The sequence below is a fragment of the Aquarana catesbeiana genome, linkage group LG03 (genome assembly GCF_042186555.1).
Source record: "Aquarana catesbeiana isolate 2022-GZ linkage group LG03, ASM4218655v1, whole genome shotgun sequence".
Classification (NCBI taxonomy): Eukaryota; Metazoa; Chordata; class Amphibia; order Anura; family Ranidae; genus Aquarana; species Aquarana catesbeiana.
The window spans coordinates 622,081,425-622,658,140 of NC_133326.1; the positions used below are offsets into that span (position 1 = coordinate 622,081,425).

The 576,716-nt window shown below is 43.4% G+C and overlaps 5 protein-coding genes across 5 annotated transcripts; 1 reads left to right on the forward strand and 4 right to left on the reverse strand.

Moving 5' to 3' along the window:
• Positions 1 to 92,707: 92,707 nt before the first annotated feature.
• Positions 92,708 to 93,631, reverse strand: LOC141134697 (olfactory receptor 1G1-like). The gene has a single exon (XM_073624139.1). It carries the CDS (start codon positions 93,629 to 93,631, stop codon positions 92,708 to 92,710), a length of 924 nt encoding a protein of 307 aa, XP_073480240.1.
• Positions 93,632 to 117,041: 23,410 nt separating this feature from the next.
• Positions 117,042 to 167,393, reverse strand: LOC141133162 (gamma-glutamyl hydrolase-like). The gene is made up of 10 exons (XM_073622348.1): positions 167,214 to 167,393; positions 161,397 to 161,515; positions 153,673 to 153,787; positions 137,289 to 137,339; positions 130,556 to 130,640; positions 128,837 to 128,975; positions 124,764 to 124,870; positions 121,168 to 121,261; positions 119,127 to 119,264; positions 117,042 to 117,718 (listed from the first exon to the last, which is right to left on the reverse strand). The coding sequence occupies exons 1-10, from the start codon at positions 167,252 to 167,254 to the stop codon at positions 117,600 to 117,602; spliced, it is 1,008 nt and encodes a 335-aa protein (XP_073478449.1). The 5' UTR covers positions 167,255 to 167,393; the 3' UTR covers positions 117,042 to 117,599.
• A 4,582-nt stretch (positions 167,394 to 171,975) lies between these two features.
• ADAM9 (ADAM metallopeptidase domain 9) lies at positions 171,976 to 369,448 on the reverse strand. Its single transcript, XM_073622349.1, has 22 exons — positions 369,021 to 369,448; positions 302,209 to 302,303; positions 298,996 to 299,057; positions 274,306 to 274,384; positions 250,510 to 250,586; positions 249,325 to 249,511; positions 241,987 to 242,052; positions 232,149 to 232,220; positions 230,238 to 230,407; positions 225,100 to 225,181; positions 221,692 to 221,828; positions 218,407 to 218,578; positions 218,220 to 218,312; positions 216,834 to 217,029; positions 212,037 to 212,142; positions 210,304 to 210,487; positions 208,415 to 208,495; positions 207,593 to 207,698; positions 206,389 to 206,530; positions 185,048 to 185,336; positions 182,941 to 183,008; positions 171,976 to 181,200 (listed from the first exon to the last, which is right to left on the reverse strand). The coding sequence occupies exons 1-22, from the start codon at positions 369,091 to 369,093 to the stop codon at positions 181,125 to 181,127; spliced, it is 2,613 nt and encodes an 870-aa protein (XP_073478450.1). The 5' UTR covers positions 369,094 to 369,448; the 3' UTR covers positions 171,976 to 181,124.
• Positions 369,449 to 378,303: 8,855 nt separating this feature from the next.
• On the forward strand, positions 378,304 to 410,083 carry TM2D2 (TM2 domain containing 2). Its single transcript, XM_073622350.1, has 4 exons — positions 378,304 to 378,578; positions 391,918 to 392,005; positions 406,429 to 406,544; positions 409,655 to 410,083. The coding sequence occupies exons 1-4, from the start codon at positions 378,400 to 378,402 to the stop codon at positions 409,866 to 409,868; spliced, it is 597 nt and encodes a 198-aa protein (XP_073478451.1). The 5' UTR covers positions 378,304 to 378,399; the 3' UTR covers positions 409,869 to 410,083.
• A 17,206-nt stretch (positions 410,084 to 427,289) lies between these two features.
• On the reverse strand, positions 427,290 to 548,141 carry HTRA4 (HtrA serine peptidase 4). Its single transcript, XM_073622351.1, has 9 exons — positions 546,981 to 548,141; positions 499,142 to 499,241; positions 496,216 to 496,420; positions 492,877 to 493,071; positions 489,267 to 489,299; positions 449,441 to 449,555; positions 448,113 to 448,170; positions 443,855 to 443,950; positions 427,290 to 432,159 (listed from the first exon to the last, which is right to left on the reverse strand). Exons 1-9 carry the CDS (start codon positions 547,426 to 547,428, stop codon positions 431,994 to 431,996), a joined length of 1,416 nt encoding a protein of 471 aa, XP_073478452.1. The 5' UTR covers positions 547,429 to 548,141; the 3' UTR covers positions 427,290 to 431,993.
• Between the last annotated feature and the right edge of the window lie 28,575 nt (positions 548,142 to 576,716).

Consider the following 576,716-nt stretch of genomic DNA (forward strand, 5'->3'; position numbering starts at 1 on the left):
CAGTAAAATAAACTATTATGAAAAATGCCTGTAGTAAACCCGATATTGTTTTTGATGGAGCATACCTGTCCCTATATCTGGATTTATCACGCAGGACTCTTCTGCAGCATCGAGCTGTCCAACCTCTGCTGGAAGCTTTACGCTCTGTGGAGATTAATTATCGCTGGGGGTTCCCGTTTAGCTTAACGGCCTCCCGGAATGGCAAAACGGCGACCCTCAGAACCAAGGATGACTTACAGTTGTTTGTGGAAACATTGGATCTCCCCCCAACTGATTTTTTTGACTGGAGAATGATTAACTCCAGATCTTATTTACAGCCTCCCGAGTGTTGGCAGCAAGTTCCTACTAAAGCTCAGCGAAGGAACCGTTCAGGCAGGCATAAACTGATCCCTACAGGACCTACATAAATTTTTGCAGAGAATATTTTTTTTTCTCTTCTCTCCTTCCGTTAGAGAAGAAGTCTTGGACGATTTGTATTTATGGTATTTTTATGTACAGTGTTTTTTCCTGCGATGAGGTTGAGGAGGGGAGGGGAAGGGAAGAAAAAGAGAGGAGGAAAGAAAAGGGTTATTTGTTTTTTTTTTCTCCTAATTTTTTAGTAGATGGTCCTATAGAGGTGGGATAAGTTAAATAGATTTAGTTATTGTTAGAATATCAGAATTTATGAATGGTTGAGTTCTTGTGATAATTGAATTATATATATAAATATATATATATATCTTCTATGCATGGAAAAGGTGAAGTTATATAGGTTTTTATACTCATGAAAGTTTATGCTGGTATAGGCTTCGTATGCATTTGTTGGGAGAGATTCATCTCACATATGGATACAATTTAGTGTAGACCATTTCACCTCCCCCATCGTAAGAGATAAAGTTACAATCTTTTCCAAAGACACAAAGTTTCAGTATGTTAAGAATATAAGCTGTTTCTTTACATTACTATATTTCTTGATTACGATATTAATAAGTACACTGCATTTTAAATATATGTATACTGATATGTAGGATTTTATATGTTTAACCCCTTCCCGCCGACCGTATGCACATATGCGTACTCGGCTTTCCGGGGTTATACCGGGATGATGCCCGCAGCTGCAGGCATCATCCCGGTACCGTTGTTTTCAGCGGGCGATCGGCTACCCGAGTATAACAACCGATGCGGCTAAAAGCCGCTTGGTTGTTATACCGGAGGAGCGGGAGGGGACATCCCCCCCTCCCGCCGCCTCCCGCCGCCTCCCGCCGCTGTTACCGGGCCTCCCGTGCGATCGGGAGACCCGGTGTCCAATCGGGAATCTTCGGCGGCTGGGTGCGGGCTGGAACGAAGCTGTGAGCGGCTTCGTTCCAGCCTTCTTGTTGTAAACGCGGAAGCGACGTCATGACGTCACTTCCCGTTTACTCGGCTGCCAATGGCGCCGAATTTAAAAAAGTACACAGTATTCAGAATCGCCGTTTTCGGCGATCTGAATACTTTGAAGTGTAAAGGAGGGATGGGGGGTCTTTTAGACCCCCCATCCCTCCATAAAGAGTACCTGTCACCACCTATTACTGTCACAAGGGATGTTTACATTGCTTGTGACAGCAATAAAAGTAAAAAAAAAAAAAAAAAAATTTAAACACAATTTATAAAAGTACAAAAATAAATAAAATAAATTAAAAAAAAAATTTTTTAAAGTGCCCCTGTCCCCGCGAGCTCGCGCAGCGAAGAAAACGCATACGGAAGTCACGCCCGCATATGTAAACGGTGTTCAAACCACACATGTGAGGTATCGCCGCGACCGTCAGAGTGAGAGCAATAATTCTAGCCCTAGACCTCCTCTGTAGCTCAAACCTGGTAACCGTAAAAATTTTTTAAAGCGTCGCCTATGGAAATTCATAGGTACCGTAGTTCGTCGCCATTCCACGAGTGCGTGCAATTATAAAGGGTGACATGTTTGGTATCTATTTACTCGGCGTAACATCATCTTTCACATTATACAAAAAAATTGGGGTAACTTTACTGTTTGGATTTTTTTAAAATTCATGAAAGTGTCACTTTTCCAAAAATTTGCGTTTAAAACACCGCTGCACAAATACCGTGTAATAAAAAATATTGCAACAATCGCCATTTTATTCTCTAGATTCTCTTCTAAAAAAATATATATAATGTTTGGGGGTTCTAAGTAATTTTCTAGCAAAAAATACGGATTTTAACTTGTAAACACCAAATTTCAAAAATAGGCTTAGTCATGAAAGGGAGGAAATGTATATATTGTAAGTTAAATGATTCTTATTTTAGGTATTTTCATATAGCCCCACCCTTAGGAATGTTGGAGGGAGTAATTTGAATTTCCCGGTCTTTTAAGCTTTTTGGAGAAGGTGGGGGTTAATTGAAGGAGTACAGACAGGCTGTGGGGAGAGGGACAAATGCACTGCAGCTCTCCATGAAGACACACACACAGACACACACACACAGATCTCAAGACATCGAAACTTTTACACACAGACATATCTGATTTAAACTTCATTTTAAGAATAATCTATTTTTGTATTCTACATGTTGACATTGTTTTTGTAACATTTTGCTAATTGATCATTAAATCAATTTCGGAGGTTTTACATGAGATTTTTCTTGGAACTTTTCTCATCAATATGAATTATTGAAATATAGTTATTAATACAGTAACAACGCGAATTATTACAGTGGCGAGCCTTTGCCAGATTCTTTTTGTCCGAATATCGAATTTTTTTCAATAATTTCTCCTTCCGCTTGTCGAGAGGGAATATCAGCAAAAACAGTGATTATTCAGACAAGCTTTCAGGAGAAATCGAAAAAGCTAATTTTCGGCATCATTGAATTGAACTTGGAAGGAAAAGAAACATCAGAATTGGTGAGACGTTTGCGCACGTGCAAGAAAAATCTGTTTCTTGATGACGTAATTTCCCGCCAAGAGAGGGAAGGCGTGTTACATGAAGGAAGCCGTCTTACATTGGTAAGTTATGGATTTAATTAATGAATTATCCAGTGAGAGTAAATTAGAATTTAAAAATCTGTCAAAGTTTGTTAAAGATGATGAATTATGGTGTTACATGTTCAATGAATGCTTACAGGCTAATATGAAAATACAAAAGTCAAAATTTACATTTAAGAAATTCAGCAAACAGGTTAGGAATTTGATTAAGTTAATTAAAGTTTATGATACAATGGTATCAGGAGTTTTTGGAAGCAATGTAGTTGGTACAAAAGAGGAAACAAAGGACAATAGTTTATGTACTAATTGTCAGATTTTGACTGAAAGGATAGATGATTTGCAGAGTGCAATTCAAATAAAGGATATTCAGTTGTCTGAGTTACAGAATAATGTAACGTTTAAAGCAGAGTCAAGCAAGAGTTTAGAGATTAATGTTAATGTAGACTCTATGAATGTTACTGCAGATTCTATGCAGAAGCCTTTTGTACAAGATATGCGGTCTATAGGCCAGGAAGTTTTGCTTAAAACAAAAATACTGAATAAAGCTGCTGAATGTAGACGCCATTTAGATAAAGCAAAGCAAAATGGCGTTCAGAGTGCCACGTGTAAGGCCACACCCAGGGATGGTGAGATACACGTCACAGGCAGAACTAAAGTTTCAGAGCAGACAGGAAATACTTCCCTACATACTACACAAAGAAAAACTTTGAAAGTAGAAAATACAGAACATATTTCTGAGCAATATATTCTTTCTTCTTCAAACAATAGTTTGACTGATTTGCCTTATGCTTCAGAAGTCAAACAGATCAGTACATTGACTGTTAATGACAGTTCAATCAATATGAAAAACAATGATGAAAATGAGAGGGATGGATTACTTCTATCACCATAAGGATTTAGGGAAAAAGGTTCTGAGTCATCTCCAACATTAAAATATATGACTTCACTTTTTTTAGATGAAAGTGGAAGGCCATGGTTACATGGTTTATTAAATGGCAAGAATACTAAATGGTTAATAGATTTAGGATCTGAACTCAGTTTAACTAAAAACAAATTACATGTGAATATTGATTCTCCAAAATGTAATTTAATTGGTTTCAATGGAAAAGGAAATACAGTTGCAGCTAAAGTTTCTGATGTGAATTTCGAGATTCCAGGAATTTTAAAAACTAAAATAGACATCTGGTGTTGCCAAAATACGGAGAATATTTTAGGCATGGATGTAATTAGTAAATTAGATTGGATTATTGATTTAAGTAATTCTACTATATGGAAAGATTCATCTAGGCCCAAATCTAGGTTAATAGATTCTTCCATGTACAATAATGTTGGAAGTATTTGTACAGCAGTCGCTGACATTTCTTCAGATTTTAATTGGCCACACACAGGAACCAATCTCGAATTGAAACAATCGGTAAGAGCACATAAAGGTCTTTGGAGTCAGAACAAAATGGATACAGGTTTGTTTAAAGATATTGAGATACAAATTGAGGGACGAGACCCTGAACCCCAAATTCAAAATAAGTTGCCACAAGAATCAATAGGTCCAGTTTCTGACATTGTACAATCATTTTTACAACAAGGAATATTAAAGAAGGCACAATCAGTGGTAAATAATTGTATTTGGCCTATCAAGAATGCTGATGATTCGTATTCTTTATCAGTTGATTTAAGATCACTGGATAAATGCATTACATTTATCCAGTGCCAAGGCCAAAGTATTTTCAGTACTGGAAATTTCCAATAGTCATTTTTCAGTACCAGTAACAAACAGCTGTCATTATAAACTTACCTTCAGTTTCAATAAAGAAACGTATGCCTTCACTAGAATGATTCCAGAAATGGAAATCAGTGACGGAATAGTGCACGAGTGCTTGGAGAAAGTTTTATCAAAATTTTCTAGTCCAAAATGTATTTTCCAATATGTGGACAAAATTTTGCTGTCTACCCAAAATACAGAGGAACATGTCACTCTGTTGACAGAGTTATTTACTCTGTTACAAACAGCAGGATTGAAATTGAACACAGAGTCAGTTCAGTTAATGAAAGATAAAGTTAATTTTCTTCATATGCAAATTAGTCATGGACAGAGAAAGTTATCACAGGAAAAAGTTAGAAACATTTCTGCTATTCCAGTTCCAACATCTTACAAGGCATTATATCAATTTTTGAGTGAGGTAAATTCTTGCAAAGAGTTTTTACAGGAATATGATGATAAAGTTAAACCATTATTTGATTTCCTGAAACAAAAAGATGTTGTGTTTGATGAATGGTCTCAAACCCATACAGATGTTTTTGAAATGTTGAAAAAAGATTTGCAGAATGCTGTTTCATTGCATATAATCGAAATTGGAATATCTATGCCTGTTTTATTGTCTACTAAGGTATCTGAGAATTCCATCTCAGTAATTTTATTTCAGGTAAAAGATGGTGAACCGAAAATAATAGGTTTTTTCTCCAGAGGTTTGACAAATATGGAAAAGACGTTTGACACAAATATGAAGCAATTGTTAAGTGTTTATTTTGCAGTCAAAGTAACAGAAAAGATTGTGAGATCTAGTATGATCATATTACGGACACCTGATCTGTCAAAAAATTCTTTTTAAGAGAATTAATTCAGGAGAATTATATGACAAATATTGCCCATTTTTTAAAACTTTAAAATCTAAACCCATAGAGGTAGATGTGATAACAGAACATTCTCAGCTAAATTTATTCAGAAAGCCTATAAATGGGATTGTTAGAACAAGTGCTGAGAGATGCTTTGAGACAGGATTTGTCAATAATATTAAGAATTGTTCAACAGGTCTTTCTAGGTGTTACCCAAAGAATGGTTATACTATTCAGCAAAAATTCTACAGAAAATGCTGAATTGAAAATGTTAGAAGTACAGTACAGCACGCATTACTCTGAAATATTATAGAGGAGAAGTGAATGGGTAAACAATTTGCTTTTATCTTCTGGGGTAATTTAAAATCTTTTATTTGGTTTATGAAAACAAGATTTTATATTATGACTAAAAAAAGAGAAATTGCGTCCTGTCGTTTAAATACACAGAATAATAAATTAGAGTATAGGTAATTTTAAGAAAAATAGAGCAAAGTAAGGTAATTAGAAATGTTATTATTAAAATATGGTTTGTATGTCATAATAAAATATTAGAATTTTGGTATGTAAAATGAATAAGTAAATGAAGGTATATTTTGCATTTATTTAAATTCTCGATAATGATACTGCATTCTTTTTTAGGATCTGACTTGTAAGTCACCAAAAGAAAGAAATTTAATATTTCTAGACCTTCCAGATGGGAACAAAATCTTGAAGTTTAAGAATATCAGTTCTGGGAGAAGAATTGACAGAAGAGATTAATTCGTTATAATTATTGTTGTCATTTTAATGTTCAATAAAGTTTTTCCAAGTTTACAGAGTGCAGGAAGAAGAAGAAGAAAAAATTCTCGAGAACCTCTGATAAGAGAGGAAATTCAAAAAACAATGGACTTTTGATTTTTTTTGACTACTGATGAAATAATTTATCCATCAGATATATATTACAGTTTTTATATATCATTTTTATGTGACAGGACATGTTTATCATATCAAGATGAGATTTTTTACACATCATTTTTTACACTCATATATAGTGTATTTTCAGAGTTGAAAGGGTTAAACATCCTTACAATAGAGTCATTCTAGTTAGAGGGAACATCTGGTGTTAATTAAGACAGAGTACATTTTTCTTAAAGGTACATAAACAAGATAGGATTAACTTTACATTGTAATATGTATTTAGTTTTGAAATCATCTCACTTATATGAACAAATTGAAGTTAATAACTTATTTTATGTTTAATTTTGACAAGGTTATTAGAAAGGTTTTATGGATTATAGATTTATGTTAAACACAATTTGGAGGGAAAATATGAAACAAATTTCTGAAGTGATATCTATATTTCAAAGTATTGTACAACAATGTTACATTTATGAATCATGAAATTAAGGGGATTGATTTATTTGGTAAAAGAAAAAGAAAATAAGGGTGAAAATATTTTTTATGGTATATGAAGATGAAGGGTTATGAATTCACTTTTCCTTATATAGAATCAAATTTGAAAATATATGTTTGAGTCAATTATCTTAAGATCTTTGAGGATGAATGAATACGGATGTGATGCGTTTGAGGTATAAATGGATTTAGAGTTAGATTCAGATTTATATAGATTTAAAATGATAAGATTGTTTAAATCAATCATTTTGAGAGGGAAATGTTAGAATATCAGAATTTATGAATGGTTGAGTTCTTGTGATAATTGAATTATATATATAAATATATATATATCTTCTATGTATGGAAAAGGTGAACTTATATATAGGTTTTTATACTCATGAAAGTTTATGCTGGTATAGGCTTCGTATGCATTTGTTGGGAGAGATTCATCTCACATATGGATACAATTTAGTGTAGACCATTTCACCTCCCCCATCGTAAGAGATAAAGTTACAATCTTTTCCAAAGACACAAAGTTTCAGTATGTTAAGAATATAAGCTGTTTCTTTACATTACTATATTTCTTGATTATGATATTAATAAGTACACTGCATTTTAAATATATGTATACTGATATGTAGGATTTTATATGTTTAAATGAAATGTATATATTGTAAGTTAAATGATTCTTATTTTAGGTATCTTCATATAGCCCCACCCTTAGGAATGTTGGAGGGAGTAATTCGAATTTCACGGTCTTTTAAGCTTTTTGGCTCTTTGGAAAAGGTGGGGGTTAATTGAAGGAGTACAGACAGGCTGTGGGGAGAGGGACAGATGCACTGCAGCTCTCCATGAAGACACACACACAGACACACACACACAGATCTCAAGACATCGAAATTTTACACACAGACATATCTGATTTAAACTTCATTTTAAGAATAATCTATTTTTGTATTCTACATGTTGACATTGTTTTTGTAACATTTTGCTAATTGATCATTAAATCAATTTTGGAGGTTTAACATGAGATTTTTCTTGGAACTTTTCTCATCAATATGAATTATTGAAATATAGTTATTAATACAGTAACAACTCGATTTCTACAGTTATAAAGTGTGAATTATGGTTATAGTGCCCAGGGAAGTTAGACTTCCAACGAGGTATTTAGCTATATGTTACTTTTTTCATTTGGCCGGTCTCGATATAAGGGGCTTGATAATCTGCAATTTTGCAGGTGGGTGGAGAGGTCCGGGAATGGGGTCTTGACACCTGCACGGATCAATCCTCCTGTTAGTTGGTATATTCCACAGAGTGGAATATTTCGGTATGGTTCTATTATTTTTATTCTTTTCTCTCTTTTTTTTTTCTCCCCCTTTTTAAATTTTTTTTTGTGGTATATTCAGGCGCATCAGCGGAGAACAAATTGGAGACAGTGGTATGTGGTCAAGGTATTGGGTATCTAGTTGGAAATTAAATAATGGCTGCATCATTAAAGATCGTATCTTATAATGTGAGGGGTTTGTGTTCACGTCATAAAAAGGGACGTCTCTGGCATGAATTGTGTCGCCTGGCTGGAGATGTGTTTTTTTGCAGGAGACGCACTTCGTGACAGGGTCGGCCCCCAGTTTGCCCCTACATTCTTTCAATCAATGGTTTCATGCAACATCTCCTATCGCAAGGGCAAGGGGGGTGACAATAGCTTTTAGAAAGTAATGCCCACTGCTTCTTATGTCCTCGCAATCGGACCCTGAGGGGTGCTTTCTTTTAATTAAAGGCATGTTGCATGGCCAGTGTTATAAATTTGCCTCGATTTATGCACCCAATACAGGTATTCAGGTATAATTCCTTGCCAGAACCTTGAAGATGTTGGAAAAGTTTAGGGAGGGTTTCCTGATTTTGGGAGGAGATTTTAACCTTACATTAGATCCTAGTACGGACAGTTCAACGGGTAAAACCCCAATATCTTTTAGAGCCTTAAAACATGTAAAGCAACTTCTGCGCTCTCTCCACTTGGTGGATACCTGGCGGTTAATGCATAGCGGGGTATAGGACTATAGCTATTATTCTAAAACGCATAGTACATATTCTCGTCTTGGCCTATTTTTTGTAGATTAATTTTACTTGAAGAATGTTCGTCTTTGTACTATTGAATCTATAACTATCTCAGACAATGCTCCTATAACTTTGACTTTTGTCCCGGTCTCCACAGGCCATGTGGAACGGTCTAGGCGGTTGAATGAGTCACTTATATGCCATGTACACACGGGCGGACTTTTCGACCAGACTGGTCCGACGGAACGAATCCTTCAGACAATCCGACCGTGTGTTGGCTTCATCGGACCTGCAGCGGACTTTTTTGGTCGAAAATCAGACGGACTTTAGATTTGGAACATGTTTCAAATCTTTCTGCCGGAACTCCACCGGACCCAGTTCCTATCGAGAAATCCGCTCGTCTGTATGCTAGTCCGACGGACGAAAACCGACGCTAGGGCAGCTATTGGCTACTGGCTATGAACTTCCTTATTTTAGTCCAGTCGTACGTCATCACGTACGAATCCGTCGGACTTTGGTGTGATCGTGTGTAGCCAAGTCCGTTCGTTCGAAAGTCCGTCGGAAGTCCATCAAAAGTCCGTCAGAAAGACCGTCAGACCTTTGATGCCGAAAAGTCTACCCGTGTGTACACGGCATTTGATAATAAACTTGTAGTAGAGGCATTACTTCTTAAAATGGGAACATACTTTGAAATGAATATACCCGGGGAAGTGTCTGAACAAGCAGTTTGGAAAGCCCATAAGGCCGTGGTTAGAGGTGAACTGATATCACACGGCTCTCATATTAAAAAAAGAAAAACAGAAAGAGATAGTAGATCTGCTGAGGGAAATTAGTGAGCTGGAAACTAAACATAAAACCTATCTTGACCCAACAGATGCCCAACAACAAGAGACACTACGTTGTAATCTCTCACAATGTTTGGACCGTAAAGTTAAAAATAAATATAGATATTTTGCACATAGGTGTTATGAACAAGGGAATAAATGTGGCCGGTTATTGGCCAGACAACTTAAAAAGCAGCAGGATTCTAGACACATCCATAATTTACTGGTTCATAACAAAAAGATAGTTGAAACCTAGTCTAGAGCTGCACGATTCTGGCCAAAATGAGAATCGCGATTCTTTTGCTTAGAATAAAGATCATGATTCTCTCACGATTCTCAAAAACTGTTTTTTTTTAAAGATTTACCCTGATACATATATACATATACAAAAATCTATATCAAAGTTATAATTTATTTTTTTCTTGTTGAGTTTAAACTTTGATATAGATTTTTCTTTTTTAAATTAACCATTTTGAAATGTAGATCTGGCTGGTGGTGCAGCATGGTGACATAGAGAGGACTGATATTAATCCCTCCTATGTCATGGGCTTTCTGGTTATCAAGTCCAAGTACTGCAGCAGTCAAGCAGGCATATTCATAATAGATATTATAAGGCAGCTCACATTTGTGTTGGAAAAATGCCTGCATCAGATTAATGCTGCTGGTGCTCACTCAGTCACTGTGTTTCCCAGCCGAGAAACATGGTACCGCCCACGCCCAGGCATCCACTGCGGCACATCACGCTCTCTGACTCGCTGACATCAGTTCCGGTTGCTGACATCAGTTCCGGTATCGGTGCCATTTGCGTTCCACGCTGGTTCCAACGGCTTCTCCTCCGGTCCAGGCTACATCCAGGGGAGACGAAAAATCGCGGTAATTCGGGTTTGGAGATCATGGGGGGGGTGAATCGAGATCGCGATTATTATACGATTACCGTGCAGCTCTAACTCAGTCTATAGCGGCAAAATTTCATAAATTCTATAAGGCCTTATATAATATCCAGCCTCTGTCTTCGGGGGCCATGGAAGGAGAGTGGTTGGATGAGATTCGAGATTATATCAAGGACTCGGCGCTGCCCAAGTTGCCTTCCATGGTTATCGAAGAAATAGAACGCCCAATTACTATAGAAGAACTGGGCAGAGTAATGGCAGCCCTGCCAGCAGGGAAAGGTCTGGGGCCTGACAGTTTGACGAATGCATACTATAAGAAGTTTATTACTATATTAGCATCTCCATTATGTAGTTATTTAAATTCTATTAATGCCTCTAACCCTTTGCCTCCAGAAGCCTTGTTGGCATATATCACAGCTCTCCCTAAACCAGTGAAGGATCCTCAATATTGTGCCAATTATAGACCCATCTCCCTACTTAATTCCGATACCAGAAATGGAAGGGCCAATACTTAACATGGTTTGGAAGGGTCAGTGCTCTTAAAATGAGTATTTTACCCAAAATAATCTATATCCTTCATACGGTACCGATTACACTCCCACAGACCTTTTTTAAAAGTTTACGGAAAGCCTTTGTGGTGTTCTTATGGAATGATAAACAGCCCAGGCTGGCTTATGACATCTTATGTAGAAGTAAATTGGAAGGGGGAGTGGGGTTACCAGATGTAGCACTGTATTACAAAGCTATGGCTCTAGTATGCATTTTGAATTGGTGCCATGATTTCTCTAATAAAATATGGGTCTCTCTAGAGAAGACAATGGCAGGGAGGAATTTGGCAGGTGCCCCATGGATACCAATTTTATCCAGGGGCCTTTCAGTATGGACATCTTCTTTAACCCAAAATTCTTTATCAATATGGGATAAATTAAATACATTGGGTAAATATGCACCTCAGATATCCCCTTTGGTCCCACTTGAGGGATACCCTTGGTTTCATCCTGGGGAGGAGATGGGATTCTTAGGTGCATGGGGGATGGATGGGGACATGACGTGCGGCAAACTTGCCCCATTAGGAATTTTGTCCCTATTTTCAGAGCTGGTGCCAAGCCTGGGGAATGCACCCCTAGCCAGGTGGAGATATTATCAAATTAGGTTTTTTTTTTTAATAAATTGAAACCCCTACTAAGGCCATTATATTTGTTTACTACATTTGAATCTTCATGTGTACATATACCAAATGGTAAATATCTATTATCACAAATGTATAAACTGATTTTAAAGTGGTTGTATAGTCATTTTTTTAACTTTTACCTACAGGTAAGCCTATAATAAGGCTTACCTGTAGGTAAAAAAAATATCTCCTAAATATCTCCTAAATCCCCTTGCTATGAGCTGCTGACTGCAGCGGCGCATGCGCACAGGGGATTCTCGGCTGAAGGCCCGGCAGCTGCTGGACCTTGTCGGAAAGAGATCTCCCGCGCGCATGCGCGGGAATGAGGATATCGCGGCTCCAGCCACTCACAGCTCTGGAGCCGCGATACCCGGAAGACAGGCCGAGGCAACATGTCAACTACCTCGGCGTGGACCAGGTAAGATACCGATGCCTCGTTCTAAGGTAAGTATTTCATAATGAGCTAGTATGCGGTGCATACTAGCTCATTATGCCTTTTGCCTTACAGGGTTATAAAAAAAAAGTGCCAGCGGGTATACAACCGCTTTAAGTGGCCAAAATTCCAGAGTCCCTTATTTTGTTGGAGAATGGGAAAGAGAACTAAATCAGGTATTTACTTCTATACAAATTAAAAAATTAATTAAACCAACTCACTTTACTTCTATAAGTTTCCATGGACAAGAAATGTCATACAAATTCCTGGCTAGGTGGTATCGGACTCCAGTCAAGCTGGCACAGATGTATTTGACAGCTGATGCCTGCTGCTGAAGGGGGTGTGGGCAGAAGGGCACATTTCTCCACCTATGGTGGACATGCCCTAAGATTAAACCATTCTGGGAGGCGATTGCTCAGTGGGTTAGAAGGCTGACGTTAGGTTCGATTGAATTCACTCCCTTATATTTTCTATTCCATGTATTATTCTGCATTTTTTGAATGCAGCCAAATTATTAATACCAAGGTTTTGGAAACAGGCTTTATGCCCTACTTTACTGGATTGGAAAAGAGAGGTTAATTTAATAATGGAAGCTGAACGATGGGTGTATGTAGCTAAAGACCAACAAGATAAGTTTAAAAATATATGGGCAAGCTGGGAATTTCACTCCTCAGAGATTGGGATAGAGTGAATATTGTCTATGACTAGGGATGAGCCAAACACCCCCCCCCCAGTTCAGTTCGCACCAGAACCTGCGAACGGATCGAAAATTCGCACGAATGTTAGAACCCCATTGAAGTCTATGGGACTCTAACATTCAAAATCAAAAGTGCTAATTTTAAAGGCTAATTTGCATTGTATTGTCCTAAAAAGGGTTTGGGGACCCAGGTCCTAACCCAGGGGACATGTATCAATGCAAAAAAAAGTTTTAAAAACGACCTTTTTTTCGGGAGCAGTGATTTTAATGATGCTTAAAGTGAAAAAAAAAGTGAAATATTCCTTCAAATATCGTACCTGGGGGGTGTCTATAACAGAAAATCTTTACCCCCGCTCCAGGCTATTCAGGCTCAGGTCTCCTGTCCTCCACTGTGTGAAAAGGTGAGAGCTCCAGGTGCTGGCAATTACTGGTGCAATTGTATACGTGCAGGAAAAGATCTGGACAGCCGCACTCAGGAATACAAATGGAATCTTCCTTATTCAAAAATGTGGCATAAAATTAGTACATGACACCGCTGGAGCAATACAGGTTTAGCCGCTAACGCGTTTCACGCTCTGTCTATAATAAAATAAAATAACAATATTTATCTACAATAAAATAACAATTGTGTTGTTATTTTATTGTTTTATTAGCGCCATCTCTATGCGCTTTTTAAATGGATTGTATCCTTTTTTCTACAATAAACTGCCGCTGACTGCATCATATGGAACGCTCTTAGATGTCCCCTTTGTTTTCTCCCCTTTATTACAGGAGAATTGTGTTTCCTTATTTCTGGACTTTATTATTTGCGCTGCACTTTAATTGTTTTTTATTATGTTATTTGGGGTTGGTGTTAACCCTTATGCCCCGTACACACGGTCGGATTTTCCGACGGAAAATGTGTGATAGGACCTTGTTGTCGGAAATTCTGACCGTGTGTAGGCTCCATCACACATTTTCCATCGGATTTTCCAACACACAAAGTTTGAGAGCAGGATATAAAATTTTCCGACAACAAAATCCGTTGTCGGAAATTCCGATCGTGTGTACACAAATCCGACGGACAAAGTGCCACGCATGCTCAGAATAAATAAAGAGATGAAAGCTATTGGCCACTGCCCCGTTTATAGTCCCAACGTACGTGTTTTACGTCTCCGTGTTCAGAATGATCAGATTTTCCGACAACTTTGTGTGACCGTGTGTATGCAAGACAAGTTTGAGCCAACATCCGTCGGAAAAAATCCTAGGATTTTGTTGTCGGAATGTCCGAACAAAGTCCGACCGTGTGTACGGGGCATTAGTGTTCAGCTTGCAATAGTTAGATTACATTTACTTTTGTTTGCGCTGATTGTCCACATTTTTGGCCCATCACGTACAGCCTGCCAGTGCCCATTGCGTACAGCCTGCCAGAGCCCATTGCGTACAGCCTGCCAGTGCCCATCGCGTACAGCCTGCCAGTGCCCATCGCGTACAGCCTGCCAGTGCCCATGTTCTGCAGCCTGCCAGTGCCCATGTTCTGCAGCCTGCCAGTGCCCATCATGTACAGCCTGCCAGTGCCCATGTTCTGCAGCCTGCCAATGCCCATCATGTACAGCCTCCCCAGTGCCTGGTAATGCTATGTCACGCTGTGTGTCAGATCTAGGGATGAGCTTCGCGTTCGAGTCGAACCCATGTTCGACTCGAACATCGGCTGTTCGATCGTTCGCCGAATTGCGAACGTTATGGGCCATTCGCGCCAAATTCGTGTGGCGCGTCACGGCCCATAATTCACTGCGGCATCGCAGTGCATTGCTGGCTGATGATTGGCCAAGCATGCACTATGACCCGCATGCTTGGCCAATCACAGCGCCGTCGGTAGAGGGAGCTGTAATTGGCCAAAGCCAGGGTGGCTTTGGCCAATTATGGCTCCGGGGGTTTAGCACACGCCCTACACTATATAAGGCCGCCTGCACGGCAGCCCTGTGTAGTGTGTTCCGGCGTGCTTAGAGAGAGAGAGAGACAGTGTCATTTCATTTGAGTTAGCTAGATTAGGCAGGACAGTCAGTGAGTTAGCTGCACTTACAGTGTATTGTGTATATATATATATGCATCCCAGGTGTTGCATATATATATATATATATACACTGTATTCAGTTTAGCTAGATCCGTTCCTGTTATCTTTCTACTGACAGGCAGGCTTGTCTTGTTACAGTATTTACAGCTACCTGAAGAAAATTGCTGGTGTTCTTTTGATCCTATTAGTACCACAGTCAGGCAGCTAGACTATTTAAAGTTAGTGTAGTGCGTGCTCCTCAAAGTGTTCAGCTAAAACTACAAGTTAGTGTAGTGAGACCTCTGCACAGTGTTCAGCTAAAGCTACAAGTTAGTGTAGTGCATCCTGCTCACAGTGTTCAGCTAAAACTACAAGTTAGTGTAGTGCGACCTCTGCACAGTGTTCAGCTAAAGCTACAAAATAGTGTAGTGAGACCTCTGCACAGTGTTCAGCTAAAGCTACAAGTTAGTGTAGTGCGTCCTGCTCACAGTGTTCAGCTAAAACTACAAGTTAGTGTAGTGCGACCTCTGCACAGTGTTCAGCTAAAGCTACAAGTTAGTGTAGTGCGTCCTCCTCACAGTGTTCAGCTAAAACTACAAGTTAGTGTAGTGAAACCTCTGCACAGTGTTCAGCTAAAGCTACAAGTTAGTGTAGTGCGTCCTCCTCACAGTGTTCAGCTAAAGCTACAAGTTAGTTTAGTGTGACCTCTGCACAGTGTTCAGCTAAAGCTACAAGTTAGGGTAGTGCGTCCTCCTCACAGTGTTCAGCTAAAACTACAAGTTAGTGTAGTGCGACCTCTGCACAGTGTTCAGCTAAAGCTACAAGTTAGTGTAGTGTGTCCTCCTCACAGTGTTCAGCTAAAACTACAAGTTAATGTAGTGAGACCTCTGCACAGTGTTCAGCTAAAGCTACAAGTTAGTGTAGTGCGTCCTCCTCACAGTGTTCAGCTAAAGCTACAAGTTGGTGTAGTGTGTCCTCCTCACAGTGTTCAGCGAAAACTACAAGTTAGTGTAGTGCGACCTCTGCACAGTGTTCAGCTAATGCTACAAGTTAGTGTAGTGCGTCCTTCTCACAGTGTTCAGCTAAAGCTACAAGTTAGTGTAGTGCGCCCTCCTCACAGTGTTCAGCTAAAGCTACAAGTTAGTTTAGTGTGACCTCTGCACAGTGTTCAGCTAAAGCTACAAGTTAGGGTAGTGAGTCCTCCTCACAGTGTTCAGCTAAAACTACAAGTTAGTGTAGTGAGACCTTTGCACAGTGTTCAGCTAAAGCTACAAGTTAGTGTAGTGCGTCCTGCTCACAGTGTTCAGCTAAAACTACAAGTTAGTGTAGTGCGACCTCTGCACAGTGTTCAGCTAAAGCTACAAGGTAGTGTAGTGAGACCTCTGCACAGTGTTCAGCTAAAGCTACAAGTTAGTGTAGTGAGATCTCTGCACAGTGTTCAGCTAAAGCTACAAGTTAGTGTAGTGCGTCCTCCTCACAGTGTTCAGCTAAAACTACAAGTTAGTGTAGTGCGACCTCTGCACAGTGTTCAGCTAAAGCTACAAGTAATTTTTTTGTGAGCTCTGCAGTGTTCAGCTAAAGCTACCTGTAGAAGGTTGGTGGTGTTTACCTGATCCTATCACTACCGCAGGCAGCTAAATAAGCTACATGTTATTTTTTGGAGAGCTCTGCACAGTGTTCACCTAAAGCTACCTGTCGAAGGTTGGTGGTGCTTTCCTGATCCTATCAATACCGCAGGCAGCTAAATAAGCTACAAGTTAGTGTAGTGCGAGCTCTGCACAGTGTTCACCTAAAGCTACCTGTAGAAGGTTGGTGGTGTTTTCCTGATCCTATCACTACCGCAGGCAGCTAAATAAGCTACAAGTTATTTTTTGGCGAGCTCTGCACAATGTTCACCTAAAGCTACCTGCAGAAGGTTGGTGGTGTTTTCCTGATCCTATCACTACTGCAGGCAGCTAAATAAGCTACAAGTTAGTTTTTGAGAGCTCTGCACAGTGTTCAGCTATAGCTACTTGTAGAAGGTTGGTGGTGTTCTCATACTACAGGCAGGCAGTTGATTTTGCTAGCTGCAGTATCAGTACATATATATATATATATATATATATATATATATATATATATATATATATATATATATATATATATATCCCAGCTTAGTGCAGCTATAGGCCATTAGTATGTCTGGAAGGCCAACAAGGAGAGGCAGACAGTCACATGCCAATAAAAGAGGGCAAGCAGGCTCTGTGTCTAGAGGCAACAGTGCTGGTCATGGAGACGGTGCATCCTCATCAGCACGTGGCCGTGGGACACGCTTGGCCTTTTTTTCGGCAGCTGGCCGTGTTGAGCCGCAACATGCGGAAGACTTGGTCGAGTGGATGACCAAGCCGTCCTCATCCTCCTCATCCTCTCTCACCCATGCTCAGGGTACTTTGGCAAAGCAGCGGCCTCTTCCCTCGGCTCAATGTCATCAGTGACTCCTTCCCTAGCCCCACCATGTCCTCCTGAGGAGTCCCTCGAACTGTTTGACCACAGTGTTGGGTGCATGCTTCAGGAGGATGCCCAGCATTTGGAAGGCTCTGATGATGATACTGAGCTAGATGAAGGCAGTAATGTGAGCACGGACAGAGGGGATGCCCAATAAGGACAGAAATCTGGCAGTCATGCTCCCCCTGCTGCAGCATACTGCCAGGTTTGCTCCAGTGATGAGGAGGGAGGGGATGATGAGGTCACTGACTCAACGTGGGTGCCTGATAGGAGAGAGGAGGAGGAGGAGGAGGCGGAACATCACCAACGAGGCAGGATGCCCTCCAGGGGCCAGCCTAAGGGCAGCACACTGACTGCATCACACCCCAAAGCTCCGCATGTGCAGGGCGCTGCAGTCTCTGCGCGTTATTCAAAAAGTTCTTTGGTGTGGGCCTTTTTTGAGATGTGTGCATCAGATCGCACCACTGCTATTTGCAACATATGTCTCAAGCGTATCTCGCGTGGCCGAAACATCTCCCGCTTGGGTACCACATGCTTCACCAGACATATGTTGACCTGCCATGCAGTTCGTTGGCAAGCGTATCTGAAAGACCAACACCAAAGAACAAAGAGGACCTCTCCTTGCTCCTCATCAGCTGAGATCTCCAACCCCACTATACCTTCAGTCCTCTCTGAGACCTGCACTGAGAGGAATGAAGGTGTAGCATTAGGTGTGTCACAGCCAAGTACTTGTGGGCAATCTGCTTTCGGTACACCGACATCAGATTGTACCAGGCAAATTTCCCTGCCCCAGCTGCTGCACCGCCGAAAGAAGTTTGCTCCCAGCCATCCACATGCCCAGCGGTTGAATGCTAGCTTGGCAAAATTGCTAGCACTTCAACTGCTGCCTTTTCAGTTGGTAGACTCTGCCCCCTTCCGTGAGTTTGTGGAATGTGCGGTTCCTCAGTGGCAGGTACCCAAACGCCACTTTTTCTCAATGGAAGGCGATTCCGGCTCTCTACCGGCATGTGGAAGGCAATGTCCATGCCTCGCTGGATAGGGCGGTAAGGTGCATATTACCACTGACTCATGGTCCAGCAGGCATGGACAGGGACGTTACCTAAGTTTCACGGCGCATTGGGTGACTCTGCTGGCAGCTGGGAAGGATGCAGGACAAGGTGCAGTAATGTTGGAGGTTGTTCCGCCACCACGCCTCCAAAATGCCACTACTAATGATTGTCACACACCTCTCTCCTCCACCCCCTCCTCTTCTTCTTCCTCCATGACCTCTTCCTGTGCTTTGTCCTCGGAACCAGTGGTGCTCCGTAGGCGTTCAAGGGGATACGCATGTACGCAGGCCAAAAGATGCCATGCGGTGCTTGAGCTGGTGTGCTTGGGGGACAGGAGCCACACTGGGGCAGAGGTTCTGTCAGCTCTGCAGGGGCAGGTTCAGAGGCGGTTGACGCCACACCAACTTAAGGCAGGAATGGTGGTTTGCGACAATGGCACCAACCTCCTTTCTGCTCTCCGACAGGGACAAGTGACCCATGTGCCCTGTTTGGCTCATGTCCTTAACTTGGTGGTGCAGCAGTTCTTGGGCAGGTACCCGGGCTTACAGGATGTCCTGAGGCAGGCCAGGAAAGTCTGTGTGCATTTCCGCCGGTCATATAATGCCAGTGCTCGGCTGGCAGACCTCCAAAATGAGTTTAACCTACCCAAGAACCGCCTAATCTGTGACATGCCCACCAGGTGGAACTCAACGTTGGCCATGCTGCAGTGGCTGCACATGCAGCAGAGGGCCATCAATGAGTACCTGTGCGACTATGGCACCAGGACAGGGTCAGGGGAGCTTGTTTTTTTTTCCCCACGGCAGTGGGCCATGATCAGGGATGCATGCACTGTCCTGTCACCATTTGAGGAGGCCACGAGGATGGTGAGCAGTGACAGTGCATGCATCAGTGACACTGTCCCCCTTGTCCACCTGTTCGAGCACACGCTGCGTGGAATAATGGACAGGGCACTTGAGGCAGAACAGAGGCAGGAAGAGGAGGACTTCCTTAGCTCTCAAGGCCCCCTTTATCCAGACAGTGTTCCTGCGTGCCTGCCGATCACACAGGAAGAGGACGAGGAGGAGGAGGATTGTGTCAGTATGGAGGTGGAGCCTGGCACTCAGCATCAGCAGCAGTCTTTAAGGGATCAGTCCCAAGAAACACATGGACTTGTACGTGGCTGGGAGGAGGTGGCTGCGGACCATGTCATCCTTAGTGACCCAGAGGACTCCGGACCGAATGACTCAGCAAACCTATGCTGCATGGCCTCCCTGATCCTGCAAAGCCTGCGGAATAATCCTCGTATTCGTGGTATCAAGGAGAAGGACCAATACTGGCTGGCAACCCTCCTTGATCCACGTTACAAGGGTAAGGTTGCGGACCTTATCTTGCCGTCGCAGAGGGAGCAGAGGATGAAACATCTTCGGGAGGCCTTGCAGAAAGGTTTGTGCAACGCGTTCCCAGAGACTGGGAGGTTACAAACTCCTGTTTCTGGACAACGTGTTGATGAGGCTTCGGTCAGTCAAAGAAGGAGCGGTGGAGAAGGTGGCCGTCTGACCGATGCGTTCAGACAATTTTTTAGTCCACAGTCCCAAGGTATGATCGGTTCCAGCAACCATCGCCAGCGTCTGTTTTACATGGTACAGGAATACCTAGGGGCAAGATCTGACTTGGACAACTTTCCAACCGAAAATTCTCTTGGTTACTGGGTCTTGAGGATGGATCACTGGCCAGAGCTTGCACAGTATGCAATTGAGCTACTGGTCTGTCTTGCATCCAGCGTTCTTTCGGAACTCACATTCAGTGCTGCTGGAGGCTTTGCAACCGATCACAGGGTGCGTCTGTCCACCGGCTCGGTCGATCGACTGACCTTCATAAAAATGAATCAGTCTTGGATCACCACCAGCTACCAAGCACCTGATGCTGATGTAACCGAATAATTTTTTTTAAAATCTCAGATCCCTTCAAAGACTGCCTATGCTGATGCTGAGTGACTATGATCACGCTGATAGCTTGTAAGAAGGTTGCAGTGTTGTGGCACCAGCACCAGTGCCTAAGGCCTAAATTTTCAGCCCCTGTTCAACAGGGGCGTGTAATTACAATTTTTGATGCAATACTTTGCAGCAGGGCTCGTTCCTGCGTTCCAACTAGAGTATCTGTGAGGGGTTGCAGTGTTGTGGCACCAGCACCAGTGCCTAAGGCCCAATTTTTCAGTCCCTGTTCAACAGGGGCATGTAATTACAATTCTTGATCTAATATTTCACAGCAGGGCCCGTTTCTGTGCCCACCAAGAGCGAGTGAGGACTTACAGTGTTGTGGCACCAGCACCACCACCACCACCTAAGGCCCAATTTTTCTCCCCTTGTTCAACAGGGGCATGTAATTACAATTCTTGATCTAATATTTCACAGCAGGGCCCTGTGAGGGCTTACAGTGTTGTGGCCACAACAACACCTAAGGCCCAAATTTCTGCTGAGTATATAGGGCAGGCCCCTACTTTCAAACATCCAACTTACAAACGACTCCTACTTGCAAACGGAAGGAGACAACAGGAAGTGAGATGAAAAGGGAAATTCTCTCCTGTAAGGGTTAATATGGGAAAAACATTTCTCCTTTCCACTGATGCTTTATCACCAATCCTTGTTTCACAAAAAACCCCAAATTTAAAAAAAAAAAACTTTGTCATTGGGACAAAAAGTGAGGTGAAATCTTCTGAAGAGGAGCACAGACAGCAAAACAAATGTCACAGGGGTGATAACCCTTCCCTATGTTTTCCAAAAAGCTTAAAAAAGATTTTTGGCTGGAGCTAAACACGTTAAAAATGTACCCATTCAAAATTACAAACAGATTCTACTTAACAACAAACCTACAGTCCCTGTCTTGTTTGCACCGCCTGTATACTGCTGTTCAGTGTATATAGGGCCTGGTGGCCCCACACCTTTCCTTTTTTTAATTTGGGTGCGGGGTTCCCCTTAATATCCATACAAGACCCAAAGGGCCTGATAATGGACTGGGGGGTACCCATGCCGTTTGTCTCACTGATTTTCATCCATATTGCCAGGACCCGACATTACATTAAACCCGCAAGCAGTTTTAAAAGACTTTTTTTCCTTTAAAAATTACATTTTGTGCAGGGACTGTTCTAAGCACGGGAAACACGCGCCACTTTATAGGCATACTATAGACACCCCCCAGGTACGATATTTAAAGGAATATTTCACTTTTTTTTTTTTTTTTTACTTTAAGCATCATTAAAATCACTGCTCCCGAAAAAACGTCCGTTTTTAAAAGTTTTTTTTGCATTGATACATGTCCCCTGGGGCAGGACCTGGGTCCCCAAACCCTTTTTAGGACAATACCATGAAAATTAGCCTTTAAAATGAGCACTTTTGATTTCGAACGTTCGAGTCCCATAGACGTCAATGGGGTTCTAACGTTCGTGCAAATTTTCGGTCCGTTCGCAGGTTCTGGTGCAAACCGAACCAGGGGGTGTTTGGCTCATCCCTAGCCAGATTGCTGTGCAGCCAGTTTCATCCCGGTACGCCCCTCAGAGTCTCCCCTCCCTCCTCCTTCTCCTCCTCTCACTCCTGTCCTCCACAGCCTCCCCAGTGCTTGGTAATGAATGTCATGCTCACACGCTGTGTGTCAGAGCTGGATCTGAATTGCCGTGCAGCCGATGTCCCGCCTCCTATGACACACGGCACAATGATTCCTAGCATTGGATCAGAGTGCTGTCTATCACAAGAGGCGGTCTAGGAGGCGGGACATCGGCTGCACGGCGATTCAGATCTCTGACACACAGCGTGTGAGTGTGACATTCATTACCAGGCACTGGGGAGGCTGTGAAGGACAGGAGTGAGAGGAGGAGGAGGAGGGATTGGAGACTCTGAGGGGCGCGTGGGATGAAACATGTGCGGCACCCGACGGGATGGCCCTGCCCCTTTTTTCGGCGCCAGTATCGGTGAAAATTCTCTTTCGGCTTTATGCCGAAAGGGCCATTTTCAGCCGATATGTTTCGGTGGCCGAAATTTTGGTGCATCCCTACTGCAACCCCTCACAGATACTCTAGTTGGAGCGCAGGAACAAACCCTGCTGCAAATTATTGCATCAAAAATTGTAATTACATGCCCCTGTTAAACAGGGGCTGAAAAATTGGGCCTTAGGCACTGATGCTGGTGCCACAACACTGCAACCCCTCACAGATACTCTAGTTGGAGCACAGGAACAAGCCCTGCTGCAAAGTATTGCATAAAAAATTGTAATTACACGCCCCTGTTAAACAGGGGCTGAAAAATTGGGCCTTAGGCACTTGTGCTGGTGCCACAACACTGCAACCCCTCACAAATACTCTAGTTGAGTGCAGCAACGAACCCTCCTTGCAAAATATTGCATCAAAAATTGTAATTACACGGCCCTGTGAAACAGGGGCTGAAAAATTTGGCCTTAGCCACTGGTGGCGGCGCCTAGAACCAAAAATATTCTTACAAGCTATCAGCATGATCATTGAGGAGGAAGAGGATAGTCACTCAGCATAACAGGATAGTCACTCAGCATCAGCATAGGCAGTCTTGAAGGGATCTGACTTTTAAAAAAAAAAATATTCGGTTACATCAGCATCTGGTGCTTGGTAGCTGGTGGTGATCAAAGACTAATTCATTTTTATGAAGGTCAGTCGATCGACAGAGTCGGTGGACAGGCATACCCTGTGATCGGTTACAAAACCTCCAGCAGCACTGAATGTGCGTTCCGAAAGAACGCTGGATGCAGGACGGGCCAGTAGCTCAATTGCATACTGTGCAAGCTCTGGCCAGTGATCCATCCTCAAGACCCAGTAACCCAGAGGATTTTCGGTGGGAAAGGTGTCCAAGTCAGATCTTGCCCCTAGGTATTCCTGCACCATGTAAAACAGACAATGGCGATGGTTGCTGGAACCGATCATGCCTTGGGGCTGCGGGCTAAAAAATTGTCTGAACGCATCGGTCAGATGGCCACCTTCTCCACCGCTCCTTCTTTGACTGGCCGAAGCCTCAGCAACACGTTGTCAAGGAACGGGAGTTTGCAACCTCCCAGTCTCTGGGAACGCGTTGCACAGACCTTTCTGCAAGGCCTCCCGAAGATGTTTCATCCTCTGCTCCCCCTGCGACGGCAAGATAAGGTCCGCAACCTTACCCTTGTAACGTGGATCAAGGAGGGTTGCCAGCCAGCATTGATCCCTCTCCTTGATACCACAAATACGAGGATCCTTCCGCAGGCTTTGCAGGATCAGGGAGGCCATGCAGCGTAGGTTTGCTGAGGCATTCGGTCCGGAGTCCTCTGAGTCACTAAGGACGACATGATCCGCAGCCACCTCCTCCCAGCCACGTACAAGTTCATGGGTTTCTTGGGACTGTAAATGATCCCTTAAAGACTGCTGCTAATGCTGAGTGCCAGGCTCCACCTCCATGCTGACACAATCCTCCTCTTCCTCCTCCTCCTCCTCCTCGTCCTCTTCCTGTGTGATCAGCTGGCATGCAGGAACACTGTCTGGATAAAGGGGGCCTTGAGAGCTAAGGAAGTCCTCCTCTTCCTGCCTCTGTTCTGCCTCAAGTGCCCTGTCCATTATTCCACGCAGCATGTGCTCCAACAGGTGGTATTTTAGGTACGCTTGCCAACGAACTGCATGGCAGGTCAACATATGTCTGGTCAAGCATGTGGTGCCCAAGCGGGAGATGTTTTGGCCACGAGAGATACGCTTGAGACATATGTTGCAAATAGCAGCGGTGGGATCTGATGCACTCGTCTCAAAAAAGGCCCACACCAAAGAATTTTTGGAATAACGCGCAGAGACAGCAGCGCCCTGCACATGCGGAGCTCTGCGGTGTGATGCAGTGGGTGTGCTGCCCTTAAGCTGGCCCCTGGAGGGCATCCTGCCTCGTTGGTGATGTGCCTCCTCCTCCTCCTCTCTCCTATCAGGCACCCACGTGGAGTCAGTGACCTCATCATCCCCTCCCTCCTCATCATTGGAGCAAAGCTGGCAGTGTGCTGCAGCTGGGGGAACATGACTGCCAGATTGCTGTTCTTCTTGGGCACCCGCTCTCTCTGGGCCTTCCTCTAGCTGGGTACCATCATCAGAGCCTTCAAAACGCTGGGCATCCTCCTGGAGCATGTACCCAACATTGTGGTCAAACAGTTTGGGGGACTCCTCAGGAGGACATGGTGGGGCTAGGGAAGGAGTGACTGATGCCATTGAGCCGAGGGAAGAGGCCGCGTTGGCAGCTGCTTTGCCAGACAAAGTACCCAGAGCCTGGGTGAGAGAGGATGAGGAGGATGAGGACGACTTGGTCATCCATTCTACCAAGTCTTTCGCATGTTGCGGCTCAACACGGCCAGCTGCCGAAAAAAAGGACAAACGTGTCCCACGGCCACGTGCTGATGAGGATGCACCGTATCCACGACCAGCACTGTTGCCTCTAGACACAGAGCCTGCTTGCCCTCTTTTATTGGCTTGTGACTGCCTGCCTCTCCTTGTTGGCCTTCCAGACATACTAATGGCCTGCAGTGAGATGTAGCTGCACAAAGCTAGTATGTATATATATATATATATATATATATATATATATACTGATACTGCAGCTAGCAGAATCAACTGCCTGCCTGTAGTATTATTAGTATGAGAACACCAGCAATTGTCTTCAGGTAGCTTTAGGTGCACACTGTGCAGAGGACGCAGTACACTAACTGTAAATACTGTAGCTGCCTGCCTGTGGTATTAATAGGAGCAGAACAACAGCAACTGTCTCCAGGTAGCTTTAGGTGCACACTGTGCAGAGGACGCACAACACTAACTGTAAATGCTGTAGCTGCCTGCCTGTGGTATTAATAGGATAAGAAGAACATCACTATTTTTCTTCAGGTAGCTTTAGGTGCACACTGTGCAGAGGACATAGTGCACTAACTGTAAATCCTGTAGCTGCCTGCCTGTGGTATTAATAGGAGCAGAACAACAGCAAATGTCTCCAGGTAGCTTTAGGTGCACACTGTGCAGAGGACGCACTACACTAACTAAATGCTGTAGCTGCCTGCCTGTGGTATTAATAGGATAAGAAGAACACCACTAATTGTCTTCAGGTAGCTTTAGGTGCACACTATGCAGAGGACACAGTGCACTAACTATAAATACTGTAGCTGCCTGCCTGTGGTAATAATAGGAGCAGAACAACAGCAATTGTCTCCAGGTAGCTTTAGGTGCACACTGTGCAGAGGACGCACTACACTAACTGTAAATGCTGTAGCTGCCTGCATGTGGTATTAATAGGATCAGAAGAACACCACTAATTTTCTTCAGGTAGCTTTAGGTGCACACTGTGCAGAGGACACAGTGCACTAACTGTAAATACTGTAGCTGCCTGCCTGTGGTATTAATAGGAGCAGAACAACAGAAATTGTCTCCAGGTAGCTTTAGGTGCACACTGTTTAGAGGACGCACTACACTAACTGTAAATACTGTAGCTGCCTGCCTGTGGTATTAATAGGATCAGAAGAACACCACTAATTTTCTTCCGGTAGCTTAAGGTGCACACTGTGCAGAGGACACAGTGCACTAACTGTAAATACTGCAGCTGCCTGCCTGTGGTATTAATAGGAGCAGAACAACAGCAATTGTCTCCAGGTAGCTTTAGGTGCACACTGTGCAGAGGACGCACTACACTAACTGTAAATACTGTAGCTGCCTGCCTGTGGTATTAATAGGATCAGAAGAACACCACTAATTTTCTTCAGGTAGCTTTAGGTGCAGTGTGCAGGGGACGCACTAAACTAAATTGTAAATACTGCAGCTGCCTGCGGTACTGTACTAATAGGATCAGAAGAACACCACTAATGTTCTCCAGGTAGCTTTAGGTGCACACTGTGCAGAGGACGCACTACACTAACTGTAAATACTGTAGCTGCCTGCCTGTGGTATTAATAGGATCAGAAGAACACCACTAATTTTCTTCAGGTAGCTTTAGGTGCACACTGTGCAGAGGACACAGTGCACTAACTGTAAATACTGCAGCTGCCTGCCTGTGGTATTAATAGGAGCAGAACAACAGCAATTGTCTCCAGGTAGCTTTAGGTGCACACTGTGCAGAGGACGCACTACACTAACTGTAAATACTGTAGCTGCCTGCCTGTGGTATTAATAGGATCAGAAGAACACCACTAATTTTCTTCAGGTAGCTTTAGGTGCAGTGTGCAGGGGACGCACTAAACTAAATTGTAAATACTGCAGCTGCCTGCGGTACTGTACTAATAGGATCAGAAGAACACCACTAATGTTCTTCAGGTAGCTTTAGGTGCACACTGTGCAGAGGACGCACTACACTAACTTGTAAATACTACAGCTGCCTGTGGTTCTGTACTAATAGGATCAGAAGAACACCACTAATTTTCTTCAGGTAGCTTTAGGTGCACACTGTGCAGAGGACGCACTACACTAACTTGTAAATACTACAGCTGCCTGTGGTACTGTACTAATAGGTTTAGAAGAACACCACTAATTTTCTTCAGGTAGCTTTAGGTGCACACTGTGCAGAGGACGCACTAAACTAACTTGTAAATACTGCAGCTGCTGTTCGGCGAACGACTGAACAGGCAATGTTCGAGTCGAACAGAATACGAAGCTCATCCCTATCTATGACTGAAGTGTGTATAAAATACCGCTTGTTCTCCATGTTCTCTGCATAAATGCTCCGTGAATTTGTTACATAAGTTGATGACCTTGAATGTTTATATCCCCCTTTTTTTGTGGTATATATGTTAGAGCTGCACGAACCTGGCTAAAATGAGAATCACAATTTTTTTGCTTAGAAGATAGATCACGATTCTCTCACGATTCTCGTTGCGTAACATCACCTTTCACATTAAAACAAAAAAAATTGGGCTAACTTTACTGTTTTTTTTTTTTTTTTTATACATTGAAGTGTATTTTAACCCAAAAAATTGCATTTAAAAGACCGCTGTGCAAATACCGTGTGACATAAAATATTGCAGCAATTGCCATTTTATTCCCTAAGGTCTCTGCTAAAATATATATAATGTTTGGGGGTTCCAAGTAATTTTCTAGCAAAAAATATTGATTTAACTTAAGAAAGAAGTGTCAGAAAAAGATTTAGACTTCAAGTGGTTAAACTTCCTGCATTTACACATTGTTCAAAACTTGGCAGACTGCCTAGATTATTTATTTACACAGAAGTTCTATCCCTTTGACCTAAGAAGGAAGCTTAGTTACAATGTTTCAAGTTAAAGACTTGGCAGAATGCCCGGATGCTTTCTTTTGACAGCGAGTGAGCAGATAAAGTCTCTCCACTTGTTATATGAAAGAATCTGCAAAATCTGCAGGAGAGATCATCAGGGGGGGGTGAATCGAGATCATGATTTTTTTAACGATTAATTGTGCAGCTCTAATATATGTATGTGTGTACATATGGATATGTAGGTACAGACGGGTGCATGTATGCACACATAGATAGGGGAAATATGTGTTGAATTACTATCTCTAATAGAGTTATAGGGGTAGCTGGAAGAGGGGTTTGAAATAGGGAAGAAGTTGTAGTATATATTTTGATGTGCTAAAGAGAGAGGGTACACATGGATTGGGGTAAGTGTAGGGATAATGATCACTTTTGTTATTTTTTTTGTTTTTTTTTTCCACTTGGTGAGACAATGTAATTGGTGTGACTGGGTATGGGGAGGGAGAGAGAGAGGTGAAGTAATAACTTTTACCACTCTCTCTGTGTTGTGGGTAAGGAATGATAGGCACAAGCACTTGGTGGGAGTGTGGCCCTTAGAGATCTCTTATACTGTATATACATTTTTAAGGGAATAAAGTAAAGGTTCTGGAGTGGCCATCTCATTCTCCTGACCTCAATATCATTGAGCCACTCTGGGGAGATATCAAACATGCAGTTCATGCAAGACAGCCCAAGAATTTAAAGGAACTGAAGGCTTTTTGCCAAGAGGAATGGGCAGCTTTACCATCTGAGAAGATAAAGAGCCTCATCCACAAGTACCACAAAAGACTTCAAGCTGTCATTGATGTTAAAGGGGGCAATACACGGTATTAAGAATTGGAGTATGTAAACTTTTGATCAGGGTCATTGGGTAGTTTCTGTTGTCATTATGATTTTAAAAGAGTAAACACAGTTGATTGATAATAAATGGCTTCAGCCAAACACTAACCATGAGTGGAAGAAAAAGTTTTTGTGTTTTTCATATTCTCTGAAAAATGGCCAACAAAATCATAAATTCTGCCATGGTATGTAAACTTATGAGCACAACTGTATGTATTCATACTGTAACTCAAAAAAGTCTTATTATTATTATTTTTTTTTATCTGACTTCCACTTGCCGCTACTCAATTTTAGGTATCCATCAACTAAAGCTCCAGTATGTGCAAGTGCATTTGCGTGTGCAGCACTGAATCGCATAGTGCTGCAGCACCACGTAGTTTAGCGCACGCAAAATAGCACCATGGCTGCCAATGTAAAAACTAATGGCAACCCTGCCCATCTGCTGAAGTAAAGCACATTTTTTGGTGGTAGGGAACGCACGCGATTTCACACTGAGCACTTCTCCTATTGCTTATCATGTTGCTAAAACAATATTGGCTCAACTTATCATGAGAAAACAGCTGATGAAAGTAAGTCATTATGCAAAGCACACAGTTCATGAACCATAATTACTGTACACTTCCTTTAATCACTGAAAACAGAAGTATAGCATACAGGTAAACAACACTTACCAGAAACATAAAACAAATGTAATTATATTCCCATAACAAACACATTGAAATGTTCTTTTAGCTATTCTATAATATACTGTATGTACAGTATCTCACAAAAGTGAGTACACCCATCACGTTTTTGTAAGTATTTTATTTTATCTTTTCATGTGACAACACTGAAGAAATGACACTTTACTACAATGTAAAGTAGTGAGTGCACAGCTTGTTTAACAGTGTAAATTTGCTGTCCCCTCAAAATAACTCAACACACAGCCATTAATGTCTAAACCGCTGGCAACAAAAGTGAGTACACCTCTAACTGAAAATGTCCAAATTGGGCCCAAAGTGTCAATATTTTGTGTGGCCACCATTATTTTCCAGCACTGCCTTAAAGCGAGGTTCCGGCTGGGAAAAAAAAAAGTAAAAGTCAGCAGCTACAAACACTGTAGCTGCTGACTTTATATAAGCACACTTACCTGTCCTGGGTGCCCGCGATGTCGGCCGCACACGGCCGACCCATCCCTCGGCTCTCGGGTCCCGGCACCGCCATCCTAACTAAGGGAAACAGGCAGTGGAGCCTTACGGCTTCACTGCCCGTTTCCTACTGCGCATGCGTAAGTCGCGCAGTGCTTTGTGAATGGGACGCAATGTGTTGTGGGACACACACAGTTCCCATAACACACCGCGCCCCATTCCCCAGAACACAATGCAGGGAGGAGAAGACAGAACATCACCGCGGCGTAGGAAGAGGCAGATTAGGAAGACTGCCTAGCAACAGCCATTTCAGGTGAGTTTAAAAAAAAATTTTCTCTTTCCTCCGAATTTTTAGGGGTTTTTTGGTGCGATTTTTTTTTGTGTGGTGGACTTCCACTTTAACCCTCTTGGGTATGGAGTTCACCAGAGCTTCACAGGTTGCCACTGGAGTCCTCTTCCACTCCTCCATGACGACATCACAGAGCTGGTGGATGTTAGAGACCTTGCACTCCTCCACCTTCCGTTTGAGGATGCCCCGAAGATACTCAATAGGGCTGGCCAGTCCATCACCTTTACCCTCAGCTTCTTTAGCAAGGCAGTGGTCGTTTGGGGTCATTATGTTGGAATACTGCCCTGCGGCCCAGTCTCCAAAAGAAGGGGATCATGCTCTGCTTCAGTATGTCACAGTACATGTTGGCATTCATGGTTCCCTCTAAAAAAGCCTTTTAGGTAGGACCAGGGGAAATTTTTATTCCTGGCCAGAGGGCCGGCCATTGTATCACACAATGGTCATTTTCACTCTCCCACCTTCCTTCTCCCCACTTTCTTTTTATTTATCCCCGTTTGTCACTTTTTTGTATTTTTTTTTGTTGGATGTGTATACACATTTGTCACTGTGTGATGAGTAGGGTGTGGGTCCTGGGGCCTACTCTGAAAGTCTTGGGAGGGGGTGGACAAAGGCCTTCTTGCTTGGTTTGCCCTCTCTCATGGGGTCTCCCTTTGGGGGAGTCCCACCTAGTACTTGGGTGGGTCTGTTTCGGCAGACCTTCCAGAGAACGAGGGTCCGTCTGGTTTTGGCCAGATGGACCCAAGTGAAGTACCTCAGTCCCCGTCTGGAGCCTAATGCCCCGGGGAATCAGGGTGAGGTCCTTCCCTAGTGGAGGATCAGTGTAACACTTTTTTTTGGCACCGGGTGGAAGTTTGTGGGTGTATTTTACACACCATTGGCTTTTCAAAAAAAAAAATTAGTTAATTTAGGTAGACACTTGGGGATGATGTGGCCCTTTATTTATTTATTTATTTATTTGCACTTGGTGGTAATGCGGCCCTTAGAGGCCTCTTACATTTATATTTTCGTTTGTTACACTATTAAGTGCATCCAAATTTTTACATTTTTTAAAATTTTTCGAGTTTTAGCGATTTAGGTGAATATTCACCAATGTCCCACTGGGTGTATAGTCACTTAGGAGTCAGTGCGGACTCCCTTCCTATTTAGACACATGTTTTTGTCCTAATTTGATTGTTAAGCTGAATCTTAATAAAATAAAAATGTAATTATAAAAAAAAAAATCATATCATACAATCTTATTAAAGCTAAAAAGTTGCACTTACGAGAAGTAAAAGATAAAACATCAAGGTTTAAAAGCCGGCCGGCTTGCGAACACCCGTCCACTCGAATCCCCGCGATGACGTCAGCACACCACGCCTCCCGATGCGCGTTTCGTCACACTCTGACGTTGTCCCAGGGCATGAGCGACGCACTGACTCATTGCGTTATGTAGTATACAAAGAGAGCCACGCCTCGATCTGAGTCTCAAGTGGCGGAACCTAATCCTCCATATAGGAGACTGGCAAAAAACCTGACACCAGTATTAAAAAATTATTATTATTAATATTTCTTCAAAGAGGGCGAGAACATTGTAAAAAACTTAAGACAACCCAACATAATTAATCGGACCAAGCGATATTGCAGTAATATTTAAGGGACTATACGCCACTCAAAAAACGAACAGGAGCTGGACTGTTAAATTATGGTAATCAATCTTTACCTCCTCTAGTCGTACTAACCAATCTACCCCTCTAGGAAACCCCTCAAATTTGGAAGCCTATCACTTCTGGACTCACATCAGACGAAAACAGTGCCGACATTACACCATTTCCAGACACCATCTCCCGGATATGAACCAAAATTAGGGCTTAGGGGACAGGGACAAAAACTCAACTATGCCCCCAATGATGAAAAATAGGTATTAAATCGGGTATACCTTAGACCCACACATTGGTCACAACACACTGAATCTTAAACATTTAGGATCGGGATGTGGACACATTGAGCAACGCGTCCAAAAGGCCAGATCCAACACCACAACCCCCATTGCTATACAGCTCCACTGTGCAACCATGAAGTGCACACTAAAGGGGCCCAACTATAGCTTTTTGTAGATAGTTGGTTGTTATTAACATCAACCAATATATTTAATGTTGGAAAAAAGGGTCCCATCCAGAGTTTAAAAGTATAAAAATTCAACAGCCACAAAGAAGGCAGAGAACCACCTAAAAACTCAGTCACACATAGAAAACAGGTCATGCAGTTCGGCACATTGTCCCATACCCAAAATAGCTACAAAATGTGCTAAAGCTAATTATCACCACAATGTACGCCACAATAATTCAAAGAAAGCAGTAAAAGCATAAAAAATATCAATAAATAATATATAAATTAAATATGTGATAAAAACGATAAAAGTGTAATCTGTGCATACATATAAAGTGCAATGTGCAACACAAGTGACCCCTATTAGAAATTCACATCAACAAAGTTCATTAGAATTGTCTGCAAGCAGAGTGAATCCTCTGCAAGCTATTAGCAGCTACTTCAGTGTACCATCACCCAGTGGGTAAGAACTCAGACCCAACAATGCATGGTCATGTCCCAAAGGCAATCAGCATACCACCAACTGGACCTCAGATAGTTAATCTTCATCCAAGATTACCTGCATCAGGGATTGTTCCCACAATAACTCACAGCAGCCAGGCCCACAATTGTACACATAAAAATACAAAGACCTGCCTAACTATTTCTAATACTGTTAAGCCAGCCTTATGATCCAGGCACCCCTGCCAGAGAGCAAAGTCGGGTTTTGACCTCACTGATCTCCACTGCAGTTGAAGAAAACCTACCACCTCCTCCTCAAATTTATATGAGCCCTTACATTGATTGGTGGCATATATATTTATCAGGTTAGAAAAAAAAATGTGTGGTAACATGAGGGAGAGTGTTCACTTTTCTTATAGTGAGATATACTGTGACACCACACCAGCAATGTTAGGGCTCATTCGCACTAGCGGTTAGGCAATTGCATGCATTGTACGGCAGTTATAGCTTTAAATCAGCCTTTTCACAACCTGTCAAACATGCTTAGATCACTTTTTAGAACAGGGATATGCAATTAGCGGACCTCCAGCTGTTGCAACTACAAGTCCCATGAGGCATAGCAATACTGTGAAAGCGACAAGCATGACACCCAGAGGCAGAGGCATGATGGGACTTGTAATTTTGCAACAGCTGGAAGTCTGCTAATTGCATATCCCTGTTTTAGAAGAACAGTGGTGCCTGTTCCACTTGTAAAACAGCCCTTAGCTGCATTTGACGGTGGTGCCCTTAGGGCTTGTTTACACGTGAGATTGGGGTTGGTAAAACCCTATGGTTGAGTCACACTCTTACCTTCCCCAAACCCTACCCCCTTTAGCTACAGAGGCAGCAGCCAAAGGTGTACACATGCCATGTTGTGCCCATATAGCTGATATTGTGCATCTGTATAGGCTTAATAGCATCTTTATGGACTCAATAGCATCTTTATGCTATTGTGCCTATATAGCTGCTATTGTGCCCACATAGCTTTTACTGTGCCTCATTATGCCCACTGACCTTAACTTCTTGCAGAACTTCCAGCTGCTGTGGATCCCACTACCAAGAATGAGCAGCAGCATGCTATTGGTATCACTCCACCTGACATTGCAGCCGGAACTATGGACAAGGCATTGGCTCATGAGCCAGGCTTGATGCTAGGGTTGCCACCTTTTCATCAAGCCAAACCCAAACACCTTAGTGGCGTACGGCAATTTTTTTGTAGTATACCCTGTACGATTGGTAAAAGAGGGGCTGCAAAGAGAGGGATGACCTAGGACAGGAAGGTGGGGGAGGGGTGGGTGAGGGGGATGACTGGGGATGGAAAGAGGGGATGCAGCAAAGATAGGTGGTAGGTCGTGGAGTTGGGTGGAATTCAGACAAGGATGGGAAGGAGGGAAAGGAATGGAATGAGACTTGCAGAGAGAAGGGAGCTTGCTCTTTAAGGTGAGAGATGCGGATGGAGGTGAGCAAGGAGGCAATGATCAGGGGAGGACCAGAATCGGTGGTGAGGGGAAGGAAGAGGTTGAATGAATGGGAGATCGGCAGTTCTGAAGTGAGATGCGGCATTGCTAGTGGGAGTGAGAGATCAAGCAGCATGTAATGTGAATGAAAGGTAGTTAGGTGGAGGTGAACCAAAGCATGGATGGATATGGAGCACGAGAGGCTCAGGGAGAAGCCAAGTGAGAACGGAAACAGTGCAGGGGGGTAGAGTGTAAGCTGAAAGTGCCGATGGAGGGGGGCAGCTGGGGGTGGTGAGAGGCCAAAGGTGCAGAGGAAGGGGGGAAGTTGGTGGGGATGGCTGTTATAGGGGGAATCCCGATGAGATTAGGTCTGAATAATGTGTTCGGGTTTCAGGTGGACTGAAACCTGGGACACCTGATTCAAAACCCAAACTGTCCGGGTGAATCTCGGACAGGTGGCAACCCTACTTGATGCCCCACCGCCGTCTGCTCCCACCTGCCCTGCTTCTCTTGTTCTGTGGCCAGCCGCCGCCTTCATCCACAATCAGTGACAGAAGGTCGGCAAACCCAGTCACCTGGATGCGATCGACTGGTAGATCGTGGTTCATGGGTTGTCGACCTGGGCTCTATATAGTAAACATGATTTCTTCTGGGAGAAAGCAATACTTGGTGTCTGTGTTCCCTCTGACACTGTCCCTGAGCATTTTGTAACAGCCTCCCAATGTGTAAATTTACAGAACATACAGTATATAGGGAATGCTTTCCTCTGTTTCCTTCACTACCTGCACTAAACCAAGGAGCTGTGACTGTCCAGGCTGCTGCAGAAGACGGTTCTCCCCTCCCTGAGGCAATGTACAGAAAAAAAAAAGACTCACGTGGGTGTTTGAGAGCTGAGGAATCATTTTGGCTTCTTCTTGCTCTGGCATTAACAATCATTTTTGGAGTGTGCAGCGAGTATAGGTGTATAGGAAATGCATGGAGTGTGCAGCGAATATAGCTGTATGGGAAATGCATGGAGTGTGCAGCAAGCATAGGACGTGTATGGGAAATGGATGGAGCGTGCACCAAGTATAGGTGTATGGGAAATGCATGGAGTGTGCAGCGAACATAGGATGTGTTTGGAAAATGCATGGAGTGTGCAGCAAGTATAGGTGTATGGGAAATGCATGGAGTGTGCAACGAGCATAGAAGGTGTATGGGAAATGCATGGAGGAGTGTGCAGCAAGCATAGGAGGTGTGGGGGAAATGCATGGGGTGTGCAGCGAATATAGGTGTATGGGAAATGCATGAAGTGAGCAGCAAGCATAGGGGGTGTGTGGGGAATACATGGATGGTGCAGCAAGCATAGGGAGTGTGTGGGGAATGCATGGAGTGTGCAGCGAGCATAGGTGGGTTGTGTGGGGAATGTATAGAGTGTGCAGCAAGCATAGGGGGTGTGTGGGGAATACATAGAATGTGCTACAAGTATAGGGGGTGTGTGGGGAATGCATGGAGTGTGCAGCGAGTATAGGGGGTGTATGAGGATGCATGGAGTGCATCATGTTAAGAGTGCAGATTTCAGGCTTGTGCCACACACACAATGCAGGGTTCAGGAGTGCACTACGTATGCAATGCAGCAATCAGCAGTGTGCTACATACACAACGTAGAGTTCAGGAGTGCCTTACATACACGATGCAGAGATCAGGAGTGAACTATGCGCACGATGCAGATATCAGGAGTGCACTATGCACACGATGTAGAGATCAGGAGTACCGTATATACACAATGCATTGTTCAGGAGTGCACTATGCACACAATGCAGGGTTCAGGAGTGCGCTATGTACACAATGCATGGTTCAGGAGTGCGCTATGTATAAAATGCAGTTTTCAGGAGTGCAATATGTACACAATGCAGGGTTCAGGAGTGCGCTACGCACACAATGCAGGGTTCAAGAGTGCGCTACGCACACAATGCGGGTATCAGGAGTGCGCTCTCTACACAATGCAGGGTTCAGGAGTGCGCTATGTACACAATGCGGGGATCAGCAGTGCGCTATGTACAAGAGCTCTGGCTTGTTACTAAAAAGTGTGGGAAATATAGGGTTAGTATAATGCCATCAGAATATCCTTTAATTATTCAATCCATTCTTCTTGTATTGTGACACCAGCAATGAGCTGGTCTAATGGATGAATGAATGGATAGATTGATGAATGGATGAATGAATAGATAGATGAATGAATGGATGGCTGGATAAATAGATGGATGGATGAGTGAATGAATGAATGAATGGATGACTGGATGAGTGAATGAATGGATGGCTGGATAGGTGAATGAATGGATAGATGAATGAATGGATAAGTGGATGGATGGATGAATGAGTAAATGAATGAATAGATAGATGGATGAGTGAATGGATAAATGGATAGATGGATGAGTGAATGGATGGATGGATGGATGAATGAGTGAATGAATGGATAGATGGATGAATGAGTGAATGGATGGATGAGTAGATAGATAGATAGATAGATAGATAGATAGATAGATAGATAGATAGATAGATAGATAGATAGATAGATAGATAGATAGATAGATAGATAGATAGATAGATAGTAATAGTAATTAGATGGATAACTCAGAAATCCTGCATTTTCTCCCTGTCAGTCTCTGTAAGAACCATATGACTTGTGCTAGCAGAGAGGAATGCACACTGTAGAAACTAGCTTGTTCTCTCAATGCTGGCAGCAGTGCAGGCAAACGCAACTCACTGTTTCTCAGTGCTGGGGCTGAGGAATGTGTTCCCTTGCCAGGCTGTGTCCTCTCCTCTCTCTCCCATTTCTCTAAAGCTGCCGACATCTCCACTTCTTAGAAATCAAAAAAGGTGGGCTGGGGGAAGGGGGCGGGTACAGTCTTTACCATTGGCTGAGGAGGCAGCAGAGAGGTGGATATCAATTAGCCTGTGCCGGTGTTCTGTCGAGAAGTGCCCCCCATTAAATAGTGCCTGGCACGAACGGCGCATGCGCCGTACGTAACAGCACAACAGCTGAGTTTACGATCAGCTGTTGTGTCGGCTAGACGGCACCTGCGCACAATAGCCGACTGAAGACATTTTTGAGTCAGATTGTGGCTCGCGCTAACGAGGCATGTTCATGTAGGTGAGGGGTGGATTTTTACATGGAGGGGGCGGATTTTTCAATGATGGGCAGTGCTGCAAAGATGGGGGCGGAATTTTTAACGATGGCCAAAGAAATCTGCAAAACAAATCTTTCTTATAGTACATCACAGGACACTGAGTCATAGTAGTTACTATGTGGGTTATAGGCCACCTTCAGGTGATGAACACTGGCATGCCCTAAGACAAAAAGTGCACTCCCTATATAACCCCTCCCACTACTGGGAGTACCTCAGTTTTTTCGCCAGTGTCTAAGGTGTTGGTCACGAGTAAAGACGTGCTGTGCTGAGCTCCACTGAGCAATCCTTGCTGGGGCTAGTCATGCTGCCGGATCCATTCAAAGTGTCTTTTTGGCCGAATTGAATGGTACCCGGGCCTCGTATTCGAAGAAACAAGGTCTTGCCTGTAACGTTTCTCTTTTTAGAAAGCTTGACCCGTGATCCAGTACTTTTTTATATTAAGGCCATAAAGTTTTTACTAGCGGTGGTGCTATTACAGGTCCAGGATTGTGGGTTTCCTCGAGGATCCCCAGCTCCTGAAGGTTTAACGGAACCCACCGTGAAGGGTGAAGATTGGGTCTGTTGGTTTACCACAGAAAACCCTGCGGCGGGAAAGGTAAGTGGAGTTTTCTAAGAAATTTTTAAAAATTTCTTATGATTGTCTCCTTTAAATTTAGTAAGTGTTGTCATGCCTATGTGTCACCACTGGGGGCTGTATTGAGCACTTACCGTCTCGTGCGTCTCAGAAAGCCCACGTTGTGTCTAGGAAGCAGCAGTTTCTTCTTCCTCCGGCCAAGCAGCAGACCTCCGGTAAGTCTGGGGGGTTTCCTCTCCCCACCAGACGCCCCCCTGTGCTGTTTTTTCTTCCCCTCTTTTCGGGGAAAGAGCGCCACAAGAATAAAAAAAAGGCGCGAACGGCACGTCACTCGGCAGCTTCCAGACCCCCCCTCGCCATTCCTCCTCCCTCCCTGCGGATCCCATAGGATCAGAAGCCTGCGCTCACGTGGGAAAGAGCTCTTTTTTTTAAAAAAAAAAAGAGGGGAAGGGCCATAGGCGACGGGGGGGCGGGGCTTAGCACGGCGTTGGCGTCCTCCAACGTCCAGCGCAGGAAGGTATGTTTTAAAAGGCACCATTTGTGCTGTTACATGCTACAGGAGGGACACAAGAACAAAGGTGGCATATAAGAGGTTTGGTGACACAGGCATTCCTTTTGACACATTTACTACTGCATCAGGCTGGGCATTAATAGCAGCAACAGAGCTGGACTATTGCTCAAGCAGTAGATGCGTTCCTTCTGGAAGTAACCTCTGCTTTGTGCATCGGGCTATGGTCGGAGTGAGCCATCAGGAGGGGTTGGTGTTACAGCTGCTCTTAACACTGCAGCCCCTGTGTATATTACTAAGGAGGTTTTTTCTTCAACCATTTTTAGCTTGGAGCAAAAAATTGATGCTTTAATTGCATCCCAGAGTTGGACCAAGCGCAGGACCCTCTTGCAGAGGAACAAGGAGCGAGAGATGACAAATTTCTTTCAAAGAACCCGATATGGAAGTGTAAGGATCGCAGGAAAGATTGTTGGTACAGTCTCTCACTGAATTGGTCCGCTCCACATTTTTTTTTTTTTTTTTTGTCATATCAGTCGACTATTTTGAGAGGTGTAAATCAACTTTGCAGTTCATTTAAATATCTAACCCTCTCTCATTTGTCTCATCATCGTGACTCTTTGCCATATCAAAAAAGAATGATTAAAACCGTACATGTATCCAATCTAGAGGGATTACTTAAAGGGTTTGTAAAGGTAAATTAAAAAAAAAAAAAAAAATAACAAACATGTTATACTTACCTTCACTGTGCAGCTCGTTCTGCACAGAGTGGCCCCGAACCTGCACTTCTGGGGTCCCTCGGCGGCTGTCTCAGTTCCTCCCCGCAATAACTAACCACCTTAATGTGAGCTCCCTCGCATGGTGGTTAGTTATTGCGGGCGCGCTCCCGTGATACAGCCGGTGGCTATAGTCGCTCGCTGTATCACTCGGCCCCGCCCCCGGCGTGCCGCGTCATTGGATGTGATTGACAGCAGCGCGAGCCAATGGCTGCGCTGCTTTCAATCCATCCACTATAGCCAATCAGTGACCAGGCTGATCGGCTGAATGTCGGTCGGGAGCGAGCGGCCGAGTTTCGAGGTGTCAGGTAAGTAAAACGGGGGGGCTGGGGGCGGCGGTATTGTCAAAAGTTTTTTCACCTTAATGCATAGAATGCATTAAGGTGAAAAAATTTATACCTTTACAACCCCTTTAACCTTGCCTAGGGTCATACGTATCTGGTTAACAGTGTTAAATTCTTATCTGTCTATCCCTACCCTGCACCCTCCCCCCTCCTACCCCGTTCCCCCCCCCTCCCCACATCCCTCCCTTTCCCCCTCTCCAAGGTCTAACGTTCGTTCAACTCTCCTTCTTAGACTAAAGATTTAATCTCTTTGGCGTAGCTCCATGTTTTTTTAAATTTTTTCCAGCGGTCCCAGCTGCCCAAATTCTTACTTCTTATGTCCTCTACTCTGTACCCCAGTATCTCCATATTACAGCTCTCCTCTATTGCGTCAAACCACTCCCATATCTCAGGACTCTCCCTCCTCTGCCAGTTCCTTGGGATCGTTCTTTTTGCCGCATTCAAAAGTTGCGGGACCAGAGACTGCTTACAGTTGTTTGGATCCCCCATCCACCCAAGAAACAGGACCTCCCATGGGTCGTCTACCACCTCTATTTCTGTAATTTCCTTTATGAGGGCTAGTATTTTACGCCAGAAATTCTTGATTATAGGGCAACTCCACCACATGTGTCCCATTGTTCCGATTTCTTGGCATCCTCTCCAACAGGTGGCTGGCCCTTTCTGATATTTACTTATTATCTCAGGGGTCAGGTAGCTTCTACTAATGCATTTGTAATTCATTTCAGCCGTTTGGGTATCTATTTTTGAATTGGCGCTTATTTTAAAAATTCTTTTAATTGTGTCTATATCCTTTTTAGTGCCCAAGTCTCTCTCCCATTTGACTATAAATGGCGGCATCTCCAATTTTTCTGAGGCCAGCAAGATTTTATATATCTTAGAGACTGTATTTCTTGGGGCCTCCTTATCACACAGCTTTTCAAAGTCTGTTAATTGTCTCCCAGACCTGATCGGCTGTGGTAACCTATTCACAAAATGATTTAATTGGAGATATCGCCATCCATCTAGGCCCCGTGTGGTCCTCCCGTGGGTAAGTTGCTGGAGTGGCATAATTTTACCTTCGTTCCTAATTTCTCTCAATTGTGTTTTTCCCCAAAGTGCTTCTTTTCCTCCTATGCTCTCCATTCCTGGTGTGAAAAATATATTATCTAATAATGCAATCAGTGGGGAATTATATTTCCCATTTACTTTCTTATATACCCCATCCCATATTTTTAAAACATTTCTTGTTATTTTATGTGTACTATTTGCAAGTGATCTGAAGTGTGGGGGATTCCAAACAATAGTGCCTAATTGTGATTTACTTAAATCTTCTTCTAATTTCACCCATTTTTTCCGTTTTTCCTTCATCGCCCATTCTACTACCCTGGATAAAACTACAGCTTTGTAATACATCTGTACATCAGGAACTGCCAGACCACCATCTACTTTCCTTTGTTTTAGCGTCTGGAGAGAAACTCTCGGTTTTTTGTTTTTCCAAATGAAGGTCATGATTATTTTTTTTAGCATCCTCAGATAATACTGGGGGAGGGGAACTGGTAGCATCTGGAAGACATACATGATCTTGGGTAATAATACCATTTTAAAGACATTGATACGTCCAATCCAGGAAAGGGCCTTATGGTAGAATCTATTACATTCTGATCTTCCCAAGTCTAATAAGGGCATGTAGTTAATAATAAACGTCTTCTTAATTGAATTGGTTAGTTTAATACCTAGGTATTTTAGTTCCTTGGTCCATTTGAAACTAAATTCTTTTTTCAAAATCTCTGCCGCTGACTTACTTACATTTATATTTAATATTTCTGATTTATTCATATTTATTTGAAAGCTGGATACCTCTCCATATTTCCTTAATGCCTTTATAAGGTTGGGCATCGTCGTGCCCGGGTCCATTACATAAAATAACACGTCGTCCGCATATGCTGCGACTTTGTGTTCCTCCTCTCCTACCACAACACCTCGGATATCCGGGTCCCTTCGTATTGAGGCCAAGAAGGGTTCCATGGCTAAAACGAAGAGAAGCGGAGACAGGGGGCACCCCTGTCTCGTGCCTCTCTCCATCTCAAATGGTTGAGATAAAATCCCATTAATTTTAATTACGGCAGTTGGGTGATGGTAAAGAGTTTTTATCCTCCGAATCATTCTAGGGCCCAGTCCCATAGCCTCCAGAGTCTGGATCATGAACCCCCAGTCTACCCTGTCAAAAGCCTTTTCGGCATCAATTGACAGAAGCAGTCCTGGGGGCCCACTCTCCTTCATTTTTCCCGTCAAGAGAAGGGTCCTAATCCCGTTGTCCCTCCCCTCCCTATTAGGGACAAACCCTGCTTGGTCTGGATTAACTAACGAGTTCATAAATTCCTTCAATCTTTCTGCCAGCACTTTTGCGTAAAGTTTTGTGTCGTTATTCAGTAGAGAGATTGGGCGATAGCTTGAGCACAATGTTTTATCTTTACCTTCTTTCAGTATAATTGTAATAGATGCTTTCAATGCATCTCTGCTCATCTCAAAACTATCACCCAACCCATTCAAGTAACGGCACAACCTAGGTACTAATACTTCTCTAAATGTTTTATAATAGAGTGTTGTTAGGCCATCTGGGCCTGGGCTTTTCCCGAGTGCCATTCCGGCTAGTGCTTTATTTATTTCTTCTTCGGAGATTGGTCTTTCCAGTAATTCTCTGCCTTCCTCGGAGATCTTGGGGAGCGCTGCTTTTTTAATATAGTTATTACATCTCAATGGCCTATTTTTTGAGGAGGTGTCTTGCTTGGGGGCTGAGTATATCTCCTTGTAATAGTTCTTGAAAGTTTCTGCCACCTTCTTAGTTGAATACTCTATGTGACCCTCTTTAGTTTGAATTTTTTCTATGAAATTCCTAGCTTTTTTCTTTTGTACCATTTTTGCTAGCTGTTTACTAGGTTTATTACCCCATCTGTGTCTCTCCCAGGCTATCTTATTCAGTGATACTCTAGACTCTTGTTCCATTGCCGTTTTTAACTCAGATCTTTTAATGACCATCCGATGATGTATCTCTTGGGGTAACTGGTCTTTGTATTTTTTGTGTTTTTGTTCTAATCCCGTGAGCTCCTCAGTTAATTTTTGGATTTTTTCCTGCCTATCTTTTTTCTTCCTCGCCCCCATTTCAAGCAATACTCCTCTAATATAGGCTTTATGTGCCTCCCATAATGTAGCTCCTGATACATCCCCTGTATCGTTTACCTCAAAGTAGTTCTCTAGTTCTTGTCTAATTCTATTGTACCCCTCTACTTCTCTTATCAGCTCCTCATTTAGCCTCCACTGCCCCCTCTCGGCCTGGTCTCTTCCGGACTTCATTTCGATGGTCATAGGTGCATGGTCTGAGTAAGTTATATTTCCTATCATGGATCCCTTTACCCTATCAATCCCCTTATGCTCAATTATACCCCAATCAATCCGAGAGTAGGACCCGTGCACAGGGGAGTAAAACGTATAATCTCTTTTAGTTGGATGTTGAACTCTCCAAATGTCCACCAGTTGCCAGTTGGTAAGTATTTGCTTTATCTTCTTTAGATGATTACAATCCTTCCCCTGGGGACGGGCCGTACTGTCCATACTCGGGTTAAGGCAGAAATTAAAATCCCCCATCAAAATCAGGTGCCCTCTCATGAACTCCATTATTTTTCCCAGGATATTTGCCAGGTACTTCGTCGGATTTTTATTGGGGGCATAGATATTAACTAGCGTAAATTCCTCTTCGTTTAATCTACCTCTAAGGCACAAGTATCTTCCTTCTGGGTCCACTAATCTTTCCTCCAGCACAAACCTTATTTTCTTTGCAAAGCCAATAGCTACTCCCCGTGACCTATTAGAGATAGTATCTCCTTGAAACCAGACCGGGTATTCCCTCGAGAACAGTCTTAATCTCGATTGGAGTGAAATATGTGTCTCTTGCAGGAACACCACGTCTGGTCCCAATGATTTTAACTCGTTAAAAATATTATATCTTTTCCTGGGTGTATTTAAGCCTTTGACGTTATATGTTGTAAATTTTATTGTTGCCATAGCCCTTTATTTAATCCTCCTGAAATCTCCCTTTGCCTTAGACCCTGGAGAGTTTTCCCTTTTTCTTCGGGTTGAGGTTGAACAGGACCATTTTTAAAGCGTCGCCTATGGAGATTTTTAAGTACCGTAGTTTGTCGCCATTCCATGAGTGTGCGCAATTTTAAAGCGTAACATCTATTTACTCGGCATAACATCAACTTTCACATTATACAAAAAAATTGGGCTAACTTTACTGTTTAGTTTTTAATTTTTTAATTCAGTGAAGTGTTTTTTTCCAAAAAAAATTGCGTTTGAAAGATTGCTGAAAATTTTATAGCCTGCTCTCAAACATTGTGTGTCGGAAAATCCGATGGAAAATGTCCGATGGAGCCCACACACGGTCGGAATTTCTGACAACACGCTCCGATCGGACATTTTCCATCGGAAAATCCGACCGTGTGTACGGGGCATTAGTCTGCCCCGAGACAGAAGCTGAGGAAAAGGTGGGATCCTGACTGGAGAGCTCACGCTGAGGCCTACTCCTACTACCCCTCCCTCCCTCCCCCTTACTCCCCCCCCACCACCCCCCCATCCCCACTTCCATCCCCCTGCCTCCCCCCCCTCTTCGACCCGCCCATCACACCCCATCCCCCCACTCCCCCCCCTCTTCCCCCACACCCCCTCCCCTGGTCCCTACCGAACCCTTAGACCAGTGAGGGTCACAAACATTGAGGCCCACCATTGGTCTCCTCCTCTGAAGGCGAAGTCTTAGGTGCACCGTCCCTACATTTCATATTGCCTTAGCAACCGAACATACTAGGCTCTACTCCACGGATCCTCTCTCTTCCCTAAATTCAATTAACAATGACCTTTAGCTCCTCCCCCCCCACCGAGCCTGCCCATCTGGTGCACACGCTCAATTTTTGGGAAGTCTTCTCCTTCCAGCCCCAGGAGTGGGCTGAAGATAGTCGCCACAATCTTCCTTAGGTCTTCACCCCTGTTTTCTGGGACCCCTCTGAGTCTCAGATTTTGTCTACGGTCTCTGTTTTCCTGATCTTCCAGCCTGTAGCATACTTTTATCTGATTTTGTTGGGTTGTTTTAAGTTGTTCTTTTAATCCAGAGATCTCCCGCCCAGGGCTGTGTTTTGGCCTAGGCCGACAAGGCCTAGGCCTAGGGCGCAACTTTGCGGGGGGCGGCAAAATAGGCCGCCCCCCCCGCATGAGAGAAAGCCCCCCCACCCGTCTGACTGATTCCCGGCTCCCGCTGCCGGCTCCCGCCTCCCGCACACTTGCAGCCCACGGCGGCCGGCTTTCTGTAGCGGCGCCGCTGTGTATGGGCGTGCTTGGCAGAGGGTGGGGGCGTGTATCTCACGCCCCCTACTCTCTGACAAGCACGCCCATACACCGCGGCGCCACTACAGAAAGCCGGCCGCCGTGGGCTGCAAGTGTGCGGGAGGCGGCAGCGGGAGCCGGGAATCAGTCAGACGGGTGGGGGGGGCTTTCTCTCATGCGGGGGGGCGGCGTGTGTCACTCGCGCCCCCCATATGCAACAGGTGACAGGTGGAGCCTTAAGCTCCACCTACCCTCCCCTGCACTGCTTTCCTGCAGTGAATCTTCTCCTCGGCCCTGGGGCTGTGACGTCAGGAGGAGAGAGAGGAGCAGGAGGGAAACCCCCAGGACAGCAGGTACAGTGATTTAATAAAGTATATCAGTATTATGGGCACTGGCAGAATTTGATGGGCACAGTGGCAGCGTTCGATGGGCACAGTGGCTGCGTTTGAGGGCACAGTGGCTGCGTTTGAGGGCACAGTGGCTGCGTTTGATGGGCACAGTGGCTACGTTTGATGGCACAGTGGCTGCGTTTGATGGCACAGTGGCTGCATTTGATGGGGCACAGTGGCTGCAATTGATGGGCACAGTGGCTGCGTTTGAGGGCACAATGGCTATGTTTGATGGCACAATGGCTATGTTTGATGGCACAATGGCTACGTTTGATGGGGCACAGTGGCTGCGTTTGATGGGGCACAGTGGCTGCGTTTGATGGGGCACAGTGGCTGCATTTGATGGGCACAGTGACTGCATTTGATGGGCACAGTGGCTGCATTTGATAGCACAGTGGCTGCATTTGATGGGCACAGTGGCTGCATTTGATGGGGCACAGTGGCTGCGTTTGAGGGCACAATGGCTGCGTTTGATGGGCACAGTGGCTGCATTTGATGGGCACAGTGACTGCGTTTGATGGGCACAGTGACTGCGTTTGATGGGGCACAGTGAGACCCCCCCCCCCGTGATAGCATTAAAACTCAGCAGCTAAAAATACTGTAGCTGCTGACTTTTAATATTAGGACACTTACCTGTACAGGGATCCAGCGATGTCGACACCTCAGCCGATTTTCGGATTGGCTCTCGGGTTTTGCCACTATCATTCATGGTAAGGGAAACCGACCGGTTCCCTACTGCACATGTGCGAAGCGCGTTGCACTTTCTGAATGGCCCAGTGGAGGAAGGAGGAGGGGGGAAAACTTCAGAGGGGACAGCGCAGTCTCCCGGAAGTGGGGAAGGGTACCTGTCAGAAACAGGTACCCGTTCCCCCCTGAAAGGTGCCAAATGAGCCTAAAGAGGAAGGGGTGTTGTTTACAGATGATAGGGTGGGTCTTAAACAGGAAGGGGTGTGGCCTCAGCAGGATGGGGTGGGTCGTATTTAAATTAGGGGGGTGCATGCGTTTAGTCAGGCCTAGGGCAGCACAAAACCTAAATACACCACTGCTCCCGCCCTTGCTTGTCAAGCTTATCTTCAGCCTCTTCCACTCTTACCAGAAGGTTGCCTAAATCAGACCTCAACAAGGTGAACTCCGCCTTGATTGATGTTTCAAGCGCTTTAAGCATTTCTGCTAGTTCACCTTTCGAAGGTAGTTGTGGATCTTGTCTATGTTCATCGATTCTGGATGCTTCCATCGTATTTTCGGCTAATAGCTCTTCCCTAGAGTGATCTGGGGTCAAATCTTCCCTCTCATTGAGTCCCTTCTTCTTTTTATCTGCTATATTTAATTTTTGAGTCTCTTGCTGGGAGCTCCCCGGGCTCCCCCCTTTTACCATGCATTGCTTGATTGTACTAGTGGGAGTACTCCCGGTCAGATTCTCTTTTGGGGTTTTCGGTGGACCCCCCTTCCCGGCTTTAGATGAACTACGACTCATACTTCTCTTCCCACTGTCCAGGCCTACTTAGTTTTAGTCAGTGTGTCCAAAATTAACCGTATTAGGCCAGGCTCCAGGCTTCCTCTTTTAGATAACTGATAAAGTTGGATTCAGAGTGTAGGTACTGGTGTGGTGATGGTACAAAATTAACTCAGTGAATGAGCCTCTGCATAGCTGTGCTGAGATCGTACCTATACACGATACTAATATATAGGGTTCCTGGGTGAGTTTTCCGCTGGCCTATGTCTGGCGTCCCCTGATTTGGATAGAAGTTGTAGGGAGAATACCGTTGTGGTACTATATTTAAGATTTTCTGTTCCAATACCAATCTCTTGATCTTATATCTGCTATATACCACCCTCCATACCCCTCAGGTATATAAGTCCTTCCAGGGCTTCCTCCCTGTGTTTCTATCGATGTTTACAGAAGAACCATCTCTACTTACAACATTCTCTGGGGTTCGCCGTATCGCACTTTCCCACTTCTTAAATAAGCCCCTCGGGAAAGAACAGGAAGGGAGAGTGGCGTACAGCTGTTTTGTATTTGAACAACTGGAATTATTATCAATGTCCCCTCTTACCCTCCCTCATGGATGCTGCGACACTAGCATACAGGCTTATATATGGCGTGAATGTGTCATAGGAGTTTGTGTGCTTCAAAAAGGACAAGAAAGAGAAACGAGAAAAGCAGTCCGTTGTTCCACCCCAAGGTATCAATTATTCCACTTCAGCCCTAGATAACAGTACTCCAATTACGTTATATTAGTTTGGTACAATTTATGCAATAAGGGTTATGCGGAATGTTACCATAGGACCCAATTTCCCTCCATCCAGTTACAGGGTTAATAAAGATAATCTCGCATAAGTTTTCTCACATAATATCCGCCAGCTTACTTCTCCAAGCTTATTTCTAAAACACTCTTACCTTCGGCGTTTATTAGGCTTTGTATATCTCTTACCACCACCACACTTGGAAATCTGTCACCGCTCCATGTTGTCTATGAGAGGCTCAGCTGTTAAGTTTCCTTGCCACTCTCAGGCTGTGAAGCACCTATCTTCTGACGCTTGCTGCAGCGTCTGGCTCAGTACTTGGCTCGTTCACTTGCATTACATGCAGGGAGGGGGGCGGGGGGGGGGGGAGAGCAGGGACTCCCGAGCGGGCAGCGGAGTCTGCTGCCCTGTATGTTTCCTCTGTCTTCCAAGAGGGGCTCGCAAGCTCTCAGCACGCCGATCCCCTCTCGATGCTCCCGGGGTTCTCCACTTTATCCGCTCCGTCCGGGCATCCCGCTCTGTGTAGGGGGGAGGAAGTCCGCCAGAGCTTCAGCGAGACGGCACACCTCTTACTCCTCCCTTCCCCTCTGACGTCTGACGTCTCACGTCATCCTCTCGACCGAAAAGACTGTCCGCTCCACATTTTTACTGCCAATAACACAGTCAGTCGATGAGCCCACTTCTGGTTTGGGTTCAGTAAAGCCTCCCCAATCTGTTCATGCTTTTCCTATCCATTCATGGCTAAGGAAGCTAATGTATTCTGAGTGGGAGCACCCAGATAAACAGTTTTTTCCTCCGAAAAAAGTTTTCAATACTATCGAGGAAGAGTTTTATAAGAAATGGGAAATTCTACCAGTTGACGCTGCTATATCATCTGTAAATAAGAACCTGATTTGTCCAGTAGACAATGCTCATATGCTAAAGGTTTCAACAGATAAGAAGTTGGAGTTCCTTTTTAAAAACTATATTTCGCTCGTAGATTCAGTCGTTCAACCTGCACCAGCAGCGTTCGGAGTATCTCAGTCCTTAAAGGACCAGTTTATAGAGGTACTCAAAGTTGTTCCTGATCAGCAGGTCCAGGATTTGGCCGGAATATCAGAAGCGTTGTGTTTTACAGTAGACGCTATGAAAGATTCTATTCTCCAGGCCTCACGGCTCATGCTAGGGCTGGTATATGTGCGTAGAATCCTATGGTTGAAAAATTGGTCAGCTGAAGCGCCATGCAAAAAGCTCTTGGCCAGTTTCCCTTTTCATGGTGAACGGTTGTTTGGAGACGATCTGGATAAGTATATCCAAAGAATTTCTAAATGGAAAAGTTCCCTTTTACTGGTTAAGAAGTTTATGCATTTTTCTTTTAAACGAAAAGTGTCGGGGTCATCAGCCTCCAGGCAGTCACGATGGGCTCCATCGCCAGGTTCAAGAGGTAAACCTCAGGGTCAGTCCCAGGGCCAAAAAAAAAGGACTTGGGGGAAGAACTCTATACTTTAACAAAAAAAGATGACCGTAGAAGTTACTCACACTCTAATAATTTGGTAACAGTTGATTGCTCGCTGCCACTCCTCCGCTTCGGAGGCTCTGGCCGTAGCCTATATAACATATAGAAATAGAAAGCTATCCATGGGAGGTCTGCAGATTGGACATCCCTGGGATAAAAGACAGCTACTTATGGTCAGAAAGGGCAGTCAAAAGAACAATTAGTAAAAATAAGTATCAAATTTTGTTAATGATTTAAACACAGAAAACACTGATCTAAAAGAATGTTGCTTTCCAATGAGACTAGTAAACCTTAAGTCCTCTGAGTCCAATCATAAAATGATACATCAAATGTATATGTTTACAGATGGTGTATCAATGTAACAGATAACAAGACTATGACTGACAATACACACACAATGACAAACAAATACCACATGCAGTGCAGGCGCCTGAAGTGATCCACGCTTGCATAGGAGCCCCAGTGGCTAATCGGCAATAATAGTGATTTAAAAATCATACAAAAAGATAAAGGGGTTGCTATGCAAGGGTGGTCCCCGGGGGTGCTGATAACCCAAAGCTAACTAAATAGATGCCGTCCTATACGTGGAGCCATAGGTCTGGGAACGGTTGAAGCTGCAATTGTAAGCAATAGTTACTAAACCTGCAAAGTCCTGCCGAGATTTGTCTCAAGTCTCTAAATACTGGTTTATCCAAAATACTGTCCCATATATTAAGAATAAAAAGAGAACTAATAGGAAATATATAGTTACAACAGACTGAGATCGTGGGTCACATCAAGCCGGTCAGGTCATATCAAGAGTAGGGATGAGCCGAACACCCCCCGGTTCGGTTCGCACCAGAACCCGCGAACGGACCGAAAGTTCGCACGAACGTTAGAACCCCATTGACGTCTATGGGACTCGAACGTTCGAAATCAAAAGTGCTCATTTTAAAGGCTAATTTGCATGGTATTGTCCTAAAAAGGGTTTGGGGACCCGGGTCCTACCCCAGGGGACATGTATCAATGCAAAAAAAACTTTTAAAAACGGCCGTTTTTTCGGGAGCAGTGATTTTAATGATGCTTAAAGTAAAAAAAAAAAGTGAAATATTCCTTTAAATATCGTACCTGGGGGGTGTCTATAGTATGCCTGTAAAGTGACGCGTGTTTCCCATGTTTAGAACAGTCCCTGCACCAAATGTCATTTTTAAAGGAAAAAATCTCATTTAAAACTGCTTGCGGGTTTAATGTCATGTCGGGTCATGGCAATATGGATGAAAATCAGTGAGACAAACGGCATGGGTACCCCCCAGTCCATTACCAGGCCCTTTGGGTCTTGTATGGATATTAAGGGGAACCCCGCACCCAAATTAAAATAAGGAAAGGTGTGGGGCCACCAGGCCCTATATACTCTGAACAGCAGTGCAAACAAGACAGGGACTGTAGGTTTGTTGTTAAGTAGAATCTGTTTGTAATTTTGAACATTTTTAACGTGTTTAGCTCCAGCCAAAAAATCTTTTCTAAGCTTTTTGGAAAACATAGGGAAGGGTTATCACCCCTGTGACATTTGTTTTGCTGTCTTTCCTCCTCTTCAGAAGATTTCACCTCACTTTTTTGTCCCAATGAAAAATGTTTTTTGAAAATTTGGGTTTTTTTGTGGAACAAGGATTGGAAAGCATCAGTGGAAAGGAGAAATTGTTTTCCCATATTAACTCTTACAGGAGAGAATTTCCCTTCCTAGGGGTAGATTTCATCTCACTTCCTGTTGTCTCCTTCCGTTTGCAAGTAGGAGTCATTTGTAAGTTAGATGTTTGAAAGTAGGGTCCTGCCCTATATACTCAGCAGAAATTTGGGCCTTAGGTATTGCTGTGGCCACAACACTGTAAGCCCTCACAGGGCCCTGCTGTGAAATATTAGATCAAGAATTGTAATTACATGCCCCTGTTGAACAGGAGCTGAAAAATTAGGCCTTAGGCACTGGTGCTGGTGCCACAACACTGCAACCCCTCACAGACACTCTAGTTGGAACGCAGGAATGAGCCCTGCTGCAAAGTATTGCTTCAAAAATTGTAATTACACGCCCCTGTTAGACAGGGGCAGAAAAATTGGGCCTTAGGCACTGGTGCTGGTGCCACAACACTGCAACCCCTCACAGACACTCTAGTTGGAACGCAGGAACGAGCCCTGCTGCAAAGTATTGCTTCAAAAATTGTAATTACACGCCCCTGTTAGACAGGGGCAGAAAAATTGGGCCTTAGGCACTGGTGCTGGTGCCACAACACTGCAACCCCTCACAGACACTCTAGTTGGAACGCAGGAACGAGCCCTGCTGCAAAGTATTGCATCAAAAATTGTAATTACACGCCCCTGTTAGACAGGGGCAGAAAAATTGGGCCTTAGGCACTGGTGCTGGTGCCACAACACTGCAACCCCTCACAGACACTCTAGTTGGAATGCAGGAACGAGCCCTGCTGCAAAGTATTACATCAAAAATTGTAATTACACGCCCCTGTTAAACAGGGGCTGAAAAATTGGGCCTTAGGCACTGGTGGTGGCGCCCAGAACCAAAAATGTTCTTACAAGCTATCAGCGTGATGATTGAGGAGGAAGAGGATAATTACTCAGGGATAGTCACTCAGCATCAGCATAGGCAGTCTTTGAAGGGATCTGAGATTTCAAAAAAAATTATTCGGTTACATCAGCATCAGGTGCTTGGTAGCTGGTGGTGATCCAAGACTCATTCATTTTTATGAAGGTCAGCCGATCGACCGAGTCGGTGGACAGACGCACCCTGTGATCGGTTACCACGCCTCCAGCAGCACTGAATGTGCGTTCCGAAAGAACGCTGGATGCAGGACAGGCCAGTAGCTCAATTGCATACTGTGCAAGCTCTGGCCAGTGATCCATCCTCAAGACCCAGTAACCCAGAGGATTTTCGGTGGGAAAGGTGTCCAAGTCTGATCTTGCCCCTAGGTATTCCTGCACCATATAAAACAGACGCTGGCGATGGTTGCTGGAACCGATCATACCTTGGGGCTGCGGACCAAAAAATTGTCTGAACGCATCGGTCAGACGGCCACCTTCTCCACCGCTCCTTCTTTGACTGACCGAAGCCTCAGCAACACGTTGTCCAGAAACAGGAGTTTGTAACCTCCCAGTCTCTGGGAACGCGTTGCACAGACCTTTCTGCAAGGCCTCCCGAAGATGTTTCATCCTCTGCTCCCTCTGCGATGGCAAGATAAGGTCCGCAACCTTACCCTTGTAACGTGGATCAAGGAGGGTTGCCAGCCAGTATTGGTCCTTCTCCTTGATACCACGAATACGAGGATCCTTACGCAGGCTTTGCAGGATCAGGGAGGCCATGCAGCGTAGGTTTGCTGAGGCATTCGGTCCGGAGTCCTCTGGGTCACTAAGAACGACATGGTCCGCAGCCACCTCCTCCCAGCCACGTACAAGTCCATGTGTTTCTTGGGACTGATCCCTTAAAGACTGCTGCTGATGCTGAGTGCCAGGCTCCACCTCCATACTGACACAATCTTCCTCCTCCTCCTCTTCCTCCTCGTCCTCTTCCTGTGTGATCGGCGGGCACGCAGGAACACTGTCTGGATAAAGGGGGCCTTGAGAGCTAAGGAAGTCCTCCTCTTCCTGCCTCTGTTCTGCCTCAAGTGCCCTGTCCATTATTCCACGCAGCGTGTGCTCCAACAGGTGGACAAGGGGGACAGTGTCACTGATGCATGCACTGTCACTGCTCACCATCCTCGTGGCCTCCTCGAATGGTGACAGGACAGTGCATGCATCCCTGATCATGGCCCACTGGCGTGGGGAAAAAAAACCAAGCTCCCCTGACCCTGTCCTGGTGCCATAGTCGCACAGGTACTCATTGATGGCCCTCTGCTGCGTGTGCAGCCGCTGCAGCATGGCCAACGTTGAGTTCCACCTGGTGGGCATGTCACAGATTAGGCGGTTCTTGGGCAGGTTAAACTCCTTTTGGAGGTCCGTCAGCCGAGCACTGGCATTATATGACCGGCGGAAATGCACACAGACTTTCCTGGCCTGCCTCAGGACATCCTGTAAGCCCGGGTACCTGCCCAAGAACCGCTGCACCACCAAGTTAAGGACGTGAGCCAAACAGGGCACATGGGTCATTTGTCCCTGTCGGAGGGCAGAGAGGAGGTTGGTGCCATTGTCGCAAACCACCATTCCTGCCTTAAGTTGGCGTGGCGTCAACCACCTCTGAACCTGCCCCTGCAGAGCTGACAAAACCTCTGCCCCAGTGTGGCTCCTGTCCCCCAAGCACACCAGCTCAAGCACCGCATGGCATCTTTTGGCCTGCGTACTTGCGTAGCCCCTTGAACGCCTACGGAGCACCGCTGGTTCCGAGGAAGAGGCCATAGAGGAAGAAGAAGAGGAGGGGGTGGAGGAGAGAGGTGTGTCACAATCAGCATTTTGGAGGCGTGGTGGCGGAACAACCTCCAACACTACTGCACCTTGTCCTGCATCCTTCCCAGCTGCCAGCAGAGTCACCCAATGCGCCGTGAAACTTAGGTAACGTCCCTGTCCATGCCTGCTGGACCATGAGTCAGCGGTAATATGCACCTTACCGCTGACCGCCCTGTCCAGCGAGGCATGGACATTGCCTTCCACATGCCGGTAGAGAGCCGGAATCGCCTTCCGTGAGAAAAAGTGGCGTTTGGGTACCTGCCACTGAGGAACCGCACATTCCACAAACTCACGGAAGGGGGCAGAGTCTACCAACTGAAAAGGCAGCAGTTGAAGTGCTAGCAATTTTGCCAAGCTAGCATTCAACCGCTGGGCATGTGGATGGCTGGGAGCAAACTTCTTTCGGCGGTGCAGCAGCTGGGGCAGGGAAATTTGCCTGGTACAATCTGACGTCGGTGTACCAAAAGCAGATTGCCCACAAGTACTTGGCTGTGACACACCTAATTCTACACCTTCATTCCTCTCACTGCAGGTCTCAGAGAGGACTGAAGGTCTAGTGGGGTTGGAAATCTCAGCTGATGAGGAGCAAGGAGAGATCCTCTTTGTTCTTTGGTGTGGGTCTTTTAGATACGCTTGCCAACGAACTGCATGGCAGGTCAACATATGTCTGGTCAAGCATGTGGTACCCAAGCGGGAGATGTTTTGGCCACGCGAGATACGCTTGAGACATATGTTGCAAATAGCAGCGGTGCGATCTGATGCACTCGTCTCAAAAAAGGCCCACACCAAAGAACTTTTTGAATAACGCGCAGAGACTGCAGCGCCCTGCACATGTGGAGCTTTGGGGTGTGATGCAGTCAATGTGCTGCCCTTAGGCTGGCCCCTGGAGGGCATCCTGCCTCGTTGGTGATGTGCCGCCGCCTCCTCCTCCTCCTCCTCCTCCTCCTCCTCCTCTCTCCTATCAGGCACCCACGTTGAGTCAGTGACCTCATCATCCCCTCCCTCCTCATCACTGGAGCAAACCTGGCAGTATGCTGCAGCAGGGGGAGCATGACTGCCAGATTGCTGTCCTTCTTGGGCACCCCCTCTGTCCGTGCTCATGTTACTGCCTTCATCGAGCTCAGTATCGTCATCAGAGCCTTCCAAACGCTGGGCATCCTCCTGGAGCATGTACCCAACACTGTGGTCAAACAGTTCGAGGGAATCCTCATGAGGACATGGTGGAGCTAGGGAAGGAGTCACTGATGACATTGAGCTGAGGGAAGAGGCCGCTGCTTTGCCAGACAAAGCACCCTGGGCATGGGTGAGAGAGGATGAGGAGGATGAGGACGGCTTGGTCATCCACTCGACCAAGTCTTCCGCATGTTGCGGCTCAACACGGCCAGCTGCCGAAAAAAAGGCCAAGCGTGTCCCATGGCCACGTGCTGATGAGGATGCACCGTCTCCACGACCAGCACTAGACACAGAGCCTGCTTGCCCTCTCTTATTGGCTTGTGACTGTCTGCCTCTCCTTCTTGGCCTTCCAGACATACTAATGGCCTGTAGCTGCACTAAGCTGGGATAGAACACCTGTAATTTTCTTCAAGTAGCTTTATATACTGTAACCAGACAAGCCTGCCTGTCAGTAGGAAGATAACAGGAACGGATCTAGCTGAACACTGTGAGCAGGACGCACTGTACTAAATGTAAATAGTCTAGCTGCCTGACCGTGGTACTAATAGGATCAAATAGAACACCTGTAATTTTCTTCAGGTAGCTTTATATACTGTAACCAGACAAGCCTGCCTGTCAGTAGGAAGATAACAGGAACGGATCTAGCTGTACACTGTGAGCAGGACGCACTGTACTAAATGTAAATAGTCTAGCTGCCTGACCGTGGTACTAATAGGATCAAATAGAACACCTGTAATTTTCTTCAGGTAGCTTTATATACTGTAACCAGACAAGCCTGCCTGTCAGTAGGAAGATAACAGGAACGGATCTAGCTGAACACTGTGAGCAGGACGCACTGTACTAAATGTAAATAGTCTAGCTGCCTGACCGTGGTACTAATAGGATCAAATAGAACACCTGTAATTTTCTTCAGGTAGCTTTATATACTGTAACCAGACAAGCCTGCCTGTCAGTAGGAAGATAACAGGAACGGATCTAGCTGAACACTGTGAGCAGGACGCACTGCACTAAATGTAAATAGCAGGAACGGATCTAGCTGAACACTGTGAGCAGGACGCACTGCACTAAATGTAAATAGCAGGAACGGATCTAGCTGAACACTGTGAGCAGGACGCACTGCACTAAATGTAAATAACAGGAACGGATCTAGCTGAACACTGTGAGCAGGACGCACTGCACTAAATGTAAATAGCAGGAACGGATCTAGCTGAACACTGTGAGCAGGACGCACTGCACTAAATGTAAATAGCAGGAACGGATCTAGCTGAACACTGTGAGCAGGACGCACTGCACTAAATGTAAATTGCAGGAACGGATCTAGCTGAACACTGTGAGCAGGACGCACTGCACTAAATGTAAATAGTCTAGAAGATAACAGGAACGGATCTAGCTGAACACTGTGAGCAGGACGCACTGCACTAAATGTAAATAGCAGGAACGGATCTAGCTGAACACTGTGAGCAGGACGCACTGCACTAAATGTAAATAGCAGGAACGGATCTAGCTGAACACTGTGAGCAGGACGCACTGCACTAAATGTAAATAGCAGGAACGGATCTAGCTGAACACTGTGAGCAGGACGCACTGCACTAAATGTAAATTGCAGGAACGGATCTAGCTGAACACTGTGAGCAGGACGCACTGCACTAAATGTAAATAGTCTAGAAGATAACAGGAACGGATCTAGCTGAACACTGTGAGCAGGACGCACTGCACTAAATGTAAATAGCAGGAACGGATCTAGCTGAACACTGTGAGCAGGACGCACTGCACTAAATGTAAATAGCAGGAACGGATCTAGCTGAACACTGTGAGCAGGACGCACTGCACTAAATGTAAATAGCAGGAACGGATCTAGCTGAACACTGTGAGCAGGACGCACTGCACTAAATGTAAATAACAGGAACGGATCTAGCTGAACACTGTGAGCAGGACGCACTGCACTAAATGTAAATAGCAGGAACGGATCTAGCTGAACACTGTGAGCAGGACGCACTGCACTAAATGTAAATAGCAGGAACGGATCTAGCTGAACACTGTGAGCAGGACGCACTGCACTAAATGTAAATTGCAGGAACGGATCTAGCTGAACACTGTGAGCAGGACGCACTGCACTAAATGTAAATAGCAGGAACGGATCTAGCTGAACACTGTGAGCAGGACGCACTGCACTAAATGTAAATAGCAGGAACGGATCTAGCTGAACACTGTGAGCAGGACGCACTGCATTAAATGTAAATAGTCTAGATAGAAGATAACAGGAACGGATCTAGCTAAACTGAATACAGTGTATATATATATATGCAACACCTGGGATGCATATATATACACAATACACTGTAAGTGCAGCTAACTGACTGACTGTTCTGCCTAATCTATCTAACTCAAATCAAATGACACTGTCTCTCTCTCTCTCTATCTCTCAGCACACCGGAACACACACTACACAGGGCCGCCGTGCAGGCGGCCTTATATAGTGTGGGGTGTGTACTAAATCCCCTGAGCCATAATTGGCCAAAGCCACCCTGGCTTTGGCCAATTACAGCTCTCTCTACTGACGGCGCTGTGATTGGCCAAGCATGCGGGTCATAGTGCATGCTTGGCCAATCATCAGCCAGCAATGCACTGCGATGCCGCAGTGAATTATGGGCCGTGACGCGCCACACGAATTTAGCGCGAACGGCCCATAACGTTCGCAATTCGGCGAACGATCGAACAGCCGATGTTCGAGTCGAACATGGGTTCGACTCGAACACGAAGCTCATCCCTAATCAAGAGTTAATTGCTTGTATATAAGTGGCCGGTGAGAGTAAAAGCTCTGAGTGTTAAAGTTCCATAATGTTTTCCTAAGCTTTCCCAAGCTTTCATCGGCACACAATATACTCAGGCTCTTTCATACACATTGACCACGTTTGTATATTAGGGTGCTGTAGGGTGAGCAGATCTGTTACACATATTACATTACCGCCTTTCTTCCTTGCATGGATCCGGGCGCTTCAGGAGTATAGCAGACTCCTCACCTTCCCGTCTATCTGCGCTGAATGGTTGGACGGTTGCTGGTGGGTCTGACGTCCCGGTAGTCTAACGGTTACCTGTCTATCTGTGCTGAATGGCTGGACGGTTGCTGGTGGGTCTGACGTCCTGGTAGTCTAGCGGTTAACTGCTCATTACTCAACAGCACCACATTTGGATATCAGCTTTCACTGGAAGGGATTGCAGCTAAGCATCTGATGTTACTTAGGTACGGCAGAACTCCGCTTCTCCACTCCCATGAGATACATCGGGGATCACTGAAACGGCGTCCATGCACGCAGCTTACGTCAACGTGTTTCGCAACATCTTGTTACGTAGCTTCAACTGGACGTGGAAGGGGCAGATCTACACCTCTCCCTTATAGTATCTCGGGGTGTGATCGCTCCTCCTCCTGGTGTTTTCATTCATTGAAAAATAACTAGGACAGGCTAAAATAACAGCTCGGATGGTTGTCTTTTGTTCATCTGTGTAGATCTGCCCCTTCCACGTCCAGTTGAAGCTACGTAACAAGACGTTGCGAAACGCGTCGACGTAAGCTGCGTGCATGGACGCCGTTTCAGTGATCCCCGATGTATCTCATGGGAGCGGAGAATCGGAGTTCTGCCGTACCTAAGTAACATCAGATGCTTAGCTGCAATCACTTCCAGTGAAAACTGATATCCAACTGTGGCGCTTTTGAGTAATGAGCAGTTAACCGCTAGACTACCAGGACGTCAGACCCACCAGCAACCATCCAGCCATTCAGCGTAGATAGACGGGTAACCGCTAGACTACCGGGATATCAGACTCACCAGCAACCGTCCAACCATTCAGCGCAGATAGACGGGAAGGTGAGGAGTCTGCTATACTCCTGAAGCGCCCGGATCCATGCAAGGAAGAAAGGCGGTAATGTAATGTGTAACAGATCTTCTCACCCTACAGCACCCTAATATACAAACATGGTCAATGTGTATGAAAGAAAAAAAAAAAACAGACGTTTTGCCTGGATCAACCGGTTAATTAGTCAGTAATTGGCCACTTTAGCAGGTGAGTATAAATCAATCATGCAGACATAAGCCTGGATGCAGTTCAAGTTGCCCTTAATTACATATAGTAAAAACAACCCCCATGCTGTAATCTGGAAGTGGTTCGATTTGCAGTCTGACTAACAACTAGTCTTTATTCAAATACCTCTGTGACCTAGTCTTTCATGAGATTGATCCATCTGTGTTAAATAACATCACATTCAAACGGCCAGATCGTTCACCCACTAACATCATAAACATACTGTTGGTATAAGAACTGTCCTTGTTATGCTGGATACCCCCTATAGGATAATTCTCCACATTTAATTGATATTTCTACTGAGCTGGACTTTACCAACACTATTATACCCCATCTTGTATGGAAGATGTCTGACTGATGTGTATGAGTGGGTGTGAAGGCGCGGCTCCCAGGTGTTTATATTACCCCCTGTGACAACGTTGTCCAATTTTTAATTGGTTTGTGGTAGCCGTCTGTCCACATTGCTTTTTTTCATTTTTTGTATTTTCAATTTGGTTCTTTTTTTTGGTAATTAATAAAGCTGGTTTGTATTTACACTAGTGTTCTTTGTTGACCCTCTTAAGAGAATCTTTCTCTTTGTTTTTCCCAATGTGTATGAAAGAGCCTGAGTATATTGTGTGCCGATGAAAGCTTGGGAAAGCTTAGGAAAACATTATGGAACTTTAACACTCAGAGATTTTACTCTCACCAGCCACTTATATACAAGCAATTAAATCTTGATATGACCTGACCGGCTTGATGTGACCCACGATCTCAGTCTGTTGGAACTATATATTTCCTATTAGTTCTCTTTTTATTCTTAATATACGGGACAGTATTTTGGATAAACCAGTATTTAGAGACTTGAGACAAATCTCGGCAGGACTTTGCAGGTTTAGTAACTATTGCTTACAATTGCAGCTTCAACCGTTCCCACACCTATGGCTCCACGTATAGGACGGCATCTATTTAGTTAGCTTTGGGTTATCAGCACCCCCGGGGACCACCTTTGCATAGCAACCTCTTTATCTTTTTGTATGTTTTTTAAATCACTATTATTGGAGATTAGCCACTGGGGCTCCTATGCAAGCGTGGATCACTTCAGGCGCCTGCACTGCATGTGGTATTTGTTTGTCATTGTGTGTGTATTGTCAGTCATAGTCTTGTTATCTGTTACATTGATACACCATCTGTAAACATATACATTTGATGTATCATTTTATGATTGGTCTCAGAGGACTTAAAGCGGGGGTCCACCTATCTATCGTTTTTTTTTTTTTGAGTTCATTCACAAACTTTTCTTCTCAGCATTACATACTCACATATTGTGTGTAATATGTCCGCCTGTGTCAGATTTCGTCGGAAAGAATAACTTATATTATTCACTGCAGGCGGTTTCCATCTTCATTGTGGGCATTTGAAGCCCACAAGCATTTATTTCCTGGATGTGGTGAATGCTGTGCTCCCAGCATTCACTGCTCGTTTCTGCACATGCTCAGTGGCATCCTGGGAAGCCTGAGACTAGCTCCCAGGAGTCTGGGAGAGGCTAGAAACAGGCCTACTCCCACGGGAGGAGAACCAGGAAGTGCAAAGAAGAATAGAAAAATAAAAGGTAATTACGGCGATTTAAATTTTTTTAAACGGCATGTCAGCATCTAGGCAAGGAAGAGAATACATACAGATATTGTTCAAAATTTGGGTGGAACCCCGCTTTAAGGTTTACTAGTCTCATTGGAAAGCAACATTCTTTTAGATCAGTGTTTTCTGTGTTTAAATCATGAATAAAATTTGATACTTATTTTTACTAATTGGTCTTTTGACTGCCCTTTCTGACCATAAGTAGCTGTCTTTTATCCCAGGGATGTCCAATCTGCAGACCTCCCAGGGATAGCTTTCTATTTCTACCTGGGGGAAGAAACCCACAAAACAGAATACTAAAGCCTCCTTATGAAGGTGCGCCCCAGCTCGCTCAAGTGGGGGGAAGGCTTCTACAGTTTTCAATGGTCTGGCAGGAAGAATGTCAAGATAGATGGGTGGCTTCCTCAATTTCTCTAGGTTACAAACTAAAGTCCTGAGAGTTCCCGTCTCCTCGTTTTCTCAGATCAAACATTCCCAGAGATCCAGTGAAAAAGAAGTCTCTCTTTCTAACTTTGGATCATCTCTTGTCTCAGAGTGATATCGGTGGTCCCATTGGAAGAGCAAGGTTTGGGGTTTTACTCAAACCTGTTCATGTTTCACAAACCAAATGGGGATGTCAGACCCATTTTAGATCTCAAAGATCTAAACCGGTTTTTGAATATCCGTTCTTTTCGCATGGAGTCAATCCGATCAATAGTCTCCATCCTACAATGGGGAGAACTTCTGGTGTCAATCGACATCAAGGATGCTTATCTCCATGTGCCAATTTTCCCCGCCCACCAGAAATTTCTAGGCTTCGAGGTAGAAAATCTTAATTTCCAGTTTGTAGCTCTACCTTTTGGTCTAGCTACTGCACCTCAAGTGTTTAAAAAGGTCCTGGCTCCTCCTTTAGCCAAGCTAAGGGCTCAAGGTATAACGATACTAGCCTACTTAGACGATCTACTCTTGATAGATCAATCGGTAGCCCGCTTAAACCAAACCTTGGTCACCGCAATCAGCTACCTGGAATACCTAGGTTGGATTCTCAACCTAGAGAAATCCTCCTTAAAACCATCAAGGAGATTGCAGTACTTGGGTCTGATCATAGATACAGCTCAGAAGAGGGTGTTTTTGCCCCAGGAAAGGATGAAATTGTTGGGAAAGATGGTGGCTTCTTTCAAGACCGTTCCTTATGCGCAGTTTCATTCAAGACTGCTGCAAAACAGTATCCTGTCAACTTGGAACAAGAAGGTCCAAGCTCTGGACTTCCTAATGCGTTTATCCCCCAATGTGCTTCAGAGCCTCAATTGGTGGTTGATATCCAAGAATCTTCAAAAAGGGAAATCCTTTCTACCAGTTACCTGGAGGGTGGTAACAACAGATGCCAGCCTTCTGGGCTGGGGAGCAGTCCTGGAAGAAGTGTATGTCCAAGGGAAATGGTCCAAATCAGACATGACCTTGCCCATCAATATTCTAGAGATTCGAGCAGTACGCCTGGCCCTGGAGGCCTGGACGTCCAGACTACGGAATTGTCCTGTCAAAATCCAATCTGACAATGATGCAGCGGTGGCCTATATTAATCACCAAGGGGGCACGAGAAGTCGTGCAGCCCAGAAAGAGGTGAATCATATTCTTTCTTGGGCAGAAAACAACATTCCTTGCCTATCAGCAATTTTCATTCCAGGGATAGAGAATTGGCAGGCGGACTACTTGAGTCACCAACAATTGTTCCTGTGAGAATGGTCCCTTCATCACGACATCTTTTTGTCAATATGTCAAAAATGGGGAGTTCCGGACATGGATCCATTTGCAACCAGGTTCAACAACAAGATTGACAACTTTGTGTCAAGAACAAGGGATCTGATGGCATACGGAAAAGATGCCTTGGTCTTTCCGTGGGATCAGTTGTCACTGATCTATGCATTACCTCCTGTTCTGCTGCTTCCGAGTCTTCTTCACAGGATCAAGCAAGAAGGCAAGGAGGTGATTCTGGTGGCCCCAGCATGGCCAAGGAGATCTTGGTTTGCCGAGATCAGAAAGATGGCGGTAGGAGACCCTTGGACCCTACCACTGTGGCCAGACCTTCTCTCGCAAGGTCTGGTATTCCATCCTACCTTACAAGCGCTAAATTTAACGGTTTGGCTATTGAGACCCACATTCTAAAGGACCATGGGCTGTCAGCTTCAGTAGTTTCTACTTTGGTTACTGCTAGGAAGCTGGCCTCCAGAGTCATATACTATAGAGTCTGGAAGGCATATGTCTCCTGGTGTGAATCCAGGGGTTGGCACCCCAGAAAATATGTCATAGGTAGAAACCTTGAATTCCTACAGATGGATTAGAAATGAAGCTGGCCTTGAGTACTATCAAGGGCCAGGTGTCGGCCTTATCGGTATTTTTTTAAACGACCACTTGCTTCACACTCTCTGGTGTTTAACTTTATTCAGAGGGTAACGCAGATTAATTCCCAGTTAGGTCACCCCTGAACCCTTGGGACTTAAATTTAGTCCTGTCAGCTTTACAAAAACAGCCTTTTGAGCCAATTCGAGAGATTCCCTTGGCCCTCTTGACGAGGGAAATAATTTTCTTGGTTGCCATATCTTCTGCAAGAAGGGTATCAGAGTTGGCTGCTCTTTCTTGTAAAGAGCCATATTTGATTATTCATAAGGATAAGGTTGTATTGCGGCCTCATCCTAATTTCCTACCGAAGGTAGTGTCAGGTTTTCATTTAAACCAGGATATTGTTCTGCCTTCATTTTTTCCAGAACCTCATTCTGTGGTCACTACATTCTCTTGATGTGGTGAGAGCAGTCAAGGTCTATTTGAAGGTGACTGCTCAGGTTCGTAAAACAGATGTTTTGTTTGTATTGCCAGACGGTCCTAAAAGAGGACAGGCAGCGTTGAAATCTACTATTACTAAATGGATTTGTCAAGTTATTGTTCAAGCTTATGGTTTAAAAAGGAAAATTCCTCCTTTTCATATTAAAGCGCACTCCACCAGGGCTGTTAGTGCTTCTTGGGCAGTGCATCACCAAGCCTCCATGGCTCAGATCTGCAAGGCCGCAACTTGGTCTTCAGTCCATACATTCACCAGATTCTATCAAGTAGATTAAAAGGTCATGAGGATATCGCCTTTGGGCGCAGTGTACTGCAGGCTGCAGTATAAGTCTTCTTGGCTCTTGGTGCCCTACTTTTGTTGTGTCTCCCTCCCTTCAGTTGGCATTGCTCTGGGACATCCCACATAGTAACTACTATGGCTCTGTGTCCCGTGATGTACTTCAAAGAAAAGGATTTTACAGATAAGCTGTTATAAAAATCCTATTTTATCTGCTATAGAAAAAGCCGCCCCTTCAGTTGAGTAAACACACCCCGCAAGCGTCCAGGAAGAATAGCAGCAAAAGATTTGTTTTGAAGATTTAATTGGCCATCGTTAAAAATTCCGCCCCCATCTTTGCAGCACTGCCCATCATTAAAAAATCCGCCCCCTTATGTAAAAATCCACCCCTCATCTACATGAACGTGCCTCGTCAGCGTGAGTCACAATCTGACTCAAAAATGTCTTCAGTCGCCTATTGTACGCAGGCGCCGTCTAGCCGACACAACAGCTGGTGGTAAACTCAGCTGTTGTGCTGTTATGTATGGCGCATGCGCAGTTCGTCCTAGGCAGTAATCGATGGGGGGCACTTCTCGACAGAACATCTGGTCTAGCTAAAGATCATCGGCTTCTGCGGCCGTAGATGCTGTATCCTTCCACAAGAAAAAAAGAGTCCCCAGCAAATACTACCATGTTGATTTTGGGGGTGCTATGGGGGTGCTTAAAGAATTTTTGGGGAGGCTTTAGCACCCCCCATGCACCCACCTGGCACCGCCCCTGTTAAGGACATGGATTACTGGAACCATGTCCTTTGGTCTGATGAGACCAAGATAAACTTATTTGGTTCAGATGGTGTCAAGCATGGCAGCAACCAGGTGAGGAGTACAAAGACAAGTGTGTCTTGCCTACAGCCAAGCATGGTGGTGGGAGTGTCATGCTCTGGGGCTGCAAGAGCGCTGCTGGCACTGGGGAGCTACAGTTCATTGAGGGAACCATGAATGTCAACATGTACTGTGACATACTGAAGCAGAGCATGATCCCCTTTTTTTGGAGACTGGGCGCCGGGCAGTATGCTAATATGATAACGAACATAAACACACCTCCAAGACGACCACTGCCTTGCTAAAGAAGCTGAGGGTAAAGGTGATGGACTGGCCAAGCATGTCCCCAGTCCAAGCTGTACACTCACTACTTTACATTGTAACAAAGTGTCATTTCTTCAGTGTTGTCACATAAAAAGATAAAATAAAATATTTACAAAAACGTAAAGGGTGTTATCACTTTTGTGAGATACTGTATATACAGTGTATTATAGAATAGCTAAAAGTTCATTATTTGACCATTTTAATGTGTTTGTTATAGGAATATAATTACATTTGTTTTATGTTTCTGGTAAGTATTGTTTACCTGTATGCTATACTTCTGTTTTCAGTGATTAAAGGAAGTGTACAGTAATTATGGTTCATGAACTGTGTGCTTTGCATAATGACTTACTTTCATCAGCTGTTTTCTCATGACAAGTTGAGCCAATATTGTTTTAGCAACATATTTAATGATAAGCAATAGGAGAAGTGCTCAGTGTGAAATCGCGTGCGTTCCCTACCACCAAAAAATGTGCTTTACTTTAGCAGATGGGCAGGGTTGCTATTCGTTTTTACATTGACAGCCATGGTGCTATTTTGCGTGCGCTAAACTACTTGGTGCTGCAGCACTATGCGATTCAGTGCTGCACGGTTTATAAAAAAGGGTCAGGGGCTGTTTTTACCACGCTTCTCACAGGTAGCGCAGCATATTGGAATGAAAAGGCTGCTGTACCCACAACGTGCACACGCAAATGCACTTGCACATACTGGAGCTTTAGTTGATGGATACCTAAAATTGAGTAGCGGCAAGAGGAAGTCAGAACAAAAAATAATAATAATAATAAGATCAATAGAAGGGACTTTTTTGAGTTACAGTATGAATACATACAGTTGTGCTCATAAGTTTACATACCCTGGCAGAATTTATGATTTTGTTGGCCTTTTTTCAGAGAATATGAATAACACAAAAACTTTTCTTCCACTCATGGTTATTGTTTGGCTGAAGCCATTTATTATCAATCAACTGTGTTTACTCTTTTAAAATCATAATGACAACAGAAACTACCCAAATGACCCTGATCAAAAGTTTACATACCCCAATTCTTAATACCGTGTATTGCCCCCTTTAACATCAATAACAGCTTGAAGTCTTTTGTGGTATTTGTGGATGAGGCTCTTTATCGTCTCAGATGGTAAAGCTGCCCATTCCTCTTGGCAAAAAGCCTTCAGTACCTATAAATTCTTGGGCTGTCTTGCATGAACTGCACGTTTGAGATCTCCCCAGAGTGGCTCAATGATATTGAGGTCAGGAGACTGAAATGGCCACTCCAGAACCTTCACATTATTCTGCTGTAGCCAATGACAGGTCGACTTGTCTTTGTGTTTTGGATCATCATGTTGGAATGTCCAAGTACGTCCCATGCGCAGCTTCCTGGCTGATGAATGCAAATGTTCCTCCAGTATTTTTTGATAGCATACTGCATTCATCTTGCCATCAATTTTGACCAAACTTCCTGGGCCTTTGTAGCTCACACTTTCCCAAAACATCAGCGATCCACTTCCGTGTTTCACAGTAGGAATGGTGTACCTTTCATCATAGGCTTTGTTGACTTCTCTCCAAATGTAGCATTATGGTTGTGACCAAAAAGCTCAATTTTGGTCTCATCGCTCCAAATGACTTTGTGCCAGAAGGTTGAGGCTCACCTCTGTGCTGTTTGGTGGGATACTTTGTCACATTTGCGTAGTGATGGGTTTCTTCTGGTGACTCCACCCTGCAGCCCATCTTTCTTCAAGTGCCTCTTTATTGTGCATCTTGAAACAGCCACACCACATGTTTTCAGAGAGTCCTGTGTTTCACCTGAAGTTATTTGTGGGGTTTTCATTGCATCCTGAACAATATTCCTGGCAGTTGTGGCTGAAATTCCAGTTGGTCTACCTTACCGTGGTTTGGTTTCAACAGAACCCCTCATTTTCCACTTCTTGATTAGAGTTTGAACACTGTTGATTGGCATTCTCAATTCCTTGGATATGTTTTTATATCCCTTTCCTGTTTTATACAGTTCAACTACCTTTTCCCGCAGATCTTTTGATAATTCTTTTGCTTTCCCCAAGACTCAGAATCCAGAAACGTCAGTGCAGCACTGGATGAAAGATGATATGAAAGGAGCATGGCCTGGTGCATGAGTCCTTTTAAAGCGTTTATTTCAAACAAATGAATAAATATGTACAGAATATATCACGTATTCATAGGGGGCTAGGTTACAAGAAAATTTAGCACAAAAGCAAATAACAGATAATAATATTGTATGTAAAACTATGCCCATATAGGGGATAAATGGTGAATAATTGGCTTATTCTGCTGACGTGTTTCGAGGACGATCCTCTTCCTCAGAGCCTTTAGAGGACCAGGTCTGGTCTGTATGTTGTAGTGATGGGGGCCGGATGGATGATGTATCACTAGGTGAAAATTGACAAACCGGGAGGGTTGTTTTTCACTGATGTGTTATGCGTTCTGTATCACCACGCTCTTAGCACGAGTGTGTGCAGGGATCGGGTAACCCATTGGTCTTGCAATCACTGATCTTCCCAATCGGTGTTGTTGTCTCTCCGATCCACAATGATCCATGGCTGGATGTGTATGTAGGGGCGAGCTCTCTCACCAAGAAGCTGTCGTGGGAGCTGTGCAGATGACCCCTGCAATGGTATTGCCATGTGCCACTGTGCAGCATTGCTGCTTTCAGTACTTGTGCTTGGGGAGATGCAGAGATGCAGCTGTGTATTATGGCCGTAGATCAAGATAAACTTATTTGGTTCAGATGGTGTCAAGCATGGCGGCAACCAGGTGAGGAGTAAAAAGACAAGTTTGCCTTGCCTACAGTCAAGCATGGTGGCTGAAGTGTCATGCTCTGGGGCTGCATGAGTACTGCCGGCACTGGGGAGCCACAGTTCATTGAGGAAACCATGAATGCCAAAATGTACTGTTACATACTGAAGCAGAGCATGATCCCCTCCTTTTGGAGACTGGGCCACAGGGCGGTATTCCAAGATGATAACGACCCCAAACATACCTCCCATACGACCACTGCCTTGCTAAAGAAGCTGAAGGTAAAGATGATGGACTGGCCAAGCATGTTTCCAGACCTAAACCCTATTGAGCATCTGTGGGGCATCCTCAAACGGAAGGTGGAGGAGTGCAAGGTCTCTAACATCCACCAGCTCCGTGATGTCGTCATGGAGGAGTGGAAGAGGACTCCAGTGGCAACCTGTGAAGCTCTGGTGAACTCCATGCCCAAGAGGGTTAAGGCAGTGCTGGAAAATAATGGTGGCCACCCAAAATATTGACACTTTGGCCCCAATTTGGACATTTTCACTTAAAGGTGTACTCACTTTTGTTGCCAGCGGTTTAGACATTAATAGCTGTGTGTTGAGTTATTTTAAGGGGATAGCAAATTTACACTGTTATACAAGCTGCACACTCACTACTTTACATTGTAACAAAGTAGTATTATTTAACCATTTCAATGTGTTTGTTATGGGAATATAATTACATTTGTTTTACGTTTCTAATAAGTATTGTTTACCTGTATGTTATACTTATGTTTTCAGTGATTAAAGGAAGTGTACAGTAATTATGGTTCATGAACTGTGTGCTTTGCATAATGACTTACTTTCATCACCTGTTTTCTCATGACAATTTGAGCCAATATTGCTTCAGCAACATATTTAATCATAAGCAATAGAAGTGCTTAGTGTAAAATCATGTGCGTTCCATACCACCAAAAAAATGTGCTTTACTTCAGCAGATGGGCAGGGTTGCCATTAGTCTTTACATCGGCAGCCATGGTGCTATTTTGCGTGCACTAAACTACGTGGTGCTGCAGCACTATGCGATTCAGTGCTGCACGGTTTATAAAAAGGGTCAGGGGCTGCTTTTACCACGCTTCTCACAGGTAGAGCAGCACATTGGAATGAATAGGCTGCTGTACCCACAACGTGCACATGCAAATGCACTTGCACATATCAGAGCTTTAGTTGATGGATACCTAGAATTGAGTAGCAGCAACCTAATTATCTAAAGTAAAGTTATGGCTTCCTTCATGAAAACAAAATTGTGCTGCAAGTCTTAATCATAAGTGCATCTGCACATACAGTTTATTTTAGCCCCCCTAAAAAGTCCTCCAAATACCTGCCTAATGCAGTTGATGGTGTGGCAACAGTGCTGCACTGTTTCTGAATGCAGAGCAGAGTTGCCACTCTCAATTCAACATGATGGGAAGATGTTGCAGGGGTCTGGCTATAAGCATTCTCACTGCTGATTGACAAGATTTTATCTGGTCAATCAGCACCTGACCACTGCTTTCTGGATAAAGAAAACTACCTCTTTTGCTGAAACTCTTCCCACTGTGAGCTGCAGTGTGATTGACATCATACTTTGCTGTATACAGTTTTCTTAATCAAATTATTTCTTCTTCGTGAATCTGTTGTAAAGTTTCTTATCTGTAGATCCTGCCAGTAACAGTGTCTTCATGGGCAGGCTGCCTTTGACCAGATGGGCAGCCCAAAGACAAACTGAAGGAGCTTGGATGATAGGCTGACAGGCTGACAATGCTGCTGCTAATAAGAAGGCCGCAGCTTAGTGTTATCAGCTATCAATAGGAAGTGCTATTACTGGCATGATCTCCTAACAAGAAACTTTAAAATATACTCAGAACAAACAATATGCTTAAAGTGACAATTCACACTATCCTTATTGGTGAAAAACATTCCATATACATCCAAAGACTAATAATGTGAGGGTCTTGTGAGCCAAAAAATGGATTGATGCCTTTATGAGGTGAAACAAATACAGATAAGCTGCAAACACTAACCACATTTCATTTCGTGCATAAACCAAAAATATATAAATAATCGTGTCTGCGCTGAAAAAATATATATCCCAATAGCTGGGAGGTGCATATGCACCTCCCAGCTATTGGGATATATATTTTTTCAGCGCAGACACGATTATTTATATATTCCATATACATCCACTACTTAATGGTCCTGTAATTTTAGTTTTCATGAAATAATTTCTTGCTGTCTTTTTCTGTCTCCTTGAGCAATGTAATTGCTCTGAGTAATGTTCTCAGTAACCCCTCCTTTTCCCTCCTTGCTTCAGTTTGTTTGGAATGAGCAGTGCATGTTAGTTGTGGTCATGTACACTGCTCTGTGCAAACTACACATCCCATAGTCCCTAGTGAGAAAAAGAGGGTGGCTAAGTTCCTACATACAGTGTGATCATGGAGAACAAATGCAGCCACCCTCTAAGAGGAAGTCAGATCACAGCAGCAGAAAAAATAATAATAATCATTTGGAGGTTTGAAGAAGGACGAGATCAATAGAAGGGACTTTTTTGAGTTTTGAATACATACAGTTGTGCTCACAAGTTTACATACCCTGGCAGAATTTATGATTTTGTTGGCTATTTTTCAGAGAATATGAATAACACAAAAACTTTTCTTCCACTTATGGTTAGTGTTTGGCTGAAGCCATTTATTATCAATCAACTGTGTTTACTCTTTTAAAATCATAATGACAACAGAAACTACTCAAATGACCCTGATCAAAAGTTTACACACCCCAATTCTTAATACCGTGTATTGCCCCCTTTAACATCAATGACAGCTTGAAGTCTTTTGTGGTATTTGTGGATGAGGCTCTTTATCTTCTCAGATGGTAAAGCTGCCCATTCCTCTTGGCAAAAAGCCTTCAGTACCTGTACATTCTTGGGCTGTCTTGCATGAACTGCACGTTTGAGATCTCCCCAGAGTGGCTCAATGATATTGAGGTCAGGAGACTGAGATGGCCACTCCAGAACCTTCACTTTATTCTGCTGTAGCCAATGACAGGTCAACTTGGCCTTGTGTTTTGGATCATTGTCATGTTAGAATGTTCACGTACGTCCCATGCGCAGCTTCCTGGCTGATGAATGCAAATGTTCCTCCAGTATTTTTTTATAACTTACTGCATTCATCTTGCCATTAATTTTGACCAAATTTCCTGTACCTTTGTAGCTCACACTTTCACAAAACATCAGCGATCCACCTCCGTGTTTCACAGTAGGAATGGTTTACCTTTCATCTGGGGTAAGTGGGAGGAGTCTAAGCCCATACCCATTAGGGGTCTGTTCTTTAGTGTACCTGTATAAAATAAATGAAGGGACTTGAATTTTGTTTCCCCCTTCTTCAGGAAAAATATCATTTTAGCTGTTCGTGTTAATTGATGTTATTGGTCTAACAGAATTGATCCAACCATTTTGGCAGATGGCATTCATTAGATTTGGTTGTATGACTCATGCATTTGTTCAAACCAAACTTGGCGTGGACCACAGGAAATCATCTTCTGTCCTGTCACAGTGTAGCGATGGCTCTCTTTAAAGATTACCAACAATTCTAGTTATTAACAATTAATTTTTTCCTTGTAGAGGGTTTGTTATCAGTGTCCTCTTACCTGTTATAAGTTACCTGACCTTACTGATTCCTATGAGAACCCTTTAAATGTGATTTTTATATCTCCACCTAATGGTGGACTTAGCGAGTTGCTTGCAAAGAAATTTTTTTTATATATTATTTTCTTATTAATTTTTTATTAATGTTTAGTATATATATTTTTAGTGTGCTTTTTTGTTCTCTTAATATTTCCTATAATATATATAGGAGAGGACAGAAGATGATATATATTATTCAATTTATATTCATTTTTAATTTTTTATATTTCTAAATCAAACTAATTATATGAGTAATCTGAAATAGCCCCCGTGGTATCCTATGATTATAAATAACCTAATTCGGTTGATGCCAAGTGGAGGTTAAACAATCTTTGTCTGAGATCTTGCTTAAGGCGTTTTTTTTAGATTTACCCACGCTTTTTTTTTTTGTTCATTACGAGTTTGATTTGCTGTTAGATCTGTTCTTCCATTGTCTAAAATGGCAGAATTGGACTCGTTCCATGTGCCTAGATGGAGCGCTTGATGATTTCCTAGTCCGGACTCACATCGAGGCTTGGTTTCCGTTGTTATTATTTATACGCGACACGTCAGTGCGTCGCCCGTGCCCCAGACGACGTCATTGTGTGACGAAACGCGCGTCGGGAGGAGCTGACGTGCTGACATCTCGCGTGTTCCGTCTGTGGACAAGTGATCGCTGTAGCCGGCCAGCTCATGCTATTTTATGCTTGTATTCCCCTATACAATGTAAGTGTGTTTTCTACTATTTTAATGAATAAATTAGTTATCTGGATTACGCTATGTCGATTCCCTCTTTTCTCTTGGGGAACCCCTGAGTGACATTTGTTCCGGTACCTTGAAGGTGTATGTGAAAGGTTTTTACTGTGACCGATCTCTCTATGCGGTTTGGTGGACCATCGCCTTCCAATCATCCCTTCTGTTCAAAGGCCCCGACCGGGTCAAGGTCAAAAGCTTACTTGAGCTTGCCTTGTGGTAAGCATATAATTTTACTGGTGTTATCACAGTGGTGCGGTGGAGGAATCATTTGTCTACCCAGCAACATCACTTTGGAGATATTATTATAGGTCGTCTGATCTTTTCACTTGCATCTAGATGGACTTGATTGATGCCCATTTAGAGCTGTTTTTTATAATTTTCTATTAAATTCAATTTAGTTTATGGGCTGTTTTCACATATACGTACCTGTATATGACACTAATATTGCCACTTTGTATGCTATTACTGGTGTACACTTTTTAGTTTATTTAGCGCTGCTACTTATTGTTATTTGTCTTAATAGGTGTGTATCTCACTTATAGCAGCAGCTTCTTGGGTGTAGGTTTCTTTTTTCTATCAAACATTATTCATTGTTCATTTTATCACAGCGTGGTATTTACTGTTTATTTATACATCATAGGCCTTGTTGACTTCTCTCCAAATGTAGCATTTATGGCTGTGGCCAAAAAGCTCAATTTTGGTCTCATCACTCCAAATGATTTTGTGCCAGAAGGTTTGAGGCTTGTCTCTGTGCTATTTGGCAGGATACTTTGTCACATTTGCGTAGTTATTGCTTTCTTCTGGCGACTCTACCCTGCAGCCCATCTTTTTTCAAGTGCCTCTTTATTGTGCATCTTGAAACAGCTACACCACATGTTTTTAGAGAGTCCCGTGTTTCACCTGAAGTTATTTGTGGGTTCTTCTTTGCATCCCAAACAATTTTCCTGGCAGTTGTGGCTGAAATATTAGTTGGTCTACTTGATTTGGTTTCAACAGTACCCCTCATTTTCCACTTCTTGATTAGTATTTGAACACTGTTGATTGGCATTCTCAATTCTTTGGATATGTTTTTATATCCCTTTCCTGTTTTATACAGTTCAACTACCTTTTCCTGTAGATCCTTTGATAATTCTTTTGCTTTCCCCATGACTCAGAATCCAGAAACGTCAGTGCAGCACTGGATGAAAGATGATATGAAAGGAGCATTTTGGACTTCCCCTAGTCGGCCAAGGCAGCGGGGCATGCATGGACTATTAACTAATTAATTATTCATTTATAGACCTTTTATACACACACAAGCAAACAGATCACAGGTGAGGATGGTTACCTTTAATAGCCATTCAAACCCCTTTGTGTCAACTTGTGTGCATGTTATCAGGCCAATATACAGAGAAAGCGGTATATATATATATATATATATATATATATATATATATATATATATATATATATATATATATATATATATACATATACACAGTGGGGATGGAAAGTATTCAGACCCCCTTAAATTTTCCACTCTTTGTTATATTGCAGCCATTTGCTAACAAGTTCATTTTTTTTCCTCATTAATGTACACACAGCACCCCATATTGACAGAAAAACACAGAATTGTTGACATTTTTGCAGATTTATTAAAAAAGAAAAACTGAAATATCACATGGTCCTAAGTATTCAGACCCTTTGCTGTGACATTCATATATTTAACTCAGGTGCTGTCCATTTCTTCTGATCATCCTTGAGATGGTTCTACACCTTCATTTGAGTCCAGCTGTGTTTGATTATACTGATTGGACTTGATTAGGAAAGCCACACACCTGTCTATATAACCTTACAGATCACAGTGCATGTCAGAGCAAATGAGAATCATGAGATCAAAGGAACTGCCTGAAGAGCTCAGAGACCTCCCCCCTGGCCTATAGTCAAAAAACAGCTGTGCAGAAGCACTGGTAATCCAGGAGGACATCATATGAAATCCTCCCAGTCACATGCCTCCTGCTCGCTCTAGAGGCCATGCTGCGGCTCAATCTGTCACTAGCTGTGTCCACCACACAAGGTGGAATTTGACCACAACTCTCACAACTATATTCTCTGTGCTTCTCCTGAGGAAGCAAGGTTTTGAACTCGTGAAAGCGTTGAGAATACCAGCACAGATTTTCCAGGCTGATGGCGGATATCAATACAGACCATAGGTTCTATGCAAACGTTTCAGTAATTGAACTGTACAATATTTAGAATGTACAGTATCTCACAAAAGTGAGTACACCCCTCACATTTTTATAAATATTTTATTATATCTTTTCATGTGACAGCACTGAAGAAATGGCACTTTGCTACAATGTAAAGTAGTGAGTGTACAGCTTGTATAACAGTGTAAATTTGCTGCCCCCTCAAAATAACTCAACACACAGCCATTAATAAATATCTAGTTTATATTAATCATTATATTGTTTATTAATTCCAAATCAAGTTGAAAAGTATCAATGCTCTTTGGTAAAAGGCATGATATACTGTAAATAACAGTTCACTTGTATACACATACAATTATTATACAAAGTAAAATACAACATGATTAGCAAAACAATTTCATAGATCATTCGAATATCCACTAATAATAAACATAAGCAATTGATCTTGTCATGGATAAACCCACTATACTCTTGCGCTATTAAGTGCCCTTTCAGCGTTTTGGTATAAAGCATGCTTAAATAATCCATGTCTCCCGCATTTCCCCAGTAAACAGACATAGTCACCTCTCTAATGTTGTTAGCTCCATCGCTCAAACCAACTGCTCTCCTTCCTCCCTGGGATCCACCTTTATTCATATAAACAATGGAAATCACAGAACAGGAAGCCCTGCCCCAACAGCCAATCGCTTCCTCCACAGGATATGACAACACAGGATGTGTCAACACAGATATGAGTTTATACAACAACCAATGAACAATGACTACAGTTCCTGCTGATGGGAGCTTATCTGCAGGTCTATGTCATGGCACCTCAAATATGTTGATCGGGCATACAGGGGTGACAAGAGCGCACATCCGCTAAACCAATAATGTGTTTGCAGAGCAAACATATCCCCCCAGACGAAGGTCTGTGCATCGCACAGGGGCCCTTTCGCTGGAAGACATATCCTCACTCCACAAACACCTCTCTCCAACCACAGGAAGTTTTCCACTACCTAACGGATCTCAACCAGCGTCAGTCTGCCCCAGTCAGCTCTTTAGAGCGGGTTGCGGGAGAACTAACACTGGGAGACACTATGACAATACATATTAAAATACATCTTCATAAAATTTCCACAACACTCTTAGTGAGCCAGACTTGTCTGGGCATCAGTTCAAAGTGTACTCAACGCATGTTTCATGGCTCACGCCACTCATCAGGAGTAAAATGCGCTGAAATTAAATCAATAACGTATATATAGGATACCCTTTAAAAAGAGAACCATCTCTCAAAAAAAGAGAGATTTTTTTGAGAGATAGTTCTCTTTTTAACCGGTTCAATACAGAGCATTTTAACCCCCTTTCTTCCCAGACCAATTTTTAGTTTTCAGCGCTGTCGCACTTTAAATGACAATTGCGCGGTCGTGCGATGCTGTACCCAAACAAAATTGACGTCCTTTGTTCCCCACAAATAGAGCTTTCTTTTGGTGGTATTTGATCACCTCTGCGGTTTCAAGAGGGGTTAAATATGTTTCCTAGGGGAATGATTCTAACTGTAGGGGGAGGGGACTCACAAGGGGAGGAGACCGATCAGTGTTCCTCTGTACTGGGAACACAGATCGGTCTCTTTACACACACAGATCCACGGTCCTGCTCGGTTAACGGGCAATCACGGGTCCCGAGCAATGCGGCGGGCGTGCGCGCGCCCCCTAGACGGCCGGGAAGCCCAGGACGTCATATGACAGCCACCCAGGATAGGAGATCCCATCTGTGGCCGTCATTTGACTATGGGCCGGTGTTGAAGTGGTTAAAGGGTATCCTATATTTATAGATATGTTATTGATTTAATTTCAAAGCATTTTGCTCCTGATGACTGGCTTGAGCCATGAAACGTGCGTCGAGTACACTTTGAACTGATGCCCAGACAAGTTTGGCTCGCTAAGAGCAATTGCTTATGTTTATTAATAATGGATGAATGATCTATGAAATTGTATTGCTAATCATGTTGTATTTTACTTTGTATTAGAGCTGCATGATTCTGGCTAAAATGAGAATCACAATTTTTTTGCTTAGAGGATAGATCACGATTCTCTCACGATTCTCGCGGCGTAACATCATCTTTCACATTAAAACGAAAAAAATTGTGCTAACTTTACTGTTTAGTTTTTTTTATTTATTGAAGTGTATTTTTTCCCAAAAAATTAAATTTGAAAGCTGGGCAAATATAGTGTGACATAAAATATTGCATCAATTGCCATTTTATTCCCTAGGGTCAAAAAAAAAAAAAAAAAAAAAAATATATATATATATATATATATATATATATATATATATATATAATATTTGGGGGTTCCAAGTAATTTTTTTTAGCAAAACATATTGATTTTAACTTGAGAAAGAAGTGTCAGAAAAAGATTTAGACTTTAAGTGGTTAAACTTCCTGCATTTACACTTGTTTAAAACTTGGCAGATTGCCCAGGTTATTTGTTTACACAGAGAAGTTCTTTCCCTTTGATCTAAGAAGGAAGTTAGTTACAATGTTTCAAGTTCTAAACTTGGCAGACTGCCTGATGCTTTCTTTTGACAGCTGAGTGAGCAGATAATCTCTCCACTTTTTTATATGAAAGATTCGGCAAACTCAGCAGGAGAGATTGTCAGGGGAGGTGAATCGAGATCACGATTTTTTAACAATTAATTGTGCAGCTCTACTTTGTATAATAATTGTATATGTGTACAAGTGAACTGTTATTTACAGTACAGTATATCATGTCTTTTACCAAAGATTATTGATACTTTTTAACTTGATTTGGAATTAATAAACAATTTAATGATCAATATAAACTACCTTATTTGCCGGCGTATAAGGCGACTAGGCGTATAAGACGACCCCCTAATTTTGCAGCGAAAACGTTGGTTTTGGGATATACTCGCTGTATAAGACGACCCCCTTTCAACTAGTCTGTCTAGTACAGTGGATCTCAACTCCTGTCCTCAGGACCCACTAACAGGCCAGATTTTAAGTATTATCTTGTAGAGATGCAGACTAGAATACTGCAATCACTGAGCAGCAAATGATATCACCTGTGATGTATTTCAGTTATCTTGCAAACCTGGCCAGTTAGTGGGTCCTGAGGACAGGAGTTGAGAACCACTGGTCTAGTAGCTTCGGTAACATACTGAAACAGCAATAATAAGTCTGTGCAACTTGATCACCAGCTTTGTGAAGCAATGCTGCGGTGGTAAATACCTCATGTGCCCGGCAAAATCCACTGTAGGGGGATAACCAATGTGTGCAGAGCCAGATGGAGGTTCAGGTGCTTCAAACCAAAGTTCCAGTGGTGGATGACCGTGGAAGAAAGAGGAGCCAAGGGGTAGCCAGAACAGGCATGATTTAGTCCAAACGAGATGGTTCCGATCAGCGCATTTGGTAACATACTGTATACATACAGTTTACCGTGCTGAGCCAATCACGGCGAGCGATGTATTCTATCACTGAATACAAAGCCTGCTCGGATTGGCTTTGAGAGCCAGAGAGGCGCGGGCTGATGATGTTACAACCTTTGCAGGCTTTGTATTCATTAATAGAATACATTGCTTGCTGTGATTGGCAGAGGTTGGAAGCCGAAGCTACATACAGTACTACCGCACATCCAGCGGGCGGCATTTTATACCAGTGAATAAGACGCCCCCCGATTTTTGGGAGATATTTTTAAGTATAAAAGGTCATCTTATATGCCGGAAAATACGATAGATATTTATTCAGTGACATGCCTCATATAAAGTCCCATTCTTTCCTTTTCCTTTGTTTGTTTTTTTGTTTAAACCTATAATAGGGATGGAGGTTTACCACTGCTATGATTAGGTTGAGTCAGGTCACATTATTACATTGACACACAGCCATTAATGTCTAAACCGCTGGCAACAAAAGTGAGTACACCCCTAAGTGAAAATGTCCAAATTGGGCTTAAAGTGTCAATATTTTGTGTGGCCACCATTATTTTCAAGCACTGCCTTAACCCTCTTGGGCATGGAGTTCACCAGAGCTTCACAGGTTGCCACTGGAGTCCTCTTCCACTCCTCCATGATGACATCACAGAGCTGGTGGATGGTAGAGACCTTGTGCTCCTCCACCTTCCATTTGGGGATGCCCCACAGATGCTCAATAGGGTTTAGGTCTGGAGACGTGCTTGGCCAGTCCATCACCTTTACCCTCAGATTCTTTAGCAAGGCAGTGGTTGTCTTGGAGGTGTGTTTGGGGTCGTTATCATGTTGGAATACTTCCCTGTGGCCCAGTCACCAAAGGGAGGGGATCATGCTTTGCTTCAGTAGGTCATAGTACATGTTGGCATTCATGGTTCCCTCAATGAACTGTAGCATCCCAGTGCCGGCAACACTCATGCAGCCCCAGAGCATGACACTCCCACCACTATGCTTAACTGTAGGCAAGACACACTTGTCCTTGAACTCCTCACCTGGTTGCCGCAAACACACGCTTGACACCATCTGAACCAAATAAGTTTATCTTGGTCTCATCAAACCACAGTACATGGTTCCAGTAATCCATGTCCTTAGTCTGCTTGTCTTCAGCAAACTGTTTGCAGGCTTTCTTGTGCATCATCTTTAAAAGAGGCTTCCTTCTGGGACGACAGCCATGCAGACCAATTTGATGCAGTGTGCGGCGTATGGTCTGAGCACTGACAGGCTGACCCCCCACCCCTTCAACCTCTGCAGCAATGCTGGCAGCACTCATACGTCTATTTCCCAAAGACAACCTCTGGATATGACGCTGAGCACATGCACTCAACTTCTTTGGTCAACCATGGCAAGGATTGTTCTGAGTGGAACCTGTCCTGTTAAACCGCTGTCTGGTCCCGGCAACTGTGCTGCAGCTCAGTTTCAGGGTCTTGGCAATCTTCTTATAGCCTAGGCCATTTTTATGTAGAGCAACAATTCTTTTTTTCAGATCCTCAGAGAGTTCTTTGCCATGAGGTGCCATGTTGAACTTCCAGTGAATAGTATGAGAGAGTGAGAGCAATAACAACAAATTTAACACACCTGCTCCCCATTCTCACCTGAGACCTTGTAACACTAACGAGTCACATGACACCGAGGAGGGAAAATGGCTAATTGCGCCCAATTTGGACATTTTCACTTAGGGGTGTACTCACTTTTGTTGCCAGCTGTTTAGACATTAATGGCTGTGTGTTGAGGGAACAGCAAATATACACTGTTATGCAAGCTGTACACTCACTACTTTACATTGTAGCAAAGTGTCATTTCTTCACTGTTGTCACATGAAAAGATATAATAAAATATTTTAAAAATTTGAGGGGTGTACTCACTTTTGTGAGATATGGTATTTCTATATTTGCTATACATGTATGACTTGCTGTTTTTAAATGAATGTAAATACATTTTTGTATATTTTACCTGTGTTTGAAGTGTGACTCAAAAGGTCCTGTGGGCTTTAAATAAGTTGTTGTTCTATACTATTTTTTGATCACTGGGACACTTTGTTAGTTTATTGATTATTTTGGCTTGGTTCATCATTGATCTATTCACTTTTTGGTTATCATTATTGTTATTGATTACACATTGAAGAATTAGAGGAATACCACTTTATTATCTTTCATTCATGGCACTTACTTGAGAATTGACTTCTCTCTACATTAAACATCCTCCTTTATCAATGGTCTCTAAAGTGCGGTTCGGGTCCATAGTGATACTTACTGTATATGATTATACTCCAATTTCTTTGGACCTGACACTATTCCAGCTTGCACCATGCTCTGACAATTGGTATCTCAATGTGACCCCACTACACTAATCTTAGAGAACGACTCTGCACACATTCTCTGTACAAGTCAAAGCATCTTCCAATAAGGGTAAGGAGATCTTTCTGTCCTATTCTTTCCGATCTTAGAAAGTTAAAAAAAAATATTGTCATGGACCCCCATGCTCAAGAAGAGTCTGTCTGCCGTATACGCATCTTTTGTCCAGGACCAGCACGATCCAAGATCCCTTAGCCCACCCAGTCACTTGTCAGGACATTAGTGTAGGGTGGAAAACATCAGACTGTGTGTTCAAACACATGCAAAAAGAGATATACACTCAGGGGACCATCCCCCCTTCTTTGCATAATGACACAGGGCGGGGTAAACTACATTCAATAACAAGAGACACACAGGTGTATTCAACTTTCCAGCAGTAGACCGTCTGATCAGCAGCGAGTACTATTAGAGGAATTCCCCCATCCCTCCACCCTGCCCCCAATCTACATGCTGACAATGGTTTTATTAACATGTATGTACGATCTAGTAAAAAGTCTACAACAGTTTATGAAACCAAGCTCATACAATATTCCAGCTGTTTGAAAGGTGGAATTTATCGTTATGTTTTCTTGAGGGATATTGTTCAGAAATATTACTGTCCACAGTGAATGCGCCCCTTCATTCTTTCAACACAAACCACACATATAAGACCCAGGATAACAGGGGTAAAAGGAAATGCTGAGTCCTGTGTGGTTGTATGGTGAGTCTGATTAGTGCAGATCAGACTGGGGCTCTCAGTCACCCTGTGCCCCTAATAGACACAGGGTAGCTTACACATAGGCGGGGCCAGGGGAGCTGGACAGGGAGTTTCCAGAGCTCTCTAATGTAAGCTGGTTTCCACAAGCCCCCCGCCCAAAGTGACTACCATTACACATCTCCCCTTTTGGCAGAAAACTAACACAGAAGGAGGCCCCAAATGGGTTCACTTTGAAGTTAGTCCGTAGTTCCAGTACTCCAATGCCTGTACCCACGCAGTACCCCAAACACATTGTCCCAAACAGAGCATTACTCACTCAGCCAACCTCAGCCTCTCTCGTAGAACATACCCGCTACTTGGGAGAAGTGCTGACTAGTCCTTCCCCCTGGAGTCCTTTCAACCACTGGAGAGAAGACAGGGTGGCTGGGCTCACTCCGTCATGCTGTTGGGGATCTGGGCCGACTGCCCAGCATCCCTGGGGTATACAGGTGGAGACTGTATGTCCCATCCACTTTTGCTAGATGAAAATCCCCCAGTGTTTGCAGAGCAAGGCTGACATCCTCCTGTCCCAATGCCGGACCTTTTTCTGGGGTTGTGTCAGTGGAGACTGAAGTCCCATCCACTACCACAGGAATTCCATCTTCTGTTAGTTGAGTTCAGAGGCCAGCAGCACTCTACCCTGTTGCGAGCTCTTCTGCTGGTTTTCTGTCAGTGGAGACCGCAGTCCCAACCACCGATATCAGCTCAAGCTGCAGTTGTGAGGTGCCGATTGTATTCTTTCTCTGAAGCTCCTGCGGCGTTGATTGTTGTGGACAGAGGTCAACAGCGCCATGCTTTTAAGCCAGCTTTTCTGCTGGAGGCTCACCATGCTGTTCCTCCTCAGTAGAAAAGTCTGATAAATCCCCAGTCTCTGGAATTGGTGTCTGGGGAAGGTTCTCCATTTCCTGTCTGTGGAACCCAGAAGATGTTATTGGTGTTGGGCAGAGGTTAGCAGAGCTCTGCCGTGTTGTCAGCACTTCAGCTTTGGGGACAGCCATCTCCAGAATTTCCACTGCTAATTCTAGGGCATGCTGCTGAAAGTGTTCTAGCAGTTCCTTTTCCAGATGCAAATATTCAAGATCAGGTTTAAGCTCTGAGACCCTTGCAAGCATCGCCTCTCTGTATTCTCGCAGGTCCTTAAGGGTAGGTTCCCCTTCATAGCCAAACACAAAACCATCTGTAAGGCTCGCCCACAGATATCCAGGGCCACCAAAAAAATATCCCTCCAGAGAGCATTCTGTTGTCTCCCCTAAATATTCCTGCTCTGCGTGCCATTGCAGAGCCCGATATCAATTGTCCAGCTTTATCTCCTGCTGGACCAGCCTGTCCAACTCAGACACCCATTGCTCCCGGGGCTGCTCTCCCAGGAATGGCACCAGCAACTCCCATTGGTCACTGGCCATTGCCCTGGAGTTGGAAAACACTTGCCCTGGTGTGTACCGGAGATTTGGTGGGCTCCAAGCCAGACCTGCACCTGAATCTGCTGCCTGATCTAAAGGTACTGATCCGCATACACAGTCCTGGGGATTGCTGAAAGGGCGCTCCACAGCTGCCCTTGCAACTGTGATGCCAGGTGCATATCTCCACTGGGATGACTGAAGTCTGTTATCCCGACCTTGGATCCAGTGATGGTTTGGGCGTGTTCACAGTCAAGAAGCACAATCCCACCACTTGCCACCAATGTCATGGAACCCCGTACTCAAGAAGAGCCTGTCCGCCGTATACGCTTCCTTTGTCCGGTACCAGCACGATCCAAAATCCCTTAACCCACCTAGTCACTTGTCTGGACATTAGTGTAGGGTGGAAAACTTCAGACTGTTTATTCAAACACAGGCACAAAGAGATATACACTCAGGGGACCATCTCCCCTTCTTTGCATAATGACACAGGGCGGGGTAAACTACATTCAGTATCAAGAGACACACAGGTGTATTCAACTTTCCAGCAGTAGACAGTCTTATCAGCAGGGAGGGCTATTGAAGGAATTCCCCCATCCTTCCATGCAGCCCCCTCCTGTCCAGGTTCTCTTTCCTTCTGTTGCCTGGGCCCCACTGTGTGCTCTGCACTACCTGCTTCCTCTACTCACCCCCTAGCTGTTGTGGGGAATCGCTTCAGGATGGAGAGTGGGAGAAAAGGCCAGGAAATATGCAATTTTTGTTAAAAGAATAGTTTTTATTCAAAAAGAACAAAGAGAATTATACACATTAACAGTGACACAGTGTACAATCAATACATGTGAGTGGATAGGCCGAGAGGCCAGAGCCTCTAAGACAGGGGCCCTCCAGCTGTTGCGAAACTGCAAGTCCCATCATGCCTCTGTCTGTGGAAGTCATGCTTGTAACTGTCAGCCTTGCAATGCCTCATGGGACTTGTAGTTTCGCAACAACTGGAGGGCCGCCAGTTTGAGACCCCTGCTCTAAGAGGTCAGGTGTTACAATTCCTTCAGGAATACAATATAGTATAGGAGTCAACCTAATCATTACAGTTACTATAGTGCCCTTGGGGGAGGAGAGGGGGGAGGGATGCTGTTACAGGGATAACTCATAGGACAGTATACTCAAAGATTGTCGGGATAGGAGCAGGTCTTAGGATAATATGATGCATCTTAAGTTATTGAACCTTGTGCGTTGATCCATTGTGACCATATCTTATAAAAATTTTTTGGGCAGTTGCTGCTTTCATAGGTTAGTTTATACAATGGCAGTACAGAGTTAATTGTTGCTATCCAGTTGTTGAGTGTTGGTGGTGCTGGTTGCTTCCACCTAAGAAGGATCTCTCTTCTGGTGTAGTATAGGGTATAGATGAGAAATAATTTCATATGCTTGGAGGTCGCTATGTCCTCCATGTTCCCAAGTAGTGCTAGGGCCAGGTCCTGTCTAAGGGACCAGTCCCCAAATTCATTCAAGGCCCCGATTACCTTCTCCCAGAACTGGTGGATAAGGGGACATTCCCATACCATGTAGAAGAAGGTAGCCGGAAGTGAATGACACCTAGAGCAGAGAGGGCTTGTCCCTGGATACAGTTTTGCTAGTCTTACCGGAGTGTGATAGGCTCTATGGAGGAATTTAAGTTGGATGAAACGGTCTCTAGCAGAGATCATTTTAATGATGTAGTCACCCACCAAGTCCTCCCAGTCCTCCTCAGTCAGCCCCATTATATTGGATCTCCATTTGTTATATGTTTTAGTCTGGGTGGTCATGTATGCCGAGGAGAGATAGAAGTAGAGGGAAGATAGTGGTTTATCTAGCGTTTTTGAGATCAGAAGGCGTTCCGTAGGGTCTGTTTGGAGGGTTATGGGAGTAGGGAAATGTGCCTGGGTGGCATGCCTAAGCTGATAGTATCTAAAGCTCATTAAGGTGGGTATAGTATATCTCTCGTGCAGCACAGAGAAGGGGGAAAGAGAGCCGTCAGTTAAAATACGTATAAGTGAGATAATTGCCTTGGATGCCCAAAGTTGTCACTGCAGTGTGGGCTCTGGGTCCTCTATAGACCGGATTGCTCAGGGCTGCATAAGATCCTAATATTGCAGCTTCCAGTGTCACCGCTAGGTTTTGCCTGGGCTGGTCAAACCACCAGCGGACAGTCACAAGTACTGCCGCCCAGTAGAAAAGTTGGAAGTGTGGCATTGCCAGCCCCCCCCGGGAAAGAGGGAGTTGAAGTACTTTTTTTTCCAATCTTGGGGTCTTCCCCGCCCAGACAAAGGTAGTTATGAGAGTATGCAGTCTATGGAAAACCGACTTAGGGATAGGGACAGGTGCGTATCTGAAAAAGTATAAGAATTTGGGAAGTTAGACCATCTTCTACCCACCGGTGACAGTGGGAGGGTTTTCCATGACTGCCACTTCCCACTAAACTGAGTGATCAAGGGGAGGAGATTGTCATCTAAATAAGCAGACAGGGATCCTCTGACTTTCACCCTCAGGTAAGTGAATTCCTCTACCCACTGGAGGGAAGTCTGAGTGTCCACTCCAGTGCCCGAGGGATGAAGGGAGAACAGGGCAGACTTGTCCCAGTTGACTCGGGTGCCGGAGTACCAACCAAACTGGTCAATTATCTCCAAAGCAGACTTCAAGGGGCTACCTGAGTCAGCCAGGTATAATAATGTGTCGTCCGCGTATAGAGACACCTTTTCATGAAGGACTACAACCAGGATTCCCTTCACCCTGGGATCTTGGCACAATAGGATTGATAGAGGCTCTATTAAGTAATAGGTATTATAAATGGTATACCGCCCTTAACCAAAAACTAATACCTCCACCGCGCCACTATGTTTCACAAACTGAATGTGAATGTGCTCAAAATCAATCTATACAATAACCCACGTGGGGAATTGAATTCCCACACCCACTATGAAGCAGCCCCTTTAAATTATAATGCATATACTAAGTATTTAATCAGAGATGTCTGTAAACTACCCAAATCCTCCCACAGACATCTAGGAAAAAATAAGAGGCGCTTTCAAACAAAAAATCAAGTGTATTAAACACAGTGATGGTGTGACCCTCTACACATGTGTATGTGAACACTAATGCAAAGGTGAAATCTATAAACAAATCTACACAAAATGTATATAGGTGTAAATGTACCAGCCAGATCAGTGGTCAAATAAAAAATAAGAGGCGCTTTCAAACAGAAATCAAGTGTATTAAACACAGTGATGGTGTGACCCTCTACACATGTGTATGTGAACACTAATGCAAAGGTGAAATCTATAAACAAATCTACACAAAATGTATATAGGTATAAATGTACCAGCCAGATCAGTGGTCAAATAAAAAATAAAAAATAAAAAATAAGAGGCGCTTTCAAACAAAAATCAAGTGTGTTAATCACAGTGATGGTGTGACCCTCTACACATGTGTATGTGAACACTAATGCAAAGGTGAAATCTATAAACAAATCTACACAAAATGTATATAGGTGTAAATGTACCAGCCAGATCAGTGGTCAAATATCGATCAACACAGTGATGGTGCGACCCTCTTAATGTGTATAAACCTTAAATGCAGTGTAATCTTAGGAAATACGTATCTCAATACATTTCCAGTGATAAAACCTATCCTGCCACTTCATATCATGCTGTACATGCAAAAAATACAAAATACAAATTAACTTCAAAAATATAAATCAGTCCACAATAAAACGTGACCACACACGTGAGAAAAATGTGTCCGAATAAAGTGGTAATAAATCTTGATAAAGCACAGGTGATGTTGTGTCTCCTCCACCTCTCCTCTTGTGTGCAGTGATTCCACTCCCTCAAGACCTACACTCACCGACTTAATTTGCCAGCACTCTCATGCAAGGCAATAATCGCTTATCTACCATACACCAAGGTAGTAGGATCAATCGTTGTTCCACAGTGAATGTTTCCAACCCGGTCCACATGAAAAAAATAATATGTGCTCCAATAGTGTAAACCAGTATCACACATTTATTAAAATCACTGCAATCTTCAATCAGTACACTCACATGTAAAATGATAAAATACAGCTCAAATAAAATGCAAATCACATCAAACGTAATTCCAGTGGATCCAAATAAAACAAGTGGTCACGGCGGACCCGAGGTGTGCTGGTGCAGGGTTATCAATCTCACCCCTCCCTTGGATGTCCTCCGTCCCTCCGTGTAAACAATGCTCCTCTCCTTCAGTGTGGCTCACAGTGCTGCACGTCACGTCTCACAGCCACGCCCCCGACGTTTCGTCATAGGTTGACTTATTCATGGGATAGGCTGTGCTCCCTGCCACTCATCCCTTATATGCCTATCTAGCTAACGCTCATTGGCCGGCTCATCGCGCATGCGCACATCTCGGGTCCCGGTTATGTGAATTATGCTGAGAGCTCCGGTACACAGCATAATGGGAATCAGGCATTCTAGCGATGTCAACTGATGTTTGCAAAGAATCTCTTGTTACGTGAGGTGTCATGCAGATACAGCTGACGCTCCAACTGATCGCTGCATGTCACCTCACATAGTGAAAGCAGCATTAACACACAGCACAACACAGTATTAACCCCTGCAGATGCCGCTCTCACATTACTTCCTGAATGTTTTGTGTTGTTCACACAGATACATACATCCACATGGTGAGAAACTTCCTATCTAAATACACTGGAAATAATCAATCCCCCCCTCACCTCTAGGTATAAGCCATCCATATGACTAGATGTTCTCATCTATAGTGGGTATAGATTATATGTGTGTACATCTAAACTCAAATCTAAAATAGAAAGGTAAATATGAAACAACAAAAAGTGTATAAAATCCCTTATCACTAGTAAGCATGTTAAATGTATCCAAATTGTATATAAACTGAGAACCCAGTGAGTTTATATTCAAAATAAAAAGAAATAAAATCGATATTTATAATATGAGGTAAAATCGATATTTATAATAAAAGGGGCCTCTACATCGATTTTACCTCATATTATAAATATCGATTTTATTTCTTTTTATTTTGAATATAAACTCACTGATCTGGCTGGTACATTTACAAGAGAGGGAAGTCAAAGTCAGAGAGATCCTCCATAGAGTAGTTCACCCTGGAGGAGTAAAGTTCAGTGTAGTAGGAAGCAAAGCAGTCAGTAATTGTTCTGGCACTGTCTGTCAGATCCTGTTCTTATCCACTATGCAGGGGATACTCATAGAGGTTGTCTGCTCACAGGCCGCCAGGCTAGTAGCCTACTATTGCGTTTGCCTTCCTGAAAGATTTTTTGGGATTGCTGAAGTAGTTTTTTTTTTAGTCAGGGAAGTACAGAGCAGAAGAACCTCTCTAGTACTTTCCTGGGGTCGGTCATGGATCAGTGGATCCTTGGTGAATACATATTGTTTCTCCAAGGATACAGCCTCTTCCTCAGCTTTGACTAAGTCAGCTTTCCTCTGCCTATGAACCCTTCCTATGAGTGTCCGGTAGTGGCCCCTGCAGAAAGCCTTGAAGGTGTCCCACACCACTGCCTCCAGGGCAGTACCAGGATTATGGGACCAGTAAGCAAGCATCTGCTATCTGAGCCCAGAGTCCACCTCAGAGTCAGAGATCCAAAATCTGGATAATCTCTACAATTTGTTTGAGGGATGACTCTCCAGGGACAGCCGAAGCAGGACTAGGGCATGGTCAGAAATTCCCCTCGGTAGTATGTCCACCTGTTGAATTCTAGAAAGGATGGGGCTACCCGCGTACATCAGGTCAATGCAGGAGAAGGTTCTATAGGTGGCAGAGTGGCAAGTGAAGGACCTGTCGAGAGGATGTTTCCACCTCCACAGGTCCGTCAGGCCGTATGCCTCCGCCTATCCGGAGAGGTCCAACGAGGAACTCCCCATGGAGGTGAAACGGTCAAGCTCAGGGTTAGGTGTTAAGTTAAAATCCCCCATGAAGATCACGTTATCAGTACTGTATTTGGCAAGGAGAGGAGTAAGCTTGTGGAGCAACTTAATAGAGGCAGGGGGAGGTATATATAATCTTACCAGCACCACTTCCAGGGATTCTATCATCACATGAAGCACCACATATTGCCCACCCGGGTCAAGCACCAGATCCAATAGTCTAAAAGGTAGGGATTTGTGTATCAGGATACTCACACCCCTGGCGAAATTAGAATAGCTGGAGTGGTACTGATGGCCCACCCAGGGTTTTTTTTAAGCCAAGGGTCTTCCTCCCCACTAGGCGAGTCTCCTGGAACACACAGATATGGGGGTTATAGGTCTTCAGGAACTGGAATACCAGGAATCTCTTTATAGGAGCGTTGAAGCCCCTGGTGTTCCAGGAGATCATGGTAAGGGACGCCATCAGAGCATTAGGAGTAGCATTATAGAAGGATACATAGGGAATGGTGCCTGCTCTGACCGGCCACGCGACAGGAGGCTAGTCTCTGAGTCGCCCAATAGGGGTAAGCATACAATTAGGTACAACTAGTTGTGTCACATACATACAGCTGTGGAAAACAAAAAAAACTATAAAAAAAAACAGAACATAACAGCTAGGGTCATCCAGAGGATAAATGAAGTGCAGTTCTCCCAGCAAGCTGGGGGTACAAAACTTAGTACATTCTGCAGGTACATCCTGGGTAGTTAGTAGCCATCTGAAAAAAAAAAAAATAAAAGGCAAGAATTGTAGCTCAGATTCCCACGAGCCTGCAGGTGCTAGGGCTTAGGCCAGATATGCCCAGGTGAACAGGACCTTATTGATTGAGTAGGTACGGGAGGGAAATAGGAATCAGTTCCCACCTCAGATAACAAACTGAGACGCCCTGCGGCTCACCAAAAAGACTGGATCAGTCAGAGCATGCAGGGTCCTGGGTATTCCAGGAGAGCGGGAGGCGGCTGCCGCCATCATCCCAAGCGAACAGTGTCCAGCCAAGAGGAAGCCTCCTCAGGTGACATGAATAAACACACCCATTCTTCATCTTGCACCCAGAGTCTTGCAGGGAAAAGCATACTGTACTTGAAGCTTTTTGCACGGAGGTGGGTTCGGACATGGTCAAAAGACCATGTCGCAGTCGCTTCAATGGAATAGTCAGGGAATATGAGTATTCTCAAACTTCAGCTCCCCCACATTCCGGGCCTCCCGCAGAACCAGATCCCTGTCCCGGAAGTTCAAAAGTTTAAATATGAGGGTACGCGGGATACCCCCTGAGGGCGTCTGGTAGGGGGGATACGATGGTCCCCGCTAAACCACAAACTGAGGTGAAAAGGAGGCCTTGGGGAGAAATATGCGCAATAGGCTTTCCGTAAAGGAGATGGGGTAATTACCTTCTGCTTCCTCCGGTAGTCCCAGGACCTGCAAGTTGTTCCAACTGTTCCGATTCTCGGCGTCCTCTACTGTGGCCTCCAGATGCTTGACCTTGACTTTCAGCATGTGGAGGTCCGCCGAGTGTTCTCTCTGCACATCCACAGCTGAGGAGACCCGCTGTTCCACCTCTGTTACGCGGCCTCGGAATGTATCCAGGTCACAGCGGATCAGTCCCAGCTCTGTGTAAACATGGTCTATCTTATGCGTCAGCGTGGTGTGGTATGCTGTAATGGCCTGCATCAATTCCACGAATTCCGAGGAGGATGCGGAGGGCTCCGATGCAGGGAGAGAGTCAGCCATCGTGCACGTCTCCACAGTCTGATCCGTCAGCGTGGCCAGGGTATTGCAGATGGCGACTGTTGCTTTGCTCTTAACTTCCGGTCGATCCTTCGGTGGGTTATTTTTCCTAGTGGAGCCCCATTTTCTGTAACTCGGCATGGGGGATCAGGAGAGTATAGTGGAATGCAGCTTCCCAGGGGGATATCGTCCGTCCTGCACTCAATTAAATCAGTATAAAGCACCGGATAGTGGAGCAGCTCTAAAACATGTCTGCTCCCTGCGCTATCTTGGACATGCCACCCCGCGAAATTACTGGCCCCTTCCTTTTCCGAATGAACGGAGCGAGTAATCAATAATGATCACTCAGTGCGTTTGTTCATGATTGAAGAGTAGTAAACTGTTTACTATGCTTCAGTCTGTGAATTAACAGGGAGAGTGCAGAGCTCTTCCTATTCATTCATTCTGTGCAGCTGAGGCTGCAGAGATGGAGATCGAGGACTGTGCCACGTTCTCTGTCTCAAAAGTGAGACATCAGGGGTCTGTTTAATCTCCTGATATTTCACCAAACTCCCTTAACAAGGCTGTTAAAAAAAAGAAATAAGAATAAAAAAGAAAATTGTAAAGAAAAAAAAGAAAAGAAAATTGTAAATAATAATAAAAACATAAAATAATAAAAATAAAAAACTACTGACATTATCCTCTGCTTTACTAATACCATTCGCTGCCCTGCTGACACCAACCCCTGCCCTACTGACACTGTCCACACACTTTCCTCTGCCCTTATGAGTCTGTCCATTGCTTTACCGACTTATAAGGTTAGGCTAAGTTTATATTTTTACAGTGAAATTTGTTTTACTTTATCTAAGTTTTGCTTACTATTTAACTTGCTAGGTAATTTCTTAACCACTTGAAGACCCGGCCTTTTCCGGCACTTCTCTCTTACATGTAACAATCAGTATTTTTTGCTAGGAAATTACGTAGAACCCCCCCCCCCCCCCCCCAAACTTTGCATATTCTTTTAAAGCGGAGGCCCTAGAGAATAAAATGGTGGGTGTTACGCTTTTTTTATGTCACATGGTATTGGCACAGCAGTTTTTTAGGTTCAATAAGTTTTTATTGTATTTAAGACATTTTTTAAACAAAAGAAAGCAAGAACAGGACCAGGTGCCCGACATCAGGCATTCTGGCCTATTAGAGTTGCATTATACATAGAAAAAATATTATGCATTCTATCACAAACATATAGGAAACTAGAAATTGTGTCTATAAGGTCAACTTTCAGACGTATTGCTGACAATCATTTAAGTGAGAATTCCTACGGTCGGGGCACCCCTTTAGGATCCCGCTGCGTCTGGGTACCGAGGAAATCAACTAATTAGGCTAAAAATGGGGAAAATTAACAGCATTCAAGTGGTGGTGTATTCTCAAGTATCCTGGGTAATTGAGGTATTCATATCTGGAAATCAGAATACTTTGGGTTATATGTTGTGGCTATATTTAGCCGAAAAAGATAGTTTAGGGAAGAATAGAAGCAATAGTATAAGGGGGGAAAAGGCAGATGGGGAGAAGGAGAACTGAAGGGGTACAAGAGGAGGGGGGGGGGGAGAGACAGCGAGCCTCATCCTAATGGGGAATTTCACTTTCCTGGGCATTTGATCTTTCTTTTGGGGCCCTTTAGCTTTTCAAGGAACATTCATCCCTGATAGTCTGTGCTTTAGTTTATCTGAAGTAGAGTAATGCCTCCAGATACTCCAGATGAAGGAGAACTTTGCGTATTTGTCTAGGGTTTTAGACTGCATCTTCTCCATAAGCATAGTGTTGTTTATCTCGACAACCCATTCTATAAGGGATGGGGGAGAGGTAGATTTCCAGTGTCTAGGGATTAATTGCCTCCCAGCACTGAGAACATTTTTTAGGAGGTTATTTTTTTGTGATTTGATCGTGCCGGGTATTATGGAAAGGAGAGCAATAAAAGGGGAGGGCGTGAGCGGTTTATCGTATATTTCCATATAGATATGGAAGATTTGATTCCAAAATGGACGAAGCACATCGCATTCCCACAAGATGTGACTGTACGTACCCTTCGCTGAACTACATCTCCAATAGATGTCGGTGGTTGATGGGAACATGATCCTGAGATTTATGGCACTCGATACCACCTAGATACTAATTTATAATTTTTTTTTTTGAGTGTAGCTCAAGATGGTTGATTTGTGGGTAAAGAGAAAGGCTTTACCCCACTCTGCTTCCGTTATGTCTATCCCGAGTTCCTCTGACCAAACTTTAGTATATTTATGTAGGGTATCATGAGTATGATCTATAATCAGTTTGTAGATCAGTGAAAGGGTATGACGGGGAGTTTCTGACAATGTGCAAAGCTGCTCGAAGCCAGTCAGGGGTCTGTGTATCTGTTTGGAGTTGCATAGTTTTTTGCAGTAGGATGTCAAGTGCAGGTGAGTTAGCCACGTTACGTTGGAGATTGTGTTGTTTTGGTCTGACACGAAGGTGCCAAGGGTGCTGTTAACAAATTGTTGTGCTGTAGGCCAAGAAGCTCTGTTGTAGTTATCTATGATGTGGGTCGATCTGCCCTCTGGGAGGGCCGGATTGTCAAATAGAGGGGTGAGGGGGCTCCGTTCAGAGGATAGCGAGTGGCTCTCTTTTCTACAGTACCAGATTGCCAGGGCATCCCTGGTCAGGGGGGACAATCTAGAAAGAGATTTGTGAGTCCGCTCATGACCCCATAGTAGTGCCCGGAGGTTGGCTGAGGATAGGTCTTGTTCCACCATGGTGGAGGCTTTGATCAGAGGGCGGGGAAACCACTCCAGGATACAGGAGACCACTGCTGAAGTATGATATAGTACGAAATCTGGAAGGCCTGTCCCGCCTTTAGAGGTGGGGGCGCATAGGAACTTATGTTTCAATCTGGGGTGGTTTCCCCTCCATACAAATCAGATTGTCATAGAACGGAGAGTACAGAAGAATGCGGATGGGAGAGCAATTGGGAGGGCCTGAAATAAATACAGTAGTTTGGCGAGTATGTCCATTTTCAGTGCGTTCATGCGACCGAACCAGGACATTGGTAAGTCACAGCAGTTTCTTAAACGCAATTTTTTTTTGCAGAAAAAAAAACACTTTAATGAATCTTAATGCACAAAAACACAATATAATACCCAATTGTTTGGTAAAGTATGATGTTACGCCAAGTAAATAGATACCAAACATGTCACATGTCATTTTTCTTCACTATAAAAATCCTCATCAGAGCTGATTTTACCTCTTTATTCCTCAGACTATATATTAATGGATTAAGCATGGGGGTCACTGCTGTATACATTATGGAGAATACCAAATCTTGCTTCTCAAAGTCAACTGATGGAGGTTTCACATACATACATAAAGCGACACCATAGAAGATAATTAACACAGCAAGGTGGGATGTGCAGGTAGAGAAGGCCTTTTTCCTGCCACTGGTGGACCTAATGCCGAGTATGATAACAATTATCTTAATGTAAGAGGTTAAGCTGAGTACAAATGGGAAGAGCCCAAGGACAACACTTTCAATGTAGAGCAGTATATAAAACTGAGTATGGCTACAAGTTATCTTTGCTAGAGCTTTAACGTCACAGAAGAAATGCTGGATTTTTTTAACAGGACAGAGATCCAACTGGTACATTGAAAGAGTTAAAAACAAAGAGTTGAGACATCCAATTGCCCAGGTGCCCAGTAACAGAAGGACATTTTTTGCCTTATTCATGATCATGTGATAGTGTAAAGGTTTGCAGACAGCCACATATCGATCGTAGGCCATCAATGACAGCAGAATGTCCTCTGTGCTGGCTGCCAACATGTAAAAATAAAGTTGTGTAAAACATTGTGTGAGTGATATCGAGTCATTCCCAAAAAGTAGAATGTCCATCAGTTTTGGTAGAGTTGATGAATTGAAAATCATATCCACAGTAGACAGATTACAAAGGAAGATGTACATAGGAGTGTGCAGACGGGCATCAATGATCACGGAGGTAACTATGATGATATTTCCCACTATACCAGTTAAATACAGAAATAGAAATACAAAAAAGAGAAAGAGGTGGTTTTCCTTAGTATTGGCAAATGCTGTTAAGTGAAAGTCATAGGTACTATTATCCATTAGACTGATGACTGTACTCGAGATTAATGTGTATTTGGCTTCCTAAGTAAGAAAAACATTGTGAATTGGGTTGTTCCAACAAAAAAATTGTACCTAGCATAGAGTTTTCCATATAAAAGATCTTGCCATTAATTGTGGCATTGACAACACAGTGAAATGTAAATCCATGAATAATTGGTGTCAATCTATAAGATAGCACAGTAGGATCATCACCAAGTACAGAACCTTTGTACAGTGCTTGGAGAACCACAGTCAAGCTATTGAACAGCAGGGAAATTAAATGCCTTGTGTACTCTTTTATCCTGGTCAGAAGACTCAGAAGATCTGATAATGCGGGGGGGTGGGGGGTGTGTGTGTGGGGGGGGGGGTGGATAAGCCAGCTTTCATCCTGTGACATGGGGACTCAGAGCAGCCACGGACGATATTTTTAATATTTGGTGTCAGTCTGTTTTATAACCCTAGAGGATATAGGGTATAGAACCTATACTAGTATAAGGGAGGCACTTAATAGTCATTGCAAAGTAGAGACATCTACCTGTTAAGAGAAAAGGCTAACTTTTAGACCATTTCATTTTCCATGTCAAACTAGGTAAAAGGATAAGTTCACTTATCAAAAAATATGCATTTATTATGTATTTTTTTTGTTAGGGATCGGTAAAGCAGCGGTCCCCACCCTTTTTGGCACCAGAGACCGGTTTCATGGCAGCCAATTGTCCCAGGGACCGAGGAGGGACTAGGGTGGTTGTGGTGGAAGGGTCGGAGAATGGGATATTCAGTCCTCAGCACCTCTTCACTCCATAACTTCCCCTTTACAGCACAGTCCCTCCTTTTAATCCTCTGTCCACAGTTCCCTTTTAACCACTGGGCAATTTCATCCCTTTCTGCCCAGGCCGATTTTCAGCTTTCAGCGCTCTCACACTTTGAATGACAATTGTGCGGCCATGCAACGCTATACCTAAATTAAATTTTTATCATTTTGTTCACACAAATAGAGCTTTCTTCTGGTGGTATTTAATCACTGCCGGGTTTTTTTTTTTCTTACTAAAAAAAAAGACTGAAAATTTTGAAAAAAAAAATGTCATTCTTAGTTTGTCAGTAAATTTTAAATAAGTAATTTTTCTCCTTGACTGAGGTGCGCTGATTAGGCGGCACTGAAGGGCACTGATTAGGTGGCATTAATATGCCGCACTGATAGGTGGCATTGGTGGGCACTGATAGGCAGCACTGATGGGCATTGGTGGGCAGCACTGATGAGCAGGCTTTGATGGGCACTGAAAGACAGCACTGATTGGTATCACTAATGGGCACTGCTGGGGCTTTACTGATTAGTGCCCTGATTACCTGTACAGGTCTCCCCTGTGAGGAGATGGCGCTGATCGGCTTTCCTCTCACTTTGTCAGTGTGAGGCAAGGAGAGCCGATAAACGGCACTTTTTGCATTTACATGTGACCGCGTCATTGGCTCTTTACTGAGATCGGGGCCATGCTGTTTCCTAGAAACACACTGCGCGCCCCAATGGGCGCGCGAGAGCAGCCGTTATGGGGCACCGTCATATGACATTGTCCCAGAACGAGAGCCGCATCTCCAACATTTGACGGTGGGCGGGTGAAAAGTGTGTAGCAATAACTCATGGTGGAGCTGCTGATTTATAGCGGGCTGTTACCGTCACCTTGTTACCTGTAATTTCACCAATACCGGGTCTAGGGGTCCCCGTTGAGCTTACTATATAAGCGTACTTTTCCAATGCTTTAATGGGAGAGAACTGGAAGAAGTAGCAGGAAAGAGGTAGAAGGAGAGTTGCAGGGAAGTTCAAATAGCTTTTCTTGGCGTAGCATCAAGGAATTTAAATCTTTAGAATGAATGTATCCTCAGCTAAGGATTAAATCTCTACCCGCCCGGATAGGTCTCTCCCACTAACCCAGCAGCTGGAACGCAGCACGAACAAAAAGTCTCTGCCACAGACTTGAATGAAACAAACTCACACGATCCTCTGCCACAGGATGTAGTAGTTTTCGATGAACAGCAAACACAGTACCAGAACCTTTAAGCCGACCCGGCAGTACTTGTGCGATAGGGTAGTTTAGGATATATCCTCCAATCGAGTCACCAGGCTCTTCTTAAGACCAGCCTTGCATGGTCTCTTCCAAGATGGGTCCTCCCCTGGATCTTCCCAAGTGTCCGGCTTCTTCCCGCAGGACAGACAGCACAGGACCATCCCAGCGATAGCAGGCCCCAGACAGGCTTCTGGGTCTACCCTCACGGCTGCAGCCATGCAACCCTCCAGGCCGGAGGGCTACGAGGTAGAACTCACTGACACATACCTCTAGGCCACGAGGCAAAAAGACTCTTTGAAACATGGCGCCGACCCATAAATACCCTCTCCCAGAATGCAACTCGGAGGACCACCTCCGCTGAGTTATCTCCGGGACAGAAGAGCACTCATACACTTCAGCTTGTTGCTTTCCAACACTGACCCATGATGACAACAACACCCACAGGCACAATGTGGAACTGCACGCAACACAGCCAAGCTGGAACAGAGGCTAATCTAAAATTAGATTGAACTGAACTATGTACAGAACAGATGACCCACTAAATTTACCTATAAGCGGTAGATTGAAAAAATCTACCAGCGCTACAAGTGGTTAAAGCAGTCCCACAGTGTTTAAAAATGGTTAAGATAGGTAATAAGTATAAGATATTTGACAATATTCTCATGTTATTGGGAGAAAGAAAAAAAGAAAAATAGGGTTAGGAGCTCTGGATTTAAATACACAAATTAATTAAAGAAATGTAGAATAAAAGAAAAAAAGGGGGAAGGGGAAAGGAAGCATTTCCATCATGGCTCCCTACACTTTGTTTTTATTGGTTCTTGATCCATGTTTTGAACTCTGGAGAAAGACAAAAAATAGCCAAAGGGTCCACGCTTTTAAATTTTCCTGTGATAACAGGTTTTCAAGGTAGTACTGAGTATTACCAGGGAGGCGGACTTTTTAGGCTAAGGAACAGTGGAGAAGATATAGCAGTATAAAAAATATAAATTTATTGAAAAATACAATATCTAAAAAACAATGACAATTGTAACATATAGCATCTATGATTATCGTGCAGTGAGCCCTTGTATGTCTACGCATTTCACCGTTAGGCTTCCTCAGGACACGGCCAAGGTTCACAGATGAGACAGAGAAGGAAATATGTCTCTCTATCTTAAATTGGAATGCAAAATCATGCAAGTCACGGTAGCATGAGAAAGTTCAATCAGCAGTAAGAAAGTATATTAGATATAGCTAAATATCTCAGCAGGGGCATGTAAACAATATTCCTAATTAAGGGAGCAGCCATTAGAGGGAGGAGGGCCAACACCGGATGCACCACTTAGATCCTGGATTTAGTATCAGCAATGCTGAAGGCTCAATACAATCCCATCGCTGCATATTCAGGATACAAATAATCCAGCGTGCCCCTGGGAGACAGCAATACACTGCGTGTATTGCTGTCTCCCAGGGGCACACTAACGGTGAAACGCGTAGACATACAAGGGCTCACTGCACAATAATCATAGATGCTATATGTTACAATTGTCATTGTTTTTTAGATATTGTATTTTTCAATAAATTTATATTTTTTATACTGCTATATCTTCTCCACTGTTCCTTAGCCTAAAAAGTCCGCCTCCCTGGTAATACTCAGTACTACCTTATTTTGTATCCTCAATGATTTATGGACGTGGCTTATTTTTGGTGCACTTTCCTCTTTTTTTGTGTCAACAGGTTTTCAAGATAACTGATGGCATCCAATTTCACTTATCATTCCGCCAAAGATGGTATGGTGGTAGATTTCCAATGTCGAAGTATTACAGTTTCTTCTGCCAAAAGAAAATGCCAGATAATGTCTTTTTTTAGTGAATTTAATAGGTCTATTTAATAGAATAAGAGAAAGCAGTGTTGTCAACCGTCAGCCAGTAAAAAAATGGCCGAGACCATCCTAGTGCCTTCTACAGTGTGTTCGGGCGGTGAGCATATCGTGTGATGTCATGGTGCAAGGGACCCAATCGGTGCATCCGGAGCCTTGTGTGCTGATCTGTGCGACCGGAGCAAGGCAAGCTTGGAGTGGAACTGTCAGTGCTGTTTGGACTGAAGTGGACTGAAGGGATCACCTGGCATGGAGAGAGACTGTCACTGTGACTCAGGAGGGAACGTGTCGTGTCGGTGAGGTGTCATCATCTGTGCTGCTGCACACTGCTGTCAGTGTCAATGACGTGTGTGTATGCTGCCGATTCTAATTTTTTGCTAAAAAAAAGTCCTGTCCCTGAGCTACTTATTTACTATATTGAAAATAAAATCTGAAATATGTTTTTTCCCCTAATATCTGCCCTAAATTACATTGCTAGTTGCATATTGTACTTGTTTGTAGCCTAAATACAGACATTTCCCATAAAACGGTAATTTTGGAAATGCCAATAAAACCTTGACTGTGCCAGTAAATTAATGGTGTGGTGTCAGTAAATTTCAATCTGGTAGATTGGAAACACTGATAGAGAGTAATATGACTTTGGACATAGTGTTAATTTGGGTCACCGTTATCTTACAGTAGAGATTAGGAACCTCTGCACACTAAATGTGTGACTGTGTCATAGTCCCCTTGACTCTGTAGCATCGATAACAGGTGTCACCAATAGTAGGATAAATACGATTTAACCACTTGCCGACCGCGCTATAGTCCCCCCCTGGGGCGCACACCCGAGAACATCCGTGACCATACCCAGCCATAGTCAACCATACCCGGCCATCCCAGCCATACTCAGCCGTACCCAGCCATACCATCTATACCCAGCCATACTCAGCCGTACCCGGCCATACTCAGCCGTACTCATTCATGCTCAACCATCCCCATCCACGGCTCATCTATCCCCATTCATGCTCATCCATGCCACATCAGTTATCATCCATGCCACATCCATGCCACTACAGTGCCTCACAAAATTGTAATAGGTAGTCAAATTAGATTGAAACTTATGCCCCTAGAACACCTGATGGTGCTCCCTGCATGTTGGTCCTCTGTATGTGGCCAGGCTGTGGAAAAGTATCACACATGTGGTATCGCCGTACTTAGGAGAAGTAGGAGAATCTATTTTGGGGTGTAATTTTTGGCATGTACATGCTATGTGTTAGAAACATTGTGTAAATGGACAACGTTGTGTAAAAAAAAATGCGTTTTCATTTTCTTTACACAATTTCCAAAAACTTGTAGAAAAAAAGACATGTTCCAAAGACTCACTATGCCTCATGGGGTCATTTTTGGGGCGTTTCCATTTTCCTGGTTCTCCAGGGCCTTCAAAAGTGTAAGAGGTAGTCAAGAAATTATATGTGTAATTTATGCTCCAAGAACGCCTGATGGTGCTCCCTGCATGTGGTATTGCCATACTCAGGAGGAATAGTAGAATGTGTTTTGGGGTGTAATTTGTGCTATGCATATGCTGTGTGTGAGAAATAACCTGCTAATATAACAATTTTGTGAAAAAAAAAAAAAAGAAAAAAAAACTTGATTTTGCAAAGAATTGTGGGAAAAAATTACAACTTCAAAAAACTCACCATGCCTCTTACTAAATACATTGGAATGTCTACTTTCCAAAAAGGGGTCATTAAGGGGGTATTTGTACTTTCCTGGCTTGTTAGGATCTCAAGAAAGGCCGTCAGTACTTCAGGTGTGATCAATTTTCAGAGATTGGCACCATAGATTGTGGACTCTATAACTTTCACAAAGACCAAATAATATACACCAATTTGGGTTATTTTTACCAAAGATATGTAGCGGTATAAATTTTGGCCAAAATATATGCAGAAAAATTACTAATTTGCAAAATTTTATAACAGAAATGAAGAAAAATGCATTTTTTTTTACAGAATTTTCGGTCTTTTTTCTTTTATAGCGCAAAAAATTAAAAACCCAGCGGTGATTAAATACCACCAAAAGAAAGCTCTATTTGTGTGAAAGAAAGGACAAACATTTCATATAGGTACAGTGTTGCATGACTAATGAGTAATTGTCATTCAAAATGTGAGAGCACCGAAAGCTGAAAATTGGTTAGGAAGGGGGTTTAAGTGCCCAGTGGGTAAGTGGTTGGTGACTGGGCAATTATACCATCTCATGAATAATGTATAATTCTTTTCTTTTTTTGTTAGTTATGGACAATTTATGAGTTAGAGTAAACCATCTGTTCCATTGTTCTGGAGTAATATTAATATTAAGATCCCAAATTGCCGTATATGAAGGGAGCAAGGTATGGGACTGGGATCATATTTTTTTTTCTAATTTATATTATTGTATAGACAACAAAAACACAAATTAAATTTAAAGTGGAGTTCCACCCAAAAATGGAACTTCCACTTTTAGGATCCCCCCCCCCTCCGGTGTCACATTTGGCACCCTTCAGGAAGGAGGAGGGAGCAGATACCTGTCTAATACAGGTATTTGCTCCCACTTCCTGGCATAGATCACCGCGGCGCTTGCGGTGACCTACGCCACTTCCGGCGCCTACACTGTCCTCCCCCGCTGTATTCTGGGAGACACAGAACACAGCAGGGACCAGAGAGGACGCGCAGCGCGACTCATGCATGCGCAGTAGGGAACCAGGAAGTGAAGCCACACGGCTTCACTTCCTTATTCCAATACCGAGGATGGCGGCGGCAGCAGCCGAGAGCCAATGGACGAATCGGCTTCGGCTGCCGACATCGTGGGCTCCCTGGACAGGTAAGTGTCCATATATTGAAAAAATGTATAAAAGTGCAGCGCTATAATACTAGCAAGTATATAAATCAAAAAATTAAGTGTATACACACATATAAATAAAGTGTAGGACATATGTGTGTATGTGTGTATACACTTAATTTTTTGATTTATATACTTGCTAGTATTATAGCGCTGCCCTTTTATACATTTTTTCACTTTTCAGCTTGAGTCTACGGGTGTGTTAGCCGATATCCTAGCTTTTTCCTCGGTCTAGCGCAGCGCTGTGCATATTCACATAAGTGTCCATATATTAAAAGTCAGCAGCTGCAGTATTTGTAGCTGCTGGCTTTTAATATTTTTTTTCCGGCGGACCTCTGCTTAAGCCCGGGTTCACACCTATGCGAATTAGAGGTGCGTTTCCGCACCTCTAATTCGCATAGCAGGAGAATGTGACTGGCTCCCTATGGAGCCAGTTCACATATCTCCGGGGCGGCTGCGGTGCGCACTGCACAAAAACGCTGTGCATCTTTGGCTGCGTTTCAGGGCCGAATTCAGGCATAGAATCGGCCCTGATTCGTCCCTGAAACGGTGAACAGGGACGCACAGCGCTCCTGTGCGATCCGCAGCCCGTTGTGGTGTGAACCCGGGCTTAAAAAATAAAGTTCAAATAGCTTGTTTTTTTAGCTTGATTGAAAGGTAAACTGGTAAATTATCAGCATATACGGTATATATATATATATATATATATATATATGTGTGTATTTCCAACAATTTTACTATCCTTCCTATTTATCATATATTATATTTGTTATTTATACTGCATATATTAGCTAGTATTTTTATTAAAAAAGTAGAAACAAATAGATGAAATTAGCTTTCCAAAACCAATATTTAAAGGCAAGTTGAATTTTCTGTTTAACCCCTTGACACCAACGTAACACAAATATACGGCCTCGCTGCACTGAGCTTTTTTCTGTGAGGCCGCATATTCGCATATCTCCCTTTGTGCTGGCAGCGCACCGCACAGCGTGCTCCCAGCACAGAGACTGGGGTCTCACCGTGAGCTCTGGGCCCCGTACTAATGATCGGGGCCCAGAACTCGAGATTCTGGGTCATCTGATCGCTGTGATAGCCTCTGATTGGCCATCACAGTGATCAGTCATTCTGAAGCCTACCCCTGTGTTTTCTTTGTCTGTGAATGGAGAAGAGAGATACATTGTATCTCTCTCCTTGCAGGGAAAAAGATAAACAAATTAAATAATAATAATAAATAAAATTAAATAAAAATGAAAACCTAGATCAAGGTTTGATCTAGGTCAGAGCCAGGGTTAGTGTTTGGGTCAAAGTTGGGGTCCGTATTTTTCTGGACATAATTTTTTTTTTTAAATTAGTATCAGTTAGTGTCAGTGTGATTTAGGTAGGATTAAAAAAAAAAAAGCAAAATGTGCACCATTGTTTTGTTTTTGGGCTCTACTACGGGTACAAACAACAACTAACATACACATATGTGATATCGCTGCAATCGTCAGGAACAGGAGAATTTAATTTGGGTTGTTCTTTGGTGGAAAGTTACGGTAGGATCAAGAAATTTACAGTTAACTTTAAAAAATATTTTTTTTTTTTACTATTTTGGGCCAGTTTGCCTTTGATGATAATAAAAAAAAATCAGCAGATATCCATTACCATTTACCACCAAATGAAAGCCCAATTTGTCCATAAAAACAAGGTAAAATCCACCTGGATGCACAAAGTAGTTGTGATGATATGTACGGTTTTACTAACACATGTAAAAGTTACAAAATTGTGCTTAGGCTTTTAGGTTTGTTTAAATCAGCTAAACATATTGCATCAAAACAGAAAGTGTACAAAGCCTTACACAGTTGGTTTTCTTCAACAATCAGCTACAGCCTGGGTAGAAAAGCCTGTCCCCTGCCAGCATACTTCAAGTGGGACCCTTGCTATTTGTGGGGAAGCAGTGATCTCTTTGAAGATGTTTGATATACTCCCTGCTGAGCAAGAGCCAGAGCTTCCCAATAAATGGGGACCATGAACTTGTTGACTGCACATCTATAGGCCTGACTCAGTAAAGGATGTCAGATCTCTGAAATGAAACCACCACTTCCACACATGGAGCAAAGGTCCTACTCTGCAGCTTCTGGCAGAGGTCAGGCTTTTCTGCTGAAGATGTGGCTGCTTTAGAAAGAAAACAAACTATAAGCCTTAGGCATTGAACACCTTTGTTTTGATATACCGTACCTGGAATTAATTTTGTGAATTTCAACTTGAGGTTCAACTGGGATTTATGTTTACTGTAAAATGTGAAAAAACAGCCATGCTAGCCTGCATAGAAAAACCTGGAGCAGGCTAATACAACTATCAAGATGGAAGATGAGAGTACATTTCATTTAAAAGATGGAAATTGGCTCCTCTTTGCACTAATCTTCAGGAATCAGCATCGCTTTGTTGCATGGAATACTTATTTATTCTGAAGGTAGAAGATGTAGCGTAATGTGTATTTTCAACATGCCTTTCTTTACTGTATATAAAAAAAAAATAGTAAATTCACCATGGTAAGTGATAATAGAAAACAGTTCAAACCTTTGTCAAGTAATAAATAAAATATACCAAATATTTCCAGTTGCATATAAAGACATTGCTACACAACAATAGCACTGACTTCAGTCTTGGCAATGAGAAGAAACCTCTCACACAGAGCAAATAAGCCGGGATATTTTATACCTTGAGAACAATCAGGCTTCGTCTCCCTTAGGACAAGCGGTGATTACCTGACAGTATTTTTCTTTAGGGACAGGTTGTTATATATATATATTTTATATATATAAATTGTAATGTGTGGAATTCCCCAGTTATTTCTAATTATTGATTGCTTTATGTGTATTCATAAGCTCTATGTGAGCTGATGTTTTATTTGTTTTTATGTTACCATATGCTGTTTTTAAGATGTTTGTTATGTGTTTATGTTACCATAAAAAAAGTTTCAGACACTGTTCACATTTCTCAGGCGTGAGTAAATTTAAATATCACCTGATCAATTATCTGTGCATACGCATTCTACTCAACCTTACACAGATAATATTCATTAAAGCAGTATTAAACCCAAAACCAAAAATGTAAAATATTGCATCTTACCAATCAGATGTGGTGGCTGCATCAAGTTTCCTTTTCTTTGTCTTTTTTCCCTCTGATTTCACCTGGTGATCTGACCAGTAACACAGCTCCTGTATTACTGGGACGCAACTCTGGAGGGCTGAGCACAGGGGGCACAGCAGACAGCACCATCGTCTCTCTGAGGGACATTATTGCTTTAATAACAAACATGTCTATACTTACCTGCTTGTTGCAATGGAATTGCACAGAGCGGCCACAAACCTCCTGGCTCCTCCCCTCTGTCCAGTGCCCTGATGGGAAGCCACTTCCCATCAGCGCACACATGCATGCTTGCACCCGAGCACCGCTGCTGCTTCCATTGACACAGACAGTGGGACTCGGACCTGACCCCACTACCTTGTAACTGGCTTTGATTGACAGCATTGGAGCCAATGGCTCTCAGTGTCCCAGCAAAGCCAGTGAGACCCAGAGGGGAGAGAAGAGCTGCAGGTGTGCACGGCGCTGGATTGAATGAGGGCTCAGGTAAGTAAAAGTGGGGGTGAGGGGGGATTCTGACACCTAAACTTTTTTTACCTTAATGCAAGGAATGCATTAAGGTAAAAATAAATGTTTAGGCTTTACAACCACTTTAAGAGAATAAAAAGACAATGTTCCTTCCCTTCCTTCATAATGATTTTTTTCATCCATGCCCAATATAATACCAATGTTCTAGTGAATACCATACTAAATGTTGTACCACTTGATCTGTAAATATGAAAAATATATTAATCATACAGTACAGGACACAGGCTGAGTATTCATAGACCCTGGGTTATAGGCCTGTACCGTCAGGTGATTGGACATTGGCAAAGCTTGGAAGACTCCCCACCTCTATAATCTTACCCCACTCTGTGAGTCCTCAGTTTTTTGCTTGTGTCATAAGGTGATGGACCTCTTTTTTTTTCCTTTTGCAGAAGTGGATGGTACCTTTATAAAAGCCATGTTTCTAGAGAGTATAGTTGGGAGAGCTTGTCTAATATCACCCATGTTAGGTGATGCTAAATCATTTAGAGAAAAACATTTGCAGGCTTCAGTTTGAACTAAGGGCACTCCACCTGTCCCAAACACTTAAGTATTTGTACAAAAAGGAATCCAAAGAATCGGTAAAGATGATGCAAAATGAATGCACCACAACTATATGAACATAACAAAAACTATATGTTTCTATTATTCATATCAAATATATTTCTATCAAACAGCCACCTTGATACTGCTATTTAAATGTGCAATCAACAAAGTGAAAATAAAAAAAAGTAACCATAGTGGTAGGTGGGATAAAATAATTGCATTTCTGATTTTGATTGTGTTTATTCAGTATTGATTGAACTCTCGAAACAATCTCTTACATTGCTAGTGTATTAAAATAAAGCTTGGTAAATTAGATGTAGTTCTGTATACCTTGTGTATATTGGGGAAGGGAGGTGGAAGTGGCACAAAGAAGCTTGCCTATGGTAGTAAACATGATAAATCTGGCCCTTATAATGCTAAGAGGGAATGTCTGCCCACTATTCTCATATGTTCAGTCCTACAGCTGTAATAAGAGAAAATCTGTGCATCATGTGAATAGGAAAGTGGATTTCAGTTTTACTTGTTGCAGTTTGATATGAAAAAGATATTTTTTTTAACAGCATTACATTATAAAATGGCTTGTGTAATGATTATATTCTACATATTATTCAAGTTTTTTTTTAATTTTATTTTTTGTTTCTAAATTAAAGTTCTACTCAACCCACCGGGTGCTAGCCCTCTAAGAGATCAAAACACTGATGGCATTACACTGGCTTCCCGATGATGTGACCACTGCGATTGGATTATCATTATGGATTTACAAATTTAATTTATTATAGTTCAAATGGCTTGTCTTTGTATAGCTTGGTCAGTAAAGTATATGTTTGTTTTTTTCCAACAATTTTACTGTCATTCCTAATTATCATGTATTGTATTTCTTATTTATACTCTAAATATTATTAGTCAATATTTTCACTAAAAAATAAGTAGAAGCAAATATATGAAATATTGGTTTATATATATATATATATATATATATATATATATATATATGTTTATATATGTACAAAGTATATTATATTATATAACAGGAGGACCATGCCATAAAGAACCGAAAAGACAATGTAATTCAGGTACGTTGTATTGAAGTGCAAGGCAGAAAATCCAATGTATTGATACCTCCATAGAAAAAAATCCTTACCTATGGTAAAAGGATTACAGTATATGTTTTCTCTATGTAATATACGGCCTTTAGACCTCATGCACACTGAGCGTTAAAAACACTGCTTTTAGGGGCATCTGCCTTTTTTCTGCCTCTAAATGCCCCTCCATGTTAGCCTATGGGGTAGATTTACTAATGCGGGTGCACTCAGAATCTGGTGCAGCTGTGCAGGGTAACCAATCACCTTCTAACTTCAGCTTGTTCAATTAAACTTTGGCAATAAAACCTGGAAGCTGATTGGTTTCTATGCAGAAGTGATTTTGCACTCTCCAGCTTTAGTAAATCATTCCCTGTGTGTCTATGCACGCTAATGCCCCGTACACACGGTCGGACTTTGTTCGGACATTCCGACAACAAAATCCTAGGATTTTTTCTGACGGATGTTGGCTCAAACTTGTCTTGCATACACATGATCACACAAAGTTGTCGGAAAATCCGATCGTTCTAAACGCGGTGACGTAAAACATGTACGTCGGGACTATAAACGGGGCAGTGGCCAATAGCTTTCATCTCTTTATTTATTCTGAGCATGCGTGGCACTTTGTCCGTTGGATTTGTGTACACACGATCGGAATTTCCGACAACGGATTTTGTTGTCGGAAAATTTTATATCCTGCTCTCAAACTTTGTGTGTCGGAAAATCCGATGGAAAATGTGCGATGGAGCCTACACACGGTCGCAATTTCCGACAATAAGGTCCTATCACACATTTTCCGTCAGAAAATCGGATTTTCCGACTTTGTGTGACCGTGTGTATGCAAGACAAGTTTGAGCCAACATCCGTCGGAAAAAATCCATGGATTTTGTTGTCGGAATGTGTGATCAATGTCCGACCGTGTGTACAGGGCATTAGTCTGGTTAAAAAAAAAAAAAGACACCAGTCCAACTAGTTCAACCAATAAAAGGGAAAAAAATGTATACGATACTATATACACAATCCTATACCCACAGTTGATCCAGAAGAAGGCAAAAAAACAAAACAGCAAAGCATGCTCCAATTTGCTTGAGCAGGGGAAAAATTCCTTCCTGATCCCCCAAGAGGCAACCGGATATTCCCTGGATAAATTATTATTCTGGAAAATTAAATTAATTATTGCCCTAGTGCTTGATGCGCCTAAAAGCACCCAGAAGCATTTACAAGGGTCAAGCATTTTTCTGCCAGGAAGAAGGATGTTTAGGAGAGCTGGGCTAATGCGCCGCGTGCATGGGACCTAAAGACTACATGACTGTTGGGACTTCATGATATACAGTATTTACTAGATGTTTTTCATATTTCCTATACATTTAATTTTGGATCCATTGTCTCTATAGTGGTGTATGATGTGTCTGTGATTTTCAATGTACCGAGAATTCTTAAAACAATTCCTTAACTTGACTATTATCATTTTTGATATCCAAGTGCCACTTTTAGCAAAGCTAATATATCAAAGCTTTGTAAATCAGGCTGACTGCATCCTAACCATAGGTGTGCTCATGGAGTGTGCCAGATGTCCCCCCCCCCCCCCCACAGCACTGCTGGCTTCCCTCTTCTCCCACCAGCAGCTGCAGGGGATGTTTCAGGATAGAGTGGAGGAAGGGTCCAATACTGTAAATATGTCATTTACCAGCCCCTTCCTTTCTATTTAGTACTGATCACTCACTGCGTCCATTCATAACGGAACCATAGTCAACTGTGTTACTATGCTTCCGTTTGTGAAAATAAAGGAAGCCACTCAGCACAGAGTACTTCCCATTCATTCACTGTCTAGTGCAGCTGAGGCTGCAGAGAAAGGGACTGGGGAATCTCTGTCCTCAATCTTTTTCTCTGTCTCAAAAGTGATACATCAGGAGCCTGTTTAGACGCCTGATATTTCACCAAAGGGGCTTCTAAAAAAAAATTGTAAAAAAAAAAAATTTAAAAATAATATTGTAAAAAAGTAATTAAAAAATAAAGTTGTAAAAAATTATGAAACAGAAATGAAATTGTAAAAAAGAATAATAATAAAAAACTACTGACACCGTCCACTGCCCTACTGACTGATACCATCCACTGTCTAAATTACACCAATCTCTGTCCTACTGACACCGTCCATGTTTTATTACACTTTAAAATGTTTTTGTACATTTATTTATAATATGTGTGTCTGTGTGTATATATTTATGTGAGGGGTCTTCAAAAAGTTTACGCACTTTTATATTTTCGTTGGGTGAGGACGGGAGGAGTGGTAATTGGTCATGTCTGAGAGTGTCATGTGACTCTTCTGTCTGGCAAGCCAGCTTACAGTTTAGTATAAGAGTTGTCACGCTGTGGTGAAGATGGTGGTGAAAAAAAGTGCGGAAACGTTTTGCAGAACCTTCGTTCTTCAACGATGATATTGATATCCATCATCCTAACATATTATTCTGTAAATACGGTTAACAGCATTTTGATATAAACTTGTGTTTTAGACATATTTGTATTTGTTTAAAGAGTAGGCAATTACTGTATTTATGAGTGTCAGCGCTCTCATTATGGAATGTATTGTATATCAAGAGTCGGATGGGAGCTTACATCAGTCAAGAGACCTCATTACATAATCACTGTATATTTATTATGGAGACCAGCCTTAAAGGAACAGATGAGTAATTATTCTAGAAAAACTAATTAAAAAGTTGAAAAATGAATATGATGCACAGCATGTTGAGGCTTTTAGTGAGCTTAGTCGTATGTAGCCTTGTTATTTGCTTCTATATGTGGATTTTTTACACATTTTTAATCTATTTACGTTTTATATTATATAGGTATATTTCAATATACATTATTTTTAAGATTTATCAAATAAAAGAGTGGGTCTCGTGATACTAATATTTCTAGTGTGTATATTTGTTGGATACAGGCAATATGTGGCCGCTATGCATAATTGCATTGCTATTTTTATTTATTTAAATTTCCCAGTGGTCATTTTCTAGTATTACAATTTGGACAGTAAAATGGCCATCTTCCTATATAGTTTTTTATTTTATCAATGAACTTTATTGAATTACTACCAAGTGACATTTTATCTTAGGGAAAATGGCCGCTGTCTTGGTATTTTTATTTAAGCCTTTGGTCTTCTTCAAAATGACGTCTAATTCACTTCCTGTCCGGATGATATAAATAGAATGATACAACAGCCAATCCGGTCCTCTGAGGAAGTCACGTGATGTGACGTAACACGTAGGGCGTGGCCGGAAGTTTACAGCGGAACGGCAGTGACGTACGAGGTGGCGTGAAACACCGTTTTTTTTTGTTACTGTTGGGCACGCTTGCTGCTGCTTTTATGTAAGCAGGTATTTTACTTAATAAATTTTGGTTATTTTGGTAATACACTATCGGAGGCATATTTGTCTTGCATGTGGATCATAACATTGGTCTTGAGGGGTATAATCTTTTAATCAAGAACCAAGCACTGTTGCTTTTGTATCCCGGAATCGAGGCTGTTCCCAGTGGATTTACTAAGGCATTTTACTTATGCCCATGAGGTGAAAGTTCTGTGAGCACATTGGTATGGTGTCAGTGTTTTAATTCACCGGAACAACTGTCAACTTATTTCATCTACACAATATTTTGAAGCAATCATTAGTTTGAAGCATTGGATCACTTTTGTTTATGGACTTTGTTCTTTCACTTATTCAATTACGTTATTTTTTTTTAATCATTTATGAACTATCATTGTTACATTTTCACTATCAGGATGTTAGATTACTAGGTAATGCGCAGGATCATTTATGTATATAGATATATATGTATCTATATATATATAGATATATATATATTGCTCTTATGTTTCTGGAACGAATTATGCTCGCAATCCAAAGTTTTACTGTAATAGCATCTTGTTTTCCTCTAATCCTGTTAATGTCTCTCTGAGGATTTTACTGTCTTGGGTTACATATAAGAAATCTCTCATTAATTATTGTTGTATATTGTAATTGTATCTGAGTAAACACAGAGCACATCAGGGATCAGATCATACACACCTGGGAAAAGTGCTACCACAAGGGAACAAAACGCTGCAGAGAGTTGGCAAACATTTCAGCATCGTTTTAAATGATTTTCATAGTACTGTAAATGAAACAATGCAATGTGCTTAAAGTAAAGCCAGGTACTTGCATATAGGTTTTAATAGGTTATTGTAAACTGAAAATTCTATTCAGTCTTTTGAAACCCTAGCAGGACCAATCACTGTGTAGCATACTCCTAGGGAAGGTCTTAGAGACCTTATTGTGCTCTGATGCTGCTCATGTTATCTGCCTGCTTCACACCGGCATAGCTCCCAACTGTCCCTGATTTGGAGCAATGTCCCTCTGTCCCACTTTCCCCCTCATTTGTCCCTCATTTTGGTCTGCTCTATATAGTTGTATATAAAATGCCCTTTTTATCTTTAAAACAGTGTTTCCCAGTGCTAAACCTTTCATCCAAATTCTAAATTGCTGCATTTGTAAATTTTAAAAGCCAATATAAAGGAATAAAAAAAAGCACTTGTGGATTCACTAAACTTTTTTTTTGGTTAATTCTCCTTTAAGGGGTGGGACAGGGGGTGTGTCCTATGCCTACATACGTTTGCTAATAGGTGTCCCTGATTCCCATCTTAAAATGTTGGGAGGTATGCACTGGTCCAATAGGATGGGGCATATTGGACAGTGGGAGGAAGCCTGACAAATGGGCACATAGGCGTAGTTACAGCCCTGGCCATTGGCAGAAGAAGGTGCCTAAGGGCATGCTGGGTGACTGTATATATGCCGAGGGCACATGTGCGCTGGGTCTTTGACTGGAGAGCGGGGTCCTGGAGGGTGGCCCTCTTCTATACAGGCTAACATGCGGCCTCAGGTGGTCGACCTGAGGGCTGGAACTGCAGAAGCTGCAACCCAGATGTCCTGTAGAGCTGACTAGGAGGGGGATTGTGTCTAGAAGGATCTGTTCCTGGCTACTGAGTACAGACCTGCATCTAGGAACCTGTTCTGTGAGGGCCATCCCTTCAGGCTAGTGAAGTCAGTGGACAGGTGTCAGCCAAACGGGAAACTGTGGATTTACACAGAGGCAGACACTGGTCACCTAATTGGCTGAAAGGACAGGCGATCCTATTGGACGCCTGGGAGGAGGGAGGGAGGAACCACGCGGCGAGAGGAGACAGGAGCCGCTGCCCACCGCCCATCGGAGCCCACAACCTGCCTCCCATAGTAGCCCCCCATCCGCCACCCGTAGGAGCTCGCAAACCACCCATAGGAGCCCGCAACCCGCTACCCATAGGAGCTCACAACTCCCCCAACAGTAGCCTGCAACCCAGCCGCTGCCCGCCGCCCGTAGAAGCCCGCCTGCCTGCAACCGATGGTGTTGATCATGTTATGCAAACAGTAAGATAATTAACATAGAAAAGAAACAGCCAACATAAACAGTAATCTAGTTAAAGAGGAACTGCCGTTACATAATTTGTAATAAAACATCTTTGCCATTCTGAAGCTTCTCTCTGACCACTGTGCATATTATTTTATATATACTGTGATTCTGTACTTGTCAAATATGCTGCAAAAATCTCCCTCCACTGAGTCTGGCTGCACCATTTTAACTGTGGGCAGATGAAGCTGCTGCCTGTTCACTTCCCAGATTTACACAGAAGCAGACCTCCAGCTCTCATTGGCCCTCCTATAACTCATCCACCCTTCCTTGCTGGCAAACGCTCACAAGAATGAGAGAGAGAGCTGTGCATGATGTCATAAGCCTAGGCTTTTTATCAGACAATAAACAGGAAGTGGGCTGTATAAGGTATTTACTGGCAGAAAAATAAAAAAAATGGAAAGTTGAAAAAAATGACTGAAGTTCCGCTTTAACCACTTCAATACCTGGCACTTTCGCCCCTTCCTGCCCAGGACAATTTTGAGCTTTCAGTGCTGTCGCACTTTGAATGACAATTGTGTGGTCATACAACACTGTACCCAAACTAAATTTTTATCATTTTCTTCCCACAAATAGAGCTTTCTTTTGGTGATATTTGATCACCTCTCTGGCTTTTATTTTTTGCTAAACAAACTAAAAAAACCCGACATTTTTGAAAAAAAAAAGTTTTTCTTTGTTTCTGTTATAAAATTTAGTTTTCTCCTTCACTGCCGGGCACTGATAAGTCGGCACTGATAAGGTGGCACTGATGGGCACTGATGAGGAGGCACTGATATGTAGAATTGATGGGCACTGATAGGCGGCACTGATATGCAGCACTGATGGGCACCGATAGGTGGCACTGATATGCAGCACTGATGGGCACTGACAGGCGGCATTGATGGACACTAATAGATGGCACTGATGGGCAGCACTGATTGGGCAGGTACTGACAGGTTGTGCAGCGCTAAAATCCAAATAAAACACTAAAGTCCACCACAGTATCAAGTCAATAAGTCCATGAGAGTAATCAATAAATCATCCTCAAGTGCGAGCGGACACCCGTTGGCAGAGAAGTGATTCAGGCAGCCCACCACCAAGGCATAAGATGGCCTCTCACCTGAAGGAATGGACCCTTTAATTATAGAGGGTCAAAAATCGCCTTTTTCATATAACCAAGCAAGGTGCAGCATGTATAGGCATCCGTCAGGGCTGAGGTATCAGACACTCCAATAGGACCGTGGGGCTCCGGTGACAGACACTCCAATATGACCATGATATGAAATAAAATGGCAGAAAGATAGTGCTCTCTGTATGCAAAGTTTTTATTATAAAATAGCTAAAATGTGACACTCACATGTTAAGCACTCGATTAGTGCAAATAAACAACAGAAGCGATGTGAACCTCCGTATGGCAGTGTGGATGCGCAGTGGCCGCGGGTGACGTCACGGCGTATCCTCATTCTGGAGGCGTTGCGTCCCAGTGGGCGGGGACTTCATCAGCAGAATTCCTTGGTGGTGGGCTGCCTGAATCACTTCTCTGCCAACGGGTGTCCGCTCGCACTTGAGGATGATTTATTGATTACTCTCATGGACTTATTGACTTGATACTGTGGTGGACTTTAGTGTTTTATTTGGATTTTAGCGCTGCACTATCTGACGTTGTATTTTATTAAGGGATTTGTTCTTTGACCCTAGTGTTCAGGAGCTGCATCACACATATATACCACTTTGCGCTGATTTATATTTTTTATTCTTTAGGTACTGACAGGTGTTAATGCTGGGCACTGATGGGCACTATGGTGGGCACTGATTTGCACTGTGGTGGGCACTGATTGGCACTTTATTGGGCACTGGCAGGGGGTTATGAGGCACTGACTGGGCACAGATTGGCAGCTTATGGGTACATTTGATGGGGGCTGTGCTGATAATCAGTGTGCTAATTATCAGCACAGACCCCCCCTCTGACAGGGAGAGCCGCCGATCGGTTCTCCCTGTCAGCACAAACCGAGGAAATCCCGTTTACCGGCACTTCCTAGTTCTCGCGATGATCAGCTGTGATTGGTCACAGCTGATCACGTGGTAAGAAGCCTCTGTCAGAGGCTTATCACGATCGGAGATGCGGCATGTCAGACTGGACGTCAGGATAACAGAACCACTTCCCGGCTGTCAATCTGCTATAGGCCGGGCGGGAAGTGGTTAAACAATAAGTTAATTAATCACCTAGACAAGCCTATGTGACTCGGTGCCCACCCAGAATGTTTGGCACCAGTTCCCCAGTAAGAAAACCTAGGGCTGTTCAAATCTACAAAGGATTAGCACACAGAAACAATAGGTGACTCAATAAACAATGGGAATTCACAACTAGGAGGCACACAATGGGGTAATGATACCATGGGAGAAAGACACCTTAGTAAACAGATTATAGCAGGAGACCCCAGCATTAGGTTGTTTTGAGCTGATTATATTAACATCTGCTCTGAGTCTCACAGTCTAAAGCAGTCATTGCTGGTTTGGGCACAAAGGCCCCAAATCTGTATCCAGGTCCTAGGTTCCCAGAGTCTGTGTATTTCAGTGAGACATGGACCCAAATCCGAAGCAAAGCCACTCCAAGGGTCCCCCTTGCACACACCTCCCAATAATAGAGCCCCACCAAAACCAAGGCCCATAGTAGGCAAGAGGCTACAGTCCCCGCCAAAAGCCCCTGTCCTGGTTGGGTCTGTCACAGACCCCAAGGTAACTGATTATATATGCGATTTGTGTCTCTCTCCACATAATACCAGTGAACTAACCCCCACACACCCAATTTAAAAGAATGAAAAATAAAATTTACTTAAAGTATAACTCCACTTTTTAAAAAAAAAAAATCTCCTCTGGGTGATCTATTTACTTTGCAAGGATTTTAACAAACTTTGTCGCAGTTTCCTACCTTTTCCTCTTCTGAAGAAATTACTGTTCATTTCACCATGTGATTCCCAGACTAAGGGCCTGTTCACCGCATTGCATTCCATGCTGCAGTTGCAATCTGCAGTAGGTGTCAATATTAAGTTATTGACACCCCAAATGCAGGTTGCAAACACATTACATTTGCCCACACCTGATGGGCAGCATTGTCAACCTAGAGGGAGGGGAGTGTTAGGTGGACTAGTAGATTTAAATATACTAACTAATTGAAGCTGAACTCCAGCTAATACTTTATAATCAGTTACAGCTGTTTTTATTTTCCTTTTGGGATAAAGGTTTTACATACATAAATGAAAGCTGGTCATTTTAAGCACCTCTGCTAGTGTTAATGGTCTGTCTCATCCTTGTAACTGCAAGAGAGCTTTTCTGTTGAAAAATAACAGACTTACTGGCTGGATTACCAGATGAAAATAGAAGAAAGAAAGCTTAAAAAAGGAAACGAATACAGCTATCACATCTAAGCAGGGACAGTGTGGGTGGCACTGGGAGCAAAGCCCGCTGTCATGCCATAGTGTTCAAACCGCGGAACGGGCGAGCAGGAGATTGAGCTGAACTCTGGCTGCAGCCTGAGAGAGTGGAAGCTGCAGACCGGAAGCTTGTTTTGGTGCACTTGTGTCAGTGAAATCATTGTCTGTGTAGCAGATGTACGGAGTGGATCAACCGTGTGACAAGTTTTTAATCTTTTTTTTTGGTAAATGATTGGGCAGCAATTCTCTTTGCTGGATTTGGGCTGTTTGTTTGCTGGATTTGGGTCATGTGACAGAACTGTCCAGCACTCAGCTTGGGTGCCTCCGTCAAGATACATAGCTTCCTCCAGTCTGGACCCAGGAACCAGGTATTATTCCTGAGCACCCAAGACTAGGGGACATTAGCTTAGAGGAAAACTGGAACTCTTTAATAGAAGATTCACACAGAATATATATAGCACCGAAGATCAGGTAGAACCTGATCACATTACCATAACAATGCCAACTGTAAACAGGAATAGAATTAACATAGCTAAGGAACAGCAAACATAAACATAAACATTAAGCTAATTAAACAACTAGACACCTAGGTGACTCAGTGCTAGACATGTGCACAGCCAAAAAATTGGTTTATTTTCGTTTTCATTTCATTAGTTTATTATTTTTTTCGTTTTTCGGGTCATTCGTTATGATCGCGATTCGTAAATTCGTTCATTTGTAAATTCGTAAATGCGTTCATTCATACATTCGTAAATTCGAACATTCGTACATCTTTACATTTGTACATTTGTAAATTCATACATTCGTAAAATCGTACATTTGTAAATTAGAAAATTTGGAAATTTGGAAATTTGAAGTTTGAAAATCCAAAAACCCGAAAATTCAAAAATCTGAAAGAGTAACTAACTATTAAATTATAGGTATTGTAATTTCCTTTCAAATTTGACTGTCAGTGAACATAACAAATACGAATTTATCCGAAGTTACGAATTATCCAAAACGAATGCTGCATCTAAACAAATAGAATGGAACAAATTAATAATAAATAATAATAATAAAACGTTGTTATTATTATTATTGTTATTTATTATTATTAATTCATTACGTTCCATTCCGTTTTTTCGAATCATTCATAACTTCGGATAAATTTGTATGTGTTACGTTCACTAACAGCCAAATTTGAAAGGAAATTACAATACCTATAATTTAAACGTTACTAGTAATTACTAGTAGTTAAGTTATTATTAGTTAACTATTATTTCAGATTTCCAAATTTTCGAATTTACAAATTTACGAATTCACTAATTTACTAATGTACGAATGTACAAATGTACATTCGTAAATTGCAAATGTACGAATGTACGAATGCCCGAATTTAGGAATGTCCAATTTTATCGAATTTACGAATATTCGGAAAAAAATCGTAAAACAGGTTTTCGTTAATTCGGATATTCCCAAATTAACAAATTTGTCGGAAGGAAACGAATTGCACATGCCTACTCAGTGCCCACCCAGACCACTCAGCACCAAGCCCACAACCATAGATACAAAGTACATTACACATTATGATAAGCAAAAACATCCCATAATGGTTTGATAAAAAGGTAAAGTGGTCACAATATTAATCCCATCTCCAAGAGATGATCAGACAGAAACAATAGGTGACTCAATTAAAATGCACAGCTAGGAGGCACACAGTGGGCAACCCATACTTAACAATAAACACATAACACCTTAATAAACAAACTGTAGCAGTAGACCCCAGTAGTGAGGCTGTTTGAGCCAATTATGTTAACATCTGCTCTGAGTCTCACAGTCTTAAGCAGTCATTGTTGATTTGGGCATAGAGAGGCCTCAAATATGTATCTGGGTCCTTCAGTTCCCAGAGTCTGTGTGTTTTGGGGAGATATGGACTTGAACCTGAAACAAGACCATTCCAAGGGTCCCCCAGGCACACACCTCCCAAGAATAGAGCCCCCCATAAAAGTCAGGGCCCATATTCAATAGGCAAGAGGCTACCCTGCAGTCCCCTCTAAAAGCCCCTGTCCTGGTTGGGTCTGTCACAGGCCGTCTCTTTGCTGGATTTGGGCCGTCTCTTTGCTGGATTCGGGCCGTCTCTTTGCTGGATTCGGGCCGTCTCTTTGCTGGATATGGGGCTGTTTCTTTGCTGGATATGGGGCTGTTTCTTTGCTGGATATGGGGCTGTTTCTTTGCTGGATATGGGGCTGTTTCTTTGCTGGATATGGGGCTGTTGAAATCATCTGGAAGTGCCTCTGAGCTTAGGTGCCTCTAAAAGCCCCTGTCCTGGTTGGGTCTGTCACAGGCCATCTCTTTGCTGGATTAGGGCCGTCTCTTTGCTGGATTTGGGCCGTCTCTTTGCTGGATATGGGGCTGTTTCTTTGCTGGATATGGGGCTGCTGAAATCATCTGGAAGTGCCTCTGAGCTTTGGTAATTGCTGGATATTTCGAATGTTTTGCGCATTATACTACATTGCTTTTTATTAACAAATTCCATACAAATTTCTTGTATAGCAAGATTTGGTTGCCTGTTCTCTAAAGGGGATGGTGCTAGGAGGTGTGTAGGGGTGGAGACAAGGGACGGTCCAAAGGGGGCAGTTCTAGGGTGGGTAGGGGGCGGAGACAGGTGTGGCCTTCGGGAGGGGAGTAAAAAAAAAAAGCCTTGCATCTAAGAATTGGTGATCTGCAATATAATAAATATTTGCTTTTTGGTTTTAATACTGCTTAAATGTGAAGATTATATAATAATCCAGTGTTCAGTTCTTGAGCTCACCTTGGGTGGAAGCCGCCTTCATCATATCAACTTCCAGACCAAGTACAAGATCTTTATCCAATTACAAAAGCACCGGTCCTTTTTCCAGCACCCATAAAGCAAGAGAACAAAGGTAGGTGACCCAGGAGGGAAGTTAGAAAGGCATTGTGTGTGTTCACAGGTTTAAATCTATATGTTGCTATGTATATATTTAACTTTATACATTTTCATTCAAACAGTGTCCCTGTAAAGTCATGCTCTGATGGTGGCTAGAAGAAATAGACCTGCTCATAGCCACTGATATTCGCTGTGTATGTTGGTGACCAATTGTAAATCAGAGCTGATGCCTCCTCTTTAGCACTTGGAAAGTGATTTGAGTTTTTCCTGGCTGTAATACAAAATTGAAAAATGCATAAAAATATTAAAACAGACATTTTTCACAAAAAAATCCTGTTAAACCGATTTCTCTTACAACACTGGGAACTTTTATATAAAATGACTCCAAGTGCCAGTGCAAGTACAGTGCTCATAAACTCTGACTGCAACTGTGCTGAACTTTACCTTAATTGATCTTTAACCACTTGACAACTGGGCATTTAAACCCCCTTCCTAACCAGACCAATTTTCAGCTTTCGGTGCTCTCACATTTTGAATGACAATTACTCAGTCATGCAACACTGTATCTATATGAAATTGTTGTCCTTTTTTTCACACAAATAGAGCTTTCTTTTGGTGGTATTTAATCACCACTGGGTTCTTTTTTTTTTGCGCTATAAAAGAAAAAAGACCAAAAAATCTGTAAAAAAATGCATTTTTCTTAATTTCTGTTATAAAATTTAGCAAATTAGTAATTTTTGATGGCGCGATCACATGGTAAACGGCCGCGATCAGCGGCTATTTACCGGGATCCGTGACGCGCCGGGTCCTCTGGACCCGGTGGTCACGGATGTGTTCGGATACACGCCCCAGGGGGCGCGCGAGAGGAGAATTCTGGAAGGACGTCATAGTACGCCCTCCCAGAGTTAAGCAACCTCCCTGCAGTCGTCATTCGGCTATGGGCCGGTTGTTAAATGGTTAAGAAATACCTTTCTGAAAGACTAAAATCTTTTGGATTGTGCCTCTTGTCATATGATTCTTTGCTGTGCTACCGGCCTTTCACTGAACCTCCCTCTCCCTTTCTAGACCATATCAAATTATTATTTTTTTTCTTTGAACTTGAAAAACAACTTTACCCCCAGTGATGCCATCAACAGGTTGGTAAACGCCTTACAGGGACAGCTGCTTGGAGGTCAGTTCCTTCTGAAGCAACCCCCAGAATGACATCTCTCAAAAGCCCTTTCCCTACCCACAGTGTCTGCGTTTGGATTCACATCATGTCAAATTTTGGAATTCAACTGTACACAGCTCCAAGGTGGATGCACACAAAGCAAAAAGAGGCTCAGTACGGAGGATGGGTGCTAGGGCCTGACTGAATGAGCTCTTTGGAGTGTGGAAGGAAACTGGCGTATCCAGAGCAAACACAATAAAAAACAGCGAGAACATGCAAGTAGTGTCCTTGTTGGGATTCAATCCCTAGTGCTGCAAGGTAGTTAACCACTAAGCAACATACAAATGCGTTGCGCCCTACTGATTTTCATGGACATAAATGTAACCTTTGCTAGTGCTGCACAACATTTTCATATTGCCTTAAAATGTCAAAACAACATTTATTTAGTCTTTTATTTTTCTTGATTCTCAACTATTGTTTACACACTAGCTATGCATTATAAAGATGTTAATAATAGTAAGCCTGTTACCTTCATTAACAAAGAAGTTGGCCATATACTGTGATATCCATATTGCATTTTCAGAGTGTGGATAGGAATAGTCTTGGTTCCACTGGAAGCGATTCACTTCTGGATGCCACTGCACTCCATAGATAGGGTAATCTCGAGCTATGGACATAGGAGAACTTTAATAGTTAGCCTTACTAATCGCACTTCTATTGTAAAATACATATAGTATAGCTAAAATATATAATAATTAAAAACACACTTCTTATAAAGCCTTCCAGTTTTGTTATTTAATCCAAAATTTCAATACCGAATACCTGTTGAAATAAAAAAAAAAAAAAGGTCCTAAAGTGTGGAGGCTCTGGATACGGGTATACACACTGGTCAATATGGTCCTTCATATCAATCTACAGAAGGATCCATGGGATGCGCTCTTACATAACCAAGTTGCAGAAGCCACTCGCCACCCCATAATACATTTTTATAGTGACGAAGCAAACTATTGCACGGTCATGGAAAACGATCAGTTTTGAGGTGGTCAAGAGTCTAATTCATTGAACGCTTATCAATAAAAATGTATTCTCAATTACATGCATGATAAGGCAACCCTGGCTCGACCAGTTCCCCCATCTTAAATGACTTCCCGCTTCCTGGTACTGTAACCACTTTCTCCTGAGCCGACAAGCCCCAGGGGTACCCCACTTCTTCCCCACTTTCCCTCTTCTTACTTGCTTTCCTTCCCTCATTAGTGGACCCCCCTTTTTCTTCTTTGAATTTTTAATGCTTCGAATGTACTCTCCCCCCCATTTTGGACTATGGCCGACTTTTCCTTGCTTTACCCCCACTCCCCCCACTTTTTTTTTGTTCGGCCTTTCTGTGATGGACTTTTCTTGGCTACAGTGTGGTCAGTACGGCCAAGGCCCACTGAGTTCGGTACTGCTCCCATTGCCCTACAGGGATGTGGGGGTTTTCATGATTCTGTCCACAAACACTGGTACACCTGCATAATCTAATTACCTTTGTTCTTATGTGATCTGGTCTTCGGCGAATGGAACATCTAGGTCATAGTCCTTTGTTTACATGTTGTACTGTATATTTTTTTGTCGAGGGTGGACATTTTGTGTACTTGTTTAGTGGATTGTACTGGATAGTCTCTATTTGCACTATACGCGTACTGTTCCTCTTGTTAAAACATTAATAAATCTTAAGTAAAAGGAAAAAAAACTGCTTTCAATACTTACATTCACTCCAGTTATGTCCAAGCAGACTTGCTTCCTCCATTCCCAGTTGTTGCCTCATTTTTCAGGTTGAATGATGTCCAGTGTCATCCAACCCACTTCCTAGTAGTCCAGGCTGTCAAAGACTCACCCCCTTTCCAGCAGCTCATCATAACGTAGTGAGGGATCACAGCACTTCTGAGCTGAGTGGCATTCACACAGCATCATGTGCACTGGAAAGGCCACCTAGTGCTGCTCCCCAGAAAGTAGATGAAGGACCATGGCATTACCAGACTAGCATGTTGGAAAAAGTGTATGTAGGGTTTAGGGTTTTTCTTTAAACTCCTCTGAGGGGGAAGTCATGTGGCGTGAGGTGTAAAGGTCGTTGGAAACAGAGTTCCCATTTAAAGCCTAACTCAAGCCAGTAGAGTGGGGGAGAGTAAACATTTATGTTAGTCTTTTATTTTTGTCTGTGAACCTACTGGGGAGATTTTGCCTCACTCCCTCTCCCTGTGACAGCTGCAAAAAAAGAATGGAGAGTGCAGTAGACACTGGATGACATGGACAGCAATAAAAACATTGACAGGATTGCTTTGCCAGTAAGTGAGGGTGTTGAGTGGTGCTGGGTATATAGAAACAAACACCTTTTGGTGCCTGTTCTGCAGCCATTGACTGGCTGTTTTATCAATACAGAGTCACTTGAGTGATCTGACATTTACCAGAACTAAGATATCAATTTTAGGTCTCATTATGAATTTTATAATATTTTTAGATAGCATTTTAAAGTGTGCTATTATAAATATTAGGTATCTTATTATCACCATTCTCAGCTGGTTATGCCAACTTACCCTCAAAGGTTGAAATAAATTCCACTCCTTTCGTATCTCGATTTGTGGACAGGATCCGATAAAACTCAGATAGCTTCTTGTTTGCATAAAAAACCTGAATATAATAATAATAAGCAGAGTAAAAAATATAATTGAAGTAGTAGAGACTTTAACATGCAAAAGCAGTTGTGCTATAGAAAAGCAAACCTTTCTACTCATGATTGGACGCCATGAGGCAAGATATGAACATCTTCCAGCATGTACACTATATCATCAAAAGTTAAGAACTTTAATGGCATCACAGTCAATATTGAGTTGGCCCACTCTTTGCAGCTATAACAGCTGCAACTCTTCTGGGAAGGCTGTCCACAAGGTTCAGGAGTGTGTCTATGGGAATGTTTGACCATTCTTCCAGAAGCGCATTAGTGAGGTCAGGCACTGATGTTGGAGGAGAAGGCCTGGCTCGCAGTCACTGCTCTAACTCATCCCAAAGGTGTTCTATGGGGTTGAGGTCAGCACTCTGTGCAGACCAGTCAAGTTCCTCCACCCCAAACTCGCTCATCCATGTCTTTATGGACCTTTCTTTGTGCACTGGTGCGCAGTCATGTTGAAACAGGAAGGGGCCATCCCCAAAGTTGGGACCATTAAATTGTCCAAAATGTATTGGTATGCTGACGCCTTAAGAGTTCCCTTCACTGGAACTAAGGGGACAACCCCAACCCCTGAAAAACAACTTCACACCATAATCCCGGCTACCGGCCTTTCACTGAAACGTTTGCGCTTGTAACAAAGCGCTAATCCCCATTTACTAAAGCAATCTCGGTGCACGGGAGAATGCAATCAGTGCGCCACTATGGACATGGCGCACGGCATCTTTAAATCAATATTAACAGAAGATAGAGGTGCCAATATTATGGAATGATGTGAGGAAGTTTAGTAACAACTGCCTAGGTAACAAATATTCCCAAAATAGAATGAGAAAGTAACTTTTTCTGAGCAAGCCTGCTGTGCCTGCAAGTACGTTTAGAACTGCATGAGATCAATATAAGAACTGCGTATGCGCAAGCGGCTCCTGCGCACATTCAATTGCGTTTGTTCACTGCATGGTCAAAATCTTTGTAAATGTCAAGCAATGCAAATGCAATTGCAATTGCGTGGGTTGAACGGGCGCACCTCTAAATTTGACATTTTTTTTTGTTACGCTGATTCACCCTTATGTATTTTTTTTAAGTAAATTTGCACACAGGTCATGTTAGCATGTTACGTTGCCAACATGCACCTTGTTAAAATTATGTAAAAAGACTCTTGCTCCTCTAGCTCCTCCTAAAAGGGCGTTTAACCAACCCCCTCTAATGCATATGATTTCCTTGGGCTAGCTTTTGCTTTTAAAGGGGAACTCCACACTCCATTCTCCAATGCTCTTGTCTCCCTCTTTAACCCCTTGGATTTCCATGGGCTAGCTTTTGCTTTTAATTGGGAACTCCACACTCCACTCCATTCTCAAACACACCCTAACAAACATTCATACATATTAGGGCCAATTTAGACAGGATCCGATTTACCTACCAGCATGTTTTTAGAGTGTGGGAGGAAACCCACGCAGGCACAGGGCGAACATGCAAACTCCAGGCAGATGGTGTCGCGGGTGGGAACCAGCAACCCTTTTTGCTGCTAGGTAAAAGTGCTAACCACTACACCACTGTGCTGCCCAAATATATATCTAAATATAAATCTATATATCTATATCATGAATGCTGCTGCCAGACTCATCCACCTTACAAACCGCTCAGTGTCTGCTACCCCTCTCTGCCAATCCCTTCATTGGCTGCCACTCGCCCAACAAATTAAATTTGAAATACTAACAATAAGTTACAAAGCCATCCACAGCTCTGCTCCCAGCTACATCACTAGCCTAGTCTCAAAATACCAACCTAATCGCCCTCTTTGTTCCTCCCAAGACCTCCTGCTCTCTAGCTCCCTCATCACCTCTTCCCATATCTGCCTTCAGGACTTCTCCCGAGCCTCGCCATCCTCTGGAATTCCCTACCCCAATCTGTCAGACTGTCTCCAAATGTATCCACTTTTAGGCGATCCCTGAAAACTTTCCTCTTGAGAGAAGCTTATCCTGCCTCTATCTTCTAACAACTGCACTATTTTCTCCATTAGCTCATCCCCCACAGCTATTACCTTTTTGTATAACTTGACCCTCCCTCCTAGATTGTAAGCTCTAACGAGCAAGGCCCTCTGATTCCTCCTGTATTGAATTGTATTGTAATTGTACTGTCTGCCCTAATGTTGTAAAGCACTGCGTAAACTGTCGGCGCTATATAAATCCTGTATAATAATAATAATAATGTAGGTTCTTGTGTCCACCAGCAGAGAGAAGTTTGGTAGATGCCACACTCCCAATTCTGGAGGCATATAAAATGATCTAGCACAGGGGTCTTCAAGCTACGGCCCAGTTGTTCAGGAACTACAATTCCCATCGTGCCTAGTCATGTCTGTGACTGTCAGAGTTTTACAATGCCTCATGGGATGTGTAGTTCCGCAACAGCTGGAGAGCCATAGTTTGAAGATTCCTGATCACTCTTGCATGTCTTGAAAAAAGGTGGTTTCTCATGTTCCTTGTATAAAAAATATCTTTAGGAAAATACAAGTGGGTCATGGCACATCTACATTACAAATTAGTCACTTAAGATGGGCATGCACTATGCAATCTGATTGGCCAATCTCTGTACAACTTTATATTTCGGTAAAATAGGTAATAGGAAGACACACTTGAACAATTAATTCAAATTATAGGAAATCAAACAGGCTCTTGCACCAAATCTAATTTTTTAAAGATCTAACTGATTGCAGTGTATGGTCACCTTTTAAAGATCAAGATCTGAAAATATTAATTTATTGGGTTTAGAAACACTTCTCTGTAATGTATTGAAAGATTTGGGTAAAAATAGAAAAAAAACACATTTCAAAGATATATTAGAAGTGATAGGAATGAGATTAGCATCAAAAGGGTTAATTAACTGAGAATACTTACTACTTGCCTAACAAGACACATCCAATTTGATTAAATTAACCAATTGTATTGGGCATGCGCTATTATCAATGAGAAAACCGCAGTTGCAGTTTACATATTTATTATTGTTTTGCGCTTCAAAGTGTGCCGGTTCGCACTTTTGGTTAATGACTTTTCCAGCGCACCAATTAAGGTATGAACTGGCGCAACACATTCTTCTTAGTAAATCAGCCCCAGAGTGTATGTCCAGCCAAAACTATTTGTTTTTTATAGACATTAAAAAGATTAAAACCCCTGTTGGGTATTACAGCTATCTGGGACTCCTTTAGAGAGATGTTCCTTCACCTACTGTCTGTTTCCCCTCACTTCTTGTCTGAAGAAACTTTTGTCACTAGTACCATGTATGAGTTTTCAAAAAACAAACAAAAAAAAACACAACACTTTTTAGCTGAACACCTTAACCTGCCTCTTCAGAACATCACGTAAGACATAATTAATATTGTGAATGGTCCTGCTGGTAAAGAACGTTCTAAATCCCGCATGGCCTATGGATAATAATCACTGAAATACAAATCAATATATTTCGGCATCTCCTCACCTCTGGGGTTAGGCCAAAGTGGTGGAAATTGGCAGTTATGCTTTCTCTGGTGACAGCCTGGAGTAATTTTGGAGGAACGTGGCGAAACATTCTGCTGGAGGTGATGTCTGTAGAGAAAAGATTAGAACATGAAGTGTATTTGTATTTGTGCTGGTAGCAAAGCGATTTGACCAAACTATGTGAAAAAAACGAATTCAACGTTTTCAGAATCAGTTATAGAAGTCTACTGTGAACATATCAGAAAAATGTAATCCACCTTGTGATCACTCTTTTTCCTTCAAACACTTTGTGCCAAACACATTCCCTTTTACCAAGTGTGGTACTACCCTTCTCTCATATATGCTCACCATAAAACTATACCTCTAAATCATAGGAGGTCTGCAAACACTTGAAAATACCACAGAGATCCCCTCAATAAAATAAAGTTCTCTAGTGTTCTCTGTATAACGTTTTTTTATTTCCAAAAATGAACAATGATGAAGTCCCACCTCTAGATTGCAATGCGTAAGGGCAGAGTCACACCGGTGAGAGCATCACGCACTCTGCAAGCTGTTTGTGTGCTCAGCTTTCAGGGAGAGAGTAAATACCGGAATGTATATTCTGTAGATCCCCTGGTCAAAAATGTAAACTGATCGCTGCTACACTTCTATACATATGTTGGGATGCCTTTGATTTCAAGTATATTATGTGAATATAATCGCTGCTTTATTGGAAAGAAATAACTTTATACAGAGAGCACTAGATTCTATTTTATTTTATTGAGGGGCTCTGTGGAGGAAACCACGGAATAAAGAGTCAGTTTCCAGATCTCAATTGTGTGAATATCTCATGTATGGTATCACCAATGGGGTTATTTTCAAGCATTTGTAGACCTCATATGGATGAAACCAGTGTTGATTTAGGCAGAAAATTTCAGTTTAGTTTTAGTCTTAGAGCCCTTTCACACTGAAAGCGCCCGGGCATCGGCGGTAAAGCAGCGCTATTTTTAGTGCCTCTTTACCGTCGTTTTAGCGGTGCTATTCGGCCACTAGCAGGGAGGTTTTAACCCCCGCTAGCAGCCAAAAAAGGGTTAAAACCGCCCGCAAAGCAGCAGTTTGCCGGCAGTACAGCGGCACTGACCGTTGATTTCAATGGGCAGGGGCGCTACAGCGCTGCAAAGAAGCTGCTTGCAGGGCTATTTTTGACGACCTGCCAGCGCAGCACCCCAGTATGAAAGCACTTGGGCTTTCACACTGGGTTTGCAGCTGAGGCTTTTTTCAGGCGCTAGGCAGGCTCTATTTTTAGCACCTGAAAAAGCCTCCAGTGTGAAAGGGGTCTTAGTCTTAGGACTAAAATGGCATTTTACCTTTAGTCCCATTTTTGTCTTCTGCAATTGTTTTAGTTTTAGTCGTATTTAGTCGACTAAATATCCAGGACATTTTAGGCGACTAAAATGATTTTAGTCAACTAAAACTCTTTTTCGTCATCTAAAATCTAATGAGTGTAGTTAAATCGTAATGCATTATTTAAGCATTTCTCTACAATTTCCAAACTCATTATATACTGCTGGAGTGAAAAATTTAATATGTTATTATTTATGGTATTGAGGTATGAATGTGCACTACAGACCAGTATTCATTTTGACGTCAAACTTCAATTTAGTTTTAGTCTTAGTCTTGACTAAAATGCCATTTTAGTTTTAGTCCTATTTTAGTTATCTTAATTGTTTTAGTTTTAGTCTTATTTTAGTCAACTAAAATGGTATTAAGTTAGTCGACTAAAATGTTCTAGTCGGTTTTAGTCGACTTAATTAACACTGATTGAGAGGTCTAGTTTTAAAGGAGAATTGTGGAATTAACCCCCCCCCCCAAAAAAAAAAACAGTGCTGCATCTACCCCTGCCGCCTCTATGACTGAGAACTGAACTATCAAACACCACTGATCACTCAGTCCTCGGTCTTCAGTGAGCAGAGAGACAGTAACCGTCAGTCTCCGGCTCTCTGTTCTGCCCCTCCAGTGTTCAATGAAGCACCCAGGCTGTGTAAGGGGTGGGAGCGGCTGCCTCAAGCTCTCACCAGCGCATTGAGAGGCTGAGCCATCTACCAGTCAGGCATCTGAGTGGATCCTGACATTATAGTCGGGATCCCTCCAAGATCTGGACCAGCTGAATGAGCCTGGACTTTAGCCCACTGCTGGCTGAATACTGAGAAGTGCAAAACTACGTGCACTAATGTAAACAGGAGAAGTAGGGTCAAAAGAGCTTTGGCAATACTTCTCCTTGAAGGTCAGCATACAGTATAAGAGAGAAGAGCACTGAATGGTGGTGACACATTTGTTAAAGGGCTAAGTTTGGCACAAAGTGTGTGATCAGGTGGTGGATTACATTTTGCGGTACGTTCAGAGTTCTATACATTTTTCTATACACTTTGATACACTAGTCAGATTCCAATTTTTTTCACCTAGTTTGGTTTTGTTGCACAATTGTTTGGGTTATGATGTTTTCACATTTCACTATTTCAAAATGATAGATAATCTCAAGTCACCCTCTAGACTTATGGACAGTCTCGAGGCATCCCATTATAAAATGTCAAAATATATTCTAATAGCTTTACACAATGCAGAAACATCAACACGTAGGACACCCAACATTAGAAATGATTTATTCTTCCAAAGCAAATACACTTTTGCACACTGGTACAGACTAGTATTACAATGTTTCTTTTCTCCCTCATTTTCTCTCCATCAGTGAGCTAATGTAACCCCAGTGCTAAGGGAGAGGGGCACAGGAGGGACAATCAAGGATGCTGTCGAGACAACAGACATCCTCCTTATTAACTGATGATGTCATTGGTTGTTAGGATGCCAGTGTCTAGAAAGTTGTAATGGTGCATAATGAAAACCCGTGGCTTGATCCACCAGCCGGTGTCTTGCCGAGAATGTTCCCTCGGCGGATAAGTTCCCCCCCTGTACTGCGCAGGCGCAGCGCCTGCGCAGTACATACTACTCTCAGCCGCCAGAGATAGCCGAAGCTCAAATGCTTCAATCAGCTGTACACGGCGCCTGCGCTCTGGGTCCAGGTTCCTTCCCCACCATCCAAGTGGACCTAGAGGGGGAATCTAAAAGTGCCGAGTGCAGCGAGGCCGTGCCCGAAGCGTGGCGAGCGAAGCGAGCCCCCGAGGGGCCCTCTTCCAGGCGCCGTGTACAGCTGATTTTCAGCTGTTCTGCTTCGGCTATTTCCGCCGATACCTACTGCGCAGGCGCAGTAGAGGGGGGAACTTATACGCCGAGCGGAACTTTCTCAGCAGAACACCGGCTTGTATACAATTTTTGATCAATTTTTAGGCATTTTGCCAAGGCGCCCCTGAAGAAACCTCAAGGCACCCTGGTTGAAAAGGCTGGATTAGCTTACTTATAGGGCACTGTTTATTGCTGCACAAATTCTGTTTAATGAATGTGTTGTTTTCTGTGGATGAGTGAGCTTGCTAACACCTTATATATTTACACATTTTTTACACAGTGATAATTTTAGTTTTTCTAAAACTGTCCCCATATTTACTATGTGGAGGGATAACTTACTGTTCTTGCATAAACACAAATAAAACGGGCCTAACCTCACAAAAAGACATGGCTTGGTGAAAACTCAATATTGGAATATTTGTGAAATGCAAATGTTTTTTTTTCTTTATCATACATCACGGGACACAGAGCATCTTCGTATCCATGATAATAGTTTTATGCTGCCAACTTCAGGTGATTGGAAACTGACAAAAAAAGAAAAAGGAAAAGGAAAGCAGAGATCCCGCCCCTCCCGCCTTGCTTAGCTGGGAGGGGTTATACCTAGGAATGGATTTCCTGACTTTTTTGCCAGTGTCCAATCACCTGAAGGAGTAGCAGAACCCTATCATTATTGATACAAAGATGCTCTGTGTCCCATATTGTATTCCAAGAAATGGATTTTACAAGAAAACCAAAAGTTCAATTTTTCAGATGTGCTCAGAAATGTAGGCTCACCTGGAAAAGCAAAAGAGAGCAGCCTCAATGGAAGCTGTGCATGAAATCATTATTCAACAATTTCCACCCTACTGCTGTGATTACCTTTCGTGAGGTTTAGTGGAAGCGATATGTTTTCAGCCGATGTATTACTTAATAAGTCCTCTCCAGTCGTTAGGGCAGTGAGGACCTGGAATCCCATACATGTCCCCCAGATAGGGAAATATATTCCAGAAGAAGCAGCCTAGGGGTAACAATGGAACCAAACACTGAGCAAAAAATATGGTCTATTTACAATTAAAGGGATAAAACAACCTGCACAAATATACAGTATCTCACAAAAGTGAGTACACCCCCTCACATTTTTGTAAATATTTTATTATATTTTTTCATGTGACAACACTGAAGAAATGACACTTTGCTACAATGTAAAGTAGTGAGTGGAGGTGGAGGAGGGCAAGGTCTCTAACATCCACCAGCTCAGTGATGTCATCATGGAAGAGTGGAAGAGGACTCCATTGGCAACCTGTGAAGCTCTGGTGAACTCCATGTCCAAGAGGGTTAAGGCAGTGCTGGAAAATAATGGTGGCCACACAAAATATTGACACTTTAAGCCCAATTCGGACATTTTCACTTAGGGGTGTACTCACTTTTGTTGCCAGCGGTTTAGACATTAATGGCTGTGTGTTGAGTTATTTTGAGGGGACAGCAAATTTATACTGTTATACAAGCTGTACAACTCACAACACTGGGGCGGTTTGCAGGCGTTATTGCGCTAAAAATACCGCCTGCAAACCGACCCAAAACAGCCGCTGCTGTTTGTTCAGTGTGAAAGCCCGAGGGCTTTCACACTGAAGCGGTGCACTGGCAGGAGAAGAAAAAAACTCCTGCAAGCCGCATCTTTGGAGCGGTGAAGGAGCGGTGTATTCACCGCTCCTAAACCGCTCCTGCCCATTGAAATCAATGGGGCAGCGCGGCTATAGCCGCGCTATGTGAGCGGTTTTAACCCTTTTCCGGCCGCCAGCGGGGGTAAAAACCGCACCGCTAGCGAATACAGCCGCAAAAACGACGGTAAAACAGCGCTGTTTTACCGCCGATGCCCCCACCGCCCCAGTGTGAAAGGGGCCTAATTCACATTGTAGCAAAGTGTAATTTCTTCAGTGTTGTCACATGAAAAGATATAATAAAAATTTACAAAAATGTGAGGGGTGGTGTACTCACTTTTGTGAGATACTGTATTTTACCAGACACAGAGACAAAATACAGAAAGAAATATTATATGAGCTGTATATATAAACTTGTGCCCAAACTGTGAACATCATTAAAGTATAAACATATTTCCAACAAGCAGTAAAGACACTGTACAAGTCCTCATTCATCTCTGTATCTATAGGCATTGTGGAGAAATGCATTTGTAAAAAACAGCAGGTGTCTCTAAGCAGTTAGAAATGGACCAACACCCAACATCAGAGTCTATGTTGTGATCTTTGAGGATGTTTTAGGATGGTTTTCTTCACAGTACAAGCAGTTATAAAGGCCAGGGATGCCTTGTTTTAAAGTCTCTTTACTGCTTGTTAAGATTATTTAAATAATGTCCATAGTCCAGGCACTGGTTATTTTTAAGTTTGAAAAAGAGGCACGTCATGTTGGACACCATCTTCCACATATACTATCAAAAAGCTAGGGGACATAACACTTTTATATTTGGGTTTGGGTCATCTATTCTTCTTATGTACAGTGTATGAGGGCCTCTTGACCACCATTCATAGCAGGAATCTTTGTTTTTTATGGTGCTATATGTGCCTGAGTGTCATGCTTACTCACCTCAATAGACAGTTTATAGAATATTCCAGCTATCCGAGAAAAATTAGAGGTCAGAAGACCAGCAGATCCTCCAGGTAGAAGAACACTGGTAAAGAAACACACATCACATCATTGTAACTAATTTCTGTAAAGATCACATGCCCCCAAACTTTTGAAAACCTAGTACTGTTGTAGTTCCTGAAAAAAAATGTAGAAAAATGAACACAAGAGGCATAACTTACAGTCAAGTAGGATGTGTCCCTTATGCTGATGTCTCTTCCTTTAGTAGAAATCCTCCTCTGTCCATGCACCCCATACCCCTGTCACCATAATCTTCTGGGGAGACGTGGGTTAATACAACCAAGGGGCTGTCACAAGCTCACATCAAGTGAGCCCGACTATGCTAGCACTTTCGGCCCAGCTGCTCCAGTCACAGAATTTGTACTACAGCTTCTATGAATGAAACAGGATCTAAAAATGGAGGACTGGTGGATGATTAAAATGTCTTCCTTCTCCATTCATACAGTAGATGAAGTATTAACCTACTGACTGTAAGTTATTTCCTTTGTGCTGATTTTTCTTTTTTTTTTTTAATTTTGGTTACACTTCAGAAGTAAAAACATTTCCCCTTTGGTCTCTAGCCCTCCACTCACTGAAATAATTGACTTGATCAGTGGAAGAAACATTAAGAGACCCTAGATTTGTCTATTCTAGTGACTAGCACATAGAGCCTAGGGTCAGAGTTTCACTCTTGCCCTGCTGTTACTGCCACAGTATGGAATACGATCCCTAATGCACATTTCCATGTTCCATGGAGATTGCCATTTGGACAGATGCTGTAGATGTGTCCAGGGGTCAAAAGATAAATTCACAATTGGTGTAGGCTGTCAGGGGGTTCTCTGATACAGGGTACCAATGTCATCATATTTCTATAGAACTGCCATAGTGCTAAGAGACATGTGCCTTAGTTCCAGAAAGTTGCCATACTGGTGGCTTATCAGAGAGATGTGCAATGTTATAGAAAGGTACTTTGGAATAGGTTGTATAGCTAGTTCCCTACTGCTACACTGCCTCTTCCTTCAAAGGCAGCACATACACAATCAGCTTACTTTAATATCTATTGAGCTGAACTATACGAGCATGTTCTTCTTCTAACGAAGCCCATTTCTTAGAAACCGCAATTTATACTCTAGGCCTGGTCTTAATGAAAAAGGGCAATGGGCAATCAGAAGTTGGGGTGCAGTGACAAAATGCATTCTTTATTGTGGAAGAAACACAATATTAAAGAAGGAACTAAAATATTGCTCAATTGTTCATTAGAAGAAATGTTTCAAATCATGTTGTAAGTAGTGAAGTTCCTGTGTTCCTGGGGCAATGGACATCTCCAAATTAACTATTTCTAATATCTTTTTCTAGGACCCTCGATTAGAAAACATTGTCCTTTAATACTTTTATTATCTTCACCTTGCATAATATTGATTTTAATCAGCATTGTTGTTGAGTTGGTATATATCATACAACTGTCCAAAAAAAAAATCTGTAATCTAGGGCAGGGGTCTCCAAACTATGGCCCTCCATTTCTTCAGGAACTACAATTTCTATCATGCCTAGTCATGTCAGAGTTTTATAATGCCTCATGGGACATGTAGTCTCGCAACAGCTGGAGGGCAGTAGTTTGGGGATCCCTGATCTAGGGCATATTTTCCCCACACATTAATGCATTATGAAGAAAAGTCAATAGAAAATTAGGACCTCACTTGTTAAAATTTGAAATCTCTGACTGCTTATTGCACGGGACAACCATCACTGATCGTGTGACATCAAACACTCTGGAATTCACGTTAAATCTGACCTCCTGCCTTATCTTTGTGATTGTCTGTATGTCTTGTATTTTGTTTCTATAACTGAAAATAATTATACATGCAGAAGCAATTGGGAGTTTCTTCTGAGATCTGCAGTGGGCCTCTTGTCCAAAGTTTGTACCCAAAACAAAAGAAAACACCAAGTCTAAAAAAAGGTATTTAATTAAAACACAAGGGTTTTCTTTAAATTTTGTGTGAACATGTTGATGAGAGAGGGGTGGAAGGAACCTCAAAATATAAGGAAAATTAAGTGGTTGTAAAGGCTGAAGGTTTTATACATTCATGCGATTCTATGCATAAAGGTAAAAAACCTTCAGTGTGCAGCTCCCCCCTCAGCCCCCCGCTTATACTCACCTGAGCCCGATCCCAATCCATTGATGTGCATGAGAGCAGAAGCTCTTCCGGGACACTCCCTCCTCATTAGCTGAGAAACAGCAGCGGGAGCCATTGGTCCCAGCTGTTGTCAATTACAGCCAGTGAGGGGGCAGCAAGGGGCGGGGCCGAGCCGTGCTTTGTGTGTCTTAATGACACACAGAGTAAGGATGAGCTCAGGCGTGTTCGCAAACAGCACGTGCAGAGCCCGCCAGGAAGTCGGGCTCTGCACTGCCACTGCCCAGCGCTAATCACAAGCTGTGAGACAACGCAGTGCCGACTTCCTGGCGGGCTCTGCATGTGCTGTTTGCGAACACACCTGAGCTCATCCTTAACACAGAGCGGGCTTGGGCGCAAGCATGCACAAGGGCCCCCACAGCAAGCAGCTTGCTGTGTGGGCACTCGGCAGGAGGGAAGAGCCAGGAGCACCGGCAAAGGAGCCGAGAAGAGGAGGATCGGGGCTGTTCTGTGCAAACAATGGGTAAAACCTTGTGAGCTGCAACACTAAACCTAAATAAACACAAAATATTTAACTATAATCAGCTGCCCGTACTTCCCCAGATTGTGATAATGCAATATATATAACACACTGTGCAGCGCTGATATATATGGAAACAATACTAATATATACATATATATATATATATATATATATATATATATATATATATATATATGAATCCAATAAACACTATATATATATATATATATATATATATATATATATATAATAGCATACATATCTATATGTAGATAGCATAAATATCTAAAACATATCAATATATAGAAAATATATAAAGTGGTCGTGCTCCATGATATTGCACTCAGTCCTCAATGAGGTTTTTAAACTATGCATGCAAGTGAAGGCGCAAAAACCAGAAACCTCATAATACCATTATGTCAGTGACAGACTAAAAAATATAGCAACTGATATAGTCCACAGAGTGGCAAAATGGTTTATAAAAAGTCCACACAGAGGGCTGCCTTCCAAGGAGAGCTGAAACCAAGCTCCTGAATCTGCAGAAAAGAACACAAGGAAGAGGAGGCGCCTCTAAGCGCAGTATTAAAACAAATTTATTTAAAAAGTCAATGTGCAAACAACTCACATTTTGCAGAAAAAAGTACAGCATGTAATGTAGTAAAATCCATGGAGGGAGTCCGTCAGGTCGGTCACAGATGTCCCTGCTGCCTGCTGTGCGTTCGGCTTTGTTAAAACACCGCTCGAGCCGGCCGCGGTGATGTTGGACTTCAAAGCGAGGCCTGGAACGCTGGTGGAGGGCTGGCGCGGAGCTGTGACGTCACTGGAATGCGACGCGTTTCATGAGCTTACGGGCTACGATGTCACGGTAGCTGCGTTCTTTCATCAAGCTACACATGGATAGTGAGAACCGCTTAAGAAGGGGTAGGGGGAGGGAAAAATAAGAAGGGGAGGGGGGGAGAGAGAAAAAGCTGGATTGGAGAGGTGGAAAGTGATGGACATATGGGAGCACTCTCTGGGAAAAAAAGGGGGGAATTTTCAAAACTAAGGGACAATCTCAATTATAGCAAGCTTACAGATAATAGATGTTGTTATATAAACAATATGGAAAATATTGAAAAGAAGAAATAATGAAGATAATCATAATAATAAATGAAAAAATATGGAATTGGTGAATAATCGTAAATAATAAGGAATTAAAATAATAAAAATAAAAATAAAAATAATAATAAAAATAAATATAAAAATAAAAATAAAAATAAAAGTAAAAATAAAAATAAATATGGAAAAATAATAAATAAAAATAAAAACAAAAAATAAAAATAAAAATAAATATAAAAATAAATATAAAAATAGAAATAAAAAATAAAAAGAAATATAAAAATGAAAATAATAAAAATAAGATTAATTAATTGGATATAAATTAATTGGATTTATATTTATTTATTCATTTGTTTATATCCAATTAATTAATCTTATTTTTATTATTTTCATTTTTATATTTCTTTTTATTTTTTATTTTTATTTTTATATTTATTTTTATTTTTTGTTTTTTGTTTTTTGTTTTTGTTTTTATTTTTATTTTTATTTATTATTTTTCCATATTTATTTTTACTTTTATTTTTATTTTTACTTTTATTTTTATTTTTATTTTTATATTTATTTTTATTATTATTTTTATTTTTATTTTTATTATTTTAATTCCTTATTATTTACGATTATTCACCAATTCCATATTTTTTCATTTATTATTATGATTATCTTCATTATTTCTTCTTTTCAATATTTTCCATATTGTTTATATAACAACATCTATTATCTGTAAGCTTGCTATAATTGAGATTGTCCCTTAGTTTTGAAAATTCCCCCCTTTTTTTCCCCAGAGAGTGCTCCCATATGTCCATCACTTTCCTCCTCTCCAATCCAGCTTTTTCTCTCCCCCCCCCTCCCCTTCTTCTTTTTCCCTCCCCCTACCCCTTCTTAAGCGGTTCTCACTATCCATGTGTAGCTTGATGAAAGAGCGCAGCTACCGTGACATCGTAGCCCGTAAGCTCATGAAACGCGTTGCATTCCAGTGACGTCACAGCTCCGCGCCAGCCCTCCACCAGCGTTCCAGGCCTCGCTTTGAAGTCCAACATCACCGCGGCCGGCTCGAGCGGTGTTTTAACAAAGCCGAACGCACAGCAGGCAGCAGGGACATCTGTGACCGACCTGACCCTGACGGACTCCCTCCATGGATTTTACTACATTACATGACGTACTTTTGTTCTGCAAAATGTGAGTTGTTTGCACATTGACTTTTTAAATAAATTTGTTTTAATACTGCACTTAGAGGTGCCTCCTCTTCCTTAGGTTTTTAAACTAAACAGCAACAGTCCATATATATGAAAATAAAGTGCTTGTGCTTTGTGACTTTCAATTAATCCTCAATGAGTGTTTAAACTAAGTAGCAAAGGTCCACTTGATAGCAATAACCTGCAGAGATCCTCCTTTTACTTCCTTTATCCTATGCAGGTTTATAGGACACTTGTATGGAACACAGACTCTCCTCATATACATGCAGGCATGCAATAATGTGATAACGTTTAAAACGTTTTAATTGCAAACAGAACTCCACATATATCTAGCTCACATTTCAAATAAATAAAAAACGCCTTTTAAAGTGCTATAGTGCTGAGGGGTGATAGAGTCACCTGTGGTCCGGTTCTGCAGCCCCGGTTTTCTTGGCATTCCCCCTGTACTATGCCAGCTCTGCAACACTTCCTGGTACCTCTCTCGTGAGCTGATCAAGCGCCTCCTACCGGTTTCGTCACAGTCTCGTGACTTCCTCTGGGAGTATTCCCAGAGGAAGTCACGAGACTGTGACGAAACTGGTAGGCGGAGCTTGATCAGCTGACGAGAGAGGTACCAGGAAATGTTGCAGTGCAGTGTTACAAGTGTCTCTGCAGGCTATCGCTATCAATTACAGGCTTAATTTTTAAGCCCCTAAGATGAGGGTGCATGAAGACACAATTATCACATGTTTGATGTCATTATGGACCTTTGCTGCTTAGTTTAAACACTCATCAAGGATTAATTGAAAGTGACGAAGCACGAACACTTTATTTTCATATATATGGACTGTTGCTGTTTAGTTTAAAAACCTCATTGAGGACTGAGTGCAATATCACAGAGCACGAGCACTTTATTTATATATTTTCTATATATTGATATGTTTTAGATATTTATGATATATATATATATATATATATATATATATATATATATATATATATATACACACACACACACACACATATACACAGTGTTTATTGTATTAATATATACTAATATTGTTTCCATATATATCAGCGCTGCACAGTGTGTTATATATATTGCTCTGTGCAAAACCATTGCACAGAGCAGGTGAGTATAACATGTTTGCTATTAAAAAAAATTGCCTTTAACAAGGCTTTAAACTCTTTTTTTTTTTCTTTTCTAAACAATTTTAAATATTTGCCCTATGAAAAGGATCCAACAGCCTATGGGGGTATCAGGGATTTAACTCCACAATGTACCACATCCCTAAATTCGATATAGACTTAGAAGTTCCCTAGTTATGGGACTTTATAGGTCAGTGTTTCTCAACTCCAGTCCTCAAGGCGCCCCAACAGGTCATGTTTTCAGGATTTCCATTATTTTGCACAGGTGATTTGATCAGTTTCACTGCCTTAGTGATGTTTCAGCTGAGGGAAATCCTGAAAACCAGACCTGTTGGGGCGCCTTGAGGACTGGAGTTGAGAAACACTGTTATAGGCACTTCAATCACATAGCAGATAAATTCATAAAAGCAGTTTTTTAATATAAGTCATCAGTAAAAAACATGAAATATACATGGTATGAACAGCTAAAAGTACACCAACTGAAAAGCAAGATGATAATACAATCTGCTATCGTCCACCCTGGATCCAACAGCCTGACCACCAATGATTATGGAAAAAAGCATTATAGAAATCTGAAAATATATATAAAATTTTAAAATACATAGGAACAGAGAACTCACCCATTGATGGATTTAAAGAGGGAGAGATACTCATCTTCGCTCAGATTCAACCTGAAAATCATTCACATGATTTTATTAGATTTGTAGCACTGGGCACCCTTACAAGACAGATTGGGCTGGGTTCACACTGGTACGACATACGCTCCGTCTTTGGGAGCACATGTTGCATGACATGTATAAATCAATGGTTCCCTATGAGAGCTGTCTTAACCGGTTCAAAACAAGTCGCCCCATCTTTGCTACTTTGGTCCTACTTCAGCCTATTGAATATAATTGAAGTCGGATCACAGTCGGATCCTCATCTTAACTGATCCCACTTTGGCATGCGACTTGTGCTATGAGGATCTTGAAGGGGAACCTGGAGCTACACAATCTTGCTGACATGTAAGAAGGGGGAACACTGAGTGGCTAATTCCTCACTTTACCAGCCGACCCACTACTCCAGGGCCACTTAGCATGCTTGGACTTTTGCCTTAATTTGCCTTAATTTGATATAGCAGATAATCTATCCCAACACATAAGTTGGCGATTTAAGTTTGGATGACCCACTAATGAGTCTCTGGTTTGGACTACTCCACTAATCAAGGGACTTGGTAACAACTGTTTACGCTGATGTCTATATGCATTGAGAGCCTGACTATAATTTGCTTTCCTGAAAAAGCGGGCAGCGACCCGTGAAACGAAACTGTGTCAGAAGTCGCAGCAAGCCATTCATCACCTGATGAGTCAGTCTCTTATGCCCTGTACACACGGTCTGACTTTCCAAAGGAAAATGTGCGATCGGAGCTTGTTGTCGGAAATTCCGACCGTGTGTGGGCTCCATCGGACTTTTTCCATCTGAATTTCCGACACACAAAGTTTGAGAGCTGGCTATAAAATTTTCCGACAACAAAATCCGTTCGCGTAAATTCCAACCGTGTGTAGACAATTCCGACGCCCAAAGTGCCACGCATGCTCAGAATAAATTACGAGACAGAACTGCTCGGTCTGATAAAATTAGCGTTCGTAATGGATATAGCACTTTCGTCACGCTGCAATGTTTTAAATAGTTTAATCCAGCACACTCTCTTCTTCTTTATAATGCTAGAAGAATAAGGTTGTTTTGCTGCTCATATTCACACAGACTTCTCACAAACGTATTTTTTGATTATTTCTCGTGATTACATTAATATAATTTTTTTATTTGTCAGATATACCTAAAAATTTTTTTGGTTTTATGTTTTTTTTGTTTTTTTTTTCAAATATGATTTTATTAAATTTTTTTCAGGAATGAATTGCATATACATACTATAAGTGTTTACAGAATGGGAGATCATAGTCTAAAATAATAAGCATATATTACAAAAGAAACTTAACATATTAAATTTATACATACAAAAACTCAAAAATCTAAGTATCCCCTTATCTCACTGCTACAGTAATCTAAGTTCCTGCTTTTCTTATCACCTTATGTGACAAAGCACCTCTGCTTCATTCCCTATACTTTAACTTAAAAAACAAATCTAAATAGAGGACAAGAGGAGATATAACATAAAATAAAAAAAAGGGGGGGGGAGAGGGAAGAGGGAAGGGAAGTTTTAGAGAGGAGGGAAGGGGAAAAAATAAATAAATAGGGAAAGGATTCCGAAAATGGCGCTTAGTATTGCATCTGATGTCTCTTTGATCGCACATCCATCATATCTCCTAACTCAGACTCATATCAACGTTTCACAGCCCTAAGAGACTCTTCTGAATTAATAAACAAATTTCAAAAGGTCCATGTCTTTTTATATATCTCCTGTCTATCAGTTGCTGTCAATATCAGGTCCTCCATCTTTCTAATGTCTTCCACCTTCCTCAGCCATAATGCTGTGGTCGGTGGATTCTGCTGTTTCCACATCAAAGGTATACAGGATTTAGCTGTATTTAGTAAATGACATAGGACAGATTTTTTATATGTTTTCGTTGGTATAGTGGTAATATGTAATAAAAAAAAACGCTGGGTCATTCGGGATTTGAAAATTAGTAAATTTCTGGGAAATCGTTTGAACCATTGTCCAGTAAGAAGTCAACTTAGGGCACGTCCAAAATATATGCAGAATCGTCCCTTTATCTGTACCACATCGCCAGCAATGCTCTGACGCATCTGGAAAGCTAGCAGGAAGTCGACTTGGTGTCATATACCATCTTGTAAATACCTTATAATTGGTTTCCTGTATTTTGGTACAGATTGAAGATTTATAGGAAAGCTCAATCATATTTTGAATTTGTAAATCAGTAAATGTGTGATGCAAATCTGTACTCCATTTTTACACACAGGCCAGTTTTGGTTGCGCCCTAGAGATTTTAGATCTGGCGGCACAAAATCCCAGCACCACAGCGCCCTCCTCAAAGGTATTGGGGATTGGCACTGTTCTACTTGCACCCACAACTTCAGGTCAATTACTCTACCAAGTTGAACTGCTTGATAATATCTCCTGACATCTGGCAACGACAAGCCACCATATTGTTTTGGTAAGGTTAATAAGGTGGGTGAAAGATGTGGTTTCTTATGCGCCCAGACAAACCTTGTAAACAATGCCTGCACCTGCTTAAAATAAGAAAGCGGTATCTGTATCGGTAGGGCCTGAAATAAGAAATAATAATAGATAAATAATGAAGAAACTCCTGCGCTGTCAGAAATACCTATGCTAAGGGGCACTGCTGCAACACCTAAATGGCTGATCCAAACAGACAAAAGTGGTGTGAATAAAGTAAGTGGTGATTGCGCTGAGATAAGAGGGGAAGGAAGGAGGAGGGAGGGGAAGGGGCTAGCTCAAATGTATAGAGAGGTGAATGAAAAATGAAAAAAATTATACAAAATATAAAGGTATAATGAGCATGATGGCCAGTATCATACTAGCACATAAAAAATATCATGTAAATACTGAAACAGAAGAAAAGAAAAGTCTCAGTGCAAAAGGGCTAGTACCATACTAGCACATATGTGGTAACTCAGCAAATACTTATCAAAAGATAAAACTCAGTGCAAAAGGGCTAGTATCATACTAGCACATATGTAGTAACTCAGCAAATACTTAATGGTGACTCCAAGTAAATAACTAAATGGTGAACAGTCCCACCGCCTTGTAGTACAAAGTGCTCAAACAATGAGTCATCAGTTCCAAAAGGCAAAATGGAAAAATTATACAAAATATAAAAGTGTGATGAAATGTAATAAAGTGCAGTCTAATGAGCACTAAATCCGAATAAACTGAAGAAACAAAATAGTCTAAAGCGTATAAAAAGCTATGAAATGAGTGACAAATACAGTGTGGGTACAAAAAAATTGAACAAAATAAAATATATAAATCAAACAAAGTCAATGTGCATGAGGGCTAGTATCATACTAGCACATAAAAATATTGTAAATACTGACACAAAAGAAAAGAAAAAATCTCAGTGCAAAGGGGCTAGTATCATACTAGCACATATGTGGTAACTCAGCAAATACTTATTAGTGACTCCAAGACGGCGCTAAGCATTGGCATGCATTAAAAGGGGGATCAACTGCAGGGATAAAACGATAATTCTCCCGCTCTACAAGACTCTGGTCCGCCCGCACCTGGAGTATGCTGTCCAGTTCTGGGCACCAGTCCTCAGGAGGGACGTACTGGAAATGGAGCGAGTACAAAGAAGGGCAACAAAGCTAATAAAGGGTCTGGAGGATCTTAGTTATGAGGAAAGGTTGCGAGCACTGAACTTATTCTCTCTGGAGAAGAGACGCTTGAGAGGGGATATGATTTCAATTTACAAATACTGTACTGGTGACCCCACAATAGGGATAAAACTTTTTCGCAGAAGAGAGTTTAATAAGACTCGTGGCCACTCATTACAATTAGAAGAAAAGAGGTTTAACCTTAAACTACGTAAAGGGTTCTTTACTGTAAGAGCGGCAAGGATGTGGAATTCCCTTCCACAGGCGGTGGTCTCAGCGGGGAGCATTGATAGCTTCAAGAAACTATTAGATAATCACCTGAGAGACCGCAACATACAGGGATATGTAATGTAATACTGACACATAATCACACACATAGGTTGGACTAGATGGACTTGTGTCTTTTTTCAACCTCAACCTACTATGTAACTATGTAACTAAGAAAAATAAATAAATGGTGAACAGTCCCACCACCTTGTAGTACAAAGTGCTCAAACAATGAGTCATCAGTTCCAAAAAGGCAAGTCCACAAGCCACAGGAAAGGGAAACAAAGTCTTCAGTGGGGACACCTCTGTGCTCGCAAGCAGCTCACCTTACTGCTGCAAGACAACAGCTTGTAATCCAGTAACAAATCACCAGCAAGCAAGGGTCCCATCCAGTAGTTCAGGCGATTCGGGTGGTGGGTGTGCAGGATGGTATATAAAAAACATAAGCAGACAGTATATAGTATAACTCCGTGGCGGTCAAAGTGGGAAAAAAGGGACAGGACACAGAAGGGGGATGCACTCACTTTTGTAAAATGAGTGTGGGCGTCAATCCAACGAACGCCGAGTTTGTATACCTCAAGAAGGGTGTCTTCAAACCGTCCCTATTTCCACAATGCTCGTCACAATGGGATGCATATATGTAGAGTATTGGAAGAGAGTGCACATACCATGATCCTGTATATAAATCAGTTTATTAGGTTAAAAACAACATAGTACACTTACATTTAGCAGAAGGCTATAGTAAAAAACATCCACGAGCGCCGAGCTCGTATCCTATCATCAGTCTGTGACAGTTCCCGTGCTCCAAACCTCACGCATATCGTCACGTCACGTGATCCTCTGATGAAGTCACGTGACGTGACGATACGCATGAGGTTTGGAGCACGGGAACTGTCACAGACTGATGATAGGATACGAGCTCGGCGCTCGTGGATGTTTTTTACTATAGCCTTCTGCTAAATGTAAGTGTACTATGTTGTTTTTAACCTAATAAACTGATTTATATACGGGATCACGCTATGTGTACTCTCTTCCAATACTCCACATATATGCATCCCATTGTAACGAGCATTGAGGAAATGGGGACGGTTTTAAGACACCCTTCTTGAGGTATACGAACTCGGCGTTCGTTGGATTGACGCCCACACTCATTTTACAAAAGTGAGTGCATCCCCCTTTTGTGTCCTGTCCCTTTTTTCCACTTTGGCCGCCACGGAGTTATACTATATACTGTCTGCTTATGTTTTTTATATACCATCCTGCACACCCACCACCCGAATCGCCTGAACTACTGGATGGGACCCTTGCTTGCTGGTGATTTGTTACTGGATTACAAGCTGTTGTCTTGCAGCAGTAAGGTGAGCTGCTTGCGAGCACAGAGGTGTCCCCACTGAAGACTTTGTTTCCCTTTCCTGTGGCTTGTGGACTTGCCTTTTTGGAACTGATGACTCATTGTTTGAGCACTTTGTACTACAAGGTGGTGGGACTGTTCACCATTTATTTATTTTTCTTGGAGTCACTAATAAGTATTTGCTGAGTTACCACATATGTGCTAGTATGATACTAGCCCCTTTGCACTGAGATTTTTTCTTTTCTTTTGTGTCAGTATTTACAATATTTTTATGTGCTAGTATGATACTAGCCCTCATGCACATGGACTTTGTTTGATTTATATATTTTATTTTGTTCAATTTTTTTGTACCCACACTGTATTTGTCACTCATTTCATAGCTTTTTATACGATTTAGACTATTTTGTTTCTTCAGTTTATTCGGATTTAGTGCTCATTAGACTGCACTTTATTACATTTCATCACACTTTTATATTTTGTATAATTTTTCCATTTTGCCTTTTGGAACTGATGACTCATTGTTTGAGCACTTTGTACTACAAGGCGGTGGGACTGTTCACCATTTAGTTATTTACTTGGAGTCACCATTAAGTATTTGCTGAGTTACTACATATGTGCTAGTATGATACTAGCCCTTTTGCACTGAGATTTTTCTTTTGATAAGTATTTGCTGAGTTACCACATATGTGCTAGTATGGTATTAGCCCTTTTGCACTGAGACTTTTCTTTTCTTCTGTTTCAGTATTTACATGATATTTTTTATGTGCTAGTATGATACTAGCCCTCATGCTCATTATACCTTTATATTTTGTATAATTTTTTTCACTTTTCATTCACCTCTCTATACATTTGAGCTAGCCCCTTCCCCTCCCTCCTCCTTCCTTCCCCTCTTATCACAGCGCAATCACCACTTACTTTATTCAAGAAATAATAATACATTTTGGCAGAATGCTGGTTTTATGTTTTTATATTTTGTATTATTTGTAGTTTGTTTTTTTAATCCAGATCTCCTGTTTTTTGTTTTTTTTTTTTTTGTTTTTTGGTGATCTCCATAATTGTTTTGGGTGTGTTTTGTGTGTCAAGTTACCACAACACCATTATTATCTTGTCTTTTTTAATCTCAAGGAGGTTGCTTGGTGTTGGTGTCCCTTGTTAATTTGACATTGTACTTTTGAAATGTACCTGCCTACTCACAAACAAACTGTCCTTTTTGAAGTAAAACACATAAATAGCCATTTATTCTGGGTCATAACAAAATAAAGAGGAAGGCAACCCTGGATAAACTGGTGAAATTTGCGAAGCCTTTGTACCACAGGGCATACATCAATTATTTTACAGTCAAAATTGGTGGCCCAAGGAGTCCTTATAATAGTGAGCACAATCCAGTCCAGGACTACAAGAGATCAGGAACAGCAGCAGATGACATCTATGTCCCCAGGCTGTGGTCATACCACAGTCTGCATCTTTTGCCAGACCAGACTGAACCCAAGCCATCGCTCTCTTGTCTTCCTTAGATGCTTCCTTCCAGGCTGTGCTGTGCTGTTGGAGGTGTGGCAGGAGGTGGAGGAGGAGGAGGAGGAGGACCATGGTTGAACTCACAAACGTGGCTTTGGCTTGTGAGTTGGCCCCTCCACCCCTTATTTAGAGCTTCTAAGATAAGATACTCACATATTAGGCGTTGGCCCTCCTCCATTTCCAGCATTTTGCAGGCTGTAATGTAGGAAAAGTCCTCTTGAACACTGGGGGGGTTTCTGAGGACCGCAGTAGCCTTCAGAAATAGGCCAATTGCTGCCTCCTTCAGATTACTCCTCTTCCTGACACTTATTTGTGTAAGGCTGAGGGGAGGGACCTAGGTATCGGGCAGGCTACTGGGCCCGGCCACCTCCTGGCTGCCACTTACCCCCGCCACCTCCTGGCTGAGACTTTCCTGTGTATGAAAAAGGGACATAGTTTTAGTTTTTGTTCATCAATCACACACAATTTTCAGCTCATGACTGTTGCAAATTGAATGTTAATAAATAAAAAAGACTATCATTCTGACCCCAGAATTTTTCATTCTTGTCACAATCATTTTTGGCCCCTACTGTCTATTGATATGTAAAACACTTTGTGAAATCAGAAATGATTTATCAAAACTAACATATATTTAACATCATTAATTTGACCAACAGAAATATTTAGAAGAATGCTATACCTGGCTCAAGCTGGGCTCCTCCACATGTTGCTGCCAGGAAGGCCCAGGTTGGGCGTCTGAAACCTCAGCTGGGGGGGGAGGAAGCCTTGAAGGAAGACTGGAGAGTGCTGGCCTGGGTTCAGTCTGGCCTGCCAGAAAATGAAGTCTGTCATAGTACCACAGCCTGGGGACATAAATGTCATCTGCAGCTCCTGATCTCAGGGAATCCTGGACCTTCCTAAGATACGTACTCCTCATGCCACCAATTAGGGCCTTCAAATAGGGGATGTCTGCCGTGGGGATCACCAGCTTCACATATTCCACCAATTGATCAAGCGTTGCCTTCCTCTTTGTTTAATTCTTATAAAAGGGGTGGTTTACCTGCCACAGACAGGGCAGCTCCCTGTACATATCAAGCAATATGGGGATAAAGTCCTGACCATTCACTAGATCCATTTTCTCTGCAAGACACAACACAAGACAAACCCTAATGTCAGGCTAAACTCTCCTAATCTTATCCCAATATAGGCCTCAATCTATAAGCAGTATAGGCCCAAGGTAAAATCGTACCTTCGTTATCACGATTGGCGCTTCTGATACTTCTTCCTCCGCTCACAGATCATAGGTACGACGCACTTGTGTTACGCTGTATATACACTGCGCATGCGTGAAACTCCACCCGCCCCTGACGTTCTTTCTAGTCTATTCCCCGCCCCTTCTCTTTCGACACAGTGGGGGAGAGCACATGGCGGAGACACAGCAGGTGCGTGATAATAGCACCAATGAGGAGAAGGAAAGCCCGGAGCCAGAAATGTCCCGATCTCGCAGGCGATTTAAGGCATCAAATATGGCCTTTGTAGAGATGGTGGAGATGGTGGACATCTTGAAAAGGACCGACTATGATGGGAAGTATGGACTTTACCCAAACCCAAATGTGAGAAAGGCCAAGATCATGACTAAAGTTGTGAAGAGTCTGTGCAGGAATTTTGGGGTACGACGATCCAAGGATCAACTGAGGAAACGATGGTCAGACCTCAAATTGAGGGAGCACGATCAGTATAGAAGGATCAGGAGAGTGCTGAAAAAAAGTAAGTAGTTGTCCTGTGTTCCTTATTCTTTATTTTTATTATGTTTGTGCTGCTCCATGTGCTTTTCTTTACTGTTGTACAGTTTAAAATGGCAACTTTCATGTTCATGGGCACATTAATCGTTTGTAGGAAACATTGTTCGTTCGGCCACTAAAATACGATGTTTTGGCCAAATGCAGTTCAATACATTTTTTCTGGCCTACTTCTATTAAAAAAAGTTTGTTGTCTAGATGGGTTTTAACTATAATGAAATGCAAACTAGATTCTGTGTAAGGGGAGGACACTCAGCAGCTGTTTACACATCTGGATGCAGGAGCACTAGTGTGGGACACCAGAACAAACTTTTTATTAGGGTGTCCCACACAGGTGCTTCAGTGAATACTATAGGGGTGTCTCATCTGTGAAGCTTGCACAAAACAGGTAAGTATTCCAGCTTTTCAAAGGTAAAACAAAAAATTCTTCAGCTTGGAACTCTGCCAAAACAGAATTGTACCCCACTTCCAAGCAATGTTTCATATTCCTATTTGTGCCCTCAAATATCCGTGTGCTAAATAAGTATACCTATTTTTTTTTCACATAAGGGAGAAAAGACTCGGAGGACACCACACATCAGAGGACACCAGGGACTCCACACCTCAGGAAGAAGGGGAAATCCTCCAAACCCAACCAGAGGAGGAGGAGGAGGGAGACGTTGTTGAAATTGGTGAAATTGTCACCACAACAGGTGAGTGTCTGCGACCACAGCTTCAGGTAATAGATGTATGCCTGCATATTTATAATACATGGTGTGTTTTTTTTTTTTTTTTTTTTTTTTTAGGTGATGGGGATTTTGTGGAAGAAGGTCATTTCACCAGTGAAAGTGCCCAGATCCTTATCGGGGAGATAATGGGATGCATAGGGATTTAGAAAACCTAAAGGAAAACATCAATTATCTTCAAAACAAAATGAAGAACATCATGAATGTTTTAGGGAGAATCTAAAACACCCAGAAATCCCTAACTTTTTTATTGTTAGTTTTTGTTTTTAATGACTAATTTTTTACATATTTGAAAAGCCAGATTTTAAAGATGCACACAGTGTGTCAACATGTGCTATCTGGCATCACAGAAGATCAATGTACGTGTTTTGTGGGTGCAACTCCTTCCTCGATAATAAAGTAGCTGAGAGGAAGGGGTTGCACCCCCAAAACACGTCCATTGATCCCCCATGATGGGAGCTAGCACATGTTGACATTAGGCATGGGATCAGGAGGGAAATCTCCATTTTGAATCCCAATTTGTCTGCATCTTCAAAATTTGGCTTTTACAGGGGTGACATCACCCCATCTGATGAAGGCAATATCAAACACAGTTTGTACATACTCATGTCTGATATTGCCTTCACTTTATAAACGTTGAACTTTGTAAGTTCCAGAGTTGTATATTGTTTTATGGTGTTAAACATGCCTGTTTTACCTATAAAAGGCGATTTCTACTTTTTATCCTTTTATAAACGCACATGTGATTGTGCTTTCAGTAAAAAGTTTGATAATGAACAATGTGTGGCTTCTTCTTTCAATGCTCAAAAGCAGTTTTTGGAGTAAAGTTGTTTTTTTCCGTGACAATGGGGGTTATTTACTAAAGGCAAATCCTCTTTGCACTACAAGTGCAGTTTCAGTGCAGTCTCAAGTGCACTTGTAGTGCAAAGTGGATTTTCCTTTAGTAAATAACACCCAACAGTGCTTTATAATTTTACACAATCACGCCATTTTCATGACTCCCCAAATTTTGGTCATGGTGCTGAAAATGATGAATATTTTTGTCAGTAATGCATTACATAAATTAACAACAAAAACAAGGTGTGTGTGTAGCAGACCCACAACATAATAATAATAATAGTTATGTCTCAAAGAAATTTTGTTTGTACTGTTGAAGAAAAAGGCCAAAAAAATAATACCATTAAAAGACAACCGAGGAGACAGCTAAAAGAAAGCCAAGCAGTAAATCAAAGTAAATATTTGTTCAGTTTAAAAAATATTTTTATTTAAAAAAATGTCTCGGACATTGTCTGGCATATCGATGGCCCCCCTACCCGCAAAGTATTCAAGGTATCTTAAACGGACCTCGCGGGGGGCAAGCCAGGACGGCCAGTTTCCAGCACCGTCAGGGTTGGTTCATTCAGAATTCCGGCCTCAGGCTCAACTGAGGCAGCATAGTTCACAGAATTTCACCTTAAAAAGTTGTAGAGAACACAGCAAGACAGAATGATGTGATTAAGTTTATATTCCGCCATGTGTATCGGTGTAAGAAAGAGGCGGAACCGGCTGGCCATTATTCCAAATGTGTTCTCCACCACTCTTCTGGCTCTGGCCAGCCAGTAATTAAAAAAATCTCTGGTCCAGGGTGAGGGTCCTCATAGGGAATGGCTGCATAAGATGGTCCCCCAGCGCAAACGCTTCATCCGCAACAAAGACGAATGGGAGTCCTTCCGCATTGTCTTCTGGAGGTGGCAAGCCCAAACTGCCATTCTGGAGATGCCTGTAGAACTCGGTCTGACTCCACCATCCGACATCCGACCATTCTTCCCCATGTCCACGTAGAGGAACTCGTAAGTAGCTGACACCACCGCCAACATCACAATACTATTGAACTCCTTGTAGTTGTACTAGTATGACCCCGAGTTGGGAGGTGGGACGATGTGGACGTGTTTCCCATTAATTGCCCCTACGTAGTTGGGAAAGTCCCAATGGGTGGCCACAGTCTGCCATTCCTGTGGCGTGGAAAGAAACTGTGGAGTCAAACAAGAAAAAAAAATTAGTGATTTTGCACATAAACATTGAAAGCAGATTAGACACAAATATTCTTGGCCAAAATCACTATAACATTTATTTTAGGGAGTATTTAAAGACAAAAGTATAAGGTCCACCTATCAGATTCCTCACCCCCTCTGATGGCCCATTGTAAAAATTTTGGGAGGGGGGGAGATGTTTTGCACAGGTAACCCTCTCCACTTTATTGAGAGATGAATGCATAAATAATGTGTATTACTTTGGGCAGCCCCTCCTTACTTACACTATTGGCAGCCCACTGGACAGGTAAGAAGTGTCATAATATAAATATATAAATACACACTGTCCAAATTGGAGCACATTTTTACATTCTGCAATTACCTATCAAGATAACAATAGGATACAAAAACTTTAAACAGTACCATTTGAAAGTATTCAGGCAAGCCCTTACACTACATGCTTTGGGGAATTCATCCATAAATATGACCACAAAAGAGGTAGGTATAGTGTGTATGGGTTTGGCAAAGTCAGCAGATAGAGGATTGGTATCAGCTGAGTTAGCGGTTGGGGGGAGGGGGGTTCCAAATGTTTTTGGGACCCCAAAAAAAAGCCTCTGGCACTCTGCATAAATTTAAGAACACAAATAACATTTGTACACATTTTAGGGGGTGTTTAGGGTAAAGCACTACTATGTAGCTGACAAAATACATTGTTAAGTGACTAGACTAGGTGGATATAGGCCCAGCATAGCATGCTGGGGAGGTAAGTGAAGGCAAATATGCATGAAGGACAAAAAACAAACTTTAAAAACTTCCAGCATGCATGAGGACAAAGGGAACATTCACAGCATATCCTTGTAATTAGGGAATGATGAAAGAAATACAATACATTAGCAAACATTACATACATATAATGAGATTTTAAAGGATAAATCTTACCTTAATATAGTCCTTCTGCAGGACCTGGATGATGGCAGAACAGGTCTCTGGGATAATGATCCCCAGAGCCTGGAGGGAGATGCCTGTCGAGAACTTGAGGTCCTGCGGGCTTCTCCCCGTCGCCAAGTACCGCAACGTGGCGACTAGCCTCTGCTTCGGAGTGATGGCTTGCCTCGTGCAGGTATCCTGCATGCTGATATAAGGGGTCAGCAAAGCCAACAAACGGTGAAAAACGGGGTCCATCATCCGGAGAAAGTTCCTGAAATCATCAGGATTATTCTCACGGATTTCACGGAGCAAAGTCATGTGACAGAATTGGTCACGCTGGAGCAACCAATTCTTGGTCCATGAACTCCTCCTCGCCCCGTTCATGGGCTGGGCTTGTGTCAAAGTAAGAACCCCAACACCAAGCCCCCGCACAGCACGAACTCTACGATGAGTACGTACACGCAACATGGCTTCAAAATGGTCGGCTGGTCAGAATGAAGTAACAGAATGCACTGAAGAACAGCAAGGCCTGTGAAGAGCGACCTGAAAATCAGCAACAGGCGGACAAGAACGCACTGAATAATCAAATACGAACTGACTGCACGCACTCAAGACCAGATACAAACCCACAAGCACAAACTGAACAGCAGAAAAACGATCTGAAAACAACGAGTCTGAAAAGCGCAAATCGTCTCTCACCAAACTTTTACTAACACGAGATTAGCAAAAGGAGCCCAAAGGGGGGTGCGCTTGATATTGAACTGCCCTTTTATAGTCCCGTCGTACGTGTTGTACGTCACTGCGTTCTTGACGTTCGGAAATTCCAACAACTTTGTGCGACCATGTGTATGCAAGACAAGTTTGAGCCAACATCCGTCAGAAAAAATCCGATGGATTTTGTTGTCTGAATGTCCGATCGTGTGTACAGGGCATTACTGTGTAGCACAAGTACTATTTATATATGAAATTATATGTTATGTTTTGTCTTAAATATATGTTCCAATGTTTTTAAACTTCTTACAATGAAACATTTTTGATCATTTTTTACTTATGTGGTCCTATTAAAGTCCTTAAATACCAGTTTATAGGGTCATTTTGTCCAATTTCTCTGATAGGATGAGGTGCCAGACAGTTTTGTCCAACCTCTAAAAGGCCCTCCCTGGTGGTCCCTCCTGGACAGTAATAAAAGTGGAACCACTGTATACTCACCTTTTATCCAGCACTGTGGTCTCCTGGAACTCCTCATTGGCCACTGTCATGTTCGGCTGGATCTGCTTGCCGGTACCAATCTTCGGCCATTTTCATTGGCCCGGCCCAGTTCATTCCTCTCTGCATTACTGAAGTTTGTACACTGAGCTGAGTGTGCTTAGTTCAGTGTACAGGGCATGCAGGCAGGTATTAGAACTTTAATGAAGAAGAGGCATACTGTAAAATAAAATCCTGCCTGTTTGCCAAATGTTTTTTTCTCTCTTAAAGTTCCACTTTAAGAACAGCTCTGAGATGACATACAGAGGTATGCTAGTCCTCAGAATTGAGCAAGGAGTGCTGGAAATTATGTATGTGACATGTATTGATCCCCGGCCCCATTTATCTGTCTGCTGGGAGATAATCTGGCCAAAAGCTAAATGTATACAAAGGAGCTGGGTATACTGGTTATGTCATTACACAAATATGGCAGTGCCACCAGGTGGGCAGAGCCTGATAGGAAACTGAGAGACTTGTTCCCTATCAGGTCCACTTTACTGTTGACAGCACACGGCAGTGGGCAGATTTGAAAGCTGTTTTTGAAATGAATATCGGCTATGGATCCGCCCACCGCCAATCAAGAGATAAGGGGACCCGATTGGGAAGTCTCTTAGTACCCATTCAGGCTCATCCCACCCCAGTACAGAACTCACAGGGAATGGGAGGGAAGGAGGGAGTGCAACGAGCATACCTCTGAATGTTTTGAGATGGGAACGAAGGACACCTATTACCAAAAGTATGAAGAATGTATGTAAAGGAGAATTATAAAAAAATATGATTTGTTAAACCCACAAGTGCTTTTTTACAACTACTATTCCTTTATACTGGCTTTTTAAACTTACAAACGCAGCAATTTAGAAATTGGATGACATGTTTAGCACTGGGAAACACTTTCTGAAAGATAAATAGTGCATTTTATATACATGTCAGACCAAAATGAGGGACAAGATAAGAGGGACTTTGTTCCAAATCAGGGACAGTCCCTCGAAATCAGGGACAGTTGGGAGCTATGGAATGAGAAAGGAGATACTGGACACCCTGACCCCAGAGCAGACATGTCCATGTTCTGATCTCTAACATGAACACAGACACTTTCTGTGCTGCATCTGACAGAATTTGAAAGGGTGTTTATTACACCCTTTATGAATTCCCCAGAGTAGGTTTAGTCTTTCCTTATTTATTATGGTAAAGACTAAAAAAAATACATTTAAAAAAATGTGTTCATTATACATGTTTACATATACTATGTGTGTATATAGAGTATATAAATATACACTATATTACCAAAATTATTGAGACGCCTGCCTTTACACATGCATGAAGTTTAATGGCATCCCAGTCTTAGTCCTTAGGCTGAGGAAGGAGACGCAACTAGCCACTGAAACACGTTCCAACTGGTCGGTTCCTCTTGAGGTTTGACAGGTGCCCAATTCATTTGATGGAGGGGGGATTGTAAAGGCTGATTTTTTAAAATAACAAACATATCATACTTACCTTCTCTGTGTAGCTCGTTTTGCACAGTGTGGCCCAGATCCTGGTCTTCTGGGGTCCCTCGGCGGCTCTCGCAGGTCCTCCTCACAGTTACCTTGTGGGCACGCTCCCGAGTCCAGCATTCGGCGTCCATAGACACGAATGCCGGATACGATCCCGCCCCCCCCCCCCCCCCCCCGTGCCAGCGTCATTGGATTTGATTGACAGCAGCGGAAGCCAATGGCTGCGCAACTATCAATCTATTCAATCAAGAGCCGGGGCCCCGTGCAAAGAGAGACAGCGCGTCTCCACTGAGGAAAATACGGGGCTCAGGTAAGTAAAACGGGGGGGGGGAGCAGCTGGGGGGGCCGGTGACTGCCAGAAGTTTTGTCAGCTCAATGCATCTGATGCATTGAGGTGAAAAAAACATGAGGGCTTGCAACCCCTTTAAGGTGTCAACATACAAAGACATTTTGGACAATTTTATGCTCCCAACTTTGTGGGAACAGTTTGGGGATGGCCCCTTCCTGTTCCAACATGACTGCGCACCAGTGCACAAACCAAGGTCCATAAAGACATGGATGAGCGAGTTTGGGGTTGACGAACTTGACTGGCATGCACAGAGTCCTGACCTCAACTTGATAGAACACCTTTGGGAGGAATTAGAGCAGAGACTGCGAGCCAGGTCTTCTCATCTAACATCAGTGCCTGACCTCACAAATGCGCTTCTAGAAGAATGGTCAAACATTCCCATAGACACACTCCTAAACCTTGTGGACAGCCTTCCCAGAAGAGTTGAAGCTGTTATCGCTGCAAAGGGTGGGCCAACTCAATATTGAAGCCCACGGACTAAGACTAGGGTGCCATTAAAGTTCATGTGCGTGTAAAGGCAGGCGCCCCAATACTTTTGACAATATAGTGTGTGTATGTATATATATATATATATATTAGTTTCTAACAGATGGAATTCTAACCAATTTTTTCACGTTTACAATACTAATCTTGACTGCTCTATTAAAAAAAAAAAAATGTTGATTAAAATATCCCTTTGTCAGTGAATGTTCTCGTTTATCGAGGTCATAGTATATCTAGCAGTAGTTGGTCACATTCTACTGGACTTGTTCTGTAATGGTGAAGACATTTCACAGCTTATCCAAACAACTTTTTCAGTTCTAATGAGTGTCAGGAAAACCACCAACATTTAAAGTCTATATATAGATATAGTGTTATGTTCCTGACACTTATTAGAACTGAAGCGGCTTGGGTAAGCTGAAAAATATCTTCAGCATTACAGAACAAGTCCAGATGAATGTGACCAACTACTACTAGTTGTATCCCATTTACACCAATTACAAGTGTTCTTGTTAGTTTATGCTGTGTATTCATTTTGTTGTCTAATCTTGTTCCTAATATGTACTCACCGGATAGGAACTACTCTGCAGCCAGCGGACTCTAAATAATTCACGTAAGAGTCTGCAATGTAGGTTTTCCCATACTGGAAGAATACTTCATCCGACACCTCTTGGGTTATAATCCCTAATGAAGACAAGTGGAGAAGAATTTATGCTGCGTCTATAAATACAATTAAAGGAGGTCTCAACTCTAACTAGATGACTTTTAGCTTGCTATTTCACCGTACATCATATCAATTTTTTTTTCTTTCATAAAACAGTGTTTTCACCTTTTTTTCACCTGTTTTTGCATCTCAGTGCTGCTGCTTTACTCCTGCATATTTCGGACATTTCTTGTGTAGATGCTTTCACTCCAACGTTGGCTGTGCATCATTGCCTGGAAGCTACTTCCTGATAGCGACCTAACAGAGCACTATGCCTGTGCGATGTGTGTGGGCCTGGGCGCTTGCAATTTTTTCCAGGGGCATACGTGACAGGATTCACAACGCATGAGCACAGTTGGTAGACAACAGTTGTCAGTGACTAAATAAAGTATTTCAAGGCAGGATCGCCTGGAAATATTTTCATTAAAGCTTTAGATATTAAAAGTATAAACAATGTACATATGTAAACTTATATGACATTTTAGTGATTGGGTTTAGACAGACTTTTAAGTGGCATTTTACCCAAAAACAAAAATGTTATATATTGCAGCTTACCAGTCCCTAAATGTGGTGGCTGTATTAGTTTCTTCTTTTTCCTTTATTTTCACCCGGTGATCTGACCAGTAACGCACTTCCTGTCTTGGGATCTCTCCATTTTGGCCAGAGCTCATGAATGCAAATACTGGCATATATCAATTGAAAATACAAACTTTGCATGATAGTTTTCATTCATGTTCCCAAAGCTCCAGAATGCAGTATATGGGCGCCCTCTTGTGGTTGCTTAATGGCTGTTAATATGACCACTATTTTGTATAATATATTTTATTGTGATATTATTGTACAAGAAAGTAAATTATTTTTTACAGAGTGAAATGCTAATTTTTTTTTGCACCTAAAAAGTCCCACATTTTCAGCTTCCAATCTGTGTGTTTCATTTATGGAAGGTGGTGCCTATTTTGATACTCCGTCTATTCATAATGAAAGGTTACAGATCGCTGCGCATGCCAAAGTAAATGCAATAGTTCTACGGCCATTTCCCAGTACCTGGGTCCAATCATGAATGCAGCTCAAGCCAGAATCTTCCTTCCCTTAGAAATTATTGCCTCCTTAAGGTCCCACAAGCAGTCCAGTAGATCCAAAAGGCCAACGCTGTATCCTGGCCTAGGCCAACAAGGCCCAGGCCTAGGGCAGCACTTTGCAGGGGGGGCAGCACGGAAAGAGTCCTCGCCGGCTTGCGTTACCCTGTTAGTGTAGCGTCAGTCATATTGGGTGGACAGGGCTGAGAGGCAAATTAGTCTAGCACCCCCATAAAGCGGCCGCACTGCTTTCGGTATGCGGGTGGCCGGCATTCCGCAACTGTGAGAGGGGGGGCACCGCTTCTAATTGTCTTATCATCCTGAACCACAAACCTTCCTCACTGTGCTATATGTTTTCTGCTGCACCATTGGCATGGTTATATGTTCTTAGTCCTCTCGATAAAATTATCAGAAATTTGTGCTTACAGTAGAACTGTAGGCAAAACTTTTATTTTTTTAATTTTGGATAGAATAAGGGAGGGTTATAGCCCCTGTCAGTTTATTTTTTACCATCCCTGTCCCATTGCAGAGATTTCCCTTCACTTCCTGCCTCATTGCCAAACAGGAAGTGAGAGGAAATCTATGCAAATTAAGGGAATCCATTTTCCCCCCCAGGCCCTCAGAACTAGTGTCCCCACTTGAAAATTTCAGGGCGGGTCTTAAACAGCAAGGGGTGTGGTCTTGACAGGAAGGGGTGGGTCATATTTAAATTAGGGGTTGCACGAGTTTAGTCAGGCCTAGGGCAGCACAAAACCTAAATACACTACTGCAAAAGGCACCCCTTAGTTTATTTCTGCATGAGAGTTCTGGGCCTAATGGTAGTCTTCTTTGAGGCAGTTCCCTTTGCCCAATTGCACTCCAAGACTTTTTAACTCAACAACCTCACCTCCTAAAACAAACAGATCGACTTTCTAGACCATGCCTTGCATCTATCCAGCCAATTCTCTCCTTGGCATGGTAGATTTTAAAACCTGCGTTGGAGTCAGGAAAGCCATTCCTTCCCATGCCCTGGAAAGTGGTGATAATAGACACCCACCTTACTGCTTGGGGGGGGGGGGGGTAAGTGTTTACAGTGCCCGAACTGGCCAGGGGACCTGGTCTTCAATGAAGTCAAGACCCCCATCAACATTCTGGAAATTAACCAGACATTAACTATCAAATTAACTCTACAGCACTGGACCCCCAGTATTTGCAATTGCCTCATTTAAAGTCCCACATTCCCCTTTTTCATGTACTTGAAAAAACATTGTGCCTCATTTAAAGTCCCCAATTCCCCCCTCTTGCCCAGTATTTGCAAGATCACCCAGTCATGGTACAGTCAGAAAATGCAACAGCAGTGGCCTACATAAACCAGAGGAGCGCCAAAAGTCAAGTTGTGCGGAGAGAAACCAAACTGATCCACTTCTGGGTGGAAATTAACATTCCAGCTCCCTCTTCCATCCACATCCCCAGTGTGGACAATTGACAGGTGGACATCCTAAACTAACCACACATAGACCCAGCGGAATGGTCTTTGCCCCTGAGATCTTCCAGAATCTTGGTCAATGAAGGGGGAACCAGATGTGGACATCCTAGCTTCCAGATTCAACAGCAAACTGCACAATCCATGCTTTTCTGTAGCAAGGACAAGGGTTCCTCTAGCCTTTACAGTAGTTGCCCTGGTGATTCCTTAGACTCCATTCAAGCTGATTTATGTCATGCTTTTCTGCAGAGACCCCCGATTCCACCCTACTTCTCAGTCACTGGTGTTAACAGCATGGTTGCTGAACCCAAGTTCTGAAGAATAGGGGCATATCTGCTTCAGTCTTCCCACCTTACACAGAGCAACATAGGCAAGTGCAGTTGGTTGGGCCTGGACACACCCTAATAACCCCGTGTACTGTACAGGGCTTTTTTTCAGCCAGAACGGAGCTCCACCACCTCTGGCGCTAGCCCCTTGCCCACCGCTCACTACTGTCACCTGCACACACAGAAGCCCGGCTTTTTTGTGTACAATTGACATGCTCCTCTCCCAGCAATTTGCGCTCTTTCTCTGCTCTCTATGAGAGCAGAGAAAGGAGGAGGCAGGGGATGTGCACAAAGGGTTGCCACCTGTCCAGGATTCACCCAGACAGTCTGTGTTTTAAATCCATGTGTTCGGGTTTCCGTCTGCCTGAAACCTGGACACATTATTTAGACTGGGCCAGGGCTTCCCAAGTAACCCAGATAGTCACACATAAATTTGTTGCTGTCCAGAAGCGGTGAGCGTCTGCCTGGGGGAAAGTTTGGCATCACTGGGGGCGGGATGATGATATCAGCAGGAGCAGTTTGGTCACACCCACTGTTTGCCGCATAGTTACTCTCCTTGGGGCACCCAAAGTTGTCCCAGATCTTTTATAGTCCTATAGTGTATATTACAGAAAAAAAATTGGCCCTGTGCCACCAAAGTGTTCGGGTTTGGCTTGAAGAAAAGGTGGCAACCCTATGTCCACAGCTCTAGTGTCTCGGAGGCAACTCCTCCTAAAGCCTGCACTGGCAGCCCACACATTGCTACTACAGCAGCAACCCCTCTCCCCTATCTCTTGTATTCTTTAGGTGTGGTAGAGAGGACAGCTTTGTACTGGAGGCAAAGGGCTGGTTTGAAGGGAGAGCTCCGTACAGGGGGGCGGGTAAACTGGCCTGTAAGATATGCATTCCTTACCTCTGCATCCTGTACACGGCATACTTCTAAGCAGTGCATCAGGTACATAGCGCACTCCTTAAATCTGCGTGAGTATTTTATATATATATATATATATATATATATATATATATATATATATATATATATATAGGGATGGAGGGTTAAGGGAGATTCAGGTACCTGGTATTTGTGGATCAGGGTATTTCTTCTATCCAGAGAACAAACAGTTTCCTCAGCTGAGTATAGCAATCGCCAGATAGGCCTCTCTCACTGAACTAGCAGCCGGTGCGATGCTCGGACATAATCTCTGCCACAGACTTGATAAATCACGTTATGATCATTACACAATCCTCTGCCACAGGAATGGTGTAAACAACTTTTGCAAGATTAAAGCATAACTGCACAGTACCAGTTTCTTTCAGCCGATCCGGTGATCCTGTGAGATAGGTGACCCGGGTTGCATCCTTCAACTGAGTTTCCAGGCTTCTCCTGAGGTACCAGCATACTTTGCTCGGTCACCTCCAGGAAAGTCCTCCCCTGGTTTCCTTCAACCGATCGGCTTCTCCCCACAGGCAAGACAGCACAGGACCAACCTCTGGATCAGCAGGCCCCAGAACTCCTGGGTCTACTTCTGTAGTAACAAGGCCTCGGGCCAGCCAGCCCCGAGACAGCAGAGCTGTCACGGCACACCTTGGGCCTTCAGGTTGGGAACAACGAACCCCGACAAATTGAAGGAGGGCCTTCAGGTCGGGAAAAACGAACCCCGACAAATTGGCGCCTGTACCTTAAGTACCCTTACCCAGAATGCACGGCTAGTGAACCACTCCCACCGGGTTATTTCTGAGTAAAAGGGGTACCCAATGCATCCAGCTTGTTGCATTTCCAACACTTACCGGTGGCTACAGCAACACCCACGGCCAAGTGGAAACTGACACAACCAAGCTGAACTGGTACAGAAACCAGCAAATTTACTATAATTAGTCTGAGCCAAACTACATCTTCAGACAAACTTAAATTTACATAAATAGCACCTGCCCATCAGGAGCAGGACACTACATATATACACACACACACTGTATGTGTGTATATATATACACACGATCAACCAAAGTCCGACGGATTCGTACGTGATGACGTACGACCGGACTAAAACAAGGAAGTTCATAGCCAGTAGCCAATAGCTGCCCTAGCGTTGTTTTTTGTCCGTCGGACTAGCATACAGACAAGCGGACTTTTCGACCGGACGAGAGTCCGTCGGAAAGATTTGAAACATGTTTCATTTCTAGGTCCGTCGAACTTTTGGGAAAAAAAAGTCCGCTGGAGCCCACACACGATCGAATTGTCCGACCGACTCCGGTCCGCCGGACCAAGTATGCCGTAAAGTCCGGTCGTGTGTACGCGGCATTAGATGTCGTCATACCTGTCAGGGTTTACTTAACAACTACAGCTTCTTTTTGCATTACAAAGTACCTTTTTGTCCTCCCTACAGCCTCTCATAGAGGATATCCTGCGTCCTACTCCACCATTGCCAGTTGTATCAGACAACTTATTTCAAGGGTTTACACCCTTAGAGGTTATGTTCCTCTCCTTTCCATATGAGAGTTCACATGCCAGATCTGTTGGTGTCTCTTGGGTGTTCAAGTATCAAGCATCTGTATCACCGATTTGCAAGGCTACCACCTGGTCTTGTGCTTACATGTTCTTGAGGTTTCACGAGGTGGATGTTTATGCCTCAGTTGATGCGAGCTTCAACCACAAGATGACATCTGAGCAATTTTTTCGGGTTCTTCCTTTAATTTTAGGGTCCTGTTCAATTTGCTATACTGTTGCCCACCTTCAGTTTACTGCTTGCGCCATTGTCTATGACTGCAGCCCTGTGTCTTGTACTGTACAATTAGGTTAAAGTAGTTGTATGGCCTTACATATACCCAATGAAGTGACTAGCCTCAGGAGAAACACAGAGATGAAACAAATCCACCTACATAGCTTGTATCATGTTATCTGCAGTCCTCTTTTTTCTATAGCCTTCCAAAACATACATTTTACATCTCTCATCACTAAAAAGCGGGGGATGGGGTTGGAGATCTGAAGTCTCACACTGCAGAGATTAGTGAGGATTGGAGGGAAGGGACACACCCTCATAACAGTACACAGGGAACATGCACAGCGGTGGCTGTCAATCACAGGCTGTGTACTACAGCTCTCCTCACCCATCACCAATTCTCTCTTGGAGTCCGGAAAAGCTGTCAGAATTGACTTATGCAAATAAGAGAGAAACGAGGCAGCAGAGAGAAATCACACCCAGTGCTTTGAATAGAGCCAAGCACACAGTATAGAAGGATGGGCTTTGTTTATATTTCATATCTGAAATTTACTAATGCTTTAGAGAATTTTGACTTGCCACACATGACGCTCCCCTCTGTTTCCTGTGCTCTCCCCTTATCGTTTGCCAAAAAAACTGGAGTTTCACAGAATGGGCGGGGTTATAGGAGCGTGCACTAGGGGCAGCCTTAGAAAAGTTCTTTGCCAGTGTCCAATCAGATAAAAGGTAGACTGCATATAACCCATAGTCTATAGCTACAAGCCTGTGTCCTGTACTCCAAGATAAGGAATTTACAGATAATTCCCTTTATTTTATTTGTGACTAGAAAAGATCGCCTGTTTTTAAAAATGGCTAATTTAGCATAGTGCTTTTATTTAATGTAAGTGTTATGTTGCTAAGGTAGTGCTTTAGAATATTTCAATTTCAACATGATATTTAGTAAAGGTTTGGAATAAAGGGAATTGACACTTCAACCCTTTGGCAGAATTATGCAGATATGCGCTGTAACACAAACATGAAGAATAAATGTGAGTGTTAGAGCCCTTTCACACTGGGGTGGTTTGCAGGCGCTATTGCGCTAATAATAGCGCCTGCAAACCGACCCGAAAGTGCCGCTGCTTTCACACTGGAGCGATGCGCTGGCAGCACGGTAAAAAAAGTCCTGCCAGCAGCATCTTCAGAGCGGTGAAGGAGCGGTGTGTATACCGCTCCTTTATCGCTCCTGCCCATTGAAATCAATGGGATGGCGCGGCTATACCGCCGGCAAAGCGCCTCTGCAGAGGCGCTTTGCGGTGGTATTTAACCCTTTCTCAGCCGCTATCGGGGGTAAAATCGCCCCGCTAGCGGCCGCATACTGACGGTAAAACGCCACTAATAATAGCGGCTTTTACCGCCGACGCCGCCCCCCGCCCCAGTGTGCAAGGGCTCTTACACATCAAGGCTTTAAGTGCCCAAAAACGACAGGCACCTGTCTTCTGAGCTGACAGGATCGCCCCACTTCACAGGAGCCCAGCAAGAGGAGCAGTAAGTGCAGCCCCAGTGTGAAAGGGCTCTTAAGATAACTATTTAAAATGACCATCTGGATAACAACAAATCAGCTTCAGTAATCTAGTGACGATAGTACACAGAAATCGCAAATCAGTACAGAGGCCACAAGGTTACATTGTCAGTCTCTATATTTCTGGATCCCTACAGGTATATAATTAAACCTATGAATGACACGATGCCACAGTTCTATATTCCTCTGCATGTTATTGCATGGTTGGAAAGAAGAAAGAAATGGCTGCACATCCAGAACTTCCGATTGCCTTTTATATTGTTTCACAAAAATAACACCAAAGACACCAAACTGTGGTCATGTAGACGCGTTTCACACATACATCTTGTGCTTAATCATTACCATTTGCATGGTGTGAGAGAGGGCGAACTAAAGTGTAGCACTGTTTATTTTGTACAGTAATAAATATATATCAGTTTATACTCCCTCATTTTGTTGTATTCAGATTGCAGAAAAAACAACTACACCTTACCTATTATAGGCCTCTCATTATTTCCTTGCACTTTAGCGATGAGCAGTGCGAAGCTCAGAAGGGAGAATAAATGAACAATCTTGACAGAGGACATCTTAGCCATGGAGTCACTCTTGCATCTGCAGAACATAAAAGTTACGATACAAACATAAGAAAACTTTAAAATCTTAAAAAGTTATAATTACGTTTATTATTCTTTTGGAAATAGTAGAAGAAACAAGAAAGCAGTTTAAGGGAGAGACGTGTAATCAAAATATGCTCCAGATTTTTTTTAGAGCCCATTTATATTTCTGCATTGTGGTACTGCATGCATTACCATAGTATGTGTTACAGTGTCATTCCTTTTAAATGGCACCCCAACACCAATTCAATGGGCTTGCATTGTAGCCTGTTGCAATGCATGGTAGTGTGTTCCATTACAAAAAATAGGATTTTAGACTTATCGATCAAATTATTTCCTGGAATACATGGACAGTTTTATACATGTCCATGCTGAACAGGCAGGATTTTGGTCAGTGTATAGCCAGCTTAAGTTCTAATTTAAAAAAAAAAAAAGATTTTCTACCTCGGTCATGTGTAAAAATGAGGCCTTCCAAAAAAAAAAAAAAAACAAGAAAAAACCCGAAGCTCTCCTTAAACAATCTAGTAGGGATATATTAAAAGAAAGTATGGCCAAAGCTTTTTTGGCAGTACTTCGCTTGTGGCTCATAGGAGTACATCTACTTTTGTACTGCTGTGACCCAGAGTCAGCCTATAGTGGGTGTGGGCTATTCAGGGCCGCTGATAGTGGGGGTGGAGACAGCCCTCCTGTACCAGGCCTAGGATTCAACAGGGGCATGGAAAAAGGGGACCAGGGCTTTTTTTCTCAAAAAATAGGTGCAGGAACTCAACAACGACCTCTGAAAACCAACCCCCCCCCCCACACACACACACACACACCCCAGACCACCGCACGCCGATATACATCCTTATATTAAAAGGGGGATATCGTTGTTATGGAAGCAGCTAGCTGCCATAACCCCGGTATCCTCTTCTTCGGCCGGCGGTCCGCTTTCCCATAAGAGTGGTCTCTGCAGCGGATTCACTGCAAGATCACTTTTATCGGCGGCGGGAGAGGGCCCTCCCGCCGCGCTCCGGTGCCCTCCACCACTTACCGGAGCCGTCAGCAGCGGCGGAGGCGATCGGATATTCACCCTTGCTGGGCATGGAGACGAGTGGGGGAAGACGGCCACCCGTCTCCATATCATTGCAGGGTGGGAGCGACGTCAAAACGTCACTTCTGCCCATAGCTCTTAAAGGGCCATTTTTTATAAAAAAATTTTTAAATAACACATTTTTTATTTTTTTTATTGCATTTTAGTGTAGATATGAGATCTGAGGACTTTTTTGACACCAGATCTCATATTTAAGAGGTCCTGTCATGCTTTTTTTTTAAAAGAACAGTTTAAAAAAAAAAAGGCAAAATAAATAAGAAAGAAATTTTTTTAATGCGCCCCGTCCCAAGGAGCTTGCGTGCAGAAGCGAACGCATACGTGAGTAGTGCCCGCATATGAAAACGGTGGTCAAACCACACATGTGAGGTATCGCCGCAATTGGTAGAGCGAGAGCAATAATTCTAGCCCTAGACCTCCTCTGTAACTTAAAACATGCAACCTGTAGAATTTTTTAAATGTCGCCTATGGAGATTTTTAAGGGTAAAAGTTTGTCGCCATTCCACGAGCGGGCGCAATTTTGAAGCGTGACATGTTGAATATCAATTTACTCAGCGTAACATTATCTTTCACAGTATAAAAAAAATCTGGCTAACTTTATTGTTGTCTTATTTTTTAATTCAAAAAAGTGTATTTTTTCCAAAAAAAGTGCGCTTGTAAGACCGCTGCGCAAATACGGTGGGACAAAGTATAACGACAGGCATTTTATTCTCTAGGATGTTAGAAAAAAAATGTATAATGTTTGGGGGTTCTAAGTAATCTTCTAGCAAAAAAAAACAACTGTTTTTAACTTGTAAAGAACACATCTCATAAAGAGGCACAGTCCTTAAGTGGTTAAAGGGGCAACACATACCAGCAGTTCATTAAATACAGAGTTGGGGGGGGGGAGGTGTTACCCACAGAATGTAAAGTTCAGGGGTGCACTACATGCAGAGTGTAAAGTTCAGGGCCCAGTGCACTACACGCAAAGTCCAGAGTTCAGCCTTCTTCCACAGCTGCATCCACTGCATCCACTGCTGCGGCAGCCTTCCACTGCCCCATCTTCTCCCTCCTTAAAAGCTCCACCATCTGCCATCTGTCTTGCTTGTGGTGCTGTATAAAACTGAAGGACCCAGCTGGCTCTAGTACCTCCCTGCACACTGTAGGTGGCTCTGCCTCTCTCACTAGCAGGAAGACCATCCAGTGGAGGTGCCGGGATCTGCACTGCACCCCCCCAGGCACCTGCATCTCCCTTGTCCCCACCCAGTGGGAGCCGGTCAGGAGATCATATCTATGGGAGCTGTTAGGAGACAAGCGGTCATTTGTAGAAGCTGGACTTCTGAGTGTACAAGTGATAGTGGTGAGCAGGGAGCAGAGGGCCTGAGCCAGAGGTGGTGGAACTGAGTTTGGAGGGGACACTTTACTTTTGGGCACATGCAAAACAATCCAAAAAGCCATGGTTTCCAGTGATTAAATAAAAGCTATCAGTTCAGCAGCAGGGACATTTGGGATCAGGATGGGTAATCCTCTGTGCTGCTGCTCCTTACAATTAAATAAAAGTTCTGGCCTCATTTTCTATATCAATATGCTGGGGGAGATATACTTTTACTTTTTAACATGCCCATGCTCTTTATGTTGGATTGAAAACACATTGCAACATACTCCCACCCCCCAGTGGTTGGATAGTGCAATAACACATGCAGTTTTAATCAGTGGAATCCCATTGCTACTACAGTATGTTCAATTTAGTTTTTATAATTTTAGTAATCTGTTTTATATTGTGTCAATATATTTTACTATTTTAAAGTTGTGTTTTTTAAAGTGTTTGTCAAAAAACACGCACCAATACTCCTGTAGTTATAACAGTTCTATAGCATTCCTAAAATGGGCTTGAGAAAAGGGTTGAACCCAGAAACATGTTGCCCCAGTACTGGTAATTCTTCTATCAGCAACACCACCGGATACGCTGTGAATGCTGCATGCTGGCTGTCATTACACTACTGTTATCCATGGCTTCTCACCACTGGATCTCATAACTGCATCCCTGATTGCCTTGCAATAGGTGCCTCATTACATTCCTAATTCTAACAGATTTTCTGCTTTTGTTGCCATTAAAACCTTTAATTCACAATATTGTCAGGATCAACCCAGATGCCTAATCGGCAGCTGGCTCAGCCTTTCAGCACGCCGTCTGCCCCCTCCAGTGAGCACTAGAGGGGTAGAGCACAGAGCGGTGACTGACAGTCACCGCTTTGGGCTCAGACTGGACCCATGAACTGAGCGATCAGTGGTCATGTGATCATTCGGTTCTTGGGCTTAGAGCTGGCGGGGGACAGCTTGCAGCATCGGACTGATGCTGCAGCAGGTAGGTAATTATGTATGTTTGTTTATTTTTAATTCCCGCAATTCCAGTATGACTGGATAGAAATGTAACAATACAAATACCTAGCTTACCTTTCTTGCTAGCTCACCCCTACATCACCTATCCTCTACAGGCATACACCTTCTGCATTATGAGGGTTTTTTTTTCTTTGTTTACATCCAAGCTGCCCATTATATACTGTATGTTACTGTCCAAACGTACAATCTCCTTTAGCATATCTCCCAAAATTTGAACTTCAGAACGAGGGACACTTTTAACTGCTTTGTCTGAGCCTACCGTAAAGGAGAACTTCATTAAAATAGTGGAGAACTGCATAGCAACCAGCAACTGTTGAGATAATGAACACTTTGGTGAGAAGTATATAATGTATAGTATTGTCTATATATAGTGTAGGAATATGTAAAGTAGAGCACAGGAGTGTTGCAGTGCCAGGTGTAGGATACATAACACAGACTGGGTGTGTAATGCAATGTGTTCAAGAATCAGGAGTATGTAATGCACTGAGGGCTGTAGTCAGTACTGGGTTTAGGAGTACATGACACACAGAGCGGGGTCCAGGAGTACATAATGTACAGAATGCAGGGAACAGGAGTGTGTAATGCATAGTATTGCCCCGTACACACGGTCGGATTTTCCGACGGAAAATGTGTGATAGGACCTTGTTGTCGGAAATTCCGACCGTGTGTAGGCTCCATCACACATTTTCCATCGGATTTTCCGACACACAAAGTTTGAGAGCAGGATATAAAATTTTCCGACAACAAAATCCGTTGTCGGAAATTCCGATCGTGTGTACACAAATCCGACGGACAAAGTGCCACGCATGCTCAGAATAAATAAAGAGATGAAAGCTATTGGCCACTGCCCCGTTTATAGTCCCGACGTACGTGTTTTACATCACCGCGTTCAGAACGTTCGGATTTTCCGACAACTTTGTGTGACCGTGTGTATGCAAGACAAGTTTGAGTCAGCATCCATTGGAAAAAATCCTAGGATTTTGTTGTCGGAATGTCCGATCAATGTCCGACCGTGTGTACGGGGCATAAGAGTCAGAAGTACAAAACAAACTGTGCAGGAGTCAGGGGTGTGCAGGAGTCAGGAGAGTGCAAAATCCCCCCCCCCCCCCCCAAGCAATACTCTCCCCCACTTTATCCTTCCAGCAAAAAAAAAAAAAATCATACTCCCTCCCCTCCCAAAAAACCCAGCACCAATTTGCATGCTCACCACCCCAGAACAAATCCTTCCACGCAAATCTTTTTCCTCTAGCCTCACCAAATCCCCAGTCCCATCACAACTCCCCCTTCATCCCTATCCCCACGCCCCTCAGTTCCCCCCTCACAGCACAAATCCTTTTACCCCCCAATCCCCCTTCCCAGCACAACAAATCCCCCCCTCCCAAATTTCTTCTGCCAGCAAAAATTCCCCCTCAAGCATAAATCCCCCCCCCCTACTCCAAATCCCTCTTCAAGCACAGAGCCTTCTCTTCCCTGCACAAATCTTCTTCCACTCCCCGAATCCCCCCTCCCTGTTCACTCCATGCTCGTTTCCAACACCGCATTGAAAACACACAGCAGTGGTGATCTGCAGCGGGTGTTAATGTTAACTTTATGACACCCCAAGCGCCGGTCGCAAATGCAGTGCACTTGCTCGCATGGTAAAGTAATACAATGCGATACAGTTGCTGTGCATTTTTTAAAGTAGTGCATTCACTACTTTTGGTGCAGTCTGGTGTGATTTCAGCCCATTCAAATGAGAATTCTCCTCTAACCATTAATGTCAGAGAGCATTTTAATGGCGCTTATTGGAAGGGGGGCATTAGAATGACCCCTACCATGAGAGTGCACTTTTTACACTACAATTTTCACTGTCTGTGTTTCTTTTCTGCCCATTATTAACTTTTCAGTTAATTTTTTTTTGTTATTACAGAAAATAATTTTGTTGTACAGAATAGTCCTGGGTGGTCAAACACAGTGTGTAGCCACATTCTTCATTCCTTTATTCTTAGATCTCAGTTAATTCTTAAGGCTAATGTACCATGATCTGAAGATATGGTAATTAATAAGAGTTCCCTGAGATCTGGAAGTTATTTTTAAGGATTTCCCCATGTTACAAGGGTTGAGAAATGCTGCTCTAAAACAATATGCTGCTCCTAATCAGCTGATTAAGATATTTTGATGGATTGTGAGGATTATCAGATAGAAGAGTGAAGCCTGGTGTAAATGTGGGAATTAAAATGGACTTTACCTTGCTGATTCACGTGCTTGGCTCTTCTCTTTGCCTGGCATTAGCCAATGTCAATACTGAAACGAGGAAGCAGAATATGAGTAATGTGACCGGGAGGGGTCCTCATCCAAAGAATGAGGAAGACACATGCCAATTAGTCAGCAAAGTTTGTGTGAGATTTATACATGACACAGATCGTTTCAAAAACAAATTCCATATCAGTAAATGAAAAACGCCTGCTATACACTTCAGCACTGATCATGTGGCTTGCTTATGAAAAGCATACTTGGCTGCCCTTTGTTCTGTGTGCAGTCAGTTCCATTTACTTCAGGTTGAAATGAGCCAAAGAGCTAAACAGGTTTTGTAACACTTAAAGGCAACCAACGAGGATCTAAAAACAAAAATGTAATACGCTGATCAGCTAAAACATTATGACCATCTAATATTGAATATGTTCCCCTTTTACAGTGAAAATAGCCTTGACCTGTAAAGGCATGGATGTCACTGGACCTCTGAAGGTATGCTGTGGTTATCTGGCACCAAGCCATCATTAGCAGATCACTGCCTTCGCTGGTTTGCCTTTTTCCCATAGTACATCCTGGAGGCACCTCTGCCTCCGGTAAACCACTCGCACCCACCCAATGTGTCATGCACATGATGTGAAAAAAAAAAAAAAAAAACGTGGTTCATCAGACCAGTCCACCTTCTTCCATTGCTCCATGATCCAGTTCTGATGCTCACATGCCCATTGTAGGTGCTTTTGGTTGTGGACATGGGTTAGCATGGGCACCCTGACTGGTCTATGGCTATGCAGCCCCATGCGCAACAAACTGCAATGCACTGTGTGTTCTGACATCTTTCTATTGGAACCAGCTTTAAAATGGTTGTAAAGCCTAAATATTTTTTACCTTCATGTATCCCTTCACCCCACTGTTTATTTACCTGAGCCCTCATTCGATCCAGCACCATGCACATCTGCAGCTCTTCTCTCCCCTCACTTCCGGGTCTCGCTGGCTTTCCTGCGGCACTGGGAGCCATTGGCTCTCAGTGCTGTCAATCAAAGAAAGTGACAAGGGAGTGGGAGGCAGGGCCTAGTCCTACTGTCTGTGTGAATGGATGCAGCAGTGGGGCTCAGGTGTGAGCATGCACGAGTGCTTCCCATGGGGGCACCGGACAGAGGGGAGGGGCTGGGAGTGCTGGCGGGGGACCTGAAAAGAGGAGCTTCGCAGCAGCTCTGTTCTGTGTAATTCCATTGCACAGAGCAGGTAAGTGTAGACATGCTTGTTATTTTATTAATTTACCTTTACAAACACTTTAACATTCAGCAATCTGAGCTACAGTAGCTCTTCTATTGGATCAGATTACACAGGCCAGCCTTGGCTCCCTACATGTATCAATAACCCTTGGCCATTCATGGGCCTGTCAACGGTCCATTGGTTTTCCTTTCTTGGACCACTTTTGGTAGGTCCTGACCACTGCAGGACCATAGTTGCACTCACACAGTCATCTAAGCCATTACAATTTAGACTTTGCCAAATCACTCAAATAATTACGCTTGCCCATTTTTTCTTCTTTTAACACATCAACTTCAGGAACAACATGTTTGGTTGTTGCCTAACATATTCTATCCACTTTCAGATGCCATTGTAACAAGACAATCAATGTTATTCACTTTACCTGTCAGTAATGGTATGCTGATCGGTGTATGCTTAAAGCTTACTAGTCTTTCGATGTGGCAGCAACCTTTGTTTTCCTATTCCAGGCCTTTTTTTTTTTTTTTACCATGTGATCCCAGCCAGTAACACACTTCCTGTCCTAGGGTAAGACTACTCAGTATCTCTACTGAATCTATGGAAAAACACTATTATCACCCTAAGACAGGAAGCATGTTAGGACTACAGAAGATCTCCCTCTCTCTTCTTTTCTTCATAACTTAGGGGGGTCTTGTTCTACCGCCCTCAAAGTAAGCTGGGAAAAATGTTAACTGATAGGTGCAGCATAGTGCACAGGATGTTCAAGCTTATTTAATCCCAAAAACTAAAATGTAATATAATGCAGCTTAGCATACCTTAGAAGTGGTGGCTGCATTTGTTTTACTTTTTCCCTTTTTACCTGGTGGTCCTGCAAAAAACACACTTCAGTCACCATATTTAGGCATCGGTAAACTGCAATATAGTACATTGTATATATTTCAGCTTAATGGTCCTTTCGAAGTGGTGACTGAATTTTTTTTGTTTTAACAAGCTAAGAACTTTTTGGTACAGAAAATACCAGAAATGAAGTGTCCTTGTCCCAAAAAGAATGTATGTTTTGGCTTTTGGATTTATTTACGTTTCCAGATCACAAACGTTTAAGCAGCTCTTGTTAATATTTTTAGGCAGAAATTTGATGTCACTGTGATGTCATGATTACCAGGAAGGCCTTTGACTGGTATATTTTTTTGCACTATTGTGTCACTGGACAGTAAAGCAAAGGCAAGACACCGATACAGCCAAAGCTCTCATCACACCCGATTGGCTCCTAGTACTGCCATTCCCTCTCCCAGTCTGTACTGATTTACAGGGGGTTTCGGGAGGCAGACATCAATGCAAACTTTATTACACTATTGGAATAAATAAAAATAACATTTTTGTACCCCCATAAAATTCTTTTCTTGGAGTCCACTGAGGGACACAGGAAGTTTAAACCTTTATGTTATACTGCCGCCTATTGGAGGAGCAGACACTAGCAAACAAAAAGGTGGCAACCTTTCAAATCTGAGAAACAGAGGCCTGAAGAGGTGCTCACTGTCCTAGTGGAGTTAGCCTTTACTGGATAGGGGGGAACCCGCTACTTAAGCTCATAAGCCTAAACATTGGTCTGTGTCAGCCACCTAGAGATTGTGGAACAAGAAGCAGTGCATTTTTGGGCCCATCAGTGATGACAAAAATGAGATTAGTCTTTTTACAGGAAGCAGCGACTGAAGGATAGACTCACACAGCCTTAACAGATCCAAACAACAGAGGGACTAAAGAATGATGTCATATTGCTGGAAATCTGAGACTTCTCTATGAAGAAACAAAGTCCTGGGCCTTAATACCACCTTATCCATGTGTAAGATCAAAAAGGGTTCTTTGTAGGATAAAGCCGCCAGCTCAGACAGTCAACACAGCTCCCGTGATGGCCACAAGAATTACAATCTAGTGGGTCAGAGTAGAGGGAAGAATATCTCCAATAGGTTACAAATGGGAACTTCTTGAGAACCTAAGGAAAGACATTTAAATCCCACACAGTCGAGGGGATTAGACTGGGGGGGGGGGGGGGGGCACATGCAAGACCCCCTGCACAAAAATGTTATTCAGAGAGTGGGGAGCCAACAATCTATGAAACAGAATAGAAAGGGCAGAGATCTGTCATTTGATGGTATCAAGAGCCAAGTGACTGAAAAAAAGAAGATCCATCTCATTGAGAACCTCCTGAGGTGAAAGCCCATAGACTAATTCCAAGCAAAGAAACTGCATTGGTCGAAGTGACAGACTGATCCACAAGCTTTAAAGTGGTGCGCACTGCATCAATATGGGCCAAAATGGTCACCTTTAACATTAGAGTGATAGCAGAAAACTGTGACTCCTCAGGATAAAAAATTCATCAAAGACTCGCATGACTCAATCTTACAAAATTCTCAATAGTCAATGGCTCAGCAGCTGCAGGCAAATCGGTCACAGAATATTTGGAAAGTGATACTGTAGCCTCTGCAATCTGAGTCTGAAAAATAGTGTGTAATTAGTGTCATGCATGTTTGTAGTAAAAACCTCAGCTGAGAGCGCAGAGGACCCAGCGACACCCAAGAGAGCTGAAGAGGATTCTTAAGGAGAGACTCCAATACCAGAGGGTAGCAGATTTTTAGGCTACTGATGTCGCCACAACCAGGAGGACATGCTGCAAACAGTCTCCAAACCAGAGCAGCGGTTGGATGCTTCCTTGATGCTGTTTGGTGGGAAAAATAGATTGAAGTGGGCACTTGGCACTCCATCCAGCAGATGACACCTGCACTTAGTCTTACAGAGTTAGCCCCTTCTGCAAACCTGTCAGGAAACAATAAATACTTGCCCCCAGTGGCCAATAAAAATGAGGGAACTTGTGCTGCCTGGCTCAAATGGCCCACTCACTAATTGGGTGTTCAGAGACAGGGCAAGCGTTAAGGCAATGGCAGTGGTCAGGACCTGAAAACTGCTTTACAGCTAACCAGAACTAGTCTAGAAAGGGACCATGTGGGGCCCAGTGCCTAAGGGTGACTTCCAGTCTCAGGCAAGCCCAGTCCAGGAGGTCAGGTGCAGTAGAGTCTAAAAGCCAGGCTAGGGACAACTGCATTGAGTAGATGTAAGTCAGTGGGAAATACCAGCAGAAGTGTATAGAAGAATCTTGACCAAGGGTAAAAAAAAGTTGCTAGAAAAAGCACAGTTTAGTCTTTAAAACAGCAGAGAGCTGAAAACCACATTCCTAGGACATTAGCAAAAAACCAAGACATACTGGTAAATATGAGGGATGTACCCTGAACTGGACTACATTTTTTTTGCAAGTATTTTAACCCAGAGATTTAAGACTTCCATGTCCCTCAAAATACAAAAAGGAAATACATGTTTGTAATGTGTAAACAAGTGCATTTTAAGGTCTTCCTAGAATTTACCTGTTTTAGTCATGGATCCACTTCATTACTTCTGCTTATGATGCTTTACGGTTTCTCATTTCAGCATTCATCTTACAGACATTTCCCATTACAATATTCAAGAAAACAGTGTAGAACTTACTATAAAAACATTCTTTATTGATTACAGTGTAATTTATTTTTTACAGGTTTAATAAAAATCCTTCAATAACTTCAAACAGTACAAAAGAGTTGAAAGCTCAAACAAACATGGCATACATACTGTATGGGAAAGATGCTAAACATTTCCATTATTGAGAAATGAATCAATGGTCTTGGCAGAACTTTGCAGTTTTCTCTTATTGCAATGTACCAGTATCTTGGCTCCAATGGAATTATTCGTTAAATAGGGTCACTTGTTAGAAAAATAAAGTAGTGCGTTTGGAAAAAAATAATATTCCTACTTTCCTTCATGAGTGCTTGCCTGGAAATCTTCAAGGCTAAATACAACAGAAAAGTCTGTACTGTGTATGTGCTTGTCAGGCAACATGTTGGTCTAAATTTTACATGGAACATTCTAGTACCAAAACTAATTTAAAGGCTCTGGAGACTGACAGCAGATAACATGGGCAAGAGCATCCAGGTCCATGGGGACAGAAACCTAATTCCAAACACTGAAATCTTATTGTCTTTCTACCCGACATAAAGAAGCTAAAAAAATTAGTGATCATGGTCCCTATGAGGCAAGTAAAATTCTAAAATAGAATGCAGGACTTTATTAGTTTTGGGCAGAGTGGGAAGGGGTTAAAACGTCTGCCATCCTTTTCTGTGTACTCTTTGTGGAGATTTTCTCCCACTTCCTGTCCCCATGAACATTGTCCTACTTTATGTCACTATCTGTCCATGTGATCATTGTCCAACTCTACAACACTTCCTGTCCTCATGATCATTGCCCAACTTTATGACACTTCCTGTCCCCATGACCATTGCCCAACTTTACAACACTTCCTGTCTCCATTATCACGCTTCGTCACCAACAAAAAGATCTGCCAGGACAGGAAGTAAGGAGAATCCTGCCCATTTAAAAAACAGTACTAAGGACCTGCCTGAGGTTCTTGCCTTTCCATTTCCACGTTAAAGACCAAATAAAGTCATAAGAATAGATATGCAGTTAGACTAACAGTATTAATTTCCAATTGCGTCTCCATGTACATAGGGTGTTTAAATTTGATTGAGCTGTCCAATAGGCGGCACTAAAAATGACCCAATGCACTCATTAATACACGTAGACCTTGTCAGACACGCCCCATTGCCTTCTATGCCATGTGCTGAGGGGCGTGGCTGTAACTCAGCTCTGCCAGTACAGAGCACTGCAGTATGAGGGCATGAAGCAGCATTTTTACTCAGAGAAAAGGGTATTTTAAAGCATTTCCAAGCAGCAATCAGTAACAAATAAAACCACACGGGTGGTACAGGGCTATAAAAAGATTAAAAAGTGTGAGACTTCAGTTAGGCTTTAAGACAAGACTGCGTTTGTTGGGCATGAAAAAAAGGGATAAATATATAGTTTATCCTTCAATATCCAACAACGCATCAAATTCTGTGTTTGACTAGTTACTAGAAGGCACAGCATCACCGTAGCTCCAGTCAATAAAAAGTCCCCCCCTCCATGACTGCAGACAGCAAAGAACAAATATCCCTTTCACTTTCAGAAATAAGAACCAGTCTGTTTAAAACTGGGTTTCATGTTTAAGCTAACAGAAGATCTCCTGGTGGGACTTGATCATTACCTGTGAACCTGCAACACTTCTGCTGCAAATAATACAAAATTTGATCTCACTTTCCTGAAACACATTCACCAAACAACGCACTGGGCATTTTTTGGACAAAATATCCTACAAAGCAATGTTTTGTGATCTCTCGCAACCACATTCCAAAAAGTAACAAACCTTCTGAAACTAAACTATGCATGCATGGAATTTTGTGCGTCGGAATTGTGTACACATGATTGGGATTTTCCGACAACAGATTTTGTTGTCGGAAAATTTGAGATCCAGCTCTCAAATTTTTGTTGTCGGAAATTCCAACAGAAAATATCTGATGGAGCCTACACACGGTCAGAATTTCTGACAACAAGCTCACATCGAACATTTGTTGTCGGAAATTCCGACCATGTGTACAGGGCATTAGGGTTTAATTTTACTTTAACTTGATCTGCTACAATAAATTGACATTCACGTTTCAGCTGCTATGAAAACAAGAATGTTATGGACCGCCCCGGGACAGAAAAGATTTTTGGACATGTTATTACTGTTGAGATAAAGAAGAAATTACATCTCATATGTTTACATTGTATAATTGGCTGTCAGACATTATACAGCAGTAGATATGACAGCAATTGTGTCCAAGTCAATACATACATTGCAAACGGAAAACTGCAAACAGCTGTCAGTCAAGTTATATATCACTGATTAAAATAAAAATGTAAAAGCAACAATGGTCTTATAATCAAAATCAATTCATTATTTCATTAAAAAAAAATCATTGCATTTCATAATGCTAAAGTTGCAAACAGCCGCATCACTTAAAGTCAGGTATGTTCTGATTCGTTATGATTTGTCCACAAAACGGGTGACTGGATTAATGACCAAGGAGTCCATTTATAAATGTTTTCACATAATAGTTACACATTTTAAATTTAGTTTACAAATGTGTGAATCTTGTGTGAAAACATTTATAGATAGACCCTGAAGTGAAGCTGCCAAAGCACCTTAAAAGACTTTAAAAGGACCTGCACTTTTTTTTAGCTTACCACAATGATTCTTATCTGTGCTTTGCAGTGTGCTAAAATGCAGATCTCAGGGATGTGTCAGGGTGCCATTCAAAATGAATGGCATCACAATGCAGTGCAGTTCATGTATTTCCTTACAGGCTACGTTCACCTTTAAGTAAAAGATAATAAATGCATATATCTTTGCAGGTATAAAATGTGCATTTATTATTATTAATTTCTTTTTTTTTTTACATAGGAGCCTGCAAAGTATTGCATCTGTGATCAGTGGATCGTGGGTGCAATCTCAGGCTCCTGCACACTCTCCCTCTGCTTTCTCCCTTTACCTCTGTACGGGCTTTTAGTTAGTAAGCTGGAGGAGGATTCAATTGACTACGAGCACGCTGATTGGCATACTCGTAATCCATTGAGAACAACAAGCTGTCTGCCTTGGTGGCAGATGGGACTTGTAGTTTCTTCATTCGCAGATCTCTCCCAGCATCACTACGCCAGTTTTATATGTGACAGCGGGTCCCAGGGAGAGGAACCCCTTGCCCACTTTCACAGGGAGGTGTACTGAAACATGTTACACACTAAAAGGTGAACTTATCCTTTAATGCAAATAAGGGCATCCCTTTGGCCTTTAAAAAAATTGCTAGGTAAACCCTTTCTAGGTGAATTTTGTCCTTCAAACCTCCAGCTAGTTTTTAAGGAAAGTGTAATGAAGTCTGTTAACAGACCCTTGTGAAATGGAGATATTTCCTGTACATGTCTGTGGAAGATGAAGAGGAAGACTCATCAAGGAAAACAGTGGCTGCTCGATGGACACACTGGTTGACTTCTTCCTAACCTTCTGGAAATTGTCACTAGTCTATTGGAAAAACACGTTTGTACTATATTCAGAAACAAGTAGGAATAACCCTGTCCCTGTGCTTTGTAATCCCTATTATTTGCCCCGTGACATGATTACAAGGGCTACAAGAGATCCATGGGAGCCAGGGGGAGGGGTCCACAGGGTACCCTGTATTATTTTCACATATGTGTCCACATAAAAGCCTAATATCCCCCATACTCTGTAACCAGAGGCAGGGGGTGTGTCAGTGCAGAGAAAAAAATGGACAGATCTCTGTACTGCTCTCACAGCTCACTTTCCTGCAGGGCTGGACTAACAGAGGTGGGTGGTTCTAAGCTCAGCAGAGAAATAGAGGAAGGCTGGACTAGCGGAGGAGGGCAGTCCTGAGTTGAGCTGCGGAGAGCAGTAAAATGGAATAGTGCAGGTGGGTGGTTGTGAGTAAAACGGAGCAATAGAGGAAGACTGGACTAGTGCAAAAGGGTGGTTATGAGTTGATGGGCTAGTGGAAGTGGGTGTTTCTAAGTTGTACGGAGCCATAGAGGAAAGCTGGACTAGTGGAGGAGGGCGATTCTGAGTTGTGCTAAGCAGAATAGATAGGCTTGACTAGTTGAGTAGGGCGGTTCTGAGTCGTGCTGAGCAGAAGAGGAAGGCTGGACTAGCAAAGGAGGGCAGTTCTGAGTTGAACGCAGCAATAGAGCAAGCCAAGACTAGTGGAGGAGGGTGGTTCTGAGTTGAGCTTGAGCAATAAATTAGTGGAATCGGGTGGTTCTAAGTTGTATGGAGCCATAGAGGAAAGCTGGACTAGTGGAGGAGGGTGGTTCTGAGTTGTGCTGAGCAGAAAAGGAAGGCTGGACTAGCGATGGAGGGCAGTTCTGAATTGAGCAGTGCAGAGCAGTAGAGCAGGCTGGACTAGTAGGAATTGGGTGGTTCTAAGTTGTATGGAGCCATAGAGGAAAGCTGGACTAGGGAAGGAGGGCGATTCTGAGTTGTGCTAAGCAGAATAGATAGGCTTGACTAGTAGAGGAGGGCGCTTCTGAGTCATGCTGAGCAGAAGAGTAAGGCTGGACTAGCAAAGGAGGGCAGTTCTGAGTTGAGCAGTGCAGAGCAGTAAAAGGGGGCTGGACTAGTGGAGGTGGGTGGTTATGAGTTGTGCCAAGCAGAATAGGTAGGCTGGACTAGTGGAGGAGGGTGGTTCTGATTTGAGTGAAGCAGTAGAGGAAGGCTAGACTGGTGGGGGTGGGCTCATGTGAGCTGTGTAGAGCATCAGAGGGACCTGAACCAGCGAAGATGGGCAGTTCTGAGCAGGTATTGCCAAGGCTAGACTGCCTCTTTCAATACAACACTCTCCCTGCATCAAGCAGCAAAGTGATATCAACACTGAAAGAAAAAAAACAGGGGCATTGATGCAAACTATCTCCCAGCCCATACAGAGCTGGATGGGGTGACTGGTTGTGTATACAGGACGATACACTCTATAAGGCTGGCAATGCTGCTCTTGACTTGGAATTGCTGAAAACTGGGGCAAGCAGCAGAGGAAAGCCTCAAGTATCCTAGCAAGGGGCATTAATGGCTGCGTTGGAGGTTGGAGGATACATTTGCTTTACATTTTAGATCTGGTGAAGTGATTTCTTTTTTTTTTTCAAAAAAAGCTAAAAAAAAAAAAAGACTTTGAATTAACCTTAAAACATTTTTTTAAGGAACATGACAATGTTTTTTAGAGCAACCAATTAGATACTTTTATTTCTAACAAGCACTAGAAAACTACCAGATTAGGTTGCTATTTGCAATATGGCAATGGATCACTAGCTTTTTAGATGGGTCTCAATGTAGGCCTCAAGTACACACAAAACAGTGCTTTCTGTGGTTGGCTAATATGCAGATTATCAGTTCCCTAATAGGGGAATTGTCCATCGGTCACATGAACAGTAGGGTCAGCGACACCAGAATGGCCGTGTGCACTATTTGAAAGGGACGGGCACACTTTCAGCACATACAGTGTAATTATTTCCAGCATTGTACATTGATACAGTGTACAACGTCACTGGGACACACACCATGTAACTACTACATGCAATATTATGATGGAGCATGATATAACGCATACTGTTACTAGGAATGAAGAGAATGTGTAAAATATAACTGGGCAGTTTGAAGCGATTATTCTATAGCTGGCAGCTAGTTAGTTCTGTACTTTTTTAGCTGTCAAGGTACAAAGGCATGCTGGGAGTTGTAGTTCTTTATCAGCTAGGTGTCTGTACATTGCCTAGCTCCTTGAAGTGCAGGCTCAATGAGACTTATTCTTTATATCATTCCTCTGAAACCACAAAATGTATTTTATTGGTTTTGTACACCAAACGTCTAGATACCTGTACCACGTATAAAAAAAAAATCTCAATTCTCAATAAATCCTACTAAACCTTACTCTATATTCAATCTTGTATCAATAAATATGTGCCATAGTAAAAGGTAAATATATTTTATATATGTGGGATGCCAAAAAATCTTTAGAGTGGAGAGCAAATACCATTATACTCTGGACACTGTGGTATTTATGTTTGCAAGCCACTCATAAAAAGCTGGCCATGGTGTGCAGTCTGCAGTATTGCATGGAGTGGTCATTGCAGCCTAATTTGTGATTGGAGGAGAGGCTGGTCACAAACAACGGTTTTCCTTCAGGTCAGTGAACTGTCATTTGCACAATGTGGGATACTGCCACCTTGTGGCCAAACTGCACAATGACGGGCACGCTTTTTGGCAGCAGGACTACTTTCAATACTGTAAATAGGATATCATCTCAACACATAATAATATTTCAAATTTTACCTAAAAACTGCAGTTATTAGGCAATCAAAACTATGTACCATCAAAACAAATATGATTTACTCATAACTGAAATTAAAAATAATTTCACAAACAAGAGAGATTCAAGCTGTTAAACGGTTATGGGTGAATTTCAAACATACATTCTTCAAAAAAAAAAAAAAATTCATTTATGTGCTACTTCAAGTACATTATTGAAGAAAATAATTCTCATAGAGTGTATAACAGAGCAGAGTAAAATACATCTGAAGTTTAAAATAGAGAAAACTCTGAATTATGTAAAATGTACTACATATTATTCTTACTACATTGTAAAATAATCTGATCAACCACAAGTTCTGAACCTCATTTTGCTTTCAAGAAATTCCACAAGTGAAAAACTGCAAAAAAGAGAATTATAGCCACAGTTTTTTCAGGCTGAACATTTTTCTAAAAAAAAAAAAAAAAAAAAAAAATATTGCTTATGATGCCTTTTATCCATTGTGCACACAGGCAAACCTGTAAAGTCCAAGGCCATTCCAACATTAACAGAAAAAGGACACTTGGCACCGACACCCTTTCCTTCAGATTTGGGGTCCCTCTAATGAAATCATGCCTTCACAGACAGGACAGGAGCCCACCTCAATGGATGACAACCCCCTCCTGCTAAAAACTGCAGAATTTGGGGCCACAGATAGAAACAAATCATACAATTATGGAAAAGTATAGCTAAATTATAATTATCAAGGATAAAATAATGTATGTGCTTCCCAATCCCCTACCTATGAGGCCTCTCTCGTATGTTAAAACCCAAAGTCAGCCAATTTAGGATAGATTGGGGAAGAGTTAGAACATGTAAGGTAACTATTTGGCCTGCGGCCGAGCTATGGAGCTTTCCCTTCACTTCCTGGCCCTTCTTAATCGGACAGGAAGTAAGGGGAATCTCTCCAATGAGGAGACAGAAGTAACAAGAACACACCATTCCGGCATAGCTGAGGGGGGTTTCAACCCCAGGCAGGTTTTTGTTCCTGTGTCCCCATTGGAGATATCTTCCCTCACCTCCTGTTTTGGCGTGTGAGGCTACATTCAAATCTCTACACCGTTCAAGCATTGCAACTGCAGGGCCTTTTGCCAGGAACACAATCAAAGATGCAGCATGTAAAATTTCTTTTTTGTAAACGCATCACAGTAAAGGTCAGAGGACTGAATGTGTTCACAAGGTGTCACCAGGACAGGTATCATGGAGAAATCTTTCCAACTAGAACACAAACGCAATAAAAACCTGTCAAAGGTTCTAAACTTTCCTTCACTCTATCCAAAACTATAACAAATAGCTGGAGTTCAAGTTTACAACACTGCAAGGGCACAGACCTTACATCTCAATGACAAAAGCTGATCTCTATGATCCACATAGGTGTCAATACTTAAGCTTTGCAAAAGTCCGCTTGTTTACCAAGAACTGCTCCTTGTGCTTACTAAAGTCATTGCGGTTTCTGTGTTGGAACACACGCAAAGCCTAACTGAATCTTCATTTTAAATCAGATAAATACATTCTATGAACATCAAAAAAAAAAAAGGGTGTGCGAAGGCTTGTTTTTTTTTTTTTTTTTTTGTGAAAGCAGCAACATCCTAAGTAGAAAAGCGCCAGCACGTTGCAGAGGAGGACCCTTGCTTTCTATGTGATAGAAGTGGTCTCTCTGCAGGGATCCAACAAACCCCTGCTGAATAATAGCTAGAGTACTGCAATCAGCAGAGAGCATGATATGCTAAATTCAGAATTATACATCTGACTGAAAAATGGGTGTGTCCGAACCTCGGCAGAGAGACCAGTGCTTCCACATAGAGAGCAAGGGTCCTTCTCTGCAACATGCTGGCAGGAGATGGGCTTTTCTACTCAGGATGTGGCTGCTATGTAAAGAAAACAAACTTTAATTTTGATGCATCTAGAATGTGTTTAGAAGATTTAAATTGAAAGTTTAATTAGGCTTTAAGATGAAGTACACACTTACAAGAAAAGAAGAGGCTTCCATTAATACTGAAGTACAAGTCCTCAGAATGGTCAGATTTTCCCAGTGTGAGCTCAGTGTTACAAACTTTTTTAAAGAGGAACCGTTCCCCTTGTATATCAACCTTGTGCTGCCGGGAATTCAGTGACGGAATATTTTACAGGACAGCTTTTTGCCAAGTACTGGAGAAACAACGAGAACAATAAAGTGTTCATAAGCCATACATTCCTATAAAACTATAAATCGTCATTCGTTAAGGGAAAATCATAAAGAAACACTGTTTACTCAGTGAATGACCTGGTGAAGTATTGATAGAGAAATCTCTCACAGTATAAAAAGGCTCCTCAAAGGTGAATGATTTACCTCTGAATGCTTTCCAGTGGTTACTCTTGACTAAGCATTGCTAGAATTATAAATCTCTCCCTGTTATGTCCCAAAGAAGAGGTGATTATTAAGGTTTCGGAAGAATTACAGGAAACAAATGATTATGATTTCAAGTTCCATTAGCTCACTTCTTGATCGCCATAAAATTTCTGTGTCATGTACGGTATGGACAGATTGGTACCAGGGACCTGCACATGTAGAAAAGCTCCAAGGTTGCCTGCAAGCGTAGATTGTAAATTATTTTCCATACTTTTGTTCAGGAGCATTGTTTGCCATTCGCTCTGACTGTGGCATCTTGCTCAGCACTGGCCAGGAGGTCTATGCTGAAGGAAGGGCACCACAAGCTGTGGATATTAAGATCAGTTCATATTTTTTGAAGACATTCTTTGTTATATTTTCTCAGTTGATAACGTCTGTGCCTTTCAGAAACACACGTGTACCTAGTCAGTTTAAGAAGTCACATGATAAAATGCTAACAGGAGGCATAGGACAGGCGTTATACTGGTGGGGCAGGGGGTGGGCGTGCTGGGGTGATGTTAGGTTGAGGTTCCCTTTGAGGAGGTGGTGGGGGCCTGTAAAGATAATAGAAGGAAAAACACATTACCAATTGGCTGATAACATAAACAGAGTTGAAAACATTCCTTTAGTGACCTGATATCAATGGTTAATTGCTCAGACCACATTTAGATGCTTTAATTAACTCAACTGTACCTTTCTGGCTAATTTGCCTACCTAAATCATTTTTAAGGTGGCATCAATACTGCTTATCCACCTATAAGTCAATGGGAATACAAAAAGCAAGTTGATGTAGCATAGAAGCAGGTCTACTGCAGGTCAAATTCACAATGGATTCTGAATGATCTTTGGGTGGGAGCAGCTAGTTTTCCAATAAGCTGCTTATGGTATTCTTAGCACTGGGCTATGGAATGTCAATATAGTAATTCTGGATGTGTAGTGGATTTGGTGGACTAGAGCTATCAAAAGCTGCCAAGCCTCCAACCATCTGACCCAGGGAAAACAATGGGTAGAAAGTCAAGCAATACCTCTACATAAATGAGAACCACAATAATATTTTTAAAGATTCAGCTGCTCACCATTCAGTTAGCTGTCCATTCTATCTAACAATCAGAATGATCCTCCTGTGCTTAAACAGCCAAACACACTTTCTAATAACCTCATCACTAGCCATGTGTGCTGCAATCACAGCCCGACTGATTCTATACTACTATTACTACTGCTTGTCATCTGGACAGATGCTTTAAGGTTTGCCTCTTAATTATTTAGGCCGGTGCTGGACTGGCTAGTTGGCACCTGCAGTGAAATGGTGGAGTCCTGGAGGAAACAAAGAAGGTAAGTTCTCTCTGTGACTTCCTAGCTGGTACGGATCTGATGGGAGGTCCTATAACTGTAGAATAGTAAATGGCCTGAGAACTTGGAAAGACACACCATCGCAGCGGGGAATGCTGAAGGTTTCGCTGGACTCATCCAGACTCAACAACCTGATAAAGCTCCAGAGGTGGTCACCTCTTCTCCTCAGCTTGGCCAACAAGAGATTAGTTAACTGATGCACAATCCAGCTTAATTACAGACAGATCAGGAGATAAACAGGTTTATGAAAACACCAAGACCTATGCAAAAACTTCCTGGCTTAACAATTTTGGGAAGAAAGGATTGGTCTGGTTGGATTTGTTTTAGCCATTAGCTATCACTCTGAAGGATCAACACATCAAGCAGGTAATAGAACTAAGCTTGGCACTTGGATTCCATCAGTTGGTCTTCCGGGCTATGTCACTCTCACAATACCTTTGCAGGGGGTCTCTGCCACCTCTTTCTAATATCAGACTACTAACATATTTTATATCAGAGAGCAGATGCCTGCTTCCATCCACCCTGGTATGTGCTATGAGAAAACAGCTTTGCCTAGTTGTGTAAAACAAATGGAGAAAGTCCATGCTGGTCACATCCAAGCACTAGAATGAGTAGGCAAACATCAGCGGTTTTCCACAGAGTACTATGATGTGTGAAACGCTTTAAGGCCACATTTGCCTAATGCTGGTGTGTGCCTACTGATTCTAATAAACCTTCCAAAGTTTGGATATGACCAGCAAAGACCTTCATCTGTATTGCCGTTTAAATCAGCCTATACTCTGGACCCTTGCATCAGCTATATAACACATGACCAATGAGATCTTACAAAAGCAATTTTTATATGAATACATTACCCTATGCAAAATAAAATAAAAAAAAAAGGTTACTTATATGTTTTGGCCCACTTTAATAATAATAAAAAAAACAAAGTTGACCACACTTACCGGGATGGTGTGTGTTGAGGCTGTCTTCCCACATATGTAGGGACAGGATAGTTATTCTGTGGATATGACTGCAAAGGAACAAAGCAAACATTTTTATGTAAGGTTTCTAAAGCTCTAGAGATGTTTCCTTATACATGCAGAGCTGCACTGACAAAACAGATTGGATTATCAGATAGAGCTTTAAAGCCCAACTATGGCCAACACTTTGTATTTAGTTTTGCATACAACTGATAAGGGTTAGAGCCTCTGACAGATATCTGTTACCCTGTTTCCCCGAAAATAAGACCTAGCGTGACTGTCGGTGATGGCTGCAATATAAACCCTACCCCCCAAATAAGCCCTACCCTGTTTCCCCAAAAATAAGCCCTACCCTGAAAGTAAGACCTACAAGGACTTTAACTACAGCTTATTTGGGGGGTAGGGCTTATATTGCGGCCATCACCGACAGTCACACTAGGTCTTATTTTCGGGGAAACAGGGTACCAAATGAAAACAAAAAGGAAACAGGAACAGCACTATTATTGAACTGACCATGTTCACTGTTTATCATATGGCGAGCGTAGGACTTTCCCTTTAGTTTTTATATTTTGTGATACCTTAGGGGTATCTGTTCTTGAGATTCCAACAGCTGCTGCTTAATAACATAAGCCGTGCTTTGTCAGATCTGAGCTACTCATTCAGTTTTTTAAAAAAACCTTTAGGTACCCATTACCATCTGTTTCCCTATATGACAGATTTCTCCTTACTTCCTGTCAGTACAGGAGAAAATGGGACATATTAACAATGGAAAAACAACAAAAACACAGAGTAAGAAAGGCTAGAATGTTTGTTATCATCGCTCTACTTTAAAAGGTGACAGCCGCTACCCCCCTGCATTCCTTTATATGGCGACAACTGCACCCCCATTTCTTGTATGGCAGTCACAAGAAGAGGAAGGCTGGAAAAATCTCCTTCAAGGACAGAAATAAAAACGAACAGATATTTTAACGGTTTCCTACTCTACCCAAAACTAGAAACAAATAAAATTAGGATATTGTAAGGGTTTATCTTGACTTTTGTAGAATTTAGAGATGTAATGAGAAAATATGGTTGTATCTTTAAGATGTTGAAACAGTTTACAGCTTAACTTAAAGTGGTTGTAAAGCCTTAAGTTTTTTTACCTTAATGGATTCTCTGCATTAAAGTGGTTGTAAACCTCAGACATGAAATATGAACAAAGCATATCTCTCTATATTGTGCAGCTGTCTCAATACAGAACACTAAGTGTAATTTCTGTCTGCTGCTTCATTCCTTTGCCATCAGCATGAATCACTTCTGACAAGTTTTTCTGACACCAAGAGAAAAAAAGGTGACAGGGAAGGGACTTCCAGCTGATTGACAACCTCTGCTCTGTTCCCGTGTGAAGGGGGTGTGTCCCTTCCCTCCAATCAGCTCTTCTTACTGAGCTCTGCAGAATATATTTCAGCTATTTTTTCTGCCCACTCAGACAAACTTTATAAACTCCGCACTTTGAACGGATGTAGAGAAGAGAAGACTGCATATAAACAGGTACAACTTATGTAGGAGGATTTGTTTCAACTCTGTGCATCACCTGAGGCTAGTCACTTACTGGGTACATGTAGGTGTTTACAACCACTTTAAGGTTGTAGATCGCTATCATATCTCCTCTCAATCGTCTTTTCTCCAGCGAGAATAAATTTAGTGTTTGCAGCCTTTCCTCGTAATTGAGGTCCTCCAATCCCCTTATTAGTTTTGTTGCCCTTTTTTGGACTTTCTCCAGCTCCAGTTTACAGGTCAATGGACAAACAGGGCTCAGGAGCAAGCACGCACAAGTGCCCCCATAACAAGCAGCTTGCTATGGGGGCACTCAGCAGGGGTGGAGGGGCCAGAAGCGCTGGTAGGGGACCTTAGGAGAGGAGGACTGGTGCTGCTCTGTGCAAAACCATTGCTGATTAAGGCATGGTAGAAATTTTTTTGTACTCAGATGCTGAGACATGCTGAAGGAAACCATCAATTAAGTAAAACAACCCTTTCTCTCAGCCTTATTAACTGAGTTGTAAAGGACTTAAATTAGAAATATCTGTCTTGCTCACACAAGGCCACTTACAGGTTCATGAGTTGGTTGGTGGATGTTTCTGTTGGGTCCCATGGGCGGCACATTTCTCGGAGGGGCACTAGATGTTTGTCCACCACCTGGAGGAACATTTTGTTGATTCCTTGGGGGCCCAGACATTGGAGGTATCCTTAAAGGTTGTCCATGTGGAGGATTTCTTGTCTGACCTGTTGGGGGACCATTCCCTCCATTTTTCTGTGGTGGGTTCCTTGGAGGACCAGTCGGAGGATCATTTCTACCAGGAGTCTTCCGTGGTGCTGATCTTTCTCCATCCAGTTTCGCTCTGAAAAAAGAACACCATTTTCAGAATTTGAAGCGCAACTTCAACCAAAACCTTTTTTTCGTGTTGGCCAGACTGGAGAAGCAACAGAACTTCTGTCCTGATTTATCCTCCTCTCCATCTCCATTACATTAGGGGTGAGGGAATTAGTAGTTTACAGAAGATAGCTTGTAAAGATAAACAATGTTAATAATTTCAGTTCAAAACAAGTTACAAACACATGGGATGTTTGGCAAAATCAACATGTGTATTTCTGTACCTGCAGAAATGTTCTTTGCTTGAAAAAGAAAACTAATGCAAACACCACATCTAGGGACTGGCGAATTGCAATATAATAGGATGTTTTATACTGACTATAAATGCCATTTCTTGGAGTCCAATGAGGGACACCGGAAGTTAACCTTTGGGTTATACTGTCACCTACAGGTGGAACGGACACTAGCAAACAAAAACACAGTAGGCCAGCTAAAGTTAACCTCAACCCCCCCCCACTACCAGCATGCCTCAGTCCTGTAGAACCGCTTTACTGAGAGCATGATCATAAACACAAAGGGGTGGGACCTGTGTCCTTTAATAGTTTCCGAACAAAAAAGGATATTACAGTGAATCCATTAAGGGACACAGGAAGTCTTTAACCTTTGGGGTGTCCAAAAGCAGTCAAACAGAGGTGGGCAACACAGAAAACAAATGCTTACAAGCCAGATAAAAACAGACCTCAGGGCTGCCTGAAGGATCTTAGACCTGAAGATAGAATTAAATGAGGCCTAAATGTCCACTTGGTAAAATTTAGTAGCATGGGAACAGAAGAACTGGCGGCAGCTATGCAAATCTGAGAAACAGTTGAAAGGGGGGGGAAGATGATCATAAGCTTGGACGGTGATCTATATCAAATAAATTGTGTGCAGTGCTCAAACCAATTAATATATAAAGCCCCGTACAAAAACGTTTCTCAACTAATAGCTCATTCTTAATTTAAGAGGAATGTAATGAATATACATCCTTCAGCATATATTGCATATTACACATCTGTGAACCATAAATATGGAAGAGTAAATTAAAAAAAAAATGCAAAATGCAATCTAAACACATGTAAACTTTAAAATGCTATTGGATACCACATTTGAAGTGCATTGTGAAGTTCAATTAAGTGTAAATCTCAGTGCTCGATCAATGATAAACTTTTTCATCAAGCCGTATAGTATCTAAAAGCAGCCATCAATCAATCGCCACAAATATAAAGTGTGCTATAACCAGGGTGTTCCAGGTGCTTTTTAAAGCCCTCTGTGCCCCCTTAGTTTGGATTGATTCACCAAATACAGATGACCTTTATATCATAAAAGGTCTTATGGCACTTTTCCCAAAGGACAATATACACCTCCTTAGGCCGAATCTGTCCTACTCGAGGGGCTTTAAACATCCAGCAATCCACATTAGTGCATTAAACAGAGAAAAACAGAAGATATACCCCATAGTGTAAATGTTTACCTTTTTAATACATTAAAATAAGTTAAAACATTTACAGTCTTTTTGGTGCTATACCAGAACCAGCGAAAGCGTCTAGTTTTCTGTGCGTGCTGATGTCACTTACCTTGTTCAATGTGTTTCATCATAGCAGATGTCATCAGGAGCTGCTCCTGATGAACTGTGTTGTAATGAAATGTGTCTGTGCCTGGACGGTACATGCCTAAAAAGGCTGGAATTTTGTCCAGGACCACAATGGATCTTTAATCACCCCTGATGACTGATGTACACCACTGCAATGGCATTGTCCAATTTGAGAATTCACAAATCTGAGACCGGAGAGTCTGCAGTTACTCCTGCGGAAGAACACTCTGATCTGAGCAGTGTCCAGGACTAAACCTAGATACTGCAAATGATGAGTCTGTTCCAGTGACAGACATTTTGCCCAACACTGCCTGCTCTGACTATTCCCTCAATAGGTGATGGTCTAAGTATCCAACAATGGAGCCACTATAGTGCAGCAGGGATAATACTGGGGCCAGCACCTTGGTGAATACCCAAAGGTGCAAACGAGAGGTCAAAGAGCAAGTCCATTAAATAGGATTTTTTATAACAGTTTACCTGTAAAATCCTTTTCTTTCGATGGACATCACGGGACACAGAGCCACAGTAATAACTGATGGGTTATGTAGGTACCACTAGGTATTGGACACTGGTCACACCCTAATCAGGAAGTTCAACCCCCTATATAATCCCTCCCCTTACAGGGATACCTCAGTTTTGTAGCAAAGCAATATAAGTGTATTAGAAGAGGGGCGGGACCTCTGTGTCCCGTGATGTCCATCGAAAGAAAAGGATTTTACAGGTAAGCTGTTATAAAAAATCCTATTTTCTTTCTCGGACATCACGGGACACAGAGCCACAGTAATAACTGATTGGATGTCCCAAAGCAATGCCAACTGAGGGGGGGGAAATCACAACCAAGTAGGGTGCAATCAGACCTGAGGACCTTGTACCGCTGTCTGCAGCACACTACGCCCAAAGGCGATATCCTCATGCCTTCTCACATCCACCTGATAAAATCTGGTGAATGTATGGACTGAAGACCAGGTTGCGGCCTTGCAGATCTGAGCCATAGAGGCCTGGTGATGCACTGACCAAGAAGCACTAATAGCCCTTGTGGAATGTGCCTTGATCTGAAACGGAGGAATCTTCCGTTTCAAACCGTAAGCCTGAATAATCAATTGTCTAATCTATTTAGAAATGGTAGCTTTTGACGCTGCCTGTCCTCTATTGGGACCCTCTGGCAGCACGAACAAAACGTCCGTTTTGCAAATTTGAGCAGTTGCTTCCAGATAGGCCTTGACTGCTCTTACTACATCCAAAGAATGTAGTGATCTTTCTTCCGGAGAACAGGGATCTGGAAAAAAGGAAGGTAGAACAATGTCTTGGTTTAGATGAAAATCTGAAACCACCTTCGGTAAAAAACTAGGATGAGGGCGCAGTACCACTCTATCCTTGTGTACAATCAAGTAAGGCTCTTTGCAGGAAAGAGCTGCTAAGTCCGATACTATTCTAGCAGGAGAGATGGCTACCAGAAAAATGAACTTCCTTGTCAACAAGACCAAAGGAATCTGACGTATTGGTTCAAAAGGCTGTTTCTGTAACACAGACAGAACCAAGTTCAAGTCCCAGGGGTTTAGGGGTGCCTTAACCGGAGGATTAAGACGCATCACCCCCTGCATAAAGTTTCGGACCAAAGAATGTGAAGCAAGTGGCCATTAAAATAATACTGATAAGGCCGAGACCTGGTCCTTGATGGTACTCAAGGCCAGCTTCATCTCTAATCCCAATGGTAGAAAATCAAGAATTCTACCAATCACATATTTTCTGGGATGCCAACCCCTGGATTCACACCAGGATATATAAGCTTTCCAGACTCTATGATAAATCATTCTGGAAGCTGGCTTCCTTGCATTGATCAAGGTAGATATCACAGGACCTGAAAGCCCACGACTCTTCAGAACGTGGATCTCCATAGCCAAACCGTCAAATTTAGCGTTTGCAAGGCAGGATGGAACACTGGACCTTTAGATAACAGGTCTGGGCGTACCGGTAGGGTCCATGGGAAACCCACCGTCATCCTTACTATTTATGCATACCAAGTCCTTCTGGGCCAAGCGGGGGCCACCAGAAGTACTGACATCCTTTCCTGCCTGATCCTGCGAAGGAGTCGTGGCAGTAGCAGAATAGGTGGGAATGCATAAATCAGTGAGAACCAATGCCACGGAATCACCAACGCATCCGTCCCGCATGCAAGAGGATCCCTTGTCCTTGCCACAAATCTTTTTGTTGAATCGGGAAGCAAAGAGATCTACATCTGGAACCCCCCATCTTTGGTATATGGCCCAAAAGACATTGGGATGCAGAGACCATTCCCCTGGGAGTAACTGCTGGCGACTTAGATAGTCCGCCTGCCAGTTCTCTATCCCTGAAATGAAAACTGCCGATATGCATGGCACATGCGTCTCTGCCCAGACTAGGATCTGGTTCACCTCTTTTTGAGCAGCTCGGCTCCGGGTGCCTCCCTGATGATTGACATAAGCCACTGCTGTGGCATTGTCGGACTGAATCCTGACCGGGCAACCCTGTAGCCTGATAGTCCAGGCCTTTAGGGCTAGATATACCGCCCGAATCTCCAGAATTGATGGGTAAGGTCCTCTCAGTCTTGGACCATAGCCCCTGGATCGCAGACTGTTCCAGAACTGCTCCACAACCCGACAGACTGGCATCTGTTGTTACCACCATCCAGGAAACCGGTAGAAAAGATTTCCCCTTCTGCAGGTTTTCGGGTATTAGCCACCAATTGAAGCTCTGACGCACCGCATGAGACAGGTGCATCGGAAAGTCTAATGCCTGAACCTTCTTGTTCCAGGCTGAGAAAATACTGTGTTGCAGCAGTCTTGAATGAAACTGAGCATAGGGAACTGCTTCGAATGAAGACACCATCTTTCCTAGCGGCCTCATACAAAGGCGGACAGAAGGACCCTTCTTGGTCCTGACTGTCAGAATCAGCTCCCTTAAGGCAGTAATCTTTGCCTGAGGAAGAAATACTTTCTCCAGGCCTGTATCTATGATCAGACCCAAATACTCCAGGCTTCTTACTGGTTTTAGGAAAGACTTTTCTAGGTTGATGATCCAACCTAGGTGTTCCAGATACTTGACCGTGGTCCTCAAGTTCCCGTTCAAGGAGGCTACCGACTGGTCTATCAAGAGCAGGTCGTCTACGTATGCTATGACAGTTATACCCTAAACCCTTAATCTGGCCAGAGGAGGAGCCAAGACCTTTGTGAACACTCGAGGTGCAGTGGCTATCCCAAAGGGCAGAGCCACAAATTGGAAATGGCGCCCTCCTATCTCGAAGCGCAGAAACTTCTGATGAGCAGGAAAAATGGGCACATGTAGATATGCATCTCTGATGTCTATCGATGCCAAAAATTCTCCTCCCTGCAGGATGGAGACTACTGTCTGAATTGATGCCATGCGGAAGGACGGAATCCTTAGGATTCGATTCAGATCTCTTAAATCCAGAATGGGTCTGACATCCCCATTTGGTTTTTGGACTGTAAAAAGGTTGGAATAGAAGCCCAATCCTTGATCCTTTGTGGGAACCACCATAATGACCTCTTGTGACAAAAGTCGCTCTAACGCTAGAAGGAGCAACTGCTTCTTCTCTGGATCTCTGGGGACACTTGATCTGAGGAAACGAGGAGAGGGAAATTCTTGGAACTCCAGCTTGTACCCTAAGGTTACCGTGGAGATTACCCATCTGTCCTGGAAGTCCAGGAACTGTAGCAGTCTTCCCCCCTCTCGAGCGAGCGGGGGCGCCCCTTCATGAAGAGGCCTTGGTGTCTTGTCTAGTAGTCTTCTTCCCCCAGGACTTTGTTTGTCCCTGGGGTTGACTCTTGTTTCTTGACCCAGACGGAGGGAGGCCGTCGTGACTGCCTGGAGGCAGATGCCCCTGGCGCTGGGGAAAGAGTCCGTTTGAAAGAGGGACGCTTACTCTTCTTCTTAACAAGTAAGAGAGTGCTTTTCACACAGGAGATTCTCTTGATATAGTTATCCAAGTCTTCTCCAAACAACCTTGCACCACGAAAAAGAAACCCAGCCAACAGCTTCTTACATGATGCTTCGGCTGACCAACTCTTCAACCATAAGATTCTACGCAAATGCACCAACTCAAGTGAAAGACGAGAGGTTTGCATGATAGAATCTCTGATGGCGTCAACCACATAACATAAGGCCGCTGGAAGGTTAGCGAACCCCTGGGCCTGCTGTTCAGGTAGAACTTTGATGACCTGCTTAACATGGTCTCTTAAGTATTGACAGACTCCAATCGCTGCTACTGCAGGTTGAGCCACTGATCCTGCTAAGGAAAAAACATCCTTCAATAAGGATTCCATCTTTTTATCCACAGGATCTTTGAGCATCTGAGCGTTGTCTACAGGACAAGTCAGACTACTATTTGTAGAGGAAATGGCTGCATCAATGGCCGGTATCCCCCACATTTTAATACATTTTTCTTACATAGGATAAAGTATTGAAAACTTTTTCGGCGGAAGAAAACGTTTATCTGGGTGATCCCACTCAGAATAAAGTAGCTTTTCAAGTAAATTATGAACAGGAAAAGCATGTGCTGTTTGAGAAGGTTTCAGTGACCCCAAAGAAGAAGATTCCTTAACTGATTCAGATATGGGCAACTTAAATGTGGAGCGGTTCAATCCAGTAAGGATCTGTACTAAGACTTTCTCTTCTTGGGAAGCCGAAGAGGGTCCCTCTCCACCTGATTCCTCAGAAGAGGAATCATCCGTCCCATCCCGATCCTCTGAAAGAGATTCTTCTCCTTTATCCCAGAGCTCCTCTGTCTGAGGGTCTTGGGAAGCAGAGGAAGGCCTAGTGCGCTTTCTTCCACTGAGTGAAGATGTAATCACGGCCATTAATCTTTCCTCTAAACCAGTAATGGCTGAGGAAAAAACCTCTTGTGTAATATATACAGGGGCTGACGTGCGAGAATCAGGTGTAGCCCCTGACCCCAATGGCTCTCCCTGGCTAGCCGTCCCTGGCCCCTCAGGGGGGGAGGATGCTGCAGACAGGGGGTCCTCAGAACCCGACCGAGATCCCCTAGTTTCTCTGGTTCTGGGGGTATTGGAACCTCTTCTACCCATAGTGCAAAGCAACAAGGTGGAGGTATCCAAAATGAACAATGACTGCTGAGCGATGTAGTCTGGCAAAAGCCTTGCTACCAAATGCCCAGTCTGGTGTTACTTTAGTAAATGCAGCCTAGGAGAATGCCTGTGTCCCACCTTACATGTGACTGTCAGCTCTGTGTCCCTCCAAAGGCTCAGAGCACCTGTAAAGTGTGCTTTAAATAGCCCTGTTTCTGGCAATGTGGGCGTCTGAGCACGCTGACGCTGTGCTGATGCCCCGCCCCCCCCTAGTTTTTTCAGAAAAAACGCGCGAGCCGCTTCCGGGACAAGCATGGAGGAAGGCTGGGGGTGGAGGGGGAAGGAGAGAGGCTTGCAGAGATGGAGCCTGCACGTGCAATGGCGGCGGCAGTGACAGTGCGGTGTAAAAACCGCCTTACAGACCTCCCGCGGCCTCCCCCTAGCCTGGGGGGAATATCCCAGAGGAGAAAACCCCCCATCCCATCCTACCTGGAGCCGGACGGAGGAGCTTGTGCAGCATCAAACGCTGAGACAGAAATCAGGATGAGAAGGTATGTGCTCTTGGCAGCCCCTGGTGGTCACAATAGGCATATCATGCAAGGAGAAACCTACTAGAATTCAAAATTCTGTGGGATCTGCTCTTACCTTATCCAGCCACAGGATTCTATATATACAGACCCAATCTTCACCTCTCATGGTGGGCTCTGTTTAAAAAACCGTCAGAGACTGGGGCCCCCTACGAATAGGGGGATCCTGCAGTTCTGGCCCTGTAAAGCACCCAGCCAGAAATAAGGTGTTAAAGACCCTTTTCTGATATGCGGGGTCCAGCTCTCTAAAAAGAAAAGCGTTACAGGTAAAACCTTGTTTCTTCGGACACGAGGCCCGGGTACCATCCAATTCGGCCATGAAAAGACACTTTGAACGGATCAGGTTCGCCTGGCTTGCCCCAGTATAGGATATCAGGATATTCCCTTTGGAGCTTCAGCACAGGACATCTTTACACGTCCAACACCTAAGACACTGGCGTAAAAACTGAGGTATCCCTCTAAGGGGAGGGATTATATAGGGGGTTGAACTTCCTGATTAGGGTGTGACCAGTGTCCAATATCTAAAGGTACCTACAAAACCCATCAGTTATTACTGTGGCTCTGTGTCCCGTGATGTCCGAGAAAGAAATTGGTTTTACAGGGGCCCCACGACAAAGTGTATGAATCCCTGGTGTGCTGTAGAGATGGGGACATGAAGGTAAGCATCATTGATGTCTACAAAAGATAGAAAGCCTACCTGGTGAAAGGAAGCCAAAACATCACAAACATCCCCCACTCTGGAATGTGGGGGTCCAACCTTCATGACAAGGGAAGCTTTTCCAAGGATTTGGCAGTTTTAAGTGCCAGACCTTGCAGGTTGATTGGAAACCAAGCTTTGGGGGGGGGTTGGGGGAGGGTCTTGACAAGGAGATTTAGAAAATGTCCCTCCTCTTTTTTCACTCCTTCCAAGTCAAAAAGAGTGATTAGACTCTTGCCACCAGTTGCATCCTTGATAATAGTATCAGGAGCTGGTTGAAGAGAAGTCCCTCAAAAGCCATGCAGTACCCACAAACAACAGTAATGCCTGAGCATATAATCCAGTATCAGGCACTGATAGTGGCGTGCACAATGAAAGTTACTGGTGCTTCTCTGGGCGTGAATGCATTGGAGACAGAAGGTGTATCAGAGGCCATCAATTAAAGTTGTGGACCGCTATGCTGTGGATTGGTGGTTAGCTGTGCTTCATTAACCTCTTATAATGTGGAGGTTGGATTTTGGTAAGGGCTCTGTGTTGTTGGTGGGAATCTCTCACTCAGAGGTGCAACAATCAATCAATTGGTCATTTAAATGTTTTTTGCACGTTATATATTTTTTGAACTTTAATATTTTTGACACTTTATACAGTATACTGAAATTGAGGTTATTTGAATTCATATGCATATTTACACTTTATTTATGAATTGATGTCTATATGAATTAACGCACAGTAAGCAGCTTATGGTTCTATGAATTGTGTTTGTTGTTTTCTGCTCTTTTATATGAATTGAACACTTTTAACACTTTCTGTGATGATTTAACGGGACAGCGCACATTTTATGTTTTGTAGTTTATTTGTATACTGTATTCAGATAGAGGAGGTAGCTGCAGTCTTGCCCATAATGTGAACACCAAGCACAAGGTTTTTCTTGTTGGTTTGCAGTACATTATCCTGAGCTGGTCTACAGATTTTTTGTTTGCCCGTACCCAACCCTCCAGTAGGTGACAAAATACCCCAAAGGTTTAAGATTGCCTGTGCCCCCCCAATGAACAAAAAATAAATAAAATTTACATTTATGTGTTATATTACAAAAAAGTGAAGAGTTGATTGAACAATTTGAAGTAAAAATAAATAAACTAGTTGCGCTAAGAGTAATTTCTCTGTAATGGAGAAGAGGTCAATCACCTTAGGACACTAAGGCTGAAGAAGTGGGTTCAGGTTATAGGGGGAGACCGAGGGGGCTTGTCTTTAAAAGCGTTGCTAGTGTGCAATCACCTGAAGCTATGAGCCTATAACCCATTAGGAAACAAATCTTTGTTCTTAGGTTTATATACTTTAAAGCTGAACTCTGGCATAAGCAAATATTGAGGAAAATTAACAAAGAGTTGTGGGGAAGCACAAGCTTGCACCACTCTTCTAACCTTAAAAAACAGAACAGATGCCGCTCCAATTTAACAAAAGGGGTGCAAGCATCTTTGTTAATTAAGAGTGATTAGTACTTCTGCCATGTCTGTGACAGGCAGCACAGATAACATGAGAGCTGGAGCTACATGGTCCAATCTCTCTGCCATTACTTCAAGGAGGAGGGGGGTTGTTAACCCTTCAGGCTCAGTTTGTGTATTGTAATCTGTGCACAAACAGAGAGGGGGATGTGAGCTGTCTATTAACGGCTCACATCCCATACAACAGGTCACACTTGATAGGATTCTGTGGCTGTAATGGAAATTTGTAAGTTCTGTATATAATTGTATTGTATTTTGTATGTATCGCACACTGCCCTCACTGTGCACACAGCACTAATAATGTTTTCAGTACATGTTTACATTCTTTTGACTCCTGATTAGAATTAGCCTGCCTATGTAACGCCCCTTGTTACCATAAACGTACAATTGTAATATTAATGTGATACCTACGTAATCATGTGCATAAAAACCTTCAATTGCGTCATAATAAGGCAGAACAGTTATTTGAAAAGATGCTGAGCGTATCTTTTGTGTCTGTTCCCTACTGCAGTAGTTATTATTAATTTGGAACCACTAATCAATATGAGGATAGGAGTTGCCTATCATCAATTTAACCGAGTCAGCATGGCGAGCTTTGCCTTAGGAGGGGATTCCAGGTGACCCTGAGTATCCGAAACGAGGAGCTTGAGACGATCCGGGAATTTCTGATAATCAGCCGGCTGAGGTAAGCCTTTTGCTTACATTTGAGTTATCAGACTTCCTTGATTGGTAAGGTATTTTCGGGACAAAGGGTACCTATTTTACTCCCCTTAATCGAACTGTATTGATTGGTGGTTATATGTTATGTTGTCCCTGTCTATTGTCCATTGGAGTGTTATAGATTAGAAAGGGAAGAATAGTGCTGTTCACAGGTATATGTAGTAAATCTGCTAGATAAAGTAGTTTAGAGGCAAGAGGGTATGGGCACACGTAGAGAAGATAGAGAAGACTGGCCAGTCATTATGGGCATCAAATTAAGTAAGGGAATGAAGGGTAAGAGACCCTCAAAAATGCCCAGCGCAAGAGGAGCGCTATATATGAACCTAAGGTGCGGTTCCGCCTATACTGAGCCCCTAGATTAATGGTTAGAGTGGACATGTATCCACAATGGGTAACTGGGTTACCAATGGCCATAGGGACTAAGAATCATGCAGAGTAAACAACTAGAGAAACAGCTATCTATGTGAGCAGGATGGATCAAGGGTAACACTAGACAGAAAGGGACATTTTCATGTTAAGTTGTGGGATGAATTTGGGGTCAGGCACTACAACTAGTAAAAGTCAGAAACAGAGAGATGAGAGGTAAAACAGAATACTTTATATGTTGTCAGAGAGGGAAGATGGGATGAGCACTCTGGCTGCCCATCTGATCATAGAAGCTAGATATAAAAGATATCTGAACAAAATAAGGAATGCAGAATTTATGCAGGGAAATATTAAAGAGTTAAAAGAAAGTGAGAGAATGATATGCATGTGTTGTGTACAAATGGGAAAATGTAAGCGATTTTAGAGAGATATTGGTGTATGCGTGTGCGAATGCTGGGACCTTTAGTTCTATTGCTTGTGTGTGTCATGTACGCAGATGTGACCCCCTCCTTTGTGCTCTCCTGAAAGAATGTCCCTGAGAGGTCAGTGATAAGCTGGAAGGACACCATGCCAATTCCAGTTTTTTAGACACAACATGTGCCGGGTTAACGAATCTAATGGTAAACAATGTGATCACAATTATTTTTTTAATCTGTTTTCCAAACATGGTAAAATGAAGGTTACATTTAACCGTGTATTACACAAATTGAATATCCTTTGATAGTGGAAACACTGCATTTAAAAAAGGGAAATTAAGTAAAATTAAGTAATAATGAGTATTCATTTCTAATATGAGTTTAACAATTTTATTAATAATATAGATATGTTGAAACTGGTTTAGACAACCTTTGGTTGGAAATGAAATTCAGGTTAATGGGGAAATTTGTAAAAATTGGATTAGTTTAGATTAAGATAACAATTTTGTAATTTTACATTTATACAATAAGCCCTTATTGAGAGAAAACGATTAAGATGAGGTTGTTATTTGGAATAAAGCTGCCACAATATTTAACAAAGCCAAGATGAATGGGATACATAAGAAGTTTTTCTACAAAAATGAAATTTCAAGGTTCTTGATAATAACTTGATGTGCGGTCCATGATGTGAGAGTAATAATAAATAGAATTTAAATATACCAGACCCATTACATCAAGTCCACACACCCTGTTAGGATAGATGCCACCTGCAGCCAGTTTGTTTTTTAGTTTTTGATGCTTTCTGGTGCATCATACAGATTCTTGGTCCTTTTGTTTTTATTTATTTTTATTTTTGAAATCCAAAGCAGAATGTGTGGATTGTGAAATGGTGTGCCCCTTTTTCTTGTAAGTACAGTGGTATAAGCAGAAGAATATTTTGGATTTATGGGCATCTCTCCATGACCGCAGGGTGTTGTTATCATTTATTATAATATTGCCAGGAAGAAGTTGTCTTTTGAAACATGAAACTGGAGTTCTTACACAAATAGCATGATAGAAAACAAGCCATTGTAATATATTTATGCAAGCTGGACCCAGTAATAAATGGTTCACCCCGATATATCAGAGCTGTAGCTTTTATGCAAAGGTGCTATTAGACAAAGTTAGATATTGTTTTGGTCAAACATTTAATTTTTAATGGTCCGACATTCTGTGCAGCAAATATACAGCTAACTAAATGTTTGTCTAATGAAAGGTTTAAAATATGAGTTTGTTTATGTACAAATATAACAATGAAAAATGCGTACATTTGAATCCAGCCACCTTATTGCCTCTATTGGAAGAGGCTGGAGACAAAGGAAGACACGTGTTAAATTGATGTAGAAATCAGCTGCTGTGAGCCCAGTGCAGGACACACTCCCTGAAGACCCAGATATTAAATTTTTTGTAGATTTGAGTATGCAGTTAATCACCCAGAAGGATACTCTGTATTCAAAGTCATTGGATCCTTTTTCCCCAGCTCAAGAAGCAGAGCTCCATGTTTTAGCAAAGCCTGTGAGCTATAAAAAGAGAGTGTATATTTATATAGATAGTCGAGATATAGAGAGCTTTTGGTTCCATTTAAAGGGCCAGAAGTTTGTTTTTACTTCGGCAGGTAAACCAACCAAGCATGCCAAGTTAATTTGATCGGCTGTTTTCAGCCTTCCAGGTTCTTTTTTTCAGCCTTTCAGGTTCTTGCTGAGGTAGCCATATTAACTTTAAAACTCACACATGGAAGCAGACCAGGTGACTAAGGATGCTGCATTTACAGCCCCGGACACTTGATGGGTCTGTGCAACTCACAGATTCCACCCTAGTTCTGGCCCAGTATAGCTGGGATTAATAATTCAACTTTAAGGACCCCAGAACGAGAAGAACAAGTGGTCCACAGGGGGTAACTTCTTATGAAACAGGACTTTGGAAAAGGTGATCATTTATGTCTGCCAGCCACTCTTTTCCCTCCAGCTTGACACATGAACCGAGTCATCAGTCACAAAAAGTTATGGCTGCCTTAGTAAATGAGCATGGGATAGAGCCAGGGTTCTCCACAGTTGTTTTTATAACATACCACTTCTTGTTTTACCTGTTACCAAAGGTGTTACCAAAAGCTGAACATCCCTTCCAGAGATCACAAAAAAGATATATCCAGATGCCCAAGTTAGGATCTTACAAGTATGCATTTTGTCTGTATGGACATGTTTTTTGGATGTCCAGTGGCAAATGCTACTGCAAAGGCCACAGTAAAAAGCGTTATCAGAAGTAGTTTGTAAGTACAGAGTGCCAGAAAGTACAGAGAGTAACAGAGGAAATAATTTTTTATAGGAGAGTCCTTACTAGAAGTTTTGAGGTTTTATTTTTACACCCCCACTGTCTACAATGTAGTGGACAAAGTAGAGTAAGAAACTAGAAAACTTTTGCCTGAATGTTTTCTTATATTTTATGAAGCCCCTAAGGGGGATGTTGGACTCTCTCCCTATGAGATTTGGTTTGGGAGTGTGTTACTCACTTGCTTATATTTTGTCTCAGCAGCTGAAGTCCTCCATTTGGATCTCACAGAGAATGTTGCTGATCTTTTAAGGTTTTTTGACAAACTCATTTATGTGTTTTCCCCCCAATTCCAGATCCTAAAAGTTTGGAAGGATCTAAAACTAAAGCCAGGTGACTTGTGGATTGTTAAGAGACATTTATATATAAGGAAATGTTTGGAGACTCAATACAGCATCTATTTCATGTACAGTTTTTGCAAAACTTGAAGGAAAAGTCACCTGGATCCACACCAGACACTGCAAAAATTACTAAATTAAAGAAGTCTCTGTGTTTGATTTGTTTCCCTCTTGTGATCACAGTCTAGGGTACTTTTTGATTCAATTACTTTAATTGTAAGGGATATATATCTATATATATATATATAGATATCTATAGATATCTATAGATATCTATAGATATCTATAGATATCTATATATATATTTTTTTTTTTTTTTTTTTTTTTTGAAAAGTAGTTCAGCCATGTTGAAGTCATATTTGTCTTTTGTACGTCTGTAAGTCAGCATGCCAACAATTCAGATAGAAGGCCATTATGGCCACAGGAGTGTACAGCCAGTACTCTGTAAATATGTCTTATCAATCATTTGTTTTTCACAATGAAAAGTCATTTGGTAATGAAAAAGTTGCTCAGCTATTATTTTCTCCACAATGGAGTTTTTGCCTCTTTGGCCAGGACTACCTTCACCTAAGTGTGTGGAGGTTCCAGGTTAAAGGTGATAGCAGGTATGGTTAGTGATCAAAATATTGATCAAAAGAGGGGAGACTGTAAAGGAAATTTGTAAGTTCTGTATATAATTGTATTCTATTTTGTATGTATCGCACACTGCCCTCACTGTGCACACAGCACCAATAATGTTTTCAATACATGTTTACATTCTTTTGAGTCCTGATTAGAATAAGCCTGCCTATGTAACGCCCCTTGTTACCATAAACGTACAATTGTAATATTAATGTGATACCTACGTAATCATGTTCATAAAAACTTTCAATTGCGTCATAATAAAGCAGAACAGCTATTTGGAAAGATGCTGAGCGTATCTTTTGTGTCTGTTCCATACTGCAGTAGTTATTATTAATTTGGAACCACTAATCAATATGAGGATAGGAGTTGCCTATCATCAATTTAACTGAGTCAGTGGCGTTTTTTATATGGAAAACTGCCGTGTGTTCCCTCTGTTAATTAGGCGCAGAACTGTGCTAGTTTCACTCAGGAATAGGTCAGTCTACTTAGCTAATGTGCCACGCACCACTCCTGACAGTTTCCTGCACCTTTATAATGGTGCTTAAAGCAGAACTTCACCCTAAAAAAAAAAGGGAAGTCCCAATTTATGCCCTCTTTCCCCCTCCCCATCTGTTTTTGGCACTTTTTGGAGGGGTGGGAAGCGGGTACCTTGTTTCGACAGATACTCGCTCCCACTTCTGGTCGGATCGCTATGGGGGGAGTTCTCCCTCATTGCCTGCAACCTTCTGGGAAACATCACAGGTCCCAGAAGGCTGCGGGGCCATTCACAAAGCACAGCGCAGGTCGCCCATGCGCAGTGGGCAGCTGGCTGTGAAGCCACCAGCTATCATAACTGGCTGCCCAAAGTAAACACGCCGACACCGGGACTCAAAGACCGGTGAAAAAGCAGTTTGGGTGATCACAACGCTGGACCCCTGGATAGGGAAGTGTCCTTGTATTAAAAGTATTTGTAGCTGCTGACTTATTTTTTTTAATAAGGCTGCAGAACCGCTTTAATTCCCTGGATTCTCTAAATACAAGAGGCATGGGTAATCTTAATTCATTTCTGATGTGCTTTATATATTTTTTCCAGATGTGTGCAGTAATGTAGCTGTTCCTCTGTGCAGGGGACAGCTCTCTAGTTTTCTGTAGGTAGCCTGTAGTGAATGGGCATGCAAAGCCCCTTTCTTTTCTCAGCTTTGCTCTCTGTACAGGATATGAACAGCACAGTTATTATATCTCTATAACTTTTAGAAGGTAATATTTGGGTTTGTAACGATATTTGGTGCAAACAAAGTGGATTTACAGTGCCTTGAAAAAGTATTCATACCCCTTGAAATTTTACACATTTTGTCATGTTACACCCAAACGTAAATGTATTTTATTGGGAATTTATGTGATAGACCAACACAAAGTGGCACATAATTGTGAAGTGGAACGAAAATGATAAATGATTTTCAACATTTTTTACAAATAAATATCTGGCATGCATTTCTATTCAGCCCCTTTGGTTAGTTCAACAAGCCCCCTTGGTGAACTAACAGCATCATGAAGGCCAAGGAACACACCAGACAGGTCAGGGAAAAAGTTGTGGAGAAGTTTAAAGTAGGGTTAGGTTATAAAAAAATTCCCCAAGCTTTGAACGTCTCATGGAGCACTGTTCAATCCATCATCCGAAAATGGAGAGTATGGCACAACTGCAAACCTACCAAGACATGGCCGTCCACCTAAACTGACAGGCCGGGTAAGGAGAGCATTTATCAGAGAAGCAGCCAAGAGGCCCATGGTGACTCTGGAGGAGCTGCAGAGATCCACAGCTCAGGTGGGAGAATCTGTCCACAGGACAACTATTAGTTATGCACTCCACAAATCTGGTCTTTATGGAAGAGTGACAAGAAGAAAGCCATTGTTGAAAGAAAGATTCACCTTCCAGCAGGACAACGACCCTAAACATACAGCCATAGCTACAATGGAATGGTTTAGATCAAAGCATATTCATGTGTTAGAATGGCCCAGTCAAAGTCCAGACCCTAAATCCAATTGAAAATATGTGGCAAGACTTGAAAATTGCTGTTCATAGATGCTCTCCATCCAATCTGACAGAGCTTGAGCTATTTTGCAAAGAAGAATGGACAAAAATCACTCTCTAAATGTGCAAAGCTGGTAGAGACATCCCCAAAAAGACTTGCAGCTGTAATTGCAGTGAAAGGTGGTTCTACAAAGTATTGACTCAGGGGGGCCGAATACAAATGCACGCCACACTTTTCACAAATTTATTTGTAAAAAAAATTGAAAACCATTTATCATTTTCCTTTCGCTTCACAATTACAGTGCCTTGAAAATTTCAAGGGGTGTGAATACTTTTATTCACACCCCTTGAAATTTTCCACATGTTGTCATGTTACAACCAAAAAGGTAAATGTATTTTATTGGCGTTAGACCAACACAAAGTGGCACATTATTGTGAAGTTTTTACAAATAATTATGTGAAAATTGTGGCGTGCATTTGTACTCAGCCCCCCTGAGTCAATACTTTGTAGAACCACCTTTCACTGCTATTACAGCTACAAGTCTTTTTGGGGATGTCTCTACCAGCTTTACACATCTAGAGAGTGACATTTTTGCCCATTCTTCTTTGCAAAATAGCTCAAACTCTGTCAGATTGGATGGAGAGCGTCTGTGAACAGCAATTTTCAAGTCTTGCCACAGATTCTCAATTGAATTTAGGTCTGGACTTTGACTGGGCCATTCTTTTTTTTTTTTTTAATCATAAAAAGTTTTATTGTGTCATTTGTAGTAAATTACATGTTGCATAGAAAAATAAGAAAAGGTAAGCAGTTCTCATATCCAAAATTATGCAGAATGTAAATCAATAAAATTAAACCAATGACACAACATAAAGTACAATGACATATCTTTAAAAAGAAAGAAAATGAATCTGTGCTGAGTGGGCAAGGTTGAACCCTCCCCCACTCTACACAGCAAAACCGGGGGCCAACAGGCCAAACAGTAAACAGGAGCGTTCATAATCTACCTGCTCTCGTGGGATTTCCCCCTCTACGATCATATGTACTGAGGTTGAGTTTACCTGATAAGGTAAAACAGTAGCAGACTTTGTCCTTATGCTCTTCCAAAGGGTTCGAGTCAGCTTTACACCTGACCATTTTTTTTTTTTTATATATACCTGTAGCAGCCCATGTAAAACAAGTTGCAGGGGGTGACAGCCCTGGAGTTTCCAACCAGGCCTGCCATATGGAGTAAAATTTGCGAGTTGCATTTCTATGCTGATATGTTAGGTGCTCCCTGACAAGGATGTAATTGACCTGTTCCACCCATTGTTTTTTAGTAGGAACGTGTGGGGAGAGCCAGAATCTGGCCACTAACTTTCTAGCAAGATAAAATAATCTGATCACTGCTATATTGGTGGGTGAGGGATATATTTCTTCATCAATAACTCCTAAGACACAAACAAGGGGGTCCAATGGAACCCTAACCTGGTAGACTGTGGAGATAACTTCAGTTATTTCAGCCCAGTATCGGTGTAGTTTGGGACAGCGCCAGATTAAATGGATTAGAGATCCCTCCTCCCTACTGCATTTGGGGCACAGAGGAGAATCTCTCCTTCCCCAACGATGCAAATGAATGGATGTACGCCCTATGTAACAAGAATAAATGCCTATGCGATTGTGAGACTGATGTGATTGGCCCAGATTGCAAGCATAATTCCCATGTTTCGTTAGTTATCTCCCCTAGGTCCTCTGTCCAGCCCCTTCTACACGGTAGGGCTGCGGGGTCCTGTGTGGATGCTAGTAAGCTTGAATAGATATGAGATATCAGGCCGTTTTTCTCCTGTCCATAAAAAATGTCCCTTATCAGGGAATGACTAGAGCAGGGGTCCTCAAACTTTTTAAACAGGGGGCCAGTTCACTGTCCCTCAGACCGTTAGAGGGCCGGATTACAGTTTAAAAAAAAAAAAAAAAAAAAAAAAAAAAAAACTTTGAACAAATTTCTATGCAAATTGATAGTGTCGACGTAAATTGTATTCTTTGAACACAGACACTATATTCTGGCATATGAGACACACGGCTCTTTCCTTGTACTGCATGAAAAAGTAATCATAAGTCCACTGTTCTTTGAATATCCTACACTCCGAGTCAATTTTTCTTTTTCTTGACATCATTGTTTCCTAGGGTTTCCAAACAGCTATTAGTAAAATACCTATATATATATATATATATATATATATATATATATATATATACACACACACAGCGCTACAAAAACAATATACCAGCAATAACTTTGTCCACACAGAGACATACAGACTGCACTGCCCATCAATGCAGTCTGATCAGTGCCCATCAATGCAGCCCAATCAGTGCCTGCCTCACCATCAGTGCAAGTACCCCCCTCACCATCATTGCAAGCCCCCCTCACAGCCTTACTGTGCCAAACAATGTCTCACCAGTCAGTGTGTGCGCACATCGAGCATCTCCTGCTGCTGTGTCATGGCTCACTGCATAGGCATGCGCACAGGGTGTGCCGGGTGTGCCTGGGCACACCCTAATCACCCCATGTGCATTAGTATTATCCAGGAGCAGCACCAGGTGGGTGGTTGGGGGTGCCAGTGACCAGTGTAAATGCCCCATTATATTAAAGTCTAGGTTCAACCTCAGGAACACGTTACACCCGTATTTAGGGTGTACCATAATATGCTCTCAATCAACTGTCTCCCACCATCAGAGCCCCCTTTCTGTGACAGCAGGTGGCGTTCATGTGTGTTTGAACTTTGGCGTGCACACCCTAATGCAATAGGCTGCGCACACCTATGGCTCACTGTGAAAAGTTTGGGCGCGCTGTGATAAAAGTCCCGCCTTCCTCCTACCTAAACCAGCTCGTGTGATAGACAGAACACTGCCTCTATCACACAAGCTGGTCTAGGTGGAGGGTGGGACTTTTATCACAGCGCGCCCGAACTTTTAACAGTGAGCTCCGTGACAGAGCAGTCTCCTGCTGTGTTACAACCAGCCCGGCCTGTCGGGAATCCGGCCCTGGGTGGGGTGGGCCAGATAAATGTCCTCGGCGGGCCGCATGTGGCCCGCGGGCCATAGTTTGAGGACCCCTGGACTACAGAGTATTAGTGTAGATACACGGCCCTGAGCCTGGAGAGCATGTCTCAATTGGAGGTATTTGTAGAATTGGTGTCTGGGTAAATTAAATTCTATTTGGAGGTCCATGAATACATTTTGGTTATATAGTTGGGAGATATTGCAAATACCAGCCAATCTCCATATTTGGAAACTTTCCAGTTTGCATATTTCCGCAAGATTGACTGGGCCATTCTAATACATGCATATGCTTTGATCTAGCCCATTCCATTGTAGCTCTGGCTGTATGTTTAGGGTCGTTGTCCTGCTGGAAGGTGAACCTCTGCCCCAGTCTCAAGACTTTTGCAGACTGTAACAGGTTTTCTTCTAAGATTGCCCTGTATTTGGCTCCATCCATCTTCCCGTCAACTCTGACCAGCTTCCCTGTCCCTGGGGAAGAAAAGCATCCCCACAACATGATGCTGCCACCACCATGTTTCACGGTGGGGTCGGTGTGTTCAGGATGATATGTAGTGTTAGTTTTCCGCCACACATAACATTTTGCTTTTAGGCCGAAAAGTTAAACTTTGGTCTCATCTGACCAGAGCACCTTCTTCCACATGTTTCTGTGTTCCCCACATGGCTTCTTGCAAACTGCAAACGGGACTTCCTATGGCTTTCTTTCAACAATGGCTTTCTTCTTGCCACTCTTCCATAAAGGCCAGATTTGTGGAGTGCACGACTAATAGTTGTCCTGTGGACAGATTCTCCTACCTGAGCTGTGGATCTCTGAAGCTTCTCTGATTAATGCTCTCCTTGTCCGGCCTGTCAGTTTAGGTGGACGGCCATGTCTTGGTAGGTTTGCAGTTGTGTCATACTCTTTCCATTTTCGGATGATGGATTGAACAGTGCTCCGTGAGATGTTCAAAGCTTGCGATATTCTTTTATAACCTAACCCTGCTTTAAACTTCTCCACAACTTTATCCCTGACCTGTCTGGTGTGTTCTTTTGCCTTCATGATGCTGTTTGTTCACTAAGGGTCTCTAACAAAGCCACGAGGGCTTCACAGAACAGCTGTATTTATACTCAGATTAAATTACACACAGGTGGACTCTATTTACTAATTAGGTGACTTATAAAGGCAATTGGTTCCACTAGATTTTAGTTAGGAGTATCAGAGTAAAGGGGGCTGAATACAAACGCACTCCACACTTTTCACATATTTATTTGTAAAAAATGTTGAAAACCATTTATCATTTTCCTTCCACTTCACAATTACGTGCCACTTTGTGTTGGTCTATCACATAAAATGCCAATAAAATACATTTACGTTTTTGGTTGTAACATCCCAAATGTGGAAAATTTAAAGGGGTATGAATATTTTTTCAAGGCACTGTATATCTATTGATATATATTTATTGGCCACTGAGGAATACATTTCTGTGAAGGTTTTTGTGCTTGGGATTCAGCTTTAAGTGTTTATGAATAATCAATTTACTAAATAAAAAAAAAAATACCCACAACATAGGAAAACTGGACAAAGAGAAAAATGTCTTATGAGCTAGTTGTATAACAGCCTATCAGAATGAATCTGTTCGCAGATGTGCTACAGGAAACTAGTATCTGACTGATGCCTTTGTACATAGTTATTGCACTTGTCTAACTGTATTAAGTCAGGATTTTACTTACTCATTCTCCTGAGATCTCTTCTTCCTGCAGAATCTCCTTTTAAGGCTGTTTCTTCTGAAAAATACGAAGGCTCCCAGTGCCAGAAGTGGGACGATCAGGAAGAAGAAAACCAGCAGGCCATCCCTTAGAGAGGTGTCTTTATCTGTGATGAAAACACAAAAGAAGGCACTGTTGGGGGTGAAGGACTCCACGTGTGTCGAGTGGTCCCCATCAATTTTCAGTGCATCACTTATTAAAGTGCATTTTCATATTTGCGTTTAAGACGCCCCATTATATGTCTGTTATGTGTTTCCATTCACACAGCATACTTAAAGTTTTATCCTTCTAGTTGTTTCTTAGGAGCAGGTTAATACATAGGACACTTACACTATAGGCCACCTGCAAGGTATTATGAACAGTTTTTAAGTACAATTAGAGGGAAAAACTGAGTGACATTTTATTTTAAACACACAATGTACCACCCAAACCTGGTGGTCTTTAACCCTTTGTTAGGACAGACCGTGTGCAAATCTAATTTACAACAGATAATAAGATCTGGTAGGACAGTACGGATAGGGTTAAAGTGGTTCTAAAGGTACAAGGTTTTCTTTTTTACCTTGCTGTATTCTACGTGCCGAACTAATAAACTACAAGTACCGTCATCCACTGCAGCAGATGTTCTTGTAGTCTAAGGCTCTGTTTCCACTATTGTAACCCCAAACTCGCGCGATTTACAGTGCAACTTTGCAATGCGATTTTTGATGCGATGTCATGCAACCGGGGAGAACAAGTTGCACCGAAGTCGGAACAAAGTAGTACAAAAACCTTTTTTGGAGTTGCTGCAACTTGAGTCACACCAATTACAACGAGGACCATTGAAATACATGGGTTTTGACTTGTCACGCGACTTCAAATGGGTCAAGTCACACAACAACTCGCAGTAGTGGAAACAGAGCCTGAATGTCTGTAGTTCATTCACACTGCCTACAGCTCTGCAATGACAGCCAGTATGGGGGTACGGGAAAAAGAGGTGCAGGAGCCTGACATTTCACCCGCAATCTGCTGATTATGGGTGCAATGCTTTCTAGACTCCTGTTTTAAAAAATAATAAATGCACATTTTTTTTTACCTGCAAAAAAGATGTGCATTTATTATTTTTTATGGAAATATGAACTTAGCCTTCCCATGAGATGGTCTTCAAACAGTTGAGTCAAAATGATCATACCATTATATGTAGGGCCGCTGTCGATACTTCCACCATAGCCCTTCTTCTTGCAGTCAGGGTAGGCCCAGCCATCATTACAGTGGCAGTTCTTGTTGCTGTTACACACCTGAGAAAAGAAAAACGTCCTTTGTTTTATTCAGACTGGTTTAAGTTGGAGACTGAGCTGGACTAATTAAAACAGTTACTGGTAGTTAATAGGTGGTTCTGTGGGTGAGTGGTGGTGATTGGACCTCCTTTGGAGGTTTGGGCTGCTACCTTACTAGTAGGACAGGGCCATCATTTCAGCAAAACAGTGCTTGAATGGGGGGGAGTGCCCCGTGTCCGGAAAGATGCATGCTTTTATACTCTCAAAGATTGCAATCTCATATCAAGAGTTGCATCATTTCTTTTATTCAAAGTAACTGATTAAATCGTGTAATTGATAAAAAATTGTGTCACTCTTTCATTTTCACTTTCATAAAAGGGCACTGCATCTGGTACACTTTCTGTGGCCATACTCGGGACTCAAAATCAATTAAAAAATATTCAACAAAGTAACACATAAACGATACTGGCTGAAAGTATGATTTATCAGAAACAATAATTTAATCCATTTGGGTTACAATCTGTTGGCCAACAAACATGCAGATATTTGTTTGATCAATCAGGAACCATTACTAAAATTCCAACAAGGCCAATCTACTTGTCAGGGTCGATCCCCACTGCAAGAGTGGTTTTTAATTTTCCCCTTCAGCTTTAACAGAACAGCTAATATTTGTACACTGCAAAGGTCTTGAAGGGAATACAGGGTAGGACGTAGTTTTGTGAATACAACATACTTACCCCGTTACCTCCACATTTCTCCTGCACATCACAGTCATACTTCAGTACTGACACATCCACACACTGGAAATTCTGGCAAATCTGAAAGAAAGCAAACAAAAAACAAAGATTAGAGAACCAGATCTGAGGCCTGGTTTACAATAATGTGATTTCAGATGCCACTGGAGTTGCATGGAATCACATCACATTGGAAATCGCATTGTTTTCAAAGGTGCCCATTCACATCAATGCAGCAAAGAATGGTGGGATTTTGAGAGAAGGGTCACTGTACCACTTTGGTGGTATTCTAGGGTGATTTTGGCCACAAATACTTCAATCAGAATGCAGCAAAAATGCATGTACGGCCCCTCCTGGCATTCTTACACCCAACGACTCACTTCTCAGGGCTTCCTGATGACACAATTGTATTTGCGAAATGCGTAGAAGGCCGCTGAGAAAAATACTACGTCACTTCCTGCCAGGTGAAAGTGAGGCTTGAGACGCACGCTAACATAGGATACATACGGCGATATCTTCACCCATTCATACTGCTGGATAGGCTTAGTGCCGGCTAAAGGGCACATTTAAATATGAGTTTTATAGTCTTTTTTTAACTTTTTAAGAATAAAACAGTATAGACATACTGCGCAATGATTACTGTTTATTTCCTCTGAGGACGGATTTCTATTGTTACTGATTCCATTGGGAAAAGTACCCTGAGTGGAGTGGTTATCCCATTAATGAACCAAAGGCCTGTTTATACCTTCTTCTGGTGAGTGGCCAATCCATATGGTGGTGGTGTTGTCACAATATTGGTGGAATCAGCTACACGAAACCACGGATCAGGGATAAAACGCACAGAAATAGCTCATTCACATTGGAGAGTTGCACTGGGACTTGCTAGATATTTTATTCACCAGTATCAATTAGCTGGTACGTTTAATCAAGCAGAAGCACTGGACACTTATTTTACTTTATTATTTTCTATATTGATTAGGAAAACGGTGTTGTTTTGGCGTATCATTTAAAGATAGATGTTTAGACATATATGCGATAAGGCACTGGTAATTTGCATAATAAAATATATATTGGTATACATTTATTTTTAATTATTTTTTCACAGTTTTTATATATATATATATATATATATATATATATATATAAATAATTTTATTCACTGTGACAGGAGTGGTGTAATTTAATAATATCAAATAGGGGTTAGCGCACCCAACCTTTTTTGTTTCATATTTTTCACTCCACCCAAAGGTGGAATGTATTTTTGACTGCAGCAAACACAATTTTTTTTTTTTTTTTCACATCAGACAGGTTCTATATATACTTTGTTGTATTTTTTGCACCGGTGGCTCACATATTTTATTCAACGACTCACCTCTGCTGTCAAATGGGTATTCCTGGCTGACAGCAGAGCGTAACAAAAGATGCTGTCCGTGAAAAGAAAAAAAAAACGAATATTCTGTAGGGGTCCATACAATCTATACTAGGTGCTCTAGGTCTGGTATGGATTTTAAGGGGGGACCCCACACCAGAAAAAAAGACGTGGGGTCCCCCCTAAAATTCCATACAGGACCCTTTGAGTCTGGAATGGGTTTGAAGGGGGGCGCATTAACAATGCGTGAGAACACAATCAGATTGCACTACATAATTGCACTGAAAGCCAGATCAAATTGCAGCAGCACTATGAACCTAGCCTGAATGTACCCAGTGACTGCTTATATTTGCAGAATAGTATTTATAGATGTACAGAGAGATCACATCAGAAAAGAGCAGTACCACCGGTCAGGTCGCATGTAACTGATACACTTAGAAATAAACAAGGCATTCACAATCTACAGATTTGAAATAGAGAATTCAATAAACACCTAGTTAGCAGATGTTGGTCCACTACTTACTTTGCCATTGTCACATTTGGTGCCTTCATTGACCATAGCAGGATCTGGGACATCGGTGCCCAGCTGGAAATCCACTCCCCAGCATACGGTGCCCTGGATGGTAGACTTGATAACTGCTGGTTCAATACCAAAGACAGGCATGGTGTCTACATTCTCACACTGCAGCTTCCCACACATAGCATTCCTATAGTACAAGTTAGCACAAAGAGTAATGACATACAGTAAGGGTCTGGGAAATACAGGCAGTACCCTTCACTACAGAAATGTATTGAAGTCAATGCGTTAAAGTGGAACTAAGGCCCCTTTCACACTTATACGACTTGTCCCACGATTTTGTACTGCAAAATCGCATGACAAGTCATTCTCCATGATTTTCAATGACTACCATTCATATTGGCAGGACTTTAAAGTCGTCCCGACTTCAAAGTAGTCCCTGCACTACTTTGGTCCAACTTCCATGCGAGTTGATGTCCATAGACCTCAATGTTAAACCCTCAAGTAGCATGCAAATCGTACCTGAATAATATAGACACGATTTCAGTACGACTTTGTAAGCACAAGCTGAGGGTCAAAGCATTTGTAAACCCCAACCTTGTAAAATCGTACAAAGTAGTACTGATCCCAAATCGTGGCAAAATCGCGGCCATGAGATCATGGTAAAATCACGCGACTTTGAAGTCGCACAAGTGTGAAAGGGTCCTAAGGGAACAATGTCAAATATACTGCAATCTGTCTCAACACTGACAGCAGTTTTTGTTTTTTCTGAGTGCTCTTGTATTACCTGTCCTGTAGATTGGGTATGTTTCCACTTCCTTTAACAGGTCAAGTTGACCAGCAAAAGTTTCATTAACAGGGGTTGTAAGAAACCATAAAACACTTACAGGGGTGCTTAAAAAAGTCAGCCCTGTGGATTTGTACTTGGCTCATTTGATGCCTGCGGTATCTGTGGTCTGATATTATACTACCAGCAAGTAAAATCATTGTCTCCTAACCTTGCACAGCTTGATGACATGTTACCCGTGGTGTGGGAGCAATGTTCTATGTAAAGTTGGCCACAGATTGCCCCATCCACAGAAGGGAGGTGGATGGAGGAATCTACCCCGCTTCAGCTGCTGATCGAATGAAAAATTTTCAACATCCCGTTTGACAAAAGTGGAATGTTAGATTGACTCCTGTGGAGCTGGAAAGGCAATTCGATAAATCGAAATTTGGCCAAACCCCGCTGAATTGGCTGAATTTTAATCCATCTATGGCCAGTTTAAAGTGGAACTTCACTCTCCCAATCAACATTGACTGTTTTAAATCCTTATGCTGCTAGCAATAGTAAACAGATAGGAGAGTATATATTTGCTTGTTTTAAACTTTTTTTTTTTTTTTTTAACATTTCTTCAGTTACTTCCTGGTTTCTTGCCTAGGTTAATGTCATATATCCCAGGAGTTGAGGAGGGGTTTTCTCAGCTATGCACACCCTGCTGCCTGCATGCCTGAGCGAAGGGTAGATGAATTCCAGGAAGTAAATGCTACATGAAAATTATGATTTAAATCAAGCCTTTTAACTAGTGATTTAAATCAAATCAAATCCACCCTGCCACTACCTGAACAACAAATGCTCAAATTACTCCAGAAAACTGATAAGTATATGCTCAGTGCTACAGTCCACAACCTGTTGCCATTTACATGCTACGTTACGGGCTTTGAAGCAATACATTTCAGTTCCCAATACAATTACTTGCCTGGCATCACATGATTTGTACACATTGCCATGTAAACCACAGTTCCCGAATCGGTCCGCTTTGGAGTTTACTTCTCGGAAACAAACGGGAGCAGCTGCCTTAGCCTCTACAAAAAAAAAAAAAAAAAAAAAGAAGAATGATTAAATAAATGATCCTTTACCAACTTGGCGAAAACTCAAACCTATCCTATCGACAGAAACAAATAATATAGGTAGCAGTGTATTACATGCGCACATACCCACACCTGTCCTCAATATTATTTCGGCCTTGTGCAGAGAAGTGTGTCCAAGGCCCTGTGTGATCATGTTGCGCTGTGTGTGTGTGTCTAGGAAACTTATACTAAAAAACATAAAAAAATAAATAAAATAAAAGGACTTCTGTGTTAAAGCTCAACTCCAGGGAAAGTAAATATGCCCCCTTGCAGTTAGACCCTCACATTACAAGGGTTAAATGTTAATTTACAACTAGTAGAAAATAACTTTTACTTAGCTGCTCCTTTGTAAGACCGGTTCCCACAGCCTCTGAGACAAAGATAAATCGTTTCAGAACCTTCTCCACCTTTAAATGTGACCTATAAACTGTACAACTCAATTGAAAGACAAAACTGATCTTTTAGGGGTAGGGAAGGGGGAAGTAAAAATAAAAAAATAAAATAATGTGGTTGCATAAGTGTGCACACCCTCTTATAACTGGGGATGTAGCTGTCTTCAGAATTAAGCAATCACATTCAAACTCATGTTAAATAGGAGTCAGTATACACCTGCCATTATTTGAAGTGCTTCTGAATAACCCCAAATAAAGTTCAGCTGTTCTAGTAGGTCTTTCCCCACATTTTCTTAGTGGCATCCTACAGCAAAAGCCATGGTCCGCAGAGAGCTTCCAAAGCATCAGAGGGATCTCATTGGTAGAAGGTGCCAGTCAGGAGAAGGGTACAAAAGAATTTCCAAGGCATTAGATATACCATGGAGCACAGTGAAGACAGTCATCATCAAGTAAATATGGCACAACAGGGACATTACCAAGAACTGGACGTCCCTACAAAATTGATGAGAAGAAAACTGGTCAGGGAGACTGCCAAGAGGCCTACAGCAACATTAACTGCTTGCTGACCAGCCACCGTCATTATACTGCGGCAGTTCAGCATGTTCCCGTGAACCGTCGTAGCTGTCCCCATTAAGCGGGAATAGCAGGCACGTGCACCCGGTTGGGATGACTCTAGGCCACGTGCGATTGTGGGCACGAGAGCCAGAACAGGGACGTGTGTGTGTGAACACACAAATCCCAGTTCTGCCAGGAAAGGAGAGAGCTTGTGTGTTCCTACTAGCTAGGAACAACGATCTGTCATCTCCTATAGTCAGTCCCATCCTCCTACAGTTAGAACACACACGAGGGAACACAGTCAACCACTTGATCACCCCCTAGTGTTAACCCGTTCCCTGCCAGTGACATTTACACAGTGCATTTTTATAGCACTGATCCCTGTATAATTGTCAATGGTTCCAAAAATGTGTCAAAAGTGTCCAATCTGTCTGCCATAATGTCGCAGCCCCGATAAAAAAAACAAAAACGCTGATCACCGCCATTACTAGTAAAAAAAAAAAAATAATAATAAAAATGCCATAAATCTTTCCCCTATTTTGTAGACGCTATAACTTTAGTGCAAACCAGTCAATATATGCTTTTTGTGATTTTTATTACCAAAAATATGTAGAAGAATACATATCGGCCTAAACTGAGGAAAAAATTAGCTTTCTTTAAAAAAAAAATTGGGGATATTTATTATATCAAAAAGTACAAAATATTGTGTTTTTTTCAAAATTGTCGCGCTTTTTTGTTTATAGCGCAAAAAATAAAAACCGCAGAGATGATCAAATGCCACCAAAAGAAAGCTCTATTTATGGGAAAAAAAGGATGTCAATATTGTTTGGGTACAACGTCGCTTGACTGTGCAATTGTCCGTTAAAGCGACGCAATGCCGTATCGCAACAAATGCCCTGGTCATTGAGCAGCCAAATCTTCCAGGGCTGAAGTGGTTAAAGGAGCTCCAGGACTATCTGTCAAGCACTGGCTGTGTGGCACATGTGACAACAATCTCCCGTAGTCTTCATATGTCTGGGCTATGGGGTAGAGTGGCAAGACAGAAGCCTTTTCTTATAAAGAAAAACATCCAAGCCTGGCTAAATTTTGCAAAAACACATCTGAAGTCTCTCAAAAGCACGTGGGAAAATGTATTATGATCTGATGAATAAAACCAAGGTTGAACTTTTTGGCCATAATTCCAAAGATATGTTTGGCGCAAAAAACAACACTGCACATCACCATAGGAACACCATACCCACTGTGAAGCAGGTGGCAGGATCATGTTTTGGGGCTGTTTTTTTCAGCTGGAATTAGAGGCCTTAGTCAAGGTAGAGAGAATTATGAACAGTTCCAAATACCAGTCAATATTTGCACAAAACCTTCAAGCTTCTGCTAGAAAGCTGAACATGAAGTGGAACTTCATCATTCAGCATGACAACGACCTAAAGCATACATCCAAATCTACAAAGGAATGGCTTCACCACCAGGAGAAGATTAAAGTTTTGGAATGGCCCAGCCAGAGGTCAGACCTGAATTTAATTGAAAATCTGTGGGGTGATCTGAAGAGGGTTGTACACAGGAGATGCCTTCGCAATTTGACAGATTTGGAGTGTTTTTGCAAAGAAGAATGGGCAAATATTGCCAAGTCAAGATGTCTCATGCTGATAGACTCATACCCAACAAGACTGAGTGCTGCAATAAAATCAAAAGGTGCTTCAACAAAGTATTAGTTTAAGGGTGTGCACACTTATGCAACCATATTTTATTTTGTTATTTTTACTTCCTTCCACCTAAAAAGGATTTCAGTTTGTTGTTCAACTGAGTTGTACAGTTTATAGGTCACATTAAAGGTGGAAAAAGTTCTGAAATTATTTATCTTTGTCTCATTTTTTTTAATCACAGAAATCTGACATTTTAACAGGGGTGTGTAGACTTTTTATATCCACTGTGTATATACAGTTGTGGTCATAAGTTTACACACCCTGGCAGAATTTATGATTTCTTGGCCATTTTTCAGAGAATATAGATAAAAACACAAACTTTTTTCACTCATGGTTAGTGTTTGGCTGAGGCCATTTATTATCAATCAACTGTGTTTACTCTTTTTAAATCATAATCACAACAGAAACTACCCAAATGACCCTGATCAAAAGTTTACATACCCCAGTTCTTAATACCGTGTATTGCCCCCCTTTAACATCAATGACAGCTTTTGTGGTATTTATGGATGAGGCTCTTTATCTTCTTAGATGGTAAAGCTGCCTATTCCTTTTGGCAAAAAGCCTCCAGTTCATGTAAGTTCTTGGTCTGTCTTGCATGAACTGCACGTTTGAGATCTCCCCAGAGAGGCTCAATGATATTGAGGTCAGGAGACTGAGATGGTCACTCCAGAACCTTCACTTAATTCTACTGTAGCCAATGACAGATTGACTTGGCCTTGTGTTTTGGATCATTGTCATGTTGGAATGTCCAAGTACGTCCCATGCGCAGCTTCCTGGCTGATGAGTGCAAATGTTCCTCCAGTATTCATCTTGCCATCAATTTTGAGCAAATTTCCTGTGCCTTTGTAGCTCACACATCCCCAAAACATCAGTGATCCCCACCTCCGTGTTTCACAGTAGGAATGGTGTACCTTTCATTATAGGCCAAGTTGACTCCTCTCCAAATGTAGTGTCTATGGTTGTGGTCAAAAAGCTAAATTTTGGTCTCATCACTCCAAATGACTTTGTGCCAGAAGGTTTGAGGCTTGTCTCTGTGCTGTTTGGTGGGATACTTTGTGGAATTTGCATAGTAATGGCTTTCTTCTGGCGACTCGACCATGCAGCCCATCTTTCAAGTGCCTCCTTATTGTGCATCTTGAAACAGCCACACCACATGTTTTCAGAGAGTCCTGTATTTCACCTGAAGTTATTTGTGGGCAGTTGTGGCTGAAATTTTAGTTGGTCTACCAGACCGTGGTTTGGTTTCAACAGAACCCTTCATTTTCCACTTCTTGATTAGAGTTTGAACACTGCTGATTGGCATTCTCAATTCCTTGGACATACCTTGCCTGGTTTATACAGTTCAACTACCTTTTCCCGCAGACCCTTTGACAATTCTTTTGCTTTCCCCATGACTCAGAATCCAGAAACGTCAGTGCAGCACTGGATGAAAGATGCAAAGGTCTGTCAGGAGTCCAGACAGAGTCCAGAAACGCATTGATCTTTTATACACACACACTAATTACAAGCAAACAGATCACAGGTGAGGATGGTTACCTTTAATAGCCATTCAAACCGCTTTGTGTCAACTTGCGTGCATGTGATCAGGCCAAAATCACCAGGGTATGTAAACTTTTGATCAGGGTCATTTGGGTAGTTTCTGTTGTCATCATGATTTAAAAAGAGTAAACACAGTTGATTGATAATAAATGGCTTCATCCAAACGCTAATATATATATATAAATAAACATTTGAAAAAAATGTTTGATTTCATGAGGGTTTGCACACAATTTTTGCATTGAAGGTTACATTTCCTGTGTCACGAATTTTATGGCGCTGCAATTTTGCACCATACACCAAGCGCATTAGAATTTTTGTTTTAAAGCCTATTCATTGGCACAGTTTGGGTCAACAATAGTACTATACCTACACTATCCTAAAGTGTGCATACAGACTGAACACAAACAAGACATAGTACTGTATTGGGACATCATTTCTGGCAAGCAGGTTATCTTACTTGGTCCAAAAATTCCTTGGCACTGGCCATCGTAGTATTGGCATATGCCATTGTAGCAGTAGGCTTGGCTGTTCTGGCACAAGTTCCCATTCTGAATGAATACGTCAGCCTGGCAGAGTGGAGAAGAGCCATTGCAGTATTCTGGAAGATCGCATTCATTGGCCACGGCACGGCACACGGTACCCCCGGGAGAAAACTGCACAGCGACACATAAAATCAGTGATTAGTTCAGACAAAGAATAAAAAAAACAGTAAGATAGTAAAAGATAGAACGAACAGGAGAGTAGTGTTAGCCCACATACACATCAATGTTTAGTCAAAAGCTGGGCATAGATGGATCGAAAGTCCCTGCTAAACCATCCAAATTTCCATCTATCTATGGCCATCCCTGCTCAAGAGAAGTCAATCAGATGATCGACTTCACTCGAACGGGACTGTTCAAAAACGGTCGGCTGCAGTGCTGATCAATGTATTCTGACAGTGGAGGAGTCCTGCTGTCAGACTACAATGGCACAGTGGGAAGAATTCATCCATCCATCTTTCTTGTGTGGATGGGGGAATCTGTTTTTTCTCGATCAACCCATGTATGGACATTTATAAGCTATTATGTTTTTGCTATTTTAATTTTGCCAATCTTCCTCCATGGTAATAAAATAAATAACTTCTAGGCAAAAAAAAAAAAAGCAGCATGACACTGCGTGCCCAAAATATCCACAAAATGTTTACTTATATTCAGGTAAATATGAATGATTCATATTTACCAATTACAGCCAGCAGATGGTGAGCTCAAATCCAGAATAACAGCGTTCAGAGCTGGGGAGATCAGATTATACAGAGTGCAGATCCCCGTTCTCCTAGCTGAGCTAAACTAGACTTCAACCCACCCTATTCAGCTCAACACAGGTTTGTCTATATGCAGTGCAAGGATTTCTTATGAGAAAGGTTTGCATACTTTGCAAACTCTGTTAATGCACCCTAAAAGAAATTTTTATTTGTAAAACCAATATTTTACAGGAAGAATAAAAAAATGCACCAAAATGACTACGCCTCCCCTTGCTTTGCCCATTTGAATTCCCCCTCCCAAGCAGCATGTACTCATCTTTTATTTCCTCACCCACCATTGTGTTCGATGGTTCAAAGAAAGTGCCCAGTATTTTCCATGTGACAGTATTGGGCCATTTACCAGGCACCAGTGGTGTCACAAGCAGAGAGTCCCTAGCCCTGTTTAGGTTACCACTTTAGCAGCTCAAGTAGCTTACATGGGGTGGCTTCTCCTGCTACTGTCAACTAAAAGGAGCACATAGACTCAATCTTTCATAAGCTATACATACACAATCATATATAACACTATACAACACGCATATAAGATATTTCTACGGGACTAACCCGGCAGTTTTGGCAGCAGGATCCGTAGGCGCACTGAGCTCCTGAGCGCAGCTTGCAGGTCCCGGGCTGGCAGCATGGATCCTTCTCACATTCCTGCCAGAGTATTTATAACAGTTATATTGATAATTGTAATATCTGGGTCACCTATCATTTATGTGAAAGATTCCATGCTTATATTCCGACTGACCTTTTCATTCCCACAGTCGCACTCCTCCCCTGGGTCCACCAGTTTGTTCCCACAGGAGGGAGCGCTGTACGACTCGTCTGGGCTGGGCACATTCAGGAGGCATCCTCCACCTTTGTTCAGTGTCAGCTTCTCAAAATCATCTTCACTGCAACTGCTGAAATTCTTAGAGCCCCTGCAGAACCAGAAATAATAAGAACTGTAATGGAAATTGACTACAATAAACATATACAGTATTTTGATTCAGTATACTGCCCGGTGCTTCCGCACTATGAGAATAAAAGTGATACTAAACGCTTTAAAAAAAAAAAAAAAATTCCAGTATGTATTCTTAACTGGAAGAATAAAGTCCCTTCTATTGCTCTCAGCCTCCTCCAAATTCCTTTTCTTGTTGTGATCCGATTTCCTGTTAGAGGGTGGCTACATTCATTCTCCAGAGTTCCACTGTATGTAGGAATGTAGCCACCTTCTCTTGCTCACTCCCAACATGGACTGTGAACTATGGGATTTGTAGTATGCATAAAGCACTGCACTTGACTGCAAAAAACATGCACTGTTCCAGAAATGGAAGTGAAGGAGAAAAGGAGAGGCTTTGAAAGATTTTACAAAGAGGCAGAAAAACACAGTAAGAAATTATTTCATGAAAAATAGGTTACAGGAGCATTAAGTAGTGGATGTGTATGGACAATTTAAAAAAAAATAAGGATATTGTTTAGTGTCACCTTAATGACAGCCCAGGACAAGACACGACATTTCAATAAAAAAATGTGTAAAATGCAAAAACCCTCAATTACTAATGAATCTCCCATTCTTCTGACATGCAGAGCTCAGTCACTTCCTGTTACTGAAGCTTGTCCTGTCCCTTCCTGTTTCCTGAGCATTCCTACTATCCAGAGGCATACCCCTCTTAGTGAAGGGACGGTAGGAATTTGTGCAAGTGTAGGTGGTGACACCCCCTGGCACAGTCAATGACTTGACCATAACAGGTGGTTTTTGGAGGCTGCTGCAGATAGGTGCAGGCATCTCAAGGGCAGTCCTTTTAAGCCAAACTCCCGGTAGATTTATAAAGCGCCATTTCATGCATTTCATCCAAAAAACATTAAAGGATGAGTTCACCTTTTGAAAAAATAATAAAATAAATGAACATTTTTTGCAGGGTTTTTTTCTAAGCAGCCTGTAGAGCAGTGGTCATCAACTCCGGTCCTCAGGACCCACTAACAGGCCTGGTTTTATGTATTACCTTGGGGAGATGCAGACTAGAATACTGCAATCACTGAGCAGCAAATGATATCACCTGTGATGTATTTCAGTTATCTTGCAAACCTGGCCTGTTAGTGGGCCCCGAGGACAGGGTTGATGACCATTGCTGTACAGCATTGCACCCGTGATCAGCAGATCATGGGTGCAATCTCAGGCTCCTGCAATCAGCAAATTAAGGGTGCAATCTCAGGCTCCTGCAATCAGCAGATTGGGGGAGCAATCTCAGGCTCCTGCCGACTCTCAGGATAGCTGTATGCCTGTACTTTGTACAGGCAAGCAGTTACCCTGAGAGCAGGAAGATCGATGGTCTGCAAGAGAGCTCACCAGCACCCTCATCACTTATTGAGGATTACAAGCCATCTGCCGCAATGGCTGGTGGCACCTATAAGCATTTAGTCACAGGAAACTGTGAACGAATGAACCGCCTGTGTGGGTGAAGCCCCGCACAGCCACCCTGTTTTTAAATTGTGGAGGTGGAGGGAGAAGAGCCCCTTCACACTGTCACAAGGGGATGGGGATCCAGGGGGAAGAAGATGCTGGAACATGTTACACGTGATATGTCCCAGGAAGTTGCGGGCAGGGGGGGCGTACTTCCATAATTTTCACCTGAGTGAGAAAGTGGGAGCAGGTACCTGTCAGGAAAAGGTACCTGCCACCAGAAAAAAATCTTTCGAAAATGGTAGTGAAGGGAGCGGAGGAGGATTAGCTGAACTTCCACTTTTAAGTGAAATTCCGCTTTAAATACGTTTTTCTGCTCCTAGATACTGAAGGTCAAAAAACGCTAAGTGCCGGTTCACACCAGCGCGACTCTGAAGCGGACATTCCTGCGCAACTTCATTGTGGCTTGCATACGACTTCTTTACCAGAAGTCAATGCAAGTCGTGATGAAGTCGCCCCAAAGGAGTGCAGGAACTTTTGAGGAACTTTTGAGTTGCACCGATTAGAACAGTTCCATTGCCGTTAAAGCGACTTTGTCCTAAGTAGTCTAAAGTAGTGTGCATGGACACATAGGATAACACGACTTAACTTCTAAGAGCAGAAAAAAATGCTAATAACCGCTTCTAGGAGCTAGTGTGCATGGAGCCTAAACGCAATTAGAGTAGATACAGAAATTTGTCCTGATATCAGCTTCCTGAAATCCATTGTATAAAAGGAATCAGGCTGATAGATAGAGGAGACCAAATTTTAAAGCTTAAAAAGAGAAGTACTGCTAGTTTGCTCCCTCTCACTCCTAACCAAGGCTTTTTTTTGGAGGGGGGGCAGTAGCAAATTCCGCAATGCTTCGCCGAGGTGTAGATGACAATGCAGAGCCACTGCTCCAGTTATGTAATTCCCCACTCAGCATCCATAGGGTGCAAGTCCAACTTCACAGCTGTATTAGTTAAGCAAACAAGATCTGGGTGGCTGCACTCTTTTAAAAACAGCTCAACACACGGAGGGATATAGAGCAAACAAGGTGGACGCGTTTCACACTACATGGAGCTCTTATTCATAACCATATAGCGTGAAATGCGTCAACTGTGTCTTGCTCATTTATCTAGGTGAGGATGAAACCTCTTGCTCTGCTCTCTCCCCCAGCAGAATATATGTCCCTAGAGGCTGCAGGACCATTCACAAAGCATCACGTAAGCTGCACATGCGCAGTAGGGACCCAGCTGTGGTCCCTCAGGAAGTCACAGCCGACTCACGTTTTTAAGATTGCAGCACCAGAGACCTGCAGTAAGAAGAACCAGCTGCAGGGAAACTGATATTTTAAAGTCATCAGCTACAGTTTTTTAAAAATTAACAATAAAAAAAAAAAAAACATGCTGAGAAAGGAGAAAAATGACCTCATCAGACTTCTGCTGCTCTTTCACCAGCCAGACACAGGTTGAGGATGGGGAGGTAGCCTAACTATATAACTATATTGCTTAATTACAGCCTTGCTGTACTCTTAGCTGTTTGCCTGGAGTTCAGCTCTAATAGTAATTTTATTTGTATCAGAGCGCAAAGCTCCGTTAGAATACCGTAACAAAACTGAACACTTACGTGGCCCCGGAGTTCATGATACAACCCGCTGGTGTTGGACAGGAACAGCCTCGGCCATCATCATGATTCATTCCCAGGTTGTGTCCCAGTTCATGAGCAACAATAGAAGAAAACGATTGCACATTCTGATGTGAAAACTGTAAAAGAATACAGAAGGGAGATAAATTCATCATTCTACACAGATAGACCTGTCTACTGAGTTCAACCAACTTATAAAAAAAAAAAACAAATGCAGATGATCCAGAAGAAGGGAAAACACCCTTATAAAGTGGATCCAATCTGCACCAACATGGGGGCAAAAGAATCTCTTCCTGATCCCCACAGGCAACTACCAGGACCAAAATTCTACAATGTGTGTACTAATTCGTACAATAATAATAATAATTATTACATAATAATTAATAATAATTGTTAATACCATTAACAATAGTCATTTATTTTGTGTGCATTTAAAAATACATCTAGCACCTTTTGAAGCAGGCTGCAAAGTCAGCTAGTACCAGATCATGTGGAATGTGAACATATCACAGCTTTTACAGTAAAGAACCCTTTCTGTATGCAGAGCAAAAAAAAAAAATCGCTTTTCCTTCAGTGCCATTGTATTATCAATTGATGTCACATTATTTTTCTCAACTGCACATAATGCATTGAAACTTTCTATTTGTATTATTAAATGTTTAATTAGGGAAAATAATTTGCAGACCTTATCACAGTTGCAAAAGTGGACATACCAGCAAGGGAGAAAAAAAATGCTTTAGGTTCCAGACAGTGTGGTCATAAATCTTACTACCGATCTGAGTATGGCTAGCATTAACCGTGTACTATGGGGGGGTATAAGATACCAAGTGTAGGGGGCAGTCACAGAAATTTCCCATGTGTTATGTCTAGATGGTACTACACCCCAGCAAGAATTGCAAGATACCTTCCAACATACCCAGCGATGTGTTTCAGGGGTTGTTCAGACCAGGGCAATTTGAAGCACATATGGTGGACATGCCCCAAAGTTAAAAGGCTGTGGATCCAGGTGGGCTTTGGTCAATACGCTATTTCATTCTAATATACGTAAGGACCCTTGGGTAGCTTTACTTCATAAGCCTATTCTGGAGTTAGCGAAACGAGAACGTATCTTGGCAACACATGTTTTTATGGCTATTAAACAAACCATTGCAAAGGTGTGGAAACCACCTCTCCTCTATTTTTGGAGGAGGTGAAGAGACGGGTGCATTGTACGTTGACAAATAAGAAGCTTACGGCGATACTCGCGGGTACTAAGGACACATTTCTCAAGACTTGGTAGCCTTGGTTGGATCAGTTTCCAGCGATGAGCCCACCTTCCCGCTTTCTGGACCTATAGGAAATTCTGTCTAACCTACCGGTGGTGACCTTGGGTTCCCTGGGACGGAGCTTATCTTCTTCCTACTTTTCTTTCTTTTTCTTCCTTTTATTTTTGACTATCTACTGCCAATTGGCAGTTGGCTGAGCCTGTTAGCTGCTCTCTGGCCGTACTTTGGAAGGAAGATTTTCTCTTTTTCCTATTTGATGATATCGGTCTTTCAATGGGGGTAAAGATCTTTTGTACATTAGGAGACTTGCAATATAGCTTTCTCTCCTAATATATGTTATTATTTGTTCCTTTTACATCCCTGAGAGGTTCTACTTTATCCCATGCCTCATCATAGGTCAATCTCAGGTACTGCATGTTATGTTTACGGGGTGATTCCTGAAATACTGTTGGCTTAGCGTATTCTTTAAGCTGCAATTATAGAGTGCCGCATGATTCGCTATTACCCTATTCGCAGGCAATACTATACCATGTTAGAAGCACATTAGCTTGTGGTATATATGTTGCCATTCTTGTACCACTCTCAACTACTGACCTAGTCGATTGTTTACTGTTTTGTGAGTTTGTCTTAAAGTGGATGTAAACCCAATGTCATCCTTTCTAAACTACTGCCATAGGGGTTATCTATAAGGATATACATGCCTCCCGCATGTATCTTTACCTGTCAAATGTCTCCCCTCTGTCTGTTATGGGACCTGAAAAACTGCATATTCTGTGGGTGGGTCTGTTGTCTGGAGCTCGGTGGGTGGAGTTGTGATGTCAGTAGACTCCCCGCCCACCTCTACACTCCCCTTGTCAATATGCATTTTCTCCTGTGTATTTCTTACACTGAACTTCTGCTATGATCTCTAACATCCAGTGAAAAGACAGGAAAGTAACCACATGACTTCAGAATGCCAAATCATGCTGAGGTGTGGAACAGCCAATCCTTGCAGAGCTGCTGAAGAAAGGAGTGGGGGAGGGAATTAAAAAATAATGCATATGTCTTAGGCTAGTGCACGAGATATGTAAATCACCTGTCACTCACATCAAGGGGGAGGATTTGACAAAGTTTTTCTCAGTTTGTCAAGAATGATCTCACTGAACAATAAAAGAGGATTGCTCAGAGCTGGATTAACTCTGTGTGGCAAGACTGGGCTCAAATGATAGGAAATCTTATACTCTACAGTATGATATAAAAAAAAATAAAAAATTTTGGGTTTACATCCACTTTAACTAAATAATAAAAATATTGTGAAAGAAATTTTCCATGTGTGTTGGAAATATCTGCAACATAATATTTAAAATACAATTCCAGGATATCACTACCTAGTCTTATAACGGCTCCCTCCCACCTCTGAACACTACTATACTATGACCTTGTAGAAGAAAAACACTTTTTTTCTGGATGCTCCAGACAAAACATGTGATCTGTCAGCTATTAGCAGCTTCAGGGGAGAGGAGGGAGCCTCAAATATTGATGAGCCATAGTAAGCCTATATAGGGGTGACGTCACCGCTCAGACATTACAGCCGTTGTCGAGCGTTCTCTTTTTTCCCCTGCAGCCGGTGCTGGCTGACACATGGGAGCCGGATCATGTGACCAAACCTGGAAGGGACTGAGAAAAGGTTAAGTACATGCATCTTTCTTCTGCAGGTAAGTTAGTATAAGTATTAGGAGGGGGGAGGGAGCATTTTTAAGATTAGTTCGTAATAACCTGAAATTCTATTTTAAAGTGTTACTAAACCCACAACAGTAAAATAAGGCTGGGGAAGAATGGGCTGGATGATGATTGACATTCTCCAGCCTGGAAATGAGGCAGGCTTGCTACAACTTCCAAATGCACACTTTGAGAAGCTTCCAGTGTGCGGAGAAATCAGAGTAAGCAATTTCAGTACAAGAGAGGAGCCTGTACAGCAGTGCAAGACTGAAGGGAAGGCTGGAGCTCAGCTTTAATAACTTTGTACTAAGAATATGTTATTGCCTAAATGTTCATAGACTGCCTTTTAGTTCTTACCCATCTCTATAGTACCATACTTTAATAACCAAAGGAACATTTTTATATTGTTAAAACACATAGGACATACCACATTAATGCCTCCAGCGTGGCTCCTGGAACACACGGTGCCTACAAAAGCCATGCCTGCAGTGCCTCCGAATCCCTTCTTCCTGCAACAAAACATGTTAAAAATCAGAATTTTGACGCTCCAGGGAAATAAAACACAGAAATAAAACAGAGCAGTCCTGCAAAGACAAAAAAAAAGCTGCCTTTGCCACCACCTGCACTGCACCGTTCATGCGTAATGGGAATTGTAGCTTAAGTGACTGCAACAAACGTTACATAGTTACATAGAAGGTGAGGTTGAAAAAAAGACACAAGTCTTTTGTGTGTGATGAAATGTCAGAATTACATTGTATATCCCTGTATGCTGTTTTTGCTGTATGTTTGGGATCATTGTCTTGTTGGAAGATAAATCTCCGTCCCAGTTTCAGGTCTTTTGCAGACTCCAACAGGTTTTCATCCAGAATGGTCCTGTATTTGGCTGCATCCATCTTCCCCTCAATTTTAATCATCTTCCCTGTCCCTGCTGAAGAAAAGCAGGCCCAAACCATGATGCTGCCACCACCATGTTTGACAGTGAGGATGGTGTGTTGAGTGTGATGAGCTGTGTTGCTTTTACGCCAAACATATCGTTTTGCATTGTGGCCAAAAAGTTCAATTTTGGTTTCATCGGACCAGAGCACCTTCTTCCACATGTTTGGTGTGTCTCCCAGGTGGCTTGTGGCAAACTTTAGACGAGACTTTTTATGGATATCTTTGAGAAATGGCTTTCTTCTTGCCACTCTTCCATAAAGGCCAGATTTGTGCAGTGTACGACTGATTGTTGTCCTATGGACAGACTCTCCCACCTCAGCTGTAGTTCTCTGCAGTTCATCCAGAGTGATCATGGGCCTCTTGGCTGCATCTCTGATCAGTCTTCTCCTTGTCTGAGCTGAGAGGGACAGCCAGGTCTTGGTAGATTTGCAGTGGTCTGATACTCCTTCCATTTCAAAATGATCGCTCCTTGGGATGTTTAAAACTTGGGAAATCTTTTTGTATCCAAATCCGGCTTTAAACTTCTCCACAGCAGTATTACGGACCTGCCTGGTGTGTTCCTTGGTCTTCATGATGCTCTCTGCGCTTTCAACAGAACCCTGAGACTATCACAGAGCAGGTGCATTTATACAGAGACTTGATTACACACAGGTGGATTCTATTTATTAGGGTTGTCCCGATACCGATACTAGTATCGGTATCGGCACCGATACCGAGCATTTGCCCAAGTACTTGTACTCGGGCAAATGCTCCCGATGCTTCCCCGATACCTAAAAGTCAGCTGTGATCGGCGCATGGGGGAGATACAAGCTTCTCCCCCAGCGGCTTTCAGCTGCTTTAGTGACACAGCGGTGATCGCTCACCGCTGACTGTCACTGCATTATCCTCCATGCCCCCTCCTTTCCTCTGTGCCTCTCCGCTGTCCCCCTCCGTTCTTCTCTCCTTTTCTGTCCCCCTCCGCTGTCCCCTCCGTTCCTCTTTCCTCCTCTGTGCCTCTCCGCTATCCCCTCCGTTCCTCTTTCCTTCCCTGTGTCTCTCCGCTGTCCCCCTCCATTCCTCTTTCCTCCTCTGTGCCTCTCTGCTGTCCCCCTCCATTCCTCTTTCCTCCTCTGTGCCTCTCCGCTGTCCCCTCCGTTCCCCCCTCCTTCTCTGTCCCCCTTGTAATCTCTTGTGATTACTATGTGTCAGTTTATGAATGGAGAGGAGCCGCTGTCTTCTCTCCATTCATTCTCAGTGCAGCTGAGGCTGCAGAGAAAGGGACTGGGGAATCTCTATCCTCTGTCTCTTTCTCTGTCTCAAGGGGGAGATATCAGAGGTCTGTTAAGACCCCTGATATCTCACCAAAGCCCCCCAACAGGGCTGATTAAAAAAAAAAAACAAAAACAAAAAAAACACATATTGCAATAAAGAATAAAAAAAAAATTTTTGTAAAAAATAAAAATTGTAAATTTAAAAAAAACAAAACAAAACACACACACACACACATACACCGTTCACCTCCCCCCCAAAAAAAAAAAAAAAAAAAAGCACTGTTAAAAAATAAATAAAAAAAAACACTGTCACGTGACATAAAAAAAAAGTATCGGTATTCGGTATCGGCGAGTACTTGAAAAAAAGTATCGGTACTTGTACTCGGTCCTGAAAAAGTGGTATCGGGACAACCCTACTATTTATCACCATCAGTCATTTAGGACAACATTGGATCATTCAGAGATCCTCGCTGAACTTCTGGAGTGAGTTTGCTGCACTGAAAGTAAAGGGGCCGAATAATTTTGCACGCACCACTTTTAAGTTTTTTAATTGCTAAAAAAGTTTAAAATATCCAATAGATTTCATTCCACTTCACAATTGTGTCCCACTTGTTGGTGATTCTTCACAAAAAATTAAAATTTTATATCTTTATGTTTGAAGCCTGAAATGTGGCAAAAGGTTGAAAAGTTCAAGGGGGCCGAATACTTTCGCAAGCCACTGTATCTAATAGCTTTTTTAAACCATCGATGCTCCCCCCTCAACCCACCGCCTGTGGAAGGGAATTCCACATCCTTGCCACTCTTACAGTAAAGAACCTTCTACACAGTACAATTGGATTCATAAATCCATGCCGATTACTGCTAATGATACCGTTTTCATTACTAAAATCTTATAAGTCCCTTATCATCCCCTCCAAGAACGTGCATGCTATTGATGTTAGGCTAACTGGTCTGTAATTCCCAGGGATGTATTTTGGCCCTTTTTTAAATATTGGTGCTACATTGGCTTTTCTCCATTCAGCTGGTACTATTCCAGTCAGTAGACTGTCAGTAAAAATTATGAACAATGGTTGTGCAATTACTTGACTGAGTTCCCCAAGTACCCTCGTGTGCAAGCTATCTGGTCCCCGTGATTTATTAGTCTATTCTAATTCTGTCCTCTGTTAGCCATAAGGGTGCTTCCTGTGTTGTGCCATGAGCACAAACACTGCAGTCTTGGTTACTGAAGCCCCCCGATTTCCTCGTGAAGACTGAGGAGAAGAATAAATTCAATACCGTCACCATCTCCCCATCCTTTGTAACCAGATGTCCTTCCTCATTCGTTATGGGGCCAATATGGTCTGTCCTCCCTTTTTTACGGTTTATATACTTAAAGAATTTTTGGGGATTATTTTTTGCTCTCATCCGCTATGTGTCTTTCGTGTTCTATCTTAGCCGCCCTAATTGCACCCTTACATATCTTGTTGCATTGTTTGTAAAGTCTAAATGCTGATGATGATCACTCAGCCTTCTATTTTTTGAAGGCCTTCTCCTTTGCTTTTATATGCATTTTTACATTATAGTTAAGCCATCCAGGACTTTTGTTTGCTCTTTTAAATTTATTTCCCAATGGGATGCATTGGCTAATGCCCTTAAAGCAAACCCATCTCTCCTCTGTGTTCTTTGTTTCTAAGATTTTATCCCAATTTATATCTTCTAGCAAGGCTCGTAGTTTAGGGAAGTTGGCTCTTTAGAAATCCAGTGTCTTTGTGTTCCACTTGTGTTTCCTATTTGTGTGATTTATACTTTAGCCAATTGACCTGTGATCATTGTTTCCTAAATTGCCCCGTATTTCCGTATGTGCACTGTTTATTCTCTTTTTCTGTAAATGGCAGTAATGCAGGTTCATGGGGGGAGCGTGTAGAGGAAAAAAAATATTTTAACTTTACAAATTTGGACATAATTTAGTGAAGAACATCAAGTAGGACTGGGTATAGTCTTATGGATTGTTTAGAAGCACTAACTTACTCCCCAGTAATTTTTGCACCACCCCCAAAGAACCTGTAGATGGTGCTGTTATGTTCTAAAATGGCTTTGTTTGACTTGAATACTTTTTCACAAATATAAAAACAGTAAGGCTGGGTTCACACTTATGCAAATTGGATGCGGGTCTCCCCACAATAAAATTTGCAGGACAGGAGAGTGTGACCAGCTCTTAATAGAGCCGGTTCACACACCTCTGGGGCTGCCGCGGAGCGCACTGGAAAAGGGTCCTGTGCGTCTTCTGGTCCGAATTCAGGCAAAAATTTGGACCCGATTCATACCTGAATGCGGTGAATGGGGTCGCAACTGGACCCACTGCTGAGACACGCGGCCGCAGCAAGTGTGAACCCAGCCTAAAGTGGAAATCTCCCCAGCTGGACAGATGGCAAAAAAAATATTTATTTTTAATTTAATTGGTTGATTCACATATCAAATATCATTATTTTTCGTGAGCACTATTTATGGCACGATTATACACATAATGCGCTCACATGCATTGTATTCGCATAATGACCTCTGTTTACGCATGACAAGCACACATGTACCGTGTGTACACATGATGTGCTGACATGCACCATGTGTATATTACAGCCTTTGTTTACACTTGATGCACTCACATGCATTTTGTGTATGTTCTTTTTTTCCCATTTTTATAAGTGCTCACATTCCTTCTGTTTTCAGCTGCATAAGGAGCTAAGGGTGAGGGTGGGGGTGAGAAACAGCAGCACAATGACCTTTCCAGTGAATGTCTGTGCGGGGGGGTGCAAGTCAGATCACTGGAGGAGAGCAGGCGGAGTTCCCAGCATAGCTAGAGAACTGACCAAGGTGTGTTTTCCTGCTCACTATGGTCAGTTTTATTAGGAAAGTAGAAGGACTGGCAGGAACATCAGGGTTTCCACATAAAGGAAGCAATACAAAGAGAACAGGATACTTTTTCATGCAAGTACATGGTACAGCAGGCACTTATCAGGAATATGAAATGTTGGGTTTACATACTCTTTAAACAGCATAAAAGAACATTCGCATTTAGAAAGTCATAATGAGTGGACAAGGTAAATATATGGTTTAAAGTTTGGGTTACTGTGTCATGTAATGGACTGCGTGAAGGAGGGGTACAAACCACAACACCTACCGGTACACAACTCTGAATCCTCCTTCTATATATGGATTTGACCAATGTATTGAGCTGTATGCCTGGCGTTCAGTGAAAACATTATTACTAACGGAATTATCGTCCGCTATTGGCCATGATTTTCTCCTGACCTTCTCAAAATGCCCATGTACATTCCATTTCAATAGCACTAAATAAAGGAAAGCCTTCTGTTTTGCTGATCCAGAAATACAAAAGGTTACTTACAGAATAAACTGAGCGCTGTCATGTCTGCGGAGGGGTACAAGATTCTGCTCGCGCCAGTTCACAAAACGCCCCAGGACATCTCCAGCCGAGCCTTCAATACTGATGTGATTCATCCTCATCCAGATGTCCAACCCAACCAGGACAATTCTGATATTTAGCACTTTGTACATCTAAAGAACATTGGAGAAACTTTGGTCATCACCCAGGAGGGACAAGACACATCAGGGCTGAGAATTCATCAGATCTGACACCTTCACTACAAATGACTGCTGCAACTGAATTGGCTTTTCTTTTAAAGCTGAAGCTTAGATTAAAAAAAAAAAATTTCTCTACAGCTTTAGTTTCTTAGCTCTAATAAAGAATGTCCCATAATGTGCAGGCTGTTGGATTCTATAGAATTCTTCACTGTAAGGCTACCCTGTCCTCTTCCTGGTGCTGAACGTCCAGCGCTGCGGGGATTAACAGATTTGGGTCTCTGGGCTCAGCTGCACTAAAGTTGAAAGAACTTTTCTCAATGGAGGAGCAGGCAGAAGGGGGCGTGTCCTCGTTGGATCATCTTTAGTGCAGCTGAGGCTGAGCCTGGATGCCCAAAGCCATTAACCCCCGCAGTGCTGGAAGTTCAGCACCAGGAAGAGGACAGGGCAGCCCTACAGTAAAGATTTCTACAGAGTCCAGCAGCCTGCACATTGTGTTATTCTTCATTACAGGTAAGTCATGTAATTTTCCCCTCCTGCAGTTTTTTGCAGGCAGCCTGAAGTGGGTGGTACTGTTAGGTCCCACCCACTGCTCAGGCTATGTGCATCACAGGTAATTTTACAAGGTAATATCGGGGTTTACATAGATATTTGGGGCGCAGAAAGGGCATTTATATTATATGTAGCTATTTGGGAATATATTTATATTATTTGTGTGCAGAGTTTAACTTTATTATATTTGATGTAACGTTTACATTTTACCATGTTTGCATTTTCATATTTCCGTTATTGTGATAAACACAGAAATATGTATATAAAGCCGGCCATAGACGGTCAGAATTTCGGCCGGTTCAGCAGGAACTGTTCGAGATTCAAACCGTGTATGGGCAGGCTGAATGATCGATCAACTTGGGTACAACCAACCTGCCAAATTGTACATGCAATTATAGCTAGCGACTGTTATAGCCACTAGCAATAATCATGGCGTTCCCATGGCTGCCCCCCCCCTCCCCACGCCGCTGGGTGAACACAATTGGGAGGAATTCCCCTGTCAACACTGTCTATGGTTGCAGGAAAGAAAATTGATCCATCTACGGCCGGCCTAAAGCCCCATACACACAGGCAGAATGTCGAGACACATTTACCGGTACAAAAAATACCGGCTGACATTCGGCCCGTGTGTATGTCGGTCTATCCAACATGCTGAAAAACCAGCAGTCGACCGACTCCCGATCATCGCGCTCAGCCAATGGCAGAGCGCACTGATTGGAGTGTTCCAGCGGGGAGGCCATCCACCTGTCAGAACACAACAGCTGAGCGAGGTAGATTGCTGGACTAACCTCACATTATTAGTACAGCAGCTCCCAACCGGAGCTGTCAAAAAAAAAAAAAAAAAAACTGTAGTGTGTACCTTAAGACTCTAGAGACAAAATAGGTTAGCCACCACAATGACTTTACTGCCAAGATAAAATATCAACCACAAAAGGAAGAGCATTGTTTTCAGTGGGTTGGCCGACTCAGACTTGCGAGGAAGCACAGTAAAGCACAACCACTGCATAGTGCCAAAAAGCAGGAAGGAGAGCCTGCATATGTATTGAGCAGATATGGCTGCCCCTATGTATACATTTACTTACAAATTATAAATGGAACCAGGTTTTTTTTTAACATGGCATAGGTAGAAAGGAATACAAAAGTCCCTTACAACTGTTCTACTTACACTGTCAAGATAGTTGGCCAACTGCACCATTTCAGCTCTCACTGCTGAAGCATTCTGTCCCAGCATATCATACTGTAAAAGAAACACATACCTAGGTTGCAATAAATAAATACAAACACCAAAAAGTTCAATTGACGTTTCACTTTAAATCAGCTAAATGCATTACAGATGCATCAAAACAAAAAGGTGTTTGAAATCCTACAATTCAATTTCTTTAGATAGGATTCCCAGTATGAGTAGAAAAGCCTGTGCTCTAGCAGCATGCTGAGGAGGAGGACCTTGCTCTCGGTTTGGAAGCAATAGTCCCTCAACAGTTCGTCCTACATGCCTCCCTGCTGAGCCTGAGCTAGGGGGACGCAACACTGTCAGAATACACTGATCAGCAGCTGCAACTGATTGCCTGTCACCCCAAGTCAGCAAGTTTCCAAACTTGTCCATTCAATAGAAGTCGATCAAATGATCTTGACTTCTGTTGAACAGGGATGACCACGCACCAATCAAAATTTGGCCAGTCCCTGCTGAACCAGTCAGATTTCAGTCTGTGTAAACAAAAGGAGAAGAGAGCCCACATCTGCCCTAGTGTGACGCCATTTATTAAAATCTGAAAACTTCAATCCATACACTCACATTGGGCATCGTGTAAATAGACATGTATCGCCTCCGGTTCCTTCTCCGGATCCCAATTGAGGGCACAAGAAAAGTCAAGGGAGAGAGGATAGAGGTGTTGTCAGGGTTGCTATGACAACACGTTTCGGAGGCGTGGCCTCTTTTATCAAGTTGATAAAGGAGGCCACGCCTCCAAAACGTGTTTCGGGCACGTCTGAAACGCGTCATTATAGCAACCCTGACATCACCGCTATCCTCTCTCCCTTGAATTTTCTTGTGCTGCAGGTCATTGCATCAAAGCACAGTGCCGGCTGGACCGGGCGCATGCGCAGTGGATCAAGGGACATCTCCCGGTGACCTTTTAACTGCCTGGCGGCACACTGGAACCTTCTGACTCCCAGCCAGATCTTACAACGGTAATCCGGAGAAGGAACCGGAGGCGATACATGTCTATTTACATGCTGCACAATGTGAGAGTATGGATTGAAGTTTTCATTTTCAGATTTTAATAAATGGTGTCACACTAGAGGGAATGCACGCTCTCTTCTCCTTTTGTTTACACAGATGCATCTCCACCACCCAGTGGAACATTTAGAGAGCTGCAGCGTCCCAGTGATTGATATGCATATTAAAGTGGACTACTAGTACCAGCATGTCGTGGGGGAACTCTGACCAGCACAATCTCTAGGTTTTGTGTTGGTGGGATTTCAGTCCGTCTATGGCCAGCTTAGCACAGACAATGCTCAGCCTGAAGCACATGTGTACATTTTTGTGGTGGGGCCTGTAAAGGGAGGACTTGGAGGGGGACGGGCCGAGTATTAGCTAATTACAAAGCTGGAAGTGTAAGTGTAAACTGATCACAGCAGAATGACAATATTTGGATAGTCAGCTCCTCGGGGCGGACGCTGTGTGCGCAGATAGCAGGGTGAGGAGTGTGGGCGGAGGTCCTGATTAAGGGTGGAAATGGTCAGGGGAATTCTTAGTAATGAGACAATAACAGATGTGCAGATTACATCACATCAGAGTTTAGATACAGGAACACAAAGACACAGCAAAAACTATTAACCATTAATAACAACCCAATGCTTATGCTCATCTACACAACCAGAAAATACTCTATGTACCAATAGTGCGAGGTTGTGAAACTCTTCTGTTTGGTCATTGCAAAAAGCAGTGCAGCTGCCTTCCGCAACTAATCAGAAGATTTTCATCACATTTTTATTACACGGAAAATAAATAAATGAAAGAACATAGAGGGGAATTTATAAAAACTGGAGCAGACAGAATTTGGATCAGCAATACATGGCAACCAATCAGCTTCTATCTTTCTTTTACAAAGATTAAAGCAGAACTAAACTCATCAATTTAACAGTTTCAGAGCTTGTTCACACCTTGCATGCAGAAAAACGCACAGGATTTCACCTGTAGACACGACTTGACATCAGTTTTCATGCGCGTTTCAGTGAGTTTTCTACACATTGCAGATTTCTGCGCAGAAAAAAATCCGCACATGATACCAGTGTTGTGGTGTGAATAGGACACATAGAGAACAATTGATTTCTTTGTACCCTTCCAGAACACGTGAAGAAAAGACTCACTTATCTGCACATGGCGTGAACGACGCCTCAAAAAACAGCATGTGTCAGGAATGTAACTGTCACATTAGTTGTGCTCTCAACCAAACTGTCACACCATCAAATGGCTGGTGTCAGAACTGATCACATGTGCAGCACCATGGCAGTTGAAGATCAAATAGGGACTAAAGCCGCCATACACTATACAAAAAAGATCGTCCTGAAATTCGGTCATTTAGACAGGTCGTTCGTTTTTCAGCCAGTTAATGGGCACAAATCGGTTGGGATATTTTTGAGCCGAAAAAACGAAGGACAAGTTTGGAAATTTTCTGCAGAATGAACGATAAACTGAAAGGTTAATGTGTTGGCCGTCCAAACTGTTTGCACTAGGTATATGTGATAAAAACAGACAAAAAATGGATTTATATCCACTGAACGATTTATCGGTCATTACATGATGGCACTTTGCTCTCACAGCCAAATGTTTTTTTTTTTTCAAAAATGGGTTTGAACGATTTTTAGTATAGTGTATGGCCAGCATAAGATGGCAGCTTCCTTGGATGGAAAGGATAGGAGGGCTTATTTTCGCTTTATCTGAACAAGATGAAGACAGAAGCTGATTGGTTGCCACGTACAGCTGCTCCACATTTTGTCAGCTCAAGCTTTGATAAATGCCCCCATAGTTTGTTCTTATGGTCAACACCAATTTATGCTTACCCGAGATAAATTTGATTAATAAGCAATGATCTGCGCTGCTTTGAATGAGATTTACCATTTTTTGGAGTGGTTTAAACAACAAACACATTATCTGCATTGCATAGAAAAGCACAGAGACCCAGTGATGACATCATCTAGCCCAGGGATATGCAATTAGTGGACCTCTAGCTGTTGCAGAACTACAAGTCCCATGAGGCATTGCAAGACTCTGACAGCCACAAGCATGACACCCAGAGGCAGAGGCATGATGGGACTTGTAGTTTTGCAACAGCTGGAGGTCCGCTAATTGCATATCCCTGATCTAGCCCTTTCCTAAACACTAAACCTGTTTTTATTTTGCAAAACTATCTGTGAAGATAATCTGCTAAATTTCAAATAACACTAAACCAGGCCATAAACTTAAAGGAGTACCATATATACTCGAGTATAAGTCGACCCGAATATAAGCCGAGGTACCTAATTTTGCCACAAAAAACTGAGAAACTATTGACTCAAGTATAAGCCAAGTGTGAGAAATGCGCAGCTACTGTAAGTGGAAAAGAGGGTTAACAATGCCCATTTGCAACCTCACTGTGCCCATTTGCAACCTCACTGTGCCCATTTGCAGCCATAGGTCCCCCGAACTTCAAACTCGTAGTTAAGGGTTCCTAGATGCCCCCTAGCTGCAGCCAAAATTTGGGGTCTCTGGACCCAAAGGATCCCAAAATGACATTGCTGCAGATGGACACAGTTGACTTTGGGGCCCTGTATCTCGGGGGCCACTTGGCGCTAGGAACCCCAAATTAGGTGTGCAAACCCAGTGGAACTAGCACTATAACATAGTGCTAGCACCAAGTGGCCCTGAGATACTTTTCTGCAGCAGAGAATGACGTTTTCCGATATTGGATATGTTGTAGTGCTAGTTCCACTAGGTCTTCACACCACATTTGGGGCTCCTAGCACCAAGTGGCCCCAAGATACGGGGCCCCAAAGTTGGTTCGGAAAATGTCATTCTCTGCTGCAGAAAAGTGCTTGACTCGAGTGTAAGCTGAAGGGGGCATTTTCAGCACAAAAAAAAGTGCTGAAAAACTCGGCTTATACTCGAGTATATACAGTAAATGAAATTTTGGACATGCATGTTCAGATCACTTGAATGTACATGATTATATCCACAAAGGAGGTGGAGGAGCAATAAAGACTTATCCAGCCTTATCCAGAAACAAGAGAGACCTTCTGAAAGTATCCAACAAGACTGATTGCTGGCCGAGAATGACATGAGGAAGGTCTCATCAGAAAGAGTTCAGTTAGAATTGCTTTTGGTGAATTATATTTAATTAAACATAAGAAGAAAAATAAAGAAGAAGATTTGCCATTGTATATGCAACATCTAGACTTGGTAATTGTGCCTAAGGTCTCGTGCACACTGGACATTTTGCAAACTAAGCGTTTTAGCAAAAAAAAAAAAAGCTAGATGCCTGTAAACTAATATAACGTGTTAAGGCACGTCAAGAGATTGGGTGTTAATTTATTTCAATAAGAATTTAATCTGGCCACTGAAATAAATTAACACTCAATCGCTAAATGCGCCTAGCACTTAGATCCGTGTACACACATTTAGGTGCGTGAAGCTTTTTTTTTTTTTTTTGACAAAACTTTGCTGCTCCTGAATGCACTGTATAGCGTCCAGGAGAAGTATATAACAGTATATTGAAAGATTTACCCTACACTAAATTTCTCCTAAGAAAGATCAAGCACCTCATGTGATTAGGCACTCTGCTCTATAGCCTCATAGCTCTTTATTGGCAGTGTGAGATCTTCTAAGGCACTGCTGCATCTGACTGCTAGGCTCCCCAGATGTGAGAATTGGTGATGTCACTACTGTGCTGCTCACTGTTCTCCTTGCTGGAAGTGAAGCTGTACCCAAAGACCTGCACCGCAAAGGTCTGCTTTCTTCTGCTTCATTCATTCTGTGGTCCTGTGCTTCCTCCTCTACCCCAGCTGATTCTTGAACATTCCCCCATCAATCACCAGACCACCAATAATCAGGGGGCAAATCTGAGAAAGCAAAGCCCTGCCTTTACCAAGATGGCTGCCTCTTACAGAGACGGCGCACAAGAAGGCATGATAGGTCAGTAATAGAGAGTAGATGACTGTCTTCATTTTTTTGGCACAGTTAAAGTGATCCTAAAGCCTAAGCTTTTTTTTTTACCCCAATGCATTCTATGCATTAAGGTAAAAAACCTTCTATGCTGCAGGATTCCCCAGCCCCCCCCCCCCCCTTGTTTTTACCCAAGTCCGATCCAATCCAGTAATGTGCACAACAGCAGCGGCTCCAGCCCCTGTCTCCCTCCTCATTGGGTGGATTAAAAGCAGCAGGAGCTATTGGCTCCCGCTGCTGTCAATTAAATGCTGTGACAAGGGAGCGGAGGGCAGGGCCGAGTGGCCCGGCCTTTATCAATAGACAGGGTCCGCACGGGCATAGCTCCCAACTGTCCCTGATTTGGAACAAAGTCCCCCTGTCCCTTATTCCTCCTCATTTGTCCCTCATATTGGTCTGACCTGTATACTTGTATATAATTGTATATATTTTTAGCTTTTAAAAAGTGTTTTCCTTTGCTAAACCTTTCATCCAATTTCAAAATTGCTGCATTTCTAAATGTAAAAAGCCAATATAAAGGAATAGTAGTGGTAAAAAAAAAGCACTTGTGGGTTTAACTAATCATTTTTTTTGTATAATTCTCCTTTAAGGGGGCGTGGTGGGGGTGTGTCCTATGCATACATTATTTTGCTAATAGGTGTCCCATGTTCCCATTTCAAAAAGTTGGGAGGTATGTGCCCCCATTGAAAGAGGCTTCCCATGGGGGCAACTGCCAAAGAGGAGGGGCCTGGAGCACCTGTGGGGGACCCCAGAAGAAGAGGATGGGGGCTTCTCTGTGCAAAACCACTGCACGGAGCAGGTAAGTATAACAGGTTTGTTATGTTATTAAAAAAAATAAAACATATTTTGAATCCTCTATAAGAAAGATGTATTTTGAAGCACATTTCATGGCTCCAACACACAGTCTGAGATTGTGATCTGGGCAGTTGAGATGTGTCATCTGCTGGAATCAGGCCATAGGGTGGATTTGGAAGTGTTTTCAGTGTTTTCAATGTATTCCAATGGCTCTAGTTCACACCAGTGCAGTCAGTTCCAATTAGTTTCTGGTCAGTTTCCGGTGCAGAAACTGTCTGGAACTGACGGCATTGGTGTGAACTAGAGCCATTGGAATACATTGAAAACACTGTGCATGCATTTTTAGTTCATATAAAAGTGCACAGAACTGCATCTGGTGTGAACTGGCCCTTAGTCCATAGGGATAAATAATGAGTCGGTCCACCATTTGCAGCTATAACAGCTTCAACTACACAATGCCTGCTTGGTGCTTTTTTTTTACCTTCCCTTTTGCATTCAGATTGTGGATTCCCAGACCACTTCTAAAGGCAGCCTTGCAGGCATCTATGGTGTTAGCCAGTCTTTTTATTATTAAGATTAATTCATCAGGGAAAAATACTTTTTTTTTTCTTTTGGCTGTTTATTTTAATCAGTTGCTTAATTATATCATATGACCACGGGATTGGCACAGAGATAGCGCTGCAGTGTTATGTGTTTATAACAGCTTCACCTCTTCTGGGAAGTCTATCCACAAGGTTTAGGAGTATATCTATGGGAATTGTTTGACAATTCTTCCAGAAGCGCATTTGTGAGATCAGGCACTGATGTGGACGAGAAGGCCTGGCTCTCAGTCTCCGTTCTTATTCATTCCAAAGGTGTTCTATCTGGTTGAGGTCAGGACTCTGTGCAGGCCAGTCAAGTGGCTCGCTCTTCCATGTCTTGCTTTGTGCACTGGTCCAAATCACTTGGTGGAGGGGGGATTATGGTGAGGGTTTGTTTTTCAGGGGTTGGGCTTGGCCCCTTAGTTCCAGTGAAGGAAACTCTTAAAGTGGAGTTCCACCCACAAATGTAACTTCCGGTGCGGTTTACAGGCGCTATTGCGCTAATAATAGCGCCTGCAAACCGACCCGAAAGTGCCGCTTGCTTTGATTCCAGTGTGAAAGCCCCGAGGGCTTTCACACTGGAGCGATGCGCTGGCAGGACAGTAAAATAAGTCCTGCTAGCAGCATCTTCGGAGCGGTGAAGGAGCGGAGTGTATACCGCTCCTTCACCACTCCTGGCCATTGAAATCAATGGGACGGCGTGGCTATACCGCTGGCAAAGCACCTCTGCAGAGGAGCTTTGCGTGGTTTTTAACCATTTCTCGGCCGCTAGCGGGGGGGTAAAACCGCCCCCGCTAGTGGCCGCATACCGACGGTAAAGCGCCGCTTACAATAGCGGCGCTTTACCGCCGACGCCGATGCCCGCCCCAGTGTGAAAGGGCCCTAAGAGAAACTGAAGCTGTTCCTCCCACTGTGTGACGTAAGAACCGGCAAGCGACGATTATTTCATCACTTCCTGTTCTAGCTCATTGTTTACTGGCTGCATAGCCTGTCTGATCGGCTGCACTGGAGCCCAAAGGAGAGATGGGGGGGTCTAATAGACCTCCCATCTCTCCATAGCTATTGCTGTCAAAAGAGATGTTTACATTCCTTTTGATAGCAATAAAAGTGATCACATTTTTTTCTCTTTTTTAAACACTGTAAAAATAAAAAATAAACTATTTTAACCACTTAAGGACCGGAAGGATTTGTCCTCTTAATGACCAGGACTTTTTTTGTGATACGGCACTGCGACGCTTTAACTGAGCGGTCGTGCAACCTAGTACACAAACAAAATTGATGTCCTTTTATCCCCACAAATAGAGCTTTTTATTTGGTGGTACTTGATCACCTCTGCGGTTTTTATTTTTTGCGCTATAAACAAAAAAAGAGCGACAATTTTGACAAAAACGCAATATTTTTTACTTTTTGCTATAATAAATATCCAAAAAATAATAAAAAAAAAACAAGTTTAAGCCAATATGTATTCTTCTACATATTTTTGGTAAAAAAAACCCGCTATAAGCGTATACTGATTGGTTTGCGCAAAAGTTATAGCGTCTACAAAATAGGGGATAGATTTATACAGGGCTTTTTTTCTCAAACAATAGGTGCTGGAACTCAACCACGACCCCCCCAAAACCCCTCCACCCACACACACCCTCCAAATCACATCAAATAGTGGGTGTGGTCAGTCAAATTTTATGAACAGCAGGAGGGTCTTAAATACCAGGATTGCATTACACACAGAGTGCAGAGCTGTCACTTGTAAACACAGAAACCGGACTTCTGTGTTTACAAGTAATTGTGCTGAGCAGACCTCCCCCAAGGGTCTGAGCCAGAGGTGGTGGAACTGAGTTCCACCAAGTTCCCCCTGAAAAAAAGCCCTGGATTTATATCATTTTTATTATTTTTTTTTTTTACTAGAGGGACTGCGACATTGCAGTGGACAGTTTAGACACTTTTGACACTTTTTTGGGACCACTGACATTAATACAGCTTAATAGAGCTAAAAAAAAGCCACTGATTACTGTATGAATGTCACTGGCAGGGAAGGGGTTAACACTAGGGGGCGATCAAGGGGTTAAATGTGTTCCCTGGGAGGTGTTTCTAACTGTGGTGGGAGTGTACTGGCTGGGAGTAGAGAGAGATTGCTGTTCCTGATCACTAGGGACAGCAGATCTCTCTCTACTTCCCTGACCGAATGAACTACAAGTCCCGACATCCTTTGCGGCTGTTGGCTTGTAGTTTTTAATGAACTATGCACCGTGGTAGTTCATTGATTCTTCTTGTTAGAATGTATCGGCTTCCTCGTATGAGGAAGCAGTTACTGTACCCTGACAGGTCTGTAGGAGACCTACATGGCATCAGCGATCTGCTGAAAACTGGTGCAATGCTTTACAGGTTCCTGCAACAATAAAATATTATAAGCACTTTTTTTAACTGCAAAAAAAATGGGCATTTATTTTTATTTTTTTAAAAGTGAACTTATTACAAGCTGAAGTTAGAAGCTGATTGGCTACCATGGAGAGCTGCACCAGTTTTTGCGCTCTGCAGTTTTAGTGTCTCTAGATGGAGGTGGCCATCTTGGTAGAGGCATGGCTTTGCTTTCACCTGTCAGAGCCCCAGCAATTGGACACAGGAGTGACATCACCAAATCTCACTCCATATCTCCTGAGACTAGCAATCAGAGGCAGCAATGCCTTAGATCCCACGCTTCAGATACCAGGATGTGCACCGCTATATTTTTAGAAGGATATCGAGACAGAAAGGTACTTTTTTCAGTGTACTGCTTAGGCATAATTAACACCTTCACTTTTTGAGCATGGGTTCATTTTAAATAATAAAGTTCTTTATCAGTTAACTTGTGGTCTGTGAAAATGAAAAGAACTCACCTAAATAATATACTAAAATATGCCATCATCCCAAATAATCTTCATCATTTACATTTCACTTTTGCATTTTACTAATTTCTTTGGTAGATCTCTGCCGTTTGGTCACATGACATCTCAGAGTCATAAAGAAAGTCTATGATGGAGGATCACAGGTAAGCAGAAGCCAGCCAGCAAGTGTCACTAATATTGCATCCCACTTCGATCGATGCCTGAACTACGGAGCATCTCCACTTAGGGCCACAGGTCTAGTTTTTATTTTGCATGGGCCTGGGAAAGGTTGGGTGGTGCTCCCAGAATAATCCTACCCTGATCGGAAACAATATTTTATGATGTTCAATATATTTTACCATTCAGATACTTCCAAACATGAACCCTTTATTCTAAGTGATGAGAGCCATGCAGCAGAATTCCTGGAATTGCTAACCAGTTAGATTCCTCCTTTCACTTTCTAACCAGCGTCAAACAAAATTACGGATGAATCGTGATCATATTTGGGGGAAAACACAACACATTGGCAGACACATGAAACAAGTATGAACACAAGCCATGACTTACCCTTTCCTTGTCCACCACCAAGAAGAGTTCCACATACCTCGTCTGTGGCAGGATCGCTCTTTTCTTCTAAACACAAGAATATAAAAGATAATTAATTTCCGTACAGTTATCTCAGCTGCATAATATAAAGCAAGCTTGACACAAAAGAAATACTTAATTAGCCACTGGTAATCACTAAGGTCCCTTTCACACTTGTGCGACTTGTCCTGCGACTTGGAACTGTAAAGTCGCATGACAAGTCATTCCCCATGATTTCCAATGATGACCATTCAAATATGTTGAAACCAAGAAAAAAAACAGACTTGGCAGTATGGGACTTTGTGGGTGCTTAGTATAATAAAATTAATATATGAAAACAAAGTATGAAAAAATAAATTATTTTATTATAACAACATGAAAAAGGGGAGACAGAGACAGTGGTGACACTAAAAGGAGCAGACGTCACTTATTCTATATAGTATATCCACATGTTCGGTTTTCCACACATGAATTCAACATGTTTCGCCATGTGGCTTCCTCAGGAACATGCGTGGACATTTTTCTCTAATAAATAGATACAAATGGGTATAATAATTATACAAATCTCAAAAAGATATAGAAAATAATTTGAACAAGGTATATATAGGTATATATAGATAGATAGATAGATAGATAGATAGATAGATAGATCTATATATATATATATATATATATATATATATATATATATACACACATACATAGGTGCATCCAGGAAGTGTGACTAAAAACTGAATCTCCTAAACATTGGAGTCAGAGTCCACCGGCAGAGTTTTTAGTCACACTTCCTGGATGCACCTATGTATGTATATATGTACTTTCAAATAATTTTCTATATCTTCTTGAGATTTGTATAATATACCCATTTGTATCTATTTATTAGATAAAAATGTCCACGCATGTTCCTGAGGAAGCCACATGGCGAAACATGTTATATTCATGTGTGGAAAACTGAACAGACAAGTGGATACACTATACAGAATAAGTGAAGTCTGTTTCTTTTAGTATCACCACTGTCTTTGTCTCCCATTTTTCATGTTGTTGTAATAAAATAATTTATTTGTTCACACTTTGTTGTCATATATTCATTTTATTATACTAAGCACCCACAAAGTTCCATACTGCCAAGTCTGTTTCTTTCTTGTTTTTTTTATTTGTTCTTTCTATAAAGGTGACAATGGTGCCAAATTAATATATTTGTGTTTTGATCACTGTAATCCATCATTCAAATATGTGCGACTTCAAGTCGTGCTGACTTCAAAGTAGTCCCTGTACTACTTTGGTCCGTCTTTCATGCGAGTTCAGGTCCACAGACCTCAAGCTTACACAGGCATTCCCTGAAATCGTGGCAAAATCGTGGCCGCAAAATAGCGACAAAATCATGGTACAATTGCGTGACTTTTAAGTGAAAGGGGACTAACGGAAACTGCTAGCTGCCTGGCTGCCATGACAATCCTCTGGCATTTTTTTTAAAGTCCCTGACCCAGAGCAAGTAGCATTTTGGCTAGATAGGGAAGCGACCCTGCAGTGGCCTCTTTGCCCCGTCTAGAGACCTTGTTATTGATGAGCCTTACTGCATAATGGCTCTCACACCTCAACCTTTGTGACATGCGTCTTATTCAGATGAATGCACCAGCACTGGCAGGTGATGGAGAACCTCCGAAAGAGTCACAGACACAAAGCAGAAGAGACGTAGGAGTAAGAGGGCAGAAACACAGACTGACTGAACAGTGCTGACAGGAAAAACAGACAAGAGCCTCAGGATAACAATGTAAACATGTAATGGTCTACAGAAATTGATGTCTGACATCAGTCCAGTACAAACAAGCAGAGAAGGGAAACTAAACTGAAAAAGGCCATGATGGACTGCAGCTATGAGGAAAGATTACCTGAACTGAACCTTTGAGAAGCAGCAATTAACGGGGGATATGATCACAATGTATAAATAAATAAATGTTCTATATGGTAAATTTTATGCCAAGTAGAATTCTAGGTATGGGTATTTTTACATTGGTCCATGTAACTATGCATATACCATACCTATGGGATCCCTCTAGAACAGCCTTTCTCAAACGTTTTACCATGGAGGAACCCCCAAAATGGTTTTCAGGTCTCAGGGGATGTCCACTAACAGCATAAGACCTAAAGCTCATGGTATACTAGTGTGAGCAGTAGGTTGTAGAAAGTTTTCATTAAAAGAGTAAAGAATGAGGTTGACTTAATAATCAACCACTGGGGTTCCTCCTGAATGAAGTTGGCTTAATCTCTGGGGTTACAACTAAATGGGGTTAATCTAATAATCAACCACTGGTGTTACTCCTGAATGGGGTTGATTTAATTAATCTCTGGGGTTACTCCTGAATGAGGTTGACTTAATCTCAGGGGTTACTCCTGAATGTGGTTGATGTAATGATCAACCACAGGGGTTCCTCCTGAATAGGGTTGATTTAATCAATCTCTGGGGTACCTCCTGATTAAGGTTGATTTAATATTCAACCACTAGGGATCCTCCTGAATGAGGTTGACTTAATAATCAACCAAAGGTGTTCCTTATGAATGAGGTCTATTGAATAGTTAAACTCTGGACTGCCTTAAGGGGTTTCTAGGGTCTCCTAGAGAGTGGAGCTTCTCAAGGAAGCCCCAGAAACCCTTGGAGGAACCCCAGGGTCCCATGGAACCCTGGCTGAGAAAGGCTGCTCTGGGGTTCCTTCTGAATGACGTTTATTAAATAATTACATGATCAAACTCTGGATTGCCTCCAGAGGTTTCTAGCATTCCCTAGAGAGTAGAGCTTCTCAAGGATGCCCCAGCTGCCTCTGGAGAAACTACAGGGTTCATGGAACCCTGGTTGAGAAAGGCTGAAGCTTGGAATCACTGTAGTAGACACCACTACTCCAGTGATCATCTCCACTAGCTTCCCTGTCCTGTGCTGAGCAGCTGCCTGCTGCACTGTTACCACAGGGGATCGCTGGCTTTGCATTAGGAGAATGCTTAGCCTTTTCTCAATGAATGCAAAGCATTCTCTGATTGGATGAGGTGGATAGGTGGGGTGGTGAGGTCACACTGTTCACTGCTTTAGAAAATCCTACCCCATTGCCTTAGAAAACTGGACTATGGTTTACAAGAATCTTTTGCCTTTCTCTGGAACAGTTTTGAGTTCAGAGCCCTGTGAAGGCAGTTTTGATTTTTTTTTTTTGATTATTCACTTCTATTGGTTGAACTTGAGAGACATTTTTTAAGTCTAACTATGTAACTATATGTGTTTATCTGCAGTAACAATTTGTGCTGGCTACAACATTGCATCTTTCCCAGCAGACATCCACCATTTAATGATCAGCAATTCTGCTCCTGCATTCAGCAGATTACTTGTTAAATATATGTTGAATAATTGATCACATCAAAGCAATACAATTTGCAGAGAAAGCCATTATAGCATAGTCTTTACTTCCTGGCATTGCAATGTTCTTCCTTTAGTCTGCCATTCTGTCCTTAAAGGAACTTTCATTAAAAAAAAAAAAAAAAAAGATGAATTCACCCACATCTGACATTTCAGTATTTGGTAGATAACTGGAAGTGGAATTAACTACTTTTTTTTTTTATATCTCCTAGGAACTGACGCAGCAAAGGACCCACATAAATTAAATAAAGAGGTGCACTGGTTACAGCAGTATGTGCTCAATTCATATAATCACCATATTGGGGGTTATTTACTAAAGGCAAATCCACATTGTGCAAACTACAAGTGCAAAGTGCATTTGCAATTGCACTTAAAGTGCACATGCAAGTGCAGTCGCTGTAGATCTGAGGGGGACATGCAAGGAAAATAAAAAACAGCATTTCAGCTTGCACATGATTGGATGATAAAATCAGCAGAGCTTCCCCCCCCCATTTCTGATCTACCCCTCAGATTTACAGCGACTGCACTTCCAAGTGCACTTTCAGTGCAATTTCATGTGCACTTTGCACTTGTAGTGCAAAGTGGATTTACCTTTTGTAAATAACCCCCATTGACTATATTATTTCCTATTTTTATTTCACATGATTTAAATTATGAGTTGTTTCATCTTTCTAAAACTGAGCTTGTAATATTTCCATCTCCCCGACCCCCTCCCCATGACTTTACCATTGAGATCAATGCTACAACCATTGGTCCCTCCACACAAGCCAAGGTGCTGGGTGTAATCCTGGACTCTGACCTCTCCTTCAGTCCACACATACAATTGCTGGCTTTATCTTTCCACCTTAACCTTTCGCAATATCTCCCTATTATGAATGCTGCACCTTACTAACCGGTCCATGAATGCTGCTCCTCTCGCCAATCTCTTCACTGGCTTCCCCTACCTCATCGTATAAAATTCAAAATACTAACCACAACATACAAGGCCATCCACAACATCACCCCCCAGCTACATCACCAACCTCATCTGCAGATATCACCCAAATCGTCCTCTCAGCTCCTCCCAGGACCTCCTGCTCTCTAGCTCCCTTGTTGCCTCTTCCCGTGCTCGCCTCCAGGACTTCTCCAGAGCCTCTCCCATTCTCTAGAACTGCCTGTCCCAGTATGTTTGGTCAGCCCCTACCCTGTCTGCCTTTATGTGATCCCCGAAAATGTACTTATTTAGGAAAGCCTATCCCACCTCCACCTAAGAACTATACCCGAGTCACCTCCATCAGATTATCCCCCCCGCAGCGATTACCTTTCGTGCCACCTCCCCCTCCCTTTAGATTGTAAGCTCCATGAGCAGGGCCCTCCTTTTCCTTCTCTATAGAACTGTATCGTAATTGTACTGTCCCCACTCTACATTGTAAAGCGCTGCGCAAACTGTTGGCGTTATATAAATCCTGAGTAATAATAATATTTACATGCAACCCAAGCTGTCCATCAAAATGAGAGTGCCAGGGGTTTGGACAAAGGATACAATTGCGGGTGCATTTACAGCAGTCACTATTTGTCACAACAGTGGTCCTTTAACCGCTTGCCGACCAGTACTGCGACAACATGGCTCAGCTGCGCGAATCGCCGTTATGTTACGTCGCTCCTTCTGGTGGCCACTAGGGGGGCGCACGCCCGCAGCTCGCCCCCGGAGCCGATGCAATTGTTGATGACCGCTGGGCTCCCGCGATCGCTTGTAACACAGCGAGAACCGGGATCTCTGTGTGTAAACACAGAGATCCCGGTTCTCTGAGGGGAGAAGTGACAGATCGTCTGTTCATACAAAGTATGAACAGCGATCTATCATCTCCACGTCAGTTAGAACACACACTTGGGAACACAATTAACCCCTTAATCACCCCCTAGTGTTAACCCCTTCACTGCCAGTGACATTTTTACAGTAATCAATGCAATTTTTATAGCACTGATCGCTGTATTAATGCCAATGGTCCCAAAAATGTGTCAAAATTGTCTGATGTGTCAGCCATAATGTTGCAGTCGCAATAAAAATCGCAGATCGCCGCCATTACTAGTAAAAAAAGAAAATAATAATAAAAATGCTATAAATCTATCCCCTATTTTGTAGACGCTATAACTTTTGCGCAAACCAATCAATATACGCTTATTGTGATTTTTATTACCAAAATATGTAGAAAAATACATATCGGCCTAAACTGAGAAAAAATTAGCTTTTTTTTAAAAAAAAAATTTGGGATATTATAGCAAAAAGTACAAAATATCGTGTTTTTTTTTTTCAAAATTGTCGCTCTTTTGTTTATAGCGCAAAAAATAAAAACCGCAGAGATGATCAAATATTTGTGGGAAAAAAAGGACATCAATTTTGTTTGGGTGCAACGTCGCACGACCGCGCAATTGTCAGTTAAAGCGACACAGTGCCGAATCGCAAAAAGTGCTCTGGTCAGGAAGGGGGTAAAATCTTCCGGGGCTGAAGTGGTTAAAGTAGAAGTATGAGCAAAAAAAAAAAAAAAAAAAAAATGAAATGCATTATATGATGCAGTTTGTCACTAGAATGAACACAGCAGTTTCTGTTTTCTGAATCCTCCGTGTAACATATTTTATTACCTTTTGTTGTTCACAATTCTTCTTTTAACTTCCAACTGAATTTCCAGTTTAAGGGCAGGTTCACACCAGAAAACGCACTCCAGATTACTTCCACATGCATTTCTGCATGCACGATTTTAACATTTTTTTTTTGCGTTTTACTGCGTTCCAGTACAGTCCAGTGCAGGAAAAAAGGAGCATGTTCTACTTTTGTTTATGGAACTGACCGCACTGGTGCGAATTATGCAATTGGAAACCATTTAACCTACTTTCCTACTTTTGTGTTTTTGATGCAGAAAAAAATGCACTGGACTGCAAGTGGTGTGAACTGGCTCTAAATTCACTAAATACATTCTAGGTGCATTAAAACAAATGGTAGGCAAAGTCCTAAACCTACAGTTTGTTTTCTTTGAAAAAGTAGCCACAGCCAAGGTAAGAAAACCAGTCCCTTATCAGCATGCTGCAGAGAAGGACCCTTTCTCTGTTGTATGAAAGCAGCAATCTCTCTGCAGAGGTCATACATGCCCCATTCGGAATAAGTGTTCTCTTTCATCAGCTTAACAGAGTGCGGAGCTATTGGTCTAACTTGGCAGAGATTGTATCAGAACTCTGCAGAGAGACCACTGCTTCTAGATGAGAGTAAGGGTCCTTCTCTGAAGCATATTGGCAGGGGAGAAGCTTCTCTACTCAGACTGTGGCTCCATTCCAAAGAAAACAAACTGTAAGACTTCGAACTTTTTGTTTTTTAATGCATCTGGAAAGTATTTGCCTGAATTAAACAGAAACTACAACTGGACTTTAGCCCTGGTACACCCTACAGTGCGGTTTCAAAGCTACAGATCAGTGCGATTTGCACCTCCAACTTCCTTGTGGCTTGCTACATCAGAAGTCTATGCAGGTCGCGGTAGTAGTGCAGAAACCTTTTTTAACGTTGCTGCGACATGAGTTGTGGCAATTTGAACAGTTCCATTGCAGACAAAGGGGGGGGGGGCTTGTCATGCGATTTGAAACTGTCAAATTGCATGACAAATCGCATCAGTGTCAACGGGGGTCTAAAGAGAGAAAGATAAGGGATCTATCAAGGGATCTATCAAGGAAGGGGTGGTATAAGTTGCAACAATGTGGAAGTTTCCAGCTACTCAAATAGTTTACAGAAGAAATCTGATAGAGCGTAGACAGCGGCAGCAGTAAACGGGTTAACTGAATTGTCCTCGTTGAACCTTTTATAAATCTATTTTAAGGAAAAGTCAAACCCCTTGAATAATAAACTGCACACAATTATCATTTCATGAGTATCTGAAAAATAGTCACAATCATAGACTTACCCGCAAAAGCTGTGTCATACTTGGCGCATGCGGATGATTTTCCTCCTGCCCAATGTCAGGACTGGACACCCCGCAAGCCATCGGCTCCGTCTTTACATTCTTCATACGATAGATTAGGTGATGAGACTTGGAGGATGACTCCACGGGTTCAATACCATAACTCCCGCTCTTCAGGTGCAGCAGGCCTCTGTGACACAATAAAGGATATGAGGTATCTGGACACCAGATGATCATTTTGATTCAAAATGTCTGCAACACTATCTGCATCCCTCCTCCTCCCATAAGCAACCACACTCCAACCATAAAACGCATCTACAGTATACAGTCAGGTCCATATATATTGGGACATCGACACAATTCTAATCTTTTTAGCTCTATACACCACCACAATGGATTTGAAATGAAACGAACAAGATGTGCCTTAACTGCAGACTTTCAGCTTTAATTCGAGGATATTTACATCCAAATCAGATGACCGGTGTAGGAATTACAACAGTCTGTACATGTGACTCCCACTTTTTAAGGGATCAAAAGTAATGGGACAATTGGCTGATCAGCTGTTCCATGGCCAGGTGTGTGTTATTCCCTCATTTACAAGGAGCAGATAAAAGGTCCAGAGTTCATTTCAAGTGTGCTATTTGCATTTGGAATCTGTTGCTGTCAACTCTCAATATGAGATCCAAAGAGCTGTCACTATCAGTGAAGCAAGCCATCATTAGGCTGAAAAAACAAAACAAACCCATCAGAGAGATAGCAAAAATATTAGGTGTGGCCAAATCAACTGTTTGGAACATCCTTTAAAAAGAAAGAACACACCGGTGAGATCAGCACCACCAAAAGACCCGGAAGACCACGGAAAACAACTGCTTTTCTTGGCAAGTGTATACTTAACATACACTGTGACTGTAATATTAAGGCAAAAAACTCCTGAGGGCTCAAAATTCAGCATTTCCTGTGACTGTTTACTTCTTCTTTAAAGCCTTGTGAATGGAGCTTGAATCCTCAAATAAGGGGCTCCTGTTTAGCCTTGCCTGGCGGTATAATGTAATTCTTATATATCCCCTAAATGTCTTTTTACCATTATGCTAGGAGATACCATTTTTATCACCACAGCTAATAAAATAAAATAATAGCACAGCTTTAGCCAATAAAATCCACAGAAAAAAAAAAAAAAAAGATGGCTACCGGAGGCCTGAACAGGTGCTGATCGCTACCCGAGAGTCTGGATCTCCTTCTGCATATCCTTGATAGTGGCACTGGTCCTGAAATGAAAGAAATGAAATTAATATGAAGCAAAATAGAGTTTCAATCAGGGAGAGGGAGTCTGAAAGCAAGCTACTTCCTTTGAGCTCTGGGACACGAGTGCTGTGGGTACAACCCGTATTAAATCGGTAGTAAACTCCACTTTGTGATTTTTATCTATAGGTAAGTGTATAATAAAGCTCCCCTGTAGGTAAAATGAATATCCTCTAAATGTGTACTGTTTAGGAGATAATTGCTTGTTTTCCAGGCGGTGACATCACCCGGCATACTCATACTGTTCCTTCAGAGCCCAGTGCCATGGCAGTGACGTCATTGGGGCTTGCAGGGTTGCCAACTGCCAGTAAATATCAGACTCTGATAATTTCATGCTGCGTTGACTTTTTAAGTGTAAATCAAGCAAATTACTTTGTTATAGGTATTGTCAGTGTTTCCATATCATGATTATACTATTCAAAGTGTTAGATTTCAATAGGAGTTCTGTAATTTCTCAGGTTGGCAGCAAAAAAATGTGCTCCGCCAGTAAATTTCCCATGTTTTGTCAGTAAAAAATTCTGCGGGTGGTTGGCAATTCTGGCGGCTTGGACATTCAAGCGGCCGGAGCCCATAAACACGGTAGGAGGACTGGGTGAAGATGGAAGTCTCTGCAGCGCTGACAGTGCATCCCTGGAGGTCTTCGTTTCAAGGTAGGTCTTTCATAATGTGCTAGTGTGCGATGCATACTAGCACATTACGGCTTTACCTTGCATGAGGAATTACATTTTTTTTCTAAACTTTACTACTGCTTTAAAGTGTTACTAAACCCAGGATCCTGCATTCACTATATCTGGTCTCCCACGGTACACAGAACATGGAAAGCCAATTATTTTAGTAAATATAAACGGCTAAATACCTTTTCTCATTAGCAGTATATAGCAGTCTTATGACTTCTATCAGTGTGTGGTTAAAGTTTGTAGGAGGAGTTTTCATTCTCCTCTGAATGTCCTATGAGGTTGTATGACCCCAGACCCTCTGTTTGGACAGTGTTGATTGGCTGTGTGTTGATCACATGCACCCTCCCCAAAAAAAAATAATATATAACGCTCTAGCAATACACACCAAACTGAGCATGTGCAGAGTGCCCCCTATCAGGAGATGAATTGGGGACAGTGGAAGAAGGGGAGGATCAGAGAAGACAGGATCAAACAGCAGTACAGGGGATTAACCAATGGAAGATTGGCATGCCGCTCAGGCTCATTTGACAATCTGAGGAGTAATGTGGATGGTTCTGAATCAGTTGCTACGGGAGTGCCAGCAAGAGAGTGGAGCTTGTCCCAGCTCCTGTAGTCACTAGAGAAAGAAAGGAGGGGAATCCATAGGGTTGTGTCATAGTGAAAGACAACCTCAGCCTGAGCTCCTGCCAGGCCATGCTTCCAACGTGGCCCCCCGGAGCTTAGTCATGGTGATTCCCTCCTTCCTTTAGAGGATTAACCCCTTAGGTTCCACAGTAAGCATGCTTTACTGCATATACACACTGATTTTACTGTTAAAAACTCCCGTGCTGCATCGCTTCCGAATCGCTTTTCAGGCGCTTCCGAAGCGCTGCCCACTCATTCCAATGGGCAGGGCGTTTTCAGAGCGTTAAATACAGTGCTCCCAAACGGCCCCAAAGATGCTGCTTACAGGACTTTTCAGAACATCCCACAAGCACACCGCCCGAGTGTGAAAAGTCACACTGAAATGAATCAGGGGTGCTTTTCAGGCGCTTAGCAGAGGCCATTTCCAGCGCTAAAGAGCCTGAAAACTGCCTAAAGGGGTCTCCGTGTGTATTTGAAGATTTGTATATGCATGAGGAAAAAATACAGCTAAATTTTAAAATACACAAAAGTAACCGACAACCTTTATAGTTTCAGATTTTTAGGTAAACATATATATATATTACACAGTGGGGCAAAAAAGTATTTAGTCAGCCACCAGTTATGCAAGTTCTCCCACTTAAAAAGATGAGAGATACCTCAACTATGAGAGACAAAATGTGGAAACCAATCCAGACAATCACATTGAAAGAATTTATTTGCAAATTATGGTGGAAAATAAGTATTTAGTCAATATCAAAAGTTAATCTCAATACTTTGTTATATATGCTTTGTAAGTCTTCACAAGGTTGTCACACACTGTTGCTGGTATGTTGGCCCATTCCTCCATGCAGATCTCCTCTAGAGCAGTGATGTTTTGGGGCTGTCGCTATGGGGTTGAGATCTGGAGACTGGCTAGGCCACTCCAGGACCTTGGAATGCTTCTTACGAAGCCACTCCTTTGTTGCCCAGGCGGTGTGTTTGGGTTCATTGTCATACTGAAAGACCCAGCCACGTTTCATATTTAATGCCCTTGCTGATGGGAGGAGGTTTGCACTCAAAATCTCACGATACATGGCCCCATTCATTCTTTCATGTACACGGATCAGTTGTCCTGTTCCCTTTGCAGAGAAACAGCCCCAAAGCATGATGTTGCCACCCCCATGCTTCACAGTAGGTATGGTGTTCTTTGGTTGCAACTCAGCATTCTCTCTCCTCCAAACACGACAAGTTGTGTTTCTACCAAACAGTTCTACTTTGGTTTCATCTGACCATATGACATTCTCCCAATCCTCTTCTGGATCATCCAAATGCTCTCTAGCAAACCTCAGACGGGCCCGGACATGTACTGGCTTAAGCAGGGGAACACGTCTGGCACTGCAGGATCTGAGTCCCTGGCGGCGTAGTGTGTTACTGATGGTAGCCTTTGTTACGTTGGTCCCAGCTCTCTTCAGGTCATTCACTAGGTCCCCCCGTGTGGTTCTGGGATTTTTGCTCACCGTGCTTGTGATCATTTTGACCCCACGGGGTGAGATCTTGCGTGGAGCCCCAGATCGAGGGAGATTATCAGTGGTCTTGTATTTCTTCCATTTTCTAATTATTGCTCCCACAGTTGATTTCTTCACACCAAGCTGCTTGCCTATTGCAGATTCAGTCTTCCCAGCCTGGTGCAGGTCTACAATTTTGTTTCTGGTGTCCTTCGAAAGCTCTTTGGTCTTCACCATAGTGGAGTTTGGAGTGTGACTGTTTGTTCATAGTTGAGGTATACCTATGATGACAATTACAGGCCTCTCTCATCTTTTTAAGTGGGAGAACTTGCACAATTGGTGGCTGACTAAATACTTTTTTGCCCCACTGTATATGAAATACTCAAACATGTATGAGAGTGGTTTTACCTGCCAAACGGCGGTAAAGCGTCACTAAAACGAGCAGCGCTTTACCGTGAACCCGGCCCCAAAAGGGTCTTATATAGTGCAGGAAATGTGCATGGAACGAGGGTTTCCCGCACCGTGTTACAATGTGAACAAGCACTTGGTGAATATGCAACATCTGACGCAAGAACACAATTTTGCAGAACAGAGTAAGAAACTACAGAGAACATTTTGACATTCTAAAATTACGCTGCCATCGCCGAGTCTGCAATTGAGGCTCCTTTTATTTACACCTCTGAAACTTCTCCATACATGGCATTGATGTGGACACTTTTATGTACAGCAGATTATAAAGCAGCATTTCCAGACCTTTACTGAATGCTTAGAGAGAACAGGAGGGGTTAAAAAAGAACTATATGGCTCTGCTCAACAATCTAGTGACAGCAGGCGGAAAGTCAGTGATGACCACGCCTGTAAATAGTAAGTTAATTGCTTACACCAGTGGCACTCCGGCAGTACTGTAGGTGCATTCCTCTGAATTAATTAAGCATATGAAAAAAAAAGGGGGGGGGGGGGAAGGTGGAATTAGGAACTATTTCCAAAAGAAAGTAATTCATCAAGGAGGAACAGGCAATTAGCAAAAATATATATTCATTTTATTAAGTAATTCACTTGAACACCAATCAAAAAACATGATTTAAAAACAGGTACCACCACCAATGCATAAAATAGACAACGTGGTCTAAGACAAACACAGATGGCCACCACACACAAGTACCATGCACAACTCCGTTAGTAACAGATCACGATGATGTATACTGGTAGGTCATCTAAGGAGAAGATGATTGTCCTGATATATACCAGCATAAATGCTGTATTTTATTACATTATCAGTGACATTTTATCTAATTAGTGAACAGCTTTGTGTGCAAGTGCTTTTTTGTTTGTCAGTCATCACTTTTACCTGAAAGGAGTTATTAAACCAGCACCCAAAAGATTTACAACAGCTCCAAACAAACACATTATTATAGGTTTATTGATATCTTAATTTCTGTAAAGCTTGAAATGCGACGTGACTTGGGAGTGCTGGCAGTAATGACAATGCAGTGTACAGGCTGGCAGCCACAATATCACTGCATGGAAATCAGACCTGAACACTAGAGGGCGAGCTAAGCTTCCAATGTCCTCACATCTGCTAGTCTGGGCTACAGTGATATAGCAATACATCTAAATGGAAATCTTAATAAATACAGCAAGTCTTGTACCAGATAGCATCTAAAAAAAAAATTGGCGCTATATAAATCCTGTATAATAATAATAAAAATATCTTCAGTTCAGCTATTTCTCAATCTTCACATTTTTAATAAAATCTGGATTACCTACACACAGGTGACGTAGCCTGGAGTATACACTGATCAGCTATAACATGACCCACTGACAGCTAAAGTGAAGTGAATAATGTTGATTATCTTGTTACAATGACATCTGAAAGTGAGTGGGATATATTAGGCAGCAAGTGAGCATGTTGTCACAGGCAAACATAAGGATTTGGGGGACTTTGACAAGGGCCAAACTGTAATGGCTATACAACCCAGTCAGGGCAAGTCCAAAACTGCAGTTCTTGTGGGATGTTCCCAGTCTGCAGTGGTCAGGACCTACCAAAAGTGGTCCAAGTAAGGAAAACCAGTGACAAGGCCATGGGTGGCAAAGGATCATTGATGCATGTGGGGAGCCAAGGCTGGCCTGAGTAGTCAATAGAAGAGCTACTGTAGCTTAAATTGCTGAAAAAGTTGATGCTGGTTCTGATACAAAGGATTCAGAACAACAGTGTGGGGCTGTGTAGCCGCAGACTGGTCAGTGGTGCCCATGCTGACCCGTGTGCCAAAAGCATCCACAATGCGTAAGAATCAGAACTGGAACACAGAGCGATGGAAGAAGATGGCCTGGTCTGAGGAATTCAAGAATGGCTTGAGGGACACAGCAAGGAGTTCAAAGTGTTGGCTTTGCCTCCAAATTCTCCAGATCTCAGTCCAACTGAACGTCTGTGGGATGTGCTGGAAAAACAATTCTGATCAATTGAGGACCTACCTTGCAACTTACAGGACCTAAAGGGTCTTCTAATGACAGCTTGGTGCCAGATACCACAGCATACCTTCAGGGATCTATTGAAGTCCATGCCCCAAAGGGTTATGGTGGGTGGTCATAATGTTATGGCTGATCAGTGTATGCTCAAGGGATAAGGAGGAAGAAACTGCTCTTGGGGTCATACAATCATTTGGTTCAACCAATACTGGTGTATTCCTTATTTTTTGTTTAGTTGTTTTTAGTTTAGGATAGGGTGGGTAAGGGGGTTTGAACCCCTGTTAGGTTTTTACTACCAGGGGCTGTGCTAGACATATTTCCCCTCACTTACTGTCCCTCAGTGACAAAAGTTTTACCAGACTGGAAGTAGTGATGGAAATTCTACAACAGAGCCACAGACAGAAATATGAACAAGTTTTTTTGTTAGTAGTGGGGAAGCCCTGAATTCCATTCAACTTTTTACCGCTGGGCTCCATTCATACTAGTGTCCAACCTGAGTTTATAAATGTCCTAAAAACGCATATAAAAAAATCGAATCAGTTGTGCCCTTCGTGTTTACATGCACATACGAGGGTAAAAGCTTTCAGGATATACACTCACCGGCCACTCTATTAGGTACACCTTGCTAGTACCGGGTTGGAACCCCTTTTCCCTTCAGAACTGCCTTAATTCTTCGTGGCATAGAGTCAACAAGGTGTTGGAAACATTCCTCAGAGATTTTGGTCCATATTGTATAACATCCCATAGTTGCAGGTTTGTTGGCTGCACATCCATGATGTGAATCTCCCTTTCCACCACATGCCAAAGGTGCTCTATTGGATTGAGATCTGGTGACTGTGGAGGCCATTGGAGTAAGGTGACCTCATTGTCATGTTCAAGAAACCAGTGGTGAGATGATTTGAGCTTTGTGACATGGTGCATTATCCTGCTGGAAGGAGCCATCAGAAGATGGGGACACTGTAGTCATAAAGGGATGGACATGATCAGCAACAACACTCAGGTAGGCCGTGGCGTTTAAATGGTGCTTAATTGGTACGAAGGGGCCCAAAGTGAAAATATCCCCCACACCATTACACCACCAGCCTGAACTGTTGATACAAGGCAGGATGGATCAATGCTTTAATGTTGTTTACACCAAATTCTGACCCTGAAGGTGAGCTTGCACTTAGGGATCGATCAATAACGTTTTTTCGGTGCCGATACAATACCGATATTTCGGCCACCTCTCTGCTGATAGCCGATATTATTTGCCGATATTTTTTATATTTAAAAAAAGTGTTTACACTGTCCTTTTACATTTTTTTTTGTATCACTGTTATTACCATCACAAGGAATGTAAACATCCCTTTTGACAGTAGTAAAATTAACAGGTATGCTTTATGGAGAGATCGGGGGTCTATAAGACCCCAAACCCCTCCACTGCACTTGAAAGTATTTAAGACGTCAAGATAAGCGTTTTTGAATACTTTATTTTTTAAAACTGGAGCCGTGTCACTACATCCGAGACCCAAACGAAACATTATCTTTGTTCGGGTTTTCAGCTAGCTGGCGGACATACCGCTGGTTGCTCGGGGCTCCCGGTGGGACATGAGAGCCAGGGCTAGCAGCACAAGGCGGCGGGGGGGGGGGCGACGTCCCCTCCCACTGTTTGTATTAACAGCCAAGCGGCTGCTGAGCCGCATCGGTCATTACTACGATAAAGTAAACCCCTTGAAGCAATATCGGTCAGTTTTTTGGCCAATACCGATACTTCTGAAAAAGTGAATATTGGCCGCCGATATTCGGTCGATCCCTACTTGCACTTCACCTGGTGAAAGGAGCACAAGTTGGAAATTGGCAAAACACTGTGTAGTTTTTTCATGAAGCACTTTATTATATAGAGACTTTCTCAATTGCACAATTATTAAGATTATTCATACTCATTTTTTAAGTGGACTTTTTTGCACTATTTTTCTTATATGCGTGTTCACTGATATACTTTGCACTGGCACTTTATCCACATGAAATGTTTATATTTTTAGTTATGTATTGTCACTATGCAGTTGTTACTATATTTGGTTATTGAGGAAGCGGGATCACATATTTTTACATTCAAATTCTGACCCTACCATCTGAATGTAAGAGCTGAAATCAAGACTCATCAGACCAGACAATGTTTTTCCAATCTTCTATTGTCCAATTTTGGTGAGTCTTTGCAAATTGTAGCCTCAGATTCCTGTCCTTAGCTGACAGAAGTGGCACGCGGTGTGGTCTCCTGCTGCTGTAGCCCGTCTGCTTCAATGTTCGATGTGTTGTGAGTTCAAAGATGGTATTCTGCATACCTTGGTTGTAATGAGTGGTTATTTGCGTTACTGTTGCCTCTCTATCATCTCGAAGCAGTGTGCCCATTCTACTCTGACCTCCTGACATCAACCAGGCATTTTCAGCTACACAACTGCCGCTCACTGGATATTTTCTCTTTTTTGGACCATTCTCTGTAAACCTTAGAGATGATTGTGCGTGAAAATCCCAGTAGATCAGAAGTTTTCTAAATATTAAGACTAGCCTGTCCGGCACCAATAGCTATGCCACCACGTTCAAAGTCACTTAAATCCCCTTTCTTCCTCATTCTGACGCTCGGTTTGAACTTCAGCAAGTCGTCTTCACCACGTCTAGATGCCTAAATGCATCGAGTTTCTGCCATGTGATTGGCTGATTAGCAATTTGTGTTACCAAGCAATTGAACAGGTGTACCTAATAAAGTGGCCAGTAAGTATATATGTCATATGCATGGGTAAACACCAGAGCACAGAAGAATCAGCATTCATAAGTTTACATACCCTGGCAGAATTTATGATTTCTTGGCCATTTTTCAATGAATATGAATGTTAACACAAAAACTTTTTTCACTCATGGTTAGTGTTTGGCTGAAGCCATTTATTATCAGTCGACTGTGTTTACTCTTTTTAAATCATAATGGCAACAGAAATTACCCAAATGACCCTGATCAAAAGTTTACATACCCCAGTTCTTAATACCGTGTATTGCCCCTTTTAACATTAACGACAGCTTGAAGTCTTGTGTGGTATTTGTGGATGAGGCTCTTTATCTTGGCAGATGGTAAAGCTGCCCATTCCTCTTGGCAAAAAGCCTCCAGTTCCTGTAAATTCTTGGGCTGTCTTACATGAACTACAGGTTTGAGATCTCCCCAGAGTGGCTCAATGATATTGAGGTCAGGAGACTGAGATGGCCACTCCAGAACCTTCACTTTATTCTGCTGTAGCCAATGACAGGTCGACTTGGCCTTGTGTTTTGGATCATTGTCATGTTGGAATGTCCAAGTACGTCCCATGTGCAGCTACCTGGCTGATGAATGCAAATGTTCCTCTAGTATTTTTTGATAACATACTGCATTCATCTTGCCATCAATTTTGACCAAATTTCCTGTGCCTTTGTAGCTCACACATCCCAAAACATCAGCAATCCACCTCCGTGTTTCTCAGTAAGAATGATGTACCTTTCATCATAGGCCTTGTTGACTCCTCTCCAAATGTAACGTTTATGGTTGTGTCCAAAAAGATCAATTTTGGTCTAGTCACTCCAAATGACTTTGTGCCAGAAAATTTGAGGCTTGTCTCTGTGCTGTTTGGCGTATTGTAAGTGGAATATTTTGCAGCAATTGCGTAGTAATGGCTTTCTTCTGGCGACTCGACCATGCAGCCCATTTTTCTTCAAGTGCATCCTTACTGTGCATCTTGAAACAGCCACACCACATGTTATTAGAGAGTCCTGTATTTCACCTGAAGGTATTTGTGGGTTTTTCTTTGCAACCCAAAAAATTTTCCTGGCAGTTGTGGCTGAAATTTTAGTTGGTCTACCTGACCATGGTTTGGTTTCAACAGAACCCCTCATTTTCCACTTCTTGATTAGAACTGGAACACTGCTGATTGGCATTCTCAATTCCTTGGATATCTTTTTATATGCCTTTCCTGTTTAATACAGTTCAACTACCTATTCCCGCAGATCCTTTGACAATTCTTTTGCTTTCCCTATGACTCAGAATCCAGAAACGTCAGTGCAGCACTGGATGAAAGATGCAAGGGTCTGTCAGGAGTCCACAAATTCATTGACCTTTTATACACACACTAATTACAAGCAAACAGATCACAGGTGAGGATGGTTACCTTTAATAGCCATTCAAACCCCTTTGTGTGCATGTTATTAGGCCAAAATCACCAGGGTATGTAAACTTTTGATCAGGGTCATTTGGGTAGTTTCTGTTGCCATTATGGTTTAAAAAGGGTAAACACAGTTGATTGATAATAAATGGCTTCAGCCAAACACTAACCATGAGTGAAAGAAATTTTTTTGTGTTATCATTCATATTCTCTGAAAAATGGCCAGGAAATCATCAATTCTGCCAGGGTATGTAAACTTATGATCACAACTATACTTGTATGAGAGACCGTATCCAGCAAATGCAGCTCCCTGGTTGCGGGAAAATGCAATTTTACGCTGGTCCTGATTTCAGCCTCTCAGCGTTCGTGTGATCGAGGCCTAAAAGTTGTTTATACTTCCCAGATAACAGATATGTTTTCCTCATGCGTTTTACTTTCTAGGCCTCATTCATACTGGCATTCTTGTGTTTAGCTTTTACCACAGGAGTGTAAGGATTAATGAGGCAGGAGAAACGATATCTGTCACTACACACAGCTCACTTCCCATTACCCATGCAATCATAAGGGCTAATACACACGGATGTCTGCAGGCATAAAAATATACCGAGAGTAAAAAACATGGTGGTTCCCCATGCTAAGGGAGCTGTAAGTAGGGAGTACAGCTGGTCATACAAGTAATAGGCTGAACACTTCTTTACTCATAGAAACACCATTGCTTCTGTGCATCAGCGTTTATCAGCATGTGTGTTCAACATACTTCTAGAACATGGATATTTTGTGTTTATGCTTTCTAGATCATGGTTTCACTCTCTGCATTTAGATGTTTCTGCTTTAAGGCAGGTTTAGCCACATTCACATGCATTTAGATTATTTTATAGAGTCTAATCAAATCCTGGACAGACAGAATTTTATTTTCTTTAAAACGCAGCTAATCTGACTGCGCCTAAATGCAGGTAAATGCACAGTGTGAATGGCACTGTTGAAAAATCATTACACGCATTTATATTTGCTTAGAAATATCTTCTAAACGCATATAAACACAGGTTTGAATGTGTCAGTGTGAATAAGTCTTAGGATACGCACTTTAACAAACATACACACCTCAATGCCCAATATTTTGTCACTAGATCGATCTGCACCCCAGCACACACTACCAGCTCACTACCAGTATCCATGTCACCAGTGAAGTCTTCACTCCATGCACACACATCTCACTCTCCAGCATCCATGTCACAAGTGAAGTCTGCACTCCACACACACAGAGCTCACTTCCCAGTATCCACGTCATTAGTAAGTTCTACAATTCAGCACACACACAGCTCATTACCATTATCCATGTCACTAATAAGGTCTGCACTCCAGACTCACACAACTCACTCTCCAGTATCCATGTCACTAGTGAGATCTGCATCCCAGCACACACTACCAGCTCACTACCAGTATCCATGTCACCAGTGAAGTCTTCACTCCATGCACACACATCTCACTCTCCAGCATCCATGTCACAAGTGAAGTCTGCACTCCACACACACAGAGCTCACTTCCCAGTATCCACGTCATTAGTAAGTTCTACAATTCAGCACACACACAGCTCATTACCATTATCCATGTCACTAATAAGGTCTGCACTCCAGACTCACACAACTCACTCTCCAGTATCCATGTCACTAGTGAGATCTGCATCCCAGCACATACAGCTCACTACCAGTATCCATGTCACTAATAAGATCTGCACTCCAGACTCACACAGCTCACTACCAGTATCCATGTCACTAGTGAGATCTGCATCCCAGTACACACAGCTCACTACCAGTATCCATGTCACTAGTGAGATCTGCATCCCAGTACACACAGCTCACTACCAGTATCCATGTCACTAGTGAGATCTGCATCCCAGTACACACAGCTCACTACCAGTATCCATGTCACAAGTGAGATCTGCATCACAGCACACACAGCTCACTAACAGTATCCATGTCACTAGTGAAGCCTGCAGTCCAGACACACACATAGCTCACACCCCAATACTCATGTCACTAGTGAGATCTGCACCCCAGCACATACAATGCTCACTTCCCAGTATCCATATTACTAGTAAGTTCTACAATCCAGCACACAAAGCTCACTACCAGTATCCATGTCATTAATAAAGACTGCACTCAAGACACTTAAAGCTCACTACCAGTATCAATGTCACTAGTGATATCTGTACCCCAGCACAAACACAGCTCACTACCCGTATCCTTTTCATTAATGAGGTCTGCACTCCAGACAAACAAAGCTCACTCCCCAGTAATTTCTACACCTCAGCACACTTCCCAGTATCCATGTCACTAGTAAGTTCTACAATCCAGCATACCCAGCTCACTGTAAGTATTTATGTCACTAATGAAGTCTGCACTCCAGACACACACAGCTCACTCTCCAGTATCAATGTCACTAGTGAGATCTGCACCCCAGTACACACAGCTCACTACCAGTATCCATGTCACTAGTGAAGTCTGCACTCCAGACTCACACCGCTCACTCTCCAGTATTCATGTCACTAGCAAGTTCTACAATCCAGCACACACAGCTCACTCTAAGATGTCACTAATGTAGTGTATGCCAGATACACACTATCACACTCTACCAGTATCCATGTCACTAGTGAGGTCTGCACTCCTGGCTCCTGCATTATATGTGGAAGACAAATGAAGTCAAAGGCCCCCACCCCTGTTCAGTGAAGGTTATCCTAATTGAACGAAGATGGCCTCTAAGCCATTTATTCCAAACTTTCCTGACAATCACTCACTATAGAAGAGGCTTAAGACACTACTACTACTACTACTACTGCTACTACTGCTACTACTACTACTACTACTACTACGATAAATGAGAACCTTCACAGAGAGCTTCCACAAAAGTCTTTGGCAAGTGGGAAGAATCAGGTTGTAATATTTGAGGTCAGCTTTAGGACATGGTGTTACTTACCTTATTACAAGTACCTTTAGGCATATATCAGACCAAAAAGAGGAAAACTTGAGGAGGAAAGAGGAACAAGTCCCTTCAAATAAATGACAACTCAGAGCTATGAAGTTAGGCCATTTATAATGGCCAATTCTCGTGTATTCCATACCATGGCCGCTTCCAATGTACAGTACAGAAGGCAATGTTTGAGTGGACTTATCTGCTAATTCTGATAATCTGAGCAGTATTTACATGATGAAGTTCACTGAAAAGCATGCATTTCTCCAAAGTGCATATTATGTAGAAATAACCATAAAGTACCTACAAGAAAAATGATCAGCAAAACAAAGTGCTGTAAAGTGATGACCTGTTTGTCAGCTGAAATAAAAGTGCATTTTGCAAGCCTTACATTACATGACCCCAGAAAGAAAATGTGTCAGACAACTGATTGATGATCTACGCAGCAGGAAAACCGTATTCATTACTCAGTCAGATTACTGGAGACTGGCTCATTTCCTAAACATGCAGCCAGCCTCTGACCTCCACTGTCTCTTTCTCTTATCACCAATTCCTGTGGCCTGACAAAAAAAAACAGGACATGGCACAATATAGGCCATGATTTAAAAAAAAAAGAAAAAGAGTACAAAGAAAAGAAAGAATGAGCACCTTCTAGGCCAATTTATTCTACTGTTTTCAGAATTATGATCGCCAAGCTCTGATCAATTTTCTGGTACAATGATTTATATTGAAACATAGAATAGAGAACAGTCGTAGTATTCCCTCGCAGGGGATATGAGCAATAGACACAATGTAGAACTCCACGCGAAAACACAGAAAGAATGTGCCATAGGGTATAGACTATCAAACAATAACTCTCCAACCAAGGCCGGGGGTCAACACGGGGTACCTGAGCTCTAGGACTCAGGGGCTGGAGAGGGTGAGGGGAGCGGACTAAAGCTCTGATCAATTTTTTTCCAAAGCATCAATAAAAGTTAAGTGTGGCTTCTTTACATTCGACCAATAAAAGGACATCAGGCCTTCAAGTCAACTAAACAGTTATTCCCTTCAGTCATGGGGACCCCTTTCAAATGCAAGAGCTAAATCATCAAAGCATACTTAATGATGCCGTTTTCTGAGTGTCTACCTCCACCTTTGCACTCACAAGAGGGTAGTGAATATAGCATTGTTACTGAAGATGAATGAAATCACACCTTGAACAGTAAAAGGCGTGCTTGTAATTGTGTATATATGTGATTCACCATATACAGTATCTCACAAAAGTGAGTACACCCCTCACATTTTTGTAAATATTTTATTACCGTATTTAGCGGCGTATAACACGCACCCCAAGTTTAGGAGGGAATTGTAAGGAAAAAAACCTTACATTTAAATGCCCATCAATGCAGCCTTATCAGTGTCCATCTGCAGCCTTGTCCATCGTTGCATAATAATCAGTGACCATCTGCAGCCTTGCCCAGTGTCATTTGCAGCCTTTTGCCCAGTGCAATTTGCAGCCTTTTGCCCAGTGCAATTTGCAGCCTTTTGCCCAGTGCAATTTGCAGCCTTTTGCCCAGTGCAATTTGCAGCCTTTTGCCCAGTGCAATTTGCAGCCTTTTGCCCAGTGCAATTTGCAGCCAATTGCCCAGTGTCATTTGCAGCCAATTGCCCAGTGTCATTTGCAGCCTTTTGCCCAGTGTCATTTGCAGCCTTTTGCCCAGTGTCATTTGCAGCCTTTTGCCCAGTGCAATTTGCAGCCTTTTGCCCAGTGCAATTTGCAGCCTTTTGCCCAGTGCAATTTGCAGCCTTTTGCCCAGTGCAATTTGCAGCCTTTTGCCAAGTGTCATTTGCAGCCTTTTGCCCAGTGCAATTTGCGGCATGTAACCATTTAAAATTACCGCCGCCGAGATAGACAGAGCCTGTGTACTCTGCTCGTCTCGCAGTCCTGCCCACTGGCCCGGCTCCTATGTTGGACATAGCGCAGGTCCAATGGCGGGACTGCGAGCTGAGCCTAGCTGAGTACACAGTACGGCTCTGTCTTTTTCGGCAGCGCTCGCAGTCCCCACAGAGACAGCAGGGAGGTGGGACTGCGAGCAGAGCCGAGCCGATTTTCGGCGACGCTCGCTCTTCTTCCCCTCACAGACAGTGGGGATCGGCGTATAACACGCACCCACGATTTTCCCCCTGCTTTTAAGGGAAAAAAAGTGTGTGTTATACGTCGATAAATACGATATATCTTTTCATGTGTCAACACTGAAGAAATGGCACGTTGCTACAATGTAAAGTAGCAAGTGTACAGCTTGTATAACAGTGTAAATTTGCTGTCCCCTCAAAATACCTCACGCAGCCATTAATGTCTAAACCCCTGGCAACAAAAGTGAGTACACCCCTAACTGAAAATGTCCAAATTGGGCCCAATCAACCATTTTCCCTCCACGGAGTCATGTGACTTGTTAGTGTTACAAGGTCTAAGGTGTGAATGGGGAGCAGGTGTGTTAAATATGGTGTTATCGCTCTCACTCTCTCATACTGGACACTGGAAGTCCAACATGGCACCTCATGGCAAAGAACTCTCTGAGGATCTGAAAAATGAATTGTTGCTCTACATAAAGATGGCCTAGGCTATAAGAAGATTGCCAAAACCCTGAAACTGAGCTGCAGCATGGTGGCTAGGACCATACAGCGGTTTAACAGGACAGGTTCCACACAAAACAAGCCGCACCATGGTCGACCAAAGAAGTTGAGTGCACGTGCGCAGCGTCATATCAAGAGGTTGTCTTTGGGAAATAGACGTATGAGTGCTGCCAGCATTGCTGCAGAGGTTGAAGGGAGGAGTGGGGGGGGTCAGCCTGTAAGTGCTCAAACAATACACCGCACACTGCATCAAATTGGCCTGCATGGCTGTCGTCCCAGAAGGAAGCCTCTTCTAAAGATGATGTACAAGAATGCCAGCAAACAGTTTGCTGAAGACAAGCAGACCAAGGACATGGATTACTGGAACCATGTCCTGTGGTCTTATGAGACTAATATCAACTTATTTGGTTCAGATAGTGTCAAGCGTGTGTGGCGGCAACCAAGTGAGGAGTACAAAGACAAGTGTATCTTGCCTACAGTCAAGCATGGTGGTGGGAGTGTCATGGTCTGGGGCTGCATGAGTGCTGCCGGCACTGGGGAGCTACAGTTTATTGAGGGAACCATAAATTCCAAAATGTACTGTGACATAGTGAAGCAGAGCATGATCCCCTCCCTTTGGAGGCTGGGCCACAGGGCAGTATTCCAACATGATAACAACCCCAAACACACCATCAAGACAACCACTGTCTTGCTAAAGAAGCTGAGGGTAAAGGTGATGGACTGGCCAAGCATGTCTCCAGACCTAAACCCTATTGAGCATCTGTGGGGCATCCTCAAACGGAAGGTAGAGGAGTGCAAGGTCTCTAACATCCACCAGCTCTGTGATGGCGTCATGGAGGAGTGGAAGAGGACTCCAGTAGCAACCTGTGAAGCTCTGGTGAACTTCATGCCCAAGAGGGTTAAGGCAGTGCTGGAAAAGAATGGTGGCCACACAAAATATTGACACTTTGGGCCCAATTTAGACATTTGCACTCACTTTTGTTGCCAGTGGTTTAGACATTAATGGTTGTGTGTTAAGCAATTTTGAGGGGACAGCAAATTTACACTGTTGTTATACAAGCTGTACAGTCACTACTTCACATTGTAGCAAAGTGTAATTTCTTCAGTCTTGTCACATGAAAAGATATAATAAAATATTTACAAAAATGTAAATGGGTGTACTCACTTTTGTGAGATACTGTATAGTTCAAAATAGAGGTGAGCTTTTCTGGGAAAGTAATATATGTCCAGTGGGTACAAAACATCAAACGGGTTCCCAAGTACTTTTAAGAAGAAATGGTATCCAAGAAATGGATCCTGAACAACCATGAGACAAATCCAAACCATGTGTTTATTTTCTGCTGCCTTACAAATAAAGAAACACAGGTAAGTGCACTGACCAACAGTTTCTGGCATCTCCACCCTTCAGGTTCACTGTAGAGATGAGCTCAGGTGTATTTGGATGCTCTTCCAAAACCCATATGGCCAAGTCTGCCAGCAGTCTGTCACCTGTATGCGCTAGTCATCTGTGGCCATGACATTTCCCACCCCGCAGCCACAAGAATAGCGTCACTTGTATAGGTGTGGCTAAGGGGTGGGGAACGCTCCCACTACAGTATTGGCCCATTACAGGTGACAGCTTCCTGGCAAACTCAACCAAATGAGCTTTGGAAGAGCATCCAAACACATCTGAGCGCATCTCTAGGTCATAGGTTTAACTTGATGATGGGGATATGGTGGGTGGAAAAAGACTCTGGCTAATAAACGATTCCCTCTTTAACAGCTTTACTTAAATTCTTTTCTTAATTCCCTGTCAGGTCATCAGATAACTATCTTTTCCAGACATTTTGGCTTGCAGAGTATATTCCTGGTGATTTTGGAGTGGGTTTTCTGGGGCAGCTTCAAGCTTTGTAAGATCATTTTTTCAAATGTATAAAGTTTCATACATTTGTTTTCTGGACTGGGCAAGGGGAGGAAAGCAGTTTTAGAGGAGAAGAAGAGTACTTCAGGCACAAAAATGCATGTGTCTCGCTTTTACAGGCACTCCTATTGAAATCTATGGGGCCAAAAATGCCTGCTTGCTTTCACTCACTCCAGCAACAATAGATACCCCAGCAGCTAGAATCAGTAGACCCTCCATCACAGCCCAGCACCCCTTGTCATTGCATACATTCAGTGCTGGAGGTGCCGGAACTGTGTTCCCCCGCGTTCCCGCTGAAAGAAAAGCCCGGGGTAGTAACCCTAAAACACTCTACTATTTATTCAGAGACGTGTGGGGAACTTTTGTAGATTGGTGAATGCTCTGAAGCAGCAGTCAGAAGAAATAGCAGCATAGGACAGCTTCTGTATAAAGAATATGTGGCCTGTTAATCATCTTGGGTTCTATATTATCAAGTAATATTCATCATGTGCTCATTGTTCACTAGAAAAACTAAAAAAAGGAAAAAGGGAAGTAAAAGAGGGAAATTAAAGCAGTTAGTTTCTGTAATTTCACTGTACACATGCAACTAGATCACCACACCCACGGAACCCTTGTGTGCAAAACATTTTACATTAATCTTTCCAAGATCTTTGACCACAGAAGTCAAGTCATAAAAGGTTGAAATCAACATTACATTTTTTTCCAGGGGAAAATAATTCAAACATTACACCACTGATTTTAACATGACTTTGCAGTAGGTTCACTTTGAAAAATAAATAAATAAAAAGGTTTAAGTAAGAAAGCCTTTCTCAAACAGGGCTCAGTGGAACCCTGGGGTTCCTCAAGAGATAGCAGTGGCAGATTGACCTGCCTACACTGACTCTCCATGTAAGGGGTCACTTCTACACTGACCGCCAATCTAAGGGGTCACTTCTACACTGACCGCCAATCTATACCAGGTAGAATACCAATGGAGACCCCCCCCCCCCCAAAGACATCCGTTATAATGCCCAGAAGCTAGCAAGGGTCCCTGAATATTACTGACCCAGCTGAGGGGGGGGGGGGAGCATGAGGGGGAAACTCATTGCACGAGGGAATATGGAGGAAGGAGTTCCAGAGTGCACAGATGCAAACCTCATGGCTGCACAGAAGAGCGGGAAGAGGGCAGTGAGGATGAGGAGTCTGCGCAGCCCACACTAGCTGAAATCCTGAGAGCTGTTAATAAATGTACTGCCTCAGTTAATACTTTGCAAGAACACTTTGGTGGTCTGAAGGAGGAAGTGTCTTAATTAGGGCAGGATATACACAAGGTCAGAGAATGAACCACTGCTGCTGAATGCAGGATCAGTGACATAGAGGACAAGCTTCCCCCTCTGATAAGAGACGCACAACATAACACCAGGATGATTGCAGCTGTAGATCAAAGTGCTGATGACCTCGAGAACAGAATGAGACGTAATACTGTACAAATTGTGGGTCTCCCTGAGAAAATGGAGGGTACAGACCCCACTGATTTTGTGGAAAGATGGCTGCTGGAGGTGTTTGAGAAGGAGGCGTTTACATCCCTATATGCGGTAGAGAGAGCTCACAGAGTCCCCCCTGCAGCCCCTTCCCCCAGGGCATCCTCCCCATCCGATCCTGGCATGAATGCTACATTACAGAGATAGAGAGATTATCCTGCGTCTGGCCAGGGAAAGGCAAAATGTACAGTTTAACAGGGCACGCATCTCCTTCTATCCTGACTTTTCCTCGGATGTGCAGAAAATAAGGGCCCGTTTCACTGAGGTTAAGAAAAGGCTACAGAAATTACAGGCGCCTTATGCTATGCTCTACACGGCGCGGCTCCACATCACTGCGAGAGGCCAGGCTCATTTCTTCGAAAAAGCAGCCGACGCATCAGCATTCTGATGCGTCGGCTGCGAAAGCATTCTCATTTGTATTTGAAGAGGATTGATCTGCTCCGGGCCTCCAGGTGGTACTGGCTCACAAGTGCTGACTCCCTGTCTTGCCTGAAATTCAGGTGGGTGGGCAAGACCTATCACTCCACTAACACCTCCTTTTCCAGAGGGTTGAGTGTATCGATACATGGCTCACTAGACTACCAGGAACTGGATAGTGTGGTGGACATGGAGGGAATATATGTCATTTTACATTGCTGCCTGTTTTCTTTGAAATGTATACTTGCTTTTGTATATGTCTCACCTCCGTATAGTCATCAGGTCCTGCGGGCGGTGTTGGAATTTTAGTTGGCTCATCCGGATGTACCTATGTATGTCTTGGGAGACTTTAACTGCTACAGTACATGGACCCCCATTTAGACAAACACCCCCTAGTTGCGTCAGGGCAAGGCGTATGCCGAACGGCCCTGAGAAAACTGCTCGAGGAGGTGGGCTGGTTAGATGTTTGGAGGAGTAGGAACCCTGGGAAATGTCAGTTCTCATGCTTTTCAAAATCACATATGTCCTTGTCAAGCATTGACCTATGCCTCTGTTCGGATATAGCTGTCCATTTGGTGGCAGAGATAAACTATGCGCTGAGGGGGATATCAGATCACTCTTCACTGATTCTTGGTCTGGGGGTCTGTCTCCCCTCGACACTACTTAGAGCTCCCTGGAAGCTAAATTCTGGCTCAATCTTCTAATGTCTCAGGCCCAGAAGGCACAGAAAATTACAGATTTTTGGTGTGATCAGGCAGGGTACCCAGATGTGGGGGTGGCATAGGAGACATTTGAGGCCTTTCTTAGGGGGCTGTTTATTAGAGAAGTGAATGTATTCAAAAGGGCATAAAATGCACAAAGGAAGGGGTGGAGCAATTGGTACATGACCTGGAGATCAAGTATTTAGCTACCCCACTGAGGATCGTAGGGATGCATGGTTATCTGCTCAAGATGTGCTGCGGCTGAGCGGAAACACTTTTTCAGCAAACTTGCCTTTTATAAGGAGGGTGAACATACTGGTCGCCTTTTAACTAAAGTTTCTCATTCTCAATAGACATCACCATCCATCGGTGCCTTAAGGGCATGTGATGGAAAGGTGACCAATTCCCCAGATAACATTATGACAATTCTTAGTTCATATTACTCTGATTTATACCGTTCTCAGCAGAATTACACTAACGACTCCCTACAGGCATATCTTGAAGAGGTAAAGTTACCTATTCTGTCAGACATGGCTAGACAACAACTGGATGCCCCTCTGACTTCAGAGGAGCTACAATTAGCGACCGGAATGTTCCCCAACTCCAAGGCACCGGGAGGGAGGATGGTATACCTGCAGAGGTGTATAAGCAATATGGTGAACAGCTATTGCCCAGACTTTTGGGGGTATTTAATGAAGCCAAAAAAACGGATGCCTTCCTCCCTCTATGACTAAAGCCATTATAGTCTTATTACTAAAACCTGGCAAGGACCCCTTAGACCCAGGCTCGTGTAGGCCAATATCCCTTCTGCAATCAGGTGTGAAAATACTGGCGAAGGTGCTAGCCCTGAGACTGAACAAGGTTATATCTACCATGATTAATTTGGATCAAGCTGGGTTCATACCTCAGAAATGTACGGCTATACATTTTCACAGGTTATTTGTCAATCTACAATCCACTTCTGATATGGGGGATAGGGCCTTACTCTCTCCTGACACCCACAAGGCCTTTGACAGTATCAAGTGGTCCTACTTATGGGCCATCCTGCATAAATTTGGGTTTGGGTCAGACAATATAGCCTGGGTACAACTATTTTACAGCTCTCCGAAGGCAGCCATTAGAGAGTCGGGGAGGGTATCCCAGTACTTTAACCTATTTAGGGGCACCAGACAGTGATGTCCCTTGTCACCTCTACTGTTTGCTATGGCCATAGAACCGATGACTGCCTGTATTCGCGCCAATGCGGACATCAGGGGCTTTCAGTACGGAGAGCTCCATGAAAAGTGTATGCTTTACGCGGACGACACCATGTTCCTTTTGGGAGACACACCGAAGTCCACAACGGAGGCTATGGAGGTTGTCCAGACGTTTGGCAGATATTCAGGTTTAGTGATTAACTGGCCCAAGTCTTCTCCCATGCTTCTAGATAAGATTTCAGGCCCGCAGGTGACGAACCTATTAGACATCCCTGTTTCCACGGAGTTCAGGTATCTGGGCATACAGGTTACGCCTAGCCCTCTAGATTATATTACTTTATATCTGTCCCCTCTATTGAATCGCTGCAGGGATCGGGTAAAGGTGTGGTCTAGACTGAAACTATCCCCAGTGGGTAGAATAAACTTGATAAAAATTATCTTGATGCCACGGCTCCTGTATACACTCCACGACTCCCCCATGGCGATCCCACTAAAGCAATTTAGAGTTATTAATTCCATTTTAAGGTCCCTTACTTGCCCTCCTAGTGCTCCGGTGCTGAACTTGGTGGACCCTACGGTGCACCTTCTCCGGTTCTCAACGGGGGGGGGGGGAGGTGACGGAGGGCCTGGAGGCGCTGAGGTTTTCCAAATCAAATAAGCTATTTCCTACTTACAACTTGATGCAGAAAGTATGGAACAAAGCTAGAGCATTACAACAAGTAGAGGGTTTCGCCAGGAATAGCCCCATCTACAATATGGCATGAGATGGCAACCTTACGGCATCACACATATGACACAAATATTTAGAAATGGTAAAATACGCCAGTTCCCTGCTTTACAGTCGGAATTTAGACTCCCTGCTCCCATGCAGTTCTATTATTTCCAACTTCAACACAAGGTTAAGGCCAAATTGGACAGTGAGGCGTGGACTCAGAGCCCCACGCCCATTTTCAATTACATGAGGGAAGTAACCTCATACAAAGGCTTAATTTTGTGCAGCTACTCTATGCTGCTTAACAATTTACTTCCCGACAGCACAGCAGGGATCATATCCAAGTGGGAGAGGGATATATGAGCCTTTGAGGAGGACCAATGGGAGGAGGCTCTTTCGGCAGTTCCCATATGCTCCCTAAACATGGCCCAAAGGTTGTCCCAGTTATATATACTCCTGCGGGTACATTACACTCCAGCTAGACTGGTGAGAATGGGTGTGCGAGATGATCCTTCCTGTACAAGGTATATGAGGGAACACGGTGACTTGATCCACATGCAATGGAGGTGCCCTAAATTGCATATCTACTGGAAGGAGGTACTGGAAACCATTGACTGGGTATTTCAGGTGCAGCTTATTGGACACCCTAAACTGTGCTTGCTAGGAATTATAGACAATATCCCTGAGGAGGAACCCTCTAGACTAGCGATAGCTAGGGCTCTCTCCCAGACTAGGAAATGAATCTTGAGACACTGGAAATCAGTAGAACCCCCCATGGTAAAGGAATGGCTGAATCAAATGGGTGACACTATTAGGCTGGAAAAGTACATTTATCAAAGGGGGAGTGTGAAAAAAATTGGACAAAATCTGGGCACAATGGCTAGACGTTCCTGGATTGGCTCCAGTTGATCTAATTATGGACGGACTACTTCTGTAAAGGGGAGGTGATAGGCACTGTAGGGGGTATGGCACCCAAGATATCCACTCCTCATTGCAGGCCTCTGTTTGAATGCTTTATTTTTGTCCGATCCAAGAAATGTGATGCTGTACTGAGTAGAAATTATTTGTTGCTACATACCAAAGTTTTGAAGGTGTAAGTTTAATATGTGCAAGATTTTGTAAACTGCACTGCTTATTTTCATCTATTGTTCTTTCAATAAAACTCTATTTGATTTAAAAAAAGCAAAGTAAGGCTCAGAGTATGTAGCAACGCCTCAAGTACTTATGCAACCCCGAAAGCTGGTAGCAGATTAGGATGAGAATGAGATTGCTTGATCTGACCAAAGTGTCAGCAGGTGGGCAACAGGAACTGATCACAGACTGGAGTTCCACATGACTATTGCAAGCAGGAGCAGTATCAAGGTGATGTTTCCTCGATGCTGAATGATGGCAAACAGAGCGCACATGCCACTATACTTCAGTGCATTCAGTGCATGGTCCCACAGTGTCCACAAAGGAACACAGCTAATACATAAAAAAAAAAAAAAAAAAAAAAAAAAAGGGCTGACAGGGTTTTCAGCAATACCCTACTTTATCCGAAGCTAAAATTTTTTTTTTTTTTTTAGATATACTAAAAACCCGCAAAAGTAAAATCAGCCTGTATCTGCAGTAAAGCATGCTTGTTATACTCACTGTGGAACCCAAGGGGTAATCCTTTGCATTGTGTAAAAAGGCTGTTTGAGCCTGTCTTCTCTGATCCTCCCCTTCTTTTACAGTCCCCAATCCATCTCCTGACAAGTACAAAGCCTTGGGGGCACTCTGCACATGCTCAGTTAGGTGTGTATTGCTAGAGGGTTTTTCTTGTTTTTGTGAGGGTACATGTGATCAGCACAGGGCCAATCTGCACTGTCCAGACAGAGGGTCCGGGGTTCTGCAGCCTCATAGGACAGTCAGAGTAGAATGAAAACAAGTCACAAGACTGCTATATGCTGCTGATGAGAAAAGGAATTTAACACTTTATATTTACAAAAATAATTGCATTTCCATGTTCTGTGTACTGTGGGAGACAAGACATAGTGAATACAGGGTCCTGGGTTTAGTAACAGTTTAGGCAACATAACCAAATGCCTAAAGTTGATCCCACAGCGATATTTAGTGACAAATGACATGTCGTGTAGAGCAGAGGTTCAAAGCTTTCCAATAACATGAACCCACAGTTCTATATAGTGACAAAGGGCACATAACAAATAGAGATACCATTGCTAAGCTAAATTTATTACAATACTGAGTTTTCATTAGTAAGCACGCATACCTCTTTTTGAAGCGGACTTGCAAGTCTTGTTCCATTTTCTGCATATGTATATACCGTGAAATCTTTGGCCAACAAATCTCTGTTAGAACAGGAAAAATAATGTAAATAATCATTTCAGTATGACAGGTTAAATCTCTAATTCAACATGCAATGTACACATTCCTTCTGCGTAGTCCTGAAACTGCATGTTTCAGATTATAATGTAGTGGTTAGGTCTTTTAGAGTTGTGTAGGGTTTGGAATACGGTACTTCACAATCTGTTCACGCAGCATACTGTACATGTTTTTTGAACCAGAGGAATCCAGTGGCTCCAGTGTAGTCATCATCTTTAGGATACTTGCCCTGAAAAATGCCATATGGCCATCACTGGGCTGCATAGATATGTGAAGTGGCTGCAGGAGATCAGCAGCACTGGGATGCTACAAGGACAGGAAAAAAAAAAAGATGGAAAGGTACTTATTAACCCCTTCCCACCCAGTTAAGGCATGCCTTTAATTAGTGAAAAAACGGCTGTGCTCATTAGACAAATAGTAAATATAGTTCATTAAGTAAAATGTCCAAACCAAGTGACCAGACCTGAACCTAGTAGCTCTCCCCCATCTTGTGTCAGTATGCCCCATGTTGGCATGGTGTCAACCGCAGCATTTGCAGTGGCAGAGTAGTGTAGGACTGGCCGTAAGAGGGATTGCCTGGCCAGCTTAAACATGTATTGCAATATAAACATAAAATTAGTGCAGCGCAATCATCTCCTAAGGCAGGGGTCAGCAACCTTTTTCTACTTAAGGGCCGGATTCAATGCATGTGAATGCGTGGATGGACGCATTCACCTGCTAAAAAATTAAGATAATAATCTGGACCCCTTTACATTACACAGCCCCCGTACCACTGGACCCCTTTACATTACACAGCCCCCCCTGCACATCACACAGCCCCCCCCACCCCCCCTGCATATTACACAGCCCCCCCCCCCCATGTTAAGCTTTAAAATTGCGCACACTTGTGGAATAGCGACAAACTACGGTACCTAAGAATCTCCATAGGCGACGCTTCAAATTTTTTTACAGGTTACCAGTTTACAGTTACAGAAGAGGTCTTACGCTGGTTTTTGATCGTTTAGCTGCATTTATCAGCGTTTTTTGATGTTAGAGCGTTTTTACAGTTGAAAACCTCCTCTCAGAATCCACTAGTTTTGTTTTTTTTTTTAAAGCCAAAGCCAAAAACTGCTGATAACAGCCTATGTGTGCATGGACACATAGGATAACATGATGGGGAGTTTATTGACTGTAGAAAAAATTGTCTGAAGCCAAAAACAGCTGCTGTAAAAAAGTCCAAAAACGTTGAGTGTGCATGAGGTCTTATTGCTGTCTGAAGAAATGTAAACATCCCTTGTGACAGTAATAGGCAGTGACATGTACTCTTTATGAAGGGATCTGGACGTCTATAAGACCCCAAATCCCTCCTTTGCACTTATAAGTATTCAAAACACCAACAAGTTTGGCTGTTTTGAATGCTGTCATTTTTGAAAAATGTGGCGCCTTTAAGTCTTCTATAAACCAGAAGTGATGTCAGGTTACTAGATCCCAGACCCGATCTAAGCCGATTCCGGCTTCATATGGGTCTCTGGCCTCCTGGTGGGACGTTCTCTCCCGCTGTTAGGCATAACAGCCAAGCGGCTTCTTGGCCGCATCGGTTATCCCAAGAAAGCTGCCGGGATTAAAAAGTCCGGGGACCGGGTGCACATGAATTCATCACATGCACTGATGGTCCGGACATTTAGCGGCAGCGGGTCTGGCGCGTCCCACAGGTTGCTGACCCCTGTCCTCATACTCATTAATACAATTATTGTGTAACAAAAACCTCGCACAAAAATGTGCTAAAAATTCATATCAGTGAACAAATATATCTACACAAATGTCCCAGAAATGTGAAAAAAAAATTCAATAGAAAAACCAAAGCAGTTTATTAGTGAACACTTAAAACTACACAAATGTCCCCAAAAAAAAAAAAAAAAAAAAAGAGGGCTGAATAAATCCTTCTATCAAATGTTCTTGCCACCTCTGAGGCTGGGTTCACACTGGTGCGACACGACAGCCGTCCTACTTTGGATCCGACTTTGCCCTGCGACATGAAGCCGGCATGTGTCCGACTTTCAATGAACGGGGATCCGACTTGGATCCCCGCCAATGCCGGCACTGTGTTTGGTATGAATCTTTAGGGGGGAACTCCGCGCCAAATTTTAAATAAAAAACCGGCATGGGTTCCCCCTCCAGGGGCATACCAGGCCCTTGGGTCTGGTATGGACCTTGAGGGGAACCCCCTACGCCGAAAAAACGGCGTGGGGGGTCGCCCCCAATCCATACCAGACCCTTATCCAAGCACGCAGCCCGGCCGGACAGGAATGGGGGTGGGGACGAGCGAGCGCCCCCCCCCCTCCTGAACCGTACCAGGCCGCATGCCCTCAACATGGGGGGTGGTGCCTTGGGGGAGGGGGGCGCGCTGCGGCCCCCCCACCCCAAAGCACCTTGTCCCCATGTTGATGAGGACAAGGGCCTCTTCCCGACAACCCTGGCCGTTGGTTGTCGGGGTCTGCGGGCGGGGGCTTATCGGAATCCGGGAGCCCCCTTTAATAAGGGAGCCCCCAGATCCCGGCCCCCCACCCTTTGTGAATGAGTATGGGGTACAGCGTACCCCTACCCATTCACCTAGGAAAAAAGTGTCAATTTAAAAAAAAACACTACACAGATTTTTAAAGCATTTTATTAGACAGCTCCGGGGGTCTTCTTCCGACTTCGGGGGTCTCTCCGGTTCTTCTCCACGCTCTCCGGATCTTCTGCCGGGCTCCTCCGCTCTCTTCTGCTCTTTTGCCGCTCTTTTGCTAAAGCGGAGGAGCCTGGTCTTCAGCCTTCTGCCTTCTGCCTTCTGCCTTCTGCCTTCTGCCCTCTTCTCCTGATGTTGACACGACGCTCTCCCCGGCTGGAATGCTCTCTGTGCGCTCTGCTCTGACTTATATAGGCGGTGACCCCGCCCCCTTATGCCGTCACAGTCCCTGGGCATGCTGGGACTGTGACGTTTTAGGGGGCGTGGTCATCACCCGATGACCACGCCCCCTTATGCCGTCACAGTCCCAGCATGCCCAGGGACTGTGACGGCATAAGGGGGCGGGGTCACCGCCTATATAAGTCAGAGCAGAGCGCACAGAGAGCATTCCAGCCGGGGAGAGCGTCGTGTCAACATCAGGAGAAGAGGGCAGAAGGCAGAAGGCAGAAGATTGAAGACCGGGCTCCTCCGCTTTAGCAAAAGAGCGGCAAAAGAGCAGAAGAGAGCGGAGGAGCCCGGCAGAAGATCCGGAGAGCGTGGAGAAGAACCGGAGAGACCCCCGAAGTCGGAAGAAGACCCCCGGAGCTGTCTAATAAAATGCTTTAAAAATCTGTGTAGTGTTTTTTTTTAAATTGACACTTTTCCTAGGTGAATGGGTAGGGGTACGCTGTACCCCATACTCATTCACATAGGGTGGGGGGCCGGGATCTGGGGGCTCCCTTATTAAAGGGGGCTCCCGGATTCCGATAAGCCCCCGCCCGCAGACCCCGACAACCAACGGCCAGGGTTGTCGGGAAGAGGCCCTTGTCCTCATCAACATGGGGACAAGGTGCTTTGGGGTGGGGGGCCGCAGCGCGCCCCCTCCCCCAAAGCACCAACCCCCCATGTTGAGGGCATGCGGCCTGGTACGGTTCAGGAGGGGTGGGGGCGCTCGCTCGTCCCCACCCCCATTCCTGTCCGGCCGGGCTGCTTGCTCGGATAAGGGTCTGGTATGGATTGGGGGGGACCCCCACGCCGCTTTTATCGGCGTAGGGGGTTCCCCTCAAGATCCATACCAGACCCAAGGGCCTGGTATGCTCTTGGAGGGGGAACCCATGCCAGTTTTTTATTTAAAATTTGGCGCGGAGTTCCCCCTCAAGAACATCTGAGCACAAGTCGCGTGCCAAAGTCGGATCATGCAAGACGGCAATCCGACTTTGATCCGACTTCAATGATAGTCAATAGGCTGAAGTAGGATCAAAGTCGGACCAAAGTAGTACAGGGAGCATTTCTAAAGTCGGAACGACTTGTGTCGGACCAGTTAGGACGGCTCCCATAGGGAAACATTAAATTTCACACGTCATGCGACATGAGCTCCCAATGTCGGAGCGTTTGTCGGACCAGTGTGAACCCAGCCTGAGTGTAACGATCAAACAAATCACAAACAGGTGCTCATGCAATCAACCCCCAGTGCTCTCTAGCAGCTCACCTCTAGCTAGGACTCCTGTTTTACCAGAGTGAAAGCACGCAGTTCCCCTTTAGGCTGGATTCGCACCTACGCCTTTTTAGTGCTTTTTGAATTTTGCAGATTTGCACTGCAGAACGTGTTCCATAGATATATCTTGTCTCTCAAACCAGTATGATCACAGCCCACCACTGAAAAGTGAAAAGCAGTGCAGAAATACAGTATAAAGCTCTTGTGTAAAGTGTAACCACAAATAGGTTAAGGTCCTCCCACTCAAAGAAATCACACCACAGAGATCCTCCACCATATATGAATACGCTTACCAAACTGTTTTGACCTTCTTTTTAAGAGATGTCAAAATGCACTTATGTCAAAGGGATCCTCCGTGACACCAGACGACATACCACACAGGTCTTTAATAAGTAACCTCCAAAGCATTCATGTGCAAAAAAATCCAAGGGTACTCCACAGTGTAAAACCATCATCCGGTAGACGTTATATGTGATGAAAAGCATCGGAGGAGCCGACGTTCGTGACGTCATCAAGTGCTTTTGAGTCCAGAAGCGGCCTGTTTATATTTGGGAGTATTTTTTCTATTCTAAATACATTTTTCTAAGATAGTTTTACACTAATGAGTACCCTTGGTGGACTGTCATCATACGGTTTTGGACTTTTTACTTTATGATCTATATTTACTATTTGTCTAATGAGCGCAGCACTTATATTCCAGATTTATATCTATTGGTGTGCTAGTAGCTAGTGATTTATTTGCACCTTTTAGCTCAATTTCTCTTGTTAAAATGCCTTTAACTGAGTCTTTAGGCCTGGACTGCTTGATCACATGACCACTGTGATTGACTGTCACAGTAGTCACTTGATCAGAAGCCCGTCCTGCCAGCTCTCGATCATTACTGGAGACCAAGATTTGTCTAGGTTAGTGGTTCTCAACCTCAGTCCTCAAGTACCCCCAACAGACCATATTTTGGGAAGTTCCCTTAGATAAAATGGCTCTTATCAATACCATGTCATTGATATTGATTTAAAGCAAAGTAAAGGAAATCCTGAAAACATGGCCTGTTGGGGGTACTTGAGGACTGAGGTTGAGAATCACTGATCTATGACAACTCTGTCATGGTTCTGAAAGCCTGTAGTGAGCTTGCTTTTAACACTGAAACTCAGCCGTCTATGGATACATATGTGTGGCATGTGGGCGTTAATGCCCATCCTCATAGTTGCCAACAGTCTCGATTTTCCCGGAACAATCCCGATTTTGGGACCCTCGTCCCGATTGGAGAGTGTCCCGAATCGGGATTTTCCATAAGGAAAATCGGGAATGTTGTTTTTTTTTTTTTTTGGAGCAGCGTGCTCCAGCAAAATGGCGGCCGTCGCCGCCGCTCTCTCCTCCTCTAGTGTTCAGTGAAGAGGGGAAGGGGGCTCAATCCGTGCAGCCAATGAAGCGCCTTCTTTAGCTGCACGGCCCCTCCCCTCTCCACTGAAGCGAGCAGAAGACACGGCGTCGTCGCCGTGTCTTGCTGAAAGCTCCCAGCCCCGTACTGCGCAAGCGCTGCGCCTGCGCAGTACAGGGGGTCCTCCATTGCCGAGTGGAACTTTCTCGGCAGAACACCGGCTGCTCCTGCACTGAGCGGGGGCCGGGCTGCATTGAGGGGGGGCTGCACTAACAGGGGGGGGGTGCACTGAGGGGGGGGGCTGCACTAACTGAGGGGGGGCTGCACTAACTGAGGTGGGGCTGCACTGAGGGGGGGCTGCACTAACTGAGGGGGGCTGCACTAACTGAGGGGGGGTCTGCATGAATAGAGGGGGTCTGCACTAATAGAGGGGGGCTGCACTGAGGGGGGCTGCACTAATAGAGGGGGGCTGCACTGAGGGGGGCTGCACTGAGGGGGGCTGCAATAATAGAGGGGGGGCTGCACTGAGGGGGGGCTGCACTGAGGGGGGGTCTGCACGAATAGAGGGGGTCTGCACGAATAGAGGGGGGCTGCACTGAGGGGGGGCTGCACTAATAGAGGGGGGCTGCACTGAGGGGGGGCTGCACTAATAGAGGGGGGCGCTGCACTGAGGGGGGGCTGCAATAATAGAGGGGGGGCTGCACTGAGGGGGGGTCTGCTCTGATGGAGGGGATCTGCACTGATGGAGGGGGTCTGCACTGAGGGGGTCTATACAGACTCTGGCGGGGGCACCTGATGCAAGGAGGGACTCTGGCGGGGGCACCTGATGCAAGGAGGGACTCTGGCGGGGGCACCTGATGCAAGGAGGGACTCTGGCGGGGGCACCTGATGCAAGGAGGGACTCTGGCGGGGGCACCTGATGCAAGGACAGACTCTGCCGGGGGCACCTGATGCAAGGACAGACTCTGCCGGGGGCACCTGATGCAAGGACAGACTCTGCCGGGGGCACCTGATGCAAGGACAGACTCTGCCGGGGGCACCTGATGCAAGGACAGACTCTGCCGGGGGCACCTGATGCAAGGACAGACTCTGCCGGGGGCACCTGATGCAAGGACAGACTCTGCCGGGGGCACCTGATGCAAGGACAGACTCTGCCGGGGGCACCTGATGCAAGGACAGACTCTGCCGGGGGCACCTGATGCAAGGACAGACTCTGCCGGGGGCACCTGATGCAAGGACAGACTCTGCCGGGGGCACCTGATGCAAGGACAGACTCTGCCGGGGGCACCTGATGCAAGGACAGACTCTGCCGGGGGCACCTGATGCAAGGACAGACTCTGCCGGGGGCACCTGATGCAAGGACAGACTCTGCCGGGGGCACCTGATGCAAGGACAGACTCTGCCGGGGGCACCTGATGCAAGGACAGACTCTGCCGGGGGCACCTGATGCAAGGACAGACTCTGCCGGGGGCACCTGATGCAAGGACAGACTCTGCTGGTGGCAGGCGACGTGGCTAGTGACACGCTCAGGGATCCCACTGATTCGGCATTATGGTGAGTTGAATGATTTAATTTTTATATTACAATGTAATAATAGAAATAATGCGCTTCAATCATCCTGACACCATAACAACCATGGTGCCGGGATGATTGAAGCGTTAACACCAGGCATTTGGAGTATCTTTATCTGCTGATTGTTAAACTTTCTAGAATACACATATTTCTATTGTGTAAGATCTGGGGCTGCTGTCCCGCCATTTTCCTCTCCCCCTTTCCTTCTCCCCCTTTCCCTCTCCATCCCTCATTCATCTCAGACTCTAACCACACCCTCTTGAGCCACGCCCATTTAAGCCACGTCCACTTTCGCGTAAGCCACGCCCACTTTTCACATAAACCACGCCCGCTTTCCACGTAAGCCACGACAATTTTTCGCCGCGCCTATGGATTTTTGCTAAGCCACGCCTACAAACGAATACCTCGCCCCCTAATTACTGTACGGCTCCGCCTACAGCCAAAAAAAGTGTCCCACATATTTTTTTTTCAATGTTGGCAACTATGCATCCTGTTTGCTGCTGAACATATGTGCTATATGGGCGGCAACAGGTTAAAGTAGCTAATAGGTAACCGTTTAAGATTCACAGAGCTGTAGCTACGAAATGTCATTCAGTTTTACATATACCTCAAATTATGTTTCTGCAGGCTTACCAGTGATACATGTGTATTTACACCCCTAATTAGCTTTGCTTAGGTTATCAGAAGAAGACTCTTGAAGCTGAGTCGGTCTACAGATTGTTTACGTGGTGTTAGGATCTTGGTGATACATGCTGTAAGGAACTACATGATATCAGAACAGTCCTATGGCACCGAATAAAGGGAGTATGTTGCAGAACAGGAGATAGTTCTTGTTAGGGGTTAGAGAAGTGTTTGGGTTCTTTGTTCTTTGGCAAGGTTTAGGAGTTCAGTTAAAGAATAAGTCCATCCTAACACTAAAATGGCTAAATCTACAGACATCCACGATATATGCATCTAACCCTATAAAGAAGAAATCACTATACATACCTTTTTTGAAGCCGATCCAGTCCGGTCTCCAGCGGCGGAAGCTCTGCAGAGGACACGGTTGACAACGGCTGTGAAATTAATGGGAAATGACGTCACCCATAGACTTACTATGGGGCTTCCATTGTCGGCTGTGTCCTCTGCACCCGCCTCTATAGCAAAGCTACTTTACATTACAAAGTGTCATTTATTCAGTGTTGTCACATGAAAAGATATAATAAAATATTTACAAAATGTGAGGGGTGTACTCACAATTTGTGAGGTACTGTATATCTATAGTGTTTTCATATCTCTCTCCAAAGCCTAAGGTCCTGTGTGTTTCTGTAGCTCCATAACTTCTGACAAGTTCTCTGACAACTGAGATAAAACCAGCCTGAAATTTGTGACAGGGTGGGTGCTATAAATAGATTAGCAGAGAGCTTGTCTATTCACAGCACATAACTTCCTTCCTTTGCCTGGAGAAGGGGGTGTGTGTCTGTCCTCCAATCAGCTGTCACACAGTGTATGCCAAGAGTCCACTTCTAGTGCTGAACAGGAAGAAAAAATCTTTAACAGGATGTTCACTTTCTAAAGAATATAGCAAGCTGAAGACTGCAGATATACATGTAAGAAGTATGTAGGTAGATTTGTTTAACCTCTATGTATCATCTGAGGCTGTTCACTTCACTGGGTATAGGAGAGGGTTTACATCCACTTTAAGTGTATGGGGTAAATAGTTTGTTACCCCAGAACTTCATATCCCTGATATATGCCTGCTGTACCATGTACTTGTATGAGAAAGTATTCTGTTCTGTTAGTATTGCTTCCTTTATGTGAAATCCCTGGTGTTCCTGCCAGTCCCTCTGCTTTCCAATTAAAAAATGACCACACTGAGCAGGAGAAAACACTGTGGTCAGTTCTATAGCTATGCTGGGAACTCGGTCCGTTTTCCTCCAATGATCAGACTTGTCCTGACACAACCCCACTGCACAGCCATTCACTGGGAAGCTCAGCGTGCCGCTGCTATTCCTCCCCCCAGCTCTTATGCAGCTGAGAACAGCAGGAATGTGATCACTTATAAAAAAGGGAGAAAAGGTATTCAAAAATTTTTTTTTTTAAATCTATAGAAAAATGTTTTGCCTTTCAGTTCTATTTTTAACTGAATGGGTTGTTTTACAATGTGATCGTTTACAATCACTTTAAGGGTTCATGCACACTGCAGCTCAAAGGAAAAAAAAAAAAAAAAAGAAGAGATGCTTTTACAGGTATTTGAGCTTTTAGGGCTCATGTACACACAGACTATGTTGACAGCCAGCAGTGGGAAAAAGCAAAACGTGGCAAAATCGCGCTGCTTATATTCTCTTTTTTTTTCTTGTACGTTTTCAAGCGCTGAGTTTTTTTTGGGCACTTAGGCATCTTTTCTGTTCAAAAGCTCCTCTCAAAAACGTGAATTTGGTGGGGGGTTTTCTCTGCCTGTAGGAGCATATGCCTGTAAACCCCTGAAAAAGCCACAGTGTGCATGGACACATTAGCCAACATGGAGGGAAGTTTCCATGCAGACGAAAAATGAGCTCAAAAAGCCTGTAGGAGCAGCTTCTTTGAGATGCAGTGTGCATGAGCCTTAAGGCTGGTTTCACACGGCATGTCCGTAGTCCACATCTGCCTGCTCAGCAGGTGGATCTTACCACTGAGCCGGGGGATGACCGCTCCATTTCTGCTCCTCCATGCCGATAACCACTGTAATCCAACTGTCATCTAATCCGATGTTTTTGGCGGACGCAATTAGATCAGATGCCGGCGGGTGTTCCACTGCTCCATAAAACTGAAAAACTGACAGGTGGACCTGACTGAACAGCCTGTGTGAAATCAGCCTAAAGCGGAGCTTCGTGAAGGTTCCAAAAATTAAAACTAGGCACTACAAAAACTGAATTTCCACTCGGACCATAGGCAATCCAAGTGGAAGTGGGAGCAGTTACCTGCCAAAACTAGGTACCAGCTGACCCCCCCCCCCCCCCCCCAAAAAAAAATCCAAATGTGGTGGTGGTGGGGAGGGGGGGTCAAATGTGGTATGGAAAAGGTAGAGCCGAACGTCGCCTTTTGGGAGAGGTTCCGCTTTAAGTATGGGGGATACTTTGTAACATCTATTACATTATGCACACTTGTTCTCAGCATTGGAAATCGCACACTGAAAACCAGAAGCAGTGGACACCTCTCCATGTGTCACAAAATAATAATAAACTGACCTGTTATAGCCGAAGCTGAAATTTTCCTCACGTATTTGTGAAGGTCATTTTTTTTTCCCTTTAAACAATTTGTTCAATTTTTTCAGTGTAGTCATCCACCCACTGAGATTACACATTTTGTGTTCTGCACAATAAGGGGTCATTCTTCCTTATTTCCATTTCATAACACCGCTGACTGCTATTCCCACTTCCCCCCCAACCATAGGTCTGGTAACACCCCCATGTAGTTGAATTAGGTCACAACTCGCTGAAGTAGTAGGACTCAGGAGATTCCGTCTCCCACGTCTGACCTGATGGCCTACTTTATTTCCTTTCATTGACAGACCAATACACTCCTAATCTGTGCCTCTCCACCCCAACGACAGGCCTACCCACAGTCTTGTCCCGTGACCCCTACAAATCTGACTGTCACAGTGAGCAGAAATGAAGGTGCTGACTGCCTGGGCATACCAGTGCTGCATGAACGTATGGCATCACCCATGTAACGAATGTACTATTCTGAAAAGCCAGGAAGTAAAAATTAATAATAATAAAAAACAAAACAAAAAAAAAAAACCCACGATTGTAATGCCATGGGTAGCACAAATTTACAGTCTAAGTCATTACAATCTTGGAGTTCAGCTGTAAGCCCTTCAAATGGTATTAAACCCAAGAGGAAACATTGATTATACACCAACTTACCAGTTTTTAGATGTAATGGCTGCATTTGTTTTTTTTCTTAGGCTTCCTGTCCTACCTGGTGACCCAACCAATAAGTCTGTTTTTCCACAGAGCAAGATGTTCTGCTTATGTGGCAGGTTTAGGGATGAGACTAACCATTCACTACTGACAGGGGTGCTTACAATGGTCACTTTTTTTTTTTTACACATGAATGATTAAATTAAATTAAAAGTTACCATTGTATTGGGTGTCTTTACTGATACTACATTAACTGATGCCGCATAGTGTTACATCTTCAGTGTGCAACTATACTGATCTGTATGTCCTTAACTTTGGTACATACAGGGGATAAGATAGAAAAAGGGGAAAAACAAACCAGCATTCTATACCCAAGTATAGTAGAAACATCTATTAATATTCTAAATTAGCTACCATGGCTCAGTAGTCAATTCCTAAAATGGGAACCGCTTGCCACTCCTTAAGTTACAGTTTTGCCAAAACATCCACCAATTCACATTTGTAGTAGTCTGACCTTCACCAACTGGGTTGGACCTAGTCCAGATATGTCCAGCCATGGTTGCCACAAGGAGTAAAAAATTTTTAAGAACATTCCTATGTTGGTAAGTGAGTTTTTTCATGTATCAATGTGCTGTTTACCACGTCTACCCATTGCTTCCCAGTTGGTACCCGTGGAGTTATCCAGTGCCGTGTGATCATTTTGCCTGCTATGTACAATAGACACAATACTGCAGTATGGCCGTTCGGCGAAAGTGAGGGCATCTCCAAGGCACAGAGCAAGCAAATAACTGGATCATGTGGCAGTGGAAATCAAAATAATTGTGAGATAGTAGAGAGGACATAGTGCCAGTAACAAAATAATTTTGGCCATTTCCACAGCATATGCAACAAATCACCATTATGTCTGCTACATTTTGGGCATAGTAGCATATCTCTGAATCCCCACTAATGAAGTAGAGCTGGCATCCTGTATACTGTGTATTAAGAATAGTTGTGATAATCTATGTGATGCTGAAACCGACACCAAGGGGGCAGGTCAGGCATAGGTCTCGTGTTTCCCGTCTATAGATCCCAGATCTTTTTCCCACCCTCTTCTGCAGGGGAGTTTGGAAGCATCATGTATGGATTGTAATAGCCTAGAATAAACTCTCAAGATCATTCCTTTCCTTTATCAACAGCACATCAGTCGTCAGGGGCTGTGTCGTTGATGTGAGCAAAGATATTCTATTCTCACTCTGAATGGCGTGCCTAAGCTGCAGATACTTATAAAATTGTGTTCTAGGGAGGGCGAACTTCTCTTGTAGTTCCATAAAGAATTTAAATGTGGTGCCGTTGAACAGCTGGGAGATATATCGAACGCCCGCAATCTCCCAGAACTGAAACTTCTTAAGTTTGAGCAGTTCTTTGTAATATTTGTTCCTCCATATGGGGGTACATTCTGGACATTCAGAATGGCTCTAGTATATTTCCAAAAGGTGCTTAATAGGAGTATTGTGGGGAGTGTTTGTGATAGATGTGAGAATCCTGCCTCTAAGTGGGACAGTGCTGGAATTAAGGAACCGTCTGGTACCAATAAAGACCTGATGGGGTCTGTTACATCTTCGCAACCCCAGTTACCAAAGTGTTGGATTTGGGAGACCACAAAGTAGAATCTAGAGTGCGGAACTGCCAAACCACCATGATCTTTGGTGAACTGCAATGTGTATAAGCTGATATGTGCTATTTTATTACCCCATATTAGAGCTCTGAACTGAGAATCTATTTGGGCAAACCATTTCTGTGGTATCCATATGGGAGCGTTATGGAATATACATAAAAGTTGCGGAGCCCATACCATTTTAATTAAATTGGCCCTCCCAGTGGCTGACAGTGGAAGTTTGGTCCATGTCGAACATTTGGTTCTGAATTTGCAGAGCAAAGGAACTAGATTCAGCGTAATGTATTGACTTGGGTCTTGAGTCACTTGTATTCCAAGGTACCAGAATTCAGTGACCCTTTGTACATCAACTGCACAGTTGGGTAAGGGTCGCGACAATGGATCTAGGGGCATGAGCACTGATTTATTCCAATTAATGTTGAACCCCGACAAATCTCAGAAGTCAGCTAATAGTCGCATCACATTCCTCAAAGAACTGTCAGTGTTTTCCAGATAAATCAGAGAGTGTCATCCGCATATAAGGAGATGACGTCTTTTTGGGTACCCCGAAGAAAACCTACGATATTTTGTGAGGCTCTGACATGGATGGCAAAGGGCTCCAGGGCCATGGCAAACAGCAGGGATGAAAGTGGGCACCCCTGCCGTGTGCCCCTAAAAAGTTCCGATATGTCCCCATTAATTTGCATTCTTGCTAAAGGAGTGGTATATAGCAGCTGTACCCATCTGAGGAAGGAGGGACCTACTCCAAATCTTGTCATAACTTCCCATAAATAGGGCCATTCAACGCTGTTGAACGCTTTAGCCAAATCTAAAGAGAAGATGGCCCTATTTACCGGGGTTGTCAGTAAGTAATTGTAAGTTTAAAAATAGTCTGCATAGGTTTTGGGACGTGGATCTCATCGGTATGAAGCCACACTGGTCTTTATGGATCACTTTTTGGATGCAATTGGCTAACCTATTAGCCAGTACCCTAGCCAGAAGTTTGACATCAAATGTAAGTAAGTAGCGAGATAGGTCTGTAGGAGTCTGGTGAGAGGGCCTCCTTTCCTGGTTTTAAGAGGACGACTATAAGCACTTCACTCATAGAGGGGGTAGTTTCCCTGTTTCAAATGGTTTATTGTAGACTTGAAGGAGAGCTGGAATAAATTGTGCAGTATATCGCTTGTAGGCTTCGGATGGCAAGCCATCAGCTCCAGGCGCTACGAGGAGCTCATCCTCAGTCAATGGAGCAGGCATGCGTCCGAAGTGGACAAATTTGGTATAGGGTATCTATCGAAGAAGAAATGGAGGTCATCAGATGAAGGTTGAACCTTGGATGTATAGACATCATGAAAAAAATCCTTAAAATATGTTCATAATGGCTTGAGTGGAATAGCAAGGTGTGCCCTGTGCATCTGCCACCACCACTATATGGAAGGGGGGTTGTTGTGTTTTAGCCAGTAGGGCTAGCATATGGCCCATATTTTCTCCCTCTTCAGAGTGCTTCTGCTGTAGAAAGAACCTTTTATTTTCTGCTGGGTGTAGTGATAGTTGCCCGAGCATTGATTGTGAAACTAACCATGCTCTATTGGAATCATCAGTGGGGTCAGCCACATATGTTGCTTCAGTTCTTTGTGCCTCTGATATAACCAACATTTCCCACTCATTGGTCATTGTCTTTATGTGAGATATCAATCTAATGAGCTGTCCACGTAAGTAGGCCTTAGCTGTATCCCATACATTGGCTAAATCCGTAGTTCCTATGTTATGTCTAAAAAAGGAAGTCAATAGATCTGGGATCGGATCAGGGTCCGGTAGGAGTGACAACCAGAAAGGGTTTAACTTCCATAGCGTTTTGCACCGATCTGCCCCTGCACAAAAGTGGGGACTGGTCAGAGACCTGTCTAGTGGAGTACTGTGAAGAGACTACCATAGGTAACATGAGTTCATTCCCCAGGCTCAAGTCAATCCAGGACAGTCCCCCTATTGAGGCAGATTGACATGAGTACACCCAGGCGTCTGGGTTTGTGCATCCTCCAAACATCTCTAAGGCCCAACTCCAGGAGAAGGCAGGCAAAAGGTGTAGGCCCATTTTTGTAAACCACCACTGACATGAGCAGAGAGTTTTTCCTTCCTATGGTCTATGTAATTGTCAAAGTCACCTAGGACCAAGACCGTTATGCCAGGAAAGCGGGTTACAAAGTCAGCCAGTATTGTAAGGAGACGGGCTGAAAACGGTGGAGGAATGTACAACCCTGCTAATATATATTTTGTCCCATAAAGGGAGCACAATATAAATACATAGCGATCATCTTTTATCGGTTTTAACTTCTATGCAGGAAAATTGTGTACCCCTGCGAATCAGGACACTCACTCCCCTCGAATACACAGAGTATGTGGCGTGAAACTGGTGACAAAACTGTCTTTGGGCAAATAGAGGAGTAGAAGTTGGGGGGAGATGAGTCTCCTGCAGACAAATCACGTGTGCATTTAAACGCTTGATCGTGCGGAGCACAGACAATCGTTTAACTGGGTTGTTTAAGCCCCGGACATTCCAGGACATTACTCTGGTTGAGACATTGCATTAGTATTACAGTAATATCAAAAATAGATCTTGTAAGTGGTGTACAGCCCAGTTCCAGGGTAATGGGACAGCATACAGTCAGGCGATTATAACAGCGTGAAGAAGCGATCCTCAAGTTCAGTAAAGGATCCGTTGGAGGTGGGAGTGAAGCATCAAAGTAGAATGTAGGAGCAACAAAGAAAAGAGCCATGTTAAAAAACTAAAAAAAAATGAAACAAAAGTACCTGGCCATCAGGGCCGTATAACCAAGCCATAAGTTGGCTATGGGTCTATGCCAGACGATCCTGGGGGCAACAGTGGAAGCACACTCCAATGTCATACAACTTCTCAACAGCGAGAACGAAAGCCGTAGCCTTTAAACAAAATTTATGGCAAAAACAATGGACTCCGCCTTGACATGGATGTCAGTGGACAAGATGAAGCGTATATTCAGCGCGAGTATAGTACCTTTCACGATGGGGCAGGACATCTGTTGCGTGCCTCACGGAGCGATTGTTCTTCCTGAATTGGACTGAAGAAGCGCACCGACTCGCAGGCGAGCCGGGTATAACATAGCATACTTTAATTCCAGATCTCTGAGGCGTCGCTTTACATCTATGAATTTAGCTCTTTGTTTCTGCAGGTCTGCTGAAAAATCTGGAAAAAGAGATATCTTGGCATTATCAATCTTCAAAGCTGCAGGTCTGGTTCTGGCGTTGTAAAGGATCACATCTCTATACTTATAATTAAGGAGTTTGAACAGGAATGGAGGCAGTGGGGCTCCTGGTTGTGGAGGCCTAGCCGGGACCGTGTGCGCCCTCTCCACTGAACACATTTGGGAGAACACCTCTTTGCCGAAGATGGCAATGAGCCATTTTTCAATAAATTCAACAGGATTCTTGCCTTCCACTCTCTCAGGTAGACCTATGGCTCTCACATTATTATGTCTCATTCTGTTCTCTAAATCTTCTAAACGAGAGGCGTGCTGTGTTGTGAGGTGAGTATTGTAAGTGAGGTCCTGTTGCATGGGCGCCATGTCATCTTCTAAGGAACTCATTCTCCCCTCTAGAGCTGATGTTCTCTCCCTCAGCTTTTGGGTGTCTTGCCACAAAAAAATAATCTCCGTTTTGACCTCCTTGATCTCTGTGGTAAGGGCAGCTATGGATAGGTTACAGGTATTCACTGCTGTGAAAACATTCCCGTAGTGTGGGCTCACCCGCGGCGTCGGGAGCGGTAGGGTCAGGTGGCCTAGCAAAGATATCCCCTGGAGTACTCACTGTGTCCCAGTCGAATCCTGTGCCGAAATGAATATGGCTCATTTTTTATAAATATATAGAGGTAGGAGTGGCTTCGAGATATAAACTATTCAGAAAATGGCTACTACATATCAAATTCTTATACTGTTTCATACATAATTGAACGTATATAAACAGACATATCATTAGTAAAACCTTGAATTGAAAACATTAGATATTATAAAAAAGTATTACAAATATATGCACTAGGTTTAAATGTGCCTCTGTGTCTATTTATCTATCTAAGTGTCTGTATTTTTTAGCTCAAAAGTGTTTTTTTTCCCATAAAAATATATTGGGGTCACCACACCTCAGAAACCATGGTATGAGCATATGTATACTTGAAATGGACAACTATAGAAAGACACAGAGAATAATGAGGCAGAACTGGATGTTATACTCACTAAGAAATGTATGTTAATATACTAAGAAATATAGCATATTAACATCTACCTCAAACAAAATTGTATGAGAAATCGCATAAAGAAAAAAAAAAAATACCAGTAACATGCATGAAAATTGCACACATATTACATGGGAACAACCCACAACAAACAAAAGTTGTAAAAAGCCTGTAACGTATGAACAATATTGCAAACAGCAAACTGATGGGAAAAGGGAGCAAAAAGGAGGAAGGAAAGCAGCATCTCAGTTTTCCATGTCCTGTCCAAAAGAAATGACAGGAAGACGTAAAGCAGGATTGGAGGCATGAGGACAAACACTATGAACACTATATAAACATGTATGTGATATAGTTAAACATGCCCTCATGTGTCCAAACTAAACTGTGCATCCTAAAGCTGTCTACGAAACAGGTTCACATATTGAAGGGTATATCGATATCATTGTTGGGCCAGCACACATCCATATGAAGAAAGGAGAAGACAACTAAATCTTAAACCCTTAGAAATGTAAAAATGTAAAAAAACACAACAAATCTATATGTCAGTGGTGATCTCACCGATAGATGGAATAAGCAAAACTACTATATGGACGTGTGGTGACAAGACAAAAATGGATATGAACCCTGCAGGGAGATGGACAATTGTGAGGCAAAAAGCGTACCAAAGGATATAGGAGTGGAAAAAATTCTTCTAAATAACTCCATCAATCATAATAGTTGGAAACATCCCACTCAAAATTTAACCCTATAGGAATACTGGTATGTACAGTATATATTCGCGTTTGTAAAGTGTTCTGAACCTGTCTCCTCCCCACCTTGGGGTCACTATCCTTTCAACACCTTGTATAGAAAGGCTTGTGACATCCTTGTGGTGAACAAGGTTCCAGTGTCTAGCTACATTTGTGGACTTGTTTTTTTCAATATCCTACAGGTGATCATATAACCTATCTTTTAACCGGCATGTGGTGCGACCCACATATGGAATGTGGCACAAGTCGCAAGTAATCACATATATTAAAAACTTTATGTTGCAGTTGATAAAAGAAGTGATATCAAAAGTTTTACCCGTAGCACTCGAACATACACCTTGGCGTTTCTTAATGTAGCGACAATAGTCACAACCCTTCATACCGCATTTATAGTTTCCGTTGAAATGCAGCCAATTGGAACCCGAATGTTCACTAGTAAATAAACTCAGTGAAAGAGACCCCCCCTAAGGTAGGTGCCCTATGAGACATCGTCTTGATACCCCTTGAGAGGATTTCACTGTACATCGGGTCATTGAACAGAATGGGCAAATATTTTTTGACTGTGCTGCTGATTTTGTCAAACTCGGTGGTAAATGGTGTTGAAAAATGGGAATGTTGTCCCTACACAAAGAGTACTTATTGGCATTTTTCAACTTGTTTTCAGTTAACAGGAATACCCTAGGAATTCTATTGGCTGCCGAAAAGGCTTTGTTTATAGTTTTGATGGGATAGCCTCTGTCTTCAAATCTATGAGCCATGTCGATAGCCTCTGTCTTTAAATCTATGAGCCATGTCGATAGCCTCTTTTGTTGAAGTCGTCCGGTGTACTACACAGATGCTTCAACCTAAGAAACTGGCCGAACGGTACACCCCTGTGTGCAGAATCGGCTCTTAGCAGCGCATTGGCAACCGTTGGCTTTCTGTACAGACCGGTAACCACCATATTATTTATTCCTGACAGCTGAATATCTAGAAATTCAATGGAAACTTCCTGGAGATTCCCCGCGACTCTCAGGTTGAGATCATTCTCATTTAGATAAGCAAGCCATGTGTCCAATTGAACCTTATCATCTGAAGTAATAAATAGGAGATCTATGTAGCGATAGAAAAGTATGGTGTCTGTATGATGGGGGCTATCATGTCCAAAAATGCGGCTCCTCTCCCACCAACCCATATAAAGGTTGGCCAGTGAGGGCGAAAATTTGGCCTCCATAGAGGCGCCGCATTTCTGGAGATAATAGCCCCTGTCAAACATAAAAAAAAATTGTGTGTCAACAGAAAATCCAAAGACTGAAGAATAAATTCTTGAAGAACTAATGAAAATTTACCAGACTCTTTGAGAAAAAAAGCAACAGCCTGTATACCCAAAGCATGAGGAATGCTTGAATACAAGCTTGTCACATCACACGTTATCCATCTGTAGTTATGTTTCCACTGAAAATCCTGTAATTTAATGAATAGTTGCTTGGTGTCCCTGAGAAACCCAGGGAGCCCAACTAAAGGTTGCAATGAACTATCCATCCATTCACCAAGACGCTCGTTTAAAGAGCCTATTCCTGCAACAATAGGTCTACTCACAAGGGGACTTAGTCCCTTAGTGGACTTTTGGCAAATGGTGGAATACTGGCATAATTGGGCACTCCGGGATGAACAAATCTCTTTCCTTTGATGAAAAAATGCCTGCATGTACTGCTCTATCTAAAAGGGAGGACAGCTCTTTCTTAAACGAGGATGTGGGGTCTGCTCTAAGCTTGTGGTAAGTATTGGAGTCGGATAACTGGTGCAAAGCTTCATCTTCATCTTTACATGTACTGGAATCTAACACAACCACAGAGCCCCGCCTTTGTGCTGTAGCTGGTATGTTTTATAGCGCGTCCTCAGGATAACAGAGCGGATTCTCAACAGAGAGAACCGAAGGTGCGTCCGGCTACATCCGCTGCCTGGCCACGCCCCCACCTGAGCGATTTTCTGCTTGAAGCTTGTAGCTCTAAAACACTCAACAAGCCAAATCCCATTCATTTCAATGGCCCCGTTCACATCTGAGCACTTTGTCGCCTGAAGAAAAACGCCTGAAGCTCAAAAAAGTACATGAGCTTCTTTTTGGCACTTTACAAGCGTTTTTGGCCCCATGGACCTCAATAGAAATGCCTGACTTAGGCGTTTTACAAGCGTTTTCTGCTCAAATGGCTGCTCTAGACCCCTAATTTTCTGTTGCTCTCCTACCCCTAGTACTTTCTATTGGCTAGACAAAAATGGCTGAAGCTGTAAAACGCTTTAAAAAAGCTTGTAGAAAGTTGCAAAAAGCATTAAAAACGCTTGAAAAACACTAGTAAATCGATACACTCAGTTGTGAATGGAGCCTAAATCTGCTAGTACATCTAACACTCCCCTCCTCCCAGATTAACAATGCTGCTGCTGTCCAAAGGTGCCCCCTGTGCTCCTTCATGCAGATTTGGGGTACTCTAATACAGGTGGTGTGTTACTGGCCAGGAGACAACAGAGGAAACCAAAGCCAAAAAAAAAAAAAGAAAAACGAATGTAGCCACCACATCTAATGATTGGTAAGCTGTAATATATAACATTTTTGGTTTAATACCACTTTCAATATTATCTTGCCGATTATCTCTGCAAGTCCCTGCATGCTAACCAAGAGAGATTCCAGAAAATGACATAAGGGTAAATCATGATGAGCTCCAATGAATGGGTGTTCGGCTGCTACCCTTAAAGTGACAGAGTCTAATGGGCTGAGCGGGAGTGGAATGTGAAAGCATTTCTGAAATGACGGAGATGTATTATTATTATACAGGATTTATATAGCGCCAACAGTTTGTGCAGCACTTTACAACATGAGGAAAACAGTACACTTACAATACAAATCAATGCAGGGGGGATCAGAGGGCCCTGCTCCTCAGAGCTTACAATCTAGGAGGGAGGGTCAAGTGGAACAAAAGGTAATAACTGTGGGGGATGAGCTGATGGAGAAAATTAAAATACAGTCGTTAGGTGTGGGTAGGGTAGGCTTCTCTGAAGAGAAGGGTTTTCAGGTATCGTCTAAAAGCTAATAGAGTAGGAGATAAATTGGACAGATTGGGGTAAGACGTTCCATAGGATAGGAGAGGCTCTGGAGAAGTCCTGGAGGCGAGCATGGGAGGAGGTGACGAGGGAGCTAGAGAGCAGGAGGTCTTAAGTGGAACGAAGAGAACGAGTAGGTTGGTATTTAGAGACTAGGCTAATGATGTAGCTGGGGGCTAAAAGGTGGGTGGCTTTGTAAGTAGTGGTTTAGTATTTTGAATTGAATTTGCTGGGCGAGCGGAAGCCAGTGGAGGGATTGACAGAGAGGGGTAGTGGACACAGAGCGATTGGTAAGGTGGAAGAGTCTGGCAGAAGCATTCATGATGGATTGAAGAGGTGATAGACTATGTAGAGGTAAGCCAATAAGAAGAGAGTTGCAGTAATCGAGGTGAGAGATGACCAGGGAGTGAAGAGCTTTGTTGTGTCATTGGTTAGAAAGGAGCGTATTTTGGAGATGTTGCGGAGGTGGAGATGTTGCGGAGGTTGAGGTGGCAAGATTTGGACAGTTATGGAAGTGGGGCTTAAAGGCGAGTTCAGAGTCCAGGACTACACCTAGGACCTTGGCATGTGGAAAAGGGGCTTATAGTTGTGCCATCGATTTAGACAGAGATCAGGGGAAGGGGCATATGGGGGAGGAAAAATTATAAGTTTGGTTTTGGATAGAATGAGTTTGAGAAAGTGGTGTGACATCCAGATTGATATATCTGATAGTAAATTAGTGATATGTGAGGAGACGGAGGGAGTGAGCTGAGGGCTAGAGAAATAGATTTGGGTGTCATCAGCGTAGAGGTGGTATTGGAAGCCATGGGAGGCTATCAGTTGACCCAGAGAGGAGGTGTAGATTGAAAATAGGAGAGGTCCAAGAACAGATTTTATGGAGGATCACGTGCAAACTATATAAATTCTGTATAATAATTTTGTGATTTTTTTAATGAAGAATAACAAACACATATACAGCAGTTTAATATAAAAGACATTTAAAGCTGTACTCCATGAAAACCTGCACATGCACTCCAAGCACTAATTGCTCATTATGTTTACATTTATAAAATAATTTATCACATTAAAAAATAAACTATATTTTAAAATTGTTTTAGTCCTAACGATAATTAAGAAAGCCTATGGCACTCAGTATCATGCATAACACAATTAGCAACACCAGCAAAGCACAAGTGTCCCTGAAAATCATTTTAAATGTTGCCATTTGGTCTAAGCGACATTGCCGACCCATAACTTAATAACAATGGAAAGGTTAGTTGTAGAGAGAAGGGAATGAATGGTTACAAGTATGACTCCACCTTACTCCCTTCCCTACACAGCATGATAGACGGGTTCCTAATGCTTGCTCCTTACAAAGGGAAGTTTCACCTGATAAACAAGGGTGCAGCATGCTGGAATCACACAATTCAGAGAAAGGAGCACGAGGAAGACAATTACACAATACTGACAAGTCAGAACTTCACCCTCCCATATATCCATACAGCCACTGATAATGATCAGAAAACGTGGAAACATGGAGTGTACGTTGTGATTGGAAGCTGAATACAATATACTGTGTGTGTATGTACACGTGTACACACACACTATATGACCAAAAGTATTGGGACACCTGCTTTTACATGCACATGAACTTTAATGGCATCCCAGTCTTAGACTGGCCATACACCTATAGATTATCTGCAGATTTTCTATGGTTAGATGGAAAAGGTGGGAGATTCCTCCATCCACACAGTTTAGCGAACATGGAGAGATCTGTTGCACATTTTCTATCTAACCATAGAAAATCTGCAGATAATCTATAGGTGTATGGCCAGCTTTAGTCTGTAGGGTTCGATATTGAGTTGGCCCACCCTTTGCAGCTATAACAGCTTCAACTCTTCTGGAAAAGCTGTCCACAAGGTTTAGGAGTGTGTCTATGGGAATGTTTGACCTTCTTCTAGAAGCGCATTAATGTGGACGAGAAGGTCTGGCTCGCAGTCTCTGCTCTAATTCATCCCAAAGGTGTTCTATCAGGTTGAGGTCAGGACTCTGTAAAGGCCAGTCAAGTTCCTCCACCCCAAACTCGCTCATCCATGTCTTTATGGACCTTGCTTTGTGCTTACCAGTGCATCCAAGGACGCAGATGGTCGCATGCGCGGGTGTGCCTCCTCAGCACCAAGCTTGCTGCAGGAGGCACCTGGAGGAAGGAGAAGCTGACAGCGCTGATGGGGAACCGCCAAAGGAGGAAAGTGACCTTTCTGTGCAATATTATTGCACAGAGTGGGTAAATATTACCTCTTTTTTAATAAGCCCTTAGTATCACTTTGATTATTGACTTCAAGTGTATGTCAATGCAAAAAACAAAAATATTCAGGTCATCACTCCAGTGCAGATGCACTGGTAAGCCACACTCCCATCACAGGAGTTTGACTGAAAGCAGCAGCTGGAGAATGTGCTACTGTTGTGTCGTGATGCCAGGTAAGTGTAAGGCCCCTTTCACACGGGACGGATCCGTGTTGATCCGCCCCGTGTTTATCCGCTGCTCAGCGGGGATCGCTCCGCTTTCCCCAGCTGAGCAGGCAGATGACAGGGCGGGACCCGTACACTGTGCAGGGACCGCCCTGTCAGATCTCCACTCTCCCCTATGGGGGATCGGAGGAACACGGACCGCCTGTCCGTGTTCCTCCGATCCGCTCTGCAGAAGGATAGAAAAATAGGATTTTCTTCCGTCCGCAGAATCGGACGAGAGCGGAGGCAGACGACATCGGGTGTTAGCGGATGTACATCCGCTGACACCCGCTATCCCATAGGGATGCATGTATGTCCGTATTTCATCCGAAAACGGATGGATGAAATACGGACATACGGTCCGCATGTGTGAAAGGGGCCTTAAGGGATGGGACGGGGGGGGGGGGGGCAAATGCTCCAACTGGGAATTGTAGGTTCAATTGAGCAGCAATATCAGATTGCACCAGCAGGAGGTGAAATGTGTGATGTCAGATCACTGTACCCGGAATTAAGCCTGGTACACACTAAGTTTTTTCTAGGTTGAACGAAAACACTATCAGCTCTGGTTGGAGCCGCTGTACCAACTATGTGAAGTTAGTAAAGTGATCTCCCCCGCTGAGCTGTTGTGTGGTGACAGGGGGGCGTCCCCCCTCCACTCTGATCAGCAGTTTCCACAATTGGCTGACAGCGCTGATCGGGAGTCATTGGCTGCTGGTTTTTCAGCATGCTTGTCCTGTCTGGCCGGCTTCTGTCGGACAGGGTGGCTTACACACGGGCCAAATGTTTGCCTTTTTTTTTTTTTTTTTTAACGGCCCAAAGTCTCCCGACATTTGGCCCGTGTGTACGGAGCTTTAGGGATCGGTGCAAGTCTTCCATGCAAGGGCCCTTTCACACTGGGGCGGCGTCGGCGGTAAAACGCCGCTATTGTAAACGGCGCTTTACCGTCGGTATTTGCCCGCTAGCGGGGCGTTTTTACCCCCGCTAGCGGCCGGGAAAGGGTTAAAAACCACCGCAAAGCGCCTCTGCAGAGTCGCTTTGCCGGCGGTATAGCCACGCTGCCCCATTGATTTCATTGGGCAGGAGTGGTGAAGGAGCGGTATACACTCCACTCCTTCACCGCTCCGAAGATGCTGCTAGCAGGACTTTTTTTCCCATCCTGCTAGGGACACAGCAGCGGCACTTTCGGGTCGCTTTGCAGGCGCTATTATTAGCGCAATAGCGCCTGCAAACCGCCCCAGTGTGAAAGGGCCCTAACTGTATTGAAGGGTTCCATTGATACATGAGTTTTTATTTTTTCTATATTAATAAAGTAAAATAATGTTAAGAAAGATGGAGCTATCAAGCAGCAAATAATAAGAGTACCTGTTCTGCTCGAGGTGCAATATGTGCTCCTGGCCTTCAGCCTTAATAACATAGGACAAACCCTGCAAAATATTAAACAGAAGTGAGCAAAATAATCCATATTCAATATATCAATGTAAGTTCATCAACTAAACTAGATCATATAAAAGAAAAAAATGCTGTGCCATCTCCAATACTTTGTCTATGAGTAATAACCAATATCTATAATCTGGTGTTTTATGTGGTCTCAGCAATCATCAAAAAAATAAAAAATAAAAAATAAAATAAAAACGTAACCAATCATAAACAATAAAACAGCAAACGTTCATTAATCATGAATCGTAAATGTAATAATCCCATATAACTTGTGATAAATAAGAATGCTTTCCGAAATAGAACTGTTAGTTTATTTTTATTAATTAACAAAATGGAAAGTAAATGAACAGAAGAGAAATCCAGATCAGATCACTATTTGGTGTGACCACCCTTTGCCTTCAAAATACTGGAGATCGCTCAGCATTTTTTTTTCTTTTATATACAGTATATTCAAGTTATTTTTTTACTTTATACTTGCAGCTTTAATGGCAACATTTTTTATCAGTTTTGGATAGAGCAAAGAGAGATTAGAACCCCTGTCAGTTTTTACTGCTGTCTGTACCCCCATTAGGGAGATTCAACATCTCTATTTGTCCTGTTTACCGTTATCACCGAGAGCGAAAGTGAAAGAAAGTGACAAATTTTGGGTGTCCCCAAAAAAAGTAATAGAGGGGAAATCTTCCAAAGGGGACACTAGTACTGGTGATCTGGGGGACCCTAAGGGATTCCCCTATTTTCCAGGGATACCCTCACTTTTTGTTTGGCTATGGGACAGGAAGTGAAATCTCCATAATGGGATAGGGCTAGGAGATTTTCTAAAAGAAAAAACTTGCGGACTAGGCCGAAGCCGCGGCCTCGCCTAAAAACTCCTGCCCACAGCCCTTCAGGACCGGCGCGAGGACAAAAAAAAAAAAATCTAAAAAAAATTGATTTTCTTACATTTTGAATCGATTTGACCTCTCAACTCGATTCAAGATTTAAATCGATTTTTTCCCCAGCCCTATAATGGGACACAGATGGCTAAAGCCCATACACATGTGCAGAATGTCAGGAGACATCTGCCGGTACAAAAAATACCGGCCAATATTCTGCCCGTGTGTATGTCGGTCAGCTTCTGTCGGACGTGCATGCTGGCAAACCAGCAGCTGACCGACTCCTGATCAGCTCTCTCAGCCAATGGCAGAGAGCGCTGATCGGAGTGTTCTGGCGGGGGTGCCACCCCCCTGTCAGAAGACAACCGCTCAGCGGGGGAGATCGCTGGACTAACTTTTCATAATTAGTACAGCAACCCGAGGGGTTGCACAAAAAAAAAAAAAAAAAAAAAAAAAACTGTAGTGTGTACTCGGCTTTACTCTATCCAAAATGAAAAAAAAAAAGTTTTGCCTATAGTTCTACTTTAATTATTTATAAAGTTGTGGGCAGATAATCACGTATACAACTAAACTAAATCACCTGCACAAACCACAATCAGAAGTTACTACAAATACATACAATGCTAACTAAATACTGAAGCAGGAATTCCCCCACCCTAAATTTTCCACAGTCATTTTTATATAGCCCCTCCCAAATAGAGGTATAACTGCAGCCAAAACTGTATTTTGTTTTTTTCAAAATGAATGGCTTCACACAGCATGTGAGCATTACCATGGCAGTACAAATTGGTACTAAAGACTTTGGTCAATACTTTAAAGAATAAGTTCACCTTCTGGAGCATATTACATTTTACACTTATATTTAGGGTATAACATGCTCCAGACCTGCTTAAAGTGGACGTAAACTCCCATCTTTGACTTGTAACTATAGGTACGTTTATAATAAGGCTTACCTAAAGGTAGTGTAAATAATCTCCTAAACGTGCGCTGTTTAGGAGATATTCACGTTATATGCAGCCGATAACGTCATTGGTGCATGCACTCTGAAGGAACGGCCGCCCAGGCCTGTGCCGTAAATGGCGGCTCTCCCGCACGTGCGCGGGAGTGACTTCATCGCGGCACCGGCCAGTCACACAGCCGGAGTCCACGGACCCGGAAGGAAGACGGGTGAAGATGGAAGTGGCCTCCAGCGGTAACAGCGCATCGCTGGAATGCTTCGTTTTCAGGTAAGTTTCACATATAGTGCTAGTATGCGATGCATACTAGCAGATTATGCCTTTGCCTTTCAGGTAAAAAAAAAAATGTAAAATTTAAAATCACCCAGCGGTTTACTACCGCTTTAATGGGTTAAGCATCCTGATAGTAAGAGAAAGCAGAGTGGCAGAGATAAGCTCATCACTATGTTTACTTCTCCTTTCACTGTCCATTCACAGGCTAGGGGTGTGTTCAGGACAAACTGGACTCGAAGGAAGTGGGTTAAAAGATGCTGGCCATAAGACTGCGCACATCTAGTGGCAAAAGTACGATGTGATTCTTGTTAAAAAAAAAAAAAGCAAGTACTATCTAAGAAATCTGAATTGGAGGTGAATATTGCAGCAAAAGCTGGTTTTGTTATTCTAGCTTTTAAAGTGGTTGGAAACTGTATAAAAACAAAAAAAAAAAAACCTGCAAGACAAAGGCATAATGAGCAAGAATGCAACGCATACTAGCTCATTATGCAATACTTACCTTAGAATGAAGCTGTTGCAGCGGTCCCCACACTGCTGTGACTGATGACATGTCTCCCGGGTTCGCGGGCTCTGGCGCTGTGATTGACCGGAGCCGCGATTACGTCACTCCCGCGCATGAGCACAGGTGCCACCGGTCACGGCACAGCTACTGAAGAAACGGCACGAGCAAACCGTTTCTTCAGTGCGCATGTGCCGATGACGTCGGTACATGCGGATACAGCGAATATTTCCTAAACGGTTCAAGTTTAGGAGATATTCGCGGTACCTACAGGTAAGTCTTATTATAGGCTTACCTGTAGGTAAAGCTGGTAGCAAAGTGTTTACAACCACGTTAACTAGGCTATTTTTTTTGGTCGGAGTCCTGTTTTAAAGCATCTGTTACCCAGACAAGCCAATCAGACTGCAGCAACTTCCTAGTTAAATACCGAGAAGGTAAAGTGACACCTAAATTGTAGGTGATGTCTTTTTTCTTTTGTCCTGTTGTAGAAGCAAGGCGTATTAGGTGGAGTTATCATCGAATTAACAAACAGATTTACCTCTTTAAGAGAACCAGATGCATCTCTTCTTAGCCGAGATATTTTCTGGGGTACTATAATTTCATAGGAAGAAAAAAACGATGTTGGGTCCAAAGCTGTCAAAAGGAAGATAAACATATATTTATTACAGTGCTTAGATGGCAAAATGTAAAGGAAATACTTTTTTTCTATAATTAAAATATTTACATATATCCGCTTTTTCTGGTACATTTTGTTTACATGTAACAATCAGTATTGTTTGCTAGAAAATGACTTAGAACCCCCAAATATTATAACATTTTTTACAGAGGCCCAAAAGTATAAATGGGTGGGTTTTGCATTTTTTTTTATGTCACATGGTATTTTAAAATTTTTATGCAAAAAAAAAAAACACAATACATAACCCTATTTTTTTGTAAAATATAAAAGATGTTATGCAGCGTAGATACCAAACATGCCACACTTTAATATTGTACACACCTGTGCAACAGAGACAGACAACGTAAACATTACTATCCATAGGCAACACTTTAAAAGCCTTTACAGGAACTATGATACTTACCATGTATACACAGTCGTTGTTTTACTCTTAATAAAACTGCAATAATGAAAAAACAAAAGCCTTTACACGTTACCACTTTAGAATTGCAGAGGAGGTCTGGTGCTAGAATCACTACCAATGATCTGATGTTCACAATGATACCTCACATGCGTGGATGATCGCTGTTTGTGTGCATCCGTCTTTGTGTGTTAGCATGGGGAGAGGGGGGCAAGGGAGGGTGTGGTGGTGCGGGGGCTCTTTAATTTTTATTGACTCTTATTTTTTTTTTTTTTACACTGCTGCTTTCATTTTTTTAATCACTTTTATTGCTGTCGCAAGGAATGTAATGAAAAAAACATCCCTGTGACAGCAACAGGCACATGACAGGTACTCTTTATAGAGACATCTGGGGTCTATATGACTCCAAATCCCTCCTTTGCCCTTAAAAGCTTTCAAAACACCAAGATCTGTGCTTTCAAATGCTTTTGATTTTCTTAAAAACCGATAAACAGAAGCGATGTCAGGTCAACACTTTCAGGTTACCATAACGGAGAGCTGAACAAAGCCAATCCTGGCTGGTAGCTTGGGTCTCCTGGTGGGACGGGAGAGCCCGGTGAGACGGGAGAGCCCGGTGAGACGGGAGAGCCCGGTGAGACGGGAGAGCCCGGTAAGACGGGAGAGCCCGGTAAGACGGGAGAGCCCGGTAAGACGGGAGAGCCCGGTGAGACAGGAGAGCCCGGTGAGACAGGAGAGCCCGGTGAGACAGGAGAGCCCGGTGAGACAGGAGAGCCTGAGCAAGCCATGGGAAGACGTCCCCCTCCAGCTGCTTGTAAAAGCAGTCCAGCGACTAGTTAGCCACTAGGATTGCTTGTACAAGAGAGCCTTCCACTGGCTCTAAAAAAACGGTACTGATCATCCCAGAATAACCACCTGAACAACCACTGAACTCCAGCGACGTATGGTCCAGAAGTGGATATATTGGCTTATATTGATATGTTTTAAGACAACAATTACCCCCCCCCCACCCCCATTTTTATTGTCATTGGTGTCCCCATTGAGGAAATCCTTTGTCAGTACAGCAAGTGATAGTAAATCTCTCCAGCACTGCCCGTACCCCCTATAGAGGTAGCGAGGACGGCAAGTGAAAGGAAAACCTCTCTAGCAGGGTCACAGACAGAAAAAGACTTGATAAAAATGTAAAATCTTCCCCAGTTTTCAAAAAAATAAATATGACCCAAGTTGGGCTTTTAGCAGATATAAAGGGCACACATTAATGAAGATCTGCAACCATTATTATACCATTAAATACATTTTTAAAGATAAGTACTACTGTAAATTGACCTTGTACAGTGGAACCTTGGATTACGAGTATAATCCATTCCAGGAGAATGCTTGTAATCCAAAGCACTCGCATATCAAAGAGAGTTTCCCCATAGAAGTCAATGGAAACAAAGATAATTCGTTCCGCGTTGACTTCAATTACATGCAATACCACATGTGGCCAGAGGTGGGGGGTGCGCCGGAGAGCCTAGAAAATACTCGGGGACAGCTCGGCTGAACTCGGAAACACTCGGGAACAGAGTATTTCTGAATGTTCCAGAGTATTTACTAACGGCTCCGAACCGTTCCTATTGTCACTGGTGCCCCCGCACCTCTGGCCAAATGCAGTACTGCACACCACATTAGCTTGAATTCTGCTCGTTTTGTGAGAAAACACTCGCAAAACCGTGTCAGGTTTTTTTTTTATAAAGTTGCTCATCTTTCAAAACACTTGTTAACCGCATTACTCGTTAACCAAAGTTCCAATGTATCAGTTTCTTCCTATCCTTGCACAGCAGGGTTGTAGTGTGAGACTCATAAGCAGCACCAGGAACCAATCAGTGTATGTGCTGATAAGAAGCATGCTGATAGAAGGACAGAGCAAAATGATAACAGAGATGAGTTCCTCACTGTGCGGCTTTCCCTCTTCTTGTCCAGTCACAGGCTGGGGCAAATCCAGTAGATGTAGTGCAGAAATGTCAATGGTCATCAAACGGAGGAGATCTAGTGACTGTGGGGGAAATCTCTTGGTAGAAGGTGAATACTGCAGCTAAAGATGGTTGTGTGTTTTTATCTTTTAATGGGCTGTTCATTTTTAAAGTGTAAATTCACCTTTTGGATTCAAATCATTTGGTGGAGGGACGATTATGGTGTGGGGTTGTGTTTCAGGGGTTGGGTTTGGCCCCTTAGTTCCAGTGAAGGGAACTCTTAAGGTGTCAGCATACCAAGACATTTTGGACAATTTTATGCTCCCAACTTTCTAGGAACAGTTTGGGGGTGACCCCTCATTGTTCCAACATGACTGCACACCAGTGCACAAAGCAAGGTTCATAAAGACATGGATGAGTGAGTTTGGGGTGGAGGAACGTGACTGGCCTGCACAGAGTCCTGACCCCAACCCAATAGAATAATTTGGGATGAATTAAAGTGGAGACTGCGAGCCAGGCCTTCTCGTCCACATCAGTGCCTTATCTCACAAATGTGCTTCTGGAAGAATGGTCAAACATTCCCATAGACACACTCCTAAACCTTGTGGACAGCCTTCCCAGAAGATTTGAAGCTGTTATATCTGCAAAGGGTGGGTCAACCCAATATTGAACCCCCCTATGGACTAAGACTGGGATGTCTGTCATGAGTACCACCTACAATGTCCCCTTCCACTAAATGGTTATAGAATACTCTTACAATTCAGATATAATGTCTCTTAACAGATTTTAAAATCACAACAATGCCTGATGAATTCTGTCATCACTACAATGTGGTCAGCAGCACCTAAAATAGACTGTCCAGTCCCCCCCCCGCCCCGGATGGTTCAGTCACATGGGTGCTGACAGCTGCAATGATGCCGGGAAGCCGCTCACAGCACTTTCTGCTGTCTATAGTAGTATGACACCAGAGTCATAAGTTTAAGAGGAAATGTTCAGGATGTGAGTAGTGGGGTCACAGACTGTGACTAGTATTCGAAAGTCGCCCACAGAATTGAGTAGGCAGCCATCTGTGTAAAGGCACAATGTGACCGTCTTCAGGGCGAGCCAATGGAAGGGGAGGGGGCGGGCATTGAGGGGACTAATCTTGGAAGGAATAACAGGTGCTGAGGACCTCCCAAAAGGTGTGAAATCATCACACTGAATGTAATATCACGTTGGGGCTTGTCAGTTATAAAATAAAATGATGTTTAGATGTTTTAAAGCTGTAGTAAAAAAGCTGGGTGTTTTTTTGTTTTCTTTCTAACCTTAAAAGGTAAAGCCACAATATGCTAGTATGCATACCATACTAGCACATTATGTTAAACTTACCTGAAATTGAAGCCTTTCAGCACCACATTGTCACCATTGCAGGCGCTTCCATCTTCACCCGTATTCCTTCCAGGCTGTGTGACTGGCTGGAGCCGCGAGGACGCATGCGTGCGGGAGATGTTGAGCCAGGCCTTCTCCTCCAACATCAGTGCCTGATCTCACAAATGTGCTTCTGGAAGAATGGTCAAACATTCCCAGAAATGACACTTTGCTACAATGTAAAGTAGTGAGTGTACAGCTTGTATAACAGTTAATGTAAATTTGCTGTTCCCTCAAAATAACTCAACACAGCCATTATTGTCTAAATCGCGGGCAACAAAAGTGAGTACACCCCTTCAGCCCCATACACGCTATCAGATTTTCTGCTGAGTTTTTCCTTCAGCAGAAAATCTGATAGTGTGTATGGGGCTTTTGTGAAAATGTCCAAATTGGGCCCAATTAACCATTTTCCCTCCCTGGTGTCATGTGACTCGTTAGTGTTACAAGGTCTCAGGTGTGAATGGGGAGCAGGTGTGTTAAATTTGGTGTTATCGCTCTCACTTTCTCATACTGGTCACTGGAAGTTCAACATGGCACCTCATGGCAAAGAACTCTCTGAGAATCTGAAAAAAAGAATTGTTGCTCTACATAAAGATGGCCTAGGCTATAAGAAGATTGCCAAGACCCTGAAACTGAGCTGGAGCATGGTGGCCAAGACAATACAGCGGTTTAACAGGACAGGTTCCACTCAGAACAGGCCTCGTCATGGTCGACCAAAGTAGTTGAGTGCATGTGCTCAGCGTCATATCCAGAGGTTGTCTTTGGAAAATAGACGTATGAGTGCTGCCAGCATTGCTGCAGAGGTTGAAGGGGTGGGGGGTCAACCTGTCAGTGCTCAGACCATACGCCACACACTGCATCAAATTGGTCTGCATGGCTGTCATCCCAGAAGGAAGCCTCTTCTAAAGATGATACACAAGAAAGCCCGCAAGCAGACTAAGGGCATGGATTACTGGAACCATGTTCTGTGGTCTGATGAGACCAAGATAAACTTATTTGGTTCAGATGGTGACAAGCGTGTGTGGCAACAACCAGGTGAGTAGTACAAAGACAAGTGGGTTTTGCCTACAGTCAAGCATGGTGGTGGGAGTGTCATGGTCGGGGCTGCATGAGTGCTTCCGGCACTGGGGAGCTACAGTTCATTGAGGGTATCATAAATGCCAACATGTACTGTGACATCGTGAAGCAGAGTATGATCCCCTCCCTTCGGAGACTGGGCCGCAGGGCAGTATTCCAACATGATACCGACCCCAAACACACCTCCAAGACGACCACTGCCTTGCTAAAGAAGCTGAGGGTAAAGGTGATGGACTGGCCAAGCATGTCTCCAGACCTAAACCCTGTTGAGCATCTGTGGGGCATCTTTAAATGGAAGGTGGAGGAGCGCGTGGAAGAGTGGAAGAGGACTCCAGTGGCAACCTGTGAAGCTCTGGTGAACTCCATGCCCAAGAGGGTTAGGGCAATGCTGGAAAATAATGGTGGCCACACAAAATATTGACACTTTGGGACCAATTTGGACATTTTCACTTAGGAGTGTACTCACTTTTGTTGCCAGCGGTTTAGACATTAATGGCTGTGTGTTGAGTTATTTTGAGGGGACAGCAAATTTACACTGTTATACAAGCTGTACACTCACTACTTTACATTGTAGCAAAGTGTCATTTCTTCAGTGTTGTCACATGAAAAGATAGAATAAAATATTTACAAAAATGTGAGGGGTGTACTCACTTTCATGAGATACTGTATGTAGTGCCAGTATTATTTTATTTTATTCATCCTACCAACCAATTTCGGCTCACAAATTGCAGGTGCGTATTAATCTATTTCAGAAATGTAATCAATGATAACACATCCATTGGAACACTGGCAGGCTCTCCAAATCAAACACTTCCTCTCCACCATTAGCCTAGGTTCACACTGGTGCATGTGGTTCTCATTGCAGGTCTGCACCTGTTCCCGCAGCTGCAATCACCTGCACAGTGTATTGCTGTCTCCCAGGGGTACGTTGGATTATTTGTATCCTGAATATGCAGCAATGGGATTGTATTGAACCTTCAGCATTGCTGATACTAAATCCAGGATCTAAGTGGTGAATCCGGTGTTGGCCCTCCTCCCTCTTATGGCTGCTCCCTTAATTAGGAATATTGTTTACATGCCCCTGCTGAGATATTTAGCTATATCTAATATACTTTCTTACTGCTGATTGAACTTTCTCATGCTACCGTGACTTGCATAATTTTGCATTCCAATTTAAGATAGAGAGACATATTTCCTTCTCTGTCTCATCTGTGAACCTTGGCCGTGTCCTGAGGAAGCCTAACGGTGAAACGCGTAGACATACAAGGGCTCACCGCACAATAATCATAGATGCTATATGTTACAATTGACATTGTTTTTAAGATATTGTATTTTTCAATAAATTTATATTTTTTATACTGCTATATCTTCTCCACTGGTTCTTAGCCTAAAAAGTCCGCCTCCCTAGTAATACTCAGTACTACCTTATTTTGTATCCTCAATGATTTATGGACGTGGTTTATTTTTGGTGCACTTTCCTCTTTTTTTTTTTTTGTGTCATTAATTCTAATGGCACACCGCACGCACTGGAAATTGCTCCCGCACTGGGAACCGCGGTGCACTTGCGTTTCAAGTACAAGCCGCAATTTCTGAAATGTTGTAGGGACATTTTCCCTGCATTTTGTGAGTGATGGCAGCCCATTCAAAAGAATGGGCTGCCATGCCTGTGCAAATCACGGCTTGCAGAGCTGCGATAGTGTGAACCTAGCCTTAAACTTCAAACCGTCACTATAAAGCCATGTTCCCCTTTTGAGAACCTCTGTGCAGACGTTTAACCCTTGTGACATGTGTGGTCTATCTCATTTAACCTCATTTCTTGTCTTTTCTCGGCAATGGGGAAATTATCTTGATCTTACTCAAACCGATAAACAAAGGGGCCATGTACTTTATTCACACATAAGTCAGCTATCTCAATCTCAAACAAATTTCAGGATACAAATGCAGCCTTTTGGTGCCATTTGGTAATTTTGGGGTCTCTGTTCCGATTCTCAACTCCAAGAACAACCTCAGGCCCTCTGACACAACTGCTTGCATATAAATCACTGCAAGCACGTATAAAGATGCCAATGTAAAATGTAGTCTGCTAGAGAGAGCAATAACTATACCAAAATGACAAAGATCAGGTTCAAAACCACTAACTGAGTTCAAAATGGATATTAGCAAATTAGCAATAAACAAGGTAAATAAACATTATAAGCAGGATGCGAGATACTACTGCAACTTTGGGTTTAGAGTGCCCTCTAAGGGATGGACTGCGGTATGGCGCAAAGTCTCCTAAAAGGTACCTCTAACAAAAAAAAAAAGGGGGGGGCAAAAGGTCTCTGAGTAACAACTGTCAAAGATGCAGTTCTTAGTCCTGACTCAGCCAGCTAATTGTTGGGGCCCACTGTTATAAGCAATCATTTTTCCTGAATGATAGCTGTGATTGGCCACAGCTAATCACATGGCACAAATGAGCTGTGATTGGCCCTGTGTGTACCATGTGATCACATTGACTAATCACAGCGAGCAACACAATTCAGTGTGTACAATTGTCAAGTGATCTGCTGTGATTGGTCACAGCAATCACATGGTACCGGCAGCGACCCAGTACAGTGATCTGTCATCGTCTGTGTCCAGTGGACAAAGCAGGTCACAGATTGTGCAGCAGTGTAGCCTGTGGGGCCAGCACGAGGCCTGCTCTGAGCAGGACGTCATATGATGTCCACCTGGATCTCGATCGGTCTTGTATGGCTGTCATTTGTCTATAGGTCGCAACCATATGGTTGGGATCCACCCAAATTGCCTAGACCGGCACACAGCTCAGGCTCTCAGCAGCCTGCTCCCGCCCCCATCAGAGCCCAGCGCTCCAGTCAGTGCGGGGAGGCAAAAGTAGGAAGCTGGTGACTAAGGATGAGTTCAGACATGTTTGTAATGGCCCGCGCCCGCGCCCACCAGGAAGCCCACACTCCGCAGCATTAATCGCAGGCAGTGAGAAATTTTCTGATCTGTGCAGCCGCAGATCAGGAAATGTCTCACTGCCTGTGATTAGCACTGCAGAGTGTCAGCTTCCTGGCAGGCGCGGGCACGTGCCGTTACAAACATGCCTGAGCTCATCCTTACTGGTGACTGACAGTGTTTGATCGCCCGGCTCTCAGTCATAGAGCTGGAAGGGTCCAGATGCAGCATCGTAGCAGATAATCTGAAAATAAACAGATTCCAGTACTTTCTATTTACGTTGCATGGATTTCCTTTCACTTCCTGTTTGCCTATGGGACAGGAAGTGAAGGAAAAATCTCCACAATAGGACACAGATGGTGGAAAAAAATCTGACTGGAATTTTAGCCCTCTCTTACTCTTAATTTGAAAAAAAAAAGTTTTGCCTATAGTTCTGCTATAAAATCGATGCATTTAGTTCCTCTTTAGTATGATCAGTGTTAGGATGCTATGATGTTTCCTGGCCTGCACATAGCTGTGAACATAAGTGGAAACTCCCTGGCAGTATATAAACCTTCACTTTAGACACAGTAGTCTTTTCATTATGGAGACACTCGAGTGCCTGGCACTGGTCACCTGCTCCTGAACTTTGCTCCCTCTACGTCCATCTTGGCAAGGTTGCCATAAACACTCAATTTCCCCCCCATGAGACTTTTGGTACTTAGAAGCTTACACCAGCTGCCAACCTGGATTAGTACAGAATTGCTCTGCTAAAAAACCCTCAAACCACACGCCCACGTGACTCAGGAAATCCATGGGGCTCATACAAATCCCTCTTTCATACTCTGCGGAGGTAGAGATGTTTATACAAGTCAGTTTGCAGACAGGTCAGGCAGGTGAAAGCCAACTCTGAGTGGACTCTGGAGGGAAAATAAAACGGAGGACACAATACTGCTATGTCCCGCACTGGCACCGCCAGCAAAAACTGAAGAGAAATACAGCCGAGTTTACCAGTCACTTTTTCCCTTCATTTGTCACCTAAGCTACTTACGTCTGGAAATATCGGTGGCTGACACTTCTTTGCTTGGACCTTGTAACAGCTAGTAGAGTTCAGTACTGTGCGACTGGAAATACACTATATTGTCAAAAGTATTGGGACACTGCCTTTACACGCACATGAACTTTAATGGCATCCCAGTCTTAGTCCGTAGGGTTCAATATTGAGTTGGCCCACCCTTTGTAGCTATAACAGCTTCAACTCTTCTGGGAAGGCTGTCCACAAGATTTAGGAGTGTGTCTATGGGAATGTTTGACCATTCTTCCAGAAGCATATTTGTGAGGTCAGGCACTGATGTTGGACGAGAAGACCTGGCTTGCAGTCTCCGCTCTAATTCATGCCAAAGGTGTTCTATAGGGTTGAGGTCAGGCAGTCAAGTTCCTCCACCCCAAACTTGCTCATCAATGTCTGTATGAACCTTGAAGCTGTTATAGCTGAAAAGGGCGAGCCAACTCAATATTGAACCCTACGGACCAAGACTGGGATGTCATTAAAGTTCATGTGCGTTTGAAGGCAGACGTCACAATACTTTTGACCATATAGTGACGTTTTGGCTGACATTACTTAGTCCAATGGGTTGGTAGAAGGATCTGGTATGGTAGCTGGTATGTGGTAATACACACGTAAAATAAAAAACCCCAGAAAGGACCTATTCACAGCAAGCCATGTGTGTTATGATCTGTGTTACCACTTCAGCTCCAGAAGATTTTACCCCCTTTCATGACCAGGGCATTTTTCGCTACTCATCACTGCGTTACTTTAACTGGCAATAGCGCGGCCATGCAACATTGTACCCAAATGAAATTTATATCATTTTTTTTCACACAAATAGAGCTTTTGTTTGGTGGTATTTGATCACCATTGGGTTTTTTATTTATTATACAAAGGAAAAAGACTAACAATTTTGAAAAAAAAACCCAATAATTTTTACTTTTTGTATAAAACATTTAATAACAAAATTTTTAAAAATCTAATTTCTTCATAAATTTGGGCCAAAATGTATTCTGCTACGTCTTTGGGATTTTTTTTTTTTTTTTACCAATCAGCTTATAATTGGTAATATATGGTGTATATACTGGAATTTTTGTTGTTTCTTTTTTTTTATACTAGTAATGGCGGTGATCAGCAACTTATAGTGGAACTGTGATGGTGCAACAGGCAATCTGACACCAAGACCCCTTTCACACTGGCACCGCTCTGCGTTAGCGGTAAAGTGCCGCTAGTTTTAGTGGTGCTTTTTAGCCACTAGCAGAGCGTTTTTAACCCCTGCTAGTGGCCGAAGAAATGGTTAAATGCGCCGAAAAGCGCCGCTGCTGAGGTGCTTCGGCAGCGGTGCCCATGCATTCCAATGGGCAGGGTGGTGGAGGAGCGATGTACACAGCGCTCTTAAACCGCTCCAAAGATGCTGCTTGCCGGACTTTTTCTAACGTCCTGCAAGTGCATCGCCCCAGAGTAAAAGCACTCGGGTTCTCACACTGGGGCTGCAGGGGAGGCGTTTTACAGGCGCTATTTTTAGCCCTTTAGCACCTGAAAAACACCTTCAGTGTTAAAAGGGGTCTAATTGATACTGGGTGGGGACTGACTAAATGACACTGACATCACTAGTGACAATTAAGTGGAGCTCCACGCAAAAAGGGGAAGCTCCGCTTATCTGCCCCCCCCCCCCCCGCGCTGCCACATTTGGCACCTTTCCGGGGGGTGAGTGGGTACGTAGTTTTTACAGGTACCCGCTCCCACCTCTGGATGACTTCACCGCAGAAAACTCAGTCAAAGATTCGGACCCCCTGCTCCTTCCCCGGCAGCCGGGCCATTCACAAAGCGCAGCGTGCTTCGCACATGTGCAGTAGAGGGCTTGGTTTCCCTTAGCCGAGATGGCGGCGGCAGCAGCACCCGAGAGTTGATTGAAAAACCAGCTTGGGTGCTGGATTTGTGGACAGGCAAGTGTCCTAATATTAAAAATGATTTTTTTCTGAAGGAGCCTGGAGCTCCGCTTTAATACAGTGATCAGTGCTAATAACACTGGCTGGGAAGTTAACATCTAGGGGCAATCAAAGGGTTAACTGTGTGCCCAACAAGTGAAAAGTGTGTAGTGTGTCATGTTTTTACTAATCAATATGGCTGGTTTGCCGCATTGCTGCACTCCATAAATCCCATAAAGCATGGCCCCGTTTTCTCCAGCGGGGAAAAAAATTCCTTCCCAAAATCCCAGGAAGCAATCGAATCAACTATCACTCGTGTCATTACCTCTAAATATTAGTATTCAGTTACATTTTATGCCCCTTTTACACTTATACGACTTCAAAGTTGCGTGATTTTACCGCGATTTCACGGCCGCGATTTGGGAGCAGTACTACTTTGTACGACTTTGCCACATCTTTGGCATTAACAAATGAAAACATACATGGTGTGAGGCTTGTGCTTACAAAGTCGTACTGAAATCGTGTCTATATTATTCAGGTACGATTTGCATGCTACTTGAGGGTTTAACAGTCAGGTCTATGGAGTACATAGTAGTCATTGAAATGGTAGTCATTGAAAATCATGGAGAATGACTTGTCATACGATTTTGTAGTACAAAATCGTGGGACAAGTCGTATAAGTGTGAAAGGGGCCTTAGAAATGCATCCAGCTCTTTTTTTAAAACAATCTTTACAGTAAGGCCCCTTTCACACTGGGGCGGTTTGCAGGCGTTATTGCGCTAAAAATAGCGCCTGCAAACCGCCCCTAAACAGCCTCAGCTGTTTGTTCAGTGTGAAAGCTCGAGGGCTTTCACGCTGAAGCGGTGCACTGGCAGGAGAAGAAAAAATCTCCTGCGAGCCGCATCTTTGGAGCGGTGAAGGAGCGGTGTATTCACCGCTCCTAAACCGCTCCTGCCCATTGAAATCAATGGGACAGCGCGGCTATACCGCGGCTATAGCCGCGCTATACGAGGGGTTTTAACCCTTTTTTGGCCGCCAGCGGGGGGTTAAAACCACACGGCTAGCGGTAAAACAGCGCTAAAAATAGCGCTGTTTTACCGCCGACGCCCCCTACCGCCCCAGTGTGAAAGGGGCCTAAGAGCCACACAGCTTTTTCTATAAAGAAATCTTTCCATTATATGAAGGCAGACTGGCTAGTAGACTAAGAAAAAAAAATACGTATGGGGTTTAACCCTTTTACTGCCAGGTTTATACACCATACGGACCGGACAGTGGGGGGGGGGGGGGGAGATTTACACACACTTGCGGTAGCTGCAGCCACTGGCAGTGTGTGTAGATTTGACATTTGGCTGTCAGATATAATCGATCAAGCAGCTGGAAAGCTGCCCATTCACTTTGCTCACCCGCCATCATGTATCCCAGGATCCCATTAGGGGCCCAGGACCGCCACTGGGGGTGCTGCCAGGTAGAGGGGAGGGGGCAGAGCAGACATGCATATGCTCTTCTCTCGTTCTTCTTGCTGACCCGAAAGCAAAGTGTATGATGTCACGTCCAGGTACCCCTGTCACTTTGCACTGCAATGGATTCATTGGATGGCAGGTGAGGCGGGGTGTCTTATTAATGAGAACCTATCACCAAATAATCATCACATAGGGGGTCTTCTTTAAAAAAAAAAAAAAAAAAAGCCCCTCTAAAAAGATTTTTTGAGGCCCCCCCACCCCTACACATACAAAACAAACGCACAAGTTGGGGGCATCTACACACAAAAACATTGATTGCAATACACACGCTACATATTGTCGTGCACACCGGAAACGAGAACAATCATTTTAGCACCAAAGCTCCTGCGTAGCTCTATATTGATTACCTGTAGGGGCTTTTAAAATGTCGCCTATGGAAAATACAGGGTACTGAAGTTTGTCGCCATTTTGCAATCTTAAGCCTTAACATGTTTGGTGGCGATTTACTTGACGTAACCTTATCTTTCATATTTTACCCAAAAAATCTGGTAATTTATTGCGTTTGTCTGCCCTAAAATTAACCTAAAAGGATATCTAAAGGTTCTTTGTTTTTTTAAAAAAAAAAAAAAAAAAAAAAAAACATGTTATACTTACTTGCTCTGTGCAGTTGTTTTTGCACAGAGTGGCTCCGATCCTCCTTTTCTGGGGTCTCCAAGCGCGGCACTCCTAGCTCCTCCTCTTCTCGAGTGCCCCGTTGGAAAGCCGCTCTCCCTAGGGCAGTGATGGTGAACCTTGGCACTCCAGATGTTTTTGAACTACATTTCCCTTGATGCTCAACTACACTGCATAGTGAATGAGCATCATGGGAAATGTAGTTCCAAAACATCTGGGGTGCCAAGGTTCGCCATCACTGCCCTAGGGGCACCCGTGCGGGTGCGCTCCCGTGTCCTGCTGCTGCATCCATTAACACAGACAGCAGTACTCGGCTCGGCTCCCCGAGACACAGGCTGAAGCTGGGGTGCTCTTCCCCCGTCGCTGGAAAGACCGGGTTCAGGTAAGTAAAAGGGAGGCTCTGGGGGGGGGGCAGCTGCAGCACAGAAGGTTTTTCACCTTAATGCATAGGATGAGGGTTTACAACCCCTTTAAGTGTATGATGTGAATGTACAATATATGAGTGTAAAGCGATGTGTAAACTGATGACGCTATACAAGTACCTGAAATTAATAAAAAATAAATACATTTTTTACTGACATTTTGCGTTTCCTAGACATTTGCGCTATTATTGCGTAACATAAAAAAATTGGAACTGCCACTGTTTTGTTCTCTAGGATGTCGGCTTTCAGAAATGATACGCAATCTTCAATGCTAAAATAATTTTTTAAACACGCAATAACGGAGTTAAAAAGATAATCCCAGGGATGGATATTTTTACATAGTTGAATTGATCCAGCTTGTACCACGTGCCTGGAGTTATACTTTATACTATACTGTCTATACTATGTTATACTTTAACAGCACATGGTCAAAAGTACTGTAAACTGCCTCATCCACATGACCATAACACAGCAATAAAAAGAAAAAAAAAAGTACTGATCATTAGGGCAAGGAGCAAAAGATCCTTCATCAAAAAGTATTTATTTTTGTTATGGACGTGTGAATGGGGTCCAACTGCAATTCTGTTCTATCTGTACTAAAAGCAGGAAACAGCAGACAGGCTCTTTAAGGACAATGCAGCTTAGTCAGGGCAAGCAAGGGAAATGATTCACTTTATCTTGCTGGCACACTCCTGATCTTTTCAGCTACTTTTTACAGAATAGATAGATTTGTACTTCCAGGGAAACACATAACTATGGAGCCATGAAATAGATCAGGATATTTGTCATCATACAGTGGAAAAGGGAAAGGGACATACAATGCGGATATATCCATCCCACAACTGCATCCACCTTCATCTATTCTTTCTTACATTTTAAAAGGATTAGGGCTCATTTACTTCTTCGAGGTGCATCAACGCACGTTCTGTCGCACATTAAAGCGCACTGCGTTAAGACAGGCTAATGAAATAAATGGGCCGCTAACACCCCTAAAAGGGGACACAAATAAGAAGGTGACAGGGGTTCTCAGCTACTCCTATTTTACCTAAAAGTTAGAAAAATAACTATATAATAGATAGAAAAATATTATAAATACATTTTTTCCCCCTTATTTATAAGTGATCACATGTCTTCTGTATTCTGCTGCAGAGAGCTGGGAGAGGAGAAACAGCAGTACACTGGTCTTCCCAGTGAATGGCTGCGCGGGTGGGGGGGGGGGGACACGTGTCAGCACAAGTCTGATATTATGAGGAGAGCACACTAAGTTCCCAGCAGAGCTGAAGAACTGACCACGATGTGCTCTCCTGCTTAGTGTGGTCAGTATTTAAACAGGATACTTTCTCAGGTACATATCAGGCACATATCAGGAATATGAAATGGGTTTGCATATTCTTTTTTTAATTTTTTATTTAAAGTAAATTTAAAGGAAACATTTTTATAAAATAAATAAATAAATAAATAAATAAATAAAATGTCATACTTACCTGCTCTGTGCAGTGGTTTTGCACAGAGCAACCCAGATCCTCTTCTTCTCGGTTCCCCCTCCCCCTTGCTGAGTTCCCCTATAACAAGCCACTTGCTGTGTCGGCACTCGTGCGTGCTCGTTCCCGAGCCCACTCTCTGCATCCATAAGACACCGAGCGTGGCTCAGCCCTGCCCTCCTCTGCCACCTCACTGGCTGCGATTGACAGCAGCGGGAGCCAATGGCTCCTGCTGCTGCATCACAGCCAATCAGAAGGGAGAGACCTGGGAGAGCCTTGGGTCTGGTGCACAAGGCTGAATCGAGATCAGGCTCGGGTAAGTCTTGGGGGGGCTGAAGGTTTTTTTACCTTCATGCACACAATGCATGACGGTAAAAAAACCTTCAGCCTTTACAACCACTTTAAAGTTTTCACGACACATAAAAATCAAGCAATTGGGATTAAGAAGAAACAAAAACATAAAAAGGTAGAGAGCCAAAACCACCCATATACACAATATGTATATCCATAAAACATCAAGAGTAAACAGGGAGGTGCTAATATAAGGCCTCATGTACACTGCTGCTGGTAAACGGACGTTTAGGCCTCAGGCACACGAGACGCTGTTAAACTCGCGTTCAGAGGCAGTTGGACACTTTTTTCAAATGCCCCTGAACACATTCAATGTTATCCTATGTATACATGTACACAGTCTCGTTTTTAGGCAGTTGTGTTGAACCTCGTTTTTCCAGAAAAATGGGTTCAGACGCAAAAGTTTTCCACGATTCAGACGCAAACGAGGCTAAACGCTAGTACTGCGTTTAGCCGCGTTTGCGTTTATAAGTGTTTTTAAAGGAACCCTATTTTTTGGACCAGAAAACACAGAAATATAATGGTAAACTGCAGCAGAGAATGACATTTTGTGACCCGAATTTGGGGCCCCGTATCTCGGGGCCACGATGCTAGGAACCCCAAATTTGGTGTGCAAACACTATCACTACAACATATCCAAAGTTGGGGTTCCTAGCACCAAGTGGCCCCGAGATACGGGCCCCAAAGTCAGGTCGCAAAATGTCATTCTCTGCTCTGCAATATGTTTAATATGGGACCAATTTCCAAAAAAAAAAAAAAAAAAACACAGAAAGAGAGGCAAATGCAAGTATACAACTGCTCTCTCTGCTGCTGCTCACTCTGATCAAAATGGCAGAAATAGTTCAAATTTATCATGCTTTCTGAGCTTGGGGAGGGTCTTGGCTATCTTAACTAAATGCTTCTAGACACAAACGCGGTTAAACGTGGCTAAACGCGGCATGCAAACGCGGCAAAACGGGTGTTTCTAACCGCCGGTTTCAGCTTTTAAAAACGTGTTCAGCAGAGTTTGCACCGGCGTCTCGTGTGCATGAGGCCTTAGGAGCAGTTGGGCATTTTTTTCAGCTGCCCCTGATCTCTCCTCTGTTATCTTATCAGTACATGTACACAGGGGCGTTTTATAGTCATTTCTAGGCAGTCGAGTTTAGAGGCTTTTTTTGGAACGCAAAAAAAAAAGGGTTCAGAAGCGGAGTTTAGAGGCATTTCAAGCGCCGAATGCTTCTACATTTTTTTTTTTTTTAGTTTAGCTTTAAATGAGAATACCTATCCTCCGATAACTTTCCCATAACAATCATCCCATTCAGGTGGTAAATCCTTCTCTGGCCTCCCCGGCTGGTTATTACGGTAAATTCCTGCCTTATCTCTGGCAGCTCACACATGATAATGGCATGCTTTGTGACAAGGCAGGCGGGCTTTACTTGCATCTCATTTTGTTCTGGTGGCTGTTGACAGACAAGGTCATCCTGATAAAATAAAATCCATTGTTCATGTTTATAAAAAATTAATCCTCCTCCTCTGGTAGTGAACACCGCAGGACCCCACCCTGTCTTCACAAAACAACGGCTGATGCTCATATGGTTCAAATTAAATAATAACTGCATTCTTGTGAAGACAGTGCAAATGATCCAGTGATCACAACACTGGGGAGCCCGACAATGAGCTCCGTCCAATCCAAAAATCACAGATATTGCTCTTAGCGGAGGCTTACAAAAGGAACTGGGTCTACAAAAAAGAAAGTATATGTAAACCCTAAATCGATTTTCCGTAGTTCTGGCATTATGCCTCAGTTTTTCTTAATAATTGGTTTGGTTTGGGAAATTTGTTGCAAAGTTTCTTACCTGCAGATCCTGCCAGTAACAGCAATTTCTGTTGCAGGATGACAATGCCAAGCCACTGCCTCGCAATTGGCAACAAGCGTTGTCAGCCTGTTGGACAAGCTCCTTCACTGTTGGATTGCCTATCAGGTCTGCATATGCTTCTTGATAGGAACTCTCAACCCATGCTGAACCACACTATACCAGGAATGGGCTTTCATATGCCAATCACAGTCCTTGCCCCTTATCACATTCTCACATATTACCTTTAATTGTCCACTATAGGTGGTTCACCATAGCTGACTGTCTTCCAGCCCGTAATACACCAAAGCTTCTCCCTTGTACTCTCATCCTCCCCTTTATTATTGTTGAGCACAGTAAAGCCTTGCCCCATTTAGCTACCATTATTGTAACCTTTACTATGTACATAAAAAAAAAAAAAAAAAAAAAAAATGTGCTGCACCCCAGTGATCTTCGATCTCTTCCATGTTGTTCAGGTAGATCTCCACCTCTCTAGGGTTACCTATCTTTAAAGTATACTATATCTAAAGCACAAACTTTAGTTCAGTTTTGGATAAAGTTGTTGTTCAGTCATTTAGTTGTGTCCAACTCTACGTGATCTCATGGACCATAGCGCGACAGGCTTTTCTGTCCTCTACTGTCTCCCGGAGCTTGCTTAATTTCATGCTTATTGTTTCGATGATGCTCTCTATCCATCTTGTTTTCTGTCGGCCTCTTCTCCTTTTTCCTTCCATGTTTCCCAGCATCAGGGTGTTTTCCAATAAGTCCTGTCCTTGCATTAGGCCCCTTTCACACGATCGGACCGTTCAGGTCCGCCTGTCAGTTTTGATGGCGGACCTGAACGGGTGCTCCATGTTAGCCTATGGAGCGACGGATGTCAGCGGAGACATGTCCGCTGACATCCAACCCGGTCCGATCCACTAAAAGCAGACGGATGTCCCTACGTCCAGATCCGTCGCTGGAGGATCGGATCGGGTGAGATCTGACGAAAACGGTCATGCTGTCCGTTTTCATCCGATCCCTCCATAGGCAGCAGCGGCGCCTGACAAGCCCCTCCCTGCTCAGTGAGCAGAGAGGGACCTGATCTCCCGCTGAGCCGGTGGACCGAGGCGGGCTCCGTGGAAACGGAGTCCGCCTCGTGTGAATGAGGCCTTAGGTGGCCAAAGTATTTCAGTTTCAGTTTCAGGATCTGTCCTTCCAGTAAATATTCAGGGTTGATTTCCTTCAAGATTGACTGGTTTAATCTTCTTGCCTTTTACTAGACTTTCAAAAGTCTTTTCCAACACCAAAGTTCAAAAGCATCAATTCTTCAGCGTTCAGCTTTCCTTATGGTCCAACTTTCAAAGCCATAGGTTACTACTGGGAATGCCATAGCTTTGACTATACGGCAAATTGTCGGTAGGGTGATGTCTCTGCTTTGGATAAAGTAAAGAATGGGTAAACCCTTCACCATGTTTTTCCTATGGGAGATTTCCTTCTCATCGGGAGACACAATGGGAAGAGAAAATTTCCCCCAAAAGAAGGTGAAATCCCCTCTAAGAGATGGTGATCACCGGAACAGATGTCCTCCATCAGAGTTTTCCCCTCTATTCCAAATGACAGTTGTAGCAATTTGGATTCCCATATTACTTTCTGTCTCTTGGACAATGGTCAGTAGGGGAAATCTACCTACGGTAGCAGGGGGCATGGAAACAATACATGCAAATATAAATCCCTCGCGCTACTAAGATGTGTTGGTGAATGAGTAAAATTTGTGAATTCTTAATATAGCGTGATCAAATAGTAAAGTGCCAATAGTGCATTATGATGTAATCATAAAATTATAAAATTATACAATAACTGTCTGCAGCAGAACCTCAAGTGTATCACAATCCACTCACAGAAATAATAAAATAGGTGATTCCGCGCTACAGTTAAAAACTATAATCAAATAAATAATCACTCAATAGGTCAATCAATAAAGTGTTAAAACCAATTAAATGGTTGAAAACAGTGTGAAAAAGTGGTACATGAAAAATAATTTTTAAATATGAAAAATATTTTTAAAAGGCAGGGCAAAAGTTTATAGTGTTGTAATCTCTTAATCAAATGGTTAAAAAAGAAAAGGAAAAATATTGTCCATAAAAGGGGCAAAAAATAGCACAAAGGGTGTTCAATATATGACACAGTGATAAGGAAGGGTTATAAAGGGTAAAAAGTCCCATAAAAGGTAGTCCCAAAGCCCTCACCTTCATATAATGTCTAAAACCGCATCAAGTATTAACCTGAGGTCCGTTTGTCTGACGTTATTGCAGCTTCCACCACCAGGGGGTCCTCCGTGCCAATAGGTATAAAATAGCAATCATCCGGAGCGCCAGCATATGACCATGAATAAAAGTATCCTCCGCTGTAATATTCTTAACCTCCAGGGGGTCCTCTACTTGATCCACCAAATCTCCCAGATATCCCTGCACATCAAACGACTTCTTGTACCTCGTATCCTCCGCAGAGTGGGGGAGGAGGGGGGGGGGGAGAGAAGAGGGATGGCAGCGAACAGGGGTGGGAGAGAGAAAAAGCCCCAATAGTGTAGTAGAGTTAAGAATACACAAGCTTTATTACAGATTTAAAATTGGACTCTTGGATCCCCTGAAGAAGTCATGTGATGACGTAACGCGTAGGGCGTGGCCGATGACTGAGAGATACCAGGAAGTGATGTGAGAGCGGCGTTCAGACGCCATAGTAAATGTCTATGCTCATTTCTTTGTGTTTTAATGTAAGAGTCCAATTTTAAATCTGTAATAAAGCTTGTGTATTCTTAACTCTACTACACTATTGGGGCTTTTTCTCTCTCCCACCCCTGTTCGCTGCCATCCCTCTTCTCTCCCCCCCCCTCCTCCCCCACTCTGCGGAGGATACGAGGTACAAGAAGTCATTTGATGTGCAGGGATATCTGGGAGATTTGGTGGATCAAGTAGAGGACCCCCTGGAGGCTAGGAATATTACAGCGGAGGATACTTTTATTCATGGTCATATGCTGGCGCTCCGGATGATTGCTATTTTATACCTATTGGCACGGAGGACCCCCTGGTGGTGGAAGCTGCAATAACGTCAGACAAACGGACCTCAGGTTAATACTTGATGCGGTTTTAGACATTATATGAAGGTGAGGGCTTTGGGACTACCTTTTATGGGACTTTTTACCCTTTATAACCCTTCCTTATCACTGTGTCATATATTGAACACCCTTTGTGCTATTTTTTGCCCCTTTTATGGACAATATTTTTCCTTTTCTTTTTTAACCATTTGATTAAGAGATTACAACACTATAAACTTTTGCCCTGCCTTTTAAAAATATTTTTCATATTTAAAAATTATTTTTCATGTACCACTTTTTCACACTGTTTTCCACCATTTAATTGGTTTTAACACTTTATTGATTGACCTATTGAGTGATTATTTATTTGATTATAGTTTTTAACTGTAGCGCGGAATCACCTATTTTATTATGGAAACAATACAAATTTGGCAGGGGTTCTTACCTTTCCCCACTTAGGCTGTACACCCAAGTGTGAATGGCAAAATCGCACAACACACATTTCAGATGCCGTTCATTTGAATGCCACCTAAAAACACTGCATTTTTTGCCACAGTAAATCGCTCTGCAATTGTGGCAAACTGTATTGCGTGAAGCATGTCACCCAACAGAAGCTCCTGATCTTCTTATGGGTGGCAAGCTTCACACGATGCGGTTTTCCGCGATTGCGGTGCAACAATCGCAGCAGAACCGCGGGGCTTTTTTAGGTGCCATTCAAATTAACAGCATCTGAAACATTGTGCGATTTGTCATTTACACCTGGGCATTTTGAAATCTCGGGCAGAATCGCCACGATTCAAAACGTCCAGGTGTGAATGCAGCCTTAGTCCAAAATCTGTATTAAAAAGTTTTAGTTTTAGACAGAGCTTTTTTTCCCCTCAGAGAATAGGTGCAGGTACTCCCCCCTTTCAAGTCACTCCTAGTCTCTGCCCCCTACCCACTTTTGGGCACTGTCTATTGGTTCCACTCCCTACCCACCTCCCAGTACCACTCCTTTTAGAGAATACAGAATTAAGTATCACTTTGTGGTGCCAAGTAATTTGTTAGGAATTTGTTAAAAAAGGAGTTCCGCCCACCCGAAAAAAAAAAAAAAAAATTTTTAAACTGTCAGCAGCTACAAATACTGTAGCTGCTGACATTTACTATTAGGGTACCTACCTGTCCAGGCATCCAGCGGTGTCCTCACCCGAGGCGATTCTTAAATCGGCCCTCGGGTGCTGCTGCCGCCATCTTGGCTACGGGAAACGGCAATGAAGCCTTCTGGCTTCACTGCCGGTTTCCTACTGCGCCTGCGTGAATCGCACTGCGCTTTCTTAATGAGCCAGCTTCAGGGGGAAGGAGAAGGGGCTGCGGCAAACTGAGAAAGAAGTGGGGAAGGATACCTGTCAAAACCAGGTACCCCCCCCCAAAAAAAATGTGCCAAATGTGGCAGTGGAGGGGGGTAGGAGACATTAAAGCAGGCTTTTGGGTGGAGCTCCGCTTTAATGATAACAAGAAAAGCAGTAAATCAGATCCCCTGCGGCCAGCAACAATAGACCTCCCCGGCAACAACAGACCCCCCCCCCAGCACACCCCAGCACTCTTGCTATTACATACATTCAGTGCTGGAAATGCCAGGACTGTGTAACTTCACATCCCCCCTGTGTATAACTGAGCAAAAAAAAAAAATACAAGTACTGAAAAAAAAAAAAAAAAAAAAACACGGTTGATGACTCTGCCTCTGCTGCACTGCAATCCTAAGCATTGTTGACTGTCCTGCCTGAGTTCTCCTCATTGGATTACAGAAAACCTTCCCCTCTCCATTTCTGAAACAGTTGGAGGAGGCCCAGGGCTGTCTTTATTATTGATTGGACCCTGGGCACACATTTTCTTGGGCCCCCTGTTCCATGCAATTTTGCTGTTCACATGCTCTGAGACATACAATAAATAGCAGCTAAACTCAAAATCAGTTTACTGAATCAGATCACGCTAGCGATTGCGATTGGTTGCCAGAGGTTACAGTGTATCATTACTGCTCAATGACTGGCTGCTAGAGGTTACAGCACATGAATTCTGCTTGTTGATTGGTTGCTAGAGATTACTGTACATCAATAATGCTCACTTATTGATTGTTATAGGTTACTGGACATCTATACCACTCACTAATTGGTTGCTAGAGGTTACTGCACATTATTACTGCTCACTGATTGGTTCCTAGAGGTTACTGCATATCCTTACCACGCAATGACTGTTCACATGCACCAAAATTCAGGGTGCTGTGGCACCATGTTATTTTGAAGAAGGGTTCCACCTCCAATTTGCTTACCTTTGCAAAACAGGCTGATGTTCGGCCTAATGACTGTAGTTGTGGGCAGGACTTTCAAGCATGCTCCATTACCTCCTCAGTGGGCAGCATTCAGTAGAAGTGATGGAAGATATGACATGCATATGAATGTCGCCCCTATTTACATATCAATGCCGTGGTCCACGACTATTTACATATTAATGCAGGTTATTTACATGTAAACACAAGGTCTGCAGGCGAGTCATCTGGACATGGCAAAAGGGCAGAGCTGGGCAGCAGCAACAGAACTTTATACTGAGAGATTGGAACACAGCACGGGACTAAAACGTCAAGGGATAAGGGAATTTAAACTGGGATAGTTGGCAAGTATGAGGCAGCTCCTTTGGGCCCCACAACAACGATGGGGCCCAGGGCAGCTGCCCCTTTTGCCCTGGCTTAGAAACGGTCCTGGGAGGAGCCCTTCAGTTCAGTACAGGAGAGCTCAGGCAGGGCTGAATACTCTGTTGTCGAAGAGGCAGGGTTGTCAGCTCGCTACAGAAAGTTAGTTTGTTGGATTTCTGGCAGTACAATCAGCGTTTTTCTGTGCTTCCAGCATTCTTAAAGAGACAAAATACAGGAAATGTGCATGTACTGCAGAGTTGTACTGAATATAATATATGTACATTTATAGATTTCATTTTTACAAGACAATTTGCAGCTGCACATTTTCATATGTCTAAAAACAAGATAGCTAACTGTCGGTTACAATTAGCTCAAAAATGAGATCAGATAATACCTTTCCTATGAAGTGATAGAACACTGGGTCTGGCATCCTTCAAGCTGCGGCAATCATCCGGCTACTGCATAATTTAAAGGCCGAAGAGGAAGTCCATCAAAAAAGGGAAGTCTAGCCTTTTCTTCCAATGCAGAACAGAAGGATGCACAGATCCAACCTGCACTGTTCAGTCTGGTCTTCCACTTTATTTATCCATGACAACCAAGTAATTCAGATGTTCTGACCTATACAGTCATTTCTGAGTCAGCGACTTACTAGACAGTGAAGCCATAGGATGAGCAAAACAATATGGGAACTAACATCATCTAAAATATATCAGCAATGGCAAGCTATAAAAGCTATTTTAAAGTGGTAGTATATATATTTTTTACCCTGCAAGATAAAGGCATAATGTGCTAGTATGCATTGCAAACTAGCTCATTATGAAATACTTACCTTAGATCAAAGCCCTCCAGCGCCACGCTGTCACCTCTGATAGGCACTTCCATCTTCACCCGGTCTTCCTTCCAGGTTCGTGTCCTCCGGCCGTCTGACTGGCCGTGTTGCAATGAAGTCACTCCTGCACATAAGTCACGGACTGCGGCACGGTGCTCTGAAGGGACAGCATGGGAATACATCCCTTCAGAGCGCATGCGTCAGTGACATCACCCGCTGTATGCAGCGTGAATATCCCCTAAACCGTGCAGGTGGCATGTGAAATAAAAAGGATTTATTATACTGAATCCAATCATTACATGTATTAAAATGTATCTATAACCAAAACTGTTTTTGGTTTTAGATAGAGTAGGAAAGGGTTAAAACTCTTCCCAGATAAAAAAAATTCTGTCCGTGTACTATTGGGCAAATTACCTGTCACTTCCTGTCCCATTGACACAACAGGATTTAGAGGAAGGAGTTGATTTACTAAAGGCAAATAAATTGTGCACTTAGCCAGTGCAGTTGTAATCATTACCCTGAGCTTACCGAGCTTCATCATCCAATCATAGTTAGTCAGGTTGAAAAAAAGACACAAGTCCATCTAGTTCAACTAATCAAAAATACATAAATCATACAATCCCATATACACAATCCTTCACCCACAGTTAATGCAGAGGAAGACAAAAAACCCCAGCAAAGCACGATCCAATTTGCTACAGCAGGGGAAAAATATTCCTTCCTGATCCCCCGAGAGGCAAACGGATAATCCCTGTATCAACTTTACCTATAAATGTTAGTACACAGTAATATTATGTACATTAAAAGGAAAACATCCTTTTCTAAAGCAATCTACGACCACCTCTGGAGGAAGTCTATTCCACATTTTTACAACTCTTATTGTGAAAGGTTTCTTCACAGTAAGAGCTGTGGGGTCCAGAGGCAGGTCTCTAGTATCACTAGAGACCTGCCTCTGGACCCCAGCCATTACCATCCACTGCACCCCACACCGCCAAGTGGAAGAAAGTCTACCCCCCCGTGAGCGCCATTGTTCAAGCTGAGGCTACCATGAAGTAATCAAGGCTATCATATCCCGATCACACTAACTCCAGGAACCCATCCACGCAGCTGCGAGTGATCCCTCTGCGCCGCCTCGAGGCAGTCTGACAGCCAGTTCTGATTTGATTGGAGCACATTACCCATTTCCACTCTGCAGCTCAGGTTACGACATCCCCGCAACCTGCGGTGACAACCATCACCAATCCAACCGTGAGTAGCACCATCATAACACTCCCCCCACTGGTAATAACATCACTTTTGATTAGGGCTGAAACGGTTAAATCGATATTATCGATAATAATCGATAATGAAAATCGTTGTCAACAGTTTTCAATATCGATTAGTTGGTCCGCACCTTCCTCCTGTCCGTCCGTTAAATAAATCCTCCCTCCTGTGTCCTCCACTCCTCCTCCTCGCTGACGTCATCCCCACTGATCTTCTCAGCCCCGCCCGCTGCTGCCTCGAGGGAACAGAGAGGCGAGGGCGAGAAGCCGTGAAGAGAGCCAAACTGCACATTGTGAAAGGTAGTGGCTAATATATAACACAGTAAAAACATAGTTACATAGTACAACATTCATTTTTATGACCAGTGCCCCATCCTAACAGTATTCCTGGGGAGGGGGGGAAGTGCCCCATCATTGGTGTTCCGGGGGGGGTGGCTGGAATAGTAGTGCCCCATCATTGGTTTTCCTGTTAGGGAGGGGGGGGATAGTCATAGTGCCCCATTGGTGTTCCTGGGAGGGGGGGAATAGTGCCCCATTGGTGTTCCTGGGAGGGGGAGGGGGGGAATAGTGCCCCATTGGTGTTCCTGGATTCCTGGAAGGGAGAGGGGGGGGAATAGTGGCCCTTTGGTGTTCCTGGGGGGGGAAATAGTGCCCCATCATTGGTGTTTCCGGGAGGAATCGCGCCCCATCATTGGTGTTCCCGGGAGGAATAGCGCCCCATCATTGGTGTTCCCGGGAGGAATAGCGCCCCATCATTGGTGTTCCCGGGAGGAATAGCACCCCCTCAGTGGTGTTCCCGGGAGGAATAGCGCCCCATCATTGGTGTTCCCGGGAGGAATAGCACCCCCTCAGTGGTGTTCCCGGGAGGAATAGCGCCCCATCATTTTTATGACTTTATCTGATTAATTGAAAAAATAATCGGCCGATTAATCAAAAAAATTATCGGCCGAATAATCGATTATGAAAAAAATCCTTAGTTGCAGCCCTACTTTAGATCCAATGCCTCATATTCCAAGGAATTTATTTGAGGTAACCATCGTACTTCATAGCGGGAATCTTCCTCCTTACTTCAGCTGTTTGACTGCCATATTGACACTCTGCCCTTGGGAGCTCACTGTCCCTCCAGTTAAGGACCTTTTGGGAAAAGGGCTGTTTTACTTATTTGCCAATATGGTCATGTGAGATATATATATATAGATATATATATATATATATATATATATATATATATATATATATATAGCCAGTGACTATTTGATTACAGGTAAAAACTGTGTGAGTAGATGTCCATAGTGAGTCTGTATAGCTGTATGACAGCTCACACCACTAAGGTTCCCTGCTACCCACTGCTACCTGGCTTTCTATGTCATTGTCACATTATGTGCATTGATCACCTGACTGCACGTGAGGCTTGAGAGAACCCGGGAGTGTGTACTTTTAACAGCAACGTTGCCCATTTTTTAATGATCTTGTGTTGTCTAACTAATTTTTGCCTTTGGAATACTTTTGCTAATAAAGTTTACTGTATATAGGTTGCAACCGCAGCATGTCTCATTTCCCTTCTTCAACTCCCATGGGCTCTCCCCCAATTTTTGCTTTCCAGGTGCTTTATCCACCTTGTTTCTGTTTAAATATTTTTGGACCATATCACTTTTGAGCCATTGTGGAACATTTGGGGCTGTGTCAATACCATCCCCATTAAGGATATGAGCTCCCCCATGCTCCTTTGTATACACAGAGCTGAAGAAAGTATATAATAAAATTTGCCTTCTCTGTCCCCAGTCACCCACTCTAGATTATTCTGCAAAAGGCCTACATGCTCAGACCTGACCTTTTTACTAATAATATATTTGAAGATTTTTTGGGGGGGTTAGTCCTACTTTCTTTTGAAATCTTTCATTCGTTTTTAATTTTTGCATCCTTGATTTCCTTTTTACATATTCTGTTATATTCTTTGTAACATTTAAACGATGATCGTGTTCCTTCATTTTTATATTTTTTAAAAGCTCTTTTCTTATTATTTATACCTTTTTTTAACTTTGGCTGTGAGCCACATAGGTTTTATTTTAGCCTTTTAAACGTATTGCCCATGGGAATATATACTTTGCAGTGAGTATGCATACAGTCTTTTTGAAGAATTTCCATCCCTGTTCATCGATGCCAATATTCCCTTCCAGTCTAAGTCCTCTTAGACAGTCTAATGCCCTGTACACACGGTCGGATTTTCCGACAGAAAATGTGTGATAGGACATTGTTGTCGGAAATTCTGACCGTGTGTAGGCTCCATCACACATTTTCCATCGGAATTTCCGACACACAAAGTTTGAGAGCTTGCTATAAAATTTTCCGACAACAAAATCCGTTGTCGGAAATTCCAATCGTGTGTACACAAATCCGACGCACAAAGTGCCACGCATGCTCAGAATAAATAAAGAGATGAAAGCTATTGGCTACTTCCCCGTTTATAGTCCCGACCTACGTGTTTTACGTCACCGCGTTCAGAACGATCGGATTTTCCGACAACTTTGTGTGACCGTGTGTATGCAAGACAAGTATGAGCCAACATACGTCGGAAAAAATCCATGGATTTTGTTGTCGGAATTTCCGATCAATGTCCGACCGTGTGTACAGGGCATGAGTCCTCTTGCATAATCAAGTGCAAGCAAAAATACAATTTTTTTCCCCCTTGCACCAGATTGGTGGGTATTCTTTATGAAGTGAAGCTTCACCACATTCACTAAGCTCTGGGGACATCTCAGAAATCCACAATCTCCCAAAGTGAGGGGAATTCCCCTCTTTGACAGTGGTCACTGGAACATGTCTTTCCATTGGAACAATTTCCCCCACCTCTTGTTTTGTGGTCAACTCTAAGATTATGGATTTCCCCTCACTTTCTTTCTTGATGATATTAATCAGCAATACAAATAAATGGGTGAATCTCCCCAATGGGATAAAAAACAGCAATAATAATAATAAAAAAAAAAAGGAAAAAGGAATTGGCATAGGTTCTATCTATTCACCACTTTATCCAAAAGCAAAGAAATAAATAAAGGTTTTGACTTGTGGTCTACTTCAAAGTAGACCTTGCATGAAAAAAAAGGGTCTGCTTATCCGGGAGCCACTCACCCCACAAATAAAAAAAATAAAAAACTTAAAAAGTTCAAAAACCATTACAATATAAAAAAAAAATACCTCAAACCCCAGCTCACTTCCTGTAGGCACCAAGGACATCACTGGGCCTCACTGTTGCCTTCTGGGTAAGCCATGTACCCAAAATCTCATGAGAATGCTCTCCACCATTGTACATGGGCACATTGTCACAAGATTGTGAGTACTCAAATCTCCCAGGGTGCCCCTTCTGGAAGTGGCTAGAAGCCAGGCTTTGGTGTTCTTTGTTCTTCTAATTTTTACTTTTTTTTGATCCTTTAACCTCTTGCTGACTGCTCACAGTAAATTTACTGCAATTGGGTGGTTCGGCAACATACATGTATGTTGCTGGCTTGCTTCCGGGTTTGGGTCATGCATGCGAGTGCCCCCTGCTGACCTGTGCTGTGACTGGACACAGCACGAGCTTGGCAGCTGATTTCAGACAATTATTTTGGCAGAAACCTGCTGATTGGCTGTGTCCAATCACACACAGAGTTCTGTTTAGAAACACACAGAAATCTGTGTACAGAGAGCAGCAATCTGGCTGTTTCTTCTCCCTGAATACAGGGAAAAAAAACAGCCAGATTAGTATTTAAAAGCAGCACACGTTACACTTGTTGGGCACACAGTAAACCATTTAAAAGGGGTTGTAAAGGTTCACGTTTTTTCACCTTAATGCATCCTATCCTATATCTCATGCTAGAGAGCTCGCATGAAGGTGTTTAGTTCTTGCGGGGAGGAGCTGAGACAGCGGCCGAGGGAACCCAGAAGACCAGGTTCGGGGCCACTCTGTGCAAAACGAGCTGCGCAGTGGAGGGAAGTATAACATGTTTGTTATTTAAAAAAAAAAAAAAAAATTAACCTTTAAAACCCCTTTAATTGTCTCTAGACATTAACCCCTTCCCAGCCAGTATCATTAGTACAGCGTCTGTGTACAATATTATTACTGTATTAGGGTTACTAGCGACGTAAGTGTCAGTTAGTGACCCTCCCAGCCAGTGTCTGACGAAGGGGGTAAAACCTTCCAGGGGGTCAAGTGGTCAACAATGACCACGTTTCTCAATTCCAATGCTGAATAAAAAAGGATCTCGCCCATTGCTCACGTTGCCAAACTTTCTCTAATGTAGAGAACACACCACCTGAAGAATCTTCAGAAACCAAACAAACACTCTTGGGAGTGTTGATCTACTGGTCCTCTGCTGCGCTCACTGGTTACTGGCATCAACCCCTACGTCACTACAGAACATAGTAGTGGCATAGAGGTTGGGATATGGAACTACTAAGAGCAGCAGAGGACCAGGAATATGAAACTTCTGGAAATGTCAGTTAGGCTACTTTCACACTGCGCTTTACAGGCACTACAGCACTAAAAATATTGCCTACAAAGCGCATGTAAAGCGCCTCTCCTCTCACTCCAGTGTGAAAGCCCAAGGGCTTTCACATTGGAGCGGTGCGCTGGCAGGATGCTAAAAAAAGTCCTGCAAGCAGCATCTTTGAGGCACTTTAGGAGCAGTGTATACATCGCTCCTAAAGCGCTCCTGCCCATTGAAATCAATGTGTGAAAGTGCCCTTAATGTCAAGGGATAGCCTTTACACAGTCCCTTCAGTCTATTATGAATGCTGCTGCTAGACTCGTACACCTTACTAACCGATCCGTGACCGCTGGCCCTCTCTGCCAATCTCTTCACTGGCTTCCCCTACCCCATCGTATAAAATTTAAAATACTAACCAAAACATACAAAGCCATCCACAACATCGCCCCCAGCTACATCACCAACCTCATCTGCAGATATCACCCAAATCGTCCCCTCCACTCACCCAATATATCTTGCTCTCTAGCTCCCTTGTTACCTCCTGCCACACTAGCCTCCAGGACTTCTCCAGAACCTCTCCCAGTAGGTCCGATCAGCTCCTACCCTATCTGCCTTTAGGCAATCCTTTAGGCTAACTAATTTATTTAAGGAAGCTTACCCCACCTCCACATAAAAAGGGGGCCGTAGACGATTCGAATACTGGCCAGTTCAGCAGGAACTGGCCAATATTTGAACCATGTATGGGCAGACTGAATGTATCAGAGTTGATCTATCCATCAACTTGGGTACAACCAGCCTGCCGGATTTGCATGCAATTATTGCAAGCGGCAGGAGGGATTCCCACATCAAACACTGTCTGTGTTGATGGGGGAATCGAGCCAATTTCTTTCGCAGGCCGGCCTAAAAACTGTACTTTAGTCTAGGGCTGCAACTAACGATTATTTTCATAATCGATTAGTTGGACGATTATTATTTTGATTAATTGGTTAATATCCTTTAAAAAAAGTGTGGTGTATAATTTAGTTAATATGTAAAGTTAAAAAAAAGGCAATTTATTCTTAAATATCTCTATGCTGTGGTAAATATAAATAACCAACTATATGGTTAGGGAGCTAAATATCTAATCCACTCTGAGAATAACAGACAGAAGAGATATACTGTATATACTATTAGAGGAGATATACAGTATACTATTAGAGGACAGATAGTATATACAGTATATTAAAAGGGTGAATCTGGTAAATATCATCAGACTCAGAGATCAAATTTTTTTATTTAAAAAACAAACAATATCTTCCTTAAAAAAAAATGTCATTTTAAGAACGTTCGTTCAATTTTCTAATCATTAGTGGGATCAAATCGACATTCATTTTCAACCACAGTGATGGGAAAATGTAGAAAAGATAGAAAACTTCTTGGTCAAAGGAATTTTCAGACAGTATATGTGGTTTTCGTTCAGAAGTTACATTCATTTTAAAAACAGACTGTTAAAAACAAGTGAAAATTTCATAAAATGAAAAATTCTGTCATTCAGCGAATGTACAATGATTTTTCGTATGAATATTCTGGTCTGGAAATTGATCGGTGTGGCCAGCATAAGGCTCAGTATACAACTATGCAATTTGCTTTTGATCTGTTTCTGCTGTGCATTTTGATTTTTTGCGCACATGATTTTGCATTTTTTTTTTGGACAATTTGTTGTTGGGCAGATTAAAAAACACAAATTGCTGCAAAAACGCATTACATGTTTTTCTGCAGCTTCTCCATTGAAGTATATTGAACCAAAAAAGCACCGTTTTGTGTTAAAAAAAAAAAAAAGTCCCTGACCCTTTCCAAATATGCAGCAGCTGAAAAAAGCATAGTTGCAGTAGCGATTATTTGCTCTTTTTGTATTATAAAGGGCTCATTTTAGTTTTTTTAACCCTGTTACGTTACTGGCCGATTAATCGATTATGAAAATAGTAATCCATTAATTTAATAATCAATTAGTTGTCGATTAATCGATTTGTTGTTTCAGCCCTACTTTAGTCACCTCCATCAGATCATCCCCTGCAGCTATTACATTTTTTACCACTTCCCCCTCCCTTTAGATTGTCCACTTTTTTAGGACCGAGTACAAGTACCGATACTTTTTTTTCCAAGTACTCGCCGATACCGATTACCGATACTTTTTAATGTCACGTGACAGTGTTTTTTTTTTTTTTAACAATGCTTTCTTTTTGTGTCTGTGTGTTTTTTTTTTTTTTTCTATTTACAATTTTTTTTTTACAATAATATTTTTTTTATTCTTTATTGCAATATGTGTTTTTTTTTTTTAAATCAGCCCTGTTGGGGGGCTTTGGTGATATATCAGGGGTCTTAACAGACCTCTGATATCTCCCCCTTGAGACAGAGAAAGAGACGGAGGATAGAGATCCCCCAGTCCCTTTCTCTGCAGTCTCAGCTGCACTGAGAATGAATGGAGAGAAGACAGCGGCTCCTCTCCATTCATAAACTGAGACATCGTAATCACAGGAGATTACAATGTTTTAGTTATGTGAATAGACACATAGTCCAGCTGACTCTGTCCATTCACAAAGGAAGGAGGAGGAGGACAGCAGAACGGAGGGGATAGCAGAACGGAGGGGACAGCAGAACGGAGGGGACAGAGAAGGAGAGGGGGACAGCAGAACGGAGGAGACAGCAGAACGGAGGGGACAGCAGAACGGAGGGGACAGCGGAGAGGCACAGCAGAACGGAGGGGGACAGAGAAGGAGAGGGGAACGGAGGGGGACAGTGGAGGGGGACAGTGGAATGGAGGGGGCATGGAGGAGGATGAAGTGACAGTCAGCGGTGATCACTGTGGGAGAGTTACAAGCACCAATCACCGCTGTATGTCACTAAGCAGCTGAAAGCCGTAGGGGGAGAAGCTTGTAACTTCCCCACACGCCGATCACCGCTGACTGTCCAGGTATCGGGGGAAGTATCGGGAGCATTTGCCCGAGTACAAGTACCTGGGCAAATGCTCGGTATCGGTGCCGATACCGATACTAGTATTGGTATCGGGACAACCCTAATTGTAAGCTCCATGGGCAGGGCTCTCCTATTCCTTCTGTATTGAACTGTATTGTAATTGTACTGTCCTCCTTTATATTGTAAAGTGCTGTGCAAACTGTAGATAAACGCACCTTGGATTTTCATGCAAAGTTCACTATAACACATTATTATACAGGATTTACAGAAACCCTTCGATAGGATCGATAGAACCCAACTGGGGTAGACGAGACCTGCTATCTTGGACTTGATATCATCTTATTAACGTGTTACCTTTTACCTTTGTTAATTACCTATGGTTATACGTATTTCTATAAAGTATAATAAGGAAATACGTGATGTATTGATTACTGTTACTGAGTGGACACTCTTGTTATTGAAGAAATATATAAATTAAAAAAGTTTGAAAAAAAAAAAAAAAGGAAGGATTGATAGAAAAGTAGATAAATATATTGTTCTCTGTGCAATCTTCATGTGCATTCCTAAGCTCAAAGTCTGACACCTTCTTCACATTTATACATACAGTTTATTTTCATGGAGTGATCCTTTAAGGATAGTCAGTGATATCACACAAGGGGCATGAGCACATTGTCAACACGTGCTGTATGTCTGTGTCCTGCCCTGGTTCTGATCACAGCCCCCGGCATTTCGGCAGCCCCTCCTCACAAGTCAGGGAAGCAGCTTCCATATAAAGAGAGAGGTCTCGATTTTTGGGAAGTGTTTTCAATTTCTCATGTCCTGGAAAGAAGAACGATTTATAATATCTGGGCAGCAAACCAAAGTTTTCCCCCGTAGTCACTAAACCACAAAATGAGTCTTGGGAACATGGGAAAACAACTTGTGACGTAGACATAAAGCAAAGGATGAGCACGCTGGGCGAGAGCGCAGACTGAGCGTCACCATGGTATGTACGCTACTTAAATGGGATTTCCAGACAAAGCGTTTTTTTGGGGGTTTTTTTGGGATCAGGATTATCAAAAATGATCAAAAATGTTGAATTACCCTCCATCTTATATTGTAAGCTCTAATGAGCAGGGCCCTCCGATTCTTACTGTATTAAATTGTATTGTGCTGTCTGCCCTTATGTTGTAAAGCGATGCGTAAACTGTTGGCGCTAAATCCTATATAATATTATTATTAACTGTCACCAGAACATGAATAGAGGGGAAACATTCCAATATGGGGTGCTTCAGCTTTTTGTTTCAGTGCCAACCGTCTAAGGCTAAGTGACTGGCATTTGGAAGACGGAAAAAACAAACAGTTGGGCTGCGTGGGACCATATGAAGGCCTCTTGAGCCCCTATAGGGAAAGAGAGCCTTGACTGATGGGGGCATGGCCAGGTGCTCGGTATAGGCAGTAGGTGAGTGGTCACCCAAGATTGGCTAAAGTTATAGGGGATGGGCCTGAGCTCATTAACCACTTCCATACCGGGCATTTTGACCCCCTTCCTGCCCAGGACAATTTTCAGCTTTCAGCGCTGTCACACTTTGAATGAGAATTGTGCGGTCATGCGACGTTGCATCCAAATTCATTTTGATCATTTTTTTCCCCCACAAATAGAGCTTTCTTTTGGTGGGATTTGATCACCTCTGCGGTTTTTAATTTTTTGCGCTATAAACAAAAAAAGACTGACAATTTTGAAAAAAACCCACAATAGTCATTACTTTTTGCCATGATAAATACCTCATTTAAAAAAAAAAAAAAAAAAAAGCTATTTTTTTCCTCAGTTTAGGCCGATATGTATTCTTCTACATATTTAAAAAAAAAAAAAAAAAAAAAAAAAATCGCAATAAGCGTATATTGATTGGATTGCGCAAAAGCTATAGCGTCTACAAAATAGGGGATAGATTTATGGCATTTTTTTTTAAATTTTTTTTTTTTTACTAGTAATGGCGGCGATCTGCGATTTTTATCGTGACTGCGATATTGCGGCGGACACAATCCGTGCTATAAAATGCATTGATTACGGGATAAATGTCACTAGCAAGGAAGGGGTTAACACTAGGGGGTGATCAAGGGGTTAACTGTGTTTCCTAGGGAGGTGATTCTAACTGTAGGGGGAGGGGACTCACTAGGGGAGGAGACCGATCGGTGTTCCTCTGTAATGGGAACACACGGATCAGTCTCCGCACCTGACAGGACGTGGATCTGTGTGTTTACACACACAGATCCACGGTCCTGCTCGGTTACCGGGCAATTGCGGGGGCCCGGTGGACATCGCGGCCGCCGGGCACGCATATCAGGTCCCGAGTGATGCGTCGAGAGTGCGCGCGCTCTCCACAATGCAGGGAATCCCAGGACGTCATATGACGCCCGCCCGGAGGGACCAAGGGTTCCTGCGTCATCTGACAATAGAACGGTAGGGAAGTGGTTAAAAAAGTATTGGCCCGGGGAGTTCTGGGCCTGTCAAAGAACGTGGCTGGAAGAGCTGCCCACCCTCCCACTCCCTTATTTCTTGATGGTATATCACAGCTTGCTGTGGTTTCTTGGCCTTGCCAGCATTAAAAGTTGTTGTAACGGGCTATGCCCTTGATTGGAAATTGGAAGTAAGCTGTCTGTACAGCACTAAGACCTCTTTCACACCGAGGGCGTTTTGCAGGCGCTATAGAGTTAAAAATAGTGCCTGCAATTCGCCCTCAAACAGCTGCAGCATTGTCTCCAGTTTGAAAGCGCGAGGGCTTTCACACCAGAGCGCTGCGCTGGCAGGACGGGAAAAAAAGTCCTGCCAGCAGCTTCTTTCGAGCGGTGAAGGAGCGGTGTGTTTTCCGCTCCTCCACCGCTGCTCCCCATTGAAATCCATGGGGCAGCGCTGGGATACCGCCGGCAAAACGCCGCTATTGCGGCGCATTGCGGGCTGTTTTAACACTTTCTCGGCCGCTAGCTGGGGGTAAAAGCGCCCCGCTAGCGGCCGAAATGTGCCGCTAATCCGACGGTAAAACGCCGCTAAAAATAGCGACGTTTTACCGCCGACGCTATGGGCCGCCTGGTGTGAAAGGGCTCTTATGGTAAGGACAGGTCCCCTTTTGGAATTCAAATAGTTAATGTTAAAGTGTGCTCACAGTACAACTGGTTAAAAGTGTTCACATGTTCTGTGTTGGGATTTAAATAAAGTTGTGGCCTTGCCCTTTCCAACCTAATGGATGTAAGCGTGTTTTCTTATATGGGGTGAGGGCAAGGGTTGGGATTTATCCCATTATGTCTACAGTCGGATCGTGCCTAGGCCCATTGTGCCTCTGCAGTCATGCAGAACCTTGTTTAAAACCACAAGCGTTTGTTACCAACATTTCATATTCCTGATATGTGCCTGCATGTACCATGTACTTGTATGAGAAAGTATCCAGTTTCCTTTGTATTGCTTCCTTTATGTGAAATCCCTGGTGATCCTGACAGTCCCTCTGCTTTCCTAATAAAAACTGACCACACCAAACTATGGTCAGTTCTCTAGCTATGCTTGGAACTCATTGTACTCTCCTCCAATGACTGCCCTGACACCCCACCACTGCACAGCCATTTACTGGGAAGTTCAGTGTGCTGTTATGCATCTGGGAACAAAGGGAATGTGATCACTTAATATATATATATAGATATAGATATAGAGAGAGAGAGAGAGAGAGAGAGAGAGAGAGAGAGAGAGAGAGAGAGAGATTATATATAAAATCTCTCTCTCTCTATAGTTATACAAAACTGTTTTGACTTTCATTTCTATTTTAAACTGAATTAGTTGTTTTACAAGGTACCATTTAAATAATATACACCACACAAATAAATTATTGGTTCAAAATGGAAAATGGCCACTGGCCTTTATTATTCGTGTAAATTTTAAACCAACCATAAATTATGCAACAATGTTTTAAATATTCAAAACATGAGATACACCATATGATCACATACAGTAAGCTAATTCATACCCATAACTCAGCCATACAGCTCGAGTTACCAAAAAACAAAATAAATACTGTCCCCCTTTCGAAGATGGTGCAGCAATATATATTCCCCCCCCAGTCCAGTTCGGTGGGCATTACCTTTAACCCTTTCCCGCCACGCTATAGCCAAAAGACAGCTACAGCGCTGGCTTGCTTTTTCCGGAGGGCATCCATGAACTTCCTCCTGTGATCGCGCTGTCCTCACAGCGAGGAAGTATATAGTCATGCGGCGGTCTGGAAGTGGTTAATACAGTGAGTGAAGTTGATAAAACATTACTATTGGTATTTCTGTGAGGAGGGGGTGTGGAATAGTGCCCCATCATTGGTGTTCTGGGGGGGGGGGGAATAGTGCCCCATCATTGGTGTTCATGGAAAGCGGGGATAGTGCCCCATCATTGGTGTTCATGGAAAAGGGGGGGGGGTAGTGCCCCATCATTGGTGTTCATGGAAAGGGGGGGGGATAGTGCCCCATCATTGGTGTTCATGGAAAGGGGGGGATAGTGCCCCATCATTGGTGTTCATGGAAAGGGGGGGGATAGTGCCCCATCATTGGTATTCATATAAGGGGGGGATAGTGCCCCGTCATTGGTGCTCCTGAGGGGGGATAGTTCCTTATCATAGGAATTTCTGGGGAGAATAGTGCCCCATCATTGATGTTCCGGGGGGGGGGGGATAGTGCCCCATCATTGGTGTTCATGGAAAGGGGGGGATAGTGCCCCATCATTTGTGTTCATGGAAAGGGGGGGGGGATAGTGCCCCATCATTGGTATTCATATAAGGGGGGGATAGTGCCCCGTCATTGGTATTCATATAAGGGGGGGATAGTGCCCCGTCATTGGTATTCATATAGGGGGGGATAGTGCCCCGTCATTAGTGCTCCTGAGGGGGGATAGTTCCTTATCATAGGAATTTCTGGGGAGAATAGTGCCCCATCATTGATGTTCCGGGGGGGGGGGGATAGTGCCCCATCATTGGTGTTCATGGAAAGGGGGTATAGTGCCCCATCATTGGTGTTCATGGAAAGGGGGGGATAGTGCCCCATCATTGGTGTTCATGAAAAGGGGGGGGATAGTGCCCCATCATTGGTGTTCATATAAGGGGGGGATAGTGCCCCGTCATTGGTGCTCCTGGGGGGGATAGTTCCTCATCATAGGTATTTCTGGGGAGAATAGTGCCCCATCATTGGTGTTCCTGGGGGGGGGGGAATAGTGCCCCATCATTGATGTTCCTGGGGGGGGATAGTGCCCCATCATTGATGTTCCTGGGGGGGGGGATAGTGCCCCATCATTGGTGTTCCTGGGGGGGGGGGGGGATAGTGCCCCATCATTGGTGTTCATAGAAGGGGGGGAATAGTGCCCCATCATAGGTGCTCATGGAAAGGGGGGGGATAATGCCCCATCATTGGTGTTCATGGAAAGGGGGGATAGTGCCCCATCATTGGTATTCATAGAGGGGGGATAGTGCCCCATCATTGGTTCTCCGGGGGGGGGGATAGTGCCCCATTATTGGTGCTCCTGGGGGGGGGGGAATAGTTCCTTATCATAGGTATTTCTGGGGAGAATAGTGCCCCATTGATGTTCCGGGGGGGGGGGAATAGTGCCCCTTCATTGGTGTTCCTGGGGGGGGGGGGAATAGTGCCCCATCATTGGTGTTCCGGGGGGGGGGGAATAGTGCCCCGTCATTGGTGTTCCGGGGGGGGGGGGGAATAGTGCCCCGTCATTGGTGTTCCTGGGGGGGGAATGGTTCCTCATCATAGGTATTTCTGGGGAGAATAGTGCCCCATCATTGGTGTTCCTGGGGGGAATAGTGCCCCGTCATTGGTGTTCCGGGGGGGGGGGAATAGTGCCCCATCATTGGTGTTCCTGGGGGGAATAGTGCCCCGTCATTGGTGTTCCGGGGGGGGGGGGAATAGTGCCCCATCATTGGTGTTCCTGGGGGGAATAGTGCCCCGTCATTGGTGTTCCGGGGGGGGGGAATAGTGCCCCATCATTGGTGTTCCTGGGGGGAATAGTGCCCCGTCATTGGTGTTCCGGGGGGGGGGGGGAATAGTGCCCCATCATTGGTGTTCCTGGGGGGAATAGTGCCCCGTCATTGGTGTTCCGGGGGGGGGGGAATAGTGCCCCGTCATTGGTGTTCCTGGGGGGGGAATGGTTCCTCATCATAGGTATTTCTGGGGAGAATAGTGCCCCATCATTGGTGTTCCTGGGAGGAATGGTGCCCTGTCATTGATGTTCCTGGGGGGGGGGGGGGAATGCCCCCATCATTGGTGTTCCTGGGGGAATAGTGCCCCATCATTGGTATTCCTAGGGGGGGAATAGTGCCCCATCATTGGTGCTCCGGGGGGGGGGGGGAATAGTGCCCCATCATTGGTGTCAGTTTGAGGAATACACAGACCTCTCCTTCCCACACTCTGGTCTGGTTCCTCCAGCCTACTTTGGTCTGGCCCCTTGCCCCAACCCACTCCCCCCCTTTTGGGTCTGGCCCCTGGTCCAAACAAACTCCCTTTCTATCGCAACCCCCTCTGCTCCGGTTCCTCTCTTCCAAACTGCCTCCCATCCTACACCCAATTCCTAACGCCTGGTCTCCAAACTAGGTTACTCCCTCCCACTCTCCAGTACGGTCCCCTCTCCCATTCAGGGCCAGCCCCCTCACCGCATTGTCAGTAATGAATGAGGACTTTACTTTAGTAGTGATGTTGTGATGCTGTTTGAGTTTAACGCTCCATTTTTTATTATTATTTGAAATAAATGAAAAAATTCCATATTCATTTTTTTTAATAATTTTTTTTCAATCAATCGAAACAATAATTGGCCAACTAATCGATTATGAAAATAAATTGTTAGTTGCAGCCCTACTGGTTTAATACAATACACTACAGAATCCCAAACCTCATCTCCCGAGTCCTTGTTTGGTGGTTGGTATTCATTAGTTTCTGATTGGGAATTTGAAGAGAATAGGGGACTGTGGCATTTATATGTTGGCCTGGATTCTCCAGGCAACCTCAAGTATAGCGAGAAGTGAGGGATACACAAGTAAGATTCATATAGGAATAGGGATCAGGGGTTTATTCCATTATAATCCTAACAGCCAGAGAAAGGATATAAATTCTTTGTGTGCACCAAACGTCTTTGTAAACCCAGTTATTACCTTGTAAAAGCAGCAGTGACACCATCAATGTTGCTGTACATAGATAGCCTGTGCTGAGAGTGGAGCTGTGGGAATTACCCAGAAGGCTCCACCTACTACAGGCTGCCTGCAGATAACTACAGGAGGGGGCGGAGACAAGACCACTCTCCCTGCACAAGGAAAGAGAGCAGCAGTGTCTGGTCTTTATTACAGGAAACTCCTGCCCAGAAGTGAATTGTCACACTGGATTACTGCACAGATCTGGAAGAAATACACAAAATCACACAAAGATTCAATGAAGAATATACCTTTTGTAGTTAGAGAATACTTAAATCCAGGAATCAGCATTACTATAAGGCCCCTTTTACACCAGTGGACCAATCGGACCATCCATTGCTCTCTATGGGGTGGCGGATGTCAGTGGACATGTGTCTGACACCCGCTGGTCATCTGATCCGATATAAATAGACGCATGGAGATACATTCACCATCGGTCCAGCAGATCAGATGGAAATAGACATGTAGTCCCTTTCCATCCGATGGTCCCATACAGGAAAGCGGCTGTGTCCATGTCTGTTCTGTATAGCGGAGCAGACACAGACCTGTCATCTGCCTGCTCAGCGAGGACGAGCGGAGAGATCCCCCGATGACCAGGCGGATTCCGCTTGGACGGATCCGCTCCATCTGAAAGTGGCTTTATATTTTACACATTCTATTTTTGTTTTCTATGTTCCTTTTACATGTTTAAAGCCAATTTCCATGAAACCAGCTAAAGACACAAATACAATACATTTATAGGATAGGTTTCACCTGCCAAATGATTTGTATTGGGGTAAGTCTTCAGGATCTGCCAAATACTGAAAAATCACTTTTGGATGGAATGATCCTTTAATATAACGACGTCACAACACTTTCCTTATGGATTTTACTGCCCATGGTTCCTGGATGACAGGATGATGGCCGTCCTAAGAGGCTAAAGGTCATGGGTTCTAGCTGACTGAAAACCATGTTTATGTAACACTGTGTTTAATGGACTGCAGGGGATGAGTATATCCAAATACAGGAAGTCACGGAACCCGCAGCAGTCTGCATCCCACGTTCCCATGTAGCCACTGACACAGACAGCTATATGTCAATAGGACATTATGGAAGGTTATCCTGCATGCCCTGGACTGTATACAGGCAAGTCAACATTCTCATCATATAAAAAGCTGCAGTAAACGTCTACTCTACTTTTTAGATAATAAGAAAAAAAATGCATGAGTAGGCAAAAGTACTAGATGCGAAGTCCTACTGTACTCGTACTTTGTTACATAGTAGGGGAGGTTGAAAAAAGACACAAGTCCAACCTATGTGTGTGATTATATGTTAATATTACATTGTATATCCCTGTATGTTGCGGTCATTCAGGTGCTTATCTAATAGTTTCTTGAAGCTATCGATGCCCCCCCGCTGACACCACCGCCTGTGGAAGGGAATTCCACATCCTTGCCGCTCTTACAGTAAAGAACCCTCAACGTAGTTTAAGGTTAAACCTCTTTTCTTCTAATTTTAATGAGTGGCCACGAGTCTTGTTAAACTCCCTTTCGCAAAAAAGTTTTATCCCTATTGAAATCATATCCCTTCTCAAGCGTCTCTTCTCCAGAGAGAATAAGTTCAGTGCTCGCAACCTTTCCTCATAACTAATATCCTCCAGACCCTTTATTAGCTTTGTTGCCCTTCTTTGTACTCGCTCCATTTCCAGTACATCCTTCCTGAGGACTGGTGCCCAGAACTGGACAGCATACTCTAGGTGCGGCCGGACCAGAGTCTTGGTTAGCCCTGATGCATGGGCCTCTGGCATTGAGCTTCGGGCGGAGGGCACAGGTGCACTGTGCAGTGAGTGGCTGACTGCAGCGATTGAGGTACAGGGCACACAGAGGCAAATGCCCAGAACGCAAGAAGTCTACAATTTAGGCATTCATCCTTGGGACCTAAACATTTGTACCGCTAGGTGCATCGTCTTGCCGCAGCAGCTCTCAGCCTATCAGAGTTTGACAGGCTTCCAGCAACTGGGCTGGATGGGGCACCTGTGTCCTCTGCCTGCAGCTAAACGCCGGAGCCTCATGAACTAGGGCTAAATGTCCAGTGTGCCTGGGGTATTTTCCTTTGTTCTCCCCTGGTGATCACACCAGTAACACAATTTCTAACCATTCCAACAACTAAGCACATAGCTGAAATATATTTGAGCCATTTTACCTGATCTGTAATTTTGCTCATCTAACCCTGAGGTTTTCACAGCAGAGCCAAGTTGGGGACCTCACTTTTTTCTAGGACAGTTAAAAGAGAAGTGTGGTCAAAGCTTTTTTGGCCATACTTCTCTTCTGGGTCACAGGAGTGCACTTATTTCTGCTAAAGCCTGCTGTCGGCTGATGTCACGGAGCCGGTCCAAGCACTGGAAGGATCCCGGCCTTAACGCTGGCATCCACCCAGATGCTTGATTGACAGCTGACTCAGCCTCTCAGTGCATTGCCACCTCCCACCTAGGGCTGGGAGATTTTCTAAAAAAAAAAAAAAAAAAATCTTCGATTCTCTTTAAAAAAAAAAAAACTCGATTCACGATTCGAATCGAGTTTTTTTTTTTCCTTTGGAAACCGCGCTGGTCCCGAGGCGCTGCGGGCATGAGCTTTTAGGCGAGGCCGCAGCTTCGGCCTAGTCCGCGTCGTCCAGCCTCGCGGACTAGGCCGAAGCCGCGGCCTCACCTAAAAACTCCTTGCCAGCAGCTCTTCAGGCCTGGCGCGGTGTCAGCACCGGTCCAGAGGCGCTGCGTGCATGAGTTTTTAGGCGAGGCCGCGGCTTCGGCCTAGTCCGCGGTGTCCGGCCGTAGCCGCAGACTAGGCCGAAGCCGCGGCCTCGCCTAAAAACTCATGCACGCAGCGCCTCGGGAACGGCGCGGTGAAAAAAAAAATCGATTTGCTTAAATTTTGAATCGATTTGACCTCTCAACTCGATTCAAGATTTAAATCGATTTTTTCCCCAGCCCTACTCCCACTCCCTCTACAGCCGGCGCTCCAGTGAGCACTGGAAGGGCAAAGCAGAGAGCCACTGCTTCTTAATAGATTTGAATGGGCTGCCTGCATTCAGCACCTGCCAGACGGGGATGCAGAAAAAAAAATTGGCCCACTTCATGGTAAATGGGCCTCAAAGAAGGCCATAGACATCCACAATCCCAGCAAGCCATGTCCCTGTCTCCTCCGCTCACCAAGATAAATGGCAGATGCATTGGCCTGTCATAACCCCTACCCTCAGGACCTGAAAGTGGTGCAAAGGGACTGGAGTTGGCAGCCATAAAAAGAGAGATAAAAGTGTATGGGTACAGAGGGTGTAAAACCATACAGGGCAGTTTTTTTACACTAAAGTGATAGCAAAGGCTAACCTAATTTTATCTGAAAATAAAAAGGAGGTTATACTTATCTGCTCTGTGCAAAGATACAGCACAGAATGGTCTCCTACCTTCTCTTTTTCAGTCCCCACTGTCGCTGTCCGCTCCTCCTTCCCCTGGGTTCCCCATCAGCAAGCTGGGTGCTAAAGGGGCACCCATCCATGTGCATGCACACCTAACGGGCTGTGTGTTCATAGACAGCCACAACATCCACTCAGTCCTCACAAGATTTGAATGACATGCTGCCTGTGTTGCCTGTGAAAGCAGAAAGAGAGAGCAGCGGTGCTGCAGCCAGGACAGCGCGGGATCAGTGGGAGGAGCCAGGTTAGTGTTTAGGGCCAAAGGAGCCAGAACAAGTAAAGGGACATTTTTTAACCTAATGCAGGGAGTGCATTAGGGCACAAAACATATTTTGACTTTAGAGCCACTTTAATGCTATCAATGCAGCAAAGTAAAAGTTCATCAGTTGGATTTTTCCTTTAACTGTACGTGTGTTGGACTCCGGGTTCAGTCACGGGGATGGTGGGGGAGGAGTTTAGACAGCGCTTACATTTCAAACATGCTTTTGAACACAGCTAATTCTGAGTTCCAGAGAAAGTAAGAGCTTTAACCGAAACCGGCCTCTAAGTACAGCAAAGTTTAGTCATCCAACTTCTCCAGACTCCCCCTTCTCCTATTATAAAGCATGTGTGTTATGTCATGTTTGCTGAATTTAACCTCTTCATATCTGCAGGACTTGGACCCATCTACAGCGATCTGGCTGGGAGAAGAATCGGTCCACCCTAGATACATTTGTTGCTTTTGTACGAAGACATTTTGTGTGCTTTTTCGAGGATGCATGAGACATTCATTTGGGAGCGAAGAGTTTAAACAAAAAGGCTGTCCAAATTGGCCCTAGTATGTGTGTGTATGCGTGCGAGATAGGGACCTTTGATTGTAAGCTCCATGTTGGAAGGGACCGGTGTGAGTGTCAGCTGGTGCTCAAAAATTGTAGGGGGGGCGCAAACACACTGAAAAATACTGAAAAAAAACAAACATCAAATCACTGTGCCCCATCAAATGCACCCACTGCGCCCCATCAAATGCACCCACTGCGCCCCATCAAATGCACCCACTGCGCCCCATCAAATGCAGCCACTGCGCCCCATCAAATGCAGCCACTGCGCCCCATCAAATGCAGCCACTGCGCCCCATCAAATGCAGCCACTGCGCCCCATCAAATGCAGCCACTGCGCCCCATCAAATGCACCCACTGCGCCCATCAAATGCAGCCACTGTGACCCCCCCCTGCTCGCCGTCTGACCGGCACCCCATCCTGGTGGTGGGTAAGGCAGTGGGAAATGGCGCCGAGCTGTGGGATATGCAGCGGGTCAAGCGGCGGCTCCTGCATCCTCCATGCTTCTCTGTCCTCCCATGCGTCTCTTCTTCCGCTCCGCTAGGCGTCCAATAGGGATGCCTCTGCCTTCAGCCAATCAGGCGACGGGTATTAGACGCGCACTTCCTGATTGGCGGAGAGATGGTTCAGTGTTAGAAAAACAAATATTCATTTGCTTTTCTAACACACTTGTGTGGGCTCCGAGCGCAATGCTCTGCGCTCCAAGTCCACCTTTTTTTGAAGCCTATTAGAGCCTATGGCTCTAATCAGGTGCTTAAAACAAAAAACACCCCCGTCGCTGGGATTCAGGCTCCCGGCGTCTAAAAAGGGGCCGGACGCCTGAATAGGGGGTGGCTACAGCGGCCATGGATAGATTCATGCTATGCACGAGTCTATCCTTGTTACATATAGGGGGGTGGCGTGACAGAGGGGGCGGCGCCCGTGCGCCCTTAATGGACGCACCGCCACTGGTGAGTGTGCAATATATGTAAAGTGCTGCATACATTTCCAGTGCTTTATAAATACTTGTAAAAAATAAAGAACTTAAAGCGGTTGTATACCCGCACAAATTTTGTATTTACTTTTTAAACAAAAAAACCTGCAAGGCAAAGGCATAACGAGCTAGTATGCCTCCCGCCGCTTCGCAAAGCATTCCAGCGGCTCATGAGCCACTCAGAGCCGTTTCATGAGAAAGACGGCTGCCTGGAGAAAAAAAAAATGGTACTGGGGTTATGGAATTAGAATATCTTCAGTCATAATCCTGGTAAACCACTTGCAAACCGCAATGTATACTGTATATATGTATTGCGGTCGTCAGGTGGTTAAAGTATAACTAAAAAGGCAAAGCTTTTTTTTTTTTAGGCTTGCATAGAGTAGATATGGATTATAATCCCTGTAAGTTTTTATTGCTGTCTGTGCCCCCATTAGGGAGATTTACCCTCTCTATTTGTACTGTGTACCATTATAATTGAAAGTGAACGTAAAAGAAAAAAAAAAAAAAAATCAAATTTTGGGTTGTCCCCAGAACAGCAAGAGGGAAAATCTTACAATGGGGACACTAGTTCTAGTGACCTGGGGGCCCTAAGGGATTCCCTCTCAGTTCCTGTTTTGGCTATGGGACAGGAAGTGAAGGTAAATCTCCCCAATGGGACACCAATGGCTAAAGAAAAAAAACAAAACAAAAAAAACTAACAGGTATTTCCTTCCCTAAGGCCCCTTTCACACTGGGGCGGTAGGGGGCTTTGGCGGTAAAACAGCACTATATTTAGCGCTGTTTTACCGCGGTATTCGGCCGCTAGCGGTGTGGTATTAACCCCCCGCTGGCGGCCGAAAAAGGGTTAAAACCCCTCGTATAGCGCGGCTATAGCCGCGGTATTACCGCGGTATAGCCGCGCTGTCCCATTGATTTCAATGGGCAGGAGCGGTGAAGGAGCGGTGAATACACCGCTCCTTCACCGCTCCAAAGATGCGGCTCACAGGAGATTTTTTCTTCTCCTGCCAGCGCACCGCTTCAGTGTGAAAGCCCTCGGGCTTTCACACTGAACAAACAGCGGAGGCTGTTTAGGGGCGGTTTGCAGGCGCTATTTTTAGCGCAATAACGCCTGCAAACCGCCCCAGTGTGAAAGGGGTCTTACTATCCATAATGAAAAAAAAAAAAAAAAAGGAAAAGCGTTTTGCCTATAGTTATACTTTAACCACTTGCCCACCGGCCTACAGTACATATACTTTGGCAGGTCGGCTCTATTGCATGAAATGACATACCTATATGTAATTTTGTGCAATATACAGCGGGGGTGCGAGCTGATTGGCCAGAGGGGGAGGCTGACGCGATCGCTCTACAGAGAGGCAGAACGGTGATCAACGGGTGAATGGTTAACGAGGCAGATCGCCGTTCTGACAGGGAAGAACATAGTGATCTTGTGTTTCTGCTAAGCAGGAACACGGATCTCTGTGTTCATCCAGTGAGTCCATCCCCCACACAGTTAGCAAGCACCACCTAGGGACACACTCAACCTTTTGATCGCCTCTGGTGATAACCCTCTTCTCTGCCAGTGTCATTAATACAGCAACAGTGCATATTTTTAGCACTGTTCACTAGAGCGGCACGATTCTGGCTAAAATGAGAATCACAATTTTTTTGCTTAGAATAAAGATCATGATTCTGGCGACATAACATCATCTTTCACATTATACAAAAAAATTGGGTTAACTTTACTGTTTAGTTTTTTGTTTTTTTTTAAATTCATAGTAGTGTATTTTTTCGCAAAAAAAAATGTATTTGAAAGACCGCTGCGCAAATACACTGGGAGAAATAAAATATTGCAACAATTGCCATTTTATTCCATTTAAGCCATATATATATTAGGGGTGCGCATCTTCACTGGTCTCATGATTCGATTTGATTATCCTGTCCACGATTCGATTCCGCGATGCATCACGATTACAGTGCATGGTTAAAAACTTTTTATCCGAAAATTCAAGCAGTCAGAAAAACACATTTTTTCTCCAGAGGCAGAGGGATGGTGGCATCAGAGGCAGAGGGATGGTGGCATCAGAGGCAGAGGGATGGTGGCATCAGAGGCACAGGGATGGTGGCATCAGAGGCACAGGGATGGTGGCATCAGAGGCACAGGGATGGTGGCATCAGAGGCACAGGGATGGTGGCATCAGAGGCACAGGGATGGTGGCATCAGAGGCAGAGGGATGGTGGTATCACTGTTTTTTTTTTTCCTTTTGACAGCTAAGTGAGCAGAGAATTCTCTACACTTGTTATATGAATGAATCGGGAAATTCTGCATAGAGATCGTGAGGAGGGTTGAATCGAGATTGTGATTTTTTAAACGATTAATCGTGCAGCTTCACTGTTCACGGTAATAATGCCACTGGGATTGTATGATTTTTTGAATTTATTTTTTTATTGGTTGAACTGGATAGACTTGTGTCTTTTTTCAATCTGACTACAGTGGCCCATCGATGGTGTCATTGGGAGAAATGATGCCCCATTGTTGGTATCAGGAAAATAAATAGTGCCTCATCATTGTGTCAGTGGAAGGAACTGTGCCCCATTGTTGGTGTCAGTGGTAGGATTTATGCACCATCGTGGTGCCCCAAGGACAGGATAAAGACAAGCTAGGCCTCAGACTGGAGACCACTGTTTTAGTGGATAGACTGTTTTCTATATTTGAACAGAACAGACAGCCATGCCATCCATGGAGGTAAGTTTTGCTTAAAAAATTAAATGCTTTTATTTTCCATACTTAAAACTATTTTTGTTCGAGCCATGGACGGAAAATGACTTGCACAATAGACTCGATTCACAAGGCCACATGAGCCTTTTTACATGCCAGTTATTTATTGCATAATCGTTTTGGCATTAAAAAAATGTTACTATTTAAAAATAAATCCCGCATTAAAGTGGAATTTTTTTTTTTTTTTTCTGAACAAAATAAACATTTAAAAAGTCTCATGAATTTCTATTTTATTATTTTATCTCCACCTAGAATTTCTCCTTTCTCTGCCTCTATCCAATAGACACCTTATATCCTGCTTTGTGCCAGAGCTCAACATCCCTACACATCATTTTATCAAATAATAACAACCTTTGGATGAAATAATACCCAACGTCAAAATGTATCCGAGGAGCCTCCCTAAAAGTCCAAAAAGGAGAACAAAACTACTACTTAATTACTACATATAAAGTATGTAATTATGGTTCAATAATCATGTTGAAGAGTACCTTAAAAGAGAAATGCAGGATTAAAAAAAATATATATATATATTTATACTCACCTACATGGCTGCAGCATCGATCCGATACTGCAGCTGTCCCCTGCTGGCTCCACAGCAAGAACTGAGTGATCAAAGACTGCTGATCGCTCAGTTCTCTGGTCTACTCTGAGCACAGAGCAGTGAATCTCAGTCACCGCTCTGTACTATGCCTCTTCTGTAATCACTGCAGTGCCGGACTGTGGAGGGGGCAGGAGCAGCTGGCTCAGGCTTTCAGTGGTGCACTGAGAGGTTGAGCCAGCTTCCAGTCAGGCATCGGGGCAGAACATTATTGTCAGGATCCCTGCAAAGCCTGCACCAGCTCTGTGACATCAGCCAACTGCATACTTTAGCCCGCTGTCAGCTGAATCTGGGTCACAGTAAATCAGAACTAAGTGTAACCCACAGGAGAAGTATGGCCAAAAAAGCTTTGGCCATATTTCTCCTTTAATCAGTACCCACTGGTCATTAAATTGCAATAGAACTTTGATGAGAAGGAATTCTTGGCTAATAAAGATCAATTCCAGCCAAAGCTTTGTCTTTAGTAGTTGAGACACAATGGGGCTGATGTACCAAAGGAATCCAGAATATTTAAACAAAACAATTGTGAATAATAATTTAAAATATCCAATCAAGCGAATAAAAAAAAAAATAGAAAAATCTTGTTTATTACAATACCTAATCATGTGCAAATTCTTTTCACATAATTGATTAATAAAGTAAAAATTCACACACTTTTCTTGTGAAGATTCTCAACTCATTTACTGTAGTAAACCAACCCAAAACAGTAGAGCCAGAACACTTATCCTTATTACCATCTGTGACACTAAGACCTCTTACACACATTTCGGGCTCCGTTGGAGACCACCTGCTCAGTGGGGAATCTGTCCATGGGTTCCCCATCCCTCTGTTTTTAGCGGACAGGATCAGATCGGATGTCGGCGGGTGTCAATGGATACATGTCCATTGACACCGGCCACTCCATACAGGAGACTAGATAGTCCGATTGGTCCGCCCCTGTGAAAGGGCCCTATGGGTCCCGTGAAGACAACGAAGATAAAACCCTAATCTTTCCCTTACCCAAATCTAAATAAATAGAGATTAGTTTTAGCTGCATTTTGAGCTTTAAAAATCAGGACTCTCATCATACTTATAATCAGAAAAACGCGTATATGCTACCAAAACAGCCCTGACCCGTTGAGGTATGAATAACAGTAGACCTCTGAAGGTATGCTGTGGTATCTGCCTCCGACAACTTGCCTTCTTCCCACAGAGCAGACTGGTGCCAACTCTTCCCCAGGTAAGTGACACACACACACAATGTAAAATAAACGTGATTCATCACATCAGGTCACCTCCTTCCATTACTCCATCATCCAGTTCTGATACTCATGTGCTCACTGTAGGTGTTTTTGGCTGTGGACATGGGTCAGCATGGGCACCCCGATTGGTCTGAGGCTTCACAGCCCCATACACAACATACTGCAATGCACTGTGTGTCCTGACACCTTTCTATCAGAACCAGCAATTGGAGCTAAAGTAGTTCTGCTATTGGATCGGACTACACTGAACAGCCTTTGCACCCCACATGTACCAATCAAGCCTTGGCCACCCATGACCCTGTAACCAGTTTTCTGCAGTTCCTTCCTTGGGCCACTTTGTCAGTCCTGGCCATTGCAGACTGGGAACGTCCCATAAGAGCTGCACTGACCCAGTTGTCTAGCCGTTTAATTTGGCCCTTGTCAAAGCCACTCAAATACTATTCCTTACACTTATTTTTTTTTTTTTTAACCACAACAACCTCAGGGAAAACATGTTCACTTGCTGCCTTATATATTCCACCAGATTTTAGGTAATCAATGTTATTCACTTTACCCGTCAGTGTTATGGCAGATTGGCATACATACATACATATATATATATATATATATATATATATATATATATGTGTGTGTGTGTGTGTGTGTGTGTGTGTGTGTGTGTGTGTGTGTATATATATATATTATATATATTTTACACACACACACACACACACACACACACACACACACATATATATATATATATATATATATACACATATATATATACACACACACACACACACACACACACATCTGTTGTCATAATGAAAAAAGCTTTTCTTTTAGCTCTACTTTAATTCACAAAAATCTTAACGCCATATAACATGTAAGGATACTTAAATAATCTAAAGTTAAAATGTTATGATGTTAGAAAAGTTTCCAACTGCCACATAAATACAATACGTGCTTCACACCAGCAGAACTCAAAAATGCCAGGCAATACAGTGCCTTGAAAAAAGTATTCATACCCCTTGAAATTTTCCACATTTTGTCATGTTACAACCAATAAGTTAAATGTATTATATTGGGATTTTATGTGATAGAACAACACAAAGTGGCACATAATTGTGAAGTGGAAGGAAAATGATAAATGGTTTTCAAGTTTTTTACAAATAAATATCTGAAAAGTGTGGAGTGCATTTGTATTCAGCCCCCCTTTACTCTGATTCCCCTAACTAAAATCTAGTGGAACTAATTGCCTTCAGACGTCACCTAAATAGTAAATAGAGTCCACCTATGTGTAATTTAAAGGGGTTGTAAAGGTTCGTTTTTTTTTTTAAATAACAAACATGTTATACTTACCTCCTCTGTGCAAGGGTTGTTTTTGGTTTTCTCACCTTGGGCATGGGCCACTCTTTGATACTTACGTTCATTTTTAGTCCCTGTTTTTTGACCATTGTTGTCATGGATACACACTATTTACCCCACTCATTATATCACAGAAGCCCTGTCCACGGAAGGAGGATGGCGTGTGTGGTCCTGGACTTTCCCATTGGTTTCCCTTCTCAGCTCCCGCAACAGGCTTATTCTTGCGGACCCTCGGCATGTGGGCATTATTAGATCACATTACCGGCTGTATGTGAGTATTTCCTGGCATCGCCAATTATTTCATAAACCTATCCTTCTACTCTCCCTATATGGGTGAATACATCATATCAAATGGATCTTATATACTTTATAGAACTTGTATGCTTCCCGGCTCCTGATGAGTGGATACAAGTCCACGAAAAGTGTCAAGCCCACCTTGATGCATCCAACACTTCATGACAATTTTTTATGAGATTCCTCTATATGACTTGTCTGCCAGGAGGGATTATGTTGTACTACCTTATTTGTTTATGCCAGGTTTTTGCATATATTCATTTGCTTTGTTTTTTTATATATTGTTTATGCCATATTTTTTGTTGCAATCGCTGATCATTGGTTCACCAATAAACATATTCATGTTTGTACCTTTGTGAATCTGATTGGTTCCACCATTTCACACCTCATTCAAAGTCCCAACCTTCCCCTCTTTTTTCAAGGGTTTTGCACAGATCGGCCGGATCCTCCTCTTCTGGGGTCCATGGGGGCACACGTGCGGGCGTATTCCCGAGTCCTGCTGCTGAGTCCATTGACACAGACAGCAGGACTCGACCCCGCCCCCTTGCTCCCATGTCACTGGATTTGACTAACAGCAGCGGGAGCCAATGGCTTCTGCTGCTATCGATCTATCCAATGAGGACCCGAGACAGTGGCTGGAGCTGCTGTCCTTGTCCCCGTCGCTGGAACAATCACATTCACGCAAGTAAAAGGGGGCTCTGGGGGCTGCTGCACTACAGAAGGTTTTTCATCTTAATGCATAGAATGCAATAAGGTGAAAAACCTCAAGGGTTTACAACTCCTTTAATCTCAGTATAAATACAGCTGTTCTGTGAAGCCCTCAGAGGTTTGTTAGAGAACCTTGGTGAACAAACAGCATCATGAAGGCCAAGGAATACACCCAACAGATCAGGGATAAAAGTTGTAGAGAAGTTTAAAGCAGGGTTAGATTATACAAAAATATCCCAAGCTTTGAACAGTTCACTGAGCACCGTTTCCATCCATCATCCGAAAATGGAAAGAGTATGGCACAACTGCAAACCTACAAAGACATGGCCGTCCACCTAAACTGACAGGCTGGGCAAGGAGAGCATTAATCAGAGAAGCAGCCAAGAGGCCCATGGTAACTCTGGAGGAACTGCAGAGATCCACAACTCAGGTGGGAGAATCTGTCCACAGGACAACTATTAGTTGTGCACTCCACAAATCTGGCCTTTATGGAAGAGTGGCAAGAAGAAAGCCATTGGTGGAAGAAAGCCATAAGAAGTCCCGTTTGCAGTTTGTGAGAAGCCATGTGGGGGACACAGCAAACATGTGGAAGAAGGTGCTCTGGTCAGATGAGACCAAAATTTTATTTTGGGCCTAAAAGCAATATGCTATGTGTGGCGGAAAACTAACACTGCACATTACCCTGAACAAACCATCCCCACCATTTAACATGGTGGTGGCAGCATCATGTTGTGGGGTTGCTTTTCTTCAGCAGGGACAGGGAAGCTGGTCAGAGTTGACGGGAAGATGAATGGAGCCAAACACAGGTCAATCTTAGCAGAAAACCTGTTAGAGTCTGCAAAAGTCTTGAGACTGGGGCGGAGGTTCACAACGACCCTAAACATAAAGTCGAAGCTACAAGGGAATAGTTTAGATTAAAGCATATTCATGTGTTAGAATGGCCCATTAAAAAGTCCAGACCTAAATCCAATTGAGAATCTGTGGCAAGACTTGAAAATTGTTGTTCACAGATGCTCACCATCCAATATGACAGACCACAAGCTATTTTGCAAAGAAGAATGGGCAAATATTTCACTCTCTAGATGTCCAAAGCTGGTAGAGACATCCCCAAAAAGACTTGCAGCTGTAATTGCAGGAGGATATTAGTTATGAGGAAAGGTTGCGAGCACTGAACGTATTCTTTCTGGAGAAGAGACGCTTGAGAGGGGATACGATTTCAATATACAAATACCGTACTGGTGACCCCACAATAGGGATAAAACTTTTTCACGGAAGGGAGTTTAAGACACGTGGCCACTCATTAAAATTAGAAGAAAAAAAGAGGTTTAACCTTAAACTACGTAGAGCGTTCTTTATTGTAAGAGCGGCAAGGATGTGGAATTCCCTTCCACAGGCGGTGGTCTCAGCGGGGAGCATCGCTAGTATCAAGAAACTATTAGATAAGCACCTAAACGACCACGACATACAGGGATATGCAATGTAATACTGACATATAATCACACACATAGGTTGGACTTGATGGACTTGTGTCTTTTTTCGACCTCACCTACTATGTAACTATGTAGAGTAGTTGAAGGAGGGGGTGCCAATATCCTGCAACATCATTTTTCAAAAAGTGGCACACCGCTTAGCCCCCATTCACATGGGGCAGGGTCTGCTTGCTCAGTGGGGAATTTGTCCAATGATCCCCGCTGAGCAGCCGGAAGACTGGTCCGTGTCTGCTCTGCTTATACAGAGAGGACACAAACACAGCCCACTCCCCTCTATGGGTGGTTGGATTTAAACAGACCGCCTGTCCATTTATACCCGACTGCTATAAGATCCACTAGACGGATGGGGGGGATCAGATCAGATGTCAACAGGTATAAAAAGACACACGTACGTTTCCATCTGCCACTCCATAGAGGATAATAGAGAGTCCAATTGGGTCTGCCTAAAAAAACCAACAGGTTAAACTGCGTGAAAGGGGCCTTAGAAACACACAAGTAGTAAGGCATGCTTCACTGAAATATCACACAATACAAATGTGAAACTAAAACTACTGACATCAATCTTATCAGCAATGTAGTATATAGAGGTGGCTGCATAGATTTTAAATAAGTTCACCTTTTGTAACATGTTACATGATACACCTATATTCAGGGTGTAACATGTTACAAACGGACTGCTCCCCGCACCCCCTTGCTCCCAGATCTGACAGCTAGCAGGGATCTTCTCCCTCCCTGCTAACCATCACAATTTAAAATAAACGTTGCCAAGTGGGGCTATGGGCAAGCCGATACACTGACAGATCTGCAGGAGACTTGCAGGGCACCAACAAACTGCTGAACGCTGGTGCAATGCTTTCCAGGCTCCTGCAACAAAAAATAATAAATGCATATTTTTTTACCTGCAAAAAATATTTGCATTATTTTATGTTTTAAAGTGAACTGATCCTTTAACTATTCCCGGTTTGATTTAAAAAAAAAAACAAAAAACAAAAAAAAAATTACTGCCTTCCACTTCAGAGCTGGAACAAGCCAGGGCTTAAAAGGATAAGTTTACCTTTCCTAACATGTTCCACCTATGTTCAGGGTGTAACATGTTACAAACGGTCCAGCACCCCCCAACTCCGACACCTAGCGAAGATCTTCCAGCTAGCTGTCCAAAACACTTATCTGAATGGAAAACTACAAGTCCCAACAGCCTTTGCAGCTGTCTGCTTCTAGTTTTCAATGAACTACCACGGAACTGTGGAGCACTGTGGTAGTGCATTGAGTCTTCCTGTCAGATTGTATCTGCTTGCCTGTATGATGTTTTTTTTTTTACCTGCAAAAACAAAATGTGCATTTATTATTTTTTGTTAAAAGGTGAACTTATCCTTTAAGTCGGCCATACATGGATCAAAATTCGTACAGTTCAGAGGGGACCAGCCGAAACTTCAATCCATGTATGGACAGGCTGGTTACACAGGTCGATCAATCCTGCAACCCACATTACATAGGTGATTGACTGTGCAGATTGTTTTTCTGTTTAATCAATGTCACTAGTGGGCCCGCCAATAGAATAAACCTATGGTGGGCAGGTGGAGGCGTTTGTTACGTCTATGTGTTATTGCTCAGCCTGCCAGGAAGCCAAGCCTTTCTTTATATAAAATAATCTATTTGTTTAATCTAGATGGCTGACAATACACGAGAATTGTGCTGGTGGGTATGAACTCGGGTATAATATCACTATTAATCTGTCTAGCATTGGCTTCCACTGACAATTACACAAAACAGAATAATAATTAAAAAAAAAAACACAACACATAAATAAAATTGGAAACTTGCATATACAAAATTCTATACATGTTGTTGATCCAGAGGAAGGTAACAAAAACCCCTTATAAAGCACAATCCAATTTGCTACGAAGGCAATTAAATGTTCCTGCTTCCACAATCACTGGTGTTAATACTTACAAAATATTAAGAGACAATTATTTTCTGTACATTTAGGAACATCCAGCTTGAGGTGGTTCGTGAGAAAATCGATTCCACATTTTCACAGCTCTTACTGTAAATAAGCCTTTCTGCACTGTATATGGAGGTTAAACTTTTTTTTTTTCCTCTGGCAAAGTTGCTATCGTTTACAGTTCTTTATATTTCTTTCGATATTGTGGGCCTTGGAGATACAACCAGTCCATGTCTTACCAATTGCTATACATTTTTAAAGTGGTACTAAACCCAGGACCCTGCATTCACTGTACCTGGTGTAGCACCCTCTACCCTAGGCAGGTAGGTTGCCAGGGGGTAGTTTTAGGTTTTTTTTTCAGGGAGTGCAGGTAAATTTAGGCAGGCCTAGCTAAAAGCTAGGCCTGTTTGTTTTCGATCTGGGGGGTGGGAGTGTTTTAGAGCAGCAGCAGGTAACGGACATGTGTCTTCATCTCTCTGGCGCCTCCCTCTGGTTTCTGGAAGGTTCTAGAAAAGAGGTGGGGAGAGAGGACTGGAGTGGCATGAGGGGTATCTGGGAGCCCTGACCAATCCCCAACTAGGATTGGCAGGGGGGCAGGCCCCCTACATATACCTGGGGTCAGTCTGCTGAGGGAGGAGTTGTCGGGTGGAAGAATTGAGTGAGGGAGTGTTAGGCTGTCGTGGCCTTAGTGTGATCCCCTGTCTGGGGGGGGTCCTCGGGCCGGGCTCTCCATACAACCCAAATGAGGGGTGTTCTGAACAGGAGCAGGAGAGGACAGCGGGGAACATTGCCGGGCAAGTCATCAGGAAGGATCCATCTGTGGTTCGGTGAGTGACAGGCACAGTCAGGAGAGCTGGGAGCGACATGCCAGGAGTGGATGTAGAGTCAGAGGGAGAGACTGTGATGTTGCTGGCGTTTGCAACAGGCTGCTGCAGCAAGGAGGGTTGTCAGAGTCCGCACAGGACTGACTGGGACCAGTAGTCCACCTAAAACACAGCTAGCACAAAAAGACTCTTTTCAGTTGCTATTAGTTGCTACATCAAAGGGGACTGCAGACCCCTGCCAGCAAATGGCAAATCCTTAACGGTTAGGCCTTTTTCAGAGTGGGGCCTAACCATGTGCCATCTGTGCCAGGAATCAAGCATTGTGCAGTAGAGGAAGCAGAGAGGACTCATAAGTGATGTGTTGGAGGAATATGGAGCTTTAGAGACTGCAAATACAGATTCCAAAGATCTTTTCATTTGTTTAAACTCAATTATCTGGGCATCCCATGTTCCCTTTCCCCATCCAAGTTAAATCCCCTCAATAAAACAACCAAAACAAGCTGAAGGACTGTTCATTGTTCAGTGAGGAGTGACTGGAAGTGAATGTCGGGCTGAGCAGGGTGACAGGTGGGACAACTACACTAAGCGACCCCACGGGGGCACCGCTACACTGGTCTCCCACAGTGACTGCCAGGTGTTTTTTTCACCTTAATGCATAGGATGAATTAAAGTGAAAAAACACGAGGGTTTACAACCCCTTTAACCGCTTGCCAACCAGCCACCGTCATTATACTGCAGCAGGTCGGCACAATCCCGCGAGCTGTCGTAGCTGTACGTCGGCTCGTGGGATCGGGAAAGCACGCGCCCGCTGCACTGCGGGGGTGCTGATGCTCATGGCCGACGGTCGGGATGACCGCCGGCCACGTGCGATCGCGGGCACCAGAGGCAGAACAGGGACATGTGTGTAAACCCTGTTCTGTGAGGTGTGACAGATTGTGAGTTTCTAATAGCTAGGAACCACGATCTGTCACTTCCTCTAGGTCAGCCCCCCCCCCTACATTTAAAAACACTCCCAGGGAACACAGTTAACCCGTTGATCACTCCCTAGTATTAACCCCTTCTCTGCCAGTGACATTTTTTACAGTAATCAGTGCATTTTTATAGCATTGATTGCTGTATAAATGCCAATGGTCCCAAAAATGTGTCAAAAGTGTCTGATGTGTCCGCCATATTGTCGCAGTCCCGATAAAAATCGCAGATCGCCGCCATTACAAGTATAAAAAATAATAATAATAAAAATGCTATAAATCTATCCCCTATTTTGTAGAAGCTATAACTTTTGCTCAAACCAATCAATATACGCTTATTGCCCAAAAATATGTAGAAGAATACATATCGACCTAAACTGAGAAAAAATGAGCTTTTTTAAAAAAAAAATTAAAAAATGGAGATATTTATTATAGCAAAAAAGTACAAAATATTGTGGGTTTTTTTTCAAAATTCTCGCTCTTTTTTTCTTTATAGCGCAAAAAATAAAAACCATAAAGGCGATCAAATACCACCAAAAGAAAGCTCTATTTGTGGGAAAAAAAGGACGTCAATTTTGTTTAGGTGCAGCGTCGCATGACCGCGCAATTGTCAGTTAAAGCGACGCAGTGCCAAATCGCAAAAAATGGCCTGGTCATTCAGCAGCCAAATCTTCCGGGGCTGAAGTGGTTAATATTATTAAGAATATATACTCAAATAGATTTTTTTTTTTAAATCAGCATTTGTCAGTTTCAGTAAACCACATCCATCATCATCATCGTTGCACATTACAGCCTAATGTAATAACCAGAATACTCAGAAAAAAAGAGCCCTCCAGGCTGATGACACATTGCTCATTCACACCAGTCTGTACAATAAAACTTCTGTGTCCTGGTGTAGGTTGTGTCAGGCGGAGCACTGCATTGATAAAACATATTTCCCTGGTTATTGTTTTACATTTATTGAAGCGTTACACATTGACACTGCGTTTTAGTCCATGCGTTGTGACATGCTGTGGACGGTGCGGCGAGTTGTGTCCTTGTGCTGCTCAATGGATATGGTAGAAACAATCCCATAAACTGCAGGTGCTATGAGCTGTACGGAGTTGTGAACGTTCGCTGTATTTCACATGATCACCCCTATAAAAGGAGCCAGGTGATGCTAAGGACCGCTTGTCATATGGGGTCATAAATTAAGATGCAATAAAAACAATTAAAATGTACAAAGCACATGACACGTCAGTGTGAGTACATATAGATAAGGAGAAGCAGGATACAGTGTAATCTGGACAGGGAGATGTACAGCAAACAAATGACCTATATGAAGTATCAGAGTACACAAGGCGCTGGCATGATGGGTCACATTTCTCAGTTCATTAGCACAGTGATGGCAACTCATTTCTGATTGGCTACTGGAAGTTATAGAACAGCATTGATAAAGGCTCCATATAAAAAAAAAAAAAAAACACAAAAATCTAGATTGGATCAATCAAAGCAATATAATCATTTTGGTAGGCAAGGCCTTGAGTTCATTTACTAAGGGCTCTTGATCAAGTGCACAAAAAATACCTAGTGTTTAGATTCTTACATGAAAAATAAGTAAATAAAAAGACGGCATTAATTCAACATCTCCTAAATCAATAAGAAGAAAAGTCCACAAAACCTCGTAGAAAGTGTTCAATATTGTGAAATAAGTGAAAATGAAAAGTCTGAGCTTCACCAACACTCGTGTGAGAGAGAAAACTCACCGAACAGCAATTTGCTAAATCAACACTCGCAAAGATATGAAATATATGGACAGGCAAACAACATCAAAGAGGGATGGTCCCGGGCTTGTCTGATAGCAGCTGCCAGATCTTGCAATTCTTATGCCGGCAGACACTCAAAAGAAGCAGAGTAGAATGACAGCGCAATATAACCTGTACATATATGACAATAATATAGCCTGTACAAATATGCCAATAATATAGCCTGTACAAATATGCCAATAATATAGCCTGTACAAATATGACAATAATATAACCTGTACAAATACGCCAATAATATAGCCTGTATAAATACGCCAATAATATAGCCTGTACAAATACGCCAATAATATAGCCTGTACAAATACGCCAATAATATAGCCTGTACAAATACGCCAATAATATAGCCTGTACAAATACGCCAATAATATAGCCTGTACAAATACGCCAATAATATAGCCTGAAGATTGCACTCACATTCGTTGGTGCTATAGGCTAGCACTGGCATCTACAGCTCACTAGTAGGGTAAAACACGCCGTTTCCCCTACTCTGGGCGTGCGTTCCACCACTCGAGATAGGAACCAGATAAACCGGAAGTGACATCAGTGCGAAAGAGGCTGCACGCTTCTTACGCACTGATGTCACTTCAGGTTTAAGATACTTAGATGATGATTGGCTCTGCCTTCAGCAGAAAATGACAACCACAAAGAGATTAAAAAGCCCTTCCCTCCTCCTCATCCTCATTTGTTGCAAGAACCTCCACCAATGTACATGAGGGAAATTTTTTAGGTAAAGATGTAACACATTTCAAACACCATCACTTGCCGAGTACCCAATCACTAAGAGCTTTAGCTGTCATGAATGGTCTTCCATTCATGAACAGCTTGCTTTTGATTGCGGTTGGCTAAGCTATTCACATGTTACAGGTAAGCCATGTGACTGCTGTGAGCCAATCACAGATAACAGCAGTAAGCAAGCTGTTCATGAATGGAAAGCCATTCATGACAGATTGTTTCCATTGTTATCAGGTGATCGCTATGACCAATCACAGCAATCACATGATACCCAGTAACAGTGATCCACTGTGTCTGGTGGGCACAGCGATCACAGGAGGGGCACTCAGCGCGCTCCGAAACCACAGCAAGCTCAATCAAGTGTATATACATAAATAATAATACTAAAGGATTTTCTGCGCTGTAGTTTGATCTCTAAAGCAAGTGGCGGCTTTCACATACAAGCAGTATACTTAGCTCAAATAAACATATATAAAAGAAAATGTGCAGCGCCAGTATTTTCAGTGAACAATGGTGTGAAATATGAAAGAGGTAAAAAGCTAAGCTAAGTATAAAGCCCACCAGGAGCCACAAAGATGCTCTGATAGTGTAGTATTTAATATGAATCCATGTATTGTTAAAAACATACATAAAACAACAAAGTTCTTACATAAGAAGCCACAGCCCACCCAGAATCGGACAGCAGCATGATGTCAGCACTAGCAGCTCCTCCCCAACACGTTCGTCCAAGACGTAAGGAGGTTATCTTTTAGGTTAAAGTGGATGTAAAACCCGATTCATGAAATTTGAGCTGAGCACATCTATCAGCAGTGTATTTGTATCTCTATTCAAAGCACTAAGTCCCGCAGCTGTCCCCTGCTCCGTTCTTCTGTGATGAGCCTGATAAATTTTGACAAGCTCTCCGAGACAGGAGCCTGAAGCGTGTGTCGGTGGAGGTTGCTATAAATAAATTAGCACAAAGCTAAACTATTCACAGGCAACCTCTGTATGTTTTGGAAGGGGGTGTGTGCCTTTCCTCCAATCAGCTGTCTCACAGTGTATAGCAATAATCCACTCCTACAGATGAATCGGGAAGAGAAAATTCTAACAGGACGTGCATTTTCTAAACAGTATATAAAAGGTGAAGACAGCAGATATACATGAAAAACTTATGTAGGGAGATTTGTTTCAGCTCTGTGTATCATCTGAGGCTGTTCACTTCACTGGGTATATGTGAGGGTTTACATCCACTTTAAGTTAATAGCCTATTGGACGAAATGCATCTGGAAGGAGCTGCTAGAGCGGACGTCACTCCGCGGTCCGATTCCGGGTCAGCAGCAGCTTTTTTATGTGAGAACTTTGTTGTTTCATGTATGTTTTTAACAATACATGGATTCATATTAAATACTACACTAACAGACCATCTTTTTGGATCCTGGTGAGCTTTAGTCACTCCAGCTTAATCTCATGAGGAGTATTTCTGATGTGGATATTGGGTGGGATTTATATACTTGCTGTGGATGTTTGTTATAAATACACAGGTGTACATGCTGTTGTAATGGCTGCCATCCCATCTGGTGAGTGTTGATTTCATGAGGAAGTGGCGGCTGACCTCGGAATACTCTCCCAGAAGGACTTTTTTTTTTACATGTGAAGGTGTTGGTGTGAAGGTGTTGGATCTTTTCTTCCTGATTTCCTGCACAAGACTTTATCTTTGAAATTTGGATTTTTTTTAGGATCATAGCTACATTATTGATGAACACTCTCACAAGTTGCCTTTAGATTTTACTTATTTCATACTATCGTTCACTGAAAATACTGGCGCTGCAAATTTTATAATATATATATCTCAATCTCTTTCTGGTTTGTGTTTCCTGTTGAGGGCGGAGCCAATCACCTCTCAAGTAGCTATCCTGGAAGAAGATTTAGGAAAATTATTACAAAAATCTGCGTTACTGGTCAGTATATTGCATGTAAATCAAAGCTGCCTTCATGAATAGCAGATTCTATTATTTGAATATTTGGCATTTTGCATTCTGGGAAAATTTTTAAAACACACACAATACAGACCATACTCACATTTGGAACTTTCTGCTAGGAATACCTTGGATTCATACATCAGTACCATGTGCAAGGACCCTATGTGGAGGCTGCCCACATTGTATGTTAGTAAATAAGGTGAAGCTGTGTACACTCCGAACACCCAATAACACGCAAGTGAAAACCCTGTTGTTTTTATTCCCCCAATTTTGCTTGCATGTGATTGGGTACTCAAAGTGAATAGTTTCACTTTTGTTTATTACCATTTGCTCTGTGAACCTTCACACCGGAAGGTGAACAGCTTTAAGCCCCTTCCACATGGAACGGGCACCGTTGGAATCGACCTGCTCCGTGGGAAATCTGTCTGCCGATCACCGCCGGGCAGGCAGATGACTGGTCTGTGTCCGCTCCGCTTATGCAGAGCAGACACAGACACTCTCCTCTATGGGTGGTCAGATGTAAACGAACCACCTGTCTGTTTACACCCATCATCGGATCTGATCCACTAGACCAGTGGTTCTCAACTCCTGTCCTCAGGACCCACTAACAGGCCAGGTTTTAAGTATTACCTTGGGGAGATGCAGACTAGAATACTACAATCACTGAGCAGCAAATGATATCATCTGTGATGTATTTCAGTTATCTTGCAAACCTGGCCTGTTAGCGGGCCCTGAGGACAGGAGTTGAGAACCACTGCACTAGATGGATGGAGAACGGATCCCCATCCGTCTGTTTTTAGTGGAAAGGATCGGATGTTGGCAACCTGTGGTGACTAACCTGTGTAAGAAGGATGTGTAGACTTGCTTATTTTCAGGCTGATTTTCTCCAGTCACATGATCCATCCCGTGTGTCAGCCAGTGGCGGCTGCAGGGGATGGACGGGTCATAGTAAGCCTATGAGTGACGTCACCATTCAAGGCATTACCAGTCGTTGCCTGATCACTCTCTCCTCTCCCCTGCAGCTGACAAATACAGGGGCGATCACATGACCAGACCCGAGCAGGCTGAAAATAGGTAAGTATACATCTTTCACAGGTTAGTCAGTATAGGTGTTAGGAAGAGGGAGGGGACATTTTTTAAGATTAGATAGGGTTGAAATTCTACTTTAAAGCAGAATTAAACTCTCAAATCAAAAACTGCGAGCAATGAGGGTCTTTATTATGGAAAAGACATGCAATGTCTCTTCTACAGTAAAATAAACGTACCTGCCTGCTCACACTTTCACTTGATGATAACAGTAAACAGGACCACTAGAGAGGGTGAATCTTCCTAATCAAGACACAGACAGCAATGAAACCTGACAGGGGTCCTGATCCTCTCCACTCTACTCAAAAAAACTTAAAAAAAGGTTTGCCTTTAGTTATACTTTAACCACTTGCCTACTGGGTACTTTCACCCCCTTCCTGCCCAGGCCAATTTTCAGCTTTCAGCGCTGTCACCCTTTGAATGACAATTGAGCTGTCATTACAATGCTGTACCCAAATGAAAGCTAGCTGCCATAACCCCAATACCCTTTTCTTTAGCGGGCGTCCCGCTATAAGATAAAAGTGGTCTCTGCGGTGGAGTCGCCGCAAGATCACTTGTATCAGCGGCAGGAGAGCCCCCCCCCCCCCTCCTGCCACTCTCCGGTGCCCTGCGCCGCTTACCGGAGCCATCGGCAGCAGCGGAAGCGATCGGATGTTGTGCCTTCCTTGGCATTGAGACGAGTGAGGGGAAGATGGCCCCCACCCGTCTCCATAACAATGCAGGGCGGAAGCGACGTCAAAACGTCACTTCCACCCACAGATCTTAAAGGCCATTTTTTTAAAATGACAATTTTTTTTTTCCTTTTATTGCATTTTAGTGTAAATATGAGATCTGATTTGACCCCAGATCTCATATTCAAGAGGTCCTGTCGTGCTTTTTCTTCTATTACAAGGGATGTTTTAACAGTGTAAAAATTAAAAATAAAAAGGTAAAATAAATAAGACAAGCTCGCGTGCAGAAGCGAACACATACCCGAGTAGTGCCCGCATATGAAAACGGTGTTCAAACCACACATGTGAGGTATCGCCGCGATCAGTAGAGCGGGAGCAATAATTCTAGCCCTAGACCTCCTCTGTAACTCAAAACATGCAACCTGTAGAATTTTTTAAACATCGCCTATGGAGATTTTTAAGGGTAAAAGTTTGTCGCCATTCCACGAGTGGGCGCAATTTTGAAGCCTGACATGTTGGGTATCAATTTACTTAGTGTAATATTATCTTTCACAATATAAAAAAAATTGGGCTAACTTTACTGTTGTCTTATTTTTTAAGTCAAAAAAAGTGTATTTTAAAAAAAAAAAAAAGTATGCTTGTAAGACAAATACGGTGTGACAGAAAGTATTGCAACGACCGCCATTTTATTCTCTAGGGCGTTAGAAAAAAAATGTATAATGTTTGGGGGTTCTAAGTAATTTTCTAGCAAAAAAACTGAAAATCCTGTTTACACTGTGATCAGCTGTGATTGGACACAGCTGGTCACATGGTAAAGAGCCGCTGTGATTGGCTCCTTACCCAGATCTGTGATCCGACACAGCAATCACAGATCCGTGCCGATGTGTGCCACAGGGGACATGTGGGAAGCCTGATCACAGGAGGATGTCCATAGATGCCCTCCCGGCAATGTTAGCCCATGCTGTAGCCATCTTTTGGCTATAGGTGGTTAAAAGGTTAGTTCACCTTTACAGAAAAAATGAAAAGATGAGCACTGTACACCCTTCCCACCCCCTTGTCCATGCTTTACTTACCTCTGGGGTAGCCAAGCTGTCAGCACCCCTGCAGCCAGGATTTCTTCTCTTTGCAGCTCTTCCGGGGCAGACCAGATCGATTCTCATTGGTCAGAGCCATCACAGTGAATCGCTCTAGTCCGTCCTGGAAGTGCTGCTCAGAGAAGAGCGGGGTTTTGAAATCCCTCAACCGCTGTACCAGCTGTGGGGGTGCTGACAGTTTGGCAACCCTGAAAGTGAGTACAGCAGGGACTGAGGGGGTTGGGCAGGTGTATGGAGATAGCTGTCCTTTACATCTTTTCCATAAAGTTGAAGTAACCCTTTAAAGCGGTAGTAAACCGCATCAATAAAGAAAAAAAATATTTAGGCAGCGGGCAGTTTAAGTCATAATGTGCTAGTATGCATCGCATACTAGCACATTACGACGTGGTCTTCCTTCCAGGTTCGTGAGCTTCGGTGATATAAAATGGCTGAGCCAGCGATGACATCACTGTTCACGGCACAGCTCTGAAGGAAGCTGTTCCTTCAGAGCACCTGCGCCGGTGACATCACCAGCTGCATCTAAAGTAAATATCTTCTGAACAGGGCACGTTTAGGAGATATTTAGGCTGCTTTCACACTGCAGCCGCGTTTGGTGGTAAAGCGCTGCTAGCATTAGCGGCACAATTCGGCGACTAGGTGGGCACTTTTAACCCCATGCTAGCGGCAGAAGAAAGGGTTAAAACCGTCCGTGTTGTGGAGCTTCCAAAGTGCTTTTCAGGTGCTTCGGAATCTCTGCTCATTCATTCCAATGGGCAGGGGCGGTTTAGGAGCGGTATATACAGCGCTCCTACACCGCCCCAAAGATGCTGCTTGCAGATAAGGATGAGCTCAGGCGTGTTCGCAAACAGCACGTGACGAGCCCACCAGGAAGTCGGCACTGCACATCGCTAATTACAGGCAGTGAGGCATTGTCCTGATCTCTGCATCGGCTTCATCGGGATTAGCGCTGTGCAGTGTTGACTTCCTGGTGGGTTCTGCACGTGCTGTTTGCGAACACGCCTGAGCTCATCCTTACTTGCAGGACTTTTTCTCCCGTCCCGCAAGCGCACCACCCCAGTGTGAGAGCACTCGGGCTTTTACACTGGGGAGGTATGAGAGGCAGTTTTCAAGCGCTATCTTTAGCGCGAAAACGCCTGAAAACTGCCTCAGTGTGAAAGGGGTCTTACTGTAACTTATTGGAGACTTACCTATAGGTAAAAATCATACATGGGAGTCTACTCCTACTTTAATGGTTGTAAAATGACAACTGTAAGCACTGCAGTGCATGACGGCGGCATTATAGGGGGGGGGGGGGATTGCAAAAACTGGAGCACACAGAATCTGGTGAAAATCTGCATAATAACCAGATTCTAACTTCAGCATGTTCAATTAAAGAGGTTGTAAGGGTTCGTGTTTTTTCACCTTAATGCATCCTATGCATTAAAGTGGTTGTAAAACCCATTACAACCACTATAACCTACAGGTAAGCCTAGATTAAGGCTTACCTGTAGGTGCAAGAAATATCTCCCAAAACCTAAAAGGTTTAGGAGATATTTGCAGAAATAGCAGCACCAATGTCTATGGCGTAGGCGCACTGATCATGCCGTTAGTGGCAGCACCAGTGCGCATGCGTGGGAGTGATGTCATCGCTGCTCCGGCCAGTCACAGCGCCGGAGCAGCAATACCCGGAAGACACGCCGAGTCAACATGTCAGCAACGGAGGAGGTGAACAAGGGTCACTTCGGGGGGCTTCAATCTCAGGTAAGTAATTCATAATGAGCTAGTATGCTATGCATACTAGCTCATTATGCCTTTGTCCTGCAGGGTGTTTTTTTTTTTAAAGAGAGGGTATACTTCCTCTTTAAGGTGAAAGAACACCTGTTAGTGACCGCCACCCCCCCCCCCCCACCCCCACTTTTTACTTACCTGAACCCTTGAACTTGTCCCACGGGGACGCACTCTCTCTCTCTGCCCGGGGTTCTCCGCTCTTGATTGGATAGACTGATAGCAGCGCAGCCATTGGCTCCCGCTGCTGTCAATCAAATCCAATGACGCAGGCACCGGGGGCCGAGTCTTACATTCGGCGTCCGCTGGACTCGGGAGAGCGCCCACAAGGTAACCCCCCGGGAGAGCGCTTCTCCCAGGGGCTTATCTGATGTGGGGAGGCGCCACGGGGACCCCAGAAGAGGATGTTCGGGGCCACTCTGTGCACAATGGAGCTGCACAATGGAGGTAAGTATCATAGGTTTGTTATTTAAAAAAAAAAAAAAAAAAACCCTTTAGTGTCACTTTAAGCTTGGACAATAAATAAATAAATAGGTTATTATGCAGAGCTGCAGCAGTTTTAGTAAATTTCCCACCCAGCGAGTTGCGATGTGTAAAAATAACAGACATGCTACATACTCTTATGCGGCGCACCTGTACGGTGTAAACACGGCACATAGAGAACCATTGTATTCTGTGCGTTGCGCCTGCGTCCATCTACACAGACCTGGCGTGAGCGAGCCCTCAGTAAATCAATATATGACAGACACAGGAAAAGTAGAATGTAAGTAGAAGTAGGAGATCTCACTTACCTCCGGCACACAAGCAGGTGATGAGCAGCAGAGCGGCGCTGTAGAGGAGGACAGACATGGTGCCAGCAGCCATGGAGGGGGTGATCCTGCCCGGTGTTTATATACAGAGAGCAGCTCTAGTCCCCGGTGTGATGAGGAGATCCCAGGATCCACTTCTCATAGTATACAGCTCATCCTGATCCCTACTCTTCTAGCACAGCCTGGTCATGACAACAATGGCACAGAACCCAAAGTGGGGGGACAATGAGAAGTGAGGGAGCCCAGAAGTTCCCAGCAGAATGCAGCACTCCCAGCTTGTTGGTGTTCAGTCCCTGCTCCCCCCTCCCTGCGAGCAGAAGCCTGATGATGATGATGATCCCGCCTCTGCTCTCCCATAGAAGTGCACACACTGCACTCTGCCCAGCTGATCACTCCCTGACCTCAGCGCTACACACCGCGCCTGCGCACACCGGCCACTACGCTCCCCTGCCCCGCCGCTCATTGGACAGGCACGCCTGACAACAGCGACATCTTGTGTCCAAAAAGCGAACTGCGATTCATTCAAGTATTACCAGGGCAACGCTTTTTAGAAAGTGCAGATCAGATTACATCGCAGGTCGCACAGTTACAGGCCTCTTGACCACCCCAGCTGTCCTGAACACCAGCAGTGTCAAAAAGGAGCCTAGGCCCCTTTCATACTTGTGCGATTTCAAAGTCGCACAATTTTACAGCGATTTCATGCAATTTCGCCACGATTTGGGAGCAGTACTACTTTGTATGACTTTGCCACAACTTTGGCATTAACCATTCTCAGCTTGGGCTTACAAAGTCGTCTATATTATTCAGGTACCATTTGCATGCTACTTGAGGGTTTAACATTGAGGTCTTGGACATCAACTCGCATGGAAGTTGGACCAAAGTAGTGCAGGGACTACTTTGAAGTCGGCACGACTTAAAGTCGTGCCAATATGAATGGTAGTCATTGAAAATCATGGAGAATGACTTGTCATACGATTTTGCAGTACGTGGGACAAGTCGTATAAGTGTGATGTTTCCACTATTGTGTCCCCAAAGTCGCGCGATTTTGCCGTGATTTTTGACCGCGACTTGAAGAAATGCCTGTGTATTCTTGAGGTCTATAGATCTCAAGTCGCATCAAAGTGGGACCAAAGTAGTGCAGGGGCTACTTTGAAGTCGCAGTGACTTGAAGTTGCACAGATATGAACGGTACTCATTGGAAATCATGGGGTACGACTTGTCATACGATTTTTCAGTCCCAAATTGCATGAAAAGTCGCACTAGTGGAAACATAGCCTGAGTCCCCTTTCACACTTATACGGCTTGTCCCACGATTTTGTACTGACAAGTCATTCTCCATGATTTTTAATGACTACCATTCATATTGGCACGACTTTAAGTCGTCCTGACTTCAAAGTAGTCCCTGCACTACTTTGGTCCAACTTCCATGCGAGTTGATGTCCATAGACCTCAATGTTAACCCCTTCCCACCGACCGAACGCACATATGCGTCCTCGGCTTTCCGGGGTTATACCGGGATGATGCCAGCTGCAGCCATCATCCCGGTACCGTTGTTTTCAGCGGGCGATCGGCTACCCGAATATAACAACCGATGCGGCTAAAAGCCGCTCGGCTGTTATACCGGAGGAGCGGGAGGGGACATCCCCCCCCTCCCGCCGCCTCCCGCCGCTGTTACCGGGCCTCCCGTGCAATCGGGAGGCCCGGTGTCCATTCGGGAATCTCCGGCGGCTGGGGGCGGGCTGGAACGAAGCTGTGAGCGGCTTCGTTCCAGCCTTCTAATTGTAAACGCGGAAGCGACGTCATGACGTCACTTCCCGTTTACTCGGCTGCCAATGACGCCGAATTTAAAAAAGTACACAGTATTCAGAATCGCCGTTTTCGGCGATCTGAATACTTTGAAGTGTAAAGGAGGGATGGGGGGTCTTTTAGACCCCCCATCCCTCCATAAAGAGTACCTGTCACCACATATTACTGTCACAAGGGATGTTTACATTGCTTGTGACAGCAATAAAAGTAAAAAAAAAAAAAAAATTTTTAAACACAATTTATAAAAGTACAAAAATAAATAAAATAAATAAATAAAAAAAAAAAAAAATTTTTAAAGCGCCCCCGTCCCCGCGAGCTCGCGCAGCGAAGAAAACGCATACGGAAGTCGCGCCCGCATATGTAAACGGTGTTCAAACCACACATGTGAGGTATCGCCGCGATCGTCAGAGCGAGAGCAATAATTCTAGCCCTAGACCTCCTCTGTAGCTCAAACCTGGTAACCGTAAAAAATTTTTAAAGCGTCGCCTATGGAAATTCATAGGTACCGTAGTTCGTCGCCATTCCACGAGTGCGTGCAATTATAAAGGGTGACATGTTTGGTATCTATTTACTCGGCGTAACATCATCTTTCACATTATACAAAAAAATTGGGGTAACTTTACTGTTTGGATTTTTTAAAATTAATGAAAGTGTCACTTTTCCAAAAATTTGCGTTTAAAACACCGCTGCACAAATACCGTGTGATAAAAAATATTGCAACAATCGCCATTTTATTCTTTAGACTCTCTTCTAAAAAAATATATATAATGTTTGGGGGTTCTAAGTAATTTTCTAGCAAAAAATACGGATTTTAACTTGTAAACACCAAATTTCAAAAATAGGCTTAGTCATGAAAGGGTTAAAAACCCTCAAGTAGCATGCAAATCATACCTGAATAATATAGACACAATTTCAGTACGACTTTGTAAGCACAAGCTGAGAATGGTTAATGCCAAAGTTGTGGCGAAGTCATACAAAGTAGTACTGCTCCCAAATTGCAGCAAAATCGCATCAAATCACGGTAATATCGCGCGACTTTGAAGTCGCACAAGTGTGAAAGGGGCCTAACGCCTCGTACACACAATCGGATTTTCCGCAGACAAAACCTCGGACTTTTGTCTGAAGACGTGTGCCTGGATTTTGTCTTGCATACAAACGGCAAGGAAATGTCGACCAACAAATACGAACGTAGTGACGTACTACGTGTTTTTTCAGCTCTTTAGCACCACCCTTTGGGCTCCTTCTGCTAATTTCGTGTTAGTAGAAGTTTGGAGTGTTGATTCGTGCTTTTCATTTTGCACTTTTCATTTTGCCCTTTTCATTTCGTTCCTGAATGGCCGTTCGTCAACCAGACATGCGGAATCAGAGGAGATAACGTGTTATTTATTATTGGCCTTGGAGTTATTGCTTTGACCCAAGTCCAGTCCAGGAATAGGAGGAGGAGGAATTCTTGGACCAAAAATTGGTTGCTTTATTAATCATGACCAATTATGTCATATGCCTTTGCTGCGGGAGCTCCAGGAGAATAATCCGGATGATTTTCAGAATTATCTCCGGATGATGGATCCCTGCGTTCACCGACTCTTGGCATTGGTGACCCCCTATATTAAGAAGCAGGACACATGTATGAGGCTTTTATTTTATTCTTTGGTTGAATAATGATTTGATTTGGTATATTTTCTATATTTTTGGATGCATAGAATGTACTTTTTGGTTAAGCTCTATTGGCAGATAGCATGTCTAATTTTATTTGTTTTGTTTTTTTAATGCACAATAAATGCATTAATTGTGGAGAATAATACTTGTCTATGTGTTTTACTTCAAATGACAGTTTGGGAGTCGGCAGTTACATTTAAAACATGTAAAATTGACAAGGAATACCAACATAGTTGTATCTTTGATCTTAAAAACTACGGGATAATGGTGTTGTGGTAACTTGCACCATAAAAAAAAAAAAAAAAATAATAATAATGTTATTCTTGATATCACTAGAAAAAAAAAAGCCTTTGAAAATGAGTTTGCAATAACTCCATCAGTATCACCAGCAAAGCAGCTTCATTATTATCCTATTAAAGAAGAAGAGAATTGTGCGCTGCATTTCGAGATTTCATAATTTGCCGCGTCACGAATGTTAATTCTCCATTATGAATGCTAGTTTACAAGGCCGACCGCTTCCAGCTTGTCCTTGCTTCCGGTCATGCGTGTTTGTACTTTGGACTTTTATCCGACGGACTTGTGTACACAAGCTCGGAAAATCCGACAACACACATTTGTCCATGGAAAATTTTAAAACCTGCCATACAACATTTGTTCGCGGAAAATCCAACAACAATTGTCTGATGGAGCATACACACGGTCGGATTTTCCGCCAGCAGCCTGTCATCACACATTTCTCGTTGGAAGATCCGATTGTGTGTACGAGGCTTAAAGCTGGATGCACAACTTTTGCTGTTCAATTTTCTTTAGATTTACTTTCAACTATGTAGTGCAAGGGCCTGCCTGATTGCATACACAATGAAAGGGTTTAGGTTTGACCTCATATTATATAGTTTTGGTAAATCTAAAAGAAAAAAATCTAAAGAACATTGTATAGTCTGTATCCAGCTTTTGGGCCCGTACACACGATACGAAAATCGGATGGAAAAATTCGTCCGACGAACCATTTGCTGATTTTCGGATCATTAGTACGGTGCTTTCGATGGCCGATTTCACTTTTTCGTTAGACAAAAGCTGGATGTGCAGACTATAAAATTTTTGTCGGATGTGAACTCAACGTCTGATTTTCGTTTCATTAGTGTGGCTTTCGTATGAAAAAAAATTGTAAGAGACCTCACCAATGCGCTTCTGGAAGAATGGTCAAACATTCCCATAGACACACTCCCATAGTTGCCAACATTGTAAAAAAAAAATGTGGGACACTTTTGTGGCTGTAGGCGGAGCTGTCCAATAATTAGGGGGCGGTGCATTCAACAGCAGGCGTGGCCTAGGAAAAATAGACAAGTGCGGCGCGCTTTGTGCGCAGCGTCGAAAAATGGGCGTGTTTACGTGAAATTGTGGGCGTGGCTTAAATGGGCGTGGCTCTAGAGGGTGTGGTTAGAGTCTGAAATGAATGAGGGATGGAGAGGGGGAGAGAGGGGGAGAGAGAGGGAAATGACGGGACAGCAGCCCTAGATCCTACACAATAGAAATATGTGTATTCTAGAAAGTTTATCAGCAGATAAAGATACTCCAAACACCTGGTGTTAGCACTTCAATCATCCCGGCACCATGGTTGTTATGGTGTCAGGATGATTGAAGCGCATTATTTCTATTATTAGATTGTAATATAAAATGAAATCATTCAACTCACCATAATGCAGAATCAGTGGGATCCCTGAGCGTGTCACTAGCCACGTCGCCTGCCACCAGCCGTCCGTCCTTGCTTCAGATGTCCGAGCAGAGTCCGTCCTTGCATCAGATGTCCCCAGCGGAGCCCCCCCTCACACCAGGAGTCCCCGGCAAAGCCCCCCCTCACATCAGGAGTCCCAGGCGGAGCTCCCCCTCACATCAGGTGTCCCCGGCAGAGCCCCCCCCTCACATCAGGAGTCCCCGGCAAAGCCCCCCCTCACATCAGGAGTCCCAGGCGGAGCTCCCCCTCACATCAGGTGTCCCCGGCAGAGCCCCCCCTCACATCAGGAGTCCCCGGCGGAGCTCCCCCTCACATCAGGTGTCCCCGGCGGAGCCCCCCGCTCACATCAGGAGTCCCCGGCGGAGCCCCCCCTCACATCAGGAGTCCCCAGGGGAGCCCCCCTCACATCAGGAGTCCCCGGTGGAGCTCCCCCTCACATCAGGTGTCCCCGGCGGAGCCCCCCCTCACATCAGGAGTCCCCGGTGGAGCCCCCCCTCACATCAGGAGTCCCCGGTGGAGCCCCCCTCACATCAGGAGTCCCCGGCGGAGCCCCCCCTCACATCAGGAGTCCCCGGCGGAGCCCCCCCTCACATCAGGAGTCCCCGGAGGAGCCCCCCCTCACATCAGGAGTCCCCGGCGGAGCCCCCCCTCACATCAGGAGTCCCCGGCGGAGCCCCCCCTCACATCAGGAGTCCCCGGCGGAGCCCCCCCTCACATCAGGAGTCCCCGGCGGAGCCCCCCCTTACATCAGGTGTCCCCAGTGCCCCCCTCACGATCAGGAGTCCCCGGCGGAGCCCCCCCTCACAATCAGGAGTCCCCGGCGGAGCCCCCCCTCACAATCAGGTGTCCCCGGCGGAGCCCCCCCCTCACATCAGGAGTCCCCCGGCGGAGCCCCCCTCACATCAGGAGTCCCCGGCGGAGCCCCCCCTCACATCAGGAGTCCCCAGCGGAGCTCCCCCTCACATCAGGTGTCCCCGGCGGAGCCCCCCCTCACATCAGGAGTCCCCGGTGGAGCTCCCCCTCACATCAGGTGTCCACGGCGGAGCCCCCCCCTGACATCAGGAGTCCCCGGCGGAGCCCCCCCTCACATCAGGAGTCCCCGGCGGAGCTCCCCCTCACATCAGGTGTCCCCGGCGGAGCCCCCCCTCACATCAGGAGTCCCCGGTGGAACCCTCCGTCACATCAGGAGTCCCCGGCGGAGGCCCCCTCACATCAGGAGTCCCCGGCGGAGGCCCCCTCACATCAGGAGTCCCCGGCGGAGCCCCCCCTCACATCAGGAGTCCCCGGCGGAGCCCCCCCTTACATCAGGTGTCCCCAGTGCCCCCCTCACAATCAGGAGTCCCCAGCGGAGCCCCCCCTCACAATCAGGTGTCCCCGGCGGAGCCCCCCCCTCACATCAGGTGTCCCCGGCGGAGCTCCCCCTCACATTAGGAGTCCCCAGTGCCCCCCCTCACATCAGGTGTCCCCAGTGCCTCCCCCCACATCAGGTGTCCCCAGTGCCCCCCCCTCACATCAGGTGTCCCAGTGCCCCCCCCTCACATCAGGTGTCCCCAGTGCCCCCCCCTCTCACATCAGGTGTCCCCAGTGCCCCCCCCCACTCACATCAGGAGTCCCCAGTGCCCCCCACTCACATCAGGTGTCCCCAGTGCCCCCCCCTCACATCAGGTGTCCCCAGTGCCCCCCCCCACTCACATCAGGAGTCCCCAGTGCCCCCCCACTCACATCAGGTGTCCCCAGTGCCCCCCCCACTCACATCAGGTGTCCCCAGTGCCCCCCCCCTCACATCAGGTGTCCCCAGTGCCCCCCCCACTCACATCAGGTGTCCCCCAGTGCTCCCCCACTCACATCAGGTGTCCCCAGTGCCCCCCCCCCCACTCACATCAGGTGTCCCCAGTGCCCCCCCTCACATCAGGTGTCCCCAGTGCCCCCCCCCCACTCACATCAGGTGTCCCCAGTGCCCCCCCCTCACATCAGGTGTCCCCAGTGCCCCCCCCTCACATCAGGTGTCCCCAGTGCCCCCCCACTCACATCAGGTGTCCCCAGTGCCCCCCCTCACATCAGGTGTCCCCAGTGCCCCCCCACTCACATCAGGTGTCCCCAGTGCCCCCCCCCACTCACATCAGGTGTCCCCAGTGCCCCCCCCACTCACATCAGGTGTCCCCAGTGCCCCCCCCTCACATCAGGTGTCCCCAGTGCCCCCCCCCACTCACATCAGGTGTCCCCAGTGCCCCCCCCTCACATCAGTTGTCCCCAGTGCCCCCCCCACTCACATCAGGTGTCCCCAGTGCCCCCCCTCACATCAGGTGTCCCCAGTGCCCCCCCCACTCACATCAGGTGTCCCCAGTGCCCCCCCACTCACATCAGGTGTCCCCAGTGCCCCCCCTCACATCAGGTGTCCCCAGTGCCCCCCCCTCACATCAGGTGTCCCCAGTGCCCCCCCCACTCACCTCAGGTGTCCCACAGCGGTGCGCGCGCTCCCCCCCACCTAGAACCCCCGCCCCTTTCCATATCAGACTGGCAGCGGGGCGGTGGGTAGGCGGGCCGAAGCGGAGCGGGGCGAGGCGGAGCGGGGCGGGCCGAGGCGGAGCGGGGCGAGGCGGGCCGAGGCGGAGCGGGGCGAGGCGGAGCGGGGCGGGCCGAGGCGGAGCGGGGCAGGGGGTGGGCGGCGACGCAGAAGCTTCGTCTAGCCCCCCCCCAGCCGTCTTCCTGAACTTCCACAAAATGGCGGCCGGGGGAGACAATGTCTCTGCCGGCCGCCGACCTCTAGCGGCGGCGGCGGCGGATTCAAAAACGGGAACCGGATTTTTCGGGACATTTCCCGGGACACCACAAATCCGGGAATGAAGTCCAAGTCCCGGGAATGTCCCGGGAAATCCGGGACAGTTGGCAGCTATGCACTCCTAAACCTTGTGGACAGCCTTCCCAGAAGAGTTGAAGCTGTTATAGCTGCAAAGGGTGGGACAACTCAATGGAAAGAACAATGGAGGAGGAGGAAGGAGGGGGCAGTGTCCGCTTCTGGATCATCCTTAGTGCAGCAAAACATGAAGGAAACTGGAAACATGAAGCTGTTAACCCCAACAGTAGGTTCAGTAGCAGGAAGAGAACCGGGCTGCCTTGCAATGAAGATTTCTATAGAATCCAGCAGCCTGCACAATAATACTGCTAGGAGTGCTTAAGTAGCTCATTACTAATAAATTACTAATAAAAAAAATGAATAAAAAATACCCGTAGTTTGTAGACACTATAACTTTTGTGCAAACCAATTAATATACGCTTATTGGGATTTTTTTTTTTACCAAAAATATGTAGCAGAATACATATTGGTCTAAACTGATGAAGAAGTTAGATTTTTTATTGGGTATGTTTTATAGCAGAAAGTAAAAAATAGTTAGTTTTTTTTCAAAATTGTTGGTCATTCTTTGTTTATAGCGCAAATATAAAATCCTCAGAGGTCATCAAATACCACCAAAAGAAAGCTCTATTTTGGGGAAATAGGACATACATTTTATTCGAGTACAGCATCGCACGACCACGCAATTGTCGTCTAAAGTAACGCAGTTGCCGTATCGCAAACAATGGCCTGGTCATGAAGGGGGTAAATCTTCCAGAGGTCAAGTAGTTAAATCACGCCGTGACTCCTGAAATCATCCCCCACAACATTATAATGTTTCCCGATTTCTGTCACTAGACAGATTGAAGGTAAATTTAGCGACAATAAAATGATAGAGACATAGAAAAGGATTCTATATACTATAATTCTATTCCCACCATGTATGTCATTAAAATAACATTTTAAAAAACGTAACCACAAACAGCTATGAGAATTTAATGTTGTTTATAACTGCACATCACACTCTATTGGCTGATAAGAGGATTGCTACAATTTGTTGTGAAAACCCATAAGAGATCTAATAGAAATTTGAGTGTGGTTCTTTGTTGTACTGAGTGCGGCCATTTTCGCGGAGACCAAAATTGCATTGTTGCAAATACATTCGATGCAGCCAAAATGGCTCCGATAGCGGAGACTACAACATTCACGGAAACAAGGGCTTGCGTGCGATTGCGGAAGATCGCAGGAGGAACGTAATTTGCTGCGCTGTGATTGGCTGGGTGAAATCCTGGCGGAAGAAGCCGCGCAGTGCAGGTGGAAAGTGCTGCGGCAGGAAGATGGGGTGGCCGGTGCCACCGATGACTTACATATTACTGGGAGGACAGGGCCTGCTTCTCACCTTCTCTCTCATCGCCTCCCAGAACCAGACCAGCCCTGCCCCCTCCGCAGAGCCCAGCACCGCCCCTGTACCGGAGCTCAGAGACCCCCAGGGGCCCCTCATCTTCTGCGAGTACTTGTGAGTATCCGGGGTGACAACGCTGTGGGGGGGGGGCGGTGTGTGCTCCTGAGGGGTGACAACGCTGTGGGGGGGGGGGCGGTGTGTGCTCCTGAGGGGTGACAACGCTGTGGGGGGGGGGGACGGTGTGTGCTCCTGAGGGGTGACGACGCTGTGGGGGGGGACGGTGTGTGCTCCTGAGGGGTGACAACGCTGTGTGGGGGGGGCGGTGTGTGCTCCTGAGGGGTGACAACGCTGTGTGGGGGGGGACGGTGTGTGCTCCTGAGGGGTGACAACGCTGTGTGGGGGGGGACGGTGTGTGCTCCTGAGGGGTGACAACGCTGTGTGGGGGGGGACGGTGTGTGCTCCTGAGGGGTGACAACGCTGTGTGGGGGGGGACGGTGTGTGCTCCTGAGGGGTGACAACGCTGTGTGGGGGGGGACGGTGTGTGCTCCTGAGGGGTGACAACGCTGTGTGGGGGGGGACGGTGTGTGCTCCTGAGGGGTGACAACGCTGTGTGGGGGGGGGACGGTGTGTGCTCCTGAGGGGTGACAACACTGTGGAGGGGCGGTGTGTGCTCCTGAGGGGTGACTGCACTGGTGGGGGGGGGTGTGCTCCTGAGGGGTGACAACGCTGTGGGGGGGGGGGGGGACGTGTGTGCTCCTGAGGGGTGACAACACTGTGGAGGGGCGGTGTGTGCTCCTGAGGGGTGACAACGCTGTGTGTGTGTGGGGGGGGGGGGTCATGTGTGCTCCTGAGGGGTGACAACACTGTGGAGGGGCGGTGTGTGCTCCTGAGGGGTGACGACGCTGTGTGGGGGGGGGGGGGGTCGTGTGTGCTCCTGAGGGGTGACAACACTGTGTGTGGGGGGGACGGTGTGTGCTCCTGAGGGGTGACGACGCTGTGTGGGGGGGGGGGGTCGTGTGTGCTCCTGAGGGGTGACAACACTGTGTGTGGGGGGGACGGTGTGTGCTCCTGAGGGGTGACAACGCTGTGTGTGTGTGGGCGGGGGGGGGGTCGTGTGTGCTCCTGAGGGGTGACAACACTGTGTGGGGGGGGGACGGTGTGTGCTCCTGAGGGGTGACAACGCTGTGTGTGTGTGGGCGGGGGGGGGGTCGTGTGTGCTCCTGAGGGGTGACAACACTGTGTGTGGGGGGGACGGTGTGTGCTCCTGAGGGGTGACAACGCTGTGTGGGGGGGCGGCGTGTGCTTCTGAGGGGTGACAACGCTGTGGGGGGGGGACGGTGTGTGCTCCTGAGGGGTGACAACGCTGTGTGGGGGGGACGGTGTGTGCTCCTGAGGGGTGACAACACTGTGGAGGGGCGGTGTGTGCTCCTGAGGGGTGACGATGCTGTGTGGGGGGGTGGTGTGTGCTCCTGAGGGGTGACGACCCTGTGTGTGGGGGGGACGGTGTGTGCTCCTGAGGGGCGACGACCCTGTGTGGGGGGGACGGTGTGTGCTCCTGAGGGGTGACGACCCTGTGTGGGGGGGACGGTGTGTGCTCCTGAGGGGTGACGACCCTGTGTGGGGGGGACGGTGTTTGCTCCTGAGGGGTGACAACGCTGTGGGGGGGGGGGGGGTGTGCTCCTGAGGGGTGACAACACTGTGGGGGGGACAGTGTGTGGTCCTGAGGGGTGACAACGCTGTGTGGGGGGGACGGTGTGTGCTCCTGAGGGGTGACAACGCTGTGTGGGGGGATGGTGTGTGCTCCTGAGGGGTGACAACGCTGTGTGGGGGGATGGTGTGTGCTCCTGAGGGGTGACAACGCTGTGTGTGGGGGGGTGTGTGCTCCTGAGGGGTGACAACGCTGTGTGTGGGGGGTGTGTGCTCCTGAGGGGTGACAACGCTGTGTGTGGGGGGGTGTGTGCTCCTGAGGGGTGACAACGCTGTGTGAAGGCAGTGTGTGCTCCTGAGGGGTGACAACGCTGTGTGAAGGCAGTGTGTGCTCCTGAGGGGTGACAACGCTGTGTGGGGGGGGACGGTGTGTGCTCCTGAGGGGTGACAACGCTGTGTGGGGGGGACGGTGTGTGCTCCTGAGGGGTGACAACGCTGTGTGGGGGGGGCGGTGTGTGCTCCTGAGGGGTGACAACGCTGTGTGGGGGGGACGGTGTGTGCTCCTGAGGGGTGACAACGCTGTGTGGGGGGGACGGTGTGTGCTCCTGAGGGGTGACAACGCTGTGTGGGGGGGACGGTGTGTGCTCCTGAGGGGTGACAACGCTGTGTGGGGGGGACGGTGTGTGCTCCTGAGGGGTGACAACGCTGTGTGGGGGGGACGGTGTGTGCTCCTGAGGGGTAACAACGCTGTGTGTGGGGGGGACGGTGTGTGCTCCTGAGGGGTGACAACGCTGTGTGAGGGCAGTGTGTGCTCCTGAGGGGTGACAACGCTGTGTGGGGGGGGCGGTGTGTGCTCCTGAGGGGTGACAACGCTGTGTGGGGGGGACGGTGTGTGCTCCTGAGGGGTGACAACGCTGTGTTGGGGGGACGGTGTGTGCTCCTGAGGGGTGACAACGCTGTGTGTGGGGGGGGACGGTGTGTGCTCCTGAGGGGTGACAACGCTGTGTGAGGGCAGTGTGTGCTCCTGAGGGGTGACAACGCTGTGTGGGGGGGGCGGTGTGTGCTCCTGAGGGGTGACAACGCTGTGTGGGGGGGACGGTGTGTGCTCCTGAGGGGTGACAACGCTGTGTGGGGGGGGGACGGTGTGTGCTCCTGAGGGGTGACAACGCTGTGTGGGGGGGACGGTGTGTGCTCCTGAGGGGTGACAACGCTGTGTGGGGGGGACGGTGTTTGCTCCTGAGGGGTGACAACGCTGTGGGGGGGGGTGTGCTCCTGAGGGGTGACAACACTGTGGGGGGGACAGTGTGTGGTCCTGAGGGGTGACAACGCTGTGTGGGGGGGACGGTGTGTGCTCCTGAGGGGTGACAACGCTGTGTGGGGGGGACGGTGTGTGCTCCTGAGGGGTGACAACGCTGTGTGGGGGGGACGGTGTGTGCTCCTGAGGGGTGACGACCCTGTGTGGGGGGGACGGTGTTTGCTCCTGAGGGGTGACAACGCTGTGGGGGGGGGGGGTGTGCTCCTGAGGGGTGACAACACTGTGGGGGGGACAGTGTGTGGTCCTGAGGGGTGACAACGCTGTGTGGGGGGGACGGTGTGTGCTCCTGAGGGGTGACAACGCTGTGTGGGGGGATGGTGTGTGCTCCTGAGGGGTGACAACGCTGTGTGGGGGGATGGTGTGTGCTCCTGAGGGGTGACAACGCTGTGTGTGGGGGGGTGTGTGCTCCTGAGGGGTGACAACGCTGTGTGAAGGCAGTGTGTGCTCCTGAGGGGTGACAACGCTGTGTGGGGGGGACGGTGTGTGCTCCTGAGGGGTGACAACGCTGTGTGGGGGGGACGGTGTGTGCTCCTGAGGGGTGACAACGCTGTGTGGGGGGGGCGGTGTGTGCTCCTGAGGGGTGACAACGCTGTGTGGGGGGGGCGGTGTGTGCTCCTGAGGGGTGACAACGCTGTGTGGGGGGGGCGGTGTGTGCTCCTGAGGGGTGACAACGCTGTGTGGGGGGGACGGTGTGTGCTCCTGAGGGGTGACAACGCTGTGTGGGGGGGACGGTGTGTGCTCCTGAGGGGTGACAACGCTGTGTGGGGGGGACGGTGTGTGCTCCTGAGGGGTGACAACGCTGTGTGGGGGGGGGCGGTGTGTGCTCCTGAGGGGTGACAACGCTGTGTGGGGGGGGGCGGTGTGTGCTCCTGAGGGGTGACAACGCTGTGTGGGGGGGACGGTGTGTGCTCCTGAGGGGTGACAACGCTGTGTGGGGGGGACGGTGTGTGCTCCTGAGGGGTGACAACGCTGTGTGGGGGGGACGGTGTGTGCTCCTGAGGGGTGACAACGCTGTGTGGGGGGGACGGTGTGTGCTCCTGAGGGGTGACAACGCTGTGTGTGGGGGGGGGGGGGACGGTGTGTGCTCCTGAGGGGTGACAACGCTGTGTGAGGGCAGTGTGTGCTCCTGAGGGGTGACAACGCTGTGTGGGGGGGGCGGTGTGTGCTCCTGAGGGGTGACAACGCTGTGTGGGGGGGGCGGTGTGTGCTCCTGAGGGGTGACAACGCTGTGTGGGGGGGACGGTGTGTGCTCCTGAGGGGTGACAACGCTGTGTGGGGGGGACGGTGTGTGCTCCTGAGGGGTGACAATGCTGTGTGGGGGGGACGGTGTGTGCTCCTGAGGGGTGACAACGCTGTGTGGGGGGGACGGTGTGTGCTCCTGAGGGGTGACAACGCTATGTGGGGGGGACGGTGTGTGCTCCTGAGGGGTGACAATGCTGTGTGGGGGGGACGGTGTGTGCTCCTGAGGGGTGACAACGCTATGTGAGGGCAGTGTGTGCTCCTGAGGGGTGACAACGCTGTGTGAGGGCAGTGTGTGCTCCTGAGGGGTGACAACGCTGTGTGGGGGGGGCGGTGTGTGCTCCTGAGGGGTGACAACGCTGTGTGGGGGGGACGGTGTGTGCTCCTGAGGGGTGACAACGCTGTGTGGGGGGGACGGTGTGTGCTCCTGAGGGGTGACAACGCTGTGTGTGGGGGGGGACGGTGTGTGCTCCTGAGGGGTGACAACGCTGTGTGAGGGCAGTGTGTGCTCCTGAGGGGTGACAACGCTGTGTGAGGGCAGTGTGTGCTCCTGAGGGGTGACAACGCTGTGTGGGGGGGACGGTGTGTGCTCCTGAGGGGTGAAAACGCTGTGTGTGGGGGGGGACGGTGTGTGCTCCTGAGGGGTGACAACGCTGTGTGAGGGCAGTGTGTGCTCCTGAGGGGTGACAACGCTGTGTGGGGGGGGACGGTGTGTGCTCCTGAGGGGTGACAACGCTGTGTGGGGGGGACGGTGTGTGCTCCTGAGGGGTGACAACGCTGTGTGGGGGGGACGGTGTGTGCTCCTGAGGGGTGACAACGCTGTGTGGGGGGGACGGTGTGTGCTCCTGAGGGGTGACAACGCTATGTGGGGGGGACGGTGTGTGCTCCTGAGGGGTGACAATGCTGTGTGGGGGGGGAACGGTGTGTGCTCCTGAGGGGTGACAACGCTATGTGAGGGCAGTGTGTGCTCCTGAGGGGTGACAACGCTATGTGAGGGCAGTGTGTGCTCCTGACCTCCTTTCTGCCAGTACTGGGTCACCTCCCTCTGATTGGTCAGAGAGGGCTTTACATAGGACCAGCGTTGGATGGGATGAAGTATAGGGGCTCATTCACATCAGGGCGCATTGCAGTGGTGCACTTTCACACTGGGGCGGGGGGCGCGTCGGCAGTAAAGTTCTATGGGTTAAAAGCGCCTGCAAAGTGCCGCTGCCGAGGTGCTTCAGCAGCGCTGCCCATTGATTTCAATGGGAAGGGGCGCTTTAGGAGCGGGCTATATAACTCTCCTAAAGCGTCGCATAGATGCGGCTTTCAGCACTTTTTTTAATGTCGCGCAAGCACACCGCCCTCAGGCTTTCACACTGGAGTGACAGGAGAGGCGCTTTACAGGCGCTATTTTTAGCGCTAAAACGCCTGTAAAGCGCCTCAGTGTGAAAGTAGCCGTTTTTGGGCTTTTTTTTTTTTTTTTTTTTTTTTTAACAGCCCATAAACTCCCCTCTATGTTATCCTATGTATCCATGCACACATGGACGTTTTTGGATGTTTATCAGCAGTGGAGTTTATGAGCTGTTTTCTTAACGCCATAAAATCACGTTCAGAAGTCGTTTTTCTGACCACAAAAAACGCCAAACGTCGATAAACGCTCAAAAACGTGGCTCACCAGCGTTTTTTAATGTGTTTGATCCATTGGAAAAAAAAAAATGTTAAAATTAAAAATTTTCAGACAACGCTAATAAATGCTGTTGCAAAAACGTTAAACGTTAAAGACTCACTGCAAAGCTACTGGCGATTTTATAACGTTATTTTACCGTGCGGTGTGTGTGGCCCCTTAGGCCTCATTCACACCTGTGTGACTCAACACATTTTTTACTTTGGAAAGCCCCTTCTCTTGAATCGGCCTTCCTATGTATGACAAATGCGCCAAAGAAGCTCACATATATATATTTTTTTTGTCTTTGAACCAAGTGCATTCTCCAGAAGTCCTAGGTGTAAATGCAGCCTAAAGCCTCGTACACTCGGTACGATTGTTGGCAAGGGATTGTCTGACAGACTGTTGTCCTAAAATCTGACCGTTCGTAGGCTGTCAGATTTTTCCTATGGTCAGTACACAAATCCGTCACACAAAAGTGGAAAGTACAAACACGCATGCTCGGAATCAATGCTCACCAAACACAAAATTGGCAGAAGGGGCCCAAAGGGTGGCGCTCAAGAGCTCAAATTCCTTGTAGTACGTTGCTACGTTCGTGTTTGTTGGCCGACAATTGTGTACCGTTAGTATGCAAGACAAGATCCAGGCACACGCCCTTTTGACAAAAATCAGACGCTCGGTTGGCCAACAATTGTACCGTTTGTACGAGGCTTTAGAGCTAGTTCACAGCAGAATGTGGTGCTAGAAAAACGCCCTTCATGATTGTTCCCGCGCCGCAGGTGAACCCACTGCCCTTGCCATCTGCATGTGGGTGCAACTACACTCACCGGCCACTTTGTTAGGTACACCTTGCTAGTACCGGGTTGGACCCCCTTTTTCCTTCAGAACTGTCTTAGTCTTCGTGGCATAGATTGAACAAGGTGTTGGAAACATTCCTCAGAGATTTTGGTCCATATTGACATGATAACATCACACAGTTGCGCCAGATTTGTCGGCTGCACATCCATGATGCGAATCTCCCGTTCCACCACATCCCAGAGGTGCTCTATTGGATTGAGATCTGGTGACTGTGGAGGCCATTGGAGTACAGGGACCTCATTGTCATGTTCAAGAAACCAGTGGTGAGATGATTTGAGGTTTGTGACATGGTGCAGTATCCTGCTGGAAGGAGCCATCAGAAGATATTTACACTGTAGTCATAAAGGGATGGACATGGTCAGCAACAATACTCAGGTAGGCCGTGGTGTTTTGACAATGCTTAATTGGTACTAAGGAGCCCAAAGTGTGCCAAGAAAATCTCCCCCCCACCATTACACCACCAGCCTGGACTGTTGATACAAGGCAGGATGGATCCATGATTTCATGTTGTTTACACCAAATTCTGACCCCACCATCTGAATGCTCAGCTGGAATTGAGACTCATCAGACCAGGCAACATATTTTCCAATCTTCTATTGTCCAATTTTGGTGAGCCTGTGTGAATTGTAGCCCCAGTTTCCTGTTCTTATCTGACAGGAGTGGCACCCGGTGTGGTCTTCTGCTGCTGTAGCCCATCTGCTTTAACGTTTGATGTGTTGTGCATTCAGAGATGGTATTCTGCATACCTTGGTTGTAACAAGTGGTTATTTGAGTTACTGTTGCATTTCTATCATCTCAAACCAGTCTGCCCATTCTCCTCTGACCTCTGAGATCAACAAGGCATTTTCTCTTTTTTGGACCATGCTCTGTAAACCCTAGAGATGGTTGTGTGTGAAAATCCCAGTAGATCAGCAGTTTTGAAAATACACAGACCAGCCCGCCTGGCACCAATAGCCATGTCACTTAAAGTGATTTGTGAAGTCTTGTGTGTGTTGTTAAATAACAAACATGTTGTTATACTTTACCTCCTCCTGTGCAGTTGGTTTTGCACAGAGCAGCCCGGATCCTCCTCTTCTGGGGTCCCTCTTTGCTGCTCCTGGCCCCTCCCTCTATCCAGGGCCCCCACAGTCAGCAGCTTCCTATGAGGGGAACTGGAGCCGAGTCATAGCTCTGTGTGTCCATTCAGACATGGAGCCCCGACCCCTCTGTTCACTCTGTCCCCTGACTGACTGACTTTGATTGACATCCATGGGAGCCAATCGCTCCGCTGCTGTGTCTCAGCCAATCAGGAGTGTCTCGGACGGCTTAGACATTCGTGGACATTGCTGGAGAGAGACGGGGGTTCTGGGGGGGCTGCTACACACAAGGTTTTTTATCTTCATGCATAGACTGCATGAAGGTAAAAAAAAACCTTCTGCCTCTAAAACTCCTTTAAATCCCCTTTCTTCCCCATACTGATGCTCGGTTTGAACTTCAGCAAGCCATCTTCACCATGTCTAGATTCTTAAATGCATTGAGTTGCTGTCATGTGATTGGCTGATTAGCAATTTGTGTTATAAAGCAATTGAACAGGTGTTCCTAATAAAGTGGTCGGTGGGTGTATATTGTTATGGCACTCCAAAAGCCGTGCATTGGCGGACACCAGATCACAAGGTACCGTGCAGTTTGGTGTTCTGCGTTTTTATAAGTCGTGCATATACTACTTTTTCAGCAGTCCAGTGTGTTTTGCAGCCCACTGAAATGTGCGTGATCCCAGTGTAAACCGATCCTTAGAGTTGTTTTGTGCGTCACCTTAGTGCAGCCCATTCCACACAACAGACCAAAGATCATGCATGCCGCATTTGCAGCACTGCAACGTGTGGTAGTCTGTTGTTGCGATGTAAGTGTGTTGGAGTGTGATGGTGATTGGAGAGCTCTAGCTTCCCCTCAGCAGGGGGGGCATGTCAGACTGCTGCTTCCACCACACAATCATCAAGGGGCCTTCTGTTCCGAATACTGGCAGGAGATAGACTTTTCTACTCAGACTGTGGCTGCTCTACCAACAAAAAAACTGGAACGGGCCCTTCACACGAGCCGTCCAATCAGATCTGCCTGTCGTTTTTTTAGGCCGCTCTGATTGAAAGCTCAAGGGTAACCTATGGACAGGCAGATGTTTACAAAAGGTGATGGATCGGAGGTAAAGGATGTAAACAGATTGTCCACCAATGATGTAAACATCCACCTGCTCATAGACCTAACATGGGTCTGTTTGCCTCCACTCACAAGCTGGAACTGTTCAGATCCCCTTGTTGGAAAGGACGGCCTCCTGCAAGGATCTTAAAGTGGAATTAAACTCTCGCAATCAGCATTGACTGTATTCAAGACTTAAGCTGATAGAGTTAATAAATAGATAGGAAGGTATATTGTACTTACTTTTTTGTAAAATGTATTATTTAATTTATTTTACATTTCTTCAGTTGCTTCCTGGTTTCTGGCCTAGGCTAAAATGATGTCATACATCCCAGGAGTCTTTATGGGCATTGGGGGGGGGGGGGGGGGGCGGAAGGGCTTAACTGCTTGTGAACCGCCCCATGTAAATGTACTGGAGCAGTGCAGCCACTCTGTGCGGGATCACGTACATGTGTGCGTGATTCGGCATTTCCAGGTAAGGGGGTGCTGTGCTGTCATTTGGTACAGCACAAGGAACAGGGAGTAATAAACAGCCACTTCTGTGCTCCGTGAGCAGAGCCCTGTGTTGTTAGTAAACACAGGGCTCTACTGTCATGCGCTAAGCCGATCAGCAGGTCCCAGCCATAAATCATTGGCCAGGAAGTGCTGACTGACTTGTGCTGTACCCAAAAAAAAAAAACCAAGAAAAAAAATACATTGACTAATTACTAGTAAAGGCAGTACACAGTTAACCCTTTGATTGCCCCCTAGATGTTACAAGCTCAGCTTGTCTGCCCCCCCCCCCCCACCCCCCCCCCTCCGGTGCCACATTTGGCACCCTTTGGGGGGTAGGGGGAGCAGGTACTTGGTTTTGATAGGTACCCGCTCCCATTCCAGCTCAGTTCGCCCTGCCCCTCTTTTCCCTGCAGCCGGCGCATGCATAGTAGGGTACCAGCTGTCATGCCGCAAGGCTTCACTGCCAGTTTCCCTTAACCACTTCAGCCCCGGAAGGATTTACCCCCTTCCTGACCAGAGCACTTTTTGTGATTCGGCACTGCGTCGCCTTAACTGACAATTGTGCTGTTGTGCGACATTGTACCCAAACAAAATTGATGTCCTTTTTTTTTTTTTTTCCCACAAATAGAGCTTTCTATTGATGGTATTTGATCACCTCTGCATTTTTTATTTTTTGCGCTATAAACAAAAAAATTGCGACAAATCTGAAAAAAACGCGTTATTTTTTACTTTTTGCTATAATAAATATCCCCAAATAATATATAAAAAAAAATGTCTTTTTCCTCAGTTTAGGCCGATACGTGTTCTACATATTTTTGGTAAAAGAAATTGCAATAAGCCTTTATTGATTGGTTTGTGCAAAAGTTATAGCGTCTACAAAATAGGGGATAGTTTTATGGCGTTTTTATTGACACGTTTTTTTGTTTGTTTTTTTTTACTAGTAATGGCTGCGATCAGCGATTTTTTTTTTTTTTTTTTTTTAAGATTTTCAATATACATTTCACATTAGTATACCGTGCAAGGTATTTCGTAAATAGTATTACATTTGAACAAAGATCATTTAACATATCTTCATAAATTCTTAAAACTATAACAAACAGCCTGTGCGTAGATATGTGATGAATATTTATATTCAACATATTGATGTGTTGCTAAGCACTAGTTTGAGCTGGAAGGTTTGTATTTAAAAATATTAGATTACCAAACAAGAAAAACATTTTTTAACAGAAAGGGTAGGGAATCAGATTTTTCATGTAATTTGCCTTTTTCAAATCCAAGGATCCCATTCTTTGTACAAACGGGGTGTATTTCCATCCATATTTGCAATAATCTGTTCATGTTTATAAGCTTCATCTACTTTTTTAATAACTTCACTGATATTTGGTGAATTCATAGATTTCCATTTGCTAGTGATTGTTAATCTGGCTGCCATCAAAATCTGTAACACCATTGGTCTAAGAGAAGGTGGGTATTGGTCTATATGTATACTTAGTATGGCCAATTCTGCGTTACCTTTCCTAATGAAGCCTGTAATTTTTGATATTAATCGGAATACGGCTTTCCAAAAGCTCCAAAGAATGGGGCAATCCCATATCATGTGAAGAAGTGTGCCTACTTTGCCACAACCTCACCAACACTGGTTGGAGCTATTTTTAGAGAATTTTGCAGTTATATAGGGGGTATAATACCATCTGAGTAGAAGTTTTTGAGCTGTTTCCCAGTGTGTTGTGGATCTTGTGAAGCAGTTGTTAGATTTAATCGCCTCCAGCCATTGCTTCTCTGAGAAGGTCGTAGAGAGTTCTGATTCCCATTTTTGATGTGACGGTAGTTTATTGAAAGAGTTTTTTTGTTGTATTAGAGTGTAGAATAGGGAAATCCCTTTTTTGGTGTTAGTTGTGTCGTTCCAATAAGTCCATGCTTTATGTGGAATCTTAGTAGGTTGTAGAGGGTGTGTCTTTAAGAATGTTGTAATTCTTATGTACATGTAATAATCAGAATACTTTTGGGCTAATATACGATCAGCGATTTTTATTGTGACTGTGACATTATGGCGGACTCATTGGACACTTTTGGCGCGATTTTGGGACCATTCACTTTTATACAGCGATCGGTGCAATTAAAAATGCATTGATTACTGTGTAAATGTGACTGGCAGTGAAGGGGTTAACCACTAGGTGGCGCTGTGGGCCCTAGAGAGTGATTCTAACTGTGGGGAGGGGAGGGGCTGTGTGTGACACATCACTGATCACCGTTCCCGATCACAGGGAGCTGTGATCAGTGACTGTGTCATTAGGCAGAACGAGGAGATGCTTGTTTACATTAGCAACTCCCTGTTTTTCCTCACCGTGAGACGATCACGGGTATCCCCGTGGACATTGAGTCTGAGGGACCCGCGATCACGGTCATGAAGCCCCCCGGCAGGCGCGCACGCAAGCCGCCTCTTAAAGGGCAACATACAGGTACGTTAATCTGCCTGTATGTGCCCTTCTGCCGCAGTATATCTGCATGAGGTGGTCGGGAAGCGGTTAATGAAGATGGTACCAGTACCCGAAAGCTGATTGCAAAATCTGCTCAGGTGAGGACACCGCTGGATTCCAGGACAGGTAAGTGCCCTGATATTAAAAGTCAGCAGCTACAGTATTTGTAGCTGCTGACTTTTAATTTTTTTTGGGGGGGGGGGGGAGACTGGAGCTCCTCTTTAACCCCTTCCCAGCCAGTTTTATTAGTACAGTAATAGTATTATCACGGATCACTGTATTAGTGTCAGTTAGTCGGTTCCAACAACATGTCAGGGGTTGATTTACTCAATCTTGAGAGTGCAAAATCTGGTGCCATTCTGCATGGAAACCAATCAACCTCCAGCTCCTCCTAAACAAGGAGCTGATTGGCTACCATGCACAGCTGCACCAGATTTTGCACTCTCTATTTTTAGTAAATAAACCCGTCAGTGTCAGATTTCCCACCGCACTATTAGGCTGGATTCACACCTATGCAGTTTTAGTGCTTTTTGCATTTTGCAAATTTGCACTACAGAACGTGTTCCATAGGAAACCATGTTAAATGGACTGTAGTGCAAATATGCAAAAAGCACTAAAACTGCATAGGTGTGAACCCAGCCTTACAGTCCCACTATAAGTTGCTGATTGCCACCATTACTAGTATTTAAAAAAAAAAAAGGTCCAGTATATAATGTATACCATAGTTTGTAGACACTGTAACTTTCACGCAAACCTATCAGTATACACTTACTGGGATTTTGTTTTTTTTTTACCAAAGACATGTAGCAGAACATTTTGGTCTAAATTTATGAAGAAATTTTTTTTTTTTTTTCATTGTCTGTTTGTTTTATAGTAAAAAGTAAAAATTGGGGTTTTTTGTTTTTTTTTTTTTTTTTTTTTTTTTTTTTTTTTTACTTTTTTTTTCGTTTTTATATGATAAAAAAAAAAAAACAGTGGTGATCAAATACCACCAAAAGAAATCTCTAATATATTGTGTATAAAAAATGTCATGCGTTTCATTTGGGTACAGCATTGCATGACTGCGCAATTTTCAGTTGAAGTAGCACAGTGCTGAATAGCAAAAAAATGGCCTGGCCATGAAGGGGTAATAGTGGTTAAAGTGATTTCCCAACAAAATAATGCACAGAGACATGGATGGATGGGTACGTTTGCTTTGGATATTATAGATAAATGGCGTTTTCAGTGTGTTGTGTTCAGACACAGTTAAGTTTCGGTTAGCAGACTAAACCAAAAAAAACAAACACATTCCCCCTTCTACACACATGAGGTGGATGAAAGAATTTCCCCACCCCACCCCATCTCACTGCTGGGAGGATGTATTCTGAAAAACAGGCCCAGTGATGTCAGAATACAGTGATCAGCGGCTGGAGCTGATTGGCTGCAGCCACTGGTTGAAACTTTTCCAATTGACAGAAGTCAATCAGCTAATCAATTCTGTATAATGGGGGGAGCCCACACACTGATGAAGATTGGAGCTGCAATAAATGTCGTGCAGCTTCTTGTGTCTCAGACAAATGTTCACTTCTTTGTACTTACTTTGCTTTTTTTATTTTTTTTTCCTCCCAGACCAGATGAGTTCATCCAATGTGAGGATCCGATGGATCATACAGGAAACGTGACCATGCAGCAAGAGATTGGCTATGGCTGTGCCAGGGTAAATGTTGGAGTACCTGCTGTTGTTTATGGATTTGTTTCTTTATAATTTCACACTTCTGTGGTTAAGGGCTCACGCAGGCAAGTATACAATAGGCTGTGTTCAGGTTGGTAATATGTACAGATCTGAAAGCACAGCAGTATTGTGTGCTGTGGGACCAGTCATACAGGTGTACAACTTAAGTGTATGTTACCCCAAATTTTTATTTTGTTTTCTATGTGTATGTTCACATTTTGTATAAGGTTTTTTTTTTTTTTTTTTATAAATCATAGTCTCTATCATTTTCATGTACTTCTTCCATCTGAAGTACCTGATTGATCTCACCAGTCACCTTTTTTTTTCTTTACTGACCACACAAAGCACAGAAGCTGATCTGTGTTGGCGTGGTCAGTTTTCATCCCTTGGCGGGCCATTTAGAGGTAAACAGGACAACTCTGGCCTGCCTCTGACCCCCTCCGAGTCCTGGCTGGCTGGCCGGCCTGCCTCTGACCCCCTCCGAGTCCTGGCTGGCTGGCCGGCCTGCCTCTGACCCCCTCCGAGTCCTTCCTGGCTGGCCGGCCTGCCTCTGACCCCCTTCCAATCCCAGCACGGAATTGTAAACTTACTTTAACTAAAATTTTGTTGTTTTTTTTTTTTTTTGCTTTTTTGCTTTATTTTTTTATTTGTAAAGATGCATTTAAACTTCGCAAACGCATGCAGCCAAAGAAGAATTTGACAGTGTCTCTTTACTGGACTTTTATAAGTTTTTATCTTCCCAAAGAAAATCTCCCCACTTTTCACAGTCGTGCCTTGTTCATGTTATCTGTTTTCGGCAGCACCTATATTTGTGAGCAACTATTTTCAAGGATGGAATACACAAAGGGCAAAGTTAGAACTAAAATACCTGATGAGCACCTTGAGAATTCATTGAGAGTTGCTACTACATCCATTTAGTTTATCAAAAACGATGTAAGATATCACACTAGTTTTATATTGCCCCCTCTTAATTTTAAATTAAAAAAACTTACAAAAAAAAATGAAGTTTTATTTCTCAGATGCATTATTTATATCAGTGTTCATTAACTTGTGATCTGCCCGACTATTTCTGCTCATCAGCTATGCTTATTGTTGGTGTATTTTATGTCCTCTTCTTCCAATGTGGCTCAGGAAGGTCAAAAGGTTGTAAAAAGAAATTAAATCCGGATGGCCACACTCCAACGTTAATTTCTTTATTGGTTAAAAACCATGCAGCAAGAGATGGAATCAACAGCTAACCTGTTTCACACCGTAACTACTGGTGCTTACTCATAGGTGACTCTATAGGCAAAAGACAAAGATTTATATACACAGGCCAGTACAAATTAACAGAGTATACGAGGTGCGCCCAATTGATTAATTGAAAAATTGGTAAATTAGTGGATACTCATTACACATGGCAACTCTGCTCTGATTAAATCAACATCACATTTGCCAAGACCCATGTCTCACACAATGTTACCATTTTGATGCAATTTTAAACAATAGAGACCAAATCACTACTAAAGAGTGTACATTTGGTTTTTATATAGCTGATGGCATGTCTATACCTCTAAAATCTTGTATAGGAAGTAAAAACATCAAAAGACAAAAAGCAAAGAACAAAAAACGAACATTGCTGAAGGAAAACGCATGCTTATGAGAACATCTGCAAAAATTGGCATCAATGTCAAAAGATTAATGAATATATCTCATTGAATGCAGTATTCCATATATCAAAAAAACTTTTATTTTGTTGTGTTAAAGCTTAGTATATGTGTGTGTGTATATGTATATGTATGTGTATATATATGTATATATATATATATATATATATATATATATATATTATAACAATGATGTTCCTCCCATGAAGCTGCCTTTTTGCATGTCTTTTTCAAGTATGACAACCAATCATCCAAACTACCAGCCCTTTCATGACCTGGCCACTACCGAATTGTATCCTTCTATGTTAGTTCACTATGTCAACCTCACCAATATTTCCAACACATATATTTTATTTCTCAGTTTAAACTTTTGAGGTGTTGTTTCTTTCTCGAACATCACGGGACACAGAGCCTCAGTAATTACTGATGGGTTATATAGGTATCACTGGTGATTGGACACTGGCACACCCTATCAGGAAGTTCAACCCCCTATATAATCCCTCCCCCTTGCAGGGATACCTCAGTTTTTACGCCAGTGTCTAAGGTGATGGACGTGTAAAGATGTCCTGTGCTGAGCTCCAAAGGGAATATCCTAAGATCCTATACTGGGGCAAGCCAGGCGAACCGGATCCATTCAAAGTGTCTTTTCATGGCCGAATTGAATGGTACCCGGGCCTCGTGTCTGAAGAAACGAGGTTTTACCCGTAATGCTTCTCTTTTTAGAGAGCTGGACCCCGCAGATCAGAAAATGGCTTTAAACTTCCTAATTTCTGGCGAGGTGCTTTACGGTCCCAGAACTGTTGGATCCCCCTATTCGTAGGGGGCCCCAGTCTCTGACGGTTTTTTCAAACGGAGCCCCCCGTGAGAGGTGAAGATTGGGTCTGTGTAAACAGCACCCTGCAGCTGGATAAGGTAAGAGGAGATTCCACAGAATTTTTGAGTTCTAGTGGCTTTTCTCCTTTAAGGTAAATGCATGCTATGCCTATTGTGACCACCGGGGGCTGCCAAGAGCACAAACCTGCACATGCTGACTGTCTGTCTCAGTGTTTGTTCATCGCTGTTTATGTCCCAGCGTCTCAAGCCGGCTGCAAGGTAAGATGGAAGGGGGGATTTCTCATGTTTGAATGTTCCCCCCCAGGCTAGAGAGGGGCCACAGGGGTCTAGAAAGTGGTTATACCACCCGGGCTCTGCGGCCTAATGGCCACTATCTCTGAAGATAGCTGTTCAGGCAGATCTTGTTACCAGCCTCCCTCCCACCCCACCCCCGCCCCCCCCCATCCCCAGCCTTTCTCCAGAAGCATGACAGCCAGCGCGGGAAGCACTCGTTTTTTTCAAAACTCGAGGGGGGGGGGGGGCGGTAGAGGAGGGGGCGGGACGTCGGCACAGGTGCTTAGACTCCCACTCAGGCCAGCTGCAGGCTATTAAAGGCACTCTGTACAGGTGCACACAGCCTTCTGAGAGACACAGAGCTGACGGTCGCATGTAAGGTGGGACACAGGCATTCTCCTAGGCAGCATTTACTGAAGTAACACCAGACTGAGCATTGGGTAGCAAGGCTTTTAGCCAGACTACATCGCTCAGCGGGCAGTGTTCATTTGTATACCTCACACCTTGTTGCTTTGCACTATGGGTAGAAGAGGTTCAAGCACCCCAGGAACCAGAGACACTAGGGGATCTCGTTCAGGTTCTGAGGGGCCCCTGTCGGCAGCATCCTCCCCCCCTAAAGATGGGCCAGGGACGGCTAGCCAGGGAGAGCCATCGGGGTCAGGGGCTACACCTGCTTCTGGCACGTCAGCCCCTGTATATATTACACAAGAGGTTTTTTCCTCAACCATTAATGGTCTAGAGGAAAGATTAATGGCCGTGATTACGTCTTCACTCAGTGGAAGAAAACGCACTAGGCTTTCCTCTGTTCCCCAAGACCCTCAGACAGAGGAGCTCTGGGATAAAGGAGATGAATCCCTTTCAGAGGATCGGGATGGGACGGATGATTCCTCTTCGGAGGAATCAGGTGGAGAGGGACTCTCTGCGACTTCCCAAGAGGAGAAAGTCTTGGTGCAGATCCTTACTGGATTGGTCCGCTCCACATTTAAGTTGCCCATACCTGAAACTGCTAAAGAATCCTCTTCTGCTTTGGGGTCACTGAAACCTTTCCAAGCAGCACATGCTTTTCCTGTTCATACTTTACTTGAAAAGCTCATTTATTCTGAGTGGGATCACCCAGACAAACGTTTTTTTCCGCCGAGAAAGTTTTCAACACTTTATCCGATGGAAGAAAAGTTTATTAAAATGTGGGGAATACCGGCTATTGATGCCGCCATTTCCTCCGTAAATAATAGCCTGACTTGTCCTGTAGACAATGCTCAGATGCTCAGGGATCCTGTAGATAAAAGGATGGAATCCCTATTGAAGGATGTTTTCTCCTTAGCAGGATCAGTGGCCCAACCTGCAGTAGCAGCGATTGGAGTCTGTCAATACTTAAGAGACCGTGTTAAGCAGGTCATCAAAGTATTACCTGAACAGCAGGACCAGGGGTTTGCTAACCTTCCAGCGGCCTTATGCTTTGTGGTTGACGCCATTAGAGATTCTATCGTGCAAACCTCCCGTCTTTCACTGGGGTTGGTGCATATACGTAGAATCCTATGGTTGAAAAATTGGTCAGCCGAAGCACCATGTAAGAAGCTACTGGCTGGGTTTCCATTTCGTGGTGCAAGGTTGTTTGGAGAGGACTTGGATAACTATATCAAGAGAATCTCTTATGGGAAAAGCACTCTCTTACCTGTCAAGAAGAAGAGTAAGCGTCCCTCTTTCAAACGGACTCTTTCCCCAGCGCCGGGGGCTTCAGCCTCCAGGCAGTCTCGACGGCCGCCTCCATCGGGGTCCAGAGACAAGAGTCAACCCCAGGGACAAAAGAAGTCCTGGGGAAAGAAGCCTACTAGGCAAAACACTAAGACCTCTGCATGAGGGGGCGCCCCCGCTCACTCGAGTGGGGGGAAGACTGCGACAGTTCTCAGAGCTCTGGCAGGAGGACTTCCAGGACAGATGGGTAATCTCCACGGTAACCTTAGGGTACAAGCTGGAGTTTCAGGAATTCCCCTCTCCTCGGTTCCTCAGATCAAGTGTTCCCAGAGACCCAGAGAAAAAGCAGTCGCTCCTTCTAGCGTTAGAGCGACTTTTGTCGCAGGAGGTCATTATGATAGTTCCTGCAAAGGACCAGGGATTGGGCTTTTATTCCAACCTTTTTACGGTCCAAAAGCCAAATGGGGATGTCAGGCCCATTCTGGACTTAAGGGATCTGAACCGATTCCTAAGGATTCAATCCTTCCGCATGGAATCAATTCGAACAGTAGTTCCCACCCTGCAGGGAGGAGAATTTCTGGCATCAATAGACATCAGAGATGCATATCTGCATGTGCCCATTTTTCCTGCTCATCAGAAGTTTCTGCGCTTCGAGGTAGGAGGGCGCCATTTCCAGTTTGTGGCTCTGCCTTTCGGGATAGCCACTGCACCTCGAGTGTTCACAAAGATCTTGGCTCCTCCTCTGGCCAGATTAAGGGCTCAGGGTATAGCTGTCATAGCATACCTAGACGACCTGCTCTTGATAGACCGGTCGGTAGCCTCTTTGAATGGAAACTTGAGGACCACAGTCAGGTATCTAGAACACCTGGGTTGGATCCTCAACTTAGAAAAGTCTTTCCTAAAACCAGTAAGAAGACTGGAGTATTTAGGTCTGATTATAGATACAGGCCAGGAGAAAATATTTCTACCCTAGGCAAAGATCACTGCTTTGAGAGAGCTGATTCTGACAGTAAGGACCAAGAAGGGTCCCTCAGTCCGCCTTTGTATGAGGCTACTAGGGAAGATGGTGTCTTCATTCGAAGCAGTTCCCTATGCTCAGTTTCACTCAAGAATGCTGCAACACAGTATTCTGTCGACCTGGAACAGGAGAGTTCAGGCATTAGACTTTCCGATGCACCTGTCGCATGCGGTGCGTCAGAGCATCAATTGGTGGCTCATACCTGAAAACCTGCAGAAGGGGAAATCCTTTCTACCGGTTACCTGGACGGTGGTAACAACAGATGCCAGTCTGTCAGGTTGGGGAGCAGTTCTGGAACAGGCTGCGGTCCAAGGGGTATGGTCCAAGACAGAGAGGACCTTACCCATCAACATTCTGGAGATCCGGGCGATGCATCTAGCTCTAAAGGCCTGGACTATCAGGCTACAGGGTTGTCCGGTCAGGATCCAGTCCGACAATGCCACAGCGGTGGCTTATGTCAATCATCAGGGAGGCACCCAGAGCCGAGCTGCTCAAAAAGAGGTGAACCAGATCTTAGTCTTGGCAGAGATGCATGTGCCATGCATATCGGCAGTTTTCATCCCGGGAATAGAGAATTGGCAGGCGGACTATCTAAGTCGCCAGCAGTTACTTCCAGGGGAATGGTCTCTGCATCCCGACGTCTTTTGGGCCATATGCCAAAGATGGGGGGTTCCAGATGTAGATCTCTTTGCATCCCGATTCAACAAAAAGATAGACAGATTTGTGGCAAGGACAAAAGATCCTCTTGCATGCGGGACGGATGCGTTGGTGATTCCGTGGCATCGGTTCTCACTGATTTACGCATTCCCGCCTATTCTGCTACTACCACGACTCCTTCGCAGGATCAGGCAGGAAAGGAAGTCGGTACTTCTGGTGGCCCCCGCTTGGCCCAGAAGGACTTGGTATGCAGAAATAGTAAGGATGACAGTAGGTTCCCCGTGGACACTACCGGTACGCCGAGACCTGTTATCTCAAGGTCCAGTGTTCCATCCTGCCTTACAAACGCTAAATTTGACGGTTTGGCTATTGAGACCCACGTTCTGAAGAGTCGTGGGCTGTCAGGTCCTGTCATATCTACCTTGATTAATGCAAGGAAGCCAGCTTCCATTATGATTTATCATAGAGTCTGGAAAGCTTATATAACCTGGTGTGAATCCAGAGGTTGGCATCCCAGGAAATATGTCATAGGTAGAATTCTTGATTTTCTAAAATTAGGATTAGAGATGAAGCTGGCCTTGAGTACCATCAAGGGCCAGGTCTCTGCTTTATCAGTATTATTTCAGCGGCCACTTGCTTCGCATTTTTTGGTCCGAAACTTTATGCAGGGGGTGATGCGTCTTAATCCTCCGGTTAAAGCGCCCCTAAACCCCTGGGACTTGAACTTGGTCCTGGCTGTGTTACAGAAACAGTCTTTTGAACCAATAAGTCAGATTCCTTTGGTCTTGTTGACAAGGAAATTAATTTTTCTGGTGGCCATCTCTTCTGCTAAAAGAGTATCAGAATTAGCAGCTCTTTCCTGTAAGGAGCCTTATTTGATTATACACATAGATAGAGTGGTACTACGCCCTCATCCTAGTTTTTTACCGAAGGTGGTTTCTGATTTTCATTTAAACCAAGACATTGTTCTACCTTCCTTTTTTCCAGATCCCTGTTCTCCGGAAGAGAGATCTCTACATTCGTTGGATGTAGTAAGAGCAGTTAAGGCCTATCTAGGGGCAACTGCTCAGATCCGCAGGACGGATGTTTTGTTTGTGCTGCCAGAGGGTCCCAATAGAGGACAGGCAGCGTCAAAAGCTACCATTTCTAAATGGATTCGACAGTTGATCATTCAAGCTTACGGTTTAAAACAGAAGATTCCTCTGTTTCAGATCAGGGCACATTCCACAAGGGCTATTGGTGCTTCTTGGGCAGTGCATTACCGGGCCTCTATGGCTCAAATCTGCAAGGCCGCAACCTGGTCTTCAGTTCATACATTCACCAGATTCTATCAGGTGGATGTGAGAAGGCATGAGGATATCGCCTTTGGGCGTAGTGTGCTGCAGGCAGCGGTACAGGGTCCTCAGGTCTGATTGCACCCTACTTGGTCGTGGTCCCCCCCCCTCAGGTAGCATTGCTCTGGGACATCCCATCAGTAATTACTGAGGCTCTGTCCCGTGATGTTCGAGAAAGAAAATAGGATTTTTTAAAACAGCTTACCTGTAAAATCCTTTTCTTTCGAAGGACATCACGGGACACAGAGGTCCCGCCCCTCTTTTAATACACTATATTGCTTGGCTACAAAACTGAGGTATCCCTGCAAGGGGGAGGGATTATATAGGGGATTGAACTTCCTGATAGGGCGTGCCAGTGTCCAATCACCAGTGATACCTATATAACCCATCAGTAATTACTGAGGCTCTGTGTCCCGTGATGTCCATTGAAAGAAAAGGATTTTACAGGTAAGCTGTTTTAAAAAATCCTATTTTTTCTTCATATGCTGATGTAAGGACATAAGGACGTTTATAAGTTTTATTGTTCATTGAATGTACTTTCTATGACATTGTCTTGTTACTTGAGTAATAAAATAAAAAAATATTGAAAGTCAAACTACCGGCGACAGTAAAAGAGGGTATCAGTACGACGGGGACTATCGCATGAAAAGATGCAGGACCTCTCCCACCATCCCATATAGAGATTGGCAAGGGAGGGGGAGAACTCTTGGCTCCCATCGAGGCCCCGCATCTTTGCAGGTAATAGTCTCCGTTGAACATGAAGTAATTGTGCGTGAGAAGATATTCTAAATACTGTAAAATGAACTCCTGATAAGATAAAGAATAACCACTGTAATTAGACAGAAAAAATGATACTGCTCTTAGTCCCAAGGAGTGGGGGATGCATGAATAGAGACTTGGTCAAAAGGTTGGACACCCCTGCAGGATTCAGGTATACTGAAATTACTCTATGCTGCCCCAAGAGCCTGTGTTAGAGTTAATGGCTTGCAGTCCCCATTCTTTAATCCTACATAGAGGCACCAGACAGGGTTGCCCCTTCTCCCCTCTCCTTTTTGCCATAGCTGTAGAGCCATTGGCCTGTTTGTTTTGTCACTCCTCAGATGTCTCAGCACTAGTGAGAGGCTCTTTGGAGGAAAAGATCCCTTTGTACGTAGACAACACACTCTTATTTATCTACCATACTCCAACTTCTCTTCCAGTGGTAATGCAACAGATGTCTTTGGAAGGTTCTCGAGGCTTGCCATTAACTGGGGGAAATCGATATTGCTCCCTATAGATCCACTACCCCCCTCGTTGGCACATCTTAATGTAGTTCCTTTGCTTAAAAACTTGGGGTTTAATAAGTCTTAACTCTCCTAGAGATTTCATCTAAGATATATTCTCCCTTTGTAAATTTCAAAAGCAATATAAAGTGTGGTGCAAGTTACCTCCTTTTTGTTGTTGGGAGAATTCATTTGCTTAAAATGATTTGGTTGCTGTATTTTCTCCATCCATTCTCCTATATGGAGAACCCCCGAGGATGTTTGCAAGGGTTAATAATATATTTAGGCACCTGATCTGGAGGAGGAAGTCGTCAAGGATAAAATTTGAATTTTTACAATATCCTTTTGATGCAGGAGGTTTATCTGTCTCCAATCCATCGATCTACTTCTTAGCGGCCCAGTTACAACAGCGAGGTGGAACACTGAAATCTCATCCTAAATCTTCCTACAGCCTATGCTAATTTATGAGTCAAAGTTGCCAACCTTTATATGCTTTGGAGATGCCAGTTCAAAGGGTTTTGCCGGTATCATTCCCTACTCTCTCTCTCTTATTCCTTTCTTTTTTTTTTTTTTTTTTTTTTTTTTGTGCAAAATAAGGGTTGTAACGGAAAAAAAAAAATATTGGGAATTTTCTTGTTTTTACAAAATTTGCCCCCATTTGGGATAAACCCCTTTTTACTGAAATTTTTACATATGTACGCTGGAACAACTCTATAATGGTTGTACTTTAAAATCTTTTGCACAATTAGTGGCAGAATTTGAGATTAATCCTAATTGGTTTTAACAATATCTCCAGCTTAGCGTATTCTAGCTCAGCCTAATTTGGAATTTTTAATTTTTTTTTCATCCACGCCTCTCATTAACACTATAGTTAATGCGTCACCAACTAAGAACGGCCATACACGGTTTGAATCTTGGCCGGTTCAGCAGGAGGCTAACTGTTCAAATCTCAGCCGGTTCCTGCTGAACTGGCTGAGATTCAAACAGTTAGTGGGCAGGCTGAATGTCCCAAGTTGATTGTTCAACTTGGGTACAACCCGTCTGCTGGATTCCCTTGCAATTATCGCTAGCGGCTGCTATAGCATAATCACTGATTCCTCTGTCCGCATTGTCTGTGTTGATGGGGGAATCCATTCAAATTTCTTTGGGTTGCAGGAAAGAAATTCACACCGTGTATGGCCGGCCTTAGGAATGAATTTCGAACACCTACCATGGATTATTAAATCGGTTCCTCTTAAGGTTTCCTTTTGTTATATAGATCTCAATGTGAGAGAGAGTTAGCTGGGAGGATATTCTACAATGCCTTCAAAGTGTTTTCTTATCTCCCGCTCATAGACCTACACAAGTATTTATTTGTTTATCGTACATCACGGAACACAGAGCCACAGTAACAACTGTATGGGTTATATGGCACCTTCAGGTGGTGGACACTGGCACACCCTAATTAGGAAGTTCAATTCCCCATATAACCCCTCCTTTTTCCGGGAGTACCTCCGTTTTCTTCGCCAGTGTCTTAGGTGTTGGTCACAAGTAAAGATGTGCTGTGCTGAGCTCCGCTGGAATATTCTTTACTGGGGCAAGCCATGCAAATGGATCCATTCAAAGTGTCTTTTCCAGGCTGAATTGAATGGTACCCGGGCCTCGTGTCCGAAGAAACGAGGTTTTGCCTGTAACGTTTCTCTTTTTAGAGAGCTGGACCCCGGGATCCAGTATTTGTTTTTTTCAGCTATATTCCTGGCGGGGTGCTTTTTACAGGCCCAGGGCTGTGGATCCCCCAATAAAAAAAAAAAGGGGGGCCCCAGTCCCTGAAGGTTTTCTAAACTGAGCCCACCGTGAGAGGTGAAGATTGGGTCTGTTACCACAGAACCCTGCAGCTGGATAAGGTAAGGGAGATTCCTAGGGAATTTTTCAAATTCTTGTGGGCTTTCTCCTTTAAAGTAAATGTTGCTATGCCTATAGTCACCAGCCTATAGTCACCATAGCTGCATGCCTCATCCGGCCTAGGCTCCAGATAAAGTCGTGGGAAAGGGGTGTTTTCTCCTCCTAGGAATGTCCCCCCACCTGGATAGCTTTCCTCCAGGCAGTGGGAGCATGGCATTAGACGGCGGTATGCCGCTCCCGCCGCCATTACGAGGGTTCCCATCGGCAGCTCTCCTCCTCCCCCAACCCTCCTCCATGCGGTCCGGTCAGGATCGGAGCCCGCTCTCGTAGGAAAACGCAATTTAGCGTCCACGACGCGGCCTGCATAGCTATAAAATGCACCTTTTTTCAGGTGCATACAGCTAGGAGGGACACAGAGCGGACAGGGGACATGTGAGTGATTGACACAGGCATTCCCAGGCACATTTACTTTAAGCATCAGGCTGAGCTTAATAGCAGCAGCAGTTTCTAGACTATTGCTCAGCAGTGGGTGCAGTTTTTTGGTGGTACCTCTGCGTTTGTGCTCAGCACTATGACCAGAGGAGGTGTCAAATGCCGCAAAAAGAGCACGGACGCAAAGGGGTTGCCCTACGGTCCTAAGGACCCTCCCTCTGCAACACCATCCCGTACTAAGGAGGCTAGTCGGAGTGAGCCATCAGGGTCATCAGGGGCTGCAATTGCTTCTGACACTTCAGCCCCTGTCTATATAACTGAGCAGGTTTTCTCAGCTATGAGTGGGTTAGAGGAAAGATTAGTGGCTTTAATCACATCTTTACGGAGTGGAAGAAAATGCAGTAGGTCGCCTTCTACCACCCAGGATCCCCAAACGGAGGAACTGTGGGAGGAGGAAGATGAATCCCCCTCAGGGGACCGTGAACAGGCTGATGATTCCTCTTCCGAGGAATCAAGTGGGAAAGGACCTTCTTCAGCTTCACATGCTGAGAAGTTGCTGGTGCATTCTCTTACTGAAATGGTCTGTGCCACATTTAAGCTACCCTTAACAGAGTCAGTTGAAGAGCCCACTTCCTGTTTGGGTTCACTAAAGCCCCTGCAAGCCTTGCGTGCCTTTCCTGTCCATTCAATACTAGAAAAGCTTATGTATTCTGAGTGGAATCACCCAGATAAGCACTTTTTTCCTCCTAAGAAGTTTTCAACACTTTATCCTATGGAGGAAAAATTCACTAAGATGTGGAGTATACCAGCAATTGACGCTGCTATATTCACTGTGACTAAAAGTTTGACTTGTCTGGTTGACAATGCTCAAATGCTTAGGGATCCAACTGATAAAAAATTGGAATTCCTGTTAAACATTTTCTCCCTGGCAGATTCAGTGGCTCAACCTGCAGTGGCAGCAATAGGGGGGAAGGCCAATCCCATGGCCCCTACCACCACGTCCAGACCTGCTATCGCAGGGACCAGTGTTCCATCCTACTTTACAAACGCTAAATTTAACGGTTTGGCTATTGAAACCCACATTCTCAGTGATACCTACCTTGATTAATGCAAGGAAGCCATCTTCCAGGGTCATTTATTACAGAGTCTGGAAGGCATATGTTTCTTGGTGTGAATCCAGGGGTTGGCATCCCAGAAAGTATGTCATAGGTAGAATTCTTGCTTTTCTGCAAATGGGGCTAAAAATGAAACTGGCCTTGAGTATTATCAAGGGCCAGGTCTCGACCTTATCAGTATTGTTTCAGCGTCCGCTTGCTCCGCATTCTTTGTTCTGAGGCTTTATACAGGGGGTAACGTGGCTTAATCCACCGGTTAGGGCACCCCTGAACCCTTGGGACTTGAATTTTAGTTCTGTCGGCATTACAGAAACAGCCTTTTGAGCCGATATGACGTATTCCTTTGGTCCCTTTGACAAGGAGGCTAGTTTTTCTGGTGGCCATTTCTTCTGCAAGAAGGGTAGCAGAGTTGGCGGCTCTTTCTTGTAAAGAGCCATATTTAATCGTTCACAAGGATAGAGTAGTATTGCATCCTCATCCTAGCTTTCTGCCAAAGGTGGTTTCAGGTTTTCACCTAAACCAGGATATTGTTTTGCCTTCATTTTTTTTCAGAACCCTGTTCTAAGGAAGAGAAGTCACTACACTCTTTTGGATGTAGTGAGAGCAGTCAAGATCTATTTGAAGGCGACTGCTCAGATTCGAAAAACAGATGTTTTGTTCGTGTTTCCTGGAGGTCCTAGGAACGGACAGGCAGCATCAAAATCCACTATTGCCAAATGGATTCGGCAGGTAATTATTCAAGCGTATGGCTTGAAAAAGAAGGTTCCACCTTTTCAGGTCAAAGCACACTCCACCGCGGCTGTTAGTGCTTCCTGGGTAGTGCATCACCAAGCGTCCATGGCTCAAATCTGCAAGGCCGCAACCTGGTCTTCAGTCCATACATTCACCAGATGCTATCAGGTGGATGTAAGAAGACATGAGGATATCGCCTTTGGGCACAGTGTGCTGCAGGCAGCAGTATAGGTCCTCAGGTCTGATTGCACCCTACTTTTGTTTGTGTCCCCTCCCCACAGGTGGCGTTGCTCTGGGAATTCCCATATAGTTATTACTGTGGCTCTGTGTCCCGTGATGTACAATAAAGAAAATAGGATTTTTATAACAGCTTACCTGTAAAATCCTTTTCTTGGAGTACATCACGGGACACAGAGGTCCCTCCCCTCTTTCTGGTTAGTGTATTGCTTTGCTACAAAATTGAGGTACTCCCGGTAAGGGGAGGGGTTATATGGGGAATTGAACTTCCTGTTTAGGGTGTGCCAGTGTCCATCACCTGAAGGTGCCATATAACCCATACAGTTATTACTGTGGCTCTGTGTCCCGTGATGTACTTCAAGAAAAGGATTTTACAGGTAAGCTGTTATAAAAATCCTATTTTTACATAGCATTTATATAACTCCTGAATTTTTATTTAACATAGGCCTGAAAGATGACCCTTGCTTTGTTAGCTGTGGATAAGGATCTGGGTCCCTTATTCTTCTACTTCCCAAATTTAGAAGATATTGGGCTGAGGTCATGGGCACTCTGGCTTTTTTTAAGGTTAACTTGTTGGTTGACCCTCTTACCTGTTTAAAGATAAATCCACACAACCAAGTAATCCATCCGAATCTATTTATAGCTTGCAGACTAATTGGACTTCCCCCTCGGCCCCCCTTCTCTTTCTGAATGGATAACAGAGTTTAACAAATATATTCTTTTTAAAAATATACCAAGTGAATAGTACATAATTTTATCACTCTACTATGATGATTGCGCTATCCCCCCCCCCCCTTCTTTCCCCTTTTTTTGTTTTTTCTTTTAGGTTTTTTGTGTGTTGTGTTTTTAAATTGTTTTGTTTTGTTCGTTCTGCTCTGTGAGGCGGGTAGTTATTTTGTTTTTGTATTTTTTTTGTCTGTATAATGGAAAAATGTTTATGGATAAAATCTGCATTTACAAAAAAAGATATACCTGCCAAATATTCAATATGTGGCACACTCTCTTTTTCAAAATCTTTTCAGCAAGCCATTGTTCCCATTTTAACCTTTTGTGAAGGGAATCTCTGGTGTACAGGCACAAGAAACAAATGGCCATGATGTAAAGATTTTGAAGAAAAGGCTTTACAGTTCTGGGGTAGGCTGTATGGTGCACATAACTGAGGTCCCCAAGGTTTAAGCAAATCTGTCCTCTTAGGGCAATGGTCACTGAAAAAGGGGAAGCAGGTTGTTTCATTCTTGTATTTAGCATGTTATTTTATTATATTCCTTTAGAATAACTTGTTGCTTTATTTTCAGTTTGGAGGACAGGCATATGATGACGTGGAGCATACAAAAGTCATGTGCCATGCTCTAGGTGATATTGAATGCGCTGGACCTCGCTTTTTTCAGCGTGGGAATAAACCGTGTATCAAGTATGTATTAGCAGATCTTTTGTCTACTCTTTTTTTTACTAGAAGCCCCTATACCAGTACATTGTCTCATGAATAGTGGCATTTGTTAGTGCATTAACCCTTTCGCTGACAGCTATTTTTGCACACATGTCAAAATATTTATATTAGGCCTGAAGACTAGTAAAAAAAAAAAAAACCCATGATATATAACTATATATTTTCTGCAAGCAGAGACTTCGGAGAATAAAATAGTGATATATAATTTTTTTTTCTATTGGTGCAGCTGTTTATCAAACCCGTATTTCGAGCTAAAGATGCACTATAGTCCATTTTAGTGCACACAAGCAATATATATTATCCATTTTTTTGATAAAATATAAAAGATGGAGTTGTGTTGAGTAAATTGATTTCAAACATGTCAAGCCTTAAAACTGCATGTGCCTGTGAAACGGTGACAAACTAGAGTATCCAAAATTGTCCTTTACAGGTCATGGTTTTAGAGTTAACAATGATTGATCATAGAATTATTGCTCTTACTCTGATATGCATGGCGACAAATGAGTAGCGCAGTTGTCGTTCTTATACATTTGCACACCTGATGCCCGCATTTATCCTCTTGTGTAACCCTTAATGTCTCCACTGTACTCCACTGAACCTAATTAAGCAAAAATCCTCTTTTGATTAAATTTTTCCGCCACAACTGCTGGGGAATGACTGCTCTGAACCCGGTAATGATGAAATGTTCTCTTCTTCCAGCTTCATTCACTGGAGCAACAATTGGCGAATGGTTCAACTGTAAAAGGTTCGCAGGCTCCCTGGACAGTATGTGTCCTTATTAAAAGTCAGTAGCTACAGTGCCTAATGACCCTGCACTTTTTTCCCATACAGGTCAAAGCAGTGGGGTCATTTAAATGTTCTCTCACATCCCCACAGCTTATACATACCTACCCTTCACCCCTCATTGCTCCCTTCAGTCATCAGGAGTGAGGAAAGAAAGCTATGGGAGCTTCAAACAGACTTTCCAAAGCTCAAAGTGGAACTTCATTCTCTCAATCATCATGAACTATTTTAAATCCTTATGCTGCTGGCATTAATAGATTAGAACGTATATCATATTTACTTGTGTTTAAACTGTTTTAATTTTTTTTTTTTTTTTTTACATTTCCTCAGTAGCTTTCCGGTTTCCAGGCATAGGCAAATGAGGTGCTACATCCCAGGAGTCTTTAGGAGGGAAGGAGGGGCTTTCTCAGCTAAGCACACCATCATGCCTGAGCTAAGGGCAGACAGATTTCAGGAAGTAATTGCTACATGAATCATCTGCCCTTACTCAAGATGGCCATGGCCAGAAATGCTAGGGTTTTTGTTTTTTTGCTTTTTTTTGTTTTTTTAAACGATTTCTCGGCAAAAATAAAACATGGAGACATGGATGAATGAGGGAGTTTGCTTTGAATATTAAAAATTTGTGAAATTGCGCTTTTGGTTTGTGGTGCTCATATACAGTATAGTTCTTCTTTAAATTCCCCATGCACAACAACATATTACATACCTTTCCTTCCTCTCCCCATCATTCTTTTCAGATGCTGGGAGTGAAGGCACATAAACCTGGCACTTCTATTATTTATTATTTATTTCAGGTACTTATATAGCGCCGTCAATTTACGCAGCGCTTTACATATACATTGTACATTCACATCAGTCCCTACCCTCAAGGGGCTTACAATCTAAGGTCCCTAACTCACATTCATACATACTAGGGACAATTTAGACAGGATCCAATTAACCTACCAGCATGTCTTTGGAGTGTGGGAGGAAACCGGAGCACCCGGAGGAAACCCACGCAGGCACAGGGAGAACATGCAAACTCCAAGCAGGTAGTGTCGTGGTTGGGATTCGAACCAGTGACCCTTCTTACTGCTAGGCGAGAGTGCTACCACTGCACCACTGTGCCGCCCGTCTGGTTGTGGAACAGCATGTGACTTGCTTGTCCACTGGCCGAGTGCTGTCACACGGGTGCATGGAAGAGAACTCCGTTAAAGCAGCATTACACTGTATCTGAGCACCACACACCAAAAGCGCAACTTCATTAATTTGTAATATTCAAATCACACTTCCCCATCAATCCATTTCTCCATGCTTTATTTTGCTGAGAAATTACTTCAAAAAACACCCGCCTAGCAATTCCGCTTATGGCCATCTTGAGTAATGGCAGGTTATTCATGAAGCATTTGATTCCTGGAATCCATCTGCCCTAAGCTCAGGCATGCAGACATGAGGGTGTGCAAAGTTGGAAAGACCCTCCTCTCCTGCTGAAGACTCCTGGGGTGTGTGACATCATTTGCCTAGGCATGGAAATCAGGAAGTAGTTGAAGAAATGTAAAAAAAAAAAAAGTTTAAAAGAGAAGTATAGGTTTTGGCTTTTTTTGTAAATTCTTACCTATGGGGGATGCAGCATCGGTGCCCTGCTGGCACGAACACTGAGAACCGATCTATCAAACCCCACTGATCGCTTGGTTCTCAAAGCCCCCTGAGCCAGACTGTCAGTAAAGTTCCACTTTACATAAGCCATTTGCTTTGCCTTGCGTTCGGGTCATTTAAAACTAAATACACAAATTAAATAAATATCAGGAGGCTGATTTATTTGCCAAAATGTGTATTTCTGTCCATCTAGTTCATAGTTTTACATAACCCTGCCACACGGCACAGGCCTCTCTGGCAAAGGAGGAGAAGACCTGATTTCTCTTTTGTGGGTAGGTAACATTTACAGGTCTTTTGGTTCCCAAGATTGTGACTGGGCAGTGAAGGAGGAGCATTAAACTGATGACCTCATCTCCATCACTCTGCTCTTTCCTCCTATCAACATGTTCCTTGTTAACGAATTGGCTGCTTACACTGCACTTGTTTTCCCTTTCCAACTCCAAGCTCTGCTGTACAGGGACATTAAGAGACTGATACCTAGTCAAATACAAATACTTACTGTGCTTACACTGAAAAAAAAAAAAATTTCCTGATACATTCGTTTATGTCCTCTTTAGATCTGCTTGGAGTTTAGCTTTGTTTTCACAAATCTCAAACTGACAAGAAGCTGTACTATGAGGTCATGGTTCTCAACCCTTTGATTTGTCTCCGCACAGGTACACAGGCCACTATTTTATTACCACGTTGCTGTACTCCTTCTTTTTGGGCTGCTTTGGAGTAGATCGCTTCTGCCTGGGACACACGGGCACCGCTGTGGGCAAGCTCCTCACCCTGGGAGGTCTGGGAATCTGGTGGTTTGTGGATCTTATATTGCTCATCACAGGAGGACTCATGCCTAGTGACAACAGCAACTGGTGCACAATCTACTGATATATAGACCATCCATGGGGGGCGCTGCAATCTGTATCAGAATTCCAGCTGCAGACTCCGCACTCCGCTGAATTTCATGTGGCAGCACCATGGCACAAACACAACACTGGTTTACACAGCTGTGCTCATATGTAAGATACAATGATGTAAATATGTTATATAGTATACAGCAATGTCTAATGTTACACTGTAATAAATGTAATCTAAGATGGGAATGTTTACAGCTTGTGCCTATTCATTTTCCAGAACACTGTAGGGCTATAAGGGTGGCCATGCAAGGCCTGGTATTTACCAGCAATTGTTTTTCAGGCTATGTAGAGATTAATTGATAAAACTTCAGGGTTTTTCCAACCGACAACAACACAAACATTGAAATACGGGTCTCCTTTTAATGCCTGCATGAGAACAAGCCCAAGCAAGTGTTGAAAGTGCTAAAATAACACATTGAAATCTAAGTACAAGTGGGTCCTGAGTTAGTTTTGGCATTCTGGAATATTTCACACTGAGGGATTGAGGAGGTTGGAAGGAATGCTGCTAAATGGGCCACTGAATAAATTCCTTGCAACAGAGGTTCTTTTTTTTTTTTTTTTTTTTTTTTTTTGCCCGGAGATAGGCTTAAATGACAATGTACACCTTAAATTATGATGTTTTAAAATAATACATATATTTAATACTTTTTTTTTTTAATACTATTAAAATATACGTATTATTTTAAAACATCATAATTTTAAGGTGTACATTGTCATTTAAGCCTGTCTCCGGGCAAAAAGAAAAAAATGTTCTCATGCAATGGGGCTATGTCTGCACTGCAGAGATCAGCTGCTCGTTTTTATCTACGGAGTGGAGAAAGGAGATTCACTTACCTAATCCTCCCAGCATAAGGCTTGTCCATCAGCCACACGCTCCAGCAGTCTTGAGTTGTGGACTGTTGCTGATGTCAAGCCCAGAGCAAGCTCCATAGACTAAGAACAGTCCACTTCTAGACCATTGAGGAGGGCCCTTTTCCAGTGAAACGAAGGATCGGGTGACCATAAACTTTCTCTTCAGGCCTAGACAAAACAAGCAGCTGACCCGTGCAGTGCGGGCACAGCCCCATTGCATGGGAAGCCATTTTTGCCTGGAGTTTTTAACCATTTGACCCCCAGGCCTTTTCTGGAACTTTATTGTTTACATGTGACAATCAGTGCTAGAAAATGTCTTGGAACCCCCCCCACCCCCAAACATTATATATTCTTTAAAGCAGAGGCCCTAGAGAATAAATTGGTGGGTGTTGCAATTTTTCATGTCACACAGTAATTTGCGCAGGGGTTTTTCAAATGCAATTTTTTTTTGGAAAAATTACACTTTTTTAATGCAAAAAACACAATATATAACCGAATTGTTTGGTAATATATAAAAGATGATGTTCTACCGAGTAAATGGATACTACACATGTCATGTTTTAATAGATATAAATAGATACTAAAAATGTAACCCAGATCCTTCCTCTGCCCTTAAAAGCATTTGATCACACCAAGATCGGTGTAATCAAATGCATTTAATTTTTAAAAATGATGCCATTTACATCCTAGTAAACCGGAAGTGATGTAAAGTCATCACTTCCAGTTCCCTATATCATAGAGATGAACAAAGTGGTTCTGGTCTTCATTTGCCAATATGATCAACTGGCGGAAGCGCCGGCTGGTTGATCGGATGTCCCAGTGGAATGGGGCAGCCTGATGAAGGCGGTAGGAGGGGGACGTCCCCTCCCACTGTTTGTAAAAGCAATCCAGTGACAAGTAAGCTACTAAGATTGCTTCTACAAGAGAGCTTGACCATTGGCTCAAAAAAAAACAAAACGGTACCAGGATGATGCCTGCAGGCATTATCCCGGTATAATCACTTGAAGTCCAGCTATGTACTAGTATGTGACTCGTTGTCAAGTGGTTAAAGAAGAATATAAGGTATCGATCAATGTAACTATGTATATACAATATATGGCCAATGCCCCTGGAGGCTGGAAATCAATGAAGTAGACACTGCTGATCTCCACTAGCTTCAGATCCCGTGCTGACTGGCTTGCTGCATTCTGAACACAAGAGGTCCGCTGCTCGGCACAAGCACCATTCGAGGTATGAAAGCAAAGCGTTTCCTGATTGAACAAGATTAGAGAGGCGGGGGGGAGCTGCTCAGCATTAGACCTGGAAGCAAGTGGAGATCACTGGAATAGCGGTGCCTACCTCAGTGGTTTTGAAGGACATCGACCAGGTATGGTCTATATATAGTTACACTGGTCCAAGCTAGAACAATGTAACTATGTATAACTATCCATACCTGGAATTCGTCTTTTAACCTCCCTGGCGGTTTGATTATTTCATATTTTTGTTGCTGTACCATTATTTTACTTGGAAATTTGGTGTTTTATATTTTAGGCCTGTAATTCTTAGGAATAACTCCCTTAAATCTGTCCAAACCAGAGTCTAGTAGACCTTTCGGGTATAATAAAGTTTAAAACACGAAATCATAAATTATGATATAATAAATAACTATAAATAGTTATACCAAATGATATAATAATAAAATTATTCAATAATGTAATCAAATCAAAAACACTAAAATTTGCTCAGTTGCAGAATTGTTCTAATTTATTGTCGCTGTTTTCTAGCTGGTCTAAAACCCCTTTTGATGTAAAGGGACGGTTTTGGTTGCTATGGACAATCTCCAGTTTCCAGGCAGAAAGAACAGTTTTTATAATATAAAATTGCATGCAGGGCACTGGAGAAATCGCTAGGGACAAAAGGAAGGTGAAATAATTTCATACAGTAATGTAGTCTGTAAGATTACAGTGTACTGTATGTATTGTGTGTGTTTTACTTTTTGAATTTGGTCGCAACACTCGCAGGGAACGGAGCTCGGCTCTGTGATGAATCGAGGGGAGGACATCGCAGGATCCAGGGGACAAGGTAAGTAAGCTCTTCCTGGATTCTGCGTTGCGATCCCGAGTCTGGCTCGGGGTTACCGCTTTTGGTTCTGAAATTCCACCCCGAGCCAGACTCGCGAATACCGCCAGGGAGGTTAATGACAATTTATTATAGGATCTTACTACCAGCAAGATCCAATGCTAAACATTATGGTGATATTTAATACTTTTGTTGCTCCACTGGAATAAGTCAGACCAGGACGTTTTGTGTTTCCAGATAAGTCTGTGGGGATGCAAAAAACACTTTTGAATTATTTCCCAACCGTCTCAAACTGACATTGTTGACACAGGCTCTTAAAATGCACAGTAGTGTGCAACTGTTCCAGATCTTGATTGAAATCTGTTCAGTGGAGGAGAGTTCTTGTATGCAGGTCACGCATTTTTACTTGACATGAATAAGATGATTTTTAAAGGGTAAGCAGTCACAGTACTCTGCCACTGCCTGCCAATGTTCCCAGACAAAGATTCTACCCAGAGATGTGCTGTTTGTGTTACTCATCATTTATCATTGTCTACAGAGCTACCCAATCACGTCTGTCAATCACTGGACTTGTATCCTGCCAGCATTGCAGTAGGAAGAGAAGAGAAAGGTGCAGAAGATATTGTAGTCTATGGAGAGAAGCAAGTAATGAAGGACAGCCCATAGACTGCATAGACTGTCAGCTTGTTCACACACTTCAGAAAAATAGGGTATACTTGTGTATAAAAAGCCCATTTAAAGTTAAATTCTGCTAAGAGCCTGTATACACAGTTCAATCGTGAATTTGCATTGTCAGATAAAATCACAAACTAAAAATAATTATATTCACTCAATAAGCCAAACACGTTTTCCATTATTGATATTATCCTTCCTCTTCCTGTTCCCTGGAGCTGTACTTAGAACTGTATGCCAGTTAAATATGTTCTCTCTCTAATGGGTGATAAACATCTTCAAATCGTCTTTTTTTTTTTTTTTTTTTTTTTTTAAGAAAGGATCCCCAGGTACCCTTTAGATGTAGACGCTCCTAGCTCTAACACCACTAATTGGCCCTGTACAGGATGCCAGGGTTGGGTCCTGAGCTGTAGGCATATTTCCCCACTATTAGGTTTGTGGTCCCTTTTAGGTGGAATGATTTGAAGGTATGAGTACTCAGGGGTTCTCACTAATGCAGGGTGAGGGGTTTCTGGGTAGTCCGGCTAGAGAGGCGAGGGCTGATTTTTCAGTACTCGCTGGATTGCTAAATCTTCATTAGGGACTTTGGTGCTAAATGGGCTAACCCAGATGTCTCAGCGGCCAGAAAAGGAAGAGCAAACCGTCTGCACCTGGCAGTGAGAGAGTGAGCTGGACACACCTGAATGAGCAGGGTGAACAGAGCTTGGGCTGGAGCCACGGTTGCTGACACTGAAATCCTCCTTTGGGATCCCTGGAGCAGATGGGGAAACCCCAAAAACCCCTGTGTGGGACCAGTATGGTGGTGTCGTACCATTATCTTGTTTTGTGCTCTTTTTGCTAAAGTACACTATTTTGTTTTGGACCGTTTTTTCATATGCCCATAAAGACTGTCACTTTTTACTAGAGGTTGGTGGTGATTCTGGACTGCCATATCATAAGTGGTACTTAGATGCAGTCGCAATCCAGCCATATAAGCTGCTTGAAGTGAAGATTGACATTTTTAAAGGGCCGGTGCCTCTTTTTGTTTCCACATGCCCTGCAAACCGGTCAATGCGGTATGGAGGAACCTATGAAAGCTCTGGGGCAGAGCACACAGGCCCAGTAGGCAGACTTTGCGTAAGCCAACTGCTGCTATGAGGAAGCTCAGGGTTACCAGTACATCCTTGTGGTACTCAATTATGTCATTAGTTATCCAGAGGTGATTCCTCCTCAAAAGCAATTGCAAGGGAATTGTTTAAAGGCTACATTCACCTTTACAGAAAAAATAATTAAAAGCCAAGCACAAGCAGCACACAGTGATATATGGCTGTATCCAGTTGGTATGAGACACTAAACAGGATGGCTCAGGAAAAGTCCTGAATCTGGACTAGTCTAATTCCTATATGACAGTCAAATGTTCATCCATGAGGAGAGATTTTTTTTATTTTATTTTATTAGGAACTACAAAAAAAAAATGGACATATACATAGCGCAAGATACTATGTAATAACGGGAACAACAAAGAGCAAATTCAAAAGGAGTTTCTCTCCACAAATATTAATCATTAAGCAGTTGTGCAGAAATGAGGAATGACCACTCCACTCCAAGCGATTTTGGAATGTCAGATGATCAATTAGGAGTGGGAGGAATAAAAAAATAAAGGGGGAGGAAGAGGCAATCTCTGTCCCGGTGGCTCGCTATGAGTATATTAACACGCTGCGATAGATAAATAATATGCATTCATATAAAAATGGTACGTACATGACAGGGAGACTCTCCCACATAGCTGCCAAACAGTACTATGATGAAATGTTCAGCTGTGACACTGTGCGTTCCCCAATGCTTGTGGCCAGTCAAGACAAGTGTAGATGGACAGAACAGACCAAACTGAGGGAGGATGAGCGAGTAATACTGTCCCGGTGGCATCGCCAGCCAAGACTGGGAAGGGGGATGGGGGTTTGTAAAGAACAGCCCAAAAAGAGGACTTGACAAAGACGCAGCCACCTTGAAATATGTTGTCCTGCAGACTGTTTAGACTAGAGGTCGACCGATATGGGTTTTTCTCTGGCCGATGCCGATATTTAGAAATCGCGGTGGCCGATGGCCGATATATTTGGCCGATTTTTTTTTTTTTTTTTTTCCTTTCTTTTTTCCCTTCATCTCAGAAAATCTAACAGTTAGACCCCTTTCACACTGGGGCGTTTTTCAGGCACTTTTGGGCTAAAAATAGCGCCTGTAAAGTGCCTGTAAAACGGCTCCCCTGCAGTCTCAGTGTGATATCCCGAGTGCTTTCACACTGAGGCGATGCGCTGGCAGGATGTAAAAAAAAGTCCTGCAAATGGCATCTTTGGAGCGGTGTATACCGCTGCTCCACCACTCCTGCCCATTAAAAAGAATGCGCACCGCTGCCGAAGCGCCTGCAAAGCGTTTTGGCAGCGGCGCTTCAGGGGCGCATTTAACCCCTTCCTCGGCCGCTAGCTGGGTTATAAGCGCCCTAAGCAGCCGAATAGCGCCTCTAAAATGACGGTAAAGCGCCGCTAAAACTAGCAGCGTTTTACCATCAACGCATGCCCGCTCCAGTGTGAAAGCAGCCTTAAGTAATACAGAAATTTTTTTTCATTTAAACATTAAACAAAACAAACCTTCAATCAGTTCACTTGTATGTATAATTTAGAAAAAAAAAAAAAACAAAAAAAACAAAAAAAAAAAAAATATCTTAAATAATAAATACACAAAAACAGGTAATCAAAACTTTTGGACGAAAAAAAATGGCTAACTTTACTGCTTAGGTTTTTTTTTTTAATTCATTACTGTATTTTTTTTTTTTTAAATTGCGTTTGAAAGACCGCTGCGCAAATACCGTGTGACATAAAATATTGCAACAATCACCATTTTATTCCCTAGGGTCTCTGCTAAAAAAATATATATAATGTTTGGGGGTTCTAAGTGATTTTCTAGCAGAAAATACAGGATTTTTACTTGTAAGCAACAAGTGTCAGAAAAGATTTAGTCTTTAAATGGTTAAACTGAGAGCTTCTACACACAGAGTTCAGTCTATTGATAATAAGAACCTGAAAGATACAATGTATCTTCTTATCAGACTTGGCAGGCTGCCCAGAGGAGGAGAGAATCCTCTCCACAGATAACTTAAAGGGGTTGTAAAGGTAAAAATGTTTTCACCTTAATGCATTCTATGCATTAAGGTGAAAAAACTTTTGACAGTACCGCCGCCCCCAGCCCCCCCGTTTTACTTACCTGACGCCTCGAATCTTCGCTGCTCGTGCTCGTCATCTTCATTGCAGCTCAGCCTGGTCGCTGATTGGCTGCAGTGGATGGATTGAAAGCAGCGCAGCCATTGGCTCGCGCTGCTGTCAATCACATCCGATGACGCGGCGCGCCGGGGGGCGGGGCCGAATGATACAGCGAGCGGCTATAGCCGCCGGCTGTATCACGGGAGCGCGCCCGCAAGCACTCACCACCGTGCGAGGGAGCTCGCATGAAGGTGGTAAATGCTTGCGGGGAGGAGCTGAAACAGCCGCCGAGGGACCCCAGAAGACCAGGTTCGGGGCCACTCTGTGCAGAACGAGCTGCACAGTGAAGGTAAGTATAACATGTTTGTTATTTTAAAAAAAATAAATAAATAACTTTACAACCCCTTTAAGGAAACTTGCATTAACTTCTATTACAGAAGTCATTTGCAAGTCATGGCTGAAGTTATAATCGGCCTTTTTTATCAGCACAATCGGCCGATGCCGATTAAGTAAAAAACGCCAAATATCGGCCGATATATCGGTCGACCTCTAGTTTAGACCAGTGGTTTTCAACCTCTCTAGGGCCGTGACCCTTATTTTCATTGCTGTAATTTTTTGACTGGTATGAATCGAAATATAAATATCTGATATGCAGGAGCCATCATTGCACAATATTCCAAAAAAAGATAATTTATTTAGCTTAAAACATGAACTGATGTACACTCACATGACAGGATGTCGTTAGATCGTCACTAAGTCTATCCAGCAATCCGACATACAGTCCCTGACAAAAGTCTTGTCGCTTCTCTATTTTGTAGAAACTCCTGCTATTAACCTGACTTTTAATTAATCAATTGGTGTTAGAAATAGCTCATATGAAAAGCTAAAGCCCTCCCAAATGATGTTTAATGCACTGAAATAAATTAGTTTCACTGAAAAAAGATTTATCATTTAATCAAGACAGACAGGTCAAATTTTGGCAAGACAAAAGTTTTGTCGCCTATACAGAAATTGAACAACTTTACTGAAAATCCAAAAATATGTCCGCAAATTAAGTAGTGGTGCTGTGAGATCCAAATTTAATATCTTGTATGACTTCCATGAGCTTGAAGGACAGCATCCATGCGGTTTGGCAAGGATTCATACAATTTATTGATGAAGTCATCAGGAATAGCAAAGAAAACAGTCTTGTATGCCTCCCAGAGTTCATCAATATTCTTTGGTTTCATCTTCCATGCTTCATCTTTCATCCTACACCACATATGCTGAATGATGTTCATGTCTGATGACTGGGCTGGCCAGTCCTGGAGCATCTTGATCTTCTTTGCCTTAAGGAACTTTGATGTGGAGATGGAAGTATGCGATGGAGCACCATCCTGCTGCAAAATTTGGCCTTTTTTATGGTTGGGAATATAATAGGTAGCTAAGATTTCTTGGTATTTTAGACTATTGATGTTGCCTTCCACCCTGCAGATCCCTCGCACAGCCCCATACTGGATGTAACCCCAGACCATGATTTTGCTTCCACCAAACTTCACTGTTTTCTGGGTTAATCTCGGCTCCATGCGGGTTCCAGTAGGTCTCCTGCAATATTTGCGGCGACTGTGGTGTAATTCAACAGAAGATTCATCTGAAAAATCCACCTTCTGCCACTTTTCCAGTGTCCATCCTTTTAGCAGGCTGTGGCCCTTGGCAAATGCCACACGGTTTTTCAATTTTCTTTTGTTTAGTGCTGGCTTATGGGCACTGATTCGACCATGGAGGCCATTTCGAGACAGAATCCGACAAACTGTTCTGGTTGACACAGGGACTTCAGGTGACCAGGTCTCGTGGAGCTCTGCTGCAGTGGAAAATGGGCTGGCCTTGGATTTTCGAGCCAACAAACGGTCCTCTCGAGCAGTTGTCTTGCGGGGTCGGCCTGACCTGGCCTTGTCCAAAAAGGTCTCCAGTCTCTTCAAATATTTTTTTTTATTCTCTGAACTTGACGCTGAGACACATTGAAGGTGTCTGCCACATCAGCAGTGGATCTGGTCTTCAGCCTCTTGATAATCAACACTTTAGTCTCCGGGTGAATCTTAGGCATGTTTGCAGAGGTCTAGTTGCAGGTGAGAAGATCTAGTGTACTGGTGTTCTTTTTATACACACCTGAGACCTAATTGATCCATTATTAGTCACAGGTGAAGCTCATATAACACTTATGTCTTGGCAAAAATTGACTCAATGGGCATTACCAAGCTGTGAATATTAGAATACTTTTTGTCAGTTTCGTTTTGCACTGAAACATTATTACAAAAGCTGTTGGGATTAAAATTACCCATTTCTTGTAACAGAATCTTGATTAGAAATATACTTTAGCGGCACTTCAGGTCAATTTGTACACAAGCGACAAGACTTTTGTCATGGACTGTACAGTTTGTATACTCCGCTCTGTGCTTGGTAGGCGGCCTGTGTTCCAAGCCTCATTTTCTGTGCGGGTCAGGGGCCGTATGTGACGTCAGCGTTGCTCCACTAGTTTCAATGCTTCCTGATAATGCATATTTCATGCGAAACACAATAAGGCTAGTGGAGCGGTGCCAACGTCACATCCGGCCCCTGACCCGAAAATGAGGCTTGGAACGCACGCCGGCTTTCAAGCATGGAGCGGCGTATACAAACTGTCGGATTGCTGGATAGATTAGTGGCGGTCTAACTCCATATCATGTGAGTGTACATCTGTTCATGGTTTAAGCTAAATTATCTTTTTTTGGAATATTGCGCAATGATGGCCAATACAAATGATTGAAAGACCCATGTTCTGATCAGGCTCTTATTATACCGTATTCTGGTGAGTGCACAATTCAGAAGGTGGTGGTGCATCACAGGTGTTTGGGTGCTATACACTTTGTATATCTAGCACTGGCACGGAATAACCACTTTTGAGGAAGCAACTGGGACGTTTATATATAAATTGTATGTTTTTTGTTCCATAATAATTTTTTTTCTTGCACAGTCAGGTCATGCTGGACTTATTTATTCACAATCTATTGGTTGATTGGGCCGGTGGCACACAGTACTAGTATGTTTTTATTTGTCTCTGACTTACCAGTTACTCAGGTGTTCCATCAGAATCAGCAATCCGTCTAATGTGGAAAGGCATATGACGTTCCGTCGCCACCATCTTGGTACACTCGTCCCCAATAAGGCGGCAAGCGGACATCTTTTTACACCAACCGAAGTCTTGCATTTTACACTTATTTTTACCAGTATGTAGTAGCTTACAGTATATACTATATAAGCCTTATATAGTATATAAGCTCAGTTTACTGGTAAAAAAAGTGTAAAATGCAAGACTTCGGTGGGTGTAAAAAAGATGTCCGCTTGCAGACTTCTAACTGGCGCCTTACTGTGGACGAGTGTACCAAGATGGCGGCAACGGAACATCACTTCCGCGTGGTCTCTCCTCTCCCGAAAGTGACGTCTTGCTGACCGAGACGGACCTGACTTTACTATGTGTACAGAGTCAGGTCTGTCCGGATTGGAACAGCGTTCGCGATCCCCCGGCAAATCAGCAATCAACCCCCCCGGGTGTCCCACTGGTTGAGAACCGCTGGTTTATAGGGTCTTCCCATCTGACAGCAACTGCGGGGATTGGTGGTGACATCATTCCAGTTTTGTTCTCCCACATTTTGTTCAGCAGGGATCAGCAGACTACACGCCAGCACAGTATTGCTCCCGCTTCCTCCCTCAGTTTGGGCTGTTTTTTCCATGTACACCCATCTTGACTAGCCACAAGTATTGGGGGAACACACAGTGTCACAGTTCAATATTCCATCACAGTACCGCTGGCCAGCTATGTAGGGGAGTCTTCCTGTTGTGTGTGTGTTTGTGTGTGTACCATGGTTGTATGGATTCATATTATTTCAATAAAGTGGACATTATTGTTTCATCCATTCAACTCTTCTGGGGTGTTAAAAAGTGCCTAATGCCTGTGGTTGCCTCCTCGTGGATGAAAATTTGACTGTCTTATAGAGAGTAGACTATTGTCCAGATTCAGGACTTTTGCTGAGGCATCATGTTTGGTGTGTCACAATTACTAAATAGATACATCCATATATCATCATATGCTACTTGTGTTTGGCTTTTACTTATTTCCAAATATGAGACTCAGTTGGCAGCTATAGCAGCATGAGGGTTGGATGATTTTTTTGTACCCACGGCTTGAGTTGACAGAGCCCCCTGGCAGTGACACATTAAAAAAATGTGCATTTATTATTTTTCCAAATTGTCTTTCAGGATAGCACCTGGAGAGCACAGCTTCACCCACTTTCCCAGGAAACACTGCGATCGATGTCTTTAAAGGCAGGTCACTTCCACCATTGCCTCAGTTGTAGTGTTTCCTCCGCATTTCCTCCTGAGTTTCCTGACTCAGAGGAAGAGGGTGTAAGCAGGGCTAGCTCCAAGATCTCAGAGGGTGAAGATAAGGGGGATGCAGATAGATCGTCTAGATACATATTATCCCTGGAGAAAATGTTTGAGGGCCTTGGTGAGGTTAATCAGAGGGTTTTCCCAGTACACAAGGTCCTTTCAGAGGCTGTTAAGAGAGAAATGAGACTGTTTTTATTCTCTAGATCCCTTAAGAGAAGGTTCCCCTTCGATTTGGACGAATCGCAAGTGTGGAATAAAAGGCCTAGATTAGATGCGGCCTTTTCCCAGGTTTCACACGATGCCGATCTGGCTTTTGAGGACATGGGTATCTTAAAAGATGCCATGGATAAACTGGTCGATTCCCTTCTGGAAAAAAGCATGGGATTCATCGTTGGCCAACCTCAAGCCATCCATGGCTTTAACCGTGGTAGCCAGAAACTTAGAGCACTGGCTGGTAGAGCTGAAGGAGCATATTGAGGGAGGCACCTCCAGAGAGGATCTGTTAGACCCAATCCCGGTTCTTCTGAAGGCGGTGGGGTATATGGCGGATGCCTCTACGGAATCTATCAAGATGTTTGGCAGAACTTTGGCCTTGGTAAACTTGGAGCGAAGGGCCCTCTGGTAAAGATGTGATCTGGGGCTTCTGCTTCCAAGGTGAAGCTTTGTGGTCTACATTTTAATGGGGATCTGCTGTTTGACCCCGATTTAGAGGCCATCTTTGATAGGACCACAGATAAGATAAAGGCTTTTCCAGTGAAGAAACAGAAAGTGCCCTCAGTAAAAAATAATTTTCGTCCTCCTCAGCAAACCCAAGGTTCTAAGGAAGCGGGCCATAAGAAACCCTGGAATGCGCAAAGCAAGCAAGGCAGGGCAGGCGTTTTGTTCAGGCCTCCTGAGCAGCCAACTTAAAGCCAGTGATGGTGGTCTTGCTGTCCTAGGGAGACTCCAATCCTTCCATCCTCAGTGGAGAGCGATGACATTCAGTTTGTCCTCAATGTCATCTCCCATGGGTACAGGCTGAAGTTTTTCAGAATGTCCTCCAAATCGTTTTTTATGACCCAGGTCTCCAGAGTGCAGGACAAGGCTCTAGCAATGACGCCTCTTTTACAAGAGCTGATGCAGCAGGGGATGATTATCCCCCTTCCTCAGGAGGAGGAAGGGCTAGGGTTTTATTCTGACGTTTATTTTGGTAAAGAAACCTTCTGGAAAGTTTTGAACAGCTACTGACAAATTTGAGCAGGACAGAATGCCGCTTGCGAAACTTGGGTTGGCTGCTGAACAAAGAGTTGTCGAGTCTGATTCCCACCCAAATGTTGAGGTTTTTGGGATACACCATCGACTTAATTCAACAAAAGATCTTTCTAACAGAAGAAACAAAATGAATACCCCTAAGCAGACTTTATAGGCACTTATGTATTTAAGAGAAATATCTAGAAAGATTGTATATTTAGTAACAAACAGTATTTATTTAGCAAAATAAGTTTAAAAACATTTTCACATAAACAGAAACATGGAATGTATACAAATCTGTGTCCAGAAACACCATAATCCAAGCATAACGCCCAGTATTGTCCTTCACCCGACACGTTTCAGTTTATTTCCTTTCCTCAGGGGTGTTTTGTTAGGAAACAGATTGTACGTCTATAACTTTATAAAAAAGTATATGTTCAAATATCACCAAACATAATTTGTTTTCAGTAGAGTATTTATAATGGGTACAGTATCCAATATCTGGTAGAGTTACATATACTTAGAGTGGTGTCACAGATGAGCATTCCATTGAACTATTCCATTGATCTTTAAAATCAAGTAGAATGCAAAAAGGACTGTGTCTCAAAAGTTGCGTTTCAGTAGCCCCTTAGAGGTTTTATATTCCTCTGTGTTGGGGATGGATCAAAAAAGCAGTGACAGTGAATTCCCCAGACCATAAGATTTTGGACAAATAAGAGCACTGAGGCCAAAGATTAAGAAAGGCGACCTAAAAGTGGAAAATATTAATAATGTATGTCCTATTATTTGGGGTAAGATATATACCAAGATGTTGAGCATAAAGACATGCTACATGATTCGTGTAGTAGTCCAAGGTAGGGATATAGAGGCTCTTATAGGATGTATAGAAGTCTTTCTAAGCCTGCCAATAGGTATTGAAGTCTTTCTAAGCCTGCGTTATTTTTGGATGTGGCACTATATTAAAGAAGATACACTCGCTGATCTTATTTCTACCAGAAGGGAGGGAGAAGATTCTGGAGGCAGTAAAACAGATTCAGACAAGCTTGCTGGTTACAATTCGGTTGGCTACGTCAGCAATAGGTTTCCTAACATCCTCTATCCCAGCCGTTCAATGGGCTCGCCTCCACTCAAGGGAGCTACAGCAGATAATTCTGCAGAATTGGAAGCACGGAGAACCCTTAGAGAAACAGATCACAATCCCTTTACGGGTGAGGAGGAAATTGTGGTGGAGGAGGAGCCAGTCAAATCCGAACAAGGGCTTACTTTGGGTGTTTCCTGTCTCGAGAAGGATAATGACTGATGCAAGTTCCTGGGGGTGGGAGCACATCTGGAAGGTCATTTTACCCAGGGGGCCTGGTCAAGCCTGGAAGCAAGGAGATCATACAATTGGAGGGATCTGAAGGCAATTCTGATGGGGCTCCTGTATTTCTAGGAGAAGATCAGGGGACAGCATATTCAGATCTTGTGTGACAATGCTACAGCGGTCGGCCATGTTGCAAAGCAGGGAGATACCAGAAGCAGGGTTCTCCTGACTTTAGCTTGGCAGATCCTATTTTGGGCAGAGGAGAATCTGGCATCCCTGTCAGCCCTGCATCTGTAAAACAGTTTGAATTGGGTGGCATATTTCCTAAACAGGAAGAAAATTTCAGGATCTGTGTGGAGCCTAAATTCGAAAGTTGTTCAGATGATTGTGAACAAGTGGCACATTCCGCAGATCGATCTATTTACGACTTGCTCAAACGCAAAAGTTCAGGTTTACTTTTCCCTAAACAGAGAGGATCGGGCAAGGGGTCTAGATGCTATGTCCCAGCCTTGGGACTTCCTTTTGTTGTAGGCTTTTCCCCCCTTTCAGTTAATACCGCTGGTCCTCAAAAAGTTTCAGGAAGAGTCCACAAACCTAATACTTGTATCCCCCTATTGGCCCAAAAGGATATGGTTCTCGACACTTCTGAATTTGGTGACAGAACCTCACTGGGTGTTACATCTGTGGGACGATCTACTAAATCATGGGCCCCTCCTTCATCCAAACATAAGCCGGCTCAGGCTAGCAGTCTAGTTTCTGAAGAGCAGATCCTGAAGAAACGGGGTCTATCGGACAAATAGCAGGAGGAAAGTTACAAGAGACATTTATTTCAAGATTGGAAATGCTACAACTCCTGGTGCGCTGCAAAGGAGTATTTGCCGCAGGAAATAGTTTCCATACTGGAATTTCTTCATGATGGAATGGAGAAGGGATTGGCGGTCAGCACCTTGAAGGCGCAGGTGGCCGCACTATCAATTTTTTTTACGAGATCCATTGATGATAATTAGGTTCTTTTAAGGCCCTGGCTAGGTCAAGACCAGTGCCTGTTAAATGTTTTCCAAGATGTGACTTGTCAGTGGTTCTACAGGGTCTGACTAAAAGCACTTTTTTGAGCATCCAGAAAATTATACAATTAAGGACTGGACTTAGAAAACAGTCCTGTTGGTGGTGGTTACCTCTGCCAGAAGAGTTAGTGAGCTGCAGGCTTTCTTTATGGTCAAACCTTTCTTGATGATTTTTCCAGACCGGATAGTTCTAAGGGTTGATCCAGGTTTCCTGCCAAAGGGCTCTTCCTTTTTTTCATTGATCACAAGAGATCGTTCATCCCCATCCGGTTCTAAAGAGGAAGTTTTCCACACTCTGGATGTGAAAAGATGTTTGCTACTATACCTAGAGGTCACTAAGGAGTTTAGGAAATCCTTTTCTCTTTTCGTGCTGTTTTCAGGATCGCGTAAAGGGTATCATGCTTCCAAAAGCACAATAAGAAGGTGGCTTAGAATGGCCATTAAAGAAGGCTACACATCCTCAGGGCAGGTACCTCTGGATGGTATCATGGCCCATTCAACTAGGGCAGTGGCAACATCCTGGGCAGAGAGGGCTGGCACCTCACCCAAGCAAATTCGTAAGGCAGCAACACGGACGAGCTTCTCTACGTTCATCCGGCATTATAGAATTGATTTACTGTAAGCCACAGAGCAGTCATTTGGCAGGAAGGTCCTGCAAGTGGTGGTCCCACCCTAGAGTAAGTTCTTGCTTATCTCCAGGTGCTGTCCTGAAAGACTATTTGGGAAAACCTTAGACTTACCGGTAACGGTATTTCAAGGAGTCTTTCAGGACAGCAGCTATTACCCTCCCTAATGGTTTTTGTTTGCGCTGTTATGTTGTGGTTGTCTGTTTTCTGATTCTGTCTTTCAGCATGGCCGGAGGTTCTCTTATACAACTGAGGCCATGGTGGAAGTGTCCTGCCTTTAAAGACATCGATCGCAGTGTTTCCTGGGAAAGTGGATGGCGCTGCACTCTCCAGGTGCTGTCTTGAAAGACTCCTAGAAATACTGTTACCGGTAAGTCTAAGGTTTTTTTTTTCCTGTTTTCCAGGCTCCTGCAGGAACAAAATCCTGCAATCAGTAGGTCACAGGTGCAATGTGGGCTCCTACAGACATGTTCACCAGATTTTATCCTGTACCTCTGTACTGGCTTTCTGTGTGAAAGCCAGAGGACACGTCGGTGGACTTATGCCCCGTACACACGGTCGGATTTTCCGATGGACATTGTCCGATCGGAGCGTGTTGTCGGAAATTCCGACCGTGTGGGCTCCATCGGACATTTTCCATCGGATTTTCCGACACACAAAGTTGGAGAGCAGGAGATAAAATTTTCCGACAACAAAATCCGTTGTCGGAAATTCCGATCGTGTGTACACAAATCCGACGGACAAAGTGCCACGCATGCTCAGAATAAATAAAGAGATGAAAGCTATTGGCCACTGCCCCGTTTATAGTCCCGGTGTACGTGTTTTACGTCACCGCGTTTAGAACGATCGGATTTTCCGACAACTTTGTGTGACCGTGTGTATGCAAAACAAGTTTGAGCCAACATCCGTCGGAAAAAATCCTAGGATTTTGTTGTCGGAATGTCCGAACAAAGTCCGACCGTGTATACGGGGCATAAGAGTGTGCTCATCAGCTTCCCCCCACAGCCCATTGAAATTAAAAGTCCGTCTGCCGTGGTGGTATAACTAAAGGCAAAACTATTTTTGTTTCTTTGTTTTTCTTGTTTTTCTTGTTTTGGACAGAGTGGAGATGGATTAGAATACCTGTCAATTTTTTTTTTTTTTTTATTGCTAACTCTGCCGAATTACAATTCATTTGTAATGTTTACAGTTCAAAAATGAAAGTAAAAGAAAATCACAAATTTTGGGTTGTCCCAAGAATAGAAAAATCTTCCAATGTGGTCACTCGTTTTCGGTGACCGGGGGGGGGTTGGGGGGGGGGGGGGGGTCAGTGGATTCCCTTAGTCTGCAGGAATTTCCTTTGTGTTCCTGTTTTGGCTATGGGACAGAAAGTGAAGGTAAATCTCCCTAGTGCAGTGAAGGCGAACCTTGGCATCCCAGGTGTTTGGGAACTGCATTTCCGATGATGCTCATGCACTCTGCAGTGTAGTTGAGCATCGTGGGAAATGTATTTCCAAAACATCTGGGATGCCAAGGTTCGCCATCACAGAAAGCAAAAAAAAAAAAAACAACCTGACAGTAGTTATAACCCTCCCTTACTCCCTTACTTTAATTTAATTAGAAATAGTCAAAGAGTACCCCCAACAGTTGAGGAGTGGAAGGTATTGGTTAACCATGCTCCCACACTTACGAGCCATCCCCAAAAATGTAATGCAATCTGGTCCATGTGGGTAAGTGGGTAAATGGGTAAATGTTCAGTGGAATTCACAGGTCCTCGTTAAAAAAAATCAATCCTACCACACATCTGTTATTTCTAGGTCTCTGGTCTCTCCTGCTCTTTATTAGAATAGACACCTGAGATATGAGATGTAAACATATATGTCTCATTGTGTTTACCTGTCAGGGGTATGGAAAGGTTTACGTTAACCGGACCAAGAATCACAAAAAAAAAAAAAAAAAAGATGAGCTACTATGTAACAAAACATGATTGTATTAGATTAGTATCATGTAATTACACCATAATACAAGAGAATTACATGTATATATGTAATTTGCCTAAGAAAATACAAAGTATTCAAATATATAAATGTAAACTTGTAACTCAAATGCCACATATTTTGTTGGTACATTGAAATTGTTCTAAATGGGTAAAGATTGTGATAATACAGCTTTACATACAATTCATTTTGTCCTTTGAAATAGCAAAACACGTCCGGATAAAGCACATTTAGGCTAACAATGAGACATAGCATTCGTATTACCCAATTTTACATGTTCTGTAGAGAAAGCTTATATCAGAGAGTAAGTTATATTTCCCATTAGCATGTCTCTCACATACACCGGTTTTGTGTCTGAATTCCCAGCTCCTGCCATGTACCATGCCCTGTCCACTTCTCACTGTAGGATTTTCATTTCTATTATGACAAAAGAAGTGAGACTCCAAGGCAGGAAACAGAGCCCAGAGTTCTGATTGAAGAAAGCAGTAGGTCCTTTATCTAGCCAAGTTGTGCCTAAAACTTAAGTATCAGTTGTGGGTTGTTATCCGGGGGGAAACTATAGAAAACATGTAAAGAATGAGCTGGGTGGATTTACTAAATGCAAATAGACTTCACTTTGCAAGAGCAGTTGCACTCATTTTCCCCAGAGCTTAGTACATGTGGTAAAGCTTTGGTGACTTCCACCAGCCAATTATGTGCAAGCAAAAAATGCATTTTTTTAAATTTTCCTTGCACCTGATTGGGCATTCTTTACAAAGTGAAGCTTAACCACATTTACTAAGCTATAGGGAAAATAAGTGCAATTGCACTTGCAAAGTGCACAGTCTATTTGCCTTTAGTAAATCCACCCCTCTGAGTTTCTCATAGCCAGTCATATTCCAAGTGCCATGTGTGTAGTGCCACTTAAAAGAAAAGTAGAATCCAAGCCAATTTTTTGCTTTGGATAACTCGGGGAAAGTGCAGCTGGTGTTGTACTTTTTTTCCTGGGATCCGGAGTGTGAATGGGCTCCTTGGCTGGCACCTGGATATCCAAATATACAAGGAAGGGGTCTTCAAAAAGCTTCTGTACGTTTATATTTTCGTTGCAAGCAGTGAAGGTGGGAGGAGTAGTAATTGATTGTGGCTGAGAGTTGGTATGAAGCTGGGAAAATGCCTCGCAAAGGAAGGTGACTATGTCGAAAAATGATGTAATTTGTTTTTAAAATTCTTAATAAAAAGAGTTAAAAATAGTACGGAAACTTTTTGAAAAACCCTCGTAATAGTGTGTTGATGTGTGTATGTCAGACTCTGCAGAGGTTTTCCGTGCTTGGGATGGTTTGCTACCTGCTAGATTTCTGTACAGTATGCATGTGGGAGAGAGTGACACAGAACACATCATACTGAATATGCGTGAGATTAGCAACACCTACAGAGGGTATTTTATATTTATATTATCTTGTGCATCAGTGGTTTTGATGGAAGTTAACTTGATACTTTGGCTATTTTAAGGGTCACTTCCTTCCAGGGCTGTCTTTAATATTGATTGGACCCAGGGCAAACATTTTCTTGGGCCTCCCACCATGCAATTTCACTCTCCACCTGGTTACAAGAGGTTACAGCTTATCATTTCCGCTCAGACTGGATTGCTAGAGGTTACAGCATATCATTACCGGTTGCTAGAGTTTACAGTACATCATTACTGCTTGCTGATTGGTTGTTAGTGATTACAGCTGACTAATTAGTTGCTAGGGGTTATAGCACATCATTACTGCTAACTGGTTGCTAAAGGTTACATCATATCATTACTGATAACTGATTGGCTGGTAGAGGTTACAGCACGTCATTACTGATAACTGGTTGCTAGAGGTTACAGCACATCATAACTGATTGGGTTGCTAGAGTTTAGAGCACACATTAAGGCTCACTGATTAGTTGCTAGGGGTTACCGCATGTCATTTCTGCTTGCTGATTGGTTGCTGGAGGGCACATCATTACTGCTACCTGAATGGTTGCTTGAGGTTAACGTATATCATTACAGCTCACTGACTGGTTGCTAGAGTTTACAGCACATGATTACTTCTCACTGACTGGTTGCCAGAGGTTACAACATATCATTATTGCTCACTGACTAGTTGCCAGAGGTTACAGCATATCATTACCACTCACTGACTGGTTGCTACAGGTCACAGCACATCATTTCTTTTTGCTTGTTAGCTGCTAGAGATTACAGCAGCACATCGCTACTGCTAACTGATGGTTGCTAGAAGTTACAGCCTATCATTACGGCTTGCTGACTAGTTGCTAGAGGTTGCAGCATATCCTTCCTGCTTGCTAACTGGTTGCTAGAGGTTACTGCACATAATTACTGCTAACTGATCAGTTGCTAGAGGTTACAGCAAATCATTACTGTAACTAATTGTTTGCTAGATAGAATATGCTACAAATTCACACAGCAGTCCCATTGCCAGGGTAGAAGTGTTGTCTTGCATTGCAGCAGAATTTAACTTGTGGCAGAAAAGAGGGGGTTGAAGCCGACCAGGATTACCTTCAAAACAGTATTGTCAGTGATCATAGCAAGCAGAGAGGCGTGATAGTACAGTGGCTAAAGCAGTGAAAGAGTTCAGGTTGTTGAACATTCCAGCTGTCTGCTTGTCCATGCCAACCAGTATGCACAGGCAGCGCTGATAGTGTTAATAGTAAGCAGAGAAGGGCAATAATAGTTTAGCAGCTAAAATAGTGGAAAACATCACCTCAACTAAGCACACGTGCGCCTCATTCAGAGTCGGAACTTCCCCCGTCCACCGGCTTTCCGCTCACCCATGCTGCCTGAGGAATGTCATTGCCTCCTCTCTGTGATACTTCCTCACTCCTCCGGCCCCTGCAGCTGCTTGTTGGTGTGTTTCTCCACTCGGCCATCTCTGCTGTCAGTCATGGTGCCGCTTAATGCTTCCCTTTCTCTTCGTGCTACAGCTGCACGTGGCTTGATGTTAGGCCCCACAACAATGTTTGGGCCCAGGGCAGCTGCCCCATTTGCCCCGCTTTAAAGATGGCCCTGCTTCCTTCCATGGAAACATTTGGTTGTAGACCATAGTCCTACATACCCAAGTTATCCATCATCCTTCCTCTAATATCCCTCATCCTACTGAGCAAAGCCACCTGCTCCACCTACTGTATGTCAGAGTAGCAAGAGTAGCGAGACTGAGCAATATTGTGATCATCTTGTAATAAAATTACTGGATTGCTTTTTCTAAATCTGAATAGCTGGGAGTTTGCTTTATACTCCCACTGAAATTAAAGTCAAGCTAGAATTTAAGAAATGATGGCATAGCTAGTGTCTTTATGCCTTTATGGCAGGGGTCCCCAAACTTTCTAAACAAAGGGCTAGTTTATTGCACTTCAAACTTTAGGGGGGCCGGACTGTGGACAATGTGAATAGAAAATGTCCCAGGCTTGGTGGTTAGAGGGAGTAAAAAAATGACATAGCACCTGAGGTCAGTAGGAGGTAGTATAGTGCCCCATCATTGGTGTCAGTGGCAGAAATGTTTCCCCATCATTGGTGTCAGTGGCAGAAATGGTGCCCCACTGTTGGTGTCAGTGGGAGGAATAGTGCCCCATTGTTGGTGTCAGTGGAGGGAATCTTGACTCATTGTTTGTGTCATTGGAAGGAATGGTGCCTCATTGTTGGGGTCAGTGGAAAAAATAGTGACTTGTATTAGCAGGAGGAGCAGTGCCCCAAGGGCAAGACAAGACAAGTAAAAGGCAGCATCTGGCCCACCAATGATTTATGGTATGAAATGCAGTAAGCTTATGGTATAACATGCAGTAAAACATAGCACCCAATTAGAAGCCATTTTTTGTTGCCCAAGCTCAGGATACTGCTGAAACCTAGGCTTGCTTTGGGATACCACCAACCTTGGCCTTTTACACCATATCAGTAAACAAGGTCAGTAAAGGTCATAGTGTTAATGTATTACTACACATTAATGGCTGGTGCTGTTTCAACTACCTTTTAATACTGGATTCAATTTGCAGGTACTCCAGTAAAATATATACGTTTATGGCCTTATGTTTTAGGCTCATATGGCGTTTGAGTGTATTTTTCCAGAATCCCTATATGTTCTGAACTGTCAGGAATCACACATGCTTATATATTAATACTAATAGGTAATAAATGATAGCAATTTTATACAGTATATACTTGTATAATACACCTATAAAAATACACTGCTGTTCAGCACTTTGCTTTATGCAGCTAAAAGTAAATCATTTACAATTTATGGCAAGGTCCCTCACATTGTATGTTATATATGGTTACTGTTTTGCTTTCTTTTTTGATTTGTCATAGTATACTTCATATGTATGGCTTGATCTGTCATTTCCTGCCGGTGTTGGTAGAAATCCCATTCCTCATATCTTCTGTAAGTTTAAGGTTTTATACAATTAGTAGGGCTGCCTCTAGAAAAGCAGAAGTTGCATATCCACTGTAGCTCTGTTTTGTATAGAATCATATACTGTATATTAGAGTACGTACAGTCACCCTCCCCCACAACCAGTGTGGGAATAGAATATTCCGGGGAGGAAACATGACCCATCCATTTGGTTCAGAGTTTGAATCCAAGTATAAAACTTCTGTGCACAACGCACTTTGTAGAGGTCAGAAATCCCAAAGAAGAACAAGAACATCTGACGTAATGGAGGGGGTCTAGCCCATCTCTTCGGGTACAACATTGAGGATGATATCTTCATTTCCCCTCCGCACCACGATAGACAGAGTTTCGCTGATTTTCACAGCTTCGCTCACCTCCTCTGTGGTGTTTACAGTTCTGCCGTTAATGCTGATGATCACGTCATGGTCCTTCATACCCGCACTGTACAGGACAACACAAGAAGGCATTAGTCTACTTCCTCTCTGTTCACTTCTAGATGTCATTTCATTTGTTCTATGCACACAGTAGGGAATGGAAACCACTTGACTACTAGCCTGTATATAGGCCCTCCTTACCAGGTGCAATTCTTCCATTTTCAGTGCTGTAATACTTTGAATGACAATTACTTTGTCAATCAACACTCTTCCTAAATTTATTTTATACCATGTTTTTGAAACAGAGCTTTTTTTGGCAATATATAATAACCACTTTTTTTTATTTATATCTATAGCACATTTCTTGAGGCCCTATAATGCCCCCAAAATTGTTTAGTTTGGGACATAGCATATACAATGCAGCAGTCAGAGTGCAGGGGTCAGGATTTCAGTGGTCAGAAGAAAGTGTCCACATATGCTGGTGCTTGGTGTTGGGTCCCCACTTAAGTGTCGGTGATCAATAGTGAGCAACCCATAACTGTTGGTGGCCATTGATGTTTTTTCCTCCATACCATTGGTGGTTAGTGTGTCCCCTTTATGGTCAATATGCTCCCTTGCTGCTCTGGGTGTGCCTCTTTTTGTGGTTAGTGTTCCTTCCCTTTCATTAGTGATCAGCAGGAGCAAGGAGCAACATTGCTTACATTGTCACAGATCAAGGGAGAAGCAATCGGAGACAGATGTGGGGGGCTGTGTTTAATTTTTTTTTATTTAAATCAATCATAAGGCACTTTGGCTCTTTGCATATTGCCTGTGTCCTGCAGTGCACAGGGTTGAGATCAGGCTTTAATGTACTCTACGGGCTTCTACCGCACGCACACCCCCCCCCCAACACATATAAAGATAATGCACCCAGGGCAGCTGCCCCCCACCCCCTCCAGTCCAAGCCCTGCCTGTATGTCAATGTCTCAGTTTTAATCCTTGTTCAGTTTTCCCTGAAGTGTATCTTTACTGCCAGACAGTTCAATAATGTGTGAATTCCGTTTTCTGCCATAAACAAGAAGGCTAGAGATAGAGTATATGAGTGTTTGAAATGTTTACTATGCATTCATTAACTTGTATAAATGCAGAGTACAGTGCCATTTGCTGATCTCAAAAGGCCATGTACATTAGTTTTACATGCAGTTAGGTCCATATACAGTGGGGACGGAAAGTATTCATAGTTACATAGTTATATAGTAGGTGAGGTTGAAAAAAGACACAAGTCCATCAAGTCCAACCTATGTGTGTGATTATATGTCAGTATTACATTATATATTCCTGTATGTTGCGGTCCTTCAGGTGCATATCTAATAGTTTCTTGAAGCTATCAATGCTCCCCGCTGAAACCACCGCCTGTGGTAGGGAATTCCACATCCTTGACGCTCTTACAGTAAAGAACCCTCTACGTAGTTTAAGGTTAAACCTCTTTTCTTCTAATTTTAATGAGTGGCTGCGAGTCTTGTTAAACTCTCTTCTGCGAAAAAGTTTTATCCCTATTGTGGGGTCACCAGTACGGTATTTGTATATTGAAATCATATCCCCTCTCAAGCGTCTCTTCTCCAGAGAGAATAAGTTCAGTGCTCGCAACCTTTCCTCATAACTAAGATCCTCCAGACCCTTTATTAGCTTTGTTGCCCTTCTTTGTACTCACTCCATTTCCAGTACATCCTTCCTGAGGACTGGTGCCCAGAACTGGACAGCATACTCCAGGTGCGGCCGGACCAGAGTCTTGTAGAGTGGGAGAATTATCGTTTTATCTCTGGAGTTGATCCCCTTTTTAATGCATGCCAATATTCTGTTTGCTTTGTTAGCAGCAGCTTGGCATGCCATTGCTGAGCCTATCATCTAGCACCCCCAGGTCCTTTTCCATCCTAGATTCCCCCAGAGGTTCTCCCTCCCAGTGTATAGATTGCATTCATATTTTTGCCACCCAAATGCATTATTTTACATTTTTCTACATTGAACCTCATTTGCCATGTAGTTGCCCACCCCATTAATTTGTTCAGATCTTTTTGCAAGGTTTCCACATCCTGCGGAGAAGTTATTGCCCTGCTTAGCTTAGTATCGTCTGCAAAACCCCCCTTTTCAGACCCCCTTAAATTTTTCACTCTTTGTTATATTGCAGCCATTTGCTAAAATCATTTAAGTTCATTTTCTTTCCTCATTAATGTACACACAGCACCCCATATTGACAGAAAAACACAGAATTGTTGACATTTTTGCAGATTTATTAAAAAAGAAAAACTGAGGGGGGCAGGAGGCGGAGCAGACATGCATTGTTAGAGCTCCACACCGCTGAGAAGAGAAGAGAAGGACAAAGCGGAGCCTGCAGGCTCAAAAGGTATCCATTTGAACCTTTTTGCCCCAGGGAACAAACTGTGAAAGTTTGGGCAGGAAATATGGTACTGGGAGGAAACCGTGGCAGAAATAAAAATCACCTCACAAAGAGCTCACAGGCACTCACTGCAGCTGAAGCAGCTCCAGTCACCTCACAAGATACAGCATCAGGGCGCTCTCACAGACAGAAAATGTCACAGCAAGACTCTCCATTTGAGTCAGATACAGAACAAAATCCTCTCACAAACTTCTCCACAAGCCTCCTCAGCATCCCCAGTAATATTATTACAGTTTGAAAACATGCTTCATAAGGCTTTAAAACAAACCTCAGACCAAATAACAAAAAGCCTAACCAAAGAAATAAGAGAGCTGGGAAACCGCACCGCAGCCTTAGAAATAAAAATGGATGAAATTGAAATTACAACCCAAGAAAATATAACAGAATTGGAACAATTAAAAAAAGAGAATTTAATACTTCAAACTAAGCTCGAAGATTACGAAAATAGAGCCAGACGTTCAAACTTGCGCATAAGGGGAATACCTGAAACTGTGACAGACCTGCAATCTACTATTACTGCTCTATTACAAGAACTAAAGCCAGATATCCCTATTGAACGTTTAGAACTGGACAGAGTACACAGAGCCCTCACAGCCAAAAAGAAAGATGGACCCCCACGTGATATAATCACAAAATTTCATTATTACAGAACGAAAGAACAAATACTAATTGCTGCAAGAGAAAAAAAGGAACTTAATTTTCAAGGACACAATTATCAAATTTTTGCTGACCTATCCCAACTTACTATTACTAAAAGACGATCCATGAAACCCCAACTAATGGAACTGCAACGCCACAACATTATGTATCAATGGGGCTTCCCCTTTTCAGTCAGATTTAACTACCAAGGTACAATTTACAGAAGCAGATCAGTAGATGAACTACAACAAACCCTTTTAAAATTAAATCTGACAGAACCCACAAGCAGCAACACCCCCATACGCAGAAGAATGGCATCATCTTTACCTTCAGGCAGCACCCAGAAAATTTCAGAACAAAATGAGAATCATCATTCTCACAAAAGAGGCCGTTATGCCACATCATCCATGGACCAAGAAGATTCAATGGAATGACATCCTAATTCCTGATATCTCTTCATTTATTATACTAAGAGATGGTTCTCTATAAAAAAACCTATATTTATAACTGAATGTAACTGCATTCTGATAGTCACACACTGTGTGGGATCATGTTACATTCCAGTTATATTTCTTATTACTTCTGATTCATATAGCCTTAGAATATATAAGTGAAATAAGGAAATTCTTTTTCAGTTATATATTATCAGGTAATAACAATAGATTTATTACTTTTTAGGACAAATATGTTCAATAATCCAGAAGTAATGGAAGCTTTTTCTTTCTTTTCTTAAAACAAATATATTATTACCTAACTAGTTCCTAGAATTATGTTTTTGTTTATTCTAATCTGAAGCAATACAACCTCAATTTTATGAGTTAACATATCTAAACAGTTACATATGAATAAAATATGTAATTGTTTACTCTAAAAGGGTTAAAATCCCAAAATAATTCAAACTATCTTCATCAATACCAAAGTTATTAACAGTACCTTTCTAACTGAATTATTTAGCCTAGGGCAAGACTAACCATATACAACCACCCTGGAATAAATAATTTCAACAAAAACTATATTCTGCACTCCAATTAATGAAACATCATTTTGATGTCTTTTGACATAGCACTTCTCTCCTGTAAGCGGAAGATCCGTGTACCCCCATTAGCCCTCCTCATTCTCCCAACCATATTATGTGGGAGTGTGACGAAGGCACTTATTCCCCTGAGAGTGATATTTATTCTCTTTCACGGGTAAATTGTGATTACTTGCAAAAAATAATTTATACAATGTATCATCTAATCTCATATGTTTTTTGTTTACTCTTTACTCCAGAATTCACTGGTTCCTTTTCTATCTATTCATCTCTTCAGTCCACACAGGTTGATCTGCGCAGTCAGCTCTGCATAACAAAAAGTAAGTCAAAACTATTTGATCTATTGCCATGGCACCACTGAATATACTTTCCCTGAATGTTCAGGGAATAAATGTCCCTCAAAAAAGGACCAAAGCCTTCCGTACTTTCCATAACAAGAAGGCTCACATAGTATGCCTCCAAGAAACACACTTCACCAAAGATTCTACTCCAAAATATATTTCTCCTTTTTATCAACAAATTTACACGGCTTCTGCCTGTACCAAGCAAAGGGGAACTCTAATTGCATTTCACCGATCCACACCATTCACCTTATCATCAGAAATTAAAGACCCAGAAGGTAGATACCTGATACTCATGGGTTATATAATGGATACAGCAATCACGGTGATTTCCTACTACGCTCCTAACAAACAACCTACACCATTCCTCTCACATATATTACAAGTGATTAATACACACAAAATAGGAACAGTGATAATGTGTGGGGATTCGAACCAGGTCCTCCTCCCATTTCTAAATAAATCACCTTTTACACCATCCAAAATAACCTCTAGATTACCTTTTTCTCAACTTCTTTCCAAATACAATCTGGTAGATACGTGGAGAGAAAGTAACCCAATGAAAAAGAAATTCACTTATTTCTCGCACCCTCATCAAACCTTCACCAGAATAGATCATATTTTTCTAACAATAGGAATGATACCAGAAATTATTGCATCAGATATAATTCCGATTCCGTGGTCTGACCATAATGCAGTATACACTACTATAGCCTCAGCCATACCAAAAGCGCATGACCCAACGTGGTACTTACCGGACATAATGCTCAAACACCCACTACATCAGATGGCCATTGAACAAGCTTTAAAGGAATACATATCAATTAATAATACAACAGACATCTCCCCAATAACACTGTGGGAAGCTCATAAACCTGTCTTGCGTGGTACAATACAAAGACAAATGGCACTATTTAAACGGGAACGCAAAAATCTAGCAAAAAAACTAGAACTCAATTTTAATGCAGCCTACATATCATTTCAAGATAATCCATCTCAGAGTACAAAATCTCATCTGGAAAAATCTAGATTGGAATACGATCTATTTCTCACTGAGTCCGTTGATAAATCCCTCAAACGCTCCAAACACAATTTCTACATGAATACAAACAAACCAGGTACATATTTGGCTCGGGCATTAAATTCAACTAACAAATCTTTCAAACCAATACGTTTGAAATTATCAAAATTTCACTCACATCTCGCAACTTTATACAAGACAAACAATGAATTTAATCCTACAGAGGCTGAATCCTTCTTCTCAAAAATAACCTTACCTGAGTTATCTCAGAATCAAAAAAGCAGTTTGGATGAGCCTATAACTATAGATGAAGTTGCTAACGCCATAAAAGACCTAAAACTTAACAAAAGACCAGGCCCAGACGGCTACTCGGCTTTATACTATAAAACATTCTCAGAAATACTCTCTCCCATTCTCACTGAAACTTTTAACAAACTTCTAGATGGACATTCTTTTCGGCAAGAAACACTAATGGCAATTGTTTGTATGATCCCAAAACCCCTTTCTGATGATACTTCCTGTGTGAATTATCGGCCTATCTCTCTGTTAAACCTCGATATTAAATTATTAGCAAAAATAATAGCAAAACGCCTCAATAGCATTATAGGAAAATTAATACATAGAGATCAAGTAGGCTTCATGCCAAATAGACAGGCAGGCGATAATATACGCAGGGCAGTGTTATTGGCACATATTGCTAAAAAACGGAAAATCCCTTTATGTTTTCTATCTCTCGATATTAAGAGGGCATTTGACACAGTATCCTGGCAATATATGCAATATTCATTACAAAAATGGGGTTTTGGACCCCACTTTTTAACATGGATCAAAGCATTATATAATAAACCCAAAGCCTATATAAAATATGCTGGATACAAATCTGAAGCCTTTAATATTGAAAGAGGTACCCGACAGGGTTGCCCATTATCTCCCTTATTATTTGCCCTTATACTCGAACCCATTGCCCAATACATCAGAACAAACCAAACTATAACTGGCATTGAAGTAGGAGGTATTACACACAAATTATGTATATTTGCAGACGATATATTACTTTTTCTATCATCACCACAGGTCTCTGGTCCTAACTTAATACCAGCTCTTGATGGATTTGCAGCCCTATCCGGCCTTATGATTAATCCTAAGAAATGCCTAGTGCTTAATATTTCACTCACAAACATGGAATTGATCCCGGCTAGGGCTGCACTCCCATTCACATGGGCAGAAAAATCAATCCCATATCTTGGAATTCATTTAACAGCATCTCATTCTGACTTATTCTCAACCAATTATCCTCCTGTATTAAGACAGATCACAAATCTAATAAAACAATGGTCGCAACTTCCTTTATCCTGGATAGGGAAGATTAATGCAATCAAAATGACTATTCTACCCAAATTGCTTTATCTATTCAGAGTCCTCACTATTCCAATTCCTTCCTATTTTTTGAGAATAGTACAAAAAAGAGCAACTTCGTTTATATGGGGCTCTTCTAAACCACGTATACCTATACACACACTACATCTTCCCAAAAATAAAGGAGGCCTGGGATACCCTAATTTTACTAACTACTACAGAGCAGCACATTTGGCCAGTCTGTCCAAATACCATGCAAAACAGGAAATCCCATTATGGGTATTTATAGAGGCTTCAGAAAATGACCCTCTATTAATATCAAATTTATTATGGCTTGATCCTAAAGACCGCTTTAAAATTCATAATCCCATAACTAAACACTTCTTATCTCTCTGGGATAAACTAAAAACCAAATATCAGTTACAATCTCCACACAATCCTCTCCTTTCTTTTATCAGAAATCCGGCCTTTTATCCGGCATGGATCTACCCAAATTCTTTTAAAGCTTGGACAACATCAGGCATTCAGACACTAAATGACTTCATAGCATCTAAATCATTCCTTTCATTCCCATCGCTTAGAGAAAAATATGATCTACCAAACTCTGAGATATTTAGATATCTCCAAATCAAAAATTTCTATACACCATTCCTAAAGGGGGATACACCATTATCCCAATTATCCATTTTTGAATCAATCTGTACAAAAGATCCATTTGCTAAAGGTACAATTTCATCACTTTATAATCAATTATATGGAGTAGCAAATCTTAATAGACCCTCTTACGTTCAGAGGTGGGAGGAGGACCTGGGACGAACTTTAGAAGACACGGACTGGTCTAACATATGGCTCACATCTAAGTCATCTTCACCCAACATCTTAGCACTGGAGACAAATTATAAAGTCCTAACTCGCTGGTACCTTGTACCCGCTAGAGTGGCAAAATATTCACCTAATACCTCAGCTCTTTGTTTTCGAGGATGCCCAGAAATAGGCACATATTTACACATATGGTGGACATGCCCAGTAATCCAAACCTTCTGGAAGGAAGTCTTCGTGATTGCATCTAAAATATTTAAAAAAATAATACAACCAGATCCATATTTAACTTTACTTAATCTAAAACCGGAATGGTTAACACTCTCTCAATTCAAACTTATGATCCAACTAATAACGGCTGCAAAACAAACAGTGGCCAAGGCATGGAAATCTCCTACATTGGTACTAGCAGAAACAATTCACAGAATGAATAATACAATGTCCCATGCTAAGATGGTAGCCATCGATCAAAATCAAATTCCAAAATTTGAAAAACTTTGGCATCCTTGGATAAAACAACAGTTTCTGTCAAACTTCAATCACTCTGTCCTGTTGCCATGGTAACAGATTAAATGACTTACAGAGACACCCATTCTAAGGCTTCAAAGAGAACTAAAAAGAATAATAAACTGACGAGCGGGACAACCTTGTGGACCATACCTCTACCTTTCAACCCTTTTTCTTCTTTCTCTTTCCTTTTCTCCACCTTACGATTAAAGCTCATTATCAGAATTTATTTGACCTATATACACTCTACTTGTAAACAATATGTATAGTAGGTATAAATCATTTAAATACCTACAAAAGTAACTAAGGAAATGATATATATCTTTAATTTAGGTTTACGTGAACCCAATGTTTAATATTTGAAATTTCATGATATTTACCTATATAAACCCTACTGTAAAACAATGAGCTTACTTTATAGATCCTTGTAAACTTACTTTATGTATCTTTATAACATTGTATACTCAATAAACTTCTTTTGACAAGGAAAAAAGAAAAACTGAAATATCACATGGTCCTAAGTATTCTGACCCTTTGCTCAGTATTTAGTAGAAGCACCCTTTTGATCTAATACAGCCATGAGTCTTTTTGGGAAGGATGCAAGAAGTTTTTCACACCTGGATTTAGGGGTCCTCTGCCATTTCTTTTTGCAGATCCTCTCCAATTTTGTCAGGTTGGATGGTAAACGTTGGTGGACAGCCATTTTTATGTCTCTCCAGAGATGCTCAATTGGGTTTAAGTCAGGGCTCTGGCTGGGCCATTCAAGAACAGTCAGAGTGAGTTGTTGTGAAGCCACTCCTTTGTTATTTTAGCTGTGTGCTTAGGGTCATTGTCTTGTTGGAAGATAAACCTCCGGCCCAGTCTGAAGTCCTTAGCACTGAAAAAGGTTTTCGTCCAGGATATCCCTGTACTTGGCAACATTCATCTTTCCCTCGATTGCAACCAGTCGTCCTGTCCCTGCAGCTGAAAAACACCCCCACAGCATGATGCTGCCACCACCATGCTTCACTGTTGGGACTGTATTGGACAGGTGATGAGCAGTGCCTGATTTTCTCCACACAAACCGCTTAGAATTAAGGCCAAAAAGTTCTATCTTGATCTCATCAGACCAAAGAATCTTATTTCTCACCATCTTGGAGTCCTTCAGATGTTTTTTTTAGCAAACTCCATGCAGGCTTTCATGTGTCTTGCACTCAGGAGAGGCTGCCGTCGGGCCACTCTGCCATAGAGCCCCGACTGGTGGAGGGCTGCAGTGATGGTTGACTCTCTACAACTTTCTCCCATCTCCCGACTGAATCTCTGGAGCTCAGCCACAGTGATCTTTGGGTTCTTCTTTACCTCTCTCACCAAGGCTCTTCTCCCCCGATAGCTCAGTTTGGCCGGATGGCCAGCTCTAGGAAGGGTTCTGGTCGTCCCAAACATCTTCCATTTAAGGATTATGGATGCCACTGTGCTCTTAGGAACCTTAAGTGCAGCAGACATTTTTTTGTGACCTTGGCCAGATCTGTGCTTTGCCACAATTCTGTCTCTGAGCTCTTCAGGCAGTTCCCTTGACCTCATGATTCTCATTTGCTCTGACATGCACTGTGAGCTGTAAGGTCTTATATAGACAGGTGTGTGGCTTTCCTAATCAAGTCCAATCAGTATAATCAAACACAGCTGGACTCAAATGAAGGTGTAGAACCATCTCAAGAATGATCAGAAGAAATGGACAGCACCTGAGTTAAATATGAGTGTCACAGCAAAGGGTCTGAATACTTAGGACCATGTGATATTTCAGTTTTTCTTTTTTAATAAATCTGCAAAAATGTCAACAAGTCTGTGTTTTTCTGTCAATATGGGGTGCTGTGTATACATTAATGAGGGAAAAAATGAACTTAAATGATTTTAGCAAATGGCTGCAATATAACAAAGAGTGAAAAATTTAAGGGGGTCTGAATACTTTCCGTCCCCACTGTATATTTGGACACAGGCACAATTTTCATACTTTTGGCTCTGTATGCCACCAGAATAAAATTAAAATGAAACCATACAAATTAATTTGAACTGGAGACTTTCAGCTTTAATTCAAGGGGTTGAACATAAATATCAAATACAAATTTTAGGAACTACAACCATTTTTATACACAGTCCCCCCATTTTCAGGGGCTCAAATGTAATTGGACAAATGAATAAAATCATAAATAAAATGTTCATTTTTAGAATTTTGTTGAGAATCCTGTACTGGCAATGACTGCCTGAAGTCTTGAACCCATGGACATTACCAAAGACTGGGTTTCCTCCTTTCTGATGCTTTGCCAGGCTCTAACTGCAGCTGTCTTCAGTTGTTCTTTGTATGTGGGTCTTTCTGCTTTTAGTTTTGCCTTCAGCAAGTGAAATGCATGCTCAATTGGGTTGAGATCAGGTGATTGACTCGGCCATTGCAGAATATTCCACTTATTTTCCTTCAAAAGCTCCTGGGTTGCTTTTGCAGTGTATTTTGGATCATTGTCCATCTGTTCTGTGAGGCGCCATCTAATCAACTTTGCTGAATTTGACTGAATCTGGGCTGATAGTATATCTCTAAACACTGCAGAATTTATCCGGCTGCATTCTGTCTTCTGGCATATCAATAAACACCAATGACCCAGTCCACTGGAAGCCATGCATCCCCATGCCATCACACTGCCTCCACCATGTTTTACAGATGACGTTGTGTGCTTTGGATCATGAGCTGTTCCAAGCCTTCTCCACACTTTTTTCTTCCCGTCATTCTGGTACAGATTAATCTTAGTTTCATCCATCCAAAGAATGCTTTTCCAGAACTGATCTGGATTTTTTAGATGTTTTTTGGCAAAGTCTAATCTGGCTTTTTTATTCTTCAGGCTTATGAATAGTTTGCACCTTGTGGTGAACCCTCTGTATTTGCTCTTGTGAAGTCTTCCATTGATTGTAGACGTTGACAATGATACGCCCACCTCCTGGAGAGTGACCTTCACTTGTCTGGATGCTGTGACTGGGTTTTTCTTTACCATAAAGAAGATCCTTCGATCATCCACCACTGTTGTCTTTTTTTTTATGTTGCGGAGCTCACCAGTGCATTCTTCTTTCCTCAGAAGGTACCAAACTGCTGATTTGGCCACTTCTAATGTTGCTGCTATTTCTATGATGGATTTGTTTTGTTTTTGAAGGCTTACAATGGCCTGTTTCACTTGCATGGACAGCTCCTTTGAACGTATGATGTAGGTTCACAGCAATATTTGAATCAACTCCAGACCTTTTACCGGCTTAATTGATGAAGAAATAACGAAGGAGTAGCCCACACCTGGCCATGAAACCGCTTTTGATTCAATTGTCCAATTACTTTGGGTCCCTTGAAAAAGGATGGCTATTTTTAAGAGCTGTAATTCCTAAACCCTTCCTCCGATTTGGATGTACATACCCTCAAACTAAACCTGAGAGTGTGCACTTTCAGCCCATATTATATAGCTATAGCTTGAATATGTTTTGGTAAATACCTGGAAAAAAAACTAAAATTGTGCCTGTGTCCAAATATATATGGACCTAACTGTATAAGCAGTATATTGCATAATGGACACTGTGACAAGTGTCCTCTTGTAGCCTCTTCCTCACCTGGCAGCTGCAGTTCCTGGGATGACCTCAAACACATACACTCCAGAGTTGACATCAGGAAAATCTTTATCTCGCATTTTAAGTTCATGGATCAGACTGAAAAACAGTGAAAACATTATACAGTTATTGTGCGGTCACTCAACAGCTTAAAGTATTTTTTTTTTGTATCTTTTGTGACTGTTTCCATCACTTTAATGGTATTTGCTGTTTGTTAAAATAGAGGGAAGAAAAAAATAATCTTGCAGATTTCTCCTGTTTGTTGGAAAACTTTATCCAAAACAATTTTTTCACTTGCTAGTTTCTTATCTTACTGTGTAATGCCGGAGGTGAGCTAAACCCAGTGAATTTCCCAGTTTCATCCCTCTTCCATGCCAATTGACTGTGTTATTCTTCCACCATGGATTTTAAAGAATAAACAAGTAATTGGATAATTCAGCCATAAAGAGTAATTCCTTCACCTCTGTCTCATTGTTAGAGATTTTGAGTTTATTATTATTTTAAGTGATAAAAGTTTCTGAAAAATATATGAAACACGTGAATGTTATATGTAATTAGTGATGGTCAATGAAGGTTACAGGACAGAGGACAGAGAGAAATGATTTTGCTGTGTAGATACATCTATTCTCAGCTACTATGTCAGGACAATTGGTGGAGTTGCTACTTATCTTTAGACTATAACCATTTAAAGCATATATGCAAATATGGGTGTTACTGGGAAATGCTGACATAACATTATGAAATGGTATAAGAATGGATGAGAGTTATGGTAGTTAGGAAGAGAGGTGGAAGGGAGATGGGAAGTAACCCTACGCTTTGGAGAATGTAACATCAGAAGTCTCCTCCTCCTCCTCCTGAGGCCATCACATGCCATATGTTACCAGATGTCAAACTTGTCTTTACAGTAAAACCTTGGTTTGAGAGTAACTTGGTTTGAGAGTGTTTTGCAAGATAAGCAACATTTTAAAATAAATTTTGACTTGATATGCAAACAATGTCTTGATATACAAATAGCGTCATGTCACAACTGAGTATAAAAGAGAAGAGAGGCGCCTCTAAGTGTAGCAATATGGTTACATTTAATGAAGGTACAACATTTAGAAACAAACATGGTTGATGATTAAAAGAAGCACATCTAAGTATGAAGGTATACGGGGTAAAGATGTCCACATAGACCGCCCTCCCACCGCCATTGACGCCGTTCCTTCCACGCTGCACTCCACGAGTGGTTCAATTCTTGCTTTCAGATTGCTCTACTGCAGGGTAGTCTTACCAGTCACTATTGCAGACAGCTTTACCCCGGATGCCTGCATACATAGATGTGCCACTTTTAATCATCAACCATGTTAGTTGCTAAATGTTGTACCTTCATTAAATGTAACCATATTGCTACACTTAGAGGTGCCTCTCTTCTCTTTTATACTCTCTATCTCCTGCTGGATTTTGCTTGTAATCCCCTTGTGCAGGCTTCCATTTGTGAATGGACATTTTATGGTTACACAACCTATCACATTGCTATAATCTTTTTATACGGACTATAAACTGAAGGCCCTATGAATAAATGGTTGTGGAACGAATCATTTGAGTTTCCATTATTTCTTATGGGGTAATTCACTTTGATATACAAGTGCTTTAGATTACAAGCATGCTTCCAGAACAAATTATGCTCGCAATCCAAGGTTTTACTGTACTTATCTTTCTGAACAATAAACAACCTTTCTGGAAGTATCGTATGAACGAAGGATTCTTCAATTTCTACTTAGAAACTAACTCCTAAAAGTAAGTTGGAAATGTGGCCTTGCATAAAGACAGATACATTTCTCCTTACACCCTACCCTCTAGGAGAGAGGACACTGACATATAACACAAAGACTTTGCTATACATCCAGAAACGCCCCTGAGAATAGGAATAGTAGAATTATAGATATTAATCTTTATACTTTTCTTCACTCATGCAAGAAGAAAGACACATAGGTGACTGTGGGGAAATCTAACCATGAGAGAAGTTCACAAGTGCTTGAGCTAACCAATGCCCAAATGAAAAATAAAATTGTATTTTGATCTTCAAAGACAAATAAAAGATAAGTATCTTTAAAGAAAAGTAAATTAGAGGTGCTTAGCAGCTGGGATAAAAGTGCTCCACCAATGTACTGTACTATGTTCCATCAGCGGAGGATGCCAGTGTTCACTCCGGCTCCTGTCAGCCTCTCAGTCATCCAAAAAAAAAAAAAATGTCACCTGGTCTTTGATCATTTACATGTCTTTTATTTCTTCTCCAGCTTACGTACAAGGCAAGGCAGAGGTTTAGCCCATAACGGCTGCCACCATCATTGTACGTACATAGACTTAACAGATTCCATAGCTGGTCATAGCTCAAATTATGGCAAATTATTTCTGAATTGGCCAACATTTAAGCCATGGTTGGTCCTACAAGCAAGTACTGTCTCACCAAAAGTCGATTTGAAGTGGTTCTAAATTCTAAAGTTTTATCCTTTAATGCATTCTCTGCATTAAGGTAAAAACATTCCCTTGTGTGTTCCCTCCACCCTAAACACTTACCACTGACCCCTGTATCGATCCAACGCTGTGCCTGGCTGCAGGTAAGTATAAACCTGTTTATTATTTGCACAGAGCATACAAGTATAAACCAGTTTATTATTTGAAATAGAATTTATTAGACTTAACAATTACTTTTACCACTTGCTTACTGGGCACTTAAACCCCCTTCCTGCCCAGGCCAATTTTCATCTTTCAGCGCTCTCACACTTTGACAATTGCGCGGTCATGCAACACTGTACCTAAATGAAAATGGTATCATTTATTTCACACAAATAGAACTTTCTTTTGGTGGTATTTAATCACTGCTGGGGTTTTTTTTGCAAAAAAAAAAAAAGAAAAAAAGCTGAAAATTTGGAAAAAAAATAGTTTGTTATAAAATTTTGAAAACAGGTTATTTTTCTTCTTCATTGATGTGCGCTGATGAGGCTGCACTGATGGGCATTTATGGTCTGCACAGATAGGCACTGGTGGGCACTGATAGGTGGGAGAAGTGGCACTGGTAGACGACACTGATAGGCAGCACTGATAGGTGGCACTGATGATGAGGTGCTGGTTGGCAGCACTGGTAGGTGGCACTGGTAGGCAGCACTGATATGCACCTGTAGGTGGCACTGGTGGGCACTGGCAGGTGGCAATGGAGGGCACTGCGTAGCGACAGTGCCTCTCCCTGTTCGGGACCGATGTCTCTCTGTCAGAATCCGGTGATCGGCTTTTTTTTTTACCCTCACACTGTCAACTGATCACGTGGTAAGGGGCCGGGGTCGGCTCATTGACTCGGTGATCACAGAGCACGCAGACAGCTCATGCACGGAAGGACGCCTATTGACTCCCTCCTGGCAATTAAGGCCCGCGCTGTGGCCATCACCCGGAGCCGTCAAAGAGCAGGAAACGCAGGAGGTGTACCAGCAGGCCTCCTGTCCCTCTGAGGGGGTGGCAAGACTAGAGCATATAGTCCGGGCTCCCACAGCTGTCACACGGGTGTGTGTGGGGCCAACAGCAATCTTTGAAATAGTTGAGATTGCTCACTCTACCCACCACTGCAGAGAGATCTTCAGAGTTTTATCCATCAGCCATTCCCTACTTGCTGCTCCAGGGACAGTTGTGTTTATCAACTACCCCCTACACACCACCCAAGATTCTCAGAGTTTTGTCAGTTTTCCCTCCCCACCCACCAGCCTTGGGGGGGATCCTTAGAGTTTTGTCCATCAGTCACCCCCCTACCTACCACCCCGGGCAGATCCCCAAAGTTTGTCTATCAGCCACTTCCTGCCCACCGCCCAAAGGAGATCTTCAGAGTGCTGTTCATTAGCCACCCCTTACCCATCACCCCAGGGAGATCTTCAGAGTTTTATCCATCAGCCATTCCCGACTTGCCCCAGGGAGAGTTGTGTTTATCAGCCACACCCTACACACCACCCAAGGGAGATCCTGAGAGTTTTGTCAGTTTTACCCCCTACCCACCACCCCAAGATTTGGTTTTGTCTTGACACTTGTCATTTTTCATAAGCATTGCATTAGTAGACTGCCCTGCTATATAAAAAGCCAGGTGGATAACCGCTGGAGAGAAAAAAAAGAAAACAGAAAAGGGACAGCCAGCATTTGATTGTTTGCTGGTGTTTGTGCTGCAATTGTGCATTTGTCCCCAGAATCGAATGTAGTAATTATATCCGTAATTAACATTGAAAATAGGTGCAGTGCCTACCTTGGTGACAGTTGTAACATCCTCACACCCATGTATTTCTTTTTTGGAAGGGACTTTCCTGTACAACCAAGAGAAATATGATAAGTAATAATGCAAAATCCCTATGGAATGTTCTGCGAATGATGTGTCCTTGCTTTATACAGTGCCTATTAAACCAGACCCCTGGTGATATTTGTATATAAGTAATGCTTGACTATTTGATGTATGACCCTTTTAAAAGGTTAATAGCAGTGATCTCTACTGGCATGTAACATGTCCCCAGTCTCTGCTTGTCCTCTGCAGCATGTCCTCATTCTCCAACCACACCAGTGGCATGTTCACACTCTCTGACCATCAGTTCCTCTGGTATGTCAGCAGTCTCTGACCGTCCTCTCTAGCACTCAACAGTTAGGATCACGCAGTGCTTTAAGAGCAATCACGTGGATCCAGCTTTTCTGTCGCAACCATATGCACAGTACTATTTGGCTTTTACAAAACATCATGGCAGACAGCTGTTACATAGTGGGTAAGGTTGAATAAAGACCCCGGTCCATCCAGTTCAACTTGTTGTGTATATGCATGTGTTTGTCATTAGTAAATTGTATATCCCTGTAGGTTGTGATTGTTAAGGTACCCATCTAATCATTTTTTTAAACTATTGACACTTCCTGCTGATACCACTGCTTGTGAAAGAGAATTCCACATCCTTACCACTCTGACAGTAAAGAACCCTCTACGCAGTTTAAGGTTAAACCGCTTCTTTTCCAATTTCAGTGAATTTAAATTCCCTATGCTAGGGTCACCATTACAGTATTTGTACATCACTATCATATCCCCTCTCAAGCATCTCCTCTCCAGAGAGAGAATAAGTTCAATGCTTGTAGTCTTTCCCCATAGCTGAGATCCTCTAGTCCATTTATTAGCTTTGTTGCCCTTCTCTACACTCTTTCCAGTTCCAGCACATCCTTCTTTAAGATTGGTGCCCAGTACTGGACGGCATACTTAAGATGCGGCCGAGCAAGAGTCTGTTGTAATAGATCGATTAATCTGATATAATACATAACAGAGAAAAGCACAGAGTGCACTGGCCTTGCAAAGCACTGTTTTGTGGTATCAAGAGACTCAGTTGAGTCTACCAGTACCTGGCACATTGACCAGCACTGCACTAGACTAATACTGTTTCGTTAGACCTGGCCCGCTTTAACTCTTTATTTTATTTATTTTTTTAGGTATTGCTTTATGTAAACTATCGCCAGTACAGTGTAAGGTAGGTTTTACTGTTAGGCTTGGCTTGTAGTATGCATACTTAGTAATTATCCTGTAGGTAGCTACGTGTTTAGTCTCCATACCTTTAAGCTGACGGTCATGTGATTCAGCCAAAAACTGCCGAATGCGATCAGATGGAATGGCAAACGATATCCCCGCTGTGACTTTTAATGTGTTTATTCCTATGACTTCCCCATCCTATAGATAATTGGAAACAGAAACAGTAGAAAAGCTGTTAAATTTTATCTAACCTTCACAACAAAAATGTGATTGCAGCTTACCAGTTGTAGATTTTGTAGAAGCAATGATGAATTGTCAGATGTATCTTGGGAAGAGCTTGTTTATTCCAGGCAGCAGAGAGCCACATGTAAAACCTATTTCTTCTAGTTTCACTTCACAACTTCTAATTCCTGTTCCCACCCCCAGGTCCTAACACAGCTATGTAAATACAACATATACATATTCTACACCACAGGCTTTAGTTTTGAGGTGTGCATTAGATTCAACATATTTAAGGCTTTTTTCGTTATTTCCACCAGTTTTCTCTACCAGTAACACATTTCCAGTCTTAGGGTGACAGTTCTCACTTACTGTACTCAATCTATTAAAGAGGAAGTAAACCCTGATGGGTTTACTTCCTCTTTGTTTCCCTGCAAAGGTAAAGCATAATGGGCTACTATGCATCGCATAGTAGCCCATTATGTGTCACTTACCTGACACCGGAGCCTGCAATGTCACCGCTGTCCCCTCTGCTACAGAGCATCCATCTTCTTTCTGGGTATCGTGGCTCCGGCGCTGTGATTGGTCGGAGCCGCGATGACGTCACTCTCGCACATGCGCATGGGAGCCGCCACTAACAGCATATCGCCGTTAGCAGCAGCATGCTCAGTGCGCCTGCGCGCCGCTGTCTACAACGCATGCGCCATAGACATCGGTGCCTGTCTTTTTGCAAATATTTCCTAAACCGTGTAGGTTTAGGAGATATTTCTTGGACCTACAGGTAAGCCTTAATCTAGGCTTACCTGTAGGTCAAAGTGGTCTGTAAGGGTTTACAACCACTTTAAAGACCAGTGTTGTCATTCTATGCCAGGACTACAAAACACCTCTGCCTCTCCTCTTCCTCATAACACTGGGGAAAATTATCTGTAGTCCACAAAGAGAACCAGAAACAATGTAACTGGTGACAGTGCAGCAGATGAAGTTATCTGCTCACTAGAATTCTAGCAGGATCAGCATCTGTTTTTTTGCCCTTATCAAACCGATATTACAATGGTATATTTAACAGACCAAAAGGGAGCAAATAAGAGAAATTCAATCTTATGGTATACATACTGTATACTTTAATGTAATCAGGTGCTAGGTCCCTTTTAGTTAGTGCCCTCCTGTAGTGATGACATGGGTGAGTCAGTGCCCCTATATAAGCCAGGTTGGGAGGAGCCTGTGGGCAGTTGGGGCATGGGAGTTAATTACCCCACATCTATGCAGATGTAGTCACCTAGTGCTGGGGCCCTGGACAGGGCTGGAGGACAGGGAAAGGTAGTTCTGCACCCAGAAGAGCCGTCTGTAGTAATCCTGTCTCTTATGGTAGTGGAGACTATAGTGGGCTGCAAAAGGCTTTTCAGGCCAGGCCAAGTGTTCCCTTGACATGGACATTCATTCATTCATTCATTCATTGTATTGTTCATTTAAGCACAAGAGACTCCATTTTGTTCGAAGTGCTGCTAGAAGCTCTCTCTGTCTCTACTCCCCCCTACCCTCTCAAGGTTTTACTCTGGTAAAACAGAAAATGATGTGTAGCGCTAAAAGTTCAACATGAAAATAATGTCCAATCAATGATGAAAAATATCAAACAGAAACTTAGAAGAAAGTCCTCCATGTATATAAGACTCATAAAATGATGGATGTAAATTCAGTGACTTCATGTGGGGAACATATTAAATGTGTGACATCTGGAGTGAACACAGAGGAGACACACCACCACCAACAATAGGGAGGCTTACCAGATTACGTAGACCCAAGGGGGCATACGCCCAACTGGGTCAAATCAGACTTAGGTGGTGGGTGATGGTAGATGTTCCGGAGGAGTGGTGAGGATGGAAATCCAAGAGCAAACCGGATGCTAGTAGGTCCCTCAGGAAGATGTTGGGAAGCGGATAGCAGTATTGTATAGCGGGAAAGAAAAAGGCCACATAGTGTGATTCCACAAAACAGGTACAAAATTTATTAAAAAAGAGATACACTCACATGAAATTCGTAAAATTAGCGCTGTAAAAGTATGGCGGCAGTGGAGTGACGACATCGCAGCTACGGCCACTCACAGGGCCAGAGCCGCGATACCCGGAAGGCATGCCGAGGGGAAATGTCAGCTCCCTCGGCGTGGACCAAGTGCGATGCCGGCGCCTTGTTCTAAGGTAAGTATCTCATAATGAGCTAGTATGCACCACGAGTAGTGGGATATTGTATATTGATATTGTATTGGATTCCAAATGCATCAGAACTTATGGCTCCTCTATATGAGGCTACCACTAGAAACCCTTCCAAACTCACATGGGACAATGAATTGCAGATGAAGGAGCTTATTAAAATTTTGTCTGAAGCTCCCGTCATTGGACTTCCTGACTGTACTAAGACTTTCTCATTGTTCTGTCATGAAGCCAATGGATTTGCTGCAGATGTACTCACCCAGCTATATGGAGACAAACAGAGGCCTGTGATGTATGTATCAGCCTCATTAGACCCTGTCATCAAAGGCTCCCCCAGTTGTATGCGAGCCATAGCAGCCTGCATTTTGCTGCTAGACAAAGTAACTGAGCTTGTACTAGATTCTGCTCTGTTCCTGTATGTGCCACATGCACTACAGGAAATCATGAATCAAGTAAATACCAGACATGTGTCTGCCAGTAGATTTGACAAGTATCAGTCTGCTCTTTTTGCTCCATCGAATTTAATAATCAAACGATGTGTTACTTTAAATCCGGCTACTCGTCTTCCTATAATTGATGAGGAAGATGCAACAAATGGTACTGATGTAGAACCTGAGAGTTTTTCTCTCTCTTGTATGGCTCTGATAGAGGTAGAAAGGGCCTCTGTCACACCAGCAAAAGATGAGCCTTTATCAGATCGTGACACACACTTATTCGTAGATGGTTACAGATTTTACACTGATGATAATCAGCCACACACAGGGTTTGCTGTAACCACTACAGACACCATTTTACATCAGAAAGCATTGATACCCCAGATGTCAGCACAGGAAGCAGAGTTGTGTGCTGTAGTCAAAACATGTCATCTCCTAGAGAATCAAAGGGGAAACATCTACACTGACAGCAGATATGCATTTGGAATAACTCGAGATTTTGGGCCTATTTGGAAAGCGCGTAACTTCCTGACTAGTGCAGGGAAGCTAGTGAGACATGCAAAACTCATAGAGCAGCTATTTGAGGCCTTTCAAAAACCAGCAGAAGTTGCCATCTTGAAGGTAAAGGACATGCAAGGGGAAATGACATGACAGCAAGAGAAAATGCTTTAGCGGACCAAGGGGCAAAGGATGCTGTCCTTTTGACACTTGGAGTCACACCCACTGTAGGGGTCGCCCAGGTAGTGGGGACAGATTCCCCTCATCAAGAGCACTGGGATGTAGAAACTTTAATTCAGTTGCAGAATCGAGCCCCTGATGAAGAGAAGGATAAATGGATCAAATGTAATGCTACCCAAAATCAGCAGGGCCTGTGGAGGGCTGACAACAGGTGGTGTCTACCCAGGAGTTTGTACCCAGTTTTAGCACAATTGGCATATGGCGTCAGTCATCTTGCTAAGGGCATGATGGTGGCACTTACTGACTGCTATTGGATAGCACCTGGATTTAGTGCATTTGCAGCCAGGTTTTGTGCTTCGTGTCTCACTTGTGCTCTGTACAATGCAGGGAGGCCTGTCCATGTTCACCAAAAGCATTCTCCTAAGCCAGATTTCCCTTTCTAAAGAATTCAAATAGACTACAATCAGATGCCCAGAAGGCACCTATGAGTACGCTCTAGTGTGTGTTGACATGTTTTCAAGTTGGCCTGGGTGCTGGCCGGTAGCTAAAGCAAATGCAAAAACAGCAAAGAAAATTTTGAATGAAATAGTTTGTAGATATGGAGTTCCTGAAACTATTGAGAGTGACAGAGGGAACCCATTTTACTGGGGAAGTAATGAAAGAGGTAATGGAAGCCCTTCACATACAGCAAGCTTTCCATACACCTTATCAACCACAAATTAGTGGTAAACTTGAGAGACTTAATGGAATTTTGAAAAACAGATGTGCAAAAATTAAAGCAGATACAGGAAAAGGATGAGTGGAAGCTTTGCCATTAGCTCTATATTCTGTAGGAACTACCCCTAAACAACCACATGGGCTGTCCCCCTATGAGATTTTATTTGGAGGGCCACCCAAAACAGGGCTACATTTTCCCCAACAGTTGCAGGCTTTTCACTCTGGTCTGTTAGAATATGTTCAGGTTTTGCAAAGAGCATTAATTAAAATACATGAAGGTGTTTATAAATCTATCCCCGACCCAGATTCTGTTTCAGGTATTCATAGAATCATAGGAAAGCCCACCTGGATTCACGCCAGTCACTGCAAGAAAATTCTGAAGTTATGATATCCTTTGAAAAAATTATGATGATGTTTCTTTTCTTTTTGTTGTTTTTGAGAACTGAGACATGGAAAAATAACCCTTTCATCCAAATGTTAAAATTGTATGCAACCCATAGCAACGCTAGTAACTACTGGGTGTGTTCTCACTTACACCCCCAAACAGGTACAATACCCATGATAGCAATGCCTCTCAACTTCACTGATCTAAACAGGGCCAGAATAAATGGCTCATACATCGTCTCCACAGCTAATGAGCACAGATCAGTAACTTTGATGGTTTCAAAACAGATAGACACTCCACAGGTTTGTTATAAACATTACATGCCCATTTAACACTAAATGTACACGGTTGGGCAATTCAGATTGCACCGGAACAAAGATTACAGTTTATGGAGGAAACTATGATCAATATTATTATATCCTAGATCCAGAACTAAATAGAACCCTTTATAGTACAAATTGCTCACAGTTCCCAATATGTAAAAAATATCGGTTATCTGAGATTCCATGTTATTGCTTCCAGTTTTTTAGGAGCAGATATACAATCCATACGTAGAGGGTTATATTATATATGTGGAAATAAAGCTTACGTCTGGCTTCCTATTAATGTTACAGGTACATGATATATTGGGAAGTTAGCAACTGCTTTGGCTGTTCGCAAAGATACAGTGCGACCAGATCAAAGTCCAGAATACCCTTTAGTGTTCAAAAGAGAGCTCTTCACTGAAGGTGACATGGCATGGTCATGGTTCCCTTCCTGGACAGGATGGGGAATTGAAGCAATGAAAAGAATAAATAATTACACTAGAATTGTAGATGAGATTATTAACCTCACTACCACTGATATAGGTTTATTAAGTGAAAAAATTGCTCAGCTTAAAAAAGTAGTATTAGAGCACAGATTAACGCTAAATTATCTCACTGCAGCTCAAGGTGGGATGTGTAAGGTATTTCACACTGATTGTTGTATATACATTTCTGATAATGAGGACATTATTAAAGGGCATCTTGCTAGGTAAGAGAACTACAGAACAAGGCCAGAGATATTGCTGAAGATGGATGGAACCCCTTAAGGGTTTAGGAGGTTTTGGTGACTTTTTATATGGCATAGCAACATGGTTACAGAAACTAGGCGCTTACATTGTGATGTTCCTATTTCTCATATTTGTTATTTACTTCCTCATCAGGCTATGCCTCTGTGTGACTACCCGCTGTATCAACAAATGTACGAGCCCTGATGAACCCATTATTGTGAGAAAACTAGGAGAGAGCTGAACAGGACGCCGTCTCTCAGCGCCAATGTAACAGGAGTTACCAGCAATCAGCTGAATGTAACGCGGAGAAGAATGGTGTCAAATAAACAAAAGGAGGGAAATGACATGGACATTCACTGTATTGTTCATTTAAGTACAAGAGACTCCATTTTGTTCGCACTGTTGAAATGTGTTCTGTAACCTTCACCTGACACACAGACACAACTGCTGCTAGAAGCTCTCTCTGTCTCTACTCCCCCCTCCCCTCTCAAGGTTTTACTCTTGCAATTGTTCTATTCGCTAGCTTTTAATAATATATTTCTATTTGTTAGCTTTTAATAACATATTTCTATTTGTTAGTTTTTAACAACAACTCACACCACCCCTTTCTTATCTATGTATAAAATAACATGTAATAATAAATTTTGGCACTGAACGGACATTTTAAACACAGTGATTGTGTCCTGTGAATCTTTTCCTGCAGCTGCAGTATTAACTTTTGTTTTAGAGTCCCAATCAGAAAGAATTCCACAACAGAGTCTATCCCCCAGAAGACCCAGTGGAAGTGTACTGGAGCTAGAGGTGCAGTGACAGTGTTCCTGTCTCTGGAACAACAAGCAGGGAGTTGTGAGCTGGACACAGGTAGTCCAAGGCAAGCCAGAGCCCTCTGAGTGCGTACCAATGACCCTGGGAAGGAGAGAGACTGTGAAAAAGGAAGATGGCTTAAGGGTGAAGTGTTGTATGCTGCTTTCACATGTGGCTGATATAAATTGTCCACTATATGCGATTGACAAAGTACTGTCAAGTGACCCCAAATAGTATGTGATGCGACTAATTGCCATCTTCTAAAGTAACATCAGTAAAGTGAAAAAGTACAGCAACTATATTTCTCTTGTGTAGACATTCCTTTCTTCGGAATATAAAGGATAATGGCCAGAGATATTGTGGGAAGGCCTCTAGTAAGGAGTGGGCACAATATGGCAAAGGTTTAGGGCTTCAAACAGGAGAGTTGTTGTTCTAGCAAGAAGAAGTGGGATAGGGACACATACTAGTTGGTGCTAAACATCGACCTAAAGTATTCTTTTGATGCTTGACAAGTGGCAGTTGGTTATTTTTATACAGTATGCATGCAAGCCTCTACGATCCTTTTGATTATTAGGCCCAAGCTGTCTATTTAAAAGTAAATCTAAACTACTAACCACACAGATACTGTCCCAGTATAACAGAGTTGTTACCCAGAAGAAGATGGCTTTACACCATCAGTGGTGGATGTGGACCTTCAGCACATAGGATGGAGGTGCATCAAAAGGAAGCAGCCAAGAGTAGAAGTCAGCAGCAGAAGAGCAATGCATACATTACAGACTAGACTGTAGAGAAGATCTTGATTCATAACATTTGTTTTTGAAGTTGCTCCAACTCCAGTTATTACAAATTGCATACAACCTGTTGTAGGCAATTTAATATCTCCAGCATGCCCTTACACATAGCTCCCAACTGTCCCTGATTTTGAGGGACTGTCCCTGATTTGGAGCAATGTCCCTCTGTCCCTCTTTCCTCCTCATTTGTCCCTAATTTTGGTCTGATCCATATAGTTGTGTATAAAATGCACTTTTTATCTTTCAAAAAGTGTTTCCCAGTGTGAAACCTTTCATCCAATTTCTAAATTGCTGCATTTGTACATTTTAAAAGCCAGTATAAAGGAATAGTAGTGGTAGAAAAAAACACTTGTGGATTTAGTTAACTTTTTTTGTGGTTTATTCTCCTTTAAGGGGGTGTGGCAGGGGGCGTGTCCTATGCATACATACATTTTTTAGTAGGTGTCCCCCTCATTCCTACCTCAAAATGTTGGGAGGTATGCCTTACATGTGGTGTGAAGGTCCTTTTGTAGTAAGGTTTCTAAAGACAAAATCCTTCTATTCTTAATTCCTTTATCTGTAATGTAGCATGCCAAACTAATTAAGCTGTTTATTGGAATCTGATGATAAACACACCCTAGTACTAGCAACAATGTAAAGGGGAACTAGGGTTATATTTCATATAAGACTGAGAATTGACATTAGACTGCTTAGAACCTCCCAACTGACATTCATTTTTACACATTTCAGCAAGTGTGTAGGTGGAGCCTAAGAAAATATCCCTAATATTGGTGAACCACTACATAGTCCACATGGATACTGTATTTATCATGTTTTCATTTAAAGCGGGGTTCCACCCAAATTTTGAACATTATCTCTATGCATTCTCTTCCTTGCCTAGATGCTGACATGCTGTGTAAAAAAATTTAAATCGCCGTAATTACCTTTTTTTTCTAATCTTCTTAGCACTTCCTGGTTTTCCTCCCATGGGAGTAGGCGTGTTTCTAGCCTCTCCCAGACCTCCCACAGTCCCCTGGGAGCTAGTCTCAGGCTTCCCAGCATGCATTGTGCAACAGCATCATCACAACATCTCTGTGAATGCTGGGAGCACAGCATTCACCGCATCCAGGAAATACATGCTTGTGGGCTTCAAATGCCCACAATGAAGATGGAAACCGCCTTCAGTGAATTTTATAAGTTATTCTTTACAACGAAATCAGACACAGGCGGACTTATTACACAGAACATGTGAGTAGATAATCATGAGAAGAAAAGTTTGTGAATGAACTCCAAAAAAAAAAAACGATAGATAGGTGGACCCCCGCTTTAACCACTTGATGACCAGTCACCATCATTACACTGTGGCAGGTTGGCTCTATAACGCAAATTGCCATAGCTGTACTTCAGTCCGTGTAATAGATACAGTGGGCACGTGCTGGAGCTGATGCATGTGGCCGGCGGCCGCGTTGTCCGCCGGCCACCCGAGATTGCTCCACAGAGAGCCAGAACAGGGATCTGTCAATGTAAACAAAACAGAACCCCATTCTGTCAGGGGAGTAGAGAGAGATCGTCTGTTCCTAGTGATCAGGAACAGCGATCTCCTCCTCAAGTCAGTACACTCCCCCCACAGTTAGAAACCCCTCCCAGGGAACACATTTAACCCCTTGATCACCACTAATGTTAACCCCATCCCTGCCAGTGTCATTTATACTGTAATCGGTGCATTTTTATAGCACTGATCGCTGTATAAATGTCAGTGGTCCCAAAAAAGTGTCCAATCTGTCTGCCACAATCTCGCAGTCCCGCTAAAAATCGCTGATCACTGCCATTACTAGTAAAAAAATAATAATAATAAAAATGCCATAAATCTACCCCCTACAAATCAATATACGCTTATTTCAATTTTTTTTTTTTTTTTTTATCTAAAATATGTAGAAGAATACATATTGGCCTAAACTGGGGAAGAAATTAGTTTTTTTTTATATATATATTTTTGGGGGGGGGGTATTTATTATAGCGAAAAGTAAAAAATATTGCTTTTTTTTTCAAAATGGTCACTCTTTTTTTGTTTATAGTGCAAAAAATGAAAACCGCAGAGGTGATCAAATATCACCAAAAGAAAGCTCTATTTGTGGGAAAAAAAAGGACTTGTTTGGGTAAAATGTCGCATGATCGCGCAATTGTCAGTTAAAGCGATGCAGTATTGTATCACAAAAAAATAGCCTGGTCATTAAGGGGGTAAATCCTTCCGGTCCTTAAGTGGTTAAAAATGGTTACAGACAGTTTCACCAGTTTTTCAGCAATGCACTGATGAGAGAGGAGCAATAGAAGAGTGGTAACAGAATACTCAGCTCAGCATAGACTGTTCCATACTTGCAAGTACTGGAGGACTACTTCTGCCGGGGTATCATGTGATTGGTGATGCAGCTCCCTGCTATACATGGATGTCCACTTTCCTTTTGTAGGTACCAGAGTGCACAGCAAGAGCAAGAGAAACCTAACATGTCCCTTCTTGTGCAGAACCTCTTTCCGCTCTCTTAATCCTGACTCTAACCAGAAGAGTTCTGTCCTTATCCATATACACTCCAGGCTTGCTCAAATTACCTGGGGCACCCTATTTACCAAGATGGCCACCGGCGATCTCACAGGATTCCAGCCAGACAACCATCCTCTTGTGGAGCACACAAGAGGAAACAATTCCCCTTATTTAATGCATCTTCTCCTAGAGAAGCAGAGCAATGCCACCAACAGACTGGAGGAATATGCAGCCTGCACCTGCCTACAAGTATAGTGGAATGCACATCATCTAAAACAGTGGTCATCAACCCTGTCCTCAGGACCCACTAACAGGCCAGGTTTGCAAGATAACTGAAATACATCACAGGTGATATCATTTGCTGCTCAGTGATTGCAGTATTCTAGTCTGCATCTCCCCAAGATAATACATAAAACCTGGCCTGTTAGTGGGCCCTGAGGACAGGGTTGATGACCACTGATCTAAAAGTCAGAAGTAGGAATCTGCATTAATATTTACCAAAATCATTGTAATGTATACAGTTGACCTTTTTTATGTGAAAGCTAATACAAAAATGGAAGCTCCGCTTATCTACCTCCTTCCCCCCCCTCCGGTGCCACATTTTGAACCTTTCAGGTGGGAGTGGGTACCTGTTTTTGGCGAGATCACTCGGAAGTTCTGCCCCCCTCCTCCTTCCCCCACCGCCAGGCCATTTAGAAAATGCAGTGCGCTTCGCGCATGCGCAGTAGGGAGTCGGCAGTAAAGGCTTCACTGCCGGTTCCCCTTACCACGAATGGCGATGGCAGCACCAGAGAGCTGATAGAAACATAGGCTAGGGTGCCAACATCGCTGCATTCCAAGACAGGCAAGTGTCCTAATATTAAAAAGTCAGCAGCTACAGTATTTTTTGCTTGGGGGGGGGGGGGGGAGGGGAGAACTCTGCTTTAACTACAGTGGGAAGGTATAGAATAAAAACACAATAATGCAGCTCTGTAATCATTAATACATATTTAACACGTTCCGGACCGCGCTATAGCCAAGAGATGGCTACAGTGTGGTCATCCAGTTCTGGGAGGGCATCCATGGATATCCTCCCAGAATCACGCCCCTGCATCTGGCGCGCTCTCAGCTCGTCACAGATTGTGGTAAAGGGCCAATTGCAGCGGCCCTTTACCATGTTATCAGCCGTGTCTAAGGACCTTTATACTGAGTACATTTATATTCAGTGCATTGATTATCAGTGCAGGTAACCAACAGGTGCACTGCGCTGCACCTGCAGGATAATTTGAAAGCAGCCCACTAACCACTGCGGAACAGATATGCCCAAATATATACACTGTGATTTTAGTAATAAACTTACCTTTAATAACAGTCTTCTATTCAGGTATCGCCGATTGTTGCTGTCCCGGGCAGAGTGCATTTGATATCACTCCGCTTGTGACAGGAGGCGGCGCTATACAGGAAGCAACAACTTATGTGGCTTTACTCTGCAGCCGTTTGCTTCCTCTTTCCCCGGCTTCATTCACAATACTAATGCTCTAGGATAGGGGGTCGGCAACCCGGTCTTGCTGACCCGCCATCCCAGAGCAGGTAGATCGCGGGCCATATCAGAGGGCTCCGCGGGCCACATGTGGGCAACTGGTTGAGCACCCCTGCTGTAAGTATTAGCTAACTACAGTAGAGAAAAAGCAGGTCTCTTGCTCTGCCAGCGACGGCTATAGTTTGTGCCAGGGCTGCGTACATATCAAGACTGGATGGACAGAAATACAACTCATTTGGCAGGTAAGAAAGCTCCCTTAGTTGTATTTCATCTGTGTATTTTTATGTTTGCCCGGAGTTCTGCTTTCATGAAAAGCTTGGAAGAAAACACAGATCTAGGGATGGAGTGGTCAAAATGCTGGTGGGATAAAAGTTTTCCATGGATACAAAACAGAGAAGCCCGTAGCAAAAGAAGCATGAATAGGTGCAGGGCTGGCATGACAGGGTAGCAGGGCCAGCTAGCCAATTATGTTAACTTGGTATTTAGAGTTGGTCAGAGTAGAGGGGGTGGCCAGAATAGTATGCAGCATAGTTAGGGAGGGGCCAGTGTCCGGTGGTCAGTTTGAGGTCAGTGAACGAAGAAACAGCTCCCACCATCCCGCCCTGTTGTCTATATTATATCTGGAACGTTTGGCATTTATTGTTATAGAGATCTTTGAAGGCCTTCTAAATTAAGACCAGTATGGCATAGTGGGGAATCATCTTGGTATGGGATCCTGGGGAAGATGCCAGTTAACCGAGGTTTAACTGGACATTTGGATATGGGTATCAGCGTTGGAAGTTGAAGAGTTGGTATTGTCCCCGAGTTGGCATGCTGTGACTGGGGACCTGGTGTGTCACGCTGATACAATATAAATTTAGGGTCTTTCCAGTGCCTTCAACGATCTACAACATGGTTACGATTGATCTGAAAAAGTACTGTTTGTAAATAATATGTTTATGGTTTATTGTTAATAAAATGGCTGGTACGGCCAAGTTTACTCCAAAAGGGTGTCATCTGGTTATTTAAGATGGTAAACATAATAGTAGGGTAAGTGCAAAGGTATCAGGCCAGCTTGCATCTGTTTTACCATAGTCATGTTTTCCCATACAAAACTTTCCTTAGAAATGAAAACAGGACATTTGAAGCATCAGCACAACGATCTTTGCCTGTACTTGTGTCGTAATATGATGGTTAGTGTTGTAAAGCCGGTTTTAATGAGTGAATTCAGTTAATGCTTTAACCTGCAATGGTGCAAACACCTGGGATGGAATGTGCAAGAAGAAACATGCGGTCTAGAAGCAGTTAATCATGTCAGTTGTTTGACAGCATAAGCACAGCCACTATATGAAACCGGGGCTATTAATGTAATAAAATCCGTAATGACTGTTCTATACCTGCACCCCTATGCTATATATATATATATATATATATATATATATATATATATATATATATACAAGCTATCAGAGGCTTCTTGCCTCAAGGTACAATATATGCATGCTCCAAGCTATATTGTAGGCAGGATCGTGTAAGTAGAAATAATAATTTCTTGACTTATCTCTGTCTAGTGCAGCCAAGATGTCAATTCATGGTGACTCTTTGCTTCACTGTCATTGAGACTATCCAATGAGCTGCTGTGATACAAAAGTAGATTGCTAAATCTTTCTGAAATAAAGGAAATGAATACCTGGGCTAGTAATGTCAGACAGCTGGTAAAAAGTATCCAACGTCCAAACATTTTGTGCTTCATTTGTTTTATGTAGACACAACAGGAGATCAGAGGAAATCTTTTCTAACACAGTTGCCACTGGAACAGGTGTCCCAATTAGAGCTTTTCTCCTCTACTCCTATTCTGTTGACAGTTTAAAATGTTGTTTTTTCCTTCTCTAGTCCTGATGAAAATGGGCATATAGAGAGAATGAATCTCCCCAGCAGAGACGCAGAGAGCAATAAAAACTTGGCAGGGGTTCTAGCCCCTCAGCACCCGAACATCTCTCAAACAAATGTCATTGTTAAGTCAAACAGTGTTTGCAAAATACTTTTCCCTATACACTACACACTATACATGCTATTCCCTAATACACATTTGTCAAACACAAGGCCCATAGGCACAATCTGGCCCACCAGGCCTTGCCATGTGGAACTCCATTCCGCCACCTCTGACTCTCACCCTCTGCACACACTTTTCCTGTCATTTGTAAACACTGAAGCCTTCTGTGTCACAAAGGAACAGCTTTGCTCTCAGCGATTTCCAGATCTAATAGATCCCTGCTCGCACTCACAGCGGGGCACGGCTGGGATAGATCTTCAGAATCTGGAAGAGAGAACAATCCCCCTGTAAGGTGAGGCAGAGTCGCCTACACAGGGAAATAATAGAGCTGAATACACGGGTAGTAGAGCCACCTTCACAGGGAGGTACTAGAGCCAGGCCAGGTAGGAGAGAGAGATGTAAGGAAGCTTTGGGGGGGGGGGGGACTGGGGTTGCAGTTTCACACTATAAATAGCACTGCACTCTGTATGTATGTAACACCCTCCTGAACCCTGCACTCTCTACAAAGCACACCTCCAAACTCTTCACTCTGTATGTAACACACTCCTGAACCCTGCACTCTGTACCTAGAGCACCCCTGAGCACTGCACTCTGTATGCAGCACTAGGGATGGGCTTTATGTTCGGGTCTAACATGAGTTCGACTCGAACATTGGCTGTTCGCCCGTTCGCCGAACAGTGAACAATTTTGGGTGTTCGCGGCAAATTCGAAAGCCGCGGAACACCCTTTAAAAGTCTACGGGAGAAATCAAAAGTGCTAATTTTAAAGGCTTATATGCATGGTATTGTCATAAAAAGTGTTTGGGGCCCAGGTCCTGCCCCAGGAAACATGTATCATAGCAAAAAAAGTTTTAAAAATGTCTGTTTTTTTCGGGAGCAGTGATTTTAATAATGTTTAAAGTGAAACAATAAAAGTGTAATATTCCTTTAAATTTCATACCTGGAGATGTCTATAGTATGCCTGTAAAGGGGCGCATGTTTCCCATGTTTAGAACGGTCTGACAGCAAAATGACATTTCTAAAGGAAAAAAAGTCATGTAAAACTACTATCGCTAGCGTCGGCTATTATGAATTGTCGGTCCGGCAATACACATAAAAGTTCATTGATAAAAAAAACGGCATGGAATTTCCCCACAGGGGAACCCTGAACCAAAATTAAAAAAAAAAATGCGTGGGGGTCCCCCTAATTTCCATACCAGGCCCTTCGGGTCTAGTATGGATATTGAGGGGAACCCCTGCCAAAATTTAAAAAAAAATGGCAAGGGGGTCCCCCTCAAAATCCATACCGGACCCTTCAGGTCCGGTATGGATTTTAAGGGGAACCCCGCGACAACATTTTTTTAAAAAATGGCGTGGGGTCCCCCCAAAAATCCATACCAGACCCTTATCTGAGCACGCAACCTGGCAGGCTGCAGGAAAAGAGGGGGGACGAGAGAGCGCCCCCCCTCCTGAACCGTACCAGGCCACATGCCCTCAACATCGGGAGGGTGCTTTGGGGAAGCCCCCCAAAGTACCTTGTCCCCATGTTGATGGGGAGAAGGGCCTCATCCCTACAACCCTTGCCCAGTGGTTGTGGGGGTCTCCAGATTCCGATAAGCCCCCTTTAACAAGGGGATCCCCAGATCCCGCCTCCCTGTGTGAACTGGTAATGGGGTACCCCTACCATTTCACAAAAAAAGTGTCAAAAAGGTAAAAAAAACACAAGAGATGGTTTTTGACAAGCACGCTCTTAAACTCTGCACACTGTATGTAGTGTAATCCTGAACCCTGCACTTTGTGTGTAGCGTACCTCAGATACAACCGGCCCTTTGAGGGCAACCATACTGCGTTAATTTTTTTGTTAATGTTCTTGTAATTTTTTTTGTAATTCTGCTGTATTGATATATTGGGATCTTAATACATTGTAAACACCAGTCTTCTTGAATTCTCCATGTGTAGCAATGTTCGCGCCATGTCAGTTGTTTTTTATCACTGTTTATGGTGCTTATCCCTCCATTAAGAGGGTTGGACCGCATTTGCGCTCCAAGCCTTAGTTTGTGTTGTTTTTATGCCTATCAGCTTTGCCATAGTGAGGCGTGGTTCGCATGTGCGTTCCATAGCTCTCTCGTCATTTCCGGTTGCCACCGGAGTGAATTCACACGCGTTCAGCGCGGTTGCTCATTGGATGTCGTACATCTCTCCCATTCTGGCCACGATTGGTTGTGGGGAGTGACGCGTCCCACTGGGTGTGTCATCCCCCAGCCTTGAGACCTAGTTGGTGGACGGATGTCACCTGCTCTTAAACGTTGTCGCGTGAGAGGTGACGCCATCCACAACACAATTTGATTTGATTTACCATATTGAGGCTTGGTTATGAGCCAGCTTTAGAGCCATCGTGATTGGCTTACTGCTTATGCTGACGCCATTCCCCAGGCGACCCGGAAGTGGCGGCACACATGGCGCGAACAGCTGCTATTATTTGGTAATTATAGGTTTTATATATATACAGGCATGTGTGGCAGACAGTCATATACCCCAGTCGAAGTCCTATCAGACGAAACGCGTCGGGTTGTTATGCCTGTCTTGCCACTATTTTGATCTAAGCGCCTTTTTATTGTTCCAAACCTGACTTTAATTTCTAAGCCAGGGTGTGTTTTACTGCTTTGTTTTGAAATAAAGCTTTTATATAGCTGATTTACACTATGGGGAAGTCTTCTTTTTGATCCCTATCTCATTTGAGGACCTATACCCACTCCATGGAGTCAGCACTTCTGTGAGCAGTTCCTCACTTACATCTTGGACACCGGGTGTTGTTGAGACCAGAGAGGTTCGGTTGGTGAGTGCCGCAGTTTTCCCCATCATTTCCAGCTGCTGTGGAATCACCTCTCCTGCTCTATTACAAGCTTGTCTGACTCCCAAGCCGCTGGCTGGGGAGTCCACCATTGCCGGTAAGGGTATTTTTGCCTATCCCTTTCACATATAAGTTGGATACCTTATCCTGTGGATGCCATTCCCGGATTCAAGGGCCCCACACTACCGTTTCCGGTTGTTGTTGATCGTCCCAGCCACATCCCTAGATGCCTACCCATTCATTTATGTTGGACTTCTAGTTAAGTCAGTTACCTATGGGTTCATGTTGGACTTTCAGTTTTGACAGCAGTTCATGTTGTTAATGTGTCGTATCATTTTCACTTTACCTTTTCACTTTATGTTTTTATCATATATTTGTGTCACCGCATCTTTTAAGATGTCCTGGTTAGTCTATTATTGTTTCACTTTTTTTCATTTTATAACTAATTTGGGATTTGTAGTGAGTTATTCAGGATTTATAATTATCCTCTTAAATTCTTCTATCACTATCTCACAGTGATTTACCTCTGCTAGTGTCAGCTATCAGTTTATACACGGTCCTTTTTAGTGTTTTAGTATTACACTTCATTACACAGATTGCTCCCATTATCACTTTGCATTACCTATCTCTGCTAGGGCCTAGGTAATAGTTCACACACGATCAATTTTGTGTTTCATTAATACACTTTATTGCGCATATTGTCTTTCAGATGTCCATTTTGTCAGGCTTTGCCCAATAACGTACATATAGATTTTTTTTAGCGCCGCACTTACCCACACTATATACTGCTTATGTGGCCCGTGATGAAATTGAGTTTGACACCCCTGCTCTAATACAATGGAAAAATAGAAACTATTATGGTAAATGTGGGAAATGTTTAAAGCGGAGCTCCACCCGCTTCCGGCATTGATATCCACAGAATCTGCGGGTATTTACGCCACTTCCCGTCCCCCCCCCGCTGTCTGCTGGGAAACACACAGGTCCCAGAGACAGCAGGGACCATCCGTATTGCGCTGCGCGAGTCGCACATGCGCAGTAGGGAGCCGGGAAGTGAAGCCGCAAGCCTTCACTTCCTGATTCCCTTACCGAAGATGGAGGCGGCAGCACCCGAGGACCGAGAGACGGTTCGGCCTCGGGTGCCAACATCGCGGGTGTCCTGGACAGGTGAGTGTCCATGTTTTAAAAGTCAGCAGCTGCAGTATTTGTAGCTGCTGACTTTTAAAAAAAAAATTTCGGCGGAGCTCCGCTTTAATATTAGCTAAGCACCGAACCCAAGTTTGTTAGCATAGTGTCAAAAAGAGTCAATAATGACTTGACCTTTTAAAATATTTGACCTGTAACACTTATGGTACTATGCTGTAATCTACAGTTTATGGAATAAAATTTCATCCATCATTGAAAAGCATGTAGGAACCCAATTTGTAAGGGCTACGGCCATGTGGTAACGGGTAACTAACTTTCTTAACAAAAGTCCAGCAGCACAAATAGAAAAGAGAACTTCACAGGACTCTACCAAAGGGACAATACAAGAAGCCATGCTTTCAGAAACAAACAATACTGCCAAGACCAAAAATCTGCTTTCCTGCAGTTACTTGAAATGCATGGAGTCCTGTTTGCTATGGAAATCATGACCCAGTAATAACGGAAGCTAAGTGACTTTTTAGTATATAAATATAGTAGCATACAGACCAATGTCTGTATGCTGTATGTCTTTTATTACAATCCTGTAACTGTAATTTGTTTCTATATTTAGCATTTTTTTTAGAAAAAGCACATTAATATACTGCTGGGTTATTTATTTGGCTTTACTGCAAGAAAAAGATAAACAGCTAAAATTTGCAAAACAATTGGGATATGTAATAATTTCCAATTAAGAACACCTAATCAAAAAAAATTTTTTGGCTTTACATACACTTGGGACCTATTCACACCAGAATACAGTATGCCACAACACGTTTCCCATTAAGAAGGAGAATGGGCTCAATCCCTATAATAATGCAGAAGCGTTCCATGCCATTCATGTTCTACCCTAAATTGTTTTAACACTATACTGTACTATACTATACTGTATTTTGCCTTTTCACATTATTAACAAGGTTATTTTTTGCATTGAGCTGTAATATTTCTCATCATTCTCTATGTGGAAACATTTGTCATTGTATTATCTCTTTTTATTTATTTTTTCTGAAATCTTTGTAAAAACTCTTAAAATCCAGTGAATACTTTTGTGAACCAAAAAAGGAGAATGGGCTTCTCAACACATCTAAATCTGAAAAAAATAGGTCCAGATGCATTAATTTGTAGCATAATGTACCACACTGTAGTGCCCTGTGGTATGCTGTTACTTAGCTGCATTCTGGCAATGCATTATGGTCTATTTAAAATAAAGCCCCCCCCCCAATGCACTACAGTGTGCACTGTGTTCTGCTGCAACACAAGGGTGAGAACAGGCCCTTAAACCTACCAATATGTTTTTTGGGTTGTGGGTGGAAACATGAACACTTAAAGGTAAGCTACACAAACTTGGAGAAAAAATACAAACTGTGCCAGCTGACTGAATCCAGGAACCCAAATTGTAACACCAACATAATGCTACAACTAATTACACCTCAGCCCACAAAACACAGTGTAGTCTCCACAGTGTAGTCATAAATGTCTTCCCCTGCTGACACAGCAAAAGTCACCTTGTCACTCTTCCTGTCTCAAACAGATATGGAAAGTGGTGACAGCTCACCTTCTTGTCAGCAATTCAAGCTGCTGCAGCTTGTCTCTAAGGTACCAGGCCACCCTCCCAAAAGTGGGCAAAAGCAAATCCAAATGGCAAAAAGATTATCACAACCTCTAGATGAATGTTCCATAAAAGGTTTAGTTTAGTCAAAGTACATTTAAAACTTGTTATATACTATATACACTGCACCTTTTATGGAGTAGTTATCCAAGGTCTTTTGGCATTACTTTTGCTAATTGGAGGTCTCTGTTTCTTTACTGCCCTACACCTTCTTTTGCCTATGACATTGGAACCAGACTCTGACCAATTCCTGCAACCGACCACTAGTCCTCCCATGCACACAACAACAAAACAACAACAGGGCTCAAGCCCTAAAGAAGGTGTGTTCCATATCCCTTGACACATGTTGGCTGTATACTACTACGCTTACCAATAAAGACTTCAAAAATCTATTACAGGCAGGGGGAATGGAAGGATGTACTGTGCAGAGATTTAAAGTGGATGTAAACCCGCCTATCGTTTTCAGCCAAGGAAGCTGCCATCTTGGCTTCTGTTTAATCTTCAACTGCCATGATGCTGCACATGTGATCAGTTGTGACACCAGCCATTGGATGGTTTGACAGTTTGGTTGAAAACAGAACCAATGTCACAGTTACAGGTGCCGGGAATGTAACTTTTTTGAAACGGTTAAATCAATGGCTTTACCGCTTTAAGTGCTAACAGGTACCAGTACAGTCTAAGGATACAGATTTCATGATGTATAATCCCACTCCAGTCTATAAACTTGATGCTTAAACATATATTAGCATTTGTATAAACTGCTGTCCTTCTGGTAGGCAATAAATTCAGTTCATAAAGTTTCCTTATCTAGGCAGAATTTTTTTGCATCAAAAATGACCAGCGAGGTCAAGGGACATAATTGCTTAAAGTGGTTGTAAAGGAACTTTTTTTTTTTAAATAACAAACATCTTCATACTTACCTGCTCTGTGCAATGAAATTGCACTGAGCGGCCCCGAACGCCCTTGTCTTCTGGCGCTGCTGGCTCCCCCTCTCTGCTCAGTGCCCCCATTAATGCGCGGTCGCTCTTGAGCCCCGCTTCTACATCTGTTGATACAGACAGCGGGACTCAGCCCGCTCCCTTCTAACTGGCTTTGATTGACAGCACTGGGAGCCAATGTCGCCTGGTTCCCCAGCAAAGCCAGCGAGACACGGAAGTGTGGGGAAAGAAGAGCTACAGATGCAGCTCTCGATCAAATGAGGGCTCAGGTAAGTATTGGGGGGGGCAAAATAAGTGCCTAAACATGTTTGACCTTAATGCAAGGAACACAGGTGTCTCTGTTGCGCAAATTGCCGTACCGGTATGGCGATTCGTGTACTAGCTTTCGAGTGGAGGAGCCAACCAACGGGTCCGGCAGACTCGATGTCCGTCTTCCGCCCGCGATCGTTCCTCGCAGAGACAGAACGGGGATCTGTCAAGGAAAACAAGGCAGATCTCTGTTCTGTCGGGATGACACTGAGATCTGTCTTTCCCCAGTCACACAGTCCCCCATACAGTTAGAAAACAGGGAACACATTCAACCTCTTGATCGCCTCTGATGTTAACCCCTTCCCTGCCAGTGTCCTTAGTACAATGTCAGTGCATATCTTTAGCACTGATCACTGTAATAATGTCACTGGTTCCCAAAAAAGTGTCAAAAAATGTCAGTTAGGTGTCCAATCTGTCCGCTGCAATGTCACAGTCCCGCTAATAATCACTGATCGCCGCCAATACTAGTAAAAATAAATAAATAAATAAAAATTCCATAAATCCATCCCCTATTTTGTAGATACTATAACTTTTGCACAAACCAATCAATATACGCTTGTTGGGATTTTTTTTTACCAAAAATATGTAGAAGAATACATATTGGCCTAAACTGATGAATAAATTTGTTTTTTTATATATTTTTTTTGGATATGTTTTATAGCAGAAAGTAAAAAATGTTCTGTCTGTTTTTGTTTATAGTGCAAAAAATAAAAACCACAGAGGTGATCAAATACCACCAAAAGAAAGCTCTATTTGTGGGAAAAAAAGGACGTCAACTTTGGGTACAACGTCGCACGCAATTGTCAGTTAAAATAGCGCAGTGCTGTATCACAAAAAATGGCCTGGTCATTAGGGGGGTAAATTATTTCTGGGGCTGAAGTGGTTAAAGTGTTTGTTAATGCATTTATATAAGACTATGCCAGCCCCTCTATTAGAGGCTGGCATAGCCCACTAAGTAAGTTGTTTGGTAAAAGGAGTGTTCTAAATACCGAATTTCAGCTGACTTCAGGCCGGTCACGTGACTCATGGCCGCTGTACAGCTCCGATGGATGGATACTGCAGGAGGGGCCATGATCTTCCTCTAATGTCAGCCGGGGAGATCAAATGGCCGCTCAGCCTCTCCTGCAGTAACCCTGGAAACCGGCCAAGAGTCACGTGACCGGCCTGATGACAGCACCGAATCATTATCTACAGTGTGCTATGGCAGGATATAATAAAGTGGCTGGCAGTGAGAATTTACAAATTTTCATATTTGCTAATAGAGGCCGGGGCGGAGACGGAGCCACACAGACATGAGCTGACAGGCAGGAAGGAGAGGGTGAGGGGGAGAGAGGAGAGCAGATAGCAGGGCAGCGTATGACGGAGGGACGCCATGATTTTCATGGTCAGTACAGAGAGGGGATACAGGAAGTGGCAGGATCAGACAGGTTTTTTTTAGAGGGGGGCAGATTTCCCAGCACAAGCACTGTGCTGTGTAATCTGCTTTAAGGGACCAGGAAATCTATATATTTTTTTTGGGTTGACAAACGCTTTAAGGTAAAAAATGTTTAGGCTTTAGAACCACTTTAAGGTAATTATGAAGTTGACACCCAACTTAGCCTAGCTCCGCAACAGTATCCTGGAGCCACTCCAGAGAAGCAATGCAGTGTTACAGACATGTCATACCCGACACCCTTTTTCTGGGCAGCACAGTGACTTGGTGGTTAGCCCTCCTGACTTGAAGCACTACAGTCCTTGATTTGAATACAAACCAGGACAATACCCGCATGGTATTCATGTTCTCTCTTTCCCTGCATGGGTCTCCTTCTCACACTCCCAAGACATACTCCTGGCTAAATTGGCCCTATGTATGCATGTGAGATAGGGACCTTAGATTGTAAGCTCCTAGAGGGCAGGGGCTGATGTGAGTGTACAATATAAAAAGATGTAGTGCAAATTAACACTATATAGATACCTGTAATAATTCAATAAAATCCATGTCTGTGGGAGCACAGTGTATTAAATGTCTGAGTCACAAGGCCTGGCAATTTCACAGATGAATCTAAACGAGAACAACTTGGCAGAACACATGTATTTCTGTAGTGTCTGGCATTGCCAACGCTCTGTCCATGGTACTGAAAACAATACAATAGTTGTCTTCAGTTGGTAATGATTGACTCCAAAGACCAGTTTTTATAAAAGGCATTTCTCTTTGCCAGATATGCTTTATCTACAGTGCAAGTACAGTGTTAATTTCGTCGACTAAAATGACTAAAACATTGTAGTCGACTAAATGAATACTATTTTAGTCGACTAAAATACGACTGAAACTAAAACAATTGAGATGTCTAATTTGATGGCATTTTAGTCAAAAGACTAAAATGGGACTAAAATTAAAATGGCATTTTAGGTAAAAGACTAAGACTAAAACTAGATTGAAATTTGACTTCAAAATGAACACTGGCCTTTAGTGCATGTTCATACCTCAATACCTTAAATAATAAGAGATAAGATTCATTCCAGCAGTATATAGTGAGTCTGGAAATTGTAGAGAAATGTTAACTAATGCATTACAATTTAATTATACCCATTCAATTTCAGATGACTAAAATGAGTTTTAGTCGACTAAAATGTACTGGAGATTTTAGTCGACTAAAAGGTAGGATATTTTAGTCGACTAAAATGTACTGGAGATTTAATCGACTAAATACGACTAAAACTAAAACAATTGTACAAGATTAAAACGGGACTAAAACTAAAATGCCATGACCAGTGTAGTCCAGATTTTCCCCCCATTTTAACCTATTAAAAGCCACCTATACTCCAACCCCTTTCCTTCCTAAATAATGAGACCACACCATACTTCTGGAGTATAAAATGGCCACGACAGCCTCTTTATTAAAACAACCGTATAAAATTACTCCAATATCAAAATTTAAATATATAAATAACATATATATATATATATATAACATATATATATATAACCTTAGATAAAGATCAACATATTTTAAACCAATCTGTTGGTCAGTGACGGAGCTACACCCCTTTTTTACCACCCATCAACAACAGTACACTGCGAGCACCATGATTTAAACTGATAAGGCCTCCAGCTGTACCGCTCGGAGACAACCCCTGCCCGCAGTGCAACATACCGGTATTCCGTTTCTGAATACACAGGAGGGGCCATACTATTGATGACCCCCCACCCCTTTTTAACCTTTTATTCACCGCTACCATCACCGACCAACCTCAAAAAACCAGCCACAGCCCGAAAGGATGAAACCTTATCCTTAAGGGCCCCTCCACACCCGCAAAGCCCTTTGAATTCCTTCCTGCAATCCCATGGACCAAAGATCAGTCCCCACATCCGTGAGGTGAACCCCATCCTTTCTCAAATAGAGGCCTACGTTTATCTCCAACTCTCTATGCCGAATCACCATGCCCCCTTGTTGCACTAAAAATCTTCCAACTACCTTATTAACTCTTATACGTGCCTTGTTTATTCGCTCAACCGACCTGGCATTGCGCCACACCGTACGCGCCACAATGTCCGACCATAACAGCAATGTATGCGGAAACCTAGAATGGATGCGTAACAGATCTGCCTTCACATCCGCTATCAGTTCCCTGACTGTACTTACTCCAAAATCGTTACCACCGGCGTGAATAACCAACACATCCGGAGGCCTATCGAGCCATGCGTATCGCTCCACCTCTGGCACTACTCTACCCCACATCATACCTGGTTTTCCCAGCCACCTGATAAAAGCCACCTTCCTTGATATGCCCAACTGCCTCCCATCGGGTCTCACATCCCCTCTCCTTGCCCCCCAGCAAACATACGAGTGTCCCAGTATCCAGACGAGGTGTGGAGACACTCCATCTGAAACGAAAAACAACAAGGAAAATTGACACCAATACACTAAGACTACCCCGCCTTATGCGTGCAACATCAGAACTTTTTTTTTTTTTTTTATTCTACCACCAGTTGAGGACGAATGTAAAAACGGAATCTCTTCGATTCCCATCGCCCGATTCTCTTCACCACCGCCTCATCCAACCCACATCTGGCAGCTTCTGTAGCCGCCCCAATGCGGAAGGAGTGTGAGGCATAAGCTTTTCCATCCAAACCTACCTCATACAGGCATTTCCTAAAAACTGCCACAAATTGAAATCTTGATAAATGCGACCCATCTGCATGACATAAAAATGGCCCCGCGCCCAACGGTCTAACTTTTTGAAAAGCGCTAACAGTTTTTACAGGACATACTACTGATGCCCCTTCCCAATTGATCGGTTTTAGATCTCCTCAGCCGTAAGCCCACCCTATCGGCGAGAGTACTTACATCCTGAACCAATATACCTCCCGCTTCCCGTCTGGACGGACTAACCAACTCCCCCACCCGAAAAGCCCCAAAAAAGGCTAACGAAAAAGCTGCCGTAAACAGTAAACACTCATAACTTGATTCACACACAAACTTTAATTGCGCACAGATTGATACCAAGTTTTGAAAAGTGACAGGCCTGCGGTTATCCCTTCTATTGCGACCCTTTCGGTATCCTTTTAAGGCCTGCCTCACCCAAAACTCTTTTGTCCAATCCTCCTGTCCTTGTAGCTTAAAAAAGAATGACAATGCTGCCAACTTTTTCCCAATAGACGATACACCCACCCCATTTTCCATATTCCTTGCAACAAAATATAGTACCATGAATCTCACCTCCCCGCCAGCCTCACCAACCCCAGCATCCCGGATAAGTTCAGACCATTCCTTCCATACCTTCACATACGCCACCCAAGTGGACTCACTCACAGACCGTTGTATCCATCCCGCGACGACTCCAATGCCAGCTCCCAGATCCAATCCGGGCAAGGAATTCCTTCGAACTCTGCAGTCAGAGTTAAAGCCCTGAACTTGTCCCACTGAAACCGAGACAGTGAATCAGCCAGTGTGTTTCAATCCCTGGTATGTGGACAGCATATATGAAAATATTCAATTGCAAGCATCGCAACACCAACTGCCGTAATAGCCTTATGACCGGTTGGGAAGACGCTGACATGCGATTGACTACCTGCACCACTCCCATATTATCGCAATTCAATCGCAACTTTAGGTTCTGACAAGACTGTCCCCACAACTCTATAGCCAATACCACCGGAAACAATTCCAGCAATACCAGGTTACGAATGAATCCTGCTTCCACCCAGGATTTTGGCCAAGGCTCCGCACTCCATTGCCCTTGAAAATATGCCCCATAGCCAGTTGAGCCCGCCGCGTCTGTAACCAACTTCACATCGAAATTACTCACCGGGCCCTCCATCCACACCGATTTCCCATTGTACTCCATCAGAAAATGATACCATACCTTTAGGTCCTCACGATGCTCTTTTTTAAGCCTAACGAAATGGGCCGGTGCTTTCACCCCCGCTGTAGCCGCTGACAGCCGGCGGCAAAAAACTCTACCCATTGATATTATCCTACAAGCAAAGTTCAATTTTCCTAGCAACGATTGAAGTACCCGCAGCTGTACTTTCTTCATCCCATGGATTTCTCTGATTACATTTTGCAGATCCCCTAATTTATCCTGCGGTAACCTGCATTCCATTGCCTCGGAATCAATCACAATCCCCAAGATACTGTACCCGCCACTTGGCGGTCCGGAGCCTGCCTAATTGCCCATGGCGACTGTGCCGCCACCCCCCCCGTACTTGTTTCCACCACCCCCAACAAACCCTGCAATGCATTGGTGAACGATAAGTTGTCACTGGACTTACCGGGCTGACCAGGAGACCTCCCAACAGCCGCTGTACCGCCTTCCCTCAACGGTGCTTCCTGCCTTGGCTCCTCTGCGACATCCGACATTTCCTCATCCGATTGTGCCTTGTGCGCTGGAATTGACGCCACAGGCGAATCCCGTCTGGAGCCCCTGCGATCTTCACGCTGTGGAGTTTGTCCCCTGTTGTGAGCGGATGGTAGAGAACGCTGCCCTGACGTTCCTGCCACCGGGCCAGCCTGCGCACGAATCCATCCTCTATCCTGCGACACATCTGCGCTGCCGAGGGAGCTCCGCCCCTTCGCAGCGTTTCTCGACCCTCTGCTCACCGCTTCTCCATCTCCATCCACTGCTCCGCTCCCGCCATCATCCCCCCCCCACGCTCGTTTAGAGCTGCTGGGGTGACAGTCTGTTTTCTCCCTCTGAGAACCGAGCGCAGGGAAGCGGCGCCATTGCGGCCCGTGGCCCCGCCCGGTGAACTCTGTACTCGCTGTGGACCGCGCCCTGACCTCGCCGCTGCCTCCTTATAGCCTCGTTTTGCTGGCGGGAGCGATCTCTCTTCCCCCGGACTCCTCATGGCTCTTTCCAGCCTGCGTGCAGGCCCTGGTGAGTACCGCGCCGGAGGCCTCGATCTCTGCGCACACGCCGCCGGCTCCTCCGCCCTCACCGATCCAATGGGCTCCCCGCCGAGCATCTCTGCCACCTGTCTCTGGAGCCACTCCGACCCTCTAACTTCTGCCGCCTGCTTCAAACGGGCTAACAAGTCCTCCACACCGGCCATCGCTAAGGAGCAGAGAGATTCTGCCTCCTCGTGTCTTCTTCCCCTACACACTGCCCGTTCTGGCACCGCCCCCTCCTTTTATCTGTCCACTCCCCCCAACTTTCCTTCTCTCTCCTCCCCCTACCTTTCCAAAAACTTAACCCTATGTGTCACTAGACACACGGTCACGCCCGGCCCTCCACTAATTTCATTTCTTGCCATGTTCCGGGCCTCACTTTTTAGTCCTAAGACTAATGCCCTGTACACACGGTCGGATTTTCCGACAGAAAATGTGTGATAGGACCTTGTTGTTGGAAATTCCGACCGTGTGTAGGCTCCATGACACATTTTCCATCGGAATTTCCGACACACAAAGTTTGAGAGCTTGCTATAAAATTTTCCGACAACAAAATCCGTTGTCGGAAATTCCGATCGTGTGTACACAAATCCGACGCACAAAGTGCCACGCATGCTCAGAATAAATTAAGAGATGAAAGCTATTGGCTACTGCCCCGTTTATAGTCCCGACGTACGTGTTTTACGTCACTGCGTTCAGAACGATCGGATTTTCTGACAACTTTGTGTGACCTTGTGTATGCAAGACAAGTTTGAGCCAACATCCGTCAGAAAAAATCCATGGATTTTGTTGTCGGAATGTCCGATCAATGTCCGACCGTGTGTACGGGGCATAAGACCAAAACTGGATCGAAATTTGCTGCCAAAATTAACACTGGTGCAGTAAGTAGATTTCTGTTTAAAGAGAATCAGTGTGATGCAAGTTATGGCATTTTATTTTAACTTTTTATTTATTTATTTTTTGCTAAAATGTCTATTATCCCTGTTAACTCTTTCTATACAACAATTTGATTTGTGCTTTTGATTGGCGCTGGTATTTTATATAAGGCAGTGTACAGCAGTCAGACTCCATGCTTCCATTTCCCCTGAAGATGTTATTTGTAACAAAATGCGGCATCAAGCGGACGGGGCACAATGCCTGATATGATCATGTTTTCACGCATGCGCGCAGGTTACTGATGTCAATAACGCCTTTTTGTATATGGTAACTATTATTTTAATGTTTGCAGATTTTGCACACAAACCTTTTTTTGAAAGCGTATACACAAAGATTAAATAGCAGTTTTTAAACACTCTGTCACTCTATGTGCAGGGTGCTTCCTTTTTAATTATATGGTCCATGTGGGAAGAGGTGTCGCAGTTTGAGTGGCTGAATACCTGCAGTCCCACGGTCCTGTGATTTCACATACACGCCCTGGAAACCATCCATGTGGCTCCTGTGAGTTGTCTATGAGATTCTGGGAAGGCACCTGAGCGGGTTTGGAGCAGGAAGGAACATGAAAAGGGGGGTATAACAACAAGCGTTTTTTGACCTTTTGATGATATCGGGGTCATATTGCAGGGTAAGGGGTTTGGCTATATTTTGTAATGGTGGATGGATTGGTTTTCTCACATCCTGGCCCAAGAGAATTTCGATCTTTTGTTTTCCCAAGCACTTTTGTGGACTTTTTATCACTTTATTATGTTGAAGATTAAAAAAAAATTGGGGGGGGGGGGACTTTATTTCAAGTATAAATTGCATGTGGTGTATTGTAGATTTAAAGGGACATTACCTATGTTTGTGAACACTGAGGATAGCGCTTTACATGTATGGTGTTAGAATATTATTTATATCTGTATGTGGGTAATTATTTTGGCAGCTTTCTGTTTACATTAATGTTGAGTTGTGATTTATAGCACATTTTCACACATTGCGGGTAGGTATTTGTGTTTATTAGTGCAGAGTTTTTGGTTTTTATAATGATTGTCAATTGTCTTCAGTTAATAATAATTGACTTCAAAGACCAGTTTATATAAAAGGCATTTCTCTTTGCTGAATGTGCTTCATCTACAGTACAGTAAGCAGATTTCTGTTTAAAGGACCTTTCCCTTTTTAGAATATTCATCAGTGTGATGCAAGTTATGACATTTTATTTTTACTTTTTATTTATTATAAATTTTTTGCTAAAATGTCTATTATCCGAGATAACTCTTTCTATACAACTAATTTGCTTGATGCACAGATGAAAGTCTGCCGTAGAACTCCCACTTTAGGACAAGCCTTCTCAGAGTCATACCACATGATAACTTACATACTGTAGATGGCAATATTAACCACTTGCTCACTGGACACTTAAACCCCCTTCCTGCCCAGGCAAATTTTCAGCGCTGTCACACTGTCCAAGAGGACCACATTTCATTACAAATGATAATGTTGTATACAGTTTACAATGTGTTACCATGCCACAAACAGGAGACAGATCAGTTTCTATTACATATGTAGTGCTACCTCTGAAGAGCCGCTGAATAGATGCCTAGGGGTTCCTTTCCCAGTAATTGCCCCACAGCCAGGCACACAGTTCTGATCACTATTCAGGCTCATTAACCAGTGTAGGGGTATCCTTTTTGATGTTTTAATGAAAATTTAACTTGGATAGGGAGATGATAATTGTACGATACTCCAGTAACTCCTAGCAACAAACTTGAGGATGCTAATCTTCCTCTTAGGAATGTGAGCTTGAGGACTTGCTTGCAAAAAATGTCGGACTGAGCTTTTCAGGAACACTATAATGGTGCATTCCCTTTAGGTAGAACTGACTCTGTTGGCAGGAGATTTAGCCAACATTAATGTGAGTAATTGTACACGTAGTTAATGGACTGAGCTCTTAGCGGGCACCACAGACAATGTCCCCTTTGAATAACACTGACTCTAGCACATAAAGGATGGCAGTAGCACACAGTCTCAAGGATCTCTCACACCAGCCTGTACTCACTACTGTGCTTGGATAAATAGTTGCCTCCTTCCAATATCTTCCAGACTCTTTCCCAGTGGTACCAGACACTAGATCCGCAGATGAAAAAATCCCTAAGTCAGCTTCAGCAACCTTCAGTAGAATATGCCCCAGCTAGCCTAGACATGTGACAGGTTTACCAAGGGGGCAAACGGCTCCTCCTCAGGGACAAGACCCCTCTGCTCTAAGTCTTAGAGTATTTATACACACTCCCAGATACCATCTGGGCACCTCTACCCAGGGAGTGGCCATGGATGCATAAATATTCAGCTGCTGATTACACTCTCCCAGCCCACTATCTTACAGAACATTTCCAGACAGACAAGGGGAAGCAGACAACACTGCAGCCAATGAAACAAAAAACAGAAGAAAACAATTACATGCAGCTACACTGATTACAGTGAGCCAGAACAAAATTTACCCAACCTAGCACCTATTTAGGAGGGTACTACATATATGTTTTGTTTATTTTTCAGGTCTTAAGCTTATATCCTTTTATTGCCAGAGTTTTTTTCTCACAAATTTTTAAATGCCCATTTTAGGCCTGAAATGTATGTACTGTAAAACCCCCAAAACATGACATATTTTCTGAAACAGTAGAATCAACTTTAACCAACAGTCTGTAAACAAACACCCTAGCTTCTTTATAACACTTATGCCCTGTACACACGGTCGGATTTTCCGACAGAAAAAGTGCGATCGGATTGTGTTGTCGGAAATTCCGATCGTGTGTGGGCTCCATCGGACTTTTTCCGTCGGAATTTCGACACACAAAGTTGAGAGCAGGATATAAAATTTTCCGACGCACAAAGTGCCACGCATGCTCAGAATAAATTAAGAGATGAAAGCTATACTAATGCCGCTCAAGAGTAGACGGTACATCTGACACCCATTAACTCCCCCTTCTGTGCTAACACTTGCTAAGACCCTCGTGACGCCCCCCTATAGTTGAACCCTTAGTATCCTAGGCCTAGTACCAGAGTGCCCTCTTGGGAAACCTCACCCCTATCGAAGACGAGTTGCACATTCTCCTTTCATAATCTCTCCAAATGGAGTGGCTGAGCAGTGATATCTTGTTTTTGTTTTGTTTTTTGTCTGTTTTTCTGTCGATAACAGCACTGTTTTAGGCAGATAACCTGTTGTTAAGTACCGATTTACATGGTACTTTTTGAGCCGGGGAATTGCCCCAAGGCTCTGTTTTTGTAAATCTATTAAACATCAATAAAGAGAATTAAATTTTTTTAAAAAGAGACGATAGCTATTGGCTACTGCCCCGTTTATAATCCCGACGTACGTGTTTTACGTCACCGCGTTCAGAACGATCGGACAACTTTGTGCAACTGTGTGTATGCAAGACAAGTTTGGCCCAAAATCCGTCGGAAAAAATCCAACGGATTTTTGTGGTCGGAATGTCCGATCAATGTCCGATCGTGTGTACAGGGCATTAGGGTGGCAGCAGCAAAAGGACAGATGCCCAGTTGAAGCCTCACACCTTTTTACTCTGATAATAGTCCAGTACCCCGTATGATATGATTTCCTGCACTCACACTCCATTGTTCTATGTTTGCAAATACACCCTACATTGCATGTTTCTTCATTGTATTGCAGAAGAACAGAGAAGGTTGTCAGACCAGGTCTGTTTCTGAGCGCTGATTACTGATTATACTAGGGCTCACTCTGGTGCTGTCTGTTGGACTACACAGTCAGATTTTAGACACCCTGCACAACTGCTGTAACAGAATAGTGGAGGTAAGACCAGTATAATGGAGATCAATATTAAAATGTCTATCTATTTCTGTGACTTTGACTGGGCTTTAAAGGATAACTGTACTTTTAGTGGTATTGAGTAGTCACTCGGTAGGCAGGCGCAGTCCTACTTTCTCCACTGTAGGCAACGCTTTTCCGCAGTGGCACTACTGTGGCAGAGGAAGTTAAGAGGAACAAGGTTCTCCTATGGTTTCCTGGGTCAGTGGGGAAGCTTTCCTATTGGATGCTGCTGCCCTATGGCTCTAGCACTCATATTGGGTCAGGTAGAACCTATTTAAGACCATGGCTCCCAGGTTTGGCATGCTTTTTGCGAGTTGGTAGACTAGGGACAGGTTCCCTGCCTGTTAGGGACAGTACTAGCGTTAGGTAAAGGTTCTTGATGAGGAGGGAAAGCCTAGGGTCGCAACTCTTCAGGGCACCCTCCCGAATGGGCACTAGGGCTGCATTCTCAACAGATACTGTCAGTTTGGCTGGAATCTGCTCCTTTCACGTTCCTGGAACCCATAAGTGCATCTGTCCAGGTAGCCTGCCCACCGGATTATTGTAACTGTTGTTGAATTATTCCAGTACAAATTCTGCCCTGCACTCGTCTGTGTGAATTATTGCCACCGCACACGCTGCCCCCCACATACAAATCCATCCAGCACAAGAATAAATGTGGCTGAAGTTCCACCTACAGATTACCTCCACATTTCTCCACTCTCTTCAAGAGCTATGGGTACTGCTGGTATCTGTGTTGGATGGGAACTGTGGTTCTTTCCAATGGCTACTACATCTAATACTGTGTCTCCTTTAGTGGCATAGTGGCTGGCAAAAGCCAGAGCACCCTTTGGAGGACAGGTATCTGACTCATCTGGAAGTGTCTAATATCAGCTGTGCCCATAGCAGTTCAAAAGAGTGGAGACTGGAATCATCACCTTATGGAAAGGTAAGTATTAAATTGGTCCTAAACCCAAACGTCAACATTTATTATATTGCAGCTTACCAATTCTTTGATATGATGGCTGCATTTGTTCTCTTTATTAGGCTTTCTTTCTTCTATTTTCATCTGGTAATCTGGCCAGTAAGTACAGTATTTTTTTTTTAAGAACCAGCTCTTTTGCAGATGTATAAGTTACAATGATTTATTTATTTATGAAAAATCTTTATCCCAAAAGGAGAAAAAAACTTTTTGTTGTAACTGATTATAAAGTGTTAGCTGTAGTTTGCCTTCAATGTGTTAGTGTATCTAAATCTTTTATTATATCTCCCCTCCCCCCAGACTGAAAATGCTGCTGTCCAAAGGTGCCCCCTTTGCTCATTCCCGCAGAGTGGGGGCACTCTAATACAAGAGGTGTGTTACTGGCCAGATCACCAGGTGAAAACAGAAGGAAATGCAGCTACCACATCTTATGACTGGTAAGTAGGGATGAGCCGAACACCCCCCGGTTCTGTTTGCGACAAAACATGCGAACAGACCAAAAATTTGTGCGAACACGTGAACCCCGTTAAAGTCTAAGGGACTCGAACGTGAAAAATCAAAAGTGTTTTTTAAAGGCTAATATGCAAGTTATTGTCATAAAAAGTGTTTGGGGACCCAGGTCCTGCCCCAGGGGACATGTATCAATGCAAAAAAAAAAAAGTTTTAAAAACTGTAGTTTTTTCGGGAGCAGTGATTTTAATAATGCTTAAAGTGAAACAATAAAAGTGTAATATTCCTTTAAATATCCTGCCTGGGGGGTGTCTATAGTATGCCTGTAAAGTGGCGCATTTTTCCCGTGTTTAGAACAGTCCCTGCACAAAATGACATTTCTAAAGGAAAAAAAGTAATTCAAAACTGCTTGCAGCTGTAATGTAATGTTGCCCCCCCCAGCCCAATACCGGGCCCTTTGGGTCTGGCATGGATATTAAGGGGAACCCTGCACCCAAATTTAAAAAAAAGGCATGGAATCCCCAGGCCCTATATACTCTGAACAGCAGTATACAGGCGATCCCCGGGTTACAAACAAGATAGGGACTGTAGGTTTGTTGTTAAGTTGAATCTGTTTGTAATTTGGAACAGGTACATTTTTTAAGTGTAGCTCCAGCCCAAAATTCTATTTTTAAGCTTTTTGGATAATATAGGGCAGGGTTATCACCCCTGTAACATCTTTTTTGCTGTCTATGCCCCTGTTCAGAAGATTTCACCTCACTTTCTGTTCCAATGACACTTGGACTTTGAAAATTTTGGGTTATTAGGGAAACGAGGATTGGTGATAAAGCATCAGTGGAGACACCTTTTCCCATATTAACTCTTACAGGAGAGAATTTCCCTTCCTAGGGGTAGATTTCCTCTCACTTCCTGTTGTCTCCCTCCATTTCTAAGTAGGAATCATTTGTAAGTCGGATGCTTGAAAATAGGGGACCGTCTGTATATACTATACGGCCTGCCCTATACACTCTGCCGAAAATTGGGCCTTAGGTGTTGGTGGTACCAGAACATCGTAAGCCCTCACAGTTACTCTTGGTGAGCACTGGCCCTGCTGTGAAATATTATATCAAGAATTGTCATTACATACTCCTGTTAAATAGGGGCAGAAAAATTGGGCCTTAGGCAGTGGTGGTGGTGGTGCCACAACACTGTAACCCCTCACAGATACTCTTGGTGGGCACAGGAACGGGCCCTGCTGTGAAATATTATATCAAGAATTGTAATTAGGCCTTAGGCGGTGGTGGTGGTGGTGGTGGGCCACAACACTGTAACCCCTCACAGATACTCTTGTTGCGCGTAGGGACGGGCCCTGCTGTGAAACATTAGATCAAAATTTGTAATTACAATACAGTGCAGCTGTAGTGCAGTTGCTACTACTTTTCTGGTGGTATACACAGTACACGATACAGTGTAGTGCGGTGTTGCAAAACAAAATATACATCATGTCCAGAAGGGCACCAAGGAGAGGCAGACGCTCACAGGCCACTTAAAGAGGGCAAGCAGGCTCTGTGTCTATGGTCAACAGTGCTGGTCATGGACATGGTGCATCTTCTGCCGGTGGCCATGGGGCACACTTGTCCTTTTTTTCAGCTGCTGGCCGTGTTATTGAGCCGGAACATGCAGAAGAGTTGGTGGAGTGGATAACAAAGCCGTCCTCATCCTCCTCATCCTCTGTCACCCAGGCTCAGAGTAGTTTTCCTTCCTATGCAGCTACCAAAGTGGCCTATTCCACCGGCTCCTTGTCCACAGTCACTCCTTCCGTAGCCCAACCATCGTGCACGGAGGAGTCCCCCGAACTATTCAACCACAGTGTCGGGTACATGCTGCTGGAGGATGCGCAGCATTTGAAGGCTCCGATGTTGGTTCCCATGAGCCTAGAGAGAGGGGGTGTCCAAGAAGGACAAGAAACTGTCAGTCATGTTCCCCCAGCTGCAGCATAGTCAAGTCATAGCCAAGTTTGCTCTAGTGACGAGGAGGGAGGGGATGATGAGGTCGCTGACTCTACTTGGGTGCCCGATAGAATAGAGGAGGAGGAGGAGGTACAACTTCAACGAGGCAGGATGTCCTCTAGGGGGCAGCTTAAAGGGACCCACCCTACAATATCCATTAGCAACAGCACTTGAAAGACCCACATCAAAGAAAAAGGCGGACTTCTACTTGCTCCTCATCTGGGATCTCCAACACTACTCCAGTCCTCTTGAAAACCTGCACTGAGAGGAATGAAGGTATAGCAATAGGTGTCCCAAGTACTTGCAGCCAATCTGCTAGCAGTACAACACCATCTGATTTTAGCAGGCAAATTTCCCTACCCCAGTTGCTAAACCTTAAAAAGAAATTCGGTCCCAGCCATCCACATGCTCACAGTCTGAATGCTAGCTTGAATGCCAGCTTGGCCAAATTGCTAGCACTGCAACTACTGCCTTTTCAGCTGGTAGACTCTGCCCCCTTTTGTGAATTTGTGGAATGTGCTGTACCTCAGTTGCAGGTTCCAAAACACCATTTCTTTTCACGGAAGGCCATGCGGTGCATGAGTTACATAGTTACATAGTAGGTGAGGTTGAAAAAAGACACAAGTCCATCAAGTCCAACCTATGTGTGTGATTATATGTCAGTATTACATTGTATATATGTTGCGGTCGTTCAGGTGCTTATCTAATAGTTTCTTGAAACTATTGATGCCCCCCACTGAGACCACTGCCTGTGGAAGGGAATTACAAATCCTTGCCGCTCTCACAGTAAAGAACCCTCTACATAGTTTAAGGTTAAACCACTGAGAGGACAGGAACCACACTGGGGCAGAGATTATGCCAGCTCTGCAGGGGCAGGCTCAGAGGTGGTTGACGCCACGCCAGCTTCAGCCAGGATTGGTTGTATGTGACCAGGCCTTTTTTTTCTCAGAAAATAGGTGCAGGAACTCAACAACGACCCCCCCCAAAACCCCCTCCCCCCTTACAAGATCTCCTGAGGCAGGCCAGAAAAGTCTGTGGTCATTTGCAGTGGTCATACAATGCCAGTGCTCGGCTGGCTGACATTCAAAGGCAATGCAACCTACCCACCAACCGCCTCATTTGTGATATGTCCACCAGGTGGAAGTCAACGTTGACAATGCTGCAGCGGCTGTACACGCAGCAGAGGGCCATCAATGAGTACCTGTGTGAGTATGGCACCAGGACAGGGTCAGGGGAGCTTGGCTTCTTTTCGCCACACCAGTGGCTACTGATCAAGGATGCATGCACTGTCCTGTCACTATTTGATGAGGCCACGAGGATGGTGAGCAGCGACAATGCATGCATCAGTGATACTGTCCCTCTTGTCTTCTTGTTGGAGCACACGCTTCATGGAATAATGGACAGGGCACTTGAGGCAGAACAGCGTGAGGAAGAGCAAGACTTCCTTACCTATCAAGGCCCCCTTTATCCAGATATTATTCCTGCAGGCCCGCCAAACACACAGGAAGAAGAGGAGGAGGATTGTGTCAGCATGTATGTAGAGGATAACACTCAGCAGTAATCTTCAAGGGATGGTTTTCAGTCCCCAGAAACCCAAGGAGTTGTACGTGGCTGGGAGGAGGTCATGTGATCCTTAGTGACCCAAAGGACTCAGAATCCAATGCCTCTGAAAACTTTCGCAGGCTTTGCAGAATCAGGGAGGCCATGCAGCGTAAGGACCCTAGGATTCGTGGCATCAAAGAGAAGGAATCATTACTGGCTGGAAACCCTTCTTGATCCACGTTACAAGGGTAAGGTTGCAGAACTCATCCTGCCTTCGCAGAGGGAGCAGAGGATGAAACATCTTCAGGAGGCCTTGAAGAAAGATTTGTACAATGCATTTCCAGACCCTGTGAGGTTACACTTTGCGTGTTGCTGAGGCTTCTGTCAGGTCACCTGAGGCCAGGTGACAGATGCACACCGTTGGGGTCAGGAGTGCACCACAAAGGTAGTGAACCCTACGGCTGACTGCTGCGGATGGGAGTCTAGGTGGTTAAGGAAGGCAGGTCTGCTGGAACATCAACACAGATCCCACAGAGGCTAGAGTGTAAGATTCCCCAGGGCACAGAGTCTAAGAGCCAGCAGGTGTTCACCAGAGCCTCTAGTGGTGAGGATGGACTGGGCTGCAACTGGCTCCAGGTCGCGACCCCCAGGGTCTCCCAGCTCACGCCCACAGTAGGCTACAGGAGGACAGAGATAGTGAGGGAATAGGCCAAAGGTCGGGGCGACTAGCAGACAAGGATAAACATAGAACAGGTCAAAGGTCAGGGTCACAAGCAGGCAGGGATAGTCGAGAACAAGCCAAGATCGGTAACTGGAATCAGACGTAGAAGACACAGCAAGATGCACACAGAAGCTAAACACACAAAGGTTGATCAGCAAGGCAGGCTTGCAGTGCACAGGTTAATATAGTTTCCTGATAGGGGCTGGGATGGAGCCATGCTTTGAGGAGAGATTATTTAAGTAGCCAGGTGAGAGTGGCTGGCCTCTAAAGGTGAACACATGGAGGAGAGGTAAGCTGACGAACAAAGATTACTACATAACCATGACAGCTTCGTTCAGTCAGAGGAAGAAGGTGGAGAAGGTGGCCGGCTGACCGATGCCTTTAGACAGTTTTTCAGTCCTCAGCGCCAAGGTCTGATCGGTTCAAGCAGCCATTGCCAGCATCTGCATTACATGGTGCAGGAATATCTAAGGGCAACAGCAGACTTGGAGACCTTTCCAACAGAGCATCCACTGGGTTACTGGGTCTTAAGGATGGACCACTGGCCAGAACTTGCTCAATATGCAATTGATCTACTGGCCTGTCCTGCATCCAGCATTCTTTCTGAACGCACATTCAGTGCTGCTGGAGGGTTTTCTAAGGGATCGTAGAGTGCACCTGTCCACAGACTCCCTTGATAGGCTCACATTCATAAAAAGGAATCAGTCTTGGATCAGCAGCAGCTATCAAGCACCTGTTGCTGATGTAACTGATTGATTTTTCTATGGATGTGGGATCCCTTGAAGACTGCCTATGCTGAGTGACTATCCTATTCCTCTTCAATCTTGATGATGCTAGCTTCCAACAATATTTTTTTTTTAGGGCACCGCCACCACTATCTAAGGCCCAATTTTTCTGTCCCTGTTTAACAGGGGCATGTAATTACAATTTCTGATCGAATATTTCACAGCAGGGCCCGTTCCTGCGCCCCAATAAGAGTATCTGTGAGGGGTTACAGTGTTGTGGCACCACCACCATCAAAGGCCCAATTTTTCTGCCCCTGCCCAGCAGCAGAAAAAAGGACAAGCGTGCCCCACGGCCACCTGCAGAAGATGCACCATGTCCATGACCAGCACTGTGGACTGTAGACACAGAGCCTGCTTGCCCTTTTCTTAGTGGCCTGTGAGCGTCTGCCTCTCCTTGGTAGCCATCCGGACATGATGGGGATTTTGTTTTGCAACACCACACTACACTGTATTGTGTACTGTGTACACCACCAGAAAAGTAGTAGCAACTGCACTATGGGTGCACGGTATTGTCTACACCACCAGAAGTCTAATAGCAACTATGGGTGCACTGTATGTATTATGTACTGTGTACACCACCAGAAAAGTAGTAGCAACTGCACTATGGGTGCACGGTATTGTGTACACCACCAGAAGTCTATTAGCAACTATGGGTGCACTGTATGTATTGTGTGTATATATTGGGGTGCACGGTACTGTGTACTGTGTACACCACCTGAAGTATATTAGCAACAGTACACCAGGAACGGCCTGCAGTAAGATATAGCTAAACTGTATGCAGTGGATATATATATATATATATATATATATATACGAGACTCTCTGTATATATATATATTAAATACACTGCAGCTAACTGAATCACCTGCCTGCCTGAAGTATATTAGAAACAATACACCAGGAACAGCCTGCAGTGAGATATAGCTAAACTGTATGCAGCGTGTATATATATATATATATATATATATATATATATATATATATATATATATATATATGAGACTATCTGTGCATATATATATATATATATATATATATATATATATATATATATAAAAAACACTGCAGCTAACTGAATAATCTGCCTGCCAGAAGTATATTAGAAAGAGTACACCAGGAACGGCCTGCAGTGAGATCTAGCTAAACTGAATACAGTGGATATATATATAATATATATATATATATATATATATATATACATATACAAGACTGTCTGTTTATATATATATATATATATATATATATTAAATACACTGCAGCTAACTGAATAATCTGCCTACCTGCTCAATCTAAATGACACTTTCTCTCCATCCACGCCAATGACACAATACACATGGCCGACGTGCAGGCGACCTTATATAGTGTGGGGCGCGTACTTAGTCCCCCCGAGCCATGATTTGCAAACGGCACCCTGCCTTTGGCCAATTATGGCTCTCTTAGCTGAGGGTGCTGTGATTCGCCAAAGCATGCAGGTCATGGTGCATGCTCTGGCCAATCATCATACAGCAATTCACTGCATTATGGGCCGTTACGCGCCGCTCAAATTTGGCACAAATGGCCCATAATGTTTGGTTTTCAATGAACGGGCGAACAGCAAATTTTCAAGTCAAACTTATGTTCGATCCCAACAGAAAGCTCATCCCTACTGGTAAGCTGCAATATTTTACATTTTTGGTTTTGAGTTTATTGCCGCTTTAAGTCTCTTCTTTTACAAACTGGCTCTGTTTTTATTTTTCGAATGTAGTGTCAAGGTCGATTCAACTCCAAAAACACTAAATATTATAGATAGATTGAATGTAGCATTGAGCAAAGGCAGATTTTTTTTTCAACATGGGGTGGCTCTTTCAGGGACATTTTTTAAATACTTGGCATTGGGGTTGATTTACTAAAACTGGAAAGTGCAAAGTTTGATACAGCTGTGTATGGTAGCCAATCAGCTTCTAACTTCAGCTTGTTCATATAAAGTTTTGACAAAAAAAACTAGAGGCTGGTTGGTTTCCATACAGAGCTGCACCAAATTTTTGTACTTTACAAAGCAACCCCATTGTCTCAGGATTGAGTTTGTATGTACTTGCACCAAAAGAGTACAGATACGCAATGTAATTCACCTGCCATTTGTAGCTGTACAATGAGTACTCACCAAATTTACCAAGGGTCCACCAGAATTTCCATACTGTTTGAAAGAAAATAATACATTGCGAATTACCATAGATGAAAGAAAAACTGCAAATTGAAAAAAACAACAATCACATAAAAAATTCATTATTTAAAGAAGAATGTTCAATCCCTGTGGTGATGTAAAGTTCTACATACTGTATGTCTACATAAGTTCTACCTATGCCATCACCACCATCAGTACACCTCACTTTGCCGAATGCCATGTTCTACAATTGTACCCTTAAAGCCCTTACTGGTATATAATGTGGTATGTCGTGTGCTGGTACAGATATAGTGCCTTGAAAAAGTATTCATACCCCTTAACATTTTCCACATTTTGTCATGTTACAACCAAAAATGTAAATGTATTTTATTGGGATTTTATGTGATAGACCAGCAAAGGGTGGCACATAATTGTGAAGTGGAAAGAAAATGATAAATGGTTTTCAAAGTTGTTTACAAATAAATATGTGAAAAGTGTGGCCTGCATTTGTATTCAGCCCCCCTGAGTCAATACTTTGTAGAACCACCTTTAGCTGCAATTACAGCTGCAAGGCTTTTTTGGGACGTCTCTACCAGCTTTGCACATCTAGAGAGTGGAATTTTTGCCCATTCTTCTTTGCGAAATAGCTTGAGCTCAGTAAGATTGGATGGAGAGCATCTGTGAACAGCAATTTTCAGGTCTTGCCACAGATTCTCAATTGGATTTAGGTCTAGGCTTTGACTGGACCATTCTAACACATGAATATGCATTGATCTAAACAAGTCTATTGTAGCTCTGGCTGTATGTTTAGGGTCGTTGTCCTGCTGGAAGGTGAACCTCCACCCCAGTCTCAACTCTTTTGCAGACTCTAACAGGTTTTCTTGCCCTGTATTTGGCTCCATCCATCTTCCCATCAACTCTGACCAGCTTCCCTGTCCCTGCTGAAGAAAAGCATCCCCACAACATAATGCTGCCAACACCATGCTTTACGGTGGGGATGGTGTGTTTAGGGTGATGTGCAGTGTTAGTTTTCCGCCACATATAGCGTTTTGCTTTAAGGCTAAAAAGTTCAATTTTGTTCTTATCTGACTAGAGCACCTTCTTCCAAATGTTTGCTGTGTCCTCCACATGGCTTCTTGCAAACTGCAAATAGGACTTCTTATGTCTTTCTTCCAATAATGGCTTTCTTCTTGCCACTCTTCCATGAAGGCCAGATTGGTGGAGTCATGAGTTGTCCTGTGGACAGATTTTCCCACCTGAGCTGTGAATCTCTACAGCTCCTCCAGAGTTACCATCAGCCTCTTGGTTGCTTCTCTGATTAATGCTCGCTTGGCCCAACTTGTCACTTTACAGCCATGTCTTGGACAGCCATGTCTTGGTAGGTTTGCAGTTGTGCCATACTCTTTCTGTTTTCGTATGATGGACTGAACAGTGCTCCATGAGATATTCAAAGCTTGGGATATTTTTTTATAACCTAACCCTGCTTTAGACTTCTCCACAACTTTATCCCTGACCTGTCTGGTGTGTTCCTTGGCCTTCATGATGCTGTTTGTTCATTAAGGTTCTCTAACACCTCTGAGAGCTTCACAGAACAGCTATATTTATACTGAAATTAAATTGCACACAGGTAGACTCTATTTGCACTTTTCAGACACTTATTTGTAAAAAAAATTGAAAACCATTTATCATTTTCCTTCCACTTAATTTACGTTTTTGGTTGTAACATGACAAAATGTGGAAAATTTCAAGGGGTGTGAATACTTTTTCAAGGCACTGTACAAGGGCTTTTTACTGACCAACTGGCAGGTTCATATAGATAATGTCCAACTTCAAAAACTCACTAATTTGTTTATTACAGCCAAATCAAATTAGGCTCCATTCACAATTCTCACACACCTCAGGTAACAGGGGGGGTCTATACATGACTCCATTTATACACATGGTTTGGTTTGGTTGATTTTTGAGCACTCCTAATTGGAGTGTATCACAACTTCTTATTTTTGTTCAGCACTAATTTGGTTTTTGGGTGCACTCATACACATAATTTTTTCACACTTACGGTAGTCCCCTTTCAGAAACACATAGATGGTTCACCTATCACACATATACACATCCACACACATATACACATCCTGTTTATTTATTCGCTCACTCATTATAATTTTTTTCCACACATTTTTTGCAGAATGCCATGCACGATCAGTGCACACACTATACCAAAGGACTGGTGTTGTGGCGACCTAGCCTGGCCTCTGGCTGTTCGCTTTGACTTTTTCGGGGGTTTCCCATCTCAACCCCGGGGCAGACATTTTATCGGAGGCCCCCCAATTTCCCATGTACAAGCTGGGCTGGGCTTGCGATCTTATTTGTAAGTAACTGATACGTTGCTATTCCTTGAGATTTTTCCCCTAGTGGGCATTACATACTAATAGTCTATTATCTTCCCATTTTTTGTAGTACAATCTTGCATCATACTCCCGATGAGTGGCTGAAAGCCATGAAAGGTGTAGAGTTAAAAACTAAAGGTGCCAAGACTAGCCTGGTTCTAAATATGCATTTCATTATATATTTTTGTCTGTATATTCGATGTATGAGTAACTTATGAAATTATTTTAATAATTATGCCTATATGATAATCTGTATTACTTGTTTTGCATTATATATCTCAATCATGTTCATTGATTATTTGTAATATGTGTTATGAGCATTATATTTTATGTGTAAGTCTTTTTGTCTACAACTATATTATTGTTGACCAATACAAAGGTTTTTTCAAGATTATGGTATGCTTAATATAATTGTGATAATAAATTTTAAAATTTTTCATATATGTATCATCATTTGCAACGACATGCCTCTAAAGTCCCATTACCATTTCCTGTTTTCTGTATTAATACATTAGGGATTGAGGCCTGTCATTACTGGTTGTGTCAGGTCACATTTTTTCTTATTAGGAGTTCCCTTCACTGGAACTAAGGGGCCAAGCCCAAACCCTGAAAAACAACCCCACACCATATTCCCCCCTCCACCAAATGATTTGGACCAGTGCACAAAACAAGGTCCATAAAGAGATGGATGAGCAAGTTTGGGGTGGAGGAACTTGACTGCACAAAGTCCTGACTTCAACCTGATAGAACACCTTTAGGATGAAATAGAGTGGAGACTGCGAGCCAGACCTTCTTGTCCAATATCAGTGCCTGACCTCACAAATACGCTTCTGGAAGAATGGTCAAACATTCCCATAGACACACTCCTAAACCTTGTGCACAGTCTTCCCAGAAGAGTTGAAGCTGTTATAGCTGCAAAGGGTGGACCAACTGAATGTTGAACCCTTATGGACTAAGACTGGGATGGCATTAAAGTTCATGCGCGAGTAAAGGCAGGCGCCCCAATACTTTTGACAATAGAGTGTATATGGAAGATTAAGGTAAACCAAGTGGACTTTTTGGGGGAAAGTATTAGCAGTTCACATATTATATCAATTTATTTCCTGAAATAATTTTCAAACTACAAACAATTTTTATTTATTTTTTTATTAGACATTTGTTACCATTTTCTATTTTTCTCAAGAAAAATGTCATCTATAATGTGAGAGATACTTGTGACTTACATTAATAATAGCATCCGTCTGGATGTACTCCATATCAGAATCTTTCAAGCCCAGTTCCTTCCCTCCTCGATGGGTGGTACTTATAATCCCGGTAGTCACTGTGTTTTGTAGAGAGAAAGGGCTTCCTAAAGCAACCACAAATTCTCCAGGTCTCAGGTCCGATGATCTACCTAACATGAGGACTGGGAGAGGTGACTGTAAGAAAAGATTTATTAATGTCATATTTTTAAGCAAGAATGGCTGTGTAAACTCTACACACATGTACTGTATATAATGAGAATGAGGCTTGTCTGTGAGATGCACTTAACTTTGTTATTCTCACCAAAATTTCAAACTTCGCCATCCAAATGACAGAGTTCTTACTTTTCTTTTGTCAAGACTTACAACTTTTACATGTTCTGGCATTGGTACTCCAGAGACAGTGCATAACTCCCCTGTCTCTACACTAATGCTTGGAGTTTCTATCCACTCTTGGGGAAGGATCCTCTATCTTTGTGAAGACTAGATGCAACCACCTTTAACAGTTTGCTTACTTCATTCTTCCCAGGCAGCTGCAGTTTGACCTAGACCCACATCTCTTTCTTACTTCCCTTTCCTCTCACTTAGTCCCCCCTTCACTCTTTCTCACAGGTTCTTTTATGATAACTTAATGACAGTAGGCTCAAACACAGACACTGCATGGAACACGACCTCAAAATTGACTTATCAGCTGTTCATTTATTCATAGAGGAGCAATGTCAGATTACAGAATGGTCCAGGAAGCACTGTGTACTTCATGTTATTTTTCAGTGCCCGGGAGGGCCACTTGGTAGAAAACTAAGGTCACTTGTCAACGCACTTCTGGAAAACTGATTGGCTAGAAGTCTGCTGCATGCAACAGAATCTTCTAAGACACATCCACCAATCAAATACAGAACTAAGGAAGTGTTGAGAACAATTTAGAAACACTCTGTTTTTGCAGAACCAAAAGAATATAAACCATTTTAGTACCATATTGTAGCTATATTAAAACAGTGGTTGTCTGTCTACACTCCATTATTACTATCATCTCCATTGAATCTGTAACTTTTCATAATGTGTAACTTTTAGTAACAGTATTCCAGCAGGACAAAACATTACTTAATTCATAATTTTCTAATTTCCCTTCATGTACATAAGGTGATAGGTGGTACAGGGGCTAACTTCTCATGGTATAGTAAGAATCGAGTGTCCTATAGTGTCATTTTTCCTGTCAAGTCAGGACTGTTCAGACAAGGAAGAGTAGAGAAATGGGGTTGCTCACAGGTCGGAGATGTTGAAAGTATTGTGGTCAATGTAGAGCATTGTCTTTTCTCTCCATGACAAGACAGCAATACAGGCCTCCTCTATAAAAAAGTGACCCAGTGTGGCTTTATTTAAACCTGGGGGAGCATTATATACAGTTAGGTCCACATATATTTGGACACAGGCACAGGTATTTACCAAAACATATTTAAGTTATATATAGTTATGTGAGGGTTATGGGCAGAAAGTGCACACTCTCAGGTTTAATGTGAAGGTATATACATCCAAATCAGAGGAAATGTTTAGGAATTACAGCTCTTACCAATAGCCACCCCACCCCCTTTTTTCAAGGGACCAAAAGCAATTGGACAATTGAATCAAAATTAAGCAGGTAAAAGGTCTGGAGTTGATTCAAAGTGTAGTATTTGCATTTGGAATCTATTGCTGTGAACCTACATCATGCGTTCAAAGGAGCTATCCATGCAAGTGAAACAGGCCATTGTAAGGCTTCAAAACGAAACAAATCCATCAGAGAGATAGCAGCAACATTAGGATTGGCCAAAATCAACAGTTTGGCACATTCTGAGGAAAGAAGAACACACTGGTAAGCTCAGCAACATAAAAAGGCCCTGGACATCCAGGGAAGACAACAGTGGTAGATGATATCAGGATCCTCTCTATGGTAAAAAAAAACCCATTCACAACATCCAGGCAAGTGAAGGACACTCTCCAGGTGGTGGGTGTATCATTGTCAAAGTCTACAATCAAGAGAAGACTTCACAAGAGCAAACACAGAGGGTTCACCATAAGGTGCAAACCATTCATAAGCCTGAAGAATAGAAAAGCCAGATTAGACTTTGCCAAAAAACATCTAGAAAAGCCAGACCAGTTTTGGAAAAGCATTCTTTGGAGGGATGAAACTAAGATTAATCTGTACCAGAATAACGGGAAGAAAGAAGTGTGGAGACGGCTTGGAATAGCTCATGATCCATAGCACACAACGTTATCTGTAAAACATGGTGGAGGCAGTGTGATAGCATGGGCATGCATGGCTTTCAGTGGTACTGGGTCATTGGTGTTTATTGATGATGTGACTGAAGACAGAAGCAGCTGGATGAATTCTGCAGTGTTTAGAGATATACTGTCAGCCCAGATTCAGCCAAATGCAGCAAAGCTGATTGGACGGCGCTTCACAGTACAGATGAGCAATGATCCAAAACACACTGCAAAAGCAACCCAGGAGCTTTTGAAGGAAAAGGAGTGGAATATTCTGCAATGGCCAAGTCAATCACCTGATCTCAACCCAATTGAGCATCCATTGCAGTTGCAGTTCCTAAAATTTGTACTTGATAGTTATGTACAACCCCTTGACATAAAGCTTAAACGTCTGCACTTCAAATTCATTTGGATTTTTTCATTTCAATTTTATTCTGGTGGCATACAGAGCCAAAAGTATGGAAATTGTGCTTGTGTCCAAATATATATGGACTGAACTGTATATGGCATTTTTGAAATTTGGAGCTTGGTGTTATATAGTGGAAACGTATTGGTCCTCGGTTCAGGCTCAGTCAAAGCTGAGCCTTAACAGTCATTCTATTTACAGCATATGTAGAGAAAATGGGACCACACTTTTGGAATTGGTCATATCCAACTACTGGAGGGAGCCAGGAGTCCTGTTGTTTCAGTGAAAGGCACATTTTCAGGCTCTCGTGTACCTTTTAGCTGGACTGGTAAAACAATTCAGTTTATCATAGGCACAGCAAAGTTTGGATGAGATAAATATAAAGGCACTCATTGTTGACCTTTTGGGAAAAAATTTCTAGCTGTCATGTTGCTATAGTGACTTCTACGGTTTCTAAGTAACTGACCCAGAGAGAAATCAGAACTCTTGATCTGCTGCATATTCTGGGCCAGTTACTCAAACTATTAAAGCATTTGCATTGGCATGGCAGCCAGGCTGCTAGCCTTTAAAGAAATAGAGGTGAACAATGTCAGCTTCCACCTTTCTCTCAAAAGAGCTTCTTTTTTAAGTCTGCAGGGCAGGCATAGAAAGGGGTATTAGCTTACGTAACGCACATCAGGGTCAATCTTGATGAGAGCAATGTCTAGCTTCTGATCCACATCCTTCACTTTGGCATCATAATGAGCTCCATCTTTCACTTCCACTTTAATCCGTTGCTTATTAGTAAGGACATGAGCGTTGGTCACTATAAGTCCATCTTCGGATACAATAAATCCCGAGCCGCTAGACACAGCCATCTCCTGACCAGTGAATGGAGACCTGACACAGAAAACAATTTTACCTGTTACTTGTCATACAATTCTTTTAGAATGCTCATATGAGCTGTTTAATACCTCATTCATACATGTGTTTACGGGTCATCTATGAATTTCGGTAGGAGACTCAGCGGGGTTAGTGCAAACAGCTGTGGGAAGCCCCATGCAAACCAATGATAAGCTGAGATCACCCACAGCTGTTCCCATGCAATCAGACATGCAGCAATGGATGATTTGATCTGGAGTTGCTGTTTGCAGAAACCCTGCTGAGTCTCGAGCAGAAATTCATGGTTGGCCTCTAAATGCAATTGTGAATAAGGCAAATACTCAGCAGATAGAAATTAGAGGAATTCAGTTCGCTAGACAAAATGGCCGCCAATATTTAGACTCATGAATTTAAGTGCAAAGGTCTCACAGTGGTTTCCCTCTGAAACATCATAAAATGTGTATGTCAAGCAAAAACTGTTTTTCTTCATTTTTAAATAAATTAGGAAAGGGTTACAACTACTGTCAGGTTTTACTGTTATCCGGGGCTTTCCCCCTTTGTCCTGTCCCTCTGTCCCTATGACGGGTGGGCCCGTGGAACTCAGAATCCCTTGGAAAGTAGGGGATGTCCTTGTTTCAGCTCCCCATATACCTCTTATGTCTAAGTCACCCTGTGCTATCCTGGCACAGGGTAAGTGAGAAAATATATCTTGGACTACTTAAAATGGGACAGTAATATTTGTCCACAATATCTCCCAGGATGTATGTAGAGACTATTATTGGTTTGTTTGATTCTGAACTCAACCTGTTAATTGAGTGAGCTGATCACATTAGCCTCCAGGACTGGCTAAGAGACAAACTGTTGATGACTAGGCTGAGGAGGGGGGAGATTGTTGTTTGTATTGTTAATTGTAATTAGCTCCTGCTATTGTGTTTATACTACTGTGTGAAGCTCGGTCCCCACAAGTCTGTGTCCTACAGGTCATGTCTCTGAGTCATCTGGTCTGGGTAAATTTTTTAGTAAATTAGCTCATGTTAATTAGGTTAGCTTTGAGTCATCCTGCTGTATAAATTTGTGTGAGATCTCAAATAAAGAGTTAGTCCTGATGTACTCCAAGACTGGTGTTGTCTAGTTCTTGGGGGTTCCTATAGCCAGATCCATTGGACTCGTGTTCCAGAACTTAGGAAGCGGTATACTGACGGAAGCACTCAAGCGGAGTGTGGGACGTTCCGTGACAGTCCCTTTTTACCAGACAGGAATTAAGGGGAACTCTCCTACTGTAACACAAGCAGAAATAATATGTTATTTCTGCTAACCCCTTGTAAGATTTTTATGGAAATAATATGTTTTCTTTAGTAGAATACTAGAAGGCTAACCCCTTGTAATATTTTTATGGCTCTCAATGTTGAAGATTTTTCCTCACTTCCTGTGTGTTGAAACTGTTGGCAGCAGGATAGGAAATGAGGGAAAATCTCTTTAACAGAGCCCCAATTAGCAGTAAAAACACAACATGAGTTTCAGTCCTTCCCCACTCTATGCAAAACTAGCAAAAAAGGGTTTTGTTTTGATAGTTTTGATAGACACTTTAAATGCCATACTTGACAGCATCTACCAAAAATTGGAAAGTCACTTTTGGGTGGACTGATCCTTCAAATGAGCATGCTCACTTGTTCATATTGATATGAAATATAAAGGTACAGCTCCTGAAAAGAAATGAGATCCTGAAATACACTATATTTCCAAAAGTATTTGGAAATGGTATCCAAGTCTTTGTCCGTAGGGTTCAATATTAAGTTGGCGCACCCTTTGCAGCTATAGCAGCTTCAACTCTTCTGGGAAGGTTGTCCACAAGGTTTAGGATTGTGTCTGTGGGAATGTTTGACTATTCTTCCAGTAGCGCACTTGTGAGGTCAGACACTGATGTGAACGAGAAGGCCTGGCTCACAGTCTCCGCTCGAATTCATCCCAAAGGTGTTCTATGGGGTTGAGTTCAGGTCTCTGTACAGACCAGTCAAGTTCCTCCACCCCAAACTCGCTCATCCATTTGGACGTTGCTTTGTGCACTGGTCCAAACCATTTGGTGGAGGGGGGATTATGGAGTGGGGTTGTTTTTCAGGGGTTGGGCTTGGCCCCTTAGTTCCAGTGAAGGGAACTCTTAAGGCGTCAACATACCAAGGCATTTTGGACAATTTCATGCTCCCAACTTTGTGGCAACAGTTTGGGGGTGGCCCCTTCCTGCTCCAACATGACTGCACACCAGTGCACAAAACAAGGTCCATAAAGACATGGATGAGTGAGTTCTGGTTGGAGTAACTTGACTGGCCTACACAGAGCCCTGTCTTCAACCCGATAGAACACCTTTGGGATGAATTAGAACAGAGACTGCAAGCCAGGCCTAATCATCCACATCAGTGCCTGACCTCACAAATGCGCTTCTGGAAGAATGGTCAAACATTCCCATAGACACAATCCTTAACCTTGTGGACAACCTTCCCAGAAGAGTTGAAGCTATTATAGCTGCAAAGGGTGGGCCAACTCAATATTGGACCCTACGGACTAAGACTGGGATGCCATTAAATTTCATGTGCATGTAAAGGCAAGCATCCCAATACTTATGACAATATAGCATATAGGGCCCTGAAAATATCACTTGGCTAGGTGACAAGCAAAATTAACCAAGTGAATTGCTGTAATTCAGGAACAAAGCAGGTTCCTATCATCAAAATAATAGAATATTACCTTCTGAAGAGTTCCAGATGGACGACAGCCGGCGCGATCTTCTGCACCACATCGGCTATGAAATTAAACTTGTATCTCAGACTGTCGGGGTAGTGGGAACCTTTAAAGACATTTGTAGAGCTGTTAATTTTCTGCATACTCCCTCCAATGGGACACAGTTGTCAAAAGAATTTTTTTATAGTTATAATCCTCCCTTACTCTATCCAAAATGAAAAAAAAAATAGTTTTCCATGTAATTCTACTTTAATATATAAAAAAGGTTGAGTTTTTCACTTAACTTTTGTGGCAGGCCAGGAAGACAATATGTTTTAATTAATAATGTTTTAAAACAAAGGTAAAACCTGTTATGTAACAGAAAATTAGATCACTGCAGTTTAGGAAATGTAATACCAGCAGAACAAGGCTTGTGCTGGTGGCTTTTGGCTTGTGGCTATGATTAAGACATTTCTATAAAGACAATAAACGGGAAACATCTACTGCATTACCAGAGAAAATGTTTTCTTTCAAAAACAATAAAACCAATAAAATGCATATTCACAAATGTGCAGTGTAAAACAACATGTGAGTCAGTGCAAGGTACAAATGCTCCAACAACCTCCCGCGTACTAGCAAGCTTACGCATTTCGGGACCACACCCCCCTTCCTCCGAGCTGTGAATGATTCAGAATTCATTCATGGGGCATTTGACCTACAGTTGGCCTCATTCTGACCTACTTTAAGTAAGATTTGACTCCCACAGACCTGTATGGTAATGCAAAACCTGTTTTTTTTTTTTGAAAATTTCTCTTTAGTGCAAAACTTGTTTAAAGCGAACAAACACCAGCTGACACAGGCTCTTTAAAGAGATTTACTACTTACTGGAAAGGAACTGTACATACTTGCAAACAAATAAAAATGTATTTGTAATCAAGAATGAAGATAACACAAATGGCTTAATATCCAATTTGAAGCCAGTTGTGAAATAATCTAACTTGAGGATACAGTAAAACATACAGTTGTAAAGTCTTACTGTTATATGACATATTTGAGCTTCTGTGCCAGCATAAACTCTTGAGCCCCAAGCAGTAAGCTGCAAAGATGACCTCTGCTATCTGTGTTTAAGCAACAGTCTCCTTGTACCAGTCCAACATGCCCCATCCACCACCCCCCACCAACAATTGGTGGAAAAAGTGAAGGTTTCAGATGGCTGCAGATAGACCACTTAACCCATAAAAGCCAATTAGTGGATGACTTTTCATGGCCACATGTCTACCATCTTACATTTGTGATACCGTGGGGGTTATTTACTGAAACTGGAGAGTGCAAAATCTGGTGCAACTCTGCAAAGAAACCAATCAGCTTCCAGGTTTTATTGCCAAAGCCTAATTGAACAAGCTGAAATTAGAAGCTGATTGGCTGCCATGCACAGCTGCACCAGATTCTGAGTGCACCAGTTTTAGTAAATCACCCCCCATACATCTTCGAAACAATCCTCAAGGGCAGTCACTTCCACATTCTTGTAGCCATATAGAGTGAGGTATTACTTTCTAACATACAGCGTCCTCACTGCCATCAATCTATTGTATATGAACAAGATCAGTTGCACTGGCCATACAACCCATTTGTGTTGAAGTTACTTAAAGCCTAACTCCAGCTTTCTGTCACTTTAAAATAGTTCATTTGGACCAAACTACCTCCAGGTGTAGAGAGTGATGGTGGGGAGTGCCCCGTCCCAGGTTTGCGTGGGATTGGAAGGATGGGGTGGTGGAGAGGAATTTATTTTATGGTGATGCTCTGTCTAAGTATCTGTACCACATTTTGTTGTAGCATAGGTACTGAGCATAGGCAATGTTTTTCCCATCATAGACTGGGAATTCATATAAATTATAAGCTTTTTGACTTGTCTGAATGGAATTTACTAGAATCTTAGTTTGACTATGAATTTCAAAAACTCTTGAATTTCATCTCTCGATTTTGAAATTTATGTTTGATAGGATCATTCTTTGGGCACAACATTGTATAGAAAAGCCATGGTGGCGAACACTGTGCACATCCTACTTTAGACAACAACTGCTGTGATTATTTCAAATTTGCATATCCTACAAAAGTATTTAGAAATAGATTAAAAAGCAAACCCAAAGGAACACTATCCTAAAAAAAAAATGTTACAATGTGCTAAAGGTATCCAAGGAGAAACCTAACAAATCTCAACCTATTGATAAACCAGTTAATGCTTTTTGCGCTCGACATCATGGACAAGTGAGGAATATTTCAAATAGACACTGGCATTTACTTGGTAATGAAAAAACATATTAAAAATTTGTCAAATCAACCTGTGAGATTGTTTTTAGGCATTCAATTTGGTAAAAGATATGCTAACTAAATGTCATTATGCAGATTTAACCAGGGAAGATCAATGTACCAGTAAAGGCACATACCAATGTGTTTTTTGTAATAAATGCACATACAGTAGATATAAAAAGTCCACATACCCCTGTTAAAATGTCAGGTTTCTGTGATGTAAAAAAATGAGACAAAGATAAATCATTTCAGAACTTTTTCCACCTTTAATGTGACCTAAAGTATAAACTGTACAACTCAATTAAAAAACAAACTGAAATCTTTTTTTTTTTTTTTTTGGGGGGGGGGGATACTGGAGTAAAAGTAAAAAACTAAAATAATGTGGATGCATAAGTTTGCACACCCTCCTATAACTGGGGATGTAGCTGTGTTCAGAATTAAGCAATCACATTCAAACTCATGTTAAACAGAAGTCAGTATACAGCTGCCATCATATAAAGTGCCTCTGATTAACCCCAAAGAAGGTTCAACTGTTCTAGTAGGTCTTTCCTGACATTTTCTTAGTCGCATCCTACAGCAAAAGTCATAGTCCGCAGAGAGCTTCCAAAGCATATTTTAACATTATCTCTGGACAAAATCAAGCATGGAAACAAGGATAAATGGGTGAGTCTGCTTTAAATATTAAAAATGAATTAAGTAACAATTTTAGTCTGTGGTGCTTAGATACAGTTTATTTTCACATAAAAAAAACAACAAACAAAGCACCAAATTATACTTAAAAAAATCCTATCTCAAACAAGAAGAAAAAGCAGAAAAACAAAAATTATAGGAACTAGGGGATTTTGCACATCAGCACATCAGAATACAAAGTAATTCCATAGCCAAGAAATAGTATACAGTAGTATTATTGTTGTAGATACAGAAGGAAGCTACTGAGTTGTAGTGTCTACAGTGCAATTAATGTTCTGCACATAGGGCATTGTTTTTTTACCTACAGTGTTTTGTGTCCTTTACTATTTTCCTACCTGTGTATGTTATGCAAAGGGTGGGATTTAACATTAGGAAAAGTGGATTTATTTAATTATTTATTTATTACAGGTACTTATGTATACTTGCCAACAATTTACGCAGCACTTACATTCATACATACACATACTAGAGCCAATTTAGACAGGAGCTAATTAACCTACCAGCATGTCTTTGGAGGGTGGGAGGAAACCAGAGTACCCGGATGAAACCCACGCAGGCAAAGGGAGAACATTCAAACTCCAGGCAGGTAGTGCTGTGGTTCGGATTTGAACCAACGACCCTAGTGCTGCCAGGCAGAAGTGCCTTATGGCAGCAGAGGTGAAGAGGCTGCTTCATTCTGTATAATTATTTTTCCATTATCACCAGCAATAGTCATTCCATATAAAATGATTTACACATTATGAAAATATTCTAAACCAGATTAGGACCAGAAAAACAGATGCTCCTAGAGAGAGGGGAATGACTTGGGCATCAAAAGTTACATATACAGATGTTAAAAAAATTAGATTCAGAAAAGGTCATGCGTCTGTCATGGATCAGTTTCCTGTATAGCAAATAGCCCAGGTTTATAAGGTAATTGTCCAATTGATCAGCATAAAATGTTGTATCCTGCACACAGCTGTGAAATAAACAGACAGTTTCCTATACGGGAATTTGTGCTTTACTTCCAATTCAGATTTATGAAGCAACAAAGCTGCCAGGCAATGCACACAGCCGACCATACATTATGTGGTTCCAGACTTGCCTGCCATTGCAATCCACCTGGGTTCACATTGCTACTGTCCCCCAAATGTATGTGCTTTTCTGCATGCATGTGTCTATAAAGTAGGCAGGGAAGGGGGTAGCCCCATATTTTGCACAGCTTTTAAACTCTTCAATTTGCTTTAGTGTGCCACACCCATTGGCATGGTCTTGGTGCATGATGCCACCATTAAATGGGTGAGATAGGCTAACTATTAGTCTTGTTAAAAATGTTGCTTCCTGACAACAGAGAGGCAATGGAAGCCAACAGGTGACGTCACACATCTGAAATTCAGCCCTGTTGTTGAGTATTCCGTGACACAGGAGAAATGCATAGGTAGGAGAAGGGTGGAGGCAACATCTTTTTTTTATATTCTTTTTTATTAGTCTTTTCTATATAAAAAAAGACAAAAATACATGTACACTAGGTTACAGCAGATCTCCGACATCCAGCATGGAAGTACAGTAAAACCTTGGATTGAGAGTAACTTGGTTTGAGAGCGTTTTGCAAGACAAGCAAAATTTTCTAATAAATTTTGACTTGATATACAAGCAATGTCTTAGTATACAAGTAGCGTCATGTCACAACTGAGTATAAAAGAGAAGAGAGGCGCCTCTTAGTGTAGCAATATGGTTACATTTAATGAAGGTATAACATTTAGCAACTCACATGGCTGATGATTAAAACAGGCACATCAAATTATGCAGGCATCTGGGTAAAGTTGTCCACATAAACCATCCTCTGCACCACCATCTATGTCATCCCTTCCACGTTGCACTCCACAAGTGCTTCAAGCCTTTCTTTCAGATCGCTCTACTGCAGGGTAGTCTTCCCGGTCATGATTGCAGACTGACAATAGTGAGAGCCGGCGGTGCGGAGGACGGTCTATGTGGACAGCTTTACCCCAGATGCTTGCATATGTAGATGTGCCTCTTTTAACCACTTAAGCCCCGGACCATTTGGCTGGCCAAAGACCAGAGCACTTTTTGCGATTCGGCACTGCGTTGCTTTAACTGACAATTGTGAGGTCGTGCGACGTGGTTCCCAAACAAAATTGTTGTCCTTTTTTCCCCACAAATAGAGCTTTCTTTTGGTGGTATTTGATCACCTCTGCGGTTTTTATTTTTTGCACTATAAACAAAAAAATAGCGACAATTTTGAAAAAAATGCATTATTTTTTACTTTTTGCTTTAATAAATATCCCCAAAAAATATATAAAAAAACATGTTTTTTCCTCAGTTTAGGCCGATAGGTATTCTTCTACATATTTTGGGTAAAAAAAATCAAAATAAGTGTTTATTGATTGGTTTGCGCAAAAGTTATAGCGTTTACAAAATAGGGGATAGTTTTATGGCATGTTTATTAATAATTTTATTTTTATTAGTAATGTCGGTGATCATCGATTTTTATCGTGACTGCGACATTATGGCAGACAGATCGGACACTTTTGGTGCGATTTTGGGACCATTCACATTTATACAGCGATCAGTTTGATTAAAAATGCATTGATTACTGTGTAAATGTGACTGGCAGTGAAGGGGTTAACCACTTGGTGGTGCTGTTAGGGTTAAGTGTGTCCTAGGGAGTGATTCTAACTGTGGGGGGGAGGGGCTGTGTGTGACACAACACTGATCACCGCTCCTGATTACAGGGAGCAGTGATCAGTGACAATGTCACTAGGCAGAACGGGGAAATGCTTGTTTACATTGTTTACACCTCTCCATGAGAGACGATCCAGGGTTTCCCCGCGGACATCGAGTCCGACATTTTTTTACCACTACAATTCCTTTATATTGGCTTTTGGGATTTACAAATGCAGCAATTTAGAAATCAGATGAAAGGTTTAGGGCTGGAAAACACTTTTTGATAGCTAAAAAGTGCATTTAATTATGAACTCTAAAGGTCAGAACAAATTGAGGGACAAATGAGGAGGAATGAGGGACAGAGGGACATTTCTCCAAATCAGGGACAGTCCCTCGAAATCAGGGACAGTTGGGAGCTATGTAGTAGTACAAACATGCCATCAACATGCATTGTGTGATGTCAGCATAGAAACACCAACATGGTTTCAACCAATGGAGTAGACCATATAGATATAAAAGTCTTATATTGGCAATAGCAATTGGCGCTCCAAATCCAGAGAAAAGAAAAAAAAACTGAAATATCAGAGCATGGCTTCCATTTTCAAAATATACATAACAGTAGGACTAGAAGGTCGCTGCAACCTAGTTTGTACAACTAGGAGGCAACATCTTTACCAAGACTTATATTTAGCCTATACTTCCACTTTAAAGGGATTCTCAAGGATCGTTGGTTTGTTTATAACATGTTATACTTACCTGCTCTATGCAATGGTTCTGCACAGAGCAGTCCTGGTCCTCCTCTTCTCGAGTCCCTTGCTGGCGATCCTGGACCCTCCCCCCCTGCTTAGTGGCCACCATAGCAAGCTTGCTAGGGGGGCACTTGTGCGGGCTGACTCCCCGAGCTGCCTCTGTGTGTCCCTGCCTCCCCTGCCCCCCTCTCCCTCTCCACTGGGACTGTAGACTGCACCTGCCTACATGCAGGAAAATAAAAAACCTTCTGCCTTTACAACCAATTTAAATATGTTTCTGTGGGCATTTTTTCTTCTTTATATCTTCAAGATGTCCCTCCTAACTATGTGTGCACATCTTGGATTTAAAATCTTTTTATTTTGTTTATTTAACTTGAAAGTCTGCTTCTTCCAAAAGTTTGTGAGCATTGTTGAGGGGCATATTAAAAATAGGGCTTGGTTTTTGTGGGTGTGGTTATAAGTGGGTGTGGTCAGTAGGGTGTCCCCAAAATTAATTTTGAAATTCTGGTCACCTTATTGTACACACCTATGGGGATAGAGAGAAGGAAATCTAAAACAGCAAGGCATTTGGATTTATCACTGTTACATTTAGAGTAAAGCTGGCCATACAAGGATCAAAATTAGGCTGGTTCAGCAGGGGCTGCCTGAATTTCGATCCATGTATGGGCAGGGAGGTTGTACAGAAGTCAATCTACAACTGTCCTGTCAGACTTTGCCCACGCGATGAACGTCTCTGCAGAATACAATAGTTTAGGATTGAATGTGTGGATGGGGGACTCAAGTCTGTTTTTTTTTTTGTTCATCCCACTGGTTGAATAATAAAAAAGAAACTGTATAATCTATTCTAGGGGCTGCTTAAGGCTGAAAAGAATTGACAAAGTTTTGCAATTAGAAATTAAGGTTAGGTTTAGAGGATAGACAAGGGCTTAGGTTAAGATTAGTGTTAATGGTGAGGGTGAATATTTAGGGGTTATTGTTTATTGTCTATCACTACTCCTGTAGGAGTCACTTATGTCCCAGGTCCCCACTGCTGCACAGCCAGTCACATAGCATTTTACTTCATTCACTCCAACTCAGAAAACAGTCCTTGGCTTGTTTTTGTTGTTTTTTTATTAGGGGATGATAACTTGGAAAGGGTTGAGGAATTATGGGATGCCAAACTCAAAAATGTTCAAACACTGAACCAGGGACAACTTCCTCCCTATTTACAAAAGTCCTCTTCTTATTTCCATCTGCACAAATTCGGATTCCAATGTACAGCACCTGCTGCTCAATCCTGTTGGAACTAGCAGGTTATTGCTAGTTCAGCAAAGGCCAATTACAGGCAGGATCTCTCAGTCCCTTGACAAAAGACAATTAGAGTGAACAGCATGACATCTCTCTTTCTGCTTCCCTGTGGCCACTGATCCCAGCTCCACTTGCTTGCAGAAATACTAGCCCACCTGGCTGCCACCAGCCAAGCCTGGCTGATCTTCCTCCCAGTCCCCCCCGACTGACTTTCTGCCCCAGTCCTGCGGACTGGCTCACACACACGGAGACCTCCCAGAACAAGGTTAGATGAAGACTTGGCACTACGTGGTCTTCAAGAAAGCACTGTTACTGGTGACAGTCTTTCCCCTTGTCTTGTCCCTGAACCATGCTGATCTGTTCACTACCTCTCCTTGCTCCTTCCCACTGTTTCTCCGGAATGATTTTTTTCACTGCCTCCTTTGGCCTTCCAGGCCAGCTTTCCTGAGCTCCCAACCCGAGGTAACACCCCTATCCCAGTAAGGGGTCTCTCAAGGGCCACTGACAGCCTCTCCTCAGCACTGCTTCTCCATCTTGCCCCTGACTCCCCCTGCTGGCATTGCTAAGGTCTATTTATGGATATCCCAGTTCCCTGCCAGCCCCAGCTGGGGATTAGCTGAGAGCCCATAAATATTCAAGGCAGCCCTTCTTAACCCCCGCCTTCTAGTTCTAGAAGGTTCCCCAACCTTCCAGATACCAGGGGAAGGCACCAAAGAGCTGCCAGGATGAGTCTTCCAGCCCTGGCTTCTAGTAACCCTGACCCAATTAAGAGACTCAGGTTTATTCCTGGCCAAAAATATGCTTTTACCTCCTCTCAATTCTAGTAGCACACACTAGAGGGTGCTACACTTTAGGTATTTAGTGTTAGTTAATGTGTTAGGATTAGGTTGCCTAGCTGTTATGTCTTGTCTGAAGGTCTAAATATTTTGACAATTTTAAAACAAGCATATCAATAGGAAGTTCTACATGCATGTTATATAACCTAATCCTAACATTTGTCTTCTTTCTTTGCTATTAGGAGGCCAACTATAATGCAAATCTCGCCCTTTCGTAAACTGTAACAAATAAAAAGCAGCACCACTTACATGCTCCTGTCAGATATACCGACCAGTTCAAACAATGGTGATGGGGTCACTGATAAGACAGGGCCATCTTAAGAGCATTATTGGCCCCCGGGCAATACAGTGCACTGGGGCCATGTTTACACAATCACGCACGAGAATAAAAATGCAAATTATCAATAAGGCTATATTTATTGGTACGTCCAACAAAATCAGTGTTTAAACATTAACACAAAGTTTGGACAATATAACACGAGTTTGATGGGCACAGTGGCAGCGTTTGATGGGCACAGTGGCTGCTTTTAATGGGCACAGTGGCAGCTTTTGATGGGCACAGTGGCTGTGTTTGATGGGCACAGTGGCAGCTTTTGATGGGCACAGTGGCAGCCTTTGATGAGCACAGTGGCAGCGTTTGATGGGCACAGTGGCAGCGTTTGATGGGCACAGTGGCTGCGTTTGATGGGCACAGTGGCAGCTTTGATGGACACAGTGGCAGCTTTGATGGGCACAGTGGCAGCTTTTGAGGGGCACAGACAGTGGCTGTGTTTGATGCACAACTTGAACTTACTTAAGTAGACAGTGTTAGACTTACTTGATGCCGCCGGCCCTGGATGGGGCCCTCCAGACAAGGCACAGTGGCCTCGTTTGATGCGCACAGTGGCTGCGTTTGGGCACAGTGGCAGCTTTGATGGGCACAGTGGCAGCTTTGATGGGCACAGTGGCTGTGTTTGATGGGCACAGTGGCAGCTTTGATGGGCACAGTGGCTGTGTTTGATGGGCACAGTGGCAGCTTTGATGGGCACAGTGGCTGTGTTTGAGGGGCACAGTGGCAGCTTATGAGGGGCACAGACAGTGGCTGTGTTTGATGCACAACTTGAACTTACTTAAGTAGACCGTGTTAGACTTACTTGAGGCCGCCGCCCCTGGATGGGGCCCTCCAGACAAGTGGGGCCCCCGGGCAACTGTTCTGCGTGCCCAGTGGAAAAAAAGGCCCTGTAATAAGAGCATGTCAAGCTCATCCATACAGCCACAAATGTTTCATAGGACCGCACACCAATATAGTGCATGCTAAAACAAATGATTGCAAAAGGGCTTCAGCTGACTCTCCAACAATCAGGAAAGCCCCTCTAACATTAACCCATGTAGAGGGGCTTTCCTGATGGGTGGAGAGTCAACTAAAGCCCTTTTGAGATTATTTCTTTTGTGACTCAATATATTGGTGTGCGGTTCTGGAAAATATTTTGACTATCTTGCCTTTGTGTGATAGAGCTGCATTATCCTGGCACTTGACTCAACTATTGACATTTTATATCAGGGTACATAGGGCAAGCCGGGAGGAGCCGGGTGACGTCACTTCTGGTCACGGCCAACACCGGAAGCTTCTGTTGTATGTGAAGCCGATTACTGCAATTTTAAATGTAAGTTTGCTGCTGTTTAAAAAAATACTTTTATTGGATTACTGCACCATGTAGACTTCTTTATATTACATGTGAGCGTTGAATAGAGGGAAGTGAAGGTTCCTAAGGAGATTATCATTACCAGTGGAATACCCAATTCAATTGGGCTGCTCTTGATATCGGAGTCATTCATTAACAAAGGCGCGACTAGACCTGTAGGGTTCTATATCTGAGGTGAAAGGTTGGGGCACATCAGTAGCGCACTACGAATGGTGGAAGCATTTTTTATGAACTGGATTTTTTTGCACTTATTTCACATTCATTTTTGCACAAGCACTTTATTTATATTCCATGAATTTTAAGGACTGAGCGTGTTTATTGGATCATTACTTACTTTATTCATCATTTGCACATATCACTTTGTTAGCTATTACACCTTATATCGTGTTTGAGGATACGTTATTAGAATTATTCATTTAATATTTTTTGCATTGTCACTTTGAATTTTATTGCACATTTTTATTGTGGAAACGTCATATCAATTATTCATCATTTGCACATATTTATTGGATTGTCATCTTAGAATTGGTTATTGAGTAAGCGCCACATTTGTTTAGTTATCAATTTAGTTCAGTAAAACGTTTTTTCCCATTGAAGATTTTTAATAAATATTGTCTGATGCATTGTTCCTCGGGTGAATGTTGGGATAAATCTCTTTTAAAAATAGGCAAAATTCACTGTGAATGTGGAAAAGTGAATCCAGGCTGAAAATTGGCAACAATTGGGTGAATTTTGCCTTTGAATCAATGATGAATACACCCTTTGTATGTTATATAATAAACTTAAAATAGGTGGGGAGTGTAAGGGGGAATATAAACATGTGGGCATAGAGAGCAGACGGAAGAGCGTGGGAAAGGAGGGCCACAGACAAAAATAAGAGAGAACAAGAAAAGAGTCAACTGCAAACAAGGAGATGGGAGAAAAAGATACACATTCTGTGTTATTTTATAAAAATGTGAGATTCTAAGCAGGAAATGTGAACTTTTGGAAATTTCCAGCAAACGCAATTAATGTACTTTGATGGTTTATTGATTTTGCACTATGGAGGAATGTTTAGTTTGCAGTACGTATTGTGAATATGTCAAGTGTAAGCAGATGGATTTGTAAGGATCAAAAATAACACATTCATATGCTCTAAATGTGCACAAAAATGTGAGAGTGTCACTTATTCATATTCACTACAGTGATCATAAATAATGTAAAAAATACTTTGCAGCATGACAGTTTTCATAACCCAGTTGTGCACATTTTGTCCAGGATTACTGCTCTGTATTGTTGAAGAAGACTGACTACAGAAGAGAGAGGACAAGAGAAGATTTTTTATTTTATAGGGAACGTGTGCAATTGGTAACCTCTAGAAATGTTAACTGTTTCTATATCTGCAGTATGAGATAATCTGTTGCACTATGCCCTTGACTGCTGGTGTTACTAGATTTGAAGAAGGATTTGGTGATGTCATTACTGTTTTCCTTGCTGGAGAGTGAGCGGTACCTGGGGACAGTGAAAGGCTCTCCCTACTTCTGATTCATTCACTCTGTGAATCTGTGACTCCTTAACTTATCCTGCAACTTCTTTAATTATCCCCCACCAGTCATCAGATCACAAGTTGGTGAGATGGGGAATCTCTGACATGAGGAAAGACTGCTGGTTGGAAGCTAAACAGTGGGGACCTTGGGTGGAGAGTGTGAACAAGTTTTGCTTTTTGTCTGCTAGTGATTGCTGGTTTGCAGTTTTAGGTTCTTTTTGGGGCTTTTCCTTGTAGCTTTTTAACACCTTTTTCTGTCACTTTTTAAACAGCTTTTTTTTTTCTTTGCTTCCTTCAGCCTACTAATTAAGGAGAGTGGTTAATTGGTCACAGATGCTTGAGGCCTATATAACCTTCTGTAGAACTCATTGTGTGCCTGCTCATCTTTGAGCTTGCTGGAACTTAGACCAAGTGGAACTGGACTAAGTGGTGAGTTAAAAAACCAGAGTTAGCGGAGCTGGACTAAGTGGTAAGTTAAAAAACCAGAGTTAGTGGAATTGGACTAAGTGGTGAGTTAAAAACCAGAGTTAGTGGAACTGGACTAAGTAGTGAGTTGAAAACAAGAGGTTGTAACAGGGGTCAAGTACCTGTGTATTGTAAGTACATGAGTGCTGCAAGTGCACGTGGGCTGTATTGAGTATTAGTTTCAGGTAGTACCTGTGTATTGTGAGTACCTGAGTGTTGTCTGAGTAGTGTGTGTGGATCATTAGTACTTGTGTATTGTGTGTGTGTGCACGTGGGTCAGCGAGAGCATGTTGGTCTGCGAGTGCACATTGGTCTGCGAGTGCACGTTGGTTGGCGGGTGCACGTTGGTCGGCGGGTGCACGTTGGTCAGCGGGTGCACGTTGGTCAGCGGGTGCATGTTGGTCAGTGAGTGCACATTGGTCAGGGAGTGCAAGTTGGTCAGCAAAGAGGTGCAGGCACTAGGAAAGAGTAGATGGGTGACAGTCAGGAAGGGTAGAGGGGGAAGTGCCAGGGAGGCCGATCCAGGGCTGGAGCATCCCAATAAGTAAGTTCCATTGAGTGACATTGGTGAAACCAGTCAAGGACCAGCACTGCTGGAGCTGAGGGACTCTCCTAGCTGCTGGGGGAAGAACTCCTCCAGTGAAAGTGGGGGGAGGTGAAGGGCAAGGAAAGACAGATTCTGGTGGTAGGGGACTCAATTCTTAGAAGGACAGAGAGGGCAATCTGTAACAAAGACCTGAAGCGCCGAACTGTATGTTGTCTACCAGGCGCTCGGGTTTGGCACATCACAGATCTGGTGGACAGATTACTGGGAGGGGCTGGGGAAGACCTGGCTGTCATGGTGCATGTTGGCACCAATGACAAAGTCAGAGGCAGATGGAGTGTCCTAAAGAACGAGGGACTTGGGAGCTAAATTGAGGAAAAGAACCTCCAAGGTAGTATTCTCAGGAGTACTACCGGTACATCGAGCCACAACAGAAAGGCAGGGAGATTAGGGAAGTAAACAAGTGGCTGAAGAGCTGGTGTAGTAAGGAGGGGTTTGGGTTCCTGGAGGACTGGGCTGACTTCTCACTAGTACTTCTAGTACTAGAAGGAACGGACTGCACCTAATTTGGGAGGGTGCAGATCAGCTGGGAGTAAAGATGGCCAAAAAGTTAGAGGGGTTTTTAAACTAGGCGACGGGGGGAGGGCCCAGAGGTAGAGATAGTCAGCGCGGAACATATTCCAGAGGGTATTATTGGGGGTGTTAGTGGTAGGTTGACTAAAGCATATAAACCCAAGGTAAGTATAGTAACAAGTCCTAGTTGCAATCTCAGAACAACCAATAAGAGGATACTATGCGACCGGTCTAAACTACGTGGCATGTTCACCAATGCTAGGAGCCTGGCAGACAAGATGGGTGAACTAGAGATACTGTTGTACAAGGAGGATTTGGATTTTGAGGGAATTTCAGAGACCTAGTTCAACAGCTCTCATGATTGGCTGGCAACCATTCAAGGGTATACCCTTTATCACAGGGATAGAGAGGGTAATAAACGGGGAGGGGTAAGCCTATATATCAAGAATAATGTACAAGTGAATGTGAGAGATTACATCACTAAGGGAACTAGGGAGGAGGTGGAATCCTTATGGGTAGAGCTCCAAAGGAATAAAGCTAAGGGGAAAATATTACTGTGAGTATGCTATAGGCTCCCTAACCTGAGGGAGGACGGGGAGGCGGATCTCATATTACAAGTTGGATTAGCAGAAAGGATGGGAAGTTTTATCATAATGGGGGATTTTAATTATCCAGACATAGACAGGCTCGCCAGTTCCTAAATGTCTTGCAGGACAATTTCATGGTTCAGATGGTAGACGCACCAACTAGAAATAAAGCATTACTGGATCTACCGATTTCCAACAATATAGACCTGATCACGGATGTGGAAGTATGGGGAAATTTAAGAAACAGCGACCACAGGTCAATTGGCTTCAGTATAAATCACACAAATAGGAAGCATAAGGGGAATACAAAAACAATGAATTTAAAAAAGAGCTAACTTCCCTAAACTATGAACCTTGTTATAAGGCATAAATTGGGATAAAATCCTAGGAACAAAGAAAATGGAGGAGAGATAGGTTTGCTTTAAGAGCATATTAAATAATGCATTCCATTGGGTAATAAATTTAAAAGAGCGAACAAAAGTCCTGGATGGCTTAACTCCCATGAAAAATGCATATAAAAGCAAAGGAGAAGGCCTTCAAAAAATACAAGGTTGAGGGATCATCATCAGCATTCAGACTTTATAAAGAATGCAGCAAGAAATGTAAGGGTGCAATTCGCGTGGCTAAGATAGAACATGAAAGACACATAGCGGAGGAGAGCAAAACAAATCCCAAGAAATTCTTTAAGTATGCAAACGGTTAAAAAGGGATGACAGACCATATTGGCCCCATAAAGAATGAGGAAGGACATCTGGTTACAAAGGATGGGGAGATGGTGAAGGTATTGAATTTATTCTTCTCCTCAGTCTTCACGAGGGAATCGGGGGGGCTTCAGTAACCAAAACTGCAGTGTTTATCCTTATGACACATCACAGGAAGCACCTCCATGGTTAACAGAGGACAGAAATAAAATTAGACTTGGGAAACTTAACATTAATAAATCACCGGGTCCAGATGGCTTGCATCCGAGGGTATTTAGGGAACTCAGTCAAGTAATTGCCAGACCATTGTTCCTAATTTTTACTGACAGTCTACTGACTGGAATGGTACCAGGTAATTGGAGAAAAGCCAATGTAGCACCAATATTTAAAAAGGGCCCAAAATACATCCCTGGGAATTACAGACCAGTTAGCCTAACATCAATAGTATGCAAGCTCTTGGAGGGGATGATAAAGGACTTTATACAAGATTTTAGTAATGAGAATGGTTTTAATTAGCAGTAATCAGCATGGATTCATGAAGAATTCTTGCCAAACCAATCTATTAACCTTCTATGAGGAGGTGAGCTGCCATCTAGATAAAGGAAGGCCCGTAGACATGGTGTATCTGGATTTTGCAAAAGCATTTGATACAGTTCCCCATAAACGTTTACTGTACAACGTAAGGTCCGTTGGCATGGACCATAGGGTGAGTACATGGATTGAAAACTGGCTACAAGGGCGAGTTCAGAGGGTGGGGATAAATGGGGAGTACTCGGAATGGTCAGAGGTGGGTGATGGGGTCCCCCAAGGATCTGTGCTGGGACCAATCCTATTTATTTTGTTCATAAACGATCTGGAGGATGGGGTAAACAGGTCAATCTCTGTATTTGCGGACAATACTAAGCTAAGCAGGGCAGTAACTTCTCCGCAGGGTGTGGAAACCTTGCAAAAAGATCTGAACAAATTAATGGGGTGGGCAACTATATGGCAAATGAGGTTTAATGTAGAAAAATGTAAAATAATGCATTTGGGTGTCAAAAATATGAATGCAATCTATACACTGGAGGGAGAACCTCTGGGGGAATCTAGGATGAAAAAGGACCTGGGGGTCCTAGTAGATGATAGGCTCAGCAATGGCATGCAATGCCAAGCTGCTGCTAACAAATCAAACAGAATATTGGCATGCATTAAAAAGGGGATCAACTCCAGTGATAAAATGATAATTCTCCCGCTCTACAAGACTTTGGTCCGGCCGCACCTGGAGTATGCTGTCCAGTTCTGGGCACCAGTCCCCAGGAAGGATGTAATGGAAATACAGCGAGTACAAAGAAGGGCAAAAAAACTAATAAAGGGTCTGGAGGATAATAGTTATGAGGAAAGGTTACGAGCACTGAACTTATTCTCTCTGGAGAAGAGACGCTTGAGAGGGGATATAATTTAAATTTATAAATACCGTACTGGTGACCCGACAATAGGGATAAAACTTTTTCGTGGAAGGGAGTTTAACAAGACACGTGGCCATGCATTAAAATTAGAAGAAAAGAGGTTTAACCTTAAACTACGTAGAGGGTTCTTTACTGTAAGAGTGGCAAGGATGTGGATATCCCTTCCACAGGCGGTGGTCTCAGCGGGGAGCATCGATAGTTTAAAAAAACTAATAGATAAGCACCTGAACGACTGCAACATACAGGGATATACAATGTATTACTGACATATAATCACACACATAGGTTGGACTTGATGGACTTTCTGTCTTTTTTTTTCAACCTCACCTACTATGTAACCTGCATCTAGGCTGCCACCTCAATACAGAGACACAGTGAAGGACCTCTGTTTGCCTTTATTGGGCACAGCCAAAGTAAGCAAATATGGATACTCAAGCGACTGACCATTTGCCCATTTTCACCCCAAATCCAAAAACAAACCAGTAGTACTGCCTGTTTTCCTGTTTACAGATGGCAGGTTCAAAACCCCACTATGCCATATTCCTGGTCTAACACACACTGACCCTTCAGTTCAACTTTGAGTACTCACTTGCAGAGCCTAGCATTTTCTTGTGGTTAAAGGCTATGGCTCATGTGACAGGGGGGGGGGGGGGGGTCAAATTACCTGATGCATGTTCCATTTAAGAGGTCCTCTAATCACTGTCAGGAGGGTTGACCTCTTCCCACTAACCACCACCAACTCCTGTACTAGGTTTACACTGTGGGGTTTATTCACTAGAGCTGGAGTGCAAAATCAGGCTCACTTCAGCATAGAAACCAATTAGCTTCCAGGTTTTATTGCCAAAGCTTTATTTAACAAGCTGAGGTTAGAAGCTGATTGGTTTCTATGCAGAATGGAGCCTGATTTTGCACTCTCTAGCTTTAGTAAATTAACCCCTGTGTACCTTATTTTTAGAATCCCATTTATCTGCACCAGTGTAGCATATTAGGGAGTCAATACCCTTCAAGTTCCTGCAGCCAAACTGTGTACAGGCCAACCTTACACATTTCCACTCAGGTATTTAGGCATCTTCTTTAACCACTTAAGTCCTGGACTATTTGGCTGCCCAAAGACCAGAGCACTTTTTACGATTCGGCACTGCGTCGCTTTAACTGACAATTGCGCGATCATGTGACATGGCTCCCAAACAAAATTGACATCCTTTTTTTCCCACAAATAGAGCTTTCTTTTGGTGGTATCTGATTACCTCTACAGTTTTTATTTTTTGCGCTATAAAAAAAAAAAAAACTTCTACATCTCTCTCTAAGGCAGTGTTTCTCAACTCCAGTCCTCAAGGCGCCCCAACAGGTCATGTTTTCAGAATTTCCCTCAGAAAAACCAGCTGTGGTAGTTACTAAGGCAGTGAAACTGTTTAAATCACCTGTGCAAAATAATGGAAATCCTAAAACATGATTTGTTGGGGCGCCTTGAGGACTGGAGTTGAGAAACACTGCTCTAAGGCACACATTACTCTACTCTCCCTTACTAGTATGCTTGGCCTTTAAGCCAGAAGGAATCTTCTAGGACCACATGGCTTCCCAGTCTCATAGGCCATCCATGCGACTTCCCTGTTTCAGCTTCATTATCTGTTCTCTTGTTTGAAACAGTGTACTCGTTCAGATATGTTCATGTATTTATATTACCTTTTTTTCCTAATATATGTGTTTTTTATTGTGATTTAAATAAATGATACTTTTTTACTTAAATACGAGACCATTCCTCTTTCCTATGTGGGATCATAGTAACAACCTTCAAAGTCAGTTTTCTTCTTTTTTTTCTTTTTTTTTTCTTTTTGTTCAATTATCATTGGATGTGGTGCCACATTCTACAATATATGTCTCAAATCCCTCTTTTTGCAAGCAGCCACTAAAACTCTAGGGAACTCCACTCCAGTAGATAAGTATGTACTGGATTTGGATCATGGGACATTTTTTTAATGGCAACTGCAACACGAACCAGAAGATCCTAAGATCAGTTAGTGGCGTCATAGAGAAACGGTGAACTGGTGACACAGGAATTCAGGTCAAAATCCCCCCAAGAAGGAAAAAAAAAAGAAAAAAGGATCTAAAAGCAGTGGAGTGTGAAAAAATGTGTTTCCAAATCGGTAAAATGTCAGAAGAGGTGATAACATTATTTGCAGATGAAAACATGTTGGTAGACATGCCTTGTGGTTTGTTTTAAAGATTAAATAAAGGAATACAGTTAGGGAGCACACAGTGAAGTTTAATGTCTTACACTGTAATTATCATTGAAAACTTACACAAAGTTGGACATATTCAGGTTAACATTACAGATTGTCTAGCTGTTCCTGAAATTAAAATGATCATTTTTTGTGCTAAATTTAGAAACCTGTTTGTTTTTTCCCACACTCAAAGTCTTCTAGCCAGGTGTGACTGACCCAAACAGGACAGGATTTTGGAGGCAACTGCAGGGTTGCCTCTTGCCTAGTGACTATGGACCCTGGCTTTTAACGGAGCACTACTCTTTAGGGGGTGTGTGCTTGGGGGACCCTTAGAGTGGTCTTGCTTAATATTTAAGTCCATGTCTTCCCAAAACACACAGACTCTGGGAACTGGAAGGTTGAAGTACATATTTGGGCGCATCTATGCCCAAACCAGCAATGACTGTTAATATGATCAACTCAAAGTAACCGGATTCTGGGGTCTCCTGATATACTGTAATCTAAGGTGTTATGTGTTATGTGTTAAATGTCCCACTGTGTGCCTTCTAGGCGTGCATTCCCATTGTTAATTGAGTCACCTATTGTTTCTGTCTGTCTGATCATCTTTTGGAGATGTGATTATAATTGTGACCACTTTACATTGTTACCGAACCATTGTGGGATGTTTATGCTTATGATAATGCGTAATGTACTTTGTTTCCAGGGTTGTGGCCTGGAAACTTAATGTTTATGTTTATGTTGGCTGTTCTTTAGTTATGTTAATTATATTCCTGCATACAGTTTCCTTTCCATACGATAGTGTGATCAGGGTTTCCTGATCTGGTCTGCTATATACTCTGTGTGATTTTACAATAAAATTAGTTTTAGTTTTCATCTAAACTATTGTTGGCTAGTCTTGGATGCTCAACTATAATACTCGGTTCTTGGGTCCAGACTTGAGGAAGCTATATCTTTACAGGCGCACCCAAGCAGGGTGCTGGATGGTTCCGTTCCACCATGGGATTACCAACCTGTGTTCTTGGTGTCCCAGAGTAGATGATGTTTTTTTTCCAATTTTTTCATTTGAATGTTTTTATTTTCCCTTTTTTTTTTCCTTTTTTTTTTTTTTTACAAACTAAAAAATATCAGTGGCGGTAAGGTAAAGTCTTAGTCTTGATAGGTTGACTAGCTCATATCTTGCTATCATTCCAACAAATTACATGCTATGGAAAGAGTAGTATTGAGAAGTGCAGAAACCCATGATGACTGCTTTACATAGATAAATTACATCTGGTTTGCGGGTCTTTATTAAATAAAGTCAAAGGATAGTGACAACATGAAATGCACTATCCAATTATACAGCACTGGATTTAACTGCCATTACTGTATATGTAATTAAAAAACAATGCTATCTGAACTCAAGTAACAATATTACCTAAACCGACCTTCCTAGTATACTTAAGCATAGTACACACAATGTGAAAATTGAATGAAAAATACCGCTTTCAGTGCGATCGTCTGATAATCTGATTGTTAGTAAACAGCTTTCGAGAGCCAATCATGACAGTTCATGCAAAAATATCTGAATGGAAATGCACTACATTTTTTCTTGTACGATAACAGAACAAACAATTTTCGTGTAATTAATATGGTATTTGTACGAAAAAAATTGTGTGACCAGGACCACGAATGCTCTGAAATGAAAGAATACAATACATTATATCACTCCTGAAGTTGTCTTCTGTCGTATGAGAATTTTCGTAACTTTAGTAACCTATTGGTTTTCAATATGAGACTAGCATGCAAAAAAACCCCCCAAAAAACGGGCAATCATTCATCTGATATTCTTATCCTGTGCGAGGCATTATACCCTCACCACATGACACTTCTTTTATCACCACCAACAGCCATAAAAAGCTGTTAAAAGCTAAACTCCATCTAGTTGTGGCCATGTTTGCTGGGAATGTTCTTGGGCAGAGCCATTGACTGGTTGACCGTGGCTACATGACCGCACATGGCCGTACATTTATTCTAGTAGCCACACATGAAAGGGTTACCCTATTGAAAAAAAAAATTAATACTTACCTGTCCCACTGTCTGCACCGCCGATCTTCACTATCTTAAACAGCTAAGCCTGCTGGAGAATCAGCATCCAACAAGCTTACAAATATGTTGGATACCTTGTCCCTTACTGCGTGCTGTGGTTCCTTCTGTCAGCCCCTAATTCACCACTTTGTTCTGTAGTAATGTACAGGCTTATCAAGAAAAATCACAAAGCACAGAGCGGGAGCAGGCGTCCAACATGCCTAAAATTGTTAAATCCAAGTTTCTTCAGCAAGCTTGGCTCTTTAGAGATTGTAAATAGGTAGTGCAGTCAGTGGGATGTGTAAGTATATTAGTATAGTATACAGTCAGGTCCATAAATATTGGGACATCGACAGAATTCTAATCTTTTTGGCTCTATACACCACCACAATGGATTTGAAATGAAACAATCAAGATGTGCTTTAACTGCAGACTTTCAGCTTTAATTTGAGGGTATTTACATCCATATCAGGTGAACGGTGTAGGAATTACAACAGTTTGTATACGTGCCTCCCACTTTTTAAGGGACCAAAAGTAATGGGACAAGTGGCTGCTCAGCTGTTCCATGGCCAGGTGTGTGTTATTCCCTCTTTATCCCATTTACAAGGAGCAGATAAAAGGTCCAGAGTTCATTTCAAGTCTGCTATTTGCATTTGGAGTCTGTTGCTGTCAACTCTCAATATGAGATCCAAAGAGCTGTCACTATCAGTGAAGCAAGCCATCATTAGGCTGAAAAAACAAAACAAACCTATCAGAGAGATATGAAAAACATTAGGTGTGGCCAAATCAACTGTTTGGAACATCCTTAAAAAGAAAGAATGCACCGGTGAGCTCAGCAACACCAAAAGACCCGGAAGACCACGGAAAACAACTGTGGTGGATGACCGAAGAATTCTTTCCCTGGTGAAGAAAACACCCTTCACAACAGTTGACCAGATCAACAACACTCTCCAGTAGGTAGGTGTATGTGTGTCAAAATCAACAATCAAGAGAAGACTTCACCAGAGTGAATACAGAGGGTTCACCACAAGATGTAAAGCATTGGTGAGCCTCAAAACAGGAAGGCCAGATTAGAGTTTGCCAAACAACATCTAAAAAAGACTTCACAGTTCTGGAACAGCATCCTATGGACAGATGAGACCAAGATCAATTTATACCAGAGTGATGGGAAGAGAAGAGTATGGAGAAGGAAAGGAACTGCTCATGATCCAAAGCATCCAAAGCACCTCATCAGTAAAGCATAGTGGTGGTAGTGTCATGGTGTGGGCATGTATGGCCGCCAATGGAACTAGTTCTCTTGTATTTATTGATGATGTGACTGCTGGTAAAAGCAGCAGGATGAATTCTGAAGTGTTTTGGGCAATATTATCTGCTCATATTCAGCAAAATGTTTCAGAACTCATTGGACGGCGCTTCACAATACAGATGGACAATGACCTGAAGCATACTGCGAAAGCAACCAAAGAGTTTTTTAAGGGAAAGAAGTGGAATGTTATGCAATGACCAAGTCAATCACCTGACCTGAATCCGATTGAGCATGCATTTCACTTGCTGAAGACAAAACTGAAGGAAAAATGCCCCAAGAACAAGCAGGAACTGAAGACAGTTGCAGTAGAGGCCTGGCAGAGCATCACCAGGGATGAAACCCAGCGTCTGGTGATGTCTATGCGTTCCAGACTTCAGGCTGTAATTGACTGCAAAGGATTTGCAACCAAGTATTAAAAAGTGAAAGTGTGATGGATGATTGTTAATCTGTCCCATTACTTTTGGTCCCTTAAAAAGTGGGAGGCACATATACAAACTGTTGTAATTCCTACACCGTTCACCTGATTTGGATGTAAATACCCTTGAATTAAAGCTGAAAGTCTTCAGTTAAAGCACATTTTGTTCGTTTCATTTCAAATCCAGTGTGGTGGTGTATAGAGCCAAAAAGATTATAATTGTGTCGATGTCCCAATATTTATGGACCTGACTGTAGTATAGTTAAAGGAGTTGTAAAGTCTCATGTTTTTTCACCTTAATGCATTATATGCATTAAGGTGAAAAACCTTCTGTGCCTCAGCTGCCCCCCAGACCTCCCCTTTTTCTCACCTGAACCTGATCGCTCCAGTGACGAGCACGAGCGCAGCAGTTCCAGCCTCTGTCTCGGGTCCTCATTGTATAGATTGATAGCAGCGGGAGCTATCAAGCAAATCCAGTAACGCAGGAGCCGGGGGCGGGGCCCGAGTCCTGCTGTCTGTGTCAATGGATGCAGCAGCAGAACTCGGAGCTTGCCTGCATGGGTGCCCCCATGGAAAGAGGCACACGGTAGGGGCACTCAATAAAGAAGGCCAGGAGCACCTCCGGGGGACTCCAGAAAAGGAGGATCGGGGCCGCTCTGTGCGAAACCCTTGCACAGAGCAGGTAAGTATAACATGTTTGTTATTTAAAGAAAAATAAAACCAAACCTTTACAATCACTTTAAATGCTTTGTTTGCAGGCAGAACTTTTTTTTTATTAATAATGGCAGAGTGGCTTGACGTGGTTGTGACTATCAGTAAACCTTTACCTGTATGCAAGGTAGCCTAGAGTGCTGGAAGGTAATACAGGAACCAGCAAAATGCAAACACATCTGTTCTCATGCAATACCTGCAGAAAGAAGTCAAATTAACTTGTGTCACTCTGCACAACCGTGTCTAATCTAGTGACATGTGTACCCCTCGGGGTAGTTCTACTCCTTAAAGTAAATCCATCATTACATTTTAAAATGTTCTTAATCATATAAAAACTACTAGTTCATCATTCTATTAAAATAATTTTCACATTCACATTAAAGCAGTATTAAACCCAAAATGTAATATATTGCAGCCTGCCAATCCTTAGATGTGGTGGCTGCATTCGTTTTTTTTCCCCGGCTTTTTCCCCCTCTGTTTTCACCTGGTGATCTAAACCAGTAACACACACTCCTGTATTTGTGAGAAACAACTCTGGAGGAATGAGTAGAGGAGGCACAGCAGACAACAGCATTGTCAGTCTGGGGGAAGGGGAGTGTTAAGTGTATTAGCAGATTTAGAACCACTAACAAATTGAACCCGAACCCCAGCTCACACTTTATAAGCAGTAACAGCATCCTTTTGGGATAAATGTTTTGCATGAATACATAAAAGTTGATCATTTTAACCACTTGACCACCGGATGGTTTTATCCCCTTCATCACCAGGGGATTTTTTGCCATTCAGCACTGCACTACTTTAACTGGCAACTGCTTGGTCATGCTTTTTTTTTTTTTTTTTTTACAGTTTACTACCTCTTTAAGCCTACTCACTACTCGTACTGATTCCCCTGTTTACAGTACAGATCTCTTTCCAGAGTACAAATTGCTTTCCCCCAAAACAGATCTCTCCTCCTCAGTACAGATCTCTTCCCCCCGTACAGATCTCTCCCCCCGTACAGATCTCTCCCCCCGTACAGATCTCTCCCCAGTACAGATCTCTTCCCCCAGTACAGATCTCTCCCCAGTACAGATCTCTTCCCCCAGTACAGATCTCTCCCCAGTACAGGTCTCTCCTCCCCATACAGATCTTTCCTCCCAGTACAGAGCTCTCCCTGCAGTACAAGTCTCTCTCCCCAGTACAGATTTCTCCCCCCGGTACAGATCTCTTCCCTCTACAGATTTCCCAGTAGTACAGATCTCTCCACCCTGTAGTACAGACCTGTTTAACCACCAGCTCAAATCCCTCTGCCAAGTACAGATTTCTCCTCCCAGTACAGATCTCTCCCTACCCATTACAGATCTCTCTCCTCTAACTAATACAAATCTTTCCTTATACAGAACTTTTACCCCCAGTACGTATCTTCTCCCAAGTGCAGAGTTTCCCTAACTAAAGATCTCCCTCCATCCAGTATAGATCTCCCCCCAGTACAGACCTCCCCTCCCAGTACAGATCTCCCCCCAGTACAGATCTCCCCTCCCAGTACAGATCTCCCCTCCCAGTATAGATCTCTGCCCCCCAGTACAGACCCCCCCTCGATAGGGATCTCTCCCTCCAGTACAGATCTCCTCTCCCAAATATAGCTCTTCCTCCTAATACAGATCTTCCCTCCAATACGAAACTCTTACCCCCAATACAGATCTTCCCAGAGTACAGATTTCCTCTCCAAGTACAGATCACTCCCCCAGTAGAGATTGCTCTAGTACAGATTTCCTCTCCAAGCACAGATCACTCCCCCAATAGAGATTATTGCCCCCTGTACAGATTTCTGCTTGCCCAGCAGCTGTCAGTACTAGCTGACATTAAAGCCTGCAATGCTGGGAGGGAGCATGCTCCTAGGGGTGGCAATGGCAGGGCTTGAGGGAACCTTGCAAGGCAACATAATCATCCTAAAAATGGGAACAGAGGATTAAGGGATTTCAAAGTGAAATTGCACAGAGGTGAAAACAGAAGTTAAACATCAAACATAGTATTGCAAAGTATGCTGCTGTATTTCATTTTTTAAACATTTTTTAAACTGATTGTTTAAAACCCCTTAAGGGACTCATGTAATGGGGCACCAGTTATGCTCTCACGACTGGTTATCATACAATACATACACATTAGTCCTTCAATACAATGCAACTGTCTGTGATACAATCTCTGCATGGGTATTCATTATGACTGTTATTGCATTCTTTAAAATGAATAAAGATATTGCTGTGAAAAAAAAGAACATCCCTCTAATAATTACCATGCTCAAACATATGTACATTCAATTCTCTGGATTCAATTTGCTGTTAGTGTGTGTGTGTGTTAAACACTTAACCAAACTGTCGTTCAGAATGTTGTCCATGCTACTTTTTCCTTCTCCTTTGTCACATTCAGTCAGTGAAGGAGAAGAGAGAACTCACCATAAAATGCATTCTAATGCCCTGTACACACGATAGGATTTCCGATCTCCGATTCCGATTTCTGTGTGTCTTGCATACACACGGTCACACAAAAGTTGGTCGGAAATTCCGAACGTCAAGAACGCGGTGACGTACAACACGTACGACTAGCCGAGAAAAATGAAGTTCAATAGCCAGTGCGGCACTTCTGCTTGATTCCGAGCATGCGTGGAACTTTGTGCGTCGGAATTGTGTACACACGATCGGAATTTCCGACAACGGATTTTGTTGTCGGAAAATTTGAGAACCAGCTCTCAAATTTTGTGTGACAGAAATTCCGATAGGAAAATGTCTGATGGAGCCTACACACGGTCGGAATTTCCGACAACAAGCTCCTATCAATCATTTTCCGTCGGAAAATCCTATCGTGTGTACGCGGCATTAGAATGCTTTTCATGGTGAGTTCTCTATTCTTTTATTTTAATATTTTATAAACAATTCCAAATAGCTAAATGATAAATTATAGGGCTGGAAAAATTAAAGATGAATTCCTCGATTAATCGTTCATCTTTTTGATCGATCAAAATTCTTTTGATCGGTACTCACCTCTCCGCCAGCTTCCGGGTCTTCAGGGAGTTCCATCGGAGATCCGGTGACGTCACGGACATCGACGTCACCGGACTCCTCCCCCCTTCCCCAAGTGCCTCCGTCTGCTAATGAAGGCAAGGGGGGAGGAGTCCGGTGACGTCGATGTCCGTGAAATCATGATTGATCTCACTGGTCAAAGTATTTAGATAAACATCTATGTAAATCCCGGATTTGGCTATGAAAATCAATATATCTGAGGGCTTCCCTGGCTGTAAGTCAGTTTGACGATGAACTGACATTAATTGGTTATCCAGCAATCAAGAAACATTTATGATGAGGGCACTTTTTTTCCAAAGAGCTGACACTTTGCTGTCTCAGCAGGTGATGGATGTCTCTGGCTCTCCATTGGTCCACCTGATGCACAGCGGTGCTATTTAAATAGACTGTAGGGTGACGCCGTAGCCCCGCCCCGCTGAGGAAGTTCTGATTGAGCGTAACGCATGCGGGGGAGGAGCTACGCATGACATCAGCTAAAAGTAGTTGGATCTGTATGTGCGTTATAATTAATCGAAATTAGTCGATTAATCGCTTACAAAAATTGATTAATCGAACACGAAAACTTTAATCAGTAACAGACCTAATAAATTATAAAAAAATGTACAAAAACAAAGCTATTGCGTAGCCATCTGGACATGTTGGGGCGCCACACTTGAGGCTTCTATATTTACTAAGTTGATTAAGTTAAAGTGTAAGTAAACCCTAAAAATGATCTTGTTTGATCCCCTTTGGTCTGTTAAATATACCATAGGAAGCATTTTGGTAAGTGCAAAAAACTGTTGATTTAGTCAGAAATTTAGAGTTGTCCTGTTTTCTGTGCAGACTTCCTGTGTTACCCGAAGAGCCCTCCTACAGTGGGGACAATAATTATTTGATCCCCTGCAGATTTTGTACGTTTTCCCACTTACAAAGAAAAAAAGGGTATATTATTTTTTTTTAATCATAGGTGTATTTTAAACGAGACAGAATATCAACCAAGAATGCAGAAAAAACACATGATACAAATGTTATAAATTGAGTTGCAGTTCAGTGAGTAAAATAAGTATTTGTTCCCCAAGCAAAACATGACTCAGTACTTGATGGAGAAACCCTTTTTGGCAAGCACAGAGGTAAGACGATTCTTGTAGTTAGTGACCGGGTCTGCACACATCTCAGGAGGGATTTTGGTCCACTCTCCTTTACAGATCTTCTCTAAATCCTTAAATGGGTTGTAGACTTGTAAACCCTTGTACCATAGAAATGGAGGGGAGGAGTCAAACAGGAACACCACATCCCAAGAATGAAAATTGCAAAAAGAGGAACTTAAGGCCTCTGGAGGCCAAGGGACTTTAGGGGTGCTTAAAGCGGGGGTCCACCTATCTATCGTTTTTTTTTTTTTGGAGTTCATTCACAAACTTTTCTTCTCATGATTATCTACTCACATGTTCTGTGTAATAAGTCTGCCTGTGTCTGATTTCGTTGTAAAGAATAACTTATAAAATTCACTGAAGGCGGTTTCCATCTTCATTGTGGGCATTTGAAGCCCACAAGCATGTATTTCCTGGATGCGGTGAATGCTGTGCTCCCAGCATTCACCGAGATGTTGTGATGACGCTGTTGCACTGAGACTAGCTCCCAGGGGACTGTGGGAGGTCTGGGAGAGGCTAGAAACACGCCTACTCCCATGGGAGGAAAACCAGGAAGTGCTAAGAAGATTAGAAAAAAAAAAGGTAATTACGGCGATTTACATTTTTTTACACAGCATGTCAGCATCTAGGCAAGGAAGAGAATGCATAGAGATAATGTTCAAAATGTGGGTGGAACCCCGCTTTAACAGATGAATGAAAAGTTTACAAAGCAAAACATAAATATTTTATTAATAAATCTTCTAAAAAAGACATGAAGCAACACACTAATTAAATGTTTACAGAAAAATTATAATGAGGATAAGATACAGAGCTTAATACCACTTTGCCGCCATTTTGCCGCCCAGATGCATGCGCATGCGCGGTCCTCTGTTTCTGTAAGCGGCGTGACGGCGAGTCAGACGCCGTCACGCCGGAGAGGGTATAAAGCAGGGTTTTCCCTGCCACCCTCTGTCTTTCCCCTCTGATGTGAGGCAGGGAACGCTGCGGTCACCCTTGGCGGACCATCTTGGTATTTCCTTCTGCCACTTGTTTTTTCAAGTAAGTCTTCAGCTCCTTTCTAGTCATGGATCTGTAGTTAGATTTACATCTGTCCCAATCTAGTACTATCATTTTTTGACTGTCGATTCTTTGAATTTAGTAGGTTCCCAGTTATGGGAAGCACAGTGCTTGTTCATGCTGCTTGACCCGCAGGATCGGTTTGGGGTCATTTCAACATCCTGCTGAGCAGCGCTCACTTCCTGTTTCTTTGCGAAGAACCCTTCACTAAGAGGCTATTTGTTTTTAATCATCCACTGGATGCGATTTTGAAACACAATTGATTCTGCTTACTTAATTAGGTATTTCCAATTGCCGCCTTGGTTTACTGTTAAAACCTTTTGCAATGTTTATCTTTCTTTTGGTTGACACCATTATATTTGACTTTTTCTCTTCTTAGAGAGACTCATCAATTCTACACATAGAGACTCTTTTTGCCCCTCTCTGCATACCTTGCTAGGGGGTCAGGGCTGGAAGGCACCGTGCATTGTGCATAATTTTGAGTTTCAAATTTACATCTACAGACATTTCCTACTTTTTACAACACTGGTAAGGTGGTTTGGTTTGTTCCTTTTTTTTTAATATTATTATTTGTGTATGTATATTAGTATTATTATTTTCAAATGCATTGTCAATTTTTTTTGTAACTTTGTTCACATATCATGCTTTGACATTTATGCCCTGTAATTGCTTACACCTAAATATATTGAATTGATGTATATCAAACAAATTGAATATGGTTGCTATGTATACCTTTAGACATGAGTATTTATTGCCTATTTTTTATTTTATAGTTGATCAGATGCCACATTATATCTCCTGAAGAAGCTTTAGAAAGCGAAACATGTCGAGAAAGTGGTATTAAGCTCTGTATCTTATCCTCATTATAATTTTTCTGTAAACATTTAATTAGTGTGTTGCTTCATGTCTTTTTTTAGAAGATTTATTAATAAAATATTTATGTTTTACTTTGTAAACTTTTCATTCGTCTATTGAGCACCCCTAAAGTCCCTTGGCCTCAAGAGGCCTTAAGTCCCTCTTTTTGTAAACCCTTGTGTTTTTTCACCTTAATGCATCCTTCTAGGGACCGGGCCCCCAGCCCCCCCTTTTACTCACCTGAGCCCTGTAATTCCCACAGCGGAGACACGCTCTTCCTCTGCCCAGGGTTCTCGGCTCTAGATTGGATAGATTGATAGCAGCGCAGCCAATGGCTCCCACTGCTGTCAATCAAATCCGATGATGCAGCGCCAGGGGGGCAGGGCTGAGTCCGACATTCTGCGTCTATGGACACAAATGCTGGACTCGCAAGCACGCCCGCAAGGTAACCCCCTGGGAGAGTGCTTTTCCTAAGGAGTTATTTGATATGGAGAGGAGCTACCAGCGCCACCGGGTGACCCCAGAAGGGGAGGTTCGGGGCCACACTGTGCAAAATGAACTGCACAGTGGAGATAAGTATGACTTCTTTTTTTTTTTAACACAAAGCTTTACAATCACTTTAAGGTTTCTTGGCTGTCACTTGGCAACCTGAAGTTTCAGCTACCTCTATACATTTTCTATAGGATTAAGATCTGGAGACTGGCTAGGCCACTCCATGACCTTAACCACTTGCCGACCGCTGCACGCCGATATACATCGGCACAATGGCAGCGGTGGACAAATGGGCATACCTGTATGTCCCCTTTAAGAGGTAGGGATAGCAGGCACGCGCACCCACTGCGTACAGTCTGACCGTGCCTTCGGGACCAGTGGACTCGATGTCCGCCGGTCTCCCGGCGATCGTGTCATGGAGCCGCAGAATGGGGAAGTGCCTATGTAAACAAGGCATTTCCCCGTTCTGCCTTGTGTCATGACAGAGATCACTGCTCCCTCTCATCGAGAGCAGTGATCGCTGTCATGTTAGTGGAAGTCCATCCCCCCCACAGTTAGAATCACTCCCTAGGACACACTTAACCCCTTCATCGCCCCCTAGTGGTTAACCCCTTCCCTGTCAGTGTCATTTACACAGTAATCAGTGCATTTTTATAGCACTGATCGCTGTATAAATGACAATGGTCCCAAAATAGTGTCAAAAGTGTCCAATGTGTCCGCCATAATGTCGCAGTCATGATAAAAATTGCAGATCGCTGCCATTACTATTAAAAAAAAATTATAATAAAAATGCCATAAAACTATCCCCTATTTTGTAGACGCTATAACTTTTGCTCAAACCAATCAATATACGCTTATTGCGATTTTTTTAACCAAAAATATGTAGAAGAATACATATCGGCTTAAACTGAGGAAAAAAATTGTGTTTTTATATATTCTGGGGTATATGTATTGCAGCAAAAATTTAAAAATATTGCGTTTTTTTTCAAAATTGTCGCTCTTTTTTTGTTTATAGCGCAAGGAATAAAAAACGAAGAGGTGATCAAATACCACCAAAAGAAAGCTCTATCTGTGGGAAAAAAAGACGTCAATTTTGTTTGGGTGCAACGTAGCACGTCCATGCAATTGTCAGTTAAATCGATGCAGTGCCGAATCGCAAAAAGTGCTCAGGTCAGGGAGGGGGTAAAATCTTCCAGGGCTGAAGCGGTTAATGTGCTTCTTCTTGAGCCACTCCTTTGTTGACTTGGTGGTATGTTTTGGGTCACTGTCATGCTGGAAGACCCATCCACGACCCATCTTCGGTGTTCTGGCTGAGAGAAGAAGGTTCTCATCCAAGATTTTACAATACATGGCCCCATTCATTGGCCCCTCAAAGCGGCAAAGTCAGGCCTGTACCTTTAGCAGAGAAACAGCCCCAAAGCATAATGTTCCCACCTCCATGCTTGACTATAGTGATGGATGTGCAGGCCCATCTGAAGTTTGTCAATGAACATCTAAATGATTCAGAGAAGGATTGGGAGAAAGTGCTGTGGTCAGATGAGACCAAAATTGAGCTCTTTGGCATTAACTCCACTGTGTTTGGAGGAAGAAAATGATGACTATGACCCTAAGAACAGTCAAGCAAGGAGGTGAAAACGTTATGCTTTGGTGCTGTATATCTATCTCTTAATTTAAATTTAAATTCTCTATCATTTAAAATACACCTATGATAAAAAGTATAGACCTTTCATTTCTATGTAAGTGGGAAACTTGCAAAATCTGCAGGGGATCAAATAATTCGTTCTTATCTTGGACTATAGAATGATTAGCTGTTATGTTGTAGAAATCTGAAAGGGGGAGCGGTAAGTAGTTTAGCAAAAGACACCTGGCTGATCGGATGACACTCATCCACAAAAATGCTCTTTTTGTCAGCAAAAAACAGGGCTTAGTAATAAAACCGAAGTTCCACCCATTTAAAAGTCAGCAGCTACAAAAAGTGTAGCTGCTGGCTTTTAATAATCAGACACTCACCTGTCCCACGGTCCAGCGATGCGGGCGCATGAATCCCCGCTCCTCTCCCCCTTCTCTCCGCGGTGCCAGCATTCTAACTGTGGGCGCCTGGCTATGGCTTCACAGCCGGGCGCGCGCTGCGCATGCGCGAGCCGCGCTGCGCGCTGTGATTGGCCGGTCAATCTTCTGGGACCTATGACATCTCCCAGAAGATTGCAGGGAGGGAGAGGGAAGAGGTGATCTTCCTTCTGGCACCGCGGCGCCAGGGGAGGAAGTGGGAGCTGGGTGCCTGTAAAAACAGGGTACCCGCCCCCCCCCCAAAAAAGAATGACATGCCAAATGTGGCATGTCAGGGAGGTCACCAACACTTAAAGCGGAAGTTCCATTTTTGGGTGGAACTCCGCTTTAAGTCCATTTCTAGCAGACCAACAGGTATTTTTCTGTACTTGCAGGGTATTTAAAGGGATAAAACATGGGAAAGTGTGCAGGTATTACAAAGTTGCAGGTTTGTATTTTATTGTGCCTTGACAATTGCTTTTCCTTATGATCTTGCATATCTTAGAGGCTCCATTGTGGAGATTTTTTTGTTGCTGTTGGTGGTTCTACCTCCTCTCACAAGGACATAACACAAGTACCCCTCTTTTGTGACCTGATGTTATTAAAATTTTTGTAGAATCAATATAATTACTGTCAGTTAGGTGGGAGTAGGAAATGGTGGAGAGGTCTCCCCTCTGAAGTCCCTACATAATTTAAGAAGCCAGCATGTGATTCAACTTGCAAACTGCAAGAAAGCAAAATATCAGTTTGGGTGGAGTTGGCCTTAAAGGTATATGCAAATGTAATTTTGTCCACCTAATATTGTAGGAGAACCTGGACAACAGTAAATAGCAGACACTGTAACTTAGATTCATAACAAGAACACAAACAAGAATTAGGACATGTGTAATTTGGTCAGTGTGCATTGCTGTAAGGCTGCTTTCCCTAAATCCCCCACATACGTTCAGCCAGCATGTTCCCGCATGACGCTGACTCACAAACACACACTCATAGGTATTTACCCTGCAGACAACAGCCTGTCACCCTCAGCTATGATACATAAAATCAACACACTCACTGCGGCACACTTCTTTTATTTCCAACTAGAGGAATTCACCATCCACATTGATACCCAAAAAATGCTGCAAGCCAGGGGACATCTAATGTCATATTGTCCCCATGTATTTGTTGGAAATACATCTAAGTAAAAATGTATGATGACTTATTCAGGGTATTTACAGTATTTTTCATTTTTTTTCAAGCTGGGGACAATGGGGATGATTTATCAAAGCAGTAGAGAATATTTACTAAGTTTAGTGAACATGGTGAAGTTGTGTTCACTTTGAATACTCATTTACATGGAAAGAAAATTAAATCAAAAATTGGATTACTGACATAAAATCCTTTTCTTTAAGTAGATTATGGGACCTGGGATGAAGTAATTCAGGTACTTTAGCCTATGTTGCTGCCCGTAGGAGATTGGACATTAGCAAAACACATCTGGAAGGAAAGCCCAGTATAACCCCTCCCACAACCAGCATACTTTAGTTTCGTAGGCAAAAAATAGTAGGAGTGGTTCATAAGAACAGAGGGGAGGGGTCTGCATCCCAGAATGTACTCCAAGAAAGGGATTTTAAGGTACGTAAAATTGTTTGTTGGTTGAACTGGATGGACTAGTGCAGGGGTGCCCAACCAGTGGCCTGGGCACCACATGTGGCCCACGGAGCCCTCTAATGTGTCTTGCGACCTCCTGCTATGGGATGGGGGGGTGGGCAAGCCCAGAACGTGGGTTACCAACCCGCCATCTCAGAGCATCAGTGTTGTGAATGAAGCCGGCGGTAGTGGAAGCAATTGTCTGCAGAGCAGAGCCGCATAAGTCGATGCTTCCTGTACAGAGTCAGCTCCTGTCACAGGTGGAGTGATGCCGAATGCACTCCGCCTGGGACAGTAACAGCGGGCGATACCTGAATGGAAGACTGTTGTTATTAAAGGTAAGTTTATTACTAAAATCAGAGTGTATGTATGGGCATATCTGTTCTGCAGTGGTTACTGGGCTGCTTTCAAACTGATCCGCAGGTACAGTGCACTGCAGTGCACCTGCGGGTTACCTACACTGAGCCATGGACCTCTGTTATCAACTACGAGTTTAATGTGCTTTCTGAAAGTCCACCACACCTGCAGGATGTAATAGAAGTCTATGGCAAAGTGCAGCTAACCTGCAGGAAAGCCACAGGTGCACTGCGCTGCACCCGCGGTGTGGGTAAATCAGTGTGAAAGCAGCCTTAGGCCCCTTTCACACAATCTGTCCAACCCAATTGGACCCTCATTCACCTCTAAGGATCTAAGGAGCAGCAGATGTAAACAGACTTGTGAACAGAAGGGGAGCCATCCCCTTCCACCTGGGTGGATCGCATCGAAGGGCCCATAGAGTAGAGTGGGCTGTGTCCATGTCTGCTTCTGCATATGCAGAGTGGACACAGGCCTGTCATCTGGCTGCTTTGCTCATTGTGGCCCATGACTGGTTACTAAGTTGCTTAAGTGGCCTTCGCTCTTCAAATAGTTGGGCACCCCTGGACTAGTGTATCTTTTTAACCAGATTAAGGGCTTTTTCACACATAATGTCTGTTTTTGACTGACTCCGTTTGCTCAGCGGGGATCGCTCCGTTGATCCCTGCTGAGCCGGTGGATGACAGGTCCATCTCTGCTCACTGTGGAGAGATGGACCTGTCAGATCTTCGCTCTCCGCTCTCCGCTATGGGGAATTGGATGAAAACGGATCCGCCTGTCTTACATCCGATCCGCCAGACGGATGGAAAATAGGGTTTCCATCCATCTGAATTTAGTGGAGCGGATGTCAGCGGACATGTCAATGCTGACATCCGTTGCTCCAGAGAACTGTATGGAGGTACAGGTCTGCCTAAAAAACTGACAGGTGGACCTGAATGGTCTGCATGTGTGAAAGGGGCCTAAGTATGTACAAAATAGTATTAATTGTACATTAAAGTAAATAGAAAAAAGTAATTCAGGTATTCTGGAATGTACAAAAGCAGCCCAATAAGGATCGGGCAACATAGCAAACATAAAGCTAACAGGCCCAGGATAACCCAACTGGTAAGACAGAGGGGGCTATACAGAGAATTCTTACGTCCGAAGCTGTACCTGAACACCCACCTGGTAAAGCTTAATGAATGTGTGAACAGAGGATCATGTGTCAGCCTTGCAAGTATGAGAAACAGATACCTGATATAGAAAAGCACATGAAGCCCTAAATCAATTTAGTGGAGTGCACTTGACCAGAAAGTCAAAACTTTGCCCTTGAGGTCATAAGCTTGAATGATGCGCTGATGAATCCACCTAGCGATAGTGGAACGAGACACAGGCTTTCCCATATGGGGACATGCAAAAATGTGAGAACAGTGAAAACAGTAAGATTGTCGAAAAGGAGCTGTAGCCTAGAAATAAACTCGAACAGAGCATACCACTTCCAGACAATGGATGAAAAAACTCCTTAGTATGTTAAGAGCAGGACAGAGAGATGCTCGTTAAGGTGGGTAGAAAAGAGGTCCTGGACCTCAAAACAACCTTGTGCTTGTGTAGCACATGAAAGGGTTCTTTACAGGTTAAGACTGCCAGCTCAGAAACTCGCCTTGCAGAAGTGATGACAACGAAAAAGGCAACCTTGCAAGTAAGGATTGACAGAGGAAAATTCCACATAGGTTCAAAGGACAGTCATTGTAGAGCTGACAGAACTGGGCTGAGATCTCCCAGTCACTAGGAAATATACAGGAGGAATAATGTGAGTGACAAAGTGTTCAAAAGCTTTCCCTAAAGAATGAGAGGCAAGTGGTCTATGGAAGAACTGTAAGGCTGAGATTTGACCGTTGATGGTACGCTGGCTCAGACCAGAATGGAGAAAAGACATAATTTATCCCATGAAGAACTTTCTGGGATGGAAATTCCTTATTTTGCATGAAGAGAAATACGCTTTAAAAATGTGATGGTAATCTTTCCTAGCTTAAGAGCATAAGATAGATATAAGATAACTGAACCTGCTAGACCCTGTCCTTTTCTCTATGATCCAGGTCAGTGTAATGAGAATCACCATAATGCCCTCCATCTTGATCATGTAGATTAGGTGTTTCAAAGACAGAATAGCACAGATCAGGTTGAATTGATCTGATGGAGTCACCAAAGCATCCACCACAAAGATGAAAGAATCCTTGAATCTAAAAATAAATATGTTCAGTTTGTTGTTGAACCCAGAAGCCAGGAGGCCCACGCCCAGCATCCCCTACCAATGACAGACATCTGGAAACACCTCTGGGTGATAAGACCATTCTCCAAAGTTCAGATGTTGATGATTGAGGAAATCCGTCTGCCAGTTTTCCATGCATGGGATGTGCAAGGTGTGTAAGGGCTGGAACATGAAGTTCTGCCTAAGCCAGAATCAGATCCTATTTTCTTTGAGCTGCGTGACTTCTGGTGCCTTCCTGAAGGTTGATGTAAACCACTGCCATGGCATTATCCAACTCAATTCTGGACGGATGACCTCACAGACAAGTTAAAGAGATAGCTAAATCACCCCGAGTTCCAGAACTTTGATCCAGAGCAGAGCTTCCTCCTGTAACCAGCCGAGAGGGTATCTAGGACTCCTCCCCAGCCCAACAGGCTGGTGTTTATCATGAGTACCTTCCAAACCATTGGGAAGAAGAATTTTTCTAATTCCACCATTGAACCTATGACCCACCACGCCAGGGAAGCCTGGTCTTGCTGGTCAGGTGTATGCAGAAACTGCATCCTATTGTTCCATACTGCCAGAATTGCAACAGTCTAGAATTAAATTGAGCCTGTGGAACAGCCTCGAAGAAGGACAGCATTAGGCCTGAGATCCTCAGGCAAAAGCAGAAGATCAGTTGGCTTCTGGACTGCAGAGTCCAAACATGGAAATGGAGAGACTGAAGCTTGTCTGGGGAAAGAAAAACTTTGCACAGGGCCATGTCTAAGACCAGGCCTAAATACTTCCAGTGATAAGTTGGTTTGGGAGATATAGGATCCACTCTAATCTCTGTAGGATTTGCACAATCTGTTGAACTTTTCCACTGTTCCCTCAGAAAAAGGTTATCCAGATATCCCTCTATGGGGATGACCTAAGCCCAAAGTAGAAATTAGTTAGTGGGAAAGAAGCTAGCAACTTGATAAAGTCCCAAGGTGCAGCTGACAGTCCAAAAGGACTTTAATAATGTTGCATGACCAAAGCAAAACACAGGTAGCTTTGATGTACCAGGAAGATGGAGACTTGCAAGTAGGCATCCTTGACGTCTACAGAAGCCAGAAGTTCTCCTGGATGGAGGGAAGAAATGACTGACTGGGCAGATTCCATTAGAAATCTTTGTACCCAGAGGCAGGCGTTTCCTGAATTAATCACCTTAGCAGACCCAGAAGTTGTAATCATAATCCAACAAGCCCGCAGCAAAATAATCTAGGAGAGGGTGTTCTTCACCTGTCAGAGCCCCGGCCTTTGGTGTCCTGACAGGTATGTAGTTGTGATGTCAAAGCAGCCAATACTCTGGTAGTTCCTCTGAGTGACATTACTGATGATCCCAGCACTGGGGATCCAGCAGGATCTAGGGGATATGTCCAATACTCCTTCAGGCTCGGTTCACATATATGCAAATTGGATGTGTTTTAAACCGCATCTGATACACATAACATGTGAACCAAACATCTTGCAAAGATGCCGATTCACATATGTCTAAGACTCCTTTTTAAAAAGAGTCCTGTGCGTTTTTGAGTCTGGTTCTGGTGCAATTTCAAGTAAAAATTCTCACCTGAATTGTACCTGAACTAATGAACGAAACTGCACCAGACTCCTTTTAAAAACCAAGCTGAAACCACGGCCAGACATATGTGAGCCTAAAGTGGCGCTGTCATCACCAAACCTATTATCCATATTCTAACCCCTTAATGTAGTAAATGAGCAATTACTGTTGCTTCTTCTGTTATATAATTTTGTCTTTCTTGGCTAGCAATTTTCTCTGCTTTGACAGCTCTTCAATCGATAAGTTCATTGCCAACACAGACAAGACTGCGGTGGTCAGCTGCAAAAAATTACCTTTTGTGGAGCTTCTAATTGAAAAGCTTTGGGGAGCCAAATCCCATGTAAAAACAACGATAATTAGTTTAAAAAGTAATATTTTTTTCTATAGAACAGCCTTTTTTTTGTTATTGCCTTAGGCCTGGTTCACACCTATGCAATTTTCAGTATGTTTTCTGTTTGCAGAAACGTAATACAGTCCATTTAACATGGTTTCCCATGGGTCACATTCACATCTCTGCGTTTTCCACCGATGCATTTTTTTATGGAAAGGGTCAGGGACTTTTTGTCTTGTAGCAGGTTGTGTTTTTGGTTTCATAGACTTCAATAGAAATGCAGCGGGAACGCATCAAAAACACATAAAAAACACAGTGATTGCGTTTTTTAATGCATTTCTGCTGCATTTTTGCTGGTTTCCCCCACATGACAACAGACACCTCTCAAAAACGTAAAAGACATAACACACAAAATGCACCTGGAAAATGCATCAACCACAACCTGCATAGTGTACCAGGCCTTAGGTTACATTCACACAGGTTCATGGGGGCGGTCAGGGGTCGCTGGCGAGAATCACTAGATTCTCATTGGCAGTACTAAATGCACACTGCCAGATTTGTACCATGTACAAATAAATGGCCAGTGCAGCCACTGTTCCCATGTAACCCACTTATCTGAGTGAGCTGTAGAAGAAATAGCTCAGCTGCCACACACCTCACCCTGCCCAACTCCCAAGTGTTTAGCAGGTAAAAGCAGTCTCAGTTCGATTCATCCAAGCCATGCCCCCAACATGTTTTGCTTTGCCCTTGGGGGCATCAAGGACCTCCATGATTAAGCCCCAGGGGTGGGGCGAAACATGTTGGGGGATGGCTTGAATTAATAGAACTGAGGCAGTTTTTACCTGCTAACTACTCAGGCTGGACGAGGTGTGTGGTTGCTGGGCTATCTCTTCCTACTTCTACAGAATGCTTTGGGTCTGGATGAATCTTACCTCAGCCTCCACCCCAGCCTGCACCCTCACTAGTCAGCGGATTCCAATTTATCGGACCTTGTTAGCCTGAACGGGGGACCACTAAGCATTTATTGTGGGTGTCACTTAACTGGTTACATGCAAATAGAGCCTCCAACAAACCCTGAATACAGCCAGTGTGCATACTTACCATGGAGTCAAGAGTTGACTTTGTTGAAACATAAGTAACCCTCTTCTCCACTCTTCTTGAACGCCACCATCTTTAAAGGGATCCAGGCCCATAAGCAAAAAAGCCTGCTTTATAAACAAAGGCACAATAAGCTAGTATGCGTCACATACTAGCTCATTATGAAATACTTACCTTAGAACAATGCCCTGTAGTGCTGCCATGGCCGACATCTTTCACAAGAGTTACTTCCTGGGTTTGCGGGCTCTGGCACTGTGACTGGCCGGAGCCGCGATGATGTCATGGCACGGGTCCTGAGGAAACGGCACCAGCGGGCTGTTTCTTCATTGTGCATGTGCCGACGAAGTCGGCAGCAGCATATACAGTGAAATATCTCCTAAACTGTGCAAGTTTTTGAGATATTTACAGTACCTACAGGTAAGCCTTATTATAGGTACAAGTGGTGTAACAAAGTTTACAACTACTTTGAGTAGCAAAAAAAATGTAAAAAGTTTTTTCCACAAAATTTTTAAAGTGGATGTAAACCCACTCTCATCCTTTCTAAACTACTGCCATAGTGGTTATTTATAAGGATATACATGCCTCCTGCATGTATCCTTACCTGTCAAATGTCTCCCCTCTGTCTGTTATGAGACCTGAAAAACTGCAGATTCTGTGGGCGGGTCTGTTGTCTGGAGCTCGGTGGGTGGAGTTGTGATGTCAGTAGACTCCCCGCCCACCTCTACACTCCCCTTGTCAATATGCATTTTCTCCTGTGTATTTCTTACACTGAACTTCTGCTATGATCACTAACATCCAGTCAAAATCCAGAAAAGTCATCACATGACTTCAGCATGCCCAATCATGCTAAGGTGTAGAGCAGCCAATCCTGGGAGAGCTGGAGAAGAAAGGAGGAGGGAATCAGAAGTACACAGAATGCCTCTCTCACACTGGTGCATGAGATGTGTAAATCACCTATCACTCACATCAAGGGGGAAGAACTGACTGTTATTTCTCTGTGTGTTAGTTTTTATCTTACTGAAAAAAGATAAGAGGACTGCTAAGAGCTGTACAAGGTGCAAGCCTTACTTACATCCACTTTAAGAAGGAGGGAGAGTCAGAAGAGTGTACCTTCTTAAATTCCTAGGAAACATTGTTTACAGCTTGGTTAGTGCCTTGAGTACCTCCTTCATATCAGCCTACAAGGAGTGTGATGTAAGAGGCTGGCATTTATGAAATTGCTACCTGCTGGCTATTTTTCTGATCCCTACACACACTATATTACCAAAAGTATTGGGACACCTCCCTTTACATGCATATGAACTATAATGGCATCCCACTCTTAGTCCGTAGGATTCCATATTGAGTTGGCCCACCCTTTGCAGCTATAACAGCTTCAACTCTTCTGGGAAGGGTGTCCACAAGGTTTAGGAGTGTGTCTATAGGAATGTTTGACCATCCTTCCAGAAGCACATTTGTGAGGTCAGCCACTGATGTGAACGAGAAGGACTGGTTCGCAGTCTCCGCTCTAATTCAGCCCAACATTGTTCTATCAGGTTGAGGTCAGGACTCTGTGCAGGCCAGTCAAGTTCCTCCACCTCAAACTCGCTCATCCATGTCTTTATGGACCTTGCTTTGTGCACTGGTCCAAAATCATTTGGTGGAGGGGGGATTATGGTGTGGGGTTCTTTTTCATGGGTTGGGCTTGGTCCTTTAATTCCAGTGAAGGGAACTCTTAGGGCCCTTTCACACTGGGGCGGCATCGGCGGTAAAGCGCTGCTATTGTTAGCGGCGCTTTACCGTTGGTTTTCGGCCGCTAGTGGGGTGGTTTTACCCCCCGCTAGTGGCCGAGAGAGGGTTAAAAACCACTGCAAAGCGCCTCTGCAGAGGCGCTTGGCCGGCGGTATAGCCTCGCTGTCCCATTTATTCCAATGGGCAGGAACGGTGAAGGAGCGGTATACACTCCGCTCCTTCACCGCTCCAAAGATGCTGCTAGCAGGACTTTTTTTCCCGTCCTGCTAGTGCACCACTCCGGGCTTTCACACTGGAATCAAAGCAGCGGCACTTTCGGGTCGGTTTGCAGGCGCTATTATTAGCGCAATAACGACTGCAAACCGCCCCAGTGTGAAAGGGCCCTTAAGGTGTCAGCACACCAAGTCATTTTGGACAATTTCATGCTCCTAACTTTGTGAGAACAGTTTGGCAATGGCCCCTTCCTGTTACAACATGACTGCGCACCAGTGCCCAAACAAGGTCAATAAAGACATGGATGAGCGAATTTGGGATGAAGGAACTTGTCCTGAACTCAACTCGATAGAACACCTTTGGGATGAATTTGTGTGGAGACTGCAGAGCCAGGTGTTCTCATCAACATCAGTGCCTGACCTCACAAATGCGCTTCTGGAAGAATGGTCAAACATTCCCATAGACACACTCCTAAACCATGTGGACAGCCTTCCCAGAAGAGTAGAAGTTGTTATAGCTGCAAAGGGTGGGCCAAATTAATATTGAACCCTACGGACTAAGACTGGGATGCCATTAAGGATCATGTGCGTGTAAAAGCAGGTGTCCCAATACTTTTAGTAATATAGTTGTATCCCTCTGTTCCTAAAATTGGCGCTATAGTGTATATTTTGTTTTTGGCTGAGCTGTTCCTGGCTGCTGTGCATTCTGGGAAGGGGGTATTTATTGGGCAGAGCCATGTGCTCTTTCTCTTCTCGGGACCTCAGGGCCCTCCTGGTCTGAGGATGTGTTGCTGCAAGTTCTGCAAGTAGGCCCAGAAGCCTGTCTGGGGTCTACTAATCCTGTGGTTGGTCCTTAGGCTGTCTTGCCTGTGTGGAAGAAGCCGAGACAAGCTGAGGAGATCCAGGGGAGGACCCTTGCTGGAGAGAGCCAGGATGAAGGTTGGTCTCTCAGGAGGGACTGTTAACTCATTTAGAGGACGCACCTATACCCAAACTACTCTTACAGTTTTGCTGGATGGCTTAAAGGTTCTGACACTGTGAAGCTCAATCCTATTCTACAATCCAAACCGTGGTAACTAGCTCCTAGCTGCTAAGTCTGTGAGAGAGGCTTGTCCGGGAGTTCTACTGGCTGCTAAGTCTGTGAGAGAGGCTTGTTCAGAAATTCTACTGGCTGCTAGGTCTGTGTGAGAGGCCTATTCAGGTAGTCAAGGTCTGCTAAAAGAGAAAGCTGTTTTACCTTTGGATTGAAGGAGTCTGTAAGTGATCTGCAAATGGTATCTGAAACCTCCCCTAACCCTCTCTCTTAATTACTTCTTTCAAGTTCCTTATTAAAGCATTGCAAATATATAAAGTGATTGGTGCCCAAATTCTGTTCTAACTTCCAATTATAGCCATGGACTCCGCCCTGGGGTGAATGTAAGCTTGTCCTCTGTCTCTGGAGGTACCTCCTTGCCCCAGTAGACCCAGGGGGGCGCTACATAGTGTTTTTAAGAACGTCAAATGTCTTTTTCTGCATATTTGTTCGGGGATAGTGACTGTAAATGTATAGTATTATGTATATCAGAAATCAGCAATGACAACCTCCATGTGAACAAATATCCCCAACCCCTTTGGTCTAGCAGGATAATGAATCTGTAGTATGCACTGTATGTTCCAGATATGAAACTGATTCTGACACTTTTACAAGCTAAATGCAGCCAAAACTACAAGTAGTACTGGCTGGAGGATGAACATTTCAAAAAATTACCCCATGCAAAATTATAAGGAAGAAGGATCAGAAGAGCAGGACATGTTGAGCTAAGTGAATAAATTACAGTCATCTCTGTTCCCCAACCTTCTCAACCATTGTTTGAAAGCTCTAATAAGATCTGGCGAGCAGGAACAGGTTAACATCATCATTTATACTCATCTCTGCTTTCCCAACCTTTCTTCCCCATCTTTGAAAGCTCTAAGGAGATCAACCTTTGGAATCTGAAACCACCTCCTCCTGGGTGCCAAAGGTTTCCCCATTTTCCTTTGGTGGCTTATCCCACTAACTCTTAAGGGGCTGATGCAAAGTGAAATATGTTAAAGTAAAACAAAGGGCCTAAAATGTAGTCTCAGCAGAACTTTCAATTGGTTTCAGAAGACACAAACCCAAACAGAAATGAGGCACTGGCCTAAAAAATGGCCACCTTATATGCAAGTTGATAGTAGCTTTTGCCAACTTGACTTCTGCCGCTTGGAGAATACAATGTAGCGTGATGATTCCATTGGATGGAAACCGACAATAACATCACACCATTGCTTGGTGAGCTTGTCACCAATTGTCTATGTTCAGATGAAGATCCTTTTTTAGGGGATTTCACCACAGTCCGTACAGAAATTCTAGCAACCCTAGCCCAATCCCTGATGAAGGGGGATCCTTTGGCCCCCAAACGGATTGGGTACTGCGTTGGCTTTTGAGCTGAATGTTTGGCTCTTTATTACTTCTGTTCACTCAGAAGACACAAAGGTAGATCTAATATGCACTTAAATATTATTCCACTGCTTCTCCACAAGGCCATCCTCAGGCTATCTGGTTGTAGAATAAAATACACAGGAATCCCAAACCTTACTCCTATTTTTTCAGGTTGCAAAGTCATCCCCTCCAATTGGAGAAGGTTGGGAGCCATGTATTATGCCAGCGCACAAGACTGTGGAATGTGTATTCAGCCAATGGTATAGGGGTCTCCAGTTGAGACTTAGCTGTGGTCAGTTTGTGCCTCGGTGGTTTACTGTTACAATACAGTGGCTAACTTGACCTTAGGCTGGCTTAATTTGCCAAGTACCATGGTGGTAAGATTTTGTTATCTTTGTGTATGTGGTTAGGCTCACCGCAACCACGGACTTCAGTAGGTCCTGATTTCCTTACCATATGTGATATTAGTTATCTTTATTTTTGTAAGTTTATGGAGATGTATGGCTTGGTATTACCCTAATGTTATCCTATAATGTGATGTATACGTTTCTCTTGTAAATTACAGAATCCCAAATCCACATCACTGTGATATTACTTTCTGGGGGGCTCTGTACAGGCCGCATTAGTCCAACCACAATGTGTACACCGTTCAGGCAATCAGTGAGTTGCTGACTGCTGCAGGTGCTCACCCTGGCTCGCCACTGAAAATGCAACTGAATGAAGGGAGATGTGGCATAACGCTGTTATGAGTAAGCACGAGTGATTTGTGTAAAACGCGTTAACTATGTTCCCGTTTTCCTCTCTGGCATGGTGACAATAAAGAACTTTTAAGATTTTTACTTCACTGTTGTGTGCCACTATCTTCCTTCCTTCAGGCCGCATTAAGACAACTGATGTAAGGTCTTTTAAGCAGCGCACCAGTGCAGAAATCCATATGGAAGCACAGAAAACATTTCTGCATTTGCTAACGTACACAAGTGACATTTACACAATAACATTTGCATGGATAACTCAATAGCAGATCTTTCTCCTAAACAATCTTTTTAGCAATAGGCAAGTTAGTCCTTGGTCTTATCACAACTTCTCCGCAAAGCCATACTAGATGACACATGAATATCAGAATGTGAACACTTTTTATGAGATCAGGGCACCCGTGTTTACCTTCTCAGCAGTCTACTTTATTCATAGATTGTGTAAGTGAATGAATAAGGAAGTTCTATAAGGCAGGTCACGTGTTCTCTTTTACACAGTCAGATATTTGTAATAATATCACTAGCTTTGGCAATGGGTAGGAAGGATATTTTTTTCTGTGGCCTTAAAAATAAAGCCAGTATTTGAGAAAGCAGAAAACTCTGCTCTCCCATCCAAGGTCCTGCAGCTCACCACACCTTATAAGCCAGCCTTTCTCAACCAGGCTTCCTCCAGGGTTTGTTTAGCAATGAGAAATTTCATCAGATTCATTACAACTGACACAACGATGATCTTTTAGCCATATGAAATGGGGGATTCTTCCATCTGACCACAAATTCCTCCTATTGACCATTTTGCTAACGTTCCGTAGATAAAAGTGGATTTTATCAGGGGTTCTATTAGACCAGAAAGTGATTTCAAGGGTTTGCATGCGCTACACAGTCTGAGAAAGGTTGTCATAAGCAATTTAGGCATTAGTAGACAGGGTTTTGTGCGTAAAAATGCACTAAAAAAATGCATTGAAAAACTCAGAATTATGCAGCAGCACTGAACCTAACGTGTGAACCTAAGCTAATTTATATTATCTTTGCAAAGCAGAGTCTTCCTTAACAGAAAGTATTTATGTCATTGCTTCCATCATGACTTTAAAAAATAATGGAGTTTATTACTCTTTTTAAATTTAGTAGGTGGGGTCAAATAACTAATTCCTAGTGCCCCTACGCAATGTGAATCTACAACTGTTGATATAAAGCACAGATACAGCCTATATTTAAAACTAACATACAGCAATTTCAGTTTCGTTGATAATCATCAGTGCAGCGTATGGAAACCATGCCTTCTATAGTAGGGTGTATAGCAACCAGAAAGTTAAAACGTGATAATGATGTATGGTTGTTGTGAAGTTTTGAATAAATGACTGTATTTTTAAACTTTATCTGTGCTATTAATCTGCCAACATGGGTGTACAATTGGACCAGGGGAAAAAAAGAAACCTTTGTGTTTTGGATTTGTGATGACCTATTTTAGGAAAGAACTGCTGTGTTTCACCATGGATGATTACTTTAAACCAACCTAACCAATCATGACATACTTTCTTCCTTAATGCTTCAAAAGCCCTAAAAACTTGAAGATCACCAAATCTACTGTGTTCCACAGACACCATTTATGTATTTCTCTGATCATGTCTATTCCAGACCAAGGGACACTTTTTTTGCATTCACGCAGTAAATAACACCAGCTAAAAGGTATGTGTTATATACTAACACATTATGCAAAAGCAAAAATGCAAGATGACCATATACGTGAACATTATAAACAGAGAAGGTTTGCTTTAGATTGGTAGGAATAATGTGCTAAAAAGATGGTGATTCCTATTTATGATGTTGCATATTTTTAAGTTGTTAAAACAGACTTACAACAAGCAAAAACAAAGTACAGTATCATGTCAAATAATCATCTGTTCTCTCGGGGGAAATAATTAAATAACCTTTATTAATGCATAGCTATTTACATCAAATATACACCATTCTACAGGTATGTTTTTTTTCCACATTGCACAAATGCAACAATTTAGGATGCACATTATAGAGTATACAAAGTAGACTTGTTTAGGACCTATATACATGCTCCTTTCCTCTCAACAGTTTACCACTTGAACATCATTCAGGTAACATAAAAGATGTGAGATACAATAGCGAGTACCTATGAACTATATGCTAGGTCAATGACTGTCTTGACGTCTTATTATTGCCACATCTGCCCATCACTATGGAAGGCCAGATAGGTTGTCCACCAACAGATGGGCTGGCAAACTAGTAGGTTTGCGTAAAAGTCGCTTTACAGCAATTCATCTATGAAGGATAAGTCACATTCCAAAAGCCAATTTATTTTGGTTGACATTGAAAATGAACTTTTTCAGTAAATAAATCCAGATCTCATCTGTACATAGGCAAAGATTTATGAGGTTCAGCATAATATATCTTATCACAATATGCATAATAATTCCTATTGTACCAAAATTGGCTGTAGATATTTGTAGATACTGATAGGAAAGGCTGTTTCTAAAGCCTTAAGGCTGGGCTCACACTAGAACACGCAGCGGCTCACAGCAGTAGTCCTGTGCATCTCCATTCACCATTTCAGGTCCAATTTCAGCCTGAATTTTGGGCTGAATTCAGACCTGAACCTGGAGCAAAAGACGCACAGGACTCCTGTGCAATTCGCACCGGAGCTGCTCCAGAGATGTGTAAACGGTTCCATTGAGACAGTCACAATCTCCTGCTGTAAGAATTGGATGCGGAGAAATCCGCATCCAATTCGCATAAGTGTGAATCCAGCTTCCCTCTTTTATTAGATAGCTAGAGGCACTTTGTAAGTGTTCAAATGCTGCTTGTTGCAAATTTTTTCATACACACAGTAAGTAAAACAAACACACACAGTTCCCAACATGAAGCAGGATTTGAACATTTCTACAAAATGACTATCAATTGAGACTTCATTAAGTATATCTGAAGGAGACAGGTAATAAATACTATCTGAAAAAGCGATTATTCAGCTATCCTTTATTATCAGGATACATTTGTTTCAAAGGTGGAGTTGACCTTTAGGCTGGGTTCACACTATTGCGAATTGGATGCGGGGGTTTCTCCGCATCCAATTCGCATGTCAGGAGACTGTGACTGGCTCTGAACGGAGCCGGTTCACACATCTCCGGAGCAAATTGCACTGTAGTCCTGTGTGTCTTCTGGTCCGTTTCAGGTCTGAATTCAGCCAAAACTTTGGACTGAAATCAGCCCTGAAATGGTGAATGGAGATGCATCGGAACTGCGGTGTGAACCCAACCTTGAAGTAAATTTAAAGCCAATTTTTTTTTTTTTGATGGAGTAGGATTTTTCTTGCTGTCTGTGTCCCAGAAACACAACAGGAAGTAATAGGAAATCTCTCCAAAGGGAGATTCACCAGAACAACTGTCCCCATTAGAAGATTTCCCTTCACCTCCTGTTCCTGTGACAACTATACATTTTTAATTTTCCCATTACTTTCTGTCCTTGTGACAATGACCCAAGGACAAAAAAAGCAGACCCTCTCCAGCACTGACACAGACAGCAATAAATGCTTTATGTCAGCAGTCCATCCCACACTGACAACTATTGTGCCAAAGATATCTTAGGGGTTGATGGTGGTACCACATAAATACAAAAACCAAAGATCACTCTCAATACTCCAAAGATGAAGATGGAAATTGAATGTAGTTCTATAGACATCAATGTTTTAAGGTCACTGAGAACACTTTCCTAAGGTAGTGAACAGAACACCATCTTGAGAAAAGGGTCCTCTGTGTACCGAAATGTTGATCTTTATAGAACTACATCTAATATCATCTTGTGCTAGCTATTACACTATTACATTTTCTAACAATAAAAACAGATTTATTTAAAGATTTATATATATAAAAAAAAAAAAAAAAACAGAAGTGGTACCGCTTCACCAATCTATCCAAAATTCGAAAAAAAAAGAATGGCTTTAGATACGCATTAGGCAAAGGCATGGTCAGATTTGTAAAGCAGGTAGATAGGAAGAGATGAGACTAACTTTCCTTCCTTCTCACTATGGAAACCTTTGTGACCTTCCCACTCTAATGCCCATTGCACACCGCCTCACCTGTATCACAGGGCCCCTTTTGAATGTGGATGGCAGGAGGGGAGTTCTGCAGCCTTGCCCGTCTGTTCTCCGCTTTCAGATGACACAGGTTCCTGTAGGTCCTCCCGTCACTTCCACACACTGGTTCACTGGTACTGCAAACACAGACCCCTATTCTCCTCCTGGCTGTACCTGCTGCTCCAATCCCAGGCAGGACACACTCCATGCCCTCTCCGCATGGAGCTCCACCACGGTGCCCACAGGATTCCCCCTCACCTGCCCCACACACTGGACAGCACCCACAGGAGTCTCTCACTTCCCCTGCCTGGCAAGGTGACTGGGGCCTCGAGCACCGGGACAGCTCACAAACTCTGGGGCAGTTGGAGGTCTGGCGTCGGGCAATGCGAGGCTGGGCGCAGGTTGAAAGAGAGAGAATGAATAAAGGGAGCAAGATCCATACTTTAGACATCCTCTAATGTAGTCAAGACCTAATGTTCAAACTTTACTTTGTAAATCCTAAAGATATCTACCAAACACCCTGATCTTGAGCCCTGTGGATAGACTTGGCTCATGAACTTGTCCACTATCTCCGCAGCACCCTCCAAATACAACAAAACTCTGGACAATGTACTCTACATAGCATTAGACAGACACAATGTCATTTACTATACTCCAATACCACCTCTAGTCCTTTCAGAAGCTACTAGCGTAACTGCTCATTGACTTTAGCAATTATTTATAATGACTATGCTCAAAGATTTCTAGATTATATTGCTCGAAATCTAGTTCCACAGTTTCTACAGTACCTCCAATACACACAGATTCTTTTGATGACCCTAAGACGTATCAAGTGCAAAGTAATCAAGAAAAATGCCTTTGAAATGTTAGCACCTTTTCTAGGCAAAACTACAGACTCAAAATATCACTAACTCCACATTTTACATTCGGCTTCTCTAATTCCCTTTTCTCCTCCACTGCCTCCCTCTCCTTCCCTGCTACAAGGAAAGCTGCAAAGACTGGTCATTCGTGACAGTAGGAACCAGAGTCCAATCCCCTCAGGATATGGAATTCAGCAGCAGCAATAGCAGCACATCCAGCTCAGTCCTGTCTCCTAATAGCCAGAGCTGGGAGTTGAGCAGGAACCTCCTTGCTCAGCCCCCTCATTAGGTGGTGTCTGATCACCAAGTTCCACCTCAAAGCAGACCCAGCCCCTAAATTCTTCCCATCGTCACCTTGTCATGCTCAAGTTTTACTGAGAAAAAAAAAAAAGGATGGAAAAAAAAGGGGAAAAGGAAGGAAAAAAGATCTGAGTTTTATTCATAAATCAAATGTTGGCACTGAATTGAACTTTAAAGTAAAACAAAGTTCTAGTATGGGGTTCCTACTCTCTAATGAATTGTCCAATTTTTCTTCATAGCCCTTTCACCAGACTGTCAAGATCATCATCAATCATTCCTCAATTCTATTAGGTACCTCTATGACTAACAGGAATGTGAATAGCTTGGTTTTATCTTACATATGGATAGCTAGGAACATAAAAGCTGAAATAAAATCATAAAGATGTTATCATATTAATTAATATTTATTAATTAATAATAATTATTATTATAAAACCAGTATATCACAAATACATAAGCCAACTACATCTAGTAAACTTTTGCTGTTGTTTTTGTGCAATTAAACGTGAAATAGAGGTTCAATTACTGACACATTACTTAAGATTCTCTACTTTGATTTTAGGTTGAATAATGCAGGGAATCCTGTTTTAAATTTGTTTTAATTACTTCAAGATCCAGTCTTTTACCTCATCATTTAGTTCCTATGTATTGAACCCCTGTTCTAGTCATAATAATTGTTTTTACTATCATTATTGTCACACTTTATATGAAAAGCTCAGGGCCATCTTTAACACAGGACAAAAGGGGCAGTTGCCCTGGGCCCAGTCATTGTTGTGGGGCCCAAAGCAGCTGCCCCTTGAGCCCACACTGCCTGCAAATAGTTGATAAGTGGATTCGGGAGGGTCAAAGAAAATGTTTGCCCAGGGTCTAATCAATATTAAAGACATAGTATAAAAGGGGGGAAATTATGGTTCAAAGTCTATGAGGGACTGACAGCTGCTATGACTGGATGATACACTGAGCGGTATTAACATTTAGGGCAGTATGCACAAAGGAATAAATACTTGGAGCAAAGACTGCTTGCATTCTGGGCAGTCATCCCTGGGTGCATACTGTCTTAAATGTTAGTACCACTTGGTGCACCATCCAGCCTTTTAGACTGTTGGCAGTGGGGTTGGATGGTGTGCCTTTGTTGACTTCCCGCACCCTCACCTAAATGCTGGAGTCTCATGCACCAGGGGCTAAATGCCCAGTGTGCATGAAGTCTTATGCCGTGTACACATGATCGGAAATGCCGCCAGCAAAACTCTGATGAGAGCTTTTTGTCGGAATATGTGACCATGTGTATGCTCCATCGGTCTTTTGCTGGCGGAATTCCAGCCAGCAAAAGATTGAGAGCATTTTCTCTATTTTTCGGTCGGGAAAAGTTCCTATCCGAAAATGCGATTGTCTGTATGCAATTCAGACGTGCAAAAAACTACGCATGCTCAGAAACAATTCGACACATTCCCGGAAGCATTGAACTTAATTTTCTCGGCTCGTCGTAGTGTTGTACGTTACCACGTTCTTGACAGTCAAAAGTTGAGAGACCTTTTGGTTGATCATGTGTATGCAAGTCAAGCTTGAGCGGAATTCCGTCGGATAAAGTTTTTTCTGACGGAAATTCCGATCATCTGTACGCGGTATTAGAAGTACTGGCCCAGGGGGAATATGCCCCTCTGCCAAACAGCCTAGTCCTCCCTTGCAGACATGGGTGATAGGACAGGTAAGTATTATCAGTGCTTATTTGCCGTTTGTTTTTTTCCATTTTTTTTTCTTCACAGGGTCTATTTAATGCAGAATATAACCCTCCAATACTCCCCTCCCCTCCAACGATGCATTGTCCGCAACAGGGCTGCTGTTAGAAATCACGGGGCTCCATACAGCCTACCTGACAGGGCCTCCCCCTCCTCTAATGGCACATACACATGGTCGGACTTTCCGACGGGAAATGTTCGTTGTGAGCTTGTTGTCAGAAAGTCCGACCGTGTGTATGCTCCATCGAACATTTGCCGTCGGAATTTTCAGGCCACAAATGTTTGAGAGCAGAATCTCAAATTTTCCGATAACTTCACTAGTTGTCGGAAAGTCCGATCATGTGTACACAAGTCCGTCGCACAAAAGCTCACGCATGCTCGGAATCAAGCAGAAGGAGCCGCACTGGCTATTGAACTTCCTTATTCTCGGCTCGTCGTACGTCTTTTACGTCACCGCGTTCTTGACGTTCAGAATTTCTGACAACATTTGTGTGACCGCGTGTATGCAAGACAAGTTTGAGCCAATATCCTTCGGAAAAAAATCCACGGTTTTGTCGAAATGTTCGATCGTGCGTACGCGGCATAAGGCTTTCTGCTCATTCACAAACTGAAGCATAGTGAACACAGTTTATGGTGTTTCAGTGATAAATGGACACAAGAGTAATTGGTACCGATCGCTTACTGTGTTCATTCAGGAAAAGAAGGGGCTGGTAAATTACATATTTACCGGCCCCTTCCCTCTTTATCCTAAAACATCTCCCTGTGTGCCCGCAAAAGCTGCTGGTGGGAGAGGAGAGGAGAGAAGTTGGAAATGCTGTGAGGGAAAGGGGCAAACAGGGGGGGTCTGGACAGCAGATGGAAGGGGCGCATGTGCTAGGACCAATCTGGAGAATCTGCTAGGAGAATCTGGAAGCGCAGCAGGGGGAGACAGAGAGGATCAGTGTCTGCAATCAGACAGTACAGCCGGACCTCTTCCCCAGCAGGTGCCTGGGTCCCCCTTTTGAACTGATGGTGCCAGGGCCCAGTACAAGAGGGCTAACTATACTGTTATAGCAGTATAGTTATAGCAGTTGGCCCTGGTCCACAAGCTTTCTCGCAACATCTTCTTACTGGCTTCTTTTAGGTTCATGGTCTTTGACTGTCTTGATTGGCTGTCCTGGGATGGCGTCCTTTCCTTGCCTGCGCACTGTAGTTTTACTCATCCCAGGACCAAGGTGTGCCAAGAATATGTACTGAGGAAGATAGATAGATATGAAATATAATAATAGATAGATAGATAGATAGATAGATAGATAGATAGATAGATAGATAGATAGATAGATAGATAGATAGATAGATAGATAGATAGATACTGCATTCCATTTTCATGATCCTACTTCTAAAAATTGTTTCATTTTGCGCTCACCAGTCCCCTCTCTGTCTTGCTTGCAGCGTAAACTCCTCAGGCTAGAAAAAAAATCCAGATTAAGATTTAAATACTTTAGTACATTCCTTACCGAATAACTACATTTATCCAAAAATGTCGTTTGCAGAGCAGGTGATAAGAAGTGTAAGCCTGGGGCAGGGTAGAAGCTATGTGTGTATTACTAATTTCTATAACACAGCTCCACTTCAGTCCTACAAACTGAATTGTGCCATGAGGTTCAGAGCAGAGAAGGCCAGCGTTCTAAGGTTTAAGGTTCTAAGGTTTTTCTAAGGTTCTAAGAGGCCCGGGCAGAGGTCACAAAATGTCCATTTTATGTCATAGGGTGAATCTTGACCAAATGTAGTCAGAGATCTGTGTCAGAGATTTTGCTGCACATCACCAAGAATGTAAGCAGTGCCTAGCACAGCATAATATTGATAATTGAATAAAGAAATTGGATGAATTCCAGAGTGCAGGTTCTTTTTATATATCCTTAAAGAGTTGTACTCCTATGATACTGTTTATTTCTTGTGGTGTATAGGAATCAATATTGGCCTTGCAGTTCTCTTCTGACCATAAAAATCTTCAATGCTAGAGAAAAAAAAAAAAAACAGCTAGCATCGGCCTAGTTAACGTGTTTTGAGGGCCAAGCCCTCTTCCTCGGTGCTAAGAATATGAAAGGGGTTGCATTTGGAATTTGATGACATGCTTGTGATTTTAACTCTGTGAGTATTTTAATAATTTGTAAAGGTAGCAAGGTCCCGGGTCCCCTTTGATCTAATGAGTACCTCCAGAGTTAGGTACAGGTGACATCCTTCTGTGCAGAGTCGGTTACAAGCAGGGCCGCTGATAGGGCAGTACAACCAGCCCTGTTGTACCGGGCCCAGCCAGCAGGGGGGGCCGAGCAGATTTCTGGCTAAAAAAACGAATTGGCTAAATAACTTTATTAACCTGCACCTACTTGATTGGCAAGGTACGGTATATAGTACCTTCCTGGGCCCCATCAGGTTAATAGAGGGGCCCAGGAGGTGAGAGCAGAAGAGGGGACTTTTTCTCCATTTTTGGGCGGAGGCATACAATCCCTTCTCTGCATCAGTGTACCTTGTGCTCACCGTATGCTTTCCTCGGGGGATGGATTCAATTGTAATGTGGTGTAAGTGCCATGCTGCAGCCTGAAGGAGAGACTGAAAGAAAGAGTAATCCCGACCCTGGTCCACTGGCAAGCGCACACACTCAGTGACACATCACACAGGCTGAGGCTTAGTCCCCAGACTCCCCATTGTGTGCTCATGGTCATTATCATGATCAGAGCACAGCAGGTTCTCTATGGCTCTGTCAGTGTAACATGCTGTTGGGTGATGACTTTCTTAATACTGTACACTGTACTGTGTGTTACAGACCATAACACAGAACAGCCATAAGAAAGTCAGCACACAACAGCATGTTACACTGTCAGAGCCATACAACACCTGCTGTGCTCTGATCATCATAATGATAATGATGAGCACATAATGAGATGCTACTTTACACATGTGATGGGGGATAGGAACAGTAAAAACACACAGCCAAGCTGCATTTTCACCACCCTCCAAATCACTCCCCTTTAGGAATTTTTCACCCAAGCTTTGCAGTCAGGTCCACCTGTCAGTTTTTCCTGTTGACCAGTGGGTACAGTAGCTGTGTATGATGGGACAGTGGAGGCAATTGATGGGCACAGTGGCTGCGTTTGATGGCACAGTAGCTATGTTTGATGGGCACAGTGGTGGCAATTGATGGCACAGTAGCTGTGTTTGATGGCACAGTGGCGGCAATTGATGGGTACAGTAGCTGCGTATGATGGCACAGTGGCGGCAATTGATGGCACAGTGGCTGCGTTTGATGGCACAGTGGTGGCAATTGATGGGTACAGTAGCTGCGTTTGATGGGCACAGTGGCTGCGTTTGATGGGCACAGTGGCAGCAATTGATGTGTTTTTTTTCTGAATTTTTCAGTTTGTTTGCGCTCCCCCCAAAATTTTGAGCACCAGCTGCCACTGATGTGGACCTGATTGAAAGCTCCATGTAGGTCTAAAGGAGTCCAGATATGAATTGACTTGTCCATTCAGGTCAAAAAAAAAAAAAGGAAAAGAACATGCTTTTCTATTTTTCCAGACCTAAATGTGACAGATCAAAAGTAGCCTGATGTAAATGGACACAAGTCTGTGGTGTATGCAGACACAAACTGAATGGGCACAGATGTCAAAACACTGACATCTCTCTCATTCAGATCCAGTTATGATTGGTGGGGTGCTGTAAAGCTTCCTGGTGGTAAAGCTAAGGTGGGTTGAGACTATGGTCCAAACATGCCTGAGCTCATCCCTGCTAATTAGTTGTTGTCAAAAAAGTTCTAAAATAAGACATCTCTGTTGCTTTATAATAGTGTAAAAAGTTTAGAATAATAATAATGTTTATTAAAGCGGAGTTCCACCCAAAATTGGAACTTCTGCTCATCTTATTCCTCCCCCCCCTCCGGTGCCACAATTGGCACCTTTTGCGGAGGAGGGGTGGACAAGGTATTAGGTATTCTTTTCCACTTTCGGGAGTCCCCGCCGCGGAGCTGTGATGTCACTGTGGTGCTCCCTCCTCCTCCCCTGACCGCCGGGCCAATAGGACAGAAGAGCGGGGCTTCGCACATGCGCAGTAGGGTTCCCAGCATGAAGCCGAAAGGCTACACTGCCAGGTTCCCGTACCCGCAATGGTGGCGGAGCACCCAACAGCTGATGGAAACATCAGCTGTGGGTGCCGACATCGCCGGACTCCAGGACAGGTAAGTGTCCATTTATTAAAAGCCAGCAGCTGTAGTATGTGTAGTTGCTGGCTTTTAATGATTATTTTTTAGGCGCGAAACATTGCTTTAAAGGTTCACCTTTTGGAACATGTTACATGTTTCAGCTCCTGCCACCATTCCCCCCAGATTTCGTGACAGCATGGGGTCAGGGGCAGAGCCAGGGGTGGGGTTGTGGGTGGGGCCAATGGGCCCTGTCAGGTACGCTGTACGGGGCCCCATGATTTCTAACAGCGGCCCTGGTTACAAGGCATGGTGGGTGTAATGCAAGGTAGATTCGTGGGCACCAGACACTTCTTGAATGCAAAGAGATTTCCTTTCTCTTGAACAGAACTGTGGGAGAGAGGGTTTAGGGCCAGGACACCCTTTAGTAGTTGCAATGTGAATTAGCAGACTCCGAGACATCTATAGATAAACAGGCATGCAGGGAAAGGCATCCAGCAAGACGCCACATCTGCATGTGTAGGATCGCTGTCTCCTATGGCAACAGTCTTATAACAGTTTCTAACGCAATGTCATATGAAAAGAGAAGGGGGTCCAACAAGGACCCCCTGAGCGGACTTTAGAGGCACAACAAACCCGAGAAAGCATAATCAAAATAACAATATAATCAATTTTATTCAATATAAATACATACAATACAAAGACATGACAAAAGATAATAAAAGATCATCTATATTAAAAAAATACATGATACAGGCCCCGATGTGTCTACGCATTTTGTATAGAACTTCTTCAGGACACATTCAGGTTTCAGTAAACACACAAGAGGGTTTCACTAAAATGAGAAAAGATTTTATAAAAAAAAATGAACATATAAACATATAATATCGTACAGCAATGGATGAAAAATAGCCTATGCCCAGAGATCAGACACTGTGTTAGTCCACTAATTTACTTTGTAAAGAGGCTTTCACAAGTTCAAAAACGGTAGTTCAAATTTATTCAAATATAGACGTCAAGGTCTTAGCAATAGAGGTAGATGACCATCAACTAGGGAAAAAAAAAACAAAAACCATAAGAATAATAAGAAACAGTGTATACAAAGGTCATAATATAGGAAAACAAGATGATGTATACCTGTTCCCATTTACAACCAATCTCGGGGTTCAGTTCCATCAAGGAAGGGCCAATAAATAGCCAATAATAAATAATAGCACTGCAGCAACCATCGGGGGGCACCAATGAGCCCATAAATCGTGTCTGCTCAATGGTCCATGTGGAACCGTGCAAATGCACTGGGGGAGCCTATGGTAACACATAACAAGAAAAGAAAGAAGGAAAAAAAACCCACAGTAAGTATTGGGGTCTATTTGTGCTTAATAAAAATGAATAAAGTAACTTTACAGCAGAGGATAAAGTACTCACTTAAGGTAGAATTGGACATAGATCCCCAGGAGGATACAGAGATGTTCCTGGGTTGGAAGTGAGTGAGCAACTGCTATATAGTGTATTTTGGCGCCAAAAGGGGAGGGGGGAGGTGTGGCAGACCATATTGGCTCAAAAAATTAGCCAATAGGACACAAAGGAAACATCCTGCAGTATAACAAAGCAAGAGGGTGGAGAAAACCATAATAAGCGGCTGAAGCACACATACACACAGGGAGTGAGGTCTGTGGGTCAGGAACCAGATTAAATTTTGTATAGAAAAGGAAGTAACGGCCACTGGAGGACCAGAAGTGGAAAAAAACTCCAAAAAAAAAACGAAACCTAGGAAGATAGACATAACCAAAGCATATTCTGTCACAAGCCATATGTCAACACATTGAAGTACGATAAGATGAAATAATATAAAACCAATATAATATGCATTGGAATAATTTCCTAATGAGTGAATACAGAGAAACAAATATAATTGTAGTAACAGGTTTGCTCAAGGGTATAATGAAGTACTTCTAAGTAAAATATTATAGTTCTCATAATCCTGTTAGTAGCATATTATACAAAGTGGTGATAAGGAGAAGAAAAAAAAAATGTATTATTTTATAAAAATGGTTTGAAACTAAGCATATCATTGAGACCAGGGTATGATGTAGCTTATAAGTTGTACACCCATTGGGTCTCCCTTTGGTGTACCCTTTGATCAAAATTACCGCCTCTAGGGTCATCATAAATACGATCCAGAACGGCAATTTTGAATGTATGTGGATCATAGTTATGCCTGAATGCCACATGGTATCCAATGGCCTTGTTCAGTATGTCATTGGTGGCATAATAGGCATGATCTTTCACTCTTTTCCATAGAAGTCTAATTGTTTTACCGATGTAGAACGCTCCACATTGGCACAAAATGATTTAGATGACCCCTTTGGTTGAACATGTAACATGGTGCTTTAAGCGATGTAATTGACCATTAGGCAAGGTAAAGGAAGACCCCTCCAGCAAAAGATGACAAAAATCGCAACTACCACAACGGAATAAGCCAGGTGGTTCTTGTTGTGTATTCCCAGATTTGTGGTAGCGGCTGTGTACAAGAAAGTTCTTAATAGATCTCGGATGTCTATATGTAATCTGAGGATGTGGTCCTAAGTACTTTGAGAGTGTCGGATCGGCCAATAGTATGTGCCAATGCTTGCTGAGAATAGAACATATTACCTGGTGCTGATCGGAAAAGGTGGTAATAAATCTCAATATCTCCGAATTGCTGCGTTTAGGTTCTGAGAAAAGGATCTCACGTCTGGGGCGACTGCACACTTTTTTATAAGCCTTCTTCAAACAGGTTTTTGTATAACCCCTGGCCAGTATGCGTTTATATAATAAAACAGCCTCCTGTTTGAAATTGATATCATTGGAGCAGTTCCTCCTGAGGCATAAGTATTGGCCAAAGGGGATGCTACGAACTAGTGCATCAGGGTGTGCACTAGAGGCATGCAATATTGTATTGCCCGCGGTAGGTTTGCGGTAAAGTGATGTAGCAATGGTACCATCAACTTCAATAGAGATGGTAATGTCCAGAAAGGAGATCCTGCTCTCGTGAAAATCCATTGTAAATTTCAAATTATATCCATTCCCAGCAAGCATCTGCATAAAGCGTTCAAGCAAAGTAGAAGATCTGCCCCAAATCATAAAGACATCATCTATAAATCGACACCGTAGAAGAATATGGGAAAGATGGTCGGTGTAATCATCATTAGAAAAAAGGTCTCGTTCCCACCCCCCAGGTACAAATTGGCATAAGAGGGGGCGTAACACATGCCCATGGCAACCCCTTGTACCTGGAGGAAGTGGGACTCGTCAAAAGAAAATACATTTCTCGTAAGGATGTGTGATAGAAGCTGTAATATGAAGTGATTCATTCCAGAAAACTTAGGACCGCGCTCATCAAGGAACTTGGAAATAGTCTCCAAACCCAAATTGTGTGGAATAGAAGAGTATAAAGCCTCGATGTCAATAGCGACAAGGAGGCAATCTGTTGGGATGGTAAGACTTTTTAGCAGGTCAGTAGTGTCATTTAAGTAAGAGGGCAGTGTGATAACATGGGGGCGAAGATATTCATCAACCAGCTTGCTGGCCCACTCAGTAATTGAGCCCACACCTGAGACAATCAGTCGTCCTGGTGGATTATGGAGATTTTTATGCATCTTTGGGAGCGCATAAAATCTTGGGGTCTTAGGGTGTGGGACCTGTATGCCCTCAAAGATTTCTTTGGTAATCAAGCCCTCAGCAAGGGCCGAATGTATAATTTGTTCATACTCAAGATTATATTTAGCAATAATGTTAGCTGAAATTGGTTTATACCATTGTCTGAGTATATCCCAACACATATTCCTGTATTGGAGTTCGTCCAGCAGAGCTACGTTGCCACCTTTGTCTGAGGGCTTGATTACCAACTGAGAGTTTGCACTAAGTCCAACAAATGCATTTTTGTGGGCCTGACTCAAGTTTCTAGAAACTAGAAGTTCCATTTCTTTAGTTGTTTGTGTAAGAAAAGTCCACACGTTTGGATTTGAACGTAATGATGGAAAGTGAGTAGATTTTTGTTTCAGAGCATTACCCAGCATGGTAAGCCTGTGTTTGCTGACCAATATTGTGATTGGACTCAGGTGCAGTCACCTGTGTCACGTTGGCTTCATTCTCCTCTAAAAGGAGCACCAGATCTTTCAGCGCCCGAAATTCGGCAACTGTGAAATCCTTCCAAATTTCTTGCTCTGTAAGATTTTTTTTGTTTTTCTTGTCTATCCTGATCAAAAAGAAATTTGTATGTTAATTTCCTAGAAAAGAGATGCAGATCTTTAATGATGTAAAAAAAATTTTTGTTTTATATAGATGATTTTTTATTATCTTTTGTCAATGTCTTTGTATTATATGTATTTATATTGAATAAAAATGATTATATTGTTATTTTGATTATGCTTTCTCAGGTTTGTTGTGCCTCTAAAGTCCGCTCAGGGGGTCCTTGTTGACCCCCCTTCTCTTTTCTTATGACATACAATTTATACGGATGTGGCCATAGGAGTGTCCTCTCACTAGACTTGCTAGAGCTCTAGAGCTCTAGAGCTCTCAGTCTCTCTCACTAGACTTGCTGATCCACTGCCACTGGATCTCCTGAGCTCTTCCAACCTTCTCACTGAGTATCTTCCTCAAGCGTCACTGGCCTGCTTGGTCCCTAGCTTGGCACACAAAGCTGCTCTGCAAGCATCACCTCCACTGGCCGGGTCCCTAGCTTGGCACTCACAGATACTCCTCAAGCTTCATCCCACTGGCCTGCTCGGTCCCTTGCTTGGCACACAAGGCTGCTCTGCAAGCGTCACCTCCGCTGGCTGGGTCCCTGGCTTGACACCTGCTGAAGTTTCCCAATTCTTCACCATCCCCGGTTGATGGGAGTTTAACAAGACTCGTGGCAACTCATTAAAATTAGAAGAAAAGAGGTTTAACCTTACACTACGTAGAAGGTTCTTTACTGTAAGAGCGGCAAGGATGTGGAATTACCTTCCACAGGTGGTGGTCTTAGTGGGGGGCATTGATAGTTTCAAGAAACTATTAGATAAGCACCTGAACGACCGCAACATACAGGCATATACAATGTAATACTGACATATAATCACACACATAGGTTGGATTTGATGGACTTGTGTCTTTTTTCAACCTCACCTACTATGTAACTATGTAACTATATGTGCGAATACTGCTCCAGTACTTTCTTCAGCTACTCACTGTGGTCCCGGGTAATAACGTGGATGGTCCCTTAGTGGGGACACCTACCCCTCTACCTCTGACCACGACAGGTTCTCTGGCTGGCAGAACTGTCACTTATGGTTGGACTGCAAGCCGCAGTCCCACCCCTACGCTGCTCTCTTGCTTCTGGATAGGCCCTCAGACAGCCTAGCAGCCAGATGTCCCCAGGATACAGGTGCTGGCCTAGCAGCCTGGGGCAGCACAACACACGTCCAGATAGACAGCCGTCCAGGTGGCACAGAACCCAGATCACCTGACCTCACCTAAATAAATAGGCTCTTCCAGCAGGCCAAGGGACCCAAGAAGATCCCTGCCCATTGGCTGAAATACCCTATCTATTCCTAATCTGTCCTTGCAATGCCCTTGTCTTATCATGTCACCAGATACCCAGCCATCTAGTGACAGAACTGAGAAGTGCCGCAATTCCAGAATCAGGGTGGAATCAACTGATCTCCTAACAACTGGCCAAGACAACTATGTCTGGCAGGTAAATCTTCTAGCAACCCTGCCTAAACATCAGGGTGCTACATAAACAATTTAAGGGTGTCAACTAGGGTTGCCATCTGTCTGGGATTAAAAACACAAGTCTGTTGCGCTAAATATATAAATAAATGAAAGAAAAGCAGCTAACACTAAATTGCTGGATACAATTAACGTAATGTAAAAAAAATGGTGTAGCGCTTAAAATCATATACAAAGTTTATAATAGGAGAAAGTTCCAAGCATAAGTAAAAGTGGAGCCAATCAGAGCCAACACCACAGAAAAGAAACAAAAGCTTCTATTGGACGAGATCCACCATGGAGGGAACTTCAGAAGGGAATAGAAAAACCATCACCATCACCCAAACTGACTGACCCTTACCATCAGTGTATGGGTTATACACATGAATTGTAACCAAGTGATGAGAACGATCTTCCTAGAGTCAGAAGCGATCCTCTGCTCATACAATCCCAAAACATCCCTCTCCCTCTGGACCAGATGGAAAATCCTAGGAGACCCTCCTCTCAACAGAATAAAGTGGCAGGTACGTTCCAATGGGCGTATAGTAGCTTAAGAGTCATGTGCATGTAGGGAGTATAAAAGGAATGCTCACTGCGCAAAATTCTTAACAAGGGGTATTTATTGTATAAATAAGTAAAACAAACTCACATTTGATATGAAATAAGAAGGCAATATGAAGCGACCAGCGATTCTAACCATTAAGATGGCCACCGTGTCTCCGTCCAACCACGTCCAGCGTCACTCGTCTCTGACGTCGCCCTAATCTGTCTGGGTTTCACCCGGACAGTCCGATTTTTGCATCCTCTGTCCGGGTTTCTGAATGCCAGACACCCGGACACATCATTCTGACAGCAAACTTGCCAGTGAGACGTCCCCAATGCCTGTCAGCAATGTGTCTTCCCCTCATCTCTGTCCCCATTTAGTGACTGTTGGAGATACAACAGATTTCAGCTTAGCCTATTAACTGCAGTTCTCAAACAGGACACTAGATGTCGCTAATGCTCAGTGGTATGCTGTGCTGTGCAGTTTTCTATGATATGTTGTATTTCCTGTGTATAGTGTTGTACTTGTTGGTTTTCTTTTTCCTGTCTGTGTTCTTCTTACCATGTGAGGTGACATCTGTGTACTTCTTGCCAGTTATGTTCCAATAAAGAAGTCAGTTCCTGTTACTCCACAACGTCTGATCTGAATTGACTCCGCTGCACCTAGCAATCGTACTCTGCAACAGGTTATGGGCCCAGTGTCCTAGTAAAGTCATACAACCAGGTGTGGCCCAGGCAGAACAAAGCCTCGAACGGGAGACAGTGTGGATGATGCGGAGATCGACATAAGGAAGGTTTCCAGTGACATCTCCTACAGACAAGTAAGACTGTTTGTATATAAAGAAGGGGAAAAAATGTCCGGAAACTCAGAGCTTAAACTCTCAGTGGCCAAGCTGAACAATGACAATTATCAGTTATGGAAGTTCAAAGTGGAAATGCTATTATCCAGAGATGACTTGTGGGAGGTTACCACCACAGAGAGGCCACAGGATAATAATCAGGACTGGGACAAGAAAAACAGACAGGCACGGGCCACCATAAGTTTACTAGTGGAGGATGATCAGCTCATTCATATATGTCATGAGGACACAGCGAAAAGCATGTGGGACGTACAGAAAAGACTGCATGAAAGATCCAGTTTAAACAGCAAGCTGTTTTTGCTGCGGAAACTTTACAAAATGAGACTTGGCAGAGAACAGGACATGCAGGAGCATATAAACGCAATGCTGGAAGTGATTGCGCAACTCAGATCAATTGGGGAGAATATAACAGACAGTCACACTGCAGCCATGTTGTTATGCAGTTTGCCTGATACATATACTGCACTAATCAATGCGCTGGAGACAGATCTGACGCTAGCGTTTGTAAAAACCAGACTCATAGATAAGTATCAGAGAAGAAAGGAATTAGTGCATGACTCCACAGAAACCGACACCAGAACCTCTCTTAAAGTTACAGATGCAAAGTTACAGGAAAGAGACCAGAGTGTGTTTCAGATGCCACAAACAGGGACACATAAAGTAAGACTGTACTATATGAAAAGCAGATCAAATGAGACAGCGTCCCTCTTATGCTAAATAAAAGGTCAAAACCATAATCGACGATCCATGGGAAGGAAACTGGAATGCCACATTTAAAACGACAGGCAAGAGCAAATGCCAAAGCTGGTGCATCGATTCCGGGGCAACCAGTCACATGACAAGTGATAGAAGTTTCTTCACAGAACTTGATCTGAACAACAAAGAAACTATTTATCTTGCAGATGGAAGCAAAATACATGCAGAAGGATATGGGCATGGAACCCTTGTATGTCCGGATGATGCAGGACACAATTTAGCCATACCAGTGAAAGATGTGCTTTATGTTCCTAATCTAGAAGGAGGACTCTTATCTGTGAAGCATCTAACAGCCACAGGACTCACTGTAAGGCCCCTTTCACACTGGGGCGGTAGGGGGCGTCGGCGTTAAAACAGCGCTATTTTTAGCGCTGTTTTACCACGGTATTCGGCCGCTAGCGGTGCGGTTTTAACCCCCCGCTGGCGGCTGAAAAAGGGTTAAAACCCCTCGTATAGCGCGGCTATAGCCGCGCTGTCCCATTGATTTCAATGGGCAGGAGCGGTTTAGGAGCGGTGAATGCACCGCTCCTTCACCACTCCAAAGATGCGGCTCGCAGGAGATTTTTTCTTCTCCTGCCAGCGCACCGCTTCAGTGTGAAAGCCCTCGGGCTTTCACACTGAACAAACAGCGGAGGCTGTTTAGGGGCGGTTTGCAGGCGCTATTTTTAGCACAATAACGCCTGCAAACCGCCCCAGTGTGAAAGGGGCCTAAAATTCCAAGGTGACAAGCGTTCTATTCTAAATGGCAAACAGACAATAGCGAGTGCCAAGCTGGATGATCATCTATATCACCTCGACACAGTGAAGGAAAAGGTGAGACTATATACACACAAGCACTATGACTGTATACATATATGGCACAGACGTCTAGGTCACAGACACCCAGAATGCATACAGGAACTACAAAGGAGGAATCTAACAAGGGATCTAACATTATCCCCTTGTCCAGTTACTGTTAAGTGTGAATGTTGCATTAAATCCAAAGCAACAAGAGCAATACTTCCCAAAGTCAGTCAGAAGAGAGCTTCAAGACCACTTGACTTAGTTCACAGTGATGTGTGTGGTCCCCTAAACCCGCCCGCACCTGGAGGCAACAGGTACATAGTTACTTTCATAGACGACTATTCAAGATACACAGTCACCTACCTAATGCAACACAACAGTGAAGTTTTCGACAAATTAAAAGACTATATAACAAAGACCAGTAACGAGTTTCAGAGGAAGCCTCTCATACTTCGGAGCGATAATGGAGGTGAATTCACAGGAAGTAAGATACAAGAGTACTTAAAACAGAATGGAATAGAACATCAAAAGACAGTCCCGTATACACCAGAAGAAAATGGAGTCGCTGAAAGAAAGAATAAAACTCTGACTGAAATGATCAGATGTATGCTGACAGACTCTGGAGTACCACAAAAATACTGGGGTAAGGCAGCCATGACAGCTACATATTTGCAGAACAGACTTCTTTCCAGAACAGTGGAGAAAACCCCATATGAACTATGGCACAATGAGAAGCCAAGTGTAAAACACCTAAGAGTTTTTGGATGCAAAGCATTCATCTACATACCTGAAGAAAAACGCACCAAACTCCAGAACAGAGCGTTTGAAGGTATCTTCGTTGGATACAGTGACAATGTCAAGGGTTACAGTATCCTAAATCCCAAAAACAACAAAGTTACCATTAGCAACAGCATAACTTTTGTTGAAGATTTAAGAGACAATGTAATAACAACAGTAGAAATGGAATAGAAGAGCAAACTGACATTGACCAGCCCATCTCTGTAACTTCCGAACAAACAGTTGAAGTAAGTGCAGACTCAGCCAGCACTGAAGAGCAGAAACAAGAAGACTCAGACACAAAAACGAGATGTTTAACAAGAGAAAATAAGGCTAAACCACCTATACGTCTCTCATACAAAGCAAGTACTGCCAGTATCAACGAACCTGTGAGCTGGGAAGACATATTTCAACTTCCAGAACAAGAAGCAAGTAAATGGATAAAGGCCGCTGAGGAAGAGATGAAATCCATGCATGACACCAAAACATGGACACTTACAGAACTACCACCCGGAAGGAAAGCCATAGGCTGTAAATGGACTTTTAAAGTGAAATACAATGCAGATGGCACAATTGAACAGTACAAAGCAAGACTAGTAGCCAAGGGCTATTCTCAAAATACGGAGAGGACTATGATGAGACATTTGCACCAGTAGTCAAGCACACTACAATACGGACTTTATTGACAATAGCCGCCATAAGGAAAATTCAAGTGAAACATTTGATGCGAAAAACGTGTTTCTACATGGCGATTTAACAGAAGAAATTTTCATGGAACAGCCGCCAGGATTCAAAGACGAACAAAGGTCAGACCTAGTATGCAAACTTTGCAGGAGTATATATGGTCTAAAGCAAGCAGCCAGGGCTTGGAATATAAAAATAAATGAATTGCTTACACATCAAAACTTTCTAAGGAGAAAAGCAGACCCCTGCTTATACAAAAAGAAATTGGCAAATCGATGGGTCTACATGCTCATTTATGTGGATGATATCCTGATTTGTTTTGAGCAAGAAAGGGATGAAGCAGAAATACTGTAAAAACTAAATCAGCACTTTGACACCAAAGATCTTGGCAACATAAAGTTACCTCAGTATCCAGATCGAGAGAGAGGAAGATGGCAGCTTTCTTCTGAACCAAAGACACAAAATACAAGAAATAATTGCAACATTTGGAATGGAAGACGCCAAACCGGTAAAGTCTCCCATGGAAACCAACTATCTAAAGGAGATGAACTGTCAAGATAACCCATTACCTACTAATACTCAATACAGAAAAGCAATAGGGAAATTGCTGTACCTTACTACTGCTACAAGGCCGGACATTGCAGCAACTGTTGGAATCCTATGCAGAAAGGTTTCGAAGCCAAGTAAAAAGGACTGGAATGCTGTAAAGCGAATCATTCGCTATCTTAAAGGGACTTCGCACTACAAGTTAAAGTTACCAGCAAGTGATGAAAGCACCCTAACAGGATATGTGGATGCTGACTGGGCAGGAGACACCAGTGACAGAAAATCTACCAGTGGCTACTTATTCTTTCTGTCAGGTGGTGCCATCAGTTGGACTAGTAGAAAGCAACTCTCTGTTACACTGTTGTCTACTGAAGCAGAATATGTCGCTGCAGCGCAGGCAAGCCAAGACGTTATATAGCTGAGACAGTTATTAACAGACTTGGGTCAACCACAGTTGGGACCAACAATAATCTATGAGGACAATCAAGGATGCCTTGTACTTGCGCACATGGAAGGCGTTAATTTAAGAACCAAGCACATTGATGTGAAGTTTCACTTTCTTAGGGATCTTCAAGAGCAAGGTCTTCTTGAGTTACTTTATTGCCCAACCGAGGATATGACAGCAGATATCCTTACAAAGCCCCTGACCGCTGAAAGACATTCAAGGCTTACAAAACGGAAAATTGTATACTCACCTTTCCATAATTTTCCTTTCCTGTCGCATCTCATGGCAGCATACACCTATGGGTTGTGGCTCCGCCCCCGCAACCTGATAGGACCGCGTAGCTATTAAAGTCTGAGAGAGCCCCTGCCCCAGCATTCTCCGTGTATATATACCTCACCTCAGATGGGTGGGCATTTGTATGCTGCCATGAGATGCGACAGGAAAGGAAAATTACGGAAAGGTGAGTATACAATTTTCCGTTTTCCTGTCACATCATGGCAGCATACACCTATGGGGAATAACTCGCAAACTGGGTGGGTATGAGCAAAAGATAAGTTTTTTATTTAGAAGGTATTGAGGAGTTAGCCTGAATAATTGCTCTCCCAAATTCTACCGTGGACAATCTAGCGGAGTCCACTTTATAATGAGAAATAAAAGTGGTTTTCGAAGACCAAGTGGCTGCTTTGCAGATGGTTTCGGCTGATACCCTGCAGTAGGCCGCCCAGGAGGTCGCCATTGCCCTTGTGGAGTGTGCCCTTAAGCCCTCAGGTACTCGTGCATTGTTAGATGCGTAAGCTCTCTTAATGATCTTCACCAACCATGCTGCGATGGTGCGAGAGGTTGCTGCTTGTCCTCTTCTAAACCCATGAGGAATGACCAGTAGGTCCTCTGTCTTCCTTAAATTGCTGGTTGCCAGGAGGTAGGCCTGGATATTCGACTTTATGTCAAGCGGATGTGGATCACCCTGTTCTGTGGATAGGGTGGGGAGACATAGTTCTTGGTTAAAGTGGAAAGATGATGACACTTTCGGGATGAAGCGATCCGATGGTTTTAAGACTACTTTGTCTGGATAGAACATCAAGTATGGTTCCTTAGCCTGTAAGGCCTGAATTTCCGATACCCTTTTAGCTGATGTAATTGCTATTAGGAAAGTGACTTTGAGAGTTAGGTCCCACAGGGAAACATTCTCTAACGGAAAAAATGGCTCATGGGATAAGGCTTCCAACACTACTGAAAGATCCCATGTCGGGAAGGAAGGTTTCCTAGGTGGTCTCAGCTTTAGGCAAGCCTTCTGAAATTGGATGATGAGAGGTTCTTGAGCCCATTTCACTCCTGTCATAGCGGATAGGGCTGATACATGTACCTTCAGGGTACTAGACCTAAGACCTTTATCTAGACCTAACTGGAGAAACTCGAGGATCTGAGGAACTGATGGAGATGCCGGGTTCCAGGATTGCTGTTGTGCGACTAAGAGAAATCTCTCCCAGACCCTTTTATAGGTTTTATTGGTCGTGGATTTTCTGGCCTGGAGGAGAGGTGTCTATCACTTTCTGGGAGCAACCTTGGACTAAGAACCTAGTCCTTTCAATCTCCATGCTGTTAGATGCAGCCTCTCCGGAAATGGGTGAAGGAGTTGCCCCTGCGACAGTATATCCGCTGTCATTGGGAGTGTCAGTGGTTCTGCTGTGCTCAATTGGAGGAGCGTCGTAAACCATGGTCGTCTCGGCCAAAATGGGAGGACTGCTAGCACTGTGGCTTTCGACCTCTTGAGTCTGAGTAAGAATCTCGGAATGAGTGGTGTTGGCGGAAATATGTACCCCAAACGGAAGTTCCAGTCGTGTTGTAGGCAATCCGTGCCTTCTGCCGATGGGAAAGGAATTCTGGCTAGATATCTCTGGCATTTCGTGTTTACCGGTGTTGCCGCCAGGTCTATATCCGGTATCCCCCAGGTCTGGGTTATGAGGGTAAAGGCTTGGTGACTTAAGGCCCACTCGTTGTTTGATACAAAGGTCCGACTTAGGGAGTCGGCTAGTTGATTTTGGACTCCTGGGACATACGCTGCCGTTAATCCCGACAGGTTCAGCTGTGCCCACTCGAAGACTGGACGGACTTCCCGCATCATGGAGCGACTCCTGGTGCCCCCCTGCCTGTTGATATAGGCAACTGCCACTCTGTTGTCCAATTTTAGCAGGACCTCTTTCCCCCTGAGGAGGGGGCTGAAGGCTAACAGAGCTTGGAAAGCTGCTTTCATCTCCAATATATTTGAAACCACGTTCTGTGTTCTGAATGTCCAAAGGCCCTGGACTGCGTGATGGCGGTAGTGTGCCCCCCAGCCCTTCAGGCTGGCGTCTGAAGTGATTATTTCCTGAGGAAGAGGGACTATATGCCTGCATCTCTTCAGATTGTTCAATCTGGTCCACCACCAGAGTGATTGTTTTATTTCTTTCTGGACTACGATCGGCTGAGACAATGATACCCCGTTCCATTGTTTTAACAATGATGCTTGCAGAGGTCTGGTGTTCCATTGGGCCCATTGTACCATTGGGATGGTTGCTGAGAATGACCCCAGTATGCTGAGGTACTCCCGGGCTGGTAGTGTGGTAGAGGCTAATAACTTTCTTGCCTTCTGAATGAGGCTGGGAATTTTTTCCTGCGGAAGTTCCACCGTATTGAGACGGGTGTCTAGTTCCGCCCCCAGGAATATCATTCTCTGAGTGGGCTGCAGATTGCTTTTCCCCCAGTTTATGATCCAGCCGAAGTTTTGTAGGGTGGTAATCAGAATGGATCGATGCAGTAGAAGGGAATCCTGATTGTCTGCTAGCAAAAGGATGTCGTCCAGGTAATGATGGACCCTCAATCCTTGTTCTCTTAGTAAGGCTATTACTGGCAGTAAGATTTTTGTGAATATCCTTGGAGCGGTGGAGATCCCGAACGGGAGGCTTCGGAATTGAAAATGATGTAGACCTACCGCAAAGCGGAGAAATTTTTGGAATGAGATGTGAATGGGGACGTGCAGATAGGCGTCTTGTAAATCGACGGAAAGCATCCAATCCCCGATATTCATGGCCCGAAGAATTGACTGGAGGCTCTCCATTTTGAATGTCTCGACTAAGATTGAGCGATTGAGATTCTTTAGATCTAAGACAGGGCATAGATCCCCCGATTTCTTCTTCACCAGAAACAACGGGGAGTAGAATCCCATTGACCTTTGGGATATTGGAACTTCCACTATGGCTTCCTTTTGTAACAGGTCTTGGACATACTTTGTCAGTAGCATCCTTTTTTCCCGAGATGCAGGTAATCTGGTTACAGAGAATTGGTCTCTTGGAGCCCGTGTCTTGAATTTCCATTTGTGGCCGAACTGGACAGTGTCTATCGTCCATGGGTCCTTTATTGTATCCGCCCAGACCTGCTTGAAACTCATGAGTCTGGCCCCCACTAAAGCTGGTTGGGCGGACGCACCTTCAAAAAGACTTTTGTTCCCCTGACGCAGGGGTCTTAGACTTTTGGAGCTTGAGGAATGATGACTGGGGATTCTTCCAGTTCCTCCTATACTCTTTTCCGGGCCTGTAGGATCTTGCCTCTCTGTATTTATCTGGCAGATTTCTTCTAGAAACCGGTGGTCTCTGCTGCCTGGGCCTCCTATCTGAAGGGATGAGTCCCGATTTTCCCCCCGTGACTTTAGAAATAGCCACGTCCAGTTTTTCTCCAAAAAGGTTTACGCCATCAAAGGGTATTTTGCACCAATTGGATTTTGAGGAGGGATCTGCCGACCAGGGTTTTAACCAGAGCGCCCTTCTGGCCATTACTGAGCTTAACATTGCTCTTGAAGTGGTTTTAATTATATCCAAAGAGGCTTCTGCGACAAAGTCGCCTGCAAGACTAAGTTCTTGGAGTGCTGAGATAACTTTCTCCTGCTCTATTCCTTCCGATACCAGCTTCTCGGCCATCGTGGACCAGCTTGAGATAGCCTTACCGACGGCAGCCAATGCTATTGCTGGCCTGCAAGCGCCACCTGCCGAGAGGTAGGTTCTCTTAAGATCCAGATCGATCTTTCTATCCAGGACGTCTTTGAATGTGACTGCATCCTCTATTGGAAGTGTTACGTGCCTGGCGAGGCGCATTAGGGAGGAGTCAACCACTGGAGGAGATATTAGTGGGTTGACGTTAGGCTCTTTAAGTGGATAGAGTTTTGATAATCTGTTGCTGAGGCCAGTTTTTTTCTCTGGCTTTTGCCACTCATCCTTAATTAGATCCTCAAGTTCCTCAATGAACGGGAAGTTCTCTGGGTCTTTTTTAAGATTTGGAAAGTATTTCCTCACTTTTTGAGGAGTTTCTTTTTCTTCCACCCAGTCGATCGCCTCTTTTACTGACTTCACGAATGGGTCGATCAATGAGAAGTCGAAGCCGGTGGATGCCTCTAGATCATCAGTGTCAGAGAGAGGGTCTGACGTCTTTGATGATGATGGGGCAGTGGATGAGGTACTTTGTATAGGTCTGCTGGCTTCTGGCTCTGCGACTTGTGGTGATGGATCAATTGGTTCTCTTGCCTCTGTTTCTCTGTCTTTAGTTGCCTCAATGAAGCATGTGCGACAGGCCAGTTTGTCTGGAAGTGCTGTAGCACCGCAAATCCAGCAGGAGTTCCCGGGTGGACGGGAAGGCTGGGTGACAGGAGATTTCCTGCGCGCAGGGGATTTTTTGTGGTGGGAGCGACTATGCCTTGATCTTGATCGGCTTCTCCTGCGACTTGATCTGCTCCTCCTGCGACTTGAGCGGCTTCTGCGATTTGAGCGACTTCTGACGCGCTCTGAGCGACTCTGCCTGTGGCTTGAGCGGCTCCTTCTTGAAGGCTCCCCTCGTCTTGAATGTGACGATCTGGAAGACCTGGTGGGGCTGTTCAATTTAAACAGCATTAGTGAGGGCTCTCTTTTTCCTTCTCTTCATACTTACCCATCATCCCCTCTTACCTAGTAGGCTGGCGATGGTCTACCTGGGCAACGGTCTCCATGAAAGGTGATGAATCAACCTATAATTATATAGGTGGCTTAGCATGCATGGGATAGCAGATAGTAAACAAGCAAAGAAAAAAGCCATCATAGATCTTACCTGGGCGTGGAGATAGCAAGAGAGAGACAGGGTAGATTAGCAAAAGAAATCCGGTCAAAATTCCCCCTTACAGGCTCAGGAGAGAAGAGACAAGAAAATGCTGACATTACAGCATTTTTAAACTTGCCGCCGTCCCGGGGTGATGACGTCACGCTCGAGCATGCTCAGATGCGCTCTGAGGCCTCCGACGCCATTTTGGAAGCTGGAAAGTGGGATGTCCTGACAAGCTGGAGCTATGGAGACAGACAGGAGGGGAAGTTACCCACAGGTGCACAGAAAGGAGCTGGAGACCGCTGCGATCCATAAACCTGTTTAAGGTTTGTAATGTATTGTAACATACCCCTGAGACCATCAGAGTGGGGTTCCTTCCATTGAGCTCATTTAGAGGCTGTACAGGATAGGACTTCCACCCAGGAGAGGCTAGAACCTGGCTGGGGCGAATGTTTTAGGTAAGGGATGCATGTTTTCGGTCCTTGACAGGTGAGGAAAAAAAGGAGAATGCTGGGGCAGGGGCTCTCTCAGACTTTAATAGCTACGCGGTCCTATCAGGTTGCGGGGGCGGAGCCACAACCCATAGGTGTATGCTGCCATGATGCGACAGGAAAGAAGATTTAACAGACTAAGCCTTAACTGTTGAGAAAGGGTGTTGGAGATACAACAGATTTCAGCTTAGCCTATTAACTGCAGTTCTCAAACAGGACACTAGATGTCGCTAATGCTCAGTGGTATGCTGTGCTGTGCAGTTTTCTATGATATGTTGTATATCCTGTGTATAGTGTTGTACTTGTTGGTTTTCTTTTTCCTGTCTGTGTTCTTCTTACCATGTGAAGTGACATCTGTGTACTTCTTGCCAGTTATGTTCCAATAAAGAAGTCAGTTCCTGTTACTCCACAACGTCTGATCTGAATTGACTCCGCTGCACTCTGCAACAGTGACAACTCGCATTTCTCTGTTTACTACTGCTGGCTTATGCCCTCCCTCACTGACATTCAGATCTTAGAGCCCTTGCACACTGGGGCGGTTTGCAGACGCTATTGCGCTAATAATAGCGCCTGCAAACCGCCCCGAAAGTGCCGCTGCTTTCATTCCAGTGTGCAAGCCCCGAGGGCTTGCACACTGTAGCGATGCGCTGGCAGGACGGTAAAAAAAGTCCTGCTAGCAGCATCTTCGTGTATACCGCTCCTTTACCGCTCCTGCCCATTGAAATCAATGGGACGGCGCGGCTATACCGCCGGCAAAGCGCCTCTGCAGAGGCGCTTTGCGGTGGTATTTAACCCTTTCTCGGCCGCTAGCGGGGGGTAAAACCGCCCCGCTAGCGGCCGCATACCGACGGTAAAACGCCGCTAATAATAGCGGCGTTTTACCGCCGACGCCGCCCCCCGCCCCAGTGTGCAAGGGCTCTTACACATCAAGGCTTTAAGTGCCCAAAAACGACAGGCACCTGTCTTCTGAGCTGACAGGATCGCCCCACTTCACAGGAGCCCAGCAAGAGGAGCAGTAAGTGCAGCTGATGAGTTACTGCTTGTGAAAACATACAGAAGCCCACAGCCTGCAGAATGGGACAGCAGGAGAACGGTATACAATCCACCACTGTCTCCTCACTGTAAACCCCACAGTCCACCTGAATACTGCCAGTCTTTCCCACTGCCCCCCAGTCCTTCCCACTGCCTCCAGTCATTCCGCTGCCCCCCAGTCCATCCCACTGCCCCCCTGTCCATCCCACTGCCCCACAGTCCATCCCACTGTCCCCCAGTTCATCCAACTGCCCCCCAGTCCACTATGCTGCTCCCCTGTATATCCCACTGTCCCCCAATCTACTCCGCTGCCCCCTATCCATCCCACTTCCCCCTGTCCATCCCACAGTTCCCCAGTCCACTCTGCTGCCCCCTGTCAATCCCACTGCTCTCCAGTCCACTCTGCTGTCCCCCTGTCCATCCCACTGCCTCCCAGTCCACTCCACTACCCCCCTGTCCATCCCACTGCCCCAGTCCACTCTGCTGCCCCGCTGTCCATTACACTGTCCCCCAGTTCACTCACCTGCTCCCTGCCTACCCCACTGCCCCCAAGTCAACTCTGCTGCCCCCCTGCCCATCCCACTGCCCCCCTGTCCATCCTGCTGCCCCCAGTCCACTCTGCTGCTTCCCAGTCCAGCCTGCTGCCCCCCTGTCCATCCCACTACCCCTTAGCCCACCCTGCTGCCCCCCAGTCCACTCTGCTGCTCCCCAGTCCACTCCGCTGCCCCTCTGTCCATCCCACTGCCCCTCAGTCCACTCTGCTGCCTCCCTGTCCATGCCACTGCCCCCTGTCCATTCTGCTGCCCCCCTGTCCATTCTGCTGCCCCCCTGTCCACTCTGCTGCCCCCTGTCAACTCTGCTGTCCCCCTGTCCATCTCACTGCCTCCAATTTACTCCGCTGCCCCCCTGTCTACTCCACTGCCCCCTGTCCAATATGCTGCCCCCTGTCCATCCCATTGCCCTCCTGTCCACTCTGCTGCTCCTTGTCCATCCTACTGCCCCCCAGTCCGCTCTGCTGCCTCCTGTTCATCCCACTGCACTCCTGTCCATCCCACTGCCCCAGTCCACTCTGCTGCCCCCCTGTTCACCCCACTGCCCCCACCCACTCCACTGCCCCCCTGTCCATCCCACTGCCGCCCTGTCCATTCCACTGCCTCCCAGTCTATTCTGTTGCCCCCAGTCCATTCCACTGCCTTGCCCCCGGTCCAATCCTACTGCCAATTTCATTTTGCCTTTGGTATTTATTCTGGGCAGTCAGAGTTTTGGTAGAGAGCTGACAAAACAGGAAAGCTCTGACTTTAGATGTAAATTTTCAAGCAGCTCTCTTTCACCTGGGGGTATCCTTGGGGGTCCCCAGGGTAGTCTGAGGCCCCATGCACTTTGGGCATTTAGCTGCAGGTAAAGGGCACAGATGTGCCAACCAATCTTACTGCAGACTGCCTGTCAAACGCAATGACAGCCTGAGAAATGCTGGGGCTGGGTGGTGCACTGTGCGGTACTCAGGATGCTCAGGGAGGAATTCCCAGAACACAGACTTCCAAAGGGGGCCCAAGAAGGAAAGAGAGAGTGAGGGCACAACTATTATAATCAGTCAGTCTGGTAAATATTGATTTCACATGACAGCTATTTAGCCAAAACTTTTCAGGGACTCAATACTCTCCCTTCCTCAGGCAGCCACTTTAGGCCACCCAAAAGTGTCCAATGTCTTTTACAATGTATACTACAAAAAAAAAATTGCAGTGCGCCAGTTAAGTGTTCGGGTATGGCTTGAAGAAAAGGTTGCAACGCCAGTGTCAACTAGGCCAATCTGGCTTTCTTTATTTTGTTTCTCTAGCATTGAAAGTGCCTGCTAATCTGAGGTCTTCAGGGAGGAGGAGGGGGGTTATATTTAATGGGGAGGGTGAAGTGCCAGTTAGGCTCAAATTTTATGTAAGTATATATGAACTTTGTCTAAAACTAGTCATTAAAAATTTGGCTAGAGCTGTATATTAATACAATAACAAAAATATGAAGATGTAACCTTATATAAACTGGAGATAACGGGGGCCATCAACAAAGAGGTAAGACATTAGAAGGAAGGAGCCACTTGCATTATTAGTTTCCTAACAGTTCTTTATTAATTCTTGGAAAAATCCAACTCTTTTCAGAGGTTTTAGGGGCCCTCTTCATCAGGGCTTCTGAAATGCTGGGATTTTGGTATTCTGGACAGTAGGATGAAGTTAATCCTTAATTGATTGCAGGACGCTACCGCAGCCTGCTCCAGGCGCTGCTTAGTATTACTATACACCTTCTGAAGCAGGCTGCATAGAACGGTTAATTGACACTAAAACTCAGTGTGACACCTTCCACGCTATCTTCAACCTTACATTAGCGGTCAGCCGGGACTATCAATGCAAGGGGTATTCTTCCTCTCACTGCCCACCAATGTAAGTCCTATGTCACACTAGTGATCTTGTCACTGGCAACATCACGCACCTTGGTAGGTATTTTTGCAGGCTCCATTACATGAAACATAGAATGAAAATAATACTCATATATGCTAAATTTTCATGTTTTACTGGACTGTACATTCAGTGCCCTGGAAAAATATTGTTGTGGTTTCCTAAGAATTTTACAAAGAATTTTACGCAATCTGTCATATCCAATTTCCATCAAAAAAGTATTTTAAAGTGTCAGATAAATCACCTTCCTCTTTTTCCTCCTCCATATTGCATGATTCTACTAGGCCCCACACAGAAAAGGGGGAAAATCATTTAGATCTCACGTCCATGATAAAAATGTCCCCTATGGCTAGGTTGGACCCTTACAAAAATCCTTTAGTAAAGACAGTGCAGGCAGATGTTTCACTGGTATGTGACGTCTGAGCTATTGACTGTTAACCCCTTCTTTGGTCAGAAGATACACACAAAAGTGTGCTTTTATGCTTCACTTTGCATCTGGTATAGGTGATTTTTATCTATGGGTGTGCCTGTAATGTTTTGCTAATTATTTTGCTTTTTTCTGTTAAATGTTTTCAACTGTGCCATGTGCAGGCAGTCCGATAAAGCTTTTGTGGATGCAGTGGCTGCAAGGACACAGCCACTCTTCTTTATACCTAACAGGCTTGTGGGTGCTGGTGAGGAACCCCAAACGCAGACAGTGTTTACGGTGTACAGGCATTAGCACCTGTGTGAACAAGGACTGTAGTTTACACAGGGATCTGCTATGCCCAGAAAGCAATTTGTATAACATATTCCCAAGTATCAATCTGCCCAAAAGCATTAAAAGGTATGATAAAACTAAAAATGAGGTTAAAGTAGAGGAAGAAAAAATAAAAAGACTGGCAATCATGTTGGGGGTGGCTGCCGTAAAAAAGAAAAGAAAAGAAAAGCATACATTTGGATTACTTTAGTACCAGCTTGTAGCATCATTGTCCTGCCATGTTAGGAGAAGGGCTGTGGGTCAAACATCCTTGCTAGCTGCCCTTTCTTGTTTTTCTGGTAATGAGGATTTCTTTATTTCCAGCTACACTGCTTCGTTACCCTTCATGACACTTCATCTAGCTAGGTGTTTTTACCCTTGTAGTGCCAACGAGAACTGCCACTCAAAGCCTGAAATCCACTAATCCCCATGGATTCAGGTGCCCGTTGATGGAGCTTACCAAAGCAGCCCACATGGAATGGACAAACAAGTTGGGTGCATCTCTATAATTAAGCCCATTTTGGGTGAAACATGTTACAGTGAGGCTTGGTCCGAGTGCACGCTTCCTTGATCTTGCCCTGGGAACTTTGTGATGGTTAATGTCCTTGGAGTGTGTCTGATATGTTAGTTCATTCCATGGTTGACCTTTGGCTTGATCTTAGCTTTGCTTTGTCTACTCTCTGGCTCAGTCAGACTTGTCTTTATTCTCTGTGGAAATTCTCAACCCTTCATCTGAGTACTTGAGTTAGTTTGTTCATGTTTCAAAGTCTGGCAACCAAAGATGATGGTTACTAAAGGTGAAGAGCACTCAACAGCAATCATCAAACCAGACCAAGTCATAAATTTGGTATACTTGAACGATTTAAGCATGGGTTTAAGTCATCTTTACAGGGAAATTATAATATGAGTTAATGCTATGCAATTTTTTAAAGGACTAAAGGATTCCCAGAGTACTATTGGTTAGGTGAAGAGACAGCACACATTGTTTTAACTCGATGGACTTGTGCCTTTTTTTCAACTAAATTATGAAAATATGGAGGACAATGCCCAGTGGCTCTCAACCACTGTAATGTGGCCCACTACCAGGTTGTGACCTCTCCTCTAACGGACCATCAGTCAGCTGCAGATCCCTTAACCTCCCACAGTGCCTTCCAGCTCCCATTGTGCCTTCCAATCTTCCATAGTGGCCCAGAGTGCCCACGGGCCCCCTGAGAACCTTAAACCTACACAGTGCCCCCCAACCTCTCACAGTACGATGCAGCTTCCCGCGGACCCCCAGCCTGCTATAAAACCTCCAGCTCTCCATAGTGTCCCAGCCTCCAACAGTGTCTCCCATACTCTCTTTAAAAACCTCATCCCACAAAGTCTGCTGTAGAATCCCTTAACCGACTCCACAATCCCCAATCCCTCCCACAGTGACACCCAGCCCCATCCAGAGCCTTTTAGCATTTCACTACATGTTTTGCATACTCATACTTTTATTGTGTGAGTATAAATGTTACTGTATACTGTTGGGCCATGAAAGGTTTTGCAAAAATTTACCAGACCCTGTTCTCAAAAAAGCTGCAAACCACTAATCTAGCCCCTTCCTTCTCAGCCTGACTGTCCTTGGCCTGTCCCTTTCAGCAGTTTAAGATGTAGTCATTACTTAGTGCAGTCTGCATGCAAATGACTGAAGACTTTTAAGACAAATACTGAGGCAGGATGCTGTGAAGGTTTCAGGAAGCACCCTGACGGCCCCTCCC

Bases quoted from the DNA above. Each gene is read 5' to 3' on its own strand.
- LOC141134697 (XM_073624139.1), bottom strand. From the start codon at position 93,631: ATGGATAATAGTACCTATGACTTTCACTTAACAGCATTTGCCAATACT.
- LOC141133162 (XM_073622348.1), bottom strand. From the start codon at position 167,254: ATGCCAGGCAAAGAGAAGAGCCAAGCACGTGAATCAGCAAG. The intron at 128,976-130,555 runs GTGAGTAAGCAT...TGTTACCCCTAG, and splicing joins TCTATAAACTGTCTATTGAG to GCTGCTTCTTCTGGAATATA. The intron at 117,719-119,126 runs GTAACAGGCTTA...TTTGTATTACAG, and splicing joins CAACTTCTTTGTTAATGAAG to CCAGGAAAAACTCAAATCAC.
- ADAM9 (XM_073622349.1), bottom strand. From the start codon at position 369,093: ATGGCTGCTGGCACCATGTCTGTCCTCCTCTACAGCGCCGCTCTGCTG. The intron at 274,385-298,995 runs GTACTCTTATTA...CTGTTCTAACAG, and splicing joins TTGCACCTCGAGCAGAACAG to AGATTTGTTGGCCAAAGATT. The intron at 250,587-274,305 runs GTATGCGTGCTT...CTTTCATTTCAG, and splicing joins CAAGTCCGCTTCAAAAAGAG to GACCAGTGCCACTATCAAGG.
- TM2D2 (XM_073622350.1), top strand. From the start codon at position 378,400: ATGGGGTGGCCGGTGCCACCGATGACTTACATATTACTGGGAGGACAG. The intron at 392,006-406,428 runs GTAAATGTTGGA...CTTTATTTTCAG, and splicing joins TTGGCTATGGCTGTGCCAGG to TTTGGAGGACAGGCATATGA. The intron at 406,545-409,654 runs GTATGTATTAGC...GTCTCCGCACAG, and splicing joins GGGAATAAACCGTGTATCAA to GTACACAGGCCACTATTTTA.
- HTRA4 (XM_073622351.1), bottom strand. From the start codon at position 547,428: ATGTCTAAAGTATGGATCTTGCTCCCTTTATTCATTCTCTCTCTTTCA. The intron at 448,171-449,440 runs GTATGGAGACTA...TTGGTTGTACAG, and splicing joins ACATGACCGTCAGCTTAAAG to GAAAGTCCCTTCCAAAAAAG. The intron at 432,160-443,854 runs GTGAGGAAGAGG...TGTCCTGTACAG, and splicing joins CCAGGAACTGCAGCTGCCAG to TGCGGGTATGAAGGACCATG.